General features: G+C 39.8%; 1 protein-coding gene, 1 long non-coding RNA gene and 1 pseudogene across 9 annotated transcripts; 2 read left to right on the top strand and 1 right to left on the bottom strand.

Annotated features, from left to right (window-relative positions):
* Positions 1-27,597: 27,597 nt before the first annotated feature.
* On the bottom strand, positions 27,598-32,474 carry LOC117664822 (uncharacterized). The gene is made up of 2 exons (XR_004591181.3): positions 32,191-32,474; positions 27,598-28,075 (listed from the first exon to the last, which is right to left on the bottom strand). It is a non-coding gene; the product is annotated as an uncharacterized LOC117664822 (long non-coding RNA).
* On the top strand, positions 32,467-409,263 carry TANC2 (tetratricopeptide repeat, ankyrin repeat and coiled-coil containing 2). 8 transcript variants are annotated; one of them, XM_034416164.3, is made up of 28 exons: positions 32,467-33,038; positions 80,397-80,495; positions 187,750-187,821; positions 228,567-228,749; positions 267,878-267,988; positions 297,354-297,502; positions 301,102-301,291; positions 306,777-307,040; positions 308,283-308,408; positions 320,657-320,938; positions 322,819-322,952; positions 325,047-325,278; positions 325,384-325,550; positions 331,327-331,934; positions 343,439-343,547; positions 344,430-344,552; positions 348,263-348,499; positions 351,322-351,507; positions 356,477-356,570; positions 363,081-363,214; positions 374,216-374,339; positions 378,666-378,841; positions 381,595-381,727; positions 383,084-383,175; positions 387,174-387,320; positions 388,853-388,953; positions 391,886-393,844; positions 408,394-409,263. In XM_034416164.3, the coding sequence occupies exons 2-27, from the start codon at positions 80,429-80,431 to the stop codon at positions 393,825-393,827; spliced, it is 6,183 nt and encodes a 2,060-aa protein (XP_034272055.1). In that variant the 5' UTR covers positions 32,467-33,038; positions 80,397-80,428; the 3' UTR covers positions 393,828-393,844; positions 408,394-409,263. The 8 variants fall into 8 exon arrangements, with proteins under 8 accessions (XP_034272055.1, XP_034272058.1, XP_034272054.1 ...); XM_087892284.1 differs by lacking the exon at positions 408,394-409,263 and adding an exon at positions 88,897-89,023 and having other exon boundaries at positions 32,707-33,038; positions 228,567-228,638; positions 391,886-394,496; XM_034416167.3 differs by lacking the exon at positions 408,394-409,263 and having other exon boundaries at positions 228,567-228,638; positions 391,886-394,496.
* LOC148114123 (uncharacterized) lies at positions 116,926-124,751 on the top strand (annotated as a pseudogene).
* Positions 409,264-410,313: the final 1,050 nt, after the last annotated feature.

Raw genomic sequence — 410,313 nt, 5'->3', positions numbered from 1 at the left:
GGTTGTTGTGTCAGTAAGGTGTGTGAGGTGTCAGTCCTATTCAGGATTGTCCATTACTGACATGGTTGTTCAAAACCTGGCACCTTTTTTGTGGAGTCATTTATATATCTTCCTATGCCTGGGTGTTCAGCAATCCATTTCACTTTCCATTGGTAATCAATGTTAAAGACGGGCAGTTATTGTGCAAGTTCCAGTGGGGGCTTCCTGGATTTGAGTCTTCTTGCTGATAAATGAGGAAGGTCGGCAGGCACGGTAGGAGTGAGCTGTTCATAATTTTTCTGTATTCCCTCACTAGTGCATCTTACCTTCGTAAAGCCAGAACAGGAAGCCAGAAAGAGTAGTTTTAATACATCTGCTTATCATCCTCATGGTGTCATTGAGTCTGTCATCTTAACTTTTTAGTATGGCAGCTGTTAAGCCATACCAGGGGCACAGTATTCTGCTGTGGTGGAGAGCTGAACCCTAGTGCTCATGACCTGAAGGTGGCAGCTGAGGCTTCTAATTTACGCATAATTTCTGGAGTATGCTGTTCCTAGTATTGATTTTTGCCACTGTATTCTTTGGACCAATGTTACTCCAAGATACTTTTTAATGGGGATAATAGGGGAGTAAGTTGTTCTTTTAAGTAGATCAGGATGGGGAATTATGCCCCTTTTATGACTTGTGGACTTCAAGTCCCAGAATTCCTAAGCCAGTCATGCTGAAGAATTCTGGGAATTAAAATCCACAAGTCATAAAAGGGCCATAGTTCTCCACCTATGAAGTAGACCTTGGGTGGGGGCTTCATTTGCTAGTTCATTGCTAAGGTGGAAGCACATAGTTAACGTTTTGCTGATGCTAGGAGCGAGCCTCCAGAAAAGAATTTTCCCAAGATTTTAAGGTCTTTGGATAGGAGGTCGTCAGCTGCCTCCATGTATTTTTCTTGTACTTCTTGTACATCATCAGTGTGTCCAAATTTGTGTCCCCTTGTCACTAGCATTATCTAATATAAGTTGAATGGTATATGTGCCATTACAGAGCCGTGGGGGGAAAGTATTGTTTAATTTTACTTATTTTTCTTTTCCCATTATCACTCAGCATGTTATCTATTAGTCAATATAATTTTTTTCAGGGGATAATATGGCAGTTTTCCCATGCATTCAAACTGTTTCTGCTGCAGTTAGGTCTATGAACACATCTCTGGTTTTGAGGCCTTTTTGGAATTCTGCTTCAATATAGCCTGTTAGGCTTAGCACCTGGTCTGCACAGCTTTGGTCTTGTCAGAAGCTGTCTTCTTCCATAGGTAGATGTTGATCTGTTATGGGACTTACCCTGTTTATAATTAATTTTTCCAGGAATTCAAAAGGGCAATTGGGCAGTAGCTTTCAACTCTGCCTAGTGGTTTGCCAGTTTTTAGAGATGATATTATTTTAGCTTTTTTGAATTCTGGTAGGAGGTAGCCATTGAAAATTACTTCTGAGAGGAATTTACCAATTCAGTTCCATGCATGTCTCCCAGGGTTTACCAGGAATTTTGGATGAATACCATCAAAGCCCCGTGCTTTACCACATTTCAGACTACCAATGACGATGTCAATTTCTTTTATAGAGAAGGGACAAGAGTGCTCAGAAAGTGTTCCACTTGACCACCAAAAAGTTGAAAGCGATTTCTTGATGAGAGTGGAGTATCCTTTCACTATTGGAGCTTTGAAGAGAGATATAACTCAAAGAGTCTGTTTGGTCAGGAGTTTACATTGGATGTTTTGTTGTGTCAGTTGTCTAGCTCCACTCAGTTTCCTTAAAAGGTTCAAAGCTTTCCTGCTGGATTTTCTGAAATTTAATGATTCTGTGTTCCCACTTCTTATACCAAACTGCATCTCTGGATCACTGCTCTGTAGGAGGTAGAGTTCTTTATTTCTCCAAATGAGAAATAAGGGTAAAAACAACTGGCAACTGTTTGTGTTAAATATGTTAAAAACAGGCAGTATAGGTTTTTTGCTTAATGCCTTGTTTGTGTTTAATAAAATGTAATGTGTGAATTTATTTATCTTTTAAACCTTGCAAGTCAGCCAGAAAATTCCCAATATAGCTTAGAAAGCCTTTCAACTTCAACAAGCCTTTGAATTTTCAGCAATTTTTATTTCCAACTTCTATTCCATCATTTCTCATTATGTATTCTAATATTTCATATACTTGTGCAGTTTTGTTGCTAGTAATATTTTCCATGCCCTCTACAGGCATATGGCCTGTTTGATTTTTGGCTTACCCTCCTAGCAATGTCATATAGAGTAATTTGAATCTTCCCCTTATTATTAAAATAAATTTGGTTGGCAAAAGATTAATCATTTTTAAAAAATTACAAATCTCATTCTTCCTACATATCTCTGTCATAATTCTTGGAAAATCGTAATTTGTGAAATTTATGCTCCACATAGTTCTGGCTTGGAAAGAGTCAATAATAAAGGTATGAGCTATTTCTGATCCTATGACACATCCCATTGTTGTTTGCAATGGCTTTATTTAGAAAAGAGATGTTCTGTTTTGTTATCTGCTTCTACTTGAGATATTATTCAATCTACTTTAAAGAAATCTCATTTAAATCCAAGTTTAATCATTTCTATCAATCCAGTGCATCTCAGCTGACTGTAGTGTGATATAGTAAGATAATCTTGCATCAAGGCAAAGCATACACATAGCTTTGAAATGTTTCATGGAAAATAGAAAGTTTTTTTTAAAAAATTTAAAAGTGGTGTATAGAAATTAATCATCATGCTTTCTGCAAGATCAGCCATTACTATCATTTTGGTTTCTTCTTTTTATTTTAGGAGTAAATATAGCAAAAACTTTCCAAGGCCGTGGATATCTTAACTTTCCCAAGTAACTACTAAAGGAATCATAACTTCCTTGATCTGGGTTTTTCAAACTGTGTTCCATGGAATCCTAGATTCCGTGAGAACTTTTTTTTAATAGTAATTTTGATTTTGTATTCAGAAAATTAAAATACAAACTCCAAAAGAAAGAATTTTTTTTTGCAAAAACAAGACAAAAAACTCAACATTTTAAAAAGTATATTAAAAAGTGAAAGAGAAAAAAACTTATACATATATACCCCCCCCGAATACTGATAAATATATTGCAACAATTTTAGTTTACCCCCTTGTGAAGGAGGTCCAAAATTTAAAAACCTATACATCTATTTGCATTATTTGACCTGTCATCTATCGACAAAGCAACAGCAGAATTAAACTTTAAAATCTTGTTACCAATCTATTATTGTATTTAACTTGTAGAAAGTCTACTACAGCTAGTAATGTGGAATCCTTACCACATATCGGACATTAATACAATCAGGTGAGTTCAGAAGTACTTTACAAGAAAAGTCTAGTACTCTTCTGTCCATAATAGAATACCTTCTGCTACTAGGCTTGAAATTCTTGGTTTGGATAGTTTAGAACTGCAAGGCTTGTGATCAGATTTAGATATTGCATACAAAATTGGACATAGTAACATATTACCTGTAAATGATTTTTTAATTTTAATCATAAAGTAACACATGCAAACAACTTCTTTAAACTTAATGTAAACTACTTTAAATTTGATTGTAAAAAAATCAGTTTTTGTAACAGAGTTGTCAAAGTCTGGAATATCTTATCTGATTCAGTTGTTTCAGCTATTAACTTTCACTGTTTTAATTCTAACTTAATTTCTGTGGACCTCATCAAATATTTAAGAAGTTCCTAAGGGTGTGTGTATAAGTGCACTTATGTGTCTATGGTCACTATCACATTTTTGTTTTTTTCATTTTGTTCGTTCAAATGTGTAATTTTGTTTATTGAATAAATACAATCTTTGTTATACACAAACTTACTTTGTAGTACACTAACTACAAAAGTTACAATACAATCCTATGTTCATGTGATAGAAAGCTTTACGTCCATACACTGATTATTAAGTCCAAAGTAACTGTGCCTGCAGTTCCATATATTTATCTGGAAGTAACCCACTTAAATCGGAGATTTATTTCTGAATGAATATCATTAAAACTATAGCTTGCCTGAGACAATATACTGTATTTATTCCAAATGTGATTTGCTTATTTGAAATGTAACATGCTATTTAAAAACTGTGATAAATTGTAAAGTACAATTTTATGAGAACACACCCTATGCTTTTAGTGGTAAACCAAACCAAGTCTTAGTTATGTGTTTTAGATAAGCCAACAGCAGACTTAATGATAATATTAGGAGACTGTCATCCTATGCTATAATAGTTACTTGGGTTGGCTTAACTTCGTATTTTGCATCTGTTGATGTCAGACAGGAATTTGGGCAACAATGTATAGAATTAACTTGAATCAACATTCTTTTAAGAGGAAAATAATACTTAATGAATTCTTTATAATATATAACCTGAATTTCCTTATGTTTGCTAGTTTCTTAAGCTGCATTTATAGAACATGCCAACCCATGCTTTAATTTAAAAGGTATATTTGGTTGGATACACGTCATAGAAAGAAGGCTAACAAATCCTACTTGTTAGATTTAGGTCATGTCTTACGACAGACATAGGTTAGAATATAAATGAACACACAAGCAAACCAACCATGTTTTGGCTTAGCATATTGGGTAAAGCTAACCCTAGTTAGTGGGTGTAGTTTTCTTGTTTGTTGCATGTATCTGAATTTGACTGCATTCCATTTGGTGAATCTCTGAATTTGACCGCATTCCATTTTTCTTTTCAGTAACACAACCCTAAACAGTTATATACCGTAGTTAAATCCAAGTTTATTTGATATTATACTAGGTGAAGTTCATATTTTGAACTGTCATGATTGTTTGTGATTTATTGCATAAACACCATTGACTAAGTATGAGTTAAATTGTAACATAATTCCCTCTCTCTGCAAGAGAGATGGGTAGTTTCAAAATTTGATAAGCAAAGTATAATTTAGAAGTCTCAGTTTCTAGGTTTGCAAGTTACATTATAATTATTAGTATTTCAGCCTTTATTTTGTGAAATGCAGAGCTCTCACTGAAAATTGGTGGTAAAATGGCTGGATTTGATGGGGCAAGAAATTGCTTTTTAAAAAAAAATTAAAATCTGGACATGAAGAATGAAGATCAGTCATATTTCTTTCCTTGCTTCACTCTCTTTCCATAAGCAATAGGAGTAGAAGATATAGATTAATTTCTATGAATCTATGATCTTTTATAACATGGTCATGGTACAAACACCTTGTGATATAAGCAAATTTTATATAAGTCTCTGGACCTATTTCAATGGTTGTTTATAAATCATCTTCCTTTTCATCAAATGATGCTCATTGTGATGGAGCAAAAGATATTCAGTACTTGGCTGTCTTTAAAGCAGCAAGGGCAAACATATTAACTGCCTACTCAACAAACTGAGAATGGCCAACTTCACTGTTTCCTGTGGGTCTTGCACAAATAGTGGATCAGACTGCAACTAGCAAAAGACAAAAAGGAGACAAAAGTTCATCCAAGAAAATATGTGTGATGCCCAAAAAATGAATATTCCATGGATCCAATGAAGTACATTCAAATGTTGATTGGCTGCTGTTCCATGATACGCTGAATTCTTGGGATGATTTTGACAATCCCACTATTTTTCTAATTTAGTACATTTATGTTTTTTCAAGTATTCTGTATAATGCACATAAAGAAAAACATAGCACTGAGTTTATGACTAGTGTTATTTAGTCCTGTCAGTATGGTTTTTGAAAATAATCTTACTCAGTAGAGGGATAAAAAACCTAGTATGTGCAGGCTTCCTGGTTAAATATCTAGGAATTATAGGAAAAAAAGAAGTAAAGGAAAATATGTTTAAATCATGTTTCTTAACTTGGGATCCATTGCTTATATATAGTCTCCATGGCAACCAGGAAATTGAAATAGGGAGCCGACCTTTTATAGCTGATTTCTAGATTCTGTGTGGCCAGCCCTGTTGCCTGCATATCCCTCAGGTTACTTAGCAACCTGTTTCTTTCTGCAGTCGCTAGGAAACACTGTCTATTGCAAAATGTGGAAGCTTCCACCCTCTTCTTTTTCAGGAAACCTGATATCATCATCATGTGTTTGCTTCTGCTTACTTTATTATCTCTCTCCCTCTCTTTTAGCATGAAGAACTGCTAAACAATTCTATGTTCCATCTTTTTTTTTTTTACTGCTGATGCTATCCTCTGTCTCTGATCAGATTATTTAGCGCTTTCCAAAAAGAAAAATACACCTTCCCTTTTAAAAAATGTTCCCTCCTGCTGCTTACTGATAATATTGATATTTTCTACGTTCTGTAAAATTGCCATACTTTATTAATGTAGCTTTGCATATTTAGGACTCATCTTTGTATTAAGCCATCTAATACCATACTAATGTATAACACAGTCTGTTTCTTAAGGGCAGATTTTTGTATTCAATATGCTAGCCGAGAAGACAAGCTTCGGTGATGGAAACAAATTTATACTGAATGTTGAATATCCCTTCAACAGTGGAGAAACCATCAATACAACTCCATTTCAGTCTTTCTGTAATATGAATGCAACCCAGCAGTAATGGCTCCACGATGGGATAGGAATAAGAATGGCCTGAGAATATTTCAGAAAAGGTTTAGACAAACATTAAAATTCTCCCCAAATAGCCTGATACAGTGCAACATTACATTAATTGCAAGGGGTATATAAATAAAAAGCTATCAGTCTTAAAGGAGAGAAAAATAAAAGTCCTCTAACACAGGTAGTGTTGTAACAGTTTATTTCAGAAACCAATCATAGTATATTTATGTCGATATATAGCTATATCTTTCTGGCCCTTTTTTACAGGGAAAATAAATAAATAAAATAAGTCACAGAACTTTGGGGAAGAGAATTTTGAACATAAAGAAGAACTGTCGGACAAATAATTTGTCCTCAAAACATTTTAATAAAAATCTGTTTATGTGCAAAACCTTTATATTTCCATGTTCGAACATTGCCAAACACATACTACTCTTATTTCTAGAGTAAGAATATTTACTATATAGAATATATAGAGTGAGAATATTTTTGTGGAAAAAATATACTAGATTACTAGGACTACTAATAGCTTTTCTCATTCACTCAGGGAATGCAGATCTTAAGAATACTGGAAGAACAAACTGGGTTCTTTTTTATTTTTATGGATCTGTTTACACATTTGGCCAAAGCCACACAGTTCAGCTAAAGTACATATACCACTTTTCCCCACAGCTCAATGCTGTTCTTTAATAAAAGTTTCAGGCTTACTCTCCCATCCTATTTTGGAACAGACACCATTTCGGGGGGAGGGGTTGCACAAATTGGAAGTTAAAACTTATAATAAGCCTTGCTCGTGAATTTCAGTTTCCATAAATCTCCAGTGATGGCTACTCTAATCTCAAAGGCCCATTAAACTTAAAACCTTAGCTTAAGCATCATTCATAGTTGACAAGAAGATGACTTGCACTTTTTTTTATATAAAACTGGACTTTTTGACTCGAAGTGAGGTGCAAATACTGGCTATGATATTGTGTTATTTTTATCTCCCATTCTGATTATTATTATTATTATTTATTCAATTTATATACCACCCTTCTCCTAGTGGACTCAGGGCGGTGCACAGCCAAAACTAAAATACATAACAATACAAAATTTAAAATTAATTAAAAGAATTATATACTTTGGCCCAGATTAAAACAATGCGAATTAAAACCCATTAACAGATTAAAACTAAACAATTAATAACCATTAAAAACTAAAAAAGGGGGCGGGGTTCACGCCAGCCCTGCTTGCTGGAAAAGAAGAGTTTCCAGGGCACGGCGAAAGACCCGGAGATCCGATATCCTTCTTATCTCCGGGAGCAAATCGTTCCAGAGGGCGGGAGCTGCCACAGAGAAGGCCCTCCCCCTGGGGGTCACCAGCCGACATTGCCTGGCCGACGGCACCCTGAAGAGTCCCTCTCTGTGGGAGCGTACTGGTCGGTGGGAGGCTATTGGCGGCAGAAGGCGGTCCCGCAAACACCCAGGTCCTATGCCATGGAGCGCTTTAAAGGTGGTAACCAACACCTTGAAGCGCACCCGGAAGACCACCGGAAGCCAATGCAGCTCACGCAGGAGAGGTGTCACATGGGAGCGACCCCTCGCTCCCATAATCCCCCACGCGGCCGCATTCTGCACCAGTTGGAGCCTCCGGGTACTCCTCAAGGGGAGCCCCATGTAGAGAGCATTGCAGTAGTGCAGGCGGGAAGTGACGAGTGCCTGAGTGACTGTGCGTAAGGAATCCCGATCCAGAAAGGGACGCAACTGGCGAATCAGGCAGACCTGATAAAAAGCCCCCCTGGCCACGGCCGTCATATGCTCTTCTAAAGACAGCCGTGCATCCAGGAGGACGCCCAAGTTGCGAGCCCTATCCGTGGGCCGAAAGCTGATGAGCAGCTTTCACATGTTTATATTTCTAGATAAAATTGTTTTCTAAAGGGAGCATTTGAATGGAATCTTTTCCATTCACAAGACAAAAAATGGGTTTCGAAAGAACAGAAGGATAATGAAGATTGCAAATTAAATCCTAAAAAGAAAGGACTGGGAATATTTAGCTTGAGAAAAATAGAGGGAAATGTAGCACACATCAATATACCAGAAAGGTATTACATAGTAGAAGTTCAAAATCTATTTGTTATTCTAAAGTGCAGTATGCATTTTCATAAGTCATTGTAAATAAGATGCTAGCAAGAAAGTTTTATACAGGAAGGCAAATTTCAATTCAATTATTTAAAAATGTTTCCCTACAGCAGACCTAGTTACCCAAAGTGGTAAACTCCTCTTTGCTGGATGTGCTGGAACTATGCAGCCTTTTATTTGAGATCGCTTTATTTGGATTTTTGCACTTAGCTGAGAATTTGACTTAATGACCTAAACAGTGTTTCCTAATTCTTTGATTTTGTGATACTCAAATATACCAAAATCCAAGGAAATGACATTCTCTCTCATGCACAACATCAATGTACATTTCATTATTTGCATTATCTGTTCTTTCAGATGTATTGGATATACAGCATAATCTATATATAAATGCTTACATAGAACACATATGGCACAATTTTGTTTATGTAAATCCCATTAATTTTAATGATGGCTAAAGAATCTAGATATCCTGCCATAGATTTAGTCATTCTAGTAACCACTCAGACATAATTTAATTTTATTCATAATTTTATTCATCACTTGCATTGTGTGTTTTTAAAATAATTCAATGCGCTGGTGTTTTTTATTTTGATACACAATTTATATAAAGCTTCTGTGAATTTTATGTGCTATGCTGAATTTTGATATGCCATAAGAAATAAATTTTAATAATTATTCCCAAGGAAACTTTCACATTGTTGATAAAGCAAGTGTATTTTCTTAGTCTTTTGGAAACGAAGTTCTATTATCTCTCCCTTCAAATCACAGTGAAAACATAGCTCAAACATTATTGGTTTGTTTGTTTTATAATATTTTTACAGTAGAAATTGGGAAATCAGAAATTTAGGGCCATCGAGTGGACACACTGAATGTAGGCATTTATCAACACTTCCCCTATAAATTAATAGCTGATGTAATCAGGTTCACTTTCAATTATGCTTGCTGCCATACAGAACAAATGATTTTTCAGATTGCAATTAAATCTAGTTCCAGCCTTCCTCTTTTATTTAATATCCTAACTTTTCCTACTTGAATTTTGAAAACAAAATAAATCTGAAGAGTTTAAAAATGCAGTCTAAAAAGAAGTGGCTGTTAACATTTGCATAAAATACTTCCATAATTTTTGGTTGTTCAGATTCAAAACAAAAATTCTAAACACATATTTTCCTGTCCCTTCTTCCTGCAATGAAATTCAATCTTAATGAAACTCACCCCTCCTCAATATATGCACCTTACATTGGATATAGAAAATCAACCCCTCCCTGTTAAAATGCCAGGATTTTTGAGATGTAAAAAAATCAGATCAAGATACTATAAAATCACTTAAGAATTTTTCCACTCTTTTCCAACATTTTTTTTTTATTTAGGAAATTTTATATGGTTACCCAACTCATTCTCAGTAGCTCAGTGAGAAAGAATATATATGCTGTACAATTCAACTAAAAAACAAATCTTTTAGAGAGGGAGGGGGAATAAAAATCTTACCATAATGTGATTGCATAAGTGTGGACACCTTAAACTTTGTTGAAACACCTTTTAATGTTACGAGCATTCACTGTTTTGGGATAGGAGCCTATCAGTATGGTACATCTTGCTTTGGGAATCTTTGCCAACACTTCCTTGTGAAATTGCTCCAAAATTATCAGGGGGGGGGGAAGCTTCTCCTGTGCACCGCCCTTTTCAGGTCACTCCACAGAATTTCAATTGGATACAGATCCAGGCTCTGACTGGGGCATTCCAAAATATTGATCTTCTTCTGATGAAGTCATTCTTTTGTTGATTTAGAGGTATGCTTTGGATCGTTGGCATATTGTGAAGAAGGCACAGAAGAGGCTGTACTTCCTGAGAATGCTCAGGAAGATAAATCTATGTCAGCATCTACTTCTGTCCTACTATTGCAGCACCATTGAAAGTGTCCTGACATACGGCATTCTTGCATAGTATGGGAACAGCTCTGTAGCGGACAAAAAAGTTCTACAGACAATCATTAAAACTGCCCAGAATATCATTGGATTCCAGCTATCAGCCCTGGACGACATCTTCGAATCTTGCTGTTTGAGAAAGCTGCATAACATTCTCAGAGACACTTCCCATCCTGCTTACAATCTTTTTGGACTGTTGCCTTCTGGCAGAAGATACAAAACAATTAAAACTCATTTTCTGAATAGTTTTTATCCCAGAGCTATAATTGCACTCAAAAATGAACTGAAAGGCCACCATCAGTGAGCTGTTGGACAGTTTTACTTGGTCTGTTGTGTGGATGTTTGGGTGGTTTAGGGTGGAGAATTGCGGTGGGTGGGAGTGTGTTTGGGGATTGTTATGTGTGTTGGACCTGGTCTTAACTTTTGTTAAGTGAATTTCGTTGTATGGGTATACTGTGTATATACATACAATGACAATAAAGTTATTTATTTATTTATATTGAAAGGTGAGATACCTTTTCATCTTCAACATTTTAGCAGAGGCCTGAAGCTTTGTGCTATAATTGACTGATATTTGGAACTATTCAAAATTCCCTTCACCTTGATTAAAGGCCCAGTTCCAGCTGAAGAATGGCAGCTGCAAAACATAATGCTGCCACCACCATGCTTCACTTTGGGCATAGCATACTTTTGGTGATGCACAATGTTGTTTTGCACCAAACATACTTTTTGGGATTATAGCCAAAAAGTTCAACCTCGGTCTCATCAGACCACAACACATTTTTCCAGTTGCTTTGTCAGACTTTATGTAGATTTTTGCAAAATGTAACAGGGCTTGGATGGGTTTTTTTTAAGTAAATCTTGCCACCCTACCCCACATTCTAGATATATGAAGAATATTGTTGTCACATTCACATGTAGTATACAACCAATACTTTCCAGAAATTCCTGCGGTCCCTTTAATGTTGCTGTAGGCTTCTTGGCTGGCTGTCAAATCAATTTTCTTCTTGTTTTTTCATCAATTTTGAGAGACATCCAGTTTTTGGTAATGTCACTTTGTGCCCTATTTTCTCTACTTGTTGATGACTATTTTCACAGTGTTCCATTGTATATCCAATACCATGGAAACTTTTTTGTATCCTTCTCCTGACTGATGCCTTCCAACAATGAGATCCCTTTGTTGATCATGGCTTTTGGTGTAGGAGGCACTGAGTAAATGTCAGAAAAATCCTACTAGCACAACTGAACTTTGTATGGGTTTAATCATTGTCACTTTAATTGATGACAGGTATATCCTATTATTTAACATCAATTTGGATGTGATTGGTTAATTCTGAACACAGGCACATCCCTACTTATAAGAGAATCTGCAGTCTAATGCAATTACATTATTTTACATTATTTTATTTTTAATTTTCCCCTAAAAAGATTTTAGTTTGTTTTTTCAATTGAATTGTAAAGCTTATATGTTATATATTATATTAAAAAATTATCTTGGTCTAATTTTTTTACATTTTAAAAACCTGGCATTTTAAAAGGAGTGTGTAGATTTTTTAAATTTGCTGGCCGGTATTTTGGCCAGCAAATTTCTCACCCATTACTGTAAATTCTTCCTACCTTCTAGATTAATCCATGCTTTTTGAACCATCTACAATAGCTTACTTGAATAATGGAGAGCATATGCTGCTTATGTTGAGGCAAAGTAAGCAATCTTTTAGCAGTGCAGATAACCATCAGTGTAAATAAGAGATTTGGGACAATAGGAAAAGCAATGCTTGAAAAGAGAGGCAAGATTGGTAAGTTTGAAGATGTTCATAGGGCACAAAAAGGAAAGCAAATGAAGAACAAGAATCAATTGGGAAGAAAAAATAGACTAGCTTTTTAAGGAATAAATGGAAAACAGAGGCTACAGTAAAGAAAGAAAGGTGTAGGGAGATTTTGCGTCCTTATTGGAATCCTTACATAATCTCCAGGGAACAATTCCACAGAGTTCCACTCTTATATCCAAAGAGAATAAAGGCAAGGCAATGCCAGATAATCTTTATCATCACTTTTTCTGTGAACACAGTAGCATACACCAAAAAATGAAATTCTGATGCCTGCTCTCAAAAAAAAGTACACACACACACACACACACACACACAGAGAGAGAGAGAGAGAGAGAGAGAGAGAGAGAGAGAGAGAGAGAGAGAGAGAAAGAGAGAGACTTGTATGTATGCATGTGTATACAGACAGACAGACAGACAATCACAGACCATTTAGAATACAAACTGGAAAGAAGTCTTGAGAATTAACAAAGTTGTTAGCATATGATATAAAACTATTATAGAATCTAGTTGGTCTGCTTGGGATACTGTGCAGCCTCTTCCCAAAAAGGTAACAAAGAAAACCAGTCATAGAGAGGATGTATAGCATCTGAGACAACAGTGCACACCCTGGTCAAACATCGCTTATATGCTATGATAGAAGAAAGTGAACTTCCAATAATCTTTTCTGCCATCCTTACCACCCTCTGTATAGCCTTCCTGTCTGAAACAGTAATACCTCGAAACCACACAGTAATACAATATGATGCTTTTAATCGTCCCATTATAGAAAGTGGTTAGGATAGTGGAAGGAAGGTGTACTCTTCTTATATGATGCAGAAATTGCAGGTGCTGCCATGCCCGGTTCACCAGTATCTCACTGATTGAGTGACCAAGCTAACCTGCTTGTCATCTGCACCCACAGAAACTTGATACTACTAACCACCTCCATAATTGAATTGTTAATACACAGAGGTATATGACTGTGCCTGCTTTTTCTGAAACTAACAATGATCTCTTTAGTTTTTCCTACATTTAAAACAAGGCTGTTTTTATTACACCACATCATCAAACCCTCTACTTCCTTCTGGTCATCGTTCACATCATCATCCTGAATAAGGCCCACCACTGTTTTATCCTCTGCATAATTTTTTTTTTTGTATTTTTCGTTAAGCATGTATTTTATGACAGATACAAGTATAAACATAATTATAAATACATGAAAAGGATACGAATAAAAGAAAACATTAGGACAGGGATGGTAGGCACGCTGGTAGCAAACCTTGCACAACAATCATGAGTCAACAAGGTGAACAATATTGTACTTAGGACCTAGCCCTGAGGAAAACCTGTGCTCAAGAACATGGTGTTAGAAATATTAATCACAATTTGCACATACTGGGGCCTAAGAGTGAGAAAATCAAGAACCCAGTTGCACAAAAGCGTTGTTAAAGCCAAAAAGATCTAGTTTATCTACTAAATACTGATCATATTAAACGCCAAATTAAAGTCAACAAATAGCATTCACATATGAGTATTTCTTTCCTCTAAGTGCACCAAACTCATATGGAGAACAGAGGAAATAGCATCCTCCGTGGAACGATTGGACGGTAAGCAAAGAATCAAGCATCACTAATAAGCGAAATTGTTTACCTGCTTAAGGGTGCAGGAGTCTTTGACATCAACTCCATATACCCACCAGCTGAGTCAAATACTGGACGGAGGCTGGATAAATAGTAAAATATTAATAATAAAATCATTTTATCAGCTTTTCAAATCATTTCATAATGATGTGATAATTATTTCTAATTTTCCCAGCTGGCTTCTGACAAGCAGTGAATGGGGGAAGCCAAATTCACTTAATAACCACGATTCACTTAACAACTGCAGTGATTTGATTAACAACTGTGGCAAAAAGGTCATAAAGTGACCTTTAAACAACACACTTAATGTCTTCCTTAGCAATAAAAATTAGGGGTTCCATTGGATTATAAATCAAGGACTTCTCTCTTCTCACATCTCTTTAGTTACGCAGAGTTCTATCTAGAATATCTTGCTTGTCTACTGGCCAGCATACAGGAAAATCATAGGTTCTGTAGCTTGTGGAACTCATAATCTGCATCTTTCATGCAATTACCCCTTAGCCCTCAGTTACCACCTTTGAAACCAAGCAGTTAATTGAGCATAGCCAGGGAAAGCTCTGGGGATGACTTTATCCCAGCAGAGTTATTAAGTTGAAGATAGATAGGAGGGCTCCAGGCTTTGCTTTGTTTTTTACCTCCCTGCTTCTGCTTATGTTGGTTCCAAGTATAGGGCTCCTCACTATTGGAAACATGTTACAATATGGCATTCCATATTATTGGTAAGATCAAGCAATACCAATTTCAATCATCTGATTTATTATTTTTGTTACCCTCTGAATTAGTCAGCAGATCTCCAGGAATCTGGTATTTTATACACCTCTTAGAATGAGAAACCTTTGATATCTGGAATATGTTTTAGGTTTTATGAGAATTTTGCTACCCTTTTCTTTGCCTGTTGAAGGTGGAACCAAGCTGGTATGGTACGGTAATCTGGGATGGTATCTGGGGGCCATTGACATGAATACTGATTCCCCAGCCTTGGCATTTGTCAATTCTTCTACGGCCCTGACTTAGTTTTTATTATTCACAGCTGCAATTCACAGTTTTCTTGAGATATTCTCAACTTTTTCTTCAGTGACTAAAAGTTTCCACTAACACTTTCACTCACAAATTAAAACAGGTCCTATAGTTGAATGCCATGGTCTACTGATGAAAACTGTTGCCTCCCATTTAGAAGGTTGAGAGTTCAATCCTCAGTAATGGCAGATGTTTCTCTCTCAGGGTAGAAAGAGAAAATATCTGCTGCAAACGTCACAATATGTGTCAGGAAGGGCATCTAGCCAGTAAACTCTCAGCTCCATTCAGTCGTCCCAACTCTACCTTGAATTAAAGGATTACAAGATTTTAAAAAAATCCATAAGGATTGGATGATGGAATGAAACTGCAGGCAGGCAAAAAAGAGCAGCAGTGGCTGCTGTGATTGCAAAGAAAATTTTAAAAAGGGCACAGTAGAAAAAGTGGGGATGATAAAGATCTGTCTTCAAGGAGGAAAAGAAGGGAAAAGGAGTAGCACATTATAGGGGAAGTACAAGGCATAATTATGTCCTAAGTTGTAATCAGGACTCTGCAAGGGTTGAAACTGGTGAGATAGGAATTTCTGATTCTCATGCCAGAGAAGGCTGTTTTATAAACAAGACAAGGGACAGATGGTAGAGGCCTTCAAAACTGGGAAATGAGTAAGACGTTGATTCAAAAAGGCAGCAGGAAGGCACTAAAGAGCCAAACCTTGGAAGTAAACATGAATAAAGGGCATGATTTTTGAATGTAATATGAAAGTCTTGAGTCTGCTTGGTGGAGTTTAATTCCAGTACTTTTCATGAGGCCTCGACAGATTCCAAATGAGGACAAAAACAAACACAGCTTTCCACTCGTCCATAAGTTCTCTTTTCTTCCATTTGTTACTAAATGTCTACATTCATTTTACAATGGAATCATCCCTGTCCAAACTGTCCTGCATGAAAAGAGGAGAAAGAAGATTTTTCTCAGTTTGTAGCACTATCTTATTTTATCCTGCTAATTACAAGGTAAAGTTTCTGTTGTAATTAATCCATGTTTGATTTTTACCAAATGACATAGAATTCTATTTTTAAAACAGTTTTAATTAATAAAGAAAAAAAACATGCATGTTTCCCCTAAAAAGCATTACTTTCTCTATGATGCATCACTGAGTTTTAAATTTCTAAAATAGATGAATAACCTGTACTCTTGATGGTTACCCTCTACTGAATTTCATGAAACTAATACATACAATTTCAGTTTTGTGAACAATAGAATGGCAAAATTCCACCCTGATCGCATACAGAAAGTATGTTTCTTGTAATTCTCTTCTTTAACAAAGCAAATAACCATATTTGGGAAGAAAGTTCCATGTGAGATTATTTATTTCATATGATTGGTGCTAACTTGTATTTACACCCTTCCTGTGAATTCTTTCACATTTTTCTTCCACCAAGATAGGAAAGAATGTAACTTTTTAAACTGATAGTGCTAGGAGCCTCCCCCTCCTCCCAAATCAACTTGTTATTAGCACAATGGTAGTTTCCCACAGAAAAATAATCTCAGAAATATGTGAACAATAGATTATTGTTCTATTCTCAACAATAGAATGATAATTAAGATATACAAATGATAAAACAAAAAAGTTATCTATGATGCTCCATGAGAGAAAAAAATTCCAAGATACATGTCTCTTAGCATCTTTACTATAATTACCATATTATTGTGACTCCGATCCCCGAACCCGTTTTATCGGAGGGAGAAGACTCCGAAAGTGAAGGAGAGGAGTTGGCAAGGCCTCCCTCTCCAGGACCCTCCTCTCTGGCAATGCCTCAGGTGTCTTCTGAAGGAGAAGAGATAGGCCAGGAGCCAGGCATCTCCGAGCAGCCGCAGTTAGACAGCAACGGAGATAAGTCTTGGCTAGATCCCCGCCAGCGTAGGAAAGACAAGCGCACGCAGCAGAGAAGGAGATGTGCCAGAGATTAAGCTGAGTCACTGGACCACACCCCACAGGGGATAAAAGGGGGTGTGGTGGCCATTCAGGTTTTGTGATGGACAAAACTGAACAGCTAGCAAGTCATACTGTGTCTCTGGAACTTCGTTATCTGCTTTCCTTGGATTTATTATGGACTGGACTTGACAATTCTTTGGCTTTGTGAATTTATTTTGGTTTATCTGACGGAGGAGGAACACCTCCCTCTGTGAGTAAAGTTTTTGGCAAGCAGCTACTGGGTTACTGCCAATTCTATTATCAAAGGAAATTATTGTCTGCAAGTTTATTTTAACTCCTGGCTGACTGTTTGTGTGCGTGTGTGAGACGGGGACAGAACACATATTTTTCACTATATAAGACACACTCCCCCCGCTCCAAGTGGGTGGAAATACCTGTGCGCCTTATACAGCGAATGTTACCGAAGCCCTGCCCACCTGCTGGCCCCCACTCTTCAGCCTCTGCCTCCCAGCAATTTGCCTCCTTGCAGCAAACAACTTGGTCAGCTTCAGCACAGCCTGATTTAGCATGAACAGCTGATTGGCAGTTGGATCTATCTCCCAGAATACCGCCTATCAGCTGTTCTAGGCTGTGGGGATCACCACCGCCCATCGCAACTGTTGCCTAGCGCTGCTTCCATGCATCGCATTTTTGGCCTGTTCCAGGTGGAGGGGATTGCCACCGCCTATCTCGGCCGCCTGGAACAGGCCAAAAATGGGATGCGCTGAGGCCGAAAACGGAATGCACGGAGGCCAATAGACGATGGAGATGGCAATAGACAGCAGTGGCGATGGGCGTCGATGGGTGGTGGCAATCCTCGCAGCCTGGAAAAGCTGATAGGCGGTATTCCTGGAGGCAGATCCAATCCCCAATCAGCTGTTCATGCTAAATCAGGCTGTGCTGAAGCTGGTCAGGCTGTTTGCTGTAAGGAGGCAAAATGCTGGAAGGCAGAGGCAGATTTTTTTTTCTTGTTTTCCTCCCCAAAAGCTAGGTGCATCTTAAACTCAGAAGTGCCTTATAGTCCAAAAAATCTGGTATACAAAATGTCTTAAAAGTTGATCTAAACTATCCAATTTTTCAAAATTACTCATCACACAAGGTGTGCTAAACAAGCAGATAGTGAAGAGACAAAATAATTTAAAACAATTAAGCAAGATTGTAAAAAGGTCTATAGTTTGGAGTTAGCCTTCACATGGAAATTGCAGATTGAATGTTTTTGTTATAAGTTGATATTGTGAAATTCAGTAGTACTTTGGACTCAAGAAACCATGGCTGACTATGAATCATTGTACATACATATTACAACGGCAATATGTATCTCAAATCTATCTGTCCTCAAGCAAATTTATTTTTTGCGAGGTCAGGGATGTGGAGAAGAGAGAAACACGACACTCTTTATGCCTGTAAATTAATTTTAGTTATTGCACTAGAGTGAAATTTATTGAAATAATATTACATAGAAGTTAGATTTCATTACCATTAGGACTGTACGTACTTCATTCTGGATCCACAGTTAGAAATGCAGTTCAGAGTGGGTATGGGCATTCATACTATACCTATCATTGTCTCCTCAAAAAAGTTGCATCTTTTCCTAGGATTACAAATAGCTGCAAGACCACAGGAGAACATGCATTTGAGTTAAGAAACTTCTGACATGGCATTTTTAAAAAATACTTTCTTTAGGGAGGTACCAACAGATGCAACATGCACACTCATGCACACTTTGAAACACCCTTTTGGCTGTGGATTCAAAGCATAGCATATCTGTAATTACCAAATATAATACTCATCTCCCAAATTGCTGGAGTTTCACATTTACACCTACAAATCGCAAACCTGTCCTGACAACATCTTTTATTCTATTGTGTTCTCACGATGTTCCCTTTGCTTTGGTTTTAACCAATGACTAAGATGGTTTCAGTTACTTTATTTATTTATATCCTTCCTGCCTTTATTTTTTAAAAATAAATAACGCAAGGTGACGAACATAGCTAATATTCCTTCCTCCTCCTATTATCCAAACAACTTTGTAGGAGATGACCAGGTGGAGTTGAAGGCGGGATCGAACATATCATCAGTTTGGAGTAGCTACACTCCCACAAGAGACCTAAGCTGAACCGCTGTGAATTCTGTTAACTCTTATCTAGCACTAATTTATCTTGACTTTTAGTAGATCAGTTTCTTGTGTATAAGTTGCACATAATAAACTCCTGTTCCTGTTATTTGTGCCTGACAAATTTTTCTGGTATATCTGTAGTAACGTGTCTGTCCAAATATTAAACACTGCTTTAGGATATGAACAACTTGTTAGAACTTCTAAAAAAATTATTCTTTCTCACCCTTATCACTATAGGGTAAGACCTAATATAGCTTTTACCTGAGTCAGCCCTGCTCTTTGTCTTGCTCCAGTGATGCTCTAGGTGTCTTTTAAGTTACCTACTTGGCTGCTGCAAGAAGATCACACAGACTGATGATAAACAACAGCCCGACAAAGCAGAAACAATGGTGAACTGGAAGATCTGCAAGAAATACCATTTATCTGCAAGCAAGAATTCATTGACCCATAAAATAGACAGAGTAATAGAAAATGAAGAAGCTTCAGTTCTCTAGGACTTTAGAATCACAAGCATCTGCCATACCGTTCCACAGACTTAACAACTGGTTGATAAGAAAGACAAAAAAGTCAGGATTGTGGACAATACTTGGAGACAGGAGAAAAGAAGAGAAAGAACTGAAGAAGATAACAAAACACAAAGACCTGCAAATAGAAATAGAATTACTGTGGTTAAAAAACCAAATACAATGCTAATAGTAATGGTTGATTTGGGTGCAACCCCAAAATATCTGGAGCACCATTTGAACACTACTAATATTGACAAATCTCCATCAGTCAATTGCAAACGAAAGCTTTACTTGAAGCAGCTTACATTATGTGACAATATATGTAACATGAACAAAAACATACATATCTGCCTATCCCAGGTCCTTGAGAAGGATAGATGATAAAAATGCCAAGTCCAATCTAACATCTGGCTATGTGACAAACCATAATAAATTAATATTATTAATATATAAATATCTGACTGACTGTACAACAATCCATAAATAATAAAGTAAAATAGTAAGTATGGATAATTGATGCGGCAATACAGAGATAATAGAATTGAACACAAGGAATTGGAGAAAATCCTATCCAAAATCCTATTCAACACTGGAAGTTTTTAAGAAGAAGTTGGATAACCATTTGTCTGAAGTGGTGTAGGGTTTCCTGCCTAAGCAGGGGGTTGGACTAGAAGACCTCCATGGTTCCTTCCAACTCTGTTATTCTGTGCTGTTCTGTTCTATTCTAAATCTGAGAATCGAAAATTATGGCATAAAATGGCTGTAGGGATCTCAGTAGTTATTGGCACACTGGATACACTGGATACACTGAAGGGACCTGGATATGTGGTTATTTGTTTGGTTGCTATGTATTTAAATTTTTGCAGATATACTTGTTAAATGTTTATTATTCCTCACTACCCAGTCATTGTCAAGATGGGAGGCTAAATAAATTGACTGATTGAATAAATCAATAAATTACATCTTCGTTATTCGAGAGAGGGAATGTAGTGAGAGCATTCTCCAATAAAATGTTATAATTGTTGGACTATATATGCGGTGAGGGATCCTCAGTACTCTCTGAAATTGCTTGTTTTCTTGCATACATTTCATTAGCTAGTTTACCTAATATTACTTACTTTGGGTAATGAAATGTCTGCAACAAAACAAACAAGCAAGCTCAGAGAGCACCAAGAACCCCTCATTTCAACCTTTTTATAAGTTTATAAGTTTGTTCTGAAAAATAAAATTCAAAAGCAAAAAAAAAAAACTTTATAAAAAGATTCTAATAAAAATATATAAAACAATATATGTAAATTTAAAAGTAAAAGTATTATTATAAAAGTAAAAGATTCTAATAAAAATATCTAAAACAATATATGTAAATTTAAAAGTATGTAAAAGACAATTTAAATTTTCTAAATTTTTCACGAATATGAAAGATTGTGCAATAAATGGTACCATTTGTATAGTAAAAATTAAATGATCAAAATAAAGAGCAAAACTGAGTTTTTGAAAAATCTAAAGAAATAACTTTTTGAAATAAAAGATTATCCTTCATAATAAATGACATGATCACCGTAGCTATTTCCAACCAGTTGGTTTAACTGATATATCAGTTTTGTTTGTATTAATGTTTTATTGCTGATTTTATTCATTGCCCTTTTCTCTTAGAATTATCTATTGTAAGCATTTATATTAATTCACTTCACAAATAGAAATGGTTTTTCCTTTTTTCTACTAATTTGGTTCTCCAACTGAGAAGAAAGGGCTTTCCAAAATATTAAAGCACATCCATTAATAGTATTCTGCAGGAAAGTTATATAAAATCAAATTTACATCCTCATGGTTTGAGCCTCTGCATATTAGTAGGTACCCCTGAAAGCAATGGGCTTGCTAATAGTTCTAGAAGCAAATATTAATTTTCTGGCTACTAAGACTGTCTGTGATACAGATGTGATATGTGTTTCTTACAAGACACAAACAAATTAAAAAACTAATCAATGTGCAATGTTGGACGTGCATAGAAGAGGTACTGATTTGGTCATCACTCTGCAAAAAGACATGACTAAACATACCTAGCTAATTGAAGCATAATGTTGATTGTAATGTTGCTGCTACCATTTTTACCTTGATTAAACAATAAGATGACCCAAAATCCAATGATTCAATCATGTTAAAATTACAATTTTTATACAAGTAAACATTGTTATATTGGGATAGTATATAAAAATTCCCCTCCATTTGAATGCCCCAGGTTTTTTGTGATTTTTAAAAACAAAATGTTTACAATTTTAAAAAATTTGTACATTATGCAAAGCACCGAAAAAGAAAGTTAGAAAGCAAAACAAAATATAGACAAAGAAAAAGAAATCTAATGAAATCTAATTTATATTAATAACATGAAGTATATATCTTCACACCCTTGTACCGTTGCAAATCATTCTTACCTCTATCATACACATATGACAGAAGCAAGATTGAACAAACCTTTTGTTCTTTTAGCTTGTCATTTCTTTCTCTTTGTGGATCCCAGTTCTATTCAATTATAACTTTTTCAACATTTCACTTCTTTTTAACCCATTTATACCTTGTTTCTGTCATTTCTTTTATATTACTGATCCTTATTAATTCTCTCTACATCATAAATTCATCCCAACATACCTTTTTTGTGTTTTGTAGTCAATATGCATTCATTCAGCAACCTTTCATTTTTTTATGCTTTTTCTTCTTGTTTTGCAATGCCACTTCTGGATTAATCCACAGCTATTAGGCTCAATTTATTACTATGCTCTCCCGAAGTATTCAGCCCTTCCATATAACAAACTGGACACACTATTATCTCAGGATAGGGATAAAGAGAGTCCAAAGTGGCATGTTCACTCACTTTTTTTAAAATTTGATTTATATGCCACCCTTCTCCGGAGACTCAGAGCGGCTTACAATGCATTAAGCAATAGCCTTCATACTTTTGTATATGTATACAAAGTCAGCTTATTGCCCCCACAAACTGGGTCCTCATTTTACCTACCTTAGAAAGAATGGAAGGCTGAGTCAACCTTGAGCCTGGTGAGATTCTTACATGCAGCTGTCGATTGCATAGATCCTGTAGTCCCCCATGCTGTTTTAGTCCCCACCTGAGTTTTTCAGATAGGTGCGGCTACAGAATACAAAACTCCACACCACTCTAGTCAAGAGCCGAGAAATAATTAGAAACATAGGCAGATAACTTTAAACAGAACTCTGTGGCACATAAGATTCTGAGAGAATACATAGACTATTGAATTCAAAGTCACAGCAAACTTTTGTTACAAATTTCCTGTTTCATATACTTATCTGATCATCCCCATTTACCCAACTCCTTCTCAGCTAGAGACTTGTTAGAGGGACAGAAACTACTAAGCTGGGATCCAGAATGACTCAGAATGGGTAGGATTTACAAGCCCTATTTATCTCTAAAAATAATTGCTTTACAAGTAGACCTCGACTTATGCCTTGTTGCTTGACAATTGTTCAGATTTATCGTGGATTCAAGAATCTTTATGACCTGGTCCTCAAAGTTACTGCCACACTACCCGCATGGTCATGTGATTGTATTTTGGGCACTTGGCAACTGAATAGCATTTATGATTGGTTGCAACATCCTGACTAAAATTTCCAGCTCAATTGTGATTGTAAATCAAGGATTATCTGTATTGGTTTATAAGTCTATAGTTGTCAATGAGACTAAGGTATTTCCTGCATGTTCAGTGCCCAGCATCCTTTGGCTGCCTTCTGATATTTCATCCTTAATGACTTGGTTCCTTCTTATCTACCTCCTGAAGGGATATTTCAACAAGATTCCTGGCTTTTCTCTTATGCATGTCTGGTCCATTTTTAGTTTATGCCAACCTCAGCCTACTCTCATATTCCCATATGCAGTAATCAATCAATCAATCAATCAAACAAACAAACAAAACAAACAGAGTGTGTATCAAGTAATACAAATAATATTGTATTTTGAATCCAATTTCACCCACAACTATTTTTTTCCAAAGCTCAGTCTCCAATGTCTTTGTTTATGTTTACTCTTGTACATTGATGCATTTGTAATACTTCTATTAACTCCTGAAACCAAGCAAGTGTTTTCCTGGGCTCCTACGTTTCAAATATAGAGGGCACAACAATCGCATTATCCTTCTGTAATGTTTGCCTTTATTTATTATCCTGCAATCAGGTTGCCATCATGCATACCCAAGAAAAGACATGGGTACTTTACGTGGTGCTGATAGGTGAAGTGGGATCATGTCTACTCTAAAACACATTTTCAGCTTTGAAACGGAAGCACTGTTACCGCTTCTTTATATAGCATTTTTCAAATTAAGATACACATGCACTCTTGACTTTCACATTAAACAAGTTGCATCTATTCTAGAAAAAAAACCACAACCATATTTTAACATTACTCTAGTTACACTATCTGTATTTGCAGCTTTCCCATTTTTTAACGTTCTCACAAGATTTCCTTTTCTTTTAGACACTTAACATTTACAGCATTCATTTCAATTCCATTCTTTTATGCATTGAATAATTCCTCTATGTGCCATCCATCCATCGATCCATCCATTTTCTTTCAGGATTCAATTTCATCCCAACATTGCATTCTTTTTATATTTTCTCTTTCTCAAGATATTCTGCTTCCATTCAATCTTCAAAAAGTTTTCACTGGAGCAAAATAAGTGCACATACTTTGTAAAAATGTTCCTTGTAATTTATATCTTATATAGCTCATGAAGAGAAAGCATATACATGTACAAATAAATTATGCTGAATGACATTAGAAATGGTTCATGATGTTACTTCTTTTCATGGCTCAGTCTCAACTGACTTCATGTATTTATTTGCTTCCATTAGACACTTAGTCAGACTCTTGTTCATAAAATAAAGCAGGATGAATTTATTTCAAAATAATATATATTTTTTCATCCCGCAATCACATCATAATGTAAGATGAATGAAATAATTATTTGGGGAGAGGCCAGAGCAAAATCAACTCTGATACCTTTGATGTTGGAATCTGCAAAATATTATCATGTGGGAGCCCTGTGATTAGCACAGTTCCGTGTGTGAATCTCATGTATATTAAATGAGCATTATGGTGTGAAAATTAATTCTAGTTTGTGATTTTTAGAATGGAATAAGGAGGTGAAAATATTCTGATAATTTGGAATATACATCCTCTCAAATATGTCTACTCACATATCAAAATCAAACTTTTTTTTTGAAATTGTTGCAGTCTAAATGGGAGTGGTTCAAAAGTTCAGAATGGCTAAAACACATGGTAAGATGTGTAACTATGCTACTGGTTCTATTTAGGAATGCTCTTTTTTGTTATCCAAACAATATAATTATGTAGCTTGTTTTTTTCCTTTTTAGCAATGTATGTATGTATGTATGTATGTATGTATGTATGTATGTATGTATATTCATCTTCATGTTCTAGCAAGTTATTTAAAGAGAACTTGTAGAAATTTTGAAGAGGAGGTACTAGGGAAGAAAAATATATTAATAGATATTACTGGGCATGTTTATTTGGTATAGCAGTATTCTTCAACTTGGTACCATCCATGATGTATTACAATTTTGATAAGTCTTAACCAACATTAGTCTTTAGCAATATTGTCTGGAAATGGAAACATTGCTGTAACTAGCATTTTTGACCCCTGGAGCAGATTGGGGCTGAGCAGGATGATTCAGGCTGGCTTTGCACCATCTCCCTTGCTCTATCACTTTGCCAAAGAGCTGATTGGCATGCCAAGAGCAGCAACCTGACTCTATACCTGGCACCAAGTTCCAGACAGCTTCCACAATGTTCAAGCTTACTGTTTGTAAATAGGGTGGGATATTCCTGCTGTCCCATCCTTGGCATGTCCCTGGCTAAGAATAATGAAAATTGTCCTCTTGAGGCTATCAAATGAGGACAACAACTATTCACTAATAGAATATGTGAATTTCTACGTAGTTCATGTTGATTTTTCTGTATGTATTTATTGCATTGTACAGTAATGGTCTTTCAGATCTCTGCTGACTAGGATAAACAATAATAACAAAAACCCCTTGCAACCACTTCTAATTACATGCCTTTGAGGTTCTGTTGTGAGAAAGGTTATTGTCAGTGTTTGGGAGGCTGAGAAAAGAATGATTGAGATACAGACACAAAAGACCAAGAGATAGTAGGCAAACTATACTGCAACATTTTTGAAAGCATTCAAAGGGACTCAAAGCATTATAGAAAATTCCTATAAATGAGCTAGGAAATTCCTATTAGTTTTCACTTGAGATTTGCCCAGCTAATACTAAAAATATTTTACTAAAATCTGTGTAGTTCTTGTCCATTATGTGACAATGACAGTTACATGTATATACAAGGATATCTTCAGGTAGAAAACCTTATCTCCTAAATTGAGGCCAACGTTTCTTATGCTATATGCGCCAAACTATTACTTCAAATGAATCATTTTATTAAAGGTTTGTTGTTGTTGTTAGTTGTGAAGTTGTGTCTGACCCATCGTGACCCCATGGACAATGTTCCTCCAGGCCTTCCTGTCCTCTACCATCCTCTGGAGTCCATTTAAGCTCACACTTACTGCTTCAGTGACTCCATCCAGCCACCTTGTTCTCTGTCATCTGTTTCTTCTTTTGCCTTCAATTTTTCCCAGCATTAGGTTCTTCTCCAATGAGTCCTTCCTTCTCATTAGGTGGCCAAAATATTTGAGTTTCATCTTCAGGATCTGGCCTTCTAAAGAGCAGTCAGAGTTGATCTCTTCTAGGACTGACCGGTCTGTTCGCCTTGCAGACCAAGGGACTCGCAGGAGACTTCTCCAACACCATATTAAAGGTTACCTGAGTCAATTCTTTTTCTCATCTGTTATTTTTCCCCCCAAAGCATCAATTGACTATAGGTAGTCCTTGATTTATAACCATAATTGAAGCCAAACTTTCTGTTGCTAAGTAAGACAAATGTTAAGTGAGTTTTGCCCCATTTTATGGTCTTTCTTGCCACAGTTGTTAAGTAAATCACTGCAGTTGTTAAGTTAGTTACATGGTTGTTAAGTGAATGTGGCTTCCCTATTGACTTTGCTTGTCAAAAGGTGATCACATGACCTTGGGCACTGCAACTGTCATAAATATTAGTCAGTTGCCAAGTGTGTGAATTTTGATCACATGACCATGGGGATGCTGCAAGGGTCCTAAGTGTGAAAAAAGGTAATAAGTCACTTTTTTCAGCGCTGTATAACTTTGAATGGTCACTGTGAACTGTTGTAAGTCAAAGTCTACCTGTACTTATATAGAACACACTGCATTATATTCTACACAGTTGGTGAAATGAAATCAACAAAAATGTACATGAGAATGGTTTTTTGAATGTTAGCAATGATCACCAAAGCTAAATCCTACTATATTTGATGGAATTTTAGGGCATTTCTAAAAAAACCAGGGCAAAATTAATGGAAAGCATTTTATAATTTACACAGGATTGGGGAATCATGGCTTTATTTGATCATTAAGGGCCATACTACCTGAGGTTGCTGGGAGTTAACAATTTATGTGTATCTGATGGGCTCTGTATCCTTACCACTGTACTACCTACCTCTCTTGAATTTGCTTTACATATATTTTTCTTTTTTCTGACCGAAATGAATCCAATCTAGAATTTTAAAAAATGTATTGACAATGTTCTGGAAAGTTGATTTTGGAAAAGCTCTTAAGTTTAAGAATCAAAATTTACAAAAAACAAAGATATTGAGACTCAATGTTAACAGTAAATGAAAATGTCACCTTTTTCCTTGTGCATAATTTTGTAACAGATATGAATTTGTAAAGCATGTACATTATGTCCTTTGTTGTTTTAAAAATTGTTTCTATAGTGAGCAACGTTTTTATATAAACAAAAAAATAATTAGGAGATGGAATTATGGATGCAGACAGTTAATGGTGGATGGAAGGACCTCTTTTCTATTTCTGCTACTCTTATTTTTATATAATCAAAAAGGCACTTGACATCAATGTTAATTAAAATATAACACACAAATAATTTGGTTTGAAGCAGGCATCTAATAGTTATTTATGTTGCCTTAAGAATTTGGTTTTTTATAATGCTCTCATGCAGCTAAATACATACATAGAAATGGACATAAACACTTTTGAATACATTAGCCTGAAAAATAGATATTATTTCATTAAAATCAGATTTCTCATACTCGGTATGCCTTCAGTTTGGAAAAGATTTCGTTCATATTTTCATAAAATGTCATTCTGTTCATTTTATACACACAAAAGTAAAGAAAAATCTACTCATGGCAACTGTTTTCTTGCTGCTCTCTTTTCATCTTTTTCCTCTTTTCCACTACAGTTAACTTTCATCCTCCTCTTCCACCATCTTCCAGAAGATGCTGAGTATTTCATAGAACTACTGCAGAAAATAAACTACAGATTATGCTGGCCAAAATACAGCCCTTTCTTAACTATCATATTTGCATAACTGTAACAAGTCTAAATGCATTACCTACAATAATTCCAACGTTACATCAGGAAGTCTGTAGAGATTCTCAGTCATCCAGGTCATGGTTGTCCCAAAAGTGCTTTTTCAGGAGGCAACTGGATTTTCTTGTTTTTTCTTTTGAAGATGTTTCACTTCTCATCCAAGAAGCTTCTTCAGCTCTGACAGGATACTGGAGAATGGAAGGATTTATATTCCTTGCAGACAGCTGGTAATTTGCATCCTTTGAGGATTGGTGAAGCACTTGGAAGTTTATCTGTGTCCTCGGGGTCACCTGAGTACACAGGAGTACAGGAACCAGGAGCACTACTCAGATGACCCTGAGGACACAGATAAACCTTCAAGTGCTTCAACAACCCTCCAAAAGGATGCAAATTACCAGCTGTCTGCAAGGAATATAAATCCTTCCATTCCCCACTATCCTGTCAGAGCTGAAGAAGCTTCTTGGATGAGAAGCAAAACGTCTTCAAAAGAAAAAAAACAAGGAAGTCCAGTTGCCTCCTGAAAAAGTACCCTTGGGTTATACCAGAAAGCTTTCAATTAGTTACTGAATATTAGTCTTAATAGTCCAGCTGAGTGCCATACAAAATTAAGCAACGTGTGATTTGTTTGTATGAAAATTCAAAGAAGAAATGCCATAGATCAGTGGTTCTCAACCTGGGGGTCGCGACCCCTTTGGGGGTCGAATGGCCATTTTACAGGGGTCGCCAAAGCCCTCTCTGCCCCCCCCGCCTTCACTCACCCTCACTTTCTGCCTCTGTTGGATTGCCTGCCGTTTGCTTACCCCGCCCACTCCCAATCTATTGCTGCCTCCTGAGTCCCAACTGATGGCTAGAGGAAAAAAAACTGTTTAATTCTTGCCCCAGGGCTTCAAAGAGCTAGCTGCAAAGAGGTAAATTCCTGGAGCAAATTTTTTCCCCCCTAGCTATGCTGAAAAAGCGAAATTGAAACTAAGGAAGCAGGGTCTTTGCTGCAACGTGACAAAATGAGGCAGAGAGATTTCTTTTTCTTTTTCCTCACCAAAAAAGGTAGGTGCAAAACTGCAAACAATGGGAAATTTAGGGCAAAAGAGGAGGTTCAAGATTTTAAAACACAAAAGAAAAAAACTCTATTTAACTAGGGAATTGTAATAACTGAGATACTATTAATTGTATATTGTGTTGAAAGCAGAAATGGTTAAGTTGTGGTTTGGAGGAATATATGGGGGAAATTATTTGGTTTATTATTATTGGTAAATATAATTAATTGATTTGTAAGAAATTGGATTGCATGGAAATAATTGGAATATTCATGTTCATATTGATTAATATACAAAAAAGATAGTTATATAACTAATTGATTTATATTAAAATGTTGAATTTGCATTAAACAACTGTAATATTACATAATTAACCAATGTGAGGATGGATATAAAAATAGATGACAATGCGAAGGGGTATAATATAGAATAGAAGGGAAAAATAGAATTTGATTAAGATTAGAGATGAGGATGAAGGGTAATATTGGTTTTTTTTAAAAAAATAGATGAGGAATAAATATGGTAAAAAGGAAATATAGAAATTGTAAATTTAATTGAAATAACTAAACACTGTGTTGGAAGAAATATCCTTCTGGGTTCTGCTCCAAGTTGGGAAAAAGACACTGGAAACATGGAGACTGCTTGGAAAGATGGTTTAATGGTGGACAGGATCACATGGCTTGAGTTCCTGAACAGAAAAGGGGCAGATACAGTAAATCCTCGGGTTTTTATGCTCTCTCTGGCTTTGCATTTCTTGGGTTTCCTGATTGGTTGTCAGACTCCCAGGCGGTGGGGTCTTAGCTAGCCTTGCTGGCTGATGGTCACATGTGCTTCCCAGGTCACATGCTTCCCAGGTCACGTGTGGTGAATTTCGGTTGCTAGATGGGGCCCATTGTGTTAGTTTCTGTTGCTATTGTGTTGCAAATGTCCTTTGACAAAGGATTGACTTTCTGCCTCTGGCCCATTAACAAAGGGTGGGGGACAGGAAGGTGGGAGCTGCTTTGTCTGTAAAATATGCTTCTCCATTTCTCATCCAGGGAAATATAATATTCTGCCTTTTTAATATTTCCCAAAATATTTCATTCTTCTAGGAAAGGGGTGGGTGCTAACCTCCTACAACTGCTTAAATTTGTGAACCGGCCAAATACTCTGTTCAAAGAAAATACATACAATATGTTTGTATGTGTGTTTCTAATTATTGCTATTTATTCCTATTTGTTCTCTTTTATTCTTTAAAGTTTAACAATTCATTCTTTATCTTAATATCTTTATATTTGTTTGGGGTTGGCTTTCTTCCCTTTCATCTTTTTTATTGTACAGCAATCTTTCTCCTCAAACCTACCACCTCTGTCTTTTTTTTCTTTCTTACTTTCTCTTCCCCCCCTCTTCTTCTTCTCCCTACTTCCTCTTTCTTTCTCCTTCTCCTCCTCTCTTCCTCCCTCTCTTACCCTCACTCCTACTCTAATTTCCCTTCCCTTCCTTCATCCCTCTCTATTACTGTATCCTTTTATCCATATGGACTACTCAGAGGGCTGAAAAAGTTATTTTTGACTGGTCCTCGGACTTTTGACCAGTCCTCGAATTTATGACTGTCCTCACATTTTACGTTTTTTGCCCTATCTTATACCATGTTGAAGAGAAGTAGTTGTGAAATGAGTGACATGGTTGTTAAGAATGCTGCACGGGCATAAATGTGAGGATGGTCATAAGTGTGAGGACCAGTCAAAAGTGCGAGGACCTGTCAGAAATGACTTTTTTCAGCCCTCTGAGTAGTCCCTATACACATAGCCATGGCCACCCGGTCACATGACCAGCTAGCCATGCCCACCCAATCACATGACCTCCAAGTCACACCCACAAAATAAGCCACACCCACAGAACCGGTAGTAAAAAAATTTAGAACCCACCCCTGGTTGGGGGTCACCACAACATTAGGAACTGTATTAAAGGGTCACGGCATTAGGAAGGTTGAGAACCACTGCCATAGATGTTTTCTAAGGCACCTCCACAGAATTCCTAAATCAGGGCTATATCTGTATAATTCAAGTAATTTGTTTGTATCAAAATTGTGCTTATAATAAAATAATAATAAATTAAGTTGTGCATGTTGACTTTGCCTTTCTCCAGAAATCTGAGCATGTATGTATGCATTGTAACCTCCCCATACATTTTAACAATCGTGAAAACCACAACAGTGATTAAAAGATATTCTGCAGACAAAATGTGCTTATGCCAACTTTTGGAGTTTTAAGTTCTCGGAGTCTATAATTTAAAATCCAGATGGAAATATAATATTATATTTTTTTGTGTTATATAGAACAGAGATCTGTATATAGATCTCAACTTCTTTTACATAATAATGGAAGATCAGATCTATCATAGATAAGAGGTTGGGTAGATGCTATTAAGTCAGGTGACTCCTATTTACTGACTGGATAAATGCTAACCATTTGATCAGTCTTTAATATTAACCTGTACCTCTCTCAAAGACAATCCTGAAAGTTCTTTGATCCTATCCATTCACATTATTGATTTTAACACACACACCCCTTTCTACTTCCCTCAACTTTGCCAGGCATAGGTGGTCTTCTAGTCCTCCAGTTCATTTCAAGTCCTTTTTTTTTTTTGGCTGTCAGTTGTTTTCATCACATGTGCCAAAGGCGAGAATTTCTTCTTCTTTAATGGAGCAAAAATTACAATTATTTAGTTCAGGACTGACTGATTTAATCTCGCCTCCATGGTAGTCTAAGTAACTATCTTCAGATCCATAATTGGAAGGTTTCTATCTTCCTTCTCCATGTCCATCTTTCACAGCAGTACAGACAGACAGACAAGAGGTACCATGCAAAGTACTTGTCTATTTTCTCTTTAAATTTCGGCATGATTGCATCTTTCTTTCAAATGGACGCTGCATTTCAGACCGTATTCCGCTATATTTATTAATACCAGATTCTATATTGGAAAACGAACGTGTGAGCAACATACATCTTTAAATATTGCATAACCTCACCTTGCTATTAATAGTAATCTTTTTCCCTTTCCTTGTGGAAATTCGGTTTTCTATAGCTCTTCTTCCAAACCCGCAGAAACCCAAACCTTGAGAGAGAGGGGCGTGCCGCGAACAGGGCAAACGTGTGAAAGAAGCAGAGCCAACTCTAGAAGCGCCCCCGCGCGCCCCCTGTTGTTCACGGGTAGAACGTGGAGGGCAGCGGGGGGGGGGAAGAAATGTTGTCGGTGCTAGCCCAACCCACCACCTGTGTGCGGGCTAGAGGTCCCCCTCCTTCTTAAGACAGAGAGAGAGAGAGAGAGAGAGAGAGAGAGAGAGAGAGAGAGAAGCGCGCCACCCCTCGAAGGACATACAGTCTGACTTGGCAAACGCGTGGCGCGTGCGCAACCGTGCCTGCGCGCGCAGATCTAAAGAAGCGCGAGGCGGTGCCATTCCCCCCCACCCCACCCCCCCATCACTTCGTTCATCGGGGAGCCGCGCGTGCAAGCGGTTGGCGTGCGGCGCGCGCGCTCGCCCTTTGCTTCTCTGGTTCCTCCTGCTGTGTCGGTTGTTTTGTGAGGAGGAGCAGCAGCGGCTCAATGACTGAAGGCGAGTGGGGAGCGCCTAGCCGCCGCCATCACCGCCGCCGTCCCATCAGCAGAGCCCCCCCAGTTGGCTTGCATCTGAGGAAGACGTAGAGAGCCGCTCCTTATCGAGATGTGGTGAGGCAAGGCAGGAAAGACCCTCCCCCCCTCACACACCTCTGCTTCGCAACCCCTCCCCCAAACTTCGGGACAGAGGACGGGAAGGAGGAGGATTCGAAGTTGCCGCGCCCCGAAAGGGTGCTTGGACAGAGCCCGACACCGGAGTAGGTGAGTGAGGAGGAAATCAACAATTCATTTCGGCTGACGCCCTGCCTAGGTAGGTAGGTAGGTAGGTAGGTAGGTAGGTAGGTAGGAAGGAAGGAAGGAAGGAAGGAAATTGAACGCTGAATGGGTGTGCCATACTGACCTATGCGAGGTTGAGGGGAAAGAGATTCTGTCATCGTCCTTGATTTTTCTTGTTCCCCCTCCCACCATTTCCATATCGTTGCACATTGATGTGGAAGGAAGAAACAAGATTCCAGGATATGTATAATGAACTTCTACCTATTTATGTGGGCTTATAACATATGTATACGGTATTTTGAATCGATACTTTAATCTGCTACATAAAACTATTCCTAGAAAAGAACAGGCAAATCTTTAAAACATTGCTTCTTGATGAAGCCGATCCATGTTCTTATTATAAAGTGATCTGAGATTGAGGATACGTATTATGTTATTGGAATGAAAAACTATAACACATTAATGGGAATAGTGATATTGCCATGCCTTGGGAAACGTATTTTGTAAACAGGAATCCCGTCCTTCCAACCTGTTCCAATACTAATTTGTCATTGCTGAAGGCATAGCAAAACTTATAGAAGAAAAGAAACCCAGTGCTATGTTAGTGTGTTGTCTGTGCACTGGAAGTCTGATATTATAGGAGACGCAGGGAATGAATCTTTTGGTGGTGATTTACTGGGTGGGGAAGTGGGTTTCATTTATAAACTGTTAGGACAGGAAATAGTAATTGGTAGTTTACTGCTATCAATGCCAGAAAATTGGATAAAACAATAATGTGTGAGAAAACATTTTAATTCAGTATTCATGTATAAGAGATGAAGCATATCAGCCAGAATGAGGGGTTGCAATGCATTACTAGTTCAGTAGATTATCATAGGCACTTCTTACTGAAAGTATAACATTTTATAGATTAAAATGTCAGTGTCAGCTGTGTATGGAGAATACAGGAGATTTTCAAATAAAGAACATGATATGTATTGGAATGCAAAGAGTTATCTGAGCTATAAAGATATGACTTCATTGAAATTGTGAAACTGCCTGTGGGCCACTTTAATAATAATAATAATAATAATAATAATAATTTTATTTCTATACCGCCCTTCTCCCGAAGGACTCAGGGCGGTGTACAGCCTGTTTAAAAACACAAACAAAACAACAATATAAAATTTAAAATAATTAAATAAAGTGGCTCAGATTTAAAACCCCAATAAATTTAAATATCCCAATTTAAAAACTATTGTGTTGTTAGTCCGGCCTGGCGGAATAATAGGGTCTTCTTTAAGACTTGTTGATATTCATATATTTAAAATATATTTATTAGGCATTTTATACTGTCATTTACAATAAATATCTTAAAAGTACCAGTAAAATTAAAACATTAAAAATTTAATCAGTCAGCAATTTAAGACAGTTTAAAAATTTATGTGTTAAGGCCTTTTAAAAGATGTGACAGTATCAGTTCATCGGAATAACAGAGTTATTTTGGGATCTCTGGGGCTACAAAGAAGGTTTAATTACTTGTCATCATCTGATGAGCTAGTGGAAACTATTGGTAGAAGCCTTCAGGTCACCTCAATGAACCATGGAAGGAGCCGGATTAAAAAGACAAAGTGTTCTCTGAGGTAATATTGAACTTAACTGTATGCAACAGTTTATGTTTAGCAATAATTTTGCACTTAATGTAATGCTTTTATCATAGATACTGTATAATTGTCTTTTTGACAATTGTTATTAGGAGGTAGTCCCACTTAGAACACATTTAAAAAGTGCAAACATTTAAAAAGTATGTTTTACACAAAGTATGTTAGTGGAAACAAAACATTCCAACTCAAAAGGCTTACGTAGATGTCTTCTCTGAAGGGCTTGTGCAAGTGCCATCTGTGCATGCATATATAAAGACAACTAGGGCAGTCTTTGACGTACAGTAGCTGTGCAAGCCTTTCAAAGGATGTGCCTAAATCAGTGCATTAAAAGAGTGATTAACTTGTGTTAACACGGTTTGCAAAATGTGTTTATTTTGTATATAGTTTAAGAGCATATTGTGTAGCCTGGATTTTACCAACATGATTTTTTTAAAAATGATGCAGTTGATGTAGCAAAGTGATAGTATATGCTCCTATTCCTCACTGAGAAATTGAAAACAAATCTGGATCCAGAAGCTCCTCCAAATTATCATCCAATCCAGAATAAGGAGATCAACTTTCACCTACACAATGGGCCCTTTCATTTTATCTAGATTTACTGTTATTAACTGTCATTTCACAAACCTTACAGACTTTAGGTGGCTATTCAGAAGAAATTTTATTGAAATTTTATGGAGAAATAGATTTGAATAGTAGCACCTTATTCTTGACATTATTCATGTGGTCATCTACTGGTTTATAGTGAAGGGTCACCTGTATGTTAATGATACCAAGTTGCATTGCTATATCCTGAGCAGGAGATTATGTGGCACTGTTAGCCTGGTAACTCTGAAAAATTAGACGAGATGAAACACCACAATGAAAGTTATGGATTTACCAGAAGTCATCTGGCTCTATGTTACTTCCATCTGTAGGTCTAAAGAAGCACTTGTAAATTTGTAGTTCCTCCTGGGCTTACAGTTCCTGCAGGAACAACAGGTGGAAGACATGACTAGGAGACTCTTTGCCTAGTTTGTTTGGTGTACCAATTGTGAACTGCTTTGGAATGGAATTTGGATAATTGGATTTAAAGTTACAGTTTACTAATAACCTTTGGAATTGTTGGTCTTAAATTGTGTTTAAGATACAGGTAGCCTTCTCATAACCAACTGCCCTGTACAGTGACTGTTCAAGGTTATGTTGGCATGCTGAAAAAGTAACTACAACTGGTCCTTGCACTTATTGCAACATATCGGCAGTCATGTGATTGAGATTGCAACTGTTGCCGCATCCGATAGTCACATGATTGCTATTGCCATGCTTCACAGCCAGCTTCTGACTATGAGTGGAGAAGCTTGTAGTAAAATTGCAACTCATAGTCATGTGATATTTTGCTTAGCAACCATGATGGAAATGAGGTCACAAGTCTGTCATGGACACATGATCTTTTGCTTAATGACTCCATTGCTTAGTGACAGAATTGCTGGTCTTAATTGTGCTCAAAGTCCTGGACATTAAGTGAGGTCTCCCTGTATTTAGGTTTGAATATGGCCCTGATGTCTCAAATTATGCAACTTTTTAAAGAATTTACATACAAAGAAGATTTTTTTCAGTTTTGCTGTGAGATTGCAATTTGAAAACTGATAATTTTTAAAATTGTTTTGAAGCAAAATATTTATAATTGATCAAACTCTTATAAATGTTGCCTCAAAATAATGGTTATACCTGATTCCAGTAGAACTGGAATTAATCAGCAAAATTAGTAATAAATCAGGCAATATCAAAAATATAATTTAGTAAAATGTGTTGATTCAGATTGTATTGTTTTTCTAGCAATATAAATAATTGGGAATGAGACATTGTTAAATTCTGGACAATTCTGATATATTTGCTGAAATATGTATCTGTTTTCAGTCTACTGACTTAATCAGAAATAGTCAATTTGAGGTTAGTGACATGAAAACAGTTATTCTCTTTATTAAAAAAAAAAGAATCCCAAGGAAGAATAAATGTAAACATACAGACACAAATATAAGTCATAAGTTGCCAATTCCAGCTGAAATTGATCTTGGAAATTTCTTCCCCACCACAAAATATGTAGAAGTAATATACATAAATGTGCATACATGTGAAAAAATGTGTAACACAGAGAGATCATACTCCATAATGGGCAAGACAAGAAAAGTAACCTTTATAAATATATTTAATTGAATTAGCAGAACCCTTTTCAACAAAGCTAGGGTCAACAAAGAGACAGTATGGGTGATATGGGTTATGACCTTGAAAATCTTATGTGGCATGGGCCAAGTTACCTATGGAATTATCTTTGTCTCATTCATTGTCCCATCCCACCTGGTCAGGCAGGGAAGGTATGTTGCAGATCCCGAAGGTTAAATAATTGTGACTTGCAGAGTTCAGGAGGAGAGCCTTCTTTGCAGTTGCCCCCGGCCTCTGGAACATTCCCCCTCTTCTTGAGGCAAGGCAGATTCCCGTTCAATTAGTCCTTGAATTACCTGAAGACCAGGCTCTGCAGACATCCTTGGGGCTCATACAAGAGTATACAGCCATGGGGCTGGTTAGCATCTTGAAGGCCTTCCCAGCTTTTAAATATAATTAAATTTAGCATTTATGTTTTAGATTTTAGTTGTACACTGACCAGAATCACTCTGTGAAGTTTTCTAAATTTGACATAAATAAATAAATAAATAAAATTGATTGCCCTTGTGGATAAACTTTGAAAGGCTTGGAACAGAGGTGATGTGGCTATCCTGGCTCTCTTGGCTCTCTTGGTGGCTTTTAACATTAGCAAGCGTGGTATCTTTCTGGTCTAGCTATGGATCTTAGGAAGCATGATTTTACAGTGATTCATCTCCTTGCAGGATTACTTCCAATCAGTGCTGAAGGGGGAAGGCCCAACTTTAGGTTTCTACATTGTGGAGTGCTTTGATCTCTCACTTCTCCTTTTTTACATGAAGCTGTTGGACAAGGTTATTTGTTGGCAAGGGGTGCTATATCACTATGCTTATGATAATTCAATTGTATTTTATCACCTCTAGCTGATAAAGGAGATAATGCTGTTTAGATGCTGTCCCAGTGCCTGGAGGCTGTAAGGGTCTGGATAGGGAAGTGCCAGCTTAGAGCTATCCCTAGTAAGGAAGTATAACTTTGGATTTTTAACCTCCCAGGCAAAATGTATTTGTTTCTTGATGGCGTTGCACTTCCCTCCACAAAGCTGGTGTGAAATTTGAAAGTCGTCCTGGACTTGTAATTCTTGTTTTAAGGAGCAGGTGGCAGCCATAGTCAGGGGAGTCTGCACATATCATCTTCTATGCCAATTGCACTCATTCTAGACATGGAGAGTCAACATTGGGCTGCCCTTAAAGACTTTTCAGAAATTAGAAGTGATACAGAATGCAGTGGTGCATCCAATGTTGGGTATCCCGTTTTATACTTGTCATCCCACTCTTGCATGAACTGCATTGTCTGACTCTTTCTGAGCGCAATTAAGGTGATGGTTATCATATTTAAAGCTTTACATGGCATAGTTATATGTGGGAGTACTTCTCCCTGGGGGTATCTGCCCATCCTACCAAGTTGGATAGAGTAGCTCCAGTTCTCTTCCTTAAAATACAGCCATCTAATGGACCTAGGAAATATGCCATTTCTGTGGTGGTCCCAACCTTGCAGAAAAGCTTTCCCTTGGCAATCTGACAGGCCCTCACATTTTTACCTTCCGGAAAGTCATAAAAAGTTTATTTTTCCTTAGGCACTGGGGTAGAATGCAGTAGAAGCCTATAGCTCTCTGGAGCTCCTTAGGAGGTTGACTGGCGTACTGGGTTTTAGATTTTTTAAATAATTTTCATTGTGTATGGTTTTATTATTGTTGTGAGCTGCCCAGAGCTATACTGTAACTTAGGCAATATATATACACACACATATATAGTACTATTTACAGTTAATTATTCCCATTTATAAAATAAATTGATCATCATCTGCCTACACTAATTATTCTGTTTCTCACAATAAACCCTTACAATCACAGAAATAAACTCACCTTTCAGTCAAAATAAAAAAAGAAGAAAAAGGCCCCGTAGGATGAAAGAATTGATGGGAAATAGTAGTTGAACTGGGGAAGAAGAAAAAGGGAAAGGAGAAACCAAATTAGAGGTTAGTAAAGAAAGGAGACTAAGAAAGAAAGAAAAGAGGGAAAAGTCCTGTTTTAAAAATTACAGAATTCATGTGGCAAGTAATCTTCAGTGACATTCTTTTTTTTTTTCAGCAGTAGTATCTGCAGACATTTGCTCCTCTGCCCATTGGCTTGCTTTCAACAACCTTTTTTATTCTCTATATTCATTGAATTAATAACTTTTTACCTTCCTTTTACTTATAGACATGCAATTTAAAGGCACTAATGTAAGGAAAAAACTTCTGTTGGCATAACTTAAATATATGTTTTGGTAACATGTTTTAGATGCTGTAATGAAAATGTTATAAGAAACATCCTGGTAACTGATTCTCTTTAAATGATGAACCTACACAGAAATAAAAATGAATCTTATGTATTCTACATTTAAAGTAAATTTTATTGAAATGGCATTTACTTCTATGTCATTGAAAATGTATATATTTCTATTTCAAATTCTTGTTTGGATCCTGTCTTCTGTTCTTGCCTTAATTTTTTTAGACAAATATCCCCATAAGCCTTATAATAGTAAGTGGCAGTCTATAGATCTACTTAGAAATAAATTCCATGGATTAGTGAGATTTACTGGAACATATTAAATCAATAGTGAATCCACAGAGTTCATGGATCCACAAGTTGTGGTAAATCATGCCACCAACTTTGTGCACTTGTTTATCTATCCCAATTATCAGTAGTTCAATTTGAAACTCAATTGTACTTATTTTAAACATGCTGATTTTAAGCTTATTTTAACTAATTTAATTTTGGGGAAATTTATCTGTTGAAGCAGCAATGTTGGGTTTGGGATAATGAATGTATCCTGAAATTACATTTTTTTCTGAAATAAATGCTAGCAAGATGTCAAGTGTTTGTTGATCAAATTCCTATAACTAAAACATTAAAGTCTGGATGTTTCAAATATTATTTCTTGATGTGTTTATAGGGATACAACCAAAAGAGCTTTACAAGTATCATGTGATATAAGCTTTTTAATAGATAGAACTGTCATATATGGTGACAGTTAAGACAAAGGTAAGTTATATAGAAAGTTAAGGAAATGTCTTGAATCTTATGATTCCCTCAAGGAGTAATTTTTTCAGGATTTCTTGGGTTCCATGAGAGATCATGAGTTCCTTGAGAGATGATGATTTACTTAAAAAAAACAGGAACCCCACAAAAATGCTCTAACCTCCAACACTGAGATGACCTGTGGGACTGTACAAGCTAATTAACACAATAGTTAGTGTCTGAGCATGTGCAAAGGAAGCTAGTAAAACATGTTTTCATGTGCTTTTAGTTCCTAAAACAACGTTTGATAATTTTACACAGGAGTCAGACCTATCCACATCTAGGATATGTGATGTGACTTCTAATGTAATTAAAAAATTGATTTTGGATAATTTTCCTTACTTAAAATTGTTGTACTATATCCACTATGATTAATGATGCAAAAATAATTCATTTTAGTTTTGTTGAAAAATAGAGTTTCTGCTTACCTTATTAGAAACAGATAGTGGCTGATTTTAGAAAAGAATAACCTTATTCTTAATCATAAACAATTATTTGTACTTTATTTCCTTTTTCTGAGAATTGTACAAGATAGTAATTTAAACAAATATATATCTATATCTTTATATCTATATCTATCTATCTATCTATCTATCTATCTATCTATCTATCTATCTATCTATCTTATTTGTCATCCATATTTGCAACTTAGTTGCTATTTTAAAAGGATTCTAACTTACAAATGAAGGCAGATAATAGTGTCCCAGGATAATATTGCAGGATCCAATCTGGGTCAGTCACTGGGACCAGAGATTTAGTCTTCCAAGCTTTTGGACTTGTGTTGGAACCCATTCTCAGGGATCTACCAACTTCTCTCTCCAGCACGAGTCCGAAAATTTGGAAGTCTAAATCTCTGATCCCAGTGACCGACCCAGATTGGATCCTGCCTCTAACTTATTTTGTGATGCACTCTAAATGTGGTTTTGGTTATGTCTGCTAATGTGTACTAATTTTGGGTTCCCACAGTTATGTGGGAAAACATATGAAACGTTCAGTAAATAGAGTGGAAAAAGGACAATACTGTGCAATATCTTCTTGACTAATATATTTTTTGAATAAAAGTATAAGTAATACCTGTAGTGATAGAGATGTGAGGATATTAGAAGTTTGGAGATGTGAATGTACATGTACTTTTCTATGACTACAATGCTGTATTGTTGGATTCAATCTTGAAATAGTTTTTTGAAATAAGGGGAATATGGATTTAAACATAATTATCGATAACCCAATTAGTTGTGTTTGACAGGGAAAATGGAAAGGACAGTTATAGATAAAGATTAAAAAATTAGAACAAATGAATGAACTATATACCATGGAAGAACATTTTCTAAGGATGGGAACATGCATGTAGAAATGTTAAGATGTACACTTCCTGGTAGAAATTTAATGAACAGTAAGTGGTCAGTAGCAAGGAATGAATGTTTGTTGAAAGAAGCAAAACACTACTTCTATAAGAATGTTCTCTTGCTTGTGTATAGAAGGAAGTTTGGTATGTGAGGAGAAATATAAACATATGTTAAATGCTGTGGGAATGTTGTACTTAAAAATGTTTGGTATAAAACAAGAAAATAGAATGAAGAATAAATGTGTTCTGTATTGTAGATGGAGCACAGAAATGACGTGTGAAAAAAATTAAGCTGAGATGATTTGATTATGTAGAGAGAACAAATGAGAATCAAACTATAAAACCACATTTGAAGGAAAAATGAATGAATCAAAAAGGAGAAGTTCGAGAAATGGGAAAAACAAAAACATTCTAAAATGTGGAAAAGATAATGGAAATGTAAAATTTCATAGTGGATGAAATGTAAAATCTGTTGTGAAGAATGAATCTCAAAAGAAATAAAAATGCACTTTTGTAGATTCATAGCTTTACTGTGCAATTATTGTTTTTTTTAAAAAATGTTATCTATTTCAATAGCTATGTAGTCAGCAGTGGGAGACCTATGGAGCTACTTTATTCACCAACCACTTTTCAGTCTGACTATTATTCTTATCTTAATAGAAAGAATAAAAAGTGAAAATAGTTTTATTATTTATCTCTCCTCCCTTTTTATACCCTTTCTTATAAAGTAGGTAAATTGCTTTCATGCCATTAGCTCTTTTTAAAAAATATTTGTTTATGTACATTTTGAAAAACTCTTCTTTTGATCCTTCTATTTATTCTAAATTTTGCCCAGTTCTCTTCTTCATCTTCTAGTTAAGATTCTTGAGAGAATAATTCTTGCTAACTTGTACTGTAGCATCATCTTTCTGCTAATAATGTTATGGATTCATTTCAGCTAGGTTATTGGGTAGGATATGCATTGATTTGGTGGTTCCAACATAAACCATCTGTAATCAACATTGCTGCTACTAGATCGATCTATCTACTGCATTTGAATCTTGGACCACCAAATATGTCTTTTGGTATTGTTGGTGTGGAACTTCAGTTTCAGTTGTATCCGTCTTGTCAGACATCATAAGTTTAATGGAACAGTTCTATTTCTAACCTTTCCTCTGGGATCCATGTTGAAACCCTTATTAATTTATTTAACAGCCCTTCAGCAAGGCTCTCTGATTTTATCTTCATAGTTAATTATCACATCTGTGGTGATGATTTACAGGTCAACTTCTCCTCACTTTGGTTGATGTGGTCTTTACACTTTTTTTCCAATTGTTGAGTAAAAGCAATACAAAAACACTCAAAGAAATACAACAGCGACATCAAGAACAACAACGACCAGACGAATCACAATTCTCTATGTACAGAATGTTTCAGAAATGACAGCAAGATTATTACGTCAACATGATCTCGTGGTAACCCACAAACCAACCTCAACTATCAGATGAACTCTGTCAAAACCAAAAGAGCAGACAGAAGCAAACCAAGGATCAGGCACGATATATCTAATCCAGTTCAGCAACTGTGAAAAGAACTGTGATGACCCGGGGCTGGGCACAAAAGCAACACAGCCAGAGTAAAGGCTTAACTTCCTTTTGTTGCTCCAACTTTTTCTCCCAAAGTTCCCACAGTTCACTGTAAGTCCAAGAGCAAAGCTCCAAACACACAGACGCACCTTCACTAGTTCCTGGCTGCTGTGAGTCCAGAGAAGCAGCCAGTTCTGAGAGCAAACACAGTTCAGGAAACTTTGTTCCAGGGAGTCCTCATTGCATGGAGGGGTCACTGGGGCTGCAGCAGAACTCAAAGCAGAGCTGTGTTGCTGAGTACTTGCCCACGGCCAGGCCAGGCAAAGCAAGACAAATTGAACACAGGGAAACAAGGCTAAGCACAGTAAAACAAGGTGGTAAGATGTCGACAACTTCAAACATGGCTGGAAAAAGATAACACTTGTTCCCAACAAATGCCCCTCCCACAGCGTCTCTGTAAATCTTATTCCTCAGGTGAGCCTTGTGACAAGAAGTGGGGTGCCCTCCTCCCAAGTCATCTGTTATCCTGCACTGCTCCTGCCTCCATTCTCTGTGCTTGAGGATCGGGGGTGGGGAGAGGGGAGGCAATTGTTATTTTCCAGAGCTCCATTGCCTACTCTTTCCGTCTTGTCCCTCCTCACTCGGTCATCCTCCTTTGTTGGCAACTCTTCCAAGTCCTGAGGTACCCTGGATTGCCTCATCTTGCTCCTCCGATCGTTCCTCTGGGGCCAGTGAGGCCATGCCATCCTCCTCCATTGGTCCCGGCTCTGTCTTGTCCTCCTCAAACCCAGGCTTCAACAGGGCCATGACAAGAACTATGTTGGCCAAACAGGAAGAAGACCTACTATACCTCATGTCCATCCACAAAGATTCAGAAGGACACAAATTTGATCTAACCGGGATCACAGTTGTAATCCAGGCGAAATCAAGAAGAGAATTCCTCGAAGCCTGGGTTTCCACCAATAAGTCAATAAACAGACATATTGACATCGACCCAGTCTACTAGTTGCTGGGTACGAAAGAATTGTATCAACCGTGATCCTGAAGATAGCGTTTAAAACAAACAACAGACACGCCACTATGCAACAACAAAAATCACAACTCATCAGCTCACAGGAAATCGGACCATGTCTCAGTAACAATAACCAGCCATTCAAACATACCATTACCAGACCATGACTCAGCAGTATCCGAACAAACAACACTAATTTACATCACCCAGACGGTACTTAAAACCAAAGACCATGCCTCAGTAACAGCAGCCAGCCAGTCAAACAGTCCGAAGTCAGACCATGACTCAGAAGTAGCTGAACAAACAACACCCACACTAATTTGCATCACATAAAACGGCATTTAAAGTACTTTGTATTTTAAGTACCAGTATTTTGACAGATGAGCACAATTCAGAATGCACTGAAGATGTCTCCTTGAATGGTGACAAAACATTTGCAACCAAATTTCCAAGCTCAGACCGTCTAACAGCCCAACTATCAACCCGAGCTACTTATATTCAAATACATTTTGGTTATGTTACTAATTTAACAAGAGCTTAACAAAAATGTGGCAAGAAAAGTCATAAAAACAGTTAAGGAAAAATTACCAAGTAGATTTGGGGAATGCTCATTCCTCAGTTTTAAACATAAACCTTCTGAAATACCTTCTACTTGTAGTGGGCTTTTCAGAATCTGGAAGAGAGATGACAGTTTACAAAATATTAGGAACAGAGAATATATGCTCATTCTTTATCAGAGAAATGGATAGTAACTTTCTCGTTACATTAGTAGGTGGTTAGCAAGAGGATCAAGAAAGCTATACCCAATGAACTTAGAAATAAACTGGGTACTAAAATAAATGTCTCTAGTTTCTATAATTAAGGATGAGAGGTTGACGTTACCTGGTCTATTCTGCCTACCCTTATTTGGTTTTATAGAATCTTCCGTGCCTTTGCTTTTATAGAAATATTATTTTACTTGAAAACTGTTCAGGACACTTAAACCTGCAGTTCATAGTATCTCTACTCTTTCAGTTTTCTGGAATTATTTTATATCTTTGCAACTGAATGCTGTTGGACATTAATGTACGTATTGCTAATCAGCCTAGATGAACAAAGAATTCCCAACTTTGATGCTATTTTGTTTATTTTATAAAGAAAATCCTTTAACATTCCTTGTGATTGTGAAAGAAAGATCAGTGCGATTAAAGGCATAACTATAGGTAGGTTTTTTTTATTTTTTATTTTTTTTAATTTGATTTATATGCCGCCCTTCTCCGGAGACTCAGGGCGGCTTACAGTGCATTAAGCAATAGCCTTCATACTTTTGTATATTTTATACAAAGTCAGCTTATTGCCCCCACAAACTGGGTCCTCAATTTACCTACCTTAGAAATGATGGAAGGCTGAGTCAACCTTGAGCCTGGCAAGATTCGAACTTACTTTAATTGCAGACAGCTGGTGTTAAATTACAGTGTCTTGTCCGCAGAGCTATCCAGGCTCCTAGTTATGTGTTTTATTAAAAATCAGAGCTGATTTGAGCTAATCATATCATATTTAAATCTCACAAATTTTGGAATTCTTACTCACAGTGAAGTTTTCATCACTCAGATTCTAGAAGCATTTCATGCCTGTTCAAAGTAAAAGTTATGAAATGCTCCATAAAAGTAATTGATGACTATTAATCTGAAAAGAATTACAAAATTATTTTTAAGGCTCTGAGCCCCTATCATTCCACAATTAGGTATAGTACTGAAATGGAATAGAATTGGGACAATACCTATCTTAAAATTGTTCTGGGAACACAACATATAATCTCTTAAAAGGTCGGAAAGAACCCAGAACAACATCAGGACTTCTGTATGTTTCTCTCATCCTGGCTATGCTCAATATTCACCATTCTACCACCTGAAAAGTATTTGGAGTAAAATGAGATTTGTGGGATAGTAGCAAGTCAGAAGCCAATATTGATGCTTGTTTTACATTTGCTGAAAAATACCTGGAGGAATGCTGTATTGACAGATGAAACAAACATGAAAGTTTGGGGCCCTAGTTATGTCGGGAAGAATCAAATGCTGCATTCCACAATAAGAACTTCATACCATTTATCAAGCATGGAAATGGTAGTGTCATTGTTCAGGAATGCTTTGCTGCCTGCATAATTTGCCATCATTGAAGGAGCATGAATTCTGCTTTGTATCAAAGAATTCTATAGAAGAATATCAAGCCGCCTGTCCTTGGTGCTCCCTGAGCTTGGTTGTTTTCTTGCAGACATTTCACTTCCCAAACTAGGTAACATCAGTGTTACCTACTTTGGGTAATTAAATATCTATAAGAAAACAACCAAGCTTCGAGAGAATCAAGGACCCCACCAAGAACTCCTGAGCTGCAAATATTCTCCTTTATTGGAGCCATCTGTCCATCAACTGAAATTCATAAACACAAGACATTAATCTTAGATATACAAGCAAGTTTACAAAATAATGGGTGAAGATGAATACATCTACTGGAATGGCAGAATCAAAGTCGAGACATATGCCATGTAAATATAAATATAAAGGTAATAGAACTTGTCACAAGCAATTCATGTTAGAAAATTGAGTTGAACTTCTTATCCATGGAGAAATGCCCTGAAATTCCTTTATAGTAGACATAGCAATTATAGGGAGAGATCAAGTTTGAATATGTAATGCAAATAATCAATCTTAGAGAGCATTTGTTTTTCATACTGTCTGGACTTTAGTGATTATGAAATACATTATGGTTGAGGTAGTCCTCAACCATAATGGAACCTACCCATTATGATCATACGTTGTGACAGTCTTAAAGCAAGTCACCCATGTGACCAACTCAATTTTACCTTTATTGCAATAGTTGTTAAATGAAGCCATTGTTTATTATAGGACGCTTTTGCCAAGAACCAGAAATAAACATTATTTTTTTCAGAAATATTGTAAATCATGGTCACGTGATTAGGGCGTGCTGCAAATGGCTGTAAATGCAGGTCAGTTGTCTAACACCTGAAAGTAACTATGTAACTAAGTGGGTCGTCTATCTGAACTTTGGAACCAGGTCGTAGGTACTTTTTGTTGCATCCATTGGACTTAAGACAGTCACAAATGATTTGCTGTAAGTTGAGGACTACCTGTAAATGAAACAAATATGCATTCACATAAACTCTCTTTATATATCAGTAGATCCCACAACAAACTTCATTAGTATTCAGTGGCAACCATTCAAAGAATCTGAAAAAGGATGAATATATTTTCATAAAATGGTAGGGAAGAATTATAATTTTGAGTGACCTGTGGATAGCCTTCCTGTCAAAGACAACTGCCAAAGTAATACAGTGAAGATTCTCTAAAGTCTAATAAAATAGAATAGATTTAAACACTGAGCTCATTGTTTACAATAAATTATTTCCTGCTTGAACTACGAGTACAAGATAGCCATTTTGGTTCAGTGTCCATGGTCTACACTTTTCCTGCACTTGATTTTTACTTCACAAATTAGTATTCCTTGAATTCTCCCCGTACATATTTTTTAAACAATTTTTATTAGTTTATAATATAGCATACAAAGAAAATACAAAAGTAAACAGGGAAAATAGGGAGGAGAAAAGTGAGGGAAAGAAAAGGAAAAAAAGAAAAAAGAAAGGCATAGACTTCCGACTCCCTTTGGTGCAGTAGAAGAAGGCATTAACACCAAACCTCAACTTTTTATTTTTACATAATAGTATAAACTAGCCATTTCTATAACAACAAATCTATCTACCGTATTTTCCGGCGTATAAGACGACTTTTAACGCATGAAAATCTTCTCAAAAGTCGGGGGTCGTCTTATACGCCGGGTGTCGTTCTCCTGTAACCAGGCAGACCAGCCTGAAAAGCTCTGATGAGCCTTAAATGGCTCTGGCGATCCCAGCTCTGACGATCCCAGCTCTGACGATCCCAGCTCTGACGATCCCAGCTGAGTTCCCTGCAACTCAGCAGGGATCGCCAGAACCATGGCTCTGATGATCCCAACTCTGACGGTCGATCCCAGCTCTGACGATCCCAGCTGAGTTCCCTGCAACTCAGCTGGGATCGCCAGAAACCATGTAAAAGGAAAAAAGTTTTTTCCCTTTTACTCTGACGATCCCAGCTCTGAAGATCCCAGCTGAGTTCCCTGCAACTCAGCTGGGATCGCCAGACCATGTAAAAAAGTTTCCCCCCTCCAGCTTGCTTACCTCAGTTGCTAGTCGCAACGCTTGCCTTGCTTTGCTTGCCTGAATCTATTCCATCAGGAAGCAACTCCCTGCCTGCAATCAAGCAAGCAGGGAGTTGTGGACTTCAACTCCCAGAATTCCTCAGCCAGCAAAGCAAAGCTGGCTGAGGAATTCTGGGAGTTGAAGTCTACAAGTCTTAAAGTTGCCAAGGTTGGAGACCCCTGTTCTATTGGGTAAGTTTTTTTCCCCTTTGGGAGCTTTAAAAAAAATAGTCAGTTGGGGTTTTTTTATTTGTTCTTTTTTAGACCTAGCTATTTAAAGTTTAGGAAGTTTTAAATTTAGCTTTCATATAAAAATAAAAATAAAATAAAATAAAATAATATTTGTGCAACTTTCTGAGATTTAGTGTGTTTCTGTAGTGTTTCACTCTAACTACACAAACACACAAAATCTCACAAAGCTGTATGTGGAATTTTGTGTGTGTAAAGTGTGAAAGTTGGTTTTTTGGACTTTTTGTGGCTGTGTGAGGTTCCTGCTTGTTGCAGGGGCCATTTTGGGTCTAGCACAGCTGCTTTTACATTGTGGGTGAGCCAGTTGTGTTGTGTGTGTGTAGAGTATGAAAGTTTTTTAGGGGGCTTTTTGTGGCTGTGTGAGGTTCCTGCTTGTTGCAGGGGCCATTTTGGGTCTAGCACAGCTGCTTTTACATTGTAGGTGAGCCAGTTGATGTTTTTTAATTTTTATTTGGTGTGCATTGGAAGAGGGGTAGTCTTATATGGCAAGTATAGCCCAAACCCTATATTTTAACAGGAAAAGTTGGGGGTCGTCTTATACACCCAGTCGTCTTATACACCGGAAAATACGGTAATCAGTAAAACCCAAAATCAAAGTTTCATTTTTTCCCCATCTAAAGCCCAAAGTCCAAAAGAGGTTTCCAAGTAGAAATAAAAGTATTTGTATTTTTTTCTTTGACCAAAGCATTCAATTTAGCCATCTCTGCAAACACCATCAATTTTTGCAGCCCTTCATTCATTGTGGGGATTGATTTCTGTTCGAAGAATAGTCTTGCTGCCACCAACATATATAACATCAAAGTTCCAAATGTTTTTCCAGGTCTTTTTCCATTAAACCCAAAAGAAAAAAGTCTCTGGTTTTCTCTTTATATTCACTTTAAAAATTTTCTGTATTAAAATATAAATCCTACTCCAATATTTCTTTGCTTTATATCACACATCCACCATAGATGATAAAAAAAATCCTTCTTCCCATTTACTTTTTCAACATTCATTTGAAATGTCTATACATTCTTGACAACTTATCTGGAGTTAAATACCAATGATACATCATCTTATAGAAATGTTCTTTTAAGTTATAGTTTAATATACATTTTAAACCTTTATTCAATTATTGAAACCAAATTCAATAACATTTTATAGACTTTAGCAATAATATCTTCATCACTACCACACAATAGGATTTCCAATTAATTTTTGACCCAAAACCCAAAATTCCTTTTGTCTAATTTAAATCTTTCTTTCAGTTGTAGATATGTGAATCAATGGAAGACATGACCTGATTCTAGCTCAGCGGTTCTCAACCTGGGGGTCGCGACCCCTTTGGGGGTCGAACGGCCATTTCACAGGGGTCGCCAAAGCCCTCTCCCCCCCCCATGCCTTCACTCACCCTCACTCTCTGCTCTGTTGGATCGCTGGCCGTTCGTTTACCCCGCCCACTCCCAATCTATTGCTGCCTCCGGAGTCCCAGCTGATGGCTAGAGGAAAAAAAAACTGTTTAAATTCTTGCCGCGGGGCTTCAAAGGGCCGCCCTATAGCCAGTGGTGCAGCCGAACCGTTTGTTAAATTGCTGGCTTGCCCCGCCCCTCCACACCACTATTTATTGCCAATAAATAGTGGTGGGCGAGGGGCGGGCGAGCCAGCAATTTAACAAATGGTTTGGTGTTTTTTTGTAATTTTATTGGCCCACGGAGCTTCAGCATAGGTTAATTAGCCCTGGATTAGATCGGCTCCCGACCCTCAGCTGATTTGCTCTCAGCTGTTTTGCTCAGGGCTCTGGTGCTTGCTTGCAAAGAGTGCTGATTTTTTTTCCCCTAGCTATGCTGAAAAACGAATCTGAAAGTAAAGCAGTTTGCTGTTGCTGCAAAGCAGTTTGCTGTTGCTGCAAAGTTGGAAAATTAGGCAGGCAGATTTCTTTTCTTTTTCTTCACCAAAAAAGGTAGGTGCAAACAATGGGAAATTTAGGGCAAAAGAGGAGAGTTCAAGATTTTAAAACACAAAAGAAAAAAAGCTCTATTTAACTAGGGAATTGTAATAATTGAGATACTATTAATTGTATATTGTGTTGAAAGCAGAAATGGTTAAGTTGTGGTTTGGAGGAATATATGGGGGAAATTATTTGGTTTATTATTATTGGTAAATATAATTAATTGATTTGTAAGAAATTGGATTGCATGGAAATAATTGGAATATTCATGTTCATATTGATTAATATACAAAAAAGGTAGTTATATAACTGATTTATATTAAAATGTTGAATTTATATTAAACAACTGTAATATTACATAATTAACCAATGTGAGGATGGATATAAAAATAGATGACAATGGGAAGGGGTATAATATAGAATAGAAGGGAAAAACTGAATTTGATTAAGATTAGAGATGAGGATGAAGGGTAATATTAGTTTTTTACAAAAATAGATGAGGAATAAATATGGCAAAAAAGGAAATATAGAAATTGTAAATTTAATTGAAATGACTAAACACTGTTTAAATTTGTGAACCGCCCAAAAACTCTGTTCAAAGAAAATACATTATATGTTTATATTTGTGTTTCTAATTATTGTTATTTATTCATATTTGTTCTCTTTTATTCTTTAAAGTTTAACAATTCATTCTTTATCTTAATATCTTTATATTTGTTTGGGGTTGGCTTCCTTCCCTTTCATCTTTTTTATTGTACAGCAATCTTTCTCCTCAAATCTACCACCTTTCTCTTTTCTTTCCTTCTTACTTTCTCTTCCTCCCCCTTCTCTTCTCCTCCCTACTTCCTCTTCCTTTCTCCTTCTCCTCCTCTCTTCCTCCCTCTCTTACCCTCACTCCTACTCTAATTTCCCTTCCCTTCCTTCATCCCTCTCTATTGCTGTATCCTTTTATGCATATGGACTACTCAGAGGCTGAAAAAGTTATTTTTGACTGGTCCTTGCACTTTTGACCAGTCCTCGAACTTACGACTGGCCTCTCATTTTACGTTTTTGCCCTATCTTATCACCATAGTGAAGAGAAGCAGTTGTGAATTGAGTGACATGGTTGTTAAGAATGCTGCACGGGCATAAATGTGAAGATGGTCATAAGTGTGAGGACCAGTCAAAAGTGCGAGGACCTGTCAGAAATGACTTTTTTCAGCCCTCTGAGTAGTCCCTATACACATAGCCATGGCCACCCGGTCACATGACCAGCTAGCCACGCCCACCCTGTCACATGATCTCCAAGCCATGCCCACAAAATAAGCCACGCCCACAGAATCGGTAGTAAAACAATTTAGAACCCACCCCTGGTTGGGGGTCACCACAACATGAGGAACTGTATTAAAGGGTCGCGGCATTAGGAAGGTTGAGAACCACTGTTCTAGCTCCTTCTTGGATTTGAGGGTAGGGTTACCCAAGTTAAAAGATATTATTTTACTGTTAAGTCCCCCATTTTCCTGACTCGCTGGTCAGACAATCCTACAGTAAGGGATCTAGCAGCGTGATTGGATGTACTGAGTGCCTATCATTTTTCCTCTGCAGTCCTAGTCCCGCCCTCTGGTTCTTCCTGTCAGTCTTTTTCACTCAGTGGATTGGACCAGACCTGAGTGCTTTTTCTGGCTAACTTTCATTAGTTTTACTATATTTTATTTCTATTTTTTCTTTTCTTTTGTTCTCTTAGCAAGTAGTTTGTTTGGTGTTTCTGGAAAGCTGCGCTGTTCGGTTGGGCTTCTGCCTCCGACACGCCGCTTTTTTTAGCCCCGACTAACAGCTGAGGGGCGCGTTTTACAACGTTTTTTTTTAATTTCCTATTTTCTTCTTTAAATTTTGGTGAAATTCATTGTGGAGAGCTGAGTTTTGAAGGAAGCTAATTACAAGCAGCGGCTTCGGGGTTTGACTCGAGTGAACCGCCGAGCCGCAAGATCGCTTCGTTTTGACAGCTGAGAGACACCTTTGGTTGCCCAGCTGAGAGGCGCGTTTATTTCTTATTTGCTTGTGCCGCGGGTGGTGTAATTGGGGTCCTTTTTCAGCCGGGACAAATACCACACCATCGCAGTCTCTCCTTTATTATTGCGGCTCCAGGGTCCCTGCCCGTCAGTGGCATACCTTGATGTGTGGATTCCGTTGACCACGGTTGGCGACGGTTGAAGTTCCCGCCATTTTGCTTCGCCCGCCATTTTAATGGCTGAGGCAGCAAAATTACACTGAATTTTGTTTGGCTGTCAGTTTCTTTTATAGCCTTGTTATTTATGAGAGCGTTACAATTCATGGTTTTTTCGCTCTTGAATTTACCAATTGCTTATACAGTATGCTTATTTAATGTAAAAAATTTATTTACAGTTTAACAGGGAGGTGCAGAGGAAATTGTTGCCTTCGATTCCTGCAGTTCCCTGAGTCTCCAGTGGGCAGATTTACCTTCTCAAGGGAAGTGAATTGTTAATAGTTCATATTTACAGTTATTCCTTATTTATGAAGAAAATAATTAATATATATATATATATATATAAAAATTAATTATTAATTAATTAATTATTCATAATATTAAATATATTAATTAATTCTTACTAATTGTTAGTTATGGCTGATTCTCCTCTCTCCTCGGATATGGAGATGGAATGTTCATCCATAAGGGCCCCTTCTCCCAAACCTGCTCGGAAAAGGAAACAAAAGTCTAACAAAGGTTCTAAGACAGGCTCTAAAGCCACGAACCTCCAACCTGAATCAATAGATAAAGATGCCTTGAGGCGCCATAATGCCTTAGAAAAACAATTCAATAAGGCAAAGGCTGCTATTCAACCAGAGGGCCCATCTATTCCACTTACAGAGGACAATGTAGTTATTTCCACTGCTCCTCTAGTTTCTCAACCCCAGGAACCTAATTTGGTCAATTGGTCACAGGGTGATATTATTCTTGTACCTCAAGGTCAAGATTTGTCCTCTATTCAAGGCGAACATGTATTGCAGGGTTCTAGACCCGTATTCTCTTCTGTACCTATTCAGGCACCTCAGGCTTCTCAGCCTTCAATGGTTGCTGGTTTGGCTAATGTGGGGGTTGGTAATTCCACTCCTCCCATGGACTTTCAGTCTATGTTGTCCGAGGCATTTGCTAGTATTTTTCAAGCTGGGTTGCATCAGCAATCTCTCTTGGGCACACTTCCAAGCACCTCTGGGTCTAATCCAGTTGCACCCAAGGTCCAACCATCCACCAGCTATTCCTTCAAACAACCTGAGTATTTGGCTTAGGATGATGAATACCTTGACGAATTTGAACTTTCTGACGATGATGAGGAGTTTCAGGAAAAGCCTTCGATTCCGGGTCTCTTTAGGCCTGCTTTATTTAAATCTCTTTTACATAAGGCAAAGGTGGCAACCAAAATGGGCAAAGTTCTTGATTCTGCTACTGCTTCTTCTCAAGATCAAGAAAATCCTAATGACTCTTTATTTAAATTGCCACAAACTGACATTGACTTTGTGCCATGCCCTGATTTGTTCTCTCAAGTCATTCAGAGACCCTGGGAGAGACCAGGTTCTATTTCAGGCCCCTCGGGTCATGACAAGACGGTCTACTGTGCTGCCCCAGAGCTAGATGCCTTATTAAACCTACCTACAGTGGATGAGCCTGTTGCCAATCTAGTCTCTCCATCTGTTTTGGCTGGCGATGTAGGTGATGGCCTGAAGGCAGAAGATAAGAGAACTGAACTTTCCTATAGGAAAACACATCAAGCAGCAGCCTGGGCCATCAGAGCTGCTACTTCTGCTTCATTTTTTAACAGGGCATCGCTTATCTGGCTTCGCCAGCTCAGACATAGATTGCCCCCTGAAGAGGCCCGTATTCACCAAGATGTCACCAAATTGATTGCTGCAGCTGAGTATTCTGCAGACGCCTCGTTGGATGCGGCTAAATTCGCATCCAGGGCCATGACTTCCACAGTGGTTTCTCGCCGTCTTTTATGGCTCAGGCATTGGAGAGCCGACTTAAAGTTGAAATGGAAACTCACCACTGCTCCTTATAAAGGATCTGCTCTTTTTGGTCAAGCCTTGGAGCCGGCCTTGGTGGAAGGGCGCGATAAAAAGAAGGTTCTTTCTTCCAATTACAGGCGCCAGGACCGTCGCTTTACGCCTTATGCGAGGCAGTCCTTTCTTGCCGAGCCAGGACCCAGCGAGTATCACTTTCACAGACCTTCCACACAAGGGCAGTACATCTCTTCTGACCGGATGCCCTTTCGTGACAGAGGCAGACGCCAGACAGTATTTAAGCGACCATTCCGGGGCTCCGGATTTCGCTCCTTTAGGCGCGGTAAGTAACTCACCGGCCTTTTCTCCCATAGGCGGTCGTCTTCAACAGTTCTACCATCAATGGGACACCGCTGTTACAGACGCCTGGCTTCTCCGAACCATCACAACTGGCTTGACTATAGAATTCATCTCCCCTCCCCCGAGTCATTTTCTTCAGTGCCCCATGTCGGCTTCACCTCAAATGAGGCAACTTATGGAACTAGAGAGCCAACATCTGTTGGAGATACAGGCTATCGAGCCGGTTCCGGAAGATCAGGTACGGACCGGATTTTACTCAATATTGTTCCTGGTTCCGAAGAGCTTGGGGGGATGGAGCGGGGTTCTCAATTTAAAACAGCTAAACCAGTTTGTGTTGTACCGGCGCTTCAAGATGCATTCCCTCCGGTCCATTCTGGGATGTATCCGACGAGGGGACCTCCTACAATCAATCGATATCAAGGAGGCCTATCTTCATGTACTGATACATATCAATCACAGACGCTTCCTCAGGTTCGCTTACAACGAACAGCACTATCAATACAAGGCCATGCCGTTTGGACTGTCGTTGGTGCCGACGACTTTTACAAAAATTCTAGCGGCATTGGCAGCCTCGTTGAGGAAACATTCCATCCTCATCGTCTGCTACCTGGACGACATCCTGCTGTTATCGACTTCTCTCGCTCAAGCTCAACACGACAGAGTCTGTTATTCAGACCCTACAAAGTCACGGCTTTGTCCTCAATCTGGACAAGAGCCATCTTGTTCCAACAATGTCCATTCTGCATCTTGGAGCGACTATAGACTCATTGCTCGGCCAGGTCTTTCTATCCCCGGACCGTCAGTCAAGTATCAAGGACATGGTGAACCAGGTGCTGTTACAACCTTCTGCACCACTTCTGCTGTCTCAACTGTTGGGGAAGTTAATCTCATGTATACACATAGTACCGTGGGCTCGTCATCACTCACGTCACCTTCAGTGGTTACTTCTTCCCTTCCAGCGAACTGGTCAGTCAGAGTCGTCCACCAAAGTTCGGGTTCCACGTCGAGTAAAGCAGTCTCTTCGTTGGTGGATCTCTCCAGCCCTGTCATCCGGGACTCTGTTTTTCGAGCCTCACAGAGTCACGATAACTACGGATGCCAGCCTTTATGGCTGGGACATTCACTTGGACTCAATCTTCGCTCAGGGGACTTGGTCTCCTCTAGAACGACAACACAGCATAAACTGGTTAGAGCTCCGGGCGGTGCGCCTAGCGTTAATACACTTTTCATCAATGATAACAAACAAACATGTACTCACATTGACAGACAAATGTGACTACGAAGGCTCATCTCAATCGACAGGGGGGGATGAGGTCCAAAGATTTGATGGTGGAGACAGACCTACTGATGTCATGGGCAGAACAACATCTCCATTCCATACAGGCGGAGCATATTTCAGGCAAGTCAAATATCCAGGCAGACTATCTGAGCAGGAGTCGCCTAGATCCATCAGAGTGGCGTCTGAGCCCTCAATTGTTCCAGGACATAGCGGACAGGTTCAGTATGCCAGCAGTCGACCTTTTTGCAACGTCTCAAAACGCTCATCTGCCTCGGTATTTCACTCGGTTTCCGTCTCCAGGAGCGGAAGGACACGACGCCCTCAGGGCCAAGTGGCCAGTAGGTCTACTATATGCATTTCCTCCAATTCCAATCATTCCGGGGGTGATCAGGAAACTACTTCTGGAACACGCAGACCTTCTATTGGTGGCACCCTATTGGCCTCGGAGGGCGTGGTTCGCAGATCTTCAAGATCTTTCAGTAGAAAAGCCATGGCGGATTCCACTCAACCAACTGTCGATGAGCCAAGGCGCCATCCAACACCCGGATCCAGGTTGGCTCCGGTTGACCGTCTGGCGCTTGAAAGGATAATGTTGCGTAAGGACAATGTTCCTTCTGAAGTCATCGCTACTATCCAAGCTGCCAGGCGGCCATCTACAGTCCGCATTTACAACGCGTCCTGGAAGATTTTTGCTCAATGGGCTGCTTCTAACCTTGTGGACCCTACATCTGCTTCTGTATCAGACATTCTGCGTTTCCTTCAGGCTTTGACAAAGGATTGGCCCCGTCTACTTTACGCAGACAGGTGGCAGATTTAGCCACTGTGTTGTCCGGGGAGAGTCACCAACAATTGTCCCATGATCGGAGAATTCGATCTTTTCTTCAAGGAGCTGCGAATCTTTAACCACCCGTCATCCACAGATATCCTACCTGGGATTTACATAGGGTGTTACAAGCTCTCACATTACCACCGTTTGAGCCTCTGGGTTCAACTTCATTACGTTATTTGTTGTTGAAAGTGGCCTTCCTCTTAGCAGTGACATCGGCTCGTAGAGTGTCAGAGATAGCAGCTTTTTCAATACGACCTGATCTCTGTGTCTTCTTTCCTGACCGCGTAGTCCTTAGATTGGACCCTGCTTTTATGCCTAAGATAAATTCCATTTTTCATCGGTCTCAAGAGATCGTACTGCTGAATTTCTGCCCAGATCCACGTCACCCTCTTGAACGGACATGGCATACTTTGGACGTACGCAGGGCTCTGCGACGTTACATTCGACGTACATCATCGTTTCGAAAAACTGAAGCCCTCTTGGTGTCATTTTTGCCTTCTTCTATGGGTCAGAAAGTTTCTTCTGCCACTGTGGGCAGATGGCTCAAGGCCTGTATATCCAAAGCATATGAGGTACAAGGGGCACCTATTCCTGAGGGCATTGTGCCTCACTCCACTAGGAGTGCAGCTACATCTGCTGCATGGGCTACACGAGCTTCAATTGATGAAATTTGCAGGGCGGCCACCTGGTCATCCATTTCATCATTTGTACGTCATTATCGATTAGACTCATTTGCTTCTGCTGAAGCCTCATTCGGCAGACATGTATTACAATCAATAATTACTCCGACGGTTCAGGAGATGGCAGCGAATCCCTCTCAGTATTTGTAGCTTGGGCATGTCCCATACTGTAGGATTGTCTGAGCAACTGGTCAGGAAAATGGACGTTGTCTTACCTGAACATCCTTTTTATGCTCGTTGCGAAGACAATCCGGCCCTCCCGTGCGCTAGCCATCCCCTGCCATAGGGGGTGTTTTTCTCTTTCATTCCTCTGCAGGTAATCGCATTATGTGATGAAGCCGTTCCAGTCTGAATACGTGGATACAACATTCGTGAAAAAGACTGACAGGAGGAACCAGAGGGCGGGACTAGGACTGCAGAGGAAAAATGATAGGCACTCAGTACATCCAATCATGCTGCTAGATCCCTTACTGTAGGATTGTCTTCGCAACGAGCATAAAAAGGACGTTCAGTTAAGACAACGTCCATTCAGCCTCTTTTCTAAAAAAAACTTCCTGTAGGGAAACCCAAAGGGACACATCTGCAGAAAACCTTGTTCTATATTTATTCCAAACTCTCAAAATAGCACATCTGACAAAATGGTTGTTGAAATCAACATTTACTTTAATTTTATCATTCCACTGGTAACTGTGCCAGTGAAATTTTAATTCATGGCCTTCCAAGTCCAGTAGCCTTTTATTCTAAATGTTCACCTATTCTTTTAGCCAAACCAAACAATAGGCATCAAAGTACAGTTTCAAATTTGGTAAACCCCTTTTTTCTTTCCTTAGCATCTTGCAGTAGTCTATATCTAATTCTTGATTTGAATTCTCCCTGTACATCTTTGACAGATTGATGAAGAACTTTTAATTTCACTTACCTTTTTAGGAAGAAAAAAACATATGTGCCAAGAATGTAGCCCTTTTCTCCATACCTTACTAGTGCTCTGTTATAGTCTCTTGAATTTCCCTAGCATCCTGTTCTGACTTTGACGTAATCCATTTTTGTGACCCATTTCTATCTACTTGTTAAAATTTACTGTTATCGTTGACTTTTAAAAATAACCTTAAATTTACAGGAACAAAGAAGTTCATGTCTGATTCACTGTATCTGGATGTCAGATGATTATGCTGTTTGCCTTTGCAAATTCATTAGTAGCACAGTGTGATATAATGACTTACAAAGCAAGTGGAAAATATAAATGAGTATTTGTTTTTAACTTACATCTGTCAAAAATGAAAACATGGGAATAAAAGTAACTTTTGCATGACAATAAGTTTGCTTTTACATTTACTCATTTTTCCCTACTCTTGTTTGCAAGTAAGTAAATAAGCAAGCTGTAATTCAGATAGAAGTACACATATTGGTATATGTTGAACAGATACTGTATGTTGATTAAAATTGCATGGTGCATGACGTTAGATATCTTTCTCAACCGCCTTCCATCTTTTTTTAAAATCTAAAAAGCCATAGATACTCTAGGAATGTTGTAAGAAAGCAGCCTGCCAATAATTTCAATTTTATAGTATGATTCAAAGTATGGCTGTACTACTGTTAAGCATTGCCTTAACAGGATGGCGCATCCCTTTTATTCTCCATTGGGAGTGGAGACAGCAGCCAGGATGGGTAGCAGCAGCCAATCAGCATGAAGGACTGAGTCTATCAATAATATCAAGTCCCGCCATTGTTGCCGGGCAGACCCGCTTTAGACTCAGTCCTTCAGCTTGATCTGGCGTGTGGGTCTTTCACTCTTACCCTTTCTGGCTATTTAGCTCTGTTTGGATGGTTCTATTCTGGTTTTGACTTCGGATTCCTCGACTGCGATTTATTGGTTTCCTCCCTGATCGGTTGACTGACTTTCGGACTGTTAACAACGCTTTCTGGTGGTATCGTTAAACTTGGCTATTCTCCTCTTCACGGGCCGTTTTTTCGTTCCCTTATCGCCCCGGGGGGGGCGATTATTTTTCTGCTGACTGTGCGGCGCTGAGCGGTTTCCAAAGGACTGCTTCGTTCGGCGGTTTTTTTGCCTCCATTTCGCTCTGATCGGCTCAGATTGCCTGTTTCAAGTCGCGGCGGCCATTTTGTTTCAAATTTGATGGCTTGCCGCCCTTTGCAGAGTTTGGATTTGTGAGCGGCCATTTTGCCTGCCCTCAAAGGTTTGGCATCGTTGTGAGGGCAGTGGCCATTTTGAAGGTTAATTTCACCACTTGTGTTTAAAACGTCATTACCATCGGAGAACTCTGTGCCCTTAGAGGGCCATTGCTTCAAGTTTGGGTGGCGGCCATTTTGTTGCCATTTGTCATCATTGATTCAGCCCCACCACCGTCGCCTTAAGGACTCAGAACTCTGTCATCTGTCCTGTCTGATTCCCTCTTTGACGGACAACACCGCCCTCTACAAATTGTATATGAGTCTCAGGACTATTGGAACTTTGGTTATCTTTCGTGACAGTCACCTTTGAGGCCCTTGGCAGTTTCTATATTGCCCTATTGACTGATCTGCTGTCCCTTACAGTTTTGTCGCCCAGAACAGCAGGCATTTGTGGAGCTTTCGCGCCCCCTGCCCCATCTGACCTGTGCACTTTCAAGGGACTGCTTAGTGGAGTCTAGCGCTCCCATATTGTTGTTGACCAGCGCATTTAACCTTGTGGGCTTGTGAATATTATCTGTGCTCCCTTAGGGTGACCTCTGCCAGCATTATGCCCAAAGCACTTGCAAAATCCAAACACGGCCGCAGAGCCGGTACTTCTGGCGTTCACAGCTCAGACTCCCTGTCTGTTGCTCAATCATTGGCTCGGGAGGCCTCTCAGGAGCCATCCCCAGTCTCACATGTGCCTGGCGCCCGTACTAGGTCTAATAAGCATGGCACTATATCCAAAGCTGAGAGAAGGAGGGACAGAGTTTTAAAGAAATTGTGCGATAGGGCCTCTGCTAATCTCACTTGTGCTGGCAATCAAGCATCTTCAACGGGCGAGGTTCCAAGCCCAGCGACTGTCCCTCGTCCCATCACTCCGGATCAGATGTCACTACAGGATTGTCCTGTGACTATTTCTACTACGGACCTCTGGGGATCTGGTGCCTCTCCCCAACCTGTTTCCTTTCAGCCAGTGCCGTTACAAGACTCTTCTTTGCCTGACCCTCCGGCTTCTTCTGCTTCTGAGCCTTCTTCCTTGCCTCCTCCTCCTGCAGCCTCTGAACCTCAGTCAGTGCCTGGACAGATTCCTGGCCAGCTTTCCCTGGAGCAAATTCAATGTATGATTGAGGCTGCGGTGCAGAGGTCCCTGGCTGCCCGTTCCTGTATTTCCAGCCGTGCAGGATCAGTGAGGTCAGTTTCCCCGGGCTCTCCGGAATACCCTACCCCTGAGAGGGCCCATTACAGGGCTCCTGGCTCTCCTTCCTGCTCCCACTCTAGTCATCTTTTGACTATGACGGATGCTGAGCTCAGCGATTCAGGCCTTTCTGACGATGAAAACCTTCCGCCGGACCAGCCTTCCTTTACGGGGTTGTTCCCGCAGTCATTATTCAAATCATTACTGTTTAAAGCTGTATCCACGGCTCGCATGTCTTCTCCAGTTGTAGATCCAGTGCCTTCCTCTTCAGCTGACTCGTTGGACCCCATGTTTGCAGAACTGGCTAGACCAACTACATCGGTGCCGACTCCGCCCCTCTTCTTAGATACGGTTAAACGGCAGTGGTCATCTCCAACTTCGGCTGCCCTGCCTTTTAATGAATTTTAATGTGGTTATGGAATTGGACTCCATCCTCCAAATTCCCTCTGTCGACGCTCCTATTGTCGCCTATTGTCGCCTTGCTGCCTAATGTCAATGTCCCAGGGGAGCCGGACGAAACTTTACGTCCTGATGAACGCCGATCGGACTTAGTCCTGCAACGAGCACATCAAGGATCCGCCTGGGCTATTCGAGCCCCAACCACTGCCTCCTCCTTTAACCGGACTACTCTGCTCTGGTTGCGGCAGCTGCAGGAAAAATTATCACCGGATGATTTGCGGATCAAACAGGACCTTAACAAAATTGTTGCTGCCCTGCAGTTTTCAGCGGACTGTTCCCTAATCGCCGCCCACTTCGCTTCCAAGGCTCTGGCTTCCTCTGTGGCCACCCGCCGTTTAGTATGGTTGCGTCACTGGCAGGCTGACGCCAGACATAAATGGCATCTGGCATCCGTTCCCTTTGGGGGCGCCAGATTGTTTGGGGATGCCCTGGACCCATTTCTCACGGAAACGAGAGACAAAAAGAAGATCTTGGCTCCTATCTTCCATAGGGGGGAGTCCCGTTTTTCCCCTTATGCCCCTCGTTCTCAATTTAGAGGTAACGATGTTGGTGGGTCTTCCTCCTTTGGATCCTCTCGGCCTCCTACTAACCTTAATAGGTTCCGGAGTGTTCAGGATAGATCAGTTCGGGGTCGGTCCTTTGTCTCGAAACGGCCCTTTTGGGGGGGAGGAGGTCATCCCTACCAACGCCGTTGTTAGTTGCATCTCAGATCCTCCCATAGGCGGCAGGTTGGCCCTCTTTGCTGCTTCCTGGGAGAGATCCACCTCTGATAAATGGGTCCTGGTCATGTTAAAATCGGGTTTGGCCATTGAATTTCTTTCCCCTCCTCCGAGTGCCTTTGTTTGCTGTCCGATTTCTCGTAATCCAGAAAAATGGGTCCTTATGGACTCTGCGGTTCAGCATCTCCTTTCCATCAGGGCTATCCAACTTGTTCCCCCTGATCAACGGGGTACGGGTTTCTATTCCCGGGGTTTTTCTGGTGCCTAAATCCTCAGGGGTGTGTGTGTGGAGACCCATTCTGGATCTTAAAAGGTTAAATCGGTATGTGGTATACCGAAAATTCAAGATGCAATCTTTAAAATCCATCCTCAACGGCGTTAGGAGGGCCGATCTCCTATCTTCAATTGATCTGACTGAGGCCTATTTACATATTCCAATTTGTCATTCTCATAGACGTTATTTGAGATTTTGTTACGGGGGGGTCCATTATCAATACAGGGCCTTGCCCTTTGGCCTTTCCTCTGCCCCCTGCACTTTTACTAAAGTGTTAGCGGCCTTGGCTGCTTCCCTCAGGGTTCTCTCAGTTAGGTTACTTTGTTACCTGGACGATATTCTTGTTTTGTCCTCATCCCCCCCAACAAGCTGTTCGGGATCTCCAGCTCACTCTGGAGACTTTGGCTTCTCATAGTTTTTCGATTAATCTTGAAAAGAGCCACTTGGTCCCCTGTACCTCCCTGGTTCATTTAGGGGCCCTTATTGACTCCGTCCAGGGGAGGGTTTTTCTATCCTCAGAGAGACAAAATAGCCTGCGAGACCTGATTTCTAGGATTGAAAGGTGTCATGCCGTTTCCCCTTATGTTCTTTCCCAACTCCTGGGGAAAATGATTTCTGCCATAGTCATTGTTCCCTGGGCTCAGCTCCACGCCCGGGAGCTTCAATGGTTTCTTTTACCTTTGCAGAAGGCGGGAAGAGCCACTTCAGCCAGACCGATTCCTGTTCCCCCAGCAGTTTGCAGGTCCCTCAGGTGGTGGAAATCACCAGCTATGTCAGCCGGCTCCCTCTTCCTCGAACCTCAACGGGTAGTGGTCACCTCGGATGCCAGTCTCCACGGTTGGGGGACTCATTGTCAGGGGCAGATAGCTCAAGGAACTTGGACTGGCCGGGACGCCTCCCGCCCAATCAACTGGCTGGAACTGCAGGCTGTCTTTCTGGCCCTCTGGGCATTCCGTCGCCTGGTGTCCGGAGCACACGGACAATGTCACTGCCAAGGCACACCTCAACAAATTGGGAGGCACCAGGTCGAAGTCCCTGCTGTCCGTGGCTCTGACGATAGGTCTCTGGGCGGAACGCCATCTCAGCTCCCTTCGCGCAGAACACATTTCGGGGACCAGCAATACTCAGGCGGATTGGCTGAGTCGTCAACAGGTAGACGCTGCGGAGTGACAGCTTCATCGTCGCATTTTTCAAGATCTGATTCATTGCTTTGGCGTTCCTGTGATCGACCTCTTTGCCACGCACCTGAATGCCCAGCTGCCTCTCTTCATCGCCCGTTACCTGGAGCCTCAAGCCGTTGCCACGGATGCTCTGCGATCCCCTTGGCCGCGGGGTCTATTATACGCCTTTCCTCCGACTTTGCTGATCCCAAAGGCCATTCGCAAGATCCTGGCAGAACGGGCGGAGGTGATTTTGTTGGTCCCTCACTGGCCTCGGAGGCCTTGGTTTGTGGACCTTGTGTCTCTTTCAGTCGCCCCACCTTGGCGTCTTCCGCTCGATCAGGACGTTCTCACTCAAGGTGCCCTATTTCATCCAGACCTGCCTTGGCTCAGTCTGACCGCCTGGTGGTTGATCGGCAATGTCTGAGTGCTGCGAACATTCCAGGTGATGTGATTCGGATTATCCAAGCCTCCCACCATCCTTCGACAGACCGAGTTTACTCGGCTACCTGGCGGGTCTTCTGCTCGTATTGTGCCAGTCATGATGTGTCACCCCTTCGGGCATCTGTTGTGGACGTGTTGGTGTTCCTTCAGAAGGGTTTCTCGGAGGGCCTTTCACCTAACACTTTGAGGCGCTAGGTGGCGGCTATCTCATCAGTACTTCGCTGTGGTTCTCTCTCATCCTTGGCCCAAAATCCTCTGATTCGCCGCTTCCTCCGGGGTGCTGCTAACATGTCTCCCCTGGTATTACACCGCTATCCGACTTGGGACTTGCTGTTGGTGTTGAACTCGCTTATGGGTCCTCCTTATGAACCATTGCGGACAACGAGCCTCCGGTTGTTATCCTGCAAGGTCGCCTTCTTGGCCATAACTTCGGCCCGACGTATCTCAGAGATAGCCGCCTTGTCGATTCGCTCTGATCTGTGTGTTTTTCATGCTGACCGTGTGGTGCTCCGACTGGATCCCACCTTCCTCCCGAAGGTCAACTCAGTATTTCATCGATCCCAGGAGCTCATTCTACCTAATTTCTGTCCCAGACCGTCTCATCCTCAGGAAAGCCGTTGGCACACCTTGGACGTCCGGCGGGCGCTGCGAATTTACCTGAAGAGAACGGCTGGGGTCCGCCGTTCAGAGTCGCTGTTTGTATCTTTCTTACCCATCTCCCTGGGTCTCCGTGTGACAGCATCTACAATCGGTCGCTGGATCCGGCAAAGCATTGCCTCAGCCTACGACTTTCGTTCTCTCCAGCGACCGGCACGTGTAACAGTGCATTCTACCCGCAGTGCATCCACGTCGGCGGCCTGGTCTACTCAAGCTTCACTATTGGAAATATGCCAGGCGGCTACGTGGGCTTCACCTGTTCCCTTCATTCGGCACTGTAAGATTGACTCATTTGCTTCGGCTGAGGCTGCGTTTGGTAGACAGGTGTTGCAACAGGTTGTTGCTGGGGAGGACGTTTCACACCAGTCTGGTCCCACCCTACCTTCGGGACAGTGAACTGGGGTATGTCCCATCCTGGCTGCTGTCTCCACTCTCAATGGAGAAGGGGCGTTGGTCCTACCTGATACACTCCTTCTCGTTGAGTGGAGACAGCAGCCAGACCCTCCCCTTTGTGTTTCGCCAGCCTGGTATTTCTAGCACTTTTTTCTTATGGAACTTAGTTTCTTTATCTCCCACACGCCGAGTCTATCCCTTCGGTCCTTCGTCAAAAGCGGGTCTGCCCGGCAACAAGGGCGGGACTTGGTATTATTGATAGACTCAGTCCTTCATGCTGATTGGCTGCTGCTACCCATCCTGGCTGCTGTCTCCACTCAACGAGAAGGAGCGTATCAGGTAGGACCAACGCCCCTTTTCAGTACTTTTTAAAATTGTATCTTTTTTACCAGTGAGGTACATTGGTTGACATTTTCAGTCAGCTACCTGTTATAATACCATAGTTACTTTCTTAGTGATTGACATCTCCCACATCATTAGTACATTTTTGCTCAGTTTGGATTTTTTAAAAATATTTCTGTTATACCACACTTGCCATTTTAAAGCCCATTCATACAGTTTGCAAATAGTTCCAAAAGGATATCTTAAATCTTCTTTTGGATTTCACAACCCCAATTCAATTAGTCAGAAAAAAGGACTCTTCCCTCTTCTAGCAAAATATCAGAGAATTAGGAAAACCAGTCTCGCCCTCCCAACTTCCCCCCCTCCAAAGTGTCAATTCAAGCCTGAGAGGAGTATTTTAGAGGGGTGTACATGGACTGTTATAGAAACATAAATGAGAGAGATCAGTTGTGATCAAGGGCAGAATTAGTCTGTCTATGCAATTGATTGAATCTCTTAAAATGAACAAGGCTCCAGATATTGTGTTTTGCCTGAAATAATCAAAAAGCATCCCAATTAGTTGGGGCCTCTGCTAGCATTCCTTTTCACATTCATAGATCAGATTAGTCATATTCCAAAACTTTGGGGGCTGGCAATAATAATACTAATTTATAAAAAGGACAATGAGAACAATCAGTGCAATTATCAGCCTTTCAAATATTGTTATGAAATTATATGCTAAATATTTAAATCACAAGTTTCAAGACTGGATATAATCCAAGATGAGCAGGCAGGTTCTAGAGAAAAGAAATCAACACTACACCATATTTGGTATTCCACCATCTTGCCCAAAAATACACTCTTAAAAATAACTCCTCCTTTGTGACCTTTATAGATTTTAAACATGCCTTTGATTCCCTTTGCAGAAATACCTTTTGGAAAAAACTAAAAAACATAATTATTGACAGATGCCTTCTTTTTCTGATTCATAAATAACACAGTACTTTTAAGAGTGAAGTATAATTTGCAGGAGTCCATATCTGGGGCAGTAAATGTTCAGATAGAAGTGTGATAAGGATGTATTCTTGCCCTCTCTGTTTTGAATTTACATGTGAATTCAGTGGTGGATTTTCTTTTTAACTTGATTTCCACTCTCCTAAACTGGTAGGATGCAAAATTCCTATATTTATATGCTGATTTTGCCCTCATAATATCACAAATCTTTAGGGTGGAAAAGCATAACAGTGGCAATATTATACTATAGGCAAAATCACCTGGTTTTTATTTTTGAAAAATCTAAAATTTCTGTTTTTTTGCTAATCATCCAATGTTTCTGGTCAATAGAAGGAAACAAATTACAGCAGTTTACTGCAATTAAATACCTTGGGATGGGTTTCCACTCTAAATATATATGGGATCAGTGCTAGAATCATGTAGTAATAGTAGTAGTAGTAGTAGTAGTAATAGTAGTAGTGGTAGTAATATCCTAGGATGCTGGCAGCAACCCGTATCAACCATTAGCACCAGAGAGTGGTATTTGTGATGCATTTTTGAATGTCCAGTTGACTGAGTTTCATGTTTAATGAATAAAGTATATAACAACAACAACAACAAAGTTGGAAGGGACCTTGGAGGTCATCTAGTCCAACCCCCTGCTCACCCAGGAGACCTATATTAGGGATTCAAGCCGCCGAACTGTAAAGTTAGCTTTTAGTACTATTAAGGGCTCATTTTATATAAGTGGAAACAGTTTCTGCAGCACTAAAATTTTTGCTGCTAAATCGCTGGCCCAAATCTCTATGCTGCACAACTAGGAATTTATATGAAAAAGACTGTATTGAAAGTACAAACAAAATTTTTTAGATCAAGTCTTTTTCCATCCAGTGGAACAGCAAATGCTCAGTTAAGGCTTGCAATAGGAATGCCTGCAATCGAGGTAAGGCCTTGGAGGATCAGCACAAATTACTGGTTAAAAATCCAGTTTTTTCCAGCCAGCTGGACCCCCCCCCCCCCTAGTCCTGACAGTTTTCCTTCTCCCTTGAAACAGGACATGAAGCAAAAGTTGCCATTAGGTTAGGTTTTCAATAGGGTATGTGAAGCCAAATAACTGTTCACCTGCAAAATAAGAGATACACAGTTTCAGGCTACCCTAACATGGCAGATACTGAATAAATAAAATCACTTAAGAACTTGCAAGATACTTAAAAGATCTAACTTTTCCTAAACTGAGTATAGAATATTTAAAGCCAGGCATAACGTCTTGCCATCTGCAATGCTGCAAGGCAGATACATTAACTTAGTGTACCTGCCCAGTGTCTATGTGATGACAAGAAGATTGAATCTGTTTTGCATCGTTATTTGTTGTAGTAGTAGTAGTAGTAGTAGTAGTAGTAGTAGTAGTAGTAGTTATTCTGTAAATTCCACAGGATATTAGATTTGCTTATATTCAGCCCCAGTGTGTAACTTTCCAGAGGGCCAGAGATTGTTTATATCAGGGGTGTCAAACTTGCGTCGTCATGGTAACATCACATGACATGTTGGGACTTTTTCCCCCTTTGCTAAACTGGGCGTGGGTGTGACTAGCGTGTGATGCATCCGGCCCGTGGCCCATGAGTTTGACAGTCCTAGTTTATATGAACCATCTTTGAGAAGATTTGAAACTCTTTGTCCTTTCCCAGGTCAAGCACACACAAGTACAGAAGTAGTTTGCTTACTTTATTAAATTAGATTTGGAAGAAAATAAACAAATGAGCATAAATATGCATTTGGAGTAGAGAGAGAAGTCCTCTCCCCCAAAAGTTCAGCAAATTAGTCTTGCAATTTGTATTCCAAATCAAAACAGTGAACAGAAGTCTCCCCTTCCATCCTATCCTATTTTGTTTTCTATTCCTTGCAAGCAATTTTGTAGACTGCCTTGGGTGTGTGTGTGTAATTCTGCATCTTCTTCAGAGAGTGGCTGAAACTGTGTCTCCTGGTTGTGGGACAGCTCCATCTCCTCTTCCAGATCAGACTACACTCTGTCCGGTGGTTTTGGAACTGACTGCTCATTGTCTTCTGGTAATTCTGGGAGCTGGCTGCTCTCTGTTGGTTTCCTCTGAATCTGAATCTAAGACCACCGTAACACTTTTTATCATTGGGTAGTAGCCAAATTCTGTGTCGCCATGATAAGAATAAGGCGTAAATTGTTACCAAAATAACCACTTCTCTTTTATTAATCACTTCAAGTTTACTACATGTAATGGAGAAAAATTATTTCTCCAAAAATTATTTGTACATGTTCGTGCATTCCAAGGGAATACTATTTGAAGTATTTGCACAGCACTAAATTAAATCAACCATTCTGATAAGATACCTTTAGTTTTATCTTGCTAAATAATGATTATTGTGAAAAGCATTTTGCAATATTCACAACATTATCCTTTGTTCAATCAGTGTAAATGCGTTTCACATTAGACTGTATTAAATTAGCACCAAAAATGAATGTTCTTAGTTTGGAGATTTCTCAGATTCTAAATATTACATTGCAGACATGTTCGCAACATTATTCATGACTAGTCATTCAAATTCTTTTAAAAGTTATCTACAGCCTTTACTGATACTTATAAATATTGTCAGTGTGTATGTTTCCTGATGTATCGGTTGTATTAGTAAGAAGAACTCTTCTGTTTGTTGAGGCACAAACACAAAGAATTATTGCACATACTGCTTCCAAATAAAAATTGCACCTTTTAGATTATTTGGACATTTCTCGGGGTGTGTGTGTGTGGTTCTGTATATTTTATTCAACAATATCTGAGTAGACTGTATGGAGAAGAAGAATACTTTATTTAGCCAAGTGTGATTAGACACACAAGCCGTTTGTCTCCAGTGCAGAAGCTCTCAATGTACATGAAAAGCAACATAGTAATAATAATCATAATAATAATACTAATGAGAGGTAGTATAGAGGGTGAGAAGGATGATGCTGATGCTAATAATAATAAAAGAATATTATTATTCTGCAATAACTGCAGAACTGCTTCTTGCAATAACTGCAAAAGACTACGCTACTCTGAACAACATATATACACTTTAAGAAGATACTTGATGAATACCTAGGATGCTGGCAGCTATCTATATCAACCATCAGAGCCAGTCAATGATATTCGTGATACATTTTTAAATGTTCAGGTGACTGAATTTCATGTTTAATGAATAAAAGAGATAATAATAATAATTACAATTTATTGATATCCCTGTACCAGGAGACACCAGACTCGAAGAAAAAGAACTTGAAAAAATCATAAAATATTACGAACTATGCAATTATGGATGAAATGTGACAGTGATACCCATTGTCATCGGGGCACTTGGCACAATCACCAAGAATTTTACAAAGTACATCAAAAAATTGCAGGTTCCTGCAATAACACCAGCAGAACTGCAAACATACATTTTAAGAAGATACTTGGTTGATAACTAGGATGCTGGTGTCAACCATCAGTGCCAATCAATAATATTTGTGATACATCTTTAAATGTTCAGTTGAATGTGTTTCATGTTTAATGAATAAAAGATACTACTACTACTACTACTACTACTACTACTACTACTACTACTACCAGGGTGGATTTGATTTAAATCGAGTTGATTTAAATCACAATTTAAATCATGATTTAAATCACTAGTAAAAAGGCTTGATTTAAATCAACTCGATTTAAATCATAATTTTTAAAGTGCAACTGTCATCTCTGCTACTCCTTTGACCCATTGTTGACTCACCAATAGTCCCAGTGTTGCAGAATATACAGCCTCATGCTACATAACTAAGCTCCATTTCATGCTGAATAAACTAAATTATTTATGTATATTATCTTACGATAGATTTTTACCCCAAAATTTTTTTATTAAAATAAATTTGATAAAAATAAAAAAAATCCGATTTAAATTAAAAAAAAATCTGATTTTTTAGATTTTTTTAAAAAAATCATTGATTTTTATCCACCCTGACTACTACTACTACTACTAATAATAATGACATACAACATGGATAAATATACTTAGACATAAAACAATACTGTGAGGATTAGGTTTTCAGCAGAATGATCACACAAGGGGAAAAACTGCCCCTGTGTCTAGTTGTAGTATACCCTATAGTGTGTTGCAACAGGAGGAGTTGAAACAGTTTATGGCCAGGATATCATGGTTTGCAGATATTTTATCAGCCCTCCTGACCCGTGCAGGACGCGTCAAATTTGTCAACATTTAATTTCCAAACATTAGGGGTCCTCACAAGTTGTGACATGCCTTGGGGATTTTAAAAATATTTTGGTTAGTTTAATATAATTTAGATGTGCTTAATAAATAACTACATAAATATTATAACTTTTTAACATTTTGTTTGTTTTATTTCACAGGTTTAGCTGTCTTTCCCTTTTTGTTAAATGTTATTTTGTCTGAGAGTGTTAATACTGCTGTCCTCATTTCCTGTGAGTGTAATAACTGATCTAATGGCTTCTAAAAAAAAACAAGACTGGGAACATTCACTCATATGAGCAACCTAATTGGGACTGGTGGAGGCTTGTTACTGTCTGAACTCCCAACACTATGAGACATTTTCAGATATGACCTACTGTTAAGAGAACAAAGTAGTGATGGTGCTAGAAACTACCCAGCAGCCAGTCTTGCAAGAGACATATATCCTGAAGTGCTTGACAAGTGGGAACGAGCGAGCAGTTCTTTTGTGACCCCAATTGTAAATTCATGAGTGACAATCTTGAACAAGATCCAAGAGAGCTGGGATCAAGCCAAAAACATATCTCTTGGTAGAGGAAAACTAGATGCTAAAGAAACTTTCACTGTGAAACTTGACAAACTGTTTGACATCCTCAACTGCAAGTGTCAAATTGTTCTGTGTGCTGAATTCAGCTGCCCTGCTGGCTGCAAAAAAGAAGCTTACATTAACTGTAACTGCCTATGGGACGAAGATACCATTGAAGGAACTTGCTTTCCTTAAAGGTCAGAGAGAGAAAATTGGTTCTGATGTACCTGAGCAGAAATGACTAGGCAAAAGGCAAAAGCGGCAAGATGATGAGAGACAAAGGCTTGCTAAATATAAGCATATATTGTATAAGCAGCATTTTGATGCTGACGAAGTAATTATTTCTTATGATGAAAATGAAGGACAGATTATTGATGAAGAAGAAGAATGTGGTCGAAGTTATGAAGAGGCCTTAGATAAAACACATGTGCCATCTACTTCAAAAGAAAAGACAGAATACAATTAGATTAGAAATAACAAAAGTCGCTATGTAGAGCATAAGATACTATGTGCCATTACCACAGCTGCCTTCATAGATGGTGTCTTGATCACCAAAGAAGACAAGAGACTTGTAGTTGACCATAATAAAGTCAAGGGAGCCCAAGAAAAAATTACAAAGTTCCTAGATCAAGAATTTGATGAGCTCTGTAAGAAGAGCGAAATAAAATGCATCTTCTTTAGTTGCCGTATAGATGCAACTAAAGTTATGATGAAAGCAAACAATTCAGACCAGTAATTCCCAAGTACCATCAAAGAAGAACATTATTCTGTGTGCAGTGAGCCGGGTGGAAAATATCTTTTATCATTTCACTCCAGAGAAAAGCTCAAAAACAGGAAACCTGCTCAAGTGATTGCAGATAATCTGATGTATTTCATGAACTAGACACTGCAGCAGAACTTGACATTGATCCTCATTCATCAGAGTTTCAATTGGTGAGCCTCTCATTTCACTGAGCAACAGTGTTGTAAAGGATCTCTCTACTGAGCAAGCATATTTATAGAGGATCACACAGGCAATAAGGACAGGAGAACTTCCCACAGATCTGGCTTCTGGAAATTGGCCCTGTAAGGCATTCATTCTGATTGACAACTGCAAATAGGCTTTGTCAAATATGGGTTTCATAACCCATATTTTAAAGGCAAAACTCTCCAAAACTTTAGAATGATAGTGGAATACATTGTTGGCGTGTACTACCCTTGCTGGTTTAACATCAAAGTAAATGGACCTGGATTGAAGGCCTGTGTCTAGCTGCAGCAAGTCAGACTGCAAAAGAAGGTTGAAGTAGATTCTGTTTTTCCAATTCAGTGCTCAGCACGGTACAGTTTCAGTACAATGATAATCCAGACACCCTTGTGTTCAGTTGACATTCAAGAGATGAGAGCTGGTGTGCAAAAGATCATTGACTTGAGGGGTGTAGATGATGACTGTAATCTCTATTTAATAAAAATGGGGATTTAAATTACTGTTTACCTCATCTGGATTATTGCCCTGATATTATGGAATAATTACCAGTCTTCCTAGAACAGATTTGTCAGGAAAAGTCTCTTTTGGTATGGTAAAGGGTCACTAGGGTTGTGACTTCACTAAATTATAACTACATGAAAGCTAAAGGTGTTTTTTTTTTAAAAAAGAAATGTCCATGTTCCAATTATACAAGGCATATTACTGAACAAGAATATAGTTTTTAATCCTTCATGACAGCCAAATATACTAATGATCTTAAAGTTCCATGTCAGCACAGAATCTTTTCCACCCTTCCAAGGAGCTCAGTTTGCACCTGCACTTAACATTAACTTGGCTATGGTCTGTGCTCAACTAGATTTTGGAGTTCAGTTGGGTTTTTATGGACCATTCATTCCCCCAGAAAGGATTTAAACCTAATTTGTAAGGCCTGTTTCTAAGCTTCCCTTTGTATTCTATGACTTTGGTTTACTTACAATCAAATCATTTCCAATTGGTCTGACTGCTCTAATCTAGATCAATAATTTAAATTCTTCCTGGAGCCAGGCACTTCACAAGAAATTAAAATCTTGCGGCTTTTTATAGACATGTTTATATCCATTAGAGGTCATGAATGTGCACTTGTTAATCTTCAGCACTGTGTGACATGAGGATCTAAACAGATTTGTCAGTTTTGCTCAGAAATATGTTCTTGAGTTGCTCTACTCCTCTATCTACCTTATTAGGTACCATGGTTGTATAATAATCCCCAAATTCAGAAGGTCTTTACCTTTGGCCAGTTTTACAGTCTCCCAATAACTTCCTGAGGGGAGATATTAAAATATCCATTGCAGCCTGTGTTGAAGGAACAATTGAAATGCTTATGTTATGCAGTATTGTACTGCTTGTAATAGAATTGCATTTCTATTTTAAATTTGCATATGTTTTATGTTTGTAACAAACCATTCAGTTATTCTTTCAGTGAGCACACTTAAATCTATTCTTATATATTATGTTTGGAATAGACGTTTTCAAAGGAGTTTTTCTCTTTAGATCAGTGTTACCTATGCAGGAAATTGAATGTACCCAGAGATATTTATTTATTAGATAATTTATTCATTGTAAATTTATTATTTATAAATATCCAGAGATAATTTATTTATTAGATACCAGTTTGATATAATGGTTAAGGTACTGGCCTAGAAACCAGGAGACTGTTTAGTTCTAGGTCTTCCTTAACATGAGTCTGATATCTGATTTTGAATCTGTCACTCTTTCAGAATCCAATTCACTTCACAGGTCTTGTGGGAAAAACAGGAGGCAGGAATATTAAGTATGTTTGCCACTTGAATTGTCCAAATTGAAAACATGTTGGAATAAAAATAAAATTAGAACTAAAAACCCCACATTCTTTTGTTATTAAAGTTCTAGGAAGACCTGACACACATATAAATAGTCTTCAACATGTTTGTTTGATTTGTTCATTTATAATATCCTGAATTTATTATTTTTATAAACAATTCAAGGCAGCAAACATATTTCCTTCTATTTTGCCCACAACTAGAAGCCTGTGAGGTGAGTTGTGCTGAGAGAGGGTGATTGGCCCAAGGTCACCCGGCTAGCTTTCTCGGCTTAGGCCTGTTTTGAACTTACAGCCTCCCAGTTTGTGGTACCTTAACAATTAGACCAAACTGGCTCAATTGAGCTAATTATGGCTCAAACCACAATTAAGACTAGAATCTTAGTTGTTGAGTAAAGTGGATGTTTCACGATATGTTACATAACTGCTTCTCTCAATGTCCACAGTCCCAGCACTCCTAATTTCAGTTGTCTCAAGTTATCTCAAGTGGGTGGAGTCAGGGGTGGGTTCTACTTACCTTTACTACCGGTTCGCAAAGGGGCCACATGCACGCTTCTGTGCATGCCCAGAAGCGTCCTGATGATATCGGGGTCAATGGGCGGAGAACCGGTCCAAACCAGGGACAACCCACCACTGGATGGAGTCCAAGCTAAAGAGTGCTTCAGGGCAATGGGGAAGGATAAACCATGTGTGAGTTTGGGGTGCTGTAAACAAGCCTCTTTGCTCTGGGGCTGAAAGTAATTCTGACTGAAATCCAAGTAGGATTGAAATCCTTTATGGCTGAAAATTGTGTTTGGATTTTGGCAGGAAGGATTTTCAACCTCAGAGCAGAAAGGCTTATCGGAAGCAGAGTGCCCCAGAATAGAATATCAGAGCAGGTTATTTCGCTATAATTTATCTTTGGGTTTTAATCTGTGCAAAAACTTAATAACTCTGATGGCTTGTGATTTGTTCTCATTTATTTCTAGTTTATCTTCAAAAATGATCTGAAAAGATTAAAGATAAATTCAAGGATTTTTAAGGCCAGTCTTTGAACTCTGGTGTTAAAAATCCTCCTTGACTGAAAATACTGCTTGAATTTCTATTGGGAGGATTTTTACTTTGCTACTCTCTACTCTCTGGGACTATAAAATTCTCCGTGACTGAAAATGCTGCTTAAATATCAGAACAGATTTTTTTTTCAGCCAGCCCCCAGAGAGTAGAGAGGTGCCACCTCTTGACAGGTGGCAGTCACTTGTGGCCTTCCTTCCTCTCATTCTCATTAACTTTTTACTTTTTTGTTATTTTTAAAATTATTATTATTTTATTATACACCTCTCAGAGTTCCTCTCTGGGGGAGATGAGCAGGTAAAAAATGTGAAATAAAGTAAAATAAAATAATAATAAAAACTAAATAAAAAATAATAAAATAAAATAAAATAATAAAGTAAAATGCTAATAATAAAAATAATAAAGTAAAAAGCTAGCTAGCTTAGCTTTCTGAAGAAGCCAGCAGGAAAAATAGCAAATGGCAATGACATGATTACTGGGTGCTTGGCAACCAGTCATAAGTACAAACAAATTTCCAATTGCATAGATCAAACTATGTGACCACAAAGGACCCTGCAACAACTATAACTTTAGGAATGATCATAAGTCCATTCAGCACATTCGTAACTTTGAATGTTTACTGAATTATTGGTCGTAAGTCAAAAGCTACCTTTACAAATGTTCTGTTGGAAAACTAATAACCAATTAAACAGCATTGATGGAAAAGTTCGGTGCTAATTCTTATGATTGGACATATATAAATAAATACTTCTATCAACAAATCTGTAAAAGGAGATATATCTTAAATTATACATATAGAAGTTTTAAATCTGTAGGACTTTTTTTTGCTGAACAAAAGAACTTGCAGTGCTGTTTACATATTTCACATGGAATATTATAGACAAATGGCTATCTTACCTGCTTTCACAGAAGAATTCTTGATGCCTTAACCACTAAAAATCAGTGTTTCCTAGTAATATAATATTACTAGAATTTTGAATTATTTTTTTCATTTGAAAAATCAAAGTAGATGGAACATTTATCACTTTAAGAGCATAGAACCATGATGGCAAACCTATGGCATGCGTGCTACAGGTGGCACGTGTAGCCATATCAGTCAGCACACCAGCTCAGCTCTGGCGTGCATGCACACGCTGGCCAGCTGATTTTCGGGTCTTCTGGGTCTACCAGAAGTAGGGAAACAGGCTGTTTTCTGGAGGGCCTGGGGATGGGGTGGGGAAGGACCATTTTTCTTTCTTACCTGGTTTCAGATCCTCTCTATGCATCTGCGGAGGGCGAAAACAGCCTTTCCCACCCACTCAAAGGAAAGGGAGGCCTGAAAGGGCCCATTTCCCAACTCCCGGTGGGACAGGAAGTGACGTTTTTTGCTGTCCCTAGCTTCACAGACTCCTAGAGAGGCTTTGGAGGCTGGGGACAGCAAAAAACATCACTTCCTGTCCCACCGGGAGTTAGGAAATGGGCCCTTTCAGGCATCCGGAGGGCTCTGAGGGAGTGGGAAAGGCTGTTTTTGCCCTTCCCAGATGTATAGAGAGGATCTGGAGCCAGGTAAGAAAGAAAAATGGGCCTACCAGGTCATTGTGTGCCAGGAGCGGGAAGGGGGGTTGCGCGTGCATTTGCAGGGGGATGCATAAATAATGGGTGTGGGCACGCGCATGCGCGAACCTCCCCCACCCTTCCCTCTCCTGGCACATGATGGCAAAAAGGTTAGCCATCACTGGCATAGAATTTATAACTTATGAAGCAGGATGTAACATTTAGATATTTGGTGTATTTATGAAATCGGATGTTATTTGACTCTTAGGGGTTGTTCCTCATTGGGATTTTTATGCTGCTGCTCTAAAATTCAAATTGTATTTAATTTTCTGCTTCACATCTCTGATTGTGGCATTTTGCAATAAGTGTAAGAAGTTGCTTATTTCCCAGGCTGTAGCACAGGAGTAAGGTGAGGGAAAAGGCTAATCATTAGGGATCAGATGAAAAGGACAGCAAAAGAATAATGTTATTTGCAATTTTATAGTAGTTATTTAATTCATATTTCATAGAATGATTCTTAAATGCACATTGCCAGCTTTTCTATTGAAAAACTTGAAAAAAATCAAAGGAAAAGAAAACATGTTTTATTTTTTTTTTCTCCAATATTATTACTGCCCAGCACATCTACCTTTCTTTAACATTACACTATAGATCAGGGCCATCAACCTTTCGGACCTCAGGGACCACTAAATTCATAATTTTAAATCCTGTGGACCACTAATATGATCTGCTTAATGACTGGCTGGGTGGGCGTGGCTAGGTGGGCATGTGACTGGTTGGGCATGCCAACTTTATGTCACTCATGTCGAGGGGCGCCTCTCTGGGCTCTACTCGCCCTTCCCCTCCCAGCCACTTCTCCCCTGCCTGCCGGGGCTCCTTAGGGCCGCAACAGGAAGCAATTATTGGAGCTAAGCAGCCACCATGAGAAAGAGTTGACAAAAGAGCTGGCTCAGTTCAAATTGGATCTGTCCAAGAAGGAGGCTCAGCAGAAGCACCTCACTCAGGACTACGAGCATAGGCTTTGCAAGCAAAGGGAAGACCTGCGGGAGTGCAAGGCCAGGTACCGGCACCTGGAGACTCAGCGGGCTGAGATGGTCAGCCAGTTCCAGTCCCACTGGAACAAAGCTCTCCGGCTCTTTGCCACCAGTGGCACTTCCCTTCAGCCTTCGCCCAAAGCCCTGCACTAAGAGGCTGAAACAGACCCGAAGTCGGAATTTCTGCCCCCCTCTGCCCCGCACAAAAAGACCCTGAAGGGAAGACTCTCTGCAGTAACACAAGTGTTCATTGCACGTATCCGGCCCAGGGGCCATAGTTTGAGGACTCCTGATTTAGTGCAGTATAAAAAATGCAAATAATTTTTCTGCAGATGACCAAAATTTTCTTGCGGACCACCAGTGGTCCACAGACCATCTGTTGGTGACCGCTGCTATAGATTGCTAATCTTAGGTAAAACTAATCTTTCTATAACTAAAAAAGTTCATATATATATATATATATGTATGTATGTAGGTCTTTGGTTGTTCGGGTTTTCTCCCGCGTAAAATTGGAGGTGTCTTGGCAACGTTTCGACGAAGTCTCATTCGTGCTCCTAGAAGCACGAAGCCGAGAACACCAGCCTGAAGATGACGAATGAGACTTCGTCGAGTCTGGTAGATGGTGTGTCCCAGAAGAAAACACACACAAACCGCTATCTGCACGCACTCTCATACCACCACCCAGCACAGATCAACTCCGTAGTCAAGACACTCATCTCCAGAACAAAACGCTTAGCTGACGAACAACACCTAAAAACCGAACTACACACTCTCACTAATGTACTAACATCCAATGGATTCCAAAGAAATAAGATCACCAACCTAATCCAAAAAGAAACCCCCACTAAAATCCAAGACAGAGAACAAGAAAATGGCAAAGCCCTCCTCCCATACATAAAAGGCACCACAGACAGAATCAGCAAGATCCTCCACAAACACAACATCAAGACAGCATTCTGCACAAACCGAAAAATATCCACCATCCTAAGAAACCCCAAAGACAAAATTGAGTTAGAAAATCAAGGAGTATATGAAATCCCTTGCACCGCCTGCCCCACCACATACATCGGACAAACCAACAGAAGAATAAGTGCACGCATTGAAGAACACAAGAACTCAGTTAGAAAAGAGGAACCAACTTCTTCCCTGGTCCAACACCTCAAAGCCACAGGACATGATATTGACTTTAAAAAGACCAGACCTATCGCCAAAACTGAACACTTCAACAACAGAATAATCAGAGAAGCCATCGAGATAGAAAAACGTCCACACAGCATGAATAAATGAGATGATACCTCCCGCCTGCCAGCCACTTGGAAACCCGCCCTTATTGACAAATGAGTCCCTAACACAAAGATTGACACCAGACCCACACACACGAGAGCCACACAGGATGTAACCACCACACATCCATGCAGAAAGCAGACTCAAACCCACACTGATGATCAAGCACGACCACGGACCAGAAGCCAGACCAAAGCTGCATCATTAGCCACTTTAAACCCCTCCAATCCATACATGAAACAGACTGACACCCAACATAAAGAGATGGCACGGCCACGAACACGAAGCCAAACAACAGCAACACAGCTCACCAGCTCAAATCCCCCTGCTACTCAGACTAATCCGAGCACAACCAAGCTCCCACCTAAACAGAACACACACCCATCCAATCAGAGCACAGCCAAACCCCCAACCAATCAGAACACACCTCCACCCAATCAGAACACAGCCAAGCTCCCACCCAATCAGTTCACACCCCCACTGGCAGTTAAAAGGAAGAAACAGCTGCGATCACACACATTGCTCCTAGAAGCATGAAGCCGAGAACACCAGCCTGAAGATGACGAATGAGACTTCGTCGAAACGTTGCCAAGACACCTCCAATTTTACGTGGGAGAAAACCCGAATAACCAAAGACCTACATAATTCAAAATTGCCTGGAGAAGTCCCTGTAGTTTTTTTGGCAAGGTTTTTCAGAAATGGTTTGCCATTACCTCCTTCCTAAGGCTAAGAAATTGTGACTAACCCAAAGTCACCTAGCTGGCTTTGTGCCTAGCGTCTGAGTAGAACTCACAATCTCCTGGTTTCTAGCCTGATGATACTTAACTATTAAATCAAATTGATTCTCTGTGTATAACGTACTTATTTTATTTATCATAGTCTACATACAAAGAATAGCAAGCTCTTATACCTGGAGATAGTATAATGGCATGTTATTTCTCTATAATTTATCTTTGGCTTGTAATCTGTACAAAATCGTACTCTGTTACTCCTATGGCTTTTGATTCTTCATTTATTTCTTCACAAATGGTTGGAAAATATTAAAGGTAAATCTAATGCATATATTGATGTTCTTGTATTTTCAAGTTGCATAACATTTCATAACACATTCAAAGGTAATGTAATATTGAAGAAATGTTCGTTCATTTGGTTAGTGTTCATTTGAAGTATATCAGTTGGTAAGCATTCATTGAAGTATATTAGTAAATGAGGTACCTAACATGGGTCCTTTTGAATTACTGTAAATCACTTCACACTTTAGTTCCACTAGCTCATTTTTAGTTTCAATAGCTCATCTATAGAAGATCTTTCACCACTGGTCATTTTCTGTTTATATAGGTTTGGCGCTCCTGACTACCTATGTAAGACAAGAGTTGTCTGCAATAAAACTCTAGATTGTGTTAACAGCATGGAGATAACTTGCCAGTTTTACCTAATTTGAAGAATCCAATCATGTCCCAAACTATTAAACAGATGAGGTAGAACAGAACCCAGAAATATCTAAGTATTGTCAGCCATGCTTGGAAGATAGAAAATCTCTTATATAAGACTTCATTCAAAAACAAAGGGATTTTTAAATGTTGGAATTTGGATGTTACCTTATTAATGTAAATAGCTGTTATAAAGATTTGTATCTCAATTTTACTTCTTGTTGATAATTACCAAAACTCAGTTAATGGATACATTTAATTCTTTTTTTATATAGCTTCTTGGTCCTGCTGATAGAACAGAACAACCATGTTTCGGAACAGTCTCAAGATGCTTCTTACAGGTGGTAAATCAAACCGTAAGAACAGATCCAGTGGTAAGTAAAAGGAGTGTCTTGATGCTGTACAATCATCTTAATCCAAGGAATGAAACTACTTCTAAGGTAGACCTCATAGTAGCATTGCTGCTCTTGAAATAATGCTTGCTTTGCTATTTGTTCATTCATTCATTCATTCATTCATTCATTCATTCATTCATTCATTCATTCATTCATGTGCTGCCTCAGTCACTGCCTCAATTACTAAAATATACCTAAAATATGTAGGTGGCTTATATATTTGGCTTAAAATAATTATAAAAACATTAGGATTATCAAAACAGATAATTAAATATAACCATATGTTGGAAATAATAACTAACTTAAAAGGACTAAAATGAATAAGTCATTAAACATTTGGTGGAAGAACCAAGTTCTTCCTTACCAATGACCTGGTAAGGGTCATTGTTCTATAAGACAGACACTGCTACAGAGAAGGGATAGCTCCTAGGTCAAACAAGGTGACAGTGCTTTATAGCTGGGATCTGATGTATAACAACTTTACCAGATTTTACAGCTTGAATAGAAATTATAGAAGAAAGATGAGATAATCAGATCCTAAGTTATAAAGGATATTATAGGTGACAATCAGTACTTTGAATTGTAATCAGAATTCTTCTACTACCTGTCCAGGTCATAGAGCAGAGATGCTACATGGGCAAAATGAGGAACATAATTGCTTGTAATGCTGCATTCTGGAATGATTGTAGCTTCTGGGTGTTCTTTGAGAGTAGCCAAGTGGAATGTGACTAGAGCATATGTGGTTGTAGAAGTTCCTCTCAATCCTGGAAAGGACATAATTTTCATATAAAATGCATTTGTGCAAAAACTCTCCTAGTCCTGTCTGCTACTTGATCATTGAGTAGGAGTCAAAACTTCAGAAAAACATATATATTTTATTTAGGGAACTGATACACATCAAGAGCTGAAGATGGTAAATTCTTGGTTTGACATTTCCTTGAATTTAGAGAACTCTAGAATCTAGGGTTGAGACTCAGCCTGTACTTTCTCAGGAGGGATGATATGATACACAGCTGACAATGTTAATATCTCCAAGAACTTTATTCACTTCCTCAAAGCTCATGAATTCTTCCTACATAATAGGGCAAGATCCCTCTCCATTTAATGTAAAGGGAACTATCCAGCCAGAGTCCAATTTCAAATTAATCTGAGTAACTTTATCCATCAGATTCTTATACTATTCCTCAATGTGCCGGTTAAGTTTTCCTTCTGTCTATTAATACCATAAGTTGTTTCAGAAAGAGCTTTGGGATTGTGATATGCAAAGGCAATAAGAGCAGATAAACAATTTTATCTTGCTATTCTTATCACTACTATGAAGGTCTTAATATGGAATTGTGTTCAATCAGTCTCTTTCATTGTCTTTCCCAGCACCATTCTAGGCATGTCTCTATTCTGATGTCTCATTTCCTAGAGCTGTTCATAAAACCAAGAATTCCACCAGGATCAGTGTTAACATAACCGGCTCAGAATTGAAGGACTCTGACACTGAGGAGTTTACTCTGGATGTACCAGGCATCAGGAAGCAGTAAACAATTTAGCACCTGAGGCTGACCCTGCCAGGTATCATCAGAAGTAGGGCTAGGCAGTTGATGAAGACCAGGATCTTGGGTGATTGTCCATGCTATTCTCCATGCCAAACAGGTCAAAGTTCCTTGCCTGGCATCTCAGCCTTTATTGGCTACCACTTAACAGAGGCTTTACATAAGACTAACTCCTTTGGTACAGCCATTCTATCTGAAGCTTTGTACCCTTTGCCTTCCAAAATTCTATCGCTGTGAAACTGGACTGGCTGATGACCTAGATATAAAATCTAAGCCTATGAACTACGAACTGATAATACTTCTGCCCATCGCTTTGGATCTCCCTGTTTGGAAATTATTTGTAAGCAAACTGATGTGTTCTTGGAATTCTGTTGACGTGCTTGCAAGCACACACTGTCTTCTACTGCCTGTACTTGCTTTATCCAGAAGTAAAGCCTTAGCAACCTAACATCTGTGTTTGCCTATGGTTGGCCTGGAACAGGATAAGCATTTAAAGAAAGGCCACCTATTGCAATCCTATTGATTGCTGCTAATACTCACTCCAAAGATTGATCAGGGTTTCAGATCCATCAAAGAATCCGAAAGCTCCTGATCATTTGAAAACCATCAAGCATCCAGGGTGGAGTTATCTAATAGCTCCCATTTCCTTGCAGGGGACAGCAGCACCAGAAAACTCCAAAGTAATCAGAAAGTGGTCTGACCATAAGAGGGAATAGATTATAATGGTCTTAGCTCTTAGAACACTTTGCATTTTCCTGAAATAAAAACCAGATCAGTCTTGCGGCCTTTGATATATTTTGAGTGCTCAATAATCTGGGACATGTCCACATGTGGCCATTTTAATATAGGCCCAGAAGCCATCTAGGGTGAATAATAGATAGGAAGAAAGAAGCTAAAATAATTATAAAACATTAGACATGTTTTCATATGACAATTTTAAAATTTTCTCTCTTGGTTGCAGATCCATTAATATATTAAGAAATCAAGTTTAAGTAGGTCTTCTTATGCACACAAATTTGGAAGTAGAATATCTTGCATTCAATATAATTTACTTCTTGCTAAGGTCAGCAGCCTTTATTATTCCCTTGGTAAGTGGGCAGCTGCTGTCAAAAATAAAGTAACATAAAATAAAATAAAATGCTTCAAAATTGTAGCAATATGAAATGCTGGAAGTTTATAATATTTTTGTCAGTGTCACCTGAACTGTCTCAATATTCTTGACAAAAATAGTTAAATCTCATTAGATTGGGTTATTTTAGTTTTGCAGAACATTTTTATCTTACTTTGGCCTCCCAGGGCCATCTAGGGAGGTTTGCTCAAGGAATGTATAGAGTGAAGAATTTAGTCAAGAGTTATGTTGTAATTTAGTTTCTTAATATTTCTATACGTTTCTGTTTTTCATTTGGTGAAACTAGTATTCTAGATGAACAAATTGCAATGAAGTTAAATTTTGAATTAACCTAACATTATATAGTATTTGTTTGGCTTATGCAATAACCTGTAGCCTATCTAAACTGTAATTAAAATTTACCAAAATGTGTAAAGTGCAATGTAGTGGAGCAGGAGGATTTGTTACAATTGAAAATTGATTTATTGCTACAAAAGCAGGTTTTTTGCTAGAATATAAATCCTGCAAATTGTGACTTGACATTTTGAAGTTAGATGTACAGCATTTCTGATGCAGAATATTTTGGAAGATTGGTACTTTAAATGTATCCAGTCTATTTTGAATTTGGATGCTAAGTTTACAGTCCCCTATGGATATGGATTGTGTAGCTCATATTGTGTTTGAGTTTGGATTTCACTTAAATAGTACCCAAAAATATATTCACCAGAGATAATATTTGAAGCTGAGAGAGAATCTTGATGGTGGTGAAGTGCAGAATAATGTTCTAAACCTCAAGTTGATTTTTAAAGGAAGATAAAGTTGTATAACATTTCTCTTCTTTCTGAACTTCTAACACTTATTATAAAGTCCACATTTTTCCTACTTGACTGTACCTTTTAGAGTTACCTCCATTATATAATATGTTTCAATCAAGAATAGTATTTTCCTTTTAATGGTCACATATCTTTGTTAGCTTTGCTAGAGTTAGACACAATTGAACAGGGGAAACATTTACCTTTTTAAAAAAATCTTTGCAAGCTACCAAATATTCACAAAAGATGTGGATCCCAATCTTGGCAATTATGCCTACTTAATATTTTAGTTGTATCTAAAATTATTGTGAGACTTTTCATGTAGGACATAAACATTCTGTCTTTCTAAAATTTAAATTCTTTGTAGCATTTCCCAAACAAAGCAACCAAGATCAGCTGTCTGGGTCAGTTGCCTGCTAAGAAAGCTTGCTAAGATATTTCAATATTTAGTGCTAAGGCCTTGTAATTCAACTTGACTGGGTTTATTATTTCAACAGTCTCATTATACACTGCTCAAAAAAACAAAGGGAACACAAGCAGAAGACATCCGAGATCTGAATGAATGAAGTAGCCTTATTAAATACTTTGTTCGTTACATACAGTAGTTTTGTGTTCCCTTTAGTTGTTTGAGCAGTGTATAACTGCTGTTGTTTGGACAGGTGTAGACTTCAATGGATAGTTTGGACTGTAGAAAAACAATTGTGACCAGCCTGCCTTCCATTGAGGATCTGTATACTGTATGAATCAGAAAGAGAGCTGAGAAAATATCTACAGACTCATCACATCCTGAATATAAACTATTTCAACTTCTCCACTCAGGATGCCGGTATAGGGTATTGTGTCCCAAAACAACTGGACACAAAAATAGTTTCTTCCTCATGTCATCACTCTGTAAAACACATAACTCTCACAGCCTAAAGATATTTACTTATGCCTAAAGATATTTACTTATGTAGCAGGCTGTATTGCTATTATCCTTATCATCATCTAATCTTTTTCTTCCCATTCTAACACTTAACTATGAGGAACACTTAACTCCCCCAACACTATTTGTATTCATAATTCTGTGCAGAAATAAAAATCAAAATGAACGCTCAGTGATAAAAGTGAAAATTAGGACAGTTAAAAGCCCCAGTATCTTATCATAGTTGTAATTTAGATGTAAATCTGGAGATTTGTCATTTCTGAAAAACATCTTTACTAATTTATAATATTCTTGAAATATCTTAAAAATATGAATCTAACACTCTGCTAAATACACCTTAGTAACACAATTCTTGCAAAGAAGCTCATTGGGGTTTTTAGCCATCTATTTATGTCACTATTAATTGAAGAAAGATAATTTGAAATATTTACGTCTACAAGTAGAGAAATTATTCTTGGATAATTGTTCTAGCATATTTAAAATGATTTAAACACTAAGCAAATCCCCAATTTTTACAAATTTTCATAAATAAATTAGAACTATGGGAAATGTAGACAGATTAGAATACAGAAAATCTGTTTCTTCTTCATCCAAACCCTCAGTTTCTGTGTCCCACTTGGCCTGTATTTGCTTGCTCCCCCATCGTTTTGTGATTGTGTAGGTTTGAATCTCACTGGAAACCTGAGGGGAGGAATGGATCTTTGTTTCTACCATTTGAAAGTTCTGTTTCCACCTAATAATGACTTTGGATGACTTTGTAACACCTGCTTGGCTATGGAAATTCTGTATCAAGCAGAGAGCCAACATACAGTGCATTCAGAAATTATTCAGACCCACTTCACTTTTTGTTATTGTGTCACTGTCAATTTTGATATGCTGCAGCCTGATTCTACAGTTGTTGAAATTCATTTTTTCTCATTAATCAACACTCAATACCCCATAATGACAAAGTGAAAACAAAAGTTTAGAAATTCTGTAAATTTATTGCAAAAACCCCCCCAAAACAAATATCACATTGACATAAGTATTCAGACCCTTTGCAACAACATTTGAAATTTAGCTCCAGTGCCTCCTATTTCTCTTGATCATTGCTGACAGATTTCTACATCTTCATTGGAGTTGACCTGTGGTAAATTACTGTATTTTTCAGAGTATAAGACGCATCTTTTTCCCCCCAAAAAGAGAGTGAAAATCTGGGTGTGTCTTATACTCCAAATGTAGTCTCGCTCAGCTTATCAAATGGAGGTTTCGGAGGCTGAAAAAATCATCAGAAACGAAGCTTCAGAAAAGAAGCCCCCAAACAGAGCTTCAGAAAAAAAGCCCCCAAAAAGAGTTTCAGAAAAGAAGCCCCCAAACAGAGCTTCAGAAAAAAAGCCTCCAAAAAGAGCTTCAGAAAAGAAGCCCCCAAACAGAGCTTCAGAAACTTTTTTTTCTGAAGCTCTGTTTTGGAGGCTTTCAGAGGTAGGAAAAAATGTTTTTGCTGAAATGGAGTTTCAGAAGTTTCAGAGGCAGCAAAAAAAAGGCACAGAGCTTACAACCAAGGAACCTGTTGCTAAAATTCACCTCTGGGAACAGCTGATAGGGGGTATTCCGATCCACCTGCCAATCAGCTTTTTTCTTATTTTCCTCCCCAAAAACTAAGGTGCGTCTTATACTCCGGTGCATCTTATACTCCGAAAAATACGATAAATTGATTGGACATGATTTGGAAAGGCACACCTCTCTATAGAAGGCCTCAAAGCTGACAATGCATACTGTAGCACAGCAAAAGCCATGATGTCAAAAGAACTACCTGCAGAGCTCAGAGATAGGATTATAGCAAGGCTATAGGATTATAGCAGATCTGGGGAATATAGCAAGGCTATAGGATTATAGCAGATCTGGGGAAGGCTACCATAAAATTTCTGCTGCACTGAAGGTTCCTAAGAGCACAGTGGTCCCAATAATTCTCAAATGGAAGAAGTTTGATATAACCAGGATCTTCTAAGAGCTGGTGTCCCAGTCAAACAGTAATCGGGAGAGAAGTGCCTTAGTAAGAGAAGAGACCAAGAACCTGATAGTCCCTCTGCCTGAGCTCCAGAGGTCCTATGTGGAGATGTGACAAAGTTCCAGAAGGACAACCATCACTGCAGCCCTCCACCGATCTGGGTTTAATGGCAGAGTGGCTAGATGAAAGCTTCTCCTCAGTGCAAAACACATGAAAACCCGCTTGGAGTTTGCACCAAAAAAAAAAAAAAAAAAATCCGAAAGACACTCAGACTGTGAGGAACAAGATTCTCTGGTCTGATGAAACCAAGGTTGAACCAGTGGCCTCAATTTTAAATGTTATGTCTGGAGGAAATCAGGCACCGCTCATAACCTGCCTAATGTCATCTTAGTAGCTGAGCCAGAGCCCTGACTTGGACCCTATTGAACATCTCTGGAAGGACCTGAAAATGGCTGTCCACAGATGGTTGTGATCAAACCTGACTGAGTTTGAGAGGATTTGCAAGGAAAAATGTCAGAAAATCCTCCAATCCAGTGTGCAGAGCTTGTTGTGCCATACTCTTTCTGACTCGAGGCTGCAATTGCTGTCAAAGGTAGCAGACAAAGTACTGAATGAAGAGTCTGAATACTTATGCCAAAATGATATTTCACTTTCTTTTTTTCTTTTACATAAATTTACAGACATTTCTAAAATCTGTTTTTGTTTTGTCATTATGGGGTAGAGTCAGTGGTGGGTTCCTCCCAGTTCGGCCCAGTTCTACCGAACCGGTTCTGGGCCACCCCCGCCGCCCACCCATCCCCGCGTTATTACCTTTTATTTGCCCCCACCCCCAATCTTGCTGCTTCCTGAGTCCCAGCTGATGGCTAGAGGGAAAAAAACTGTTTAAACTCTTGCCGCGGGGCTTCAAAGGGCCGCCCTACAGCTGATCAGTGTTAAAAGAAAACAAATGAGTAGACCGGTGCCTGAAAAAATACATGAGTAGATCAGTGCCTGCAAAAATACACGAGTAGATCAGTGCCTGCAAAAATACATGAGTAGACCAGTGCCTGAAAAAATAAATGGGTAGATCGGTACAGCCTGATAGACCAGTACCTCTGCTAAATCCGAAATAATTGTCACATGACCATCAAGCCACGCCCACAGAACCGGTAGTAAAAAAATTTAGAACCCACCCCTGGGTAGAGTGTAGATTAATGAGAAAAATAAATAAATTTCAGCCTGTAGAATCAGGCTGTCACATAACAAACTTGACAAAAGTGAAGGAGGTTTGAATACTTTCTGAATGCACTGTAAGTAGATACTGACTAATTATTCTATTAGTCTTCTCTAATTATTCAGGATCTTCATTTGTATGATGACTTAGATCAGAATAGGCCAATCTTCCGTATCTTTTATTCTCTTGTGCTTCTGAAGTTGACTGTTGTGCCTTAACCTTTTCTGCGTACATAATCTTAAAATGTTGTAGTAATATGCTGGAGGTATATAATTTATAATTTAAATTATATAATTTATAATTTGGCATATACTCATGCTGGCCACCTGACCATAGAAACATCTTCTGAAAATGCTGGTTCCATTGGCTATGGAATACAGATCAGCAATATCCCATACAATTGGACATGACTGGACATATAATCTTTATATAATCTAACATGTCAGAAAACCTTGTTCTTCTTTATTGGGAGCAAATTTTGAATAATTCAGAAGAAGAAATGGTTGTTGCTCCTTATTGCTTGCAGCTTGTATAAAGAAATTTTTGGAAACTAGGCAATAGGTCATTCAGGGCTAAGCAGTATGTTTACCTTTTGTCTGATCATTCTGATCAGTTGATGTACCTGCTTTTTGTTGATGTACTGCTTCTCACTTCCGTGTTTTGCATAATTGTGGTGATTTAGGCCTGACTTTGAGTGTAAGTGAAATAAGTGAATAAAGTGTCTTATCTCCTATTGGGTATTACTGCCATGAATTTTTACTCTTTTCTAAGCTTACTCTTTCACTCCCCAGACTGAGGCTAGCCTCTGCATATCAATAAAGGAAATACAGCACCAGTGTTGCTAAAAAACTACATAAGGACAACTTGCATTTTTCTCAAGAAGTTTCGTTCTTAAAATCATTAACGGCAAGTTTAAAGGTTAGTGCAATTATATTGTGTTTGCAGTGACTGAATAACCATACAGTCTGTCTCAGATCACTGTAATATATTTGACATCATAGCAATTGAGTAAGAGAATGGATAATGGCCTCTTTGTTAGGCCAGTTACCATGCTTCATCTTATTTACAGTTATCAGTAGCAGAACTCTCCTTGGCTGGACGAAACATGAATTTCCACTTACTTCAGTAGTATATTTAGCCCAAGTGGTTGTAATACCACTTTTGTAAACGAGCACATCTTATGAGAACATTTCCCAATACCTTCTGTCAGTGATGGGTTGTTCCCGGTTCTTTAGAACCAGTAGTAAAAGTGGCGGGAGGCTCCACCCAGACATCATAATTGATGATCTGCGCATGCGCAGAAGCGTGCATGCACACGCAAGCAAAGCGAGAGTGCACGCACACTCCCGCTGCAAACCGGTAGTAAAGGTAAGTAGAACCTACCCCTGCCTTCTGTATTCATTGTTCAGTCTCTGTGACATTGACCTTTTCAGCTGTTCTGTCTCTGTGACAATGGCTATTTACAGTAGCTATTTCGTTGGCATTCAAGTTCCTTCTACTATATTACATACTGCTCAAAGAGGCACTTAAGCTAATTCAATTTCTTTATTCCCTGCTTATGGTTGCTTATAAACTATGCAGTTAATAAATAATTCCTAGCCCCTTACTCTAGGTCAGAATCAAGACAGGGAAATTTGAATCTCTCTTATTCTGTAAACCTCTGAGTATAACCCCTCCGCCCCCCCACCCCCCCAAAGAAGATATCAGTGCTTCACTTTTTGTCAGCTTTTTGAGATGGGCAAGATCAAGAAACAGCAGGGATTGTTTTGAATGTAGAATAAAATAAAACAATTTTGAAAACCTATCAACATTTCTCTCTATTGCATCATATACTAAACAATATCAACACAGGTTTATTTTGAGTTTTTTTTTCTTGCTTTCCTCTTTTTAGAGTAATTGCTTCTGAAACACTCTCTAAAGGTATCTTTCGGATTCCCAATGCCAGATAACTTCAAATCAACACCCGTGGAAAAATCACTTTCCCTTCCCCTGCACAAAGATGGACCAGGCAATTCATACTGAAAGGGCAGGGGGCATTGTCTCTCATTTGTCCCTCTCTCCCTCATTTGTAGATGAATCTGGCAGCTTACAATGTCAAAGTAGCAGAGATTTTTTTTCTCCATATATTCTTTCACTGCCATACTCAACTTTAGTTGTTTTGTTTATAATTGTTTTAGCTGTTGTGTTCTATTTTAGTCTGCATTGTTAAAAAAACCCATTTTTTGGACATGTTGTGAAGTTAAAAAGTTTGGTTTGAAGGGTCAGATTGTCTTTCATCACATTTGTTTTCATCTCATGACATGGGAATTTTACTTCTGTCAAGAGGCACCATTGTTGGGCTGCACTTAAAGCATCAGTTGGCCTTTATATAGCCATGCCAGTTGGGGATGATTAATCACACATTTCTTAGTTCTAGGATATTTCTGATGTGAGTCTCATGTAAAAATGAAAGAAATCAAGATATCACCCTGATAACTACCATATTTGCCCAAACCATCAGAAAATATTTTATTCATGAATCCGGAAAAGACCACTGTTACTCAGTCAAAAGGGCTGTGTATTACTGTGTATTCAGATTTGCCATACTGGGTATTAAAAGCTGTTAAATATTCATAGCCCTCTTTCATTAGATCAAATGGTAAATTCCTCTCAAGCCCAGCCTAGTGAAAATACATGCTTTCTGAAAGTGATCAAGGAGATCTAAAATAAGAGCTACTATGTAATTGTTCTTAATAGCCACAGAATTTAGAATCTACAATCATGAGCAGGCTTCCAAGAATTATATTTCTTTTAAAATAAAAATTTAGACTGTACATACAGGGATGAAAGTATGTCATTTTCCAGCTGACCCATCAAAAATGGGTAAAATTTTAGCTAGATGTGACTGACTGAAGAGAGGTTCTACAGAACAGATGGGATTGCTGCTGTTATATTACCTACTGTGTTGAATAGCATCTTCTTGTCTGAGGTGCTAGATTCCATTGCTGAGTTGGTGATTCTTCAGGAACCAATAGCAACAATAATTTATTGCCTCAAAATACTGGGGTGGGTCAGGATTTCCTGGCCACTATGACAGCCATGGGCTATCCAAAGTCCTAATGGGCCCAATACATACTGGGATTCATATATTCAATATAACTTTTCTTTGGGACTATTAACACATGGATCAGGAGGATGTTATCAGTTTGTTGTGGTCAGATGGCTTTCTGATTGCTTTTCAACTTACATATATAAGACACTCCGAAGTATAAGACGCATCTAGCTTTTGAGGAGGAAAACAAGAAAAAAAAACCTGCCTCTGCCTCCCAGCAATTTGCCTCATTGCAGCAAACAGCAAACAGCTTCAGCACAGCCTGATTTAGCATGAGCAGCTGATTGGCGGTTGGATCTGCCTCCCAGAATACCGCCTATCAGCTGTTCCAGACTGCAGGGATTTTCGGCCTCTGTGCATCCCATTTTTAGCCTCCGTGCATCCTGTTTTTGGCCTCCGAGCGCCCCATTTTTGGCTTCTGCATGTCTCATTTTCAGCTCGTTCCAGGCGGTGGGGATCACCACTGCCACCACCTATCCCTGCTGCCTGGGACGGGCTGAAAATGGGGCATGTGGAGGCCGAAAACAGGATGCACAGAGGCCGAAAATGCAGCGCACAGAGGTAGCGATAGATGGCAGCAGCGATGGGCGGTAACGGCGGCGACGGGCAGTGATGATCCCCGCAGCCTGGGACAGCTGATAAGTGATATTCCGGGAGGCCGTTATAACTGCCAATCATCTGCTCATGCTAAACCAGGCTGTGCTTAAACTGACCACACTGTTTGCTGCAAGGAGGGAAATTGCTGGGAGACAGAGGATGAAGGGTGGGGGCCAGCGGGTGGGCGGGACTTTGGTAACTTTCGTTGTATAAGATGCACAAACATTTCCACCCACTTTTTTTGGGGAGGGAAGTCCGTTTTATAGTCCAAAAAGTGTAGTATTTTGGTTTACAACTGTCTGGGGCTGCTGGGAGTTGCCTGGCAGAGTGGTGGGAGCGGGGTGGGAGTTTGCAGGTGAGGGGGTTGGATGGATGGATGGGAGGCAGGCAATGCCCAGCGAACAGTTGACGAGTGGCTGTGTTGCGCTGCCACAGTAGTGCAACACAGCAGAAATCATGAGGTGGCCACGCTCACTGTCTCCTGCACGCCCAAAGTAGTAAGACCCCCCCAATAATAAGGCCAAGCCCTTATTTCGGGTTTCAAAAAAATATAAGACAGAGTCTTATTTTAGGGGAAATACGGTATACACACACACACACATGTATATGCATATACATATACACATATATATACACACACACACACACAGACCCAGATGGTTGGGGGAAATACATTGATTCTGTAAACCTCTTAGAGAGGGCTGTAAAGCATGTGAAGTGGTATATACGTCTAAGTGCTATTGCTATTGTTATATTGTTTTTCTTTCTTTTTATTTGTAAATTTTCTAGAATTATAAAAGAATCAGGTGATCTTAAAGTTAGATTTAATATCTAAATCAATGAATCAGCAAAATATTTTCCTGTGTTCAAATCATAGGACCATTGGAACATGACTGCAAAGAACCAGCCCTATATTTATCAGATCTAAACTGTGGAGGTATATTGGAAAAGGTGATTTATTTTGTTTACATTCCATTGCAAAGATCCAGTAATTGTAAGATGATTTCCTTATTGTTGATCTTTAAAATATAATCAATAGAACTGGATTTCTAAACTGAACAGAAATGAATGAATGAATGAATGAATATCTCTCCCCTGGCTCAAACTGATGAAGGGAGGAGAATTTGTGGCTCAGAGGTTAATACAATTGCCTAACATACAGGCAGCCCAAGTTCGAATCCAAGTAAGGGTATGGCTAGCTGATGAGAGCTAAATAGCTTAAAATATATCTATATTAGTCTCCCTTTTTTTTTTTATTAGCGAAATATAAATTATACACACACACACACACACACACACACACACACACACACACACCTACATACATACACACATATACACACACACACATATATATATACATATATGTATGTATGTATGTATCGGGTGAAATGTAAAATCTGTTACTACCGGTTCTGTGGGCATGGCTTGGTATGGAGGGGTAATGTGACTGGGTGGGCGTGGCCAACATTTTTTTAAAAAAAAACTTTTCAAAGCATTTTTTTCTAATGCTTTGAAAAGCCTCTCTGCCGATCAGGAACTCAGGTGGGATCATCAGAGAGGCTTTTTAAAAAATGTCTCTCTACCGATCAGGGAACTCAGCTGGGATCGTCAGAGACTTTTCAAAGCATTTTTTTTAACCACCTCTTTGGCTGAAGAGATTGCAGAAAAAAATGCTTTGAAAAGCCTCTGATGATCCCAGCTGAGCTGCGCAATCATCAAAGGCTTTTTTTTTTACTTTTAAAAGCATTTTTTCATCGGAAAAGGTTGTAGAAAAAATGCTTTTAAAAGTAAAAAAAAAAAAAGCCTCTGATGATCGTGCGGCTCAGCTGGGCATGGTGGTGGTGGTGGGGGGCAGAGATATTTGCTACCGGTTCTCCGAACCATCCGCTGCCATCGCTACCGGATCAGGTGATCCGGTCCGAACCGGGAGCATTTCACCCCTGGTATGTAGGTATGTATGTATGTATACATACACACCGTGATTTCCTTGATCAGGGTGTGACATTGTCCAGATGAGGGTTGTATCAGTCGGATATGTTGCTGGCTGAGTCATAGTTTTTGACCATGTCCCTTGCTCCTCCCTTTCAGGCTCAGTTTCGACACAGTTGGTCTGAGAGAAACATCTGCAGATCTGGCTCTACAGCCCGGGTCTGTTCGATATCACAGTTTTTGTGAGGGTTTTTTTTTGACCACTTAATTTACTTTACTTTTTCTTTATCTTTACATTTGTCTTTTTCCTTTTAATTTTTCTAAGGTATTTAGAAAAAATACCTTAGAAGGTATTTTTAAGCTATTTATTTCTTGTAGCCTGCTGGTGTTTGCATTACTGGAGCAACCTGGTCTCCCAGGCTTGCTTCGCTCCTGGCAGCGGCCGTTTTGGAAGCCCCATTTTAAAGGGAAATTTTCCTTTTCTTCCCTTTTTGTTTTGGTGGGTTTTTTTCAGCACTATTCCACCAATGATTACAAAAAGGGCTCAGACCATTATACCACCAGTGATTTAAAGTGATTTCCTGGTGTTAAACTCAGGATCCCTCAATACGGCCACCGCCCTCAGCTCCCAGAACCGCCAATCAGCTGTAGGGCAGCTCTTTGAAGCACTGCGGCATTTTTAAACACAGTTTTGCCGCTTTGCCACCAACGAGGCTGCAGCAGAGGTTTGGAAGCTTTTTTCCTCCCCCTCTTACCAGCAATGAGATCTAAGGAGAGTGGCAAGTTTCTTCCTTGCCTTCTTCCTGTGTCATTTCCAGCCAACGGTTCTTAGGATCGTGGCTGTAGAGGCGCTGAAGAGGTCAGTTCTAGGGCTTCCTAGACAGTCACCTCTGGAGCAGAGTTGATCCTGCTCACGTGTGACCTGGCAGCCATCGTGCTTAATGTCAGAGTTGTCACTATCTTTGTTTATCAATCTACATGGCGAAAGTGAAACTAAATCTTCTCCAGTCGACATCTTGGTCGCAGTGAGTATACTAAAGATGGCGTTTTGTTCTTCCCAAGGGGAGGGAAATACTATGTCCACAGGAAAGAAATCGACTTGCAAACGCAAGCACCTTTCCAAAGCAGAGGAAAAGGATTTAGAAAGGAGGCATAAATCCTTAGAAAAGCAAATTAGCAGGGTTATTGCAACTGTGCCCGGTAAGGAGACTTCTCCTCCCCCATTCACCCCCCTATTCCGGCTGTTAGCCAGGCTTGGTCATCGGAGGAAGAGGGAACAGTACTTCAGCAGGAACAAAGCTCCTTCCTTAACCCTTTTGCAAGCCAGTTAATTACTCCTACAACTCCTGAATATGGTGGGCATGTGGCAGCAGTTGCTTCTACAAGGAAATTCCCCATGACTGTGCAAACCCCTGAAGATCCTTTTAAAAATCTGCCAGAAGAATTGAGGATTTGGATTGATCAAGCCATTGCTTCTTGAATGGCAGCTACCTTTCATGGTCACCATTCTGGTTCTGTTATTTCAGAGCTCTCTCTCAAATTAGAGGTTCCGCTGCAGTCAGCCTTATTGGTTCTCATTCTCCTGCAGCCTCCAGAGCTAGTGAAGTCTTTCTGTTTGAGGAAGAGCGTCATTCTGATCTATCAGATGATGAAGGGATAATTTAAGATCAACCTGCCTTTACAGGTTTATTTCTCCCTAATAAATTCAAGTCTTTATTGCATAAGGCTCGCTTAACGGCTGCCTTAAAGGAAGATAAATATCTTAAAGAGATGCAAGAGGCCCAGCAGGGTGGATTACAGGGACTTTTTTCTGAGCCCCCCCCCCGAGCAGTGTTATGTTCCAACTCCACAGCTGTTCATAGACGTGGTAAAAAAACAGTGGGCTGGGCCTGCAACCATGGCTTCTGCACATGGTTCAGATAAGAAATATTATGCGGCTGCTCCAAAGTTTGCTCAACTCTTACAAGTTCCCCCAGTGGACAGCCCTGTAGCAGCCCTTTCATCTTCATCTTCATATGGGGCAGGGGATACCTCTGAAGGTCTACGACCAGAGGACAAAAAATTGGAATTTCTTTTTTAAAAAAACCATCAGACTTTTTGCCCATCAGACATGGGCAATTCAATCAGTTTCATCAGCCTCATTTGTTAACAGAACTACCATCCTTTGGCTTCAACAGCTACAGGCAAGGGTGCCCCCCAGTGAGGTTCGCCTCCATCAGGATATTAATAAAATCATTGCTGCTACTCAATTTTCAGCAGATGCAACCTTGAATTCGGCTAAATTTGCATCCAGAGCCTTAGCCTTTACAGTTTCAGCCCATAGAATGCTCTGGCTTCGCCAGTGCCCTGCTGATCTTAAGGCCATATTGGTGCTGCAGCTCCATATTCTGCAGAAAAATTATTTGGTGAATCGCTTGATCCTCTTCGGGACAAGCAAAAGATTTTGCCTGCAATGTACAAACGGACTGACAGAAGGTCATCTCCATATTATGGAGAGCTTCCTTATGTTCTTACTCCCATGGAAGTCCCTCCAGGCAGGGATACCTTCAGGGATCTTATAGGTCTTCGGACCGCCAATACTTTTGGGATAGGAACAGGCAATTCCAGTCCAAGCGGCCCTTTCGCGGTTCTGGCTACCGCCAGTCCTGCAGTCTGGCTACCGCCAGTCCCGCCATATCGTCCAATAGGGGGTCGCCTGTCCCTCTTTGCGGACAGGTGGGAAAAGTCAACACCAGACCTCTGGGTCCTTTCAATAGTGAAATTCAGCCTCCCCCTGGAATTCCTCACCAAACCTCCGACCCGCTTCCTTCAATGTCCACCTTCCAAAAGTGAATCTAGATGTCAATTGATGAACCAGGCTGTTCAGCACCTCCTGCATATACACGCCATAGAGGAAGTCCCCCATGAACAGTGGAAACAGGGATATTACTCCATCCTGTTCGTAGTTCCGAAACGATCGGGGTGGGGGTGGGGGTGGAGAACCATTCTGGATTTAAAAAATCTCAACTCCCACATAGTGTATCGCAGATTCAAAATGTGTTCACTAACCTCTATTCTTCAAGGGATTCGTCCCAACGATTTTCTAGTTTCCATAGACCTCATGGAAGCTTACCTTCACATCCCCATCCTGCCAAAACATCGACAATATCTCTGATTCAGCTATGCAGGCAAGCATTTCCAATACCGGGCTCTTCCCTTCGGGCTGGCATCTGCACCAAGGGTATTCACGAAGGTCCTGGCGGTCATGGCAGCTCACCTGAGACAAAACCCGGCTCCAGGCTTACCTGGACGATATTCTGATTCAGGTGTTGTGGCTCCGTTGCCTGAGCCTGGGCTATCGACAGATGCAGACTCTGAGAGTGAGGGAGAGGAGTTGGCAAGACCTCCCTCTCCAGGACCCTCCTCTCTGGCAATGCCTCCGGAGGACACCGAAGGCCAAACTATAGGCTTAGAGCCAAGCACGTCCCCACAGCCACAGGTGGATAGCGACAAAGAAGATAAGTGCTGGCTGGACCCACGACAGAGGCACAGGGAGAAGCATGCACAGCAGAAGGGAAGGCGTGCCAGAGATTAGCTGAGTCACTGGACCACACCCCACAGGGTATAAATGTGGGTGTGGTGGCCGGTTCAGTTTGTGATGAGCAAAAACTGGAAATACTTCATGATCTCTGCGTTACTGGACTTTGCCTGCTTTATCGGACTGCATTTGGATTAATCCTTGTATTGTTGCTACTCTGCCTGTTTTATCGGAATGCTTGCAGTCTAATCTTTGTTTTGTGTGAGTAAAGTCTGAATTGGCAGCTAGCCACTGGGTTGCTGCCAGCTTTATCTTCAAAGAGTTTTGTCATGTGGCTTATTAACTCTGGGCCGTCTGTGGGGGTGCGTGTGAGGTACAGGGACAGAATATCAGGCTCACTCTCGAGACCAAGCCTTACACGACCTGAACCTCACGATCCGAACCTTGAACGATCATGGGTTCCTGGTCAGCTACAAAAAGAGTCAGTTAGTGCCAGTCACCAGGATCATCCATCTTGGCACCATCATGGACGCAGGTCAAGGGACCGTCTACCTGTCTTAGGAACGGAGGTCAGACATCAGGGACTTGGTGACTCATATTTGCAAAAGCCCGTCAGTTCCATTGGCCACTTTATCCAAGTTCCTGGGCAAGATGGTTTCCTGCGTTCAGATCGTTCCATGGCACACCTTCACGCCTGCCACTTGCAGTGGTTCCTGCTTTCCTTTCAATGGAAACGCCAGGCTCACACTGTGTCGACCGTCAGAGTTCCACTCTCAGTCAGGCAATCGCTATATTGGTGGACATCGCCTTCTATAAACAAGGGGTGCCTCTTCATGAATCACAACCGACTTATACTCACTACAGATGCGAGCCTACATGGATGGGGAGCTCATCTCGCATCGCACATAGCTCAAGGCCATTGGTCTGCCTCCGATCTCACCAACCCTATCAACTGGCTAGAGCTGAAGGCCATTCATCTCGCCCTCACGCAATTTCAATGGTTTGTGCAAAACCGCCATGTTCTGGTGTTGACAGACAACATGGCGGCGAAGGCACATGTCAACCATCAGGGAGGACTCGAAGTGTCTCATGGAGGAATCATTTCGCCTAGGCAAGTGGGCAGAGCAACATCTCCTCTCCATCAGAGCGGATCACATAGCGGGGACGGAGAACACACAAGCAGATTTCCTCAGCAGGACCGAATGGCAGATTCATCCTGACATATTCCAGCAGATGTGCGACAGGTTCGGCATTCCAGCCATAGATCTCTTCTCAACGAACCTGAACACCCAGCTTCCTTGCTTCTTCTCAAGGTTCCCGACACCAGGGGCGGAAGGGGTCAATGCTCTTCGTCTCATCTGGCCACCCGGTCTTCACTTCGCCTTCCCACCGTTGCCTCTGATTCCGGCTCTGATTCGGAAGGTCATCACCGACAGGGCAGAAATTATCCTCGCAGCTCCACCCTGGCCACGCCGTCTGTGGTTCGCAGACCTAGTCAGTCTCTCCACATCTCACCCTTGGAGGATTCCACCAGACCAGATTGTGCTGTGTCAGGGAACCCTGCTTCATCCGGACCCTCAGTTGCTCCAACTGACTACATGGCACTTGAAGGGGCCCGTCTAAAGTGGGACAATTATTCGGATAGGGTGAGCCACATTGTTCAAGCCTGTAGATGTAGATCCACAGTCAGACTCTACAATATCACCTGGCTAGCCTTTTATAGGTGGTGTCAATCCCGACGGATAGACCCTGTTTCAGCCTCAGCTTCCCAGATCCTAGAATTCCTCGGGGATGGATTTGACCGTGGCCTGGCCCATAGCACCCTTCGGAGACATGTGGCGGCTCTGTCTACGGCCTTGTCCAGTCCATCTGGACAGCCACTCACTCAGCACCCTGTGATAAAAAAGTTCCTCTGAGGAGCCAGGCTCTTATGGCCCTCCTCAATTCATAGATATCTTACTTGGGATTTGCCCAAGGTCCTTAACGCATTAACTGAGGCTCCCTTCAAACCTCTCCGCACAGTCCACCTTCATTTCCTCGCCCTTAAAGTAGCCTTCCTCACAGCCATAACATCAGCCCGTTGCATATCGGAGCTGGCAGCCCTCTCGGTTAGGGAGGATCTCTGTGTTTTCCAGCCGGACACAGTTATTTTGAGATTGGACCTCTCCTTTATCCTAAAGTTAATTCCCTCTTTCACAGGCCTCAGGAGGTTATTCTACCCAATTTCTGCCCACGGCCCTCTCATACCTTGGAGCGAAGGTGGCATATTTTAGATGTATGGAGGGCTCTAAAAATTTACATCAAATGAACTGCCCCTTTCAGAAAATCTGAGGCCTTATTCGTTTCCTTCTTACCAAGTTTCCTAGGGCACAAGATTTCCTCTGCAACAATTGGTCGCTGTATCAGGGCTTGCATCGCTTCGGCATATCAGGCCCAGGCGATCCCTGTTCCCAGTCGCATTACAGCCCATTCCACTCGGAGTGCTGCTACTTCAGCAGCTTGGGTGACCCAGGCCTCCCTTGAAGAGGTCTGCAGGGCGGCCACCTGGTCTACCCCCTCACCATTCATACATCACTACAAGATAAACGTTTTTGCTTCTGCTGAAGCATCATTTGGCAGGAGGGTTTTGCAGCAGGTGCACCATGCAGGGGTCTCTCCAGGCCTTTTGACATCCCGCCCTTGAGACTGCCAAAACTTTGGTATGTCCCTCATCTGGACAATGCCACACCCTGATCAAGGAAATTGGGCATTGGTCTTACCTTAAATGCCAGATTTCTTAATAGGGGTGACATTGTCCAGCCCATCTCTCTGTCTCAGTGCCTGTGCAGTTAATTGTTCTTGTTCAAGTAGTTTATTTCCAGTTGTCCCGTTGGACCGATTTCTTTACCTGACGATGATGGTTCCTGTTGGAGATCCTTCTTGTGGCCTTTCTTCGCCGAAACTGAGCCTGAAAGGGAGGAGCAAGGGGCGTGGTCAAAAACTATGACTCAGCCAGCATCAGATCCGACTGATACAACCCTCATCTGGACTGTGTCACCCCTATCAAGAAATCTGGCATTTAAGGCTTCCGGTCTGGCTTCCGTCGCCGCCAGACAGTCCTCTGAAACCGCCAGCCCCGTTGTCTGTAAAGAGCCGCCTTTACATCTGAAAGGCGGCTCGCAAAACTCCATTTCCTAAAGGAAATGTGAGACAGAACAGGCAAGGGCAGGTAGAGCCCTCTGCGAAGTCCCCAGAGTTCTTTTTTTACTCTTGGGGATGAGCAGGTTGTGGCTCCCTATTTCCGCTCGCTGCTGCTCCGGGCTTTGGGAGAACTCTGCCTTTTTGCAGAGCCAGGCACTGGGACCGGACCAATCAATGAAATTAACAGATGGTTTAATTAAAGAGGACGAGATTTGGATTTGGGACCCTAAACTTGAAAAATTTAGGCAGGAAATTAAAGAAATGATACAACTAAAGTATGATAATCTGCAATGAAAGATTGTAACAGTGACTAATGCTTTTTCAGAAATTGTTATAAAGATGGATACAAATATCAAGTTATTAGAGTCTAAAATGGAGGAAGTTGATGATAAGATTTATAATTTGGACAATAAAATACAAAGAATTGAAAATGATTTGATAAATATTCAAGACAATAGTTTAGAAGTAAAGTCTAAAAAGGAAGCTGGTCACGAGACTTACAATGCAGAAGATATAAAGCAAGGGATTGAAAAAGAAGTTACAATGATGCAATACAGGCTCACGGAATTTGCGGTTAGAATGAGAGGGTTACAGGAAAATAATAGAGATGATTTAAGAAAAATATCTGCTCAAGTTTCGGCCGGGATTTTAAAGGTTCATCCTGAGGAGGTATCTTGTAAGATCGACAAGGCCTATAGAGTAAATTCTTGGATTGCAAAGCAAAGGCAATTGCCTAGAGATGTGGTGATTTACTTCACAGATTAAGAAATAAGAAATGATATTGTGCAAAAATCCTTTAATTCTACTCTACAATTGTATGGAAGAAAGATCTGGATATATAAAGAGTTGCCGCCTAAGATGCTAAAAGATAGAAAGAAATTTGGACTTTTGGTGACTGAGCTAAAGAAACAAAACATCTCATTCAGGTGGGACGTTCCAGTTGGAATAATATTGAGATATCAAGGAGAAAGATATCAGCTAAATACTGTTGAAAAAGCGGAAGAATTTTACTACAAGGTTCTCAAAAAGCAAAATCAACAAGAGATAGAAATTCAAGATAAGCAGAAGGAGGTGGAAGTAATGGAAAAACAACAAGTTACAGAGGTCTTTGTAGACGAGCCGCTTCTGGATTCTCCTTCAGAGGTCTCAGCTGGACTATTTATAAATACAAGAGAGGCGGCTCTGGATTCTAATGTGATGACTTATCAAGTTACAGACCAGCATGGATATCAATCAGTTGATATACAACTCATAGAACCAGAATGGAGATTTAAGCCACAAAAGCAAAACCAACAAGATCAAGTTATAGATCAGCATGAAAACCAAACAGTTGATATACAGTTTTTAGAAAGGAAATCAGGATGGAGATCTAACCCACAAAAAGTCAAGAAAAGAAGAAGCAGGTCTCACAAAAACAAAAACTTTTAAACTAAACAACAGTGTAATGCCAGTTATTTAAGAGATGATTGAATATATGAAAAGATAGTTGAGGCAAAGTATTGGTTTATATTATCCTGAGGAGAGTGACAGACCTCTGCAGTGCTGTACTTTTGGGATGTGAAAAGGGCCTTAAACTGAATGGATTGGAACTATTACTTTTTTTGGATTCTTTGATAAATGTACTACGTTTATGCTGAGCTACAAGGCGAGAGAGCTATGGAATTGGGGCACGCAGATGATCTGGCTGTTACCCTATTACGGTGGTTGGAATTAATAATTTGGATGAAAGACACCACTATAGACACTATATATAAAGTCACTTGGGTGGTTGTTTGTTTGTTTTTTTTAGAAGATATTTGTTATTGATGGGGGCAGATGGTAATTGAAGATACCGAACATACTGTTGGAATTAGGATGTGATGTTACCCTAACATGGGTGATGGAGTTAACAATCCAGCTGAAAGACATTACAGAAGATATCATATGGATTACAAGCTTAAAGTCTTTTTTAAGAGGATTTTATTTACATAAGGGAATATTTTTTAGTGGTGTGGGCAGAAGAATAAAGATATTAAGAATTATTAAGTATGGTAGTCTTGTAGGAAAGTGGGTGGAGACAGGTTAGCTTATTGATTGTTTAGTTTAAGAAAAGGGATATTATGTTTAGATATGAATATATATAAAAGATTTGAGTTAAGAGATATATCGATGGGGGTGGAGGACTATGAATTGAATAAATGTTAAATTAGGATTTATTATATAGTCTTATAGTGGAAGGTTGCTTTGAAATGTTATATTAATATACATAAAAGATTTGATTTAGGAGATACATGTATGGGGGGGGCAGAAAAAGGGTAGATTATGAGCAGAAATTGCTAAACTGGGAGATATAATAATATTATTATGCTAAATTAGGAGTTATTATATAATGTTATAGTAGAATGTTATTTTGAAATGTATAGTATAAGGGGGATATAAAAATATTATTAGAAAGAAAGGGTCAGCATATGGGGAATGGAGTAAGGGGATGGTAAAGTATTATATAATCTGCTATGAATTTGGGTTTTATTTTGAAGAAGCCACAGGGGGAGGGGAGGGTGAGGGGGGGTTAGGGAGGAGGGGAAAAAAAGGGGGGGGGCATTTGTATTTGAAAAACTTTTTCAATAAAAAAAAAAAGAAATCTGGCATTTAAGGTAAGACAGTGCCCATTTTCCCGAAAATAAGACATGTCCCGAAAATAAGGCCAAGCTTTATTTTTGGGGTGGGCCTAAATATACGCCCTCCCCTGAAAATAAGCCCCCCCTCTCTCTCTCACACACACACGCACACACACAGGTTCCTCACCTCCCCCAACCCACCCAAGGCAGCCACATCCCTGCAAAGTCCTGCGCCCCCCCGTCCCTTTCACCGCCTGTGGCACCAACCGTAAACTTTGAGCGCCTGCTCCTGCTCCATGGTAGCGGCCTGCCCGCTCTCCCCTCCGCTCCCAGGCACCGCGTCCACATAGCCTGCGCTATGGTTTGGAAGCCTCAGAGGCAGAGTTTGGGGGAAAGAAAGAAAGACTTCTGCTGTTTCTCTGCTTTCCTTGCATGCAGCCAAAAGCAGAAGCAGCAGAAGTCTTTCTTTCTCTCCCACAAGCTCTGCCTCTGCCGCAGCCAGGGCAGCGGCCGCTCTGGGAATGTGCTTCCCACTCTATGGTGACGGTGGCCTGAGGCATCCATCAGGGGGGAAGGGGAAGCCTCAGGCCACCATCTCCATAGAGTGATAGTGGTGACCAGCAGGACCAGCAGCAAATCTCAGACTGTAGAATGAAAAGTTGAAAAAAAAGTAAAAAAACCAATCTCAAACTATTTCCATATTATTTTCAGATTTGATTGATGCTTTCCTTAATTGTAGTGGTATTCAAATCACTTTGTTTTTTGTTTTGGCTGAAGCAGTTTCTCACTTATTAAAATTGTGCTGAACTGGTCAAAGATCTATTTTTACACATGAATTTGTACTAACAAATCTAGCAGCTAACAGTAGTTACTGAATGGATTTCTTACTCTGTATCGATTTATACATGTTACCATCAATATATGAAATTAAACATTTTATAGAATGTCTAGGAAATCTATAGAGTGCCAAAAATGGGACATCAAAGTATGAAACACTTAATATTTCATATATTTCTTAGGCATTCTATGCAGCGCCAAAAGGCAAACCGGCGAAGTATAAAATATGTCTGCTGAAATGCCATTCTAGCTTTCCTTGTTGCAACAAGTAAATCAGTACTGGTCTTTTTCTCTTGTTTTTTTTCAGTAAGAAAGCCTTATTTTGAATTTCTTCTTTCATTTTCATATACATCTTTTCAAAAAAGAGTTAGGGTTAAGATTAGCCTAACCTTAACCCTAACCTTTTTCATGATACTCTTCATAGTTTATTTAAATAGTTGTATCATTCTGTGTAATACATAGGTACTGTATTATATCCAAGTATATAGCATATTAAAACAACACAGACATTTCATACTTTGTCTAAAAATATCACACATTTCTTAGGCATTCCATACAATGCCAGTTTTCTACACATTGCTAGTAACATATATTAACGAAGGCTAGACTGAAAAGTAACAGCCCTATAGTTTGTACATCCTTGAATGATTATTTTGTTGTTTTTGTTTTAACTTTTAGATTAGCTGAGCATTTGTCTAAAATCTTATGTATGATATGTATCAATGTGTTTACAAGCCTACTAACATAATCTAGAAAGCATAAAAATTAAGCACTTAAAATTTTATAGGACTGTAGCATTACTTAAGGATTGCTTTTAAAGCTAATTATTACTTTTTTGCTGGAAGGAATTCTGTGCCAAGTTCAAATCACTAATCTTCTTGGAGTTTTTATTTTTCAGACTTTCAGAGGACAAGTTTTAATATAAGTTTTGTGTAATATCAAAGAGATTCCTTTGATTTAAGTTGAAGCAGTTGCAGGTATTCATCAAGTATTATCTTAATGAGATCTGGCAAGAAATAAAAGTATCACTGAATTTCACTTTTGTAATAGGAAGGCTGCCTGGTGAATCAGTTACTTTTTTTTCTGGAAGGCAATTTCCAAAGATCTGGGGCCCATGTGAACTGGTGAGGTACTGCAGTGCGGTCCTGTGCTAGGCCTCCCAGTGTCTCCCACATCTCTTGATTACAATGGGAAGAGCCACAATTGTGATTGTTAAGTGAGGCAATCACATGAATGTTTTACTTAAAACATTCATGTTTTACGTTACAACCATAATCCCTGGATCGACTGTGATCATAGGTTGAGGACTACCTTGTATGTTTATGTTTTGTAACAATATTTTAATATCAATAGTGTGCAATGAATCTAGAACTTATTTGGTTGATAGGACTAGTCAACCAGATGTTTAGACTGGATTTGGCATTTTTGTCCACTTACTGAATGCTTTCCAATGACCTGAGATAGGTAGATTTGTTGTTTGATTGTGTTAAAGGTATCATCGCAGGATGTTAACTGTTCCAAGTAAAGCTGCCGTTTGCTTATTATTATTGCTGTAAAATTTCTTGTTGAAGATTTTTTTTAAAGAATAAAAACTGTATAAATTGAAAGAAAAAAAAAGTAAGGAAAATAGATAAGTAAAAAAACAAAGGAGAAAAAGCAGAGAAGGAAAAAAAGAAGAGCTATAAAAAGAGGCTTTCAGTCTTCTTTTCAGCAAATACATTTAAATTTTATCCTGCATAGGATAAAATTTTATCTTCTTTTAATATTCTATCCTTTCTAATTGTTAAACCCATAAATCATAAGTTCATTTGTTTCTATTTTCAGCAAAAAATCCATAAAGGTTTTCCAATCATTGATGAAACAGTTGGGTTTTCTCTATCAAGCAAATCAATTTTGCCATCATTACAAATGATTAAAATCATACATTTGAAGTACTTTCTACATTCTAGAGAGTTTTTCAGATGTTTAGATCAGGGGTCCCTAATTCCAGGTCTGCAGCCCGGTGCTGGGCCCCAATCAGTTGGGAACTGGTCCTCACAAGGGGCAGGTGAGCAGTGTGTGCACACAAAGCTGCATTTGCATATGTGAAACTATCTCCTCTGCCTCCCACACCGTAAAGCTGGACAGATTAGGAATCACTGGTTTAGATTGTTGCTTTAAGTTTTAAATGTATGCCAAGAGACAATCCATTACAGAAGGAGATCACAATAATATTTCAGTAATCAGAATAAAAACAAAAAGGTTTAGGTAGGTAGGTAAGTAGATGTGTGGTGGAGATGGATGGAAGATAGACAGACAGATGGACTGGATTGCACAGATGGACAGAGCAGGGTGTGGGACAGGCAGATAGGCAACTTTAATGTCCCTAACAAGCATAAAAATCAGTTCCAAAATTAGTTACTACGTTTGTGGAAATTTCAGGGGTGATATATTAAAGAAAAAGCAGATAACTAGTATCAGGCCAGCACGGTGAGAAAGAAGTGAATAATGAACTCTATCAAGTACAGTAGATAGGATAATAAAGCAGAAGATGGCCTACCTTTGCTAGCATGAATGTTCCTTTGTGGTATATAATTCTATAGAGACAATTGGAGTATGTGAAAAGAATATGAAAGATGATCATGAGATGCAGTTTTAGATCTATTATTCTATATAGCCATCTCAAGAACACATACAGTAATTGCATGGGTTTAAGTAAAAACTAATATTAGAAATAGGGCATAAAAACTACACGAGGAGAAATAATTGTCAGTGGTCATCTTCTAAGTTGATATCAGCCAAACTTAAGCTCAGAGAAGATTTCAGCCAATATTTTTAATGTTATATTTTTACTTAAGCTGCTATAGAAGGATATCCAAGTTGTGACTGAAGAGCTGCATTCAGAAAAGGGTGGGAGACTTTAATACTTTGACAAATTTGAATTGAGTGATTTTAAAGTATGAATGATCAGAATATGTACAGAACTGAGCACTGAATGGTGGGTACAGGTAGTCTTCAACATGACCACAATTGGGGCTGGAATTTCAGTTGCTAAACTTTATGATTATAAAGATGTAACACAACAACATTATCACCGTGATCACATTGATCCCCATTGCTTATGTTAAATAAATTTTACTGGTCATTAGCCAAGTACCCATCTCAATCCAAATAATTCTGGATTTGGTCCTTCCCAGCTCCAGTAAATAAAGGATCTGTTTTCAATTCTTCTCCATCTCTTGGTTTACTTCTTACTTTGCCAGGCAACAAGCAGCCCCAGAACTGTACGCCTCTCGAGCTGCTTGCCATGCCTGAGAAGCTCCAGATGCCCTAGCCCAGTCCTACTTGATCTCACTACCCTGCATTCTTACAAGCCTGCCACCCTGCCTCCACTGCTCTAGCTGCTGTTTGCTGCCATCTTCTTACTCCTACTGCTCACAAGGCATGCATGCCTTGGGCAACAAGAGGCTGGCTTTGCTCAGCGAAAAAGAAAATGAAAAAAGAAAAGAAAAGCACAAACCTTAAATGGATCACAGTGCACTAAAATGTTCCTTTGTGCTGCTCTCCTGATTGGGGCTGGCTTTGTATTAAGGAAAGAGGAGGAAAAGCGGAAGCAGACTTTTTTCCTGGTTTTTGCAGCTGAAAGCCAGCCCCAGTCCTGCCCAAGAGCTCTTTGTAAAAGGACATTTTGATGTGCTTGGTCTCTTTAAGCCGTTTCCCTCCTTTTTTGCAGTGCAGAGGCAGCCCCACATAATCCATAATATATTTTGAATAATATATACCCAGTTCCTTAGTTTATCAGTATTTGAGGGTGGAGGTTTGTTCTTCGAGTTTGTGAGTTGGTTTCTAAACATTTTGCTACCAGGTTAGGTAATATCATCAGCAGAATTTAGGAGATGTCAATGTCGCTGTTCTTCTGTGTGTAAGGGCTTTGTGTGGTCAGTAGGTCTTGTGATGGAGAGGTAACGTCAAATGAGGTTCATATCAGGTCAGAGTTTTGTGATGGGTCTTGTGATGTAACAAGTAAGGGTTGTAGTGGGTCTTATGATGGGTCAGGTGTGGGTCTCCAGTGAAAGTCTTGTGATGGGTCCTGTGATGGGGACGTTACATCAGGTGAAGGTCATTGGCTTGGACTCTGACTAGGTAGGTTCAAGCAGGATGTCTGAGGCGGGTCTTGAGAATGTTATCTGGGATGAGTTTGACCCTGTGACTCCTGAGGACGTGGACAGGATGCTGGGGAGGCTGAATGCAACCACATGTGTATTGGACCCGTGTCCCTCCTGGCTGGTGCTGGCTATCTGGGAGGTTACACGAGGTTGGCTCCAGAGGATTATAAACGCTTCTTTGAGTGGGGGTTTCCTGCCTCCCGCCTTGAAAGAGGTGGTGGTGAGGCCCCTCCTCAAGAAGCCCACTCTGGACCCGGCTGTTTTGGCAAACTACTGTCCAGTCTCCAACCTTCGCTTTGTGGCGAAGGTTGTTGAGAGTGTGGTGGCGCGACAGCTCCCGCAGTACCTGGATGAAACTGTCTATCTAGATCCGTTCCAGTCCGGCTTCAGGCCTGGGTACAGGATGGAAACGGCATTGGTCGTATTGGTTGATGATCTCTGGAGGGCTCAGGACAGGGGCTGCTCCTCTGTTCTGGTCCTATTAGACCTCTCAGCGGCTTTTGATACCATTGACCATGGTATCATGCTACGCTGGCTAGAGGGGTTGGGAGTGGGAGGCACTGTTTTATGGTGGTTCTCCTATCTCTCCAACTGGTCACAGTCTGTGTTGGCAGGGGGGCAGAGATCGACCTCAAGGCGCCTTGTTTGTGGGGTGCCGCAAGGGTCGGTCCTCTCGCCTCTCCTGTATTTTAATCTTGGCTGTTCACCGCCCTGAGTCCTTCGGGAGAAGGGCGGTATAAAAATTTAATTAATAACAACAACAACAACAACAAAACAACAATAATAACAATAATAATAGAGAGGTGAAGTACTGGTTGGGGCGGTTCAAAAATGAAGCTTTTCGGATAGAAAATTGCAGAAAAAGCCATCAAGCAGTCGTCTCTTCTGCTTTTCTTATTGTTGTAGTACTGCAATTGTCCTGGCCCTTCTGAAGAGGGTCTGGATACATCTTCTTTTGTGTGCAGTGCAGTGAGGTGGTGGGTTGCAAAGCTGAGAATCTGGTCCATGTGTGTGGGTTTGGGTAGACATGGGTTTCCAGTTCTCTGTTGTCTAGTCTCTTTATATCGATGTTGAGGAATGGAAGTCTTTTGTCTCTTTCCTCTTTGCATGTGAATTTGATCCCGGGGAATATGTTATTGAGTAGATAGAAGATGTGTTTCTTCAATTTGGGAATATTTAATTATGACGAAGATGTCATCAATGTAGCATGTCCAGTATTTTGGTTGGATGGCGGGTAGAACTATGGATATATCAGTATTTAGCCGATGTCCAAAAATTACAGCAAAATCTATCTTGAATCAGGGAAAGTGTAGTTGTATCCTTATCAGTACAGAGAAAAGTGAAAATTAGTTTCTGATTTAACGAGGGATGGAATGAAATTCACATTACCTGAACAATTAATATAAAAGTTGAAGGGCTGGGGACAGATTGCATCCTTTTGTATGGGGATTGATGGGTTAAAGTAGTATTAATATCACATTTAATTTCCACTATATTCTACTTTCCATTCTAATTAGGTGTAGAAGCCAATATTAATAGAGGAGGCATCAAATTACTGCTGTAGTTACTCGCAAAAAATCAATAAAGCCAGTGTTAAATAGAGGGTTCTTCAGGGGAGACTGACATTTTTTTTTTGCTAAATGTTGCAAAACAAACTGAATTCTCCTTGAGACATCAGGAGTCGAGTCATCTAAGATACAGAATCACTGAAAGAGTTAGTCTCCAACCTATTATTATGCTTTTATCTTTAGAGTTGGGCCAAGATGAAAGAGCTTGTTAAAGTAAAAATTTGAAGCATTAAAATGCAGGAGAAGACTACATTAGTCATTAGCGCTCTATCTGACATTAAAATCACCAACTAAAATCCGAGCTGATTTGGGAAACTGAAAGATCAAATCCATATAAAATTCTCAAATAAAATCCTCAAATAATTTTTTTTAAAAAAAGTTTTTTATTTCTTAGACAAACAAACATTTAATACATCAGTTTTTTCTTCCCTGTAACATCTCGGTGTTATCTTCCAAAATTCTTTCTTTTTCTGTATAGTTGTCATTACTTCTATCTTGATCCTAATCCAGTCCACTATATCAATTCATCAGTAACATAATATTCAACTCATCACGTATTTTTACATACATATATAATTAATGATTTATATCTCTTCTCCAGCCAAAAATAAAAATCCTTCCATATTTTAAAATATTCTGACTCTTCTCTATCTTTAATCATCAGAGTTAATCTATTCATTTCTGCACAATCTAAGATTTTTTTTATTACTTCTTCTTCCAAAGGTATTTTCTCCGCTTTCCAATTTTGTGCATAGACAATCCTTGATGCTGTTATTACATGAATTATCAGATAAACTTTTTCCTTGCTAATTTTTTCAGGTAGGATACCCAGTAGGAACAACTCTGGTTTAAATTCGATACATTGATGTATCATTTCCTCCAACCAAGTCTTAAATTTAATCCAATAGTTTTTAGCTTCCAGACATGTCCACCACATATGATAATATGGAAAGAATCAGTTTATGAGTGGAAGGAGGAAAACATTAATCAATAATAAACAAAAATTGTTAATTTTTAATCCATAGGAAAAGTTACACAGGTACTAATTTTTGGCTTAAAAGAAATCATTTAATGTTTGGAAGAGATCAAGGGGTTACACCTTCTAATATGCACCCAATCTTTATACTAGATCATAGATCTTGTATATGATTCACAAACATTTTAGTCTTGGAACCCCTTTACATTTTTAAAAATGATTATGGGACTCAAAGAGCTTTGATTTATGTTGGTTAATTGAGTTAATTTGTTACTAATTAAGTGAGGGTTTGTTAAATAAAAATATAAACGTAGTTCTCAATTTATAACTTTTTACTTAATGATAATTCAAATTAATGAAGGCAACGGAAGGGAATGATTTGTTTGTTTGTTTGTTTGTTAAATGTATTTGCTGTCTACTTTGCTGTGGGACTACTCTAGGCAGCTTACAACAATAAAAAAGCAGAAATGAAAAGAGCATAAGCAGAACAGAAGTAAAATAATAGAATAAAATACACAGTGAAAGAGAACACAATGGAAATAAATCAATATGAACCAAAAAGGAAATTAGCGAACGAAGCGGAAAGGGGGAGTCTGCCAACAATCCAGCAAATACCTCTAGTCTGGAACTCCCCCATTTGGTCCCCTGTATGGCATGTAAAAAAAAAGCATTTTATAAAGTTTTTTTAAGGCCTATAAAGCACTTCCAACCATTGCAAAATGTCGCCTACACAGTCATATGATCACAATCTGGATGCTTGGCAACCTATTTGCATATTTTATTTTATTTTATTTTATTTTATTTTATTTTATTTTATTTATTTTATTTTATTTTATTTTATTTTATTTTATTTTATTTTATTTTATTTTATTATTTTATTTTATTATTTTATTTTATTTTATTTTATTTTATTTTATTTATTTTATTATTTTATTTTATTTTATTTTATTTTATTATTTTATTTTATTTTATTATTTTATTTATTTTATTTTATTTTATTTTATTTTATTTTATTTTATTTTATTATTTTATTTTATTTTATTTTATTTTATTTTATTTTATTTTATATTTTATTTTATTTTATTTTATTTTATTTTATTTTATTTTATTATTTTATTTTATTATTTTATTTTATTTTATTTTATTTTATTTTATTATTTTATTTTATTTTATTTTATTTTATTTTATTTTATTTTATTTTATTATTTTATTTTATTTTATTATTTTATTTTATTTTATTTTATTTTATTTTATTATTTTATTTATTTTATTTTATTTTATTTTATTTTATTTTATTTTATTTTATTTTATTTTATTATTTTATTTTATTTTATTTTATTTTATTTTATTTTATTTTATTTTATTATTTTATTATTTTATTTTATTTTATTTTATTTTATTTTATTTTATTATTTTATTTTATTTTATTTTATTTTATTTTATTTTATTTTATTAGACTTAGATGCCGCCCAACGGACTCAGGGTGGCTCACAACAATAAAAACCACAACAATCCATTTAACAAAGTTAAAATGCCTAATTAAATCAGATAAAGTTAAAAAACCCATATAAAACCCCGATCAGTCCAGGCCGGGGGACTCGAATAACCAAGTTTTAAATTCACGGCGAAAGGTGCGAAGGTCAGGAGCCAACCGGAGCCCCAAGGGGAATTGATTCCAGAGGGTGGGCACGCCCACAGAGAAGGCTCTATCCCTGGGGGCCCCCAGCCGACATTGTCTCGCCGACGGCACCCTGAGCAGGCCCTCCCTATGGGCGCAAACCGGGCGATGGGATGTTGTTGCTGACTGCAGGTGGTCCGCCAAATATCCTGGGTCTAAGCCATGTAGGGCTTTATAGGTCATCACCAGCACCTTGAATCTCACCCGGAGGGCAACCGGCAACCAATGCAGGTCGCGCAGGAGAGGTGTTACATGGGAGTATCAGGATTCTCCCATAACAACCCGCATGGCTGCATTTTGCACCAGCTGAAGCCTCCAAGTGGTCCTCAAGGGCAGCCCAATGTAGAGAGTGTTACAGTAGTCAATACGGGAGGTGACTAGCGCATGAGTAACTGTGCGTAGGGCATCTCGGTCCAAGTAGGGATGCAACTGGTGCACCAGACGAATCTGGGCATATGCCCTCTGGTCACGGTCGTTATATGGTCTTCTAAATCAACTGTGAATCCAGGAGGACACCCAAGTTGCGTGCCCTGTCTACAGGGGGTAAAACTTCACCCCCTACAGCCAGCGATGGAACCTTTTCTATGGACCAAGATGCCTGTACCCACAGCCACTCAGTCTTGGCATGGTTGAGTCGAAGTCTGTTCCTTCCCATCCAGACCCGTACCGCTTTCAGGCACTGGGCCATCATGTCGAGGGCATCACTGGGCTGGTTCGGGGTGGATATAAAGAGCTGAGTATCGTCAGCATATTGGTGGTACCTCACCCGAAACCACGGATGATCTCTCCCAGCGGTTTCATATAGATGTTGAACAGGAGGCGCGAGAGAACCGATCCCTGGGGCACTCCACAAGTGAGGGGCCTCAAGGTCGATCTCTGCCCCCCTGCCAACACCGCTTGCGTTCGACCCGAGAGGTAGGAGGAGAATCACTGTAAAACGGTGCCTCCACTCCCAACCCTTGAGGCGATGCAGCAAGATACAGTGGTTGACGGTATCAAAAGCCGCCGAAAGATCTAATAGGACCAGAACAGAGGAATAACCTCTGTCCTGAGCCCTCCAGAGATCATCCACCAGCACGACCAATGCCGTCTCCATGCTGTACACGGACCTGAAACCTGATTGGTATGGGTCGAGGTAATTCGCTTCATCCAGGGCCAGCGGGAGCTGATGCGCCACTACACTCTCGACAACCTTCGTTAGAAAGCGGAGGTTGGAGACTGGATGAAAGTGACTCAAAACATCTGGATCCAAGGCCGGCTTCTTGAGGAGAGGCCTCACCACCACCTCCTTCAAGGCGGTCGGAAAGTTTCCCTCCCTCAAGGAAGCTGTTATCACCACCAGGATCCAGCCGTGTGTCCCCTCCCGAGCTGAATAAACCAGCCAGGAGGGGCACGGGTCCAGCACACAAGTGGCTGCACTCAGCTTCCCTATGATCCTGTCCACTTCCTCTGGGGTAACAGGATCAAACTCTTCCCAAAGTACAGGACTCGCTGCCTCCTCACCGTCTGACTCTGTCCAGTCAGAGTCCAAGCCGTCCCAAATCTGAGCAACCTTGTCCAACAGGTGCTGGCTAAACTCCTCGGCTCGCCCCCGCAGAGGGTCTTCCCTCACCCTCTGAGTGAAGAGGGAGTGGGACACCCTGAACAGGGCAGCCGGGTAATTCTCTGCAGACGCAATGACATCGGTGAAGTAGCGACACTTTGCCATCCCCAACTTCACCAGGTAGGCCCGTGTGGCCGACCTTAGCTGGGCCTGGTCAGATTCGGAACAACTGGCTCTCCAGTGGCTCTCTAGGCCTCACCTACATTGCTTCATCCCCCAGAGCTCCTCGGTAAACCAAGATGCCATCTGCGATGTGTCAGAGGCCACAAAGGAACGACCCGGTCAAGAGTCCTGGCAGCAGCCTCATCCAAGGTATCCACCAGGGTCATGGCCGGGCATAGGAGAGAGAGAGAGGCACATCATCCCAAGCTCCGTCTGGAACCTCTCCGGGTCCATCAGGCGCCTGGGGCAGAACCAGATGGTCGGCTCCGCCTCCCAGCGAGGAGGCGTGGCGTACTGGAAACCCAGCCGAAGGAGATAGTGATCGGTCCATTACAGGGGATAAATGGAAGACAATCCCCCACCGAACTCCACTCGCCACTGCTCTGAGACAAAAAGAAGATCGGGCGTGTGGCCCCCCTCATGTGTCGGGCCCTGAATAATCTGAGTCAGGTCCATAGCTGTCATGGAAGCCATGAACTCCCGAGCCACCCCCGACGCCCCGCCCAGGGATGGCAGATTGAAGTCTCCCAGAACAATGAGTCTGGGAAACTCCACCACCAGCCCCAATAGGGCATCGAGTAGCCTGGGCAGGGCTGTTGATACGCAGCTGGGAGACAGGTACGCAATCAACAAGCCCAACTGCCCATATGGGCCCCACTTCATGAGGAGGGTCTCACACCCTTAGGAGCAGTGACCTCCCGCGGACTAAGGGTCTCCCTAATAACAACCGCCACCCCCCTCCCCTATCCTGGGCCCTTGGCTGATGCAGCACCCGGAAGCCTGGTGGGCAAAGTTCAGTCAAAGGGGCACCCCCCTCTGAGCCCAACCAGGTTTCCGTAATGCAAGCCAGGTCTGTGTTTTCCTCCTCAATCAAATCACGAATGAGGGGAGCTTTGTTGATCATAGACCTGGCATTAAAATAAATCAGCCTGAGCCCAGTAACCCTATCTTTCAAACCCCCAGGGGGTTGGATAGAACTAGGAGGGTTGGAGCACGCCACTGCTCAAAGATAGCGGGGGCAGGCTCCCAAAATCCGATACGGCCCTCCGTTCCTCCACCTGCAGCCATTCCCAATCGCAATCAGAATCAAAGATCCCACCCTCACCTCTGGGGCACCCAGGTGTCCCCGCATCGCACCAAGACTGCTGCCCCCTCCCCATAACCTGGACTGCCATCGGCCCGGCGGGCCCCCCCCCCAGCCACCCGCCGGATATCAAAACTGAACCCCTTCCCAGTCCCCTTAAAAATCTAGCTAAAAAACAATGTAACGCTCCCTTATTAAAACCCTTAAAACCCTCATGCCACCTCTCGGGATCCCAGGACCCATCATTAAGGTAGAACTTCGCCAGGCCAGCAGGCCACTCGCAGAATAGGGGGGCATCCCTCAGAACAACCAAATCCGTTCTTGCATACGTTCGTAACACCATCCTAAGACATTGAGGCACAGGGGACCGTCCATGGTGAATGGGATATATCACGCTGGTCGATCCCTGGAGACAGGAACCTCCATTCCTGGGCGTCTTCCCATGACACTCGGGAATGATAGGAGATGTTAATCCTCGCTGTCCTCTCACCACAGCGGATTCCTGAGTCCATTGGGGGGTAACCCGAGGTATATATAACTATTTGCCAAGTATCCTGTGTTCATGTTATTGCCTTTTGTAATATTCTCTGCCAGCTTCCTCAGAAAGTCAGTGGGGAAGCTGGTAGCTGGAAGCTGGTAGGAAATGTTGTAGGGTGATGTTGCCTGCCAAGAGGAATCCCTCTTATCTCTGAAGGATGGCTGAAAGACCTCCATGCCAAAGGGTTTCAGTTCTGTGGTTTTGGATTTTGGCTGCTAAAATCCAAATGGACATGGAGCTCCTCTTTCTGCAGAGAGCTCCCTAACTAAAATTCTTCCCCTCTCCCCTGGACATCCCACACTGCTTACTTGAGATTTAACAACCTGCAAGATTGCTTAATGACTATAACCAGGAATGCTGAAATTGTCATCACTGAGCAAAACAATGTAGTAAATATAACCTTGAATTGCCTTGCTAATAAGCATCTGAATTGTTTAACCCCTGTGTAAACAAAATGAGAAATCTGATTAGATTACTAAAACTTATTATTTAACCACTGTCTTATTTTAGACAGAAAATAATTAAAATACACTAGTTGTCCAATTTTGGTCAAAACAACAAGGAGGAAGCTATTTTGATAAAATAGGGGTTCACTTCAGCCAGATGATTTTGCAAATAGATATTTCTAATAAAAACAGGAAAACCAAAAGTGTTTTTACACATATCAATATTACTTAAAGCTATGGTCACAACTCTCCTTCCAACCAGCTTTTTTTCCCCTGATGTTGGCCATCTACTTTTAACTAATATCTCTCTAACTGGAAAGTTTAACAATAAAAAGATGTCTAAAAAGAGAAAAATTCCTCAAAATAGCAGAGGCACTAAAGCTTACATGAATCAATCAAGGACAGTCAAGACAGGGCCCAAACTGGCAATGAAAAAGAGATTGTGATGATATTGAAAGAAAATAACTTGTTAGAGGGCACAAAAGCCAGAGAGCCCAAAAGTCTGTCTTCCCATACCTGAAAAATAAATCTTAAGGATGATTCAGTAAGGAGTCCAATTAAGCAGCTTAGACAAGAATTAAAGGGAATGCACATGCACCAAGATGGCAGCTCTCGCCTAATCTCCATCTGATGATGGGGCGGCTTTGGGTCGTTTGGAGGTCCACCGGGGCTGATTTAACTCCCTTCAGCCCCAGCACCAACTAGGGGAGCCTTTTCCCAGCTCAACGAGGTTTCTCTCACCCTCTGGATCATCGGAACTGGGAAGATATTGGCATGTGAAGGCACCATGGGAGGCTAACTCTAGCAGTTCTGTTAATGGCAGTTACATCAGTTCCTCCATTCTTAAAGCAACGGCAGTTGGAAAGACAATGGCGGCGGGTGGCGGCGACGAATGGCACCATGGCAGTCCCTGTCAAGCCCTTAGACACCCTGGGGGCTCTGAATTGGTTTGGGGACTTGCCGGGAAACCTGAAGCTGCCCTCACCAACGATAGCTGCTGGGGCGGTAATGGCTACCTCTTTGAGAGGCCTTAGCTAAGGCCAGTGACAACTTACAACATCATCAGAGGGAATCTAAAAACTTAACCCCTGGAGTGCCTTGAGTGCCCAGAATCACGCAAGGTGTTTAGACCCTTGCTGGAATTGGGAGACATCATTATAATCTAAAGTCTGGAGCCTGGCAATATATGCAGAGGACTATTCAATATGCCGAGAGTAGGAGAGGCCAGAGGTTGACAAAAGACTTATCTACCTGGTCACCTTGGAGGCCTCCCCGACCTTTCTCAGTTCTCTGCCTCGGCCAGTCCCTAACCCAGCTGCCTCCAGCTTATACATTACCACCTTGATTTGACACTGACCTAGCTGCCTCCAGACTATACTTTCACCACCTAGACTACCTTCCCTCTTTATATACATCTACCCCCCCCATGGAGTTATTATCATTCTACCTTCACTGTTTGGCTTTATTTCCAACTGAGCCACCCTCTTGTCATACGTTGTCTGGGCAGCTACTAATGTGGATGCTGAGGGAGTTTCGAATTACTGACATCATTTGAGCAGATAGAACAACAAATTTATTACGACCATCTCATTCAGAACGAGCTGCCGTGAGAGGATGACTAGATTTTTATCCTCTGTCCATAGCACTGAGATAGCACTAAACTCCTTCCCCCTGCCGTGAGAGGGCAAGGAAGACCAGTTTCTTACCCACACTGAATTTATTACTCGTCTGTCTCAAGACTCTTACATCAGACTGTTGGACCAGACCCAAATGCTATACCCATCTGACTTACTAGATGTATTTGGCAACCGAACTCTTGGCATTGCGAGACTCCCCCCCTCTCGCAAATTTGGCCCTCCACATTATCGAGGGCCTACCTTGATGACGGATTTTGGAATCCCGAGAGGTGGCATGGTGCTAAAAGGGGATTAAGGGCTTTCTTATCTAATTTTCTAACCAAAATTTTAATGGCTTCTGAAAGCGGGGTGGGTGTAAACAGGGTGGATCATGTGGATTTGGGGGGCAATCCACAGAGGGAGGGATTAGCAAATAATATTCCAAAAGTGAAGGCAAAGTCAACACAAAATTACATCATAGGAAACTCGGAACTGGGAATAGGCAGACTTAATACTGGCATGGAAATGGGTTGTTCCATCAAGGTTATGGTTGGGAGGGGCAGATATGGTGGGAGCAGGAGGCCACATCATGTCATGGGGGTACGCTCCCACTATCTTCAAGCGGTGGCGTGCTCCAACCTCCAAAGCTCTTCTCTTTCCTTGGGTTGCTCAAGGTCTCAGAGCCCGAGTCTTAGGCTGATGTTATGCAACGCCAGGTCCACGGCTAACAAAGCCCCCCTCATTTGTGACCTAATTCAGGAAGGAAAAGCGGACCTGGCAGGTATTACGGAGACCTGGTTGGGCAATGAAGGGGGGGTCCCCCTCGTAGAAATGTGCCCACCAGGTTTCCACGCATTCCATCAGCCAAGTACTCAGGGCAGGGGTGGAGGTGTGGTGGTCATTATAAAGGAAGGTCTTGACCCTAGGGAAGTCACTGTCCCACAGACAACCGGATGTGAGTCCCTCCTCGTGAAGTGGGGTTATGGGTTACAGATGGGCCTGTTGATTGCGTACCTGGCTCCCTGCCACGTATCAGCAACCCTGCCTGAGCTCCTCAACGTAATAGCCAAGGTGGCAGTTGAGACTCCTAAGCTACTGGTTATGGGAGATTTCAACCTGCCATCCATTGGTGAAACGTCTGAAGGAGCTCGGGAGTTTATGGCTTCCATGATGGCCATGGACCTGACCCAATTAGTTCATGGGCCTACTCACACGGGGGGACACACTCTGGATTTGATCTTTATCTCTGACCAGTGGCTGAATGGTCTAGATATAGGGGATATAGTCATCGAACCCTTGTCATATCAGACCATTCTCTCCTTAAGCTTGACCTTCTGACCACTACAACCCACCACAGGGAGGCGGAATCAATTAAATGGTTCCGCCCCAGGCACCTGTTGGATCCTGATAGGTTCCGGATGGAGCTTGGGCCATTTCCTGAGACCTTGGCTCATGACTCGGCTGAAGACCTAGTGGCGTCCTGGGATAGGATGGCCGCTGATGCTTTAGACCGGGTCGTGCCTTTGCGACCTCTGACCAGGCGTCGAACCTACCCAGCTCCTTGATTCTCTGATTAGCTGAGGGGGATGAAACGCTGGAAAAGACGCCTAGAGAGCATTTGGAGGACCAGCCGTTCCAAATCCGACCGAATGTAAAAGCGGCAAAATGTAACTCTTTTTCCGCTCATTGCATCGGCAGATAATCGCCCAGCCACCTTGTTTAGGGTTATCCGCTTTCTACTCCAGCTGAGAGCCCGGGAAGACCCTCTGCAAGGGTGAGCTGAGGATTTTGCACAATATCTGCACGATAAAATCGCTCAGATTCGGGAAGGCTTGGACTCTAAATGTGTTAATTCAGATGAAATGACGAGGGCAGATCTTGAGGACATTATCTGGGATGAGTTTGATACTGTGATTCCTGAGGATGTGGACAGGTTACTGGGGAGGCTGAATGCGACCACATGTTTATTGGACCCGTGCCCTTCCTGGCTAGTGCTGGCTACCCGGGAGGTTACACGTAGCTGGCTCCAGAGAATTATTAACGCTTCTCTGAGCAAGGGATTCTTACCTCCCGCCTTGAAAGAGGCGGTGGTGAGACCCCTCCTTAAGAAGCCCTCTCTGGATCCGGCTGTTTTAGCAAACTACCGTCCAGTCTCCAACCTTCATTTTTTAGCGAAGGTTGTCGAAAGTGTGGTGGCATGAAAGCTCCCACAGTACCTGGATGAAGCTGTCTATCTAGACTCGTTCCAGTCCGGCTTCAGGCCTGGATACAGCACAGAAACAGCATTGGTCGCGTTGGTTGATGATCTCTGGAGGGCTCGGGATAAGGAATGTTCCTCTATCCTGGTCCTATTATATCTCTCAGCGGCTTTTGATACCATTGATCATGGTATCATGCTGCACCGGTTGGAGGGGCTGGGAGTGGGAGGCACTGTATTATGGTGGTTCTTGTCCTACCTCTCTGACAGGTCACAGTCTGTGTTGACAGGTGGACAGAGATCGACCTCGAGGCCCCTTACTTGCGGGGTGCCACAGGGGTCAGTCCTCTTGCCTCCCCTGTTCAACATTTATGTGAAGCCACTGGGTGATCATCCATGGTTTTGGGGTGCGATGTCATCTGTATGCTGATGACACTCAGCTGTACATCTCCACCACAAACCACCCCAATGATGCCCTTGAAGTGATGTCCCGGTGCCTTGAGGCCATACGGGTCTGGATGGGGAGAAACAGGCTTCGACTCAACCCTTCCAAGACTGAGTGGCTGTAGCTGCCGGCGTCCTGGTACAGCCAGTTAGTCCCATCACTAACTATTGGGGATGAGTCATTGACCCCCGCAGAGAAAGCTCACAATTTAGGCATCTTCCTGGATGCACGACTGTCTTTAGAAGATCATATAACAGCCGTGGCCAAAGGAGCTTTCTATCAGGTTCGCCTGATTCGCCAATTGTGTCCCTTTCTAGACCGGGACTCATTACGCACAGTCACTCAAGCCCTCGTCATTTCCCGACTTGACTACTGCAATGCTCTCTACATGGGGCTCCCCTTGAAGTGCACCCGGAAGCTCCAACTGGTCCAGAATGCGGCCGCGCGAGTAATTATGGGAGCAACATGGCGCTCACATGTAACACCTATTCTACGCGAGCTGCACTGGCTTCCGGTGGCCTTCCGAGTGTGCTTCAAGGTGTTGGTTCTTACCTTTAAAGTGCTCCATGGCTTAGGACCTGAGTACTTACAAGACCACCTGCTGCAACCGATAACCTCCCACCAACCAATACGCTCTCACAGAGTAGGCTTACTCATAGTACCATCATTAAAACAATGTCGTCTAGTATTTCCAAGGGAGAGAGCCTTCTCTGTGGGGGCACCTACTCTTTGGAACAAAATACCCCCTGGAATACGAATAATCCCAGATCTTCGCCCTTTCCGACGTGCCCTGACGACCTTTCTGTTTCAACAAGCAGGGCTAGCATAAACATCTAAATTCTATGCCAAGGTCTTAGCAGATACACTAAGTTGACTCAATTTATTATTTACTGTTTATAAAAAAAATATATGTATATGAAATCTTATTCTGTTCACCGCCCTGAGTCCTTCGGGAGAAGGGCGGTATAGAAATTCAATAAATAAATAAAAATAAAAATAAATAAAGGTGGAATAGGATAAATCAATCACTTTATTTTGAAAGAATTTGGCAGATACGTTTGAACAAGTTAATAAGCAAATAAAAGATTTGTCTTCTCAAATTACATCAGTTCCTCAGATTGGCAGCAAAGTCTATGATGTTCCTATGAAAAATGACATTGAAAAAGTTCAAAAAGATGTCATTGATACTAGACTGCATTTGGTTGATATACTGGGTCAGAACAGAAGAAATAATCTGAGGGAAATCAGGTAAAGAGGAGAAAAGACTAATTTAATTGGATATCTTATCTCAAAGGTGAACAGTGATTTAAAGTATTCACATAACAATAAGGAAGACACCAGTTCTTCTCTTTTAAAGCCAGTGAGTTGTAAAAACCAAGAGATATATTAATAAGATTTGAAAGGAACCAGGTGAGAGAAAGAATTTTGCAACAAGCTCATTGACTAAAATATAAATTGGGATAGTGTCAAAATTATTTTTTTAGGATATTGATTATGCCACACTCCCAAAAAAAGGTCTTCAAACCTGTAACAAAAAAACATAAAAAGAGAAATAAGATATAAATGGGGTTTCATTTCAAACTAATTTATCATCTACAAAGAAAACATATTATTACTACACTCCCAGAGATGAATAAAATCCTCATAAATTTAAATAATATTTAATAAAGAATTAATAAGTGTGCCAGTTTAATCGAGTGATTAAGGCACCAGACTAGAAGCCAAGAGACTGTGACTCCCAATCCCATTTTAGACATGGAAGCCAGCTGGGTCACCTTGAGACAATCACTTTCTCTTAGCCCAATCCATTTCACAGGTTGTTGTTGTTAAGAGGAAAATAGGAAGAGGTAGGAGTATTAGACATGTTTACCTCCTTGAGCAATTTATAAAAATAATAAACATGGGATATAAATAATAACAAGTCTTGAGGAGATTTTTACTACTTGTGAAAATGTTCAATATTGTTAAACAATTGATCTTGCTTGTATTAGTTGGAAAAATAAGACACAAAGAATGCCAAAGTATTATTGGAAGTAATTATAAAGGCAAGGCAAGCTGGGAAGGGGGAAGCTAGAGCTCGATGTAGCAGTCATCTAAATTAGTCCGGTTAAAGGATCTAATCCGTGAATAATGTTCACATGTGGTCTAAATGGGATGAGGGAGTAAAAGTGCGTGTAATAATTGAAAAATATGGGGAAGGGCTGAAGATGAAGGATGTAGGGGGCAAAAAAGATAGGTAGCGTAAGACAGGGCTTTACTGTTGATAATTTTGTTTTGTAAAAATGGTAAACAAAACAAGAATAGCTAGTTAAGGCACCAGGCTAGAAATTAGAAGACTGTGAATGTTAGTCCCAACAAAAAAGTTGGTGGGGTGACTTTGGAACAGTCATGATGTCTTAGCCCAATCTACCTCACAAGGTTGTTGCTGTGGAGAAAATAGGAGAACAAAGGAAAGGTTTGTTTGCTGCTTTGAGTTATTTATAAAAATAATGAAGATGGGAAGATGGATGGATGGATGAATGGATAGATAGATAGATAGATAGATAGATAGATAGATAGATAGATAGGAAGGGCAGCAGGGAGGCAGACAAGCAACTTTAATGTCCCTAACAAGCATAAAAATCAGTTCCAAAGCCTTCTAATTGCAATTGCATTACTACATTCGTGGAAATTTCAGAAATAACATTAAACAAAGAAAAAGCAGATAACCAGTATCAGGCCAGCACAGTGAGAAAGAAGTGAATAATGAGCTCTATCAGAACAGAAATTTAATTGGGCAATCAGAGAGACAATATAGGATGATTCCTTTAACTATAAGGCGATTAGGTACCGTAATTCAGTAAAAAGAAATAAAATTAATAAATATTTAAAATCTTTCAGTCCATCCATGATTATGTTACAAAAACATATGGTATTAATCAGAAAAAATAAGGGTAAATTAACATGCATAGGTCAAATAAAAAAGAATCAAAAAGAAGTCTACAAAGAAGATAGACTTACCTTTTCAAAAATTAAGATTTTAATATATATATTTATTAGAGAAATTAAATGTTTATGAATATATATACTGTATATAATTAATTTATAAACTGTATCCAGTTTTGGTCACCACGATGTAAAAAAGATGTTGAGACCCTAGAAAGAGTGCAGAGAAGAGCAACAAAGATGATTAGGGGACTGGAGGCTAAAACATGTAAAGAACGGTTGCTGGAATTAGGTATGTGTAGTCTGATGAAAAGAAGGACCAGGGGTGACATGATAGCAGTGTTTCAATATCTCAGTGGCTGCCACAAAGAAGCTATTCTCCAAAGGACCTGAGGGTAGGACAAGAACCAATGGGTGGAAACTAATCAAGGAGAGAAGCAACTTAGAACTAAGGAGAAATTTCCTGACAGTTAAAACAATTAATCAGAGACCCAATTGCCTCCAGAAGTTGTGAATGCTCCAACACTGGAAGTTTTTAAGAAGAGATTGAATAACCGCTTGTCTGAAGTGGTGTAGGGTTTCCTGCCTAAGCAGGGAGTTGGACTAGAAGACCTCCAAGGTCCCTTCCAACTCTGTTATTCTATTCTATTCTATTTTCCAGCCCTCTGCTCCTGCAATCCACCTTTGGGTTTCCTTCCTCCTCGCTTCTTTTTGACTGGGTGATATTTTTCTTAACTGTCTCTCCGTGCTGTGGCCACGCCCCACTTTCCCATGATGCACCAGTCTTTTCACTCAGTCGCTGACTGACTGGTGTGCTTTTCTCTTCGTGCTTTTTTTAGAAGGATTTCTTAGTATTGCGTTAGGTTTTTTTCTTTATTTTTAGTAGTATTTTTCTCCTATTCGGTGAGAGCCTCTATCGGTGTGCTGCAGGGCGTGTGAGTGGTGCCTGGGGACCCAGCCCATCCTCCGCCCAGGGGATTGCTCCCTTTTGACAGCAGCGTGGGTTACCGGCCCTTCGGGGCGGTTCCCTGCCTTCCTTTAAGCCGCCGGTGTGGAGCGCGGGGTTTGCGATTGCCGTTTTTTTCCCCCCACACCTCTCCTCTGCAAATTAGTTTTGGCTCTCTTAGGGCGGCTCCGGAGTGCTCCGCATGGTTTGCCCTGCGGCCTCTGATGTCTTGCTGAGATTCCCACCGCTGCGGTTCGTCTGTGCTGCGCTCTAATCGTCAGCCTTTTCAAAGTTGCCGCCCGGGGCTCCAGCTGCCTAGACGGAGTCGGAAGCTTCGCTCCAGCCCGCAGCGCTCCGGAAGGTGCCTGCTGCTACGGTGGTGAGATTCGCTGACGTCCGTCCCTTGGGCGGCGTCCGGTGAGGAGTGCCCTTGGCCCCGTTTTTTGGACGTTGTTTAGCCGCCTGAGCTGCCGCCGGGTTCCGGACAGTCCACGGCCGCCATTTTGTTGCTATTTCTTGGCGGCAATTTTAACGGGCGCCATTTTGGGATCGCAATTGCTTCTTAAGGGCCGTTGTGTTACTGGGTTACCCCACTCTCTCTACACCTTGAAGCAGTTTTTTGGGGGTGTGCCTCTGTGGCTGTCTGCCAGTTAAGTGGACCAGTTGCCTGTTGTCCCATAATTGCAGTCTGGGCAGTACTTAAATTTTTTTCCTCTTGACACCTTAACCAGCCTCTTGTCATTCCTGTCAGAGATTGCTTGGCTGGACTGTTTCGGCTACCCTCAGCGGTTGGGGTGCCTACGTGTATATAGTTCGGATATTGTTGGTTTATAACTCAAAAAAAAAAAAAAAAAAAAAAAAAAAGAAAAGAGAGGAAAAAGACGATAAATATAGTAAGGACTATTTTTTCATTACCTTTTTTCAATAGTACACTTATATATATATATAAAAAAAAAACAAAGGAAAAATTGAACTATATTCGGTCTTGTCATAATGGCGGATGCTTATTTTTCATCCGATGCGGAGCAGGAGCCCAGCTCCCCTAGGGCTCCAGCCAAGCACAAGTCAAAATCTCGTAGCAGGGTCTTATCTGCTTCTGAGGACTCCCGCCAGCCTAGGTCATCGGCAGCGGCGGATAAAGACGCGCAACGACGCCACAGGGCTTTGGAGCGCCAATTTGACAAGGCCAGACAGGCCACCTTGGCCTCGGTTTTTCCAACTGGCCTGAATACAGCACCTTTGCCTTCGTCGCCCAGCGGGTCACAGGCGCCTGATCCACCGCAGCCAAGCACTTCTGGACGCCTGTCCAAGAGAGCTTCAATCTCATTGCCGGACGTTTCATCGGTGGGCTTGCTCAACTCCGCCCCCCCTCCCGCCCCGCGTCCCGAGGCGACGTTCACTCCAACCGCCGCTGGTCTTCGCGGGGCTGATGGTCAATTATCGTCTTCCCAGATGGACTTACAGTTGTTGCTATCTAATGCCTTGTCCTCTCTGTGGGCTGCGGGACTCCAACAACCGCCCATGCCTCTAGTACAGACGACCTCCCGTCAGGTGCCTCAACCACCTATGGCACCGACTCAGAGGCCCTCTCATCACTTGGCGCCCGATTCTTCGGATGATTCCGATCATGGGGAACATATGGTCGAGGACTTGGAATTTTCAGAAGACGAGGGCCTCACTCCTGATGTTCCTGCTTTTACCGGGCTGTTCAGGCCCTCATTGTTCAAATCTCTCCTACACAAGGCTCGTCAGATCACAAACATGTCTGTTGCTGCGCCTGCATCCTCCGAGGCCGCATCCATGGCGACCCCCCCCCCCGAGGCCTTGTTTTCGTCTTCCAAGCCGGGCAGGGACTTCATCCCCTGCCCTCAACTTTTTTCTGACGTTCTACAATCTCCTTGGTCTCAACCTGCTTCGTCCACGGGCCCCAATAGCATCGATAAGAAATTGTATTGTGCGGCACCAGAATTGGACACCATGCTGTCCCTCCCTGTGGTGGACACGCCTCTTGCCAACCTCTCTTCCTCGTCCTTGCTGTCAACAGATGCGCTGGACGGGCTGAAATCGGAGGACAGGAAGTCTGAGCTTTGCTTTCGCAAAGAACATCAAGCCCTGGCGTGGGCGATCAAAACCGCGACCGCCACATCCTTCTTTAACCGGGCAACTCTGCTTTGGTTGAGACAGCTTCAGGATAGGCTACCGCCAGAAGACACACGTCTCCACCAGGACATAAACAAAATTGTGGCGGCTACAGAATATTCGGCCGATGCCTCATTAAATTCTGTTAAGTTCACATCCAGGGCTTTGGCCTCGTCTATTACGTCCCGTCGTTTATTTTGGCTTAGGAACTGGAGGGCTGATGCCAAAGCTAAATGGCGCTTGGCGGCAGCACCCTACAAGGCTCCAAATCTGTTCGGCTCCGCTCTCGACCCTGTCCTTATTGAAGATAAGGACAAGAGGAAGGTTATGCCGACTTCCTCTTATCGCAGGCCTGAACGGCGCTATACGCCTTACTATCAAAGACAGTCCTTTCGGGCGACGTCGGGGTCAGGGGGTGCCTACTCGCAACGTCCACAATTTTTTGGCTCTGACCGTTCCTCCGATCGTCAGCGGTTTCGTGACAGAGCTAGGAACCCCACTGTCTCCAAGCGTCCCTTTCGGGGATCTGGATACCGTCAATTCCGCAGGGGGAAATGACTACAGGTCGCAGGATCCCATTGGAGGTCGCCTGCAACTTTTCCACCATCAATGGGAGCAGTCAACCTCGGATCCTTCACACGGTGTCCTCCGGACTGTCGATCGAGTTCCTGGGATGCCCTCCTTCTCGCCACATTTGCTGCCCTGCGCCACGTTCTCCCGAACAGGGACGCTTACTACAGGAGCAAGTCCTCCATCTACTCAGCATCAGGGCGATAGAAAGGGTCCCGCCGGAACAACAAGGCCTGGGATTTTATTCGACACTTTTTCTCGTCCCGAAACATTCCGGAGGTTGTCGGGCCATTTTGAACTTGAAACAACTAAACCTCTTCATTTGCTATCGCAGATTCAAAATGCACTCCTTGGGGTCCATCTTGGGGGGGGTTCGTCGTGGCGACCTCCTTCAATCGGTCGACCTCAGGGAGGCATATCTGCATGTCCCGGTGTCACCTTCGCACAGGAAGTTTCTGCGCTTTCAAATTGGGGACGATCATTATCAATATTGCGCAATGCCCTTTGGTTTATCCTCTGCCCCAAGGACTTTCACAAAATTAGTAGCTGTAGTGGCGGCGTCACTCCGAAGGATTCCGGTGCGGGTACTCTGTTACCTCGACGACATCCTGGTGTTGTCATCGTCCAGGAGCCAGGCAGCTCGAGACCTTCATCTTGTCATCATGGCCTTCCAGAATCACGGATTCTCAATAAATTTTCCCAAGAGTCACCTTTCCCCGTCCACATCACTGCTGCACTTGGGGGCGGTGATAGATTCTATTCGGGGTCAAGTCTTTCTATCTCCAGACAGGATTTCAAGTCTTCAAGACCTGATACGTCAAGTTCTATCTCATCGCTCCATTCCTCTTCTCCAGCTGTCGCAGCTGCTGGGGAAGATGGTGTCGTGCTTCTCAATTGTGCCATGGGCACGACGTCACGCGAGACCATTGCAATGGTTTCTGCTCCCTTACCAGCGCTCGGGACGCAGCGATTCCCTTCACAAAGTATACCTTCCACCTCAACTTCGTCTGTCATTTCAGTGGTGGATGGGATCAGCCATTCGCAAGGGCTCGCACTTTCTGATTCAAGACAGAATGACTCTGACCTCGGACGCCAGCCTTCGAGGCTGGGGAGCCCACCTTCAAAATCAGGTGGTGCAGGGTCGTTGGTCCGTTCCAGAAAGAGGCCGCAACATCAATCTGTTGGAACTCAGGGCAATCCGCCTAGCCCTCAAACATTTTTAATCTCAGTTGGAGGGCCACCACGTCCTTGTGCTCACGGACAACATCACGGCCAAGGCCCATGTAAACAAAGAAGGCGGGACACATTCGAGGCCACTAATGTTAGAAGCGGAGAGTCTCTTCCGGTGGGCGGAACGCCACCTTCTTTCATTGAGAGCGGATCACATTTCCGGCGTGGACAATGTGCGGGCGGATTGGCTCAGCAGACAAAGTCTCGATCACTCGGAATGGCAACTACATCCGAGGCTCTTCCACGAAGCCATTCTTCTTTTCGGCACGCCTGTCGTGGACTTGTTCGCCAGTCCGTCGAATGCCCAGCTTCCACTCTATGTGACTCGTTACCCGTGCCATTCAGCGATGGATCACGACGCGCTCCGATGCCGTTGGCCCCCAGGGCTCTTGTACGCCTTTCCCCCGATTCCCTTGATTCCTCAGGTGATTCGGAGGCTCTTGGAGGAAAGGGCCGAAATGATCCTGGTGGCTCCCGACTGGCCTCGTCGGCAGTGGTATGCAGATCTTGTGGCCCTATCGTCTTGTCCACCATGGCTGATTCCACCGGACCGCATCGCCTTACGCCAAGGGGCCATCGACCACCCAGAGCCAGGATGGCTCCAATTGGCCGTTTGGCATTTGAGCGGCTTATCTTGCGAAAGGACCGACTTCCCGACTCCGTCATAGGTACGATCCAAGCTTCCCGTAGGCCGTCGACTTCGCGAATATATGAGTCTTCCTGGAGGGCCTTCTGTCTCTGGTGTGCGGCCAACCTGGTGGACCCTACTTCAGCCCGGATAGAGGACGTCCTGTGCTTTCTACAATCCGGCTTAGACAAGGGGTTGTCACCGTCTACCCTTCGTCGTCAGATGGCGGCGTTATCTACGGTCATTCGGTGTCCCCCATACTCGTCTTTGTCTATGCACCCGCTACTTAAGGGATTTCTTCACGGAGCTGTAAACCTATGCCCCCCGGTTGTTCATAGATACCCGACCTGGGACCTTTCCCTTGTTCTTCAGGCCTTGATGTACCCTCCCTTTGAACCTTTGGGGTCTATTCCTTTAAGGTATTTGTCTTTCAAGGTAACCTTTCTTTTGGCGATCACTTCGGCCAGACGTGTGTCTGAGCTCTCCGCCCTATCGATTAGAAAAGATCTCTGTATATTTCAACCTAATACAGTGATACTACGTCTGGACCCTGCATTCTTACCCAAAGTGAATTCGTATTTTCATCGGGCTCAGGAGCTTATCCTTCCGGATTTCTGCCCGTCGCCGAAACATCGACGCGAAAAGGACTGGCATACCCTCGATGTACGTAGGGCTCTTCGTCGCTATATTCGTCGGACTGAGTCCATCCGTAAAACTGAGGCTCTTCTGGTGTCGTTTCATCCCCCTTCTTTGGGCCAAAAGATTTCTCCATCCACAGTGGGCAGGTGGATTAAGACATGCATAGCGACAGCTTACAAGCAACGTTCTCGTCCTGTACCGAGTCGCATCTTGCCTCACTCTACTCGTAGTGCGGCGGCATCTGCCGCCTGGGCAACGCAGGCTTCAGTTTCAGATATATGTCGGGCCGCTACTTGGTCTTCTGTGACACCCTTCATCACACATTACCGGATTGATAAGTATGCTTCGGCTGAGGCTTCCTTTGGGCGACGTGTCCTCCAAAGTGTCCTTGAGGTCCAGGAGTCTGAGTCCAACTAGGTTTTTTTTTTTTCCCCGCCCTGGGATTTGAACTTTGGTATATCCCAAAGGTGGATTGCAGGAGCAGAGGGCTGGAAAACGAACGTTGTCTTACCTGAACGTTCCTTTTCAGCTCTCTGCGACTGCAATCCACACCCGCCCGGTTGGTTCCTGATTCCAATTTCGGTGTTTTTTTCTGGTTCCAGTGTTTACAGTTTTATATGACTTGTTCTGAAGTTTTGAATTGTTTGCTAGATGGTCACGCCTTCGTTCAAAGACTGGTGCATCATGGGAAAGTGGGGCGTGGCCACAGCACGGAGAGACAGTTAAGAAAAATATCACCCAGTCAAAAAGAAGCGAGGAGGAAGGAAACCCAAAGGTGGATTGCAGTCGCAGAGAGCTGAAAAGGAACGTTCAGGTAAGACAACGTTCGTTCTATTCTATTCTATTCTATTCTATTCTATTCTATTCTATTCTATTCTATTCTATTCTATTCTATATTTACATTTATATTGGAAAAGGAAAAAGACTGATTTTAGAAACTGACAAATAGCATCCTAACTTTTATTCTTAAAACAAAAATGCTACAAATTAGATGATTACAACTCAGAATTACTGACAAATAAACTATATAAGTGAAAGAAAGGCAATAAAGGATAATAATTTTTATCCTTTAAATATTTAAATAACAGTATTTTTCTGGAATTTTTATGGAACTGTGCACTTCTAAAAATCCTGCAATCTTTCAAAAAAGTCAAAAAGTAGATAGACTGAACTTCTGAATCAGAATCAGAAGTTGAAGAGTTTTTTAATATAGATATATAAAGGAAAAATCATTTGGTTGGTCCTTATGAGTTAACAAGTGCATTTTATTTGGCATGTAAAGATATGCCTATATTAGAATTTTTGTCATTAAGCAATGTAGATTGCACAAACTCCAGTAATAGTGATTCCTTAAAAATAGAGCTCCCTACAGACTTGTGAGAGTAGTGCTAACAGAATGTCACCAGGTTGCCATGAGGAAGCCTCTGTAAAAAAACAGAGCCTTGGATCACATCAGCCAGGCTCCTCTGCAAAAAACAGAAAGGTAAGTTGAGTGCTGCTGGTCCCTGGAGCTAGCTGAGGAATAGGCTGAATTCTGCAAGTCTCTTGAGTGGCTGGATGGGAAGTTGGCCAAGACTTACAAACTATAACGGTCCTCTGCATTTCAGTAATTTCTGCTGTCCAGCTTTAGGCTCCCATGAGTGGCTGAGTAACCTGGTTGAGAGCAGGCCAAGGCCTCTCGGGATCCTGAGGATCAGGAAGTGGAACACGGGATACCTTGGGGTGGCGGAAGCCATGTGCAGGCAGGCCTGGATCTCCATTAGGCCTCTCAGGCCTTTGCTCAACAATCTCTATCAGGGGAGAGCAGGAGGTAGAGGTTGCTAAATGAAGCCAGCTTTCTTAATGACTACTTAGACCATGATGGGCAGACTCCATTATCATTGTCAGTTGAGGACTATCTGTATTTTAAATCTATAAGTGGTTTATGGCCTGACTCCTATATCTATGGTATTAAATATGAACTTGCTCAGGCACTAAGTTCTGCAAGAGAGGCCTGGGTAAAAATCTATCAGAGGACTCATTGATCTAGTATGCTATATTGACCTTTTCTTACATCATTACTAGTAGACATAATATACTCCCTTAGGAATAGCATTTAATCACCAGACTATTTTTAAAAAGACAGACAAGAAGAATCTCTTTTGCCAATCATTTTATTGTTATCTGATGTTTATATTTCTGAACTTTTACTGTTCAAATATTATTATATTTATATATCCCCCTTGAGTATTCAACTGGAGTTAGATTAGGATATACATCTGATAGATGAATCTATCTGCTGCCATTTTCTAATTCTTCTATGTAAATAAAAACGATTACAGCAAAATATCTTTGTTTACAATATATGGTAATTCTTAAAGCTGGTAACTTATCTAAGGGTGAAATGTTTCAATCCTTTGGTCATTTAAATTCACTCTATTTTATTAAATGATTTATGACATTAATTAGTTTTCTTAATTATAAATGTTTTTTAATTAGGGAATTTGATCTAATATTACCTCAAGCTTCATTTAGGTCTTTCTTATCTGTAAATCTGTGAGCAAGAGATGTATTTAGTGTTGAATCTTCCAAACTTGAATCTGGATTAGAAGAAAGAGTTCTGGCTTCTCTCTGTGACTAGATTTTTTTTCTTCCTTTCATAAAGTGTACAAATGGTTTACTGCCATTTTATCACATTTTGTTCCAAACCATTTAGTCCAGGGAATTGATTTCATTGTAAAAGTACTCATGAATATATGCAGAACATCTTTTTCTCTCTCAAATGCAGCTAGAGAAATAAGGGGAATATTTATTATTTCACATGGAGGCTTTTATCTTATACTTGTGTCCCTTAAAGAACTATTTTGTATTACATTGTTATAATCCGAATGCATTATATTGTTTCAGTACAGTGAACAGCATAGTTTATGTACAGAATACAGCATAGTATTAATTAATGATATTAATGCTCTTTTATATATGTAATTTGGAATATTAGAAGTAGAGAAAAAGTAGAGATTTATTTAAATATTAATTACAATTTAGAATATTGATCTTACAAGCATTAAATTATTTGACTTTTTCATGAAAAGTTCAATAGAACATTGAGAAAAAAATATAATGTATGTATATTTTATATGTTTGTAAAAGGAAAAATAGATAAGCAGAATATATTTACCAAAAATTAAAATACTAAAAATTCTTTTTTAAAAAGTAAGAAAAAGAAAACATAATATAGGATGAGAACCCTATATTATATTATGAGAATGTAGCCGCATGGGTGATTATGGGCACAGCTCGTTACGCCCATGTAACACCTCTCCTACGCGAGCTGCACTGGCTCCCGGTGGTCTTCCGGGTGCGATTCAAGGTGTTAGTTATCACCTTTAAAGCGCTCCATGGCTTAGGACCTGGGTACCTACGAGACCGTCTTTTGCCACCAATAGCCTCCCACCGACCAGTTCGTTCTCACAGGGAGGGACTACTCAGGGTACCGTCAGTCAAATTATTCCGTCTGGCGACTCCCAGGGGGAGGGCCTTCTCTGTGAGGGCTCCAACCCTTTGGAATGAACTGCCCCTGGAGATACGGAATATCCCTGATCTCCGTGCTTTCCGCCGTGCCCTCAAGACCCTGATGTTCCAACAGGCAGGGCTAAACATATGAACATGTGAATGAATTTTTTAAATATTATCTAATTCTGGGTTTTATTTAATTGACCAAACTAAGTAATAATTTTAATTAGCAATTTTATGATGTTTGTGTGTCTATATTTTTCTTGACTGTACACCGCCTTGAGTCCTACGGGAGAAAGGCGGTATAGAAATATAATAAATAAATAAATAATAAACAAACAAACAAACAAACAAACCTAGTATCCAGGAAGCTAAGCAACTTGAGAGAAGGTACCTACATGAACAAAATAGGTCATTAGGAGAGCTGATTTATTACCAGCTTATCAGGTACCTCATAAGCAGCCAAGGATGGCAGCACAAGGAAACAACAGGAAATCATTAACCATCAACACACTAATCAACCCATAGGAAGGCACCACATAAATATGACACATAGAATACCCCAAAGTACACATTGCGGTAGATAGAAGTTCCCTGAAGACGGATTCTAGCATGAGTCCTAAAGCTCAGAAGAGTAAACCTCTGGTCCAGTGAACGACCCAGATAGGATCTTTTAATATTATCCTGAGACACGTATATTTGCCTTCATTCATGAGACATATGAGTGGCTAATCCTTGGAACAGTTTGGCTTTGGGAATCCTTCATAGCATATGAAGCATCCATTTACGAATAACTACCCTTCTTTCACTGATGCACTCAGGAAGGGGTCATTCCATGCAGCCTACAATGTCAACTACCAGTCAACTCAGAAATGGGCAAATGCATGGCAAAAGCATTCAGCAAACATATTTTAGAGGTCTAAATCAATGACTACCATCTAAAATGTGCAAATATAAAGAGCTATGAGGGACATTGTCTATCACTTTGAAGAACTAATCACCCCCATAGAAAATGTTATTAGGACCCTTGTAAAAGAAAGACAGGAAAAAGGAAACAGTTGTGAAGGATACAATTCAAAAGTTAAAGCCACGCTCTGAAACCTGTGTGAATTTATCGAACAAACAAGCCAGCAGGAATTATGAATACTTGAACATGATGAAAGGTTTAACATGCAAGACACTACACCAAGAGAATTTATAGCAGCGGTGGAATCCATATTCAACAGAGTCGAGATAGAAAAGCCAGAAAAACATGCTATCAGACAAAAAGTATTAGCAATGCTGGTCACACACAAACCAAATAATACGCTCAAGCCAACGGAGCAACACATCTTGAAAGCCCTGAAACAAAAGCAGGACATTATTATTTTACCAGCAAATAAAGGCCGTTCAACAGTGATGATGAACCGCACAAATTATGAAATGAAGGTATTCATCTTGCTCAATTATTCATCAGAATATGGCCAGCAAAGACATCAGAGATGAGAACGACGGTCACACAATTGAATGCTTATCTTGGCCAACTCCAACAAGTGTATAACAAAAAAATAATATTGGAAAATGAGAGCAACAGATGCTGCCCCAGCGAGATTTTATGGACTTCCCAAGATACCCAAAATAGGAGTCCCCTTCAGACCTATTGTAGTGCTATGAGAAACAGCTACCTACAATCTGGCTAAATGGCTGGCACAATGCTTAGGCTTCCTGACCCCACTCTTGAACAGCCTGGTCACATCATCCACACCATTTTGATAAAACTACAAGGCTTCAATGTGGCTCCTGATAAGATCATGGTCTCCTTTAATGTAGTGTCCCAATTTACATCCATCCCTCCTCACTTAGCATACGAAAGAATAGATAAAAAAACTAAAAGAAGAATACAACACAGATCAGAACAACCTACCCAGGACACAAATCATGAAGCCATGCCAGTACTGCCAACTTAACTTCTTCATGTTCAAAAGGGAAATTATGAGCAAACAAAAGGACTGGCCATAGAATCCCCAATATCAGAAGTTATTGCAGAAACTGTCCTGCAAGAACAAGAATACTGTGCATTTCAAAACTATATACCTAAATTTTGGTGCTGCTACATGGACAACACATTTGTCATCATCAAAAGAAATTCACTGAAAGACTTTCATACTCTACTGAACTCCATCTTCCTAGACATACAATTCACAATAGAGGAAGAAATAGCTAGACAGTTACCATTTTTAGATGTGCTTGTCAACAGCCACGAAGATGGAAGCCTAAGATACCATGATTTATGACAAGGCCACCAACACTTCATGCATTCTTAATTTCAACAGTAACCATCCAGTGTCACACAAAAAGAGTTGTGTCAGAAGACTAAATGGCAGTGTGTGAACCCGCTGTATTACCCAGCAAGCTAAGCAACTCGAGAGAAGGTACTTATGTGAACAATTCAGGCAGAATGGGGATCCATAAGCATCTATTACAAGATGTCTGCTCAGCAAGCAAGGGAGAGAAAGGAAGAAAGAAGATACAAGGCCAACTATATGGCACACCCTGCCATAGATCAAAAACATTTCGGAAGCAGTAGTTAGCAGCTTTCTAGATCTGCAAGTCAGCATGGCACACTGCCCAGAGGTTACCATACGAGGACAAATCATACATTGTAAAGATTGCTTGGAGGTGGGATATACTTTTAATATATACTAGATTCCCTGCATGGATTGCTTCTGGGACTGTGTAGGAGAGATGGGGAGGAAGCTAATCACCAGATTGCAAGAACACAAATGAACGGTCAGACGAGGAGATCTGAACTTATTGGTAGCCTTATATTGCAATGAACAAGGACATAGATTCAATTTTGCAGCTACTAAGATTGTTGGCCATACAGGTACAAAGATACCTGTTAGCGAACTGATTGAAACCTGGGAAACGGACCCCTTGACAGTCAACAGGAGTACTGATTTACCACCAGCTTATCAGGTACTTAGGAGCCAAGGATTTGGCAACACAAAGAAACAACAGCCAATCACCAGCGATCAATACACTAATTACCATATTTTTCAGACCATAAAATGCACCGATATATAAGACGCACCGCAATTTCAAAGAGGTAAGTAAGAAAAAAAGGTTTTTTGCCCTCCCCAGCTCCCAGGAGCACTCTGCAGGCCTCCCAAACCCTCTGCGCACCTGTTTTTGCGAAAAACGGGCCCATTTTTTGCAAAAATGGGATGAGTGGGGTGGGGCTCCGGGAGGCCAAAAATGGCTGTATTTAGTGTATAAGATGCACCAACATTTCCACCCTCTTTTAGGAAAGAAAAAAGTGTGTCTTATATTCTGAAAAATACAGTAACTCATAGGAAGGCACTTCATAAATATGATACATAGAATAGTTTAATCATGCATTCTAGTAGATAGATGGACTCCAACATGAGTCTGAAAGCTTGGAGGAGTAAATCTCTGGTCCTAGTGACTGACCCATATTGGAAAAATAATTATTGAGTTTCTAACTTCCCTAATTTTATATACCTGCTGTAAAGCATTTAAGCCCATTTAGAAGCCAAGCTGTGATTATATTTACCATATTATTTCATGTAGTATATGTATGGGAACCATTCTTGCTTAAGTTTTGTTAAATTTTTTGTTGTATTTATAGCAATAGCACTTAGACTCATTTACTGCTCCATGCTACTTTTCAGCATTCTCTCAGTGGTTTACAAATGTCAGCATATTGCTCTCAACAATCTGGATCCTCACTTTACCAACCTTGGAAGGAGGGAAGACTGAGTCAATCTTGTGCCAGTCAGGATCAAACTCCCAGCTGTAGGCAGAGTTAGTCTGCAACACTGCATTTTAGCCACTGCGCCACCAGGGCGTCTACCTTTATACAGATAGTTCTCACTTAGCAACTTAGAAACTTTGTGACCAATCTTTGCAGCATCTCTCTATCAATCATGTATTCACTATTACACTCAATTAACATGTGTTTTCTGTGCAAAACTGTAAACTCAGTCATGCTCATGTGATTTTTCACTTAGTCACTGTTTTGTTTAACAACCAAGTTCCTGGTTCCAATTATGGTTGGTAAATGAGGACTGTGTGAATACTGTTAATTTTTCCCGTTGCTGCATATTCTTCAAATTTAAGTTCCCCATCAGGTATTGTTGTATCTTTCTTCCAATATTGACAAAGTTTATTCTTTCTCATATAATCATATTTCTCATTAAATTATAATGTTCCTAGTAGATTTTTTCTAAGAGTATACCTAATAAGAAAATCTGTAATTTCATTTCAAATTTAAATTCCAAAATTTCTGCATTTTTTTACTATATATATCTTTCTTGTATTGTCCATTGGCATCTTTAGCATATCAGTTTAAAGTTAAAACCTTTTCTGAATTCAAAGATCTTTTGGAAAATTTTATTTTTCCATTTCTATTTCCATCTTTAATTCTTTTATATTTGATGTAATAGTGCTTCTTGCCTCTTCTAACAGTTCTCTGAAATTTTTTGTTACAATTTTTTCCTGAAACCTTTTTCTTTGGCTTCTTCAGAATTGCCATAGTTCAGACATCCACTTTTCTTTCTTTTCTTTCTTCATTTTTGGCAGTCTCTTTTAACATTCATCTGTAACAACACTTTTAAATTCATCCAATAACTCCCCTGATTCTCCATCAATGAAATTCAGGACTTCAGAATGATTCCTGGTTTTTCCTTGAAAATGGGGGTATATGCTCAAGATTATATAAGGCAAATGATTAGCTTCCTTCTTCTACTTCAGTTTAACTTGAAACTTGCACATGAGCAATTTGTGATATGTTCCACAGTCAATCCCTGGCCCACATCTTTATTAGTATAGGTCTTCCACCTCCTTTTACCAATATTAAAATCCATCTGCTTTCTGTAATCTGTTAATTGCTTTATCTGTTGATAGCCATTTATATATATAGTCATTGTTGTGGTTGTTGGAAGGCTGTTAGCAATGAAGAAATCTCTGGGTTGGTAGAAACTAATATGTTATTTTTTTGCTTTATTTAAGTTTTGTGAGCCATGCAGTCCAACTACAGGTAGTCCTTGATTTATGATTGTAATTGAGCCCAAAATTTCTTGCTAAATTGCTAAATGACACATGTCAAGTGATTTTGCCCTGTTTTATGACCTTTCCTGCCACAGTTGCTAAGTGAATCACTGCAGTTGTTAAGTTAGTAACATGGTTGTTAAGTGAACCTGAACTTGCCTTGCCAGAAGATCGCTAAAGGTGATCACATGACCCCAGGCACAGCAGCTGTCACAAAGATGAGTCAGTTGCCAAATGTCTGAATTTTAATCACATGACCATGGATGGGGATGCTACAATAGTCATAAGTATAAGAAATGATCATGAATAACTTTTTTCAGTATCGTTGTAACTTTGAATAGTCATTAAATTAACTTGTAAATTGAGGACTACCTGTACAATTTCCTCCTTAATATTTCCAACTTTGGCATTAAAATCTCCAAAAGCAAGCAACATATCTTGCTTGTTCTGTCAATGTCAGACTGAATTTGATCATATATCTATCAATCTCTTATGTTTGAGCATAACATTGGACGATCATTATACTAATAGGTTGTACACAAAGTGTAATTGATACTATTTGATCATTGACTGCATTGTAGCCAAGTTCTGTTCTTGCTATATCCTTCCTTACTGTGAAAACATCATGATTCCTTCTTCATTTTTCATTTCCTGAGTAGGAAACAATAGATTTTTTGACTGAAAATGTCCAATTTCAGTCCATTTCAGTTCACTGATGATAACAGTGTGGTTGATTAATTGCATTTTCATTGTGTTGAACTTCCCCATGTTCATGCTATTAAACTCCATGTTTCCACTGTAACTCTGGGAGAAGCTCAAATTTCTTTTTCTGCATGGAAACATCGGCATGTCCCGATGTCCTGGGACATGCCGATGTTTCCATGATTAGATGTCCTGAAAGTTTTAATCTAGCAAGTCATAAATACCATTAGTACTTTGAAAGTTATTTAGCTTTTCATCTTTATATCCATGTGGTTTTCCTGGTAAAATACAGAAATGGTTTCCCGTTTCTTTCTCTATGCAGTACGAAATGACCTCTTTGCTCTTGTCACTAAAGAGATCTGACTTCAGCATCTTCCTATAGCTCTGCTTTCAGTTACAAGGGTAAATTGAGTATTTGGGATGACCTTCACACCCCTGGGTGACCTACTGGGATTATATAATGTTGATATACACTCCTGATGTATAATCCTCTCACTGCCATGATGAAGCAACACAGCAGGATTCGGAGGGTATAAAGGCATTATGCCAGAAAAATCCCATGAAGAGTGAGGCAGGGCTGTAGCCTGGCATTTTAGTTATAGAAACATAATTATTTTATGTCCAGGATAAATAATCCTGCTCAAATACACCCCCCCCCCACCAGTTGACTAATGTTCCTTTTGTGTTGCAGATTATGTAGTGTTACTATGTGAAATACTAAGAAATTGAAAATTAGCCTTGTCCTTGTGTGCCCTAGCTTCTTATTTCAATGAGAAAGCTCTGAAGTCCAGCTACAGGAAGACCAACAGTTCATTTAGTGACCGTTCAAAGTTACAACAGCACTGAAAAAAGTGACTTATGATCATTTTTCACATTTAGTCTTTGCAGCATTCACATGGTCATGTGATTTATATACACATGCTTGACAACTGGTTCATATTTATGACGATTGCAGTGTCCCAGGATCATGCAATCACCTTTTGTGACCTTCTGACAAGCAAAGTCAATGGGAAAGCCAGATTCGCTTAACAACCAGGTTACTAATTTAACAACTGCAGTGATTCACTTAACAAAGATAGCAAGAAAAGTCGCAAAATGGGGCAAAACTCACTTAACAAATTTCTCACTTAGCAACATAAATTCTGGGTTCAATTCTGATCATAAGTTGAGGACTACCAGTATATTAAAACTAATTTTGCTAAGTGTTAGTATTTTATTATTTTTGTTTTTGATGTATATTTGATTTTAACATATATTTATTGATTTTGCTGCTAACTGCTGTAGGTTGGTTTGTTGAGGTTGTATGATATGTAAATATATTTAATTATTGATATCTGCAGCAAGTACTTCTGATACAGTAACAAAATTATGTTAATGCAATAAAATACTTGTAATATTTTCTTTCCTTCCTTCCTCTTGCTTTTATAAATGGATCTGTTCTCTTTATTAATGAGAGTGAGAATGTTAATGAGGTATATGGTGAAAATAAAATATTATTGACTAAGGAATCAAAAATAAAAGATCATGCCCTAATAACAAAACCTACGATATGGCCTCATTAAACCTTGTGCACAATTTTTGCTGCACTGTGTGGTATGAAAAAAGTGCCAAGAAAGTCATAAAATAAATCAGTTCGCAGAAGCATTTTTCCATGAGAAGGGGCTAACTCTTTGGAGCTCTAATTATATAAAAAAGATAGAGATGTGATTAAAAATAAAGAAATATGTAATACACTTAAAAATAAATATTTTTCCGTTCAGAAATTTCAAGTAATCCAAGTTGGATCCATACAATAACAATTTTACTCTGTTATAGAGAGGAAAGTACAACAATTTGTTGCTGATGATGCCCACTGACCGAGAATGAACGTTGTCCTACCTGAACGTCCCTTTTATGCTCGCTGTGATGACAATCCTACTCCTGAGTTTCTAGCAGTATGATTGGTTTTACTGAGTACCAATAATTCCTCTGCAACTGTGGCTCCGCCCACCATGTCCTCGCTCCGTCAGTCTTTTTCATGAAGCAGATGCTGATGAGACTTTAATACCGTTCCAGCCACGTTGTTCCACATCCAATTCATCACCATAGTAGAATAATAATAACACTGCAGAGGAAACATGAAACAGAAAGAAAACCCCCCACCATGGCAGGGATCGAATGGCCAAGGGCGGGCCTGATTGTCGTCGCAGTGAGCATAAAAGGGACGTTCAGGTAGGACAACGTCCATTTTCCTGACTCGCTGCGATGACAATCCTACTCCTGGGATATGCCCAAGTTCCTTAATCCTGGGAGGGAGCCGAATCCATCCGCTGACCATGGTGATAATGCTGCACAAATGAGGAAATGGACGACCAAGTGGCTGCCCTACATATTTCATCTATAGAAGCCTGGGTAGCCCATGCTGCAGAAGTGGCAACACTACGTGTTGAATGTGGTAAAATCCCACCGGGAGCTGATGCACCTTGTAATTCATAAGCTTTACAAATACAGGCCTTAAGCCATCGACCCATTGTGGCTGAAGAAACCTGGCCACTAACTAAATTATGATCATGAGGGATCAGAATAATGTCCCCTGGCCAAGTAACCAGATTTGACTGTTCTGGGATCAGAACTGGCTGTGCCGGATTAACCGATGGTTGAGCAGGGTTAGGTAAATCAGACATGGCAGGTAATTGCTTTGTTTGTTTGGAACGCTTAGCCTTATCAAACTGACGTTCCAATGCTTTGTGCCTTCTAAGAGCCATCTTATCCATCACCAACTCCTGTCTAGAAGCTTTAACAGGGTGTGATTCTGCACCAACTATCCCCCTAGTCTTGGCCTTCCTCTTCCCAGCAGGTTTGGGAGATGGGGCCCTGGTTGGGGAAATCTCTTGCTCAATGTTCGAAGACAAGTCAGAATCAGACATAACAGAGATGTAAGGCAACGAATAAAAAAACAATATATAGGTCACTTCCCTGAATCTGAAGATGTTGGTCACACAGCGGAAGATATGAGAAGGGAACCAGGCAGAAGGAACGGCTGCCACACGGCTCATCGCTTCAATTGCGGTTGAGCAGGAAAGGTCGTTTGTTTTGGCCAATACAAAAGGCAGAACTAAAATGGCGCTGAATAACGGCTTGATAAAATGGCGGCTCAGTCTAAGTAATACAGTGTTCAGGCTGAGAGTTGGCAATGATATTACATAGGAACCGCCAACACTTAATGAGGTAAACGACAATAAATCAACTAGAGCCAGTGGAAAATCTTTCAAGCAGCGTATTCTTAAAGTTGTAATTAAAAAAAAATACAACGATGTTCTTAAATGTTAGAGCCTCAACTGACCAACTGTCAGCTGAGGCGGGCGTTCTAAACCGCCGAGCAACGATTTTTTAAATCAGTATACAGTGATCTCCCGTAAAAACAAAGCCGCTATAGCCTGACAGTCAGCGGAGGTGGGCGATTTAAACCGCTGTACAGCTATTAACACAATCAACAGGGTATGCCTTTAATGGCAGTGACCCTGGAACGTTCAAAGACAGGAGAAGCAATTAGATCTAATTAGGAAGGCGGGAATCCTCAACCGCCGTAAAATACACCTTCGCCGTCAACAGGGTATGACTGAATGACAGGGACCCTGGAGCCGCTGGTACTGAAAACGAAGGCAAATTGCGCAAGCAGAAAATATTCACCACCACTACACACTTTCACAATCCACAGGGTATGTTTGCAATTAACAGGGACCCTGGAGCCGCTGAGAAGCAGGAGTCGCTGCGAAGATGAGGGCGGTTATGCCGGCATGCTGGAAACCAGCTCTCTTGCCGCGGCCAGTAAAATAAGAATGGATGCGAAGTTAGTTGTCAAACCTCAAAATGGCTGTTCAGAAATTGAAATAATGGTTAGCACTCTGGATCCCCAGGCGCTAACCCACTTAAGGCAGCAATCAGTCTCTCCCACGATGCGCAGCACTCCAACAAAAAACGTAAATTGATGACAGGAGAATTTTTTTCAGAAAAAAACCTTTTAAATCTCTATGTTGAAATGACAGCAAAGACACTCAGTCTATTCCAATCTACTGAGTGAAAAAGACTGACGGAGCAAGGACATGGTGGGCGGAGCCACAGTGCAGAGGAATTATTGGCACTCAGTAAAACCAATCATACTGCTAGAAACCCAGGAGTAGGATTGTCGTCGCAGCGAGTCAGGAAAATCAGACCATCTGTATGAGCCTTGCATAGTAATTACTAGTTTTGACTTTTAAAGGTCTAATGCTTAGCATTGAAATACTTGTAGCATTGCCTTTTCTGCTGAAAGAAAATTAAATGATTTCGAAGTAATGACAGCATTTATCAATGACTAGTGAGCTTACAATATAAAATGTTTGCATGTATATATGGAGCCATATGTATATGGTACAGTAGTTAAGGTATCAGACTAGAAATTATGAGATGGTGAGTTACAATCTTGCCTTATGTTACTGTTGGCAGTCACTTTTGTCATAAGGAAGGAAGGAAAGCAAGCAAGCAAGCATTTAATATTTTGAAATGCTTTCAAAATATTTTTTGTTTTTGGAATCTGTATCACATTACAAATTTTACACATATTTTCTCAATAATATTTTTAGGATCAAAACACTACTACTATTTAAGTTATTTTTATTTAGTTTTTTTCTAACATATTTTCAAGAATTAAACTCTTCCAACATTTTAAAAAAGTGTACCCTACTTTGATTTGTCAAGTCATCTGCAGACCTGGATATATTTGTAAACTGCAAAAAATAAATTATACAGTCACCTTTGTATTTCATATTATTTTAAACAAAACTCTGATTGAGGGCCATAATGCTACCCCAGAACCTCATGCATATAAACCACTGATATTCACATTTAATACATAAATAACAATGTTACTCTGTTAGAGAGGAAAGAAAGAAAAAGGGATAAAAAAAAAGATTTTGAATGGTATTGTTGTATGTCTCTAAGAGAAAAAAAGCAGTATACAGATTTTGAAAATAAATAGCTGTTCTAAAAATGTTTGTGATTTGTGTGCGTCTGTCTGTCTATATCTGAGAAGTGCTATAACATGTTTAGGAAGAAGGTTTTGCTTTGCAGGATATGTTTTTTCTTTTTCTATAATTGGAGGAACCCCCTCCAATAGTGAGATGAGGTATCAATCATAGTTCCTAAGAAAAAATGTAAGCTTCACTCTGATGAGCCATTCACTAAGCAACATGCCTTCTTTGATGTTCAGTTTTTATTTAAATTACTACAGGTCAGAAATTATCAGAAGACCCTGACTGCAGAACTTAAATTATTAAATTATATTAGATTTAATGTACTTCAGTTTCTTAAAACTCAGTCTTTTGCATATTTACAGCTGATACCCTTAGAAGAAAATTACTATTTCACATTCAGGTCTCATTCTTCATCTTAAGTATACAGATATCCCCAGTTAATGTAGACCTGGAATTTCTGTTTCTCTATTGTGGGTGGAGACAGCAGCCAGTGTGGGTAGTACTCGCCCAATCAGCTTGAAGGACTGAGTCTGCCAATAAGTTTAAGTCCCGCCTTTGTTGCCAGGCAGGCCAGCTTTTGACTCAGTCCTTCAGTTGGATGGGCGTGTGAGTCTTTTGCTCTATCCTTCTATCTTTTGGATTTAGCTGTGTTAATTGCGTTTCTGGTGTTTTTTGACCTTGATTTGATTGACTACAGATTTCTCTTTCCCCTCTCAACTTGGCTGACTTTGGACTGTTTTCTACGTTTGTGACTGTATCTCTCCCTCTGCTTATTCCCCGCTGCTAACTGTCTGGTGGCTGGGTTTTTTTTCTCCACCGCATTCCCCGCCTGGGGAGGTCGGCTTTCTCCCGAGGGGTAGTTTGGTGCCGTGTTCTTGCTCCTTCAAGATCGAACGTTTCAGTGGTTTTTGCCTCACCACCCATTGACAAGGGCTGTTTCTGTCAGTGTGGCGGCGGTGGCCATTTTGACTCGCTTTTCGAGCCGCTACTTCTTCTCATTGACTGAATTGTATCCTGTGCTTGTTTGAAGCCTTCAACAGCGGAATTTCGCCTTTCCTTGAGTCATCTCGGGCGTTTTAGCCCTCTCCTCCTGCGCAGTGCTTCTACTGGGATGTTTTCATTATTGCGGAGCGTTTCTGCTTGGGAGCGCCATCCTTGCTTGTACGGAGCTTCACGCTCCCGTTCTGACCAGCTGACGGTCTCTGCTGCTATTCACCTTGCCAGCATTGCTGATAATAATCCCTTGACGCTGAGACAACTTTGGAGGGCAAGCACAGTGGACTCATGGCTGCCTGCCATTTTGTTTCGCTTGATTGTTGGCGTGGCGGCCATTTTGTGTCTCTTTGGTACTGACTGCATCAACGGCTAGCTTATGGAGCTTTTGCGCTCCCGTTAACTGCACCAGCAGCTGCTTTGTGGAGTTTTTTGCTCTCCCGTTGCCCCCTTGGCCTGCTTACGTCAGTGGCTAATTAGTGGAGCTCTTGCGCTTCCGGTTGTGTCTGGACTAGCCTACCATTGAGCTGCAGCCGATTGTGAGTTTCCTTGCGCTCCCCTATCACAGATATATTGTGCTTGGTTCCCTTTATTTGCCGCAATGCCAAAAGCCCTGGCTAAATCTAAACATGGCCGTACAGCCAGTGCCACTACCCATGGCCAATCAGACTCTGGGCCTGCTTCCCAGCCTCCGGACAGGGTGGCCTCCAGGGAGCCATCCCCATCTACGCACCCTTCGCGGCCTCACCACAAACCCCACAGACACGGGGTCTCATCAAAAACCGAGAGGCGAAGGGACAAGGTTTTGACTAAGCTCTGCGAGAAAGCGAGCACCAATCTTGCTTCAAAGAGTGCTTTAGCCTCTCCTGTTATTGACAATTCGGTTCCTGCGGCTGTTCCTAGACCCGACACACCGGATCAGTTGTCCCTTCAGGACTGTCCTGTTACTATCTCGACATCTGACCTGTGGGGTTCAGCCTCCCCACCTCAACCGGCAGCTTCGGTTCCGGAAGTTTCGCAGACCGCCTCCACTGTAACTACTGTGTCTATTCCACCAGTAGCGGTTCCTTGTCAATTGCTCGGTGAGGTCTGCTTATTCTGTTTCTCCTGAGTGGAGAGTCACGGAGGGCTCCCAAGTCCGGGCTCCTGACTCTCCTACCTGCTGTCACCCGAGCCAACTATCAGCCTTGACAGATGCTGATTACAGCGATTCTGCCTTGTCGGACGATGAGAATTTACCTCAAGACCAACCGGCCTTTACCGGACTCTCCACAATCCTTGTTTAAGTCCTTACTTTTCAAAGCCGTCAACACCGCTCGCTTGTCTTCTCCTGCTGCAGATCCAGTTCCTGCATCTTCCTCTGGTTCCTTAGATCCTATGTTTGCGGCGCCTGCCAGACCGATCACGTCTATTCCTACTCCTCCTCTATTCTTAGATGTGGTGAAGTGACAGTGGTCTTCTCCAGGTGCTGCGCCCCTTCCTTCCTTGAATGATTGTAAGAACTTTCACGTTGCCGACGAGTTGGATTCCCTTCTTCAAATCCCTTCGGTTGACACCCCTATTGCCGCCTTGTTGCCCAACGCCAACGTTCCGGGAGATCCTGACGAAGGTCTTCGTCCAGACGAGCGACATTTGGACTTGGTCCTTCAGAGGGTGCATCAAGGTTCCGCCTGGGCGATCAGAGCAGCGACTATAGCATCGTTTTTTAATCGTACCACTTTGCTTTGGTTACGGCAACTGCAAGAGAAGTTGCCTCCTGAGGACACAAGGGCCAAATCATTTTGTAAATCAAGTCGTAAAGCACAAATCATTTGGTAAAGCACTATGTAGCATATGTAGCATAATGACAGCAGTTCCAGGACTAACTGGTTGCCATTGTTAACAAAATTCCACACTGCCATTAAGCAACACTATCCACATGGCCACCATTTGCAACCTCCTGCTAGCTTCTCTATTTACTTTGCTTTTAGGAATCAAGCCAAGAAGGTTGCAAATGGTGATCATGTGACTGCACAACTCTCTAATGTCCTCATTGTGAGCTGGGTGCTAAGTGTGGAAGCTATAATGGTTGGAACTTTGAGAACTGGTTGTAAGTACCACTGTTGCAAGTTAGAACAATAGCAGAATGAGTAGTCATTAAGCAAGGAACCGCCTGGAACTGCCCAAAAATGCGATGTGTGGAGGCCAAAAACATCCGAAGGGTGGAGGTGGGCGGGGCTACATTCGGTGTATAAGATACACCCAAATTTTCACCCTCTTAAGGGGGGGGGGAAGGTGTGTCTTATACTCCGAAAAATATGGTAATTGCTTTCATCTTCCTTTATTTTTTATTGTTCACACTTCTATAATGAACATTTTTGTTTGACTTTTGTACATATTTTTCTAAAGGATACTTATTACCTATATGCAGGAATTTATGTATTTATATATCATATTTAAAAACCACCCATCTTTCTCATGGGTTCATGGCTAACTTCATATCCTCCCTCATAAACCAAAGGAAGAAACATGCAAAACTATCTTCAATCCTTCTCTTTCTCTACTTCTTCTAACAGGTATGCACTTGTTTGTGTGGAACAATATGCAGTTTGATTCTAAAACAATAGCATCATTAATAATCCCTCTTCACTATAAACAATGATTAATATTCATCTTAATGAAGATATTCAGACCTCAAAGTAACATCTCATTGGGCATTTATCCAGCAAACTCTATCACAAGATTTCTGTAGCTCTGCATCTTTTAGCACAATAAAGAGATGAACCCAATATTTCTGGGTTAATACCAATATTATATAATATAATATAAAATACCAATGACTAAAGAGGCATTGGTATTTTACACTCACAGAATTTGATTGCCGTTTCTTGATTTTGCTTCTTTTTTCAAATTGTTCTACTGATTTGTCTTTGCACTCTACTAAGTCATGGAATTTGATGACTTAGCATAGGTATTTTGTTTACCACTAAAAACATCATTGCACACAATTTTGTGAGATATCTTTCATTGGATAAAACGTTCAGGTTTATGAGCTTGATACTCCACTCACTAACATCAGATAATTATCCCTTGAACCAAATATTGTATAATCCCCTCCAATTATAGATAGACCTTGATTTAAAACTGTTTGTTTAGTGACCGTTCAAAGTTACCACAACACTGAAAAAACGAGTTATGATGATTTTTCACACTTATGACCATTGCAGCATTCCCATGGACACATAATCAAAACTCAGATGCTTGGCAATTGGCTTATATTTATGATATTTATGGAGTCATGTAATCACCTTTTGTAAATTTTTGATAAGCGAAGTTAATGGGGAAGCCAGATTCACTTATCAACTGTGTGACTAACTTTTAACAATTGCAGTGATTCAATTACAACTGTGGCAAGAAAGGTCATAAAATGGGGCAAAATTCACTTAACAACTGTTTTACTTAGCAAGAGAAATGTTGGGCTCAATTGTAGTCATAACTCAAAGACTACCTGTATTTCTTTTTTAAGTTAATACAAGAATGCAAAAATCAAAGCAAAAATGCATAAAATTATAAAAGAAATTAAAACTATCTCAGCAAACCAAAAACAAACATTTGAAGTGCAAATTAATAGACACACATTATATGAACTCTTGGTTGATTGAGACAGAATATAAATATCTGAAAATATTAAACCCAGAATTAATACTTACAATTACTTTTGACTGAAATGGAACAATGCATTTAAATAAAATGTTAATTTCTGTGTCCCCAACAACATAAGTACAGTAAGGTAATTTTTAAAATGTTATTTCTAAAATGTTATTTTTTGGTTGCAAATTATGTGTAATTGTTGGTTAAGTAAAATATGCAATAAATACACACACACACACACACACACACAAACACAAAAGTACTTAAAGAATTTTGAAGAAAAATAGAGAAGCAAACAAAAAAGGCTTTCTGGTAGGCCCCCTTCTTTTTTTTACCATTAATTACTACTTGGATATTTTTGTATTTTACTTTAAACATAATTATTTATATGTATTTGGATCACTTTAATTGTTGTTAATATTTTTTTTAAAATCTTTTTTAATGGCCATGCTCTATGTGTCTATTTGCCTTGATGAGTGATGTGTGCATAGAGGGAATCTTGCATTATTGTCATATACAGCCACTTCACTGAAAAGAAAGTGCAGTTGTGCATGCATAACAAAACAACTGGGATCAACCTTTGGTATGATCATCATAAAAATGTGACTGGTTTAATTATTTCAAAACAAAAATTAATAAAACAAACTTAATTATCCACATAGGCATTCGACAAAGTAGACCACAACCTACTTCTTCGTAAACTAGAAAAAAGTGGAATAGATAGCTTCACTACCAGATGGATTTGGAACTGGCTGACAAACCGTACTCAACGAGTAGTCCTTATTGGGTCTAAGTCTATATGGAGAGAAGTAAGCAGTGGGTTGCCACAAGGTTCCGTCTTAGGCCCAGTATTCTTCAATATCTTCATAAATGACTTAGATGTGGGAATGGAAGGGGAACTCACCAAATTTGCAGATGATACTAAGCTGGAAGGAATTGCTAGCAGCCTAGAAGATAGTCTCAAGATCCAGATGGATCTTGACAGACTTGAATACTGGGCCCTATCTAACAAAATGAAATTCAATGTAGAGAAAAGTAAAGTCTTACACTTAGGTAAGAAAAACCAAAAGCACATATATAAACTGGGGGAAACCAGGTTTAATAGCAGTGACTGTGAGAGGGATCTTGGAGTCTTAGTGGACAATCAGCTAAATAGGAGCCAGCAGTGTGCAGCGGCAGCTAAAAAAGCCAACGCAATCCTAAATTGCATTAACGGTGGGATACAATCTAGATCAAGTGAGGTACTAATACCACTCTATAAAGCCCTAGTAAGACCACAACTAGAGTACTGCATCCAGCATCCATCTCAAAAAAGATGTTGAGACTCTAGAAAAAGTGCAGAGGAGAGCAACCAGGATGATTAGGGGACTGGAAACTAAAACATATGAAGAATGGTTACATGAACTGGGCATGGCTAATCTAGTGAAGAGAAGGACCAGGGGAGACATGATAGCTGTCTTCCAATACTTGAGGGCTGCCACAGAGAAGAGGGAGAGTCAAGCTCTTTTCCAAAGCACCTGAAGGTCAGACAAGGAATAATGGATGGAAACTGACCAAGGAGAGATTCAACCTAGAAATGAGGAGGAACTTTCTGACAGAACAATCAACCAATGGAACAACTTGCCTTCGGAAATTGTGGGAGCTTCATCACTTGAGACTTTCAAGAAAAGATTGAACTGCCATTTGTCAGGAATGGTGTAGAGTCTCCTGCTTGAGCAGGGTGGGTGTGGGTGGACTAGATGATCTATAAAATCCCTTCCAACTCTGTTAATCTGTTAAACTGTGTTAGATTATGGGTATTCTCAACCCAAAGGCACAAACTCATGTCTCAGTTTAACTGTAGCAACGAGGTTGATTGGGGGTTGCTGCTTAGACTGAGAGGGAATTCCTATCACATGGGGCTCTATTTACTTTTCAGTTTTAAAATGTAATATCTATGTTTTATTTTATTTTAATGTTTCAAATATCACCCAATTGCATTTTAATCTGGTTTTGGCTGCATTGAGGAGTATTGTAGATCTTCGAACTTCCAGTTGGCGTCGCGGCGAGACAGTCAGGGAAATAGCGGGCTCTGATGAGTCCTGAAAAAACCCTGGCTGCCGAACCACCGCCGATGGGTCTGCGGACTGAACCTGTCCTGCAGGGACGGGGGAAGAAGAGGGGTGCATTGGAAGACCGAGAGGAACAGGCAAGTTTCTCGGAAGTCAGCAGGAACCCTCTGTGAGTCGGTGGTGGCGGGGGGTGGTGGCGGCAGCCATGGTGGCTGCCACGAAGCTGGGACAACAAGGCAAGAAAAGTGCTGGAGGAAAGCGAAGTAAAATGGAGCCTTTTGAAGCCGGGTAAGTGACAACAGCCCAGGCTTGTAACAACGTTTGGAGCTATATTAGTAACTAGAAGACCCCTAGCCTAAAACAGCGGCTAAGCAACAAAGGGGCTTTGGAAAATTTTTAAACTGTAACTTTAAAGAACAAAGATCTGAGAAACAACTAATTTTGGAACAGAACTAAGAGATTTAATTTAGAGATATGGTAAAAGGACTAAACACTTTAGAAGTTTGAATTGGACTAAGGGGGGGAAAAAAGAAGATTTGATACTTTTTTAACTAAAAGAAGAAAATAAAGTGGATGGTTATATAATAAGAAATAAAATGGAGTCTTGCATGACTAATGGGAAATGTGGATTATAGAGAGGCACCATCTGGCGTAAAGAGGAACTTTGTAACCTCCCTTTGTTATGAGAACTTTGAGCTCTACAGAAGAAAAAAATGCTGAACTGTGGAGGAGGATTTTTCTTTCCTGACTGCAAGCAGCTGGACTTGGGTGAAAAAAGGAATCTACAATGGAACTCCTACAGTTGAACAAATAATAATTTGAATGTTGGCGCAGGAATAGAAGAAGGATTAAGCCCAGCCTTAAAAGAAAGAGATTTGATACATTATATCCGGAATAAAAATATGAAAAGAGATTTAATTGGATTTATGGAGAATAAAATTAAAAACTTGGAAAAATAGAAGGAAATTTATGTTTGCAGACGAGGAAATGAAGATAATGTGATTAAAAATAAAATAAAGTAAAGATGATTGTAATAAAGGGAGGCTTTTAGAGAAATTAAGAATGTTAAATGAAACTAATTAATACATGTAAAGAATTTGTAGTTCTCGTTGTTTATGACAGGTTTTATTAGTATTTAGAATTTCTCAAAGCATGAATAAAGAGAATTTAGACCAACAACTGTCATTTAGGAATGGGAATGAAAAGGCCAAATTATTGTTGCAGATGGATCATTGAATTTGAGCTTAAAGCAAAGAGATGTTTAGGAATCTGTCTTAATAATCAAAGACTCTTAGTTGTTTTAATGGGGACTATCTTAAGTTACAATAAAAATACAATGTTAGTTACATTATGAGAGGTTTCTGGGAAACTTTACCCAAATTTGCACCTATCATAGAGTGGTCTTAACAGGTTTTAATAAGCGTTGAAAGCTAGCTTTCAAGTTCACAGATAAGCAGCAGTATCCAGAGAAAGACTCCCATCACCAATATCTGGACAACACTATGGCCTACAACCAGCTCAGGAGAGTCTAAAATCCAGCAATAGCTTACTTAGGTTGACGGAAGATTTGAAGAATTTGAAAGCAGAGTAGATCTATGGGAAACTATAAAGAACCAACATGAATGGAACCAATGGAGGAGCTGGGACTTGGGTCTAACAAAAGCTTGGAAGTAAGGAAATCATTGAATAGACTGCACATGGGTATAAAATGATTCAGAGACACTCTGAACAAATGGGGCTATCTGGTTGCTTCTGCTTTTTGCGATTGTGGTAACATACAGATGACAACACGTGTATACCTTCCCTTGGTGCCCCAGTCATGGCAGTGCAACAGAGCACAATCTTGCTAGTTTCTGGGCAAGATCTATTTAACTTATACATATCTTAGTCTTGTATTTTTTATTTTAAGTTACATTATATAGTATGCTTATTTTAATTGTGATGCTTCTGACATGAATAAAGAAACAAGGTAGCTATAATGCTTTAAGTGATTTGTTTATCTGAAAATTTATCCATAGTAGGTATTTTTCTGATATATTTATTTATTGAATCTATGCAAATTATTTTAATTGGTAGTACTGTAGCTCTGCAAAGTGACTTATAAATAGTTTTAAATAAGTAAATAAATAAATTACTGGCATGCATTATTCTCACAACGAACTAGTGATGTAGTTTTGAGATTGTAACTAGCAATGGAAATTCACTGGGTCTCAAGAAATTATGAGGCATAATCTTATTTTGAAACCAAATATAAACTATTACAAAGAAATAGTCTTTATTCTTTGCTTATTCCATTCCTCATTTGAGTTCCATTCCATCAAACTCTCTTAATTGTCCTGCTGAAAGAGCTGAATACAAGTAAATGGCTGCCATTCTCTTCAGTGGGGAAAAATGTTGCTCCTCTAGGCACTGCTTTTTCTGAAATAAAATAATCCATTCAGCTCCTAAACAGAGAATATCTATTTGGAACATACTGCATTTTATTGCAGAACATTAAGATGCAGACTGTACAATTTTGCAATTTGTACATTCCTTAAATCTTCTCAAAAGGACAGCTATTTTGCAAGTATATTATAAATGCTAAAGGGTTTAACAATGGAGGTTATGTTAAATTTTTTAAAAAAAGATTGATTATAATCAAATAAAATAAATTGATTTGTGGTGAATGCAGTTGTGTTGTCATTTCTATAGGAAATGTGCTGCCTTAAAGCTTTTCTTTCTGCCTGCAATCTTTTATGTGACAATTTTGCTACAGATGCCCTCAGGGATGATACTGGTTTATTGTCATGCAATGGGTTAAAGAAGAATGAAAGTGGAACACAGGCGTTCTGCTGAGAAAACGTAAAGGCGCTGCCTGCAGCTGTATGGCTCTACGTAGGCACCTGTAGGTTTCAGTGTGTTTAATGCATAGACTGCAGTATGAGGCTATCACTGACATTTGCTGACTCCAGTATACTCCTCTGTCTGCTGCCCTGCCAGCTTCTGCACCATCCATGAGACAGGCAAAATGGTGCAGCATGTTTGAAGCTTCCTTAGGAAACAATAACCATCAGTATGCAGCAGAGGTAGGTGAATGGTTTTATTTAGCTGCAACAGAAAGAGGGAGTGTAAGACTTTTTCATTTATAATGTTAACCAAAAATAATCCTAGCAATACTGTCTTTTTCTAATCTTGAATTTTGTGACAATATTGTGACAAGGTATACTGACAATATCTTGATTATGTACAATAGATCGGCATGCTACTTATAAAACATGTAAGAGTATGTTTTGGATAATTTATCTAGCATGTTTTAAAAGAAAGACTATAAGCATGCAATATCATTTTTATAAATTGTTATGCTTCCAATCACAATTTTTTTGAGATGTATGTAAGATAAGAAGAGGTGAAAGAAATAGAATTTAATTTTATCATAATGTGAATAGTGAAGGATTTTCTGTTGAATTAGCCAAGGAAGGACACAGCAATCCCGAAGAGTGAATGCTGTAGCTATTTTTAACAGCTGCAATATCAGGTTTGCATTCCAAATGCTCGACATTTGTTTGACACTTGTTTAGTGTTTATTAATTATGTTTGATGAAAGAAATATAACCAGATCCAGCTTTATGTTTTTGCTCAAAACACATATTTTCAAAAGCTGTAAAACATACAAAAATTTACAGCAGCCTGTAAAGTTACAATTAAGAAAGTCAATAGAAAAAGAATTTTAACATTGGATTTAAATGTGGATTTTTCTGAGCTTCCGATTTCAGCATACCTCACAAGCATTAATAGATGCTAGTAAGTGTAATGTGCAAGAAAAAGATAGCTAAACTGTCTGAAATGCTAATTAATTGTATTTTGAATGTAGCAGATTGTGGAATCTTCAGCTTATGATCCAAGTTTGTACATACATAATTGAATAAGAATGATTTCAGCAGTGCTGTGTCATAAGGCATAGCGATGGGAGGAAAAGGAATGCAGACACTTGAATTTTGCTTATAGTAATGTACTGCACCTTAACTTGTATAATATCTAAGATTAATTATGTTTTTGTGCAATGAACTATTGGTGGAATAAAAAATTAGTCATGTCAGAGATGAAAATGTAATTTTTCAAAGAACATTTTTGTTACAGGCTAGTTTATTGGATTTTTATATTAAAAATTATTAATGCTTTTTTCATTTCAACACCACATATCACAAGGTTCCATCCTATATCTAGAAATTTGATCCTGCATGGTATTATGTGGGCAGTATATTTGAATTTATTAATACAGAATATTAGTCTTATTAACTCATCCATTTATTTCAAACAGAGGAAGACACTTCCAGTCCCTTAAATTTAAATCACAGACTATTTTTGACAGAATTGTCAGTGTCATATCTCTGTTCTAGGTTTAGATGAATATTATTACTTGAAGCAACATATAATTCCTCTGAATGGCTTATATTTGTTCTAATTATTAAGGCTGTGCCATGTGATAACTTCTGAATACCTTAGTGTCTCCAAAATGTTATGTAATTCTTATGATACGTTGCAGATGAAATTGAGTACTGTACTATGATCGAATCTATAATAATTCCTTTCAAACTTCAATCATTTGTAAGAAAGACATATTTCTTTTAGCCTCTAAAATATCAATGCTTTGCAATGACTTTCTCTATTGTAGACTGTACTACATTTAAGCTGAATTCAGAGATGCTTTTTCTTCATTATGTACTGCTGATATTTCATATATTTCTGTGTTGCCATGCTATTTTATAAACAAGTATGTGCATGTATATAGTGTCTTTAAAATACAGGATGTAAATGTATGTTTGAGATAGATTAACTGAGAAGAAATAGGGACTGTCAACAGTGACACCTTTTTAATTGGCATTCTCACAGCAAGCTATTGCAGTCTGAACAGGTGGAGGAAAATGTGTGTTGGCCTTGACATATTTATTATAAGGCAGCTGAAGCAATAAAATATACTACTTTACTAAATACATGAACATATTTATTTAGAATATTTTAAACTATATGTTTAATACTTTATGCAGCAGTAGATTTTGTTTTGGAGTCATAGAATAAAAATCCATTATGTTACAGAATCTGCTGTTATATGCATGGATGGTTGTGCAATTAAGTGCATATTTGTAGCTATTTTTGAAACAGTCTAAATTGTTTAATGTAAATTGTTTGATGCAACGTGTTGTTTTAATGGTTATTTTAAAAATAATATAACATTCTAATAAGGAGATAGATAGAAAGATATCTGGTTGATAGTCTTTCATGGTGAAAACAAAATGGCTGGTTATTATTGCTGCAAACTGCAGATGAAAAACTGGCTGCAATTAACTATCTTTTCGGTAAGGGAAAGCAACAAGATAAACATAGACAATATATTTGTGTTAAATATTTGCAGGGAATAAGGATAAAAAAATTTCTTTAAAGTGTAATATTGCATAATTTAAGTACTAGAGATGCATTTTAAAGTTTGTCAAACATTACTTGGACTAATATTTTTTTGTTTTATGCTATATGCTTTTATTGACTTTTTCAGAACAGATCCTTCCATTTAATTAAAAGAAATGTTAGGAATTGATGCAAGTAGTATCCAAAATACTGTCTACTAATACACAGTATCCTGTAAGGAAAAGGGAAGAGCTTACAATACTGACACTTACACTTAGAGGATTGATTTTCTTTGGTTTATATATAGAAGAAAATTTGTTCTGAAAATAGTCCCCTGGTTTCAAATATAGAAGGAACTTCAAGACATTATTGTTGGAGGGGATATTTCTAGACCCCAGTTTCTAGCTGACTTTAAACTGATAGTTGTTCCTCTGCTCTGACAAAGCAAGTATACAGTATGAGTAAAGATGATCATGAAGCCACACCCAGCAGCTTCATAGCATTTATGTAACCTTATGTGGCAACCTGTGAATAATTTGATACTGTCTATCTCCAGGCATAGTCATATGTTTCATTTTTGTTGCTTCCTAGATTGGTATTCAAGACTAGTTTGTCTTAAGCTATTGACTAAAGAGAGATTTTCCTCAATTGTTGGTTTTAAGTGGTAATAAAAAATGTACAGTTCTAATTTAATTTTAAGTAGGAGTAGATACTTTCTCTGTTGTATATCTCTCTATGAAAGGTGATATACTTGATTTATAAAACATGTATTTGTATATAGATTATGACATATACAATCACTGCATTTTCAGTTAAAAACATTGAGGGCAGGAGATATGGGATACTGTATTGTGCTACTTTGAGTTACTAGCCATTTAGGGTGTGAAAATATGAAGTGATATTTGCTTTTCCTCCATTCAAGCATAGATACCAAACTTTTCCTCTCACCATCTCCCAACTTTGCTAAAAAGTACAGCATAAGTTAGAGAAGAAATACATGATGAAACAAGGAAACAAGGAAAAGCCATATACATTTTATTAAAACATTATTTGTACATAGAAGATACTTTGGGATATAACTCTGCTTTACTTAAGAAAACCATTATTTATGTCTTTCATGTTATACTTCACAATGTCTGTGTACCTTTTGGAAGAAAGTGATTTGTAGTAGCTGCTAGAAAATAAGCTGTGATTTGCTCCAAATACTGGCACCTACCTGAAAATACAGTTTTGTTCTCAAAAAGATTTAGGATTTATTCCTTGAGTCCTGCAGGAAGTGGGAGAGGGCGCAGCATTTCCCCATCTGCTACCAGACCCAATACGTGGTGCCCGGCTGGGCTTCCATGAAACGTGGAGTGGGCAGGGTAGGAAGTAGCGCCTGTCCCAAGGCTGAAGTAAGAGGGCCTTTGAGCTCCAGGCACCAGTTTGGGTAGTGCCTTGCCGACTTGGCCTCTCATGTGGAGGGAAGTCCCACTACCCCAAGCTGCGCCTTCCCGGAATGCCAGCTGAGCAGGGAATTTGGCTGCAACTCTCAGCTCGGAATGGCGATGTGGTGGGGGCCTCCTGCAAGACAGAAGGGATTGCAGCCTTGGGAGCTCTGTCTGAAGGAGTTGCATTGGTTGGGCAGTACCCCAAAAGCACTCTGGGGCTGCTCTCTTGCAAGAAAGGGCTCAGCTCTCCCTGCTGAGCAGCCCCCGTGAAGGAGGCACGTCATTGGGGATCTCTACCCCTAGCAACTCCAGGTGGCAATCCTGCCGCCACTCGGTGGACCCGCCCAGCCCAAAGGTAAAGCGGCCAACTAGAAAGGCCGAGTAGAGGTGGTAAAGCACAACCAGGCCCAACAGGCAAAAAATGACCACCGCAAGTGGAGAAAGCCAGATACCCACCGGAGCCCTGGCTGCCAAGGCTCAGCAGAGATGAGGGGGAAGGCGCGTGATCCCGGCTGGGCTTGGGCAGCAGACTAATGCTACTGTTAAAAAGGTAGTATTTAGCTTCCAGCTGCCTGCAATTACTGCGAGTTCAATTCTCACCAGGCTCAAGGTTGACTCAGCCTTCCATCCTTTCTAAGGTAGGTAAAATGAGGACCCGGTTTGTGGGGGCAATAAGCTGACTTTGTATAAAATATACAAAAGTATGAAGGCTATTGCTTAACGCCTTGTAAGCTGCCCTGAGTCTCCGGAGAAGGGCGGCATATAAATTAAAAAAAAATTAAAAAAAAATAGTGCTGATGAGGATTGAACTTTTTTTCCCTGGGCCTGTTGCTCCTGGCAGAGGCCTGATGGACTTGCGTGAGCTGCTGGTGGCCTCGGTGGTGCCAGACCCATGAGGAGGCCAAGGAGATGACCAGCAGCAACCTGCTCTCCAACCGCAAGCCAAAAGAGACAGGACGGAGTAGGCAGCAGCTGCCCCACACCCTCCTCACCTTTTTTTGGCCGCAGTGGCAGCAGTAGCCGAAGGCAGAGGCACAGGGGAGAGGCATGCTATTCGGCCTGCTGGATGCGTAGGGCAGCTACCTGCCCTGTCCCAACCACATGGATGGAGCATGCATGTCTGGTGGTCTGCATCACGTGCCTCCCCCTCCCATTCTTTCTGCTGCCAGTGATAGTGCTGCTGGCGCCATGCCTGTTTCTTGGGAGGCCAGCTGCGAAGTCCCTGCTGCCGGACACTTGCACCTTAGTAGATGCCGCTCCTTCTGCTGCTCCTTTTGCATTCTCACTTGCTGTGGCTGCAGTGGGTGGGGAGGGTGGTCAGGGACTGCGAGGCTGCTCCGCCCATATTGCCCCCCACCCACTGGAAGCCGCAGAAGCGAGGCACCTACTCTCGAGGCACCCATCAGGGCCACCGCAGCTGATTGCCCGCTTGGAGCATACTGGTTAATCCCTGTCCTGAGTCTGCCCTGGATGCAGGAAGCCCGAGCTAAGAAGCTGAGGCGGAGGGTGCCATTTTCCCCATCCAGTGCCTCCGTGCATCCCGTCTTTGGCTTCCCCAGCCCCCAGAAGCTCTCTACTGGCCAAAAACTTTGGCCTTACTTTCCAGTTTCAGCCCATGGGGCTCGCAAAGGTACGACCTGCGCTTGGACGAAGGGTGGGGGCCGGTGGGTGGGCGGGGTGATGTGGGTGGGGCAACCTCATGGTCCCGTGTGGGCTGGATTAATGGCTTCGGCGGGCCATAGTTTGAGGACCCCTGCACTAGAGCATATTGCTTTAAAATTATCTGGAAGCATAAAATATCTTCTGTGTGATAATAAGTTATTTGTAGTTATCCCTTAAGAGAGAAAGGGGGAGCAGTAATATCCCTATTTCCTTTTCTTGTTTGTAATAAAACATACTTGTATATTCTTGCTTCATTGTTATTTTTATGAACTTTTTCATGGCTTCATATACTTTTTATTGAGCTCCCATGCTTAGTTTGTGAAATTAATATTTTTTAATAAATTTGTTTTTATGAATCAAGTTTTTATTAAACTGAACTTCTGATAAGCCCTTGATTCCACAAACTAAATTATTATTTTAAACTCCCTTCAAGAGTGAAAAGCATATACGGCTTCAAACCTATGTATTCTTACCAAGACATAAATCCCATTGAATGTGTCTATGAAGATTCTCAGTCATCCAGGTCATGGAAGATGTTTCGCTTCCAAGAAGCTTCTGCTCTTCTTCTTTGCTGAAGAAGCTTCTTGGATGAGAAGTGAAACATCATCAAAGAAAAAAGCCAGAAAGTACTTCTTATCGTGGAAAGAATAGTGAAGAGATCTATCTGATTGCTCTAATTATCTATTTGGTTTCTTTTATTTATTACTAATCTGGAGCTTTGCATGAATAATATATAATATACTGTATATCAAGGGGTGGGTTCTAATTTTTTTTACTACTGGTTCTGTGGGTGTGGCTTATTTTGTGGGTGTGGTTTGATGGTCATGTGACAATTCTTTAGGATTTAGCAGAGGTACTGGTCTATCAGGCTTTTAATTGCTTGCAGAGCCGTACCGGTCTACCCATTTGTTTTTGGAGATACCGGTCTACCCATTTGTTTTTCAAGTGCGCTGGTCTACCACCACATTGCCTTTTAACACTGATCAGCTGTAGTGCGGCCCTTTGAAGCCCCGCGGCAAGAGTTTAAACAGTTTTTTTCCTTCTAGCCAATCAGCTGGGACTCGGGAGGCAGCGAATAGATTGGGGCGGGGCCAAATAAAATGTAAGACTAGCGGGGGGGGGCAGGAGGGCCCAGCTCCCAAACAAAGAGAACTGGTTCGGTGACATCATATTGTTACCGCTACCGGCTCGGCCAAACCGGGCTGAAGCGGGAGGAACCCACCACTGCTTTATATCTATAATACAGCTTAAAAGATTATTTAAAATGTTTAAAACTAATAGGTTTATAAAGAGTTCTATAAAAGACCTTGTCAAAATAAATATTCAATAAGTTGGCAAATGAAATTATTATAATTATTATTTAAATTGATATGTAACACAACTAATGACTCTGGACATTTAAAAATAAAAACATTAAAATGACAAAAATATAATAACAGACAAGAATAAAAAGTTAAGATGCAAAGGGTGACAAAAAATTGATTGGAATAAAGAAAAACAATGTCACAAAATCTAAAAGGCCTGGGTGAACAGTATAAATATTCAGAATAATTTTCAGTATAAATATTAAATAAACGTCACTATGCTGCTGAGGAATTAACTAGAATTTTTGGTAGATATTAAAACATATATTTTTTACTTAATATCCATTCCTGTACTATATTTGCTTTTGTTTCTTATTGTTCTCAGCATTTTACAATCAGTTATTTGTAATAAAGTGTTAATGATATAATAAATCAGAGTAAATAGTTCAAAGTTAAAATCACAAATTACATTTTAAAAGTTGGATACATTAAAGGCAGTTCAATTCCATTCTAGGAATTACTAGAAATTATCATGTCAGTGTAGTCTGACCCTCAGTCACTCTATACTGTAGATGGGCACTCTCTGTGCCCCTCAGGACCCTCTTTATAACATTGTGCATAATTCTGGAGGCCCCATATTGTATATTTTCTTTCTGTTACTGGTGGGAAAAGTCTGGCTTAATATTTTGCACTCAGTTTTGAAGTTGAAAAGACTAATAGGGATTTATTCTGGAGTTTGGTGATCTGCATACGTATTATGATGGAAAAAGTTAATTGAATGCTGCAAAGGGCAAGGCTCTTCAACTAACTATCAATTATGTATTGGTTCAGCTGCACAACTATTGTGCAGTTGAACCAATACATCTGCTGGAACATAGATTATTCATTAAAATTATTTTCTGCCTATTCTAGGGGGCTTACAATAATAAACATGAACAAATTAAAAGAAGATGAACAAAAACAAAAGAAAAATAATAGAATAATAAAATAAACAATGAAAAAGAAAACAACAAGAGTACATCAATATGATAATAAAAAGATGGATGGGTGGAGAGCAGAGAGTGAAGGGGAAGTAGAAGCTATCAATCCAGAAATCACTTCCTAGTGTGGAATTCCCACTTTTGTCCCCAGGCCAATTGGCAGAGCCGGGTCTTCAAGTTCCTACAGAAGGATAAGAAAATTTTTCTCTCAAAGGTAGGGTGTTTCAAAGAGTGAGCGCTAACAGCAGAGAAGTCTCTTCTTCTAGATCCCAATAGAATTCTTTGACCAAAAGGATATGTAGTAGGCCCTCTCTGCTGGCATGAATTGGACAGGCTTGTCTTAATGGGTTAAAATATGTAATCAGGAGTCAAGCTCAACCTATGGGAGGCTTCACATTATCTTCCTCACCAGTGCTGTAATGTGAGTAGTTTTTAAACTATTTTGGCCATTTTTAAAAGAAGAACAGAGATTGACTAGACTAAATTCCTGCACCCTCGGCAGTGTTTAGCTGTTGCAAACAAAATCATATTTGCAAAATACCATTCACATGGTGGCACCATCCTATTAAACTAAATTAAAAACTGGGATGCTGCAGCTAAAAGCTAGATTTCACACCAGTCATGAGCATGGACACTGATAGCTGTGAATCTAATAACTTGGTTAGCAAAATGCTGTTTAAAATGGTTACAGGTGCCAGGGAAAAGATCTAATGGGGTACCTTCAAGTCCTTTGGCACTGAGTCTGATTTGAGTGACAAATTATATATTCTTTGATAAGCATTTCATGGACTTTTAGGGCATCAAAATAAATCTCTGCTGATAGATGATTTTTTTGGAGTGGGGGGAATGTTCACTTGAACAGGATGAAAAAGCCAGTCATAAGCAGCTTGCCCCCATGTAATAGAGACATGAATTACAGCGAACAAGTAAACACTTAAAAAGTGTCTTAAGTAGCTTCTGAACATAAAACAAGACTCAGAAATGTCTATAATGGATACTTATTCAGTTTGATAATATTGACATTTACTATTTTTTACTACTGTAGTCCATGAGAGGATTCATGCCACTTGGATAAGTGGAATATGTACAAGGAGGAGAGAAAGGAGAAGAGTGGCTGTAAAGCACAATGTCATGTGATGGTATTGCTTAGTGATGGCAATCCTGGTTATTGTCATAACCAGGACTCTGCAGATCATTAAGGTGGTATGAAGTGTATGTGGACAGATGCTGTGGGCTGATGCTATGGAATGTGGTCAGGTGGACAAGGGAGCATTGGATGCGTGCCACAGACAGTTTGATGAGTGGTGGAAGTGGGAATGGTTTGCAAACTGCAAGCTCCTGCTGGTTTCCCCATTAACTTTGCTTGTGCGAAGCCAGCAGAAAAGGTCACGTGATCGTAGAATGCTGCAACTGTGTAAATGTGAGCCAGTTGCCAGTACCAAAATCATGATGATGTGATTGTGGGGGTGCTGCAGCACCTACAACTTCATGGACTAGTCATAAGTCTCCTTCACTAAGTCTCCCTCACTAACATGACTTTCATAACTTTGAATGATCATTGAATGAATTGTCATAATCCAAGAACTTAACTGTATCTAGGTAGGTGTGTGTGTGGTGTGTAAGATATGGGGGGGAGGGAGGGAGAGAGAGAGAGAACGAGGACAAGAACACTTGTATTGAAGGAGTAAGGAGTAAGTATATGGCCTAAAGAAGGAGATATCTCAGATGATTGATGCCATATAGCCAGATGAGTAAAATAAATTATTTAAGACATATGATGCTACTATAGCTGTAGTGTTGAGGGTGGGGGGAGAAGAAAGTGAGAAATATAACTTAAGTCATATTTGAAGAGGATGGTGGCTCCACTTACTTTCAGTGAATAATGGTGATTCTATTCAGTTTATTGTGGCTGCTAACCAGTGCTAATAACAAATAAAATCTAGTACTTCTGAATAGCACTCATTCTCTGGATTAGATTTAGATTCTAGATTTTATTGAATTTCTATACCGCCCTACTCCCGAAGGACTCAGGGCGGTGCACAGCCATGAAATTGAGAATTTCTAATCTGAAATTTAGATGGGGTTCAGATGAAAAATGTTGTATTGGAAGTTGAACAGGAGACTGTTTTCTTGATGATTTCTCTAACCTTTCAGTAGCTTTCATTATTATAATTTAAGGAGTAGCTAACCTGATTCTATTAGATGTTTGTACTGCAATTCCCATTATGCTTGTTAATGGACATATTTTTGAATCTGAGAAGAACTGAAGCTTCAGATCTAAGTTTTCTGTACATGATAGGTGCCACAATTTTATACAACCATGCAAGATTATGTTTGAGAGATTTGTTTCACAGTTTTTCTTTCATGTAAGAAAATTGAAGAAGTTGGTGTTAGGGATCTGTTGTTCTTCTCTGTCTGCTACTAACCAGGTGCAAAATCACACTGATTTAGATTAAATGCTGAAAGAGATCATTTTGAGGCTTAGGCTGAAATAGGCCCAATATGTGTAAACAAATTGTAAACAGATATAATGAGGGACAATTTTGAACTGAGCACATTCAAAACTACAGAGACAATAGTAGATTTTAGGAGGAGCCCTCCTATTCTACCGCCTCTTAAATATTAGACAGCACAGTATCAACAGTAGACACCTTCAGGTTTCTAGGTTCTATAATCTCCCAGGACTTAAAATGGACACTTAACATCAAAAACGTCATCAAAAAAGCACAACAAAGAATGTTCTTTCTGCGCCAACCCAGAAAACTCAGGCTGCCCAAGGAGCAGCTGATACAGTTCTACAGAGGAATTATTGAATCTGTCATTTATACCTCTATATCTGTCTGGTTCAGCACAGCAACCAAAAAGGACAGACTGTTCTGACTAGGTTCCCTTAAAAAGCAGGAAAGAGGAATTGGTCCTGGCAAAACCTCTTTTATTTACATGACTGTGAATTAGTTTCATTCACAGTCAGCAAGGTTTGTCCTAATAGTTTTTCAAAGGAATATTTTTTAACACACCTTATCTTGCTTGGCAAGCTGCCACATAACTTATTTCCAAACACAGAGTAAGGCAAAACTTGACACAGAGTCTCTTAGAGTCTCGAACAGAACTTTTCACTCTTGAAACTACCGAATGAACGAATTGTTTCCTGCAAAAGCCCCCTTCCTGTTTGCTCTTTTGTTTCCTATGGGAGGGGCCAATCATCTCCAAGGTGTGGCTTTACTCCCAAGTCGACCCTGCTTTCTGAGTTGTTCTTGTCTTCTGGCAGCTCTGTGCATGCGCACACTGGGAATGGGCTCCAGCTGTTCCTCTGCTTCACTGCTGTCTATCTCCCTCTCTTCCTCCGACGCAGAGCCCTCATCTGAACTCTCCCCAGCTTCCAGGACTGGCCCATGTTCCTCCCCAACCTCCTCACTGTCTGACTCTGCTGCCAGCTCCGGCCACAACACAGACACAGGCTTCAACAGATAGTTAGGACTGCAGAAAAAACAATTGCAACCAGCCTGCTTTCCATTGAGGACCTGTATATTACAGTAGCCATAAAGAGGAATGTGAAAATATCTATAGAATTCTTCACATCCTGGACATAAACTGTTTCAACTTCTTCCCTCAAAATGACACTATAGGGCAGTGATGGCTAACCTTTTCTGAACAAAGTGCCCAAAGCGCGTGCGCATGTGCCCGAACCCCCAAAATGCAATCCGTGTGCAGGCTTCATGCTTGCGCCCCACCCTGCGCATGCGCCCCCTGCACCTGCCCCACCCCCGCACATATGCACGCAGCCTCCTCGCCCCCCGCACATGTCTAGCAGAGACCAGAAGACCAGCTGGCCAGTGGAAGGCACATGTTCAGCAGAGCTGAACTTGGGAGACGGCACGCATGCCATCAGAGAGGGTGCTGCGTGCCACCTCTGGCACATGTGCCATAGGTTCACCATCACAGCTATAGGGCATTGCACACCAAAACAATAGACACAAAGATAGTTTCCCCCCCATACCATCACTCTCCTAAACAACTAATTCCCATAACATTGTCTTATGCCCTAGGATATCAAACCATGTAGTACAGCTTTATTGCTATTATCCTCATCTTTCCTATTTCTTTAGCATCTTATGACTATCACTTTGTTGATTTATATTGATCGTTTTTATTTAGTATCTTATCAGTATCATTGAGTGTTGTATCTTACAATTTATGATGATTGTATTTTATGATTATAATCATGATTTATCTATCACTTGTGGTTTGTATGTACACTGAGAGCTTATGCACCAATGACAAATTCCTTGTGTGTTCAATCATACTTGACCAATAAAGAATTCTGTTCTGTTCTGTACTTTAAAATCTTGGAATTACAAACATCTTTGTGTATACAAACCTGTTCAATTAAATATGGGATTCAGAGGTGCTGCTGTCTAGAACATTCATATAGTTAAAGATATAATATTTGAATATCAAGAACAAGACTTTCTTGATAATTTTACTAGGATCATCTCTCACGATAGTTTTACTTGGTGACCATATATTCTGTATTCTAAATTGTTTAGTTGTTTAATGTTTTTATACTTTATATGTTTAATGTTTTTATACTTTTACCCTCAAAAAGACGCTATAGGGCACTGCTCACCAGAACAACTAGACAGAAGGATAGTTTTTTCCCGAATGCCATCACTCTTCTTAACAACTAATTCCCACAACACTGTCAAATAATTTACTAAGACTGTATTACTATTATTCTTCTCTTCCTTACTAGTATCTATCTCTTCCCACTTATTACTATAGCCATGTTGCTTGTATCTTTCAATTTATATTGTTTTTATTTGTTTCCTAGTATGATTTGATAGCTTATTAGTAACCTTGACTATCACTAAGTGTTGTATCTTTTTATTCTTGATGAATGTATTTTTATTCTCTTATGTATACTGAGAGCATATACACCAAAGACAAATCCCTTGTGTGTCCAATCACACTTGGCCAATAAAGAATTCTGTTTTATTCTAATGTATCCTGCCCAACGTCAATGGTTGAAAAGGGTGGGTATGGAAAGTAAATATTTAATATGAGAACCAGGGAAATAATTTTATTGCTATGCTATGCTATGATAATAATTAATATAATATAATATAATATAATATAATATAATATAATATAATATAATATAATATATTATATTATATTATATTATATTATATTATATTATATTATATTATATTATATTATATTATATTTATTATATTATATTATATTATATTTATTATATTATATTATATTAATTATATGAGTATTATAGAAATACTGTATATTCATCTTATGTAAATTATGCTCCTATTAATTTGTATTGCCTAACAGTCTAAAAACATGTTCTAATATCATCTAAGCCAGAGATGGCTAACCTTTTTGCCATCACATGCCAGGAGAGGGGGGGGGCGGGGGAGGTTCGCGTGTGTGCGTGCCCACATTCATAATTCTATGCGTCCTGCCCTGTGCATGCGCGTACAACCCCCCTCCCCCCTGCTCCTGGCACACAATGGCCCGGTAGGCCCGTTTTTCTTTCTCATCTGGCTCCAGATCCTCTCTATGCATCTGGGAAGGGCGAAAACAGCCTTTCCTACACCCTTGGAGGCCTGAAACAGCCCATTTCCCAACTTCCAGTGGGACAGGAAGTGATGTTTTTTGCTATCCCCAGCCTCCAGAGCCTCTCTAGGAGTCTCTGGAGGCTGGGGACAGCAAAAAACATCACTTCCTGTCCCACCTTGAGTTGGGAAATAGGCTGTTTCAGGCCTTCGGAGAGCCTCCAAGGGAGTGGGAAAGGCTGTTTTCGCCCTCCTCAGATACATAGAGAGGATCTGGAGCCTCCCCCACCACTGGCCCTCCGGAGCCAGGAAACAGCCTGTTCCCCTACTTCTGGTGGGCCCAGAAGGCCCAAAAATCAGCTGGCCGGTGCACGCATGCATGCCAGAGCTGAGCTGGTGTGCCCACTCATATGGCTACGCATGCTATCTGTGGCATGTGTGCCATAGGTTCGCCATCTTGGATCTAAGCTCTTTATAGCAGTGAGGATTTCGAGTACTCCTATGTTGTAAAAAAAAAAGAGAGAGAGAGAGAGAGAAATTGTGCTTCAGTTTTGAAAGAGTATTTTCAGAAGAAAGGCAAGGAATGGAATTTTTAAAAAGAACCTCTGCGCTCTAAGATCAGTTGTATAGGCAAATTCTGTAGCTACTGCTGTCATCTATTATATTTAAAATGATATTTCACTCTTTATCTAAAACTTCCTTTTGAACTTATTTTGTGAAGTATTGCATACTTTTGAAATTAATTTTTAAAGACTTATTTGTCTTTAATTTGTCTTATTTGTGTTAAATACACAATCATTTCACTATAGCAATGTTAATATGCAACATCCAGAGCATTTGGTTATCTGGACCCATTTCAGTCAGATATTTAGTCAGAATCTGAGCCGGATTCAGATTTAGATTCACATCCTGTGCTGAGCACATTGGGCTATCAGCATATTCCACGGTTCTCGATCCTCAGCTACAGTCTCCACATCCTTCTATTTAAGATATATGTTTTTCAGGTCATCCTGAAATTTTGGCACCAGGTTTTCTTTGGCCTTTCTCTTTTTCTCCTTCGTTCTGTCACTATCTCAAAGAGTTTTTAAGAATTACTTCTTTGTAGAATTTCCTTGCTTGTGACATGGTCCTGGTATGAGATACGAAGAATCCTTTTGAGACCATGTTGTTGAAAGACATTGACTTGATGAGTAATTCTTTTTGTAGATTTCCAAGTCTGACTGGCACAAATGGCAGTTTGACAATGTCATTAAATAATCTGAACTTCATTGCTGTGTTTATAACAGACTTGGTCCGTACTAAAGGCATTTGTTGGAAAAGAGCAGTTTCTTTGCCTATTTGGCATTTCACATCTGCATGTGTTCATCTGTATCCATGATTCTACTAAGATAGTTAAAATGTTCCACAAATTTTAAGGTCTTAATATTATTAGAGTGTTGTCTTGAACATTATCGATTTGCATCAGCTTGGTTTTGTCTTCACTATTTTTAAGCCCACTTTGCTTGCCTCTGCTTCAAGTCCCAGTACTCTTGTTGCATGGTTTTCCTTGAAAAGTGTTTGGAAAGTTTAAATGGAACAGATGTGGAATCTAATCGATCATTTTATTTAAAAACTGATCATACTATGGTCATGTTAAAAAGATTTGCAACTCATTTCAGATACATTGAAGTGGGGTTTCATTATGTCCTTCGCTCTTATCTATAATCGCCCACAATGTAAACTGCATGTGGCTGGGGATACAACGGGTCCATTGACATTATCTGGAGTCATCTTCTTCTTTTGTTTATTGTGGATCAGGTATTTCAATTCAATCTCATTGACTTTACATTTTGTTAGATCTTCTTCCACATTTTAGCCAAGTTTTCTTTGGAGTGGATAGCTGTACTTTCCAACCTATAAAGCATGATTTCCAGAGTAATCAATAAGGAAGTTGGCATGTGGCAGTGCGGCAGAGGTATCCAAATAGTGCTTCCGAATTTCTACAGATTAATAGCAATACTATTCTTTGTATTATTTAATATTTTGTTATCTATTGAAAATCATCATATTTGACTTAGGCAACATGTTTAAAAAACTTCTAGATTTTCAACTCATTTTGAAGTAAGGTCTTGGACACTGCATTATGTAATAACATCTGTAGTATTAATGATCATTAGATGCATATTTTGGCAGCAGTGCTTTTGATTTTTTTGCACAAGAGACAGCTGTTTTGATTGTTGATGTTGCCTGTGGTATATATTTTGTCTTCTTAGAAAATTAAGTCAATATATTTAAATAGTTTAAGTTGTAGAAGCTGAGCTCCATCAAAGTGGATGGTTGCCTGAAAAACCATGAGTTTTGAATATTTTGATCTTGTCAATATTGAATTTAAGCCATATGTTTTTATATCAAGAAGCCTTCATTTTCACTGTCTGCACAAATCACACTATAATCAACAAACATTAGATCTATAATGAATTAATCATGTTGAAATTTGACACCATATCAACCAGTAATTGACTGGATCAATTACCATATTACCAATAAGAAAGATGTAACACACGCTTCACATTAGTACATACAAGGAACATTTGATGTTGGGTATTTCATGTTCAACACAAACAGAACTTCATGATTCCTTATATATCTGTTGCAGGAGGTGTACTATTTTAGCAGGAAAACTTTCTAAAGTAAGTGACTTCTGAGTAGTGACCAATAAAAATTGGCAAATGCTGCCTCAAAGTGAACTAACACAAAAACAGGCCTTTTTCTGTATATGATGTATTTCACAAGCAATAGTTCTAATTGGCCACCATATCCTTTTGTAGGCCAAAAATTGCACTGTTCTTGAGTTAATTGTTTTCTTCTTTTCTGAAACTTTTGATGGAGAACTTTCAAAATACTCTGCTCATGACTGACAATCCCATGGTTATTCTTGCATTCTTGATTGTCTCCTTTCTTGGAAATTGACATTATTATTGTTTGCTTCCGTGAATTTGGTATTTCTTCAAACTGATAGATCTTTTGAAGGAATGAGTGGAGCCAGCAATTTACTTCTGACAAGGTGTAATGTGGTTTAGAGACAGCAGTATTCATTACAAATGTGCAACTGCTTCAAGTTCTTATGCAATGTTATTCCAATTTGCATTGCGCTTTGAGCTGGGTACAGATGTGTTTGTTATGCTGGTGAGTATTGTGACACACCTTTGACTTTGCACTGGCTTTGTTTGTCTATCAGTGCTGGGTATTTGTCCAAATCCATGGTTGAATTCACCACTATATGACCAATTTCTTTGGCACATTCATTAATTATTTTTTGAAATTCATAATATTTAATCATTTATATCTTCCAGAGGTTCAAGGGTGACAAATTAGTCGCTAAACATTAGTTGGAATTGTTGTTGGCAAGTAGAGTCTTGTAGTTCCACCCATTCATAAATTTGGGTGTGCCTATATTATGAACAGTTCATTTCAGTTAGACTTGTAATATTACATGTACAAGATGATGATCACAATGGCAGTTTGGTCTCTTGTTGTTCTGGCATCCATGAATGATTGTTTGAAAATGACTTGCTAATTAGGAAATAGTTGAGGACTGATTTATCCTTTCTAGTGGATGAACATTAAGTCAGTTGATGTTTTAGTGGGTGTTGAAAAAAATTGTTTCCAGATTTTAAGTGTTGCAAATAGTACTAGGTGCAGCCATTGTCATTCATCTTTCCTGTGTCAAAATTTTCCATCAGTTATTTTTTCCTTGCCAGTTGTTACCAACACGAAAATTTAGTTCACTAACAATCAGGATTAGTTCCTTCTATGTCAAAGGAAAGAATTCAATCTGTGCTTGTTTGATTTTTCTTATTCCTGAAAGTAACAGAAATGCTAATTTACATGAGACTAATTGGAAGTTTCACAATAGTTTTGGAAGCTATGGTTTCTATAGCTCAGCCAATACCCTCTATTTCTCATTTTCAAAGTAGCACAACAGCGTCCCGTTATCATTGTCTGGTATGTGGACATGGACATTTTCAAATCCAGTGAGTACTAATTCTGATTATGCCACAGTTGAAATTTTATATTAAAATAGCTCACGATAATTATTTTATGATGTCTCACTTGGAACTTAGTTCACATATTCCAAGTGGCCACTTGTAAGTTATTTTCCTAGTTTCATAATTTAGTGTTTAGCTAATCATATACTTTTCTTAGTACCTTGCCTTTGGTTATAGTGCTGATATGTTGGCTAAAGTATTATTCTCGAGGTGAAAATTCATTTTCATTCTAATAGGTTCATGCCTGCTTTTTTGTTCTTCTTTATTTGAACTTGGAATTGGTAACAATTGCCTACATTCATTTATCATTTATTGAGTAAAATTAGTCAAACATACAAAATTGGGTTCAAACATTATTTATGGCATCAAGTTATGAAACAGGATGCACTTTCCCAAGTTTATAATTTAAGATTAATTAGCTTGAAATGTGATGATTATCTTAAATGCTTACAGGAGATGATATAATGACAAAAAGCAGTATACTGTAGTTCTCCCTCTCAGAGGAAAAACGTCAGTCAGGATGGGTTAGCGTCCCGTCTAGCCAATGACCGAGCACTTTCCAAAGACAAAACTCCGCCCTCCGAAGGAGCCCCAGTTCTTCGTCTCGGTCTTCGCTAAGACAGGACATGTCCTCCTTTGACTGAGATTTTTCCTCGCCTTTTGACTGCCTTCTATTGTGATTGCCATCTTCTATCTGACCGCAAGTACTTCTCGCTCCTGCAGGCTTTGTGCCTTGCTGCAGGGCGAGTTTCTTCCTAATAGTTATTGCTGCATTGAGACGGCCGTTGCCTAGCAGCAGATTGACGGCGCTAACAGTTTTACCGCCTAGCCTGAGTCGCGTTTAAGGCCTCTAGGCTAGCGACTGAAGAGAGCTTTCCCCCCCCTCCTTCCATCTGATCGGCGTTTTGGGGGCGATCGGAAAGATAAGGCTGGAGCGTACGCTCGCCTTACAGGCCATTGAAGCCTTGAAGCCGGCTAGCTTCTGAGGAGAGCGCCCCCCCCTCATTCCATCTGATCGGCGCTTTGGGGGCGATCGGAAAGATAAGGCTGGAGTGGACGCTCGCCTTACAGGCCATTGAAGCCTTGAAGCCGGCTAGCTTCTGAGGAGAGCGCCCCCCCTCTCATTCCATCTGATCGGCGCTGGGGGCGATCGGACCGATAAGGCTTGAGCGGACGCTCGCCTTACAGACTATTTGACACCTTGAGGCCTGCCATTGACGGAGGAGAGCGCCCCCCCTCCCAGCTGATTGGCGCACGGGGGCGATCTGAGAAAAAGGGCGATTGGAAAGATAAGGCTCGAGCGACGCTCGCCTTACCAGCCGTTTTGAAACCTTGCAGTCAACGGCCTTACTGCGCGCCCTTTTGTCCTCAGTTTTGGCGCGAAAGAGTGATTGACAGGAAAGGGCTTCAACTGCCGTTTTTTTCTTGCCTGCTGGTCTCTTTATTAAGCCCTGTAAATCAGCGGATAGCCTTCTCAGCCGAAGTCTGCCTATTACCCAGGATGGCTTCCTCCATGCGGAATTCTGAGGGCCCTGCTTCCTCTCGTAGGCGCCACCCTAGCGATCCCCTCGAGGGGACTTCTTCCTTGCTGCCTCCTCCTGCCAAGAAATCCCGTTCCAAAAGAGATAAGGCTCCATCTGATAAGGTCCAATCCTCTAAATCGGGTTCTTCCCGAGAGGAACAGCGCCGGCATAAGGCCATGGAAAAGGCCTTTTCGCGGGCACAGTCACAGGCTCAAAGGTCTAACTGCCTCTCTTCTCAACCTCCAGCAGGGTCTCGCTCCCCTCATTCGGTGCGGGATCTCTCCCCTGATGTTGCTGAGGACCATCATACGGTGTCCCCTTCGGAGCCTCAAAGACTGTTTCAAACTCTCCCTGACTCTAAACAGCCTTTGGCCTTGCCTCCTACTCCCCCTCCACCTCCAACTTTGTCTACTCCTATGGCTGACTCCTTGGAGGTCTTCATTTCCAGAGCCATACGACAGTCCATAGCGGATTGTCTTCACCAGGCTCCTTCCGCTTCCAACTTAAGAGCGGATCCTCCTTCTCCCACCGAGGCACGGGATGGTTCCTTACCTGATCACGATATTTCTGCTCCCCGGGTTTCCCTCGATCAAGCCTCAATGTCAGATGGGGAGGAGTACCCGGATCAAGCCTGGTCGGACGATGAAGGCCTGGGACCCGACCAGCCGGCTTTTGTTGGCCTCTTCAAGCCGCACCTCTTCCGATCTTTATTGTTTAAGGCCATTGCCGTTACCCGTTTGGGTTCACCTCCGACAACTGCTCCATCTTCGTCTACTTCAGACCCTGCAGCGGCCATGTTTGCGGAACCTACCGCCGAGCCTGACACCATTCCGGCTCCTAAGTTATTTACTGATGTTCTCCATCGTCAATGGGTCTTGCCAGGGGCTGGGCCTAGCCCTAACGGATTGGACAAGCGTCTATACAACTCTGCTCCTCCGTTAGCTGATTTGTTACAGGCCCCTAAAGTCGACTCTCCTATTGTGGCCTTAACTGATTCTTCTCATCCTGCGGGTCCCCCTGAGGATTCTCTTAGGCCTGAAGACAAAAGGGCGGAAAAAACTCTCTTAAAAGGTCATCAGGCTATGGCCTGGTCTATCCGGGCATCGACTTCTGCCTCTTTCTTTAACAGAGCGGCTTTGCTGTGGCTCAAGCAACTACAAGCCAGACTTCCGCTTTCTGACGCTCGGTCACATCAAGATCTAAATAAGATTGCAGCAGCCTTGGAGTATTCGGCTGATGCTACTTTAAATTCCACTCGCTTTTCGGCCAGAACTTTGGGTTCTAACGTAACATCTCGCCGCCTTTTGTGGCTTAGAAATTGGCAAGCCGATATATGAAGCAAATGGCAACTCACTTCAGCTCCTTATTCTAGCGGCTCCCTCTTTGGCTCGGCTTTGGAACCCTTGCTTGTCAAAACCAGGGATCGACGGAAGATTCTTCCCCCTGCTTCGCGGCGCTCTGACTCCCGTTTCTCTTCTCCAAGATACCAGCCCTTTCGGACCTCTGCTTCCTCTTCCTTTCAACCTCGAGGACAACGCTCCTTTCCTTCCAGACCTCCACGGGATTCCCAGGTCAGACAGGTTTCCAGGTTTCGTAAACCTTTCCGAGGAGGCAGGGGAGGTCGGTGGTCTCGCAGGGGTAGGTGAGGTGCATTTCCATTACCCCATTGGAGGTCGCCTTTCCCTTTATCGTGAGCAGTGGGCCTCCTCCATAAGCGATTCCTGGGTTCTTAACACTGTTTCTTTTGGATTGGCTTTGGAATTTTCTTCCCTTCCCCCCTCCCGTTTTATTCCTTGCCCTGTGTCTCGGGACCGAGTCAGGTCAGGAATTGTTTCGGACGCTATTGAGCATCTTTTACGAATTTCCGCCATTGAGAAAGTCCCTCTTTCTGAACAGGGCCATGGTTTCTACTCCCGTCTTTTTGTTGTACAGAAAGCTTCGGGTGGTTGGCGTCCTATTTTAGACCTAAAGGCTTTGAACCGGCACGTTAAATACCGCCGGTTCAAGATGCATTCCCTTTCGTCTATCCTTGAGTCCATTCGTCCTTCCGATTTTCTTTCTTCTATTGACCTAACAGATGCTTACCTTCATGTTCCGATTTTACCGGCTCATCGCCAGTTCCTCCGTTTTGCTTTCAGGGGTTCCCATTACCAGTACAAGGCTTTACCCTTTGGGCTTTCTTCGGCGCCCAGGGTATTTACTAAGATTATGGCATCGTTAATTGGTTTCATCAGGTCACACCCTATCCGCCTTCAGTTTTATTTGGATGACATATTAGTTATGTCTCCTTCACTTCAGGCAGCTCAGCAGGATTTGTCCTTTGTTCTGTTTTCTCTCCAGTCTCATGGTTTTTCTATAAATTGGTCCAAGAGCCATCTGTCCCCTTCTACCTGTATACTTCATTTAGGGGTCTCTATTGATACTGTCTCCTCCACGGTTTACCTTTCGCCGGAACGCCAGTCTAATCTGCGCTCCTTAGCGCGGAAATGTCTGCGGTCTGGCTCAGCTACTGCCCTCGTCCTTTCCCGTCTTTTGGGAATGATGGTCTCCTCTTTCGGTATTACCCCATGGTCCCGTTTGCATAGTAGAGAGCTCCAATGGCTTCTTCTACCCTTTCAACGTGATAACCTTGCGGCCTCTTCCCGGCGTATCAGGATTCCCCAACCGGTACTTCACTCTCTGCTCTGGTGGACCTCTCCCGCTTTATCTCGGGGTTCTACCTTCAGGGAACCAGAGAGGATTCAGTTGACTACGGATGCTAGTCTCTCGGGCTGGGGTGCGCATCTACGACATCACATGGCTCAGGGTCAGTGGACCCCTCAGGAATCTCTTCTCAGTATTAACCTGTTGGAACTGCGGGCAATTCGCCTCGCCTTGCTTCGGTTCAGCGATTTGGTGGACGGTAGACACGTTTTAGTCCTAACCGATAACACCACAGCCAAGGCTCATGTTAATAGGTTGGGGGGTACCAGATCTCATTCTCTGATGAACGAGGCCCGTTTATTGGGTTTATGGGCCGAGGACCATCTTGCTTCCATCAGGGCAGATTACATTTCCGGATCTGACAACATCCAGGCTGATTCCCTCAGCCGTTCGCAGGTGGACCACGGCGAATGGTCCATCTCGCAAGAGCTCTTCCGAGATATCGTCTCTAAATTTGGATGCCCAATTGTAGATTTATTCGCCTCTCGTTTGAACCATCATCTTCCCCGTTATTTTTCCAGGTTCCTAGACCTCCGGGCGGAAGCCACGGATGCCCTTCGCAGCCCTTGGCCCTCGGGACTTTTGTACGCCTTTCCCCCTCTCCCATTGATTCCCAGGGTTATACGGAAGATGCTTTCCGAACAAGTGCAGCTTCTCCTGGTGGCCCCGTTTTGGCATATGCGCCCCTGGTTCGCGGACTTGATGAGCCTTTCAGTGGCTCCTCCTTGGCAAATCCCTGCCTCCAAGGTCAGTTTGTCACAGGGGTCTCTGATTCATCCGAACCCGGAGTGGCTTCGCTTGACCGTTTGGCGGTTGAGCGGCTCCTCCTGACGGGGGCCAGAATCCCGGCAGATGTCGTGTCCACGATCCAGGCCGCCCGCAGACCCTCTACCGTCAGAATTTATGAGGCCACTTGGAGGGCTTTTGTTTCGTGGTGTTCATCGGTTCCTATTTCACCTACTTCGGCTTCCATTATTCACGTGTTGATGTTCCTTCAATCGGGCCTTCGCAAAGGACTTAGACCCAACACGCTACGTCGACAACTGGCCGCCATTGCTTCCGTCTTGTCCTGCGGTTCGAAGGATCCCATTTCTCGTCATCCAATCATCACAACCTTCCTACGGGGAGCTACAAATCTACGCCCTCCAACCGTTCATCGGTTTCCAACGTGGAACTTGAATAAAGTCCTAAAAGCGCTCATGTCACCTCCCTTCGAGCCTCTTCGATCCGTCTCACTGCGTTTCCTTTCGTTGAAAGTGGCATTCTTAGTGGCTATCACTTCTTCCCGCAGAATTTCAGAACTAGCAGCATTATCTGTCCGGTCGGACCTTTGTATTTTCCATGCCGATAGGGTGGTTCTCCGGCTGGATCCCGCCTTCGTGCCCAAAGTAAACTCGACCTTTCACAGGGCACAGGAGCTCGTTCTCCCGGACTTTTGCCCTCGCCCTTCCCATCTACTGGAGAGGGCTTGGCACACGCTGGACGTCCGCCGGGCGTTGAAGATTTATATCACCTGGACGTCCTTACACCAAAAGACGGAGGCTCTGTTTGTTGCCTTTCACCCCTCATCCCTGGGAGTACGGGTATCTAGTGTGACCTTAGGTCGTTGGATCAGAGCCGCTATCGCCTTAGCTTACCGGCATTCGAATTCTCCTCTGCTGCATCCCATCACAGCTCATTCAACGAGGAGCGCCTCAACATCGGCCGCCTGGTCTACTCAGGCTCCCCTCAAAGAAGTTTGCCGTGCAGCCACATGGACGACCATCAGTCCCTTCGTCAGGCATTACAGAGTGGATTCATTTGCTTCCGCTGACGCTGCATTCGGCAGAAAGGTTCTACAGTCGGTTCACCTTCCTTGAGGACCACCGGACCATTTTTCTTCCCTCCCTGGTGACATCTGGCTTTGGTATGTCCCCATCCTGACTGACGTTTTTCCTCTGAGAGGGAGAATGGACGTTGGTCTTACCTGATACGTCCCTTCTCGACATGAGGAAAAACGTCAGTCAGTCCCACCCTTTGGTTCGTTCCGGTGGTGGGGGAGGGGTGATATTAACTCTCTCTTGTTTCAGGAGGACACGGAGCACGAGTCCATCGCTTCGCCTCATCGAAGAACTGGGGCTCCTTCGGAGGGCGGAGTTTTGTCTTTGGAAAGTGCTCGGTCATTGGCTAGACGGGACGCTAACCCATCCTGACTGACGTTTTTCCTCATGTCGAGAAGGGACGTATCAGATAAGACCAACGTCCATTTCAGCATCTGAGTAAGAAAAATGGCAAATAAGAATGGAGATGCTGCTGCACTGACAACTGGCAAACCAGTGACAAGCTCGATCCACCAGAACCTCCCCAAAGTAAGAGGGGATGAGAGAATACCCACTGGTGCTCTGGATAGCTGCTCCTAATGAGAACACCTGAGGATAGTGGTTGCCTTGAGAGTTTGAATGTTTGGAGATGATAGAAGCCATCAAGCTTGCAACTATGAATCTTTAAGGACACTGGGGTTCACTTGCTGATCACCTTTGAATTCACCATTATTTTATAATCAAAAGAGGTCTTCTAAATAACAAGGCTGAAAAACTACCTGGTGAAGCAGTAATTCCTTGGATTACAAATTAATCTATCAGAAAGATCATTGTCTGAAAGTTGAAAATAAAGCAACAATAAAATTTGAGACTTTGTAAATTCAGAAAAAGAGCAGTAGAGAGAATTAAATTTTGAAGAAAAAAAGTGAAATCTTAAAATGAAGGCTGTTTAAAACATTTCAAAGCATTTTTGAAGTGTTGGGGAAAATTTACAACTAAATTGGGAGCAATAATTTCTGCACCTAAAAGAGTACTTTCTGAAGATTATAAAAAAGAAGTGAAAGATGTGACAGACAACAGTATAGAAGAATTTATGGATAGATGGGGTGAAGAGGAGTTACAGATCCTAGAAATATTGGAAAATAAAGAATTTGTGGACTATAAGACAAAGAGGACAGAGTGGAAATACAGATGATAAATCAAACAAAGAAAAAGGGCCTGGACTGAGCCCCTTCTCACCTTTTTAATAATAAGGTTGTCCATATGGAAAAGGACAACTCACCACAGCTGGGTCACCACAGCAGGGTCACTGCCTCCTGGGTCGCCCCAACTAGCTTGCCCCAGCTGGCTTGCCCTGGGACAATTCACTGTGGGAGAATGCCAGAGGCAAGGACAACCCCCTCCTCTTCCTCCTTTTTCGTCTCCTCCTCTTCTTCCTCTTCTTCTTTCTCTCTCTCCCTCTCCCTCCCTCCCTCCCTCCCTCCCTCTTTCTGTCTCCTCCCTCCCTCCTTGATGAGGCTTACCCTTGCACCCAGACCATTGAATTCTGTGAAAGAAATTCCTGTGCAGCTAAAAGTGTGTGACTCATTCACAAGTGATCTTTTTTCTGGTTCCTCTTCTCTCCGTTTCATCCTCCCAATTTTTTTTACCCAGTACAAGCTACAGAAGAGGAGGAGGAGGAGGTTTCCCCTCGCCTCTGGCATTTTTCTGAGGTGAGTTGTCACACAGCAAGTCAGGGCTAGGTGGTCAACGCAAGGCGACAGCAGCAAACCGGTGATAGCAAATTGTCCTAGACCCTTGTCCATGACCCTAAGTTGGTTAAAAAGTACCCCTAGGTATTAGAAAGGAGTTGATTTGTTCTACAGGTTCCTTGTTCAAATACCAGGTATATTTAATATACTTCTTTCCAAATATCATTACTTTGAACTTAACCTTTGTTAAGATATTTAAAATTTAATAGCTGGACCTGTGAAGGATTTGATAGTGAGTAAGAATGTACAGTTAATTGCTTAAGGAGAGCTGGCCACTGTATGATGGAAACTGAAGTGCAATTGGTTGCTGTGAGTAAAAAAGCGGAATTTCCTTGTTTCCCACGTTTCTGCGTTCTGTGTGCTCTCTTGATTTACCTGATGATATTCCTCTTGTATTGATTTACATGACTATGCTCTTATTTGCCTCTCTTATTTACTGTCAATATTTATTTATATAAAACCAAAAGTTCTTGTTAGTATCTCTAACTCCATTTGGACACCAGCTGCGCAATTCTCTGACAAGTTAAGGGGCCCAAAGCACTGTGAAGAGCCAATAGTATTTTTCTGAAGTAAAAGTTTTTTTGTGAGCCTGAGGAGATTGAGGATTATTGGCCTGTAAAGACAGCACGATGCTATCTGTTAGAGGAATGGGGGGGGGAATTTCCTTTGGCTTGTCTTAATGAGACAAATTATGTCTCATGCAGCCTAAACATGGAGATGTTTCTGCGGAGGGAGGATTTGTGGACAGTTGTAAGCAACCCTCAAGCAGATCTCAATAAGGAGGGGCAAAAACAAACTGAAAAGCATTAGCCAGCTTGAAAGATTGTCAGGTAATACATGTGCGTGGGCTTACATCTGCTAGAGAATCCTGACTGGCCTTATGCAGAATTTATATACAGGGAAACTGCAAGCAGCAAAGTTTCTCACCAGAAAACTTTATAGAGCAACGCTACATTCTGGAGAAAGTGTGTCAGATCACCTCCAGTTTATGAGGAAAATCTTCCTTGAGTTAGAAGAGCAAGGAATGGTGTTTTCAGAAGCACACAAAGTGTATGTTGTATTGTGTTTGTAATAAGCCTTGAGTCCATGAATGAATGTGATTTAACTATGAGTTATCTGACTGAGAAACTTTTGGAAGAAGAACAGAAAAGACTAGAAAGAAACAATAATAATTTGTAGCCCAGTCAGAAAGGAACTTTTCCAGTGAGGTAGCATGGTGTCAGAGAAACTCTGAATTGTAAAATACTGCTTTGCATATGGATCTACTCAGTATATCTGGAGAAATTGTCCAGTAAGAATATTAAAAGATTCAAGCAGGAGAGACAAAGCATAGAGACAGAAGCAAGAAGACACACAGATTTCTGTGGTGAAGGCAAGCAACAAAAACAACAAAGGCATGTGGTTGTTGGCCAGAAGGGCAAGTGAACATATTGTAAATAACCCAAAATTATTTTCCTCTCTGGGACAAGTTGCCCAGGAATTTGGAAGCCTGATAAATAGTAATCATTTTTCTATACAAAGAAAAGGAACTGTATATGTATCATGTATTAGTAAATTGCTTGATAAGGTTTTATGTGAACCAGATTTAGATCACAATTTGCTGAATGTGTCTCACTTAGACAGTGGTATGAAGTAATTTTTGCAAAGGGTACATGCAAGGTCATAAAGAATAACGGTATGTGCATAAGGTTTGAAACTGAACAGTTTATATATTTTGAACCACAAAGAAACTGGTGGCAGTGCAGAGACAATCTTTTCTAATTAACCGAAGCATAATGGGTGTGCACATTTGTTGCACGGAAAGTTGGGTCATGCAAGCTTAAAAAGTATTGCAGAAAATGCCTGACTTGGCTGTAAGATTGTGACAAATATTTGGATTGTGCTATTTGCGAAGAGGCCAAATAAAAAATATACCCTATCAGCAAAAGAAACGATAAAATTTTCAGTTAGTGCATGCTGATTTAATTGGCCCTCTATCCCCATCATTGGGAGGGGTCAAATTTGCTTTGGAAATTGTTGATGATTTCTCATGATATGGGTTTTGTTATTTATTGAAAAGCAAAACAAGTGTTTCAACAATTTAAGCAATGGGTAATGTTTGTAGAGAGGAGGTATAATCAATGTGCATGTCAACTACAAACAGACAGAGGAACAGAGTTCATGTCTAATATGTTTCAGCAGTGGCTGAGAAACAAAGACACAAATCATAGAAAAACTAACCCCTACACTCTGGTAGAGAATGGAGTTGGTGAGTGCAGGAATGGTGTATTACAAAATATGAAAGATGCGTTACTAGCAGACACAGGAATGAGTAAACTATATTGGGATGAGGCAATCATAACTGCCAATTATTTGGATAATAGCAATTAATCACTTCATATTACATGTTGTATGGAAGACAACGATCTTTGGCACATTTAAGAATATTTGGCAATGCATGGGTGCACATTCCCAAAACAGTTAGAAAGAAAGGACAGCTAAAGGCAAGGAAATTGACATTTATAGGTTATCAATCAAGATCAAAGGCATATAGGTTTACAGAGGGACACAAAAATGTAATTATTTCACGTTTTGCAAATTTTTCAAAACTTGAGAATTGGGCAAAGATGCATGCCAGTAATGAAATTTTAATGCCTGTTAGTCAAAAGTCTCCAGTGGATGAGCATTCACATAGGTATGTTGATCAAAGATCTGAAAGTGGCTCAAGTTCTGAGAATAGCTCAGAGAAATGCTTAGAAAGTGGGATCCCTGTGAAATAGGAACAGTTTGTTCCAAGGAAGTCTGAAAGAGGAAACAAAGGTGTTCCTCCAAGAAGATTTAAAACAGATGAGGTGAAGATATGTATCATTTTGTTGACCTTGAAATTGCCAGGAGGTATTGTGTTTACCTATGGCAGAACAAAAGAAATGCAAAGATTCTAAGAGAAATAAAGAACTATTTAGGAGTAGAAATAAAGAAACTACAAGAAGGAGGATATATTCTAAATCAAAAAAGAAAAATGTACAGTTATTGAAGGATTGGAATATTGAGGTGAAGGGAGCTATACTAGTGTTTGGAGATAGCACGGCATGTGTACAGATGGCAATAGGTGAGAGTAAAAATCAGAAGCAAACAAGTGGACATAAAGTATTTTAATGTCAGAAAAGCAGTGAAAGAAAATGTAATAGATCTAATTTATTGTCTATCAGAAGATAATTTGGCTGACCACATGACAAAGCCATTGGCTATAGAGAAACACAAGGATCTTGTGAAACAACTTGATTTAAATTATTATTATTATTTATTAAATTTATACCGCCCTACTCCCGAAGGACTCAGGGAGGTGAACAGATAAAACACATATAATACAAAAGATAAAACACATATAATACAAAATTTAAAAACAATATAAAAACCCATTAAATAATTTGGCCCAAACAAGTTAAAACACCCCTATTATTTTAAAACAAATTTAAAATTAACAATTAAAAAGGAGGTTAGGCCAGGCCAGCCTGTTGAAATAAAAAGGTCTTGAGGGCACGGCGGAAAGTGCGTAAGTCGGGGATCCTCCGTATCTCTGGGGAGAGCTCATTCCAGATGGCAGGTGCCCCCACAGAGAAGACTCTCCCCCTGCTATCCAGCTATAAATTGGAAGGGTGTTAAGATATTTAAAATTTAATAGCTGGCTCAGTGAAGGGTTGGACAATGAATAAGAACACACAGTTATATCTAAACTGGTTGAAGAGAGCTGGACACTGCATGAGGCAATCTAAGCTGTGATTGGTTGCTGTGAGTGTAAAGAGGAGTTCCCTTGTTTCCCACCTTTTTCCTCTATGTGCTGGGGGTGCTAGCTGTGATTTACTGATGTTCCTGCTGTGTTGATTTACTGTATTTGACCATGTTCCTGTTTGCCTCTCTTATTTACTGTAAATATATTTATTTATATAAACCATAAGTACTTATCAGCATTTCTGACTCTATTTGGACACCAGCTGTGTAATTCCCTGATAACTTTATTTAGTTTCAAAGAATTAATAATGTACTAAGCACTAACTTTTGGAGTTGTCTCATTAGTCCAAGATTCAGATTGTCCATAGGGACCATATAACATGCCTTTAGAATAATGTTGATAGATTTATTATGTAACTGTGAACATCCTGAGAGCAGAAGACTTCTGGCACATCATTGATGTAGAGGTTAAAAAGTACTGGGGCTGGGAAACATCTTTATCTAACACCATTGATACTCGGTATGTAGTATGTGTTTGGTACCATTTGCTGTATACTGTACTCTTATACAATGCAATAATACTTAAAAACTTAAGAACTCTTTGAATTTTTATTTTATATTGATCCGTTCTCCACATAAACCCTAAAATTAGATAAAAAGAACCCACTTAAAGAAATAAGTCAAAAGCATTTTACTTGTTTATTTATTGAAGAAAATTATTCAAAGATACAGAATATATCTCAGTGTGGCAATACCATATAAACCTTTGCTTTCACAAACTGGTGTGCCTTTTTGCACAGGAATGACTGCATTAAATTTTTCCAATAACTGTTATCATCCTGCACATTGGCTGGGAGGAATTTTAGCCTTTTTCCTTATAGAACAGCTTCAACTCAGGAATATTGGGGGTCTTCTTGTATGAACTACCGGCTTTAGGTCACTCTACCATATTTCTATAGGATTTAAATTAGGACTTCTACTTGGCTATTCCAAAACATTAACTTCAATTTTAACCATTCTTGGGTCATATGATTTGTGTGATTTGGTCATTTGCTACATTACCGACTTTCTCTTGAGCTTTAAATCATGGATAAGATACCTGACATCTTCCTATAGAATTTGCTGATACAATTCAGAATTTAAAGTTGCATCAGTGATGGCAAGTCATCCTGGTTCAGAGGCAGGCACTAAATAGGTCACTTGTGTCTGAAGAAATGCGCTAAAGAAGAGGTTCACATACTTCTGCCACATACATAAACCTAGAGGTTCATGTAGCTTAATGATTGTCATTCTCTTCTTCATACATTTGTAATAGACTTTTCCTCCTAGAACCCTATTTACTCAAAAGGAAGGTGACATTTTCACCCTAAAAGAGAAGGCTGAAAAAAGATACAGAATTATAGATAATCCTTGCTTAATGTCCAATCATTCAGTGACTGTTCAATTACAATGGTGCTCAAAAAGTGGATTTATGACCATGGTCACATGATAAAAATTTGACTTTGCCTGCATTTACAACTGCCCACCACTGTTCCCCCGGCTGATTATTATTGTCTTTGCCTGCCTCCCCTCCACTGGGCTCACCATCCTGGCATTCACAGGAAGCACAGTGGAAATGTTCCATAAGCCAGTGAAGACAATTCAGAGTACGAGGGTGACTTTAGCAGATGGTGAGCTAAAGTGACTTTAAAGTGACAGATGGTGACTTTAGCAGATGGTGAGATGAGCAGAGGTGGCACAGTGGTTAGAGTGCAGTACTGCAGCTACTTCAGCTGACTACTAGTTCAGCAGATCAGCGGATCAAATCTCACCGGCTCAAGGTTGACTCAGCCTTCCATCCTTCTGAGGTGGGTAAAATGAGGACCCAGATTGTTGGGGGCAATATGCTATTTAGTATACTGTCTTTGCTGTAAACTGCCCAGAGTTTACACTCGGAGAGTGGGCGGCATAGAAATGATGATGATGATGATGATGATGATGATGATGATGATGATGATGATAAAGTCATGGGCAAGATGGAGCTGGGTGAGTGTGGGGTGCTTCTTATTTGGTAAATGGCCAATGGAGCATGGCATGAGATGGGTTCCTAAGCAGGTGCTTCTTGCTGCAGTGTGGCTCAGAGATTCCTTGCCTTGAAATGAATTTTGCGACTATTTGAGGCAAAAAACCCCAGAGGGTCCATCCAGAAGCCCCTGAAGCCATGGTGTGGCAAGAAGCACGAGAGCCTTACCATGGCTTTAGGGACTCCTGGATGCGCCCTCTGGGTTTTTTTTGCCTCAATTAATTGCAAAACCATTGCAAAACCAGAGCCACATGGCTTGGAGAATTCTTAGTCTGCCATTGATCTGAGCCATCTTTGTGCACTGTAGCAATAGTGCTTATTGGTATTCTCTCTGAATGTGGGGCCAACAGTCAGGAATGGGTTAACTTTGTCATCTGTCCTAGGACTGAGTCTGCAAGCTGTTAAGCTCCTCCTCTTCCTCTTGCTTTCCAGCTTTCAGACTCAGTTGATCTGAATGGACATTACTTTGATGAGCTGCACATTCTTGATTGTTTTCTGATAGTTTAATTGCTCCCACAAAATCGGTTGAGCTAATTCAGGAGTTGGCAACCCATGGCTCCGGAGCACAAATGGCTCTTTGGGCCCTCTGCCGCGGCTCCCTATCCCATCACTGGTTTGCTCTGCCCCGCCCCTCTTATTTCTTTTTTGGACTCCAGCCCGAAGCGGCAGGAAGTGAAGGCTGCCTTACGTGCAATTGTGGCGTGAAAGCAGGTACAGGGCAGCTTCGTTCCTGCACTCTCCTCCCCCTCCTCCTCTCATAACCCCCCTGGCCAGCTGTGGTTGAGCCAGGAGTGTGCGCATGCGTGGAGAGTCCCTCCTTAAGAGAGCCGCTGCCCGCTCCGAGCTTTGGTGCTCATTTGAGGAGGGTCTCCCTGCCCGTGCGCAGCTCCTGGCTCAGCCACAGCTGTCCCAGGCATTCTGAGAGAAGGGGGGAAGAGGGTCACCGGAGAGTGCAGGAGCAAAGCTGCTCTGTACCTGCCTTTGCACTACATTTTCACATAAGGCAGCCTTCGCTTCCTGCCACTTCAGGCTGGAGTCTCCCTGCGTGTGCGAACGCTCCCGGCTCAGCCACAGCTGGCCAGGGATTTACGAGAGGACGGGTGGAGGAGGAGGACGGTCACCCGAAGGGAGGGGGGAGACACACACACACACATACAGAGAGAGAGAGTGAGACATAGAGAGAGACATATAGAGTGATACATAGAGAGTGGGTGAGAGAGGGGAAGAGAGGGAAAGAGACATGGGGGACAGAGGGGGAGATAGGGAGAGGGGGAGAGAGACATAGAGAATAGTTTTGTGAAAACTGTGTGACTAGGTGGTCATGTGATGGTGGGAGTGAGTGACATCGAGTTGGCCATGCCCACCTAGTTTTTGTGGCTCCTGGTGTGTTTTTTTCTGTAGGAAACGGGCCCAAGTGGCTCTTTGAGTGTTTAAGGTTGCCGACCCCTGAGCTAATTCCAGTGTGAAGGGTTTCTTCCCGATCCTGCTGAGGGTCGCTTGTTGGCAATTTCGGCTTGGAAGGCTCCCACTCCTTGGTAGAGCTCTCATCCTTCCAGCATGAAGGGCTAATGCCCGATCCCACTTCAGCGGCCCTAGCAATTCCATGCAATGCTTCAGGTCTTGAGGCAGCATTCCTCAGTGGAAGTAGTAAGCCTAGCATGATAGTCATACAAAGGACAGGGAAGACAGTTCACTTTAGGTAGCGGTGAGAGAATACAGTGGCCTATTTAGGCTGTGCAGGGCAGCCAAAAAAGATCAGAGATTGGAGGGAGGGGGATATAGATGGTGGAGCTGCTGAAGGGGAGCAGTCTTTTGCCTTGGAAGAACAAAGAAGGGCTAGTTTTACAATGGTGGTACTATTATGGTATGTAGTCTATTTTAGTTCAATTAGAATAGAGCTGGAAGGGACCTTGCTCTGTTCAAACAGGAGACACTATACCATTTCAGACAAGTGATTGTCCAGTCTCATCTTAAAAACCTCCAGTGATGAAGCACCCACAGTTTCTGACAGCAAGCTGTTCCACTGACTAATTAAGTTTCTCCTTAATTCCAGGTTGCTTCCCTCCTTGATTAGTTTCCATCCGTATTTTTCATCCTGCCTTCTGGTGCTTTGGAAAATAAGTTGACCCCTTCTTCTTTGTGGCAGCCTCTCAAATATTGAAATACTGCTATCATGTCCCTCTTAGTCCTTCTTTTCTCTAGACTAGCCAAACCCAAATCCTGCAAGCCTTTTTCATATGTTTTTGTCTCCAAGGCTTTAATCATTTTAGTTGCTAAGATCCAGGTAGCAATGAATATCATATTGAGCATAAAGGATTTTTTCAATAGATATTCTAAACTTCTGTGAAATAGTTCTTGGCAAGTTTTCTCAGAAATGATTTGCCATTGCCTTGTTCCTAGGAGCTGAGAGTGAGAATGATCCAAGGCTACTCAGCAGTCTTTGTGTCTAAAATGGGATTAGAACTCTTATTATCATAGTTTTTACCTAGATGCCTTTACCACTATACTAGACTGGTTCTCTTCTGAATTGTTACTGACTTTGAAATTTGATTAATAAATGATTCATTTAAAATTAGTTGCACTTTGATGCACAATTTGGTCTGGGTCCAGATTGTATGATGTTTACATAGGTATGTAGTTATTACCAGCAAATATAATGTAATCTTAACTGCATAATGTGGTCTTCTAATTTTTCCATAAAGAAGTTTATTTGGTCACTTTGTCTGCCACTATACCTTATATAAACAATAAATAGGACCCAGTTGTGGGGGCAATAAGCTGACTTTGTATAAATATACAAAAGTATGAAGGCTATTGCTTAACGCATTGTAAGCCGCCCTGAGTCTCCGGAGAAGGGCGGCATATAAATCAAATTAAAAAATATATATATTTGTGATTACTGAATGCTAATTTTAGTGTGATGGAGCACTTTATAGAATGATTAGATGATTCTCAAATGTAGATTTATTTTAGTATGTGATCAACTATTCCTTTGTGCTTTGGAACATATGAGTTGAATAAGAAAATAACTGGTTTAGTTCAGACGTTTATGGAGAGATCAAGAGAAGTTATTTTTATGGTTTTAAAGATACTATGTAATTGAGGCGCTAAGAAATAAATCATAGAGGCATTGCTATTAGAATGCTCACAAAAATAACAGCAGTTTAAGTGGTCCTCACTTAATAACTACTCATTCACATAATTGTTCAAACTTATGACAATACTGTAGTCATGTGATTGCCATTTGTGATCTTCACTGCCGGCTTTCAGTGACGTTATGGTGACCACATAACATCACACTTAAGCACATAATGGAATTTACTATTGGCAACTTGAATTGTTGGAATGGCCATCACCAAGCTGCATGGTCATGGGATATCACTCTTTACAACTATGTCACTCAGTAATGGAAATTTGACCCCAGTTAAGTAGTTAAGCGAGAACTACCTGTGATTAATTAGGCTGCTGTCTTTCAAGAGATAGTAATAGTGGAAGAGAAATTGTATTTTCCTAATCTCTCTTGTGTTGTTTCGGTTCTCATGTAGATGGAGGAAGCGAGGAGCCACAAGACCGAAGGCAGGCAAGCATAGATTATTGTCAGAGTCATTCTGGACAAGGTAAGTAAACAAATGAATTTCAAGTGTTCTTGCATTTCATTTCATATAAGATATTTAATATTTATTTTCATTTAGATATAAATGAATTTAAAAATATAATCAGCAATAATTCGTGTTTTAAAGACATACTGACTTTCAAAGAGAGAAATGAATTGCTGTACATGCTTTTCCCAAATTCTTTCTCCTCAACAAGAAAAATGTATTCAATCAATCAATCAATTAATCAATCTTGTTTTTTGCCCTTCTTGCCAGGAGGTGACTTTATTGGTTAATACATGGGCTTTATTAAGAATATCTCAAAAATAATTAAACATGCAAAAGATCACAGTAAATTAAATGTTGGTAAGCTACGATTCTTGAGAAAATGGCTCTTGAGAATATAGCTCAATTGACCAGTCTTGAAATTAGTGGAGTATTCTGAAGATGGAATATTTTCTCACTTCATTTAATCAGTTCTTCCACAGCTATCTGCATAATTTATGTGTTCTTCTTTCTACTGAGTTTTAGGTTTTAACCAGCTACATTCTACCCTCTTATAACACGCATTTGTTACATTATAGATTCATGTAACATTGTCTTGAAGAAAATCTATATCTTATAAAATTGAAGGCATCTATCAATTAGAAACAGTTTAGAGAATCTGATTTCAAGGCATAGATTTCTATATCTGTATTTCTGTTAATGTTTCTTGAAGATCATTGTGAAAAGATTAAGGTAAGTAATTTCTCTTTAACTTTTTTGACCCTTCTCAATAAAAGTTGCATCTATCCTTTCTTAAAACATCCAGTTTAATCACTTTATAAGGAAATCAGATAATATCCTTTCAATAATGCACTATTAAATAAATAAATAAATAAATAAATAAATAAATAAATAAATAAATAAATAAATAAATAATTTTATTTCTATACCGCCCTTCTCCCAAAGGACTCAGGGCGGTGTACAGCCTATTAAAAGCACAAAGACAGACATCAGTTAAAAATAATTAAAATTATTACATAATTTCGGCTCAGATTTAAAACCCCAAAAATTTAAAACATCCAATTTAAAAATCATTAGATTGATAGCCCGGCTTGGCGGAACAGCAAGGTCTTGAGGGCACAGTGAAATACACGGAGGTCGGAGATCTTACGCATTTCTGGGAGCAGTTCATTCCACAGGGCAGGGGCTCCCACAGAGAAGGCCCTCCCCCTGGGTGTTGCCAGCCGACATAACTTGGCTGATAGCACCCTGAGGAGACCCTCTCTGTGGGAGCGAACTGGCCAGTGGGAGGCTGTTGGTGGCAGAAGGCGGTCTCGAAGGTACCCGGGTCCTATGCCATGGAGCGCTTTAATGGTAGTGACCAACACCTTGAATCGCACCCGGAAGACCACTGGGAGCCAGTGCAGCTCGTGCAGGAGGGGTGTCACTTAGGCACAACGGGTTGCGCCCATAACCACCTGCGCAGCTGCATTCTGGACCAGTTGGAGCCTCCGAGTGTTCTTCAAGGGGAGCCCCATGTAGAGAGCATTACAATAGTCCAGCCGGGAGGTGACAAGGGCGTGAGTGACCATGCGCAAGGCGTCCCGGTCCAGAAAGGGCTGCAACTGGTGAATCAGGCGAACCTGATAAAAAGCCCCCCTGGCCACGGCTGTCATATGCTCTTCTAAAGACAGCCGTGTGTCCAGGAGGATGCCCAGATTGCGAGCCTTCTCTGTGGGGGGCAGAGATTCACCCCCAATAGTCAGCGATGGCACCAGCTGACTATATCGGGACGCCGGAAGCCACAGCCACTCAGTCTTGGAAGGGTTGAGTCTGAGCCTATTTCTCCCCATCCAGACCCGCACGGCCTCCAGCCAGCGAGACATCACATCAAGGGAATCGTTGGGGTGGTCTGGGGTGGAGATGTACAGCTGAGTGTCATCAGCATAGTGATGGACTCACACCCCAAAACCACGGCTGATCTCACCCAGCGGCTTCACATAAATGTTGAACAGAAGGGGCGAGAGGACCGACCCTTGCGGCACTCCCCATGCGAGGTGCCTCGAGGTCAACCTCTGCTCCCCTGCCAACACAAACTGAACGGTCGGAGAGGAAGGAGGAGAACCACCGCAGGACGGTGCGCCCTATTCCTAACCCCCTCAACCATTGCAGCATGATACCATGGTCGATGGTATCAAAAGCCGCTGAGAGATCTAATAGGACCAGGACAGAGGAGCAACCCCTGTCCCGAGCCCTCCAGAGATCATCCACCAATGCGACCAATGCCGTTTCTGTGCTGTACCCCTGCCTGAAGCCCAACTGGTACGGGTCCAGATAGATAGCTTCATCCAGGTGCCGGGGAAGCTGTTGTGCCACCACACTCTCAACAACCTTTGCCACAAAACAAAGGTTGGAGACCGGACGGTACTTAGCCAATTCAGCCGGGTCCAGGGAAGGCTTCTTGAGGAGGGGCCTCACCATCACCTCTTTCAAGGTGGCGAGAAAGGCACCCTCACTCAAAGAAGCACTTATAATCCCCTGGAGCCAGCCTCGTGTAACCTCCCGGGAGGCCAGTACCAACCAGGAGGGACACAGGTCCAATAAACACGTGGCGGCACTAATCTTACCCAGAACCCTATCCACATCCTCGGGAGCCACAGGATCAAACTCCTCCCAGATAATATTCTCAAGACCTACCCTCGTCTCCTCCCCTGGACTCATCCAGTCAGAGTCCAAGCCTTCCCAAATCCGAGCAACTTTATCATGCAGGAATTGCACAAAATCCTCAGCTCGACCCTGCAAGGGATCTTCCCGCACTCCCCCCGAAGAAGGGAGTGGGTCACCCTAAACAGAGCGGCTGGCCGGTTCTCTGCAGATGCGATAAGAGCAGAAAAATGTTTAGATTTCGCCACTTTTATCGCCACTAGGTAGGTCTTGATATAAGACCTCACCAGTGTCCAGTCAGAATCGGATTGACTAGTCTTCCAGATGCTCTCTAGGCGTCTTTTCCGACGCTTCATCTCTCTCAGCTCCTCGGAGATCCAAGGAGCCAATTGAGATCGGCATCGGGTCAGAGGCCGCAAAGGCACGACACAGTCCAAAGCTCTGGTGGCCGCACTCCCCCAGGAGGCCACCAGGTCTTCGGTCGGGTCGTGTGCCAGGGTCTCAGGAAACGGCCCAAGCTCCGTCAGGAACCTTTCGGGATCCATCAGGCGCCTGGGACGGAATGTATTAATGTAGTTTATGGAATGTGCCTCATTATAGTTAACAGGCGGAGCTATATGTTTGATAAAATAACTACTTACTTGAAATATTTTTCCTATTCATCTTAGATACCAAGAAATATAAGCACTTATACCCAAAAATATTAACATACATACACAACAATAAAAAAATCAAGAAGTGGGTAAGCATGGGGAGAAAAGAAGGAATGTTATAAAGCAAAGACTGTAAAGCAGAACAGGATTAAGGACTATATTACTCCCCCACTCCCCCAAGATTGCCATTACAGTGGGGAAAATGTAGAGAAATTCCAGAGAATGGAAGACTATAATTTCTTTAAAGTTCCTCTCTTCAGAAACATTTTACTGTTCTCCAGGTTTTTTACAACTTTTCTTCTTAAAACAAAAAAGAGGTCCTGCTCAGCATTCAGATGCTATTTTTCTGAGCAACAAGGAGTGAAACCATATTTCATTTTTTAAATCTTCTGTAAAATGTATATCTTTAGCTTAACCAAAGATGAACTTCTGCTTAACTTTTGATGAACTAATTCACTGTATATATAGCTCTTGTTTAGCAATTGCAATTGGTTCTGGTGAAATATTTGCAAAGTAACATGCAAACCATATGTGAGGTTCTATTAATGTAATATTATAATAAAGTAGAATAGACAAATAATGTTGTGTTTCCTATCTGGTCGGAGGCTCATGGCCAGTATTACTCTCATTCGAGTATGCATTGTTGTCAGACACAGAAATTTGGGTGTAAGTGTGTTGAGTAATCAGAGAATGATTTTTTCTACTGTATACTCCCATTTATTACTGTTGTATATGCAAAAGTTACTATAAAAGGCAGTTGCTAAACAAGGACAATCCGTATTATCAATATAACATTAAAAGCAACACAGTAATAATAACAACTATTTTATGCAGTAAAACATTAGGATAAGGGATTGTTCCCATATTTTCAAATTACTGTATATTCAAATAATATTTCAAATTAGAATAGAATAGAATAGAATAGAATAGAATAGAATAGAATAGAATAGAATAGAATAACAGAGTTGAAGGGACCTTGGAGGTCTTCTAGTCCAATCCCCTGCTTAGGCAGGAAACCCTATACCATTTCAGACAAATGGTTACCCAATCTATTCTTAAAAACTTCCAGTGTTGGAGCATTTACAACTTCTGGAGGCAAGTTGTTCAACTGATTAATTGTTCTAACCATTAGGAAATTTCTCCTTAATTCTAGGTTGCTTCTCTCCTTGATTAGATTCCATCCATTGCTTCTTGTTCTATCCTCAGGTGTTTTGGAGAATAGCTTGACTCCCTCTTCTTTCTTTCCCTCTTCTTTCCAATATCCAATTCTGAGATATTGGAACACTGCTATCATGTCCTTCTTCTCTTGTACTTCTTTTCATTAAACTAGACCTACCCAGTTCCAGCAACCATTCTTTATATGTTTGTTTTTATATCTTTATATCTTCATTGCTCTTCTCTGAAACTCTCTTTCAAGAGTTTCAACATCTTTTTTACATCATGGCGACCAAAACTGGATGCAGTATTCCAAGTGTGGCCTTACCAAGGCATTATAAAGTGGTTATTATAAAATTATATTCAGAATATAATATATTATAATATTATAATTAATGAAATAAATTATGAGTAAAAAATTTAAATTGTTATATGATTCTCCTCCAATCAACATATGGTGCCTTTTTTGTTGTAATGTTTTCCTTAAATCTATCTAGCTTTATTTCCAAACCAAATCTTTTGCAGCAGCAAGCCAATTTTAATATAATTTCATTATCAACACATTGACTTTTCAGCACTTGAACAGTCTCCAACTATTTGTGAATCTAGAAAAAAATCAGGCAAGAAACTAATTGCTTAATGAAAAAGAAGTTTTACTTTTGAATCAACATGAATTTAGCTTTTATATCAGGCTCTTTCATTCTGGATAGGAGTCTGGACTTGAACACCTACAGTTAGCAACCTTTTGTTGTCTTGAATCCAAAAGAAGAAAAAAAGAAGAGAGAAGGATAGAAGTGGAAGGTATTAGGTATGAGGTAGGAGTATTAACTGCTGCCTTAAGTTGATTCTGAAGAATTTTCTTCCTGCAATATAGCTGGAAAAGCTAAAAAAATTATCTTGTCTCAGTCATGGACTGGTGTTTTTACAAATTCTGAAATGGTTCACATCATCTGATTAATATCTGAAGATTAGCTATTATAATTCTGGATAAGAGATTTTACTTTTTTCCTGTCATCCCGATTCTTATACTCAGTAGTCTTGTTTCAACAACATTGCTGTTTGTGTCTGCATGTTCCTTAATTCCGAAGGCAAAATATAGTTTGCAGAGATATATTATTGAGATTCCCAGATTTTTTTGGTTTCTATTAAACAGATATAAAAGTGTCAGTAGTTAGAAATATATTTTTTCTGAATACTTATGTAGCATTAATAGCCAGAAAATGGGAGAGCTCACGCTTTGATTTCTTAATATTCTGGAACCTCTAATATTCTCCTCTCATGTTTATGCATCTTGGCACAAAATATGGAGATAGAATGCATGGAATCAACAGGACATGAATTGGACTTCCTGATATTACCCACATAAAATATGTGGTAGATCTCATGGGTAGCCTTGATTGCTCAGGAATAAAGTTGTGCCCATACTTCTAGAAGTATGGAAGGTATGAACAGGAAGTTCTCATTCTTTATGGATGTCTTTCCTCTCCTATTACTACTAAAGAAAAAATTGTCACCAATAGGTATTCCTAACCTTCTAGTCAGTCCTTTGACCACTCAGGCTTCGCTGACAGCCCAGCCTCCCTTCAGCTCAAAGTGGAGCGCAAAGCTTCCCACTGAGTCGAAATCCAAAAGAGCCGATGTCCAGGCTCTGGGTCAGCATTGCGAGCAAGCTCGATCTGGCTGCCCGGTCAGGACCACCGGCTCGTGCTAAAAGCACTTCACACTGGAATCCAAGCTAACTAAATGTAAAGAAAAGGAAAAAAGTCTAAAAATAAATTCCCAACAAACAGCAAGCATTCAGGAATGGTTGACCAAGCAAAGACACGTCTGTCCACAGCCAGGACTGAGACAGAAGCTGGGGACCGTTGGTTTAGGCGTGTCCTCACAGCTTTGACAGTCTCAGTCCTATTGGCTAGCAGACGAGGACAACCCATTCCCCCACTACAATGGAGAACCAGTAGTAAAAAAATTTGAATCCCACCACTGACTAGAAGGTTAGGAATACCTATTGGTAACAATTTTTTCTTTAGTAGTAATAGGAGAGGAAAGACATCCATAAAGAATGAGAAAGAACGTTGTCTTACCTGAACGTTCCTTTTCAGGGCACTGCGAATGCAATCCATAACCGGGTTTTCCTCATCGCTTAACTTTGACTGGGTGATTTTTTTCAAATATCTCTCTCCGTGCTGTGGCCACGCCCCACTTTCCCATGATGCACCAGTCTTTTCACTCAGTCGCTGACAGACTGGTGTGGATTTCTCTTCGTAGTGAATCTTTTAGCGCTATTTAGCACTTCTGCATTAGGTTTTTTTCTTTATTTTTGTCTTAGCTTGTTTTATTTTGGTGAGAGCCTGTTCCTATTGCTGCAGGGCGTGGGATTCGCATTGGGACCTCCTCTCCACCCTCCGCAGGGCTTCTGACAGCCATCAGCCCGCAGCTTGGGATTCCGACCCTTCGGGGTGATCCCTTCTGTTTCTTTCTAGCCGCCGGTGTGTGCGAGGGGTTTGCGGTTCGCTGTAGCAACCCCCTACACCATTTTTCCAACTTGGATGTTTCTTGGGCTCTTGTAGCGGCGGCTCCGGAGCCCTCCGCATGGTTCGCCCTGCAGGCTCTGATGTATTAATTTCCCTTCCGCTGTTCTCCTGAGAAGAGATTTCGTTGCCGGCTTTCAATCTTAATTTGGAGCCTTCCGGGATCATCTGGAGACATGTGGCTTTCGCCGGTGGTGAGCGGAGTTGGCGTCCGTCCTTCGGGCGGCGCCTGTGTATTCCAATTTCTTCCCAGTCCGCAAAGATACTCATTAGGGGATTCTCTCAGAGGCGGCCTTCGCTCTTAACAACTGACTAGCTTGTATTAGCGGCCGCCATTTTAGATCAGCCTTCGGCGGCCATTTTACTGCGGGAGTCTCCTTGCCAACGGCCAGAGCGGATCTGCCTCAATTACAGCGGACATTTTGTATTTGATAGTTGGCCACCATTTTGGGGCGACCTCGTACTTACCTTTACGGGATTGGACCTTGTTTCACCTGCACTCCCTGTTAAATATACTTCTTCATTTATTATTGCCGCCCTTCTGCTGTCCCAGTATCGTTGGGTCCTCAGGCGAGCGCTGCTTCTTATATTAATTTCCTAGTTTGTTGGGCTTATTATCTCGCCTCTTCAGTTGTGACTTCCTGCTGACTCTGATTCATTTACTTGAACTGTATATATAGTTACTTCCATTTTATCTACCAAAACAAAAAACAGGCTCAGGGGTCTTCGACTGTTGAGTCAAGATGGCGGATTCTTACCTCTCCTCTGACATGGAACATGAGCCCAGCCCACCTAGGGCTCATACCAAACATAGGTCGAAGTCACGTGGGAGGCCTGCTTCTGTTTCTGAGGATGCCCGCCAGCTTAGGTCATCGGTGGCAGCAGACAAAGATGCTCAACGACGCCACAGGGCTCTTGAGCGTCAGTATGATAAGGCCAGGCAGGCCTCTTTGGCCTCTGTCTTCGCAACCGATCCAGTTCTGATGTCTCAGGGACCCTCCTCTTTAGCGTCGGTCGCCTCAGTTTCTCAAATGTCACCCCTCTCTCCGACTCGCCCTCCTGCTTCCACTGTGGCACAGTCAGGTGTTTCGGCAGACTGTCCAAGAGGGTTTCTGTGTCGCTGCCTGATGTCTCAACAGTAGGCCTCGTGGGTCCTGCTCATCTGCCTTCAGGTCGGCCAGAGACGACCTTTACACCGACCTCTGCCGGCCTTCGTGGTTCAGATGGACAGTTGCTGGCACCAGAGGTGGACTTACAATCCTTACTGTCTAATGCCTTGTCTTCTCTGCTGGCAGCTGGGATTCATCAATCTTCCCTTCAGCAGGTTCCGATGGCTCCTCCTCCTATACCTATACCTGTACCTCACTTGTCTGCTCCGTCTCGTTCCAAGTCTCCTTTACGCTTGGCACCCGGTTCGTCGGATGAATCTGATCATGGGGACGAAACAATGGAGGACTTAGAATTCTCTGAGGATGAGGGTCTTGCACCTGATGCCCCCGCCTTTGCTGGCTTATTCAGGCCATCCTTGTTTAAGTCCCTTTTACATAAAGCACGTCAGACCACTAACATGACTGCATCAACGTCTTTATCTTCCGACACTGCTTCCTCGTCCGCTCCTCATGAGGCTCTGTTTTTGTCATCCAAGCCGGGCAGGGACTGCATTCCCTGTCCTCAACTCTTTTCTGATGTGTTGCAGTCTCCCTGGTCTCAACCTGGTTCGTTGATGGGGCCCAATGCTCTAGATAAGAAACTATATTGCGCTGCTCCAGAGTTGGACGCTTTGTTGTCTCTGCCAGTGGTTGACCCTCCGATTGCGGACCTATCTTCATCTTCGTTGGTTTCCACTGACTCTTTGGATGCTCTCAAATCTAAGACCGGAAGTCTGAGCTCTCCTTTCGTAAGGAACATCAAGCCCTTGCCTGGACGATTAAGACCGCTACTGCTACATCTTTTTTCAATCGGGCTACGCTGCTTTGGCTGAGGCAACTTCAGGATAGGTTACCGCCGGAGGATACGCGCCTTCACCAAGATATAAACAAAATCGTGGCTGCCACTGAGTACTCGGCGGATGCCTCTTTGAACTCGGTAAAATTCACCTCAAGAGCTTTGGCTTCGTCCGTGACATCACGGCGCTTATTTTGGCTTAGGAACTGGAGAGCTGACTCCAAGGCCAAATGGAAACTGGCAGCGGCTCCATATAAAGCCCTGAATCTCTTTGGTTCCGCCCTCGACCCTGTCCTTGTCGAAGACAAGGACAAACGAAAGGTTATGCCAACTTCCTCCTATCGCAGACCTGAATGGCGTTATACACCCTACTATCAGCGCCAGCCCTTTCATGCTTTGTCGGGATCTGGTGGTCCCTATTCGCAGTGCTCCTACTTTCCCGGAACCGACCGTTCGTCCGATCGCCAACGTTTTCGCGACAGGTCCAGAAACACCGCTACAGCCAAACGACTCTTCCATGGTTCCGGATTCCGTCAATTCCGCAGGGGAAAATGACTACAACTTGCAGGATCCCATTGGTGGTCGCCTGCGACCCTTTCGTCATCAATGGGGAAAGTCGACCACGGACGCGTGGATTCTTCATACGGTTTCCTTCGGCCTGGCTATCGAATTCCTGGATCGCCCCCATCCCGCCACATCTGTTGTCCACCTCTCCCATCGCTCGAAATGGAACGCCAGTTACAGAAGGAAGTTGTCCACCTCCTGCACATCAAGGCAATAGAAACTGTTCCACCGGATCAACAGGGCAGGGGTTTCTATTCAACTCTATTTCTGGTTCCAAAACACTCCGGGGGTTGGAGGGCCATCTTGAACTTAAAACATCTAAATCTGTCGGTCTATTACTGCAGATTCAAAATGCACTCCCTGAGGTCCATTCTTGGAGGGATTCGTCGTGGGGACTTCCTCCAGTCGGTCGACCTCCGGGAGGCATATCTACATGTTCCGGTTCTGCCGTCACACTGAAAATTCTTGCGGTTCCAGATTGGGGAGGACCATTATCAGTATTGCGCCATGCCCTTTGGCTTGTCCTCAGCTCCAAGGACTTTTACAAAGTTTATGGCGGTTGTGGCGGCCTCCCTCAGAAAGTTCCCAGTGAGGGTTTTATGTTATCTTGACGACATCCTTGTTCTGTCATCTTCCAGGAGTCAAGCGTCTCGAGATCTGCAACTCGTCATCGAGGTCTTTCAGAACCACGGGTTTTCAATAAATTTTCCAAAGAGTCACCTTTATCCGTCCACCTCTCTGCTACACCTGGGGGCGGTGATAGACACTATACAAGGACAGGTCTTTCTTTCCGAAGACAGAATCCAGAGCATCTGCGAATTGATCCATCAAATTCTGTCACATCAGTCTATTCCTCTCCTTCATCTCTCTCAACTGTTGCGGAAAATGGTCTCGAGCTTCTCAATTGTGTCATGGACTCGTCGTCACACGAAACCATTGCAATGGTTTCTGCTCCCCTTCCAACGATTGGGCCGCAGCGATTCCCTTCGCAAAGTGTCGCTTCCACCTCAAATTAGTTAGAATGTTCGTTCTATGGGCGTGGCTTGGTGGGCATGGCATGGTAGGCATAGCAGGGGAAGGATACTGTAAAATTTCCATTCCCTCTCCACTCCATGGGAAGGTTACTGCAAAATCTCCATTTCCTCCTGATCAGCTGGGACTTGGGAGGAAGAGAATAGATGGGGCGGGACCAGTCAGAGGTGGTATTTACTGGTTCTCCGAACTACTCAAAATTTATGTAACTGGTTCTCCAGAACTGGTGAGAACCTGCTGAATACCACCTCTACTTCTAGTGTTTTATGCAATGGACATTTGTCAGAGTTAAACCAAATAAGTTGAAGAGGGGCTTTGGCTTTCTAGGGATTTGGGACAAGGGACACAGTATGTGCAGAGGTGGGTTCTACTTACCTTTACTACTGGTTCACATCATTGCCGTGCGTGCTCTTCTGTGCATGCACCTTCTAACTAACTCTAGCATATTCTTGTAATTGAAAAATCAATTTTTTGATATTGGAGAAAGTAATTTCATATACATACATCAGGGGTCCTCAAACTTTTTAAACGGGGCCAATTCACGGTCCCTCAAACTGTTGGGGGGCCAGATCGACTGGGAGAGCGTTGCTAGATGGTCATGTGACTAGGTGGGCATGGCTAGGTAATGTGACTGGGTGGGCCAATTTAACTGTCCATTGAACAATGCACATAAATTAAACTTTAATTTGTTTTGCTCCTGGGGGTGTTTTATTTGCTTTTGTTTGCACGTTGCTCTTTTGGTTGCCTTTTCTTTTTATTAGATTGTTTTTTTCAGTTGTTTAGGAGTCTAGTGGTCCACTTCAGGAAACTCAGTTTTGCTGCAATTCTTCTCAGCACCAAGGAGCTTGAGAAATCTCTCTCTGTCTCTCTCTATCTCTCTGTCTCTCTCTCTTTCATTCTCTCTCTCCATCTCCATCTCTTTTTCTTTTTCTTCTCTCTCTCTTTCTCTGTCTGTCTGTCTGTCTCTTTCTTTGTCTCTCTCCCTCTCTCTCTCCCTTTCTCTCTTTGTCTGTCTGTCTGTCTGTCTGTCTGTCTGTCTGTCTGTCTCTTTCTTTGTCTCTCTCTCTCCCCTCTTTCTCTCTTTCATTTTTCTCTTTCACTTTCTCTCTCTCCCTCTCTCTGTCTCTCTGTCTGTCTGTTTCTTTCTTTGTCTCTCTCCCTCTCTCTTTGTCTCTCTCCCTTCTTTCTCCCTCTCTTTCTCTCTTTCTCCCCACTCTCTCTCTTTCATTCTTTCTCTCTCTCTCTTTCTCTGTCTCTCTTTGTCTCTCTCCCCCTCTCTCTCTTTCTGTCTCTCTCTCCCCTCTTTCTCTTTCATTCTTTCTTTCTCTCTCTTTCATTCTTTCTCTCTCTTTCTCTCTCCCCCTCTCTCCCTCTCTCTTTCTCTCTCTCTCTCTGTCTGTCTCTTTCTTTGTCCTTCTCTCTCCCTCTCTTTTTCTCTATCTCTCACCACTCTCTCTCTTTTTCTCTCTTTCTCTCTCTCTCTCTTTCTCTTTCTCTCTTTGTCTCTCTCCTTCTCCTTCTCTCTCACTCTTACTCTCTCTTTCTGTCTCTGTCTCTCTTTCTCTGTCTCTCCTTCTGTTTGTCTGTGTCTCTCTCCCTCTAACTCTCCCTCCCTCCCTCTCTCCTCTTTCTCTCTCTCTTCCCTTTCTCTCTTTCATTCATTCATTCTTTCTCTTTCTTTCTTTCTCTCTCTCTTTCTATTTCTCTCCCTCTTTCTTTTTCTCTCTCTCTTTCCTTCTGTCCCTCCCTCCCTCTCTCTTTCTGTCTCTCTCTCTCCCTCTCTTTTCTCTCTCTCTCTCTCTCTCTTGTGGAGGCAGTGAAGGTGAAAAACGGGCCATTTTTGTCTGTTTTTTTGCCTTTTCACATCCCCCCGCACCTCCACAAGCATTCTGCAGGCTAAAAGTAGGCAAAAATGGCTCATTTCTTGGGCAGAAACGGGCCATTTTTGCCTGTTTTTTGCCTCTTTTACCCCCTCCCCACCTCCACAAGCATTCTGCAGGCTAAAAGCAGGCAAAAATGCCTCATTTTTGGGGCAAAAACGGGCCATTTTTGCTGTTCTTTGCCTCTTCTAACCCCCCCCACCCCACCTCCACAAGCAGGCTAAAACCAGGCAAAAATGGCTTGTTTTGGGGCAAAAATGGGCCATTTTTGCCTGTTTTTTCCCTCTTCTAACCCCCTCCCCCCACCTCCATAAGCATTCTGCAGGCTAAAATTGTTAAGCTTACCATTTGGTTCCAGCCTGCAGGTCTCCCGAATGCTAGTCCTGCGCTCTGCTGAAGGGTGGGTGGGGTGATGTGGGCGGGGCAACCTCGTGGTGCTCCGCTGGGGGGGGATTAATTGGTTCAGTGGGCCGCATGTGGTCCGCGGGCCATTGTTTGAGGACCTATGACTGACATGTTGACTTTAGTACTTTTTTGGTTTTGTTTTTGCGGTTTTTCACTTTCTAATTGGTAATGCTATACATATGAGCTGAGGTGGCGCAGTGGTTAGAGTGCAGTACTGCAGCTACTTCAGCTGACTGCTAGTTCAGCAGATCAGCGGATCAAATCTCACCGCCACAAGGTTGATTCAGCCTTCCATCCTTCCGAGGTGGGTAAAATGAGGACCCAGATTCTTGGGGGCAATATGCTATTTAGTATACTGTCTTTGGTGTAAGCCGCCCAGAGTCCTTGGAGAGTGGGCGGCATAGAAATATGACAAATTAATTTTGACAAATTAGAAATATGACAAATTAACTGATATGACAAATATCAGTTTATAAATTCAAAGCCTTAAGTTTTAATATAATATATACTAATATATACATCATCTTACTTTAGAGCAGGGGTATCCAACTGGATTTCTTTGCGGGACGGATCAGCATTGTAGTTCTCTGTGGGCCAGCCATGGGGAGGGGGAAGAGGGGCCAGATTCCTCTTGCAGCACTCTGCTGGCCAAAACAGGGTGCTGGGGCCACAGACGGCCTCCTTCAGCACTTTGCCGGCCAAAATGCACCCCAGTTTGGCCGGCAAAGTGCTGCAGGAAATTGTCCAGGCCAGAAATGGGGCATGGGGAGCTGCGGCGAACACATTCCCCCCCCTCGTTTTGGCTTCCAGAGGCACCGTGGGCCAGTCCTTTGCTATTTCCAGGCCAGCCCTGCATCTGGCCCTGGGCCTTGAGTTTGACACCCCTGCTTTAGAGCATATCTGGGAACAGAATGAAATAAATTGGGGAAAATAGGATTTCCCCTTCCTATTTGATTTGTTTTTCATATGTGAACCCATGGCACATATATACTTAAGAGAATTTACTGCAGGAACACTCCCTATTTATCTCTGCATGCCTGTTAGGGCTTCAATCGTTAATAGTTATCAGCAACCTGCATAAGTGTTATAAGTAATTTCTAAAACAAACAAACAAACAACAGCAACAACAACAAACAAAAAACACCCTGCTTCTATCCTTCTCTTTTCCAGAAAGCTAGTGTGCAGTATTGGCTAGCTGGTGCAACACCGGATGAATTGCTGAAAGTACCTGCTCTGTTTGAATTGTAGAGTTTCTAATGATTTTGAATGAAATTGATCTGTTCTTCCTTCCTCCTGAGTTGGCTGGAATCAAGAACCGTTTTGTAGGTAAATACTCTAATTATACTAAACTTGCTTTTGAGACAAATTACCCAGATTGCTCTTTGAAGAGCCCAGAAGGAGCATCATCCAACAATTAAGAACTGCTCAAAAGTAGGATTTAAAGGAACATTTAATCTGACTGTATTTGCTCTCAATTAGATTCAGCTATTCACTTTCTTCCTTAATGGATTTCTAGCCATGAATGGTTTTATTGTGAAGACTTGTTCAAAAATCAGTTTGCTTTTATTTCAATCGTGGCCCAACAAAAAGCAAATAACATTACAATCATTAAAAATAACAATAAAACAATCATACAACAATAAATGTTAGAAATGTCACAACAAGGAGGGAAGCTACAGACAAAGACTAAAAAATATATATCACATATACCTAATGATCATAAAATCGTGAAAATAAAATTTGAATTAAAACCACAAGTATTTTTATTAGGTATGATCATACAGAATGCAAATGAAAAGTATCATACAGTTTATTAAGAAATATACTGACAGCAGCAAAGATCAGTCTCTCATAACAGTGGTAAAGGTTCCTTGATGACAACACAAGATTGGGAGACTAAAATTGGAGAATGCAACAACGTAAAATTGTATAATATTCAAAACAAATTTAATTCAAATTCAAGCAGGATTAATTTCCTTACATAAACCATACTGCACACAGTGAGGCAATCTTAGAAAATAGATTTTGAAGGAAAAAACCTGTTCAAAAATAAATAAAATGATCATCATCATAATAATAATCACAAGTGTACAAAGCATAATATAAAAATACTAGCAAACTGCAGTTGGGAAACAAAGTCAAAGAGGGGAAAATGAAGTGACATTCTAATAGAATGTTTTCCTAGAATGTTTTTCATTTTAACTATTTTTAATTGATTATTTTTTATAATCATGTTTTGACTTAAAATTTAGCTCTAATGTATATGTATCATTTTCCATTTTTGTTTTTGTACTTTAAATTTTTACTTTTTCAATTAAAAGAGTTATTAAGCTTAACTCCTTGCTATCTGCAAGGCTTAACCCTTTCCTTAACCATGATAAGCAAGACATTTCTATGATTTTATTTTCAAAATACTTTGTTTCTGCTGATACGTTTGGGGAAAAGGAGGTATGTAGATGCCGCCTCATCATTCCTGTGATTGTGCTGTAATATTGGTTTCTGAAGCTTAAATTTCTCTAAATGCTAATCTTCTATATTCTGCAGGGGTTGGCTTATTTAAATAACTATTGTTGACAGGTTGCAGGAAAGACTTAACAAACTCACTATTATCTGCCCAACATTTTTTTAAATCAAAAAGATGGTTTCTAAGACTAAACATGAGTAATTGAATCAGCACCACTTTATATGTTAACACCACTTTATAATGCCTTGGTAAGGCCACACTTGGAATACTACATTCAGTTTTGGTTGCCATGTAAAAAAGATGTTTGGTTGTAAAAAAGATGTTGAAACTCTTGAAAGAGTGCAGAGAAGAGCAACAAAGATGATTAGGGGACTTGAGGCTAAAACATATAAAGAATGGTTGCTGGAATTGGGTAGATCTAGTTTAATGAAAAGAAGGACAAGAGAAGAAGAACATGATAGCAGTGTTCCAGTATCTCAGGGGCTGCCACAAAGAAGAGGGAGTCAAGCTATTCTCCAAAGCACCTGAAGGTAGAAGAAGAAGCAGTGGATGGAAGCTAATCAAGAAGAGAAGCAACCTAGAACTAAGGAAAAATTTCCTAATAGTTAGAACAATTAATCAGTTGAACAACTTGCCTCCAGAAGTTGTAAATGCTCCAACATTGGAAGTTTTTAAGAAGAGATTGGATAACCAATCTCTTGGTTTGACGGGATGATTGAGGCAGGTCTTGAGAGCGTTATCTGGGAGGAGTTCGATCCTGTGGCTCCTGAGGACGTGGACAGGATTCTGGGACGGCTGAATGCGACCACATGTTTATTGGACCCGTGTCCCTCCTGGTTGGTGCTGGCTTCCTGGGAGGTTACACGAGGCTGGCTCCAGAGGATTATTAATGCTTCCTTGAGAGAGGGTGTCCTGCCGGCCGCCTTGAAAGAGGCGGTGGTGAGGCCCCTCCTCAAGAAGCCCTCTCTGGATCTGGCTATTTTGGCTAACTATCGTCCAGTCTCCAACCTTCGCTTTATTGCGAAGGTTGTTGAGAGTGTGGTGGCGCGGCAGCTGCCACAGTACCTGGATGAAGCTGTCTATCTAGATCCGCTCCAGTCCGGCTTCAGGCCTGGGCACAGCATGGAAACGGCATTGGTCGCGTTGGTGGATGATCTCTGGAGGGCTCGGGATAGGGGTTGTTCCTCTATCCTGGTCCTATTAGATCTCTCAGCGGCTTTTGATACCATCGACCATGGTATCATGTTGCGCCGATTGTAGGGGTTGGGGGTGGGGGCACCGTTTTGTGGTGGTTCTCCTCCTACCTCTCTGATCGGTCGCAATCTGTGTTGACGGGGGCAGCAGTCGACCCCGAGGCGCCTTGCTTGTGGGGTGCCGCAAGGGTCGGTCCTCTCGCCCCTTCTGTTCAACATTTATGTAAAGTCTTTGGGTGAGATCATCCGTGGCTTCGGGGTGGAGTTCCATCAGTACGCTGATGACACACAGCTGTACATCTCCACTCCAGGCCACCCCAACGATGCCCTTGAAGTGATGTCCCAGTGCCTGGAGGCCGTGCGGACCTGGATGGGTAGAAACAGGCTCCGACTCAACCCTTCCAAGACCGAGTGGCTGTGGCTTCCGGTGTCCCGATATAGCCAGCTGGCGCCATCGCTGGTTATTGGGGGTGAATCACTGGCCCCCACAGAGAGGGCTCGCAACTTGGGTGTCCTCCTGGATGCACGGCTATCTTTAGAAGAGCATATGACGGCCGTGGCCAGGGGGGCTTTTTATCAGGTTTGCCTGATACGCCAGTTGCGTCCCTTTCTAGATCGGGATTCCCTACGCATGGTCACTCAGGCACTCGTCACCTCTCACCTGGACTACTCTCTACATGGGGCTCCCCCTGGGGTGCACCCGGAGGCTCCAGCTGGTCCAGAATGCGGCCGCGCAGGGGATTATGGGAGCGATGGGGCGCTCCCATGTGACACCTCTCCTGTGCAAGCTGCACTGGCTCCTAGTGGACTTCCGGGTGCGCTTCAAGGCTGGGGTATTTACGAGACCACCTTCTGCCACCAATAGCCTCCCACCAGCCAGTACACTCGCACAGAGAGGGCCTCCTCAGGGTGCCATCCGCCAGACAGTGTCGGCTGGTGACCCCCAGGGGGAGAGCCTTGTCTGTGGCGGCGCCCGCCCTCTAGAACAACCTCCCCCCAGAGATACGTAGAATACCAGACCTCAGGACTTTTCGTCAGGCCCTGAAAACTTATTTATTTCGCCTAGCCGGGCTGGCTTGATCTCACAGTTTTTGGTTAAATTTAATTGATTTTAATTGGGTTGTTTTAAATTGTGGCCAAAAATATTTAATTATTTTTAAACTGTTTTTAAATTTTGTATGTTCTGTTTTATTCTGGCTGTTCACCGCCCTGAGTCCTGTTGGAGAAGGGCGGTATACAAATTAAAATAAATAAATAAATAACCATTTGTCTGGAAACCCTGCTTAGGCAGGGTTTCCTGCCTAAGCAGGGGGTTGGATTAGAAGACCTCCAAGGTCCCTCCCAACTCTGTAATTCTATTTGATGCTTCTAATTGTTATGAATTGCTACTTATCTCCACAATTTTTACTAAATTATAATTATTAAAGAAGGGCTTGTTATATGGCTGTACAAAGAAATGGCATCAGTATTTAACTACCTTTGACGCTCATTTTGGAAAGTTTGAGTACACAAGCCTATCACATTTCCCTTCATTTTTTTAAAGTTCATGAATAAAATATTTTTGTACATTCAGAACTCATATAATTATTCATTTGATGACTTTTAGCAACCACAATTGAAAGTGATCACTAAGTAGGAAATTGCATGACCACAATTATGTTTGCCTTTTCTCTTCTACCCCTTTGGAGCGCTCATCCCAGTGCTAGGATAATTAGCAAAAAGGGAATGAAGGTTTGTATATAAATTCATTGCAGAGGAAAGGATTAGAAGAGAATAAGTAGGTACATTATAGGTAATACATAGCCTGAAGAGTAGAGTGGAAGCTGCAAATATAGTAAGCAAAGAAACTGGTATATTCCCCATTGTGTGCCTGCTTATTTCTTATAATCCTAATAAGAGCCTTGGTAGTACAGTGGTCTAAGGCACCCTGTTATTAAGCTGGTTATTAAGACCAGCTGCCTGCAATTACTGCAGGTTCGAATCTCGCCAAGGCTCAAAGTTGACTCAGCCTTCTATCCTTTCTAAGGTAGGTAAATTGAGGACCCAGTTGTGGGGGCAATAAGCTGACTTTGTATAAATATACAAAAGGATGAAGGCTATTGCTGAGCACATTGTAAGCCGCCCTGAGTCTCCGGAGAAGGGCGGCATATAAATCAAATTTTTTTTAAAAAAAAATTCCTTCCCTTCCTTTCTGTGTGTGGCAAAATAAGAAAAAAAAGTAATTTCTGTAGGCAGTCTCTCCTGTGCTTGACCCATCTCAACCACCCCAGTGTTTGGAGAGGGATACATTATAAAAGAGTAAGCAGGCACCTAATGAGGAATATATCATTGTGTTTTCTAGCTTTCCAGCCAAAAAGTTAGCGAACATGATGTTTTTGAATAATAGAAAAGCTATTTCCAGCATTTCTTGTCTTCAGAAACATCAAGAGACTTTGTGCTCTTCTTGTGATTGATCTGATGGCTAGAAAGTACCTCTTTCTACCATTCAAAAATTTATGTTTGCTAGATTTTGGCTAGAAAGCTAGTAAATGTAATGTTTTGAAAGATAGAAAGGCTAGCACACAGCTTTTCTCTATGCTGGGTTAGAGAAATGAAGTAGAGATCCTTGGAATCTTTGCTTCTTTTCTCTGGCCTAGTGCAGGAATTCCTTTTCTGTACATGGAGGAGAGTTGCCCTTTTTCTGCAGGCAAGTCTTTAACCCCATTTGTTTAAAGATGCATGTGGTGATTTAATGCCTGCAACTGGGAAGGCCAGGATTGTGGTTGTTGAGCAGTCACATGGGCATTTCCCTTAATGACCGCAATGACTTGCGACCAAAATTTCAGGGCCTGTTGTGATCAAAAGTCTAGGACTACTTATAAATGTATGCATTGGTTGAAAAGTTATTTTTTCACAAATTTAATTTCAAACAGTCACTGAACAAGGCAGTTGCTAAGTAAGGGCTATCTGTATCAGTTATTTCATACATCATTTTTCCAAATCACACCTGAGCTCCTATTCAGTTTATGAAGAAAGAAGCTCCATTCAAGTTAATTTCCAAAAACTCATGGCATTTAAAGAAGCATTAATTTTATAAATTTTATTTATTATGCAGAACTCACTTCTCCTTTGTTGTTTAAATTGATGCTTCTGAGTTTGTATTAGGAACACAATCAGTGCCTCTGTTTTGAGACCGTTATTATTTGTTGAAAGAAGCTTAGCAATGAAACACATCATTAATCACTGAATCTATCTTTTAGAAAAAGCATTGTATCCCATTCTGGTTCACCCAGATCAGCAGAATCTGAAATGCATACAGACCTTGTAGAAACTTACATAATATTAAATCAGACTGACACAAGATTTCTTTTGTTTTTAGTTGCATTTATATCACTAGTTGAAAGAATGATAAGGGTAAGGATCTTTTCTTAAACTTGATTTTTTTTTCTTATGAACCACTCTCCTTCTGTCTGGAAAATAAGCCATAGTGAAGGGTGTGGGCGTGGCCAGCACAGGTAGCACTTCCCTTCTCCGATCAGCTCATGGCTGCTCGGTCCCTTAATTGGGGCTGCGGATCAGCTGAGCCAGCAAGGACTGGGACCTGCCTCTCGTTCTGTCTCTCCAGATGCCTGGAGATGTTTCCGGTGCCCTGTTATCAGACCCAGTTCTGCCCATGGTGCCAGGCAACCTCATCTTGTGGCTCTGGAGCAGGCAGCAACCATGGTTTGGGCTCCGCCAGGCCTGGACCTCGGGCCTTGCTCAGGCTGCTGCTATAATGAGGCAGAAAGCCATACGGTGTGTCCAAATCGGCTCCCCCCCTGCCTTTACCTGCTGCACCTGCTGCTGCTGGCCTCACAGGGCCTCATTGCCTTCCTGGCTGCACTGCTCTCAGCAGCCCAGCTGGGCTGCTCCTGCCTGGCATGTCAGGCCCAGACCTCTGGAGCACATCCCCCGCCAGAGCTCCATGATGGCCCTGCAGCGGCAAATCCAAGACCCCATCTTCCCTAGCCTCCAAGTCCCCGGCCTGCACCCCTCTCGCTGGAATAAGATGCACAAAATCAATGTTACTTGCAGAGGCCAGAGCTGCCCCCGCAAGGCAGCTGTTCCATGGATGGAATTGCCTGCTGCGACCCTTTGGGAAACTGGCACGAGGGGCCACTCTCCCTGCCTCATACCGGTACATGGGGGGAGATGGGATAAGACTTCCCCAAAAATAAGGCCTAGCACTTATTTCGGAGGTCAAAAGAAAATAAGACCGGGTCTTATTTTCAGGGAAACATGGTATTTGTCACGTCATCATACTTGCCACCTTTTATCTTTTAATCATCTTATAATTTCTTTATTTGATTGTTGTGATTCACCCAGAATCATTGAATGATAAGTAGCCCACAAGTTTAAAAATCACAGTTAGTCTCAGTCATCCAGATGTTTAGATTAGATGTGGCATTTTTTTCTACCTGTCAAATATTTACCAAAAACCTGGATGATTGAGAATCTCCATAGACAATACGGCAATTGTTGTCTCATGTAATGCACAACCAATACTTTATAGAAATTCCTGCCTATAATGTTGCTGTAGGCCTCCGTTTTCTTCTTGTTTTTTCATCAGTTTTGGGGTGGACATCCAATTCTTCGAAATGTCACTGTTGTCCAATATTTTCTCAACTTGTTGATGATTGACTATCTTATGCTTGGAAAAATTTTAATACCCTTTTCCTGACTGATACCTTCCAACAATGAGATCCCTTTGATGCTTTGCAAGCTCTTTGCAGACCATGGCTTTTGCTGCAAAAGACAACTGAGAAAATGTCAGAAAAATCCTACTACCACAGCCGAGCTTTATATAGGTTTGATCACAGTCACTTTTAACTGATGGCAAGTGTATACCAACTGCTATTCAATATCAGTTTTAATGTGTTATGAACACAGCCACATCCCTATTTATAACAAGGTGTGCACACTTATGCAACCACATTACTGTAATTTTTTAAAATTATTATTTCCACCAAAACCAATCTGAGTTTGTTTTTTAAATGAATTGTACAGCCTATAACAGGGATGGCTAACCTTTTTGCCATTGCGTGCCAAAAGCAGGGGAGCATGGGGGTGGCTATTGCGTGCACGCCAGTGGTGGGTTTCAAAATTTTTTACTACGGTTCTGTGGGCGTGGCTTGGTGGGCGTGGCAGGGGAAAGATATTGCAAAATCCCCAATTCCTCCCGATCAGCTGTGACTTGGGAGGCAGAAAATAGATGGGGGTGGGGCCAGTCAGAATTTTTACTACCGGTTCTCCGAACTACTCAAAATTTCTGCTACCGGTTCTCCAGAACTGGTCAGAACCTGCTGAAACCCATCTCTGGCACACACGTGCCCACACCCATACTTATATGCGCCCTGTCCCCTGCACATGTGTGCATGCCCCCTCATGCTCCCCTGCTTCTGGCACGCGATGGTAAGGTGGGCCTGGTAGGCTTGTTTTTTGCTCTCCCCAGGCTCCAGAGCCTCTCTAGGAGCCTGGGGAGGGCGAAAATGGCCTTCCTCACCTGCCTGGAGGCCCTCCAGAGGCCAGAAACAGCCTGTTTCCCTACTTCTGGTGGGTCCAGAAGGCCTGAAAATCAGCTGGCTGGCGCATGCATGCCTGCGGGAGCTGAGTTCAGGTACCCACCGATATGGCTCTATGTGCCACCTGTGGCACACGTGCCATAGGTTCGCCATCACGGGCCTATAAATTACATTAAAAGTGGGAAAAAAATCTGCTTTATATTAATCTGATTTTTTTTTTTGCATCTCAATAATGTGATATTTTAACAGGGTTGTGTAGACTTTTTATATCCACTGTATTTCAAATCATTCAGTAATATATGCATGGCTTTCTTTTCGATGCCAAAAGCATAAGCTGAGCTCTCATAAATGTTGTACTAGAATTCCTTATTGTAGATAAGGAAACATCAAGAGTTAAATTGATTCAGCAGAATGCTCTTTAGTTCCTGATAACACTTCCATCTAATATATCCTGTAATAATAACAATAATTAATTAAGTCTCCATCTATTCAGTCTCTACTTATTCTAACAATTATTGGGTTATCAGCCGTATAAGTAGGAGCTGTCACTTCCATGTCTATTATGTGATAAAGCAAAAAACTGGAAATATAGTGTGCATCTATTCTTGAATATATTTTATGAACTGAAGAGTGGTAGATATATGTTTTCTCTGAAGGATGTTTATATCTCCATACTTCAAAAATGATAACAATGGCATATAAGCTGCAAGATTTTAAGGAACTTTGCCAAAGTTTCTTTTGGATGAAATTGTTTTATCCTTATTTGGGAGAAAAAAAACCTCATTTATGAATATCTCAAAGAATTAAGATATCTCCATCTGAGCATACATTGAGGCAGTTGTCTATTCCAAATTTTCCTGTCTGAAAGCATATTATGAATTTCCCTTCTTCTTGAACTTGTTTCTCAACATCTATGGTGTATGTTGATATTCTGGTTTTTCTGTCTTATCCAAGGTAATCAATTTTTGACCCAATTGCTTACATGCTAAGAGGCATCCATGATTATTTTAATATGCATCCTTAGAACACATGTTTTTGTTTTGTTAAAAATATTTTACCTTTTAAAGGAGCTATTCAGATGGCTAATATTACTTGAGAATATTTTGATTTGATCCATCATAACTAACCTTGAATAAAGTTATGTGGAAGTATAAGTTGTTTGGTCCAGTTTTCTTCTGTCTGTTTTTTACCTTTATTCAATTGATGTAAAAAGATAAAGGTAAAGGTTCCCCTCGAACACATGTGCTAGTAGTTCCCGACTCTAGGGGGCGGTGCTCATCTACATTTCAAAGCTGAAGAGCCAGCGCTGTCCAAAGACGTCTCTGTGATCATGTGGCTGACATGACTAAACGCCAAAGGCACACGGAACATTGTTACCTTCCCATCAAAGGTGGTCCCTATTTTTCTACTTGCATTTTTTATGTGTTTTTGAACTGCTAGGTTGGCAGAAGCTGGGACAAATAATGGGAGCTCACCCCGTTATGGAGCACTAGGGATTCAAACCGCTAAACTGCCAACCTTTTGATTGACAAGCTCAGCGTCTTACCACTGAGCTACCGCGTCGCTTCAATTGATGTACCAGCTGCTTAATCCAATTTTTGGTCCGTCTTCATTCTTTGTTCCCCTGATCTGTTACTGCATTCCATATGTCCTCAACATAATACACAAAAGCTTGGTTCACATCTTTATTGCCTCCAAAATGGAATAGGACATCTATATCTACTCTTCTTATTCTGAAGAATAGTTACCAAAAATCTCTGATTCTTCTCTTTCTGAGTATGTCCAGAGATATATCTCATGCAGTCTCATCTATTACAGTCTCAATTAATGGATTTCCAAGTTTTAAAAGAATTTTACTTCTTTTTAGTTCTGGTATTACATCTTTAATTTTAGAATATGTGCATTTGATAAGTATATTTTATGACATTTTTCTGCTTCGTAGAACCCAAGAACATATTCTGTAGGCTTTTTAAATTGACAGATTTTCGTGTATATCTAGATCAGGATAAGTCTCAAATACACCTTGTTTCATTTCTCTTTCCAAATCTTCTTTACTAAAATCCTCAGACATATCTTTGAAACTTAAGTTATGTTTCCATATTTCTCTTTCAACTAGTTTCCAATTTACTCAGTTTTGTGTCCTGAGAGTACTGAAGACAATGTCAGATGTTCTGTCTTCAGTTCTTAATTTCTTAATTTTGATGTTTTACTGAGTCATTGATTTATTATATATCTAATTAATATCAGCCTTGACAGAACTTGAATTTTGCTTTTAAATTTTGATGTATTCACTGAATTAAAGTAACAAGATTATTTTCCTTTCTGTCAGAATTTTTTTTAAGTTGAGGAAAGGCAGTAGAGGGATCAAGCTTGTTTTCTTCCATTTTGAATTCTTCTCTGCTATGTTTTGTCCTACTCAGATTAGGTTAGTAAATAATATACTTAAAAATAATTGATTTTATGCTTAGAATTCTTATTCATTAAATTAAAAGGATTCAAACATGAATATGGAATTATTTGAAAGTTCAGTAGTATTCATTTACATTGTATATAAATGCTTTTTCTTAATACTAGTTCTTACATTAAAAATTAAATGCTGTTTTTATTATTAACAAAATTGAACATTTAATTTAATTTTGTCCTTATGTTGGAGCTCCCTCTTGTGGCTAAAATTACATGTAAAATATTTTTAAAAAGCAGTTTTAGCCATTATGAATATTGTAGTTTGAGTGATGCATATCAGATTGGAGCAAACAGAATAGAGCAGTACAGAGCAGACATCTCCAAATTGAGCTTTAGCCATGCAAATGCACTGAAGAAGTTTGAAATCAAGGTGTTGACATCTTTTAATTTTTCAATAAAAAAGTCAAAATAATAAAACTAATAAGTAATTTAATTCAGACTGTGGTACTCATTTTCCAGCCCATTAAGCTCCATTTGTGTTCAGCACATCGTCCAAACTTCAGTAGCAAGGGAATAAAATTTACTATGCAGTAATATCTGTGCTGTTATATAAACTGTCAAAAACTGTTTGCCTATGACTGAATTTTCATATAACAGCTCTACTTATTCTTCTACTTTCATGCCACATTTTCAGGCTTCTTATGGCTACTAGCCTTTACATCAGTGACTTGCTTTCCAATTCAGGATGGTGGAATGAAAACTTTGCAACTGCAAATGTTCTTTTGTAGTAGAATCAATTTCATTTTTAAACTATTTCATAAGTTCACAAGCTAAAAGCATAAATATATATAATGCATACTATGAAGATCCATTTTGAAAGTGACATACAGGCATATTCAGACCATATTGTTGCGCTGCAGATTTCTTAATTGTAATTGCGGTTTTTGCAATAGATATAAACATAATCTTCTGTCAACATAGCAAAATTTGTACAGTAATAGTGCAAACTATATTTCTTCTTTTGGAACCTATTTTTCTTCTTTTAGAAATATCTGTTAACAAATTCTTTAACTAGAATCCAAGCATTTAAGAATTTGCTATGCAGTGTCCTACTTAGACACTGAACCAATATTGCCTGAAATATTATAATCACAGAAATTTGAAATTGTTATGACAAATCCTCACACCACCAAATTTCCATGACTAAACCAGTCATGAATCATCCCAGCTGTTCCATATGATTCTCCCAGTTTGTCCACATTGATCTAAGAACTGCAACGAACTATGATCAGCATGTTGTGTTCATGTCAAAGGAAAAAAATTGGCTCAACCAACCTGCATTTAAATTTTGACCTAGAGGATGCCATGTGTTTTGCCCTTAAAACCTTCTGGATATAAAACTGGACATTAAGTTCATCTTCTGAATCTGACAGTTAAAAGTGCAAGAAGCGAAGGAAGCAACGGATAATATTGTGATTTTATCATCCATTTTCTGGAACTATTGGCATTTCATCAGAAAAGCTCTTAATGTTTTCTTTCTAGTTCTTCATCTTTCATCTGCATCTTTCATCTTATCCTAGATTTCTCTGATGGTGCAGATGGCAGAACTTGAGAGGAGACCTGTGACTAATTTATACTCTACTACTATGCATTCACTTCTTTTTTCAGGCTCTAGTGAGTCATGAATGATGTTTAGTTTTGGCTCCTTTTGTGCCATCTTGCTCTGATATGATGCAGCAGAGAACCAATGATTCTTACTGGCATGATGCAGCAGATTACCAGCATGAGGATTACTCTTGGTTGCATCATTGATTCCGTTGATCCCATTGGTTATCCAAATCTCCATCTAATCCTTCATAACAGGATTACAATTGGCTTTTTCAATCTAACTTGGTACACTTCTTTCAGAACAGTTTATTTATTATCCTTTCTCTCCTGGCAGAGTAACCTACTTTCTTCATGGAATACTATTATTTGTGTAATATTGCACTCCAGCCCAGTGGAAACAGTATTATTATTATTGCTGCCATCCTCATTTAGTGCCCATCTCTTATCTTCTCTAGAAGGGTTGGAGCTGATAAAATTGGCATCTCTGATTCTCAGAGAAGAGAAAGACAATTTATAAGCAAAGGATAGAGGGCAGAAATTTTAAAGCAAAGAAACCACATGACTGTTGATTCAAAAAGATAGGAGGAATAAATCTAGCATTCAAACCTTGGACTACCATAGATAAAGAAGTAGTTCCTGGGTGTTGGTGTTCACTGGCTGTTGATTTGACTGATTTGCATGTTTTTTTTTTGTTCTGGGTATAATTCGTAAGATTGGGACATTTCCTTTCAGCTCTGTGTCCCATTGATTGTTGTCTTAATCTTTATTTATTTTTTATTTTTTTTAATTTGATTTATATGCCGCCCTTCTCCGAAGACTCAGGGCGGCTTACAATGCGTTAAGCAATAGCCTTCATACTTTTGTATATTTATACAAAGTCAGCTTATTGCCCCCACAAACTGGGGGCAATTTCACCTACCTTAGAAAGGATGGAAGGCTGAGTCAACCTTGAGCCTTGGAGAGGCTATTATAGTGTCAAGGGTACTTTCTTATTACATACAGGTAATCCTCAATTTATAATTATAATTGAGGCCAGAATTACAGTTGTATATGTTATGCTGGTCATGAAGAAGGTCACCATTTGGACTTCCGGTGGCTCCGCAGGCGTCGGCGGTCTCTCCTTTGGGAGCGCTAGCCCTGTGACTTCGTTAAGCCGCTAGAACAGTGAAAATCAGCTGTCTAGCGGCTTTGAAACTCTCCTCTCGGGAAAAGGGGAGAGAGAGCAGTCGGGTGCGGGTCGAGCTCCCCAAGAGCTCCAGGAACAATCCTGGAGCTCGAAGGGTGAGAGCTCCCCAGGAACCGGGCAGAGCTCCGAATCCGGGACGTGTCTGCTTCATGCAGAACACGACACTGCGACCATCCCTGCAAGCAACTTTTTAACAACACTTGGATTAAAAGCAGGCAGAGCAAAGACAGGAGACATTATAATTGCAAGTAACAAATTTTAAATCCAGCTGAATATTGTTTCTTTCTGGGTCTGATGAGAACGGAGAAAAGTTGAAAGAAAATGGCGCTGGCTTGTTAAGGGCGTGGAAAGTGAAAGTTAAAGAAGAAAGTGCTTGTTAACTTGTTAAAGCTGTCAGCCCCGTTTAACTCTAATGGACATTGCTTTAAAGAATTAAGACTCTGGGACTAAAAGAATAAAGTATTGACTTACTTATAAGCCATATTATTGTTTAAAGATCAAGATTAAAATATTTACTGACTCAGTGGGCTGGTTGTTGAAAATTACAATTTGGGAATGGCTTCAAAGCAGACAAAAACAGGCATTCCAAAAAGTGTTGGAAGTTCTCCTGCTCAAACCCCTAAATTGCAGTCTTTGTTGGCCCTAGTGGATACACAAGCACAAGCACAAATGCAAACACAAGTATTGACACTGGAGGCTCTTCAAGATGCCTTAAAGGTACAAGCCTCTGAATTGCAAGAAAAAAATCACATCTGCATTTAAAGATGTCTCTGAGGAAATGGCAGCAATTAAGGACCTAATCCAAACCCGTAATCAAGAAATAAGAGAAGACATTGTGGAAGCATTTCAGGGTTTGGTGGGTCATGTTACATCGTTGGAGGAAAAGGTTGAAGAAATTAATCAATCTAATGTGAATTTGGAGGTTAAAGTGGATGAAGCTCAAATCAAGATCGACAAGACAGAGGCAGAACTTATAATGACACAATATAGGGCGATGGAATTTGCTTTGAGGGTAAGAGGCTTAAAAGAAAATAATCAGGAAAATTTAAAAGAGATTTTTGCAGAAGCTCTTGCACAGTTAACTGGAGAGTCCAAAGCAGAGTATGACTGGCAAATTGATAAAATTTATCGTGTTAATTCATGGATTGCCAGGCAAAGACAACTACCAAGAGATATTGTGATCTATTTTGTTACCAGGAAGATAAGAAATGGGACCTTACAAGCTTCTTACAAAAATAAACTACAAGTGGCAGGACAGGAGGTTACAGTATTCAAGGAAATTCCCCCTAAAATGTTGAGAGCTAAAAAAGACTATGCATTTCTAGTGGATGAATTGAGAAATCGTCAGATACAGTATAGATGGGAGGTTCCAGCCGGATTAGTGGTGAATTATTCAGGAGAACGATATCGTCTCAATACAATTTGGAAGGCAAGAGATTTTTTGTCAATGTACTAAAGGCTGGATACCCACCATTTCCAGGAGCCAGAAAAAGAAAAGAAGCAGGAGACGCTAGAAAGGAAGGCTTGCAAGCACAAGCCCAGGGAGGGGCTTGGAATACCCAAGAAGAATTAGTGCAACTTTTGGGGGCTGTGCAAGCCTTGGAGTTATTTGAAAAAACAGAAGAAGCTCAAGAACAAAGACAAACATGCGCGGCAACTAAACGAAAGTAACAAGAATTAAAGATGCAACAAACCCAGATAACGACCCAAGGAAGTACAAACATAAATACAGAAGCCGGGGGGTGTGTGGCAAGACCGAAGAAGAAATTCCAGGAGGATTTCCAGTCGATGCTCAAAAGGCTTCAGGGGGCCAAAGATAGCAACTAGATTTTTAACTTGGAATGTCAATGGCTTAAACTCACCGCAAAAAAAAGGAAGAAAGTATTCCATTACTTGAAACAATTTAAAAATGATGTAATTTGTTTGCAAGAAACACAAATTAAGGCAAATGATCAAAAATATTTGATAAATGCGAGACTGGGAACACATTTTGTGGCATTTGCTCCAGAGAAAAAAAAATGATATAGTTATATATCTAAAGAAAGACTTAATTGCTAAATTAATTGAAGCAGATCTGCAAGGTAGATATATTGCAATTGAATTATTAATCAAAGGAAAGAAAGTACTTTTAATCGGAGTATATGCACCCAACCAACAACAAGACAGATTCTACAAGTTGCTACATACAAAATTGATAAACTGGGACTATAAATCTTGTATAATGTTGGGTGACTGGAATGGAGTATTGGATACTAGGATGGACAAGAAGAGACTTTTGCAAAATACTCAAACGCGAGCAAGATTGCCTAAATCCTTTTTTGACATGATGGAGGATATGGAGCTGAGAGACATTTGGCATGAACGGAACTTTAAAGAACAAGATTTTACATTTTTCTCAGATAGGCACCAATCTTTTTCTAGAATTGATTTTATATTAATTACAAATGATTTTCTTTCTAAGGTGAAGAAGATGAAGATATGTCCAAGAACTCTAACAGATCATAATCCGGTGTGGATGGAATTGGAACTTGGAGAGGTGTCTAGGAGATCTTGGCGATTAAACGAAAATTTATTTAAATATGAGAGAAATGTGATAGAATGTAAAAAATTAATGAAAGAATTTTTTGTTTTAAATATGCATAAGGAAACATCCATGGAAATGGTTTGGGATGCAAGTAAAGCATATATGAGAGGTGTCTTAATAAATTTGAATAATGCATATAGACGTAGACAGGGGGAAAAAAGGAGGGAATTAGAAGAGGAAATAAAGAAGAAAGAGCAGGTGCTAATAAATAACCCAGATGATAAAAAAACAAAAGAAGCAATTACCTTATTGCAAGGGCAGTTTAATATGTTGATATCAGATCAGGTCGCAACTAATTTGCAATATGCTAAACACAATACCTTTTGTAATGCAAATAAACCAGGTAGATGGTTAGCATATATGTTGAGGAAAAAACAAAAGTCTCGTACTATAGAGAAAATAGACTATAAAGGTAAAGAGGTACATCAACAGAACATGATTAAAAAGGCTTTTTTAGAGTTTTATACGAGATTGTATGCTGATGACAAAATACAAGGTATAGATATAGATAGATACCTGGAGAAGGAGAATATTCTTACAGTTACAGATGAACAAAGGGAAAGATTGAATCAACTGATATCTGAGGAGGAAATTCTACTGGCAATTAAGCAGTTAAAAGTTGGTAAGGCCCCTGGTACAGATGGATTGACAGTGGCTTATTATAATTTACAATTGGAAATGATAGAACCCCTTAGAGAATTATTTACTAGAATACAATTGGGAGGAGGGGTACCACCATCTTGGAGAACAGCCTTTATTTCTCTGATTCCGAAGGAAGATCAAGATCATACCCAGCCAAAAAAATTATAGGCCCATATCATTACTTAATACAGACTATAAGATTTTTGCTAAAATATTAGCAAATAGGTTAATGTCAGTTATGCAACAAATGATCCATAATGATCAATCTGGTTTTATACATGGGAGACAAATGAAAAATAATGTAAGACAAATTGTTAATATATTGGAGTATTTGGAAAGGAACAACCAAGTCCCTGCGGTGCTTATATTTTTGGATGCAGAAAAAGCGTTTGATCAATTGAATTGGCAATTTTTATTGAAAATGGTGCAGAAGTTGCAGTTTAGAGAATGTTTTACAAAATCTATTAAGGCAATATATCAAGAACAGACAGCGTAAATAATAATTAATGGTAGTCTAACAGAAACTTTTAAAATAGAAAAAGGAACAAGACAGGGTTGTTCCCTGTCCCCATTACTGTTTATTTTAACGTTGGAATTATTGTTGAACAAAATACGTGATTCTGATAAGATACGGGGAATTAAGATTAGGCATCATGACTATAAATTACGAGCATTTGCAGACGACTTGGTTGTAATCTTAACTCATCCAGTGAAATCAGCTACAGGTTTAATGGAGATAATTAATCATTGTAGTCAAGTATCTGGGTTCAAAATAAACATTGGAAAAACAAAGATAATAACTAAAAATATGACAATAAATCAAAAAGAAGAATTAGAAAGAGTAACAGGATGTGAGATAGTTAAAAAGGTTAAATACTTAGTTTATATTACAACTTCAAATGGGAAATTATATAAGTATAATTATGAATTGTTATGGCATAAAATACAGACAGAGATGGATAATTGGAAAAAATTACAACTGTCTTTGTTGGGTAGAATAGCAGTAGTAAAAATGAATGTTTTGCCTAAGTTTTTATTCCTTTTTCAAATGATACCAATACTAAAAAACGATGCGAACTTGGAAGAATGGCAGAAGGGCATTAATAATTTTGTTTGGGCAGGGAAGAAACCAAGGGTTAAATTAAAAATAATGCAAGACGTACGTGAAAGAGGAGGTTTGAAAATGCCCAATTTAAAACTATACTATGAAGCAGTTGTTTTATCAGCAATCAGTGATTGGATTAATTTAACAAATGAAAGAATATTGAATATAGAAGGATATGATTTGGTTTACGGCTGGCATGCTTACATAGTGTATGATAAGAAGATTGATAGGACTTTTAAAAGTCATATATTAAGGAATGCTTTATTGCGTGTCTGGAAGAAATATAAATATAAATTAAATGACAAGATACCTACATGGACAGTACCCAGACACGCGATAGAGAATATAAGTATAGAACAAAGACAGGATGCAATTACATATAAAGAAATTCTTAACACAGAGAGAGGTATATTAATGTTAAAGTCCTTGAGGGTATTAAGGGAAGAAAGGGTAATTCAAACTTGGTTTCAGTATGTACAATTACAAGCTAGATGGAGAAAAGATCAGAACAATGGTACCATACAAAGTGAAGAAAATTTGCTAAAACAAATTAGAGACCAGAGTCAAATGCATATAAAAAGGTTGTATAATATATTGATAGAAACAGACTCGGAAACAGAGTTAGTTAACGATTGTATGATAAAATGGGCACAAAACTTTGAACAACCAATAATGATAGAAACATGGGAAAAGATATGGGTAAGAAATGTAAAATTTACACAAGCGCAAAACTTGAGAGAAAACTTTTACAAAATGTTTTATAGATGGCATTTAGATCCCAAAAAGTTAGCTTGTATGTACCCGAATTTACAATTTAAATGTTGGAGATGTGATTGTGATGACACTACTTATTTTCATGTCTGGTGGACTTGTAAAAAGGTTAAAGCATTCTGGATAAAAATTTGGTGGATTATTCAAAATATTCTTAAAAAGAGGATAAAGTTTACTCCACAGTTATTTTTGTTGGGTATAATCACGGATTGTACGGTTATAGAGACTAATTTGATCCTGAATTTAATAACTGCAGCAAAATTGTTGGTGGCGCAGTATTGGAAGAAGGAAGATTTGCCAACTATTCAAGAATGGATATTAAAAGTAGCAAATTTAGCAGAGATGGCAAAGATTTCAGCGTATTTGAAGGACTATTCAAATGAGAAATATATGATAGAATGGAGAAGATGGATAGATTATATTCAAAATAAATATCAGACTAAAAAATTTCAAATACTTTATGAATAGATAGAGAGATGTTATTATGTATTCAAATTTAATCTTGTAAATGGGGAGTTAAAGTATTAGAGGGATGTAAGAGGTTATAATTAATTAGCCTATGTTAGATTATGATTATTGAATGTTATACCCTATATTTTGCTCTGGGAAGTACGGAGGGGGGTGGGTGGGAGGGGGAGGGTTGGGGATTGTGGAGGGAAGGGGGGGATATATATGTAAATTTTTAAAAACTTTTCAATAAAAAAAAAGGTCACCATTTGACGATACACTATTTTATGACCTTTTTGGCAGCAATTAAATGAATCACTGTGGATATTAAGTAAACGCTGCAGGTGTTAAGTGAATTCATTGTCTGCAATGGATGTTTTTAGCAGGAAACCAAAATAAAACACTGATTTTTGACAAAAAAAACTTTGTAAACTGTGGTCATGTGGTCTCAGGATACAGCAAATGGCTATAAATGCTGGCTGGTTGCCAAGCACCCAAAGTATGAACACGTGATCACAGGCACCCCCTTTCCCTGGCTATCATGAACTTCAAATCTGGGTCATAAGTAACTTTGGGTAATCCATCATAACATTGAATGGTCTCTAAGCTACCTATCTTAAGTTGAAGACTATCTGTAGGACTAACTTTAGCGCCCCTGCCTGTCTTCATGATATTAGAGTATAACTCCACTTAGACAAATTTGGTACCTCTAGAATGGAGAAACGATTCCAATTTAACAGTCTACCTTTCTATATGTTTGGTCATTTGACTGTCTCTTGCAAAGTAGTATCCTTTTCTTTTAACTAATAATCAAATGGGCGCAATGGCCCAGTGCTTAAAATGCTGAATTTATCAGACGGAAAGCTGATAGCCCAGGTTCAAGACCTGAATGCCTCACAACCAGGTGAGTTCCTATTCCTGTCCAGTTTCTGCCCACCCAGCAGTTCAAAAGCATGCAAAATGCCAGTAGATTAATAGGTACCACTTCAGTGAGAAGCTAATAGTGTTCCATGCACCTTTGGTATATAGCCATGCTGGTCACATGACCTGGGAAATGTCTTCAGACAACGCTGGTTCCCTTGGCCAAGAAATGGAGATGACCACTGTGTCCTAAGTTGGACATGACTGGACATGAAAAACTTTACCTTTTACCAATAATCAGATATTCTGAGATATTTTTGTTGAATTCATTGACTTGTTTTTAGCTTGCAGTCTTTTATTGGGGTAATCATAATAGTTTATAACTATTTTTGGTTTTAATAGTGCAGTTAGTTCTTGCCTCATTTAACAAGTGGTCTTGTTATAGGGGATATAGACATGGAACCCTTGTCATGGTCAGATCACTCGCTCCTTCGCCTGGACCTTTGAACCGTTACACCCCGCCGCAGGGAGGTGGAGCCAATAAGATGGGTCCGCCCCAGGCGCCTGATGGATCCTGAGAGGTTCCAGATGGAGCTTGTCGAAGGTTGAAGGTTGTCGAGAGTGTGGTTGCGCAACAGCGAAGGTTGTCGAGAGAGTGGTTGCGCAACAGCTTCCCCAGCACCTGGATGAGACAACGTATCTGGATCCGTTCCAGTCGGGTTTCAGACCTGGGTACAGCACGGAAACGGCATTGGTTGCGTTGGTTGATGATCTCTGGAGGGCTCGGGACAGGGGGTGCTCCTCTGTCCTGGTCCTGTTAGACCTCTCAGCGGCTTTTGATACCATCGACCATGGTATCATGCTGCACCGGTTGGAAGAATTAGGGGTGGGAGGCACTGTACTACGGTGGTTCGCCTCCTTTCTCTCCGGCCGGTTGCAGTCTGTGTTGGCAGGGGGGCAGAGGTCAACCCCGAGGCCCCTCATATGTGGGGTGCCGCAAGGGTCGGTCCTCTCGCCCCTTTTGTTCAACATTTATGTAAAGCCGCTGGGTGAGATCATCCGTGGTTTCGGGGTGAAGTACCATCAGTACGCTGATGACACCCAGCTGTACATCTCCACCCCGGACCACCCCAACGATGCCCTTGAAGTGATGTCTCGGTGTCTGGAGGCCGTGCGGATCTGGATGGGGAGAAACAGGCTCAGGCTCAACCCATCCAAGACCGAGTGGCTGTGGTTTCCAACGTCCCGATATAGTCAGTTGACGACATCGCTGACTATTGGCAAATCGCTGGCCCCCACGGAGAGGGCTCGCAACTTGGGCGTCCTCCTGGACTCACGGCTGTCTTTAGAAGAGCACTTGACGGCCGTGACCGGGAGGATCTTTCATCAGGTTTGCCTGATCCGCCAGTTGCGTCCCTTTCTGGATCGGGACTCCCTACACACAGTCACTCATGCCCTCATTACCTCCCGCCTGGACTATTGTAACGCTCTCTACATGGGGCTCCCCTTGAGGAGCACCCGGAGGCTCCAACTGGTGCAGAGTGCGGCCGCGCGGGTGGTTATGGGAGCAACATGGCGCTCCCGTGTGACACCTCTCCTGCGCGAGCTGCACTGGCTCCCGGTGGTCTTCCGGGTGCGCTTCAAGGTTTTGGTTACCACCTTTAGAGCGCTCCATGGCTTAGGACCTGGCTACTTACGGGACCGCCTACTACACAAACAGCCTCCCACCGGCCGGTACGCTCTCATAGAGAGGGGCTCCTCCAGGTGCCGTCAGCCAAACAATGTTGACTGGCAGCCCCTAGGGGGAGGGTCTTCTCTGTGGGGGCACCTACTATCTGGAACGAGCTCCCCCCGGAGATACGGAGGATCCCGGATCTGCGCACTTTCTGCTGTGCTTTGAAGACACTCCTATTCCAGCAGGCCGGCCTGGCCTAATTTTTTCCCCTTCTTTTAAATTTTTAAACTCAAATTTTAATTTGTTTTAAATTATTGGGAGTTTTAAATTGTCTCAGGCAAAAATTATTTAATTAGGTTTTAATCATGTTTTAACTTTCGTATTTATGTGTTTTATTTCGTGCCTGTTCACCGCCCTGAGTCCTTCGGGAGTAGGGCGGTATACAAATTTAATAAAATGAAAAAATGAAATGAAAATGAGCTTGGGCCACCTCCTGAAGATCTGGCACATGACTCGGCCGAGGACCTGGTGGCTGCCTGGGATCGGGCGGCTGGTGGGGCCTTGGATCGAGTCGTGCCTCTGCGGCCTCTGACCCGGTGCCGATCCCTCGTGGCTCCTTGGTTTACCGAGGAGCTGAGGGAGATGAAGCGCCGGAAAAGACGCCTGGAGAGCGGTTGGAGGGCCAGTCTCGCTGAATCTGACCAAACACTGGTAAGGTCGCATATTAAGACCTACTTAGTGGCGATAAAAGCGGCAAAGTTTAATTACTTTTCCGCTCTTATTGCATCATCAAAGAATCGTCCGGCCACCCTGTTCAGGGTGACCCGCTCCCTGCTCCAACCGGGAGCGCGGGAGGACCCCCTGGAAGGCAGGGCTGAGGATTTCGGACAATATGTGTATGACAAAATCGCTCAGATCCGGGGGGATTTGGACTCTGACTGGGTAGATTCGGGCAGGGTGGCGAGGAATAGTCTTGAGAACGTTATCTGGGAAGAGTTTGACTCTGTAATCCCTGATGATGTGGACAGGATTTTGGGCAGACTTAGTGCGGCCACATGTTTATTGGATCCGTGTCCGTGTGCGGATCTGGATGGGGAGGAACAGGCTCAAGCTCAACCCTTCCAAGACTGAGTGGCTATGGTTCCCGGCATCCCGATATAGTCAGCTGACTCCATCGCTGATTATTGGGGGCGAGTCTTTGGCCCCCTCGGAGAGGGCGCGCAATCTGGGAATCCTCCTGGATATGCAGCTGTCCTTGGAGGAACATCTGACGGCTGTAGCCAGGGGGACCTTTTGTCAGGTTCGCCTGATTCGCCCTTTTGCGACCCTTTCTTGATCGGGATTCCATGTGCACAGTCACTCATGCCCTCGTCACCTCTCGCCTGGACTACTGCAACGCTCTCTACATGGGGCTCCCCTTGAAGAGCACCCGGAGGCTCCAACTGGTCCAGAATGTGGCCGCGCGGGTAATTACGGGAGCTGCATGGCGCTCCCACATAACACTGCTCCTGCGCAAGCTGCACTGGCTCTCAGTGGTCTTCCGGGTGCGCTTCAAGGTGTTGGTTACCACCTTTAAAGCGCTCCATGGCATAGGACCTAGTTATCTTTGAGACCGCCTGCTGCTACCGACAACCTCCCATCGACCCGTGCGCTCCCACAGAGAGGGCCTCCTCGGGGTGCCATCAGCCAAACAATGTAGGCTGGTGACCCTCAGGGGGAGGGCCTTCTCTGTGGGGGCATCTACCCTATGGAACCAGCTGCCCCCAGAGATAAGGAGAATCCAAGACCTCAGTGCCTTCCGCCGTGCCCTTAAAACTTTCTTTTTTCATCAAGCCGGGCTGGCTTAACATATTTTTAAATTTTTAATTTTTAATTGGTTTGTCATTTTAAACTGGGGCCAAATTAATATATATTCTTTTAATTGTTTTTAATGTTTGTATTGTATGTTTTTATCTGGCTGTACACCGCCCTGAGTCCCTTGGGAGAAAGTGCGGTATATAAATTCGAAATAAAATAAAAATAAAATAAAAATAAATTCGTTTAAAATTACAACAGCACTGAATGAATGGGAGTTATGGCTGGTCCACAAAATTACAGCTATTCCAACTTCCCTATGGTCATGTAATCAAGATTTGGATGCTTGGCAGCTTGCCCATATTTACAAGTACAGAATATCCTTCAAATTCTCCCTCCCCCCCGCCCAATCTCCTATTTCCCCCATTTCTTCTCCTCCCTGCACTTTGCCACCCTGTGCTCCTATATCCTTTCCCCTGCACTCTGCTGCCTGGCTGCCTTGTGTTCTGTCCTATACTTCCACTGCCCTGCCCCCCTGCACTCTGCCCTGTATCCTTGGCATCAGCCATGAGAGGAAGAAGATGGTCAAGGTTTAGCAGGAGCTTGAGTGAGGCAGTGGGAGTGGCAGAGTGCAGGATGATGGAGACAGCAGGGGTGGCAGAGTACAGGTGGCAGGGTCAGTGGAGCATAGGGCAGCAGGGGAGGGGGTGTGCAAGGTGGCCAAAAGGGCAGAGATGGGGAACATGGTGGGTGGAGGAAATTCAAGTGGAGGTGAGCATGGCTGGACAGAAGAAACGTGAAGTCCTTGCCAAACAATGCTGCAGTCTTGGCCTAATGATAACAACCAGGGTTACCAAAATTGCCATAGCAAAGTGGTGCAGTCACAGGATGACCGTATCTCTTAGCAATTGAAATTCTGCTCCCAGTTAGGGTTATTGAGAAGTACCTGTATCTCTGTTGCATTTGCTCAGGACATGTTATTTTATTCTTTTTAATCTGATGAGCTTTGATATTTCTTAAGGGCAAAGAACTATTTAGGGCTTTTTTTTCTAAACGCAGTTTCAGAGTTTCATTGGCATCTCTTTACTGTATTGGTGTTTTCTTGAAATTAATTCTGTGAAGTAATATCTTCTTTCTTTCATTGTCTCAAAGCCTGACTAACTAAGCCATTTCACATTTTTCAAAACAGGTTGAGAATAAATCAGTTATCCCACAGTGGTTTTCCTGTTGGTCAAACCACCATTAGAGTGTTATTATTTGGCCATGCACTTTGTTGCCATTTGACATGTGTGGAGAAACTTTCAGAATATTTTTTTGAGGAATATTTTCTTTTCTGAGATCTGTCTAATGGTTACCTCATCTCAATTTTATACACTTATAAGATGTTATCTGAACCATTGGTTTTGGTAGGAGGCAATGTTGGCATGTTTTTCTTTCCTCAGTATTTTCCCATTATCATATAAGTCTGCCACCCAGTGCAATTTGTGCTGATCACCCATATATGTAACAGACAGAAGAACTGGTTTCTTACCTTTAATAATTAGTAGTAGTTCAGGTGGTCAGCACAACTTGACACAACCTCTTGTTTCTCTGAATAGAGTTTGAAACAGTATCATGGTTTATTTGTGGTGATAATTGAAACTCGGAGATCAGATAGGAGTCTCATTCACATATAATGCTATGAAATGAGGAGGGAAGCTGTCAAAAATCTTTGTTCTGGAGTATTTTGAATTTGCTATTCTGTAGTTATAGAACCCATATACAGTCAGGTCCAGAAATATTGGGACATCGACACAATTCTAACATCTTTGGATTTATACACCACCACAATGGAGTTGGAATGAAACAAACACAATGTGCATTAACTGCAGACTGTCAGCTTTAATTTGAGGGTATGTACATCCAACTCAGGTGAACGGTGTAGGACTTACAGCAGTTTGTATATGTGCCTCCCACTTGTTAAGGGACCAAAAGTAATGGGACAATTGGCTTCTCAGCTGTTCCATGGCCAGGTGTGTGATATTCCCTCATTACCCCAATTACAATGTGCAGATAAAAGGCCCAGAGTTCATTTCAAGTGTGCTATTTGCATTTGGAATCTGTTGCTGTCAACTCTCAAGATGAGATCCAAAGAGCTGTCACTATCAGTGAAGCAAGCCATCATTAGGCTGAAGAAACAAAGCAAACCCATCAGAGAGATAGCAAGAACATTAGGCGTGGCCAAAACAACTGTTTGAAACATTCTCAAAAAGAAGGAATGCACCGGTGAGCTCAGCAACACCAAAAGACCCGGGAGACCATGGAAAACAAGTGTGGTGGATGACCGAAGAATTCTTTCCCTGGTGAAGAAAACACCCTTCACAACAGTTGGCCAGATCAAGAACACTCTCCAGGAGGTAGGTGTATGTGTGTCAAAGTCAACAATCAAGAGAAGACTTCACCAGAATAAATACAGAGGGTTCACCACAAGATGTAAACCATTGGTGAGCCTCAAAAACAGGAAGGCCAAACAACATCTAACAAAGCCTTCACAGTTCTGGAACAAGATCCTATGGACAGATGAGACCAAGATCAACTTGTACCAGAGTGATGGGAAGAGAAGAGGATGGAGAAGGAAAGGAATTGCTCATGATTCTAAGCATACCATCTCATCAGTGAAGCATGGTGGTGGTAGTGTCACGGCATGGGCATGTATGGCTGCCAATGGAACTGGTTCTCTTGTATTTATTGATGATGTGACTGCTGACAAAAGCAGCAGGATGAATTCTGAAGTGTTTTGGGCAATATTATCTGCTCACATTCAGCCAAATGCTGCAGAACTCATTGGACGGCGCTTCACAGTGCAGATGGACAGTGACCCAAAGCATACTGCAAAAGCAACCAAAGAGTTTTTGAAGGGACAGAAGTGGAATGTTATGCAATGGCCAAGTCAATCACCTGACCTGAATCCCATTGAGCATGCATTTCACTTGCTGAAGACAAAACTGAAGGGAAAATGCCCCAAGAACAAGCAGGAACTGAAGACAGTTGCAGTAGAGGCCTGGCAGAGCATCACCAGGGATGAAACCCAGCGTCTGGTGATGTCTATGCGTTCCAGACTTCAGGCTGTGATTGACTGCAAAGGATTTGTAACCAAGTATTAAGAAGGGAAAGTTTGATTTATGATTATTATTCTGTCCCATTACTTTTGGTCCCTTAACAAGTAGGAGGCACATATGCAAACTGCTGTAAGTCCTACACCGTTCACCTGAGTTGGATGTACATACCCTTAAATTAAAGCTGACAGTCTGCAGTTAAAGCACATTGTGTTTGTTTCATTCCAACTCCATTGTGGTGGTGTATAGAGCCAAAGATGTTAGAATTGTGTCGATGTCCCAATATTTCTGGACCTGACTGTATGTCGTATGTATATGATAAGCATTTGAAGAACTACAGTTACAGGCAAATAGGGAGTTCTTTTTATGCTGAACACAGTCCTCAAGAAAACAATAATTAAACTTGATTTCCTATATAGAATACAATTGTAAAGCTTTGTTTGTTGAATTAGTAAGATTTCTTAACAGATTGGAAAAGAACTTAGCTTCTTAAAAGATTTTTCCTAATTTAGTGTAAAATGTAAAGTCCCCTAGATATTGCCTGTTCATTATTATATTAATAACACTTTTTGAAATTATTTGTCTTAGGTGGCAGTTGTGCAGAGAACGATTGTGCTTTTGAACCAGAGTATGCTATCCCAACACTCACAGTGCCTGAAGGTATGCAGCACATTCGAATTATGGAAGGCATGTCCCGCTCTCTCCCATCTTCCCCATTACTAACACATCAATCTATCAGTGTTCGACTGCAGCCTATGAAGAAATTGACTGGTAAGGAACTTAAATTAATAAATTCAAATTGTTGAATAAAGATTCTCATCCTCAATCCCCCCTCCCAAAACTGCACTGATGATTGCCTGACTTCTGTAGCTTACGTTAACTAGAGTTGTCCTGTATCTGTTTTACTTTTGTAAATAAAACAGTTGAACAAATTAGCTATTACAATATTTTGCTGAATGCCCAGTCAGTGAATAATCGTGATTCTGATTTGATATGCATGACACAGGGATATCAGTTTGGCTCACCTAAATTCTTCCTACAGTAATAGGTAAGACTTGAGGGAGCAGCTGTATTCATGATTCTAAACCCAGATGTGTATATCAACTTGCTATCTTTCTGACTTGAATGTTCATATATGAAGGGACGGAATGAGGATCCAAAATCCCTTTCCTACAATGCAGTTTTCCAGGATATTGCTGGGATTTTCCCAGCTTATTCTTTGGAGTGACATCTTGGATTTGGAAATCAGAATTTCAGGATATCCATAGTAACCATGGTGCTATTCCTGTTTAGATGTGCCAGTCATTTAGCAGGGCATAAAGTAATTCTAAATAACAAATAAAATTTTGAGTGAATTTAAATAAACGAGCTACAGCCCAGTAGAATGGGTTGGCCTATACCATACTATCATAGTGGGAGTAGCATATAACAATGAGATCTAACCTTTTTTCACCACAGATAGTCCTAAATCTTCATATAACAATGGTTTAGAATTATGATGGCCTTTGAAATGGTGCTTTACAGCCTATAAAGCACTTCTGACCATCACAAAATGTCTTGCAGTCATGTGATCACGATTTGGGCACTTGGTAACCTGTTCGCACTTATGACTGGTTGCCAAGTGTCCTGTGGTCATGTGATCACAATTTGCAATCTTGTCTGCTGGCTCTCCAGAATGGTAAAGCCATCAGGGAAGATTGCTAGTTGCTGCCACCTATAAAGGGTACTCTCTCATTTCTGGGGGCTCTTTTAGCTTTTTCAGCTAAAGCTCCACCAAAGGAATTCCCTTCCATGCATGACAGGGAGCTGAACTCCTTTGGCTGGTAGCGCTTTCATCTAGGTCCTGGATATGAGAGGGAGCCAAAATACTAGCAGAGAGGCAATGTGGGAAGGCGAAGGACACAGGGTGCCTCAAGTAGGTGAGGGAGCCAATGCAGGACTTATTTATTGTGAGTGTCTCTTTGCTCAGGAACTGAAAATCCTGCTTGGATTTTTGCAGAGAGGACTTTTAGCTCCTGAATAGAACCTACCAGATTAGATTGGAGAGGTTGTTTGACTGATGTTTAAACATTTTTTTTAAAAAAATTAAGAATGGGGTAAATGGGGCTTCCTTCTCTCATTTGCTCCCTTATCCAATTACCTCATGCACTTGCCAATTTCATCAAGATTTGTAACTCTTTTCCATTTTTTTCTAATGTACATACCCCTTCCTGCTATTCTATTTCTATTGTACTGTAGGTTTTTTTTTTTTCCTGTTTCTATTCTGGAAGTGTTTCTATCTATGTCAATGAAGTAATGGCTTATATAATCAGATGAGGATTAAATAAATAAGTTACCTAGTTTTACAGACAATTGATTTTAATTAATACTGAATATTAATTCAATTAATTTAATTTTTTTCCCTCCTGAGCTTGGCCTTTTTCTGGCTTTTGGCAAGTGCATTCACACATAGACAAAGCCACAGAGTACATATTTATTGAGCAATTGGAATGAAGAATGAAGGTTTTTATTATTTTGAGATTAGCAATCCTATTTTGAAAATATGGGGAGAGTCAATGCGGCACTAGATTTTTGTTTGATTTATATTTCTTTCTCTCTATTTTTCCCAGTGAGTTGCAGGATGGGATGAGGTGGGATCATATTTATTTGAAGAGCATTGTCCTTTCGAGCAGATGATACATCCAAGGAAGCCAACATATGATAAATGTATTTATAAGCTGTATACAAATCCAAGGAAGTTGTTCAAATTTAAAATCTGATTTAGGGTGATACAGTCAATGGGAATAAACAAATTGCTTAATTTAGATAAACATATGTATTTCTGATAATTGAAAGACAGATCAATGTACATGGATTTATCCTGTGCAGGATAGAATTACATATCCCTGAAGACTCAGGGTTGCTGTTTGGATATCTTCTACTCTGTTTTAAAGCTACATGGCCAGCTGGTATTCCTTTCTATGTGTAGACCCTATTGTGTGCCTGCTTACTCTCTTGTAATCACTTCCCCTCCAATGAATGCAAATACAAACACTATTTGCCAGTTACTGTATTTTTCAGAGTATAAGACGCACTTTCCCCCCCTAAAAGAGGCTGAAAATTTGGGTGCAACTTATACTCCGAATGTAGCTTTTTCGAAGCTTTTTTCCAGCCCTAACGAGGCGCTAGCGAGTGAAGCGATCTTCCACGCTTTGCCTGCTCGCTCTGACTCTCAGGTGTGCTTTAGAAGCTTTTTTTCAGCCCTAACAAGGCACTGGCGAGTGAAGCAATCTCTGTGCTTTGCCTGCTTTTCTCATTGCTGCTCCCTCTCAGCTGTGCTTTTAGAAGTGATCTGTGCTTTTAGAAGCGAATGAAGTGATCTTCTGAGCTTCGCCTGCTTTTCTCATGGTTTCTCTCACCAAAGATCAGCTGTGCTTTAGAAGCTATTTTTTATCCCCAAGCAGGGGATAAAAAGTTTGCACGTGCGCTTAAAACCAGCAAATTAATGTTCTGAAGCTGACCAGACTAAGGACGCTAGCCAGATGAATACCTGGTAGTACCTAGAAAGGCCAAGTTAACTCCCACTTGGTTGCTCTTCAACCTGTAAGCCAAAATATTTTGCTGAGCCAGTCCTTGAGGTATTAACTACTTTAGGGTAACCATCTAATGGTTGATGCAGGATACTACCCTTTTTATAGTTGTGTTTTTAATATATTTTTCTAGTATTTTATTTTGTTAATTTCTTTGAATGCCATCTGCCCATCATTCTGTCATGGCTTCAGTTGCATCATCTCAGAAAATAACTTGGCCCCATTTTCATTTCTACCGTATTACTACTGTATATATTCCAGCAATCACTCATTAGATCAGTATTAACTGCCATAGGAAGTTGCAAGTCTTGACATGCCCATCCATCCTCCAGTCCTGACAGTATATGGCATATTCACTGATGTTGTTCCCATCGTCTCAGTTTTTCGTTCTCCTCTTTCCACATTAATTCAGACACACACACACATTAATTTACCACATCGTTCTATCTACCTCTTTCCCCTCTCCTCCTTTTTTTTCTGCAAAGTTTGCAATAATTTTATAACTACAGAATTTCTTAGTCCTCAATTTATGACCATTCATTTAATGCAGGGTGGGCAGTTAATTTTCCCAAGGGACTATACAATTAACTGGGGCTGTTGTAGAGGTCTGAACCAATAGGGGTGTGGAGGTGCATAGGCACAGATATGCACACATCTATGTAAATTGAAAAAAAAAGTTGCCTGCAAAATAAAAGAAGTGGAGTTGTACTGTGTGCATGATATACACTTATTTAAATTTGATTTCTAATTTCCAATTGATCTTACAGGGGCTAGACAAGCACGGCCAAAGGACTAGCTGTAGCCCAGGGGCCATAAAATGTTCAGGTTTAAAGGCCATTCAAATTTATAATGACATTGAAAAAAGTGGCTTACAACAGTCCTTGTGCTTACAACCATTACAGTGTCTCCATGGTCACATGATCAAAATGGGTGTGCTTGACAATTTGATAGGTCATGTGATCTTCAGGGTCATGTGATCTGCATTTGTGACCTTCCTAATGGGCTTCTGACAAGCAAAGTCAAATTCACTTAATGACCATGGCAAAAAATTATAAAATTGGGCTTGACTTACTTAATTACCACATTGCATAATTATGAAAGTTCCCATGCCAATTGTGGTTGTATGTTGAGGACTACATGTAATGCTGCTCTAAAACAAATATTATGAAAAAAACAAATATTATCAACCGCTGGTGATAATTCAGTGTGATAATTCCTTCCAACCTACCTATCCCAGTCACTGAAATTCCCTGTTTTCTTCATATAGGAATAGGTTAGTAAAATGCAAGAGGTATTTCAGCTTGACCCCATAGACCTCTGGGCTATTTTCTTGGAATTGTTCCTGCAGAACAATTTTGTTTTTTGCCTCTCAAATGATGGTGATTTAGATCCCACATTTTTTAGGATTCATAACATTCCAAGGCAGCTTAGAAAAAACATCAGAAGTTTTCAGAGAAAATCATAATGTCCATCTGTGTTCTTATATCTTTCCTACAGCGAAGTACATTGAAATGAAATCAAGTGCAAATCTAAAGTCAATGAATGCAGTGTGCAATGGTGTATAAGATTGTGGCCAAAGCAAAGTATCCAGCAGTAAAATTTGTCTGCTCACCCACCAAAATACACTCTGAATTGATCCAATCTTACAATTTATTTTAAAAGTTTTTTACATAAAGTTTATTTACTATTTGCTTTAGAAACTGATTGGGCATTAGTTAGCAGATAAATCTCAATTCCATTTTTGCAGATGAGCATTATGATAAGTTTTAGTCTTTTGGTATATATACAGTTCTATCTGTATAGGTAAACAGTGAAGCTTATGCAGAAGCCCACCATTCCAAAATACTATATAAGCCTTAGCAATGATTTAAAAAATCAGTGGAATTTTACCAGGCTTAATTTGTTTAACAAGGTCTGTTATTTTACAACTTGACAGGACTCAAATTGGGGAGGGGGGGGAATCTTCTTGTATGTATAGAATTGTAAAATAACCCTTCTCCCATCCTCCCTCACCCTCTGCTGATAAGAGATAAGAGAATGAAAGAGACTTAGTGAGATAGTAAGGATGTACTTGCAGTGTTTGATCTATGTTTATATAATTGCCTGCGGGTCAGTGATTCTGTGATCACTGTAAAAGTTTCATGCCCAAGCCTTCCATTAGAAATAGGATCTCTAGTGATCATGTTAAATTTGGCCTATATGCTTTTCATTTTATTTTCTACTCTACAACATTCTGCATATTCTAATGCCAGACATAGACTTACAATGGCCATGAAATCAATAAAACCAATCCAAACTTCTTGTGGCACCTTTAATCCCATGCAGATTGATGGTGCTTTTGGCACTTGTGTTTAGGAAGATTATTAGAGAATTAATTTAGTAATTAGATGCACCATAAGAGGTAATATTCTAAGAGTGCTATATGGTTTATTGTTAGCCATCCCACTGCAACCACTGACCACAAATTCTTTGATTTTGAACCTGACCCAGCTGGAACTTGCCTAACATCTGGAGATAATCTGATCCTAATAAATGCAATTCAGATCCCACTATTAATACAGTGTTTCCCAAAAATACAACCTACCCTGAAAATTAGTCCAAGTTCACTTTTCACGCCTGCACCTAATATAAGCTCTACTCCAAAAATAAGCCATAGTTAAGCCCCGCTCATTCCATCTCACCATCTGGTTGCTTGTGGCCGCAATAGAGCAGGAGGGTACATGGCACTGCCATGACGTGAGGTGAGACAGGTGGCAGAGGAGAGCTGCCACATGTACCCCGACCTGCGTACCTCAGAGCTCCTGCAGCATGGCCATTTCCTGCTTGGTGAACTCCCCCCACCCATCCAATGACTTGTCTGCCCAACCGTCTCTTCCCTTTCACTCCTTTCCCAAGCCATGCTACAGAGAATGGGCGGGAGAGCCTCGGTCCCCTTACCCGGTCCCTCTCCGCTGTTTCGGAGCCAGGGGGAATGACGATGAAAGGCCTCTGCTGCTGTGCATCAGCTGTGTTTGCTGCTGGAGGGGCTTTCTTCTGCCTCCCCCCGCCCTGCCCCACAGTTGACCTGCCTGTCAGCGGCTGTTGCCTCCTCTTCCACCTGCCGTTTCAGTCCTGTGGCACCACCTCACATTCCTGGTCCCCATTTGCTGTTTCAAAGGCAGCAGCCTTGCCTTGAGATGGGCCCGTTTCAGCGCCTGGAGCCCTTGGGGGGTTTGCCTTGCCACCTGCTTTTCAGCTCCATTGCGTTTCTCCGCCGCCGTATGCAGGGTAACAAAAGAAGTTTGTGGGACTAAAAAAACCCAGTTCAATCCGAACTTCCAGTTTCGTGAGACCTTTCTTTTTGGTTTGTGAGAAGTTGGAAGGTCTGATTGAACTTTTTTTTTTTAGTCCCACAAACTTCTTTTCTTTCACTGCACATGGTGGCAGAGAAACACAAGGGAGCTAAAAAGCAGGTTAGGGAAGGAATGCTTTGGGGAAGAAGCAAAGGGAGCTGGGCAGGCTGTCTCTCTCCAGCAGCTGCCTAGAAGGAAGTGGAAAAGTGGCTGAGTGAGAAGTGGAGCCATCTTGGCTGGCCAGGCACCAAAGCACTATCACTACCAGGATATTTTATTCCATGTTGTTTTTAGTGTTCTCCTACTTGAATTTTTTGTTATTCTTCTACCATGAATATTTTAAAAAAAGCTGATAAAAAGCAGACACACATTCTATCCCTAGTGCCATTATTTATAGTTAATTGAGAGGAGGTGTGGGTTGGTGATGCAGGTGGATATGTTAAGCATATATTACTGCCTACTCATGAGGTAAATTTAATACTACTTTTCAGTTCTTTTGTAACAGGGAAGTTAGAGTTTATGAATTGTCCTTAGGTATTTTCTGTATGTTGTGTTTTCATTTTCAGGCAGTTAGCCAAATACAATAATTTGCAATTTGTATGTGTATTATACATATGATTATCATATTACAATTTCAGATTTCAGAATTTTGAACAAAGAAATAATTTTATTGAGCTCTGAAAGTGACAAATGCAAAAACTGGTATTATGAACCTGTATATCTTATAAAAATATCTTAAATTTAAGGGCAATTTTGTAGTTACATTATTAATAGGCAGTCTTGAAGTAAAACCATTTCTGTTACTTCTTTGCTGAATTCATTTTTTTCATTGAGTGTTTTCATGGCTTCTAGTTGCCGAAAAAAGAAAAAAAGAGGTCCTAGTAGTCCCTTTTCTTACCGTGTTTCCCTGAAAATACCGGTAAAACAGGGTCTTATTTTCTTTTGACCTCCCCAAATAAGGACTTGGCCTTATTTTGGGGGATATTACTTTTGAGATGCAGGAGGTAGCAAGCCCACTGGCCCCACCCTCTCCGTCCTACCACCTGCAGCCTGCGGCCGCAATGACCCAAGTTCTCCATGCATCCTGGCCTCCGCCTGCCCCGCTGGCCTTGCTGCTGGATGGCCGCCGAACAGCTAACTGTTCTGTTCTGGCCTCGTGGGGGCTCTTTGCCCTCCTGGCAGCACTGCTTTTGGCTGTCCTGCTGGCTGCTCCTGCCCGGTGCAGGGCAAGTTGTCCCAGATCGTTGACCTCTGGAGTGCCCCCCTCCTGCTGGTGGAGCTGCACCACCCACACCATCTTGCACAGCCAGCATGAGAGCTAGTGCCCACCAGGGCCTGAAGAGTGCCGGGCTCAGCTTGTAGCGTGGAGCCTGCAGCACCGAGTAGACCTGCAGGAAGGTACTCAGCAGCCCGTACCAGCTTGGCTCCACCAGTGGCCGCTGGCAAAGGGCCCTGGCAGGCCGGCAGCAGGGAGGGGGCACTCTGGAGGTCATAGATCTCGGCCGACTCATCCCACAACAGGCAGGAGCAGCCCAACAGGGTGGCCAGAGCAGCGCTGTCAGGCAGTGGTGAAATCTAAATTTTTTTGCCACCAGTTCTGTGGGCATGGCTTGGTGGCCATGTGACTGGGTGGGAGTGGTCAACTTTTTTTACTTTTTAAAGCATTTTTAACTAGTAAAAAATGCTTTAAAAAGTAAAAAAAAATGTTCCGATGATCAGTGCTTGATCAGCCTGACCCCCCTCGCCAAGCCAGACCCAACTGCTTCCTAGCCCTGAAGATTGCCTGCCTTTCCACCTTGGCCACCCAGTCCGGGAGATGACGGAGGGGGAGGGGGGAGAGAGAGAAACAAAGCACTCGGCTGCTCCCCCTTTTCACTCATCCCGAGTTTCCTGCTGTGGATTTTCTTGCTTGTCTTCTTCCTCCTCTCCATCTTCCAAGTGGAAAAACGCCAGGAGCAAGTGCAAAAAGAAGCACTTGCTTGCTCCTGGTGTTTTTCCATTTGGAAGAAGCTTTTGTACCTGTGAAGGAAGTCTAGCTTCCTGCGCTGCTTGCTAAAAACCTCACCAGTACTGCTGTGCACACGGTGTGTGTGTGTGTGTGTGTGTCTTTGCTCCTGATCTTTCGCAGCAGCCTGTGCCTGACGTACCCTTCCTGGCCGTCTGAACCAGAGTTGGGGAATTCATCCCTTCTGCCTTGCCCGTGCATTGCAGGTTCTTCTTCAGTGTTGAAATCCTGGGAGCCTCTGAGGCAGATCACCTCTGCCTCCCTCATGCTTCTCCTTTTTCTGCCCCAGCTATGGATCCCAAAGAACGCAGCACACGCAAAGTCTTTACAAACCTTAGTTTACTAAAATAAAATCAGGTTTTTTTCAAACAAAGGCTGTTAATTAACTTTCTTAACAGCCTGCAAGAATCCAAAGAATAAATAATCTTAATCTTACTATGGTTGGCAGAAAGCCCAGAAGCATTTTGCAGAGAACTAAGATCAAGGCACGAAGAAGAGTGAATGAAGTTGTTCCCTGCAAATTGCTTCAGTCGGCATTCCTCCTTAAATAGGCTAAAGGAGTGGCCAATTATCCCCAAATCTTACTCTTGAGGAGACCTCCTCCTGAGGAGCTACTCCTGCCTTTTGGCAGCTCTGCGTGTCTGTGCATCGAGAACAGGCTCCTCCTCTTTGTCCTCTTCACTTAAGGGAACTTCTGGAGGTTCTGAAGGCCTTGGCTGAATCCCCACCTCTGGCACCACATCTTCTCCAGCCTCGACTGCACAAGCTGCTGGCGCAGCATCACACCAGCCTCCTCGCTGTCTGAATCAGCCACCAGCCGCACAGGCCATGTACGGGCCACAATACTCCTCCACCTTCTGCTGCAGTGGTGGGTTGCCCCCAGTTCGCACCCGTTCTATTGAACCAGTAGTAAAACCGGCGGGAGGCTCAGCCCACTGACCCTGACGTCATCAAAATGCTTCTGTGCATGTGCAGAAGCTTCTGTGCTTGCGTGTGGCCCCGCTGCAAACCGGTAGTAAAGGTAAGTAGAAGCCACCCCTGTTCTGCTGGTACCACCACGCAAGCCTCCCATGAGGAAAAAGGGGGGAAAAGCAAAGTGGCTGACTGCAGAGCTGCCAGCTTCAGGAAGTGGCCCAACAGGCAGAAGCCACGCGCCCAGAAAGAAACAGGCAAAAGTCATTCTGCGCTGAAGCAGAGGCATTCCAAACCTTCAGCAGATCCCAGGATTGCAATGCTGAAGGTTTGGAATAGAGGTTTGGAAGGGAAGGTGGATTTTCCTGCCTACCATCCATTCATCAAACTCAGCACAGACTGAGGGAAGAATGTTAGACAGGAAAATGACACCAGCAGAAGGTGGAGGAGAGGCATGGTGGAGGCAGAGGCGATCTCAATGCTCCAGCCCCTTTGTCCCACTGTCTCCTAGCTTGCCTGCAGCTGCACTGAACAAGCACGAGCATGGGGCCTGCTTCCCCCATGCCGGTGCTGCTGTGCAAGCCTCCCAAGAGCTTCAAGAGAGAAAAAGCAAAGCAGCTGGCCATGGAGGTGCCAGCTTTGGGGAAGTGGCCCAATAAGCAGAAGTGCTGCACCCAAAAAGAGAAGGGTAAGAGGGGCCAGTGGGCTGCAAGGCAAAGGCAAGCTCTGGGGTGGCAGTGGCACTCCGGGAGGGAGGGCAGATGTCCCGGGGCTGCACATGCAGTGCTGCCACCACCGCCTTTCTTGGCCCCAGCGCAGCAGCTGTTTCTCCCCCAAAGGCCAGCTGCCCACCCACTGGCCAGGCCAGGCTGGAAGTGGCATGTCTCCCATCAAGGGCTGGATGTGGGACTGGACCTTGGAAAGCAAGCTAGCTCCCTTCAACATAGCCGGGTGGCCCCGACATGCTTGCTTGCTTGCCTGCCTTCCACGCTGGCTTCCCGGTGGTCAGCTTGCAAAGGCAGGCAAGTGCCCGGGTGGGCGGGCCCGGGGCCAACCAGGGGTTCACATGTGCTGGCACCCTCTGCGGATACACAGAGGCTTGAAAAATCCTTCTGGGCGGGTGGCGGAGCCTCGAGCTGCCATCGCTATTGGTTCTCCGAATCACCAGCCGTCATCGCTACCGGATCGGCTGATCCGGTCCGAACTGGGACCATTTCACTCCTGCTGCCAGGAGCGCGAAGAGCTCCTGCGAACCACTGTGTGTGTGTTTGTGTGTGTGAAAGAGACAGAGTACACCACCGCTAGCGCTGGTACACGGTAACTTTCCAAGGTTGGATCGGATCTCTCTCTCTCCCTCCCTCTCTCTCTCTCTCTTTCTCTCTCTCTCTCTCTCACACACACAACCCCACCCCCTCCAAGGCAGCCCATCCCTTCACTAACCTGCTTTCCAGCTCTCAGTTCTCAGTCTGTGCTTTAGAACAAGGTGAGAGGCAAGAAAATCCCCCCTCCCTGTTTGCAAAATTTTCAAGCTGTTTGCAAAAATGCCCCATTCTGAGCCCTCAGCATATTCCAGGATTGCAACATTGAAGGCTCGGAATGGGGCGTTTTTGCAAACAGCTTGAAAACGGGGAGGGGGGATTTTCCTGCCTCTCACCCTGTTCTGAAGCTCAGCACAGACTGAGAACTGGATAAGAGGCAAAATCGCAGTCCCTATTTTCAAGCCATTTTTGCAACACTCCCTCTTCAGCCAGCCCACAAGACGCTTACCTCTGGGGATAAATCAGACGCTTCAATGGAGAAACTGTCCCATGCCAGCCCAGGCTTCCTAAATCTCTCACTCCCCAGATTGTCCCCCTCGCGAAGAAAGCCCAACCCGACACAAACGCTGCCTCCAGCCATCTCTTCATCCTGGTGAAACTCCTCTTTGAAAGGACGATCTGCAGGTTGTGGGGGGAGATTTCCTGCACATCGGCCGCGGTGTCTCCTCACAGGGCTTCTTCTGATGTCCAAGGTGTATGGATTTCAATGCCTTCCTTTCCTGTTCTGTGGATGGAATTGACTGCTGTGACTGTCACAGTTAAGGAGGGTGCGAGGCATGTGGGGTGTGTTGCTTGGCCTCCGGCTTCTTTTGCAGCCACAATTGGCTGCAAAAGCAGCGATGCTTGCTAGAGGCGGTGGCCTGAGCGGCACTTGTGAATCACCTGTTTCGTGAATGGTGGCTGGAGCAGCTCAGCTGATCTGATTAAGGCTAAGAAGCCCTGAGGTTACCAGTAAAGGGAAGAGCTGCCTCCTGTGCTGGCCATGCCCACCCCTTCACTAGGGCTTATTTTTTGGGGAAGCCCCAAAAATATTTATGCCCACCCCAAAAATCAGGCTTAGCCTTATTTTCGGGACATGTCATATTTTCAGGGAAACACGGTATATAGTATGGGAATGTATTTATTTTTATCATCAGTTGTTCCTTTCATCATTTTCTTTTTTAAAGAGAGCAATAGAGTAATTTTGCTGACTTTTAAAATGCTTCGTAATTGTTTTATACTGACAGATATTTTTACTAATCATTTATGTATATAGACTGGCACTTTTAAAAAGAAATTACTGCTTTTTATTATTTTTCTTAATGAGAACAATAAAGATTATTGATAGTCCTCAACATACTGGTTTAATGTTGGTTCAAAGTAACAATGATCTAAAAAAATGTGATTTATAACAGAATAACAGAGTTGGAAAGGACGTTGAAACTCTTCTAGTCAAACCCCGGCTCAAGTAGGAATGACCTGTCTTGCAAGTTGTGACTGTTGCATCACCTTCATGATGATATGATTTTTATTGGGACACTTAACAACTGCATTTATGATTATTTGTATCATCCTGTAGTCAGAGATCATGATTTGTAACCTTTTCAGTTGGTTTCCAACAAGTAATGTTAATAAGGGAAGCAGGATTCACTTAACAATTGCATGATTTGCTTAATAACCATAGTAATTCACTTAATGGCAACAGTAAAAATGGTTGTAAAATCAGGTCTGTTTACGTGTTAACTTGCTTAACCATAGCATTGCTTAGCCATCAAAATTCTGCTCCTAATAGTGGTTGTAAGTCAAGGACTACCTGTACTTTTCATTCATATTTTCTTTTGCTTAGCAATTTGAGTTTGATTAATTTAAGATAGCATTTAATTTTTCAGAAAAGTAGTATGTAAATATTAAAATTAATCAAATCCAAGTGAATTTTACTGGTCATGAGATTATTAATTTTAAAATCTATGTAGTTATAGAGACTTCCTTTGAGAAAGTTCATTATCATCATCATCATCATCACCACCACCACTACCACCACCACCACCATTGTCTATCCACTGCAGGATGGAGTCCTCTTCTTCATGTTTCCAACCAATACAGTCCTGAACTTTCTTTTGCCAATTGAACCCACAATACTTGTTGATGTCATTGATCCATCTTGTTTTAGATCTCTTTCATGGATCCTTTTTATCAAGTGGGATCCATTCTATGACTACCTTGGTCCACCTGTCATCAGTTCTTCTTGCTATGTGACCAGCCCATTTTCATTTCAATTTTATTACTCTCTTTATGATATTGTCTTCATACTCTAATCCATGTGCAGGTTTCTCTATCATGTCTTGTATTGCCGGGCATGTATCTTTCCATGGTTCTTTGCCTCACTCTTAGCTTTTATATCAATTGTAAAGTTAGTGTCCATATTTCACTGGCATATGTTATAACGAATAGCACACACTGATAGAAAACTTTTGTCTTCAGGCATAGGGGAAGATTGTTTTTGAAAATTATGCTTAGCTTGCCGAATGCCTGCCAACCATATTTAACACGCCATTCGATTTCCTTTATTGTATCACCTTTCATTGAGATCAATTGGCCAAGGTATATGTAGTGGTCTACTATGTCTAGTTCTTATCCAGATATAATTTTTTTTCTTTCTTTGGTAAAATTATTAAACATAACCTGGCTCTTTTTCAGGTTAATTTTTTTAAACCAAATGGTTGTCCTGCTTTGTGCAGCTCTTCTATGTATCTTTGCAGCTCTTCTGGATCTTGTGAGAAGAGAACAATATCATCTGCAAATCTTAAATAATTTAAATAGGTGCCATTGATTTTTTGAGAAGAAACAAAAATCCTTTTTTGGGAAGGAACAAAAATGCTAATACCCACGATACTCTTGAATTTATTGAAGTCTGGTATTCTACTAAAGGAGCAATTAACAAGCATATTGATCTAGATCCAACATATGAATATATAAGAAACCAGACCATTTGAACAACCAATCAACAAGAGAACCAATCAGCTGCTCAGAATTTAAATATAGCTTCAAATGAACAACCAATTAAATGACCAACTGACCACACTAGCACACAAGACATTTATAAGCTAAGGAGAATAGAACAAGACAATCCTGCTGATGACGTTACCTAGTCTGGTAACGAAATGTTCAGAAACTAAATTGAAACAAGCTTGGAGAGCAAACCACTGCCAAAATCTAAAACTTGAGCTACAAATATTTTCTATTATTTCAAAGTTATATGGGCGTAAACTGCTTAAACATGCCCTTCATTGGGAGACCTTTGCAATCAGACAGTCATTGACCCGTGAACAACTACACTTCTTCCATGAGTGCCTCCAAAAGAAAGCACTACCAAAAAGCATATGCTACAGACCTCCAATTAACCACCCACAAGCATGGAAACTAGCCTACAAATATGCTTCAGTTCATGATTACTGATGCACACAATAGTCTGGAGAAATACCAACACATCATCAATGAACAAAAAACTGAAGCGCAATTGGACAAGATCTCACAGAAAAATTGGAAAACACAATCAACATGATATCTGACAAACTCCAGACCAGAAAACATGATGCCCTACTAAAGAAACTACCAAAGATCACAAGATGACAATTCATTTTTTTAAAAAATAATTTTTATTGTAGTTTTTCTTTTCCAAAACTCTAATACATATTCAAACAGACAGTGTCATTTTTATATATTTTGGATTAACAGTTCATATGAAATCTACATTATACATCTACATTATACACATATATATACATCCTCAACTTCCTTATGAATATTAATATTCTTAAGATTCTGCTGATGATGTTACTAGTCTGGTAACAAAATGTTCAGAAACTAAATTGAAACAAGCTTGGAGAGCAAACCACTACCAAAAGCCATTGATTTTTATTCCATCTTTTGCCCAGTCTAGTTTGTGAAATACTTCTTCAAGGCAGGATGAAAAAATGATAGGTGTCATACACCTCGTTCTATGTTGATTTCCACTTTAAAATCATTAAGACAAATTGTTGCCATTGTTTTTTCATGTATTAATTGTAGTAATCTTATGTAAGCAGTGTCTACATTTTGGTTGAGCAATGCCTTAATTATTGCTTGCTGGAATACTTGCTGGAGTCAAATGCTTTTTCGTAGTTAATGAAAGCCGTGTATAGAGGAATGGTGTACTCGTGCCTTTCAATGACTTGCTGAATAACCTGGATGTGATCTATTAGGCTGTAGCCACTTCTGAACTCTACCTGCTCCTTTGGCTATGCATCGTTTAATGTTCTCAATAGTCTTTTTGCTATTATCTTGGTGAAAACCTTGTAGATGACTTGTAGAAAACCTTGGTGAAAAGCCTTGTAGATGTAGAAAGCTTTGTAGATGTATTGGGCGATAGTTCTTTAAATAATCTTGGGCCCCTTTCTTGTATATAAAAATCACTTCAGCATTTTTCCATGCTTCGGGTATTTTTTTTTCTCTGAGGCATCTCGAATACAGTTTTGCTAGTATCTTGTGTAAACTGTGACCACCAACTTTCAGTATTTCAACTGTAACACATTTCCTGAAGCTTTGCCATTTTTCATTAATTTTATGGCACTTGATACTTCCTCCACTAGGATCTCTGGCATTTCCTCTTTCGTAGGTGTTATTACTTTTGAGTGATCTTGCTCTTTGTATAGCTCTGAGTATAATTTTCCAAATATTTCTAACATTTCCTGTCTTGTTCTACACACAGAGCTATCTTCTGTGTTTTAATGCAAAAACCTTTTTTCTTGTATTTATCAGCTTGCATTTTTTCTATGTTTTCTTCAATTGCCTTTTTCACAAGCTTCACGTTAAAACATTTTTTGGAAATGTTTTCTTATGGTCTTACAAAGTTCAATGTACTCAGTGAAACTTCAGGAATTTTTTTCATTGTGTTATGCAAGTTATATGGTTTTAACAATGTTATAGTACAGATGAAGATTTGCTAGTTAGAATTGTTTTGGAGCAGAATTGGTTGTTTTGTAATAATTAAAAAAAACAATTTGAGTTCTATTATATATATTAATGAAATTGGTCTTTAATTTCTGTATTACTTTATGTCTTCTTACTGCAACTATATTCTCTCTCTCTCTCTCTCTCTCTCTCTCTCTCTCTCTCTCTCTCTCTCTCTCTCTCCCTCTCCCTCTCCCTCTCCCTCTCCCTCCCTCCCTCTTCTCGGCCCCTCGATTTTTATTCCACTTGTATTAAGAGATGCTGATTGAAGTAAAGTCAGGCAGAATCTAAAGTTCCCATGCATCAATACAGAACAAACCCCTTGGTTTCCCCAGCCCTTCCCACATGGTCCATCCATGTTTTGCCAATCCGGCACTGTTTGAGAAACGTTGAGGTGTTTGGCCTGGTGAAATTCTAAACTCAGGGCAAACAGTCTTGAAGATGCCATCACGATCTGGATTCCAAACTTCTCTGTTTTTCCTCAACTGTCAGTTCCTCCTCCCAATTTCCGATCATAAAGAAATACAGCCTTATTGCCCATTTGTCCTCCTCTCCCTTCCCCAATTGATGGCAGAACACCAGGAGGCACCAAGCCAAAGATGGTGGATCTGACAATTACCTTTTAAGTAACCAAGGTGACAAACATACATACATACATATTCTTCTTTGCCGCCTGGAACATACATACATATTCGATCCCTGCCGCCTGGAACGGGCTGAAAATGGGGTGCAGGGGGGCCAAAAATGACGTACGGAGGCTGAAAATGGGACGTGCGGAGACCAAAAATGGGGTGTGTGGAGGTGGCGATAAGTGGCAGTGGTGATGGGCGGCGATGGTGGCAATGGGTGGTGACAATCCCCGCAGCCTGGAACAGCTGATAGGTGGTATTCTGGGAAGCAGATCCAACCGTCGCTCAGCTGCAAGGAGGCGAATTGCTGGGAGGCAGAGGCCAAAGGGTGGGGGTGGGTGGGGTTTTGGCAACCATTGCTGTTTAAGACGCACAAACATTTCCACCCGCTTTGGGTGGGGGAGAAGTGCATCTTGTACATCGAAAAATACGGTATGTTTAGTATATTTTGATGTGTAGAGAGGAGCATCTAAAGCTCTGTTAATTGATAATTTTATCAGATTCTAGGCTCTTCATGCTAAAATTAGGAGTTCTTAACCAAAGATGTTGATGAAAAAGTCCTGACACAAAAGTAGTTTTTCTTTAAGCCTTCTAGGACAAGATCACATTGCTTTGGCCAGGTATCAAAATTAGGGATATCAAAATCCTTAAGGTAGGGTTAGGGATTTTCTATTCCTTACAAGAAAGATGAACCCATAATGCTGGATTTCATAAAAAGACTGTAAGATATATTAGTTGTCCCTGTCAAATTTGGAATGTAGCCAATTTCTTTGCCAAGCAACCTAGAATCCTCAAAGGATTGCTGGGGGTGGAAATGGAGAGAGGCATAAAACACAAAAATAGTTTGCTGTGGGTGGAAAATGCTAGATGAACATATAAGATGTGTGATTTTATGAAGAAACTGTGAAATAAGCTGCATCATAGCATAAAGATATAAGAATAAATCTGTAATTGTTAGGTCCGTCTCCTCACTTCTAAGGGCAAAAATGTTTGTGCCTTTTTGTGAGGTAATTTTCTAAGACAAATGGCTGGAAATAATAGAATTGGCGTGAGAATCTGATAAGAAAATGTCATGCTGGAAAAACACCACCATTTTAAAATATGGATTATTCTGTAGACAGGTACAGGGTTTTCTTCAACAGCTTTTATATAATCACTTGCAATATTTCTACAGAAAATGTATTGTGTCATCTGCAATGTTCCTATAGAAAAATTGCTGTGTAAAATAGATATTAAATGGGAGAGCTTATGCTGAGCAACTAAAGTAAATCCCTTGCTTAAACTGGTAGTTTTTCAAGGCACACAAATAACTTGAGTAAGGGAATAAATAGAAATATACTATGGAAAAATATTAAATACTCTTGTATCTATATGTATCATATGAGTCTGACTCAAAATTCCAGTAACTGCTTCTAATTTAAAAACCCATATGCAGTTACATGAAATTCAGAGATGGATTCTCCTGATGTTTCACCCTGTTTGCTCTTGTTTAGGACTTGTTATTAGATGTTTTTGCAGGAAATTAATTAATCATTAACCTTATAAACTGGTTTATGTTATTGGGTTAGAAAAATAAGATGTAAATTAAATGGTGCATGTAATGAAAAAAAAATCTTACAACTGTGGCCTAGTTGGAACATTTTGTGTAGCTTAAGGCTGTATAGATCTTGAATTCCACAATCGTAAAACTGGTTGCTGAGACAGTAACTGTAAGACAATCAAAGGAATAGATTTAATATGAACCGTAAAAGACTTGTACCAGAGAAGGAATGTTGAGATATTATAAGAAAACATGCTTCAATTTATGGGTAGGCAAATCCTAATGAAACAATCAGATATATTTTAACCAAACTGATTGAACCTAGGGGTCTTAACAACCAGTTTATTTGTTTGTTTTTTGCGTAACTTTTATGACTGCCCATCTTATGTGCCATATCTCAGGGTGACTCACAATAATAGTAAAACCGTAATCATAAAAATGTTTTACTTTCATTCATACTGGGTAACTCATATTTTAACATTTAAAGTAAGATAGTACATTCTAGAATAGCATTTTATGAAGATATTGTTAAAAGCTTATTTGAAGTACAATTGTTAGAGTCAATAAATAAATAATAAATATTCTTTACCTTGAATGTAACATATTTAAAATTGTCACAGAATAGGGGAAATTTCAGATCTCCATTTCTTAGCCTGGCAGATGCTTTTTCATCAAGATCTGCCATTTATTGACCCAAAACTTGCCATCTTTTGGCTTTCTCTTTCTGCTGATTCATCCTTCAACTTTCTTAGCTCATAATTGCTGACACTAGTAGAAGAATACTATATGTCTGCATTTGAGTTTCAAAATATATTTAGTTATAAACTGCTATGGAAAATACTTTGTTTTATAGATATTTTGGAAATGTCTGAATACAGGTAGCCCTCAACTTACAACATTTCATTTAGTGACTCTTCAAAGTTACAATGGTGCTCCATGGTCATATAATAAAAATTTGGACACTTGGCAACTGACTCATATTTATGATGGTTGCAGTGTCCCAGCATCATGTGATCTACTTTTACAACTTTCCAACAAGTAAAAGCAATGGGGAAGCCAGATTCACTTAACCACCATGTTATTAACTTATCAACTGCAGTGATTCACTTAACAACTATGGTAAGAAATATTGTAAAATGGGGCAAAATTCAATAAATATCTCACTTAGTAACAGAAATTATGGGCGCAAATGTGATTGTAAGTTGAGGACAGCAGGCATATTTTGTGAATTTTTAGTTTAAAATACATTCTTGTTCATTAAATCGATGTATGGAATAGGTATGCAATCACAGAACAGGCTTAAAATTCTGAAAAATTCTAAGATTCAATCTGCTCCAGTTACTCCTATTTAAAGACTAATTTATCCAAATATTGTAGTCCCGGAAGGGAGAAAGGATACAATACTGGCAGGACACAAACAATGAAGCAATTCTAAAAATTACAGCACTGAACAACCAGTCAAGAACCCCATGTATAGTCAGTTAGTGAAGCTGTGTCATTGGTCACATATGCAAATCTACAAAAATGAACACCAAGAAAGACAGGTCATTATCCGTAGGCAATAAAAGATGAAGTGCTTTAGCTATACCAGTGATAGTTAACCTTTTTGGTGCTGAGTGGCCAAAGTGTGCGCACATGTGCAAATGCACACATGCGCATGAATGCACTTGTCCAAATCCCCAAAATGCAATGCAAGCACCCCCTGCACATGCATGCACTTACCCTGCCCCTGCCCATGCATGTGTATCCCCCGTGCATGCACCCCGCACCACCTCCCCACCCCCAGGTTTTACTACCGGTTCTTGTGAACTGGTCCCAACCAGGGACAACCCACCACTGCTTAGAATGCCTTAGAATGTATCCTTATAATGCCTTAGCCCATTGAAAGAACTTGAAGATTTGGATAGAGGATCTATGTTCTGAACTCTGACAGAGATTTGGAATACCTATTCCAGAAGGCATATGTAACAAAACTGGAAGCATTTTTTCCTGAGGCATTCTCACATAAGCATAGCCAAGAATTGGGCATATGTTAGATTTAAACATCCAAGACCATGTCAGACATAAAAAGCAGTGGAAGCAGATTGAGGAGTATTCTTCTTCATTTACAAATTGTGATCCAAATTGAACATTCAGAGGTGCTGAATGTGCAGTTTGGAAGGTATGTGAAAGCAAAGCTATTGCACTGAATTTCATATATCAGTATATATGAATATACAATTTGTTATTAGTTGTGAAAATGTTCCTGCAGATTTTGGAAATGGTAATGGCTAGCTATATATTATAATTACTCATAGACAGAATTATTACCAGATTTTATCTGAGGAAGTGAAGAAGAGACATTTGATATTTTGTTGTTTATCTTACAAATATTTATAGAGATGGATAGATTTAATTGTTATTTAGTTAGAAAGAGCCAAGACAGATATTCATGGCTGACAATTGGTATATACCAGTGATGACTAACCTTTTTGCCGTCACGTGCCAAAAGCGGGGAGAGTGGGCGAGATTGCATGTGCGAGTGCCCACACCCATTATTTAATGGGCCCCATCCCCCCACGCATGCATGCGTGACCTCCCCGCTCTCCCCCCGCTTTTGGCACGTGATGGCCCTGTAGGCCCGGTAGGCCCATTTTTTTGCCCTCCCCAGGCTCCAGAGGCTTTCTAGGAGTCTGGGGAGGGCAAAAACAGCCTTCCCCAACCCCCGGAGGCCCTCCAGAGGCCCAGAAACAGCCCATTTCCCGACTTCCGGTGGGCCCGGAAGGCCTGAAAATCAGCTGGCCAGCACACACATGCGTGCTGGACTGAGGTAGGGCAATGCTCGCGTGCCCACCGATATGGCTCTGTGTGCCACTTGTGGCACCCGTGCCATAGGTTCGCCATCATGGGTATATACCAATACTCATTCATTGGTATGACCCGCATTAATACTCTTTGCTTTAATACAGAATGCCTAAGGCAAGATTTTAATTTAATAATCAGGCAAACAAAATTTATGGGTCTCTTGGAGGCACATCTCTGTACAATAAGTTCTTGATGATAACCCTGGCAAGTAATTTCCTATTCTGCTCACATGTGAATGGTACTGCAGATTTTAATATCAATAAGGTAAAAGTGTTCAGTATTAGATAGCATAAAGAATTCAATCCAGAATACACAGCAAATTTGGAAACTACCTTTTTGGTTACCTTACCTGATTTGGGAAATTAACCAATTCATACACCATTAAATACTGCATTTGTATTAATCCTATGCTCAATCTAGACATTTAAAATGATTATTTAGGAATTGATGTACTCATCAGAAGGATCTCGGCACAGCTTGGCTAGATTAATCTCTTTATTTCAGACAAGAATGAGATTGTATTTACACAGAGAACTTATCCACTGTAATACATAGAGTTCAAAATATTTATATATGCATCTAATCAGGGGTGAAATGCTCCCGGTTCGGACCGGATCAAGCAATCCGGTAGCGATTGTGGCCGGTGGTTCGGAGAACTGGTAGCAATGGTGGCACGAGGCTCCACCCACCCATCCAGGTGTCATGTCTTCCTGGTTTTTACCTTCTGCGCATGGGTAGAAAAGTCTGTTGCCTTTCATAAAAGGAAAACTAGCTTTGTCTCAGTTTATTTTTTTAATATAGAATTGTGTTAAGTTGTCATATCAAGCAGAATATTGTGCTATGGAATATTTTCCCTGTCTCCATTGTTTGCTGTGGAGTCATCTTTATATTATATAAGAATTCAGAATGGTGGTTTAAATCAATGATTTTGGTTTAAGAACAGGATACTTCCACCAGTTCATCTCTACTTGAGTGTTTGATGTCATAGTTCTCATCTACTCACATTTTCTTCAAAGAGGTTTCATTACTTGGACTTTGATGTAGCCCCAGTGATCTACGTTTGCCAGACAAGCTGAATAACACGGTAAAGGTTGATACATCTTTGAGATGGGCAATACTTTCTTTTTCTGCCTCCTGTTTCTTATGTTTTATGTGAGTATAGTTTACTATTAACTGTTTATTTGATGCAGAGGCTACATTCCCTATCTACAACAGTAGCTTAGGGTCTTTGAGTTTTTACCAAGTTCCAGTGCTATGTTATTTTAAGACTGTGGCTCATTTATTTTCTTTCCACAAAGCCTGCTTGCTTCGTTTCTGATATGCAGCTTTTGATTTCTGCCTGAAACATAGATGGAATCCTAGATCACAGCCAAACTCTTTCTGCCTAACCACTGTGGGAGGAGCTTTTGTATTTTTTAAAACCTTATTGCTGCTATCTCAATATTCCCAGGATAGTTTTGCTGTTTGAGATGATTATGCATGTGACAGTTTGTTTTGATTGTAAATGAAGGCAGCATAGACATTATAGAGAGATGGTAAGTGTTTATTGCTTTTTAATATAAGCCATTCTCGGAATTCATGTCATATTTCTATATATGGTAGTGCTTCCCCCCCTGTTGCTATGACAACAACAGCATTGCACCATTCATCAGCTCCGTACTGGATTGCATTTCTAGCCTTTCATGTTACTCTTGAATGTTAAGGAGCACATAAGTGAATCATTCACTTAGCTATACTGCGCCATTACCTATTTGTCCCTTCTATAATTTACTCTGACAAGGTATAGTGCAAATTTAAGAAAGAAACTGTGTGATAATACTGTACTTATCTCCAGGGAGCTGTAAACTCTGTATTCTGTATGACAGTCCAGGAAGAAGGATTATTTAGTACTGAAGGACTTAATCGAGAGACACGGTTGGCTTTCATTTGAGCTATCCTAAAACTGACCTTGAATTGGATTTTCTTGCTTGGACGCTATAGCAGCACCATAGGAAGATTGGTTTGGAGGATGGAACATGTCAACATATGTAACTTCACATGGATGCTGGCAGCAATGATATGGATCTAGTGACAAGGACACTAAGAGGGTGAATTGATGGGAAAGTTGCCCATGAAAATAGATTTTTTTTTGCTCTGATTGGCAGAAAAATGTATTCTATTAATGAGGAGGAAGAACTAAAGTCCGTAAGTATATTAAGAGGAAAATTGATGCCTTGTTTGTACCATGGATTATCTTTTTAAATTATTTTTGGCCTGCTTCAGACCTTGTGAAAATCAGTGTAGAAAAAGAGATACTTGTCTCTTGAAAATTAATTCACAGAGACTACCAAGAGGCTGCTATTGTCAGTCAGATGTTTTATATAGGTTTTAATTGTTTACTTGTAGCTTTATATAATGCATTTAGTTTTTTCCTCTAGAATATTTATATGAAGCTCATATTTATATGAAACTAATAAAATAACAACTTTTACATATATACAACACACACATATTATGGAATCTGTAACTCTCCACATTTTTATCACCAGAAAAAGAAAAAAACCCCACTATATTAGACATTTGAAAAATTGTATGTATATCACAAGATACAACAATTTCAAGAATCATAGTTAGGTATATTTATGCTATAGATTTTGATACGAACAACATTTTGATTGCAGAAAACTATTAAATATGCCCATATTATAGCTTCAGAATCTGCCTTCTACTCATCTATTTATTTGCTTATTCCTTTTTACTTAGAATAGGAATCTATTCTTCTGTTTGTGAGCTACATATATATCATGCTTCGGATTTTTTAAAAAGATCTGAGATTTTTGAAAATATAAAATCCATTTGTTTTCAGCTGAATTTAGTATGCATGCTAAGAGTGATATTTCATACACGTATCAGCTTGAGTGATAAAGCCAAGTCAAAAAACAAGATGAATTCTACTGCTTTTAACTATAAATTAGCATAAACAAACTTAACAGCTATTGTAATTCTTATTATTTGAGGATTATGTAAATTGTATTAAAGATCCAGCTCTAAATCAATTCACACAGAAATATAGTGATAAATTATACATGGTATTTTCCTTCACAATATTTTAGAGTTTGGAATTAATTTTTAATTTCTTTTCTTCATAGTCATTTTCTCCTTAACAGCAAAAATATTTTTGTTATTGAGCAACTAAAAATATACACATTATAGACTTCATAGCTTTGAATTGGGAAAACTGTTACCTAGATTCTCCTTTCAAAATCTTTCAAAACTAAATCTCATTTTTGGACTAAAATAAACTTGGGATGTTATTACTGGCAGTTACCACTACTAGCCAATCACTGTTATATATTCATTGTATATATTTGCTAAACACTGGAGTTATCATATTACTATTTACTGTGATGTTGAAATGGTGAGAATCACTGAACAAATTCTAGATTCACCCAAGTCTTTTCCCATTGGTGTTCCATTACCTTTAAAAGTGATCTTGATTATCACAACTTTCACTGTTATCCCTAGATCCTTTGATCCTTCATGATAACGATATTGCTAGTGTGTCAAGTTCTCTTCTTGACTTTTTCAGATTTATATATATTATTAGATCAGAGGAAAAATAGGGGAACTGTTGTCCCTTGCAGTTCTGTGCTCAACTTTCATCTATATACACTTTTAAAAAAATCATATTTCCATGACATTAGTAAATAGATTCAAAAGAACCATTCCCAATATAACTCCTTAGAGGATTACATTGTTTATTTCTGCCTAAAATCTGACCATTACACTATCTATATTTTCTGATCTTTTAAAGATTTAACAATTCTGTATCAGTTCAGGAGCTCAGATCTTTGAATATTATGTAAAAAATTGAGGTGTATTCCTTTAGAATCATTCCATTGTCTAGAGCTCTATTTAGTGTCACATCTTTAGTAGCTAAAAAATTGTAAATATCACATAGCTAAATTTAAAGATAAGATACATAATAATATAATATTTGTGGATTGCAGTTATCTCTAGTGTTTATTGTAAGTTGATCAAGAATATAAATTTTAAGAAATATAATAATGAAAGAATAATTAAATAGAAAATAATTATTTCAAATGATACTGTGAGCTTGAGTGAAACTCAGCTGTATTCAAAATAAGAATAATGTAACATATGCGGTACTGATTTGGAGGAAATGCCTTCCCTGCTTGATTGGATTAATTTTCTCTAGGAACTAGGATAGATAACATTAATCCAATTAAAAAAGTGTGGGACTGACTCATCTATCTATAGGACCATCACTTCCCGCCTGGACTACTGCAATGCTCTCTACATGGGGCTCCCCTTGAGGAGTACCCGGAGGCTCCAACAGGTGCAGAATGCGGCCACGCGAGGGATTATGGGAGCGAGGGGTCGCTCCCATGTGACACCTCTCCTGCGTGAGCTGCATTGGCTTCCAGTGGTCTTCCGGGTGCGCTTCAAGGTATTGGTTACCACCTTTAAAGCGCTCCATGGCATAGGACCTGGGTATTTGCGGGACCGTCTTCTGCCGCCGATAGCCTCCCACCGACCAGTACGCTCCCACAGAGAGGGACTCCTCAGCGTGCCATCAGCCAGGCAATGTTGGCTGGTGACCCCCAGGGGGAGGGCCTTCTCTGTGGCAGCTCCTGCCCTCTGGAACGATTTGCCCCCAGAGATACGAAGGATATCAGATCTCCGGGTCTTTCGCTGTGCCCTGAAAACTTTTCGTTTCCATCAAGCAGGGCTGGTGTGACCCCCCCCTTTTTTTTTAGTTTTTTAGTTTTTAATTTGTCAATGGGTTTTAATTCAAATTGTTTTAAATTTGGGCCAAAGTATGTAATTCTTTTAATAATTTTAAATTTTGTATTGGTATGTGTTTTAGTTCTGGCTGTGCACCGCCCTGAGTCCACTAGGAGAAGGGCGGTATACAAACTGAATAAAATAAATAAATAAATAAATTAGCCTTTGAAATATAATTAACAAACTGTGTGTTGATTTATTTCCTGAATCAAGAAAATACATTGGCAGAAAACCAAAGACTATTTAGAGTTTGCTGGTCTACTAATTATAGTATAGTATTACATAATTTGGATGGGAAAAATATCTACCAGGCCTAAAGCTTTACTCTACAGCAGTGGTCTCCAATCTTTACGGCTTGGCAGCCTGAAGGGGGTGGGGGAGAGGGGAATCGGCCCCTGCAAGTTGAGTTGCGTGCATTGTGCCAGCCTGCTGATTGCAGTAGTCGAGTTGTGCGTATGCACACCGACCTGCTACTTGTGGCAGTTGAACTGTACACGTGCGCGCTGGCCTGCCACTTGCTCTGATTGAGCTGTGTGCATACACTGGCCAACCATTCACGTGGCCAGGTTCCGAACAGGTTATGGCCCGACAATCGGCCATGGCCTGGGGGTTAGTGACCCCTGCTCTCAGGGCTTTGTTGATTTTAGGATTACTTTGGATTCAGTCTCTAGATAAATCCTACAGGAAAAAAATTAAGACTACGCCAGATAGATGATTGCTCTTGCTTATTTATAAATTACACAAGAATGCTTACCTGAGGATTAGATACATGGCCCTCTCTCTAATCACATAAAGAAAATAAACTAGCTTGCATATTAACATCCTGATTTTCAGCTTTTTATGTTAATTTATTAGGTAGATCTTTGAAAAATTTGAGCTTCACGAATGTATTATTTGGGAAGCTTCTACAATCTCACTTTATATAGTAGTAACAAAATAACAATATAACAATACTAGCTGTACCCAGCCATGCGTTGCTTTGGCCCAGTCTGGTGCTTCCGCTGGGCTAAAAGTGCGAGGCTGAAGTTCCAAACTCTCCACGAACATTTGGTGGGCGTGGCCAACTCAACGTCACTCACTTTCATCAGTCACATGACAGCCCCCGAGCCATGCCTACCCAGCTGGTGATTAGGGCAGAGAACCGGTTGCTAAAAAACAATGGGAACCACAAAATCCTCCCTCTCTGTCTCCCCCTCTCTCTTTGTATCTCTCTATGTCTCTCTCTCTCTCCCGTCTGTATCTCTCTATGTCTCTCTCTCTCCTGTCTGTATCTCTATGTCTCTCTCTCCCCCCCGTATCTCTCTATGTCCCTCTCTTCCCCTGTATCTCTCTATGTCCCTCTCTCCCCCTCTCTCTGTATCTCTCTGTCTCTCTCTCCCCCCTCTCTCTGTATCTCTCTCTGTCTCTCTCTCCCCACCCTCTCTGTATCTCTGTATGTGTTTCTCTCTCCCTCCCCGTCTCTCTGTATTTCTCTATGTCTCTCCCTCTCTCTCTGTTTATCTCTGTCTCTGGCCCGGCCTCTTCTGCATCCCCCACCATCGCTCTTACCTTTTCAGGCCAGGCCTTCGCAGCTCTCCGCACCACAGCAGAAACTCGGGGGCCCCCTCCGTCCTCCCTACACAGATGTTCTCTGGGGGCTCGACGGGGAGACGCATAGCAGGGAAGGGAAGGGAAGGGAGGGAGGGAGGGTGCGGCGGGGGTTTGAGGCTGGTTTGGGACTTCCTGCCTGAAGGAAGAAAGCGGCAAAGCCAGGAGCCATGTATACCCCACTGGACTCCTGTTGCGCAGTTCTCCTCCCCCGCCTGCCAAGGGCAGGGGAATGTTTAAATCCCCCACTCTTCCAGGCGAAACGAAGGAGGGCTGGCCATCCTCCCTCTTGCCCGTTTCCACCCCCCGAAGCCTCCCCAGAGCCCCTTTTCTGCCAGAGGGTGAAATTTTCGTGTAGGCTCCGTGAACTGACAGAGCGCCCACCTGGGAATCAAAGGTGGTGCTAGTCAAAGACGACCCTGAAGCGCCAGTTGCCTCCATCTCCCGCTCACCAACCGGATTCGCATAGCGCCGGTTAGCGGCTGATTTTTCTGACCTCGGGGCCCATGGTAGCGCTGGGCCAGGCGCGATTTGGCCCAGGCGAGGGACGGAGGGTTCCCGCTCGGCAGATTGAGGCAGCCTCGTTGCCAGGTGTTCTTTGGAGGGAGCCCCGAGAGCGGCTGGCGAGGGGGATGGGCAGCAGCGGCGGGCGAGGCTAGTTTGCGGGGTGGCCAGGGGAGGGAGAGGTCAGAGCCAGGCTTGGGCGGGCCCCGTCCATCCCTAGAAGCGCCGGCTGCAAGGGCTTCCTGGCGGGGAGCCGGCTGCCTACCTGCCGAGCCTGGTAGCAGGATATGGCCCTCGGACATCTCCACCTTCCAAATGCGCAGTTTCTTGGAAGGAGAGTCTAAATATAAGGAGCAGAAATCTGTTGAGCGTAATCAGGGCTGGGAGACTACCATGTTGGTTTTACGTCCAGCAGATGGCGCTGTTTTTCAATGTTTGTCAATGTTTGTCAATGTCTTTCAATGTTTTCCAATGTTTTTCATGTTTTTACCTGTCACAGGTGTGACATGTATATAATATAGGTATATAAAAACACGCCCATAGTCGAATGGAACATTGTGTCAAAATTTGAAAGCAATTGGTGAAGAACTTTCGGAGATGTGCGGTTATGTACAAACGGACATTTACATTTTTATTTATATAGATTGCAGGCTCCTATCTGCCTTCAGAAAGCTGAAAGGATTGTTAATATTGTGTAACTACTTATCTTTTAATCATAATCTAAATTTTTGATCTTTTCCAAAGATTAGGGATATAATCAAACTATGTTTTGTTGGTGGCATTATCAATCAGATTAGATTTTTAATTGTGATTTTTTTTACTTTTATTTCCTTCTAAATATTCAGATAACTATTTTTCCTCTGGTTATTTTTGTAATCTTTGCTAGATTACACAGAGTAGACATGCTTTAAATCCCCTCTCCAAAGAATTGTCCTCTATTGGGATAAGGGGATGTGGTGAAGATTGGTGTTTTGTGCTAAATGCCTTTAGTATTCCAGCCTTAGAGGGGACTGCTTTACATAAGAGTCAGATTGCTCTTGAGTTTATGGGCAATTCAGGGAAGGAATGTTCCTTTCAATCCAGGGAGGAAACCAGATATCAATTTGAATGTTTACAGGACATTGCAAAATGAAAGCAGACAAACAGGAGTCTTGGAGGGTCATCATCTGACACAGTGAAGAGAAAAGTCATTATAGGTTGTGTGGAAGAAGAGAGAGGGAGGTTGAGCCAAAGTTTTAAGGCAGATGAAAAAAGTACCTGTATTTAGCATCTGTTCCATATCTTGCAGAAGAGTGATGCTTTGAATCAGGAGGCCCACCTGCATTACCTAGTGCGGTCATATGGGTTTTTGCCAAAATTCAGTATGATACTTTCCAGAAAGAACTCAGGAAGAACTGCCCTTGAAAGAGGGGCAACTGTGACTAGATAACCATACCTCAGATTTGGTTGCAGGTTGCCTTGGGCTGGACTAATTGATACTAGTATTAATGTTGTCAAAGGAGAATTTTGCCCTAGGAGTGAGTTCCAACAACAATCCAACTTTGGATGCAGTAGCTTGGCGTGCACATATAATGGGATCATTGCCAGACCACACTTCTGCTATTCCTAGAAAAGCCAGTATAAAAGCAGCAGTAGCCCTGCCAGTTTTATTCATGAGTGGCATCATATAAATTGATTTATTAACTATGAAGATCATAACATCACAAAATTTGAACATTTTTGTAGAAAGCATTTCTCCTTCTTTTAAATCCTATTTATTGTTTCTCTCCAAATGTATTAGATGTACTTTAAATATTTTTTAAAAATTCACATATTTCCAAAATACTTTTTTCAAAAGTAAGTTGTATGAACTAAATAAAAAATATGAATAGTAGTATATTAATTTATTCATTATTAAATATAATAATAAATAGTTGCAATATGGAAATATCTTTACAAAGATGAATTTGGTGAGCCTAAATAGTATATGTTTTTTCATCCATGTTTTCTTCCATATTATTACATTCCCTTACAGAAAAGAGTTAATTCCCTTGTTCAGGGGATTTTGATTTAGACACTGAAAATGGTATAGCCTGGGAAGTTCTGCCAATTATTGGACTTTGTAGTATCTTTTAGTAAAACTGTAATGATTATGGATTATGTAATGCAATGAGTAATTAGCTCATCTATATATAATATCTAAATTGGCTTTTTAAGGGGTATAGTTACAGCAGTTTGTGTGGCAGTTGTATGAAATGGCACATCTTTATTTTAATAAAAGTGTTTCTTTCTAATCTGCTTTTAACTGTTTTGCAGAGAAACATCATTGTTTTCAAGATCAGTGAATTTTGATAGATACATGATTATGTCAACAAAAATAGATAGAATAATAAAAATGATGGTATTGAAAGTATCCATTTGGTCATCAAATCCAATTTGTATTCCACACAGGAAGCCTAATTAAACGATTTAAAATAATGGGTTGTTCAGCCTCTTCCTAAACACCTTGCTAACAGATTGATTGAACTGCTCTTACTGTTTTACTTTTTTTCAGTATCCTTGTTGAATGTCATTATCCTTATTATTTTTTTCCATAAATTTAGTTGCTGCAGTATTCGGTTATAATCGATAGTGAGGGCACTAACAGGTGAAGCTCGGTGAGACATATTAAATAAGAGGTTAAAGATTAGGATTTCAGAAAGCTCTGAGATTTACATAATGTTTGTGGAAAAATCAAGAGTCTGATCCATTTCAGATGTTTTTATAAAGACATAAGCTTTTGTAAGCTATAGGTCATTTCATCCGATACATGGATAGATTGGTATAAGATATAAATTGGAATGAAGCAGGAGAGAAAAAAGGCAAGACAGCTTAATTAAAAAAGATGCAAGTTATAGGTGAGACAGTTTGTCTTACAATAAGAAGAAGGTGTTAATTAATAATTGTAATGAGGTAAAACTCATTGTGTTTGTTGAGGCTTTTTGAGTACTTCTGAAACTTTTTGATATGTTTGAGTTCAGCGTTGCCTCATCTGGTAGTGCTGCTAAAATCTTATTTTTTTCCCCAAAACGGTCACTTTAAATCTATAGTTGAGTGTCCTGGGAGATTGAAATGCTGTGATGCTATTCTTTTCCCCTTGTTTCAGGCTTGTGTCCATTAATTATTTTATGCAATATTTGTCCTATGTAGTGTTTAGAAGGGATTGTTGGCAATTGATGGCACAAATCGCAATAGAGGCAGAATGTGTACAGAGGAGGTGTTGTGGAGTTTAGTACTTGTGTTAACATCATTGATTCTTCTTGTTTGTGAGAATCTGCTTGAGACATATTAAATAACTACTTATATGAACATAACCACTCAGTGCCTAAGAAAATGCAGTGTCATTGCTCAGTAAGGATTGTAGCTTATTAATAATGCATTTGAGTGGCTTGAGCTGTAGATTATAAATGACAAACGGTGCTGTTATTTTGTTCTGGTATTTTAGAGGTGGGGTTGGAAGAGAGATCGAGTGTTTAACAGGATTTGTTGGTTTGTTTGTCTGTTTGTTTGTCTGTCTGTCTGTTTGTTTGTTTGTTTGTTTGTTTGTTTGTTTGTTTGTTTTATATGCTGCCCTTCTCCGGAGACTCAGGGCAGCTTACAATGCTTTTAAGCAATAGCCTTCATACTTTTGTATATACCTGCTTAGTAGAGCTTTTGGTCCCCCCTAAGCGGTGTTCTATTTTATAGAAAGTCAGCTTATTGCCCCCACAAACCTGGTCCTCATTTTACCTACTTCGGAAGGATGGAAGGCTGAGTCAACCTTGAGCCTGGTGAGAATTGAACTCGCAGTAATTGCAGGCAGCTGGCAGCTAAATACTACTTTAACAGTAGTTTAGTCCACTGCACCACCAGGCTTATCTGGGAATCTGGATTTATTGATTTGTTTATCAAACATGTTAGGTTGGTAGTTCAGACTCCTGAATGCCTGGTTTGATTGCAATAATTGAACATTTCTGTCAAGTGGATCAGAACAAATGTCATTGTAATTTAGAGCCTGGCTATAGATGTTCTGGATGGAAGTTAGACGCATATAGATATGCAGGGTGATTATGAATGTCTACAGATCATTCTATTTGTGTATCTATTCTGTAGTTTGATCATGACATCAAAGAACAAGAGAATTTGATCTGTAAACAGATCTAGACGAAAGTTAATAGTGAAATAGAAGTTCTAAAGTACATAATGTAAATCTCTGAACTTTCTAAAATCCTCATCTTTAACCTCTTATTTAATATGTCTCACAGAGCTTCATCTGTTAGTGCCCTCACTATCGATTATAACAGAATACTGCAGCAACTAAATTTATGGAGAAAAATAATAAGAATAAAGATTTTCAACAAGGGCATTGAAAAGTGGCATTAGTGGTTATATATTGATGGCTTGAAGTTCACGTTTATGAAGAATATTGTTGTATAGTTTTTCAATATCTATAGTAGCTAAAGTAGTGCTGTATCATCAGCATATCGAAAATTGTTGATATTTCTTCCACCAATCTTTACCCCAGTTTGGGATTTTTCAAGACCTAATTTTCTTGTGATCATTTTGAGATACAGATAACTTTGTTGCACTTCTTTTTCTATCTTAAACTAATCGGTGTCTCCATATGGAGTTCGTATAGAGGTTTTCTAATTTGTTTACAATGATTATATCAATTTGACCAGATGTGCTGGTACCCCTAGGTCTTGTAGGGCTTTCCATAGCTTCTCATGATCAACACAATTGAAAGCTTTATTATAGTCAATGAAGCACATGTAAATGATCTTTTGATATGCATGAGAATTTTCCATGATCCAGTGCAGAGTTGCAATATGACTGGATATCTGGTAATTCCCTTTCGATGGTTGGTTGTATAATTTTTAGCAAAACCTTGCTGATGTGAGGGATGAGCAATTGTATGATAATTTATCTTTTGAGTCACCCTTTTTCGGCAGTGAAATTAACACTGAGCATTTCGATCCCATGCTAGTGTTGTTTTCCCAGATTTTCTGACACAAGTCTCTTATGACTCTGGTTAATATCGGTCTCAGTAATTCTTCAGGAATAGTGTCAACATCTGAAGTCTTGTTGTTTGATAGTTGGTTCATTGCCCACATGATTTCTTCCTCAAGGATGATTGGTTCTATTTCTACTTCTCTTTCCTTGTCATCTTTTGCTACCTGTGTATATTTGCTATCTTCTGTATATTTTCACTAGCTATTCTTGATACCTTGTTGATTGGATGGTTCTTTCCCTTGCATGTTTTTAATGATGCCTTAACAAGTCATAAATTATGCTTGGATCTTTTTGAGTTGCATAAATGCATTTCAAATAAGATCCTTCATGTAGTCCGCTTCAAGCTGTTTACATTGCTCATCCTAGTAAACTTCATTATCCTTCCTTGCTGCCCTCTGGAAAGCTGCATTCAGTGTTCTTACTTCTTCCTGTTTGCCTGCTGCTTTGGCTGCTTTTTTTTTTTTTTGCTCAGATATTTTGATGGTTTCATCTGAGAGCCACTTGCACTTTTTCTCTGACTTCTTGTGTTATATGTGTACTTCTGCAATACCAATAATGGTTGTTTGAATTTCCTGCCACAGTTCATCAGGAAGAAAATTCAGTGTTCAGTAATTCAAAGCTATTTGTCACCTGTATAGTAGGGATTTTGGTGACATCAAACTTCTTTGGAGGCACTGCCTTTTTGATGGTGCATAATTTGATTTTAATCTTTGCCACTAACAATTCGTGATCTGAACAACAATTGGATATGTCTTAATAGCAAGGACTGAGCTGGTCTATTGATGATTGCATGGGACATAGTTAATTTTATTATAGTGAAGTCCATTTGGTGAGGTCCCAGTGTATAAGTGGTCCTTGTGCTGTTTGAATCATGTATTCATGATCCTAAATCTGTTTTCTTGGCAAAATTGTATCAATCACCTGCATCATTTCTCTCACTTATCCAAAATGACCAGTGATGTCTGTCTCTGCTTGTTTGCCAACTTTTGCATTAAAATTGCCCAAGATGTAAACAATGTCTTTTTTGAGTAGTTGTTTCATTGTTTTTTGGACCATGGCATAAAAGTCCTCTATTTCAATTATATTTAATTATAATAATATGGATTATTTGAAAAACCATGATTAAAGCAAATCCTATTGGGTGAATATAGATAATATGTATATATTATTGTCTACGTTTCTTTTTCATCTATTGCTTGGGAAACATTTGCAAAATTTAGCATTTAAAAAATCTTGAGACATTCTTTCTTAGAATATCTATTTTGTTCCTTTAAAATAATATGTCAAATTTCAAAAGCAGAAATCAAGTTAATAAATCAGGCCCGAGACAATGATATATTATCATCATCACCATTATCATCTTAGTGCAGGAAACATTTAACTATACATTGTTCAGTGCACCCGTTTTCTTTGATGACCAATTATCATCTTTATAAAAGAAATATTGCAGACTCTTTTGGGTCTTCTAATCCATATATAAGTTCCTTTCCCCAGGAAAAAAAGTACATTTGGCACATTGACAGTTCTAACAATCCAGTTTTCTTGAGACCATATCATATCTGAATTTAATTCTGATGAACCTCATTCTGTTTGTCTTTGTTTTCATTTTTTAGTTACTTTAACTTTGTGCTATATGCCACTCTCTTCAGATGCTGATCACCATCAGTAAGAACCTTACATATTTACAAATATACTTTTCCTTGAGTACAGACATGGGAATCAGGTAGAGAAGTGGTCCTCGTACATACACATTACTATAAACAACCTAACAAGGCTTTTACTTCAAAACAGTACAGGTAGTCCTCGATTTAGCAACAGTTCATTTAGTGACCACTCAAAGTTACAACAGCACTAAAAAAAGTGAGTTATAACCATTTTTCACACTGCAGCATCCCCATGGTCATGTGATCAAAATTGAGAGACTTGGTAACTGACTCAAATTTATGACGGCTGGCAGTGTTCCAGGTTCGTGTGATGGTCTTTTGCGACTTTCTGACAAGCAACGTCAATGGGAAAGCCATGTCCACCAAGCCATGCCCACCAAGCCATGCCATGCCCACCAAGCCACACCCATAGAACCGGTAGTAAAAAATTTTGAAACCCACCATTGACTGGAGCGTTACTAGTAATATTGTGATCCCTTCACATAAGATTTTCTTCCATCATTTGTTTTTTATAATTGCCCAGAAACTTCATTCCTATAGTTTTTTTCACCTTCAGTTTAAACATCACCTTATCTCACTGGTTTCTGGATATGCTTGGAACTGCCTATTTAAATATGTTTAACTAAAATAAATTGAGCTTCCCTTTTATTTCTTTTCTTTCTCTGTTGAACTTTAGAGAGAAAGCAAAGCATAACTTTTGGTTTTTTTCTGAATGAAAAACGAAACAGCCCTCTGTGTGAACATTGTGAATATCTTGTGTATCAATGGAACAAAACTCAAATGTATGTCAAGTGTTTCAACCCAGGAAATGTTGCAAAGTTCAATATTTATTAATATGGTCCCTGTTACCTCAATGTCCACGAAAGCAGGTGGAATAGTAGTTGTGCTGAATGTTATATATGTTCAGTACAATATTGTCCAGTGAGTTTTTAAATCCTAATTCCCAATGGTTGTACCATAGAAAATTTTGGGAAGAAGCAACAGTGACAAATTCAATACAGTGCAAGCCATATTATGGTACAGCAACAGTAAAAATACGATGTTCCGCTTTTATCTTGTAGCTTCTTGCTGTGCAAATTATTGTCTCTTTCCATGCTGCAATACTCAATAGTAAAACATATTTTTGGTATCCATTTGTCACATTCAGTGTACATGCTTTACTGATTTTCTCACACCCTACCCTACAACTGCCTTGAACTCTGCCAGAGACAACAAAAGTGAAACTTCCAGATAATAATCCCCTTTTATTTATTTATAATTTATATTTATATTGGAAATGCACTCTAAATCTCAGTGATGTGGAGTGTTAAAGCCAACAAAACCCTAACCAGTCATGAAACATAAAAATAATGGAAAAAACATGAAAGGGCATCTCTATTACTTCTGAGTTCAGGTTAGAATTTTGGAATGAGTGTTTATGCCAGATTTAGAAAACTTGGATTATTGCTTCAAGTTCAGAATGTTTTGCACAGCTATGCTGTAAACAGTTGTACACACATCTTTTTACAGGGTTGTGTAAAGAATTTGAAAGAGATCCTTTGCAAAGGGCTTTGATATAAAGGAAGCATGGCTTTTAAAGCATTATAGCAACTGCATTCTTCAGAAAGTTTACTCAGATGCTTTCAAAATTGTTCTCTTATGTTTCCAATTGTGTGTGTATTCACAGACACTGCTCCCCTGAAAATCTGAGCTGAAATTCTGTGCCCTCATACTTATAGATAACCTTCTACAGCACACAGATTTTATGAAATATATTAAAGGTGGTCCTCGACTTACGGCACAATTGAACCCAAAATTTTTGTTACTAAGTGAAACATTTGTTAAGTGAATTTTCCCCATTTTATGACCTTTTATGCCACAGTGGTTAAGTGAATCATTACAGTTGTTAAATTAATAACAGGTTGTTAAGTGAGTCTAGCTTCCCCCATTGACTTTGTTTGTCAGAAGGTCACAGAAGGTGAACACATGATCTTGGACACTGCAACCATCATAAATATGAGTCAGTCACCAAGCATCCAAATTTTGATCATATGACTATGGGGATACTATAATGTCGTAAAGTGAAAAATGGTCACTTTTTTCAGTGCTGTTGTAACTTTGAATGGTCACTAAATGAACTGTTGTAAGTTGAGGACTACTTCTACTGCTTTAATGCTTTAGAGAAATATTCATTCAAGCTAGGTGCTTTGAAAACCGTCTCTTTCAAATGCCTTGCATGCTCCTGCTGTCTAACTTTTTGTAATGCATCAAACACATAAGTATATTAATCACTTAAACATGATTACTCTGTAATAATATTGATAAAATGCTTGCACCTCACAACAGTTGTCTAAATAACCTTAATAAGATTGATTAATGAAACACAATCAGTTAGAAAACTTCATTGCAAAATACAGAGATTTACATATGCACAGTTCAGTATTCTGCATTGTGTATATTTTCAAAATGGCAAGACAAATTTAATGGAGTATTAATGATAACGTGTGACAAGATGCTTTCACAGGCAAGAAAAGAACATAAGTGATGAGAAGTGTAAATTTTTGCTGGCTATTAATACAATTTAAACTTTTTAGCCTATTGGCAATATCATGGTTGATTTTATGAAGAATAATATCTGAATTGGGGAGCAATATAAAAGAAAACATGAATCTTGATTGAAATTTGCCAGTTCAAGTGCCATTTATTTACTTACTAAAATTTATATACCATCCATTTTTCAAGCTCTCCCTTAGCTAATTTAAAAAGTGTTCTAGAGTTCAATTGATACTGTTGTTATTGTGCCAAATATGTCAGCCTCCTTGTATGTAGCAATCTTTCTGTCTGAGCTGCTTGATTCTGTGGATAGACTGGCAATGGAAATTTCCAGACTTATGAACTATTCCTTCTCAGGATGTGGAATTGGAGATGGCTACCATGACAGCCATAAACCTATCCCAAGTCATACAGGGCTCAATGCATAATAGTGGTCATATGTTTGACCTGATTTATATGTCAGAACAGTAGCAAGAAGTTCTGAACTGAAGTTCTGGACTTGGGGAGCTGAAAACTTCTCCCCTGTCATGGTCAGATCACTCTCTGGTAATCCAGCAGTTCTCTGTCACCACCCTCCATCCCAGAGACTAGATTTGCTATCTTGATCTACCCTCAGCAACTAATAGGCCTAATCTAGTTGTAAAGAGACCTGGAGATTGTTCTGCTGTTTGAGCTGCTATGTGCTTTTATTTTTTGTACTGTATGTATTTTATTTAGTTTCTATTTTTATTACAAGCTGCCCAAAGTCATGTCTGTGACATGTGCAGTAATATTAAATCAACTAAAAATAAGTAAGTAAGTAACTAAGAAGTAAGTAAGTAAGTAAGTAAGTAAGTAAGTAAGTAAATAAGTTTTATTTCATCTCTTTGTTACTTTAAGGAATTTATCTGCCCCTCTTCCTAGAGATTGACATATTATGCTCTTATTTCCTGAAAATATGAAAGGATGATTGATTACAATCTGCTACAAATCTCTGCAATATAAACTGCATTATTGTTTTAGGAATCTATTACAGGAATGTCTGGATTAACAGATAAATATTAAAGAATGGATATTTATCACTACTTAAAACTATTATAGTATGATCACATTTTTCTTTTAAATTCACCTTTATCCCACCTTCCTTTCATAGGCTTAGATAATATCGATGGATTTATGCTTCTATTAAAAAATATAAATGACTTTATAAAATATTTTAAAAATAGGAAAAATAACATATGTTACCAATAAAGGGATCAATAATATACTTCAAAGGACAACAGTAACACAACAGTAAAAGGTGTGGGACAATAAAAGTGACAGAAAAATACTAAACCCAATGTTATCTGTAACCAATTTACATTGGTAAATTGGTTACAGTGAGTAAGCAAAATTACTCACTTTTTTCTGGCAACCTTTCTATCTATTTTGTTGTAACTTGTGCTGCAATTCTAAACATATTTAAAATTAGGAAACATTCAGTTCTAGGACTTTTACAACATAGTTTTAAATAAGCAGTTTAAACCTCAGCAAAATCAAAACTCCATCTCTCCATGTCTCTCTTTGTCCAGGGAGCTGGCAGGGAAAGGGAAAGGATAATAGAATAAGAGTAACATATGTCAGGAAGAGAAAAAGTAATAATAGAAAATGAAAAAAGATTACAAGTAATTGTTAGAACCATTCATTTAGTGACTGTTCAACATTGCAACAGCACTGAAAAAAAAGTTATTTATGACTGTTTTTCACACTTATGGGGCAAAACTCACTTAATAACAGACTTGCATAGCAATGGAAATTTTGGGCTCATTTGTGGTCAGAAGTTGAGGATTACTAAAGAACCATGGTGGCGCAGTAGTTAGAATGCAATAGTTTAGGCTAATTCTGCTGATTCCCAGGGGTTTGATCCTGCCTGGCTCAAGGTTGACTCAGCCTTCCATCCTTCCAAGGTTGGTAAAATGAGGACCCAGATTGTTGGGGGTAATATGCTGACTCTGTAAATTGCTTAGAAAGAGCTGTAAAGCTCTGTGAAGTGGTACATAAGTCTAAGTGCTATTGCTTATTGCTACTTGTATTCTGTCCACTTTAGATCTTATGTTGCTAGGAGTTGTGCAGTCACAAGTCTGTATGCCTTTTGTGATGTGGAATTTGGATTAGGTGATATATTTATGGTCAGGTAGGATTTGCACCAAGAGATGATGGTATTAGTATCACAGAAATTAGATTTGATCTCAGGGAAATGGGCAGTAAGAAATAGGAAAAATACACACTCACAAATACACAATACTCTCTCTCTCTCTCTCTCTCTCTCTCTCTCTCTCTCTCTCTCTCTCTCTCTCTCTCTCTCTCTCTCTCTCTCTCTCTCTCTTCATACATACATACGTGTGTTTGTGTGTTATTTGCATAATTGGTCCAAAGAAAGTATAGCTATACAAAATGCACCATTTATGTAATGAAATTCTGGCACATATTAACAATGAAAGCTCACTGAACATAATAAATATGAATAATTCTTTACCTAGATATTTTGAGAAATTGTGAGAGGCATTTGCAGCAGTTTAAATTTGTTAATGTAAGCCATATCTTTTCTATAAAATGGATAGTTCCTTCTTTAGGCATAAAAAATAAATAGAAAGTGGAGCTGAACTGATTTCATATGCCATTGCTGTACATTCACATTCATTTACATTCATGTCCTTTTTTTCTATTTTTCTCTTAAGCTCCATTAAGGAAAGCCAAATTTGTTGAGAGCCCCCGAATTCCAGAATCTGAGCTTGGCTCACCAACACTCAATTCAACACCAAAACTGGATCTTGATGCCTACTGTCCTGGTAAGCGTGCGGGCACAATTCCTATGCATTCTGAAAGGAGAAGAGTGGGTCTTTTTTTATTTCAGCAAGATTTGCCTTTCTCACATTTTTTTAACTTGAAAACTGGCAGTTTTTATTTCTTGCAGATAGAAATTGTCAGATGTAACAGTTTTATTTTTGACAAACAGTTGTAACTTAATATTTGTTACTTTGCAGATTTAAATTAAAGCTTCAAAACTCAAAATTTCAAAACTTCAAAATTGGAACTATTACACAAATAACAATATTGCTTAGATAGTCTAAGGCCATGGATATTTATTCAGTTAATGCACAGATACATAGTATTTTGGAAGACTATGAATTATTACAAGGACTCCCTAAAACTTGTGTCTCAAGTTTCTTAAGGCATGAAACACTGATATTGAAAATAAAGCCGGAACAGTTTTATTTTATTCTTAGTCAGAAAAGAGGTTGTAACATACTTGTAACACTAAAAATCCTGATTGTTTCCAAAATAAGTCTCTGAATGTGCGTTTGTGTGTTGGTCATTTTATTTTATAAACGTATACCTTTTAGCAAATATATTTCAAACAATTGATAATAGAAACTCAGGTAAAGGGAAGTACAAAAATAAAACAGATCACAGGGTTGTGACTTCTGACTGAAGAATCCATGAGTGGTTTTCCATTCTTTACCTTATATTGTACAATACTGATGTTAATAAAGGATAATATTTTAGTTCAGGATTGAAAGGAAGTATGTTTAATGCTTTCTTGTAGACATTTCATTACCCAAACTAGGTAATATCATTAGTGCTAGTAAAGAGTGGGGTTGAGAGCAATTTACTAGCACTGATGATGTTATCTGGCTTGGGTAATGAAACATCTGCAAGAAAAGACTCAAGCTTAGAGAGCACCATGGACCTCTCGATATTGATATTGTGATTTCTGAAACTATCTGCAAGAATAGGATACACAAGGACCAAATTCCAGAAGCTTTTTGGGGATTTTGATTATTATCATGTGTAAGTGATTTAACCATTTCCTTGCTTCAGTTTCTGAACTACAGAAATTAGTAACGCTAAAGTTGTTATGTTTTTCATAAACTTCTCCCGGTTTAACAAATTGAAGCAGTTTCTTAGTTTTTTGAGGAGTAGAGAACTAAAAGAAAAATAACAATGTAATACAAATAGAAAATTTATGTATTCAGTTAGTCAGAGGATTAAGGGAACTTCAGAATCTTGTTCTTTTGCTATCCCAAAATGTGATGTGGCTGCCATTAAATTTTCTTTAATATTCACTTTACTATTCTGTAAAAAATTAAATACATTTAATTTTATAATATCCGTGACATATGTTATGCTGTCCTGAAGTTCTCACCGTTAAAAATATGTGTTGTAAATCAAATAAATAGCAATAAAATAAAATTGTAGCAACAGCTTTGCTTTTCTGCAATCAACTATTGTGAATTTAGAATACAACTATTGTCAACAAAGATGATAATCTGTAATGGTGGAGATGAAGATTCTCAAAGTTGAGAAAAAAATCATTTATATCCTGGCATACTTTTTTGCTAGCTTGTACTAATCATATTTGCCCTACAACCACAGTTTCAAATGATAATTTTATCTTGGTTTGAAATTTTGATTTGCTAAAACCATAATTTATCACATTTGGTTTAATAGGGTATTGTTTTAATTCAGTTTTCTTCCCTTTTGCTGAAAGGAAAGGGTAAGGAGCATATGAGGTTAATTTCTGTAATGACAAACTATAGTTTTCTATTTCTGATATTTGAAACATTACTTTCCATGCTTATGAGCTTAATTTTTGAATATGAGTTCAGAAAAAAAAGATACCAGCAATTCAGTTCTGCATTGTTTATTTCCTTAGCTGCTTGTATATTTCTAAACTTCCAATACTGAAGCCCTGAAAATTGAAACCAGATTTTCCTAATCTCCCATTGATATTCATTGACTGGAATACAGTCTCGTATCTTACCTGACAGTACAGGAAGATCATTCAAAAATAATTTATTTTGATATAAATTAGGTAAAGCCTGTAGCAATGAGGAAGGACAGTAGTTCTATTTTGCTTTCCCTTTCATTCCTTCTTTTACTGATTTTCTAAATATTACTGAGCTACAATTTAGTACCATATCAAGAACTTCAATGCTTCAAGTTTAAATCCAAAATAAGGTCTTTCAGTGGGTCTGGGAATACAAATATAGTATTTGTTTGCAAATTTTTATATGAGCCGTATTTTCTCTCTGATTTAGCACATTTTTCCAGATAGCTCACTCTTCAGATAAGAATCATTATGCATTAGATTGAATCTTTGTTTTTTGCTTTAGACTATCTGAAAAATATAGGTAGTCCTTAACTTACGACCACAATTGAGCCTAAAATATATTTTGTTAAATGAGACAGTTTAGTGAGTTTTGATCCATGTTATGACTTTTCTTGCCACAGTTGTTAAGTGAATTTCTGCAGTTAAGATAGTAACACGGTTGTTAAAAAAGAAGGTTACAAAAGAAGATTATATGATCCTGAGATACTGCAGCCGCCATAAATATGAGTCAATTGCCAAGTTTCTAAATTTTGATCACATGACTGTAGGGATGCTACAATGGTTGTAAGTGTGAAAATGGTCATAAGTCATTTTTTTCAGTGCCATTGTAATTTTGAATAGTCACTAAATGAACTGTTGTAAGTCAAGGATTATCTGTACACATTTGCAATAAATTAATAAAATCAACAACTATAAGAGTAAGGGAAAATTCTCTCAAGGTAAATCCAGGTTGTGGTGCGTGTATAGTCACATCTATGTATTCTTCTTCATAGTAATACAGAGGGCATCAGTTACTGCCTTCTTCCTGGAAATGTTCTCAATTTCCCAAACTAGGTTATAATCATGGCATTTTGTGGTGAGGTCCCATTTACAGTAGTACTTGAAAGTTTGTGAACTATTTGGAATTTTCAACATTTCTGCATAAATATGACCTAAAATGTAATCTGTTTCCCACAATAGTCCTAAAACTACCTAAGGAGAACCAAATTAGATAAACAAGTCAAAACATTAGACTTATGTATTTAATTATTTATTGAGGAAAATGATTCAAAGCTACATATTTGTATGTGGGAAAAGTATGTAAACCTCTACGATTATTAATTCATTTGAAGAGGAAGTTAGAATCCAGGTTTTCAAACAATGAGATGATAGTCAGGTATGAATGTGAGAGAACCTGCCATTAAAAAAAACAAAATTCTGGATATTCACTTTCAAAGTCTGATCTTTACAGCACAGTTAACAAAGGAGATTTCTGAGGACCTCTGAAAACAGTTGTTGATGCTCACGAAGCTAGAAAAGCTTATAAATTATTGTCAAAGTGTTTATACTCTACCAGTCGTCTTTCAGGCAGATACTGTACAAATGGAGGCAACAGTAACAGTATGATAAACCTTCCCAGGACTAGTCAATCAATCAATCAAAATCAGACCAAGAGCAAGGTATTCCAGGAGATCTCCAATAACCTCAGGATAATATCTAAGGAACTAATAGTATGTGGGAAAGACAATGGGAGAATGGACCAAGAAATGGTGCTGCCCTTAAAAAAGAACATTGCTATTGTCAGGTTGTGAAAGACACAGTGAATAAGCCAGAAAGTTATTGGAAGAGTATTCTCTAGATGGACACCAAAATAGAATTCTGGAGTTTGAATGAAAAGCATTATGTTTGGTGAAAGACAAACACTGCATTCCAGCATAAGAATTTACCCAATCTGTGAAATGTGGTAGATCACAACTATTTGTCATCATTGATACAACTGTGAGCTTCAGTAGGAGAGCATCATAGTGGAAGTGATTGATTAACTAAACAGATCCCTCCCCCCATGCTTCCCTTGCCCTCCCCATCTTAGCATGTGGCTTATTTATGTATTTAGTATGTATGTGCATTTATTTTTTATTATTGTTTTGGAATGACCAAGTTAAAATCCTAATTTTAATCCTATTGAAATCTTTTGGAAGGACTTGAAACGGGTAATTCATGTGAAGAAGCCCACCAACATCCCAAAGCTAAAAGTGTTGTATTGGGCTAAAATTTCTCCAAGCTTATGTGCAGGAGTGATCAGTTATCAGAAACATTTAGTTGTACTTGTTGCTGTCTAAGGAGGGCACACCAGTTATTGAATGCAAAGTTCACATTTATTTGCCATATAGAAATACAGGTAGTCCTCAATTTAGGACCACAGTTGAGTACAAATTTTCCATTGCTAAGCAAGACAGATAAGCCAGTTTTGCCCCATTTTATTACCTTTCTTGGCACAGTTATTAAGTGAATCACTGCAGTTGTTACATTAGTAACACGCTGGGGTGGGTTCTAAATTTTTTTACTATCGGTTCTCTGGGGGTGGCTTATTTTGTGGGCGTGGCTTGATGGTCATGTGACAATTATTTAGGATTTAGCAGAGGTACTGGTCTACCAGGCTTTTAACTGCTTGCAGAGCTGTACCGATCTACCCATTTATTTTTGCAGGCACTGATCTACTCATGTATTTTTGCAGGCACTGGTCTACCTATTTATTTTTGCAGGCACTAATCTACTCATGTATTTTTGCAGGCACTGATCTACTCATGTATTTTTGCAGGCACTGGTCTACCCATTTATTTTTGCAGGCACTGATCTCATGTATTTTTGCAAGCACTGGTCTACCCATTTATTTTTGCAGGCACTGATCTACTCATGTATTTTTGTAGGCACTGGTCTACTCATTTGTTTTCTTTTAACACTGATCAGCTGTAGGGTGGCCCTTTGAAGCCCGCGGTAAGAGTTTAAACAGTTTTTTTCCCTCTAGCCATCAGCTGGGACTCAGGAGGCAGCAAAAGATTGGGGGTGGGGCCAAATAAAAGGTAAGAATAACACAGGGGGGCAGAACTGGTTTGGTGATGTCATATCATCACTGCTACCGGCTCAGCAGAACCAGGCCGAACCGGGAGGAACCCCATACTGGTAACACGGTTATTAAGTAAATCTGGTTTCACCATTGACTTCCCTTGTCAGAAGATAACAAAAGGTGACCACATGGCCCCGGGGTGCTGCAACTGTCATAAATACATGTCAGTTGCTAAGCACCTGAATTCTGATTACAGGACCACAGGGATGCTGCAAAGATCCTAAAAATGGTCATAAATCACTTTTTTCAACTGAACAGTCACTAAACAAATGGTTGTAAGTCGACGATGTATGTAGGTTTGAATAATTTTCCTGAGAGAACTACTCATCCAGTTTCTAGACCGCTTTGCTTTTTCTAATACCAATGAAAAAATGTGGGAGGATCACTTGAGTATATTATGTAGGTTGAAGAGCTAGAAGAGTTTGTTATGGAGCTTTGATGACAGTCTGTTTCCAGGCTGGGTCCCTGTTACACATTTAGAAATAGCAGAGGTGGTGAAACAATTTAAACTGGGTAAACATTTTATCACTACTGCAGATGTGAGTAATCATCAGGAATAATCAGTGTTAGCATCTGTATTTACCTTCATAGATTGTGCTGTACAGGTTTTAAGAAAGTGGAGCTGAGTCATTATAGTGCTATTTGTAAAAAAAAAAAAAAAAAGTCAGTTGAGATTTACCCAGAGGTGGGCTTCAGCTGGTTCAGCCCTGTTCAGGCGAACCGGTTGTTAAATTTTTGCACAGTTTGGAGAACCGGCTAATCGCACCACTGGCTGGCCCCGCCCCTCCCAGTCACTCCTTATCTTGCCTCGCCTGCCTTGACCATGGCATAGCAGCTGCTGTTTTCTGGCTCCCTTGCTTGCTAGCTCCCTTGCCTTGACCATGTGGTCCCCACAGCCCAGCCCACTTGCCTGTCTTCACCCTGGCCTCCCATGTGGCCCAGCTACCTGCCGAGCCTTCCTTCACCATTCTCCACTGTCTCGCACATGGCCAATTACCTGCCTGTCTAGTGAGCCTTCCTTTGCCTCTTTGCCGACGCAAATGGCCTGTTATAGAGCTCTCCTTGTTGGGGACTTCATTTGAAGCCATAGCCACCCTGTAGGGGTGGTGAAGTGAAGGGGGACCACCTTGCAGGTTGAGGGGAGCCGCATCTCCCCTCCCTGACTCAGAAACCCCCTTATCCAAAGATTAGGAGCCGGTGAAACTATAAGAATGTGAGATTGTAAGGAAAATAGCTTTTCCCATCTGAATAAAAGATTTCGGCTTTTCTGCCATGAGGGCCTGAAGGCTTAGTTTTTACCCAGTCTGGTCAGACTTAGTTCGGGCCCAGTCTGCTTACTGCTGACTGGCTAGTTTGAATGAGCAGCTTCAGGGATTGGGGCATGGCAGCCAAGCAACAAAAGCTTTGCAGTTCAGTCCGATGAGACAAAGGAAGCAACCTATCCTTTGATTGACTACTGTTGCTGCCTGAATCCCTGAAGCAGGAGGCTGCTATGGCCCAGGCCTAGGCCTGCTGGCCACATGGCCCCAGCTGAAGTCTTTTACTCAGAAGCTGGTGAAAATGTTTTCCTTAGATTTCATGTTCTTACAGCTTCACCATCATCTGAATAAAACACTTTGGCTTCTCTGCCAGTGGGTCAGCATCTTCTGGACCTCTGGAGATCTTCAAAAAAAGTAAGATCTACAAAAAATAAGTAATAAAGTAAATAGCATGATTAACATTTCCATTATTTTCAGTGGAGAGTAAAGGTAATTAAGTTAGCATGAATGTAGCCTATTAAGGTCATGTTTAAAAATATAAAAGAACTATATGTTAAAAATGTCCCTGATTTGCAACTAAATCATTTATGTCCATGTTTTGCTTTTTTGTAGCAAGTTGTACATTTTTGTTTTGATAAAAGCAAAGTGAATATTCATTGAGAATCAATCTTTCTCCATTGTGGGTGGAGACAGCAGCCAGGAATGGGTGTTCTCGCCTGATCAGCTTGAAGGACTGAGTCTGTAGCAAAATTAAGCTCACCCTTGTTGCTAGGAATATCCAGCTTTTTTCTCAGTCCTTCAGACTGGACAGACGTCTCAGGCTGGGTCTCTTACCCACCTTCCTTTTACTTTTCTTGATTGATGTCTTTGACATTTGGACTTTGATTATTGTTGTTCTCATCGAACTGTGAGTTACTGGGAATCTTGTCCTCATTGGACCTAGTTCTGTTTCCTACAGGTTTGCCTGCCTGCGAGGGGATATCCCCTCCCATTTCAACCGTTGAACTAGCAGGCGTCTCGGAGCGCCTTGAAGGCTTTTCTCCTGGGGGTTTGGGGTGAACGTAGCAAGCCGGAGAATTTGGTGAGGAGCTTCGCACTCCCTTGAGGGCTGCGCGGATGGCCATTGCTTATTTCATCTTGCGGGAGGCCATCTGACGCAAAGACCAGCTGTTGGAGCTTAAGCTCCCATCGCTCCCGCCTGCTTAAAACATTGAAGGAGCCAGCCCTCCGCGACAAGCATTCCCAGCTTGGTGGCAACAATCCCAGAGGCAGCCGTGTTATTCTTAATGACCGCTGTTTGAGCTTCAGGAGCTTCACGTTCCATTCTCTGGCCGTTTGGATTGGGTTTGGCCGTCAGGAGCTTCTTGCTCCATTGCCTGGCTGTTGTTTTGGCCTTGAGGAGCATTTTGGGCATCAGGAGCTTCGCGCTCTATTGCCTGGCCGTTGGGCGCCATTTGGCCATTCAGGAGCTTCTCGCTCCACTGCCTGGCTGTTGGGCACCATTTTGTGGCTATCAGGAGCTTCACGCTCCATTATCTGATAACAGCCACCATTTGAACTTTGTGCTCAATTTTCTAATAGCACATTTGTGCCTTGCAGCTGTCCTCTGTGCTTACCCAAGGGGACCCTTGTTTCTGTTGTCTATCTAGGGCTGGGGATTTCCCAGCTAATTGAACTGGAGGTTTTTCACCGATAGCTTTCTCCAGAAAGAAGCGCCCTGAGTGTCTTCTTTGAATTTAAGGTGGCCATTTGCAATTCTTCTACTGGCTGGCAACCATTTTGGGGACCAGTCTGCCATAGGCTTTGACCTGCCTTGTTCCTAACAGGCCCAGTGCCTTTCATTTTTACAATAAGGATGCCTAAGGCACTTTCTAAATCAAAACATGGCTGGAAGGCCGAGTCTACTGGGCAGGCTGATAGGGTGCCCTTGATCATGGGTTCAGGAACGACTCAAGCCCCTAACATGGACATGCCTCCAGGGGACAGACAGTCTCGTTCTCATCATACCCGTCGCAGCCACAGCTCAGTTGCCACCAGGGACGAGAGGCGCAGGGACTAGGCCTTGCAGAAAATTTGCAATAAGGCCAGCAAGCGTAAGACCCTTCCTGTGCAGGAGCTTCCCCAGGTTCTTCCCTCTGTGGTGACACCTGACCAGGTTTCCCTCCGGGACGGTCCCATTTCTATGTCCACTGCAGGTTTGTGGGGCCCATAAACCTCCTCCTCCTCTAGTGGAGTCTATGGAGACCGCTCCAAGCCAAGTTCCAGGGGTGACTGAATCCTCTCTCACACACAATAGAGACTATGTGCTCCCTGATAATCCAACAGATTTTTTCCAGGGCTCTACAGATGGAAACCTGGTCATTTGCGTCCCGGCGGAGTTCCTTCTGTGAGATCCGTGCCTTCTGCTTCTCCTGGGAGGGACATTCAGGATGATCTGCTATCCTATCCAGAATCAGAGTTGTCGGCTCTTTTGCACACGACCCATCCAGCGACTCTTGATGAGGTCGACCACCCGGAACCGGACTTGTCTGATGACGAGGGCCTTGAGCTGGAACAACCGGCCTTTACCAGTCTTTTCCCTCCGGCAGTTTTTAAATCCTTACTCTTTAAAGCATCTCAAGCGGTGCAACTGGGCCCGCCGGTTACTGGAGAGGTCCCTCCAACGCCCCAAAGGTTGTTTAACCCTTTTCTCTCTGAGCCAACTAAATCTGTCGATTCTATTCCAGCTCCTCCACTTTTCCTGGATGTTATTCAACGCCAGTGGTCGTCACCTGGCTCTGCTCTGGTTCCTTCTTCCCTGGACAAGTGTTTCTTTAATGTGGCTCCTGACATGGATAATCTGCTCCAACTACCCATGGTTGATGCCCCTGTTGCAGCCTTATTGCCTCACACTGCCATCCCGGGCAAACCAGACGAAGGTCTTTGTCCTAAGAAACGCCATTCTGACCAAACTCTCCAACGTGCTCACTTAGGGGCAGCTTGGGCGATTAAATCTGCCACCATGGCCTCCTTCTTCAACAAGGTGACACTGCTCTGATTAAGTCAATTCCAAAACAAATTGGAGGCTGCAGCAAGATTTAAATAAAATCATCGCAGCAGTCCAGTTATCGGCAGACACCACCCTCAACTCTACCCGCTTCGCTTCGAAGTCTATGGCTTCAACGGTGGCAGTGTGCTGGCTTGTTTGCCTTCAACATTGGCAGGCGGATGCCCATCACAAGTGGCGTCTGGCGTCTTCCCCCTTTACAGGGGGCAAATTGTTTGGCTCTTCCTTGGAACCTTTCCTCGTAGAGTCAAAAGATAAACACAAAATATTGCCTTCTTCGCAACGCAACACTCCCTTTTTTTGCAGGCCTCCTGTGAGGGGATCTGATTGGGGTGCTGGATCTTCCCGTTCTCAGGGGTCCTTCATACCTAGACAGCGGGGGACCCAAGACAGGTCATACAGAGGTAGAACACTCCCTGGCAAGCGGCCCTTTTGAGGGGGAGGAAGCTGTTCTTTCTGTCGCCAACGATAGCTGCATGTCTGATGGTCTCATCGGCGGCAGGCTAGCTCTATTTGCTGACCATGGGACATTCTCACGTCGGACTCTTGGGTCAGGGATATAGTAAGATCTGGTCTATCCCTTGAATTTCCCACCACCCCTCCGAGTTTCTTTGTTCACTGCCCCGTTTCTAAAGACGGGCACAAAAAGGCCCTCATGGATTTGGCCGTGAAACACCTACTGGACAATCGAGCCATCCAGCAGGTGCCATAGGATCAGATGGGCCAAAGGTTCTATTCCTTGCTCTTTCTGGTCCCCAAATCCTCAAATGGGTGGAGACTGATTCTGGACCTTAAAAGACTGAACCGCTATATTGTTTATAATCAGTTCAAAATGTAGTCTCTTCAATCTATTTTGGCTGGCATCCAGAAGGGCGACTTCCTCATTTCTATTGACCTCATTGAGGCTTATTTACATATCCCCATTTTTTCCCCACATTGCAAATATCTGCGGTTTCATTATGCCAATACGCATTATCAGTGCTGTCCCTTACTATTTGAACTGTCTTCTGCTCCCCGTGCCTTTAGTAAGGTACTAGCCACCTTGGCAGCTCATCTTCGGGCCATCCCTGTCCGTGTCCAATGTTACTTGGATGATATTTGACTGCGGTTCTTGGCCCTTCCCAGCTTTTGTGAGAGGCCAGCTGGTGTTGACATCTGGCCACGAAATGGCTTAAGACTCCATCCACTGCTGTGAGAGAGCAGTGGAGTTATTGACTTGGACATGATTGGATATCCCTTTTCCGGATTTTGGAACAACTTGATTGACCCCCTGGCCATGGGTGTCCCCCGATTATTCAGATGTATTCGCCAGCGGAGCTTCTTGTTCTGCGAGACTCCCCCCTCTCGCAGGTGTGGCCCTCCACTCTATCGAGGGCCTACCTTTATGTCGGGCTTTGGCACCCTGAGAGGTGGCATGCTGCAAAAAGGGATTGAGGGGTTTTCTGGGGAAATTTTTAGACAGATTTTTAAGGGGTTTTAAGGGGCGGGAGGGTTGTATGGGTTTGGGGGTTAACCCACGGGGAGAGGGATCTGGCTCAGCTGTCAGTCGGGACACGGAGGGTGCGGTTTCCGGGGGTAAGGGGGGCATTAGTGTTCATTCTGCTAAGGGCTTTACCATCACTACACTGAATGGGAGGGGCAGATACGGCAGGAGCAGGGGACCATATCACGTGGTGGGGGCACGCACTCGCTACCTTCGAGCGGTAGCATGCCCCGGTCCCCATAGCCCCTCTCGTTCCCCGGGCTGTTCAGACTCTCAGGGCCCGAGCCTTTGGCTGTTGTTGTGCAATGCCAAGTCTGTGGTAAATAAAGCCCCCCTCATCTGTGATCTTATTCAGGAGGGGGGAGCGGACCTGGCAGGCATTACGGAGACCTGGTTGAGCCAGGAGTGGGGAGTTCCCCTCATAGACATGTGCCCACCAGGCTTCCGCGCATTCCACCAGCCGAGAGCTCAGGGCAGGGACGGGGGGGTGGCGGTTATCATAAAGGAAGGTCTTGATCCGAGGGAGACCACTGTTCCACAGATAGCCAGATGTGAGTCCCTTCTTGTGAAGTGGAGCCGTGGAGTGCAGATGGGTTTGTTGATCACGTACCTGGCTCCCGGCCGCGTGGCAATGACCCTGCCTGAGCTGCTTAACGTCATAGCCGAGATGGTGGTTGATACCCCCAGACTTTTGGTCATGGGGGATTTCAACCTGCCATCCATCGGTGAAACGTCTGAGGTGGCTCAGGAGTTCATGGCTTCCATGGTGGCCATGGACCTGACTCAGTTAATTCATGGCACTACTCACTCGGGTGGACACACTCTGGACTTAGTTTTTATCTCTGGTCAGTGGTTGAGTGGTTTTGATACAGGGGATATAGTTATCAAACCCTTGTCATGGTCTGACCACTCACTCCTTCGACTTGACTTTCTAACCGCTGCACCCCGCCGCAGGGAGGCGGGACCGACTAGGTGGTTTCGCCCCAGGCGCCTGATGGATCCTGACAAGTTCCAGATGGAGCTTGGGCCAATTCCTGAGACTCTGGCTCATGACTCGGCTGAAGTCCTGGTGGCCGCCTGGGACAGTGCGGCTGCCGGGGCTTTGGACCGCGTTGTGCCTTTGCGGCCTCTGACCCGGTGCTGAACTCACCTAGCTCCTTGGTTCTCCGAGGAGCTGAGGGAGATGAAGCGCCGGAAAAGACGCCTGGAGAGTAGTTGGAGGACCAGCTGTTCCGAATCTGACCGAACGCTGGTGAGGTCTCATATTAAGACCTACCTAGTGGCGATAAAAGCGGCAAAATCTAGCTATTTTGCCGCCCTTATTGCGTCATCAGATAATCGCCCAGCTGCCCTGTTTAGGGTGACCCGCTCCCTCCTCCATCAGAGAGTGCGGGATGATCCCTTGCAAGGTCGAGCTGAGGATTTTGTGCAGTATCTGCATGACAAGATCGCTCTGATTCGGGAAGGTCTGGCCTCTGACTGGGTGAGTCCAGATGGGATGACTGAGGCAGGTCTTGAGAGTGTTATCTGGGAGGAGTTCGATCCTGTGGCTCCTGAGGACATGGACAGGATTCTGGGACGGCTGAACGCGACCACATGTTTATTGGACCCATGTCCCTCCTGGTTGGTGCTGGCTTCCCGGGAGGTTACACGAGGCTGGCTCCAGAGGATTATTAACGCTTCCTTGAGCAAGGGTGTCCTGCCGGCCGCCTTGAAAGAGGTGGTGGTGAGGCCCCTCCTGAAGAAGCCCTCTCTGGATCCGGCTGTTTTGGCTAACTATCGTCCAGTCTCCAACCTTCACTTTATTGCGAAGGTTGTTGAGAGTGTGGTGGCGCGGCGGCTTCCACAGTACCTGAATGAAACTATCTATCTAGATCCGCTCCAGGCCAGTTTCAGGCCTGGGCACAGCACCGAAACGGCATTGGTCGCGTTGGTGGATGATCTCTGGAGGGCTCGGGATAGGGGTTGCTCCTCTATTTTGGTCCTGTTAGATCTCTCAGCGGCTTTTGATACCATCAACCATGGTATCATGTTGCGCCGGCTGGAGGGGTTGGGAGTGGGGGCCACCGTTTTGCGGTGGTTCTCCTCCTACCTCTCTGACCGGTCGCAATCTGTGTTGACAGGGGGGCAGCAGTCGACCCCGAGGCGCCTTGTCTGTGGGGTGCCGCAAGGGTCGGTCCTCTCACCCCTTCTGTTCAACATTTATGTGAAGTCACTGGGTGAGATCATCCGTGGCTTTGGGGTGGAGTACCATCAGTACGTTGATGATACTCAGCTGTACCTCTCTACCCTAGGCCACCCCAACGATGCCCTTGAAGTGATGTCCTGATGCCTGTAGGCTGTGCGGGTCTGGATGGGGAGAAACAGGCTCCGACTCAACCCTTCCAAGACCGAGTGGCTGTGGCTTCCAGCGTCCTGATATAGCCAGCTGGTGCCATCGCTGGTTATTGGGGGCGAATCATTGGCCCTCACAGAAAGGGTTCGCAACTTGGGCGTCCTCCTGGATACACGGCTGTCTTTAGAAGAGCATATGACGGCCGTGGCCAGGGGAGCTTTTTATCAGATCCGCCTGATACACCAGTTGCGTCCCTTTCTAGATCGGGACTCCCTACGCACGGTCACTCAAGCACTCGTCACTTCCCGCCTGGACTACTGCAATGCTCTCTTCATGGGGCTCCCCTTGGGGGAGTTGGTCCAGAATGTCGCCACGCGGGGGATTATGGGAGCGATGGGGCGCTCCCATGTGACACCTCTCCTGCGCGAGCAGCACTGGCTTCCTGTGGTCTTCAGGGTGCGCTTCAAGGTGTTGGTGACCACCTTTAAAGCGCTCCATGGCTTAGAGCTGGGGTATTTATGAGACCGCCTTCTGCCGCCAATAGCCTCCCACCGGCCAGTATGCTCCCACAGAGAGGGACTCCTCAGGGTGCCGTCGGCCAGACAATGTCGGCTGGCGACCCCCAGGGGGAAAGCCTTCTCTGTGGCGGCACCTGCCCTCTGGAACAACCTGCGCCCAGAGATACGCACGATACCAGACCTCCGGACTTTTCGTCAGGCCCTGAAAACACATCTTTTTCACCTAGCCGGGCTGGCTTGATCCCATCCCTTCAATTTTTAATTTGTAATTGGTTTTAACCCGGGTTGTTTTAATTGGATAGCCAAATTATTTAATGTTTTTAAATTGCTTTTAAATTTTATATGTTATGTTTTACCATGGCTGTTCACCGCCCTGAGTCCTGTTGGAGAAGGGCGGTATACAAATTAAATAAAAAAATAATAATAAAATATTTTAATTCAGTCCTCTTCTGAACAGCTTTCCTTAGAGGATCTTCACATAACTATGCATTGTCTCCGAGAGCATGGCTTCTCTATTAATATAGCGAAAAGTCAAAAGATCCCGTCAACACGTATTCTGCATCTGGGGGCAGTGATAGATTCCCTAGAGGGTAAAGTCTATCTCTCTCAGGAGCGACAGGTCAGCCTTAAAGAACTTGTAGGTAAAGTTCAGAAGGAGTGTAAAGTTCCCTTGGCTTTGCTGTCTACCTTACTGGGTAAGATGGTTTCAGCCATCCACATTACCCTGTGGGCTCGCCTTCAATGGTTTCTCTTGCCCTTTCAGAAGGCGGGCAAAGGCAATTCTCAAGCCAGGGTCCGGGTTCCCCCCAGCGTCAGAAGGTCCCTAACTTGGTGGAGGTCTCCAGCCATTTCCAAAGGGTGGCTCTTCCACAAGCCTCGCCGTCTGGTATTGATGACGGACGCCAGCCTTTCCGGTTGTGGGGCACATCTTCAGACGCAGGTTGCTCAAGGATTATGGTCAGCCCGCGATCAACGCCGGAACATAAATTGGCTGAAGCTGCGTGCAGTCTATTTGGTCGTCAGACACTTCCGCCGACTGGTCACGAGCCAACATGTGTTAGTCCTTACCAACAATGTGGCCATGAAGGCCCACATAAACCGCCGGGGGGCACCAGATCCACGGGTCTGATGTTGGAGGCTTCCAGACTGGGTCTCTGGGCGGAGCATCACCTGTGTTCCTTGGCAGCGGAGCACATCTCGGGGACATCCAACGTGCAAGTGGACTGGCTCAGCTGCCAGACTATCGACCACGCGGATGGCGCCTGCATCCTTCCATCTTCCAAGACCTGTCAAACTCTTTGGCCTCCCAGAGGTGGATCTCTTCGCTACCCCAGAGAATGCCTAGCTCTCCTGCTTCTACGCTCGGTTTCCAGCTCCTCAGGTGGAGGGAGTGGACGCTGTTCGCAGTCATTGGCCAAAAGGGCTTCTTTATGCCTTTCCCCCACTGCCACTCATTCCAAGAGTGGTACAGAAGATACTGGAGGAGTGGGCGGAGGTCATTCTTCTGGCGCCACACTGGCCCCGGCGGCCTTGGTTCGCCGACCTTAAATCATTGTTGGTGGCCCCCTCTGGAGGATCCCTCAGAGTGTGGCCTCGCTCAGCCAGGGGGCATTGGTCCACCCAGACCTTCGGTGGCTCCAACTGAGCGCCTGGCACTTGAGCGGTGTGCTCTGAGTAGGGACAACATCCCCTCCAGGGTTATCTGGACCATCCAAGCATCTCGGAGACCGTTCATGGATCGCATTTATTCGGCCACTTGGCGGGCCTTTTGTGATTGATGTGACCGTATGGGGGTTTCTGTCCTTCAGGCCTAATTGTCCACGTCCTGATTTTACTCCAGGACAGACGCGAGAGGAGGCGTTCCCCCAATATGCTTCGGAGGCAGGTGATGGCTATCTCTACGGTCCTCACTTGTGGGTCCCTTACCTCCTTGTCCCAACACCCTCTTAAAAATAGGTTCCTGCGGGGAGCCACTAACTAATGTCCCCCTGTGGTACACAGATATCTCACCTGGGATCTGTCCATTGTTTTGAACTCCCTTACAGGAGCCCCGTACAAACCCTTAAGGACTGCCAGCCTCCATCTGCTGTCATGCAAAGTCACCTTTTTGGTGGCAATTACCTTCACCAGGCAGATTTCAGAGATTGCCGCCCTTTCTGTACGAAGTGACCTTTGCATTTTTCACTCTGACTGTGTGGTCCTTTGTATGGACCCCTCCTTCATCCCGAAGGTCAATACGACTTTCCATTGCATGCAGGATCTGGTCCTCCCAAAGTTTTGCCCGCATCCAGCTCACCCTTTAGAACGGCACTGGCATACATTGGATGTTCATATTTATCTCAAAAGGACTGCTGACTTCCGCAGGACAGAATCCTTGTTTGTTTCCTTTATTCCAGTGTCTTTAGGTCTCAAGGTGTCCTCCACCATTGGCAGATGGATTCAGCAGACGATCTCCAAGGCGTATGAACTGCATTCTTTGCCTCGGCCATCACATCTGACAGTGCATTCCACGCGCAGTGTAGCTACTTCTGTGGCCTGGCCCATGCAGGTGTCCTTGAATGAGATCTGCAGGGCAGGGACATGGATGTCTTCTTTGTCCTTTGTTAGGTACTATAAGCTAACTAAATAGTATAAGGTACTATTTGCCTCGGTGGAGGCGGCATTTGGAAACAGGTTTCTACAGCGAGTTCACTCTGCTACAGAGTGGGGCCCGCCCATAGTTGGGACACTAAGCTTTGGTATGTCCCATTCCTGGCTGCTGTCTCCACCCACAATGGAGAAGGGGTGTTGGTCTTACCTGATACGCACTTTCTTGTTGGGTGGAGACAGCAGCCAGCCCCACCCTTTGCATGTCTGGTCTTCTTGTTAACCTTTCTTTCTCCCGAGACATCGAGTCTGTTAATCGTCTTCATCAAAAGCTGGATATTCCTAGCAACAAGGGCGGAGCTTAATCTTGCTACAGACTAAGTCCTTCAAGCTGAACAGGCGAGAGCACCCATTCCTGGCTGCTGTCTCCACCCAACGAGAAGGTACGTATCAAGTAAGACCAACGCCCCGTTTCATCAAAGTAGTTCCTCTCTCACCATCCTCTAAAGCTCTACTCCTTAACTGATTTTTCTTAATAATTTGTCTATTTAGAACAACATAAAGGAAGCAGAAAAAAAGGCAACAGAATTCTTAAGGGAGAAAAATCCCTACAGCTATATAATGAATGGTCACTAAAGTGGTCTTATTACCACAGTAAAAAGCTAGTACAATGATTTTAAAATACAGCTATTACTGTTTCCAAAATATATACTGATACTTGCTAAAATTTTAGAAAGTATCTATGTTAACAGATAGCTGCTTCCATTAGCAGAAGAACAGTTTCCAATATAGGGGGGAATAATCACAAATCCAACAAGTTTTTATATTTGCTTGAGAGTCTGTGAGAAACCTTTTGCTAATGTTAGAATGAGACTTCACTGAACAACTGATGTAGTTTTGTCTTCTTGTAGTTCTTGAAATCCATGTCACAGGATTCATTGTTTCAAAGGTATTCATTTTTTGACATAAGATTGCCAGATTTAAAAATTCTGAGTGTTTAAACATTTCATGGGAAAGTCTTTTTATAATGCTACTATCAAGCATTGTACATTAGGCTTGTCAAATTTCTTGTTTCTGATCAGATTGCATTTCACAATGCTTCAAGTGTATAATTTAGTTTATGAACAGAATTATTTAGTTATATTTATTCAGGCTTATTTAGTTATATTAACAGAATAGATATTAGTAAAAAATATACATTTATAGCAAAAAAGAAAAAAGAAAAAAAAGTAAGTAATCCATGGGAAATGGGGTGGGGAGGACTAAGTGGAATCTGAGATGCTAGCAAAGCAGGCCCAGTCTGTAGAGACCCAGCCGGGCAGGATGGGATGGGGGAAGCAATTGTGGGGACCACAGGGAGCATGAGATATCTCAGTGGATTGGAGGAGGCCTTGGATGGTCTGCTCCAGCACTAGGCCTTACATGCTGTTCCCCAGCCTGAGATACCTCATATGCATTTAAAGACCTGTGCATTCAATTAATAAATGCATTGGGGAAAGCAGGGAGTGATCACGTTCATTTAACGTGATTCAATCAAATGAATCCCCAGGTTACAAATGAACCATATTTTTCAGTGTATAAGACGCACTGGAGTATAAGACGCACCTTAATTTTGGGGGAGGAAAAAAGGAAAAAAGTATTTTACCTCTGCCTACCAGCATTTAAGGTGGCGCAGCCCTCCTCCTCCTCCTCCTGCAAGCGAGAGGTGAAGGGACTACTCACTTTCCCCCAAAGAGACCCCTCACATGCTCTGGGGGGGAGGGACAGAGCACAGCCTGAGGAACAAAACTCTTTGGGATGGTTGGCGGGGGGGGAATCTGCCCTGCAGCTTCGGGGAACAAGGCGGGTGCCATGATTTGCAGTTGGTCATCCCTCTGGCCGCGCTGATTTCACTCCCCAACAATGTGAGGAGAGGCCGCTGCCTACGCCCTCTCTGTGAGGAGCCAAGCTGCACACCCCATGTTTGGAATCGGGAAGGGGATCGCGGGTTCGGGCGGCAGACCTGCGATCCCCTTCCTGATTCCAAACATGGAGGATACAGAGACAAAAAAAAGTGTACCGTGTTTCAGGCAGCAGATCTGGCCAGGAGGAAAGAGAAGTTGAGTCTGCTGAGAAGGAGGACGGGGGCGTGCAGCTCTGCAATATGCAGAAAAACACTGTAGCAGCGCTACAATCTCCTCCCCGAATCCAAAGCACTTCCCAGTTCCCTGCTGCACATTGCAAGGGAACTGGCCGCCACCTGAAGCGCGACTCTTGAGAATTGCATTGGGGAATCAGGGCAGCGATGGCTGGAAAGGAGGAACGTTTCCCTTTAGGGGCTCCCATTCAGTTCGGCTTGGCTCCTGGGCGCAGAGAGGGCTTAGGCAGCGACGGCGGCAGCTCCTCACATTGCTGGGGAGTGAAGTCAGCGCAGCCAGAGGGGTGACCAGCAGCAAATCATGGCACCCGCCTTGTTCCCTGAAGCTGCTGGGCAGATTCGCCCCCCCCCACCGTCCCGAAGAGGGAGGGTTGTTCCTCAGGCTGTGCCCCGACCCAGATCCCTGCTGCCTGGAACTGGCCGAAAATGGCCGGCGGGTGGGTGGCAGCGGGTGGGCGGGGCTATACATTTGGCATATAAGATGCACCCAGATTTTCACCCCCTTTTTTGGGATAAAAAGGTGTGCCTTATACACTGAAAAATACAGTAATTGGCAGGCTCTGTTACATTTGTAACAGGAGGATTCCCTGTATAATGAGTGAGTGAGGGTCTCAGGGAAGTCCTGCCTTAGCACCACACAAGTCCCGCGTCGTGCCCATACCTGGCCACACCCTCTCAGCCACATGATCACCCAGCCATACCTATCCAGCCAGTCATTAGGGCAGAGAACCAGTTGTTAAATTATTTGAATCCACCATTGGATTTACCTGTTCATTATAGACACTAAGTCTTTTAAATACTTTATGAAAATATTATGTTTAACATCTTTATAGTAAACTTGGGTTAGTTCAAAACATAAATAGCTAGTTAAACTTTAGAGCTGGATGTTTGATTATAGATCAAATCAATGCCCTAATCTAATTGAAACTGAATCTGCTGGATATGCTTCTTTTATTGAATTTAGATTTGCATTTTTTTTTCTAGATGTAGGAAATGGTACAAACTTAAAAATTCTACTGTAGATGGATTCATGCTTTTGTTAATAATAAATAAACTTTATGAAAATTGAAGATTAAAAATTAAGTGCAATATACAGTAATTTCTATCTGTACAGGAGTTGTGGAGGTTGTCGGTGCTCTTTGAGGTTAGTTATTGCATACAGGAGTTGAGCAAGGCTATATCTTAATATCAATATATTATTTTTATTCTGACTAGGTCAGATCACCTTATAAGCTATTTTTCAATATTACCATACTAAATTTTGGAGAGCATTAGCTCTAATACACTGCAACACTTTTAACAATTGTTTTTGAAGGAAAGTTTAGGAAAATTCCTTACTCCTAGGACTTGTGATGAAGTGGTTGAAAATACAATCAATACATTTTTCTTTGCCAATTTTATATTCCTTTAAATGAGCATTTCAGATCTATTTTATATACCACTACTATTAATTGAGCAATATTATTTAGTTTGAATATTGCCAAATTTTGTTTTATTTTTTTTTAAACTTAGTTTAATTTTTGTATTGATTATTTAGTTATTACAGTTTATTTTTGGCTTTTTATTTTTGCATTTTTTTCATTTAACTGGAATTCTGGTCTTTGACGGTAAGTCTTTTATCTGATATACTTGTGTTTTTGACATTCCAGCTCAGGTTTCTTTTTTTGTAGAAGCTTTCCTTGCTTCTATGTTGAGAGAAGGAATTTTAACAGGTGGCTTCTGATTCTACTGTTCTTTCTCACTGTCATCAGAGAATGGTCAGACTTTTTCATGGTATTAAATGTTTCATAATAGTTGTCCAAGTCAGATGTAGTGTATAATTTGTGCAATTACCGGGATTCATACAGAAACATATGAAGATGTAAGTAACATAATTATATATCCATTTTGAACTAGTGATTGAAGTTCCAGGCTAGAAACCGGGAGACTGTGAGGTTTAATCCCACCTTAAGGATAAAACCCACCTGGGTGACTTTCAGTCCAACCTCACCTCACAAGGTTGTTGTTGTGGGAAAAATAGGACGAGGAAGGTATGTTGGATATGTTTGCCATCTTGAGTTATTTGTAAAAATAATAAAATTAGACTATAAATAAATAACAAATAAAAATATAATGCGATATGTTTTTGTTTTCCCCTTTTTCTTTAATGTCCCATCAAAGAAAGTGATCGGTGATTTCTATAGTATGAAATCATTTCCCCATTTTTTATATGATTTTAAATTATAGAGTTTGAAAATTATGTTTACCTACTAATTTAATGACATTATTAGAAATAAAATACTTTTTCCCTGACTTACTGCAACAAGTGCTCTAAATCTATTGTTTATCAATTAAGTCCTTTAGTATCTTGAACAGCTTCAGGCTATTGCAGATGTAAGAATCTCATTAAAGCTTTATTTAGCTGCAGCTCTGAACTTTGACTAGTTGCTTGGAAACCTCATGTAGGCTGTGTACAAAGAGAATACAATGCAGACAGAGAAGGTTTTTTTAAAGAACTGATCTATTTTCAGCTGTTTTCTGAAAGATTCTGCTATTCTTCTGCTTTTGCTGCTACAGTATTCTCTTCTATTGGCAACTTCTACTGATGTAGTATTATATATTGATTTTTTTTACAAGTTTTTAAAATATAGATAAAATAATAACCCTAATGAATATCAACAATATCCCTATGAACAAGTAACTTTCAAGTAATTAATACTAATCTCAAGTTTTATCTTCAAATCTTCAATCACTTCACGTGGAATGCTGCCACGTTTAAGTGCCAGTAGATGCTAGCTTTCCCTCCAGCGGGCCTGGACAACTGCTGGAGAGGGACGCCTTTCAGCGCCTGGCGTCCAGATGCCCTCGCTTCCTCTAAGCATTTCTTTGCCTACTTGATTTCCAGTTCCATCGCATTTCTCTGTCACATTTCTCACCATCGTGCGCAGGGAAACAAGTTTTTGGGACTAATAAAAGTTCAATCAATCAATTCCAACTTCGCAAAGTTATTTTTTTTCATGAGAAGTTGAAATTGATTGATTGAACTTTTGTATTTTTAGTCCCACAAACTTTTGTTTCCCTGCACACGATGGTGAGAAATGAGACTGAGCTGGAAATTAGGTAGGCAAAGAAATGCTTGGGGGAAGTGAGGGCATCTGGGTGATGGTGGGTAGGGCAAGCTCTTCTGTCCAAAAAAACCTTGTTTTTGATGGTTGTTGCTGAAAGGCAGACAAAGAGCTCCCAAGAAGAAGCCAGTCGGCCCGGGAGTTGGGAATACCTTTTCTCCCCCGTCCCCTCCTCCCCACCTGCCACCCCCAAATTGCATCGATAAAGGGTGACAGGTGGCTAAGTGAGGGGCAGGAAGCCTTGCCATGCCCAGTGAGGTGAGAAGAGATGGCAAGAGGAGCCCCATCTTCCTCCAGGTTTCCCAATGAAAGGCAATGGCAGCCAAGCCCTTTCCCTTCCCCGCCCTCTCCAGTGCTGGAAGCCAACTGTCAGCCACATGCCCAGTCACCCATTCATCCCTCTCTCTGGGTGTGTCTCTGAGCTTACCCGGTGCCACAGTCCACCATTCAGGCCAGGAAGTGGCAGCAGTGGCTGGGTGTGCTCAGTGAGCTGCTCGATGAACTCGTGCAGGCAGATATAGAGTGCGCCCAGGCAGCAGATGCGAGCCAGGAGGGTGGCCTTGCTCAGGTGCAGGAATGATGGTAGCTTTGTGGACAACTGCAGGAGAGGAGGAGGAAGGGCACTTATGTCTCATCGCCGCGCCCACTTGCAGGCCCACAAAGAGGCCGCTCACGTAGCCACGCAGCACCAGCAGCAACTCATGGATCATGAACCCCTCTTTGCAGGATCCCCAACTATACCCACAGCCTCCTTAGGGCAGAGGTGGCTCCAGGTGCTAGATCGGCCCCCCATGAAACCCTCATCTGCCAAGGAACCCAACTGAGGGCTCTCTTGCCGCCTGCTGAGGCGCCTGGACTCCCGGTGATGGATGGGGTCCTTCAGACACTTAGCTTGGCTGCCTATTTAGTAGCTTCTGTCCCTCCCTCCGGGCTCCTTGTCAGAGCTGCCTTGGGGTTTTGCCAATGTCGCTTGCTTAAAGGGGGGCGGGGAGTGGTTAGAGGAGCGGGCTGCGAGGCAGGACTGGACATTGTGATTCAGCTGGTTCACCGAACTGCACACAAAGTTAACAACCCTTTCAGTCGAACCTTTGCAAACTGGCTGAATCCCACTACTGAATACAATACAATATATATATTCTATCTAAAAAGGGTTAGAGTTAATATAGTATACTGTGAGAATTATGAAATAATAATTCACTGTTGTCAAGAAAATAAAATCCGATTGATCTGATAATAACAATTTGAGATAAAACAAATCAGATTGAATAAGATACTTAGTAAAGAATGAAAATTATAATTACTAGCAAGCACCTGCGTAAAGAGAACAATAGAAAATAATATGTTCCATCAATTCATTGATCAATTCAAGTTATTCCTCTATGAACACAGTCTCTGTTTGAAGGAGATTTTTTGGTATCTTCCTTTGGTAATGGTTGTTGGGAGGGCATTGAATCTGACTAAGGATAAGGTCCTTCTGAATTTTGGGATTTACATGACTATTTAACTGGTTGGAGGAAGTGTGCAGAATGTTTTTGGCTAAAGCTGGAAAGTTTGCTTGCAGCTATAGATCAAAGACCTGCTGTTTGAGATCAGCTAGTGTACCTACATAACCTATGAAGGTGATGACTGGCCATGAACAGCCATAAAGTTGCAATATGACAGTATTGTCTGGCTTCAGGAATACTGTAAGCATTTGGCTATAATTAAAGGAGCCAACTGATTGGAAAGAGGAGAGCCTAAGCCAATAGAGGAAGATGTACTGTAAATCCAGGCAGAAGTTTCAATTTTAAGGAAGCTAGCTTCATGGCAAGGGACAGCATTTGAAATGCAACAAGGTGCTTGAAAGATGGTTCTCAAAAACTTGGGCTGAACTAGACCTTTTGGTTGAACTTTTGGTGCCTTCAGAAGTGAAGGGTCCGTTCCGAGCTCTCCCTGTCGGGGGTTTAATTTGAAGCCATAGCCACCCTGTAGGGGTGGTGAAGCAAACGGGGACTGCCTTGCAGGTTGAGGGGAGCCGCATCTCCCCTCCCTGACTTGGAAACCCTCCTTATCCGAAGATTAGGAGCAGCGGCAGTTAAAATGTCTACCATGAAGCCGGGGAACAATCAGAAACTATAAGTTTGTGCAGGAGCAGAGAAACTGTGAATGTTGTGTCGTCTGGGTAAGAAAAGATTTATAGCTGAAGCCAGACCCCCCCCCCCAAAATTAAGGGGAATACCTTTTAGAACAATTTGTTACAGCGGCTTGTAACTATTGTGAAAAAGTATATTGGAAATTTAAAGAAGTAAATATTTGTTTTTAAAAAAATTAAGTTGGAAATGAAATCCCCAAAACAAAAGGCATGGTATTAAGAAGGCATATTAATATGCTGGAACTATAAACCTACCTTTTCTTCAAATAATTTGCCATAAGTAATGGAGTTATAAGTTAAACTAAGCAAGAGCAATAAATTGGACTTGTCAAAATAAAAGCAGAGTGGCAGCAGAGTCAAAATAAAAGCAGAGAGGCAGCAGAATGAAGTAAAGAGCACCATCTGTTGATGACAGTGAAATTTTGCAACTTAGAAGTAAATATTGAAATGAAGGGAAATAACTGTTGAACTATACATATTTACCTTCTAACCACTGGAGACTGGAATATTAAAAAAGAATTTGTGTTTGAGGACCCCTAAATACTATTGGATATACAAAAACGACTTGAGGAGTGGAGGATCCCTGAAGTAACTAACTGATTTGATTGAACATTGATGAGACATTTAAATTTGACTTGGAGGTTTGGTTTCTGAACTGACAATTGTGGAGACTCAAACGGAATGGAGTTAATGATTCAAAACATTAAGGACATTAAGGACCTTATCCTGGAACTACACAAGGATGTGGTGGAAATATTTGACCATATAGATAGAAGACAGGAAAATTGTATACACGAGACAAGGAGCAAAGACCAGGACAAGAAGGAAAGAATGGCATCATCAGCTGGAACAGAAGGGGAATTAGAACTGAGAAACCAGCAAAAAGAAAATAACAAGGAGGAGACACTATTAAAATTAATAAGAATTTAGGAATTCAAACAGGGGGAAAACATTTTAAAAGATTTTAAAAAGAAATGGGAGGAACGGGAAGAGGTTTGGAGGGAAACAATAGGATTTAGAGCAGAAAGCTTTCAAATTAAATAGTGGGAAAAGACAGGGCAAGGAGAAAAAATTAAATTATGGATTCAGAATATAAACTTCGAAGTAAATGGAATAAAAGACTTAAGAGGAAAACAGGGGAGACAAGTCAAAAAAATGTAGTATTAAAGGATGGGATGTGGTTAAGGGGAGAAAAAGAGTTATGACGTATCTGTAACTCAATTGTTATATATTAATAATTGTATTAATATTACAATGATATAGGCTGGACAATTAGTTGATATTTAATATAAGTAAATATTAGGATAAACACTACCACAAATAGATATGAAACTGGAAAATTATGAATGAGAATTCATTATTAATTGGAAATGAGAGGTTGAATGATGGTATTATTAAAAGTGTGTAAAATATGACTATTTTGTAGGTAATGTGAAAGGAGATATATTTATGTATATTAACAAACTTTAAAATATACAGAGAAGAAGAGTTAAATAATGGGAATATGAATAACAAAACAGAGTATCATGTCCTTGAATATAATAATGTGGAGGGGAAAGTATTAGTGGACGTTTACAATGGAACAAAGTCAAGTAAGTTAGGAAAAGAAACATTAAAAATAGACACAAAGAATGAAAATGGTGATAAGCTTGAAATGTTTGGATGTAAGAAACTGTTATTCAGACAGTCTGCTGTTTGATCAATGAAGTGATGTTAGTATTAAAAGAATAATATTGTAGTTGCGCATATATATATATATATATATATATATATATATATATATATATATATGTATATATATATGATTAGAATGATGATGTGTGTAAAATTATTAACATGAAGATTAATCAATATTATGATATAATTGTGATTATTACTATTATTATCAATAATACATGTTTAAGTGAATAAGTCTGTTTCTTTTATTTTTGAATGTAACTTTAAGAAGTTGTATAGTTATAGTTGAAAGAAATATTAATTGGAAAATAAACCATATCCTGTAGGTATTGGGAATATTATATACAACAACAAAAAGAGAGAGGGAAATGGAGTGGAGTGGAAGGGAGTAGGAGTGGAGGGAAGGAAGAGTAAGGGTAAAGAGGGGAAAGGAGAGAGGGAAGTGGAGGGGAGGAGAAGAGTAGAAAGGGAAGGAGAGAGAAGCGAAGAAGAGAGGGAGGAGAAGAGAAGGAGCGAGGGAAGCAGAGGGAAAAAGAGGGGAGAAGGGAAGAGAAAGAAGAGGAAAGGAGATGGATTGTTGTTGTAAAATTGAGTGAAATATGGTGTAAAGGAGAAAAGAAAATAGACAGGCAATTATAACGAAAGATAATACGGTGGACGTTAAAGTATATCAGTTTAGATGTTATTGCATACTTGTTAATATTTATATGAAAATAAAAATTGTGTGTAAAAGATGGGGTAAATAATATGGAATAAGGAAAATTGAATGTAATATTTATGAATATGTTTATCTGTATTGAAATGTATAATACTCAAAAACCACACTATCCACATAATGATATGTATAAATTTTTTTAAAAAATAAAAACTTGATGGAAAAAAAAAACTTGGGATGAACTCTTTCCAAATAAAGGAATGATGGAGGGGCCCAACTGAGCTCCAAAAAGAAGCTGGGCTCAGATCTTAGCTGAGAAGACTTTACTCACTGAAGGCAAATGCTGAGCTCTTTTGGAAAAATAAAAAGTTTGCAAAGGCAAAATTGTTTTTTATGCATTTAAAGAACATAGTTGGTATAGTTCCCAATAGCTTGGAAAAGAATCCCCAGATATTTAAATGCTTTGACTTATTCCATTAAATGGTTAGTTGCAAGAGAAGTGTCTTAGGGTGCTTAGCAAAAACTGTGATCTTAGTTTTAGAGTACCATATTTTTCGGAGTATAAGACGCACTGGAGTATAAAACACAGCTTAGTTTTTGGGGAGGAAAATGGGGGGAAAAGAAGTCTGCCTACCAGGTATTCATCTGGCTAGCGTCCTTAGTCTGGTCAGCTTCAGCACATTAGTTTGCTGGTTTTGAGCACGCGCGCACACTTTTTATCCTCTGCTTGGGGATAAAAAACAGCTTCTAAAGCACAGCTGATCTTTGGAGAGAGAAACAATGAGAAAAACAGGCGAAGCTCAGAAGATTGCTTCACTCGCTAGCGCTTCGTTAGGGCTGAAAAACAGCTTCTAAAGCACAGCTGAGAGGGAGCAGCAATTAGAAAAGCAGGCAAAGCACGGAGATTGCTTCACTTGTTAACGCCTCATTAGGGCTGAAAAAAGCTTCTAAAGCACAGCTGAGAGTTGGAGGGAACAGGCAAAGTCCAGATCGCTTCACTCACTAGCGCCTTGTTAGGGCTGAAAGAAAGCTTCAAAAAAGCTACATTCGGATTATAAAATGCACTCAAATTTTCAGCCTCTTTTAGTGGGGGGAAAGTGCAGCTTATACTTCGAAAAATACAGTAATTAACTTATAGATTTTGGGGGGGCAGTGTTCAGGTAGTATATGAAGTAGGACAATCTATGTTTGAGAAACCTGCACAGCATCATCTGCATACAAAAGAATAGAGATGTATCTATTTCCCCATTTTGGTGGATGAAGAGATTGATTATTCAGTTTATCAATAAGAGAACTAAAGAAAAGGGAAGCTAGAATACATCCTTGCCTCATTCTCCTTTTTAACAGAAATTTAGGATATGCCAGAATAAGGACAGATTCTTTGATAACTAGAGACAATATTAATAAGTTAATTGAGGCTTTCCAACAGATAATATAGATATGGAAACTTGCTTTGTGATACAGCTTTTAGAAACTGACTAAATCTTTTTTGGTAGCCATACAATTAAATTCATGATTAGATCTAAATCTTGAATTTAGTGTTTTTCCATATCCCAATAGTGAAATTGAAGGCTTTATATAAGAGTTATATAATAGGTGCATGGGGCCCGGTCAAGTTTCTTGCTAGTTCAGCATGAGTGTCCCAACACTCAGAATTTTTTAGAATGTTGGAATATTTAGGGTTCTTGCCTTAGTATCTGCCAATGAAGAATATATATCTACAAAAATCACAGCTTTAAGGAGAAAATTTTATCTTTAGTAATGGAAAGTGATTATTGTTACTACTTTGATTCAGTTTATAGAGTTTTTGTTTTTTTTTTATTTGATTTATATGCCGCCCTTCTCCGGAGACTCAGGGCGGCTTACAATGTGTTAAGCAATAGCCTAAGATAATTAAATTATGCAATTTTGCCAAAAATCTAGTATTGGGTTAAGTCTCCCAGGCCAATATGAAAGTTCTCACAGTGATCTTCTGGAGTGGCTCAATTTATTTTGCATAGATCAAAATGATTCTCTAAGTAAAATGAAGTTCCAGCAAATCACAAGTTCCAAGTTCGGTGAGGGGTCCTTGGTGCTCTCTGAGCTTTGTTGTTTTCTTGCAGATGTTTCATTACCCAAACTAGGTAATCTCATCAGTGATAGAAGGGAGTGGGGTTTGCTGTCATTTTATATTTTAATGGCTTGCCCTGACTCTCTCTCCCCCCTTCGTCCCCTCCCTCCTTCTCCCTCCCTCTAACATGTGAAATTAAAAATATTGTGCAAAAGTTTCATACTCAGCTAAGTCTTGGTATTGTGGAAAACATGATTGTTTTACGCATACTGTTTCCCACTTTGAATGTTTTATTTAAAAAAAGAATATTCTACAAACAGTTTAATCAAACACATATATATGCATAGTAATATATGCACAATAAGTGAAGGACTATTCCATAAGCAAACTATCTTGCTCAGTGCCATTTTTTCTAGAAAGAAGTGTTCGCAAACACATTATGGCTGCTGATTTAAATGTACTTCAGGAGACTATCTGCTGTCTTTTCTATGAGCATTCATTTGAATGTCTAAAAATAATGCAGCACTGAACAAACCTTCCTGGAAGACAAAAAGGAGAGCATGTATTTCTATTAAGATCACAAAGGCTACTTCACATGAAACAAAAGACCTGAGCTATTCCATTTCCTGATAAAACTATAATATAAATATCTTTTGAGCCTGCTTTCTGTTGTTTTGCCCACCTAGTCCAGAATTACCTTTCAGAATAAGTGGGACAAAGATATACATCTAAATTCATATTTGTCCCCTTGTATGCAATTCTTATGCTAAGACTGTAAATTGCATGTTTTAATTATTATAAGTGGTCCTGGATATATAGCAGAAAAAATAACAAATAATAAATATTTACATTTATGCTATCTAAAAGCAATTGTTATAAACAGATGTATGTAGGAATCTTTTTGTCTCAGAATCTATATAAATATTTCCCAAATTTAAAATTACATGGGTACAAACACTAATAAAAAATCTGCTTTTGGGTAATTATATTTTAATAAAATTTTCAGTATATTGTAGGCAAACCTGCGAAACGTATGGCTCTTGGTTTCATGCCACCTGCATACTGCCCTGCCAACTTTTATTGAAATTCAATAAATCCACCACTGCCAAATGTCACTGCTACAACCCTGAAACTCATACTGTTGAGCACCTGTATTATCTCCAGGCCTTACTGACACCATCAGCTGCAGTGCTACTGCTGTACCACTATGTGCTGAACAACAGATAGCACAACCATTATTCCTTTTAATTTATCAGTGTAATTATTTCCGATCCATGAATTGGGCCAACCTGGAATATAACCCAACAGCACTTTTTCATTTAAAAAACATATCCTTTAGCCTTTTATAATAATGTGCAGAATATTTCAGTACTACAAGTGCAAGATTATATTTTTATATATGAAAATATATAAAATCTAGGATATAGTTAAAATCCTTTTTCTTGTTCCACACAGGTGAAACTGAACAGGAGCTGGGACCTCCTCCCTCTGTAGATGAGGCAGCAAACACACTCATGACTCGCCTGGGCTTTCTCCTGGGAGAAAAAGTCACTGAGATACAGGCAGGGAATCAGTATAACATGGAAGGACAGGAAGACAATCAGGTGAGCTTAAAACTTTGTGTACAATTATAATGATTTTACTGTATTATATTTCTGGAAAACAAAATACTACATGCTATGATTCAAATCTCATCTAGTATTAGAGGTATGAAAATCATACATACATATTGGTGATTAACTAGAACTTGTCAGGCAGAAGCAACCGGAACAAGTCCATGAACTTTCAAGAATTGCCAGACTGACTCCATTCCCATGTGAACCATTAGATAAGGGCTTCAGTAGTCTGGCAATGGCTCACGTGGTTAGGACTCTAGGCTGATGATCAGCAGATTCGCGTTTGACACCCAATTACTTGCCGTGGGATGAGGTGAGTTCCCATCACATGCTCCAGCTCCTTCTGATCCAGCAGTTTGAAAGCTGGTGGACTGCGAATAGATAGATAGTTACCATTTTGGTGGGCAATTTAATAGAGATATGAAAGGAGCCCCCAACTGGCATCCTCCAGGCAATGCTGATATTACAATTTAATTCTTTCAACCTGGAAGTGCTTTGGTGCTCCGATATGAAAGTAGTAGTAGTAGTAGTCGTCTGGCCTATATCTTTTCATCCCCCACTCCTCTTTACTGTGGAATTATCTTTAGCTGGTGATTCCACCATAGAATGTGAGAGATATTCTTACCTCCATTAAAATTAAACATTAAATCAAACTAAGAAATATTCTGGATATATAACTCTGAATAGAAGCTAAATAGGCTGTCTTGTATAAGATCCAAGTAGGAATAACTTTTCAGAGTTTGCCTTTTGCTCAGATCTTAGTTTAGCAAAGAATTCCATTTTGATAGATTAGACAGAAACTAATGTAAATTATTTTTAGTAATTCTTGTTAAAGATGGGATACAGATTAAATAGAAACACAGTAAAATCTTTAATATGATCAAACAATGGTCTTAAACAATTAATTGTTGTAGATTACAACAATTAGATTTATTTGGCCATTGAAAGCTTCCCTTGTTGCTAATTATTTTTCTAGGAAGGGCAGCCTCTAGGAAGGACAGCCCTCTAGCAATTTAGTACAGGTAATGCTTGTTTACTGACTACTTGCTCAGAGACCATCAAAATTGTGGCAAAGATAAATGAGTGAAATCTTAGACTGGTCCTTGAAATTCCAGTTGTTGAAGTGCCTCCACAGTTATGTGATTAGGATTTGGGTGCTTGTCATCCAGGTTGCACTAATGACAGTTACATTTTGGCCACATGATCACCATATGCAACCTTGCCTGCTAGCTTCCCACAAGCAAAGTCTATGGAAAAGATGACAGGGAACATCACAAGTTGCTGTGGAAAGTCTCCCTCACCTATCTGGGTATGCATCTCCTTCCCTTGGCCTCCCTGTGCTCATGCCACACCACAGAACCTCTTCCTTTCTAACTCACGTGTGGCCTGTCCAGGCTTCCCTGTAGTACCCCTTCATTTCTTCTATGGTACTTCAGAAGCTTCTAATTTAATAACCTGTATATCTTGAGGTTTTAACAGAAACTGGAACTGCCTGAACTTTCATCATTAAGCAATATGGTCATGTGAGATCATGCTTTATGACCACATTGCTGAATGACAGGAGTCTTGATCCCAATTCCCAGCATAACCCAAGGATTACCTATCGTAAGAATATTGTTCTGGATGAGTTTGAGCATGTTGCATCTATTGACAAAGAAACAGTTCTTTTCAGAAAAAACTGAGCAAGTTGATGTCGTTCTTAGAATGCTAGGTCATTGGAAAGATGTATGGACCTATTCTCCATGTCTGGTCTTTATAAAAGTTTCTTTGTTCATCTTTGGAGAATGTGGCCAGGGCAGATTCCTTAAATTACTCCATCTCATGTTATTAGTCTGATCACAAACTACCCCTTTCCAGATTTCAGGGAAAGAAGCTCCACAATTTATTTATTTATTTATTTATTTTATTAAATTTCTATACCGCCCTTCTCCCGAAGGACTCAGGGCAGTGAACAGCCACAAGATAAAACACATAAGTACAAAAATTTAAAAGGATTTATTCATCTTCAAGGTTTTCAGAACAATTTCAATTTTTGAATAGGAATCTTTTAGAAATTTTAGTCTAGGGGGCAGGAAAGTTGTCAACAGACATACAGCCATACAGATATACATATACAGTACATCCTAAACCAACAAGAACAATGACTTTATTTTATATGGAGGCCAGTTTCTTCCTTCAAATTTTCCTTCAAGGATGCCAAGAAAAAGTCAAATAGAGTTGCTTTTAATTTTAAGGGAAGTTGCACATTGAGCAAGTTTTTGCTGACTGAATTCAGAAACATAGTGTCACTATCATGAGGTTTTTATTCTTTTGCTATCTTGAATATTTACCTTATGTCTTAGGCTTGATGAAATTCAGACAAGTTAAATGATTTTTTTTCAGATTTTCCTTCACAAATAGTTCAGAAGCTTTTTGGTGGAGGAGGGAAAACTTGTTAAACAGCAAAACAAAAAAGATTAAACCCCATTTTTCTATATTTGTTTTTTGTTTAACTTGGAAAAGGTGCAAAACTGTTTTATAATCTAGGCATAGCTGAGAAATTCACTTATGAGAGAATAGGAAAGGAATTGTATTGATTTTTAAAAATTTATTATAGTATAGCAATACACAGTTTGTAACACACTCTTTCAATCCTAATGGAGTTTTGTTTGATTTGAGTGGAAGGGGGTTTATTTTTTTCTAATTTTGGTTTTAGTCTTTTTTATTCTTATTTTGGGAGCTTCTTACATTAAAATATCATGATCCATTTTTTCCCTTTGAATATACTGTATATTTGTATATGTATGTATCTATGCATTATATATTTGAGTTCTCATGGATTTGTGGAATATAGAAGACTGTAGTTATCTCTTAGAGACAGGAAATATGAATATGGAAAGGATTTTTTAAATCTAAAGAATGGTTATCTCACAATCTTAATTCATAAATGGTCGAAACATTTGACAGAAATACAATTCTATAAAATAGAATATCTTTATCAATAGTTATTATTCTCTTTTCTGCAAGGTAACAAATATTTCATTTCTATATTACTAGTGATACTTTTTACTAGTTTGCATGTGGTAAGAACATGTAGTAAGGTTGTTGATAGGATTACGCCATCAATATAGAATTATCCTGGTTTTGAATCTATTATATTGATTACCAGTAGACTTCTGAGCCCCTTTTTGATCATTTCTTTAAAAAGGCCCACATGGTACACTATCATCTAACATATTTCTCTAGAAATATGAGCAGTTCCCACCCTCTTTCTTTTAAGAAGCAGGTATGGTTTCAGTAAACTTTTGGCCCATTTGAGTGAACATCATTGTGTGTGTTGTGTCCCAATGCTACTGGTTTCATCTTGTACTCAGTTTGCTTTTTGTTATTTTTGAAATAATGCATTTTTCACATGTTCTATAGCTAAAGAGCAGAAAAATGATACAGTTTATAAGGAAATAAGAGAGTAAATCTGTATATCAATTTTCCAATAGGTTAATATGTTTATGATTATATCAAGTGAATTCTTCAGTATGTTGTAGTGAAACCCTATAAGCTTTTCTGATAGCTTTACTGTGATGTCAATGTTCCTGCTTCCAATTTTCCAGACTTCAGCAGTGTCCCAGCGGATAAGTCCCTGTTCCACACTGACCAGCAGTACTGCTTCACCACCTGCCAGTAGCCCTTGTTCCACCCTCCCTCAAACTAGTGCTAAGGATGTTATAGCAAAGGACTGCAATTATGGAGCTGTCACAAGTCCTACATCTACTCTTGAAAGCAGGGATAGTGGCATCATAGGTGAGTCTTAGATATGCACAAATTTGTTTTAAAATTCAGCTGTACAGTATTGGGTGTTTATGTTTGCAGCATCCTGAAGGGTATTGGGAAAAGCAAAAAAGTATGAGAAGTCCTTGATACTCTCTGAGCTTGGTACTTTTTTTGCAGATATTTCATCACCCAAACTAGGTAACACCATCAGTGCTGACATTACCTATTTTGGGTAATGAAACAACTGCAATATCAACCAACCAACCAATCAATCAATTTGACTTGTCTGAAATCTTTCTGCTTTGAATAACATTTTGGGAGATAAAAGTTTTTAGAAGTTTTTTTAAGGGCTAAAGCTGAGATTTTCTGTAAATTAATTATGCAACTGAGACTTAATGCTTTGGTGCTTTGGAGAAAGAAATAATCTGTTTGGGGGTTAAGAATTGGTCACACATGAAACAATTCCCAAGATAGAGAAAGGAACTGTTCTTGTCACTAATCAACATTTTGTAAGGGCAAAAGTTACCAGAGCCTTTTCCACATCCAAATTATATTGCTGATAGAAGGATGTTCAGGAGGCAAATCAGATATAAATGGAGATAAATTCCAGTTTCTGGAGTTGTGTACCAAACAAGAGACAAATCAAATGGAAGTTCAACATAAGAATTGTTTCCACTCATAACTGAGATGAAGGAACCAGTTATGTGAAAGAATTCACAAAGTAGAATGTTGAATGCCTTTCAGAGGTTCTGCCAATACTGTCCTTTTCAAAGACACTCAGAAAGTTTAAATGGGTCAATATTGTTATGATCCAGTCTTGTGATGAGAGAGACAGGAAGAACATGGAATGAGTAAAGTCAAATGGTAGCAATCCTGTCATTGTTTGTATTCACTGCTATCATTGTTTTGACCAACACTTGTGTCTAAAATAAAATACAGTAATACTTTGCATACACAAGCATCACCTTTGATGATATCTACAGCTTTTCACCTGCTTTTCTTCTGAGGGTTATGAACATTAATTCAGCCACCTGAAGTCCAGTTTCTCCACTGGACTTTACAACCACTAGCAGTAGCTTATTTTCTGGGCCAACCCATCAATGACATGAAAAATAGGGGATTAACTTTTTTCTTTCTTTCTGGATGGGCTGTGTGGTCTGCTGCTGACCATAGTATTATTCGTTGTTGTATCTGTATGTGCTGTAAGTATGTACAACGTCAACATTCGAGAGTCAGAGTTGCCACAAACCCCGGAGGGGGGAGAGGTCACACAATTGAGTGTCAGGTGCTGGGTGCTGTAATGAACTCATGCTGGTGGAGGGTCAGGAAGGGAGAGACATGAAAGGCCATGAATCCAGGCTTGCTGGAGCCTGCAGAGACCCGGTAAAGAATGCTTGCTGGAGCAGGCTGGTAGCAGGCATGGGCAGGGCATGCCATGTCCTCATAGCCAACTGGCTGGCAGAAGTTGGTAATGGTGAACCCCTCAGCGTGGTCTCTTTCTTTGCTGGCCAAATTCGGAACTGTGACACAACTTTGGAATCAGCTATTGCGTTTGACTCTGCTAAGTCAATAGTTCATGTATACTAATAAGATACTATGACAGTGGAATTGAGGAAGTATGGGAAGCCATTTCAGGGAGGAGGGATGAATCTCATGGCAATTCTGATGGTGTAGAAAACAGAAAACCTAATGAAGTTTAATCCAGAGTAAGTTTCATTCAGTGGCTACACAGAAACTAAAAAAGAACTCACTTACATACTGTACCTTTTTCCCTTCTCATCATGTACAACTTTCATTGAGGTACTACAGTATTTCTGAAAGCTGAAATCACTTTATGTTTTTAAAGTTCTATTCATAGGAATATAACCTCAGAAGAAAAAAAATTGTTGTTTCAGTTATATATGTTCTTATTATTGATCTCCTGATTTGTTTGAGATAAATAAAATGGATTCTTCAAATCAAAGCTCATTATGGTTATTATTTACATGGTTCAGAAATCTTTAATATTATCTTCTTCCATTGGCTTACAGGTAATTCTTTGCTTACAACCATTCATTTGGTGACCAACCAGTCCTTGCACTTATAACTGTTGCACATAGTCACATGATCAAGATTTGGGCAACAGGCATCCCAAAGTCATGTGATTACCATTTGCAACTTTCTCAGCAGGCTTTCAAAAAGTAAAATCAGTGGGGAAATCCAAATTTACATAACAACTTCATGATTTGCCTAACAACCATAGCAAAAAAAAAAGTCATAAAATCAGACATGACTCACTTAAAAATCACCTTGCTTAGCAATGGAAATTTTGATCCCAGTTGTAGTTATAAGTCAAAGAATAAGTGTATTCCTATTCAATAAGATATAGTAGAGAAATTCATCCCTCAAGTTCCATCCCTGAAGGCTTGTCATCAGGGACCATGATGGTATACCTTTTCTGTAGCTGTCCCTCTCCTTTGAAATTGTGTTCCATCTGAAATCAGTTTAGCATCAACCAAGCATCAAGACCAGGCTATAACAATTCAGATTGTACAATTGAACGTATTACTTTGCTTGCATTCTCACATTTGACAGTTTTTCCTTACCAGTAGATATTGCTGTGGATGGGAGAAAAAAGATGGCAAGATTTCTGACAAACACCTGCCCCAAAGTACCTGACATTACAAAGGGTTCCTGCTGAGGTGGTGTATCTGGAGATCTGTTAGGGGCAACTAGATGGAGGAAGTGTTAAAATGTCATTCTTCACAATGCTGAATGACTGGTTATCCATGTCATTGCTTGTGATAGCTTTTCAAGCAAAGTCCTCTTTGCTTCTTGATGATTGATTCAACTACTGTGCAGTTGATGATTGATTCAACTACTGTGCTCTGCTTCCTTGCAGTCTAGTTGGCAGTATAGGCTGTCGAGTGCTGCTAGAGATAGGAAAGATACTGTGATGTTGCTAAATATAGTGGTTCTTAAAAATTTGTGAATTTTACTTGTGAATTTTAAACATTTTTCATAAATATTATCTAAAATGGGCTCTGTTCTCCATACAAGCCCTAAAGAGAATATAATTGAACAAATGAATTAAAAACATTATATTTATTTATTTATTGAGAAAAATTATTCAAAGTTACATGCAATGTAAGCTCAGTTAAGAAAATAAGGCACTGCTTGATAGAAAAGAATGATTTAATCTCCAAAATGTGCTGCAAAATGTTTGAGAGAATGAATACAGTTCCTGCCTGCATTACCTTAAATAGATGAATAGCAGCAAAATCTCAAGAAACAGCATAGTTGGGGCGGTCCATTTCCAATTCAATGATGAACCATCACTGGACTGTCTTATTCTAGGGGATATTTTGTTGGTTTCTAGAAATAAATTTTCTAAACCAGAAACACTTTCCAAAGTGTTTGGACACAAGTCCAAAATGTTGAATTGTTTTTGAATTTAGCTGCTACAGTTCATTCCACAGGACTTTTTGGAACTCAAATCTGAATTGTTATAATCCTGCCAATTAATAAGCTTGAAAAATATTTTCTGTATAACTAGTGTATCAAAAGTGAGAAAAAATATTGGAAAAGCTCAAGTTAAACATGAGGAAAATGTGTATTTTGAAGCTTAATATTTGGAAAACTTGAAAACTTGAAAAAAAGTTTTCAACTGTCTGATGTCAGTTTGAAAAATCTTTCTTTTGAGGTAAAGCTTGGTTAAAAAAAGGTAAATTTTGTTTTTGCAGGTTAAGATGAGAAATATCTTATATTGAAGTCATGAAAAATATTAAATAAGGGTGGTTGAAGCCTTACATTACAGATAGTAATGGCTTGTGAATATATTTTCTGTCAGTGTCAAAATATCAATATTGCAGATGACAAATTCAATATCATGATAGTACATGAATAAATATGAGAGCCACAAAAGTCCTATATGTAGCAATTGTTCCATATAGCTATTGATAAGTATGCTCTCCCAATATAATTGAAATCATTGCACGGAATCATGCAGTTTTTGTCTTTTCTCAAATGACACAAATTTCCTTTTGTCTCCTATTAGGCCTCACCTCTTATTAGTCACCATTCATCTGAAGTATTTCCTATATATCAGGCTTCTGATTCCACTGCAGAGGCAATCATGATTGATTTTTCATTATATAATGCAATGACAAATCACAATATTCATAAAAAGCCTCTAGATAGACTGTTACAGTACTAGAAGGGAGGATATAAAGAAAAAAAATGATCAAGAATAATCTAGATCTTTATAAAGAGTTAATTTATTAAAATGTAAATAGTTAAATAAAATTTTTAACAATTGCTATATTTGTTTATCTGTAAGCAAGTACAAGTACCACCATACCTGTAGATTTGAATAGCTCAAAGATCCTAATAACTACTATCTAATTAACTAGTAAGATTCCTTCTACTTATATGAGGAAAAGAAGTGGGGAGAAAGAGAATATGATATATGTACAAGATGGGAATGCAGGGGGGTCTTTATCTTATATGTCTTGAAAAACCAGTTTTAGCAAGAACCAAGACATTTCTGATTTCTCTTATATTATTTGTTGCATTTGGATGGTGCAATTGCTACATATAGGGCTTTTTGGCAGGGGTGAAATGCTCCCAGTTCGGACCGGATCACCCGATCTGGTAGCGATGGCAGCAGGTGGTTCGGAGAACCGGTAGCAAAAATCCCTGCCCCCCCCCATGCCCAGCTGAGCCGCGCGATCATTAGAGGCTTTTTTTTTACTTTTAAAAGCATTTTTTCTACAACCTCTTCGGCTGAAAAAATGCTTTTAAAAGTAAAAAAAAAAAAGCCTCTGATGATCAGGCGGGATCGTCACAGGCTTTTAAAGGCATTTTTTTCCTACAACCTCTTAACGTTGTAGAAAAAAAATGCTTTTAAAAGTTAAAAAAAAAAAGTTGGCTACGCCCACCCAGTCACATTACCCCCCACCACCAAGCCACACCCACAGAACCGGTAGTAACAAATTTTACATTTCATCACTGCTTTTTGGGCTTTCATATTTATTCATATACTGTCATGATTTTGCATTTGGTATCTGCGATATAAATACCCAGTTTCAACTCTTCCATAATATTGATGTTTGATTTTACTTGGTAGAATAAATGCTATATACTGTATATATTTTTGAATTTGTTATATTCATGTTTTGGTAATGGAGATCACAATTAGGTTGGGCAAGAGATTACATGAGATTGAACATTTAATTTTTATTGGAATATAAAGGGTATTCAAGAAAGAATATAGGAATATATAGTTAGTTACTGCATCTTCTACGTTTCTTCTTGGTTGGTTTTTTCACCCACCAGATTCCTAGGTTAATATGGAAATCATTACTATAGAATAGAGACAAGAAGGAGCAATAAATACATTCATACTGTCACAGACCATCTTAAAAAAAGAAAAATCCATAATATTAAAACTTGACAATCATAATCTATCCTCTGCAAAGTCACAAAAACGAAATGTATTTTTTTGTTACTCATTGTCTTTTATTATTTGTTGCAGCAACTTTGACAAGTTATTCTGAAAATGTGGATCGTGCTAAATATGGAGGAGAAAGTAGTAAGGAATTAGGATCTGGAGGAAACCTGAAGCCTTGGCAATCTCAAAAATCCAATATAGACTCCTGTTTATATAGAGTAGATGAAAACATGACAGCTTCTACATACAGTTTGAATAAAATCCCTGACCGGAATCTAGAGACTGTTTTATCTCAGTCAGTACAATCCATTCCACTTTATCTCATGCCACGGCCCAATTCTGTAGCAGGTAAGAATCTTATCCAGCAGGTTATAATTAATTTTCTTTGTAAAATGGTTGGACAGATTATTCAAGTGTTAATATAGGTTTATACTTACATTTTATAAGTTATTCTATCTTATTCTATCATTTTGATTGCTCGATTCTAGATTTTCGTTTGTACTGAAGTTTTGTTTGTCCCTTTTTGAGGTAGATGGGTGGTATAGAAATATGATCAATTAATTAGATAATTAATAAAAGCAAAGCAAAGCAAAAGCTCCGTTGCTGATAATATCAGAACTATTTGGATTAAACACAACGCTTAGCAATCCTGTATTGATATCACAATCCATGAAAGCTTCAAGTGACAGCCATATAAGCCTATAAAGTTTATATTTGTGATAAGAGAAACACTCGTAATTACCTGTTTTAGACTTTAAACTTGGTGATCTTATGAAAAAATTGAAACCAATTATTTCTCTGATAGTTATTCTACTGTCCCAAATCACTTTATTTTTTAAATAATAATTTTATTAATGTTTATAAAGATAAAATATTAATGCAAGCTAACAAAAATTGTAAAAAGGAAAGGAAAAAGGGATAAAGAGAATGAAAAGAAGACAAATATATTTTAAAATCTCCCATCTCCTTCCAGACAAGTATAAAGTATAAAGAATTTCAATAATTTAACCCCTTTTCTTCAGTTATTATTTGGCTAGATTTTAATCCTCTGTTTTTAAATATTTGTCTTTCTGTTTAAGAAAAAATAATCCAGAAATGTAATATCTTTATAGCACTTATAGCAATAGCACTTAGACTTATATACCATTTCATAGTGCTTTTACAGCCCTCTCTAAGCGGGTTTACAGAGTCAGCATATTGCCCCCAACAATCTGGCTGCTCATTTTACCCACCTCGGAAGGATGGAAGGCTGAGTCAACCTTGAGCCTGGTGAGATTTGAACTGCCGAACTGCAGCTAGCAGTCAGCTGAAGTAGCCTGCAGTACTGCATTCTAATCACTGTGCCACCTTTATATTACATTATATATAAGGGAGAATCATTTAAGTTCCACTTAAAGAACCAAAATGAATGAGTATAAATGTTTTAAGGAAAATAAAGTGAGCCTGTAATTTACAAAATTTTACAAATAGGAGTTGCATAATTAGAACTATAATCAAAATAAAGACAATATTTAGTATCAGATTTAAGGGTCTTAATTTATACTTTCTATAATATATTTATGAATATATCTGATTATTTTTTATGGACAGCCACCAGCTCAGCCCACTTGGAAGATCTAGCTTACTTAGATGAACAGAGGCATGCTCCTCTACGAACATCTCTCAGGATGCCTCGTCAAAGTATGGCTGGTACTCGCACACAACAGGATCTAAGAGGTAGAGATCATGTAATTCAGTCTTTTATCAGTTCCTTTACCAATACAGATTTTTTAAAAAAATATTTTGGAAATATGCTCTTTCACTCTGAGTTGTGACAGCAATCTCCTCACCAAACCTAATGTCAGCGTTCCAGAAAAACCCCAACTCCAAGTAAAGACGCGGAAGCAAACATTCTCCAAAGTTCTCTTTACTAGAATAGGCAAACTGGCACATCTGGGAAAACCCGAATCTGAAAAGCCCTTCAGTAAGTCAAAGCTCTCAAAACCATCCCCGTTTCCCCCCAGTTGGTCACATGCTCCAATCAATGTCCGCTCCATCTTGATCCAGTCCCCTGACCACTCCTTTCCCAGATGCTGGCTCGCCCCGACCTTGACCGACAGGAAGAATGCTATTATGTCTACTAACAACCCCTCTTCTTAATCCCCCCCGTCCTACTTTGCCACACATGAAAAGGTGGCAGCATTGGAGTTTCCGGCCTAATATGGCTTCCAAGGCTGACACCTATCTTAATAAATACTGAAAACTGAATTTAGCACCCTTAATATAAAATATAATTACTATTGTTGAGCCACTCTCCACAGGGCATTTGGGGAAGAAATGGAATGTTGAATTACTTCTGAGATGTGTGTGCTATATGAGAAAAACAAGTTATAGCATTTGTTGTTCTTTATGGTGTATGATTTTAAATCCCATTACTATTAGCAAATGGAAAGTGGTTCAGAATTTTCAGATTAGAGTAGCTCAGAAATGTTAGTAAATAAAAACATAATAAACAGTAAGAAGGATACTGAAGAGAAGAAACTGAGAAACTGAGGAAGATGAAATCAAATCCTTCAGATCTGACTCACAGCTCCTATGACTTGGTTTCCAGTTTCCTTTGCTCCTTTCTGGGCTGGATAGGAACAAAAAGAATATAAAACATGTTAGGGTTAGGGCTAGGTCGGGGCAATGGTGGGTTGCCCCCGGTTCGGACCGGTTTGCAAGAACTGATAGTAAAACTGGCGGGAGGCTCCGCCCACCAACCCCAACATTATCAGGGAGCTTCTGCATATGCACGGCCCTGTTGCAAACCAGTAGTAAAGGTAAGTACAACCCACCCCTGGGTTAGGGCAGCAGTCTTTTTCTTTTTAGAGCTACAGCTACTATTTGTTCTGAGGTGAGAGAATATTTCTGTTCTGTAGGGAGATTCCTAAAGGAATTAATCCTTGGTAAACATTTATAGTAGAGTAAGATTATTATGATTCATTGCACAATCAACCAGATGTTCAGACTAGGTTTGGCATTTTATCTACCTATCAAGTCCTTTCCGAGGACATGAGGTAGGCAGATCTGGATGTTTAATGATGTTACAGATATTGCCAGAGGATGTAAAGCTGCCTTTTGCAATTGACTGATGGTGAATTTGTCAATGTCAATGATGTTCAAGTGATGCTCCATTTGGTTTGGGATTGCACACAAGGCCCCTATTACTGTTGGGTACTACTATCTTTGCTTGCTTTTGCCAGAGTCGTTCTATTTCTATGTCTTTGCATTTTGTTATCTTCTCCAGTTCTTTCTCTTCTATTCTGCCGGGTACTGTCATATCCACTATCCAGACATTTTTGTATTTTTGATCAACAATTGTTAAGTCTTGGGTGTTATATGGCAGATGCCTGTCTATTTGAATTCTAAAGTCCCAGAGCAATTTAGCTTCCTAGTTTTCTATGACTTTCTCTATTTTCCGATTCCACCAGTTCTTGGCAAGTGATATTTCTTGCAGATTTTCCAGTGCATTGTTGTTGCTACTTTGTCATGCCATCATTTGTAGTCAGTTTGTGCAATCTTCTTGCAGTAACTTATCAGGTGTTCCACTATTTCTTCAGCTTCTTTGCATACACAGCACTTACTGTCTGTTGTTGTCTTCTCAATTCTGGGTTTGTATGCAATTGTTCTAAAGTCTGATCTTATGCAGCCAGTCTTAGTTCCTTGGTCCCGTTCTTCAACTTTCCTGCTTTTAGCCATTGCCAAGTTTTGTTATTATCTGTTTTCCCTGCTGTTTTTTGAATGTGCTGACCATGGAGTGCTTTGTCTTACCATGCCTCCATTGTATTCTTCATTTGGTCTTTCTTATAGGCCACTTCGTTCAGTAGTCAATAAGCCTTCCTGGTATACTAATTCTCCAACGCGCAGCTTGGAGAATCCAAAGCTTCGGGTAGTTCAGTAGTTGGGTAGCCTACACTGAGTGTGTTCCTTTAAGAGATTTCTCTTCAGACATGCCCACTTGCTCAACAGAGTCCCAGTTTAGTTCACTCAGTTGAGCCTGTGACACTGTCTGAATTTTTCTCCATATTTCTCTACTAAACTGTTCCTGAAGCTTTGGATTCTCTTCATAATTTTCTGCATTTTTGTTGGATTAATTTTCTCTCTTCGATTGGTTGGCCAGGGGTGAGTTTGCCTGCCACCTCAGGCAGGCTGTCTGGGACTTTTTACCTTCTCCGGGGCCCTGGCCACTTATCTGAATCCCCGTTCCACTTTATAGCTGCTGGCGTGTGGGTAGGTTTCCCGGCCTGCCGGTAACACCGCCCCCGTCCCTTGGACTTAATCTCGGACATTAGCGGCTTGAGATCGTTGCCCTGCTCCTAGCGGCACTTTCTCATTAAAATTTGATCTGGTGGCTGGCGCTGGGATCGCTTCTGAACGATCGCGCGCCTGGGAAGCACAGGGACAGCGCCGCAACTTCCCCTTGCCGATACTTCAATCAGCAGCCTCAATTTGAAACCGCAAGCGGCTTTTCACAGCTCCAGTCGTCCCACGCAGTGCTGGAAGTTCTTCTGAGGCTTCAGCTGCTTTTCTCAATCGTTGGCTTCCCTCCTCGTCCTCTCGCTTCTGGGCAGCGGCGCTAGGAGCCTTTGACATTTTCGCGCCCTTTTTCGCCCGCCTCAGCGCTCAGAGCCGCCATTTGTGACAGCTCACGCCAGATTGCCTGTCCCTCCGGCGAGCCTTCTTTAATCCTCCCTACAGCTGGGCACCTCGCCTCCACCATCAGGGGAGGCGATAAGCAAAGGAATCCCTGCCAGAAAAAAATCATCTATTCTTCTGCAGCCCTCCCCTGAAGCCTGGTGCAAGGAAGTCAATGGCTGTTTTTCTCTGCCCAGCAACTGCCTTGCGCATGCGCAGTTGGCTGCTGGAAGCCAAAAGCCTCCTGCTGGCAATTTCTTGTGCTTATGACATTGCCTCTGTGTTATAACTGTTAGAGTTCTTAGTTCTCCCATTGTTCTCTTTGGACTTACCTGCTGTGCTTCCTTTGGTTCTTCTACTGTAATCATCTGTTTATATCTTTAAAAAAAAAAAAAAGAAAAGAAAAGAAAAGAACCTGATTAATTCACATTCAGTTATAAATATTAATTAAAATAAATAAATAAATAAATAAAAAAATAAAAATAAAAATAAAAATAAAAATAATAATATTTACGTCCAACCTTACATCCAGTTGTCCTACATTGGCTCTCATCATGGCGGAACGTGAACTCTCTTCTGAACTGGAAGATCTTCAGAGTTCTCCAGAACGTCGCCCAGAGCAGAAAAGACAGCGTAAGACGTCTCGCAAACGTTCTTCGCACACATCATCTGAGGCCCCATCTTCTAAGAAGTCCAGGTCCACGTCCGCCGCAGTCAAGGACGCTTCCAGGAGGCACAGGGCTCTGGAACGACAATTTGAGAAGGCTCGCAAACAGTCAGATCAAGCTTCTTGCTCTAATTTACCAGTCTCCCTTTCTCCTGTGGCGGAAGTAAGCGATCAGTCCTTCCATCGAGACGATCCAATACCACTGCAGCCTTTGTTTCAACAACCTAGCATGGATTGTTCTTCTGGAGCAATTCCGGCCCATTGCACGGGTCCGGTGGATCTCTCCTGCAACACATTCCATTCTCGTAGGGCCCAGCCGGAGGCAACATTTACCCCCACGGCCGCTGGCTTGCGTGCCACGGGACCGGTCCAACCACCACCTTGCCCTTATGACATTCAGCAAATCATCTTCAAGACGGTATCCCGTACTCTGGCAGCAAACTCTCAACATCCAGGGCAATATGCTACCTGGACTCAACCACGATATCCTCCACCGATGCATCCATCTCGGTCCTCCCAGCAGGCCTCCTGCCAGTATTTCCCCATGACTCAGGGGAGTACTTCACACCCAGACCTTGGACGTGGTGAGGAGTCATCCTCGGAGGAGGACGAGGCAGACCTATTAGATATGGAATTATCCGATGATGCTGACATGCCACCAGAAAAGCCGGCCTTCTCGGGGCTCTTTAGGCCCTCATTATTTAAGTCCCTTCTGCACAAAGCTAAATTGACCACGAAAATGGCAGATCCGACCCCGCAGGTCAATCAACCGGGTCCTTCTCAACAACATGAGGCCCTGTTCACGGCGCCCAAGCCTGAGGCAGACTTCATTCCGTGCCCGCAACTCTTTTCTGAGGTTGTCCAACGTTTCTGGTCCACACCCTCCTCGTTACCTGCTCCATCGGGTCTGGACAAAAAACTTTACTGTTCAGCACCTAGTCTCCAGGATCTCCTTCAGTTGCCAACGGTAGACGCCCCCGTAGCCAATCTGACTGCTTCCTCGGTAATCTCCAACGACGTCGCCGACGGCCTGCACTCAGAGGATCGGAAAGCTGAGTTTACTTTTCGTCGCACACACAACGCAGCCACCTGGGCAGTGAGGGCTGCCACCTCGGCTTCCTTCTTCAGCCGCGCGTCGCTTATCTGGCTCCGCGAACTTCAGGAGCGACTCCCTCCTGACGATGCACGCCTCCGCCAAGATGTCAACAAACTCGTGGCGGCTACTGAATATACGGCAGACGCTTCGCTGAACGCCGCGAAGTTCGCTTCGCGCTCTCTGGTATCTTCAGTTACATCGCGCCGTTTATTATGGCTTAAAAATTGGAGGGCTGATGCAAAGTCCAGATGGCGCCTGGCCTCAACCCCGTACAAGGGTTCTCGCCTCTTTGGCGACGCATTGGACCCCATCCTTGTGGAGGACAAGGATAAACGAAAGGTCATGCCATCCTCTTATAGAAGAGCCGATCGTAAATCCTCGTCTTATTCCACCAGGCAGCCTTTTCGCAACGATGCCGGGCCCTCCGGGTCCTTCTCTTCCAGATCCTACTCTCAAGGATTCGATCGTCCTTTCGATAGGCCTTCCTTCAGAGATCGAGGACGCAAGGCTCCTGCGCCCAAGCGGCCCTTCCGAGGTACAGGCACCCGTGCCTTTAGAAGAGGAAAATGACTACACTCACCTTCCCATTGGCGGCCGTTTGACCCATTTTCTTTCCCAGTGGGAGGTTTCGACAACGGACGCCTGGGTACTCCAAACGATCCGTCTAGGCCTTACCCTGGAATTCCGTTCCCGTCCTCCCTCTCGCTTCATCCAATGCCCTCTCTCGTCCAATGTTGCCAAGCGTCAATTGATGGAGGCAGAGATCCATCACCTGCTCCAAATCCAGGCCGTAGAACCAGTTCCCCTCCAGCATCGTGGGACCGGCTTCTACTCGATTTTCTTCCTGGTCCCCAAGGCGTCGGGTGGCCACAGGGGCATCTTAGACCTAAAGAGGCTGAACGAATTTATCATCTACCATCAGTTCAAGATGGAGTCTCTCCGCTCTATCCTGGCTTCCATTCGACCATCGGACTGGATGACGTCTATCGATTTGAAAGAGGCGTACCTCCACGTGCCCATACGACGGTCCCATCGTCGTTATCTCCGCTTTGCCTACAACAACAGGCATTTCCAGTACAGGGCTATGCCCTTCGGCCTCTCCTCCGCCCCCAGGACCTTTACGAAGCTCCTGGCAGCAGTGGCAGCCCATCTACGTCAACAACCGGTTCGGCTCCACTGCTACTTGGACGATATCCTGGTGCTCTCCCCTTCCCCGACCCGGGCCTCTCGGGACCTAGAGGTGGTGTGTCGCTGTCTTCGTCACCATGGCTTCTCCCTCAACATCCCGAAGAGCCAATTACAGCCCACTACTCGAATTCTTCACCTCGGGACAGTAATAGATTCAGTGAGGGGCCAGGTGTTCCTGTCACCAGACCGGTGCTCCAGTCTCCAGTCATTAACGTCCCAGGTCCTTTCATCTCGGAGGGTGACATTGCTGCTCCTGTCCCGACTTCTCGGCAAAATGATATCCTGCCTGTCCGTCGTCCCCTGGGCGAGGTTTCACTCCCGCCGGCTCCAATGGTTCCTCCTCCCCTTTCAGAGGACCAGAAGAAGCAACTCTTCCGCACAGGTATCCCTCCCGCCAGAGGTCTCAAGGTCTCTCCTCTGGTGGTCTTCCCAGAGTCTTCAGCAGGGCTGCTACTTCCAGAATCTACAGTGCCTGGTAGTGACAACGGACGCCAGCCAGACGGGATGGGGAGGTCATCTTCTTTCTCACGTCACCCAGGGTACGTGGTCAACGGAGGATCGCCGCAAAGGAATCAACTGGCTGGAGCTCCGCGCGATTCGCCTCTCCCTCCAACGTTTCCAGCAGATCGTGTCGGGGCATCATGTCCTGATACGCACGGCCAATGTAACAGCAAAGGCGCACGTGAACCGCCAAGGGGGGACCACTCGGGTCCACTCATGGAGGAAACGACTCTACTTCTGATCTGGGCGGAGACGCATGTCCTGTCTCTGACAGCGGAGCACATCGCCGGAACCACGAACATCAGAGCGGACTGGCTCAGCAGGCAACACCTGGACCACGCAGAGTGGCGCCTACACCCGGATCTGTTCGCCGAAATCGTTCACAGATTCGGCATGCCTCTGGTCGATCTGTTTGCCAGCCGCGACAACACACACCTTCCCCGGTTCTTCACCCGGTATCGGTGTCCCCAGGCGGAAGGTGTCGACGCGCTCGCTTCTCCCTGGCCCAGAGGTCTCCTCTATGCCTTTCCCCCTCTACCTCTCCTTCCTCGTCTAATCCGCAGGATAATACAAGACAGGGCCGATGTCATTCTGGTCGCACCCCATTGGCCAAGGAGGTCCTGGTTTGCGGACTTGATAGACCTGTCAATAGCATGGCCATGGCGGATACCAGAGGACAAGGTTGTCCTCAGCCAGGGGGTCATTCTGCACCCAGATCCCAAATGGTTGCAGTTGACCGCCTGGCGCTTGAGCGGATCTTGCTAAGGAGAATCAACGTGCCTAGCAATGCGATTCCCACTATTCAGGCGTCCAGGCGACCGTCTACGTGCCGCATTTACAATGCAACTTGGACTTCCTTTTGTTCCTGGTGTGCCAAATCCCACCTGGACCCAACGTCCGCGTCCGTTCCTGAAGTGTTGGGATTCCTCCAGGAAGGTCTGGACAAGCACCTCGCGCCTAACACTCTTCGTCGCCAGGTCGCTGCACTGAGTACTGTCCTTTCCGCCTCCGCAACCCTCCCTCTCTCGCAGGATCCGACGATTCGCGACTTTCTTCGAGGAGCAGCCAACCTGCATCCACCAGTTATTCATCGCTACCCGACCTGGGATTTGACCCTGGTCCTTCAGGCCCTCATGCATCCCCCTTTTGAGCCACTCACTTCCATCAGCCTCCACTTTCTGACACTCAAGGTGGCGTTTCTGGTCGCAATTACTTCTGCCCGCCGTATATCCGAATTAGCGGCCTTGTCCGTAAGGAACGACCTCTGTGTCTTCCACACAAATCGTGTGGTACTAAGACTAGACCCTTCATTTCTGCCTAAAGTAAATTCCTCATTCCATCGGGCCCAGGAATTAATCCTACCGGACTTCTGCCCGGAACCTCGACATCCTCGGGAAGCAAACTGGCACTTCCTAGATGTCCGACGGGCTCTACGCAGATATATTAAGCGAACGGAGCATTTCCGAAAATCTGAATCGCTCTTCATTTCCTTTCTGCCGGCCTCCATGGGCCGGAAGGTTTCTTCCACAACAATTGGGAGATGGATTAAATCCTGCATCTCCAAGGCTTATTCGGCTCGTAACAGACCAGTTCCGCAGAGGATCCTTCCACATTCTACCAGGAGCGCAGCCACCACGGCCGCCTGGGCCACCAATGCCTCCATCTCCGACATCTGCAGAGCGGCTACCTGGTCATCCTTCAATCCCTTCATCAGGCACTACAAGGTGGACTCCTTTGCCTCGGCGGACGCATCCTTTGGCCGCCGGGTGCTCCAAGCTGTATGCAACTCTTCAGACGACGTGCAGCAGCCACCTTCCCCCCCTGTCTGAACTTGCTTGGGTAAATCCCGAAGCTTTGGATTCTCCAAACTGCGCGTTGGAGAACGGAAGTTGCTTACCTGAACGTCCCTTCTCGACGCACAGCTGGAGAATCCAACCCACCTGGCTGGGCTGCTGTACATTCTTCCTTACGCTCTACTGATACTTACTTCGTGAACAAAACTGGGACTCTGTTGAGCAAGTGGGCGTGTCTGAAGAGAAATCTCTTAAAGGAACACACTCAGTGTAGGCTACCCAACTACTGAACTACCCGAAGCTTTGGATTCTCCAGCTGCGCGTCGAGAAGGGACGTTCAGGTAAGCAACGTCCGTTTCAGTGCATCTTTTTCATTGTCCTTCAAATATCCTTCCAAAGTCATTTTTTGTCTTCAACTATCTGATGTACTTGCAATATTCCTGCAAAGATGAAGGGCATGATTCATTGTCATTTTTTTGCTATTCCTATCCATGGCTTTTAGTTCTGCTTGAGACCAGTCTATCAGCTTTGGAAGCCATATTACTTGGAGTTGGCGGGTTTTCTGGAATGCTGACATAGTCAACTATTTCAGCTGTATATCTAATGACTAGAATTGCCCAGGAGTTGATTGCCTTGATGGTATTTCTTCCATTGAGTTTGAACTTTAAGATCTTCTTTACTCTCTTGATATATTCATCTCTAATCTTTTTCTTGACTTCAGTGTGCTTGATGTTGTCAGCTTGAAGGATATCTTGTTTTTTTGTAGTTATCATCTTCATCCAGACTCTCAATATTATTTTCATAAGGCATCTTGATTCCTTCAATTTTCACTATTTTTCTATGTTTGATGGTGAATGTGGCACATTTGTTCACGCCAAACTCCATTGTAACATCTTGGCTATATATATATGGATAGTGTTGAGCAGTGATTCTATTTCAAATGGTGTTTTTCCAAACAGCTTCAGATCGTCCATGTAAAGGAGGTAGGATAATCTGGCAGGGTTTTTTTGATATTTGATAGTCTTGGTCTGAGTTATTCAGTACTGTAGACAGAGGAATCAGTGCAATGACAAATAGTAGTGATGTTAGTGAATCTTCTTAAAATATTCCTGTCTTGATATTAACCTCTCCCATTGACCTACAACTATGTCTTCCATTGTGTCATCAATCTTTGCACAAAACTTCTGGTGTTTCTATTGATTCCAGTTGTTTCTAGTCACTTGTTTATCCAGTCATGCGGCAGAGATTTGAATGCCTTTTTGTAGTCAATCCATGCTACATTCAGGCTGGTCTTCCTTCTCTTGCAGTTTTCCAAAATAATCTTGTCAATTGGGAGTTGATCTTTTGTTCCTCTGCTATTGGGGAAGTTTCCTTTCTGCTCAGATGGAAAGAGATTGTTTTCAATTAGATCAGGGGTGTCAAACTCACGGCTCTTGGACCAGATGTGCCACACGCTGACCATGTCTATGCCTGGTTTATTTTATTTATTTTATTTTATTTTATTAAATTTCTATACCGCCCTTCTCCCGAAGGACTCAGCGAAGGGGGAAAAGTAACGATACGTCATGTCACATGACAATGATATGATGATGCAAGTTTGACACCCCTGAATTAGATGCTGTTGGATTGCATCAGCTACCACACCAGTTAACAATTTGAAAGTTGTTAGTAAGCAGGTAATTGACCTGTAGTTGCCTGGTGCTGCTCCTTTTGCTGGATCTTTCATTATCAGATAGGTTCTGCCAGATGTTGGCCACTCTTCAATTTCAGCTCCTTATAGTATGTTGTAAAACTGCTTAGTAATAAGTGAGTATAGACCAATTAGATGTTTCAGCTAAAAACCATGCAGTTCATCTTCACCTGGTGCTAACCAATCGTTGATCTTCCTTGCTCCTTTCTCTACCATTTCTGCTGTTATTACTAGTTCTTTCATTTCAGCTTCTTTTTTATTCTTATCCACCTCCTTTAAACTTTATTCTACATCCTTGTTGTATTTCTTTGGGTTATCCCATATCTGCACCCAGAACTGCACTGTTTCTTCCTTGTCAGGTACTGACTAATTCATTGCAGTTTCTCCATTGATGGATAGGTAGAAACATTTCTGATTGGATTGAAATTAGAGTTTCGGCCTAACTTTTTATCTGCTGATTCTCTTAGCTATAGCTGTTATTTGCTGCTTTATTATTTACAGAGCTTGCTTAATCTTCCTTGTTTCTAAGTAGTATTTCTTGAGTTGATATTCTTTGGTCTTTTTGTTCTTCAGCTTCTTTTCTTTCATATGTTCTAGCTTGTTTGCATCTGATCTTATTTTCCAGTCTAATTTTTCATTTTGGTGGCGCACTGTTTGGTTTTTTCTTCTTCTCCCAGTTATTCAATTATAATTGCAGTGTGCTGTACATTAATTGGTTTTCTTTCTTGCAATGAGTTGGAGCTTATATTTGATATTGCAGTATTTTCATCTTTTAATGCTTCTGCTAGCTGTTTCTTTGGAAAAAGCTTCAATGCAGGCAGCCTTATTCTGATGTTTTTGTCCTGTTCTAGATACTCAGTTATTCTTTGTTTCTATTCTTTTACTTCTTTAGTTAAAGGACTTTGTTCTTTCTGAAGCAGACAAGAGGGATTCTGAATGTTGTTCTTTCCAGAACTGGTGCATTCATTTCAAATATCCTTTTCTTGTTGGATTTGATCTGTAATAACAGAGAATAGAAGTAGAAGTAGAAGTAGAAGTAGAAGTAGAAGTAGAGTAGAGTAGAATAGAATAGAATAGAATAGAATAGAATAGAATAGAATAGAATAGAATAGAATAGAATAGAATAGTTGGAAGGAACCTTGAGTCTTCTAGTCCAACCCTCTTCTCAGGCAGGAAACCCTATACCATTTCATACAAATATTGAATGGTTAATCTCTTCTTAAAAACTTCCAGTGTTGGAACATTCACAACTTCTGGAGGCAAGTTCTAACAATTGTTCTAACTGTCAGGAAATTTCTCCTTTGTTCTAGGTTGCTTCTCTCCTTGATTAGTTTCCACCATTGTTTCTTGTCCTACCCTCAGGTACTCTGAAGAATAGGTTGACCCCCGCTTCTTTGTGGCAGCCCCTGAGATATTGGAACACTGCTATCATGTCACCCCAATCCTTCTTTTCATTAAGCTAGACATACCAAATTCCAGCATTTTCAATTAGTAATGGTGAGTCTGGGAGGATAAAACAATATTCTTCCCAGCTTTCATTATAAACATGAGTCAAGTTACAAGCTGGCGTTATTTAGAACATTAGTATTTGTAAATAATATTGTGAATTATCAAATAATAAAATGAATAAATTCATTTCTCTAATGCAGAAAAGGAGCATTTTCTTACATTTTCCATTAATTAAAAAAAGACTAAGGTTGTTACCACAATGAATTCCTGCTGTTTTTAAGAAATGCAGTGAATGATTCAATGTATTAAAACTCTTATAAGAACTATTTCATATTAAACTCTAAAATAAGTGGAAAGCTGCAGCAAGAACAAATTTATTCATGTGCTAATTTTTAGTATTTTGTAGTAAAACACTACAATCTATATATTGAATTTACAAAATTATATTAGGGGAATTTCCACATTCCTACCTTTAATCTCTGATTGAAAAAAGATTAAATAAGAAACTTAAAGGACTAAAGCAATATTTTCAAAATATATTATTTTTAGCCTTCTTTCACTTTCTTATTTTTTACATCTAAATAAAACAGCATTATCACAGTTAATAAAATCAAATGATAGTAATAGAACTGATAGATTGTAAGCCATCGAGTCAGTATCAACTATCAGGGACCACATAGGTTTTCTCTAGGAATATGCATTTGAAAATTATATAATGTATAGAAGAAGAAACTATATGTCTGTGGAGATTCTCAAAACATAATTATCACAAAAGTGTTTTTTCAAAAGGCAACTGGACTTGGTTTTTGTTCTTCTTCAAGAAAAAATAAAACAGTCCAATTTCCTTTTGAGACAAGAAGTGTTATACTTCCCTAGCTAGTAACTTGTTATGGAATGCTGAATGTCTTCTTTATTCCTTTCCAGTTCGTTTTGCGCCTTACAGACCTCCTGACATCTCTTTGAAACCACTGCTTTTTGAGGTACCTAGCATCACCACAGAGTCTGTGTTTGTTGGCCGGGATTGGGTGTTCCAGGAGATTGATGTACATTTACAGAGTACTGATGCCAATGTGAACAGAGGTGTGGTGATAGTTGGAAATATTGGCTTTGGCAAGACAGCAATCATTTCTAGGCTGGTTGCACTGAGTTGTCATGGCACACGGATGAGGCAGATTGCTTCGGACAGCCCCCATGCATCCCCAAAACGTAAGTGAACCATTACGTTCCTATCTAAAAATTGCATATTATATGAAAAAGTATTCTTGCATTAAAAAAAATGAGACAATAATACTTGAAAATGTAAAATAATCCTCTGTATTAGAACTATTCATTTTCCAGTTCTCTACTATGTGAACTTCGTATTCATATTTTCAGAAAATATTTTAACTTTGGTTTTATTGCAGTGCAAGTTGAAATAAGTGTGTGCAACAGTTCATTTATGGCTGTGCATGGTGGTAAATTAATTTAATTGAAACAGTTAAGTGCCAAGCTTACACAATGAGGATAAATTCAAGGAAATCATAGTAGCCACCCCTAAATACAGAGTTGTTCTTTTTGAAATCTCTTTTTCAAAGGAATACTCTGTGAAAAGTTCATGCCTTAGAACAGCAATCCCCAACCTTTATGGCTTGGTGGCCTGGCGGGAGTGGGGCAGAGGAGAACTGATCTGGTGGATCAGTTCTGGAGTGGGCTGGTGGATGCATGCACATATGCCGGCCTGCACGTGTGCAAGTAGAGCTGTGCACAGTGCCGGCCTGCTATTCACATGGCTCACTTTCAAACTGGCCACAGCCCCGGTAATGGGTCTGCCCAGGGTTTGGGGATCCTGCCTTAGGAGACTTATTAAGTTATATGAAATACACAAGAATGTAAATTGGTAAGATGGTGGAGATTAATGCTACATGACCTTGGTGGTATGGCTGGATTATTTTTTAATTTTAATATTTTTAGTAAAATCTGGACTGGATTTGGATTTGGATTTGGATTTGGATTTGGATTCAGCTTTTCAGCTGTTTTGGGACTGTGTGCTACAAGCTACTCTGGCCACTTCATCAACAACAACTATGGTTGCATTTGTTGCATTGTCAGGCCCATGAGCCAAGTGTTGGAGATAAGGTTTTGAGACTGGTTTGACAATTCTGAGTCCAGAGAACAGGTTGGACGGGATCAGAGATTGAAGGAATGATTGGAGTAAAAAGTAATCTGCCATGTTTTGGACTGGGTATTGATCACATTAGAAGGTTGGACTATGTCCTGGTCACGCTGGGATGAGTGTGTGTGTGTGTGTGTGTGTGTGTGTGTGTGTGTGTGTGGGTTGGATGATGGATGTCACTTTGATTTGTTTAATCTACAGTTTTATAAAACAGTTTGGTAACAGTTATAGAAAATTATGGACAACATTACTATTCAAATAATAAGGCTTTAGGGATAAGTATTATTTCATTTATAGCAGGCTGTGTCAGCATTGTAATCTGTCCTGATTTTATGTAACAGTATTTTGATTTGCATCATCTCCCTTCTATGTTTCTATTTTTACTTCTTGCTTTTGGCTTGTATCAGGAGAATTTGTTCTTTCTTTGTATTACTTTAAATAGACTTTTATTTTGAAATGCATTTTAAAAAATCTATTAATATAATTTGTTTTTCTTTTGCTATCTAAAATAAAAGTTTACAAAATAGTATTTTTTTAAAAAATCATTCAGAGTAATTAAATGCTACGTGACCTTTCAGAAACTAATCTTTTAAAATACGAGTTATGGAAGAAGAATCCAGAACAAATTCTTTCTTCACAATTCAGAATAACAAAGTAACAGAGTAGGAAGGGACCTTGAGTTCTGGTCAAACTCATTGCTCAAGCAGGAGTAGGGGACCCTGTAGCATTCCAAACAAATGGATGTCCAATCTCTTCTTTAAAACTTACATGATTCCTTATGCTAATTCATATTTCTATCCATATATGTTGAATAAGTTTAGGATTTTCTGCCCTCCCATCCTTCACTGAATTTAATCACAAGCATTGCCATTCAACTCTGTATCCTTAACAGACCCAATAAACTCTAATCTGTTCCTATTCAACTACATTGCAGACATTGATGCAAATCGAGAACTTTCCCTTACTCAGCAACCCTCTGCCCACCCGTCCATTACCAGTGGGAGTTGTCCTGGAACTCCAGAAATGCGCAGACGCCAAGAAGAAGCTATGCGAAGACTTGCTGCTCAGGTATAAAATGGTTATTCCATTAAATGTTTTCTTTTCATTCAAGAACCAAAATCTGATTCTGCCTTCATAGGTAAGGGAAGTTGCTAATATACTTTAAGCAATTATACAAGAACAAAACAGATGCCAGACAAGGCCTTTGAAAGCATATATTTTAATATATGCACACATAGCTACCAGCAACAGTCCCTTCACACACATGGACACATGCACAATTTATTCGTATTTATAAACTTTCCTTCTGTTAGATTCCTTACACAAATGCACATATACTCATATACATACACACAAATTCTTCTCCCTCCCCCCCATCTAAAGACCTATATTATTACACACACACACACACACATACACACACACACACACACACACACACACATATATAGATAGATAGATAGATAGATAGATAGATAGATAGATAGATAGATAGATATAGATATATAGATATATATAGATATAGATATAGATATAGATAGATAGATAGATAGATAGATAGATAGATAGATAGATAGATAGATAGATAGATAGCATAACCCTCCTAACTACTGAAAATGGTTCTTTAGTATCAGGAAAGAAATTAAGCCATTATAAAGTTTTTGCTGGAAGAAGGTATTCCCTCCATTCTCAGCCAAAGGAAAATTATCTCCATCATTTAATCATTTTCATCACTTTGTCTTCACTTCCTTCCTTCTATCAAATGAGAGGTGCAGCTTTGCTCAGTTGTTTCATACCAGACACATTCAGTTAAAATCAGAATTCATTTTCTTAGATTACCAAAAAAATAGAACCACTGCCTTTGGTTTCAGAACCAATATTGTATATTTATAGAAATAAAGCTTAGCATTTTTCAGTCTGTATTCAGTGTGAAGAAGGTGGATAGGGTGCACTTTGAGTGTTTGGAGGCAGCCATCAGTGAACAAATGCCAACCTGCTTACTGCATAATGCTTGAAGTCTTTCACCTTAACAATGGATTCATTAGAAAAAGTATTGGAGCCATACTTTTTTGTACTTTCGCTTCAAAAAGAAACCGCTTTATTCAGACCCTGCAGTACTGAATTGGGTGCAAGAAGCCCAAGAAGTTCTATCTCCTTCTATTTTTTCTGAAATTTCTGACCCAGCCAGGTCTCTCTTTTACTTTGATTGCAATTAACTATTTGTAAATGGATCTAGATAATGGGAGAGTCCAGCAAAGCCAGGAAAAAATAATTTCCAAGCAGCCAATCAGGAGCAGAAGGGTTTTCCCTATGAACTTTTAATAGGGAAGGGAAATAGCTCTATTTTGCCTTTTCTTCTTACATCATGGAAGGAAGGAATCCTGGCTGGCTTTTGCCAGGTGAGTACTAGCCATCTCAGTCATGCAATAATGAATTAGTCATTTGAGAAAAATACAAAATAAAATGCAATCAGGATTCTGTTTTTAACTTTATATTAATGATTATTCTGAGCTGTTTTTGTAAATTTTGTATGCCCTTACTCAATGGGGAAATTCACTTACCTTCCCTACCGGTTCGCCAATGTGCGTGCTCCACATGCACTATCATCTGCGCATACGCAAAGCTTTCTGCACATACACAGAGGCTTAAATGTCACAAAAAAAGCAACATCATTATGTCAGTACGGATGGGCGGAGCCTCCGTCAGCTGCCACTACCAGTTCGCCCGAGCCGGATAGAACAAAATGTTGCCGTTTATTATACTATTTACCAAGTACTATTTCTAACAAATATGTTAGACTTATTGATGTTTGTGTTTTGAGAGTTGTAAGTTTTATTTACTTATTTTTATATTTCTTTATTTCATTATTTAACCTGACTCCACAGCAAATCTGATTGGGTTTTAAAAAAATTAAGAGAAACAATATATATAAAAGAAAGAGAGTACAGCTGAATGGAAGACAGAACCAAAAAACTAAAGAGGCACAGTCATTATCCTAACCCAGAGTTTATAAGAATCACTAGGTCTTTAATATTTTTTTTTAGATCCTCTTAGGTTCCAGATATCTGGCAGACCTCTCTCTTCTTATTTGATTGAATGAAACAATTTTTTAAATTTAATATGCATGTACTGAGAAACTGATGTTTGCTTCACCTTTTCTAGGTTGTTGCATATCACTATTGTCAAGCTGATAATGCCTACACCTGTCTGGTGCCAGAATTTGTACACAATGTAGCAGCCTTGCTCTGCCGTTCACCCCAGTTTGTTGCATATAGAGAGCAACTATTGCGTGAACCACATCTACAAAGCATGCTTAGTTTGCGATCCTGTGTTCAAGATCCTCTTGCATCTTTCCGGAGGGGAGTCTTAGAACCGTTGGAAAGCCTTCATAAAGGTAGGAATTTAATTCCATAACTATAAATGGCCACATAATTGCTTAAAACATATAATCTAATATAATTTTGCACATATTTTTCTATGTCTCTCTCACAAACTCTAGAACGGAAGATCCCAAATGAAGATTTCATCATATTGATTGATGGCTTAAATGAAGCTGAATTTCACAAACCAGATTATGGGGATACAATTGTATCATTTCTCAGCAAAACCATTGGAAAATTTCCATCCTGGTTGAAGCTAATAGTAACAGTTAGAACAAGTCTACAGGTAAGATATAAAATATGCCATATATGATCATTAATGTGATGAGCATCTATTTGTGGAAGGGGGAATTTATGCCCATTTCCATGGTAAGTATGTGCCTGAGTCAGGAGGTATGTAAAATATAGAAATAACATTATGATCCTGACCATAAAAGAGATACTATATGTAAATTGTTGATACTTTAGAAAAAATCAGAAGGTAGACATCTGCTATTATTGATTGAAACCAAATATAAATCTAATGTGATCATTTTTAGATTCATATGAGATCCAAAGCTAAAATGTGACCTTTCCATGATAATTAATTCTGTTTCTTTGCAATCTATAAAATTCTACTGATCCATATAGCTGGATTTCTGATCTTTCTGAGTTTCATTATAAACTGCTCTTGAAATTATTCTGTTTCTCAGAAGAACCATTTGATGCAGTGTAAACATATTCAGGTTTTTTTAAAAAGACAAGGTCCTTTTTGGATATATTATTAGTCTTTTCATTCAATTCCAAGTATCAGGAAAAATACTATTATATTTATTTGTTGGATGCTTGCTCTATTACAAATGGCTTTTTTCAAGTAGCTGTGCTACTTGAAAATAAATAGAGAGCTAGTAGTACAGACTCACATAGCGCGCACACACACACAAATAGAAAAAAACCAAGTTTTGGTTCATAGTTGAGCAATTTAGAGTTCAGTCAGAGGGATTGGAGAAACAAATAGTCTACAGCAGTCTAAGAGTCTAACACTCAACACTTTGCTGAGAGTCAAAGCAGGAACACGGATCCAAGATGAATGAATTATTCCCAATGAAGGGTCAGATGTTGATGGCTTCTCTTATATAGTCAGATACAGGTATGGCTTAGCTGACATTTTTCTTTACTGCTGAAGTTGCTGAGCAGAACATATTTTCTTGGCTTTCTGAAGTTGTAATTGATCTTTGACCTCTTCCTCATGACTCTTTCCATATCTGCTGCTACTGACCTTCTGTTGAATCAGCCTGAGATGAATGATATATGACAATTCCTGATGTTGGCAACTTGATGAATCAGGCCTCTGTGACTCTGGGGAATCTGAGTCTATAACAAAATTGTCACCCATCCATGACTCCCATCTCCAGTACCTGGAGGCTTGGCTTTCTGCAGGTAATGGCAGTAAAACTGCTGACCAAGCACTGTGTAGATCTGTTCTGACCTAGGCTTCCTGAGTCAGTAAAACACACGAGTAGTTCAAAAAACCTCTTTAATTGCAACAGCTGTGAATTCTGTTCATTCACAGATGAGTCCCAAATAAAAGAGTCCTTTGGGATAAGGTTGATAATCACCCACCTTTATCTACCTTGACACGCTGCCAAAGACCTAATTGGCAAAGCCACACGGAGTCCAGAGTCAAACAGAGCTTCAGACTTTAAACTGAATAGAATTAACAACGTTGCTTCCTGCAAAGGCCCACGTGCCTTTGCTCCTCTTTCAAGTCTTATGGGAGGGGCCAATCATCTCCAAGCCCTACTCCCGAATCTTCCCTTTTGTTTTGACTGTTCTTGCCTTCTGGCAGCTCTGCACATGCTCGCACTGGGAACAGGCTCCCCCTGTTCCTCTGTCTCGCTGAGGTCTGACTCTGGAGGCTCCGGAGGCAGCATGTACCTCCCAGCTGTCCCTTTCTCTGTTTCCGATGCAGACCCCTCATCCAAGCCCTCCCCAGACTCCAGGATTGGCCCATGTTCCTCCCCGATTTCCTCACTATCCGACTCTGCTGCCAGCTCTGCAGGCCACCAGCAGACCACAACAAGATCTGATTTGCATTTTCTGAAAAATGACCTGAATTAGCCATACAGTCAATCAAGTAATGGGTTATCTGTGATAGTAGCAGGTAGATAGTAGCAGATAGATTCAGAATGCAGTCCATTTCATATTCCAGTTCCCTCTTCATCAGAACTGTGAGTCTTAGAGATATAGGCTGATGGTGATGGCTTAAAGGAGATATTGGAACAAATATGAATTGATGGAACATAGGATAGATATTGAAGATTATCAGGACCTTTAAAAGAAAAGCCATAGCGTTGATGATGGATTAACTATGGGAAAACACCCATAAAGCAATAATCAGCTAAATATCTATATACTTCCTTGGCTTTATGAGCTGGTTCTGAAGAACATTGGCTCTTAGTTTCTCCAGGAAGTAGTCTAGGGTGGGGACTGGGGATTGTCAGATCATGGGTGGAAAGGACTTGGATAGTATTCAAAGTTTGTATGAAAGTGGTGCTCAAGATCAAGACACTTGTTGGAAGAAGACCAGTATCTCTTCAAGTTGATGACAGCCACAACAATCTGAAGGATCTGTAGACATCAAAGAAGCTAAATCAGTGGTGGTTTACTCTGACTTCAAGATTACATACATTTCTAATAGGTACATCATGTCCTGTCTCACTAGCTGGAACATGAACTCAGGGAGATTCACCTCCTCCCTCATATGATCCCAGAGAGAGGTTCAACATGACTCAATCTATTGACCTACTGTAACAAATCAGGCAGCATTTTGGGAATGGCCTCTATGCCCAAGCACATTTCCTGAACTTCAGGAATGAATTTATAATAAATTTATTATAATTTGCAATTATCAAGAAGCCTTGTATATGTTTCTTATTTCTTTGCAGAGCTAACTCTTTGGCTCTTGTTGGATTCCATGGCAATTCCAGCTGTGGATACTGAGTATCCTAGACATTATATCTTTGTTAAATCAAAAGCACATTACAAATATTTACAGTGTCCATATTTGGTCTGAAATGCTACCTTAAATTCATCACCTTCACAAATTTACACTAAATCTCCTCAGAGATCCAGCTTTGATTTTTTAATTTTTTAATTCCTTTTAATTAATGAGAAAAAGAAAAAAGAAAAAGAACAAAACACAAAGATAATGGTGGAAATACATACAATGTTAAAAAGAAGAGAGAAAACAAAAACAAAAAGTGATTTAACCAAACAATAAAAGAAATATAATGAAGGAAAAACAGTATGATGTTATAACAATGCAAATATTATACAAGTACTTGTATATTTTTAATATTTTAACCTACCATATTCTGTATAAATGAGTCCCATATTTTATTATATACTTGTCTATATAAGGCCTATGTCTACAGGCAATCTGTTTATAAATGGCAAGAGCAATCAGATGTTCAAACCATTAATAAAGGGGGCCATACATGCTTCCTAATGCTGCAATATTGATCTTTAGCCATAGTAAGGTCATATAGAATTCATGTATATTGTCTATTTGTCAAATTCCAAAGGGACTTGTCCGTAGCCATCATTAAAAGTGTGGCACCCAGTTTTACAACCCTTTTATGTTAGTTTAGCAAATCACCACAGTTGTTAGGTAAATCACATGATAATTAAATGGTTTTCCCATTGACTTTGCTTGTCAGAAGCCCTATGGGAAGATTGAAATGGTGACCACTCCAATAAGTCCAAAATAAGTGGCAGGGAATAATGATTGCAAATGCTGATTCAAATTAAAGCACAGTAGTTATTGAATAAACTTTTTTATTCAAGAAGTAACCATACTTCTTTTTAACAAACAGGAACAGTACTAGGAAAGATTGGTAGCCGTATAAATCCTTGTTTTAGATTTTTATTGAAAAAAACCCACAGAGGGAATGTAGTAACCCTACCAGTATATGGGCCTCAAAGACCAAATCTATGTCACACTCATAGGATCTTTGTGGGGCAGCTTATCTGCTTCTACTTTCTCCAAAACATCCTCAAATTCCATATATTTATTTTATAATGTCATAGCTTCCTCCACTGAACTAGATTTGTTGAATTATTCCCTACAAAGAGTTGGTTGTTAATGGCTGCCCTTAAATAGATCAGATGCAAGTGTGGCTCAGTTACAGGTATTTGCATTGTTGCTTCTCAAGGAACTGAGTAGTATAGCTAGTCCTCGATTTACAACAGTTCGTTTAGTGACTGTTCAAAGTAATAACAGCACTGAAAAAAGTGACTTATAAGCATTTTTCAGACTTACGACCATTGTAGCATCAACCTGGTCACGTGATGTTTGGCAACTGACTCTTATTTATGATTGCAAAAGGCTCATGTGATCTAATGATAATTGATATGTCTATTATGAACATCAGAGAAAATTACCACTGTAAAATCATTCATTAATGAGGAAGTCCTGAAGCTACATTATATAAGATTCTGTCTATGTGTCTGCCTGCCAGGCTATATATGTCTGTCTGTCTGTCTATCCATCTATCTAACTACCCATACTATAACAAACTTTAGATAGCTCCCAGGAGCTTTTTAAACATATTTAATAAGCAAAACCCAGCAGCTGATATTATATCTGAAAGTCTATTGATACACAGGACCATCAGTATAAGCATAATACGTTCATAACATTTTGTGCCAGTTACCATAAGGATTATTGCATTTTGTATCAAGTTCTAAATGTTTTTTTAAAAGAAACCATATAGAGCAACTTGCAGTCTATTTCTGATGACAACATGAATTACTGTTGTGAGATTCTCTTGCTCTGGATTGGCCTATAACCAATCCAAGCATCAGTTAAGGTCCTTCTGCCCACAGCCTATTCCTGTCCATTTAGCTCACCCAAGTCATTGACATGTTACCCCTTCAAGAAAACAATATCAGAGTCAGCAAAGTATCTTGATGGACAAAAACTCTGCTTTCCCTGGATTCACTTGGAAATTTTGCCAAAACTGCAAATATTTGTTCAGTTAGTTAGTGGTCAGAAATCAAGACTGCTCAAAGGCACAAAAACACAACCCAAACAAAATCTGATTGTCTTTGCTCAGAAGACACAGAAAAGAGTCCAGAGATTATCAAGTTGAAGAAACTTCTCAGGATCTGTAAGATTTCCTTTGAGATTTATTTTAAAAGTACCAAGGAACTAAAAAGACATGTTTTACAATTCTTTATTAACTGATGAATTTTTAACTCACTGTGATTCTCTATTCTGCTATCTTCACTATATAAATCATAATTGAATTCTTATTAAACCAAACCTGACAAAGCCATTCATGTAATAATTCTGTAATAAAATAGCATCTTTAAATCTATGAAAGAAAATCTGCTTTAGAAAAACATCTTGAATTTTACTGAATTTCCTGGATATTTTGCTGGGTCAAAGGGAGATTTGTGGGGAATCTCCTGCAAAATGTTCAGAAATTTTGCATTTCTGCTCTTGAGTATTTTCAAGTATTTTCAAATCAACACTAAAAAACAACACTAAATATATGAATGCATGTTTAATTTAAAACACATGAGTGAGAATTTAGCCTGTACTTTTCATTCATTCATATCAGTAAATTCTGGATTAAGGTCATAGTCATCATTTATAAAGTGCCATGACTTTGTAGAAAATATGAACATGTAGGAAATGTTCACATTATCATCACCTTATTCTTTCAATGGATTTTAGAATTTTTAAAATGTTATTTTCACATATTCTCGGGCATTTAATAAGCCTATATGAATAAAAATTGTACTTTTTCCTGTTCCCTCTTACCCCTTGTTCTGTTCATATTTTTAGATTGTAAGCCTAATAGCAGGGACTCTGTATATTTTCAATGCAAAGACATAATAATAGTTTAAAGAAAGAAAACGGTGATTTGATCCGAGCATAAGAAATCCAGTATATATGGTTTGGGATGCTACTTGGGAGGTAAAAGATTGCTAATATTTATACAGTGAGATATTGTATGTAAGCTTTCTTCAAGTTCTCTGTTGTTCATTTTTTTTTTCTCTGTCTCCTTTAGGAAATAATAAAGTTATTGCCCTTCCATAGGATATTCCTGGATAGACTAGAAGAAAATGAAGCTATAGATCAAGATCTCCAAGCCTATATATTACACCGAATACAGAGCAGCTCGGAAATACAAAATAATATCTCTCTTAATGGCAAAATGGACAATACAACCTTTGGCAAACTCAGTTCGCATCTCAAAACCCTGAGTCAAGGATCATACCTATACCTTAAGCTCACATTTGATCTAATTGAGAAGGGCTATTTGGTGTTAAAAAGCTCCAGTTATAAGGTAGTGCCTGTCTCCCTTTCAGAAGTATATCTACTGCAGTGCAATATGAAGTTCCCAACACAGTCTTCCTTTGACCGGGTAATGCCTCTTTTGAATGTGGCAGTGGCATCTCTACATCCTTTGACAGATGAGCATATTTTTCAGGCTATCAATGCTGGGAGTATTGAAGGTACTTTAGAATGGGAGGACTTTCAGCAAAGAATGGAAAATCTTTCTATGTTTCTTATCAGACGCAGAGATATGACCCGAATGTTTGTACATCCTTCATTTCGAGAATGGCTGATTTGGAGAGACGAAGGAGAAAAGATCAAGTTTCTTTGTGATCCTAGGTAAGTAATTAACCCAATTCTGCAATGAAAGAAAGCATTTAAAAAATGAATGCAGTTCTGAGTTGCAATTTATAAAAATACACTCATTGAAAGCTAATATTTTCTATAAAGGTATCAAATAAAATAAAAATAAAATAAAATAAAAGATTGTAAAGGAAATTTGTCTCCCTGATTTTGATATATCATAGTATTTGATTCCAAACAGTTTTCAGTCTTTTATTAGATGGTTTTGGGCCAATATGGCAAGATTTCCTCAGTGTAAAATAAATCTGAAAGACAAACTTGATTCCTTTACAAAGCATAGGTCTATTTGAAAAAAGAAGAGTTGAAAGATAGGCTGTGATGACATCTCTTTGCTTCTGAGATTTCAAGGGGTTTTTCTTTAGGCTTTTGGAAAAAGACATCAAAGCCAACTACATTAATCAGTTTGTTTATATGTGGATTTTCTCAATCAAATATAAAGATATTATAAAACATTTTTAAATGCTATTTTACAAAAGAAACAGGAAAAAAGTAATTTACAAAAATAGTAATATCCAGAGATGATAAATGATAGTGTTAACAATCTAGTCAGGAAAACCCATCATCAATAGGTAGTCTCAACTTTACCATGAAATTCTTAGTTGCCTATTTTGCCATATAAGTTTCCATGTGGGACTATCAATCTTAATAATATAGCTCTTTGAAATTGTTATTGTTAGTTGTGTCTGACCCATCGCGACCCCATGGACAATGTTCCTCCAGGCCTTCCTGTCTTCTACCATCCTCCGGAGTCCATTTAAGTTCACACCTACTGCTTCAGTGACTCCATCCAGCCACCTCGTTCTCTGTCGTCCCATTCTTCTTTTGCCCCCAATCTTTCCCAGCATTAGACTCTTTTCCAGTGAGTCCTTTCTTCTCATTTGAGTTTCTCAAGTATTTCTCAAGTATTTGAGTTTCATCTTCAGGACCTGGCCTTCTAAAGAGCAGTCAGGGTTGATCTCCTTAGGACTGACCGGTTTGATCGCCTTGCAGTCCAAAGGACTCGCAGGAGTCTTCTCCAGCACCATAGTTCAAAGGCCTCAATTCTTTGGCGCTCAGCCTTTCTTATGGTCCAGCTTTCACAGCCATACATTGCAACTGGGAAAACCATAGCCTTGACTGTACGCACTTTTGTTGACACGATGATGTCTCTGCTTTTTAGTATGCTGCTTTAGTATGTTGCCATAGCTTTCCTCCCCAGGACCAAGCGTCTTTTAATTTCTTGGCTGCAGTCCCCATCTGCGGTAATCTTGGAGCCCAGGAAAATAAAATCTGTCACTACCTCCATTTCTTCCCCATATATTTGCCAGGAATTGAGAGGGCCGGATGCCATGATCTTAGTTTTCTTAATGTTAAATTTCAAGCCAACTTTTGCACTCTCCTTCTTCACCCGCATCAAGAGGCTCTTCAGTTCCTCTTTGCTTTCTGCCATTAAAGTGATATCATCTGCATATCTGAGATTGTTGATATTTCTCCTGGCAATCTTAATTCATTCATCTAACCCTGCCTTTCTCATGATGTGCTCTGCATATAAGTTAAATAGGCAGGGTGACAGTATACAGCCTTGTCGGACTCATTTCCCAATTTTGAATCAATCAGTGGTTCCGTGTCCAGTTCTCACTGTTGCTTCTTCACCTGCATATAGGTTTCTCAAGAGACAAATAAGATGGTCTGGTACTCCCATCTATTTGGAAATTATATTATATTATATTATATTATATTATATTATATTATATTATATTATATTATATTATATTATATTATTATATTATATTATATTATATTATATTATATTATATTATATTATATTATATTATATTATATTATATTATATTATATTAAGTGTGTGTAAAACAAAATATTAAATATACACATAAAATGTTCCCCGTGGTTGAATAACAATAACAATAAATAAATTACAACAATAATAATTCATCGTTTTGCAAAACAAATCTACAATTTATAAACTTCTACATGTATTTTTGCTAAATCAATATGTAACACAAAAAAATATCACAGATATGAAAATCAATCATCCAAATTGACCAATCTATTGTAAAAGAAAAAAAACCAGGTAATCTCAACCACAAAGCTTCAAAGCCCTCTGTTAAAAATCTGTTATTGTATTTAACTTGCAGAAAGTCCACTAACAGCTTCTAATCTCCCATGAACCCACCATAACCATGGTTTCTGATCTATCCAGGATCGAATAGCATCAATTGATTTTTAATATAAAGTAATTCTTTCCAGTTTATCATCTGTACTTTTCCTTTAAATTATAACTGTGATCTTTCCAAACAACTGCATGTCACTCCCCCCAATCATAGATCTTCATTGGGAATATCTCCACAGCACTTGTTGTTTAGTAAATTTTGCTATAAATTGGAACACAATATCTCTTAACAATTGTCTTCTGATTGCATGTCATAAATCTATTCCACAAATTCCATCAGCTTTCCTAAGAAGGTTCAGATCATCACTCATCCATCCTATCATCTCTGTTGTAACTGAATTTTTTTAGTTAATGCCCCCTTCAGCCTTATTTTATTTATTTATTTATTTATTATATTTCTATACCGCCTTTCTCCCGTAGGACTCAAGGCGGTGTACAGTCAAGAAAAATATAGACACACAAACATCATAAAATTGCTAATTAAAATTGTTACTTAGTTTGGTCAATTAAATAAAACCCAGAATTAGATAACATTTAAAAAATCATTCGCATGTTTGTATGTTTAGCCCTGCCTGTTGGAACATCAGGGTCTTGAGGGCACGGCGGAAAGCACGGAGATCAGGGATATTCCGTATCTCCGGGGGCAGTTCATTCCAAAGGGTTGGAGCCCCCACAGAGAAGGCCCTCCCCCTGGGAGTCGCCAGTCGACATAATTTGACTGACGGTACCCTGAGTAGTCCCTCCCTGTGAGAACGAACTGGTCGGTGGGAGGCTATTGGTGGCAAAAGACGGTCTCGTAGGTACCCAGGTCCTAAGACATGGAGCGCTTTAAAGGTGATAACTAACACCTTGAATCGCACCTGGAAGACCACCGGGAGCCAGTGCAGCTCGCGTAGGAGAGGTGTTACATGGGCGTAACGAGCTGCGCCCATAATCACCCGCACGGCTACGTTCTGGACCAGTTGGAGCCTCCGGGTGCTTTTCAAGGGGAGCCCCATGTAGAGAGCATTACAGTAGTCCATACGCGAGGTAACTAGGGCATGAGTGACCGTGCGCAAGGCATCCCGATCCAGAAAGGGACGCAACTGGCGGATCAGGCGAACCTGATAAAAGGCACCCCTGGCCACAGCCGTCAAATGATCTTCTAAAGATAACTGTGAATCCAGGAGGACACCCAAGTTGCGGGCCCTCTCTGTGGGGAGCAAGATCTCATCCCCTATTGTCAGTGATGGTACCAGCTGACTATACCGGGACGCCGGAAGCCACAGCCACTCGGTCTTGGAGGGGTTGAGTCTGAGCTTGTTTCTCCCCATCCAGATCCGCACGGCCTCCAGGCAACGGGACATCACAGCAAGGGCATCATTGGGATGGTCTGGGGTGGAGATGTATAGCTGTGTGTCATCAGCATACTGATGAACACTCACCCCAAAACCACGGATGATCTCACCTAGCGGTTTTACATAAATGTTGAACAGAAGGGGTGAGAGGACTGACCCTTGCGGCACCCCACAAATAAGGTGCCTCGAGGTCGACCTCTGCCCCCCTGCCAACACAAACTGCAAACGGTCAGAGAGGAAGGAGGAGAACCACTGAAGAACGGTGCCCCCTATTCCTAACCCCTCCAGCCGGTGCAGTAAGATACCATGGTCGATGGTATCAAAAGCCGCTGAGAGATCTAATAGGACCAGGATAGAGGAGCAACCTTTGTCCCGAGCCCTCCAAAGATCATCCACCAATGCGACCAATGCCGTTTCTGTGCTGTATCGTGACCTGAAGCCCGACTGGAACGGATCCAGATAGACAACTTCATCCAGGTATCGGGGTAGTTGTCGCGCCACCACACTCTCAACAACCTTCGCAACAAAGCGAAGATTGGAGACTGGAGATAATTTGATAATATAGCCGGGTCCAGGGAAGGCTTCTTGAGGAGGGGCTTCACAACTGCTTCTTTCAAGGCGGCGGGAAAGACACCCTCACTCAGAGAAGCATTTATAATCCCCTGGAGCCAGCCTCGTGTAACCTCCCGGGAGGCCAGTACCAACCAGGAGGAACACGGGTCCAATAAACATGTGGCAGCGTTAAGCTTCCCCAGAATCCTGTCCACATCCTCAGGAGCCACAGAGTCAAACTCTTCCCAGATAACGCTCTCAAGACCTGCCCCCGTCTCCTCCCCTGGATCTACCCAATCGGAGTCCAGGCCTTCCTGAATCTGAGCGACTTTATCATGCAGGAATTGTACAAAATCCTCAGCTCGACCCTTTAAGGGATCTTCCCGTACCCCCACCTGAAGTAGGGAGCGGGTCACCCTAAACAGCGCAGCTGGGCGGTTCTCTGCAGATGCAATAAGAGCGGAGAAGTAGCTAGACTTCGCCGCTCTTATCGCCACTAGGTAGGTCTTAATATAAGATCTCACCTGTGTTCGGTCAGATTCAGATCGGCTTGTCCTCCAATCACTCTCCAGGCGTCTTTTCCGACGCTTCATCTCTCTCAGCTCCTCGGAAAACAAAGGAGCTAGACAAGATCGGCATCGGGTCAGAGGCCGCAAAGGCACGACACGGTCCAAGGCCCCAGTAGCCGCCCTGTCCCAGGCGACCACCAGGTCCTCAGTCGAGTCGTGAGCCAGAGTCTCAGGAAATGGCCCAAGCTCCATCAGGAACCTTCGGGGTCCATCAGGCGCCTGGGACGGAACCATTTGGTTGGTTCCGTCTCCCTGCGGTGGGTGGAAGTGACTTGAAAGTCCATGTGAAGGAGAGAATGATCAGACCATGACAAGGGCTTGATGTCTATATCCCCTATTCTTAGATCATTCAGCCACTGATCAGAGACAAAAATCAAGTCCAGAGTGTGATTCACCAAGTGGGTGGGCCTTGAACTACCTGGGTCAGGCCCATGGCCGTCATGGAAGCCATGAACTCCCGAGCCGTCTCCGACATCTCACCAGCAGATGGCAGGTTAAAATCCCCCATAACAATAAGTCGGGGGGATTCCACCGCCACCCCGGCTATAATGTCGAGCAGCTCAGGCAGGACCGCTGTTACGTGGCAGGGAGCCAGGTACACAATCAGTAGGCCCATCTGAATCCCCTGACCCCACTTCACAAGGAGGGACTCACATCCGGCTATCTGAGGAACAGTGGCCTCCCTCGGGCAAAGACCTTCTCTAATGATTGTTGCCACTCCCCCACCCCTTCCCTGAGTCCTTGGCTGATGGAATGCACGGAAACCTGGCGGGCACATTTCCACAAGGGGAACTCCTCCCTCCTGGCCTAACCAGGTCTCCGTAATCCCTGCCAGGTCAGCACCCCCCTCTGAAATAAGATCATGAATGAGGGGGGCTTTATTTACCACTGACCTGGCATTACATAACATCAGCCGTAGACCCAGGGTCTGAGACTCTGAACAACCCGGGAAACGAGCAGTGCTTTGGGGGTCGGAGTGGGCAATCGCTCGTAAACATTGAGTGCGCACTCCCGAAACATAATATGGCCCCCTGCAGCCGTCATATCTGCCCCTCCCACTTACTATACTAATGCCCATCGCTTCATCCCCCTGCATCCTTGTCAGATTTCTGTCCCCATCCTCCCCACCATGATTATCAGACCCATTACCCCTTTCAGTGGATTTATGGATCCCCCCAGATCCATTCCCACAATCCCTCCCAGAACCCCTTAAAATAGAACTTAAAGATTTATCTAAAAACCCCCAAAGCCGTCGGTTTTTTGCAAACCACCTCTCAGGGTTCCAAAACCCGTCCTCAAGGGCGGCCCTTGATAACTGAGAGGGCCAGACATGCGAGAGGGGGGAATCTCGCAGTGCAAGGAGCTCCGCAGTTGAATACATCAAAGATAGGAGCGAGTTGAAGGAGATGAAGGATCATTTTCTTCTAAGAGTGTTAGAGATGGTTAAGACAGGTAATTTAAAATAAGGGAGGAAATAGATGTAAAAGGGAGACCAGTAAGTTACAAATGTCAATACATCGGAACATCATCGCCCTCTCACAACGATGGGAAGTCTTGTGGTTGTAGTAAGTCCATCCAAAGGAGGTGGGGGTAGAGGTCACAAAGGGTCGTCCTCTCACAGCGACCAAACCATTTGAAACAAACAAAGAGAAGGTGGTCTATCTCCCCATAATCCAAGACTCTCGATGTCTGTATCTCCTCCAGTCCTGATACCAGCGATGGCCGAGGATTAGATCAAAAAAGTAAGGCAGAGCCACTGGACAAAGTATTTAGGGTTAAATAATCAGGGTAATCTTGGGGGAATAGGTGGTAAATAAAGCTTCAGATCGATCTAAGATTGCAAGTTAATGCTGAGTGGTCGTAATAGATCTAGATCTGATAAAGGAGAGAGGGACAGTTGAGGGGGAGAGTAGGTCATCATCTCCAGTTTGTAATCCTCAGTCCCTATCCATCACCTTGCTCAGGCTACTTAGTTCAATTAGTTTAATAAGTCCTCAGAGTTTCAAGAAAGAGGAGTGCAACAGATCCCTAGAGGTTGAAGGGATCCTAACATTTATAGCCTTTGCAGCATTGCCCTCTCCTCTATTAACAACAAGGGCTTCCTTGCAGCCTCCTGGTGTTGCCGTCGCCGTCGCTGCCATTAGCGCCATTCCCCTCGCCATTGTGGTAACCCCCCTTGCCATAGACATCATCGCCGCCATGTTGCTACATGCAGCGCCTATTAGCCCAGGCATCATTATCAACACCCTATCTGGAGTTGCTGTTGCCACCGTCTCGCCAACCATTTCATCAGCTGTATTAGACTCAGTGGTTGACCCGGTCATGACAGCCAGGTTTTGATGTTGACATCCTCCCCACCGCCCTCAGTCTTTTTACTGACAAACAGCTGATCTTCGGGCTCGGCTCGGGTTTTATCCTTGGGCTCCATCCACAGCTCTATTGAGCCGAAAATACCTCAGCTTGCTGGGAGGGGGGTCTGTGGATGGTTAATTGACCCCCACACTCTTGAAAATGTCAAAACATCTCCCTCCTAGCCTCGGAGTTTCAGCTCTGAGCTGCCATTTTGTTTTGCAAAATTAGCCTTCTCTAATGAGCCTCCCAGTTGTATGGCCGATTTAATTGCTATTGCCTGAATCTGCCTAAATCTTTAGACAGATTTAGAACTGTTGGTAATTCATCAAACTGTATATCTAATTTTTCATTTAGAACTTGTACGTGGTTTTTTATTTTTTTCAAAAATTGGAATCACTGAGGAGGAGAAAGCAGCAGAAAGCAGAAACCCTAACCTTGCAGTGCTTATATAGTATGATGAGTGCATTAATATTGTATTAAACTATAAGTGCGTTAGACAAAGAGCAGTAAACATACCATTCTATTCAGCTACCTGTGTCATCCTAGTTCCTTGCACCTACATTTTAGGTATTTTTCCAGTGACAAATACCAATGATACACTATTTTATTAAAAAAATTATCTTTAGAATTAAAACACAATGTGAATTTCAATTCACATATTATTCCATTGTTCCATTTGTACTGTATATTATACTTCAAGTTTTTAACCCATTTCACCATACATTATTTTATTTGTTCATGTTCTATTTCAATTTGTAGGAGGCATTTATACTTTTTAGCAATAATATGTAAATAATTCTGTTTCAAATTCTGTTTTACCATATTGAAAACCAAAAATCCTTTTACCTCATATTAATCTTTCTAATAATTGTACATAGGAAAACTATTGACATATGAACTCTTCTGATATAAAATCCTCTTGATTTCATATTAGTGTTTCTTTGGAAAAATTCTAATAAATCAGTAACTAATGCTTAATTATCATTTCTCTTCTATAAATGCTTCTTATGGTGACAGCCATAAAGATACTTTTGGAAACAACTTAAATTTATATCTGTTCCACGTTGTTAAGATGGCACATCTAACAACATGATTTTTGAAATGATGCTAACTTTAATTTTGTAATACTGTAAATAGCCCCAATAATCTTATATTTCTCAGTGTTTCCACTCTTTCATCCAAATTAAACAACAATCTGCAAATTACAATTTCAAATCAGGTAGGCCTAAGCTGCTTCTTTCTCTAGCACTTTGGAACACTGTGTACTTAACTCACAGGGTTTTTTTACTGGGCACATAAATTTAAATATATATTTCTTCCATTGTTTACCTCAATTGTCAAAACTGGTATTGTCTGAAACAAAAAATAAAATTCTAGGTAAAACTTTTATTTTAATCACAAAAATTCTTTCCATCAACGATAGTTGCAATTTTTCCTCATCTTGACATATCTCTTTTAATTTCCTTTTATGTCTTAACATAGTTATTTGTTTGAAACTACATAAGTTCATATTTGTCAAATTAACAGCCAAGTATTTTACCTTTTTCTCAATCATGAAACCTAATATTGCTAATATTTTTGTCTTCTGTTTATTTATCTTAAAACCAACTGGTGCACCAAATTCTTTTAATTTTCTCATTAATATTTCAATCCTGTTTAAAGGATCTTCCAGTACCAAATCATCTGCAAATCTTTGAACTTGTTTAGTCCTCCCCCCCCCCATCATTATCCTCTCATCTTGCCTTATATATCTATTCAAAACTTCAAAAAACAAAATAAACAAAGTGGGGGGGGGATAATGGGCAGCCTTGTCTTGTTCCTGTTTGTATCTGACAAAGTTTTGTTAAATCTCCATTATCTATAATTTATGGTCTCTGTGTATGCATCAGTTTCACCCATTTTTTAAAATTCTCTCCAAAGTTCATAACTTCTAAAATTTTAAACAAAAATGTCAATTTAAGGTCAATTTAAATTGCCAAAGACTGCATCTTCCTGTTTTTTGTTAACCTGTTCCGAATATTCTGTGTCATATATAATTTTGACATGATTTTTTAATTGCCTTTAATGTAAAAGTTCATAAATAAACTCTTGTAAAATTATTTTCAATCTATCTCCTAAAATTATTGTAAATAATTATAATCATTGGTCAGTAACGATATTGATCTGTGGTTCAATGTAAAGGTATTAATGCTATGTAAACTTGATACCTATACTCTGGCATGTTACCTCCCTGTAAGATAGAATTCATTTTATTTTGGAGAGATTCTAAAAGTTTATTTTTAAAGTATTTGTAATAAGAACCTGGTAATCCATCTGATCCAGATATTTTTCCTGATTTAATCTTTTTTATAGCTTAAGAAACTTCACATCTGTTTGGTTCTCTGTAGACCTTGGTAAATTTTTTAAATTTTAAAATAATCACCTATCATTTCCAGGTGCATGTCATGTACTTTGTACAAGTTAGAATTGTACTGATGAAAAGTTTTTGTATAACCCCATTGTCTGCTAATACAGAACCCCTGCTTCAAGTTTCAAAATCATTTTCTTTTCATTCTTTTTTCTTAATTTATACACTAACTCTGCCTTTGCCTTTTACTCATGAGAAGCGGCTGTCTGGAGAGTAAATGAGTCTATTTCAACTTCCGCCTTCCATTGGCGGAAGATTTCAGGCATCTACCACTAGTCAGCAGCCATATCCAAGCTATGACACCGGTTCCCCAAATCCCCACCTCAAACACAATTAGATTGCAATTCATCCCTGGAAGTCCACTTCCAGAAAAATTATCATTAACAAGATTTAAAATGATTTTAAAAATATTATCACTAATTAACTCAGGTTCTTTAAGATGAACTGTTAATATAACCAAAACATTATATGAAATCAACAAGTAGGATTCATTTGTGTATCAAAACAAACAAAAAGAAGACATTTTTAAAAGGATTCAATCTCAAAAATAGTTCTTTGACCCTAGGATATAAAAGTATAATACCTTTTTAAAGCACGATGTACCCTCAATTATCCTTCAAATTAAATTCTTACAGATAATTTTGCATAATTGTTCAAATTTGATTATAAATACATTTTTGGAGGAGTATACTGTATCTATCCAATTGAAAGTTCATAACAACATTTATGTCTCCATCAATAATTAATTATCGAAAGAAATAGTAAATAATTTTGGAAGTTATTTATAAATAACTTCCAGTTTATCTTTTGTGGGGCCATTAAAGTTTATCTTAGCAATATGAAAAACAGATATCTTCAAACAGCAAATAAAGTATCATTCATTATCTAAAAATGCTTGAATCATAACATCATATTTTTGGCATTTTTCAAGTCACTCTTATAAAAGAAAGTTTATGCCCAGAGATATGTTTTCGTGAGATGGATGACAATATTAATATAAGTATAGAAACACACATATACACATAAATATTCCAGTGGTTTAAGTTGTATTATTGGGTTTATGAAATACACATGGGAGTGAATGCAACTTACTTTCTAGAAGCTATCTGCTCCCTTCTCATCATTAATTTTTCAATTTATGTCTGAGAAAAAGATAATACGTTTGGTGTAGTAGTTAAGGAATCAGCTATTAACCAGGAGACTGTGAGTTCTAGACCTGCCTCAGGCATGTTGCCAGCTGGCAAGTCATTCTCAGTGCTCGGAAGAAAGCAATGGCAAACCATTTGCAAAAATGCTGTGAAGAAAACTTGCAAGTAGTTATTCAGGCACTTGCCAGGAGCTAACACTGATTTGAAGGCACAGACATACAGTACATAGAAAGAGAAATACCACTGAAGTATAACCAATCAAAATAAGTGTAAATCTATTCATTAGTAGTAAGTTCTAAAATCTTTATTAATCTTTTGATAGGATTTAAATATGAAGTATATATACACAAATCATTATTCTCCTCTACAAAAATCCAAAGTAAATTACAAGTAGGGGGCACTAATTACAACCAAGATAGTGAAGAAGAAAATCACATCTAAAAGCTCATACTTGATAAATGTATTTTTCATGTTATAAATGTAACTCTACTTACATGTCAGTGATTTTATTCAGTTTAAAGCAAGGAGATTATTTTCATGAAATTAAAAGTTGAATAGCATTTGATATTCAGTTAAGTGAAATTCAATTTATTTAGCAAAACTTTCTCATATAAATAAATTGTATAAATGAGATCAATATTTTTCCAGGATCTGGCTGTTAAATGTCATTACATGTGTTGAAGTTATACCTTTGGGTTCCTTTTCCCATTATGTTTGTTTTCTCTCTCTCTCTCTCTCTCTCTCTCTCTCTCTCTCTCTCTCTCTCTCTCTCTCTCTCTCTCTCTCTCCCTCCCTCCCTCCCTCTCCCTCTCCCTCTCCCTCTCCCTCTCCCTCTCCCTCTCCCTCTCCCACCCTCCCCCCTTTCCCTCTCTTTCCCTTTCCCCCTTCCGCTCCCATTCCTTCTCCTTCCCCTTCCCCTCCCTCCCTCCTTCTCTCTCTCTTTAGGAGCGGTCATACTTTACTTGCCTTTTGGTTTTCCCGTCAAGAGGGAAAACTCAATAGGCAGCAGACAATTGAGTTGGGCCATCATATTCTCAAAGCACACATCTTTAAGGTAGGCAGAAAAAAAGATAACATCTTTTTGTTGGATTCTGTGTACTGGTGTGTATTGCTATTATAATAAAGCATAAAGAATATTTACCTTCTGAGTTGTATATTGTAGTTTAGTCAGTTAACAAGGAGGATCAAGTTTCCATTCTCAGATAGCTCACTACCAAAACAATATAACAAGGAAAGAGAAAATTTACAATGTTCCTGCATGCTTTTTCTGTTATTATCAGACACAGCAAAGAATAATTCTAAATCTTTGATTGACATAATTTCATTTATTATTCAATCTTTCTCATCCAAAATGTAGAAAATGGAACAGTAGATAGAATATACTAAAGGACAGTATGAATTATTATTGTTATCTCACCTTTCTCTTGTGAACCTAGTGAGAAAGATTCACAAAAATCTTGAAAATAATCTATGTTTGACCTGGGAATTGGAGATCCACTTCTAAAAATGTGTTATAATTGATAAATCCTCATTACAGTATTTTTCCATAGTTGAAATACAATTTGTAGATCAGAAATAATTTTATAGGCTTTTAGTAAAGCCCAAGATCTTTAAAAAATGGAAGCATTAAAACTGTCATAGAAATGTGTCTGTAGGAATCCTAATTTCAGTGAGAAATGATCCAATGCTAAACAATCACACCAGGCTAATTATTTTCATATCTGATTCAGGATTAGAGTGGTAGGAAGATCATTAATACTCTGACTTTTTTTAATCTTTTGAGCATAAAATTTAAAATATGTCATCTATTACAGTATTTTTGCAATGTCTTAAAGAAATTATTCACTTTTAACTTTGAATTACTGCTAATAGATATGAGATTAAATTGTTCATGGGGTTTAATTACAAAGAGTTATATAATGTTTATCTTTTTCAGGGGCTTAGTAAAAAAGTTGGTGTTTCTTCCTCAATTCTTCAAGGGCTTTGGATTTCTTATAGCTCAGAAGGTCTTTCCATGGCACTGGCCTCTCTGCGCAATTTGTATACACCCAATATAAAGGTACTAGAAATAGAGATTGCCTTTTAAGTTCCAGATTGCAGAGACCAAATCATCTTGTGATTTTGTCAAAACAGCAGCTTTGAGTTTAAATAGAAACTCAGATTCTGAAGTAATGGATAAACTGACTGGATTTTGAGAAATTAAACATTGATCATCACAGTTTGTTACCCATGATCCATTTTATGGAATTGCCTCTTTGCTTAATATTATGTTATATTAGTACCAAAGCAAAAGTGACATTAATTTCATTAAGGTGATTAATATCTATATTTTCCTTATATAAATAGCAGCTCTGGTAATCCTGAACATTATGACAAGTACAGAAGAATGAGAGATGGACTGAGTTCTTTCTCTTGATCCTCCTTTCCCTAATACTAATCATTTTGGGTTTGAAGTGAAACCTCTATTAATGCCAAGAGATGCTCTCTCTTAGAAAAAAAAATTAAAAATTATTTTTAAAAACCAAGACAATGGTAGGTGGACAAAGTTTTAAGTGTAGGGTCCTTTTGTGGAACACATTATCCTCTATATCTTCTTTCATTCCAAGTGGAGCAGGTTATCTATTCTACTCATTTCATTAAGCAAAGCCAATATTTTGATAGATGCTCCTATTGGAAACAACAATCCCACTTAGTTTACTTTACAAAATTAAATGCCATCTTCAGTGTACATTATAACTATAAAAGTAAAACACAAACACACATCCTTCACATTCTATACAATTGAATTGAAAATCTGATATTGCATTAATATTGCACAATACAACAGAATTCAATATAGTTATTACCCTGAAAGAAACTGTTTTTCAGCCTATTTGTCCTTGTTTTTATTATCCTGTAGCGTCTGCCAGATGGTAACACTTCTGATTTTGTCTTGATCTGGAAAACAAACCTCAGTTTAGTTGTGCATAGGTTTTTGACATTACATCAGAGCAAAATGGAGAATATCCTTGTTTGGCCTGCTTCAGACAACCTGGTTCACTTTTGTTTTAGAAACAAATAGCCCTCAACTTACAACTACAATTGGGGTCAGAACTTCCATTGCTAAGAGGGGTGACTGTTAAATGAGTTGTGCTTGGTTTTATTATCTTTTTTGCTGTGATTATTAAATGAATCACATGGTCATTAAGCAATTTCGGCTTTCCCATTGACTTTGTTTGTTGAAGTCAGCTGGCAGTTACCTGACCCTGGGACATCATAAATACATGCTGGTTGCCAAGCACTCAAATTTTGATCATGGTTCCATGGGGTTCCAGTTATAAGTTTGAGGATCAGTCATAAGTATGAGGATTAAACTTTTTTCAGCACCATCATAACTTTGAATAATTGCTAAGCAAATAGTTCAGAGACTTTACAAAGTGAAGGATTACTTGTAGCAGAAATTTAGCAAGATTTATTTTTATATTCCAATGAATTACCTTTCCATTTTTTCTTCCCTTTATTTCTATCAAAATCTATTAGTATGATAAATTATTATTTCCATATATCTGAAGGTATTTCTCCAAATTATCAGATCCAGTTTCCTTATTTCTCAGGACATTTTGCCAACTGTCTTTAATATATCTTTGTTTGATATAGTTAATGTAAGTTCTTGTATTTTATCTGTTTGTTCATTCATTTGATTTACATATTGCCCAACTCCAGACCAACTCTAGGCAGCTCTTAGTATAGCAACAAATCACAAAAATATATAATCTATATGGAAAGCATTAAATGAAATGATAAATCAAGCTATCAACACAGAAGAATATATTACATACCCAGCAAGGGGCTGCAGCTCATCTAACTCAGGGTCTGGGAAGAAAAGCAGACACTTCAGAACACTGTTAATGTGGAAGCTACCTGAATTCAGGGTGATTCTCATTATAGAAGGCAGATGCTGTAACAGAGAAGTCATGCTTTCTCGGTCTCAGTAGATGACACTTGTTTGTTTGATTGAAGGAACCCAGAACATGCCAACCTTGTTGCTTTGAACCAGCTGGGCAGACTCCACAGGATATAAAGTAATTAGTCCTTAAGTCATGTAGGGCTTTATACGTCATAACCAGCACCTTGGATTGCACCCAGCAGCAAACTGGCTACTGATGCAATTTGCAAGGCAAGACTCATGTGAACACACTGAAGTATATCCATCACTGTTCATGCCACTGTATTCTGACCTACTTGAAGCTACCAAGGACAGCTTCATAGAGCATTTTGCAGCAATAGAGAATTTTATTAATTCATGTATTAATTTTATATCTTGCCTTTCTACCAGCAAATGGAGCTCAGAATGTTAGGAGATAAAAAATAATAATATTTCTTTACAATTCATCAAGAATTTTAGAAGACATACAAATAACAAGCAAAACAAACAAGAATGGACAAGTCAGTATATTCTCTCCATCCTGATCCTAAAGTTGTTCTCAACCAAGTCCAGTCTGTAACTTTTTCTGTGGATTTTAAAGAAATAATATATGAAAATTCTAAAAAATCTTCAGAGATTCTTTAAATTTTCACTCTTTATCCCAATCTGCACCTATCATAATAACAGATTTTATACTTGCACTCCTTTATTGTTGTTGTTGTTTACAAATCTGTGGCTAAGATGTTATAGTGAGAAGGATAACCCCATGAATCTATATATTCAAGAAGACTAGAATACTATTTGTGCCTTTGTTTCTTTGCCAGCAGTAATATTTAAAAAACATTTTCTATCTCTTTCTTTATACAGATCTAGCAGTTCTTGAAATTTATGCAGTTCACATATATGAGTTATACACCTGCACAGAATTCTATCTAAAATCTGACTAAATCAATCTAATGGGAATTATTTAGCCTTATATATTAATTTTATTAAAATTTTAGATTGGGAGGAGATTGGCAATCAACGGAGATCATGCAACAATGGGTGCCATCACTGCCTGCACCATTGCATTCTGGAGCAGCTGTAACTGGTGCATGTTATTGCTTCGCCTTTCCTAATTAATTTCCTATAAAAGCTTAAACTAGGAGCAAAAGGAATGAGAAAATAATTTTTGAACTTTTATTTGACTTTTTGTAAATTTTCCACATAAACTGAGAAGAATATAATCTTAGGCTAAAATTTATCAGAATTAGATAGAACCTATTCAGGACTTTCTACAGTCCACAGATTTTTTTGTTAGACTCCCATTATCCATGTGACAAGGCACAACTCATGCTACAATCTGGAATCTTGGACTAAGATGTTTAAAGCCCTTTCTGAGTTTTACTTACATCCAGATTCACTATGTTGTTGTTTTTTGTCTGCTTCTTTAAACCTTTCAGCTGGTTTTAACAATATTGACATTCTCATATACAGCTTCCACTTTTGGTTGCTGTTGCATCCTTAACTGGTCTCGTTCTTGCCTACGTTTGACCTAACAATTATATTGTATTTTATTCTTTTGTTGTATTGTGAGCTCCCAGTGCCTTTTGGAGTTGAATGGCACCTAAATCAAATGAATTAAATTAAATTTACAGATAACTGTTCAAAGAATTATAGCTATTAGTGAGTAATCATTCATTACATTCATCTCTATTCTTCTCATTCTAGTATTCCAAAGAATTGCTACACAATTCAAAATCAGTCTGGGGAGAGTTGATACCAAAAACACTGAATTTTCAGTTGAGAAAATCAAATTTTCTCAGGTATTACAAATCTGAAGAATATTGCTCTAATATATTACTACTCTGTTTCTTGTTGCATAGGTCAGTCGTCTGCTGATCTTGGGAGGTGCCAACATCAATTACAGGACTGAAGTGCTAAACAATGCCCCAATTTTGTGTGTCCAGTCTCACCTTGGTTACTCTGAGATGGTAGCCTTGCTGTTGGAGTTTGGAGCAAACGTTGATGCCTCTTCTGAAAGTGGCTTAACATCTCTTGGTTATGCTGCTGCTGCTGGATATTTAAGCATTGTGGCACTTTTATGCAAGAAGAGAGCCAAGGTGATGAAGGGGTTGGAATGAGTGACTACTAAGTTGGCATAGTTGAGCTATCAAGAACAGTAGTCACCAACTGGTGGTCGGTGGACCACTGGTGGTCCGCGTGAAAATTTTGGTGGTCCACAGAAATTTTTTTTGCATTTTTTATATTGCACTAAATCAGGGGTTCTCAAACTATGGCTCCTGGGGCGGATACGTGCAATGAACTTTTGTGTTACTGCAGAGAGTCTCCCTCTGCAGGGTTTTTTTATGTGGGTTGGAGGGGAGAGAAATTCTGACTTGGAATCTGCTCCAGCCTCCTGGTGTGGGGCTTTGGCCGAAGGCTGGAGGGAAGCGCCGCTGGTGGCGAAGAGCCGGAGGGCCTTGTTCCAGTGGGACTGTGTCATGGCCTGGAATTGGCTGACCTTCTCAGCCCGCTGAGCCTCCAGGCGCCGGTACATGGCCTTGCACTCCCGCAGATCTTCCTTCTGCTTGGAAAGCCTATGTTCCTAGTCCTCAGTGAGGTGCTTCTGCTGAGCCTCCTCGGTCAGATCCAATTTGAACTGAACCAGCTGTTTTGCCAACTCTTTCTCCTGGTGGCTGCTTAGCTACAACAACCACTTCCTGTTGGGGCCCTAAGGAGCCCAGGCAGGCAGGAAAGGAGTGGGTGGGAGGAGCGAGTAGAGGCTGACGAGGTGCCCCTTGATGTGTCATTAAATTGGCCACGCCCACCCAGTCACATGACCACTTAGCCACGCCCACCCAGCCAGTCATTAGGCAGATCATATTAGTGGTCTGCGGAATTTAAAATTATGAATTAAGTGGTCCCTGAGGTCCGAAAGGTTGGTGACCCCTGATGTAGAACACTAAAGTGGGATTGGGATGCAATACGGTGGAATTGCTCTTTAATTTATTTGAATCAGATAAGTGACTATATTTTTCTGATTAAACATCTAGTGGAAGAATAAAATATTCTATATAAAATAGAATAGGGATGTGCATTTCATATTTGGATCTGAAAAGATGCTATGGAGCCATTGTTGGGGATTTTTTTTTCTGCCTTTGAAAACCAGAAGCTTCCTTCTTCCTTCAGGAGTTTTAGGCAGGTTACTCCTTCAAAAACTACAATATACTGCACTAAATATTCCTATCAGTACTTTCCTAACTGTCAATATCAGGATGGGCTCCCTCCACCAATGTACAGTAATTAAGTAATGGATTGGGGTTTTCTTTTGACCATCTTCCTCTAAGAATTATCAAAGAAGTTGGGGCTATGCTTATTGGTTAATTCTTCATAGTGACACAGTGAAATGACCTTTACATGCAGCTTTCTTGCACACTAAAGATACTCAATTTGTCATTGTTCGATAATGATTCAGATATACCCATTATCATGCACACATCAGCTCTACTGCCTCTTCCAATCTTAATAAATGGGGAGGAGTGTATTTTAGAGTCTTGATTCAGGAGAGGCAATTTGAACATTGATTTATTGGAAAGGACAGTCTATGTATACTTGGGAGGCCATGATTGCTATGCATACACCTTGCTCCCTATGCCTACACAGAAGCTGTAGGTATCTCCAGCTATTACTGAAGGAGGGGACTTTGAGGAAGCTGGACATAGGTGAGCAGAAGAGAATAGCATAGTGACTCTCCAATTACTTTTCAGATTTGCAGACTAGAGAAGACTTTATTGCTGGAAGGGAAGATTTTAGATAATGGGTATCAACTGGCTGTGGTTGAAGCAGGGTCTAAACAGTGATGAATATGAAGTAGTGGGAGGAAAAACACTATCCATTTTTGCAACTTGGTCTGTAAAAAGAACTTTCTGTGATGGGAGACAGAGAATGAGAGGGGAAATGCCACCCATTTAAGGGGTGTTTTCTGATCCTTCCAATCAAACAGAGTGGATGGGAATGGAGAATGTGAAGAAGAAGATGGTGAAGTGGATGCATTGGGAGTTAGAATTGTCAATATTTCAGAAGGCAACCACTACCTAACACTAAGCATAAGAAACAAAAGGAAAAATGTTAGAGTTGGGATTTCATTTTCATCACTATCTAAAGATAAAATCCATAGAATGATTTGTGTGGCTTGTAAATAATTTTACTGTCAGTCCTTGACTTACAATATCAATTGGGACTGGGATTCCCATCGATAAATGATGCAGCTGTAAAACATCACCACCTACTTAGTGATGAAAATCTCTGCAGTTGCAATTGTTATCATTAATCAAATCCCATAGTTGTTTGACAAGGCAACTTTCTGCCAGTTTCCAACAACCAAAGTTCATGGGGAAACCAACAACAAGCTGTAAGTCCCACACTGTGAAGTAGATAAGTAGCTGCTGGTGGTGATGGGGGGGGGGATGGATGGGGAGAGGAAGAGGGAAGGGGAGGATGCACAAGGAGATGCATAAGAGGTGTGAATCAAGAAGAGTGTACAAAGGTGTGTGAGGGTGAATGGTGAATCGAGGGTGCAAGAGTTAAGCGCAAGCTGGGGACAGGATGGGAGTGAGGGTGAGGTGCAGATATAAGTACGAACCTGTTGCTGAACACACAGATCACAATCACATGACCATAGTCATGTTGGTTCAAAATTCCAACAACAGAGCATAGCCACCATTTGCCGTTGTAACTTTGAACATTTGCTAAATGAATGACTGTAGGTCAAGGACTACTTATATTATAGAGGGCACCCAATTTTAGGAATTTATTCTGGCTAATTCTGCATATATTTGGACAGAGAAACATAGTAGAAATATTTCTATATGAATATTGCATTAAGTAATGATAGTTACTGAAACAGTTTAATTTTAATTGTGGTTTTTCTTTTGTTGCTAAGGTGGATCACTTGGACAAGAATGGTCAGTGTGCATTGGTACATGCAGCTCTTAGAGGCCACCTGGAGGTTGTCAAATTTTTGATTCAGTGTGACTGGACAATGGCTGGACAGCTACAAGGAGTGTTCAAAAAAAGCCAGGCCATTCAACAAGCACTCATTGCTGCTGCTAGCATGGGATATACTGAGGTAAACTGTTATGTAGTCTTGCTGAATGGCTACGTAGCCTTCAAATTAGATATATTTATTCAAGATCCTGGTCAATAACTCTTCATTGAAGTTTGAAAGAAGTGAGTCTCCTGAGAAGGGCAGCATATAAATCAAATTAAAAAAAAAAAAGAATTGCCACTATTCAGGGAGACCGAAATATGATGAGCATAGTTTTAAAACTGGGTGAAGAAACATTGATAATTTAAACTAGGCTGATATTAAACTACTTTAAAAATGCTAAACATGCAATTGATCTTCCTCTGTTTTAAATTTTATATTCAGCTTTTATGTTTTCAACATTTTGTTTGTAACTGCCCAGAGGAAGATTGGCATTTTCTGAATATTATTGATTGATTAATTAGTTAAAAAGTTCTAGTAATGAAAGTCAAGAAAAGGAAAAAATAAGATTAAATATAAAGAAGAACAAACTAATGACAACAGATCCCACAACCAGCTTTAAAACTGACAATGAAGATAATTGAAGTGGTGGACGTTCCTATCTTTAGGATTGTCTATCAACTGTAAAAGAAACAGCAGACAAGAAGTACACTAAAGACCAGAACTTAATAGAGTAGCAGTTAGGGTCTTGAAACGATATTCAGATACAATATTGTGTCTATACTTAACAAACACCAGAATTATGCAAGCAATGGATTTTGTTGTGACTGTCAACTTGCAAAGCTTTCAAGTTGCCATGAGCAGGAGGGAAACTTTCGGAAACTTCACAGTGACACTCTATGGAAGCAAAGATTGGATTTTGAAAAAGCAAGATAAGATAGAATAGTGTTGTTTTGCATTTTGGTGTTAGAGAAGACTTCTGAGAATACGATGAATAGCCAAGGGGGGAAAAAACCCAAATTGACCATATAACAAATCAATCCAGTTTTCACTTAAGGCACAAATGACTAGGTTCATTTGGAAGAAAAGAGAAGAGAGTGACGACTGACCAGTAGCAAAATTGGTAAAATCAGTTACAGTGGCAGTGGATGCAACATTTGAAGATCTGAAGAACCAGACTGGGGATAGATCATCCTGGAAGTCTATTTATGCTAAGAATTAACATCAACTTTAAGTTTAGCAATCAGATAATGACCACTCTGCTAGAGGAGATATTAAGAAAAAGTGCTGTGGTCAAAATGATCAAATCTTAAGATCCTGGTACTGGACTAGATAAGGCATGTATGTCCAATGCACAGTGCATGGGCCACATGTGGCCCCACAAAATAACAAAAAAAATATAAAAAATAAGACACTTGTTATTTATATACAGTAACTGTATTATATATTTTATATGTGGCCCAAGTCAATTCATCTTCACTCAGTACAGCATAGGTAAGCCAAAAGGTTGAGCAACCATGATATATAGAGCTTTAAAAATCAATATTTTAAATATATCCATACACACACACACACACATTCTCTCTTTGAAAATTAATTTTTAATAAATATTTTACATAAATAAAAGATTAATACAAAAATATACAAAGAAAAGAAAGAAAAGGAGATGAGAAAATTGCAGAATAAAGTTAAAGAAAGGAAGAAAAAATAGAAATGATTTCCTCCTCTTTACAAAAGTTACAGATTAATTCATTATTCCACTTTCTTTCTTAATATTACAATAATTCCTTCAGACCCTTATTCAGTCTCTTTTTTCAGTCATTAAATCTAGATATCACAATTTCACTTTCTTCCATTTTCAATAAAAAGTCTATAAAAGGCTGTAGTCTAGTTTCAATTCAATATTAACCTTCAAAATTCTTTTTGTCTTTTTTTTTTTTTGCTTCTCACAAATCCACCATGTGTGGTAAGATGTTCCTTCTTTTTTTTTTGCTTTTCACATGTGTGGTAAAATGTTCATGTTTATTACAATTTCAACATTGATTGGAAGTACTTTTATGCATATTAGATAATTTCTCTAGTGTCATATCAGCAATATATCATTTTGTAAAAGTTCTCTTTTAACACAACATTAATTTCAGTTCCTTTAGGCACATGCTTTCCCATTAATCTATTTGTATGTTGTAGCTAAAATTCTTGCCTATTTTATTATGTAGTCTTTGACTTGTTCCTCTTCAATTTCAAATTTCAACAAAAATGTATACATTTTTGCAGTCAGATGTTCATTATTTGTACACAGGTCAATTTTTAAGCTCCATCTTGTATTGTTCAATCCCTACAACTATTTACTTGCATTAAATATTTATCCTAATTATGCATACGAAAACTATGGAAAACTAAATCCCTCTGCAATTGTTCTCTTGATTTCAACTTGAACTTTATTAATAAATTGTGATATGTTGACCATTTTTCTTTGCCTGCTGTTTATTATAAAATGCTTTCAGTGCTGAGAACATAAAGGTATCTGTGGATGCAACCTAGGTTTATATTTATTCCATAATCTTAATGTGGTATTTCTTACATAATTATTTGTGAAATCTACATTAACTTTATTGTACCATAAAAACCCATGCAATGCAAAGCTGGCATTGTAAAACTTTAATTTGCTATGAGACATTTTTCCTTTTTGGAGATCACTTGAAAATGCTTCCATTTTCATTTTTATCTCCATCATTTTACCATTTTGCTGTACTTTACTTTACTTTTATTAGACTTCTATGCCGCCCTTCTCCCGAAGGACTCAGGGCGGTGTAAGCCGTATTAAAACACATAAAATTTACAAAATTTAAAAACCATTAAAATCAAATATACAAAAATTTGGTCCACAAATTAAAAACTGACATACACCCATTAAAATTCATATTCATCCCGGCTTGTTGAAACAAGAGGGCCTTCAGGGCACGGTGAAAGGTGCGCAGGTGGGGGATCTTACGCACATCTAGGGGCAGCTCATTCCAGAGGGCTGGTGCCCCCACAGAGAAGGCTCTCCCCCTGGGCATCGCCAGTCAACATTGTTTGGCCGACGGCACCCTGAGGAGCCCCTCTCTGTGGGAGCATATTGGCCGGTGGGAGGCTGTCAATGGCAGAAGGTGGTCTCGTATATACCCCGGTCCTAAGCCATGGAGCGCTTTAAAGGTGGTGACCAACACCTTGAATCACATCCGGAAGACCACTGGGAGCCAGTGCAGCTCTCACAGGAGAGGTATCACGTGGGTGCCCCCATAATCACAACCTGTATAAATTGTCCTTTCATAAATGCTTTAATTGCAATCCAAACTATGTTTATGTCCATGCCTTTATTTAATCTCAAAGCATTTCAAGTTCTCTACAGTACCTCAATTATTGATTCTTTTTGTAGCAAAGTTTCATTTAGCCCCTATCTGCAAATTCTGCTTTTACTATATATATTAGTAGATAGCACATTTATTAGAAATCCAGAATGTATCTATTTTTGAGAAAGATCTGTGCCTTTCAAAAAAATATTATATTCTTCAGAATCACCATTTTGACCACTTCAATATATATATATATATATATAATTTACTTACCTCATAGTTCATCTATACTATAAATTCTTCAAGTTTTTTATTCATGTTTTCTTGCATATTTGTACATTTTCCTCCGTTCTCTGATAGTAGCCAGATCTCTTTTAATTAATGCAGACAAGATACAATACTGATGCTGTACATTTCCTCCTAATTCTTCAAACTTCCTTTGTAAAGACTGGCATAATCCCTTATTTCTGTTTGTTGAGTTTCTGATCCTTTAATGCCTTCTTCAACTTTTGCTGCTTATCTAATAGTAGGCATTTTTTTCTAATTTGTAATCCAGAAAAGAGAACTAAAAATAAAAAAGAACCTTTTCTGTCTTTCACTCTTTAATCCCTTTTGGCATACCATACTACTATAATCACATGAGCTTTCTGTTCCTCTTTTCCACTTATGTCTTTATTTAGCAAAATTAGCCAATCATCCTTCTTAGAAACATTAAATATTTCCCTTTTCCATGGATTTGTGTATTATTTATTTAATTTAAAATACTTTAAATAAGGCAATACTCCAAATTTAACTCTCCCTTTAGTCCATTTTTAACTTTTGCATTCCAAACTTCCAGCAAGCTTTTTGCTTTTAATTATCTTTATATCCTTAGTTTTCCTTAATTTTTCCCAAGGATGAAAGGCACATTCACCCAGATGGGTTTGGGCACTCAGTCTCTTTACACTTTAAATTTTCTCCATCCAAAAGTGTTTTAGAAAATGGATTAGACAACTCCTGTCTTTTAAACAAGCTTTGCTTGGGGCTACGAGCAAGCTGTTTTCTCTTTGGACTTCTGGCACTCTTTCCTGCTATAAGAACCCTCTGGATACTCCTTTCCTCACAAAGATCTCAAGTGAGCAATTTCACATCTTTCTCCTTGTCCAGAGAAACTTCATTTTCTCAGGCTCACTGTCTGGCTGTCAGTCTTTGCTTCTGTATCTTTGCAGTGGATGGAAAAATCCTAGTTGCATGTCTTTAACCAGAAGTTTGAATTGATCATTCATGATTAAGGTATAAGTGATTAATTTGCTAATTAGAACTTCTGATTTAAAATTTAATTTAATATTACATTAATTTGTAACTTGGTGCCCATCCACTTCTTTGTCTTGGCCCCATTTTCCTTTTTGGAGTCCAATCCAGTATGCCTCTCAAGAGATAGCTTTGGGACACCCACTCACACTCGAGTTAGGTTCTTCCATTGTTAACTAAAACATAGATAATTGTACCAATAACCTATCTTCCCAGAAAAAAGAATGTTAGAATATTAACCAAACTGAACATAATGCTAGCCAGAATATTAAACATATCATACTTCATTTCAGTAGATTAAGAAAGTAGATCAAGAAAGTATTATGCTAACCTTTTAGTTTTTACATTGTTCCACTGAGTGTAGAAAGTGCATTTATCTCATAAAGACAATTATTTTAATGGTGCCAAGTAATTTGATTTGTGTGTTGTTTTGGGGGGGGGGCTGCCCACGTATTTCATGAACTGACAAGATTCTTGGTTTTTAGATTGTGTCCTACCTGCTTGATCTCCCAGAAAAAGATGAAGAGGAGGTGGAGCGAGCACAAATCAACAGTTTTGACAGCCTTTGGGGAGAGACAGGTAACTTTTTTAGCTAGAACGTTGGTATCTCTTGGGTACATAGTGGATTTATTCAAAGAGATTTGCTCTGTGGGAATTCTTTGCAGTGCCAAAATTACCTCTCTAATTTTCTAAATTTTGGGAGTGCCACATGAAATACAGGTTTTCATTTTTTTGCCAGTTAATTAGATAGCTAGGATATTAATTAAATAGCATTTGTTCAAGATTCATAAACATTATTCAATACATTAGAAAATTAGTACCCTTAGGATTCATACAGATATAGATAGACCTATTAAATAATAAATAGTAACTTTTCTGTTAGATTGATTTTCTAATCAGTAATATTTCTCAAATTTTTTAAAGATTTTGATGCAAAAAGATGTCTTTTTTCTGTAATCATTCAGTTGTATAAAAAAAATGAATTTTATTCTAGTGTAATATTCTAACTCATAGTGTGTAATGCTAGTCACATAGGCAAATAAATAATCCTCAACCTACAAATGTAAGGGAGCCTGCCCATTATAGTTACAAATGGTGGCAACAATTAAGTGACCCCTTGCTTAATGACCTCTACCACTTGCTCTCTCTATCTAGTTCCACCATTAAACTATTGCAAGGCTTGTTTAGTGAGCATGGGATATTTCATGGATGGGGAGACCCTGGGAGGGTCCATAAAAGAGGCAAACAAGCAGCAAAAAGTTTTGCAAAGCCAAAAATAGCCGGGGGGGGGGGGGAGAACACAGCTAGATTAGGCCCCAGATTTGCATTCCAATACCAGAAAGGCTTCCAAACAAGCCTCTATGCTCATCCAATGAAATCATACTGGAGGTTGCTCTTAGGAAACCGCAAACTTCTCCTGGCTCTTCTTAAGCTTTGGAGAAGTCAGCCACCTGGATTCAAATGTGGCAGCTTCAGGATGAGCTTCCCCTTGCTTAACCCCATCCTGCCCCAGAAAGCCACATTTCTTTAATAAACAAAAATCTGGGAGGCACAAACCCTCCTTTTAGGTACTGAAACTAAGCACTCTGCCTCTGCTGTTCAATCACAATCCCTTTTAACAATTTAGTTTGCTAAATTTACTGCATGCCTGAAAAGAGGGTGAAAAATTTGTATGTTACTTACCTTGAGTAACTGCCAGGCTGAAGAATACTGTAGGAAAGGAAGGAAACAAACAAAGATAAGCTTTCTGCAGCTTGTTTGTCTTAAGGACTGAAGAAAAAGTTCAGCTCAAAAGAAAAAGCGACAGTACAAACAAGCATCAATCCACAGCAGATGCTGTATTCTAAAGGGAGTCAGACAGGCAGCAAAAAGCTTTCCACAAGGAATAGTCAGAACACTGAAAATGGCAGCTGCTTCCAAGTGCTGCAGGGGGTCTTACTGGAGCTGAATGGGGGCAGAGAGGCAGGGTCCCTGAGGTCAGTTGTAAGGGCAAAGGACAGTAGGTGTACTGCAGCCACCATAAACTTGAAACAGGGCCATATTGCTGTTAAGTGACCAGTGATATATCACGGTTTACCTGTACTACAAGAATGAAATGGACTAAACTCAAATGTACTGACCTGATCTCAGCACAAATTAGAAAAATACATACATCAACTTGAAATTTATTCATATTACATCTGATACATTCTTCAATCAATCATTCTTTCATTGTTTCTACCTCAATTAATTATATTTCCCCAGACCTCTTTTGTGGATGTATTATTTTATTTATTTATTCATTTGTCACATTTCTATACTACCCATTTCACTTAAATGATTTATTGGTTGATTGTATTTTCCAGTTATTATAGATTCATTTGCATTCCTATCTGGCATTATTAATGGGAGCGCTTTTAAATGATAGAGCCCTCATTTTACCATTAACTTAAAATGAGGTTAGGGATTTGCAGGCAGGATATTTCTAGTTTCTTCACCTTTTCTATTGAAAGTAGGGATAGTTGATCAACCACTTTAAGCCTAGTTTGTAGTTTATACCTACATGATTGTAATCTATGAATAACAGAGTGTGTTTGTATGTGTGTGTGTTTGTTTTAATGCTATATTCATGCACAAATGTACATAGGTTTGTAAAATGTTTTTAAAAATTTGTAAAAACATGAAATAATCCAATCCTGGATTTCTTCCATAATTGTAGGTATGTGCATCTAGTATAAACATATATGTGGCTTAAACACAATTTCATTTTTTCTTTTTTCTTTTTCTTTTGCGTTAGTATATAAAAAGAAAGAGGAAACAATCCAAAGAAGAAAACCGGAGAAAAAGGGCAGAAAACATAATACATTATATAATTCAGTGTACACTAAAGAAGCAAATTATGAAAACACTATTCATTGCATATATGTATAAAAGGGGTGGCTTGCATCATGACAGTGCAGCACTGTTTTTGTCATTTTGATTAAAAGCCTTCAATCCTACAGATACACTGATAATGTAAAAAACTCTCACTTTTAAAATACAGCATTAAAATGCCCAATAATTTATGTATTATTTCACTCCATGCTAATTAAATCTATAATTTTTCATATTAATACATTCCAAAATGTTAGCATATAATTCAAAATCACATTTACACCTTTATTCTATATGCAAAACCATATTAAGAAAAACCTGGAAATTAAATTAAATTATTATGGAAGAAACCCACATTATATGTTTCTTATTTCATACTTCCAGAATAATGCTCTTGAGAGCTGATCCATTTTCAACATTCTATATAGATAAAAAAAAGTTTTTTATTTAATCAATTTCACCTTAAAGCCACATCTAAGATACTTTAATACTCCTAACAATAGGTTTGTTAAAATAAGTATAATAATCTTTTTGTTTCCAAATATTTTAAATAATTAAATAAAAAGGATTTAGCTCTTCCTTTGGATGAAAAGGGAAGATAAGAGGAGAAAAGTATATTGGCTAAATTTGCCGTGTTGGATTATTTGTAAAAACAATAAAATCAGGATATAAATAAAACAAATAAATAATAAAATGGCTGCTGAATTCTGGAGAAAAATATGAGAAAGAAGAGGCTCAGAATAGCTCAACCTTGACTATAACGTCCTTAAAGAGCAGTGAATATTTTGGGCAGGCTTTAAGACCCTCGCATGTACTCTAATGCTACTTTATTATAATGCTATAATAAAGTAGCATTCCTGGAATCCTTGCCATGAACTTGCTTACCTTGAAAGATGGACTGTCAACATAGGCAGCTACGTGTCTCTTCATTTCAACTTGTCATAGACAATAATATTCCTTTGAATTCTATACACACGTTGTAGATTTGGAATTATCCAAATGTATTTTAATACTGATAGTGATTCAGAGTGCTTGCTAATAATGAAATCAAAAGATGTTTTAATTGGATATGCTGATATTTTATTTTTATTAGTCCAAATTTCTCTTACAATAACCTAAAAATTTGTTATAAGCTGATTGAAAATATTATACCTCTGTTGGATTATGAATTTTAAAAAGTTTTACCTCCTGTTTTTAAACCAGAATTATTCCAAAGAATAAGTTTATCATATCAACAGACATAAAAATTTTATTACCATTTTAGCACTGCAGCCTTTAATGCTGTAAAAGTATTAGTCTTATTACTAAAAAAAGGAATTGCCCCTATTTAATACAAATAGACTTGCAAAATTGATGTTAACTCTCAGGGAGTGTGCTGCACTTCCTAATGTTACTTCTTTATTCAGCACTTTAAAAATGCTACAGCCTTTTTGCTTAGCTAATAGTTCCTATACATCTCCATCAAGATCCTCTGATTTCAGGCTCATACCAACTATAATTTTTGACTATGTTACACTTCTCCAGAACAAACAGATCCTCAGTTTGAGGCAGGGGTGAAATCCAGCAGATTCTGACAGGTTCTGGAGAATCGGTAGTGGAAATTTTGAGCAGTTCGGAGAACCATCAAATATCACCTCTGGCTGGCCCCAGAGTGCGGTGGGAATGGAGATTTTGCAATATCCTTTCACCAGGAGTGGAGTGGGAATGGAGATTTTGCAGTATCCTTCCCCTACCACGCCCACCAAGCTACATCATGCCCACCAAGCCACGCCCACAGAACCGGTAGTAAAAAAAATTGGATTTCACCACTGGTTTGAGATCCTCTAAGACTATTTGTTGCTTGAAGAACAACTGAAAACTGTGATGAGGAAGGCATGTCTACAGCTTTCACCTGATGAGTCAGTTGCTGCCTTTCCTGGAATGGGGAGCACTGAGGACAATCATTCACACTTTTGTTGGGTTCAATTGGATTATTGAAATTTGTTGCATGTGAGTCTATCCAGAAATTTCAACTAGTACAAATTGTGGGAGTATGTAGCTTATAAGTCAGAGACTTTATTGAACATATAGCACCACTTCTTTATGAATTGCAGTGGTTGCCAATCTGTTTCCAAATATAATTTAAAGTTCTGGTCACCATCAAAAAGTCTAAATGACTCTGAACTTGTGGAATGTTCAAGATCACCTATTCCAGGTAAAAATCTGCCCATCAGTTTCACATAAACTGAGAATCCCCACATATCAGAGTAGTTGTTCTACTGCTCAGAAGTGGGGAAATTAAATGAGGATTGGCAAGATTTATTACAACCATCTGACTGTGAGGTGGGTGTTGTGTCTAGTATTGGATAATCAGGAGAGTGTGGGGTGTCTAGGTAGCTGAGGGTGTTAGAGATGGAAGAAAGGGTAATGATACTATGGACAGGGGAACTTATGGTGAGGGGAGGCTTAGCTATTCCAGGGAGAGAAACATTGAAATTTTGTTTTCATTGTCAACAAGGTTTCTTTCATCATCTTTTCTTGGCTCTCTTCTGTCTTCCAGCTTTCTTTATTTTTCCCCTCCACTATTGAGTTCATTCCTTCTTTCTCTCTTTAGCTGGGTTAGTTGATTGTATGACTAGCTATAAACTCTTGCTAGCTCTGGTTGCACTACCAACAGCTAAATTTTCCAAATGTTTCTTGAGACTCTTCAGCTTAGGTTCCAAGATTTTCTTTACACTGCCTACTTGATGCTCCAAAACAAGGGAGGCTTACACGTAGTCCTTGACTTACAACCACAATTGGGATTGGAATCTTGATTGTGTGAAGCAGTCAGTAAATTATTAGGTGAGATGACACCTAATAGTAGAACTATTACATGTCCTATTGTACCTTCTTAGAACTACCTGTAAATAAAGAAAATTGTCTTATTTTGCGTTGTTTAAGATCCTGCATATATAACCACTGAACATATATAGTATATGTGTATTTCTTCAAGTTTCAGAAATACAAGGTATCAAAAACAGTTTCTAAATTAAACATACAAAACTCTGGTTCTTTAAAGCAGTGGTACTCTTGACTTTGAAGAGAACAAAAGGATGGCATTCTTCCATGTTTTATACTTTTTCTGCAGCTCTATGAATTTAGATTTAGGTCTAGATACATTCTTTGGTTTGATCCCAGTTTGTGTGCAATAGAAAAGAGATGTACAAAATTTTCCAAGGTCATAGAAGATTGCTCTGAAGTCAAAATATTTTGTATTAGAAAGGAACAGACTATACTGATGTTAAAACATGCCAGAACTGCGACGTTTTGTGATCAGCATATTTCAATCCTGACACGTTTTGTGTCATATAATGATATATATATTTAAGTAAATCATTATTTGAATTTTGATTCAGATTTAAAAATAAAATACATTTTAATTATCAAGTGTAGCTTGTCATGCAGTTACGTTTGAAAGAAAGGAATTGTAATAGCTCCTCAGCACCATCAGTTGAATTTGTCCTCCTTTTAAAAAACATTTTAAGCTCCCATGTGACATAAAATCACCATAAGTAAATAAATACCCCTTTTTGAGACAAGAAATTGAGTACATATCAATTGTTTACTGCAATAGGTCTCGCTTTATTGAAATTGTTCATCGATAATACTGCATTGAATTGCCAATACTATGAGAAATAGATCCATTTTTGAGGGGATGATGAAATTATCATGCAGTGTTCCTTTATGTCTCATAATTTTATATCGTAGAAACTACGTTGTATTCTAATATATATATGAAAAAAGTTTTGGGAATGTTTATAAACAAAGAATTATCTTAGTTTTAAAACTTATTTTTATGGATAAATTAACATATCCTTATTAGCTTTTAAGGTTGTAGAAAAATAACTGTTTCTGTTTCCTCCAACAAATGAGCTCTAATTCCAGTCTAGAAGTATTTTTATGTACATATACAAACTATCAAATTACGTAGAGTTCTACATGTAGCAGAATTGAAGAACAACTCTAATTATCAGCAGTGCCAAGGAATGGAAATTCTTGCAAAGGGACAAAACTAAGTACATTTATTAAAGTAAGAAGTATTACTCATTCTCCAGAAGTTGCTTCTAACAAGTTAGTCTTCGAAAAATTTTGGAAACTATAGCCAGAAGCCATTCCATTTTCCTTTCTTTCCTTCTTTTTTTCAATTTCTGTTCTTCTTAAAGTAGATTGAGAGTCTGTAATCATTTTTTTCTAATCAGTCTTTTATCTCTTCAGCTCTAACTGCTGCAGCAGGAAGAGGCAAGTTGGATGTTTGCCGTCTGCTTCTAGAGCAAGGAGCAGCTGTAGCCCAGCCCAACCGACGAGGGATTGTTCCTTTATTCAGTGCCGTTAGGCAAGGCCATTGGCAGGTAACAGAATAAGAGTGAAGGAAAAGCTGTTCCCTACTGTATTGTAATACAGCTGTACTGCTGTAATAACATGTATACTCTGTATATTTTGGGGACCACATTTGTTATTTTCATCAGCCAGAATATGTGAGCCTCTTGTTAGTAAGAGTAAAGTAAGAGTAACATGAGAAAACTGCAGGGACTTGTCCAGTTAGTCTCCAAGAATTATATATGGTTAAAAGGAAGGGGGAAAAAAATAAGGAAGTTTTAGGCATGTTGGAATATCCTGGAGACCTTGAGGTCATTTTTGATAAATTGGCATTCATTGCTATAGGATTTTTTAAAGGGCATAGGTAAATTATTTCATTTATTCATTCATTCATTCATTTGAAGGTAATGGGCTCTGTCTTCTTATTTATTATTTGTTTACCACATTTCCATCTTTATTTAAAAAAGGATATTTCTCTTCCTTTTTTAAAAAAAAGGCTATTAAACATTTTAGTGAGAAACATTTTAGAGAGATAAGCGAAAGAGCAAAAAAAAAAAAAACCCAAAAACCAAACTTCAAATAAAGTGAGTTAAAAAGCAAAAGTAAGTAAACAAAAATAAAATATCTTAGTATTATATACCTCTAATATATCATTAATCATGAATATTTGAATATATTATAATACTTTAAGAAACTAAGGCTTTAAGCATAGATGAATCCCCAGTAAACGGGTAAGCTAGAATAGCCTGAGACTGAAAATCTGTTCTGATCTAAATATCCCATTAAATTGAAATATAGACTCTACATTGAAAAAATTTAGGTATGATAAAAATCCACATATTGAACTGTAGTCCTGGAATAGTTTCCACTTTGTATTAAATTCCCTAACCGATTTACTTTTAAGGTACAAAGTTATTTTGGAGGTAAAAACATAGTCCTGCAACTTAGTAAACTATTCGTTGGAAGAAAGAATTTTCCAATAAGAAACATGTAATACCTATGAAACAGTTAATTTATACAGAGCTAATTCTGTATATATTGAGGGAATAAAACTGAAGTGACGTTTCAATGGTAAAACAACCCATTTTTCTTTATTCATAATAAATTTAATTTTCTTATATTAAAATTCCCATTATTGCATCTCTATTACTACATTCAAATTCTCCATCCATTTAATCATGCAATCTGTTATTTGTTTGGATTATGAGTTTTACCACCAATAATTTATGAATCAAGCCTGACTCAGGTTCAGAATTATATATTATGAGGTTTTTGAAATAAGTCAAGTCTCTCAATATTCACTCTTGTTTCTATAATTGTTTTAGTGCTATTCTACTTATTTGAAGATAATGAAATCAACCAGGTAAACTAGATTATTCTAAGACAAAACTTTCAAAAGATTTCATCATTCTCTTATTAATAATCCAAGTTTACAATCTACTGAATTATTAATTTACCATTGAAGAATTTTTTTTAGTATTTGCCTCTTCATTGAAGTAGACATTTTAGAACAACTTGGGAGGTATGAGAAAATCTGGACACTCTTTTCCTTTATTTTTCATTGACATTCATGATCTTCTACATATTGTTTATTTCTGTTTACACAAATAGCTTTCAGTTGATTCAGACCACATGGAAGCCTTGACCCTTCTGTAGAAGCAGCCAACTTCTATACAATCAGTTATGAAACACATGTTAAGCAACTAGCATGTTTGGATTTCAAATGTGCTAATCCACCTCACTTAAATCTTGTAAATTCAAAATATAATCCTTGGTCTATTATTGGATCATTATAGGTAGTCCTCAAGCAATCCTGGCAGTCGCAGTTGCTATCATAACTCAGGACTGCACACATTAAGAGAGGACCCTACATGACCAAAATGTGGAAAGGCATTGGGTTATATGTTCACTCTAATTGCTTCAAATCATCCAGTAATATATATTCCTGTTTTTCTGTGGCTTTTTCTTTCTGATGCCAAGGAGATAAACAAATCTATCAAAAATACCTGACTAGTACCCCATATCATAATGAATCATCAGAACTTAATTGATTTGAAAGAAGTTATTTAGTGATAACATTTTAATATCCTTATGTAATTATAGTAGTTCATGAAATCTCTATCTCTTTGATCTGGAAGTTCCTTGAGTTAGTCTTACAATTATTGGATTTTGATCTATATATTATTTAGAATATAACTTGAGGCAACTTTTCCAGATTCAGTCTGAAAATGTCTTATAATACATTTTTCTTATTCATCTTGGATGTTTTTCTAGCATCTATGGTAAATTTTTATTTGTGTATAACTGATAGCGTTAAAGGTTTTATCACAGAAGGTAAACTGTTCCAACTAAAGTTGCCTTCTTCAGTGAACTGATGGTGATTTTTTTCAGTGCCAGTGGGGTTCAAGTGGTGTTACAGATGTTTTGAGATTGCGCCCAGGTGGCCTATTTGATACTATCTTTGCTTTCTTTTGGCACAGTTGTTCTACTTCTGTTTACAGATCTTTGTATTTTTCTTTTATTCTTCTGTCTCCAGGTACTGCAGCAGCCTTTTTTTTTTAATCCACAGTTTTTAATGTTGTCTATTTTAATGCTAAAAATCCAGAGCACTGTAGCTTCTTTGTTTTCTATTACTTTATCTATTATGGTCCCACCAGTGTTCACAGGCAAGTTATATTTGTTGCAGATATTACAATGCACCATTGTTGCTACTTTGTTTTTACTTTACTATTATTTTTAGTCTGTCTGTAAAATCTTCTTGCAGCAGCTAACTAGTTGATGCATTGTTTCTTCAGCTTGTGCTTGCTACTCCATTTTAGTAAAAACAGCCCCAAGTGTGGCACATTCAGTGGGACAGGACTCATTCTGTACAAGCAGTATTGCAAGGTCCTTTCATCTGAAGTGGTATAGGGCTTCCTGCCTGATCAGGGGATTGGACTAGAAGACCTCCAAGGTCCCGTCCAGCTCTGTTATTCTATTATGCTGTATGCACTTTGCAGCTGGCTGAACTCTTGCATTAGGTAATTCTATGGCTTCATCTTCAGAGCGATGGCAACTGTTTGCTAATTACTGGCCTATCCAATCTCTCTGCCTGCACAGATGGCAGTCCATCTGGTTGTACTGAGGCTGGCTGCTTTTGTCTGTGGGCACTTCTAGAATTGGCTGTGGCTGCTTATCATTGGGGTCCTCCAAAGAGTCCACCATGATAAGCTGTGTATGTGGACAATGTTGAGCAGCGATTCTATTTCAGACATTATTTTTCTAGATCGTCTATGTAAAAGAGAGAGCAAATGTTTTTCATATTTGCCAGACTTATTCAGTACTGTTGACAAGAGGAATCAATGCAATAATAAATAGTAATGGTGATAGTGAATTTCCATGAAAGATGTCCTCCTTAATATTAACCTTTCCTAGTCTATTACCATTTCCATGAAAGACAGTTTTGTCTTTCATTCTGCCATTGATCTTTGCACAAAGCTTCTGATGTCTGTATTGACTAGGCACTTGATTATCCAATCACATGAAAGGGAATCAAATACCTTCACATAATCAATCCATGCTACATTCAAGTTGATCTTCCCTTTCTTGCAGTTTCCCAAAATCATTTTGGGAATTAGGAGCTGAACTTTTGCTCCTCTGCTGTTTGTGTGGTGTCCTTTCTGCTTGGGTAGCTAGATGCTGTTGGACTGCATCAGCTCCCACATCAGTTAGCAGTCTGAAAGTTGTAGGTAAGCTGGTAATTGGCCTGTAGTTGCCTAGTGCTATCTCTTTTATTGGATCTTTCATTATCAGGTAGGTTTTACCAGATCTTAACTAATCTTCAATTTCACCTCTTAATTTAATAATTATTAATTTAATAATTCTTGATGAATGTATTTTTTTTCTTTTTTTCCTTTTATGTACATTGAAGGCATATGCAGCAAAGACAAATTCCTTGTGTCCAATCACACTTGGCCAATAAAAATTCTATTCTATTCTATTCTATTCTATTCTATTCTATTCAATAATTATTTGGCAATGAGTGAGTGTAGATCAATCAGGCGTTTCAATTCAAAACCATAAAATTCATCTTCACCTGAAACTGACCTTTCATGCTTTTTCTCCACCATTTCTACTATTATTACAAGGTAGCTTCTTTTATTATTCTTATCCACCTCTTGTTTCCAAATTGCACCCTTGTACTTTTTGGAAATGTCTGATAGCTGCACTTAGAATTGCAGTTTCTTCTTTGTCAAGTGCTCTTTCTCAAGTTCATTGCAGTATCTCCCTTGATGTATTAGCAGAAATATTTCTGATTATCTGAATTAAGGATAATTCCAAATGTCCAATCTGTAATTCTTAATTTCTTTATTCTGCTTTACTTCAGATGATAATTTATCATATATATGATTGGTATCTACATTAAAAGAATTGAAATTTACTTCCATATCTTTGTTTCTTGAATTATATTGAAGAGGTTATCTTCTATTGCATGAAACCCATCCGCAAGAAATTCTTCATAGAATAGAGTAGAATAGAATCTTTACTGATTTACTGTAGTTATTTGACTATGATCAAACTAATGCAAATATACAAATAAATACAAAAAAGACAACAGGACATGTTCATAATAATTTATCACCCCTACAGTTAACCACAATTTTATCTAAACATTTTGTTCTCTTCAAAATGGCCTTTGATAGAAAGAGTGCAGTCTTGCTATTAATATGCAAGTTTGTTCCCTGCAAAATATTCCTAGATGGCTTTGAATATACTCAATTCTGCCCTTATGGCTGGAGTTGGGATAGATTTATTCAGCCCCAGAGATATTTCAAAAGTAGACTATATCTATTTCACTATATCTACTACTGTGGGCAAGAATCCTTTAGAAGAAATGGGGTAGCCCTCATAGTCAATAGAACAATGGGAAAAGCAGTCTCAAAAATGACAGAATGATCTTGATTTGAATCCAAGGCAAACCAACATCAAGTAATCCAAATGTATGTCCCAACCGCTGATTACGAAGAAGCTGAAGTCAACTATGGTTCTATGAAGACCTACATCACTTCTATAACTAATACCAAAAAATGATATAGAGAATTGGAATACTAAAATAGGAAGTTAAGAGATAACCATAATAACAGGCAAATTTGGCCTTGGAGTACAGAGGATTTGGCCTTGAAGTACAACCCTACATGTAGATATCACCAGATGGTCAATACCAAACTCAGATTCATTATGTGCTTTGCAGCCAAAGATTGAGAAGCTGTATACAATCTGTAAAAACAAGATGGGGATGGCTATGGCTCACATCATAAGCTTCTTATTAAAAACAATCAGAGATAAATTAAAGAAAGTAGGAAAAGCCACTAGGCCATTCAAGTATGACATAAATTATATCCCTTATGAATATGCAATGGAGATGATGAATATATTTAAGGGATTAGATTTGGTAGTAGAATGCCTGAAGAACTATGGACGAAGATTCATAACATTGTGCAGGAAGCAGCAATTAAAACCATCCCAAAGAAAAAGAAATGCAAGAAAGCAAAGTGGCTGCCTAATGAGGCCTTACAAATAACTGAGTAGATAAGGATAGCTAAAGGCAAAGGAGAAAGGGAAAGATATATCCAACTGAATGAAAATTTCCAGAGAATAGCAAGGAGAGAGAAGAAGGCCTTCTTAAATGAACAGTGCAAAGAAGTAGAGAAGATAATAGAATGGGAAACACCAGAGATTTCTTCAAGAAAATTGGAGATATTAAGGGAACCTTCCATGCAAAGTTGAGCATGATAAAGAATTAAAATGGGAGACCTAACAGAAGTAGAAGGGATTAAGAAGTGGTGGCAAGAATACACAGAAGAACTATACAAGGAAGACCTAAATGTCCCTGATAACAATGGGTATAATTGCTGATCTCGAGCTAGACATCCTGGAGTGAGAAATTAAGTGGACCTTGGAAAGCGTTTCCAACAACAAAGCTAGTATTCCAGCTGAGCTATTTAAAGTCCTAAAAGATAATGCCATTAAAGTGCTGCAATCAATATACCAGCAAATTTGGAAAACTGGTCACAGGATTGGAAAAGATTAGTTTACATTCCAGTTCCAAAGAAGGGCACTATCAAAGAATAGTTCAAATTCTATACAGTTGTTCTCATTTCACATGCTAGCAAGGTCATGGTCAAAATCCTACAAGCTAGACTTCAGCAGTATGTGAACCAAGAACTACCAGAAGTATAAACTGTGTTTCGAAGAGACAGAGGAACTAGAATTGGATTGTGGAGACAGCAAAGGAGTTGCAGAAAAACGTCTGCGTCATTGCCTACACTAAAGCCTTTGATTGTGTAGATCACAACAAACTGTCGCAAGTTCATAAAGGGATAGGAATAATAGACCACCTTATCTTTCTCCTGAGAAACCTGTATGCAAGTCAAGAAGCAACATTTAGAACCAGACATGGAATAACTGATTAGTTCAAAATAGGGAAAGGAGCATGACAAGGAGCATATTGTAATCCTGCTTATTTAACAAATATGCAAAATACATCATTTGAAATTTCAGGCTGGATGAATCACAAGCAGGAATTAAGATTAAGGAGAAATATCAACCACTTTGGATATGCAGAGTTTGGTTTGGCAGCAGTGGCATGTGTGAAAAGAGGGAAGCTCCCAGCCATTGCCACTGCTGCTCTGCATTCTGCCCACCTGCTCGCCCACCCAACCAGCTGGCTCTCCCTCCACTGGGAAGTCTCTGGCCATCACTATCACTCTGTGCTCACCTCCTGGCTCTCACTCTGGCTGCCCATGGTGAGTTGTCCCTACAATGTTGAGTTGCCCTGCAATGACTTGGTAGCGGTCAGCTAGCAGAAGTGATTTGGCAATGGTGAGCTGGCTGCACTAAGCTGGCCATGCCGAGTTATCCTAGAACCTGATCCATGGGGTCAAAAAGAGTTGGATACGACTACACAACTGAACAACAACAGTTTATTTCAGTAAGTCAGCATTTATATATCCTCACAGTTCTACACTATATATGATCATTGGGATTATTTTGGTGTTATATATATTTATGATTGGAAGTAGAAAACCCACACAACTATGGTTGGTGAATTATCTTATGGCATTGGCACACGCTGTAACCCTTAAAAATTCTTCTTAAAATGAGGCAACCGGGAACCTATTTCTGTGAAACCCAGTCCTAAGTATAAGTAGAATTTGACTTGTATACATTCCCTATCTAGGCCCTAATTACACCTAGTCCACCTTTACCTGAAAACAACTATTTTAGTTTTTCACATATTGTATTCTCATCCCTACCTGGATATAAGATATAAATACCATATCATCTACATAAAGCAGAATGTTTACATATCTTAAGGCAGCGGTCACCAACTGGTGGTACGTGGACCATTGGTGGTCCATGAGAAAATTTTGGTGGTCCGCAGAAAAATTATTTGCATTTTTTATATTGAATTAAATCATGGGTCCTCAAACTACGGCCCCTGGACTGGATACATGCAATGAACATTTGTGTTGCTGCAGAGAGTCTCCCCTTCGGGGTCTTTTAGTGTGGGGCAGAGGGGGCAGAAATTCCAACTTGGAGTCTGCTTCAGCCTCCTGGTGTGGGACTTTGGGCGAAGGCTGGAGGGAAGTGCCACTGGTGGCGAAGAGCCAGAAGGCTTTGTTCCAGTGAAACTACATCATGTCTGGCACTGGCTGACCATTTCAGCCCACTGAGCCTCCAGGCACCGGTACCTGGCCTTGCATTCCCACAGGTCTTCCCTCTGCTTGGAAAGCCTATGCTCGTCCTCAATGACATGCTTCTGCTGAGCCTCCTTCTCGGTCAGATCCAATTTGAACTGAGCCAGCTGTTTTGCCAACACTTTTTCATGGTAGTTGCTTAACTCCAACAACTGCTTCCTTTTGGGACCCCACCCAGAGCCCGGGTGGGAGGTGAGGAGTGGCTTGCAGGGGAAGGGCGAGTAGAGGTTGGCGAGGCGCCCCTTGACATGAGTGACATCGAGTTGGCCACACCCACCCAGTCACATGACCACCTAGCCACGCCCACACGGTCATTAGGCAGATCATATTAGTAGTCCATGGGATTTAAAATTATGAATTTAGTGGTCCCTGAGGTCCGAAAGGTTGGTGACCCCGTCTTAAGGCACATACATATTGGTTGAATGAAGGGACTTTGAAATATTAACATAAAGATTAAACAAAAAGTATACATCCTTATGTGACTTCTTTATTGTTATTAATTTTCTGTTAATAAACTGATAAACTGTTGATTCTGTGTATAGCCTTAGGGATAAGTTTCAGTGTAAAGCCTTGATTAAAGAGAGGAGGCTGGAGTTCTTCCAAAGCAAGTCATTGTTTATTAAATAAAATATTGTGATAAAGTCTGTAAAAGTAGTAAACAGTTGGTTTCCTGTATATTTTTCTACTAGATGACATTAAAATGAAGCTGTTATCAATAATGGAGTGACCAGGCCCAAATCTAATTTGCTCTTTGGGTAGCAAGTTCTTTTCAATTACCAGCCTCAAACTAGTATAAAAGATATTTGGCTATGATGTCAGTTAGATTAATTAGTCTATAATTTGAAGGATCACCCTTATCACCCTTTTTATAAATGATGACTACAATAGAAAATTCCCAACCATCTGGGATTTGGCAGGAATTATTTATATGAGTAAATAAACCTACAAGTAAGATAGCCCACCAGTCAATGTGACATTTAAATAACAAAGGTGGGTACAAGATCTTCTCAAGGAGTGGTAAATCATTTTGGGGTTCCTCTAATCCAGTACAACTTGGGTCAGTGAATAATTGGCTGAAATATTCCTTCCACATGTAGGAAGGTGTAGGAATGTCCAAGGAGAACCTACATTCCCGCAAAGTTCCTGTGACTGAGTGCCAGAGAAAGGCTAATTCTTTGTTTACCAGAGAGAAGACAAATAGTGAAACTTCTTAACACCTGATAGTTTTGTTGTATTCTTATCTAAATGAAAGTATGGTAATGTAATAATCATTTAATAGATTGTTCCCTGCTAAACACATAGCTATTCTTTTTCTTAGTTAAGTCAAACCAGTGAGGGCTCTTTATCTGGGACCTTCTGGGGATGCCTTTTCAGTTAAGAATTTTCTTAATCCTACGTTTTGCTTTCCATAGGCTGTAAGTACAGATATGATATCTTTGGAAGGTGAAGTCACTGTGTTTACCAGAATCTGGATTTGATATTTCATATATTTAGTCAAAGCCCTCACATCCAGTCTGGCACATTTTATCCTGGTGGACCTCTAGATCAGGTGTCCCCCAACCTCTGGGCTGCGGTCTACTACCAAGCCGTGGTCTATTTTCAACCGGACCATGTGAGTGGTGGACTGGCACACAATTCAACTTGTGCAAGCAGTGAGCCAGTGTGTAAAGCACGCAGCTCAACCTGTGCAAGTTGAGCTGCGCATGTGTGAAAACTGGCCTGACACACGGCCCAATTCCCCTCTCTCTCCCAGTTAGGCCACCAAACTACAAAGGCTGGGGACCGCTGCTCCAGATAATATAAATCACATGTATCAATTTGATGTGCAGTCTGAGTGCCTGCAGAATTTAATAGCAACTGATTGATGGTCACTATTTGTCTTATGTAAAAAGTACACAATTGTGTTATAGAAGCAGAAATTCTTTGCAATGAAAGAAAAGTACAGACGAATCAAGCTGTATTTCTTCCATCTTTGATTCTTCCTTATTATTCATACTCATTTTGGAAAAATAATACTTTATTCTATGCTCAGAATTTCTATTTATTAAATTAAAACAAAATTGAAAATGTTAAAAGTAGGCAATATTAAAGCAACATAAAATTCAGAGATATTTAAAACAAAATATATAATAGCCAACTACTACTGTATGAGAAGAAAAATAACCATAAACAAGCACTCAATATTTCTTTTAACAAATATCAAACAATTAATTCACACACAATATTACATTTGATAGCCATTCAAAATATTTTCTATGTTGGAACTCTTTTATAGTTGAAAAAATAATAAAACAAGTTGGCAAATATATATTACATCAAAGCATACAAAATAGTAAGGGTCAGAAATATACAGTATATTATCAAATTAATAAAGTTTTTGAATGTACAATTACATTCAGGAAAAAATACATCAAAACAATATTAATTTTAAATTTCTCAAAAAAAGAATGATACTATTAAGTCTTTACTATGCTAACTTGACTCTTTTTCAACAGTTCACTTTACAAATAAAAATAATAGTTCTGTGATAAGTTAAAACAAGCTAATAAGCTTATTAAATAGTAAGAAAACCTGTTCTTGTAATTAAAAGTTGCAATTCTAAATATTAATAAAACAAAGATGGTAAGCAGGAAAAAAAACCTGCCAAAGTCAATATAGAAAGTTAGTCAGTATGATAAGCTGTCTTCTGAAATGTAGAAGAGTCATAAATCTAAACAAAGGAATTTCAGTGGAGAAGGATTGGGGAGGGGGATTCAAGAGAATCCAGCCAATGAAAAGATATTTAAATTAAACCTGAAGATCTCTCATAGGACTCTCTAATCAGCAATAAACCACAGTAATTACAAAAGCATTTAAATATTTACAAACCTCTGGACTCACCCGCTAGGAATAGCCCCCACAAAAAATTGTCCTGAACTTAACTAGTTAGAATACATCCTTCTACAATTAGGACTCTGGGCTGTAGATTCTGGTAGCTCCTAGTAACTGCCATCTTGAAATTTATTTTGAATTGTTTAGTCTTTCTGTGTTTCAATTAAGAAGCATTTAATGTATTTTTGAGTCACAGAGACATAAGGTATCATGCAAGAATGAGATGGGATATATCCCATAGGTTGTTTTTTTTTTTTTGTTACATTGCCCTGCCTGTGGATTCTTCCACCCCCTCCAGAAAAAAGTTAATTGCAGCCAACAGCCATTAAAAGATTGTCATTCTTAGCAGAAGAATCCATGATACTTCTGACATGATATTTATGTAGATGGTTTGTACCCAGTGTATTCTTTATGTGTTTTCAGATTGTCGATCTCTTGCTCACCCATGGTGCAGATGTTAATATGGCAGATAAACAAGGTCGGACTCCTCTAATGATGGCAGCTTCAGAGGGGCATTTGGGCACTGTGGAGTTCTTATTGGGACAAGGTTAGTGTTGAAAAAATGTAAGATTAAGACCAAATCTTCCAGAATGCAAATCTTCCCATTTTTATAAAAAATTTTGTTCATTCTTTGATTCTGTATGACATCATTCATGTACAATAAAATAGAGATATGATCAACTGAGGCCAGAAGAGTTTATTTCAAGGTCAAAAGATTTTCATTGCAGTTGGGAACTGCCTTGTTTTCAGCCAATGGTTTTATGTTTTGGAAATATTTTGGATATTTTTTAAAACAACTTTTCAATGATTTATTTTAATTTACAACACATATTTACGTGTTTCACAAAACCCCATCCACCCACTGCATCTATGTAGAATTTTATTTTTGTGATCACATACTACTCCAAATGTAGATCACCGTGGCTGAATATTGTTATCCAGGAGGTTAGTTTATCAGTAATAATTTGTATTTAAAGTCGGGAGCCACTGTGGTTTTCCAGTCTTAGATTTTACAAGAAAGGATCTAAAAACACTCTTTGTTATATTGTATTAATCTTCTGTGGGATAAAGATCGCTCTATCCATCTCTGTTTCTCTTAATCTATATGGTGCCCATCTTAATCAGGTAATTGTGGGAAGTTTACCCCCCCCCAAAAAAGCCACCCTATCAAATAGCTGTAAGATAATATCAAATTTAAAAATAGCTGAAGCACCTCACGGAACTGCTAACAGAATAAAAACAAAATAAAAATGCAAGATCACACTAACATCATGTCCCCTTGAGGAAAAAAAGCCTATATCTTTAAAGTCTTTCAGAAGCCCAACCAGATTTCCAGGTCTCAGAGGGGAGGCTGTTCTATACGTCAGGTCCCATGATATAGGAGGCACACAATAATAAGTGATATTATTTCAGAGAGTGGACCTGGAGTATGTTTGTTTTGCAAGTTCTGATATAGAAAATGTAGGGCTTAGTATGGTATAATTAAGGATGAGTTTAGACCCAGGCTACTAGTTTCTAATTGTTTGCAGTATTTTTCTGAGGTATCTGACAATTAAGGAAAAGTTTGATAGGGAATAAATAAGAGGATTTTAAGTGTACCAGGCAGAGGAAGGAATAATGTTGAAAGAGAGATTGGTAACCACAGGAAGATGGGGAGATCATGTATGCTGTCCCCACCACCACATTCTAGTTTACTTATTTCCCCAAATCCTTGATGTTTGAGTGATTTAACTGATAAGTGCCTAGGGGACATATACCAGCCATTCTCTTAGGAGTAGTCCAAGATTCCATGACAAGCATGGAATTCTCCCAAATAATGTCCAGTCCCACTCATATAGAAAATAGATGCTTGGCTTGATTTTTTTTGCTCAGGACAGGATGATAGTAATTTATGGAGATGGCAGTAAATGGACAAATAAATGGATGCCAAGGCAAAGGCAACAACCAGCACGGTCCCCAGCCCTATGCCCATGCTTGAATTTTGATTGAAAAGATAATCCATTTCTTCTAGTATGCTCTGTAGCTAACCAGTGAGCATAGTCTGAATAACTGCAGAGAATAAAGCAGGCGACAAGGAAATAAAAATTATTTAAGCCTAGATGAGGGGAAACTGTATGAAAATATCTTAGACAAAACACCCTGAATTCATTCAAAGATTATAAAAGGAGAAAGAGAAGCACATTCTAACTTGCAACTTTCTGGGACTATAGCCATTCTTAATAAAAAGTAGTTTTAGGCACATATGATATCTGTTTCTTGTCTACAAAAGAGACAGCAATAATTTCCAAGAGTAGTTGAATTCTGGGAAGACCTCTTTTAAATCTGTAGGAAATGTCCCTTCCTAAAGCAAAGCAGTGGCTCAGTGGCTAAGATGCTGAGCTTGTTGATCTAAAGGTCAGCAGTTCAGCAGTTCAAATCTCTAGTAACGGGTGAGCTCCCGTTACTTGTCCCAGCTTCTGCCAACCTAGCAGTTCGAAAGCACCTAAAAAAATACAAGTAGAAAAATAGGGACCACCTTTGGTGGGAAGGTAACAGCGTTTTGTGCCCCTTTGGCATTTAATCATGCCGGCCACATGACCACAGAGACATCTTTGGACAGTGCTGGCTCTTCGGCTTTGAAATGGAGATGAGCACCGCCCCCTAGAGTTGGGAACGACTAGCACATATGTGCAAGGGGAACCTTTACATTACCTAAAGCAAAGCATTGATAATCACCTTGAACCAGCCCTCCTATATACATACACACCAGGGGTGGGTTCTACTTACCTTTAGTATTGGTTCGCAATGGGATAGCTGTCAAAAGACTGGTGAATTTGATTTACTTTTATCAGCAAAGAATTCTGCCAACAGAAGTTACACATGATCTCTGCTCAGAGGGGGTGCTTGCTAGCTTGAACAAGACCATTGAACAGCACTTCATTGATGCAATAAGAGAGGAAACATATTCCAAATCTGTTTTATTGCCATGGTGTAGGCTCAGATTTGAATTTTCCCCATTTTCACTTCTCGTGTTTCCAAACCAGCATTCCAGGTGTTTTTGTTTCATCTGTCTAAAGTCTGCAATAAGCAAAGTAGCCATTCAGTGGTATACAGAGGGAAGGCACTCAAAAACAATTTCCCATAACCTCAGGTTGTTTAGAAAATACAATTATGTATACTGTAAATCACCGAGACTCTCACCAGGCATTTCCAGAATTGATCTGAATTCATAAGGCACCTGAGATCGACCTTTGTAATCTGTCAGTTTACCTCACAAAGATCATTAGCAACAGTCAATCTCATCAGCCTTGAGTCATTTGAATTAAGGGACCCTATAAATGGAATAAACTATTTTTACCAGGATTGGGAAATTATAAAATCATGGCACAGGGCTAGTTATAATGTTGTCCATAATTATGTTGTCCATAAAATCTTTAACTCTTCCCAACCCACTCTCTAAAGCGTGAAGGTTGAAGTCATCAATGCCAGCAAAAGGGGCATTTCCACACACACTGGGTAACTGATTAAGCAACCTGGGCAGAGATTCTTTTGGGCAACAAGGAAGTCAATAGATGAACTGGATCTCAGATTTCTGCTCTGCCCTGGTAGTCTGATAAGTAGGCTAAACAAATATGCAATTATACATACATCAACATTTTCCTGTGGGGAACAAGATGATATTATATTAGTGGTGGGTTCTTCCCAGTTCAGCCCGGTTCGGCCGAGCCGGTAGCGGTGACGATATAACGTCACCTAACTGGTTCTCTTTGTTCGGGAGCTGGGCCCTCCCGCCGCACCCACGTTATTCTTATCTTTTATTTGGCCCTGCCCCCAATCTGTTCTCTGCCTCCCGAGTCCCAGCTGAGGGCTAGAAAGAAAAAAACAGTTTAAACTCTTGCCGCGGGGCTTCAAAGGGCCGCCCTATCGCTGATCAGTGTTAAAAGGCAGTGTGGTGGTAGACCAGTGCCTCCAAAAACAAGTGGGTAGACCAGGACGCTCGAAAAACAAATGGGTAGACCAGGACGCTCCAAGAACAAATGGGTAGACCAGGATGCTCCAAGAATAAATGGGTAGACCAGGACGCTCCAAAAATAAATGGGTAGACCGGTACAGCTCTGCAAGTAGTTAAAAGCCTGTATCTCTGCTAAATCTTAAAGAATTGTCACATGACCATCAAGCCATGCCCACAAAATAAGCCATGCCCACAGAACCGGTAGTAAAAAAATTTAGAACCCACCCCAGTATTATATGATGGCAAGATTTGGGATGCAGGGAAGGACTGGTGAACCATAATGGGCTATGCAACTCTGGCTGCTAAAGCCTTCCCTATTTCTGAGTTACCCAGTTGACACTCTTATCTGGGGGGTGGGGATTATCATTTGTGTGGCAATATGTTTTAGATCTCATTTTTGATCTCTTGATCTCTATGTTTTGTTAAATGGTTATATTCTTCTCTTTTATCCACTAGGGCCATTTTGTTTCTTGTTTTAATGCAAGAATGATTTAACTGAGATGCTTCTGGAGAATTTAAGATTAGATCGGAGAACTAATCAATAAATAACTTTGTCTCATTCTTAAGGAATGAGCAATTAAGGAATGAGCAAAAATTCAGAAGAATATTACAAGAATTTTGTTCTAACATACAGTAAAAATAATTGTGGAGCCATTTTCTGACCATAAAATATTCTACAAGCTACTCCAGCAAGCTATTTGGTAACATTTTTTCTCTACAGTATCTATCAAGCTAATATAAGCAGTACGTCTTGTAAAAGAGATGCATACATTCCTAAATTATTATAAGACCAAACCTTTATGAAAGATTGCTACAAGAATGAGGTATATGTATCATTTTACCTTGTGCAAGCACTTAAGTAGCTTTGCTTTTTTCCTCCAGGCTCCTCAATTTCTTTAATGGACAAAGAAGGACTAACTGCTCTTAGCTGGGCTTGCCTAAAAGGCCATCTTTCGGTAGTGCGAGCTTTGGTAGAAAGTGGAGCTGCTACAGATCACGCTGACAAAAATGGGCGTACTCCATTGGATTTAGCAGCTTTTTATGGAGATGCAGAGGTGGTAAGTTATGATTATTTTTATTGCTTGTTTGTTTATTTATTCTATAAGAGATAATAATTCATTGCATTTCTTTATCACAGCCACTGATTCATATGACATACAGACACAGACATAATATTGGTACCTCTCTACTTTCCTTCAAATAATCTCAGTTTGCAGTAGAATAAACTGAAACTAGCAAGTAAATGGCATGCCCCATTCTTCATTCCATAGTTCATACCATGGAAAAAATGGACTATGTAATCCAGTATTTTCAGTTGCATCTTATAAAATGTAAAGGGGAATTGAAACCTATGACACCTTTGTCAATCTTTCATATTTAATTTAATATGTAGAGTTAATTGGATTACTAACTGTCTTCTCAGACCACATACAGTTGCAAGAAAAAGTATGTGAACCCCTTGGGATTACGTGGAGTTTTGCATGAATTGGTCATAAAATGTGCTCTGAACTTCATCTAAGTCACAACAATAGAAAAACACAGTCTGCTTAAAATAATACTACACAAACATTAGAAGTTGCCATGGTTTAATTGAACATGTAAACATTCACAGTGCAGGGAGGAAAAAATATGTGAGCCCCTAGCCTAATGATTTCTCCAAGAGCTAATTAGAACCAGGAGTGAGCCAACCTTGACTCCAATCAGTGTGATGATATTGGATGTGTTGCTGACAGCTGTCCTGCCCTTTAAAAACACACACCTGTTTTGGGTTTACTGGTTTCAAGAAGCACTGTCTGATGTGAACCATGCCTCGCAGAAAAGAGCTCTCAGAAGACCTACGATCAAGAATCGTTGACTTGCATGAAGCTGGAAAGGGTTACAAAAGTATCTCCAAAAGCCTTGATGTTCATGTGTCCATGGTAAGACAGACTGTCTACAGATGGAGAAAGTTTAGCACTGTTGCTACTCTCCCTAGGTGTGGTCGTCCTGTAAAAATGACTGCAAGAGCACAGTGCAGAATGCTTCATGAGGTAAAGAAGAATCCTAGAGTGTCAGCTAAAGACCTACAGAAATCTCTGGCACATGCTAACATTTTTGTTGACACATCTACAATAAGGAAAACATTAAACAAGAATGGAGTACATGGGAGGACACCACGGAGGAAGCCATTGCTGCCCAAAAAAAATATTACAGCACGTTTGAAGTTTGCAAAAGAGCACCTGGATGTTCCACAGCACTACTGGCAAAATATACTGTGGAAAGATGAAACCAAAATTGAGTTGTTTGGGAAGAACACACAACACTATGTGTGGAGACAAAAAGGCACAGCACACCAACATCAAAACCTCATCCCCACTGTAAAACATGGTGGAGGGAGCATCATGGTTTGGGGCTGCTTTGCTTCCTCAGGGCCTGGACGGATTGTTGTCATTGATGGGAAAATGAATTCCAGAGTTTATCAAGACATTTTGCAGGAAAACGTTCGACCATCTGTCCACCAACTGAAGCTCCGCAGAGGATGGGTGATGCAACAGGACAATGATCCAAAGCATACAAGTAATTCAACAAAACAATGGCTTCAACAGCACAGAATACGCCTTCTGGAGTAGCCCAGTCAGAGTCCTGACCTCAACCCAATTGAAATGCTGTGGCATGACCTTAAGAGAGGGATTCACACCAGACATCCCAAAAATATTGCTACACTGAAACAGTTTTGTGAAGAGGAGTGGTCCAAAATTACTCCAGATCGTTGTGCAGGTCTGATCTGCAACTACAGGAAACGTTTGGTTGAGGTTATTGCTGCCAAAGGAGGGTCAACCAGTTATTAAGTCCAAAGTTTCACATACTTTTTCCTCTCTGCACTGTGAATGTTTACATGTTATGTTCAATTAAACCATGGCAACATCTAATGTTTGTGTAGCATTATTTTAAGCAGACTGTGTTTTTCTATTGTTGTGATTTAGATGAAGTTCAGAGCACATTTTATGACCAATTCATGCAAAACTCCACGTAATCCCAAGGGGTTCACATACTTTTTCTTGCAACTGTAAATAGTCAGTATTGAACAACTTATATGCCTTTTAAATGTTAACTTCAACATTGGATTGGAGGGCTAAAAAACAGGAACGAGCATGAAGTTACATTGTCAGCAATAAGCCTTGATGACTCCTACAATACTTCAAATATGCTGTAAACTCCAGCTTTCTGCGCCATTTGGGATTTTTGCGCAACAGGTTGGCCCGTCTGACAAACTAGTCCAGCTTGTCATATTCCTCCAATTGATATCAAAAGAGACATCAATCTTAGTGATATAGTTAAACCTATATATAGAAATATAGCTTACAAATTATAAAAACAACATATATACAAAGAAATCTAATAAATACAAAAGTCAAGGCACCTCACATTTTATCCTCAACCATACATACAGTGACCTCTATGTGATGCACCACTAACAACCTAGCCTTAATGTCTGTGGGGAAAGCCAGGTTTTTCAGCTTTCCAGAAAGTCAACAAGATCAGGGCCATCTGATCTAGGGAAAGTGTTTCACCAGGCAGGCACCATTACAAAGAAGGCATGTTTTTTGGATTCTGCAAGGCATTAATGTTTTATTAATGGATGTGCTCCTGATAAGATCAGGAGCACATCCATCCTAACAGCTACCAATAAGCAGTTCAAAATCTGGCCTTATATCATGTAAGACTTTAAAGAAGATAACCAGCATTCTATGAATCTGAAACCTCAGCTTAATCACATAAGAACATTTATTGTTTCTGGATGATGCTGACTCAGTTATTTGTTTGTTTATAGGTTCAGTTCCTGGTGGATCATGGTGCCATGATTGAGCATGTGGATTACAGTGGGATGCGCCCCCTCGATAGGGCAGTGGGCTGCCGCAATACTTCTGTTGTAGTTACTCTCTTGAAGAAAGGAGCCAAGATAGGTAGGAAGGACACAAAGGGAATAACCTATCTTTCATACCTTTCTTGAATATGAAAACACAGTATACTCCCGTGATATAGGCATAGCCAGTTACAATATGCAGATGCTCAGCATTTCCATATGTGAGAATTGCAGTAGTGAATTCATTATTTAGCTCTTACAAACTAAAGAAAAGTCCTTGTCTAAAAATGAAAAATTAAACAGCTGTGTTATGCTGGTATGCTGCCTACCCTACTCTGTAGATGTTTTTAGATTTGAGCATTATCTGCATATGCCTTTGTCTCTTAATTCTTGCATCACAAAATTTGCTGCTGCTTTGCTGCCTGCCTCTCACTGCTGCTTTTTCCTTTTTTTAAAATTCACCTTCATCCATTTTTTCTCCCTCTCCCACAACTTTGTGTTTTCCTCCTATCTTCCCCGCCATCCCCCACATCCCCCAAAGGCTGTCAGACACTACCAAGTCGTCCAAGAGGTATATTTCACTGCTGTCATCATCAAACTTGGTGGTCTAACAGCTCTGCCTTTTCTCTTCTACAGTTTTGCCTGCCTGTGTTCCATTCCCCACTTTTAATTTTTCTTACCTTCAAATAATTTTCTTTTCTTACTGCTGCAGAGAATAACTTGAATGCAAGACTAAATTCACTTAAAAATGCTGCAAAATATGTAAAACACTGCAAATTTGTTTTCATTGAGCCTTCTGAAATGCTTTTCTATGATGATAAGAATGTCAGAAGCTGATAATTTATTGAGAGAAATACTCATTCTAAAATGATTTGTTTGTTTATTGTTTTTGTTTTTGAAGACCAATATAAAACTGGACTTTTGAACTGCATCAGGATAATGCATTTTACAGATAATAACTTAGTTTGAATTGAATTTTTTTTCCTGAAACACTGAAGTTTTAAAAGATTTTCACATGGTGACACAAATATTGACACAGAAAATTTCAGATATATATCTATCAAATTTTGCATTGCACATCAGTTAATTTATATACAATGATATAGATATTAGTTTTAATTCTAGTTAATATTAGACTTACTCTTACTCATTTTTTTTTAATGTTTTCTTGGTAATGCCACTAAGTGAATATTCTCTCTTCAAAAATGACTCAAGTATTTATGACTTGTTCTAAAATTAATATAATTATAATATTGCAAAGTATATATTTTAGTCACTTACATCTACAAACCCAACTTTTTTGCTGGGACAAAGTTGCTTCTTGAATTGACTGTAACAAGTTGTTCTCTCCATCAGAAATTATCTGCCCAGGATGTTTTCTCATTTTAGCTTTCCTCCACTGCCACCTTTTGCATTGTATGAGTTTTTTACCCATCATGCATCCTGTACACTACAGGTCCAGCAACATGGGCAATGGCCACTTCCAAACCAGACATCATGGTCATCCTGTTGAGCAAATTGATGGAGGAGGGAGACATGTTTTACAAGGTAGGATGGAAACTGTGATTTTATATTTAATAATTGAGCTTTTGTGTTAAAAAAAAAAGAAACATTTATCATTCTTTGTTTATAGAGCAATGAAAATATATACCAGAAGTCTTCAGAAATTTTAATTCATAACATAGGCAGTTCTGGCAGTATTTTGAACTGTTAAATAAACTACAATTCCCTAATTTCAAAGCTAAAAAGATACATTTATAGCCTAAATTTAGAACAACATACATAAGTTTATGTAGGTATATATGTATTTAAACATTTATATAGTTAAACACTCATCATCATCATTTTAGTTATCTTCTATCTTCTGCAGGATGAAGGCCTCTTCTGTATGTTTCCAACACTAAGTTAAACACTACATTTGCAGATTTGATAATCCATACAATTTTCTGTGATCACTGGGACAAAATACATTCTTTGATAAAATGCAAAGGGTCTTTTGATTGTCCATCATATCTATGACAATTACTCTGTGATAAATTGTCCAATCTGAGAAAAAGAGAGTGTTTGAATTCTCTAATATCTGAAATAGCTCTCTGGGACTCAGATAGTTTTCTTTATTCTGAGAGTTAAGATTGCCATATATTTTATTTATGAAAAAAATAAAATTCAACCCAAGTTGTATATAGTTCAGACTGAAGTTATGAATAGACATAATAGTCTTTATATTTAACCATAATTAAATCCTAAAGATCAGACTGTGAAATTCTCTCTACTAATTTTAATTTCTCACTTTTCCTTCTCTGCAAACCATAATCATAATTTAAACAACTATGACTAAAATTTTCTTGTGTTCTTTTCCTGGGGAAAAATCAGTGCTATAATCGTTCATCGTTTTATAATTTTCAGACTGCATTATTATACTGTACACTGTGTGGACCTGCTTGTAGAAACTTCAGTTAGCCTGGAATGCCACTGTGAGAATCTTACTTGCATTTGCAAAACAGACTATATTGTATGAATTTGATCTCAGTCTGATCATTCCCACTTTGTTTCTACGATGAAGTTTCTGATTTTGTCCTTTAAACCCTGTTAGACTGGAGCATCTCAATAATTACATCCTCCCAATTGCCTAAGAATGTCGCTCCATTTCTGCAGATTTTATTGCTGCCATCTTCTGATTTCTCCTTTTGACAAGATGCTTCCTGGTGAGGATTAAGGAAGAGATACTTTTCAATTGTGACTTCCAGATTAGAGAACAGTCTCCCTTATGGGATAAATTTGCTTATAAAATACACCAAATATATTTTCAGCGTAGAATCCTTCATCAATTTATTTCCATTGCTCCTTTTTAAAAATGGTGTTGATAAGATATTTTATTATGTTGTTTAAATTTGTAATTTATTAAATAGTCTTATAATTAAATAAACCAGACTCCCATCGTAATCATTGTTTCAAGCTAGTTAATAAACACTACTTACAGTATAAGAAAATCTGATTAGCACTGATCTTTTATTGCCAGTACAAGTCTTTAATCATATTTAAAGCTATTAGGAGAAGAATATAAACCATCATTTACATTAAGAAGAGTGAGACTGAAGTGGCGTGAATGACTTTAGGCTGTTTGCTGTCCTATTGTAATAAAAGTTGTGAAAATTAGAATCATTCTATAATTATTTCTGTTTTTAGGCCATTTCTCTATAAGTGCCAGTGAGTGACCTCTAAAATCATTCAGCCATTTTGAAGCAATGTAAAACCTATTATTGTATTTTATTTCAGAATCTCTTATTATTTTTAAAACTGCTTTTACTATGAATGCTCTAATAGAATAATGGTTAACACACTTGCCTTGTAAATAGAAGATTGTGAGTTCAAAACTAAAGAGAAAATTCTTTTTTAATTACTATTTTTCCCCACAAGCTTTCTGCTTTACCCCATGTTCATTGGAGAAAAAAGAAGTCTTAATAGCATACTGTTTTAGGGTTTTTGAAGTTACCTAAAGTATAAGAGTTTCACCCACAGTTTATTTGGCCATTTGGAAGCTGTGGGTAAAATCCTTCACTTCAGGTGATTGCAAAAATGATTAAATGATACACTGCTGAACCTCAGTAAAGCAAACAAACGAGAATAAAGGGAAAATAAGAATTTCATAGAAAGTTTACAACTCTTATATATTACAACATATTATTTTTCATTTGTTAAAAATATAGAGTTTTTCATGAAAAATATTGTATTTATGTTAATTTCTAATGGATTTAATATTGTTATTTTTACATGATTGAATAAAACATTTTCTTGAATGCATCAATTTAAATTTTTAATATGGTGAATATTGATAAATGTAACTCATACAAATGAAAGCTCTTTTGGGCTCTTCCTCTGTAATTTTTAAAATTGGAAGAGGGTCCAGAAAACATAACTTTTAAGAAACACAGTTTAGAAAATCAATCCTGTTCTAGAATGCTATAAAGAAAACATTTCCTTAAAGCATTTAGATTGCCTCCCATCAGGATTGCCTCGCGATTGTCAGGAAAGAGTTTAGAAAAATCCTATGCTCTATCTATATTCATAATAGTTTTCTCCTAAATCCTTGGACCTACTTATTTACCTTCTATATTTCTCATTGTTCTACTATAGCATTTCCCTAACCATTTTCATGTTTAAAAAAACAATTCCTCATTATTGTTTTCCCTAGTTTTCCCTAGAACCCATGAGGAGTTCAGTTTACTTTCTTTCTGTCCCAATATTTCTCATTAGCATGGCTGATGCTCCATTTTCTTATGAGAACCAATCCCACGTCATATTATGTCATGTTAGCTAACTCACTCTTCCATATTGTACTACAAATAATTCAAAGAGATTGCTTCACTAACACAGGTAGTCCTCGACTTAGGACTGGAACTTGTGTTGCTAAATTATCCAGTCCTTAAATGAATTATCACATGATCACACCTGATTCTATGATCTTTTTTCTATTATCATTAAGTTAATCATGTGGTCATTAAGCAAATACAGGTTCCCCCATTGAGTTTGCTTGCCAGAAGTTGGTTAGGAAGGTTGCGAATCATGTATCCCTGGGGTGCTGCAATTGTTGTAACTACATGCTGGCTGAATCGCAATCTCGTAACTGCGGAGATGCTGCAGTGGTCATAAGTGCAAGGACAAATCGTAAGTCACTTTTTTCAGCACCGTCATAACTTTGAACGGTTGCTAAACTAACGGTTATAACTCAAGGACTAATTGTAGTTATACATTAGTCCTTTTATTATATCAACCTGGCCTTCTTTCCTGTATTTAAATCTTGCTTTGGAATTGAACTTTCATTAAGTTTCATTAAGAGAATGATTCAATAAAGATCTTGGGTAAGGAATCTTGCCATTTCTGAACTGCAGGGAAATCATAGTCCAGTATGAAGATGTAGTACGTCAAACAAAAAATATTCTTCATGGTAAGTGTCCAATATTCCATTTTCTCCACAGAAATAATAGTTGTTGCTTTTTTTCTGCTGATCCATTTGTCTATTAATTAGTTCACCTTTTTGTGAAAAACAAATAAAAATTTCATAATTGAAAACTGTATAACAAGAGAATATCCACTGCATCTTAAATCATAGGCCAGAAGAGATTATTAGGCAATTTTACATGTCTGTTAGGCACATGATTTTGGTTAGAGTGAAGTATGTGCTAAATAATGAAAATTATTGGGAGTTACTGCTTATTCTTCCTTATTTTCCTTACTTCCTTACATAATACTTTCTTAATATGTACACTGTTTAATCATTCAACAAAAAGTATCTCTTAGAAAATTGATTCTCCAATAAAGCAAGAAATATAAAGGTATGCAGAAAAAGAATCTGAATTGTTTGTAAATACATTCTATTAATGATCATCAAATCGATAAAAGTTATTCTCTAAAGAGAATAACTGATATTCCTTGTTTATTTCTAGTACCTTTTACAGGCACATTCAGTTTCTTGATCTACAGTATAACTCTTACAACAGTCAGATAAAAAAACTGAATGGTACATTTACTGTTTGACATTTTATTAGAAAGGGAAAGTGAAAGAAGCTGCCCAACGGTATCAGTATGCTTTGAAGAAGTTTCCCCGAGAAGGGTTTGGAGAAGATCTAAAAACTTTCCGGGAACTGAAGGTGTCACTCCTTCTCAACTTATCACGCTGTCGGAGGAAAATGAATGTAAGTGCCCTCCTTCTTACAGCTTATTCCTGAATGTGATCCTTTCCCAGCTTCCTTTCCTATTCCTAATCACTTCCTAACCAGACTCTTACCTATATTCCTAGAATGGCCTTAAAACCTCCACCTTTTTTGTAACTTGGTTGTCCTTCACAGAGCACTGGCGTTTTCTAATTCTGAAACAGCCAAGCAATAGTTTAGGATTTATTTCAAACAATTAGAAATTCATCAGTTTATGAAAACAGCTTCCTTTCACTTTCTAAAAAATATTTGTGCGTATGCAAATTGAAGGATGCTGGTAGATATAAAATATTGTCTTTTCCTTCTAAAGCTCTTGCTTTCTCTTAGAACAGAGACTCAGTCTCAAAATGCATAGACGCTCTCCTCACATATGACAGTCTATTCAAAAGCCATTGTTTAAAACAACATAAAATGTGTGTGTGCATATAGTGGAATACAGCTGTGAGAGAGAAAAAAAGAGAACTTTTTAGGTTAGAAATCATATAATAATGACTTAGAGATTGGGATATATAACAACAGGTTAGATTTTAAATAAACTTATAAATAACAAGAGATTTTTACAGTTGCAGTCCTGCACACTTGGTTGGCTATTGTAGAACAGACTCCTGGATTATAAGGGCCAAGGGTCCAATCCAGCAAGGCACTTAATATTACAAGCTTATATCATCAAAATAATGGTATTAACTCTAGCTAAATTGAGAAACTCTTTTATTTTAATGATAAAATCAGATATACCTACTCCTATTCCCTATCTTTAGTTCAACAAAAAGTTCAGATAAAATCAGACATACCTACTTCTATCTTGGAATTTTAATTCTGAGAAATGTCACCTAAAAGTTTTAAAGTCATATTGTTTGAATGGTAGGTTTATACAATGTAAGCTTGCCCATGCTGCCCATTTTGCCATGTCTTCTCTTCTATGTACTACTGGCCACACAAGTATGGAACAACTAAGTAGAGAAATTTAATGTGTGTATTTCTGTATCTAGTTAAGATTCTTCATATAATCATAAAGATAATTATTAGGAATTATTGCTAATGTCCAGATTACATAATATATCCCTACGTTACTGTCACCTAATTCCTTCAACACACAATAGTTTAAGTGAGGCAACCCTAAGAATATGGGAAAAACTATATATGTGTGTGTTCCACAACTTGTTCATGTCAATGGTCAGTATGAAGTCATAAATTATTTCAAGTTATTAGCATTGAAGCACTAAGAAAGTTGCAAATAAAAAGAATGAAGTAGATTTTACTATTTCTAGGGCGGAATAAATGATGATACATGGACTGGATGTATGCCCAAAGAACAGATTTGACACTTACAGTCCCAGGTTAGGAACAGATAATATCTAAAAAAGTTGGATCTCTCGATACCAGCTGTCTGATATTTTGTTAATGTTGGAAAGTACTCAGTCCGCTTACAACAATCTATCAATTTTATTTCTTTTCTTCCCAAATTCTCTGTGTGTTTTTTCAATGACTTATCTACGCACCTATTGTAATGGCAGGATTTTGGAATGGCGGAGGAATTTGCTACTAAAGCACTGGAGCTGAAACCGAAATCTTATGAAGCTTACTATGCAAGAGCAAGGGCCAAACGCAGCAGCAGGTGAGAGGAGAGCCAGAGAGAAATGAAGGTTTGGGTGTCATACACTCCTAAAAATGTCCTGATCCACACAAGGAACAAATAGCAAGAATATATTTGAGGAAGAATATAATTACAATCCGAAAATAACAGATTCAGATGCTGTTATAGCCTGTCATCAAGCTGAGCACCTTCCACAGTTTCAATTATAGTAGCTCTTTAGGTTTTGCCATAACGTCCTTATAGAACATTCTGCTAGTATTACCTTTATTCACATCATAATAACATGCATCAGCATGGAGGATTAGTTTGTGGATTAATCAATAACTTGCTCTAAGTATAAGGCTACCTGTTATGTAAGAAAGTTGAAAGCAATTGGATCAAGATATATACATATACATATACACACAGAGTACTGTGCAAAAGTTTTAGGCAGTTGTGCAAAAATGCTGTAAATTAAGAATGCTTTCAGAAATAGAAATGTTAATAGTTTATTTTTATCAATTAACAAAATGGAAAGTAAATGAACAGAAGAGAAATCCAAATTAAATAATATTTGGAGTGGCCACCCTATGGCTTCAAAGCAGCATCAATTCTTCTAAGTATAGTTGCACACAGTTTTTGAAGGAACTCCTTCAAGGTTGTTCCAAACATCTTGGAGAACTAACCACAGACCTTCTGAGGACATAGGCTGCCTCAGATTCTTCTGTCTCTTCATGTAATCTCCAATTCAATAATGTAGAGATCAGGGCTCTGTGGCGGCCAAATCATCACTTTCAGGACTCCTTGTTCTTCTTTATGCTGAAGTTAGTTCTGAATGGCATTGGCTATATGTTTGGAGCTGTTGTCCTGCTGCAGAATAAATTTGGAGCCAATCACATGCCTGATATATGGCATGACTGCTAAGTATCTGCCTGTATTTCTCAGCACTGAGGACATAATTTATCCTGACAAAATCTTCAACTCCATTTGCAGAAATGCAGCTCCAAACTTGCAAGGAACTTCCACCATGTTTAACTGTTGCCTGCAGACACTCATTATTGTATGCTTTCCAGCCCTTCAACAAACAAACTGCCTTCTGCTACAGCCAAATATTTCACATTTTGACTCATCAAAATGTAGAAATAGATGGGTGTACTTGGGTCTGGTTTCTGCCAGTTGATGGCACTGCTGGACATCTTCCAATGTCAAAGGGAAGTGAGCATGATGTGTTTGTCATCTCTGTGTTAGGTTTCCTTGGCTGACCACCGTATCTGTGGTCCTCAACATTGCCCATTTCTTTGTGCTTCTTCAAAAGAGCTTAAACAGCACATTTTGAAACCCCAGTCTGCTTTGAAATCTTTGCCTCGTAGAATCCTTGCTACCTTTTGAATATCTACCTTTTGTCTTGTTCCTGTGCTCAGCTATGACATGAAACAGTCTTCCACAACCTCACCTAAGTAGCAGAGTTTGTCTGTTCCTCACCCAGTTTTAAGCCTCCTACACAGCTGTTTCTGTTTCAGTTAATTACTGTTTCAACCTACATATGAAATTAATGATCATTAGCACCTGCTTGGTATAATTGGTTAATCATACACCTGGTTCTAGTTGGACAAGATCCCTGATTTTGTGCAAATGGAAGAATTGATTCTGGTTTGAAAGCAAAGGATGGTCACCCCAAGTATTGATTTGCTTTGGATTTATCTTCTATTCATTTACTTTCCATTTTGTTAATTGATAAAAAAATAAACTATTAACACTTTTATTTCTGAAAGTATTCTTAATTTACAGCATTTTTGCACAACTGCCTAAAAACCTTTGCACACCGCTGTGTGTGTGTGTGTGTGTGCATGCTCACGCGCGCGGCCCAGTTCACATGCTTAAGGTGGGATCACATTTCAGAATACTGAAATTGCTGGAGAGCTTTATCTTTCAGAAACTGCTTTCTATGTGATCAGATCATTGAATAAGATAACAAGAGTGTGCTTTCTATGAGATTGAGCTTAAAATCCCATGGTTTAATCCCTTTGCTCAAGAACGGCCCATTAGGTTGCTATATACCGTTCTCTGGGTCTCTCCTAGTTGTAATTAAACTTCATTCCACAGTCAGAACTCTACTAATTGAATTAAAGTGCAAGTTAGTACCATAGTTTTCCACATTTATGCTGTTTTATTTGATTTTCCAGAATTGGCAATATGTTGTTCAAACAGTTAACATAATTAATTGCTAGGACTTCCCCTCATTAGATTCTTGGGGTCTACAGTAAAAAAAAAAATCTTGTCTTGCCTCCCAGCATCAATAGTCAGTATAGGTCAAACTTTAGGTGTTCAATAGTTTTTATGTTTTTAAAACACATTTGTGTGTTTTAAAAACCGAACAAGAAAGCAAAATGCATGAAAAGTGTAGAGATAAATAAATCTATCAATCAGAAACATACAACTAGTTTACTATTTGGTTCAAAATCTACCAGTGTCCCTGTAAATGACAACCCATCTCCCTTGAAACTTCCCACCCTTCTGTTCCTAATAGGATAGGCAAAGGCTTGTGAGGGATTATTTTTTGTCAGACACTCTCCTATCCTTGTTCTCTTCATTTCAAAGACAGCAATATTCAGAACAGAATCCACTGGCTGAATGCAGGTCAGAGTGTGCTTTTTGTCTGGAGCCTTAAACTGGCATATGCTCAGACTTAAAATAGTGGAGAAACAGAGCTCTACAGATCTAAAATATCCCAATATATTGTCTTTGTTCCCTCATCTCCAAGAGTGCAATCTTGGAAATACTATCTGTTTCTTCATCTGGATAAATAGAAGAAACACACAAGGCTGAATAATCTTGTTCATAAGATTTGGAAATCCTCCTCCTCAAGACTAGCTACAATTTTATGCATACCAAATTCATATTAAAGCCATTATTATCCAGAGTAAATTTTACTCTCTTATTTTCTTTTCATTTTGTCACTTTTTGGATAAAACAGGCAGTTTTCAGCAGCACTGGAGGATTTGAATGAGGCCATCAAACTTTGTCCAAACAACCGTGAAATCCAGCGGCTCCTTTTGCGGGTAGAAGAAGAGTGCAGACAGACACAGGTGCAACTACAACAACAACCCCTTGCAGCATCTGAATCAGAAACACAGCAAGAAGAATTGTACGCAGTACAAGATATCTTGGAAGAAGAATATCTTGAGCAAGATGTAGAAAATATTTCTGTTGGCTTGCAGACAGAGTCACAACCTAGCCCAACATTGCCCATTATCCAAAGTCCACCATCTTCACCTGCCCACCGGGACTCTGCCTACATCTCCAATTCACCACTTGGTTCACATCAGGTCTTCGACTTCAGATCAAATAATTCTGTAGGATCACCAACAAGGCAAGGATATCAACCCACCTCACCAGCACTTTCTCCAACGCACCAGAATTCTCATTATAGGCCTAGTCCACCACACACATCTCCTGCGCATCAGCCCTCCTCTTACCGTTTTAGTCCACCACCAATTGGTAGCCAAGGGAAGGATTATCAAAGCCCACCTCCTTCACCCCTTCGTAGAGGCCCTCAGTATCGAGCCAGTCCTCCTGCAGATAGTGTGAGTGTCTACAGAGCTCAGTCCAGTTCACCAGTACGATACCAGCAAGAATCCAACATCACTCAACTTCCTAGTCGGCCCAAGTCTCCACTTTCTAAAATGACACAGAGATCTTTCCAGATGCTTCCACTACCTGTTGCAGTTCCACAGCAAGGACTTAGGTTGCAACCTGCCAAGGCACAGATTGTCAGAAGCAACCAGCCAAGTTCAGCTGGGCATTGTAGTACTGTCATCCCAACAGGAACATATGGCCAAGTATCCCATTCTGTGGCCAACAAGTTTCAGTCTTCACTAGCAGAAATGGCTGGGGGCCAAAATCGGTTGGTGTATCAGACTTCTATTGGAGGAATAGTGGGAGATGGGCGACCTGTGCAGCATGTTCAAGCCAGTCTGAGTGCAGGAGCAATCTGTCAGCATGGAGGTCTGACTAAAGAGGATCTTCCACAAAGACCTTCCTCTGCTTATCGTGGAGGGATGAGATATAGTCAAACCCCACAGATTGGACGGAGCCAGTCAGCTTCCTACTATCCAGTCTGTCATGCAAAGCTTGATTTGGAACGTTCCTCTCTACCCTCTAGTCAGCTTGGTTCTCCTGACATTTCCCATTTGATACGAAGGCCCATTACAGTAAATTCCAATGAAATAAAGCCTCATCCACCAACTCCAAGACCTCTACTACATTCTCAAAGTGTTGGTCTCAGATTTTCCCCTTCTAGCAGTAGCATTTCCTCTACTCCCAATTTGACTCCCCCATTCCGACCTTCTGCTTCTGTTCAACAGATGGAGATTCCGCTTAAGCCAGCATATGACAGATCATGTGATGAGCTTTCCCCAGTATCTCCAACCCAAGGTGGTTATCCCAGTGAACCTGCTCGCTCCAGGACCACACCTTTCATGGGAATCATAGATAAAACAGCCCGGACTCAGCAGTATCCTCACCTACACCAACAAAACAGAACCTGGGCTGTATCTTCAGTGGATACCATTATAAGCCCTACATCTCCTGGAAATCTTCCTCAGCCAGAAACATTCAGCCCACCTTCTTCAGTCAGCAGCCTTGCCTTTTATAACAAAACTAACAATGCACAGAATGGCCACTTGTTGGAGGATGACTATTACAGTCCACACGGGATTTTGGCCAATGGCTCCAGAGGAGATCTTCTAGAAAGAGTTAGCCAAACTTCTTCATATCCTGATGTTAAGGTGGCCAGGACACTGCCTGTTGCACAGGCATATCAGGACAACATCTATAGGCAACTTTCCAGAGACTCCAGGCAAGGGCAGACATCCCCAATCAAACCAAAGAGACCATTTGTGGAGTCTAATGTTTAAAATGGATGTGTCTTGGAGTAAGAGCCTTTTATTTTTTAGCACATTTTTCCTGGCTGAATTCACATCTTATGTTGCTGTTTTTTCTTCCTTTCTAAGATTTGTATTTACTAGAAGACTACCACCCAGGGGATATCCTGTGTTTTCTGTATGATAATGAGGCAGTCCAAGACATGCTCCAAATTCTCTTCTATACACAGCTGACCTCAGAGAAAGCCAGCACCATACAATTTTCAGCTGCCAATTAGTTAATTAAATGTACAGTATGGGGGCTGAGTCAAATTCTGCACACCCTCAAGGGAAGTAACCAGCTCTTTGAAGAAAAGTTTTAATTTCAGAATTTAATTTATTTAAATACAGTCTGACCATTTTTTGTGAACTGACGTTTCTTTTTCCTGGGAAATTATACTTTTCAGTTGGTGTAGATCATTATGTCCAAAGAGCTATTAATTTGTGAGAATGAGGGATCTTTGCTTTTAGTATTAACAAAGAGCTATGCATAAAACCCAGTCTGCTTTCTGATAGGGTTGCACTTTTTAAAAAAAAAAAAATTATTTATTCTTAGCATCTTCCCTTACCCTTCGGTTGATACTAGGTTTGAAAAACAATTTGTTACTTTTTCCAAGGCATTGAACAAATATTTAGGGAGAAATTAAAGTTCTCTTCACTTCAGCCCAACAGTCAGTGCTGATTTCATTCTGTATCTTAGATATCCAGTTAATTTTCAAGTGCATATCTTCCTGTTGGAACAAATCACATTGTAGACATGTTGATAATCAGTAAAATTCATTTTTAAAAAGAATTAATCAAATGTTTAAATCATTGGCTCTTCAGATACTGGATTATACTTCACATCATCTCTGATCATTGTTTATGTTTCCTAGGGGTGTTGGAGCATTATCTGAGTATCTAAAATTAGAAAACCCTATTTTAAATCATAAAAGAAGAACTGACTGAATGGTAGTTTTAATTCCCCGGGCCTAAGTTTAGCTTCCTAGACTACACATGGGCAGTTTTTCCTGCATAATGCTTTTGAAGTGAAACACTTAGAACAAGTGAAACCTTTTTTTCTCTAGTTTTGGCATAATATAATTTAGACTATTTTGGAGTAATTTGTTGTTGAGTTATATGGCTTGGTGTTAGAAGTTGGGCTGCTTTTCCAATCCAAATGAAAAAGGCTGACTGATTAATAATTCCTGCAAGATAATGAAAACAGTGATTTCAAGGGAGAAAATAATAATGTAGCAAACACTTTATACAAATATTCTCAATCCATACTATTTCCAGGAAGCACTTTAAATTAGCTCAAAAAAACCTGGAGTTGGGAAGGTGCCAGGAAATCCAGTGATGGAGAATATTCTATGAATTAATATGTGAATCAAGAAACCAATGGTATGGAGAGCTCATCTCCAGAGCAGAAACACAAATCAGGCCAAAAAAGAAATAACATTTTGCCTTTTCTGCATTTTGATCATTCAGAGGATAAATTGGCCTTATCTTCTAAAAATCATATTTTGTAAAAAAAAAAAAAGGGGGGGGGTCTTCATATAGTTGCATAGAAGTAAATAGCTAGCATCCTGACCCTTTAATTTTTCTTCATTATTTTTTTCAAACTATCCTAATGGTTTTAAAATACAGAACACCTTACACTCTGCTTTATGACACTATTTTTTTAAAAAATGCTGTATTCAGGAGTTCCTTCATATGAATTGAAGGGTATGATAAAAGACGTTTTTCCTGTCTCCTGACAGAGCTCAGAAAAGCAAAGAGATCAATGTAACAATTTTAATCACTATTTTCTCTAGTCATTTCTTGTATCCTTATTGTAAACTGCCATATTTCTCTAAGTGAAATGTAGCATTTCCAAAAGTTACAGGTAGTCCTTGACTTACATTCATTTAGTGACCAGTTACAATAGCACTGAAAAATATGACTTTTTCACAAGACTGTTGCAGCATCCCCATGATCATGTGATCGAAATTTGACACTTGGCAACTGGCAAGTATTTATGATGGTTGCAGTGTTCTTGGATCACGTGATCTCCCTTTGCAACTTTCTGACAAGCAAAGTCAATGAGGAAGTCAGATTCACTTAACAATTGTATTACTAGTATAACTAATAACTAACTGCAGTGACTTTACTTCATAACCATGGCAAGAAAGATAGTAAAATGGAGCAAAACTCACTTAGCAATGGAAATTTTGGGATCAATTATGGTCATAAATCTAGGATTACCTGAACTTTTACTTTGATTTTGATAGTTTCTAACTTTTTGCTCGTATTTTTTCCCTCCTGAATTGGTCACTGTACAAAATTTGCTTGCTAAATAGAAAATTGCTAATCTGATTGATTCATGCTATGGCATGCTGGTGTCAAAGAATCTCAGATGTTTGCTAATGCTTTTTTTCAAAGAGCTGGGGGCATTCTTCAGTTTTTATTTAATTGAGTGAAACCAACAATAGTGTTCTCTTTTCTTTCAGTGTGAATGTGTATGTATGATGCAGGAGTGTGAGAGAAGTGAAGGAAAAGTTTCATAAACAATCTAAAGATGCAACTCTATATTTACTTTTTTAAAATTATCAGAATAGACAAAGCCACTGCTGTTTTTCTCATATATTTCTTTTATCTCCTAGATGGTTTGGATTCTGGGTCTTGTAAAACTTTCCTCCTGCTTTATGAAAAATGGTTATTTTCAATTTTAAACTCTTTAAAACTGGAATTTGCATCAACAAAGTTGTGTTTATCAGTGATTTATTTTGAAAACATTTTTGCACTTGTCTGGCTTATATCTTGGAAAAGCTAGAACCTATTTTCTCACAATAGGCAGAGGAGGGTCAGATTGTTATGTTCTGATTTTGAGCCTTTATATAGTCGCTTGTACCACAGTGCACGTGATCAACATAAGTGCACTGAGATACTAGCCACTCTTTCCTGATAAATAAAGTTAAAAATAATTAATAAACCATCTCTGTCATATGGAAGGTGGAATCATAATGCAACTAACTTGATAATTTCAAGATTTTAATATTAATGAATGAAAGTTCATAGTTTTGGATTTGGCTCCATTTTCACTGTCACAGGATTCACTGTACCATAATTGTTTACATTTAGCAGTTAGTAAAAGAAATGGCATATTCATCCAAAATGAGGTATCTATTACTGCTGTTGGGCAAAAAAAATTTCTGTCCCTTCTTAACAGTACTGTGTTGTGATTTCACAAGATTCTTGCACTGATGGATTTGCCACCTGTTCTCTGTAAATTGGGTGCAGTTTATAGTTGCATTTGTTTCTATGATCAGTAATGGTTATTTAAACATAAATGATACCAACATTACAAAAAGCTCTTGTCGTTCAGTATATATTTTTTAAAAAAGAAGCAATGATTCAAGGTATACAGCACAATTACTGACATTGTATATAAGCCTCAAAAGTTGAAATCATTTTTAGTACAAAGAGAAACACATGCTGTGTTCCAGCAATTCTCTTTAGGTGCATCTGAGGCTTAATTATTGTGCTTTTAGTTACCAAATAACCATCTCACATGAAATAAAAGACACATTTCTCTGAAGATCTGCCAGAGAAGAATTCCCTCTGGATTTGTTCTCAGCTTAGTTCTTTATTGCTTATCATATACTGTCTTGAGATATAACACAGCACAAAATAATATATTTAATTGTCTTTTAATTCATCTTTCAAATGATTTTTTTCCCTACTCAGGATAGTTAAGAGAGAGTGGCTAATACCACATCACAGATTGATCTGCCATGCTGCTTTTTTGTTTGTTTAAAGACATGCAAAAGTATTGTACTAATATTTTTTTATTTATACATGTGTGCACATCACATGCCTAAGCTGGAGTTTCAGAACTATTTTCTATGAAATCAACATACCAAATAAATCACAGCCTCAAGTCCTATATGACTTTTACTGTGAATGTATGCTTGCTTTACCAAATCCACCACATGGTGTTACTCGGGCTTTGCAGAAAGTTTTTTTGCTCACTGGATATTTTCGTGAACAAAAATCTAGATGCTAATTTATTATGCATCTGGCTGTCAAAGATGTACCAGCTGATTCTAGTACAAATATGAAGCCTAAGCAGTCTTAAACAAAATTGAATTCTTTATCCCTTTCCTAAGATCATTACAAAAATTACCTCTCCAAAATCATCAACAGAGGCTTCCTATTAAATGTAAAACAGCTTAACTGGCAGAAAGAGGAAACTACTTCCTCTCTCTGTCTTCACTGGTCCATCTTAACATATTAAAAAATGGGCATGTTAATTGCATTCACACATTAATTTTGTCTTGTTTGGCCCCTGAATTTGCTTTCTAGAGGACTTTGGAGACTTAGTACTGTAATGCTGACTTCTAAGAATTTGAAACAATTAGGTAAGCTGGGTCCAAGTAAGATTGCTATCAGGTCCTAAGAATCATGTAGAAATCTTAATACATGTTAAGTTTGGCTTGGCTCCAGGGGAGAGAGTTGCTAGCTTGGTAAATGGCTCAATTATTTATTCTTATATCAAAAAGTTTCTTTGAGGCTCTCAAAAATATCGAATATCTGAAATATAAATTATTTTACTGTTTAGTAGAAGTAGAAACTATCATGGGGAGGGCAAAGAGGGAAGGTAGTATGTTTATTTTTTCAAATTTTATTACAAAATGTGCTAAAAGAAGGAACAAAAATGCATCCATTTTGAAATTCCAAGCTGTTCACTTGGCCTTAGACAGGAGTTAACAAGTTTCTACTGTTCATGATCATCTAATAAAAACCGAAGTGCCAGCTTTTCTGCACCTTACATTTAAAAAAAAAACAAACACTTTGTGCCTAGAAATTTCTCTTCTCTCCTTAAGGTAGCCCATAGTAATTTCTTGAATGGAAAGCTGCATCTCTCTCCCCATCTCGCGTTACTTAACACTGGAGTTTCAGGACCTTCAGCTATTTAGAGTTCAGCTTTTTAAAAGGGCTTAGAGGGGTCAAAACCTAATATACTTCTTTTTACATGTTGATGCCTTCACTGAATTTATGGTTGCTGTGAAAAGGGAAGGACAAACCTAAGGCACAAGCACAAAGGGGTAGATAGCTAAACTGCGCCACCCCTCCCTAATTACTTGAATATAATTGTTGGATTATTATTGTTCCCCTAACAAGAAAAATCATATTAAGGGCTGAAATTTCATAGCAGACTATTTTGTGTAGTGGTAACTGAATTAACATAGAACCTCAACACAGTATTATCTAATTGGTATTTCAGATTAGGACCTTGATATAATGTATGAATACGCACTTGCTTGAAATGCAGAGAGAAATGCTTTTGCATTTCAAACAAGTGCATATTCAAGAGACTTTTAATAAAATGGAATGAGCTTCTACACTTTTCTGCTTGCTTGGAAGTCTTACTTGGAAGTAAAAAAAAGGGGGGGGACACACTTAGATGCTTTTTGCTTGTTGCTATCACAAAGACTATGAGAGAACTGAGGCAGTTTGACTTTGTTCCACCTGAACATTTACCAGACTTTGAGATCATTTCCTACCATATTTACTGTTACTAATCATTCTACAGAGTGCAAGGCATTAATATGTTTAGATAGAAGATATGTTTTCAGGGAATGACTGTTTTGCTTTTAAATATGTTTCTCATAACAATTTCTTTCCCATGAAAATTGAGATATTTTGCCTGCCTTGTCTGCCTCTGTACAGCAACACACATTCCTTTGTATTCAATCTTTCTGGTTTGCCAACTTGCTGGAAAGATACCGAGTTCTTTTCCTTTTCCTTTTTTCTATCAGACTGATGTAAAGAATTTTCCTGTACAGTATAATATTCAATTGCATGTTCTGTTCTCTTACGGATATATTGAATCACCACACAGTTGTGATCTTTTATTGCAGGGATGCTGCACAAATCCCTGCAATCGGTTAAGACTTTTGGCCACCCCTGTATAAAGGAAAGAAATATGTTTCTTTCCCTTCACTGTATTTGCTTGAGCAGAGTTTTATTGTCTGTACATGTAAGCTGTGAGATAGACGTGGAAAAAGTTCAAAAAGAATGCATTATCCTCAGCCCCTCCCTAATGTATACAGATTGTAACCTGTACAATGAACTGTATGTATTAAAATGTACTTATTTATAAATGGTTAATACTTGGAAATGGTGGTTGACTACTGTGTTCAACACATCTATTTTGACACTTCATGGAGTGGAAAAAGCACTCTCCGTTAATTTTTCTATCTCATTTTATCCTTTAATTGTTGAGTTAACAAATAACCCTTTATGTGTACTTTTTGCAATGTATCACTCTCTTGTTACAAAGGCTCTATTTTATAGCATTGGTTCAAAGAAACGCTTTTCAAAGCAGAATACCTTATCTAATTCAGACTTTTTTATCTTAGTTGGGATGGATATAGAATGGAACATGTCTGAAGAAATTCCAATCTGTTTTACCGACATAACTTTATCCAATATCAATCAGTCTCTTGCATATATTAAAATACTAGATTTGTCTTTGTTTTCAAAAGGCAACTGAAGCATAGCCATGATGGAAAAAATTAGCAAGATTTTATTTAATGGAACTTCACAACGTTCTGAAATACATATATTTTAATGATTATTATTAATCAAATGAGAAATATGCTGCAAGTATTTTATGAATATTAGATCAAATTTCTGTGTAACCTGTTGTTAGTAGAAATAATTTTGCACAATTAATTAGTACTAGCCATGTAACAGCAGCTTATCAGGTTCACTCAATCCATTCTGTCAACTTCTATATTTATGTATAACTACTTCGGAAATGCAGATCTGGATAACAGTGCATGCAGATTCTGTACTAGCTTGGTGTTTTCTAAAGTTGAAAAAAAGCTGATATCAAAGATGTCATATTCCAATATGTTCCAATTTGAGCATTATCTTGGAAGGTGCAAAACAGATTGTTTCTCTTCCAGATGTGTACCAAATGAATTTTCAATCCAGTCACCATGGAGCTATGTTCTATTGTCCCATTTGTAAATATAAAATCATGTGAATACACATCTTAGTATAACTATTTAATCATAAAATAATGTATGAAGAATTGTAGTTTATTTTTAAAGTAGTAAACATTTGGATAATAAGGGGAAGGGTGTAAGAATGAAAAACAAGCATAATTCTGGGAATAGATAGATAACAATCTCTCTCTCTCTCTCTCTCTCTCTCTCTCTCACACACACACACACACACACACACACACACACACACAGAGGTTTTATAGGAACAAAGACTAGTTCTGAGATTACTCTATAATAGAAAGTATGGCACTACAATATTGCAGTATATGTCAGTTACGAATTCTTCGTATGAATACATGTTCTTCAGAAAATCATATGACTATTTCTTCATACCCACATCTGATATGAATGTGTTCTTTATTCCCTACATAGCCTTTAAAATAAAATATAAGATTTTGGGGGTACTTAACATTTTTGCTAAGTATGCAGACATCTGAGTTATAATCAAATTCTGGTTAATAATCAAATTCAATGTAATATTAATGTTTAATTTAAACACATTTCCACTTACAGTATTTGGTCCCAAATAACTGTCAGACTGAGATACAAAAGGCCCTTGCTGTGATTTGTAACATTAACCACAAGCAACTGAAAAGTTTAAAGCAATTTACTTACTGATATCTAACTTATTTACCAATCCTTACCAAAAGGATATTGCCAATATAAGAAAATAAATTGTTTTAAAATGCTATGTGATATATAGTATTTGGGGGGGGGGAATCTTATCAAAAAGTTCTAGAAAATTAATGTTTTCATATGCAATATGAGACCTAGCATTTATTTAGTATCTTCAGCTCCTCAGAACATGGGTGTCAAACCTTTTGGCTTGCCTGGGCCGCATTGAGTGTAGAGGAATTGTTTTGGGATGCATATAAAATATATAACATAGGTAAGTATATAAACATAAAAAATTCCTTTATTTTTAAATATTTTTTATTACCTTATTAGCTGTCCAGGGCTAACAATGTGGGCCATGGATTGGACATGCCTGTTTTAGAGCCTTAGTTAAATCATTCTTGCAACAGCTTTTGTCAAAATGCAGGTCAATATTATTATTGCTGGTGAAATGTAAATGAGTTCAATAAGATGACACGGATGTTAGATATGAAGTTTTGTAATCATGCATCTGCTCACATCCATTGGCTCATTTCCATTAAAAAAATAGCAATCTGCTTATTTTTAAAGATCAGTATGTTGAGGAAAAGCATTTTCCTCAATATTAATTAGGGAACATTCTTATAATCAATCTTTTGGCTATAGTAGTATTCAATATACTACTACTTAGGGAATATTACAACACTGCAAAATATACCAATACTCAGAAGAAGAAGCAGGCTGGCATGACTTTCTCTGATAACTGAATTTTCTCTCATATTTTGTCATATGAATACAGTTTCTGAATTTCAAAATTTGAGCTGCTGACTTTCAAAAGTACATAAGGAGTTTTGATTTGAGTTACAACCATTCTACAGGACTGATTTGAATTATGTGAATTTTTGAGTAAAGGCTTTTAAAAAAATCTTAGGTATAGCAATTTATTTTATTGCTATAAAGGTATCCACTATTTTTATTAATATAATACTTTTTATTTATAGTTATGCTCTTGGCTAAAGCTGAAATGATGTATTCGTTTATTCATTCAAATAGTTTATTCAAGATAATTTATTGTAAATTACTAATTGCAACAGAACAGGAAAGGACATGAGAAGCCCTGCCCCCATCCAGAAATGAAGATTTGGTCGATCTGCCTATGCTTTTTGAGGAGTTTTCCTCACAAAACTCATATGCACACTCACATGCTAATCCAAAGCCAGGATAGCCAAAGTAAAGTATATGACTTTAATTACTAAGCAGCATGCCAGAGTCACAGGGAGGGACAAGTCCCAAAAAATAGATACATGGTGATTAAAAAATACAATTTTAATCTGTATATTTCGAATACATCATTAAGCTGATTTCCCCCTAATTGAATGAATTGATGACTTTTAAACAAATGCATTTCTACCTGTAAAACAAATTGCCTTCTTCTATGGGTTATATAACCAGTGTCTTTTCTTTCCACTAGTAAGTGAGGAAACAATCATTGTTTCCACCTGCAGTAAATGTCCTTAAAACTTGGAGGAGATGGGTGGATATAGCACAGAAATTGCCATAGTCATAGCAGATATTTGGCTCTCCAATAATATCAGAGGCCCGAGTCTTTCCTAAGGATCTGGAACAGTCAGATGTTGATGCTTGATGGTGTTATAGGTATCGTTGCAGGATGTAAGTTGTTCCAAGTAAAGCCGCCTGTTGCAATTGACTAATAGTAGTTTTGTCAGTGCTGAGGGTGTGGTACTCCAATTATTTTGGGATTGCACCCAAGGCTCCTATTCCTATTGATATTACCTTTGCTTTCTTTTGCCACAGTTGTTCCTATTTCTAGTTGCAGGTCTTTGTATTTTGTTATCTTCTCCAATTCTTTTTCTTTTACTTTGCTGTCTTATAGTAATTAGCATTTTTTTCTTTCTTATTAACAGTTGTTAAGACTGGGGTGCTGTGTGGCAGGTGCCTGGGTTTGAATTCTAAAGTCCCATAGTGCTTCATTTTCTATGACTTTCCTAAGTTATGGTCCCACCGGTTCTTGCTTGCAAGAAAATTGTATTCTTGCAGATCTTGCAATGCACTATTGTTACTACTTTGTCGTGCCATTGCTTATAGTCAGTCTGTATGATCTTCTTGCAGCAGCTAACCACTGTTTCTTTGCAGAAACAGCACTTGCTGCCTATTGTTGTCTTCTCAATTCTAGCTTTGTATGCATTAGTTCTTAAAGCTTAGTTTTGTGTAGCCAGAATTAGCCCCTCTGTGTCTTTTATTCAATTTTATGCTTTTAGCAGTAAAGGTTTTATTGCCAGATCTCGTTATTATTTGCTTTGTGTACTATCATGAACCGTGGTGTCGCAGTGGTTACAATGCAGAATTGCAGACTACTTCTGCTGACTGCCGGCTGCCAGTAGTTTGGCAGTTCAATTCTGACCGGCTCAAGGTTAACTCAGGCTTTCATCCTTCCGAGGTCGGTAAAATGAGGACCTAGATTGTTGGGGGGCAATATGCTGACTCTGTAAACCGCTTAGAGAGGCTGTAAAGCAGTATATAAGTCTATTGCTGTTTTTTATTGCGCTGGCCATGTAATACTTTGTTTTCCCATGTCTCTCTTATGTTCAAATTTATTTGCCATCCATCTTGCAGTTCAAGGTGACTCTTAATGCACATTCTTTAATGCTGAGTTTCTTTGCTACAGCTGCCTATACAATTGTTCACAATATCACATAAACATTTGATTCTTCCAGGAAAAAAGCAAGTAATCTTACTATGTGAGGCCCAGTTATGTCTCTGTAGCATTGAATAGAGAAATCTGATTCTAAGGGCCAAGTATGATTTACAATACAAAATGTAAACTAACTGTTTCCTATGTAAATCACAGGAATCAACTGTTTCATTTAGATGTTACATAAATACACCAGGACTTTCTCCTGGGATTCTGTTAGATCCTTCTGCCAAGGAAGAAAATACAGCTATAAACATGGGGACATTCCAGTATACAATTTCACCAAGGAAACAGCTTAGAAAGCCCTGTACACCAAGACCAATTCTTTTGAAGTACTGAGCTGCCTACTAAACTATATTCTCTTCCATTTCCTGATCTTTTTATATCATCAACCAAGAAATGCCCCCTGCAACTTTCTCTTCCAGAGCTTGCCACCTCTTATCTCATCATCATTTTTCCCTCAAGTGCAGGGTTCCCTTTTCAGATCAACAAGCACTATCTTATACAATCAAATGCAGCATCTGGATCTAACTGGACATTTTTCACTTTTTCTCTTGCCACCTGTTATCATGGGATGGAAACAAGTCTATTCTCTTTCTCCATATGTTCACTGTTTCAGTTTTGTCATTTCTTCCCCATAAATTCCATAAAAACAGGGGGTGTAGAAATAGAAAGGGAGGATAGTATGTCAAACAAACTATTACTTTTTGGCATATCTTAAATTTTATCATTTAGAATGAAATTTATTTATTATGTTTGTCTTGGGGCTTTGGTGCTCCATTTAAATTTTTTAAGTGAAGTCTTCTGTTGTGTGAGTAAACTACAGATGAATTTCTTTAGTAGGTTTTATTTTTGTCATAGGTTGTAAAGAGGATTTAAAAAAAAAAGAATTACCATGTTCCTTGATCTGAATCAGTATTGTAATGGATTGAAAGGGAAGATTTTGATTCTATTGGGAAGCCATACTGACATTTTGTATTTTTAAAAAGTTTAAAATCTATCTATGAGAAAACTCTAATCTTTAGGCAATGGGGATATTAAGTTGAAAGCTCCATTTTACCCACTAAGGTCCTGATAATTGTTAGTGCAGAATGGCACGCAGTCAGTTTATTGAAAACAATTGCAACTCAAGCTTATTACACTGAATCCTAAATTTCCATACAATTAATTTTGATGATTTTTTTCAAACAGATTGATCCTTTGATGACAACAGGGCTAGGATGCTGGACATTAATCTAAATCCCCAATTTAGATAATTTCCAACTCCAGCAGCCCAAACAGTTTCTCACTGATTGGTTGGTTATCTTTCTCTCTGTTCCTTTGTCTTCTCTGGGAAAGGGAAAGTAGAGAGAAAAAACACAGAGAAGAATCACTTGGAATGCATGAGAATAATCCCCAGGAGCATATTCTGTAGGATTCTTTCAGGTCTAAAAGCATCATTTCATAGCACCTTCACATTCTGTGCAAAATTTATAGAAAATATTAATTTGGAAAGGGGATCTCATGGGGCAAGATTTAGAGCTCCAGATTCCTTGGTTCACTATAAAATTACCAATAGGCAGATCCTTTAAGAAGAATAAATGCTAATGAATTTAGACATGGGGATACAGAATATTCTCTTTTAATTTGTCTGGCCAACTTTCTATATCATCATAATTGGCCACTAGAGGTCAGGGAGGATTCACAAATAGGAGTTTTGAATTCTCAGATTCAGGTGGGTTTTCTGAAGCAAGATTTCTATCACCCTTTGATCATACTGCTTAGGAATTCTTAAACTTAAAATATTGAAGGAAAATAGATTGAGGAAAAGTAACTTTAAAAAGCATTTAAAGTGAATAATTATTTTTAAAAATATTTTTATTTTAAAAACGGGAATATTGGAACTAAATGCATTATGAACTTGTGGCTTTATATTTATAGTGCAAATATGTATGTACCCTGTTTCCCCCAAAATAAGACATCCCCTGATAATAAGCCCAATCGGGCTTTTAAGCCCATGGCAATAAGACCAAGTGCTTATTTCAGGGTTCAAAAAGATATAAGACAGGGTCATATTTTCAGGAAAATACGGTATATTTCTTCTTCTTAAAACTTAATCCAGAGTAAATTATGCATAGGATAATATTTTGCATGAGGAAGATTTTTACAAGCAGTAGGATAAGGGTTAAAGGAAAAACTTTTGGTATTTTCTAAACATCAGAATATAGATAGTGATAAATTTCAATTCCATGTCCATAAATTCCTACAAAAGTAGTACCCCAAATCACAGTCATTTTAGATGTGCACCCAGGGTCAGATTTCAAAACCCATTGCTACCAGTTTGCTCACGGGTGCACCACTTTTGCACAGAAGCAGGTGGGCGGAGACTCCCGCTGCCACCACTAGCGGTTCACCCAATCCGGGGCGAACTGGTAGCAACCCACCATTGGTGTACCCATACAATAAAACTGCTTTATTTCCAAATGAAGGTATTTATTTTTCAGCTTCTGAAACTTTCATCCAGAATCGGTGCTTCTCATACTTGTCAAATGGCCTGTTTAGAACAAAAACTTGCTTATAATCACATTCATTCAGGAGGTCCTTTTTTTGCCACCAAATATGCTTGTATCTCTAGGTTTTTTTGGCTCTGGAGTCTGAGTTACCTGTGTTCTCTAGATGTTTGTTTAAAGCCACAAGATCTAGGATGGGAAAATCTGGATAATCACTAGGCAAATAGCACATTAGAGTTAAGGTGTGTGTGTATATGTTGTACCTCTTTACTTCCCTACTAAATATTTGTCTGAATTTTTGAAAATCTGGTACCTCTAAGCTTGGCAAGATAACTACCACTAGGTCAAACCCAAATGTTTGGTCACTGGGCACTCTGAAGAATTGCCTGACTTTTTTAGCAAGACCACATGCACAGTACTACATCCAGCTCTGTTCACAGGGATACAAAAAAGATGTTGAGACTCTAGAGAATGTGCAGACAAGAGCAACAAAGATGATTAAAGAATTGGAGGCTAAAACATATGATGAACAATTTCAGGAACTGAGTATGTCTAGTGTAATGCAGAGAAAGACTAGGGGTGACATGATAGCAGCTTTCTAATATTGTGAGGCTATCACAGAAAAGAAAGTGAAATCTATTCTCCAAAGCACTTGAAAGCAGGACAAGAAGCAGTGGATGGAAATTTATCATAGAGAGATCCAATCTGGAAATTTTCCTAGCAGTGAGAAAAATTAATCAGTGGAATGCCTTGCCTTAAGAAGGTCTCTTCCATCTCTCTTATTCTGTATCTCCTGCATATATCAGGTTTGTGGATTTCAATCTTTGCCTTATCAAAACTTTTTTAGGATAGAGCATGATACATCAGCCCCCCCCTCCTCATTTTAATTTTGCATCCTCATCATAATGCCCAGTTTCTTGTGGCATCAAGATGCTGCAACAACCATTTAATCCTCTATCTAGTTCATCCTCAGGCTTATGAAGAGGCACTTTACAATCCTCTTTAGTTGTTCGTTGTTAAAAGTGGTGTTTTTCCTCTTATACTGGCACAATCTTGCCATAATACCAGTCTACAATGCTTCACTGATGATATGATTGTTTATGTAGTCAAAGGCTATCATCTACCCAGCTCTCTTTGGCTGAATAAGTATCCTGTAGCACATCCCCTTTTGTTCCTACTGAGCACTGGTCTCTATAGAGTCGTAGGATACAAGATGGGTGGCAAATAAATTTTCTAAATAAATATAATTTATTTACATTTTTGTTTGAGCGACAAGACAAAGCAGTCAATTCACTTGTCAGCCAGGATATTTTGGTTAGGTGATGAGGTGTTGTTCTCTCTATTTTTGATAAGGAATAGTTGATCTTCTAAGAAACTGATATTGCCAGGTCAAATAAACATCTTCTGATCAATAGAAGTATTTCCTTCCCATTGAATAGCCTGCTTTGACAGGCAACATGCTATAGAAATGGGCTGGTAGTTGGTAGTTGGAAAAGAGTGTGAGAGAGAAACAGCCCATTCAGAGGATTTACTTAGCTGCATGGCATGATCCCAGGTTGCAGCTGCTTTAAATTAGAGAACTGGAGACCTCACTCAAATTAAACTCAGATTCTTTATAAACTTTTATTGGAAAGAATGTAAGACCTTTTTTTTTTTACAGTGTGCTTAAATTAGCAGGTTTGTACTCATGAAAATGTCATGACTTCTGTACTTGGCATTTACAGGATTACATCATCACCCACAACTTATTTTGGAGTGCCAGCAGGAGGAGTTTTGGAACCTTTTTTTAAAAAAAAGATATCTTGGGAAAGAAGTCTCTTCACTGATGAAATGTATACCTTGTCACAATCTGATGACTCTGCAAGTATAAGAAATACAGAAATATGTGTTGTATTGAGACTTCCCAAAGGAGACCTCCCTGTTATTGTTTTTGTTATAATAACTGCTTTTCACATATTTGGGACATCTAAATGCTGATTCTGTAGAATAAATAAAATTCATCCTTATTCATAATAAGCATCATTGTATTAATAATGAGTCTTTTGAGAAAAGATGTCAACATCAGAGTAATCATGTACCAGAAAGTAAATGTGAAGCTTATTTGATTTATGGAGATGTATTTATAGATGATGCAGATGTATCTGTTTTTAATCTTTGAGAGACCTATTAAAGTTCCTTAAAATTTCCTCCCGCACACAAAATTGAATTAAATTTGAGTATTAAGAAATGGGAGACAGACAAGAAAAGGAGATTTATAGGAAGGATTTGATAGGACTATTAATCTTCTGGGAGGTTAATAGTTCTGCACCAGAAATAAAACAAAATATTCCAGCTGACTACTGGCCAATGGGAAAAATGGATACAGAAGAAGGGGCTCAGATTTCCCTAGCAATGTTCTGGAGAGCAGTTGGAGAGTGGTTTTTTTTGGGGGGGTGGGGTGTCTTTTATGCATATTAGTGAGCTTCAATTATTATTGCTGTGAATTTATATACTGGTGTTGTAATCACAAGAAGGATGTCTGAATGTGTTCTACATGATATATCTGTGCAATATTCATGTAACTGAGTTTTTGATTAATAAACATTTGCAGAATCTTCCTGTCTGAATTATCTACTGTCAGGCACAAAATTTCAGGACATGAGATTTTATCACTAATGGTGGGCAAAACAAAAACCTGGGGTGGGTTTTTTTTTTTTTTAAGGTAGGTAATAGGGCAATACAAAACAATTCTGATGATTCAGCACAAGAAGAAATATTTGTTAACAAAACTATGTAGCTGTGCTTTTATAACTAGTTCATACATTTCACTGAACCACAGTGCAGCTTGCTTCACTTTGACAAAATGGTATGTGAACACAGCCATTATTGTTTGTATAGAACTAGTCCATGATTCTAGACTGATGTTACGCATGAACTAAGTTCAATGAGTCGTTCAACCAACAATGGTTAAAACCATGGCTTGGTGTATTATGTGATCTCTATATGAATTACTTTAACATGGATCAAGTGTGGAATCAAGAAACCTATTTCATGTATCAGTCACATCGAATATGCTGCTTGGTTCTTATTCTCTTGTTGTCTGGTTTATAACTAGAAGGATAAATAATTGTTCTTATTCAGTTTCACTTGCTCACACTGGTCACCTATTGACATCGGCGGGTATGAATGACCAGCTTTAAAAATCATGTTTTCTACCTCAGATTTGCTTGACCATCTATGTTAAAGAAAGAAAGGACAATATGTTGGGCCAGGATAATTTTTCAGTCTTGAAGATTTACTATATAGTAAATATAGTGTTATTTATATCTAGCTTGTGGGGCAACATGCATCCAAATTCTCATATATGCAAAGGAGTAAATGTGTGAGATAGGATTTGTCCAGCTCTTGCTTTTAAACACACACGCCACTACTGTGAGAAACAAACTTTTTACTGAGATAGGCCTTAGCCTGAAGCAGAAAGCTATCTTATATTCTTAATTTAATAAATCATGATTCAGCTAACCATGAGCCAATGTGTCATATAAACATTATCAAAGTATGGTGAAGCCTGGTAAATTTATTGAGTTTCCTCAATATTATTTATTATTTTCCTAGCAAACAACTGAAAATGTGCTTGTCTGCATCTCTTGAAGTTTCATACTTTG

The sequence above is a fragment of the Pantherophis guttatus genome, chromosome 4 (assembly GCF_059756535.1).
Source record: "Pantherophis guttatus breed Tessera chromosome 4, ASM5975653v1, whole genome shotgun sequence".
NCBI classification, from domain to species: domain Eukaryota; kingdom Metazoa; phylum Chordata; class Lepidosauria; order Squamata; family Colubridae; genus Pantherophis; species Pantherophis guttatus.
The sequence above is the reverse complement of the archived record's forward strand: the minus strand, read 5'-3'. Positions and strand labels throughout refer to the sequence as shown.

What these genes read in the sequence shown, in the direction of transcription:
- TANC2 (XM_034416164.3), top strand. Translation starts at nt 80,429, where the DNA reads ATGTTTCGGAACAGTCTCAAGATGCTTCTTACAGGTGGTAAATCAAAC. An exon ending in CAGTTAGAACAAGTCTACAG is followed by an intron (nt 325,551 to 331,326) that starts GTAAGATATAAA and finishes TGTCTCCTTTAG; the next exon opens with GAAATAATAAAGTTATTGCC. An exon ending in CTAGCATGGGATATACTGAG is followed by an intron (nt 351,508 to 356,476) that starts GTAAACTGTTAT and finishes CTTGGTTTTTAG; the next exon opens with ATTGTGTCCTACCTGCTTGA.